Source organism: Periplaneta americana, chromosome 12 (genome assembly GCF_040183065.1).
Source record: "Periplaneta americana isolate PAMFEO1 chromosome 12, P.americana_PAMFEO1_priV1, whole genome shotgun sequence".
NCBI classification, from domain to species: domain Eukaryota; kingdom Metazoa; phylum Arthropoda; class Insecta; order Blattodea; family Blattidae; genus Periplaneta; species Periplaneta americana.
In genome coordinates, this window is record NC_091128.1 from 66695382 (window position 1) to 67159289 (window position 463908).

Here is a 463908-nt window from a genome sequence, read left to right on the forward strand (position 1 = left end):
TAGCCAAGCGCGGAGCATTATTTGTCATAAAGTTTTGTGATGAAGAAATGACAACTGGTTTATTCCTACCTCTATCGAAGACAACAGAGCGTGCTGCAGCTAATGTGAAGATAAATAAGGAAACAATAATTAGTAGGATTAGAATGGAAGTTAAAGAATGTGAGGACAAGGGTTTAGAAATATCGACACCAAGCAAAGTTAGACGACCTCCTGCAAATAGGTTGAATTAGACGACACGGACAAATGTATCATAAGATTTTTTAGTTGGTTATTTAACGACTCTGTATAAACTACGAGGTTATTTAGCGTCGATGAGATTGGTGATGGCGAAATGGCGAAATGAGGCCGAGGATTCACCATAGATTACCTGGCATTCACCTTACAGTTGGGGAAAACCTCGGAAAAAACCAACTAGGTAATCAGCCCTAGCGTATATCATAAGAGAAGTTCATAAATATTATAGTCTCTACAAAGAGCTTCCAACATTAGGATAAAGTTGCATAAATTTTGTAAGAGAGGGGTAGGTTTTAAAGGATGCAAGGAAACTTTACAAAAACTCATACTATCCATGAGGTTTGCATTCAAAAAATGTAAAGATAAAAGAAAATATCTAATACAACGCTCTGATATAGTAGCCCGTTATACGAACTTATAACATATAAATCGTGTTAATAATAATGAAGCAAGAGCGCAGTTCGGCATGTGCTTCATATTGCATCCGATGCGGACTTTACAGCACGGCCTGTGTTATGAAGCGAATCGCAGCGCCACCAAACAAAACGGTTCCCGCCTTGGTCGCGTAGTAGAAGGGGTGGGAGTGAAGTACATTAAAAAACTCAGGTACAATAAAAATTGAAGTAAAAATAAAATGATGCCCCTGTATATAATATAGTGGGCAAGTTATTTGGCTATACTAGCGTTGAGGTAGTTTCCTTCGTACTCCGCTTATACACCTTGCATATACGAATCTGTGACAGATAAGGTTTGGTTAGTTTAAGTTTTTACAATATTATGCCTAGACATATACGATCAACGGCTAAACTAGCGTGGAAGTAGTTTTCCCTTCGTACTCCGCGTACACCTTGCATCTCCACAAAAAAATTCCTTATAAATACAACGATTTTCACTTCCGAAATCGCCGAAACTACTTGAGCACTAGTTTCACCGTCTTATTATAAATTATGTAGTGATTAAACGATTTAAATAATAACACCATTGGTTACCAGTACTTATCTTGTGTATCCTGTTTTGTTTTGTAATTATTTTCCAATGTTCTCACGAATACTTATGTTTCATTAATTTTTATTCTATGACTCAATATTATAATGTTAATGCATGATTTCACATAATTTATCCGCTATATTATATACAATAAAAATGATCAATTTTTAAAACGATGAAGATAATCACATAACCTCAATTTCTCTATGCCCAACTAATTTTTAAAATTATCAACTGATTCAATGCCTACAATATAACCTCTTGGTGCATGAGGTTAACTTTTGACACGTTACTGTTCAGTTGGTAAGTATTTATTTGTTAATGGTACGTGTACATAATTTATTTGTTGGATTTTTCTATATAAATTACTGATGTGTGGCATGTATAGAGAAGTCGTATTCACATTTCACTGCTCTTTAATATTTCCTGTTAATTTTTATCGGTGTGTATCGGTGTAATTTTTATCTGTGTATTTCATGCATATTTTGCTTATCCATATTATAAAAATATCAGTGTGACAAAATCACCGATATTTAATTAATTGTCACAGTCACAGTTGTCACAGATGCCGGATAATATCGTTTAAGCTCATCTCTATTAGAGATTCCTCTTGGCGCCGCATAACATCCACTTTTCTTGTTTATAAGTTGGCATGAATGGTAGGTAAGAGAATATGTTCAATCTGGAAACAAAATGAGATGATTAATATGTAAGGAATCTAACAAACAATTAGTTCTATACAATTTGAACGCTTATGTAGACAAGCAGAGTTGTGGAGTCAGAATGGCAGAGATGATCCAGTGTCGCCATATATCCATTATTACTCTAACAATAGTACCACGAACATCACGTATTTATTTAGATATATTTGCCCTCCCTCTGACCATGCAACCATACTGATTACGCCAGGAACAGGTGTTAGAGCCACTATGTAGCTCGATTACTCAGTTGGGTTTTCTCCAACGGTAAGGCAAATGTCAGGTAATCTATGTCAAATCCCGGTCTCATCTCGCAAAATACCATCTCGTCTCTCCAATGTCATTTACGCTAAATAACCTAAAAATTGATTTATTATAAATAAGCACTTGTACTAAAAATTATATAACCAGGAACATTAAGAGCAAGGCATGATAGGTTCATGAAATAATGCTCCCTCTAATGTGAATGAAACAATTAAAATTCTTTAAAGAGAACAACATCACAGAACTTAAAAATTATCCCACAACACAGTAGCCTACCTGTACCACAACATGATAAAGAACACAATAAACAAAAACAAACACATAATAGGCCACCTAACAGCAAAAAACAACTAAAACAAATCAGCCTGAAGTACCCAAATTAAACGCATTACCCAAAATACACAGAAATACATTCCAATCAGACCACTAGATCACATCACCATAACGCACCAACACACAAATTAGCTACACACATGGGCAACATCATAAGAGACAACATACAGTTAAAAAACAAACATCAATAAAAACAACATGCAGTGATGCAGCTGAAATCTGCCATGTGCGTGATGCTCTGACAAGTTGGTATACTTTCTCACAAACCACTCATCCTCCTGCCCATCCTGAATTTCAAAAACAGTGGGACGTTATCTTTTCCCAAAAAAAAAATTAGATACACTCCTTTCTTCTTTCACATCCGAACAAGACATTGCACGTCTCCTAGCTCTTCAAGAGAGTGAGTCTGGAGCTTGGTTACATGCATTACCTTCTCCTCACATCGGCACCCTAATAGATAGTACATCCTTTAAAATCGCAATAGCTTTACGCCTTGGTTGTAAACTCTGCCAGCCACACCAATGTATTTGCGGGGGAATTGCTGATATTTAAGGTTATCATGCACTCAGCTGTGCGAGGAGCAAGGGTCGCATTCCCAGACATACATCACTCAATGATATCATTAAAAGATCTCTGACTTCTTGTGGCATCCCGTCTCTTTTGGAACCACCAGGTATTAGTCGCGCAGATGGTAAACGACCCGATGGTCTGACCTTAATTCCATGGTCTAGAGGAAAATCTTTAATTTGGGTCTCCACTTGCGTTGACACTCTAGCTCCATCTCACTTACGGAATACCTCCAGACGCGCAGCATCTGCTGCTGAATTAGCTGTGAAGAAGAAAGTCAATAAATATGCTCCTCTTTTAGACAATTATATCTTTGTCCCATTTGCTGTGGAGACCTTCGGTCCTTGGAGTCATGACGCTAAAGTTTTGGTATCTCAAATCGGCCAAATTTTGATCTCCATTACTGGTGATCGCCGTTGCACTACTTATTTGCGTCAACGCTTAAGTATTGCTATTCAACGCGGAAATGCAATGAGCGTTTTGGGTACTCTTCCAGAGTCCAGCCCTTTGGACGAACTTTTTCTCCTGTAAAATTTTTTATCTCTATATAAATGTTTATATTTAGTTTTTATATATGTGTAATTGTAACGGTGAAAATATTGTTAATGAAATAATTTGTTATTTTTTATTTTTTTTTTTTCATAAGTGAATATTATTTTTGGGAGTGTTTTTTGTAAGCAATTTTATGAGGTTGTTATTGATATGCTGATAAATTATTTGCACGAGTAATAAAGAAATCTAACTTATAAAAACAACATTGACCTAATCAATAAAATAAAGGACAACTATATTCCACACAATGCAACACTATCATCATTTTACATAACTAACCTACAGCCTACACTAAAATACAAATAAGGACGTGCTACAGATACTAGAACAGATACCCGACAGTAACATCTCACCACAAGAACACATCAAAGAGATCATCCACATTACAGGCACCATCACAAAACAAAACTGCTTCACATACAACAACAAATAGGCCTACTATATCCAATCCGAAGGCTCACCCATTTCCAGCATATTAACAGAAATATTCATACGTAACATAGAGCAGACACACATCCTAAATAAAGACAACAATAAATACACTGACAACATCATATATTGACACAGATACGTAGACGACATACTAATACCACAGTCTAGTATATACAGTCACGAAGCTCCATACGTACGGAATATGCACCCATAGACAGTTGCTAACCACTAGGATCACTACTATCACCTCATTACAGACAATGAGAAATAGTATAGGCACAGTCTATTGTTCCTAGCACCCTCAACAACTCAAGCTTCGTGACTGTACACTACTACACTGTGATAGTAGCGGCACAGTCTTTTGTTCCTAGTGCTCTCATCACTTCTAGCTTCATGACTGTATATACTAGACTGTGCTAACACTATACAAAGGAAACAAAAGGAAGATTAAAAACTTCACCAACACATGAACAAAATACACCCAAAGCTACACTACATATTAGAAACTGAGAACAACAAAACCACAAACTTCATAGACATCACAATAACAAAAGTAGATAACAAACATGCTTTCAGAATTTACAGAAAACCCACAACAGTCACACACATACACAACACATCCAATCACCCAACATAATATAAACATGCGGCATTTGGACTCATTGTACGTAGACTAATCAACATACCAATGAACCAGCAAGATTACAATGAAGAATTCACAGCATTAAATACATAGCACAAGAAAATGTTTACAACACTAACATAATAGACAACATCATAAAAGGCAAAACATAATTACAAGAAACAAATAAATACAACACAAATATAAGAACACAAAATATTCATCACACTAACATACGAAAAGAAAAACAAATAAGACTGCATTCTCATTTCAGGAAATTAAATTACATCGTTGCATATAGAACACAATACACACTACAAAAACATCTCAACACACAAACAAGACAGACAAACAAATATAGCCTGACGGGAGTTTACAAATTAATATGCAACAGATGTTACAATTTCTGCATCGGACAACCTGAGAGATAATTTCAAACATGATACACAGAACACATCACAGCCAAATCCAAATCACACAACCTCCACATACCCTGAGCACATTACAAACACCAACCACAACTATAGCAACATAGAAAAAGACATGAAAATCCTACTACATATTCAACCGAAAACCCAGAAATTAAATACACTACAGTACGAAATAGAGAGACATACAGAAACACACCCACAACCAAATTTCAGAGCACACGCCCTTTTTGACTCCACACTACTAAAGGCAAACGCACTCCTCAGCAAAACAACTGAAGAAACCGGATAAAGCAAGGACCTCACTAGTTCTGAAATTGATTGACATGAAGTCGAAACTAGCCAACTAAGGTACGGTAATTGACCATTTAGTTTTTATTTTAACACTAAAAAGTTATTATTATAATTAAATTCTTAAGCGATAAAAATAGAAGTACAAATATAGGTAACAAACTTGCCTTCTAATTACCGACATTCCAATAGGATAATCGTACGTATCAGATGCATCACCATTTTCTTTGTTGGGTTCCAGTTTCATTTGATCCTGCCAAGCAATCAGACCACGTTCTTCTGGAGTTCCTATGTAAACACATTGTTTTTTATTGATACCTATGTTTTCGATATAGTTAAGTAAAATTACTCCATTAGCTGTTTGTAAACTTCCTTACTAAAATGAGCATATGAGGACTAACAGGGAAAGGTGGGGACTCAATTGGAGACTTTTTTTTTAGTAGAGCATCTTATAGATTTAGAACAAAATATCTGTGAGCGTGTTATTCATGAAAATTTGAGATTCTTGTTGCAGGACAGTTGTAATATTTTAAAAGTACAAACATTAAGAATAACTTTTCTTTTATTTGCCAACAATGATGATAATAATGGAAGCTTCACTGTAATGTTTCAAGAAAGATTTTAATTTTCAGTCAGATGTTCGCATAGAAATGTCTTAAACTCTTTTCACTTTCTTATTTATACGGGGTATAAATATACATTATTGTATTGTTGCATAAATTATTTATCAGAAATGTTTGCAGAAATACATGTTTCCAGCGTCTGCATTACGAAAAAAGGCATGAGAAAATGAGTATTATGTTATCAGGAAACAGATAATGTTGTGGCAAATTAAAAATCCGAAATGTAGGTCAAATTCTAGTTCTTATTTCGACACTAGAGCAGCAACTGTGAAGCCAAACAAAATGAAAAGTACAGTAGGCTGAGTTTGAGAGACGCTGCCTTAGGCTAGGTACACGTGGGAGCAACGATAAACGATAAAAAAAAGCGACCTAGCGACGCTTTGGTATTATCAAAGAATCAAGTGTTCATATCGGAGCGACGAGGACGCGGAAAGCGAACATTTTGATTTATCAGTAGAAGATATTCTATACATCCACTTAATGAAAGAAGATATATAGGAAATATCAGCTGCTAGGTTCAAGGTTAATATAACTTAAATACGTACAAAATTAAACCCGTTTCTCATCCCAGAGGTAGTATAAATTCGTTGTGCTGTGATTGGTTCTTGTGATCACATAATGTATCACGAATAAATACACAACTGATCAATTTGCTAATATCTACAACAATTCATTTAATATGCCAAATTAATAATAAATCTATTAATATTCGGATATATTGATAACCACCGGTCATTATACAGATCAATATTATCTTAATCAGAGATTATATGAACGACAAGAGCGAAGAAAATGGAACTTATCTTTTTCGTCGCTTTTATCGTGTATCTTCGCTTTTATCGTTACTCCAATATGCACACCTCAATGACAATGCATGCTTCAATTCTCTCTGATATAGCATTGCTGCTTCTTTTATCGTTTATCGTCGCTCCAACTTGTACGTACCCTTAGAGAGTATAATATTACAATTTTTAATTATTGGTTTACCTGGAATGATATTGTCACAAAGACAGCCAGTTATTCCTCCGATGAGAATGCTTGTGCTCAACAATACTGTAATGATGCTGTCGACCACTTCACTACCAGTTTGAATTGCATGTGGATTTGCTTCCATCCACTTCGAAAGTACCTAAAAGGCAGTAAGAAATGTATTTCCTTAATTAATTGCCACTCTTCGATTACAAATCCATTGTACGAATGTTGTACTGATTTTGGAGACAATTATTACAAGTATGCTGGGTGAACCACCTGCACCTTCTTTATGTGAAGTTGTGCAATCCAGCACATCCATAGTCTTTATCATAAACATAAAACTCATAATCAGTCCGAAATACAAAAGGCAATAATGTGCCTGATACACTAGAACATCTGATTAAGTGTGCAGCCAGTGATGATAAGCTTGCAGGTTCGAATCTCATACTATGCATGTTGTTTTGATGTGAGAACTGCAGAATGATCTATAAACTTATTCATCATTGACTAATGCTGCGCATGATTAGGTTGTTCTCTTTCAATCGGAGACCTCCGCATTACCTCCGATTGATGCCGCACAGGTTTTGTGTGTGTGTGTGTGTGTGTGTGTGTGTGTGTGTGTGTGTGTGTGTGTGCTGTGGCGCAGACATACACTTTCCGCTAAGCATTCCTTTATTCGGATCATGTAGTGGTTCGAATCCTAGTATTTTTTAATAATGTGTAATTTTTTGTTTACTCTCATGTTTTTACTCTTTTTCTCCGTTTTTTTTTTTTTGTTTGAAGTACTACTTTGGCCGATAGATTTGTTTCTACATTTGAAATTCATAGCATTTATGGAAGAGCTTGTTAATTCTATGTTATTGTTCAAATTAATGTAATTAAATTCAATTATTGCGAAATCGACAGCAAAAGTAAAGTCTTCATTATACATCTTCATTACACAACTTTTAACACTATATCACTTCGGAATATGTATTATATATCTTTCTCGTGTTAAATTTTACCGTACCTGGTTAACAAGTTTTCGACCTGCTATTGGCCTTCTTCAGAACTGGTTGTTGCTGCTCTTGGCGCCTTTTGTTTTGTTTCTTGTGGTGGCGTGTTTGTGGTGTGTAATGTGGAATCAAAGAGTGTGTGTGTGTGTGTCTGTAGCAGGCCGAAACATGTTAACCAGGTGCGGTGAAATTTAACACGAGAAAGACATTACATATTCCGAAAAGTAAAGTTTCTAGTAGCTAATGTAAACAATTATAGTTCTCCTAGAAACGATCATTTATTCACAATTAGTCTAATCGATTGTGTTTAACGTAAAACATAAACTGAATTTGAGAATAGAATCGAAAAAATGTGTAGTATGAATGTGTTAATGTTCGCTGTTTAAAAATAATGCAGGCTCTTCGTTACCTTTAACTCTGGAAAACACTTTTATTTAATATTCATGGATATGTTCTATTAGAACATAGTATTATATTAATAAATGTATCGCAACATAATAATAATAATAATAATAATAATAATAATAATAATAATAATAATAATAATAATAATAGTATCTTTCGAAGAATATCACTTTTGTTGACGTCGTACAAAATTTTGTCCAATATTCTTTTGAGAAGATTAACTCCAGATATGGATGAAATTATTAGGGATCATCAATGTGGTTTTAGGCGTAATAAATTGCCTATTTATAAGACTTTTTGTGTTCCACAGATATTGGAGAAAAATGGGAGTACAAGGACACAGTACATCAGTTATTCATAGATTTAAAAAAGGCATATGACTCAGTTAAGAGAGAAGTTTTGTATAATATTCTTATTGAATTTGGTATTCCCAAGGAACTAGTTCGATTAATTAAAATGTGTTTCAGTGAAACTTACAGCAGAGTCCGTATAGGCCAGTTTCTGTCTGATGCTTTTCCAATTCACTGTGGGCTAAACAAGGAGATGAATTATCACATTTACTTTCTAACTTTGCTCTACAATATGGCATTAGGAAAGTCCAGAATAACAGAGAGGGTTTGGAATTGAACGGGTCAGCTGCTTGTTTATGCGAATCACGTGAATATGTTAGGAGAAAATCCACAAACGATTAGGGTAAACACGGGAATTTTACTTGAAGCAAATAAAGGGAAAAATTTGGAAGTAAATCCCGAAAAGACTAAATATATGATTATGTCTCGTGATCAGAATATAATACGAAATGGAAAGATAAAAATTGGAAATATATAATTTGAGAAGGTGGAAAAATGCAGATGTCTTGAGCAACAATAACAAATATAGACCTAGATGGTACTCGGGAGAAAATTAAACGCAAAATAAATATGGGAAATGCGTGTTATTATTCGGTTGAGAAGCTATTGTCATCCAGCCTGCTATCAAAAAAAGTCCAAGTTAGAATTTATAAAACAGTTATATTACCGGTTGTTCTGTATAGCTGTGAAAATTGTACATTCACTTTGAGAGAGGAACAGAGATTAATGGTGTTTGAGAATAAGGTACATAGAAAAATAATTGGGGCTAAGAGGGATGAAGTTACAGGAGAATGGAGAAAATTACACAATTCAGAACTGCACGCATTATATCCTTCCCCTGACATAATTAGGAACATTAAATTCAGACGTTTTAGCTGGGCAGGGCATGTAGCCTACCACTTATGGGCGAATCCAGAAAATACATTAGAGTGTTAGTTTGGGAGATCGGAGGGAAAAAGACCTTTGGGAAGACCGAGATGATAATATTAAAATGGATTTCAGGGATGTGGGATATGATGGTAGAGACTGGATTAATTTTGCTCAGAGTAGGGACCGATGACGGGCTTCTGTGAGGGCGGCAGTGAACCTCTGGGTTCTCAAAAAGCCACTTGTAAGTAAATAATAATAACAGTAATAATAATAATAATAATAATAATAATAATAATAATGACAGTAGTAATAATAATAATAATAATAATAATGACAGTAGTAATAATAATAATAATAATAATAATAATAATAATACACAAAATTTAAAATACTCTTAATGTAAATTGTAAACAATTTTAATAATAACTCTCTTGACAAAATTCTGCTAATTTAAACTGAATGAAAGAATTTCCATGTGTTGAATACCAGCTTCAGTGTCATTTTATCCCACTGATAACTACCGAGTATCATCGCTCAGTCGGCCTGCCGGTCGTCTTTGAGAATTCCGTCTTCCGATTGTCGCTTGCCTCCGGAGTTCCGCATCCCTCCGTATACTCTCTCTACCACCATCGGTAGTAACGGATATTACCGGAGGAGAGCTTTATTTGTAATATTCGATTCCTCCGTCAGTAGCATTCGTCCGCTGAGCAGCATTATCATTGATTATATGCCAGAGTTTTTCAACCTTATTAATGATGAGCCCCCTCCCCCCCCTATTTTTCTGAGATTACTTTAGTACGGCCCCCTGTTTTAAGGTGTAGAGTAGAATTAAAACACCAATAATATGACATTTTTTCGTGAGTTTAAAAAGAAATTAATTTAATTATGTTTTCATTTCATGCAAAATAGACGAATGTTAAAATTTTTATAGAATATGTTGTAAAACTGTTATTATTATTATTATTATTATTATTATTATTATTATTATTATTTTGTTTGCGGTCCCTCATTTACTGCTTTGCGGAGCCTTAGGGGTTCCAATAAAGTACAGTTGCCTATTTCAAATAAGGAAGGTACAGATGACTCAACCTGAGGTGTGTATAAAAGTTTCCACACCTTGCTTTGAAATCTCTCACAAGCAGTACCGGTACCGTAAATTCGGAAACATGCTATTAAAATACAGAGTTGCATAAAATTGAAAATGAAGGGATAAGTGAATCATTCTTATACAAAAAATATCATACGTAATAATGTTTGTGTGTCAGTTAAACTATGGCGAATCCTGGGCCTCATCTCGCCAAATATCTCACTATCATCAATCTCATCGACGCTAAATAACCTCTTAGTTGATACAGCGTCGTTAAATAACAAAAAAAATGTTTGTCCACTTGCCTAGTTGAATGAAATATTAATTCTCCTCTCTGTTTACGTTTTTGACGAAATTTTTGTAAAAACAGTTTTAAAAAGTACCGTATATAAATAAAACCTGAGTGTACCTGTCTTGGAATTAACTGGGAAGCCAGGAAGATGTTTTTTTTTTATAAAATAGTTTCTTAATGTTTGTTCACTTGTTGGTTTCTTTGTGGGTTAATGACTCTATAGTCAATTTACCAGCCATTCGATTAATATTATTATTAATAATAATAATAATAATAATAATAATAATATTAATAATAATAATAATAATAATAATAATACAATATTACAATATTAATTAAACTCACTAAATGACATGGAAATTATGAGAGGAAATTCCATACATATTATGTACCCATTCACTGCGAATTTCGTTTCCCTTTCGCCAGTGGCGAAGCTAAAGTAGAAATACTGAGTAGGCTGACAAAATCTGCTTACTTTGTATCTTTTTATAGAGCAGATGTTTATAGGCTTTTCTATCAACATAATTTTGTGACACAGACTCCACAAAAAGATGATGGTCACTCATTTTCACCCCCAAACAAAAGACAGGTAAAACAATATAACTTATTTGCCTCAGAGCACCCTATTAGCCAAGAATATTTCTTATACCATGAAAACTGAAACTTTCTATTTTGTCTTCCTTCACCCGCTATTTTAACCCTTTGAAGTGCTGTGGTTACAGTACGTAACCACCTTCTTAATTTGAGTTTCCCGCCTACTTACTTGGTGGTTTCATTTCAAAACTACTTTACTGCGTTCACTGATCCCTAGTAACTGTAGAAGAATTTTATTTTCCCTATATTTGCGTTGCCCATTCTGTTCACTAAGATGGCCGATGTTATGTATAGTTGGCATGTGGAAGACTCGCTGCTACGTATTTTTATTTCAGTTATATGTTAAAATATCACAATTAGGTAAGTTTCTATGTAGTATTATTTGTTTTTAGGACTTTTAGAACATACTTCAGTAAGAAGATTGTAATTTCTTCGACATATGTGGCGTCAATATAGAAATAATGTGGTGGTTTCAAAACTTAACCACCATGCAAACAGGGCAGTTATGCTTACCATATCCAAGAAAATGTTCCAGTTTTGTTTCAGCTTATTCTTCATGGCTACAAGGAAGAGACAGTTGGTGACAATCACAAAGTGTTTTTTGACAACTTCTTCACAAGTTTGAATCTGATGATCTCTCTAAGGCAGCAAAATATGTATGCATGTGGTACAGTTAGACATGGGGATATTGGTTTACCGCACTACGAAAGAAGAGACTGCGACCTGAAACTTGGTGAGAATGATATCCGTACGTCATATGCTGGAGTGTCCTGGCTCAAATGGAAGGATAGAAGGTCCATTCTTTTCCTTTCTAATTACCACGATCCATCTATTGTCGCCACTGTTTCAAGGAAAGAGAAAAATGAAACAACCACTGAAATTGCTTGCCCACAACTCGTGAAGGACTACAACAAACATATATTGACACAGCTGATATGTTGAAGTTCTTCTACGAGATTGATATAAAATGCAGAAAATGGTGGCACCGCATTTTTTGGTATTTTCTTGATGTCACTGTGACTAATGCCTTCTTGGTATAATCGTTGAGAGGTGAAAGTGGAGAACTGACCCTGAAGAATTTCAGATTGGCTATTGTTGATAGTTTGGTCGCAGCTAATATTCCAAAACCTAGAGGGAGAAAAACAGTGCTAAAACCTGTGCACCACTTCAAGCCAACAACGATCTCATATGAGAAAGATTCGACTAGGTGGCACATATGCCTGTGCGTGGATCTTCATGACTTGTGCTTATTGTAGCACTAAAGTTCAGCAACAAAGGAGTAAATGGGCCTGCAACACATGTAAAGTGACACTTTGACTTAAAAGACCAGAAACTATTTCCTTTTGTATCACTCACAATAAGTCTGAAGTCATTGTGCTGTGCAGCATTGCACAGTGGTTATACCATGAAACTACCCATTTTCTGTGTCAAAAATGGAAGTCTTTCAAATTTTTAAAATTTGAGCCACTTCTCCTAGACAAATAAAAGTTTAACTTCATTGCAAACAGAATTTTTTACTTTCCTCCCAAATGCGTGCATCAAAGGGTTAATATGCAAATGTGGCGTCGATCTCCAATCTATGTACTGTAAGCACATTTTGTTTCATATGTCCAGTTTGAAAACAGTTTCTCTTTTAATTATACAAATAATGACTTCAATGTTCTCTCAGTAATATGTAACACACACACGCACGCACTTTGATTAAACTAAATTTAACAATGCAGCGTTTTCAGAGAACACCAATATAGCGCGACGTAATGTTGCGACGGAAGGCTAGCCTTATCCCTTACGAAGATGTAGCGAATCGATACCACCTCCCTGGTCCTCCTGAAGCTTGCGAGTCAAGGTCGTAGCCATACCTTTACAGGCTTTCTGCCATAAGCCTCGCGGCTCGCACAGATCTCTCCATACTAGAATGACTGCTAACAGTGAACTTAATATATGAAAGGATCGGAGAGCAACCAAGTGTTACGATATATCATTATTACACACTTTTAGGCCTACTGTTACTAGGAATAATAACTCAAAATTTTTGGGTTCGCCACTGCTTTTACAATGTATTAGATCGATGAATAAGTAGCCTATAAGGAGATATAGGTCTAACTTACTATGCATAAGTTCGTAGCATTTTAGTTCGTCATCACAACACTGCATTGTTAGGAGATTGTTTATCGTTAGTCATTTGTTGTGTGAAGTGTTTTGCTTGTAAATACACCCAGAACTTTGCGGATTTGAAGAAATTTTGTGCTATTTGTATACTAAAGAAGACGGAGTGTCAAGTGGAAAAAACGAACACTTTCGACATATTCTTGTGTTTGAGTTTAATAGAGGAGCAAAGGCAGCTCGAAACATTTGTTCCGTGTAGGGAAAGAATGCCACCAGAGGAAGAACTGCAAGAAAATTGTTCTGTCATTTCAACACAGAACACCTCGTTCAAAAGTTAGTGTACATTCCCAGAAGATGTTATAAATCTGGTGGGATAAAGAAGGTGTCGTGTACTACAAAATGCTTCCGGGGAATGTAACCATAACTGCTGACATTTGTTGCCAACAACTCAAACGCCTTACAGTCGCAGTTGAAGAAAAACGACCATAAGACTACATCAAGTGCTGCTGCAACACTATAATGCACGCCTGCACTCCGCTAACATGACAATAGGATCTATCCAGGAGCTTGGTTGGGAGATGATTTCTCATCCCCCATATTCTTCCGATCTTGCGCCCTCACATTTCCACATTTTCTGACCTCTGTCCAACAGTTTTCAAGGAAATTTCTTTGATAACGAAGATGCTTTACAATCTTGGCTTGATGAATTTTTTAGGTGCAAAACAGCAGATTACTTCAGACGCGGAATCGAAAAACTACCCTAGCGTTGGCGGAGAGTCATAGATAATGTAGGGGAATATATTACTGATTATTTTTGTCTTGCTACTAACTTTTGCATCAACCCAATATTAGTATTACGTAGTACAGATAAATTCACAAATAAGACGGCTGAGTTAACATCGTCGGAAAATGCTTTGCTAAGAGAAGTTATTATGTGATGAATAACTTGTAGTTTTCATTGATAATTTCTTTGAAGTGCCAAAATCTCGTGCGCTGATCAGTTATGGGTAGCAAACAAACGAAAAGTAGTTTGTTTTTAGATGATTATTGTTCAATTGTAAATGTTTGTTACTCTGGATAAATCACTGAAGCAAGATATTGTAAGTTTAAAGTGAAATAATGAATTTCTTGAGAGCCTCATAATAAACGACTGATTTCATATTACTATAAATTTTAAGTATTTTCGCAAACAGCAAGGTAACATTAGAAGCTATTATAATGTACAGCTTGTGCAACATTTATTATATGTATTTGAAATATAAAATTCATAATTGAAGTCTTATGTTTTAGCTTTTTGGAATTAAAAAAATCTTTTGCGTGCAATGCAGACGCATGGTCATAATTTATTATTCTCATTGGGATGCACATAGGCCTATATGTTTTTAATTTCTCCAAATTTTGTAGATGACAGTTCAAGAAAATGAACTACAAGTAGCAATTTCATTGGCAACATGCTGCATAAATTGTATAGTATATGTACTGAAAAATACAAGACTAATCTTCATGACACGAATTATTTAAGAAAATTGTATATTTTATTTTGTAAGTTTTATTCAAATTTCAAATTCAAATTTATATCATCATTTGACAATAACATTGTAATTGGTTGATCCAGACTATAACAATAATGTTATTTCAATAAAACTTTAAGTAAGGAACCAAAACGATTTGAATCAGAACTTTATAATTTTTTGGCCGATCGTGTTTTTAACAACCTTACCGATGTTGTTGGTAGGCTTGTAAGTTAAACTTACAACCAGTGAGCTCTATATGTACACGAGTGGCGCTCAGAGCAACAACCGGAAGTCGCCAGACATGGTTTTCACGCTTACGTCTTATTTGCATTAATTCCTGTTTACTTACAAATCTCCACTCCAATAAATTAATTTAGAAAGAGTACAGGTATAATAAGATATTTAGTTATTTTCTCATAGCACATAGTGATGCGCGACACTGATAGTTCGTTACTTTTAAGTAAATAAATAAAAGCTGATTTATTTACTTACTGCACGTGTTGTAAGTAAATAAATCAAATTAGCTTTTATTTATCTATTTAAAAGTAACGAACTGTCAGTGTCGCGCATCACTATGTACTATGAGGAAATAACTAAATGTCTTATTATACCTGTCCTCTTTCTAAATTAATTTATTGGAGTAGAGATTTGTAAGAGAACAGGAATTAATATAGATAAGACGTAAGCGTGAACCAAGGCTTCTATACTCTCAATAGGTTATCTCGTTTTTCAATAGCCAATCACATAGTTAGTTGGCTGATGACGGGTGAAGAATCCATGCTGATTGGTCCTTTATTTTCAATGATAAGCGTGCATTATAAAAATAATCGCCTCAAATAAAAACATTACAAGGAATATAAACCAAGTGTGTACATATCATGGAATAAAATAAATACGTTGAAAATGTTTATACCTTGTATATAATAGCTGTACTTGTCACTGCATTATTTTTCTGTATTTCTTAACAATTCGTCTGCTCTCAGTGTCTGACGTCCGTTTTCGTCTGCTAGTTTCCAGTCTTGTGCTCACATACTAGAGTCGTATAAAGAACCTAGTTTTGACCGTACAATCAACAATAAAATTTCACGTGGAACGTTATGTACGAACATTGCCACATATTCTTTGGTTCTTTTTATAATATTCCGCCCCTTTTTAATCTTGTTCTTGCATGAAACTCATTGCAGAATTTTTCAGTATTATTGAAAGTACTTAGCCATGCTGGTGATGGTATGGTTAAACCTTCAAGAGATAGAATAATGTACTAAAATTTAAAGAGGGCCAAGATGGTGGTGTTTTTGTTTTAAATGGATGTTTATAAAAATCTAACATTGATTGATTTTAATATCTCATTCTAAAGTTTGGAAAAAGGGGCATGTACCGGTAATGAAATGTCAACAACACGTTCATTTACAATAATCATTATAACTCAACAATGAATTGTCACTGGAGGCTATTATGATTAACCCACTGATTATGCCATAATGACAAAATGTCATAAATCTTTAATATAAAATCAATATAATGAGAATTATAGTGAAAAAACATCACTGGTATCAGTTGTTAACTCTCCACCCCTTTGGTATGCAACTGTTAGTATTAGTAGTAGTATTAGTAGTTAGTATTTTTTATATGGGCTAAGTAGCATGATTACAAAAGAAAGAAAATAATTTGTAGGTTACCATAGATGAACCTAATCTAATTATATAAAGCTGGTATTAACATAGGCTACTTATATAGACCTACGTGATTTATTTAAACTTACCTATAGGCTTTAACATTGTCGGTCGTTTCGGCTTTATTTTCATTAAAGCTGCTCGAAAGTCAGGAACAAAATCGTCATCTTTAAAATGATCAGAGCATAATCTGCTTGCATCAGGATTGAATTTATCCTGTCTTTTGCACGCAATTACCCACTTTTTTTCTAATTTCTAAATCTTTAGAATTGTTGCATACCGCAACAGCACACCTTTGACCTGGCATAATGCATTCAAAACAACGTAAACAAGAAAAAACACGAGATACTGCTTTGAAGCATTTGAGCTTTGGCGCGCTTAGCTATCTTGTGACGTCAGAAGCGCTCTCCTTTCCCCGTTGATCCCTCGCCGTCAAGCTCAATAATAATGCAACCTATGAGAAGTTTAGAAGCCTTGAGCGTGAACACCATTTCAGACGACTTGGGTTGCAGAGTCCGTGGATATCCAGAGTACCGCAATCGTTTGAGTCGGCAAATGCCGACAAATCCGCCATTCTTAGTCCAGCGCGCTATGCAGTGTACAGTTGTATAGGGAAAAAATTACATTCTTTCAAAGAATGTAATTTAAATGCGAAAAAACGCAGTGCTGCTGTGTTCAGAACTGTTCACAGAGAACTAAAAAAAACACACTATTGTTTTTTCTGTGACAAGGTGAAAGAAATAAGGAAAAAGGAAAGTAGTGACTATAAATATAAAAAGGAACGATCCGCTTACTAAGAGAGCATACATTGTGAGATTAATGACTGACTGTATTTTAATATTTATTTTTTTCAAAATTTGGGCCCCAAAATATTTTTATAAAACTAATCTAGGATTTAAGTTGTTCAGCAATTATATTTCTACATAAAATAAATGAAAATCACGTACCAATTAGGATCAGTGTCAAATTTTTACCATCTTCTCCCATTCAAATCAAGCATTTCTGAATTTAATCCTATTTGCTATTTGCAAGAATGACATAATATATTTGTTAAGTTCTGAATTCATTCTTGAGACAAGATTGTATTGTTTGGCTCGATTGGAAAATACAAAGACCGTAGAAACTAGAAACCGTATTAAGGTTAGACTGGTGTGAATTTTCAATTTTCTAAACTATTCTAGGTAGATTTATGAAATTTTGTACTTTTAATTTGTAATTTTAAATTGTGTAAATTTAGGTTTTCAGAAATTGCTACTATTTTGGCCAGAAGTTTTGTCTACATACTTGTTAGACCTTCAGAAACGAAACTTACTATACAATTTTCCTCTTTATTTTACTAAAAAAACAATCAATTAAAAATATTTAATGCACTGAAAGTGTAAAAACAGAAAAAATTCAACTCGAGCGTAATAAAATTAATATTAAAAAATACCTCTTCTGGCTGATATGCATATATAATCAGGTAGTACATCTCACTTGACGATATATGTCAGAGAAAGGACAATTGTTTGTAAGCATCTGAAGTCTGATTAGTGGAATATGTAGCTAATCGGCGAAGTATGCATTGGAGGGGGAAAGAAACTTGCCACCCTACCCCATTATCTCCTGGCCTAGTTGTCTCATGAGTGATGCCTTATTGGTGGTACTTATGAAGTTCAAACCTTCTTCGGACAGTTGACTAAACAACAACAAAAAATGAGTGTTAGGTATAATAATGATAGTAAGTTTTGTTAAGAACATATTCAAAAACCTCTACAAAAATCGTGCATGTAGTACAGAATTTGTAGAAAGAGTAGCATTTTTAGCAATGCAAAATTTATAGAAAATTAAAGTGGAGAAAATTGTCTTCAATGTTTGGGATAATAATAATGAACCAGGTCTCTGTCTTTTTTTATTTTCTAGGCATTTTGAAACATATAGAACTAGCATATTATATACAGAATTTATGCTTATATACACTACCACGCTGTGCACACCTAAGCTACACTAGTGAATAAAGATGACTAAAAAATTATGTAATCTTATGAAAACACTATAATAGATAAATATTATTTACAAATCGCTATGGACTGTAGACACTATTATAACACTAACAATAAAACTGTTAGAAACTTGCAAATGCATGCATGGAAAACACGTTGTTATGGCTACTAGCAACAAGTTGAATTTTCCTTTAGATAAGAGTTGTGTTCTCCTTTGTAACTGAATATCTTTTAAAGGAAAGCAACCTTTGAAGTAGGTCTAACACCTGTTGGATTCTATGAAGAAATATTTCGAGAAGTCGAGAAGCTACACTGGCTCAATCGGAAATCTAATATAATAAATAATGTATGAAATATAGCGTAATTTCCAAAATGGTCGCATAATTCAGAGTGGAGGTCGTGGACGGAGAATTTAAATTAACAGTCAGAGTCCGCAGCCTTTTAAAAATGTGACCCTAAACAGCTGATAGACCGGTCGTATGGTCATGAAAATTGGCAGAGGGCATCTTTAGATCATAAATGAATTTTTAACGATAAAAACAAAGAAACGATTTGTTTTACCAAAAATGACAAAATCTCACATCAGTGTATCCTTGGGGACATTATACTGAAATTACTAACTTCCATATTTTTAAAGTTAAACTCACAAAATGTTTATTACTAGTATATCTGGTTGATAATAACGCATGTACACAATTTCGTCTCTCTCTATGATAAGCGGTTTGCATTTCATTAATAACTTAATAAATTAATATTGTATTGCTTACGGCCTCGAGGTTCACTCAGCCTAAATATGCATTAAATCTAAAATCATCAAAATATACAATATGCATGAATTTACTCCCAAAAAAGGCACAAACATACAAGGAAAAGTACGGTTACATGGAATCGATAAGTCACAAAACGAATATTTGCAAAGTTTGAGAAGTGTAACAAGCTTATATAAAAACATACATTTGCAACGAAATCCGGGCTCTATTCATAAGTATTAAGAAGAGAATTTTTGGAGAGACGATGTTTCAGCTTTTAATAATAATAAAAAAGAGTTCTAGTTAGCTTTTACATAATTGCATAGTTTTATACCACCTCATGCCAGTACCAAAGTCATGAAAGCATGACACACTATCTCCATGCCCCTCATACACCTTCACGACATCTAAAGTGAATACTTTTACCTTTTTATTTTTTGATCTGCGACGTGGCAGCTCATGAAGGGTCAAGGCCGACCAGTACATCGTCTCGAAATACTCATTCTGCCCTGCCACAGTGCAGGAAACGATTTCTAGAGTTATTGCAGTAGCCGTGATGTTTCCAAGTGTTTTATAGACACATAACGATTTCCTCTAAAATGGTGAATGTTAGAAAAAATTGATTTATGTTTTTCAAATCTCTATCTATTTTATCAGTTTCATTTTGGAACAGAGGTTATCATTCACATTGAACAAATTTTTCATTAATGAAAAGAAACGAAACTCGACAAAGAATGCTGGCCTCATATCCACATGCCTCAGCAAGGGTGAACGATCATTCAAGCAGATTGGGGGTGACGTGTGGTCAGAACGATGATCCCCCAGCCGTTATAACTGGTTTTCAAAAGCGGATTTCGCTACCTAGCATAGCGTCCCAAATTCATCATCTGCTGGGTGGGCCATACACTGACCGAAATTTCGCGAGAATATTTCTTTCCCATGAGGACTCATTCTGCAACGCGAGTCCAGGCATGATGCCTTAGACCAGTGGTCGTCAGCATTCTCTGAAATGGGTAAAGGGTAACGAGTGTATCGTAATATGCTCCGTCGTGCAGAAAGGAAAGACAGAAAGCATACCTGCCAGCACTCACGGTTGCATGCTAGTGTAATGTCTTATCCGCGGGTAAGAGACGCTATCCCGAGGGTACACTGTGCTAATGACTGCTGCCTTAGACCACGACGCTATTAATGTCTTCTAATGACCAAGTCCTATGGCGACAACAGTATATTATGTGATATGTATTACCTCTCTTTTTAAAATGCATAATAACTCAATAAAATTATGTAACCGACAACAATGAAAGGAGTGACGTATAAAAGAAGAATAACATTTTAAATTGAAGTAGTCCTACAACAAAGAGCTAAAAATCCTCTTGCTCCTTGATAAAAACATTTTACGTAAGAAATTAATGGGGTTGATGATAGCCCTAATAACTCAATTGAGTCACTACAGATTTCCCCTTAACTCCCGCTCCACCTTCCCCGGCTGAGAAGTACACAGGAAGGTAAGCATTGCTCAGTGACGGATTGTATAAAGCCTTTATGAACTTTCGACTCCCGCTGGTCGCCTGAAATCCATCACCGATGTACAGTGCTTACTGTGCATTCGTTTATATATCAGTGTAAGCGAAACTAATATGGGCAGGGGTTTCTGAATTCCGTTTCACTTCCCCGTTGTGCCCAGGGCTGTGTAGTCCCTTACATTCGTAGGTATCTTTTGTAGCTATGGAAATAACAAAAAGTACTTACCAGTGAGAAGAAAATGGAAAATCCAACAATGTAGAGATTCCTTGACGAGTTTAAGTCTACGTATTGTAAAGCAGAGAGTCCTGAAACAATTAAATTATGAAATTAATTCACTGAGGAACAAAAAGTATATTTCTTTTTGTCTCAGAAAGAAAAATATGTGATTCTGATAGTATTTTTTCTCCTGAATTCAAATATGATATCAGTTTTTCCCCATCACGTAAGGTTTCCGAGAGACAAGCATTTATAATTTGAAACACTTTAATATTTTCTACATTCTTAACTACACAATATTCAAAGATTCTGACTCACCTAGAAAGTAAGAAATGACGATTTTCTGCTATATTTCGCATGTGGAGCGTCCCTCTTGATGGTCCAACAATAACACTGAACAACAAGAATTTTACTCCGACTTGAAACAATATGTCCCGTATGGTTTGATGTGCGCTGAATCCGAAAATGCATCTCTTTTCTTCGTATCACCAATGTTGCCAAATCAGCGGTTTTGTAGCTAAATCTAGTGTTTTCAGGACTATGGTCAGCTACGGAATTTTACCTTCAGCGGCTAGCTATTTATTTAGCGTTTTTTGATGATTCCGGCAGAGGGAAATGATATTTTTTTTTTCTGTAAAGATGTTATAATTGTTTTTATATGTACTTGCGGACAACAATGTTAGTTATCATAAAGCAGGATTTAGTATGGTATTATCACACTTTTCATTGTGCGAGTATAAAATGTCAACGTATTATGTTAACTCGATTTTGTGCAACCACGTCCATTTCCTCCCTTATCCATTGTTGTTGTATACAAATAAGGTATTCAGCATTCGTTAAACTCTTATCTAATGTATGCATTGTTTCTGTAAATGAATTGATGTATTTAATCATAAAGAATAGTTAATGAACAAATTATTATTTTTATTTATTTATTTGTTTATTTATTTATTTAACCTGGAAGAGATAAGACCATCAGGCCTTCTCTTCTACTCTACCAGGGGATTACACCTACAATATTAAGAATACAATTACAATATTTATGATAGCCTATATGATATATTAATTAATGTATCATTCCCCATTAGAGTTCATGTAACATATACTTAAAACTTAAAAACCAGACTCATTGTTGACAGGACGTCTCCTGCTCAGTGTGAAATCAGATTTCGAACCGACTGGTGTGATTGTGAATGTGATTATTTCCAAAGTTCCAATATAATAATATTCTTGATCTACTTCATTCAGTTTTGAAGAAATATGCCCCTTAAAACTCTGTACGAATATGAAGATGATTTGCATAGAACATAGAGCCTACACAAGTGACACATACTTTCTATAATTGAATCTATATTTATATAAAATTTTTCAGTTCCTAAAACTTCATAGTTTGTATTTCAAATTTGGAAGTGATGTGTTAAAATCTGGAGTTTTTTAACTACAGTTTAGCGGGTTTTTTTAAGCTTGTGCAGCGGTAAATGGAATTCCGAGTTGGCAACACTGCATATCACGTAAGGTTTTAAAATATACTATGATTTTACTTTTCGATAAGCGCTCCCCCAGGAAATATCTGGCGCAGGTTGGGGGTATAAACCGAAACAAAAGCTAATGCATTTTACGAGTTTATGACTTATTTCCGGTTTCTTATGGTTGTTGGCATCTTATTTTGTATTTCTAATAAATAAACAGAAATTGGTCCCTTCATCCATTTAGCCGGGAAGCAAGCATTTCAGACTGTGTTTTGGATAACTTTAAATATCGTATGAGATCGTTAAGATCTTCTTGACTCAGTAAATGAGGCTCAGATGAACAGCTTTGTTCAAAAGTTGTATCACCAAACTCTGTTTCTTTTTCTTCCTTACTTCCATCAGAATCTGAGCTCTCTTCATCTAATGCCACATGTTCTGGAGGCTTTGGTATGGGCAATTCTTCGCAGTGTGGAACTGGTCTCATTGCAGATTGCAAGTTAGAGTGCACCACTGTATGTTTTGATTTTGACGTAATCCCTTTTATGTCTGTTAAGCAGAAATAACAGTCAGAGGAGTGGTCTTTGGGTTCCCTCCATATCATAGGGATAGTAAATGGCATGCGACGTGTGCCATTCTTCCATGCAGAGAGAAGCCTATAACACGATAAACAACAGATATGTGGGGCCCAGGCCCTTGTTTGGTTCCCCACTTTACACCCAAAATAAAGTTCATAACACTTTTTCATTAATGGAGCAAGGTTTCGCCTTTGGGACTTGAGCGTCACTTCACCACATATATAGCGAAAGTTGTTAGGATGATTTTAACAAACTGTGGGCATATTGTAACTAACGACTAATTAAAAGAACTAAATTCGTAAATATGTAATACACAATAATTCATACACACAAAGCACTCACAATGATGTGTTTATTGGTTCACTGCTATCTCACAACTGGCATCGTTCTGATGAATGCTGCTACACTAGTTTACGTTTGTGCATGTCTGTACATTTCTGTGGATGCGTATTCATCAGGCGGTGGTATTTACATGTCTCTAGATGTCTGAACCTGTACAACAGTAGCAACGGTACCATTGGTTCCATCATATATGATCTAGGAGCTTTTATTTGACAATAGACAAATTGACGAAAGAACTTTTATTTTACAAAATTGAAGTTGAAATAAAAAAACTGTGTGTGATGGAGAAATTCCAAATACATATTTGAAAACACGATAAAAACTGCATCAAGTACAACTATTGGTACTCGTGAGACAAAAATCATGTTGACCAGTGAATTAGCCTATTCTTTTGCTCTTTACTGTGCACGATTCTGCTTCACGTGACGTTTAGAAGTTATCGGGAATGTACAAATCATACTTTGTAGGGTAGTATCTTGCAACTTGTTAATGTAGTGTCTAGTTCACATGATGCAATGGGATTATAGTGAGTTCTGTGTGGGTGTTGTACTGCCGAAATTTAATAGAAGTCATTTAAAGTGCGCTTTAAGATTGTATATACACCTTTCGCTAGTATCAATTTAGTGAAATTCAAAATTTAATTTCTACATATCCTGAATTAATTTCGCGCTCGAATTAGGTATAATGTTCAAACAATTCTTCTTAATTAATAAACAATATTTAGAATTAAAATAATTCTTATTGTTAAGGGTAACTATATTTTTAATTGGAGTGCAATAATTCGTGCAGGGGAAATTAATTTCGCTGATACCTTGTACAATCTTGAATATTTTTAAACGCTTACTTCTCTATTTTATTCATAATGTTTATGTCAATAAATTCTGCTATTATCAGTTGAATATATATATAAACAAGAAATATATTTTGCATGAATTTAGTTATTTTTACATAAAACATTATTGTTGAAAGAACTTGAAATGATAAAACAGTGCTAATGTACTCGTAAATGCAGGATTTCTTCCCCAATATGAAATACACTTGCATGCAAAATTTCATGAATTTATCTAAGTAAAATATGGAAATGATGAGGAAAACGGATTTTGAAAACGTAAATTACGTGATGTGAGCGACAAACTTACCGAAGGTGGGAAGTTTTGTCCATATTTAGATGGGCAAGCTAATTGACACAGTCTCAATTTTTAGATCAGGGTTGGGCACAGGGAGCGATTTCAAACTCAAACGGGGACGCTTAATATTCATCCGTCACGACATCAACCCAGCACGGTGTTCGGCGGGAAGGAAAGGAGTTGAAGAGAAGTCATATGGCTGCCCGTGAGAGTAGAATTTGGTCTTGGTGTCTAGCCTTCTTTTAGATCATAACTCGAACAGCATTAGAGATAGTGGAAGTTGGTTTTTTATTGCTACTGATGAAAGTACATTCAAGAAAAAAAAAAAACATTTTTTGTCTTCCGAGAAGTATATGCTTTCATAAGGCAGTGAATCACGGATGTGGTCCGTTGGATTACAATACAGACGACAGAGTTATTGTTTGTCAAGTGTCCAATAAAAAATCTTTTTCCACCTACAAAATCGTATTAACCGATAAACGCCATAAATTAACTCTTGAACATTTGAAGAAACTCGTCATTGTCTATAGAAAAATTAGAAATAGTTCAGATGTCGATGCTATTCAAACGGACTTTAATAAAATTTATAACTGGGTCTTAATCACAGGATGAAGGTAAATGGTTCGAAAAGTAAATCTATAAGATTTTGTAGTCCCGCGCCGTGGCGTAGTGGTCTAAGGCATCTTGCATAGGACTCGCGTTATGGAATGCGCGCTAGTTCCAGTTTTCATGGGGGAAGAAATTTTCTCATGAAATTTTCGGCCAGTGTATGGGATCGGTGTTCACCCAGCATCCTGATGCACTTGGAAAGCTACGATAAGTAGCGAAATTCGGTTAGAAACGATCATGATTTTAAAATCAAATGTAGAAAACAGAGAATGGATATAAGTAAATTCTCATTTTTAAATCGAAATGATATGAATGATCTACCTGTGGCGGTTTTGAGGGCTGTCCTTCCTAAGGAGATTAAAAAAGAACTTGAAAAGTTGTGCATAAAGTTTAAATATTACAAAAGATACGTTATTTAAGGTGACATGTATTTACTTAACCTGACGAGTTATTCCTTTGGTTCGAATTGTAAATTAGTCTTAGACTAGCAATTTTTAGGAAGTTAATATAGTTTATAAGTATGATTCTACGGAACATTAAGGGTGTAATTGTTTGTCTTATTTGAAGTGTTGTGTCAGTAACAGAGTGCTGCATTGGAGTTAAATCGCTCGCTTGAACTCGGTCGAATGTCGCACCCCCCTCGAGCGAGAAAAGATCGGTCGTGACACGCTCGTAATAAGTAGAAGCACAGTATAAGGTCATCTCACCGACATGTCTTATCTTGTATGGAAGGCGACAGATAAGATACACATATCTTTTGCCCACACGGTAAAAATAAGGCTTTATTTTCTGCGTTTATGACAAACGTTAATGGAACAGTCTAATGGAACGTACCAAAACAGTAACATGAAGTTATAAATAAAATCGTATGAAAAACTTCGATATACAGTTATTATTGCTAATTAATAATTATTCAATATTTGATTTACCACATATATAATATGATAGGTCCATACATAGTGTTCCGCCTATATACTGCGACAATGTAGAAACGTTTTACAAAATATTATTGATATAGCAGTAGATTAATAACAATATTAGTACAGAGATAACGTCACAGAAAATATAATAAAACGAATAATCATACTGCACAACTGTTACAGACGCACAGATTGATACACTAATTATAGAGATTATTATTATTACTAGAAAACTTGATACGGTTCTTGCAATATCGTGATTGTGTTCTCCGTACATTTACATCCAGTAACATCTATCAGATGTGGCAAAAACAAAATCACTTCTGTGTGGGGGGGGGGGGGAGAAATTACCTACAACATTTATATTACATTTTAAAGCAAGTTTTGTAGTTGTACTATGGAGAGGTTAGTTAAATACTGCAAAATTTTGAAATGATAAACATCTATGATCTTACTACACAGTTCATCACTGTAACAAGAACGAATGCCTAACGCTCGGCTTATACCGTTCGAGGATTTATCGCTCGCGACAATTTTACCCATCATCCATGTGCGCTTCCTATCGGATTATGCTATGAACTACTAGGCGCTCGAGCGAAAACGTCTGATGCAGACCTCTGGTCAGTGAAGTTATGGTTTACAAAGTGCAAGTAGTGAAAGAGTATCAGTACCAATGTGAAAATTACGTAGAGCGTAGAGCCTGTATATATATATATATATATATATATATATATATATATATATATATATATATATATAAGAAGGTTGTATATCATATGCTTTTTCATATGATATGCAACCTTCTTTGAGGGAAGTCTTATATATATATATATATACACTGTATGTTGTAATGGAAAATAGGTTCACTTATTAATTAGGTTATTTGAACTATTATTATTAATTGTAATTATTGTGTGTAAGTGACAACTGCCACTGGGTGTTTGCCCACTTGCAGTTACAGCTTCCAGAGAGATATATGAGAAATAACATTCAATGTGAGTAGATAAAGAAATAATATTTATTTAGTGCATATTGGCATATTTTAGCTTTTTTTAAATAATTTTCGTGCATATTAAAAATATTTTTCCAGCATGCGAGTAGATGCATGCATAATTTGACCATTTTAGCACATAGGGGAAAGTAGCCATCAATGGACCACCTAACGATTTCTTATTTCATCTAACAAAAGTAATGCATTAAAATGCCGTTCATAGGGTTGAACAATTATATTACTAATAGGGAATGATAACTGAAGTTTCAGGGCTACATCCTATTTATACCTTTTTAAAGATTAGCTCGTTTAAAATTCGGCTATTGGTTGAATGAAGGCGACAGGGTTCTATGAATGGACCACCATGTTCCCATGAGTGGACGAAAATAAACAATTAAAAATATCTCAAAATAATGTCTACAAATGACAAATCATAACAATGAAAAAACATAGATTCGATTAATGGATGTTGAACTTATTTTTAATCCAATTCTAAACGTATTTTGAAACTGAAAATCATGAAAAACTCAGTCCTTGTCATTTCAATACTTTAAAGTTTTAGGCTATTTCAAATTAGCTCTTCTTCTCAAGACAACTCACATGCCACACAAACTATTTCTTTTGACTCCGCCTAATATTTTCACAAGCTTCTTATACCCATTTCCTGCAAGGCATACACTGAATCATATGTTTGTCGATGGTTTCTACACACATGAAACAAAACCAGAAGTTTTGATTTTGATTGCTACCTGAAGATTTCTTCATTGTCTTCTTTTTCGGCTAGCTTCTTTAATTTTCTTCTCCAGTGGAAGAAAACGACATAGAGAGGCTGAGATGTAATGAAATTGTCAAGTTCGTTTCGATTGGAATTGGTTTCCATAAAGGATCCATTTTAAAGTACAGTCCATTCATGGCAACTCTAGGTGGTCCATATGTAGCAACTTCGACATTTTCTAATCACACTTCAAGAGCGCTGAAGAGGTATAATATAACATTTATGAACATACAACTAAAAAGGAAGCAGACAACACTGCTTCCAGCTTTAGATGCCTGTTCATAACTTAATATCATTAAGCCAATATACTCTGTACTTAAAGTTATTTTAAAATTACAGTGAAAATAACAAAAACGTATCGGAGCATCCTGTTCAGCTCACGTGTTTTCTGCCGCCACCAAAGGCAACTCAGGAGTGACATACACAAGGAGGTAAACTTGAGGTGACGTTTCACCCATACGCAGTCAATATGATCAAGAATATGGCAATGGTCCATTGAAAGCAACGATTTATCGATGTCTACATTCTCCTATAAGTCCTAAGTCCTCCCAATTAAAAAAATATAGTTACCCTTAACAGTAAGAGTTATTTGAGTTCTAAAAATTGTTTATAAATCTAGAATAATACCCTAATCACTATACCAAATTCCAGCGCAAAATTAACTTAGAATATGTAACATTAGAATTTTTATGCACCACGCATTCCTCTCCAGTCAACAAGTCCTGATTGCCATACTGATGGTGATGGTCTACCGTATTCATACATTTACCTGAGTCGTCATCTCCCCATCAGGGGCAAGTTCCTGGAAGGCTTCGGATTTGCACATCTATAAGTCGTCTGGAACCAAGCTGGAACTCACCACCACTGCCATCTGTCTATGCACAAACCTTGAGAAATACCCACGATGGCGGACGGCCGATTCGGCATCGCGCAAACACAAATGGTGTCCTCTTTTTCGAAATGAATGAATAGGCGAATATTTGAGAAACCAGAAAGAACTCTTTCTTATTAGTTTCTTAATATTGAAAAGAGCTTTGCTAGTCCGTTTGCAATATTAGACACTAAATGAGTTCCACTTTACAAAATTACTTTGTTTACAAATCTCTATAACAACGAAAACATATAACACTAGAAACAACTTACCAAAGGCAGTGATCATGCCAAACATTATGCAGAACATGCCGCCTACAACTGGCTGTGGGATGATGATGAAAGCTGCTCCGAATTTGCTGATGAGTCCTTGTATTATCATGAGGACTGCAGCATACTGAATCACTCGTCGACTGCCAATCTGCCAAACATTTCACATTTTTTGTATTAATACAATGCGTCCCAGTGTTTCTGTCGGCCCAACAGCGACAGGTGGCCCCTCTACCACCGTTGCTTGCACCCGTGAACTGGATTAAAACTTATGGCATATCAATAAAATTTGGTACCCAACCTCGATACAGTAGCTGCTGGAAGTGTTGCCCATCTTGTGTGATACTTAATTCACATCATATCATTGGGTTATTTTACGACGCTGTATCAACAACATCTGAGGTTATTTAGCGTCTGAATGAAATGAAGGTGATAATGCCGGTGAAATGAGTCCGGGATCCAGCACCGAAAGTTACCCAGCATTTGCTCTTATTGGGTTGAGGGAAAACCCCGGAAAAAACCTCAACCAGGTAACTTGCCCGGACCGGGATTCGAACCCGGGGCACCTGGTTTCCCGGCCAGACGCGCTGACCGTTATCCCACAGGTGTGGACCATCACATCATTCACAGAATCTATTTCCTTAAACCTATTCACTAAATTTGTTATTGTTTTCTACACGGAACTGCGCAGCCAGGAAATTTACTTCTAGAACTCTCCCTTGTTCTGCCACACGGTTCCTTTTTTCGTACGTAAATTTTCCAAATGTGTACACGTTCACGCGCTGAATATGTAAAAATTGCAAAACAGAACACAACGGAATAAACTGCACTTATTTGTAGCTGACTCGACCGAGCGAGGTGGCTCATGCATTAAGCACGGGACTTGCATTCCGGAGGTCCGCGGTTCAAATCCCCGGAAAGAAATGGTCTTAGGACCGATTTCACCAACATGTCACCGTAAGTGTTTTTATTGCCATGATTACGAGACCTATTTGACCGGGGAGAGCGCATGATCCTTACGTGAATTTATTTTCGCGTGTACATCCCTTATAAAATCAAGCAGTTCCCTTAGTGCTCTGGTTACATAATATTATCTTGCATATACGAAAATGAGGTTTGGTAGTTTAGGTTTTTATTAACCAAGTTCGCGCAAGATCCTGTCGTGAGCCGCACGTGTATAAATCTACGTTTGACGATGTCACATTAATTGGATATTCGATTGTTTTCATTTTGTCTCTGTCACTTTGAAATTAGTTTTGGTAATGGAAGGAGCGTGTAGTTCTATGTCTCGTGATGGAGATTGTATTTACGGATGTCGGATATTTAGCAGAGTTGATGTTAAAGAGGGCAAATCGAGAGAGATCAATGTGAAGGATGCATTATTTTTTAATGAAAGTGGGAGAAATGTATCCACGTCTTCATTAATGTGATGTAAGTGATAATAATAATAATAATAATAATAATAATAATAATAATTATTATTATTATTATTATTATTATTATTATTATTATTATTATTATTATTATTATTTATTTAATCTGGCAGAGCTAAGGCTAGTAGGCCTTCTCTTCCGCCCAGCCAGACTCTAATTCTAATTAAATACATTTGCTTACATAGTTATTACATTAATATCTAGATCATAAAACAACATGAAAGTAAATAATGAAAATTGGATAACTAATGTTAGTGTGACAATAATAAACATTGGTAAGAAATAGTTATAATAATAATAGTAATAATAATAGTAATAGTAATAATAATAATAATAATAATAATAATAATAATAATAATAATAATAATGAGATAATTTAGATATTTATCTGTGATATATATAGCCATTAAACATTGAGAAACCTGAAACAGCTATTATTGTTAACAAGAATTGTTAGAAAAATACCTCGTTAGCCTAGTCTTAAATTGGTTTGGTGTCTGAGAGTCCCTGACATTACTCGGTAGGGAATTCCAAAGTCGAGGAACAGCCACAGTGAAAGAAGATGAATATGTGGATGTTCGGTGGGAGGGAATGGATAATATTGAGGAGTGTTGTGATCGTGTGTCTAGGTTATGATGGGTGGATAAATTTTGAAAACGAGACGCAAGATAGACAGGAGTGGAGAAATGCAATATGTGAAAGAGAAGGGAAAGACAGTGGATTTTCCTACGATCTTCTAGACGGAGCCAGTGATCGTACTTTCATTGACATAGGTAGGTTAGGTTAGAGTAGACTATGTATATTAGCTTAGGAATGTTAAATTGATCGTTATTATAAATTGAAATGTAACTTTGAACTTGTCTATATTTAAAGTATTATGGTGTATTGAAGTACAGTCAGTAGTTTAAAAAAAAAAAAAACGGACTGACACTTGTAGCTGATTTCAGAGTCACAGATTCAAATTTTGCTAATCACAAAACACATCCATCTTGTATAATTAATTGTATCAATGAAATTTATTGTATTTGTTCGATTCTTACCGTCTTTTGTTTCCTTCAGTGCCTCAAACTTACAGACGAAAAAACTTTGAGAGTTTTATTTTCATCTGGGATCAATATTACATTTCTACCTCTATTCGGCAAAGATAACTGCGTATTTTTACATTAAATAGCAGTACATACCTCTAGCTTCACTATCCACATTGAAATTACGACAGTTTGACACAACACACAGCACAGGATTCTTTTGTATCAGCTACAAGGGTCGGTCCGGTTTCTTTTTGCCACTACTGTACATATGAAGTTTCCGTGCAGGAATTCTGGGTTACCATGAAGTGAAGAATGAATAGAACGGAGAAAAATTCTCTCCGGCACCAGGATTCGAACCCGGGTTTTCAGCTCTACGTGCTGACGCTTTATTCACTAAGCCACAACGGATTCAAGTTCCGATGCCGGATTGAATCCCTCTCTGATTAAGTTCTATCTCCCTGTTCTCCATTGCTGGCTTATCGTCATGTACTGTGCCACTCGTAATGAGCGCACCTCTGTACATAGTGTTGGACATTGTACCACTGTCAAACATACTGTGCTTGTCTACTCGTATTGGTCCGATACATAATTGTCTCTGTCGGGGAATGTGAAGTGGGGAGTTAAGGGATAGTTTGCAATACCTAAATTGAGGTATGAACTCCCAGGCCTTTTGCAGTAGCCTATTTCGAGTATATTTGAGTGTTGAATTTATGGTGGAATTTTTATTTGGCGCAAATGACCCGAATATAATTATAATTAATCGTTAATTTTATTATTAAAGAGAAGCCATATTTATGTTGTTTTTAGTTAATATTATTACATAAATAGTTTCGATAGAGGATGCTTGATCAATAAGACTTAAATGGTGTAGTTTTTTGTCTTTGGATACAATCTTAGTTGAGGCTATGGTATGAAGTTCTTAGGATGTTTTTGGAACTTGCAGTGAATGTTCAAAGTTATTCATAAAATTAGCTAGATTGTGCGGCGACGTGTTAAAAACATATTTAATTTGTGTTTTGATTATGTCGTCATTCGCCTAGATAATTGATTATTTAACATTTTATATTGAAACATTGATATCCTGACCGTTAGGTATCAGTAACAATTTAAGTTTGGTTCGTTTAGGCTTTCGGTATGCTTTGCAATTACACTCTTCCACAGAAAGCGAATTTTCATAAGGTTTGAGATCAGTAACAGATCAGTTCGGTTTGTTCAAGCTTTTTGCCTTTCCTTGCTTTACGTTTCTTCGACTTCTAGGCTAAGTTAGGTTATGTTAGGTTAGTGCAGTGTGGTATAGAGTGGATTAATTTAGTACGAAATGTGTTATATGCACGCTACATGTTTAAAATGTGTGTGTTTCGAACTTTATTTTTACGATTTTTATAAGTTTTTTTTAATTGGGTTATTTTACGACGCTGTATCAACATCTCAGGTTATTTAGCGTCTGAATGAAATGAAGGTGATAATGCCGGTGAAATGAATCCGGGGTCCAGCACCGAAAATTACCCAGCATTTGCTCGTATTGGGTTGAGGGAAAACCCCGGAAAAAACCTCAACCAGGTAACTTGCCCCGACCGGGAATCGAACCCGGGCCACCTGGTTTCGCAGCCAGACGCGCTGACCGTTACTCCACAGGTGTGGACTGATTTTTATAAGTGTGGTGAGAGCAAGAGTGGGATTTGTGATAATTTTTCTACAGCCATTTGTGCCAAAATAAATGTTTCATCGTTTTTATTTAACAGATAGAAATACGTCGGAATTGACGAGTTTCAGAAGAATACTAAAGAATAGATGTTTTTCCAGAATATTTACCTTTAAAACTCAATTCGTAAATTACTATACCAGTCGTAACTATAGAACTCCCTGCCATTCATATAGTACATACATTTCATCTTTCTACGCTCGCGGATATAGATCGGACGCGGCAGTGCACAGCGTAGCTGCACACATGAGAGCGAAGAAAGATGAAGTGTATGCACTGTATATTCTTACCTTTGTTACTCCAATTGCTCCCACATTCTCTCCAAAGGTATTGGTGCCATTCCCACTGCCCCACAGCCCGGCTAGAATGGTGCCTATACCCTCAATAGCTATGCCTCGGTTGATGGCATGCACAGGTGGTGGTGGTGCACCTGCAGCATTTTGAAGCATAACATTAAATGATTTCTCAGTCTTAAGCAATTTAATTACAGTGGGCATTATTGATTTGTCTTAATAGAAGATCAATCTTTTTAGTAGCGACCGGCACTTGAAATCCATAATTTTCGTGCTTTAACGTTGAACGTTTAAGTGGGCGCCATTGAAAAATTCTATTACCATTTCTACAATAGTCTACACGCATCTTGCTTCTTAGCGAAAGCGCCCGATGCAACAAGCAACTATTATTGCCTCTTAGCGGGAATAGAGCGATACAACCTGCTACATATTATTAATAAAATAAATTACATTTTAATATCATCGTAGACTATGTGCATTACGTTGTAGTGTTTCAGCAACCATGTTTCACGCGATCATAGCGATTCTACGTGTCCCCTGCCAACTGTAAAGCGACTGAAATCCTTCGTATTGCGCTTTGGGGGTATTTTATTATTATTTTTTTTTTTGCACAATGTCCGCCCGTATACTGCGCAGCATACTGTGTCCGAAATGTTAAATGATAAACGGGCCAGATGATCGAGAATGGTGCACACGGCCAGTGTAATCAGTCTGTGTGGGTTTGGAAATGCGCCTAGCTTGAGGGGTAGCGCAATAGATCGTAATAGGTTGCAGTGCCCACTCTCGTATATTCCATTCCATTCCATTACTGTGTGAATAACTCTCGTATTATGACTTACCGCACATCCTCGCTGTAGTGGGATAGTAACTGATTGATTCCACTGTACAAGCCAATACACCAGCCAGCATTCCCAACACGCCTGCTGCAGTTACGGTGGGCACGCCCCATTGTCCTGTAAAAATCATGAAAGTGGTTTAATTAATATCATTGTCTCCATTGTCATCACACCATCATAACCGCCATCATCACCAACTTTACAATTTTCACTACCATCACAATCACCATGATGATGATGATTCTAATGATCATTATCATCACCAGACAATGTAACCTATTTAATTGTAAAAAGTATAGAATATGTAAATGTATAATTATGTAATTATTTTTATCCGAATATGTAATTAAATATGAAAATTTTCATTTAATTGGAATTCATTAATCATTATTTTATTAAAAATTTCAAATACCACACAATATTTTATTCCATGCTACCACAACAGTGGATTACTGAAGTACCTAAATATTCATACATATTTAGTTAATTTTATGTCATTATCTAATACTTAAGCCACCGGCGTGGATCAGTCTGTTAAGGCGCTTGCCTGCCGATCTGAAGTTGAGCTCGGGCGCGAGTTAGATCCGCTTGGACTGATTACCTGGTTGGGTTTTTTCCGAGGTTTTCCCCAACCTTAAAGTGAATGCCAGGTAATCTATGGCGAATTCTCGGCCTCATCTCGGCAAATACCATTTCGCTATCACCAATCTCATCGACGCTAAAAAAAACAGTAATTGATACAGCGTCGTTAAATAACCAACTAAAAGAACTCTAATCTTAAAAATTACCAAAATGCCAATTTCCATGTAATTAAGTAGGTTTGGTTCTTTTACTACGCTTTTTCAACTGTTAAGGTTATCTACGAGTATTATCTGTATAAACGTACAACAGAACAAAGCACAAACCACCCACGAGTCACTGAACTGAGAACTGTGAACTGAAGCACTCGTAATCCCGGCTGTCACGGCTAACTCTATTTGATTCCATAATTGCAAAGAGGGCCATAAATATTTTGCTGCCGTTTTCAACGTCATATTTGTGTGAATCAGCATTTTCTACCATGAAAATAGTGAAATCTAAACAAAGGAACACAGTGCTGCATCTTGAAGACGATTTACGTGTTGGCTTGTCAACCGTAAGGCCAAGTATAGAGAAACTCTGTGCAAACCACCGAATGCAGATTTCACATTAATTTAAATAGGCGAATTAAAAAAAATAATAATAAATATTTTTTATCGGACATCCAGCATAGATAGGTTGGGATTAATCTCAAACGTCTTGATTTAATAGTGTAACTTCGTCCCTCTTAGCTCCAAATATTTTTCTAAGTACCTTATTCTCGAACACCCTTAACCTCTGTTCCTCTCTCAAAGTGAGAATCTAAGTTTCGCAACCATACACAACAACCGGTAATATAACTGGTTCAAAAATTCTAACTTTCAGATTTTTCGAGAGCGGACTGGATGATAAAAACTTCTCAAGCTAATGATAATAATAATAATAATAATAATAATAATAATGATAATAATAATAATATAATAATAATAGGAATTTCCCATATTTATTCTGGGTTTAATTTCCTCCCGAGTGTCATTTACAGTTTACTTCTTACTGTTACTGCAATTGAATTTTTCCACATTTTCAAAGGATAAATTTCCAATTTTTATATCCCCATTTCATAGTACAGAATTCTCATATTTATTTAAATTGATTACAGTTACCTGGATAGGGAAACCGGAACCATGGTGAATCCTCGATGATCCGCAGTTTGACATCTGTTCTGGCCGGGTGCCCTACTGGAAGATTTCCAGACAAGGTCAGTAATGCACAGACGCCCCACATTATTATAATAGTAAGCAGGACCTGCAAATACAGAGTGCTTTAGTTCCATATGTAGAAGTAAGAAGCAGCATAATATAGAGGTTTAGAATAATTTATTTTTACAAACACTGGACACAGGCACAGTATTTATCTGTTCTTACAGCTATTGCAGTGAGTAGGTGAATTGTATTCCTTACACCACTTTTCTTTCTTTCAAGATTGTACTAAATTTCGTTTTAATAGATTCTAGGATACTTAACTATGTTTTTTTTTAGGAGTACTTTATATGAAAACAAATGTGACGTTATAGCGCAACATCTCTTCATTCTGTGCAGGCAGTCAAAGTCATCTCCGTTGGCTTTTGTTTATATTGTGTTCGGTTCTTGATTGTGCTGTTAGCTGCATAGCGATTGTTCAATTTTCTTTTATTGGACTCTAAATCCATTATTATTGAGGGATTCAGAAACGGACAATCTGATAATCTGTCGCATATAAACTTATAGCCTACAAGGTAACTAGTTCAAACTAGAGAATAATTATTCATACTCGCCAAAATTCGAGGTGCCAAGGCCACAGGGTAAGCAACACTGGTATGGGCTCTTCTTGAACTATTAATTTTGATTATTGAAATGCCGTAAGATTGATTTATATCTAAAGCAAACTGTGTTAAAGAGAAAATAATGCAGATAATGCTGTTGCATAGGCCAACGTCCAAGTCAAGCGCGGTATATAATATTGACTATTGCACATTATCACAATACATCGCATGTAAGATATCTCCGTGTGTATCTTTTCGGCAAGAATAGACAACGCATGGAGAACAAAGAGTTGATATGAATGGAAAAACTAAGTGTAGAAATTAGTGATTTTATCGCCTGCAATTCGAAAATATTTTTAGGCTATATTTCTTCATGTTAGCACACTAATGACATGGCGTTTTCTAGTCATGTGACATTTGAAATGTTTGTACCTTTTTCTTTTAAAAACGATGGAGTTCGTTATGTTTGTTAATAGATGTACCGTTATAATTATGAGTTTACATTATATTCCCACTGAAAGAGCCATATGGATTATTAATTTATGATAATTCCAAATATTCCACAAACAAAATATAGCCTAGACTAATAATAATAATAATAATAATAATAATAATAATAATAATAATAATAATAATAATAATAATCCGAGGTGGGGGCTGACCAGCAGACTGCCAACCTTGCGTCCACATGCCTCACCAAAGGTGAACTACCATCCAACTAGAACGGAGGTATCGTATAATTAGCACGATGATCCCCCCAGCTGTTATAGCTGACTTTCGTAACCGGACTTCGCTACCTATCGTAGTTCATGATCTTGAGTGGGCACCGGTCCCACACACTGGCAGAAATTTCATGAAAAAATTCCTTCCCCATGAGAACTCGAGCTAGCGCGAACTCTGTAACGCGAGTCCTTGGTAGGATACCTTAGACCACTACGCTACGGCGCGGATCCTACAAAATCTAGAAAAATTAAATATAAATTAAAAACTCTAGAAAGATTAAAAGACATAAAGTTATTAATATGACAGCATTCTCTTCACTTTTTTTTTTTGCTTATATTATTATTTTTTTATAAATTCTCAGATCGTGTTGAAGTGAAGCAGTTAAAGCAATGACAGTTTTGTATGCAGTCCGAAATTGGTTGTAGGTTGAGTTACTTGTCTATTTAAGGAGTTGTTTCTTTTGTTAAGTTTTATTTCAGGGTATGTAAATTCCAATCAGGCATTTGCCTTTGTGACTGAGGGAAACCATGAAAAACCCCAGTCAGATTGATTGGCTATGTAGTTTGAATCCGGGAACTCCCGAATTCAAGTCTCAAACGCTACCGTCTGAGCCAACTAGCTCGATATTAAGAAGATGTTATGAGTTAAACTGCTAAGCAGGCCTGCAGAACCCATGAGTAGGGGAAATATGACGTCAGCCTCACTCCACTTCTATTGGGGATGATCGATTTCCGCGTAGTTATTTACATTGTTTTCCCGTGCAAGGTCCATCAGTGGCAGCACTGTAATTTTCAAAAAGGATTGTAATAAATTCATTGTATTTATAGCCTAATGCGTTATCTCGTTCAAAGTTTACAATTATGTTAGATTTCCTGTCGGTAGTTTCTTTGAGATTTCTTTGCACCTAACCTGCTTTAGATTTTCGAAAACTTTCCTCCTATCATCACCTACGAAAACATAAATTTATAGCATTTAAGTAATGAACCTTGAAAGTCACTATTAATTTCAATTCAAAATGGACACGAGTGACGTCCTTAATTTAACAGTATATAAATAAATAATCAATATACAGTTCGTAATAATGAACTTACCCGAAAGTTTGTGCATTCCATAATTCTTAATATGGGCTTTGTTGAAATGTGGTTTAATATTGAAATGACGAGTAGAAATAAATTGGATGGGACACAGTAAACAAGCAATTCTTTCGTCTTCAACAACAAAATAATCATATTGCAATTTTCTTTGGAAGTGTAATATTTCTTCACGGGTTTAGATTTTGCCATGTTCCTGTTACCTTTAAACTGCAGTACTCGTATTGTGTATTTATTTGTTTTTTTTTTATTTATTTATATATTCATTTATTTGGTAGGAGTGCGTTACAATGGTGAATGATAGCATTGACATCCGGTCATCAGCTATCACTCACTTATAAACGTACAATTTATTTATCGTCCTATTACTAGTAAAACTAGTTAAGACCAGTAATACAAGTTTTATAAAAATAGGAAAATTAAAACTTTGTTAATGCACGAAAAATCATAATAAATTCTTCAAATAAAGTAATTGGTTTGTTGCCTGCATGCAAAATTTCGGACTTATTGCATTTTAGGAGAATACAGAGCAAGGAAAGACAAGTCGGGGACTGTACTTAACTTATTTTACACAAAAAGTGGACTGAATCGGCTTTACTAGTAATGGGACAATATATACATAAGTAGAGCTTCGTACATTATATGTACACATACATTTTAAAATTTATTTTACATGTCTTTTAACTTATTCATTTTCCTCCTTCATTTTTCTCTTACTTTCTAAAGGTATGTTCCTAAGGATTTTATTATCTATTCATTTGTAATTCTCGATAGCGTATTGTATACCTGCTGCCTCGAGAATGAATATTGATGCAGCCGAGCGTAACTGGAACGCTATGACCGGACTGGTAGAAAAGGTGGGTGGGGTAGAAGGAAAGGTAAAGCAGTCGCTCTGAGGAGTTACAGTTCTGTAGGTCTGCTCTAGAATATGTTACTGGCTAAGCAAGAATGTGACATTACATTTACGAGGGCTTCAATATCGTGGTAAGCTATAACTCTTATCGTGGTTCTTGTTTTTCTCATGGTTCTTGTGTTTATGTGCTTGTCGTAATCCTTATCGTGATCCTTGTTGTGCTTGTGGTGATCCTTATCATGGTCCTTGTGTTTGCCCTTGTTGTGGTCCATACCATGGCCCTTGCTACCTTTGTCACGGTCTTCATCACGATTCTTGTTCTGTTTCTCATATTCCTTATCGTGGTCGTGGTCGTGATCCTTATTCTGGTTACTGTATTTTAGGTTTATAATATTTTGAATAATATTATACCGGTATATTACATGTAAATAAGAATTAAGATTTCGACTAGACAGGTAGCTTACTGGAAAAAGTTTGAAGAGTTGAAACCAGACGATAGAGAAACCCACGTCACGTTTGTAGGCCAACAGTGGTACGTGAACCTCTCTTAGAAGTTGTGAAAACGCAGTCAACATCAGGATTGTCCTACAGAAAAAAAAAAGAAAGTTCTTAGAAACAACTGAGGAACTGTGAGTTATTTTTTCAACTTCCTATCTACTTGCGAAATAAGAATTTAAATTACTGAAACAGCTGTAACACTGTTAACGAGCAGTGACGTGTATTATGCAAATCAAGCTTTCATACATGTCACTGTTTGCAGAAAACCACAATTTAAGTCACACAGAGTTAGTGTGTACTCAATGTTGGTTGCTTGACGGTTGTCAGCACACTTTGAAGTCTGTGGATATAGAGGGAAAAATTGGATCGGTGTCTGGTAGAGTTCCCGGGTAGCTCAGTTGGTAGAGCGTTGGTACGTTTAACCAAAGGTCCTGGATTCGATGCCCGTCCCCGGAACAATTTTTCCCTCAAAATTATTCAAATCAACTTTACAGGGAGTTATACTTGAAAGCTTGATCTGCCAAATGTTATTATTCATCACAACTTTAACTTCTTGAAATTTAATTTATTACCTCAGAGAATCAGCAGCTTTTATAAAATGTAGATTGAACAACGTGCCTTACTAAAACACTTTTGTAGATATCCGCTTGTAATAGTACGAACCAATAGACAGATCTAGAGACCTGCGCGCCACAAGGAACTACGTACAGCGTGTCGTCACGTTTCTGAAAATATTATTTTGTCCGATTTAAGTTGTTTTAGCAAAAACGTCGAGACAGTTGCCCTTAAATATTTTATGCAGTACCATATTACTTCCAGCCCCCCCCCCCCAAAGTTTCCAAGGTTCTGGATTAAATGGAATGTCACTTTGGTAAAAGAAAAAAAAATAGTGCGGACTCCCTCTTCTACATATAACATTTAATCTGAAACTGTTTCACTTTGACCCAAATGAAAGAAAGTAGAATTAGAATGAACCGAACAAGATACTATTAATGCTAATAATTAAAAAAAATTCGGGAGAACGACGATTATGGAAAAGAAACCAGTACACATATTATTTTGCTTTCGATGTATTTTACCTAAAAAAATCCAATAAACTTTGTGATAGCGAAATAACATCTTATTGTTAGATAAATTGGTACTTTATGTAACTTACAGTTTGCAGATATAAAATGAACCGGAAGAAATGGATGTACATTTAAGAATGTATTAATCTTTTTCAATCAGTGTCAATATCGTAAAAATATACTAGAAAGAAAATTAGTTAATATTAGGCTACAGACTATGAAGTGTTGCATATTGATTAAAATAACTTAAACAATTTAATTTAGGTATATTTATTTATAATTATGTTTTCAGTGAATCATCCTCATGACCTCATTTTTTAGAGTTCATATTTATTTCATTGCTTGATACAAAATTTCCTAATAACCATGTGTTGTAATCTTTAAATCATTAAAATCTCGAATGCAGTAACTCTCTGTATGACATAATCTACTGTAAATATAGTTTCACTCCATATATGTTAAGATTCAGGATGTCTTGTACTCACCCTGCAGCGATTCCCCAATGTTGTGAGGCTGAGTCAGCTGCATTTTCAAACAGAGAGAGCCCAACCAAGGAGACTGTAGGTACAATTGTGAGAGGGGTCACATATCTCAGTATTACACCGACGATACCTAACAAAATGGCAAAGAACAAATTTGATTAGAATCTACTTAACGCAGGGATGAGACAATATTAGCTCCCAATCATGGTAGAAGAGCTCGACCTTGATCACGAGCGCATAGCGCATTCACTGTAGCGTAGACAACAGGGATGTACATGCACATGCAGCGAATAAAGGCAGCAATTATTACAATAACTTGCGTTACTAAATTTCTGGTTATGTAATAGGGCTAATTACTCAGTTATTTAATATACATGTACAATGTACATATATAAACAAATCGCAAAGGGAAGGGTTTTTAGGAACAAAAAGAGAAATAGGAAAAGTTAATTTTATGTAAACCATTTTATTGTTAAAAGCAATTATTTATTATGTAAATACTTCACTTCATTGGTTAGGAGAAACTAATAGGGTCGACCTGCTCGACGTGTGTGATCTCTAAATACTTTTGAGTATTTGTTGAAAAAATAATAATGGCAATATTGATTGAAATAGAGTATATTGATTGTGTAATTGTGAAAATGTAGTCCTTATTCTCCAGTCGTGATTATGTAATGAGTTTTCTTAGAGTGATTTGTGAGATGCACATAACACGAAAAAACAAATTGATTAAATTAAGATATTGAGAGCCATCGTAATTTTTGGGGTCAATCATTTAAGGGGATATGTATGACTTTCAAAACTTCCACAATTTCGGCCAAAATTTGTGAAATTTAAACTATATAAACAGATCTATAATAATATCATCTGTACAAAATTTTGTACAATTAGGTCTAATAGATTTGAAATTATATTATTAAGTATGTTTTATATAATTAAAAAAGCTCCTTGCATCAAAGTTTTCAATATGTTTAGTTCATATTTGCTAAAAATCCTGAAAATAGTTATTGGAATAAAAGTGAATTAGCGTTTTGAGTTTAGTAATAGTTTAAGTTAAAGTACAATCATAGATAAAATATTATTCCTAAATTGAAGAAACACGTAGTCTAATAAAAGTAATTATCCAGAAACAAGCAATAAATAAAACATCAACAATACATTTAAAATAAAGAAATAAAAGGAATCTAGATACTATCTGCTGATCCAAATGTAAATTAATTTACCTTCGATGTCAATTCCGAAATGAATTTATTTCTCTCTTCTCCTGAATAATGCCTATTTTTTTTTCATGTTGCGTCTCATAATGCCGTTTTATGTTGCTTTTTTGCAAATGATATTTTTTTTACACAACAAACACTGGACTTCATCACCATGTTCGAAGCATAAATATTGTATCTTCCACTCTACCGTGAAAGCTTTAAGCGCTTCCGTTCCGTCATGATGTGCTGTGTTCTAAGATCTGTACATCCTTTAGCAATGTTTACAGGTAAAAGAGCTCCGCGCTCGCGCAGCGGGCATAAAATCGCTCTCGCCCGCAAATATTAGTCACCATCGCAAGACTGACCTAACGTATAAAATTACATCAAGAGTAACCTGCAACACTTTACTAGATAAGTCTCAGTGGAAAGCCAATGTTTTTAATTGGTTTTTTTACGACGCTTTATCAACTCCTGTGCTTATCTAGCGTCTGAATGAGATGAAGGTGATGATTCCAGCAAAATGTGTCCGGGGTCCAGCACCGAAAGTTACCCAGCAATTGCTCTTAACGGAAGGGAAAACTTCGGAGATACCTCAACCAAGTAACTTGTCCCAACCAGGATTTGAACCCTGGCCGGCTCGTTTCATGATCAGGCCGGCTAACCATTACTCCACAGTGGTGAACGAAACCCAATTGTACAGATATCTTTAAAGCTCTGAATCTTTATGTAATGGAGTTTTTTATTGTAGACACAGTTATTTAATAATTAATTCTTGTGACAGAAACGTTTTTGGTGACATTCTGTTTACATTACTTTAATTTATCACACACTCTTGTCTTACAAACAAAACCATAGAAAATTCGCTGTAACAGATTTTGAGTATTTCTTGTCATTATTGTGATGTAAAAAACTCTATTTCGAGATTTTAGGATAAATTCGGTTTTCAGCATCATTGATAATTAAATTGTATAGTTTACAATTCAAGTTAGAAGATTTCATTTTGTTATTACAGAGAATGCCTTTTCAATAACTTGCACAAAACGTAAGTCTATCTTGCTATATTACCGCGTATTAACAGATTTTGACTGTTTTTTATCATTATTGTGATGTAAAAAACTCGATTTCAAGGTTTTAGGATAAATTAGGTTTTCAGCATCATTGTTACTTAAAATGTATAGTAAGCTACATGCCGGACCGAGTTTCCCCTTCTCCCTTCCTCACTCATTCCCTACGTGGTAAAATGAAGAATGTTATTATATGTATGGATTTAAATATTGATATTAGATTTGAGTCAACTATCACTAACCAGCTAAGGAATATGTTACAATCTTTTGGTTTGCAGTGTACTAATTCTTTACCTACAAGAGGGCTGGCTTGTTTTGATAACTGTATAAAAGAAACTCTGTAATTTTTGTACCACGTGCAAGTAATTTCTATTGTTGCACCTAGAACCTAGAAGTTCAGATTCTTCTTTCGACAAATTTTAGTCAAGTGTCTAATCACTCAAGTCTACTTACTCCACAAAATGTATTTCACTTTAAAATTATCTGGTTGAAAGTCAGGATCTTTTGAAGTAGAAGTCTCTGGCTTCGGGGACAACTGAGACCAGGGATCACTATTTTCTTCATCATTACTGTCACTACTCCACGTCTTAGAGGGTATAGGTATAGGCAATTCCTCGCTATGTGGAACAGGTCGCACGGCACAAGGTATATCTGGATACTGAATAACGTATTTACTTTTCCTAGGCATGCCAAATATATTTGTCGTGCAGAAGTAACAATCATTAATATGATTTGTTGGTTCTTGCCACACCGTAAGTACAGCAAATGGTAACGCTTTGAGTTTGCCATGTAACTCCAATCTGATTTGCCGTACAAGTGGTACAACATTGATGACGTGATCATTGTTTTTCCTGGTCACCAATTTGACACTTTGACACCCGAAGTATAAAGAATATGCATGATTAGTAATGTTATAAATTTTTTCCTCTCATTTTTTGGGAGTAAACCGTCCACAAGCGTAACACAAATTATCCGGATTATTTCTGCACTTCCGATGTGAACTAGCCCTTTGCATTGCACTACTAAAACACTCCAATATTTCTGAAAAATTACACTAAGTGAAAACTTGTGAAAAAATTACACTAAGTGAAAAAGAAACTTCACAATATAGTACACTGCTGTCAACACATCCACAATGAGACTGACAGTTTAGCAGGTGGAGTGCGCGTATTTTAAATTGGTAGGCGACATCACCACCCAGGTAGTATACAGTATATTCAACCTCCGGCTAACATAATGCACTATCCTGAAAGGAATAAGACAAACTATTTCTTCAAATATTTTTGTTTACCGACAAATTTCCAGTTCTGTTTTTAGCCAGCAGAAATGTGAATAACATAAGTTACATCACGTTTTGTGCAGGAAATAATATTACTTTACAACGCCATTAGAAGTGCGAGACCGGTCTATATCTGGGTTTAACTCTTTACGGTGTTTACTTCTACAGGGACATCATTTTATTTTTACTTCAATTTTTATTGTACCTGAGTTTTTGAATGTACTTCATTCCCACCCCCTCTACTAATGAAGTTCAACCGTCCTCCACACAGAACCAAGACCGCATATACAGTCATAGTAGCCTTACGGCCATAGTAAACAGTACATTCCAAAAATATGTTCGCGTTTTCCAGTGACAAAAGAGCTTTCAATATTGAATGATTTTCGCACATTTGCCTACGTCGTATCCCGTTTCCCCCACCAGCTTTTATTCGTCAGTTAGTAGCTGAGCTGTCTTAGCTCTTTTCTCAGAACATTAATTTCTGCTAGGAATTGGACGTCTACGTAATATTATACGACTGTTTAAATAACTTAAGTAAAAGGCCCTCGTTAAGTAACTGTCACGTGATTTCCTCCCTTTCTACGACCCTACGACATAACCACTTGGACGAACAGTAGATAATAGTTATGTCTGAGTAATTATATCTTTTCGGATCGGCAAGAAGTGAAGATTGAATTTACAGTACGTAAGGTACTCTTTTATAGAGTAGGTACAGAATTATTTCAAGATGAGTTACTAGTACGAAGGACGAAACTGGTAATTGGGATTAGGTATAATAGTCTATAATGCGATAATATGCACATTAGAACTGAAGCCTGTATCGAAATGAACGGCCAACATTTTCAAAAATGTGTTTAAATATCCATATTATGATTATTTTTCAATTTAACTTCATTCTCTATATTGTACGCTAATGTGCTGTAGACAGTATAATATACACTGCATAATGAATAGCCTATGTCCGCATGGACAGCTAAGTTCGTGAGTAAAAATACTCATTGTTAATACTGTACTGTATTTTGATTAAACAAAAACCTAATGAAAATGATAAAACTCAAAAGCGCGATATTTCCTAGTTTACGTAAATGGATGAACTACTTTTCTTCCCTCCTATACCTAGTAAAGTGATTTGTTTGTATATTACGCCAGTATCATCGAACTCCAGTCGTGGAAGTGGGTAGCAAACGGCGTTGATCCAGAGGTATAGCCAGGTTAATATTAAAAATGTTAGTAAAATAAAATGATGTCCCTGTATATCCTGATAACCTGGCAGAGGGGTTTTAGTAAGTATACCATCAAGATAGGAACGCATGGAATCACGGTGGCGAGGGAAGGTGGACCCGCTGTGAACTTGAAGTGTTTTCTGTAAACAAATATCTATGATATGATGCACAGTTGAAGGCAGTATACCCTGCTTCGAAATCAGGTAAACCAGGATTAAGGTTTATTAGAAGACAGAAACAATGAGGAAAGTGGACCTTGAACCTCCCCAGCCCCAAACTATAGGTCAGAATTTTTCGAGGATCTGTGTCATACGCTAATAAGAGCGGATATCCTCCCCCCCCCAAAAAAAAAAGGTACAGCACCCTTGTTTCGTAGCATTCATAAACAAATATACTAACAGAAAAATGTCTTCGGAAACATAATTACACAAAAAACATACTTACCAACAATCTATGACAAATGCCTAAATAATATAAGAGATGCAGTAGTAGATAAAAAGACTTTCCTCTCTATAGACGAAACTAAAGACACCGCTCTTAGATCAGTCACTCATGTTGTAGAAACCCTGAGTCTGATGCTCCAGGTAAAACATTCCTCTTAGCCTCCGAAGAGATGGAGGAGGTTAATCATTCTATAATTATTCGCTTGTTTCGTTATTCCTTGGTCGCAACGAAACCGGCTGTTGTGGAGGGAAGTGTCCGTCACAGTACCTGACGTCACCTATATTCCGTGCTGTAATACGATTGCTCTGCCTCTGTCTGTTGATAACTGACAAAGGCTTGTTGATTAGATGGTATAACAAATAACACATTTTCATCTTTACATTTTGTATGTGTGTAAGTAATCGTGTATGATAGGGGTAACCAAAATACGACACGCGTGTTACCAGGTGACTCATGAACTCGTTTTGGATGTAGGATATCTAAAATATCTAAAATGTGGCGTGGTGTGATATTTTAAGCATTGTTTTCAGAATGTACTTGTGAAAATGGACTGAAACATGTATTATCTTCACAGAGGTAAATTTCATATTTGGTATTATTATTATTATTATTATTATTATTATTATTATTATTATTATTATTATTATTATTATTATTATTATTATTATTATTAGAGTCGAGAGCGATATCTTGCCTTTTTCGTATAGACTATACTGCAATGTTATAATTCTTACTGTTGTATTTTGTTTTGGAATGTCTTTAAGGATGTTCAGTATCTAATGACGTCTTTTTAATTATCTTCTGATTGGTTAATAGTTAACTGTAAATTATTGTTCATTGATGTCTATTGACAATAACCTCTCATTTTGTTTTCCTGACGAATTTGCCGACTTTGAACCTTGTTTTTTCACAAAATAAAAAAAACTGATTAAATTCCTTTAGATTAAATTCAGTTCAAAATGAGCGGTTATTTACAATTAAACTTCCATCCCTAATAGGGAACGTATACTAAGTCAAAAAAACTTACCAAATAAGCCAATTACAGCCTGAAGGACAGCAGAGACGGCTATGGCTCCTGATAACTCCCTCATTCGAGTCTGCCACAATTCCGTTCTATTGTCAGATGTCATTGCATCCAGAACAGCAGGCTCGGGACATCGCCATTGTGGCAAGTTGAGAATAGCCAAAGTTGGCACCAAGAATGAGATGGTTCCACCTTGCACTATAGGTAACCTGTTGATAGATAAGATCAGATCACTATGACAGTTGATTAATAGGAAGATTGAAAAATTCCGTTAGGTCAGAATAAAGGAATTGAAATTATTTCACATTTTGTTTGGGGATGTACGTACACGTTCCATTATAAAATGAAAATTCAGGCAGAATAAATATTTCAAATATAACATTTGGAAATTCCTTTATAGGATAGACAAGTCATGTCAAACTCAATGCCACCATAAACCTACACAGAGCAAGGTACCAGACTCGGGGCAGATGACGTAAAGCAGACGACAATTCAAACGTACCTGGAAGGCGGCGTCATTCAGTATTGTTACCGATCACATTGTCATGTGCGAATGTAAGACCAGGGAAATTTCTTGTGCATCATTAGCTACAGTATTTAGCGACAAGCTTATGGTCTCAAACTTCGAAGATTCACTGGGACATACATTCTTTGCTGCTGTTAAAATGCGGTCCTTAATAAATTGACCGTCTGAATAAGTTCCAAATTGTGTCTTATGCCCCGGAAAATAAGGTACATAGTGGGGAATGTATAATAAACATTAATAGAATATATAAGTAATTATAATAAAAAATGTGTACCTTACGGAATAATTTTATTAATGTTTATTTATATGACTATTTTTTTAATTTGTGATAATTTCCTTCAAACTTCAGTACAAATGTAATGATCAGTTTTATATTTCCTTGAGTCATAGAAATGCAGGTCCCGCTAATTTATATTACTTATATTACTGTTACGATTTTTTTAACAATGACTATGAAACAGATTTTTAGTTTCATCTTAGAATTGCACAACAGTAAATAGGCCAACATGTACTATCAGAAACTTCTACGAGCTTTAAAACTGTAAAATTACACTAAATAACATTTAATTTGTAAGACAAATAATAATATTTCACAGCGTGAGTGAACTATTTACATCACATTTATCTACTTTTAGACATTTTACTAGAACAACTCGTTTTTCTCTATAAATTCCTTCATAGTCCGGTTGATTTTTTTATATTAGTAGGTTATTTTACGACGCTTTATCAACATCTTAGGTTATTTAGCGTCTGAATGAGATGAATGTGATAATGCCCGGTGAAATGAGTCCGGGGTCCAGCACCGAAAATTATCCAGCATTTGCTCATATTGGGTTGAGGAAAAACCCTGGAAAAAACCTCAACCAGGTTAACTTGCCCCGACCGGGCATTGAACCCGGGCCACCTGGTTTCGCGGCCAGACGCGCTAACCGTTTCTCCACAGGTGTGGACAGTCCGGTCGATGTTTCAACTCGTAATGTTGTTTTATTTTGTACTTTATTATAAAGAAGTACTGTTTGCATACTAAGCATTGTATATGATTTGCTACAATCCTACATAAGAACAGATTCTCCCATTCTACGTACCGTTTTGTATATTAAAAATTCTACGCAAAGTAGGCGATTCAGCGCGGATCATGTCTATAGATTTAGACGCAGCATTGTCTTGGACTTCAAGTTCTTACGTCTCCGCCTGCCAAAGCACTGTGCTAGCAGCTCGGGGCACGAGAGGCCCTGGGTCCGAGCTCGTGGCAAACCTGTGGCAGCTGCCACCAGTGGCCGAGCTTGATATCACTGGGATAAACGACACTTCATGAAATGTACCAGATGAACCTCTTGAGCGCCTCTGAGTACAAACACCTCTAAAAAGAAACAGGAAAATGCGAGGGAATTTGTCATCTTTATTAGGATGAGCAACTCAGACAATTAACAAATAAAGAAAACAATCAGAAGTAGATCTCTACATGAGCCCCTTCGCTAGCACGAACATTATCCAAACGGTTGTCTGTAGTATTATCTGGTGTGATAGATGCTACAGCTTCCACAACGCGATCACGTGAATTGTTGAGGTCAGTCACTTTGGTGGAATACACACTTGACATAGCCCCTAAAAATATCTAATGGAGATTGAATATGTCGTGAAATTGTACGTATATGTCCAGTCTAACAGTCCAGAAAAGTATTGTCCGGTGATGTAGGCACAATAATGTTCCAGCAAGGCGGTGGTCATCTGTTGCAAGATTATATTGGAATGTTTGCATGTCTGCAATCTGTGGAAGCATGTATTCTTCTAGCATGCCTATATTGCGTTCCATAATGTCTAACAGGCGACATAAACATTGTCGACAGAGGAAGACGGAAGAATAATTGCTATTCAATCAATGCACAGTGGTCCAAATCACGAATCTAGTGAGACAAAAATAATGTTGGTCATTTTTGAAAATGCAAGTCAAATGATTCGGTATTACTCGAAACATATCACCCATCATGATTTAATCTTTAAACAAAAGTAATCTCTTCGTTAATGCACTATAATACCTGAAATGCAAATTCTTGTCGCTGACATTTGTCAGTTGGCTTTATTTCTTCAACAATTTGTATCTTATAGAGGTATCGGTAATTCCTATATTTCGTATTTTCCGCATCAGTAGACAGCAACTAGTACTAGCCACATCGATGATGAAAACATTTGAGTTGAATTTAAAAATGAAATCAATAAAAATTTCCTCCTCCTTTGATCTTTCTTCAATAAACAGTCAAATTCTGGGAAATACTAGAGGTCCATTCTGTATGGGCCTACATTGATACGATTTTAATTACGTTTGGTTTGTCAAAAGATCGTTAAATTTGTAAACCTGATAGGTTAATAATAAAAAATTACCTAAAAAGTCAATGATAGGATTTTTAAAAGAACTCAACCCATCGAAATGAAGCTATTAGTTCATTGTTAGTTAAGTAAAGTAGGCTACTTGTACCGAATAAGTTTTTTATTGAAAAAAAATGAGAACTGACGTTTGGTGAGAGAAATATAGATAGATCTGTAATTTCTTATAACTAAAATGAAAGTGTTCACACATTACCTGCAACCAAATGTAGCTTGCACCCAAGTCACAATGCCCGTAACAAAGATCATGGTGCAGATGATATGGCTCCGGGCTGGATCGTCATCTTTCATACAGATGGCTGGCGTCAAAATGAAGGGAATTGACACAATAGCACCAATCATTGTGAGGTAGTGCTGAAAATATCATATTAATGTGGAGTTTGTTTTAGGCTACATCACTTTTAGTTAGGCCTACTTTTTTTTAACAATGTGTTAAAAGTTGAAATTTACGTTTCACTTCAAGGTAGGATTACCAGGTTTCCAAACTGAAAATAAGGAAGATTTTTAAATTTATTGTCAGTACTGTAAGATTGTCAGGATTTCAAACAAAAATAAGAAAGGTTTTGGAAATTATTGCCTATACCCCCTCAATACGACATTACCAATAATTATACAGTACAGAGAGTAATGCTATTTTAAGTACATTTACAGAGCCTTCATTCAAATAGACGTTCATCCGTGAGTGTGCTGCCGTGTGTGGCGGCTGGAAGCACGCTATTTGCTAGCAGAGTCGGATATTTATAACCCCTTAAGTCAAGCACATAGATTGCTCATACAAATTACAATTACAGTTACCACCTGTGAAGGAAGAATAATGCTGAAACTGATCACGAAGAGAAAAAGAAATTAGCTGCGCCACTGGTTAAGAAGAAACTGTCTTCTAAAGGATGCAACGAAAGAAAAGTTCGAGTCAGAAGAAGATAACAGATAGTACATAATATTAAGATGGCCTACATGGATCGTAAGTGGAGGCTAAGAAGAAGACGGAAAATAGGGAAGATTGAAGAATGCTGGGTTTGCAGTGAAAGGCCGGCTCTTTGACAGAACACTGTGAATGAATGAATGAATGAGTTCTTCTTCTGAAATTGTTGGAATTCCCTTCTTATATTGTCTTTCAGTTCTTTCAACGTATGTGGCTTATTCTGATACATTTTATACACTTTTTTATTTTATCGCATGCTGTGTTACAAGAATATCAACTGTAAGATCTTGAAATTAATGTGTCTAATAAAAATAGCCATGTACTGCTTTATTTGTCCAGGAATTGCAGTCACATGATAATGTGAGCAGAGTAAATTTTTACAATTGGATGTTGGATAATGTTAATAATGGCTATGTTTATCCACATTTAATTTTTTCACGGATGAAGCATGGTTTTATTTACATTACCATGTAGCGACAAAGCAAAACAGATAGTGGAGTGCAGAAAAACCCATCTTGTACACGAAATGCCATTGCATGACCAAAAAATTTATGTAGGGTAAAGGTTGGTGATACGAGTAATTGAGTGATACTATGTTTGAGAACTTATCACGGTTTTACTGAGTGAGAGAAAGATCGGCTTTGTGTAGGAACTTGTCCATGAACATTCCCTTAATACATTGGCGCAAAAAACCAGTTTTCCTCTCGCTCAGTAAAATTGTAATAAATTGTCAAAAAAAAAATATCATAATACTACTCAATCACGATAATAGCTAGTCGGCCTGGTTGGCGCAGTTGGTACAGCGCTGGCCTTCTATGCCTGAGGTTGCGAGTTCGATCCCGGGCCAGGTCGATTTCATTTAAGTGTGCTTAAATGCGGCAGGCTCATGTCAGTAGATTTACTGACAAAATTCCGGCACACCGGCGACTCTAATGTAACCTCGACAGTTGCGAGCGTCGTTAAATAAAACATAACATTAATATGATAATACCAACCTTTACCCTATGATGCGCAGTGAATGCTTACAGAATTATAGGGCCTATATTTCCTTGAAAATACTGTAAATGCGCAGAAGTACAGGGATAATATATCAGACCATTCCTAGATGAATTATTTGACTTTGAATGTACACTGCCATTTTTCAACAGTAGTCTTCGCTATAGTGCATACAACCGATCTCTTGTTAGCATCAATTGCGGAAATTTTTTAAGATAAGATCATCAGTAAGGGAATATTATGACCAATGCAATCTTTAGATCTTATCGTATGCGATTTCTATTTGGGGAAATTAAAAAAATAAAGGTTATCAGAATAACCAACATAGGTTGGAATAACTGAAGGGAAATTTCAGCAATTTCAGAAGAGTAACTAATGCGTGCTAATGCAAATTTTCTTAAAAGGTGTGAGAGATGTGTGGCGCCGCAAGGACATCATTTTCAACATCTCCTATGACAAAGGTAGGTTTCTATTGAAATTTTAATTTACATGAGCAGTCTATGCGCTTGACTTAAGGGGCTATGAATATTCGGCTCTGCCGACAAACAGCGTGCTTTCAGCCACCACGTGCGGCTGCACACTCACGAATAAACGTCTATTTGAAGACTCTGTAGGCCTACATATAACTGCACTCAACGTTTTATTTAGAGTACAATTCAATGGAATATGTTATATTTACAACTTGATTTGCATTCATTCTGTAATCTATCATCACCTTTCACATATCTGAAACAATCTTTACAAGAAAGGTTGAAATTCTTAATGATTTCAGCAAAATTTTTTTCTATATCCGTCCAATTTATTATCCATAATGAAAACGCTTTCCCAGTGAGAGCATTGGCACCAGGACTACTCGTCACTTGCACTACTCATGCTGGAATAACACCTGCCTATAACCTGCCTATGTAACACCTGCAACAACTTCTACATAGGACAGACAGGCAGATCATTTCGAACACGTTACAAAGAACAAATCACAGCCATAACAAAATTACAAAACACCTCCACATATGCAGAACACATCACACATGCCAACCACACCTACAGAGACATCAACACAGACATGGAAATACTGCACATCCAACCAAAAAGCCAGAAACTCAACACACTAGAACAATATGAGATATACAGACACACGAAAACACAACCCAACGATATTCTCAACACACAACTCAATTTCAAAACACATACACTCTTTGACTCTACACTACGAACGCACCCACACAAGAAACAAGAAGCGCCAAGACCAACAACGACCAGTTCCGAAGATGACCGAAAATAGGTCGAAACATGATAACAAGGTACGTTAATAATATTTAACACAAGAAAGTTCTTATCATACATATTCCGAACTGGAATAATAAATGAACATTAAAAGTATAATAAACGCTGACATGGAAATGACAACGCGCAAGACAAAAGGAAGGCAAGAATTGCAGCTGTGGAAACTTGTTTTTAAAGACAGAACTTGTTACAGAAGTTTACCAACGTAGAGAGACAATAATAAACCGGAAATGTTGAAAATGAACGATTGACGATGATGTCAATCCTCTGTACGCTATCTTGATCAGCCAAACAATGAACTTCTTCACCTTTGTTTCGGAGAGCAGCAGCAAGAAGGGAACGAATGATGTTAGGTAGTTTTTTTTTTCTTAAGATTTCTCCCTGAGGACACCTCCCAAGTACATGAGGTAGGGATTCAAACTCACTACACTACATCTTCTAATAATGTAATAGAATACCGAGAATATGGGGACAAAAGTCTGCTTACTATTTTTACGGTTTTCTTTTACCCGTGTTTAGTTTGAATGAGAAATTCCGATACTTGTTTTGAATATTATAGGAATAAGGCCATCATCACGGAACGAGTTTGATCCTTAGGGCATAGATAACCATGTAGGCCATTTCTGTTGTTGACATTGGGTACTCTTTTGTTTCGTCAACAAATGAATGCAGTTGTATTAAAAACAAGAAATGAAATAATGTCATCCGTGTTAGATATTATTACAACAAACATCATTTAATTTTTAAAGATATTTCTTAAGAGTAAAATGAATGTTATAACCAGGCTTCGAGACTTTGGACCCGATACAATAACGGTCTTACTAATAAAAACTCTATATACAGACGTTTAACTATCTTATACTTATACAATGAGTAGCTCGTTTATAAGTCGTGTGTAAATTCCTTACTGATAATCACTACATACATCGTGTATAACAGTATAACTGTTACACAGCTACGTCATAGTTTCGTCATTACTTCGTTACGAAAGGTAATAGAATATCTGAGATTCTCTACTGGATCCGGTAGAGCGCTCTAGTGTGGCGTGTTAAATATCGATAGTACAACTGGCTCTAATCGATTACCACACTACATTTTGGTCAAGGATTACAAGCTATAGCAATATGATTCTAATAATTCTATGATCTTTGGTTTGTTCTTCTGTGGTTACAAGGTAAACATCATAAAACGACAGTCGATACGAACAGCTGTTAAAGGAGCGGCCATTTTTTAGCTATATACAACGCTTAAACAAGGGGTTTCGTGTATATAACTACTGCAAAGCAATTCCCATTGTATAGTTACAGCCTGTTTATACGTCCATAGCTTATTCACGGTTTATTAGTAACGTTTTCTGTCTCAACTCTGCATAAGTCTCGTATAAAAACTATACACGGTTTATTAGTAAGACTGAAAGTTTACTGTGCTTGTACTATAGGTTGTTGACTCGCTGCAGGTAGTGAAAGGTAGAGATGTGTTCAGGTAACAACGTTGCTATTTAGAATAGAGTACGGTAGTATGGGGAAGCAGATACATATTTACATTCTGAAAGTAAATATACATTACACAATAACAATGTCAAAAGAATGTGAAAAGCATTTATTCTCCTGTCTTTTATAAGCATTTGTGTTTAATTATACACAGAGTTAATGGTGGAAATAAACATGTAGCAATTTTAATTTCTTCAATTATCCTATTGGTCGTCTTTAGGAAGTGCAGTTACAGTACCGAATTGCAGTGTACTACAAGATACATTCTCAGTGTCTCAAACGTTAATCTTTTTTCAGTTGTCTACCAAACACAGTTTGTACTGTGAAAAGCTGCGCTCTACATCGCATGACTTTATAGGAGCAAAACGAAAAAACCTAACATCATTGCAGTCTCTAAGAGACAGTCCTTCATTCTCGGGTGACTCCAAGTCCACTAATTTGCTGTTTATATTACACAATGTTCCATATCCGTTATTTTTACATAAAATTGATTTCCACTTCTGTTTTACACGTTCAGTAACCGGTGTACTTGATGTCTCATTAATTCTCTGTGTCATTTCCTCAACTAATTTGAGGGCTTTCGGCATCTCTTGCTCTGACTTTTCTAACCGTGTAATAGTTTCAGACACAGTTTGAAAATAGATTTGTATGAAAACGAAGTTATTCGTCAGAACCTTCAAACCCAGAGCGTTTTCCTTTGTTTATTTGTTGTCATTGATTCTACAGTACCCCCACCACTGTACGCTTTACCACTATACTCAGTACGCCGTTATGCAGATTTCCCACTGAACTGCTCTATCGGGTCCAAAGTCTCGAAGCTTGGTTATAATAGAGCATTACAAATTTATTCTTGAAACTCACTTCCGCACAGGAGTTTTAGTTGGAAAGCAGTACCGTTATGATGATCATTGCGTGAATACATTTTTGGCTAATTGGCCACAATTCCAGAATTTCAGCAATTTCCTCGACGAAACCTTCTCAGAATTGTTAACATGAAATGTTTTCTTGTTCACTTGACAAAAATAATAATACATGTTTTCAAAAACGTACATAACATATTTAAAAAAATAAAATAAAATACAAAGTACAAAACTCAGACATTTGAAAGTGCTGTATCACAAATTAGGCCGGGTGCACACAGAATCAGACGCGGCGCGACGGTCGCGGGCAGACGCGAGGAGACACGGAGAGACAACATCAAATGACTGCTTGAAGTTCGTCGCGAGGAGACTGGCTGATAGCTGCAGTGTACTGCGCATGCTTTAGTAGTGATTATGATTGTACTCTTTCACTATCTACAAATACTATATTGTTGTGTAGTGCAAATTATTCATAATCGAGCTCGATGCGGAGGAATTAGTTGTTTTAGTACAGGAAATATACGTTCTGTAAAATCTTTGAAACAATATCACAATAATGTGGTTTCTAAAAATATGTGAGAAATTGCAAATGAGATGAAAGCACCACATGAATAATAATATTGATGATAATAATAATAATAATAATAATAATAATAATAATAATAATAATAATAATAATAACTTGTAGTAAGCCTAATTCTCTGCTCTCTAGCTACTATCACTCATTATTGTGATTTAATATATTATTTTTCTTTATTGTGAGTCGTGAAGCAGTCATAAACATACAAAATGACGTTTGTGCAGTACATTAGTAGTATTTAATTTTAAGATTCTTTCAATCCTATAGATTTTAGGCATATTAGGCATCCTTAACAAATAATAACCGAACACAATAGAATTTCTCATATTAACGCCAATTTCTAGCCTAGGCCAGTTTTCGAAACCCACACAGCCAGTAAAGCAGTAGTCGCGAGCAGACCGTGTTAAGATGTCGCGAGGCGATGTAAAGCAAAACTTCGCGTCTCACCTCACCTCACCGCGTTGCGTCGCGTCGCGTCTGATTCTGTATGAGCTATTCCATCTCAAATCGACCGAAATATAGAGAAAATTGACCTTACAATTTCTAAATACAATGAAACTTTTTTTGTACGTAGAGAACTGTGATACAATGCTTTGCGCAAAGTTTGAGCCATCAGAACTTCATAGTGTTTAAATTAAAAATATTTACATTTATCATATTTTCATAAAAATAGCAACTTTAAACTGTTGTAGATCCGAAACCCTTTCAACCAATGATCAAAATCATGGTTTATTTTGATGCTGAGAAATTAAAGTTTATATTGACATATAAACAGATTTTCTTACTTTTTATGGAAATGGAGAAATTTAGATTTTTCCTCATTAAGACGGCTTTGCCACCGAAAAAATATTTTAAAAATATGTAGTTAGATTCCGCATTGAAAGAACAAATAAACACATATTTTTTACTGTTGGTATGTTGATAAGAAAGAATTGAAAATATCAAATAACGAAAATAAATAGTACACGCGTGAACTAACCAGCTGACTGTGAGACGGGAGCTAGCCGAGACAAGCAAGGCCAGGAGACAAACATGTGATGTTTCGTCTAGTAGCGCATAGCTGGGCTAGCTTTATCACAAGTTTTCGTAAACACAGTAGTAAAATGACGCCCAACGCTCGCTTATCTTCAACTCTCGGCAAGTGCGTGCGGTACTGCGCCGTTCAAGTCCAGGCGTGTGGAAATAATCTATTTAATACCCTCGAAATTTATTGCCATACCACTAAGCAAACAATGCCGAATCCCTGTTAATAATGCAAGGTTTTTTCTCAATATTTTTTTTACATTTTTACAAATTGGCAAAAAGCCTACAAGTAAGTAAAATCAGATTATCTGTCTCTCTGTGTACAATAAAAATAAGGATTACTTCTTAACAGAACCTACCAAATGCCAGCTTCAAAATGAGCTCTCGTTCAATGTTCTGCAGTAAATGGTTCCAGAGTTCTGAGCGCTGAAAGAGGCTTGTTTTTATAAAATTCGCTAAATTTGTCGCTCAACAATACGAAAACCGTTTGACTTTCGATAGTATATTTTTGAAAATGCACTGTCCTCAACACCTTGTATTAGTAGGGAAAAAATTAGAGTATAAAAAATGCGAGGTTTTTTACTGATCGATATGCATCCGGCTTTTTAAGTGACTATTATGAATTATGATGGATTCTAGATGACCCAGAGATCTGCATGAGATACCGGAGATTCTCATGTGCGTGTTTGCCTTAGAGAACATAACTCCTGTAGATCTGTGATGTACAGGAGATCACCACAATAAACATGATATAAGGATTTGATAGCTAGAGAGGAATGCGTGGTGTGTCGGATGCTGGAGCAGTCTTAGCCGGGCAGTACGATCGGCATGGGTGTGGAAAAAGCCTATTGGAGCTGAAGTGCTTAGGGATGCTCCATACCCCGCCCAGTGTGCATATTTTATAATCTTAATTCTGACAAAAAATGTTATCAGCAAGATTATTCGACAGTCACAGTTTTTCAACGATAGAAATAAATCTGGACAAACATTACATCCATTCTTACCTGAAGTGCCATGAACACGCAAAGGTACCATGGCGGGTTGTCATCAATACCGTATGTGATGTCTGTATCTTGTCTCTTCTTCGCGTCTTCCGCCTCCATCTTAGTGACGATGTTCAGTCCAATTTCCAAATTATCATCTTGCATTCTAAGTTCCTGTGCAACCAGATGAAGGACATTTTTTAGAATTCGTGTTACATGAAAATACGTAGTACAATAAATCTGACTGAGCCGTTATGTTGGTCTAGTGGCTAGAGCGCTGGACTTATAATCATGTGGACCTAGGTTCCATCCCCGGCGTACTTCCGATGTATAACTTGTATTGGGCAAGCCCGTGGTCCAGGTAAGTCAGGGGTTTTCCCCGGGAGCTCCGGTTCCCATGCGGCGTCCCAACATGTCATCATCATCATCATCATCATCATCATCATCATCATCATCATCATCATCATCTCATTGCGGGTGTAGCGTAGACCAGCCTCCAATGATGCACCCTGTCGATAATTTGGTTTACAGAACTGGCTTTATATGGGTAAATGACGAAAAGTCAAGTTCCCGCCATTAATAACTTACTTACAAATGGCTTTTAAGGAAGCCGCAGGTTCATTGTCGCTCTCACATAAGCCAGCCATCGGTCCCTATTCTGTGCAAGATTAATCCAGTCTCTATCATCATAGCCCACCTCCCTCAAATCCATTTTAATATTATTCTCCCATATACGTCTCGGCCTCTCCAAAGGACTTTTTCCCTCCGGTCTCCCAACTAACACTCTATATGCATTTCTGGATTCGCTCCCGCCATTAGTAAAAATAAATAAATGAATAGGTAAATAAATAAGTAAATAACTAAGTAATTAAGTATGTAACTAAGTAAGTAAGGAACTAAGCAACTAAGTAAATAAGTAAGTAACTGAGTGAGTCGGTAAATAAATAAATCAAATGATGTCGGGCATATGACCTCCTCTACTGCGCTGGTATGCAAGAACTCTGTCCGTGAAATTCGCTATGACTGCCTGACAAATTTCCACTTGGATTTCGCCGACAACTCTTCTCATTTCCTCTTTTAACTCGCGTATGTTTCGGGGTTTGTTGACATAAAACAATGATTTAAGACTACTCCATAGAAAAAAATCACATTGCGTTAAATCACATGACGTTGGTGGCCATCGGTGGTCACCATTACGCGAGATGAAACTATCCGGGAACCGCTCATGGAGCAACTCATTGTTTCGCGAGCAGAGTGACTGGTGGCACAATGGTGGTAATGGAGATCATGTCGGAGAATTCGCCGTACTGAAGAGCATTTCGTTACGTTTTTAAAAGTTAGAAATATTAGATTGCACCCAAATGTCCTGCGCCGTAACCTCTGGGTGTACCTAAGCGTTATGCTTTACGTAGATTAGCGGTACGGAATGAGCACTGGTTCGACATTTTCTCAGGAAATTTCGGTCAGTGTGCGGAACCACCAAATATCGTGATGCGTTTGAGGAGCTACAGTCAGTAGCGAAATCCGGTTTTGAAAGCCAGCAGGAGGGATCATGCTAATCACACGTTACTCTCCTATGGTAAGACATGTGGGGTTGATGCAGTCTTCTTGTCGGCCTTGCCCCTCTTATGGGATGTCCTGTCACAGATTTATTTATTAGTATGTAATATTTTGTATTACTAGGCCTGCTATTAGTAGTAGTAACAGTAGCGGTAGCATCAGCAGCAGTAGCAGCATTGGTGTTAGTGGTAAAGTCTAACGTAATATCTAGTAATAAAAATAGGAGAAGATTTTTATGACTGGAAACCGATAAATTGTGAAGTGCGAAGGACTGCCATTTATCACCACTCTTGCTTAAGATTTATATTAACGCCATCATTAGACACTGGAGGTTAACAGTTCATGAAAACGTTCATCTCCATAGTAACAATACCGTAGATTCTCTCCTGCACGTAGATGACCAAGTTCTTCTCGCTTACACAGAAGACGAATTATGGTACTCGATTCATCAACTTAGTATTACTGCACAAGATTTTAACATGAAAATCTCAAAAATAAAAACAGAAGTTATGATCTTTCTAGGAAAACTACTCATTCGATCCGAAGCAAAATTTGTATTAACAATTCAAGATTGGAACAAGTAAACTCGTTTAAATACTGTAGTTAGATTATACAAGGTGAGCCAATGAAATGGGCGATTTTCAGATTCGTGTCTTTTCGGCTATTGTCAGGTATTTTAATTGAGGCGCACAGTGTGCAATAACGCAAAACTATCTGGAAAAAATTAGTAACTTATCTGCATTCCAACGGATTTTTATGAAACTTTGTATAGGCCTTATAAATAGCACATTTTTTGTGACAAACTTTGACTACGTTTGTGTACGAGGAACTACCTCTTTATAGGGGTGGTTTTAGACTAAAATAATAACTTCTCTTCTATGTAACAGATTTTTATGAAACACTGTACGGAATTACAGGTAGGATATATTTTTTGTGTACATACTATATTTACGATTCCATAAGAGGAAGTACCCCTTTACAGAGGGCGCATTTACGCAAAATTAACTTCTCTCCTACATAACAGATTTTTATGAAACTTTGTATAAGAGTTACAGGTAGCACATATTTTTGTATAAAAATTGTGAATACGTCTGTATGCTACCTGTAGGCCTAGATGTTGTACAAAGTTTCATAAAAATATATTACATAGGAGAGAAGTTATTAATTTTGTCTAAATGCACCACTATAAAGGGGCACTTCCTCTTATAAAACATAATCAGACTTTGTAGACAAGAAATATATTCCACCTGTAACTTCTGTATAAAGTTTCATAAAAATCTGTTAGATAGGAGAGAAGTTATTAATTTTGATTAAATGTACGCGCTATAAAGGGGTAGTTTTTCTTATGCAAACGTAATCAGAGTTTGTATACAAAACATATGTGCCACCTGTATGGCAAGTAGGCCTACAAAGTTTCATAACAATTCGTTAGAATGCAGAGAAGTTGTTAATTTTGTCCAGCTAGTCATTTGCGTTCTGATTCACTGCGCGTTTGTTAAGATGAGATAAAAATGTGTCCAATGTATTTTTAACATGATGTTCGATGTCATGTGAATAATTTGCAGGCCTAAAACACTTGCAAGTGATTAAAAACTTCCTTAATCCACGATTCGTTTCTGCTGTTAAGCCAAACATGGAATAGTTACTGTATGCACCACATCTGAAAATAATTAATTACCGTACTGATAAATGCGCAAGAACGCACAAACTTTAAAACAGGGATTCAACACTCTAAATGAAACTGTATTAAATGGAAGAAGAATTGTTGTAACCGGACGTGACCGCTATATTAAAACTCATATTTTATTTGGAGGACTTTAAAATAATATTTTTTTCAATTGTAATGTTTAAACCCTTCTGTAAGAAGAGAAATACTTTACAAATTTGTAATTGAAGTTATGTACATTAGTAAGAACGTATCTATCTGAAGAGATTCCATGTCTCACAACATAATAAATCACTAACTTGTCTCTTTTTCACCCACATGGTAAGCCTCTCTGTTTACAGAAGAATAGGAGCGAGAAGTGTTAGGAAGAACTCATCGTTCATGCCCTTTAAATATAGCTTGCCGCTGATAAAACAGTAAAAGCTATTTCTCACAACATTCTTCAAATATTAAAGAAAATGAATTCATATTTATCTATGCCTAACTAAAGAAGTCAGAATTGGATTTTTGTCCACCTAGATTGGGAAAATTGCATATTGTGAGGCGGTTAGAAGCAAGAGAATGTAAGTGACATTTCTAAAAAAAATATTTAAGTGCATCCAAGGTACAGGAAGAATTTAAAATTTCAGTGGTAAAGGGATCTATTTTAACTACATCGAACATTAACATTTAAAATTAAAACTTCACGGAATTTACACATACTTAGTAAGTTTTAATAATATTTTTTTGGAAAATAACGTAAGTACACATACAGAACACCCCTTTGCTTCTGACCGCCTCAATTGTTACAGGCAACAACCTGTTCTTCGTTCGATAGCATTTGTTTATAATGGATCGTTGGACGGGTGAACAACGTGCTTTTGCTATTAAGGCATAGGCCCCTAGTACAAAAATAATGATAGTTTAATTGCTGAACAACGGCTATTTCGACGTCATTACAATATCCATCGCAATGATCCGATGCCATCAGCCCATTAAATAAAAATCTGGATTCAGAACTTTGAAGTAACTGGTTCTGCGTTAAAGAAGAAGTCTCCAGGTAAGCAAAGATCTGTACGTACCCCGGAAAACATCAAGAGTTGCTATGATCCGTAGTCATAAACGTTCTGCCCGTCGTCATGCAATTTCACTTGGCTTGTCAAACACCAGTATGCGAGGAATTCTTCATAAGGACTTACACATGCATCCATACAAAATTCAAGTAGTGCAGACATTAAAAGATGCTGATAAAGTAAACCGCATGATTTTTTGCCAACAATTCTTGGCTCTAAATATTAACGGAGACATTGTCCACAATATGCTGATGAGTGCTGAAGCTCATTTTAATCTCTCTGGATACGTCAATAAACGAAACTTTCGATACTGGTCCCCAACTAACCCTTATATACATGAGGAACCATTACACAGTGTCAAAGTCACAGTTTGGTGTGCAATAGCGTCATTTGGAATCATCGGTCCTTATTTCTTTGAGAACGATAATGGGACATCTGTTACTGTAACATCAAGGCGATATGTCCGAATGATTCAAGAATTTTTGTCTCCACAAATTGCCAATAATCCTCTCATCAATAGATACAAGCTTTCAACAGGTGGTGCGACTTAAAGAATGTGTGCAACAAAATGAGTTCCACCTGCGGGGTGTAGTGTTCAGAAAATAAGAATTTCATGAGGTAAAAAAAAGATAAATGGTATTATGTATACTTTAAATGTAAAGTAAAAGTTTCGTTTCAAAGTAATCGGTGCAATAATTATTAAAGTTTTAAAATCTCCCATTTCATTGACTCACCCTGTACCTTAACATATCTGAAATAATGCGATTTAATACTGAAAATTCAGGCTTATAACAGATCCCTCAGAATTAAGAACCAGGTTTTTAAAACAACGAAGATCAAATAAAAACACACAAGATTGAAGGCTTATACAATGTTGACAAGACCCACTCTCTGTTACGGTTAAGAAACGTGGACCATACGCATAGAAGATAAAGAAGCATAATATCTGTTGAAATAAGATTTTTGAGAAGTAATGCTGGATAGAGCCTTTTAGATAAAAAAGAAAGGAAGGAATAGTTAATGAATACAGAATAACCCATATAGCCGAATATCTTCGTGACTATAGACAAAATTTGTTACACCTGTGAACAGAATGCAATTTTCAGATACCAAAACAGATGCTATGGTACATCCCTAGAGGAAGAAGATCTATGCGTTGACGATTCCAAAGTTGGCAGGAGACCATAACAGGCCATTAAGCCTATTACTTTATTGATGATGATGATGATGATGATGATGATGATGGTGGTGGTGGTGATTGTGGTGGTGGTGGCAGTGGTTTAGTTAATGACGCTTTCAGCGTGGTGAAACAAGATTCTTTTACGCTCCGTAAACCCTTAGCAGGAACTCAGCTTTACCGTCTTTACCTCCGTTTCGGAGGAAACAATGCTCAGGATTTCATCTTCCTTTAAATTCCACGACCCTCGGATGAGTTTGAACCCGCCTTGCATAGTATCCATTAAACTACCAATTGATGACTATTTTAGCGATGGAAGATGAAGAAATATTCCTCCCTCTCTAAGCAAACAAATAAATTAGTGGATCATAATTAGACTGTCAAATTGACTGTCTTATGTCTGAAATCCCTTCTTCTTTACGTTGGAGATTGTAATAATATTATTTTTATGTAAATTCTTTCCAAATATCCACTATGTACAATTGCCCTTTCACTATTTTTGCACTTTCATTTTGTAGATCAGTTCGTATAGAATTGTTTGAGTGGTCAAACATCCGACTAGCATGACCTAGATATTGATACAGCGTCGTAAAATAATCCAATAAAGTAAAAAAAATAAACATCCGACTAGCTCCTTCGTTTGCTAAGTTAAGACTGCCGGAATGGCGCAAAACGTGTTAATTTTTACCTCATGTTTGGACGTAATCCTTTCTTCTCACATGGGTGACCCTGGTAAGTCTTAAATCATAGCACGTATACATCCTCGCCCTACAGCGTCATACCACTGTCTTCATTCCCGATAACGCCAAGCTACATACGTTTCAAGTAGGCCTAGACTATCACCCTTTTCGTCACACCCGATTTGGTGCCCCATAGGCCCACTAGATACGGACAAAGACGTAGCCTATGTCAATAATAATAATAATAATAATAATAATAATAATAATAATAATAATAAGTAATTGTAATAATAATAATAATAATAATAATAATAATAATAAAAGTTTTTTTTTACAAAAATATAAACATACGACTAGTACACACTTCACACACAATGAATAATCAATTCTATTATTATTATTATTATTATTATTATTATTATTATTATTATTATTATCATTATTATTACTATTACAATTACTTATTATTATTATTATTATTATTATTATTATTATTATTATTATTATTATTCATTTGTTGATTTGTTTTGTTTCTTGTGCTAAACAGTAATTGGCCTTGTGCTGTTGTTTTGCACGTTAATATCCTAAATAAATAAATAAATAAATAAATAAATAAATAAATAAATAAATAAATAAATAAATAAATAAATTATTGACATAGGCTACGTCTTTGTCCGTATCTAGTGGGCCTATTAATTTGAGTTTGATTCGAACTTACAACCTAATCTACATCCGTACTAAGTGCACAGCGACTTTCCGAATGCATTGTATTAAATAAAAACATAGACGTAATCAGAGTCCGAATTAACGAGGGGATGGGAGGGATTCCCCCGCCCCTGTTGGAAAGTTATCCACCTCTCATAAATGCATATTAACATCCATGCCAGGGATAACTTCTATCCTCCCTCACAAAATAAAATTTTATTATTTTAATATGAATATACTTTATAAAGTATAAAGTAAGCAAAGAAAATAATATTGATGTATTATCATCACCGGCAAGCTGACAACAATCAATAACTTAGGAATTACACATCTTATCTTAAGCCTGCTCATGGATATAATTATTATTATGATCAAGATGCGAGACAAGCAACTCAGTGAATCCAAGCGTTGAGCCGTATCGAATGAGGATAATAATAATAATTTTATGTATGGTATTTTCTCTCTAGGACTCTATCCCCCCCCCCCATCAGAAATCTTGATTCGCATCCTGGGCGCAATTAAATTGTTTATCTTTAAATTGATACCAAAATTCAAATTACACCTACTATGTTCTACATTTATAAAGGTACCTGGAGAATAAGAACTAATTCGGAAATATACGATCTATATAAATATAATGATATGGTTATAGATATGAAAGCTAGACTGTTGAATGATTGGACCATGTATGCAGAATGAACGATACGCGTTTGCCCAAAATTATATTAAATGTTAAACTAGATGGCAAGAGGAAAGTCGGTAGACCTAGTTTACGATAGCTGGATGATGTGCAGATTTACGAAAGATAGGTGCAGTATAAGGAATTGGAAAGCAAGGGCCATAAACCGAAGTGAATGGATGGCTGTTGAAAAGGAGGCTAAGGTCAAAGTAAAAGGACAGTCACGCCAGTGATGATGATGATGATGATGATGATGATGATGATGATGATGATGATGATGATGATGATCTACATTTGAAGCGTTGGGCCGAATAACGGTCTATGTTACAATTTTTCAAAATCGAATTTTTAATGTAATTATGCTCTGTATAGTCTTATACAGCTCTAACAAAAATTGTTTTTCAATATGTCTATGTCATCAGTCATTTCTAACATATCCAGTTGTTTACATCGTATCGGGAGTTATTGCGCGGGAGTTTGTTCTCTTTACGAATACTGGGTACTTGAATTCTGTGTATCAAGTTTCGATTGATCTATTACGTAAAATGGACGACTGCAAGACATTGACGATTTCTGCGCCAGATATTGACCGGCTAAATAAATCTAAAATAAAAAAGGATACAGACAAATTAATATTAATAAGGGGAAAGAAGCGTCACGAAAGTCGCTGAGGGATAATGGTATTGAGTATACAACAAGGAAGACGATGTCGCGAGTTTGTGCGAAAGATCCTCCAAATAATGTAAGTTTCTGTCCGGTATTTCTGCAGTATTTTATTAGTTGTATTTTAATTTACATTTTACTTAGTGTTAGTAGGTCTATATTGTGTTTTGCCATTATAGTTTATCTTAGAATTTTTATCAAGGTATTACGTTTCAGGAACAGATTTGTGAAAATAATTGCTATACAGAGATGTGCTGACATCTTGTTCTTGATGTCAGAAAGGAGCTGTTTAAAATATATTACTCTCTTACAGTCAATATTTAAAACCTGTGATTGTTATTGTCTTCATTATTAATAAAATTTATACCTAACAGATAAGCCATCTGTTGAGATGGATACTGAATATTCGGGACAGGGGTTCAAATTCCATCCCCCAACAATTTCTCATCTGTAATATTTCTTTTTTTTTCTTTATTCAGTTGTTATTGTTAAACTTTAATTAATCTAATGGTGTCCCTACATCTCGATACTGCAGCTATTTTCTAATAATAGTGTTATTATTTGATCAATATTGTATGTTTATTCATAATATTATATTGAGTGCAATTTTAATAAATTACATGGTTAATTCATATTAATATATAGCATTTAAAATAATTGTCATAATCATTTTGTTCATAATTTAACCTTTTTATTAATTTTGTATATTTTCATAATAGCCTATTCTGATTGTATATCTAATTGTATAAAACTATTTAAAATTGTGTGTATTCTCCAGTAGTATTTCTCTGGAGTTAAAAGTATTACAAACTTCTATGACTATCAATAACATACAATCGTATATTTCGCTTAGTTTACAAAAAATATTGATGGAATAAGGTCATATTGCCTGTCCGATGGTAGCCTAAATTTATGAGCGGGATTACGATGTAACATTTTTGTTTCTTCTGCACAATTAGCAGATTGTAACATAGACCGTTATTCAGTCCAACGTTTCATTTACTATACACCTTAGGCCTGGGGGCAGCAGTAAGCTAGTGTGAGGAAAAAGGGGGCCTTCACAGTAAAATATGTTGAGAAACACTGACCTAGATGTTAAAGCGTGTCTAAGTAAACTTAACAAAAAATAATATTTCACTGAAATTGTATTGTTGAGTTTGTGGTTACAATAGATATCACTTTTTACGTAAATCTAAGTTCTAGTGTCCACTACAATAATTTATTATCTTATACATGTACCGAGAGGATGAGATTATTGCTGCTGGCTGTGACGGCGGGCTCCATTGCGCTGTTGGTTGCGATGTTTGAAGCTGCGAGGTCTGAAAATGTAAATGATATTTTCAAGCCCGCTGTATGGTTTAATTTGAGTAATTATCGAGGCGCTCTAATTGTGACTTCACGTTTGGAGTTCAGTGAACGTGTCAATGAGAAAAGTCAATATCGAGAGACTTTAGTCTTGTTAATGAGGGAGGATTCATTCCTTAGATACTCAGAGTCGACGTAACACTATTTGTTCAATATATTTAACATAGTGATGATCGTTAAAGTCCATTTCTTCCACACTATCCCATTTATGTTCTTCTCATGACATTTGTGTGGGGATTGCATACAATTAAATTGTGTGTTCAATACTATTCGTGAAATTTATATTAAATGAAAGAAAATTTACGGGTTTATTTTCTGTTTAACAGCTCTAATCTTCCAAACTCAATCGAGTTCAATAGCTTTGACGCTCCAGCAAACGATACTCCTTACGCAACGAGATCTTCTTTCCTAACGTATTGCTAACAATTATAACTCTATAACGCTTCAGAGTCTGGTTCTCTTAGGGGAAGATGGTGTAGAACTTACACGAACACTTACATACCGTATACAATAGGGTGGAGTGAATTTTTTTTAACTCTATCAAAAAGCTTGGGCGTGCAAAAGTTGATGCATTATAGGAGTATTTACCTGCTAAATTTATTTCTTAATGGAATCATATCTTCAGGTGCCACAAGAGCCTCATAGATTATTTCTTCCATTATTAATATTTTAAATTTTTACATTCATTATCATTTCAAATTTCATATAACTTGGGTTTTAATAATGTTAGTGGAAGTTTAAACAGTAAGAAAAAAATATCTTCTCTGAAACTCAACTTCCAAGTACTAGAACACTGAAAATCTGGATTTTTTATAGAAATGTTAAAAAATCACAAATATGGGTACAAATTTTTATTGGTTATAGTTGAAACAATATGAACTCGGTTTTGAAAAAAAAAAAAAGCTATTTATTTGAATTAAAACTAATTTATGAACATGGAAATCAAGTATGCTCACATCATAATTCAGGTAAATTAATTTTCTTAAATGTAGTTTGTGAGCGTAAGTGAATACCAAATAAAGTGTAAAGTGTATTGATATTCAGTTTTTTTGTTGAAATGAGGCATGACAGTTCTAGATTTCAGTCTGGCCCTGATGTATCCGTCTCTTTGTGGTTCACAAACTGCTGAAGCAGCCCCAATCACTAAACGAACACACCGTTCTACTGCTTGTCTATAACATAAGAACTTTGGAAATGTCAGTGGCTCATTATCATTGATATGGCTGTCGATATCTTCTCGACAGATCGACTGAGTTAAGGGTGGTTCATTACCGATGTAGCTTCACAGTAGCCCGAAGCATTAAGTACAGCTTGGGTACCATACATTTTCTTACGTTCTTGCTGGGTTGTTCGTCTCTGGTCCTATATATACGAGAAAAAGCTAGTTTCCTGATTGCTTACTTTGTATCAGTTAGCATAGCTAACATTTTTTTTCGGGGTGTGCGAAATATGAATTTCTTTCGATCACAGCATCAACAACGATCTTAAGATTTTCCATTAGGTATCTGCTGAACAGAATAATTTTCCAGAGTTGCCGTAGTCCATTTCAACCCACACTGGTGCATGTACTTTCATTACATAGGTGGCCAACGCGACCAGATTTTCCGATGGGTCATTGGTACTAACATAGTAACATATAAAAGAAGTATCCTACGAGCAGTTGTCAACCACCTTGAATGTGACATTCGACCTGGTTGAAGATCAGCGAAGTCTTCAGTACATTTGCCGGATGTAACAGTTTTGACAGTACTGTAAAGATATTTGTGATCATTACTTAGTTCCTTTAAATTAATGTTTGGCAATGGATTTCCTTCAGTTGCTTTGTAATTGACAACAGGCAGAAGGAAATCATTCAAACCTTTACCAATGGACCATAGAAAGAATTTGGTCCATGTGTTACACCATCTAAATGGATTAGCAGATATCTTAAAGGAAGCTCATTCATTTGAAGGAGACACACAGACCAATGGAGAGGCTTCTTGTAGTGAAGTTCTAGTTTCGTATAATGTAATTATCACAACCAGTATTAACATTTCTTCCATCGCATCCTACTGAAACTAACTTTTCTATTCTGTAACCTTTTCCAGACAAGTAGTTAATGATAGTTTTAAAAATGTGAAGGAAATTTCCTGATTCATGAATTACACATAACCTAGATAGCTCGAGTTAGGTTCGTGAAACAAAATGATATGTTCTTTTATTGTAGTTACTTGATGTCTTACGCCGTAACTAATTTCATGGAAAATAATGAAAACTCTATGGTCATGTAGCACCTCAAACTATTCAATTTGAGTTGTAATTTTTTTAGGGAACGACAGTATCATTATAAACAACTTAAATTCCCAAGTTTATTAAAATCAGGAAAATAAAAAAATGAAAAATAATTAAGGAAGGCAATTTTTTGTAATATTTTTTAATTTTACGGCCATTGTAGCACCTCAAGATAGCATACGATTTTCATAACATTTTCAGGGTGTTACTTATAAAATGCAACAAATTTTCCACACCCAAGCGTTTCAAATTTTTAAATAAAGTGAAAAATGATACATTTTCACTACACCCTAATATACAATCATCCTAGTACACGACATAACTCTTCACAGATACACACCATGCTTAGCGTGGCCCGCCGAAGTGGTATGCAACTTGAAAATGGGTTACAGTCCTGCCAGCTGTCCGCAATATCGGAACCCGAACCACGCAAGTGAAGTGGGTTGGCATTAGAAACACACACACACACATTATTGGCTTTTTAGCGACGTCTGACAATCAGTTTAGAAGCACAAATTACATAATATTTTAGCATTAAAAACAAAAAAGAGTACTAACACACTTTCGCATCTTATATTCAGAGCTAGTTTTTTTATGAACATTTTTTAAAATCTTATAGAAAAATAAATAATCATATTTATGGTTAAAATTGTGACATTAATTTTATGAAAATTTCGTAATATTAATAATAATAGAAGGAATATCGCACAATGTGCATGTTTCTTTCGTTCAGTTTTTGCAGAAGTTTGTTAGTGAGCTGTTTCTTTTTTTGCACCAAAATAGATGATATCGGTCATAGTTCAATTCACATAGTTTGCACTTGCACCAATCTTCCGGCTCGTGGTACTTCTCTGTCTGGCATATCCGATGGTGGAAACCATGCACCGCGAATCTAGTTACTGCGTGTCGTAAGTCGTATCTGGCTTGTGTCCAATCCCTGTAGATCATCGCGTCTGTGGAGAAGAAGTCCGGCCATATCGCTTGTTTCTTCTTGTTTAGTTCTTGTAGTAGTTCTCTGTAGCCTTCGGTAGACGGCAGCAGAAGATCATCGCGTAGTTCTTCTATGAATATATTTTGTTCCTTTGCTAATGCATATGTGAGGCGCGATGATGTATACTTTGACAGGCTTAGGGCTCGTTTGAGAAAACTGGCTTTCACTTTTTCTATGTCTTCCAAGTTCTTCTTCAGGCTTTCCCAGATAATCTCTAGTCCGTAGGTTATGGTTGGTGCCACTTCTAGGCGAAACAGGGCGATGGCTGTATTCAGTGAAAGCTTACTTAGGTTCTTTATGCTGTTTGTTATCTTTGCTGCTGCAATTCGCTCTTTGATGTGTAGATCATATACGTCTCCTCGTGTTTGTAGTGTAATACCTAGATACTTAAAATGCTGGACGTTTTGCAGTGGTTTGTTCTTATACAGCAGATGGTCCTTTGCTGAGAGTCTGCCTCCTCTTCTAAAGATCATTTTTACGGTTTTGTCCTCGTTCAGTGTTAGATCGTTTTTTTTGTGGCCCAGGTGGCGAGTTTGTCGAAGGCTGTTTGGGCGTTTTCTAGGTTCTGGGAGACGATGACCATATCGTCTGCATATGCGTGTATTTTTACGTATTCTGTGGCTATTTCTCTGGGTACTTCTGCGGTGGCTATTATGAATAGCCTGGTCACCCTGGAGTATTCCGTTTGTTTGTTTTACCGGATCAGATGTTGACACTCGGTTGTCTATTTCTATTTGGTTTTTTTACAGGATGCTTTGTATGAGTCTAGATTCTTGGTTCCTTCCGGTAATTTTTTCTATTTTTCCTATTATTAGCTGTCTGTTTAATAGCTCGAACACCTTTGTGTAATCTATGAAAACTGCGTGCAGCTTCCCTCTTGGGCGTTCTAGCGCCTTCGCGATATCTTCCTGTATACATTTTACTGCGTGGATTGTGGACTTCCCTTTAGTGAAAGCGAACTGTTGTTCTGGAATTACGTGGGCTGTCATTTTGATGGTAGTTTCTCTTGCTCGAACCGCTGAAATGTTTGCATCGTTATTTCTTAAACGAATATCCCGTTCTTACTCACTCTTATTAAGTCTCCGAATTTTGTTTTACCTTCAGACGGAAGTGTTTCGGAATAATTGACATTTCTGTTTTGGTATTTTCAAATATAGACAGACCTAACTGCCTAATATCACAGTCTAGTATATACAATCACGAAGCTTGAGTTGTGAGGGTACTAGAAACAATAGACTGTGCCGGTACTATTTCACATTGTCTGTAATGAGACGATAGTAGCAATCCTAGTGGTTAGCAACTATCTATGGATGCATATTTACTACGTATTGAGCTTCGTGACTGTGTATACTAGACTGTGCTAATATTAACGTATGAATCTTTGTTCACAGAACACTATCCGAAATTATTAATTCCAAACTTCTACTTATCCATTAAATTAACGAAACACAAATTTAATTCAAAGCACCACATACACTACCACTCCTCTAGCAGAAAGCAAAGCCTATATGCTGTCTGCCATAATTAGCGGTAGAACAAGGCACAATCGAGCGGTGCCTTTACAGAGCGTTCGCTTACATTATGTAGATCGACTGGAACGAAGGCCTAGCAACACGCAGCAAACCATCTCCCGCACACTTGGCAGCCATATCAGTATCTCTGTACGAGTGGTTGTGTTGACTTTAGATTGCATGTTATTTTTCTGATTATGTTAGTGAAGTAAACACAAGTAGGACTGGTTATGTTGACGTTAGTTTGCTTTTTATGCTTCCTGATTGTGTTGGTGAAGTTTTTAGATTTAGGAATGGTTGTGTCGCGTTAGATTGCGTGCTATTCTTTTGGTTGTGTTAGTGAAGTGTTCAGATTAGCTTGCTCAGTTGGTACCACAGAAATTTACATTAGAGCAAAGTATTTTCATGGTAGAGACTTATCTGAAAAAGAGTGATTGCGGAAAGGTAAAAAGAGGATTTACAAGATTATTTCTATGTTAGCGTTCCATATATCAACACCATACCATGAAGTGTACTTTCTGAGGAAAAACTGGATGAAACAGGAGAAATATTGAAACACACCTCATAGAAATATCTCCGTCGTCTTGCGCAAGAAACTGGCGTCTCTAAAACCACAGCATATGAAGCCACTAAAATTCTTAAATCCATAAGAGATGTGTTGCAGCAGAAGGGCATAATTGTCAACTCCTTTTACAATCAAGATAAGTTCACTAATAATAGAACTGCCGAACGTGCTGGAGACGGTTGGCCGCATAGCCTTCTTACCAGTCGCGCGTCGCCCGGTCGATTACATTATGTAAGCACACGCTCTGTTATATAGAACCTACAACATGGGACACGTTGTTTATTAATGCCCAACCTATGTTATAAAATAAGGTGGAACTTCGATATCCAACCATACCACACCCGGGAGGAAAAACCTACTTAAATTAATGAAAATAACCCTAGAATAAAATAATAACATACCACTCTAGAGACACAATATGATCATTGAGAAGGTAGTATACTTAATAGGTAACACTTCTGTGTAGTGCCCCATACTCCATATTCAATAATTAGCAAAGCAATATCTTTAGCATGACTAGTGACGTACCCCGAACTCCACCTCTCTGATCGCGAGACCTTATATTTTCGGTCTGTTATGGCTTAATGTTAGAAATAAAAACAATTAAGGATATGTATCTCAGTTATAAGGTCATACAATACCAGATGAAACTATGAAGTAATTATATAATTAAAATAGAACACTCTGGTCCAGACAGCATCCGTTTTTGGTGCAAGAATAGTCCGTTTAACATGTTTATAAATTAGTCTTGAATACATTCCTAAACAAAGCACTCCAAACCAATATGAATATAGCGTGAATTGTGCACGAATATAATTTTCTGTGTTGGCTCCATTGTGCATCTTTGTTTACGTAAATGAAAACATATTAAAGTTAACATGGTACATAAATATTATTTTAAGAACCATAAGAAACAAATGTGGGTTGAATGAAGAGCGCAAGAACGCCATTTTTAATGGCAGTTTGTAAAATGAGTCGAATAATCTAGAAAACGAACATCTCGAGTGAGCTCCAAGGTAAAATGCTAATTTTTTTTCAATTTGTATTTTATTTTTGGTCCAGGGGAAATACTCGTGTTTTACGACAACATTCGTAAAAATACGATTACGTTCCATGGACAAAGAATAAGACGTAGTAAACATTATTACTTTATGTGGACAAAATAAAGTATAAGTATACATTACCGTAGTTCATTCAAATATGTAAGAAGCAATAAAAAATATGTACCGGTATATCTTACTGAATAATTAATAGTTAGTATGTGCCGTGTGTATATTTTTGTAAAATTATCCCATCTCATAAATAAACTCAACACAAATCAAATATCAAATTTTATTACCGTCTAATAGCATTAAATTTAACACCATAAAATCGCTCATTAATCTTTAGTTTCGACAGAATACCAAGTTTTCTATGCGTAAGAATCTGTTTCAGTCCTACTTTATGATGCTCAGGTCTCGATTCACTTAGGAGCTTCTGTAATGCCCATCTAAAGCAAGCCTGCAGAACCGGTAAGTAGGGGAAATATGACGTCAGCCTCATTCCACTTCTATTGGGGATGATCGACTTCCGCGTAGAGTTGTTTACATTCTCTGCCCGTGGCGGCATGTAATTTTCAAAAAGGATTGTAATAGATTCATTGTATTTATAATGCGTTATCTCGTTTCAAGGTTTACAATTATGTTAGATTTCCTGTCGGTAGTTTCTTTGAGATTTCTTTGCATCTAACCTGCTTTAGATTTTCGAAAACTTTCCTCCTATCATCACCTACGGAAACATAAATTTATAGTATTTAAGTAATGAACTTTGAAAGTCATTATTAATTTCAATTCAAAATGAACACAACGAGTGACGTCTATATAAATAAATAATCAATATACAGTTCGTAATAATGAAGTTTGTGCATTCCATAATTCTTAATATGGACTTTGTTGAAATGTGGTTTAATATTGAAACGACGAGTAGAAATAAATTGGATGGGACACAGTAAACAAGCAATTCTTTCGTCTTCAACAACAAAATAATCATATTCCCATTGGAAGTAGTATTTCTTAACGGGTTTAGATTTTGCCATGTTCCAGTTCTCTTTTAACTGCAGTATGCGTATTATATATATATATATATATATATTTATTTATTTATGTATTTATTTATTTGGCTGGAGTGCGTTACAGTGTTGAATGACAGCATTGACATCCGGTCATATAGCTATCACTCACTTATCAACGTACAATTTATTTATCGTCCTATTAATAGTAAAACCAATTAAGACCAGTAATGCTAGTTTTGTAAAAACATGAATTAAAACTTTATTAATGGATGAAAAATCATAATAAATTCTTCAAATAAAGTAATTGGTTTGTTGCCTGCATGCAAAATTTCGGACTTATTTCATTTTAGTAGAATACAGAGCACGGAAAGACAAGTCGGGGACTGTACTTAACTTATTTTTCACAAAAAATGGACTTAATCGGCTTTACTAGTAATAGGACGATATATACATAGGTAGACCTTCTTACATTATATGCATACACACATTTTAAAATTTATTTTACATGTCTTTTAACTTATTTATTTCCCTCATTCATTTTTCTGTTACTTTCTAAATGTATGTTCCTAAGAATTTTATTATCTGTCCATTTGTAATTCTTGATAGCTTATTGCCGCCGCTAGAATGAATTTTGATGCAGCCGAGCGTAACTAGAACGTCATGACCGCACTGTTAGAAAAGGCGGGTGAGCTAAGAAAGGGGAGGAAAACAGTAGCTCTGAGGAGCTACAGTTCTGCAGGTCTGATCTAAAGAAACTATACTTTCCAATGATGAAAGAACTATCCAGATCGGTTAAATAGTTTCTGAGATTGCCCTACACACACACACACACACACACACACACACACACACATTCTCTCTCTCTCACACTCACTCTCACACACACACTCTCTCTCTCTCTCTCTCTCTCGATCTCTCTCACTCTCGCTCTCTCTCGCACTCTCGTCCTCGCTCTCTCTCTCGCTCACACATTCTCTCGCTCGTACTCTCTTACTCGCTCGTTCTCTCTCACTCTCTCTCGCTCTCTCTCAATCTCTCGCTCTTTTTTATATTATTCAGTATACGAGTAGATAAACATATAATATGGATATCATCTTGTGAAAAGAGTTGTTAAATTAATATTTTTAGATTGTTGTGCAAGGCCGCCTTACAGTAAATAAATGCAGAGTCATTTGTTTTATCTTCATTACTCATATCTATGTTAGTAAATAAAAACACAGTGTTATTTTAAAACTCATATATCTCGTTAAATATCAGTCCTACAAAAATTTAGCATAGAACAAAACGTATCGAAAATATTTTGTAAAGCAATTTTTGTTATTTAATATTCTACTAAAAACCAATAATAAGCGAGATATTCTGATTCATTTACTTCAGGCCCCCTTATAATCCCCCTTTTAAAAAAAGTATTTTAAATGCCATATAGTCTAAAATCTAAGTAGGAACTAACTTATCGTAAGTACCAATTTTCATAGAAATCGGTTCAACCATTTTCGAGTGAAAAGGTAACAAACATACAGACAGAGAGACAGTCACAGAAAAAAAAAATGCGATTTTCGGTCTCAGGTTATCTAATTATACATGTTTACATAATTTATTTTTGCAAAAGGGAAAATTACCAAAAAGAATTTTGGTTACAGTTCTATTATTAGTATAGATTAATCAGAATTATTACTCTGTGGCTGCTGATACAAAAATTTTATTTTTATATTTAAATTAATGGATTTACCAATGAATTTACAATTAACACAGCTTTTATAATTGGCATTGCAATACATAATAGGTTTTTTCTCTCAATTTTCTTTTGTGGAACTTGCCTTTTCTAAGACAGAACCATTTTATAATCGGAAAAAATAATTGGTGTATATTTAAATCTAGCAACATTTGTCATGCTGATTTCTTTAGGGAGAAGTATATCCTCTCCATTCATCACATTCCTACTGCCTGCTCAAATCCTCAATAAAACCAGACACCTTCCAGGAATTTCTTAATTCCTGTAATCAAAGTCTTATCAAATCCACCTCATGATATTCAAAACTCTCTCTTTCATTGCTACACGAAAAATTAAAGACACACATTAAAAATAGAAATAGGTATCTTTTTAAACGTTAAAATATCACAGTGTGCAAAATGTACATTTTAGACATCACAAAACCCCTTCGAAAGGTTCTTATTTTAAGTAAACGTTAAGACATGTCACTAGTCATATTTATTATTTGTTTGTTTGCTTATTTATTTAATTGTTTATTATTAATTAATTATTTATTTACTTAGTTACTTGTTTGTTTGCTCATTATATTTGTTTGTTTCTTTGTTCATTTATTTATTTATATATTTTCTCATTTATTTGTTTATTTATTTACTTATATAGTTAATTATTTAATTATTTAGTTATAAACTAATCTAGGCCAACTTATTTACCTATCTCTATCTGTCTGTCTGTCTGTCTATCAATCTATTTACAGGTATACTGGCGGATTTAAGGCCATAGAGCTTTCTTTTACACTCCACCAGGTCACAAAATACACAAACAATCTCAGTTTATTACTATATAAAATTAATAAGCATTTAGCCTAAATCAGAGGTATATATTATTATAACACACACATACTTACGTCTAGCAATAGAACGTTTTATAATTTAATTCTCTGTTTAGTTTGTAGTTCACATAAAGTCTTGAATTTTCAGAAGCCACAACAGCAGATGCAACTCTCTACAAACACAGACTAGATGTATTTACACGCATGGCGAGCGTTAATTGAGCATCATTGTCATAATAGAGAAGGTTCAAGATTCGACCTGCTGCAGATTGATAGGCTGTTTGACATACAAATTGGTTCCAAGACCGCCTCACATTCTGTGATGGTCTTTACTCTGAAGCAGAGATAGCGAACTAAAAGACCATAGCCTGCCAGTTAATTTCGGAGATCAAGTTGATGTTGATAAGAGTTGAAAATAATTAAAATTGAATAGAAATGAATGACAAATTTTTAATTGCTCCAGCAACAGTTCTGGATAAACTTTCGAGTTCGCCAGACTCATATTCATGGTACGTATGTCGTAAGCGTACGTCTGACCATTTACCAACGTCCCGAAAAACGCATTTTTAACAGAAAATAGTATAGTTCTGTAAACATGGCAAGAATGCCCTTTATCACCTAACCTGTTCAACATATACTTGGAGGATATAGTGAAGATTATGTTTTCAGAATATGGGAGTAATTATTGTAGGAGAAAGAAGAATGAAGTGCGTAAGATTTGCTGATATGACAATCTTAGCAAAAGAGGAGATGATATTAAGGGATATGCTAATGGAGCTAAATGACAGCTGTGAGCAGTATGGGATGAAGAAAAATGCACACAAGACGAAGACCATGGTTATCGGAAGAAAACTAAAGGAGGTAAACTTGAGAAATCATAATGATACAGTGGAACAAGTGGGCAGCTTCAAATGCCAGGGGTGTACTATAAGCAGTAACATGAGTTGCTGCCACGAAGTCGAAGAAGGATAGCAATGGCCAAGGAAGCTTTCAATTTGAAAAAGGAACATCTTCTGTGACTTCTGGAATAAAACTAACTAAGGAAGAAACTAGTGAAGTGCTTTTTATCAAGTGTGGTATTATATGGGACAGAAACATGGACATTATGACGAAGTGAAAACGACTGGAAGCTTTTAAAATGTAGATATGGAGAAGAGAACAATGCACCATGTGAAATGGACAGGCAGAATAAGAAATGAAAGAGTGGGTGAAGAAAGAATAATGCTGAAATGATCAGGAAGAAAAAAATCAATTGATTCGGTAATTGGATAAGAAGAAACAGCCTGCTGAAGAATGCATTGGAAGGAATGGTGAACGGGAGAAAAGTTAGAAACAAAAGATTATATCAAGTGACAAACAACATGCTACAGGCGTAACTCAGTCGGCTAAGGCGCTTGCCTGCCGATCCAGAGTTGCGCTTGGGCACGGGTTCGATTCCCGCTTGGGCTAATTACCTGGTTGTGTTTTTCCGAGGTTTTCCCCAACCGTAAGGAGAATGTCAGGTAATGTATGACGAATCCTCGGCTTCTTCTCGCTATCACCAATTCAATCGATGTTAAATAACCTAGTAGCTGATACAGCATCGTTAAATAACCAACTTAAAAAGTGACAGACAACATTAAGGTATATAGAATATGTGCGGAGACTAAAAAGAAGACTGAAAATAAGAATTGGAGGATGCTGGGTTTGCAGTGAAAGACCTGTCATTGGGAAGAAAACTATGAATCAATGAAATGACGCACCATTTAAATTTGCTACATAGGTGACGGACATCGTGTAATGTAACAGTCACCATGATTACGTGGGCCTATATCGTATGTGACTATTCGTAATAATTATGTGATGTGATCACCTCAGACTCCAGAATTGTAACTGTTGCTCCATAGTGTGTCATCAACAGGGAAGCATAACAAAGTTTCAAGTGCCATTGCGTGGACATTTTAATGTAGTGAATTGTCAAGCTAGTTTCGAAGAATGAGTAACGTGATTCAATTATTTTTTTTAATCCTATGACGAGTGCTTGACTTTGTGTCATTCATCCGAATGTCCCCATGTATGAGAAGTCGGCCTGGGTAGCGTAGTCGGTATAGCACTGGCCTTGTGTGCTTGAGGTTGCGGGTTCGATCCCAGCCCAGGTCGATGACATTTAAGTTTACTTAAATGCGACAGGCTCATGACAGTAGATTTACTGGCATGTAAAAGAAATCTTGCGGGACAAAATTCCGCCACACCGGCGACGCTATATAACCTCAGCAGTTGCGAGCGTCGTTAAATAAACCATAATTTAATTTTCTATGAGAAACGTGCCGAAGCTGTAGTTTTTTTTTTTTTTTGCTGCCATAAACGTTGCCCCCGGTGCACCATGAGAGGCGAAGTACATAGCACCGCATGGCAGTGATGATTAATGGATGCATGGTGGAATGCCGGCAGGGTAAACGAGAATATTTGATAGAAATTGAATCTGGCTTACCAGTGTGACGCTGTAGCCGTTTGGTCCGCGCTGAGCTTCCCGACACAACGATCTGAATTTCGATTCCCAGTGTGAGTAATGAAAGAAATTTACCTTGCGTCCATAGGACTGAGTGTTCGTCCATTGTCTTGTAATGTCTCAGCGGTGGCCCTGCGTCATGTCGGTCCCATGACCAGGGAGGTCCGCAGGTGTGTGCGATCAGATGAATCTCACTCCCATATCCACAGTGGTGTGCAAGTCGGTTAAAAGGGGATTATAAGCAGAGTAACAAAGAAAGAAAGAAAGAAATGTAATTACATTTTGCCCATGACAGTAATTTTATTAGGCCTATAGCAGTCATCTGATTTTTCAAAGATGGGCCAAAATGTTGCTTTGTTCTGTTTAACCATTCTGAGAACACAGTGGGCTATTCCTGTCCAGTAGTAAGTTCCTGCACTGAGAATTGTATAGCTAGCCTTTAATTTCTTTCCTCTCATTTATTTATGTCCTTTTTATACTTTATTCTCTCCACCTGAGGCTTCTAATGTGATGCAGAATGTAGTTTGAATCAGAAAATGTATAAATATGATATATTTTTAATTTAATAATAGCGTCTTCATGTAGAAGCAGTAGTAATAGTTATAATATTGTTATACAAAAATGTACAAGAATAGTTACATAATAGGCTTAATAATCAATTATAATAGTAAAACTAAATTTTTCATCAGCACCAGAGCAAATGCATTGTTAATCTATGTGTACAGATAAATATAAGACAGCTTATATTTTGTGGAGGAATATAACAGGTGCAGTATTCTTGTAAATCGGTTTCAGTCCATGGACCTCGAATGCTCTGAAACAGCAATAGTCCATAACTTGGCTGGCAGGAGGCCAACCCGAAGCACTGCATAATCTTCTAACGACAGGAATTCATTCTTGTTCTACTCCTTTTTGCAGCCACACATTTGCCATTTTCTTGGTTTGTACGTAGGCATGAAAGGAAGATAGGAGAAGAACTTGCATCTGAAACATAATTAGAAATTACAAACTAGCCATACCCGTGCGCTTCGTTGCACGTGTCATAAATAAATTGACTTAAATCTGTTATATTTCCAAATACAGCTTTGTTATTATTAATGAATAGACCTAATTAGTTTATTATAAGTTATAAGTCGTTTGCACCTGAATTATTTTCAAAATTGTGTTTAGAAGTTTGAATGTAACTGTTATTACCATGCAATACAGTCTGGAGTTGTTCAATTAATTCTACTTTTAAGTTTGGTATTACGTTAGACCTAACAGCGTCTGAAACAGAATAAATTTGTAAGAAATGAGGATTTGTCTCTCAGTTGGAAGAAGACTTTGTCGTCAAACGGCACCACTTGGAATAAGGTGTTGCACTGTCTTATATTATTTAATAGGTACATTGCAATTCGGTACTGTAAATGCACTTCCTAAAGACGACCAATAGGATAAAATTAATGAAGAAATTAAAATTGCTACATGCTTATTTCCACCATTAACACTGTGTATAATTAAACATAAATGCTTATAAAAGTCAGGAGAATAAATGCTTTTCACATTCTTTTGACATTATCATTGTGTAATGTATATTTACTTTCAGAATGTACATATGTGTGTTTCCCCATACTACCGTACTCTACTCTAAATAGCAACGTTGTAACCTCAACACATCTCTATCTACCTGCAGCGAGTCAACAACCTATAGTGCATGCACAGTAAACTTATTGTATCGGGTCCAAAGTCTCGAAGCCTGCGTATAACGCATTTGTGTCCAGTCCTCAATTCACTTTGGGGCTTCTGTAGTAACATAAAGCCTATGTCCTTCTGAAGGAACTACACTTTCCAATTATGACATAACTATCCAAATCGATTAAATAGTTCCCTAAGATTGCCTCATACAAACACACAAACACTCTCTTTTTATTAATATTTAGTATGTTATGAACTCACATGAATATCTTCCGCATAAAAATGGTTGTTGTGATAATACATACTTGACGTTGGTGGTTATAGCTGGGAGAAGTTGGTTTTGATTCAGTTAATGGTTATGGTTGGAGTGATAGTGGTCATGGTTGGAGTGATGGTGGTTGTCGTTAGGGTGGTGGTGATTATGGTTGGGGTGATGAAGATCGGGAATGGATATTATTGTTGTGATGATACATAGTTGACGTTGGTGATTACGGTTGGGAGGAGTCGGTTATGATTCAATTAATGGTTATGGTTAATGATGGTGGTTATGATCGAGGTGTTGGTGATTGTGGTTGAGGCGATGAAGTTCGGAAATGGATATGATTGTTGTGATAATATATGCTTGGCGTTGATGGTTATGGTTGGGAGATGTCGGTTATGATTCAATTAATGGTTATAGTGATTGTGAATATTGTGGCAACCGTGCTGGAAGATTCTCCTTGCCTCGGGAGTCTACGCGCGCGTCCGGTGGAGTGGGAGGCGCGGGACGCTGGGGCTCGGGCTTCGGCGGAAGTTGAAGCGCGGCGCGGCAAGGGGGAGAGAGCTGCGTGGCCGGCGCGGAGTGAAGGGGACGGACGTAAGGAAAACGTCTGGAGTTCGAGTGTTGTGGAGGCCCAGAAAGTTCGCGACACAGAACGATCAACAACGTGTGATTTGATAAATAAAAGCGCGAGCAGCCTTCAGTGAATTAGTCAGTCACTTGAATCAGTAGCGAGAGAGCGAGCCAGCCTTGGGCAGCGAGCGAGATGGACGTGAGTTCGAGTAAGTGAGTTAGTTAGTTTTGTCATCTGTGAGAGAGCTAGCTAGTCTTCAAGCGGGGTGAACCAGAGTTCGATGTACAGTGAACTTGAGTAGGTCTGCAACTGTGGCAGAGTCCAAGCTAGTGCGGCGTATCCGGAAGTCTTGGGTTCGAAGTGTAGTGAACTGTATCTGAAAGTCTTCGGTTCGAAGTGCAGTAAACTTTACCTGGAAGGCTTGGGGTTCGATGTACCGTGAACGTGAGTGAGTGAGCTAGAAGAACTAGCCAAGGCGAACGAACTGTGAACTGAGAACTGACAGTTTTGTTTTGTACATAGTGCTTTGTGAACATTAGTTGAAATTAGGAGTACATTGTTGTTCTTCTCAATAATACATGTGAATTGTCATTGTCGTTCGGTGGAGTGCAATAACGACTACTGTGTTGCTGTGTTGAGTGGAATACCCATTGTTGACGGGTGTGAGATTCAAGTTAGAAATAAAAGTCACACATTATTGTTGTTGAATAAAAGTTACAATATGGTTGGAGTGATTGTTAAGTTCGAGAATGGATATGATTTTGTGACGATATAGGAAGTCGGACAATAAAGTAATGAGACTGATTTTTTTTCCCCACCTGATGAGGCAACCCGACAGCATCCTGTGTTTGAGTTCGGTCCTTCCTCCACCCGAATTCCAACTGCCACCACTGTGAAAGTCGTCAATGTGGGGTAGCTGCTTGACTAGTGGAGTTGTGTGTTTGATCCTCGTCAATAAAATGAAATCGCATAATATCGCGCAACGGTATGACATTTTGTTTTGTGAGACACTCGGTGAAAATGCCACGAGAACAAACTTTTCGATGACATAAAATGTTTCTGAGGATGGAAACAAAGTTTGAGATGAACACTGAGTGGGTTGCCAACAACTGCAGGGACAGGTGACAACATTGTCAAGGTACTTGAAGTTTTACGAACTGACAGGTCATTAACAGCCAAAATGATAGCAGAGAATTGAACACGAATCGGGAAACTGTTCGCCTCATTCTCACTGAAGACCTGGGCATGAGAAAAATTTGTGCAAAGGTTCCAAAAATCTCACCGGGCAACAGCGAGATGAACGGAGAAAAATGTGGCTGCTGATTTGATTCAATACTGCCGCAGCATTCACATTCTCCCAACCTTGCTCCATGCGACTTCTTCTTATTCTTAAAAGTGAAATCAGTTGTGAAAGACGCCATTTTCGAATAACAGAAGACGTTCACATGGCTGTAACCCAGGCATTAAAAAGTGTACCGAAAAATGAGTTTCACAGTTGCTGCCAGCAGTGACAGAAACTTTGAGCTAAGTGTGTGCAGTCTCAAGGGAATACTTTGAAGATGATTCAAATTCCGAAATAAACAACTGCGGTGTAGATATTGGTGGCGAAATTTGTCTCATGGTGCACCTCCTCTCTGACTGAACGGGATCACACTGAATTCATCGACATACAGACATACGCAACAACGTGCACTCCTACATAACACAAGTCAGAAATCATAGAGGTCTTCTAACCTGCTTGGGGCTTTGACTGACATTATTAATGTACCAGGAGAAACTACTCCATCCAGTATAACTCTTGTGACAAACTTTCGAAGCCTGGTGATCACATTGTAGTTAGTTGAAGATGTACAGTAAGTGAAAGTGTTTTTTAAACCAGTCTTATTACTTTATTGTCCGATCTCGTATGTTTGAAGTTGGTGGTTATGGTTGGGAGATGTTGGTCATGATTCTATTAATGGTTGTGGTTGTAGTTGAGAGATGTTCGTGAGTCAATGGTTATGGCTGGAGTGATAGTATTACGGTTGGGCGATCGCTCAGTTCGGGATTGAGTATTATTGTTTTGATGGTATATTATGTTTTACGTTGGTTGTTACAGATGGAAATGTCGATTATGGTTCAGTTAATGGTTATGGTTGCAGTAATGGAGTTGTGGTCAGATGATATTAAATTATAATTTGAATTATTGTAATTGCGGTTTGGGTGATGGTTATTATTGTCGAAGTGGTAATGGTTGAATTTATGGTTATGGTTAGATTGATGTTGGTATTGGTTGAATTTTTGGTTATAGTTGGAGTGGTGCTGGTTATGCGAAATAACAAAATACAGTTTTATTGAATTTGTCTTGAAAAGTAAAAATAAACACGTCCGATCGGCGAAGGCACATATGCGTACAAGAACTAAAGAAATCACTGAGTGAATTGGAGATGCAGTGCCATTCACTAGCTGTTGTTCAGTGGGCTCGACTAGACCTGAATTCTCTCGCCCGTCACTCTTGACTCTTACCTCTTGACAATTCCCATTCCTACGGGAAAGTCGTAAGTGTTGGGCGTGTCATCCTCCTTATCTGGTACCAGTTTCATTTGTTCTTGCCAGGCAATTAAACCTCTCTCCTCTGGTGTACCTAGCCACACAAAAACAATAAATATTTATAAGTTACAATTCATTTCAAGCATTTAGTATATTAAAACACCTCAAAGTTACTTAAAATTATTTTTACGAATTCTCTTATTCGACATCGATTACGGAATGACAGCCTACGACAGGCTGTTGTCATGCCAACGGGCTATGAGATAACTATACAGGCTACCGCACACATACAGTAAGATAGTCAGACGATTATATAGTCGTTCGCACAAGATCCTTTAGAACAGCGATCGTCAAGAGAGTGTACGCTCGTGCTAGCGTCTCTTACCCTCGAGCCCTCTAGTGCATTTATGGGAGCGGACGGGTAAGCAATATTTCAGTGGCGGCTTTTCGTTCGTACCATAAATTACGTAACTCACTGGAATTCAATAATACTAATAGTGTAATGAAGCACCCAATGTTCACATGTGTATTTAAGTAAGCATGTTTTACATAGTTAATAAATAGTCAGGATTTCCGTTTTTCATGCCAAATTACTTAAAAAAAAAAGTCACCTCTGAAATTGTGTAGTCCAGTCAAAGGAGGAGACAAGCCACAAATCCTTGTATTTCACTGGAATGTGAGGAAATAATTTCTCTGGACTAAATTCTATGACATATTACTCTAATGGTAGGTTATATTTAAAATGTGTAAAATTTGGAATTTATGAGCACACACGGCAGAATATTAAAATTTATGTAAATATTTTAATTGTGGTTTATTCTCTTATATGACTGGGCCCCTCAGTTTTGAAAAAAAAATATCATTAGGAGAAACCTAATATATAAAGTACAGAAAGAAATTTTGAAAGAAATTTATGTAGACTACTTATAAAACCAAGTACATACGTTTTTGGGCTTGGAAGATGAATCGAACAAATTTCAGTTTATTTGATCTTCTTTTTTTAAAAGCATAAAATAATCTATCATTATTACGATTTTATTGTCGGTTGCTATCAGGTCGCATTTGAGAATAGCAATGTATGGAAAACAAACTACGTACGTCGCGTCGTGGCGAACTGTTCGAGACTGTCGACAGTTCTAGAAAGACCGAAACAGTCTTGTTCAGTATCAGACGGTCGGAGACGAAACTTGTCTCGTCCAAGACACGATGTCCGATGCAGTATTTTGCGGGCCTAGAGAAACGTTCTCTGATAACTGCACATCAGTATCGGAACTAATAATAATAATAATAATAATAATAATAATAATAATAATAATAATAATAATAATAGATCTTAATAATAATAATAATAATAATAATAATAATAATAATAGATCTTAATAATAATAATAATAATAATAGATCCTAATAATAATAATAATAATAATAATAATAATAATAATAATAATAATAATAATAATAATAATAATAATAATAATAATAATAATACGTCTTATATTGGTGTATTTTAACTGCTCCACCATTTCGATTCTTTCGTTGTCTTTTAATTTGTCGTATTCATTAGCATGACAGTTGTCATAGTGACGCTGCAGATTGTATTTTCTTATCACATTGAGTACCTTACTGCAAATTAAACATCTTGCTGCATTTTCAAACTCTGTAAAAAAAAATTGCCTCCTCCCATGAAGGGTTAAACAACGTAGGGGTGGAAGACGTACGTAAATCACTATTTGAACTTTCTGCCATCGTGTACGTACAAAAACCAGTCACAAGTGTATAGTATTTACTAGGGCAAGGCATTTAATGACCTATAAATTGGTAAAAAATGCAAAATAAAAAATGCATTTATGACCTAAAAATACAAAAAAATGACCTAAAAAAACAAAAAAATTACCAATAAAAAGTAAAGCATTGCCAATGAAAATACTTTTAATTACGTTAAGTACTCACTTGATTATTGAACTACATAAAATTAAAAAAAATACATGTTACAGTACCTTGTATTGCAGAAAATTCATTTCAAGTGCACTTTTACAACAATTTTGAATTGCAGTTAACAATCAAAACTTGGCGGAGATTTTCAAACAAAAATGATTGTCTATTGTCTGCTAGTACCGACTTATAAATGGAAAAGCTTCTCTCTACTTCAACGGAAACAATTGGAGCAAACTGAAAGCAAGCAATATCTCCTGGATTTAACTCACAGTCAGGAAAAGAAAAATTTTCACCAGACAAAGCTCTGCCAATTGAACACAATGTTGTGTACCCCTGTTCTTGCTTAGACAGTTTTTCATTTTCATTGACACTGCATCACCCACTTTACCACATGCACGGCTCAAATCATTCACCACTTTATCCACTATTTGTAGCTGTTCCACTAATGTCACTTGGGATTTTTCCAGTGCAGTTATGACATCAGGAAGGAATCCAAAATTAGTATTTATGTAAGAAAGTTTACCAGCAATTTCTTTATCAGCTAACAGTTCTTGCGCCTTTTTTTATTGACACTGACTCACCATTATCAAAAGAATCAACCACTTTCTTCACAACATCGAAATTCTTGCAATAATAACTGCAAGCTTGGAGCCATGTTCCCCATCTAGTCAAAACAGGTGAAAATGGCAATTGGATTTCTGGAGCTTCTGTTTTGAATGCTGAAATTCGAGAGGGGGCTTTCAAGAATACTTTCTTCACGCATCCAATTAATTTATCCACTTCAGGAAAATTTGCACGTACTTCTTCTGCGACCCGGTGTAATGCATGTGCTAAACACGTCACATGTACCATTTTTGGGTACAGTGCACTTAAAGAAGCAGCTGCTTTCATCATGTAGGGTGCTGCATCTAATATAAAAAGCAAGACACTGGAATTTCGAATCCCATCAGGCCAAAGTATTCTCAATGCATGGTCAAATACTAAGCTGATCGTTGAGTAGTTGACTTTGTCTAGCTGCTCACAATGTAGTAGAAATTGTTCTCCAGGGCTGTGTGCTTCTAAAACTCCAACAATAACATTAGCTACATAACGGCCCATAGAGTCTATTGTCTCGTCAATGGATACGAATACATTTCTTTCTCCAATCATTTCTCTTATTTTTTTCAAAGTTTTATCATAGCACCGAGCTATGTATGTTCTTCTCAATGTTCTGGGATCTGGAATTAATTTTCCGGTCTCCTCTTCTAAGAAAGTTCGCAGCTTAGGATGATTCAGTTTGTGAAGTGGAATATCAGCCGATAGAAAAGCTTCACATAGTTTCTCACAAAATGGCGAAAACGTTGAACACGTATCCCCCAGAAGCATTTGCTGTAAGATTACACTGGATTTATTTCCAAGTCTCTGCAGGCCACGTTTATGTTTCTCCCGTGACATGTGTTGTTCTATCGTAAACTTTTTTTCAGCAGCTACTCTTACATTGCAGATCTTGCAGAATAAAATACGACCGTCCGTTGAAAAAATATTTTCTCCATATTTTGAAACAAATGCCTTTAATTTAACACTAGCAGTTTCCTTTACTTTAGGCATTTTGCTCTTGACTTGTTCACACAGACGACTAGAAACAACTGACCACCTCAATTAACAGCATAACAATGCCAGTTTACCTGGAGAAAGGAATCTCTGTGGGAGTGTGGGTAAATTCCTAGAAGTGGGCAAGTTCATTATGCCTTGAAAAATAGGGGTACAAGCTAGCATACGCTCTAAGAATTTGAATAAAATTCCTAGAAGTGGGCAAGTTCATTATGCACATACCTTGAAAAATAGGGGTAGAAGCTAGCAAACATCTACTTAATTCCAAGAAATTGTACTGACAAGGAAAATACTGAATTATAATAAAAATCTCAAATCAAATACAAATAATGTCACAGACTTCCTGAAAAGTGTAAAAAATGCTCAAAATGACCTAAAAATTGCTAAAAAATGACATATCCGTAAAAAACTTAAGAAAATGCAAAAAAATGCCCTAACGAATTGCTTTTATTTAACCCAGTTTTTAATGTCATACATTTCCATATATGCTAGCAATATTTAAACCTTCATAAGAAAAAGATGCAAAATCATTAATTGCCTTGCCCTAGTATTTACTATTCTATTCTCCACTGATCGTCCGCATCAGCTAAGGCCAGATTCCTCCCCCTCCCTCCCGCGAAACATGCACAGACGTGCAGGCTTCCCTGCTCTCTATACCCAATACCCATTTCAGAGAGTGCTGACGACCATTGCTTTAGAAGATAATAGAGATGCACACACAGTTATGACTAGGCTTCGTGACTTCGGATCCGGCACAATAAGTTTACTGTGCATGTACTATAGGTTGTTGACTCGCTGCAGGTAGTGAAAGATAGAGATGTGTTGAGGTAACAACGTTGCTATTTAGAGTAGAGTACGGTAGTATGGGGAAACACACACATATGTACATTCTGAAAGCAAATATACATTACACAATGACAATGTCAAAAGAATGTAAAAAAACATTTATTCTCCTGTCTTTTATAAGCATTTGTGTTTAATTATACACAGTATTAATGGTGGAAATAAACATGTAGCAATTTTAATTTCTTCATTTACCCTGTTGGTCGTCTTTAGGAAGTGCAGTTACAGTACCGAATTGCAATGTACTATAAGATACATTTTCAGTGTCTCAAACGTAAATCTTTTTCGGTTATCTGCCAAACACAGTTTGTACTGTGAAAAGCTGCGCTCTATGTCGCATGGCGTGATAGGAGCAAAACGAAAAAACCTAACATCATTGCGGTCTCTAAGAGACAGTCCTTTATTCTCGGGTAAGTCTTTGTCCACTAATTTGCTGTTTATATTACACAATGTTCCATATCCGTTATTTTTACATAAAATTGATTTCCACTTCTGTTTTGCACGATCGGTAACCGGTGTACTTGGTGTTTCATTAATTCTCTATGTCATTTCCTATTAATTTGAGGGCTTCCGGCATCTCTTGCTGTGACTTTTCTAACCGTGTAATAGTTTCAGACACAGTTTGAAAATAGGTTTGTATGAAAACCAAATTATTCGTCAGAACCTTCAAATCCAGAACGTTTTCCTTTGCGTATTTGTTGGCATCCATTCTATAGTAAGTACCCCCACTCACTGTACGCTTTACCACTATACTCAGTACGCCGTTACGCGGATTTCCCACTGAACTCCTCTATTGGATCCGAAGTCTCGAAGCCTAGTTATGACACGACAACGACACAACTGGTAGTCGGTTATCTCTGCAAACAATCCCGGATTTTTTTGTCGGACAAAATAAATGTCGTTGGCCCTTCGAAATATATGAAAGAGTGTACACGAACGCCCTTTCAATCGTTCTAGCTTTCATTTCGTGAGAGCATTCGCAGAGAGTAGAGAATTGTCAAGCATGGATTTTGTGGAAATTGTTACATATGTGCATTTGTGATTTGCCTCAGGAAAAGAGGGAAAAGGAATTGTTGGGTGAATCCGTTGTATATTGAGACTGTTGAAAAGAAGATTCCATAATATGTATGAAACATAATGGAATTACCCTCCAAAATTCTTTTTTATGTTTATGAATGAGTACACAATATTTTGATGAATTTTTATTACCCATTGTTGAGATCGAGCTAGACTGCGACTGCATAATTAAAGCATGTTGTGTACTTCATAATTTTCTTCGCTTTAAGGATAGCGTACGTTTCATTGAGGGTCTTGAAACTATTGCTGAAAATAGCGTACTTAATTGTGGAAATAGATGTTAGGAGTTTGCTGAAGTTTTTATTTCACCTCAAGGATCAACACCAAATAACTACGAAAAAATGTAATATACAAACCATGTGAAAACAAGAAGGATTTCATCAAGAATGGCAGATTTGATGTGTTATAATAAGATGAAACAGCATTTAATTTGGTATACAATAATAATTCAACCATTATTTTATTTATTTATTTATTTATTTATTTATTTATTTATTTATTTATTTATTTATTTATTTATTTATTTATTTATTTATTTACTCATTCACTCAGTCATTCACTCACTGACTCACTCACTTATTTATATGTTTAATTTAATTTTTTATTTATTTACTTATTTATTTATTGATTTAACTTATTTATTTATTTATTTATTTATTTATTTATTTATTTATTTATTTATTTATTTATTTATTCTGGTAGAGTTAAGGCCATAGAGCCATGAAATTGTTATCAAGTAAATAGGCCTAAACTGTATGTTTAAGCTTAAATTGTTAAAAATTAATTGCTGAAATAAAATAAAAGACAAACTGTCCGTTCGAGCGGTTTTGTCGCAACGTCGTCGAAACGGGAGCAATCATGTGACAGTTACTTAACGGGGCTCTTTTCTTTAAGTTATTTTAAACAGTTGTATAATATTATATATAAATTTCAATTCCTAAGAGCAAATGTTTTCAGAAATTAGCTAAGACAGTCCAGCCACAAGCCTTAAACATATTATTTATTTAATGTACCGAGGTACATATGATGTTTCCATGCAGATATTCTGCGTCATCGTAAGATGAAAGAGTAGTGGAACGGAGAAAAATTCTCTCCGGCACCGGGATTTGAACCCGGGTTTTCAGCTCTACGTGCTGATGCTTTATCCACTAAATAATATATAATATGATATGCGTAAATCACTTGTGATTTAGACGGCGCGTTGTACCGTCGGATCCCGCCAACCAGTCACTCAATCGAGAGCACCTCCGCATATATGTGGACATTAGTCCTGCGTTCATAGACATCTATGACGTAGTGCAGAGGGCGGCCAACAGAGGGAACCCAAGAGGTGGAACTTAAACTGAGAGGATTCCATCCGACACCGGGATGGGAATCCGGTGTGGTTTAGTGGATAAAGCATCAGCACGTAGAGCTGAAAACCTGGGTTCAAATCCCGGTGCCGGAAGGAATTTTTCTCCGTTTCACTACTCTTTCATCTTACGATGACGTAGAATATTTGCATGGAAACATCATATGTACCTCAGTACATTAAATAATATATTTGCTGTAGGAAGCCAATAGCATAGATCGAAATCTCTTAACTTATCAGGAATCTCTTGAACCTCCGAGATTATATGAATTTAATTTTTCACACCATAATCTTCATATAGGCTTAGTATGATTAATAGGATACGTACCTGGTATGAGGTTATCACAGAGACAGCCAAGCACACCACCCACAAGAATGCTGGTGCTGAGGAGCACGGTTATGATACTATCGGCTATGTCACTTCCTGTGTGAATCACGTGCGGATTTTGTATCATCCACTTAGGCAACACCTGTAGGAAATAACATGTTTAATCAAATTTAACGTTTTGAGTAAGTCGCCATTGTGTTATTGAAGTGAAATTTCTTTAAGCAGAGTACCAGCCGAGATCTGTAAAACAAAATTCTGAGACGGATGTTTCTAGAGGGTTTTGTGTGTTGTTGCTACGAAATTCTGTACGTTGCAATGTTATCGCGTAAATAAAGTTGATGATGTTCGCGGTTTACCAGCGGTTTATACAGATTATTATTGACGTATTAATTGATGGGAGTGGGGCTGTTGCCGGATACTGCGTCTTCTGTGTAGTGTTATGACGTTATACAGTCGAAACCAGTTAGTGAAATTATATTGTTGCCAAGGTTTTGTAAACAAATATGCCGAAATCAGACGCTAAAAGCAGAATAGCTTGAAAGAAAGAGTGGAAACGATCCGCTGAAAATTGAGCCAAAAATGAAAAATATTTATTGTTAACAGTGCGCGATTGAAGGGCAAGGAAAATTATATTTTCTAAAATTCCTTCTGCAGTTACGTCACAAAGTGTCCTATTTCTTGAATGTTTCTACATCGCCAACAAAATACAGTCCCCGAGTTCAATGCTTGATCCAACTGTTGTCAGTGATTTCGAATTAAATCGTACTTCACCATATAAAGACTTCATATAAAAATGCTCATCAAGTATTTGAAAAGCAATCTATAAGTAATCATTTTGGTTTTGTGTGCTTTATTTTTTCATATGTCATTTTAAATATCATAAACCAGTGTGTTAGATTTAGCCCTAATTTATCGTCTCTCATTGCAGAAATATTTGAAAAGATTACCTACTACACATTGCAGGTTAAGAAGTTTCACTTTTGCTGCGCGTAAAGGCTACACACCGTTCCTGAGTTCCCAGCCTTCCGCAATATATCTTCCAGGATTCATTCCTTAAGAGCACTTCTAAAGGCTATTCGACACCTTGGAAGGGCCGTTGGAATAGATCCTGTGCTTCTTGATCACTTTGATATTATGAACTTAGAGTGGGGAAGGGCAGGAGTCCCCCATTGGGTGAACGGGTGAGGGGGTCGCATGCGGCCGGTGGGCTGGTACACCTCATCCTCATTCATCCCATAACATTTGGGTTGCACAATAGGCCTCAGTATGGGGGACGTGCAAAGGGTCATCCTAACCCGCCTGTAGCCACCGTGACATAACCTAACCTAACGAAAGGAAGAATCGGATATCAAACCTCTCAGGCAGTCGAAACATTCATACAAACATATCACTCTAGCTACGAGCCATGAACCGTCCTCCAGAGATCCGTGTATTAGAAATGTTTGCTTCTTTACACAGACGCATCGTATAAATTAATGTATCAATTATTCCACCGAACCTTTGTCTATTTATTATTTTAGCTGTTCTCAATAGTTACTTCAACTAAAATACAAGCGCTACGAGTTAGAGAACTTCAACGACGAAAAGTATTGTGTCCATCTCTAATCTCTTTGTGCGTGATGTCTAAAACAATTTAAGAACGGTAAGTCAGACACCCTGTAAAGGCCTATACCTGTGTTTTTCTGGGTGTACGGATTTATTTATTTATTCAGTTATTTATTTACTCACTCACCCACTCACTGATTGATTGATTTATTGATTGATTGATCGATCGATTGTTTGATTCATTCATTATTTGATGCATTTATTCATTTAATCTGGTGAAGTTACCACACCTTCTCTACCAAACCACCAGAATACAATAATTACCTATACAAAAACAAAATATGTAAAGAGAAGAAGTAATATTTAACATGTAAGATTGCCATAAGAAATCTATCAATAAAAAACAATGATAAAATAACTTAATTGGCATTGTTTAGAAATTACCAGGCTTTCACGATTTGTAAAACAAGAGAAAACCAAGCTTTGACTTACGTTATCTTGTTTTAAAATGGTCAGAGCCTACTAATTGTTAAACATGACCCACTGGTAAGTTATTAATATTCTTCTTTGTTCTATACGTAGGGCCTTATGGCAGTGTTAAATCTGTATGTCCTGCATCCAGAAAAATTCAAGGTATGTTGCAATTTATCCGGATTTAACATATGAAAATAAAGATAAATATTTTTTGTTAAGTTTATTTATAAATTCTTTAACATCTGTGATCATATCGCGTGTGTGGGATCGTGAATATATCAGTAGATCGTTTTTACCTTGTTTGTTCCTTTTTCTATTGTCGTGTGTTGTCGGCTTATGATCATGTAACTGATTTCATATTTTCATTAATGTTTCTGATATTGGTGATTGAGGCGATGATGAATCATAATATGTAAATTTCCAATCCGGCATTTGCCTTTGTGACTGAGAGAAACCATGAAAAATCAGTCAGATTGGTCGGTCATGGGGTTTGAACCCGGGAACTTCCGAATGCGAGTCTGAAACGTTCCCGTCCAAACCAACTCGCTCGGTAAAGAGAGACATTGAAAGGTATTATCCCTGACCACATAATATAACAGATTGATCAGCCTAATACACTTTCAAGACAACTTTGATCAATTTCACTATGCTGCATCTAGCGACTGGAAAAAGAAGTCACGTTATAACCCCGATGGAATATCATAAAGTAATAGCTTGCAGCGATCGTTAACAAAAAAAAAATCAATTTTTGATAGTGGAGATCATAGCTGTTGTTCTTTTGTACAGTGTGTTAATTAAGTATGGAATATTGCTAATAATTCTTTGTATATTAATTTTATGAAAAAAATCCAGAAACAAAAGTTGTTGGAGATATCTAACTAAAACTTATTGCTGTGGTCTCCAAAAGTATTGATTCATGTAAAGGGTGTGGCAAAAATAACACTTTTTTAATGACACTCTATATTGAATTTTACATATTTGAAATCTCCATTCAATTTTACATATGACTAAGCATAAATGTTGAATACTCTCTAGTAAATATTAAGGTTCTTTCAAACGCTTTGATAATGTAACACGAAATAAATGTGTGTATTCATATGGAGAAGGCCATGAAACAAACAAAACAATAACATAACTGTTTCAGAGAATGTTTAAAATTATAACAAATGTTCAAAATGAGAACCATTCACGGCAAAAAAATGTCCCAGTCTATCACGAAATCAGTCCATTGACTTTCTCACAATTTCAGTAGTGATCAGTTCCATCTCATTACTAATTCTTACTTTCAGGTCTTCAATACTGTTGGGTTTATCACGATACAACCTGGACTTTAAATAACCACACAGGAAGAAATCCAATGGGTTGAGGTCGGTGAGGTCTAGTTGGCCATTCAATGTGTCCTCTTCTTCCAATCCATCTACCAGGCAACATTTGGTTGAGGAAATCCATTACTCTTCTACTACAATGTAGAGGTGCACCATCTTGTTGAAACCAGATGTTCCCTTGACACACACCAGGAAGCAACTGTCTGAAAGCTGGGATAACATCATCGTGCAGAAGCTGTTGATACTTATCAGAGTTCAAATTTCCGTCTATGAAAAATGACACAGATTTACTGCTTCTCAGTAAACCTGCCCAGACATTGACTTTTTGTGGATACTGTGTATGTGCTTCTGCCATCCAATGGAGGTTGTGAGGAGACCAATACCGACAGTTATAGTGATTAACGGTGCCATGTGGAGAGAAAGTTACTTCTTCTGAAAATATGATACACTTCTCAAAATGTGGATTCTGATCTATCATCCCAATCATTGTTTCAGAGAATTCATTCCTTCTATCAAAATCATCCTCATTTAACTCTTGCACAAGATGAATTTTATATGGATGCCATTTCTGTGATTTCAACAATTTCCATACTGATACATGACTGACATATTCAAGTGCCACCTGTCTAGTTGATTTATGAGGATCTTCTTCAATATATAACATCATATCAAGGGCATTTTCATCACTTGTAATTTTATTGTTTTTGGTCTTCCAGCTTTTGGTTTATTCTTGAAACTTCCTGTTTCATTAAATGTTTTTACTATTTTTGAAACTATTGACTGTGTTATGTTCTTATTTGGGTATACCTCATTAAATAAATTATTACATATCTCTTGTTGATTTCTCTTTCTGTCACATAACCAACCATCATTAGGATTTCTATCCTTTCTCTTTCGGAAAGCATTGCCACGATGAACAGTTTTAAACTCAGGAATGAAAGGCGTCATTGTTGATTTATGTTATTGTTTTGTTGTTTCATGGCCTACTCCATGTGGATATACACATTTATTTTGTGTTACATATCAAAGAATTTGAAAGAACCACAATTTTAAACATTCTCTGAAACAGTTATGTTATTGTTTTGTTTGTTTCATGGCCTACTCTATTATGAATGCACACATTTATTTTACATTACATTATCAAAGCATTTGAAAGAACCATAACATTTATAAGGGAACAATCATCATTTATGTTGATTCTAACTTCTATTTGTATGTAAAATTGAATGGAGATTTCAAATACGTAACAATCAATATAGGGTGCCATTTAAAAAAGTTTTATTTTTTTGCCACACTCTGAACATGAATCAATACTTTTGTGAGACCACAGCCATAAGTTTTAGTTAGATATCTCCAAAAACTTTTGTTTTTGGTATTTTTAAATAAAATGAATATATAAGGAATTATTAGCAATATTCCATACTTAATTAAACACACTGTATATTGCCATTTTATAACATGGGAATGGAAAATCTGATATATATGTGATCAGGGGTATTAGGTAAAATTCATAACGCTTACCAATGAAAAGAAAATGGAGAAGCCAATAATGTAGAGGTTGCGAGCAGAATTCAAATCTACATACTGCAATGCCGATAAACCTGCAAATTGAACAAAAACAATACATGTTATATTAAATAAACTCACAAAACACAATTTTCGAATAATAGTAAATGAATTCTAGGATCTATATGGTCATGTTAAATATATTTTTATCTAGTGGTGGGCATTTGACGTCAGTAATTTCACCTAAACGTCCCCGTCTGATGGCAATGTGGCGAAGCTGTAGTTCGTTTAGTCGCCATAAGGCGTTGCCCTTGGTGCACCATGGGAGGCAAAGTACATAGCACTGCATGATGATGAAGATTAATGGAGCAATGGTGGATTGTCAGTAGAAGAAACGAGAGTGCCCCGCAAGAACCTACCACCAAGTTCCATGTTTGTCCACCACACATATTCTAGTTGGACCAGCAGTGTTTCGAACTCTGATTACAAGCGTGGAAAGCCGAAATTATAGCAGTTCGGCTGGCGCGCCTTGTATTAAATGTATTAAATGTAATAAAAATAATAAAAATAATAATAATAATAATAATAATAATAGTAATAATAATAATAATAATAATAATAATAATAATAGCGACAGAGACAGGAATAGCAATATCAATAGCAATAATTTTTGCGTCATGTTCTGATAAAACGTACATTTCTGAAGAGCGTAACAAAAAACAAATTTTGTAATTCTACATTCCAATATTAGTGTAAGGCTTAAAAGATGGATACTGAAAAACGACAGAACAGACTGGAAAAAGTGGAAGTGAAATTATTGAGGAATTGGCAGGCAATAGTTTAAAAGATCATAAAAGGTAATATCCAGACATCCCCCTTGAAGTTGCAAATGCAGAATATATTCCAAATATCGGTCACCAATAACATGCATAACATGTATAGTGAATGGAACCAGACATACAATAGTTACAGATATATTGCTAAAAGAAAATTGGACTGACTCAGAAAACATTGGAAAGACCAGATAAACCTGTAGACAGAACAGTTCAGATGACTTAATCCAGGGATTATTATTACTATTATTATTATTATTATTATTATTATTATTATTATTATTATTATTATTATCATGATGATGATCATAGTCACGATCTTTGAATTATTAAGTCAAGTTTCTACAGCCTATTAGATAATTGCGCTTTTCTTTTGTGTCGATGTCTTTTTGGAGTTGTATTTCACTTTTTTCACTTTTTTACTGTGTGGTAACGTCAGTATGCCACTGTAACATGATGTCGATAATATCCGTTGGAGATTAGGGTGTCCTCCGCAATGCTGATATTGGTTTTACTCGAAGGTCAGTAGTTATACGATTGACTAAGATGTTACTGTACGAGTAGAATCGCATTTCATCTGTTTTAATGTTTCTTAATTTCTCTTATTCGCCTTGCACCGTAGCATCGTGGTCTAAAGGCCCGTTCCCATTGAGCGGAATCGAACTGAATCGAATCGTCTGCTGCCGCTCATGTCTAGTGGAATCGAATCGAACCGATGAGAATCGAATTAAGCTTTAACACAATTATTACGTGATGAAGAAGAAAGGGAAGAAATACATAGGGCTATCCAAAAGTAGAAAGGGAAATACTGGATTAATTGTATTTTAACTAGGGATATAGCCTACATGGAGAATTTTCCACTTCATTTCACTACATTCTGAGAGACGGAACAAAATTTCGTTCAATAGCGATTCGTTGGATTTTAATTTTTACTTATTTTACCTTTAATTAATTTATTTCGCTCCGAGAATTTTTAAGGGAATAATTATTATAGTAGCAATTTTATGTTTTGTCATACAATAGCGGATAATTATTCTGAACAAAATGTATGAGTTTTTCTTAGTTCATATTATTAAATAGTAATTTTCTGTGTAGCCTACGTACTATTTCTGCAATAAATTTCAATAAAAATATCTTATTATTCTACCAAAAATGAATATGGCTCATTTGTTTTTTCATGAAGGCTTCGCAGAGAACACACAATCATACCCGAAACAAAGTAGCGAAAACCGATTTCGAAAATCAGCTATATTGCCCATAAGTTACCTCATCGAAAACCCTCCTTATATCGGTCTAAGACTCACTCACAGACAGTGTGGAATGTGGCACAATCTTGTTGAAAATGCATATTATATTATCTCTCGTTATCTGTTAACAACTAAAAAGATGGTGCGAGTATTTCTGCGCGGTAAAAAAAATCCATTTGACCATTTGCTGTATTTTCATAAAATATGGGCCCTATTATTCGTGTTGCAGTTACAGTACACCACACACCAATTCTTTCATCCTGAAGAGAAACTTCTTAAATGAGTCAGCGATTTTCTGTGTTCCAGTGTCTATAGTTTTGTGAACAAAGAGAATCTTGTAAAATTGAATTAAGTCCAAGCTGAGAAAACTATTAAATGCGGATCAACAAGACAATCAGCATATTATGCAAAAGCCAATTACAGAAAGTCATACAACTGACGTTGTCATGCGGTTTTAATTCGTGGACTACAGCCACTCTGTAAGGTTTCAATTTTAGCAATTCAGTAGTTCTATGCGCTAAATTTTATGAAACTCCTGTGAAACATGACGTTGTGTTCTCTTTGGAGAACGCCCTAATTGTCGAATTTCATTAAGTTTTCATCTATTAGAACACCCTATTCCCACCTAGAGATTCTATCGTTTACCAATCCTGTTTCCCTGAATCTAAGAACAAGTTTTCGCGCAATCTATGTGGAACAGAATGCCAGGGAATTGCTCTACAAATTGCCTACATACTTTCTACAAGACTCTGTTTGCACGTAAGTGCCGTACGCAAAAATTCTGTGTTATATACCCCATTTCAGTTTGGTTGACAGGCCTTTCCCCTCTACTCAAACTCTCTGCCATTAGTAAAGGAGAAGGTGCTACTGTCCATCTCACAAACGTTCGACACCAAAAAACTTTATTATTGAAAATGTGTACCAGTAATTTATATTTCGAAGGTATATACTAAGCGTTTGTATTTCACTTTTATTGTTGTTTAACTACATTAATTGCCACATTAAAAAGCTACTGAGCGCAGAAGATACATGTTTTCTTCGCCGTTAGTTGCTACACTAGAACATATACAAAGAGACAATTTGCACTGTGTCGCTCCCTTGACTTCTTAATACAAACTAAGAGAAAATTTCAGTATACGGATTCCTCACTGACAGTTAAATCTTAAAATACTAAAAAGAACAGATTTGTCTGCGTTTGTCGAATGCGCATCATCGTGCTTACGAAAAGGCACTTTTCAGTGCCAGTAATTTATTTTGTGTGCACAAGATAGGAATTTTGAAGTAAGAGGGAAAGGAAGGAATCCGTGTTCTTAAATTTATCCCAAACCAATATTCCTTATTTAATTAGTCATTAATTGAAAATATTGTAATAACGGCACTAAAATAGCCTATACTGAATCTTGCCAGACATCTGTGTGGCTGTATTTTATATTCCGTTATGTCCTTCATTTAATATTTCATTTTCTTGTGTGTACTGCTTGGGGAGGGGGTGCAGGTATAAGAGGTAACAGCTACCGCTTGGTCGCTGACGGACTGAGTGTAAGGAGGAGGTGGGAAAAATGCCTTCGCATCCTCTCAACTTGTGTGATATGTCGTTTAGTGTTAACTTGTGGTGTGCAATAAACTAAATTACATTCAAACACAGTAATATTAAAGACACGTGTTGGCTAGCTGGCTTTACGAGGACTGGGTCCAGGACGGGTCTGTATACGTTTGGCCCATTATGCGTCTTATATTATATGCGATGATTGACGAAGTGGCAGGTGGCCTGGATGGCATTCGTGAACCCGACACTGACAGGTGAGCTATCCTGCCTCACCCCCTGATAGATACAGATTCTGTTTCATGGATGAGTAGCCTGATAAGCCCCAGGGGTCCGGAGTCCCAAACCCATCCTGATATCCGATGCTGATAGGTGGGCCATTATTCCTCAGTGCCTGATTGAGCCAGGGCCCGTCCGTATACGAGTATCCTAATAAATCCTAGGGCCGGAACCCCATCAGCATCGGAAACCCGTTCATACCCTAAGATTTCACCCCAGCCTATTTTTACTATTGCAGATGATAGATAAAATGAGGGGGGGTGGTGAGTGTTGTTGGAATGATAGAGGAAAACGGGAGTACCCTGACAAAAACTCTCTGTGACGTTGTTTTCCACCACAAATTTCACACGAACTGCCGGGATCGAATCCGGGCCGCCTGGAAGACCAGCGCGTTACCTCTCGAGCCACGTCTGCACGTGAAGAGCTGTTAACGCAACGCACACTGCCGACTTCGCGCATGATATGGCTTTGAGTGGGGAGGTAACGAACAGAGAATGCCGGTTGGTCGGTCAGCAGTTGCCGCTTGCGTGCGTGGGGCCGGCCAATACCTGGCTGTTCTATGGACTCGTATTTTGACCTGCTCGTTTGCAAATGTAATATAAAATTTACAATCCTGGATATTTTATTATGCTTTGACCTTCTTCTCCTTCATACTTTAACTTCAGACTTAGATCTTCACGGATTTAGAGCTTAACTCTGTGCCCACACAAATAAATTTTGTCTTGCCGTAAGGTTACGGAGCGCCCAACGTTTCTATTTTCTTTCGGTTCATAGTTTAATAAAAAAGATGATATTGTATCGGGGTCCATTCTTTGAATATGTTAATGATAGTTATCTTATAGCTGACGTATTTTTTCAGTAACATTAAAATTAAATACCTTCAGATTTTTTCTGATATCTTCATCCATTTTTGTGTCTTAACCAGTCACTTCTCTCAGTGGACATAAGAACTTCACCTCCGCGTTTTCACTTTTCCTTCATCGGATCGACAAGTGTGCAATCCTCTCTTGCACATGTTATCACCGGCATGGCCATGATATTATAATATTTAAGTTAGTTTTAAAATTGTTATTTTTTAATGTCCTGTATATTGTTCCACACATTCTGTATTATTTGATATGTATTTATATAAATTAAGTACAAAAAATTATAAAACATACAAAATCAAGACCACCGGTACGAGCAAGGCTCGTGTTTGGGTGGGTGTAGTTCCATCTAATACAAGCAATATAAAAATAATACATAAATATATTATATAAAAACAAAAGATAAAAATGAGAACATAAAAAAGCTTTATACACAGACTCAACTTAAGTATCATATTATTGTATAAGCAGAGGTGTATTTTTTTTTTATTGAACTTAATAACAGAAAATATTGAAAATTCAGGACGCATTTTCGTTATGGAGTTACATAGGCCTAATCTTGGTCCTAGACTAATATTAAGTTTTAAACCTGCCACTGTAAAAAAAATGCCCTCTTAACGTTAAATTAACGTTTCGTCTAGTATTTTAAACTTAAGGAAATGGTATATAATCTTTATGATTTTTATGATAGTACTTCAATAATGTGTATATAGGCTATATAGACCTACTGTCACTGTAAAAACAATGTCCTCTTAATGGTAAATTAATGTTTAGTCTAGTATTTTAAACATAAGAAAATTGTATAATTATAATCTTTACGATTTTTGTGATAATACTTCAGTAATGTTTATATTAACGGGTTACATCAGCTGCTTGTCTATACGGATGACGTGAATATGTTAGGAGAAATCCTCAAACGATTAGGGAAAACACGGGAATTTTACTTGAAGCAAGTAAAGAGTTAGGTTTGGAAGTAAATCCCGAAAAGACAAAGTATATGATTATGTCTCGTGACGAGAATATTGTACGAAATGGAAATATAAAAATTGGAGATTTATCCTTTGAAGAGGTGGAAAAATTCAAATACCTGGGAGCAACAGTAACAAATATAAATGATACTTGGGACGAAATTAAACACAGAATAAATATGGGAAATGCCAGTTATTATTCGGTTGAGAAACTTTTATCATCCAGTCTGCTGTCAAAAAATCTGAAAGTTAGAATTTATAAAACAGTCATACGTATTACCGGTTGTTCTTTATGGTTGTGAAACTTGGACTCTCACTTTGAGAGAGGAACATAGGGTAAGGGTGTTAGAGAATAAGTTTCTTAGGAAAATATTTGGGGTTTAGAGGGATGAAGCTACAGAAGAATGGAGAAAGTTACACAACACAGAACTGCACGCATTGTATTCTTCACCTGACATAATTAGGAACATTACAGTAAATCCAAACGTTTGAGATGGGCAGGGCAAGTAGCACGTATGGGCGAATCCAGAAATGTATATAGAGTTGGGAGGCCATAGGGAAGAAGACCTTTGGAGAGGCCAAGACGTAGATGGGAAGATAATAGGCCTATTAAAATGGATTTGAGGGAGGTGAGATATGATGATAGAGACTAGATTAATCTTGCTTAGGATAGGGAACAATGGTGGGGTTATGTGAGGGCGGCAATGAATCTCCGGGTTCCTTAAAAGCCAGTAAGTATGTAAGTAAGTAATGAATGTATAATATTATATCCTGCCACTATAAAAATTGTTCTCTTAATGGTAAATTAACGTTTCGTCTAATATTTTAAATTTAAGAAAATGGGTAAATCATTTTATGATTTTTGTGATAATATTTCAGTAATGTTACATATAATTATTTTTCAATCTTATAGATTTTTAATTTAGAGAAGATGAGTTTAGAAGGACAATGAATAAGTTTTCTTAAACAAATTTTAACTTCCACTCCACGTAATAATGCCATATTTTATGATGGACTGAAAAGAGCTAAATAAACTGTACGACTGATTGGTAAAATATGACTAAGAATTACCAAATTTATAAATTGCTTTACGTAATTTGCTGCATAGGTAATAAATAAGAGACTACAATTTCAGATACTAAGGGAATACAATTTCAGATACTAATCAATAATGATGCCTATATATTTCACATACAATTAAACAGAAGAACTACAATATAATATTTCAGTTACTAAACTTGAGTACCTACAATGATTCAAAGACTGTTGACCAATAGATGTTAAAGAAAAAGGAATTAATGTTATTTTTTATATTTTACGAAAGAAAATTAAAATGAAGCCAATCTTTGACTACATTTGTACCTATGTTAGTATTTTTATGGACTTCATCCCAGGAATAACCACTAAATATGGCCATTGTATCATCTGCATACGAATGTATGGAGCCATGACTATTTTTCTTATCTAGATATTTTAATAAATCCAAATATTCCAAATGAAATAGGTTCTAAAATCGCCCCTTATGAAAACCCAATACACATATAATTTAGTTTTATATTCACGTTTAGGCAACATCTCATGAAATTTATTATTATTATTGTTATTGTTATTATTATTGTTATTATTATTATTATTATTATTATTATTATTATTATTATTATTATTATTATTGTCAGTTGTATGTCAGTGTTGTAATAGATTATGAGATCAATATACAGTGCATCGTCGTAATCAGAGCCCGGATCTTGATTATGTCATCTTCTTGTTAGCACATGAGAAAAATATTCTTGGGTTCATACGCTTTGTTCATGTTTCCATAGTTGTATAAATATATATATATATGTATATATATATATGTATATATATATATATATATTTTTTTTTTTTCTTTTAGCCATTTGTTGTGATTGGAATTTTTAGACTATTTCTTCTACTCGTGCCATTATTTACTAATTTATTTCCAAATATTTGCTTGTTTTAGGTTGTTTTTCATGTCTTACGTCTTTATTCGTTTGGTAATTTCCAAGCATTTGTGTACATATAATATTATCAATATTTAGTAGAAGCGCGAATACTCAAACATAGAAGTTTCGTCACACAGTTTGGAATGAGAAAAATAATGTGGGCTTAAGCAAATTCTATACCTTCTTTACGTGAATGGTTATAAAATATAATGCTACTACTAATTATTATAGCGCCGTTCATTGGCACACAGAGCCAGATTTAAGGACCTCCGTCTGTCTCGGTTACCCACCATAGTTTTCACTTTTCCTCCATGTGAGCGTTTGATAGACTTTTGCTATTTCTTCTCTCAAGCTTCTTCGCCATGTATTTCTCATGGCCATCTTGTTGCCTGAGCTCCTCGTGGTTTCCATTCAGGGGGCTACTTCTTCATATTTCTTCATCATAATGCAATGTATGACCCAGCCATCTCCATTTCCTCTCTTGAGTTTCCAGTTCTACTGGTCGTTGGTGCACCTCTGATAGAGTTGCATATTAGATATTCAGTTATTTGGCCATCATATATACAGTAGGCTTATATTCCTCAAGCATCGTTTGACAAAATTCTAGATTTCCTTCTTTATGTCCGTTGATGCCAGCTATGTTTCACACCCGTAAAGCAAAATTAACATGATGTGAGAATCACCAAAGACGAGTAGTTTGGTCTTCAATCTCAAATGATTTGAGCGCCATATTGAACGATGACATGCAAAACTTCTCTTCCCTGCTCTGGCTTCATGTTCAGTTGTAATCTTACTGCCAAGTTAGATAAAGACATCCACTTCTTCAAGGTATTGTCTTCCTATATTAAAATCTGTTGGACGCGTTGCCAAAAGTTTCGTTTGGCTTATTTTCTTATTTATGGTTTTCGTAAAAAAGCATTTTTTATGGAAAGGAGTTGTTAGCCCTCCGTTCATTTCCAAACCTTACTGTAAAACTGAAATAATTATTGTACAAGGTAGCATAATGACGTGTTCCTTCCAAGATGTCCATAATCCTAGTGACCTTTTTCATTTGTACTGTTAGGTTGGCAGTACATATTCCCCTTTTGTATATCTAGAATTTTCCTTATCAGTTTTCTTGAATTAGTTTCTGCGGAACACGTAAAATGAATACAGTAGATGAACTGAAGTATGTCATGGTACGGTAAACAACAATGCTAGAGTTAGTTTGTGTTTTGTTTCGTTTATTGTTTGAAGTTATTGAGTTCAGGAAGAGTTGAAGAAGATAGCATTCATATTTATTGTTTTCAATTGTGATATTAATATTAATTGAAAGTTGAAGAGATCATATTGACTCCTTAACAGCGAATGGAACTAGTACTGCTCTGTGGGGACAATCACAGGACAAGAGAAGCAGCAGATGAGTTTTATCGTAGTCATCCTGACATTCCAAAACCATCCTACCAAAATGTGACCAAATTATTGCATAAATTTAAAACAACGTTCAGTGTACTCGACAAGAAACGAATATGTCGTCCCAAATCTGCTACTGACGGACAGCATTTAATAGACGTGATTGCGAAGATGACGGCCAGCCCAGTGCGCTATGTGGCTTGAGAAAGTGGTATAATTGGAGACTCTGTTCGTAGAATATTGAAATCTGAACGTTTTCACCTCTAAAAATTACAGCATTTACACGCAATGCAAGAAGAGGATCCACTCAAAAGGCGAACAAACTGTGATTGGTTCACACAGCGTTTGCGTACTGATTAATCCTTCCTGCAGCAAGTTCTGTTTAGTGACGAATGCTTATTCTTTCAGGATGGACATGCTCATACACAAAATTCACGATACTGGTCCAAAGAAACCCAAGATGGATGCGCGAAGCTAACAAACCCTGGTGTTTCAAAAGTGTGGAACACTAGGTGATATAGTTAGGGGGCCATATTTTTTCGCTGGAAATGTAAATCAACACACATATGGGAAAATGCTGGACAGCACTATAACGGAGTTCCTGTATGATGTCCCACTGAACAAACGGATAAGAATGTGGTTTCAACAAGATGGTGCCATGGCACACTATGTTTTAATAGTTCACCAGAAACTAAATGAGATGTTCGGTGTGCACTGGATTGGACGAGGTGGAGCTCAGTCATGGCCTCCACAGTCACCAGACCTCACATCCCTTGATTTATTTCTATGGAGATTTGTGAAACAGCACATTTTTCAGGTGGTGCTTACATCTATAGATGACTTGAAACAAAGGATCATCCATGTTATCCAACACAGTTCATCTGCAACACTTTTAAGCGTGACAGAGGAATGTCAGAATCGAGCAGACACTGTCTTCAAGTAAATGGAGCACATTTTGAACATTTGCGGTAGTAAACATATTGTATACAATAATTGTATTTTCAATTAGAGTAATGTTTCCCATTTGTCAACTGACTTCTGTGTTACACGGTACAAAGTGTAAGAAAAACTGTTGTGATTCCACAAAATGTCGATTTGGTTTTTTTGCAGATGTATACCCACGTTTCCAGTATCACAGATATCGTAAATGTGATTTCGAGCATGCCTGCCGTTTGTCTGTCTGTCTCTCTCTGTATTTATTAGACTAGTAGTAGTAGGTTTATTTTGCCTGGCAGAGTTAAGGCCATGAGGCCTTCTCTTCCACTCAACCAGGTTACAATAATATACATGAAATACAATTACAAAACAACACAAAAGAAAATACCTTAGAAATTACATAAAATATAGTAGAAAATTACAATAGACAAGATCAGTTACATAATATAAAATTACAAATAGTCAAGATCGGTTACATAATATATAAAATAAAGTAGAAAATTACACATAATCAAAATCAGTTACATAACATGAGGGGACTAGTGGTCTCTTAAACTATTGGATGAATTTTTATACATACTTGCTATCTCTGAATCAATTCATCCGGGAATTATGCACATTAAATATAATATTTTTTGTTGTAAAAGGTTAGTAGGTATTTATTTTAAACAAAAGCACATAATGGCCATGAACTCAAAATCTATCTAAATTATTTTTCTTTAAGTTTTGTTCTTGCATAAAATAAAGAGATAAATGGAATGGACATCTTTGCATTTTTGCTGTTGTTCACACCATAATAATTGATTGGACAATTTTGTGAACATTTTTAGATTCGAAATATATTCTGTGATTTACTGACTAATGCATACATGCAACTTATTATTGTTTTATAGTGCGTTTCAGAATAACAATTTCTCATTTTAGTGTGTAATATGGAGCACGTAATGAAATATTTTTGTAATTAAGTTGAATCATGAATTTCTGTATCTTCCAGGACGCAAAAAATACGACGGAATCGTTAATAAACAGTCGCAGAAACCGGCAATTACCATATTTGTAGTCTTGTAACAATTAAAATCATATATTATAATAAATATAAAATGGAATGAAATAACGAAGAACTAGTGCTTCAAGAAGAATCACCAATAGCGGTATGTACAGTAAATATACTGCAAGTAAGGTATACGGTCCAGATAATGAACTGATACCTTAACTTCGGACAAACTGGAGGTTAGGCTACTCACCGAAGGCAGCAATCATGCCAAACATAACACAGAACATGCCTCCTACAACGGGTTGCGGGATAATAATGAAGACTGCCCCGAATTTGCTGATGAGGCCCTGGATCAGCATGAGGGCTGCCGCGTACTGGATCACTCTCCGACTGCCAATCTGCACACAGCAAAGAATAATGAAACCGTAAATCAGCAAAAATACTCTTCCTTTTTCGAAAACACTCACACCTCCTATTAACGCCGTATTGCCCATATTTTTGGTCTAGATCAGGGCTGAGCACCAAAAGCGAATTCTACTCTCTCACGAGGAGCCATACGACTTCTCTTCAACCCCTTTCTTCCCCGCCGAACACCGCGCAGCGTTGATGTTGTAACGGATGAATATTAATAGTCCCCGTTTAGAGTTTGGATTCGCTCCCGGTGCCCAGCCCTGATCTAGATGAACTGTAATATCACAGTCCAATATATATAGTCACGAAGCTCAATACGTAGTAAATATGCATTCATAGATAGTTGCTACCCACTGAGATCGCTAACATCGCCTCATTACAGACAATGCGAAATAGTACTGGCACAGTCTATTGTTTCTAGCACTCTAACAACTCAAGCTCCGTGACTGTATATACTAGACTGTGATAATATGGCGTCGCTAAGAAATTGCGGTGATGTGATGTGCTGTGCTGTGCTGTGCTGTGCTGTGCTGTGCTGTGCTGTGATGTGATGTGATGTGATGAACGTTTAGAGTTGTCAACCTTCCCATATTTTTCGGGATTTCCCGTATATTTGCCCCTAATTTTTAACATTCTCCCAGCTCCCGTATTATTCTTTTCTTCGAGCATTTTTCTCCCTCATTTTTGCATAATGTAAACATTTTTATTCTAAACATTTGATTTTGCCGTGAATGATGATTGATTATATGGTGATTTTTGTTGTTCAAGAGTTGCATTAAGATGTACAGTGCAGTCTTTGTAGCAGGAAGCTAATGCTTGCCAGAAATGGGTTTTAGTGCTCACCTGTCTAAAATGTAACCAAATTGGGGGGGGGGGGAACTCACCAGTTTTGTTCTAAACATAGCAAGTAGTAGTGTTCATACAAAGACAGTGTTTTATCTCATGAACAGTAATGGGACATGTTCGAAACAAGAGGACGACACATTTAATCAAATCAGGGCTGTGAACTGCAGTCGGCTTCAACTATTACGTGAGAAAAAATGTGTAGGCTAATAGTTGTATCATACATAATAATTGCATATTTTTTAATAAATATATTAACCGATTTCTATTAGAAGGTCAAATAATTGAATTAGCATGGACAATTGCTCCTGCAGTAATTCTAGTTTTTATTGCAGTGCCAATAGCTCCTATTAATGGTCATGGGAATGGGTGGGCAACTCGTACTCACGAGGCGCTAAAAGCCTTGGCACTGAAAAAGTACACATTGAGGCAGCCGCTGCAGTTACTAGCCGTGTGTAGTTTCGTTACAGAAACAGTTTACTGCCATCGTGCACTGTGGCGGCTCATGCAGGTGGTCGTGATATCTAGGCCTACTCCATGATTTGTATTTCAAAATGGCGCATGGTACAATAATTACAGTAGTTTTCGACAGGCCGTAACTAAATAATCAAAGCTAAATAGGCCTACTTCATGATTTGTATTTCAAAATTATGCATGGCACAACGCAAAATTAAAATTCCATTATTGTTAAGCTTTGTAAATTATAATACTTTATTATTTAGTGCTGAAAACATAAATTAAACATAAACTTTTCAAGATACAACAAATATAATTGCAGCAATTATTATACTGTTTATTGATATTAGTTATTATTTGTCTTCATTGAAACATAGAACGTAATCAGAGTTTAAAATTATTGTTTACAGATTAAAGAGATTTCAAAAAGGTATTATATTACTAAACAATTACAAAATCAAGGAAGCAATTTTAAATATATAACAGAAAATGAAATAAACTTACTCCTGAACTCCTTCTGTACGTTTAGACGTTTGTCATCTTTTTCTTGCTGTCGGAGCATTAAAATCTGGCTCAAGATTGAAAACACATAAGCGTAAAACAACCACTAAATTGTCGTCTGTGACCCTGGATCGCCAAAGATTTTTGCTGTTGGTCATCGTAGTGAAAAATTGCTCGCACACACAGCCTATGTGGAACCGAATATTGCTGCTAGGTGGGAGGCAAACAAGCGTAGATTGGAAAATTCTGACTCAGGCAGCATTGCGAACAATTCGATTTCTGATTTCACCGAAACTCTGAGTGGCGTGCTGTTCTGCAGATTTATCAATTTAAGCTGCAAATTTTCAGAAGCTTCTATCGGTTGAAACGCAAAGGATTGCAGAATAATCTCCATTCCTTGCCCATTGTCGCTATCTCTCCAAATCTACCAGTGAGTTCTGATGTGAAGTCTTGAAGAAGGGATTTATATTTGATGTGCTGACTTTCTTCATAGCTCTTGAAAACAATTTCTAGTGAAGGAAAGTGGTGAATGTTGTTTATTTTCTATTTCATACAGCCACATTTTTAATTTATCTACAAATGTTCTCAGATGGTCGATCATATTTATGATCAAGTTGTCTTTTCCTTGTAAATGCACGTTCAGATCATTAAGGTGTGTACAAATGTCCGTTAAAAAAGCAAGATCAGAAATCCATGCTGAGTGTACAGTATTTATTGCTGAATTTCTATACCTTAGCTTTTCGTAAAAATATCTATTTCTTTCTTGAGCATGAAAAACCGGTGTAACATGGCACCCCTGCTAAGCCATCTTACTTTAGTGTAATGAATGAGATCATGATAATCACTATCAATATACTTAAGAAATTTGTGACGCGTAAGAAAGTGTAGAACATATAAAACACACAGTTTTACTTTCCTTCTTAACAAAAAAGTACTTGTTTTCCCATTCGTCACTAAAGGGAAAATATATGAACTGATTATACCGTGATTCACTCATGACGAGCCGCCACTGTGGACGCGAGCGAAATATATCAAAACACAACTACTCGTCTTGCAAGGTCCACGTACACTACCAGCTAGCGCAGAGTTCGTTCTACCTGACTGAGTTTGTTCACAGTTTGAGAGCACGAGTTGCCCACCCATGATCATGGGCTTTGATCAACTAAATGAAATGGATGATTTGCGTGTCTTGTCATTAGTTTACTTCTCTACAATATAATGTTCTTAATATTGCAAATATATGTGATTGAATAATAGCCATTCATTCTAGAATTATTAGTGCAATACTTACTTACTGGCTTTTAAGGAACCCGGAGGTTCATTGCCGCCCTCACATAAGCCCGCCATCTGTCCCTATCCTGAGCAACATTAATCCAGTCTCTACCATCATATCCCACCTCCCTCAAATCCATTTTAATATTATCTTCACATCTACGTCTCGGCATCCCCAAAGGTCTTTTTCCCGCCGGCCTCCCAACTAACACTCTATATGCATTTCTGGATTCGCCCATACGTGCTACATGCCCTGCCCATCTCAAACGTCTGGATTTAATGTTCCTAATTATGTCAGGTGAAGAATACAATGCGTGCATCTCTGCGTTGTGTAACTTTCTCCATTCTCCTGTAACTTCATCCCTCTTCGCCCCAAATATTTTCCTAAGAACCTTATTCTCAAACACCCTTAATCTCTGTTCCTCTCTCAAAGTGAGAGTCCAAGTTTCACAACCATACAGAACAACCGGTAATATAACTGTTTTATAAATTCTAACTTTCAGATTTTTTGACAGCAGACTAGATGACAAAAGCTTCTCAACCGAATAATAACAGGCATTTCCCATATTTATTCTGCATTTAATTTCCTCCCGAGTGTCATTTATATTTGTTACTGTTGCTCCAAGATATTTGAATTTTTCCACCTCTTCGAAGGATAAATCTCCAATTTTTATAGTTCCATTTCGTACAATATTCTGGTCACGAGACAATCATATACTTAGTCTTTTCGGGATTTACTTCCAACCCTATCGCTTTACTTGCTTGCAATTTGGGTTATAATTCTGCAATTCTTGGGAAAAGTGGCATAAGTCAGTTTTCACAAACATTTTTTTATTAATTGATTGATAATTTACGGAACATCTGCTCTCTTGGAAAAAGAGACATAAGTATTTCTCCCATTACAACAATTCATACAGAAGAAAATCAAATCGACAAAAACCAGTGTGAAGACAGTTTTTTTCCTTCTCCTGTAAAATTAAAATTGTTGACTTGTGCCACTTTTCCCGAGCACTACAGAATTAATAGTCTTTAGTTTAAGCCTAGCTGCCGAAGTGCAGAATATAGTTGTTTTTCAGTAACTGAACCGAACAACTTCTCTATTTTATGTATGAAATTTTTGTCGATTCCTTAGTCTTCCGTATTTTTTTTTTTTTCAAAAAAAGTTGGTAATCCTATCAAAATTTAATATAAGTTTATAAATCGAAAAAAAAAGTGTTAAATATGATTTGAGTTTTGAAAAATGTTTTTACAAAGAAACAAGAACTAGAAGAGAGCAAAACTTTAAAAGTTCCTTAGCATTTTTTAAAACTTAAGTTTGCTTAACTTTTAACAGTATTTGCATTCCTAAAGCAATGATAGAGTATACCCGTTGTTTATGTTTTCGTTTTTCGTTACCATGGCGATAAGTGTGTTGATAAACATCCAAATATTAAGCTATATTCACAGCGCAAACTTAAACATAAGCCTGAGGTAAACAGTGATATAGCTCTAAGCAATAACATTTGAACATTCAGAGTGAGGTACGTTGAAGTAAGGAATAATGAATCCTATTGGCTCTCGAAATCATTGCTGATAGATGAAATCGATTGTAGCAAAGGGTCCATTCTATGTAGTAATTAGTGATGGTGGTGGGGGTGGTGATAGTAGTAATAATAGTGGTAGTAACAGTAGCAGAAACAAATCCAAGCATCGTTAAATAAGTTACTACTACTGGTAATACGTGCCTCTGATTGATAAACGTAACAAGAGGTACATAACTTTCACTTGACGGGACCAACATACTAGCTTACACCCTTGGCTGCTATTGAACACAAAAAGAGTGATCTGAGGGTATAAAAAACAGATTTCTCTGCCTACTGCATTCCTTAAAGGACATTCACCCTTACTTGTAGCCTCGCTGTGGGGTGAAAACAATACTCTAGCTGTCTCATTGGTATGCATTGAAAGCCCTTCGAAATATAGGCCTAAGACGCAGTCATATTTTAGACAGTATTCTTTAATAAAACAGTTGGTGTCATGGTCCAAAAAATACGTTATGTATATATACTCGACCGTTTCAGTTAAGCAGGGTTTTACTATACTCCACAAATTCGGAAAAAATCTGTCTTAAATATCCGACTCCACATTTAATAGCTTCAGCTGCGTTAAATTCCTTAGGAATATCGTCTCTGTTTGTCTAACGGTTACAATAGTGGCCTTTAGTTTCAAAATTTGTAGTTTCATACCTGGTCAAAAGTGGAGGATTTTTCTGGATTGGGGGGACAACTTTCTAAGTTTAAGAAATGCAAAAGAACCCTATCCCAAAATACGGCACCAGGTAAAATTTACCTCTCATTTCTCGTCCACGTCAAAATTTTGAAGCGGTCCTTACGAGTGGCTGAAGTGAACCTGAAATATATTTTGTAAGCTTCGGAAATATGTTAATGAAACTCGGCTTCCGTATCAGTTCCTGAAAGAGCCACTGGTAGATCTCACACCTGTCCTTCACGGCTAGATTCAGTGGCAATTTATAAATGAGTATTTCAGGGTCCCATTCGCTGATACAAGGGGTGGCGACTCCGATGCTCGAGCTTTCCAGTGTCCAGATCACCCTGTCCCAGGGATCATAAATATAGGACCAGGTCTGAGATTCTGGCTGATATGTACAGTACATCTATTATCAGGCAGTAAATCTTACTTGACGATATGTGTCAGAGGAAGAACAAAATTATTGTTAGTATAGCCTATATCTTAAGTGTGATTAGTATAGGCCTATATGTAGCTAATCGGCGATGTATGCAATGGAGGGGGAAAGGAACTGGCCACCTACCCCATTATCTCCTGGCCTAGTTGCCGTATAAGTGGTGCCATGTTCGTATCATATGAGGTTCAGACCTGTCTTCAAACAGTTGACTAACAACAACTACTACTAATGCTGTTACTACTAATACCACTGCTAATATTAACAGTACGACCGAGTACTACCAATACTAATAGTATAATACTACTACAGATTACTACTAATAGGTATATTAATATTGATACTACTGCTGCTGCTACTACTACTACTACTACTACTACTACTACTACTACTACTACTACTACTACTACTACTAATGTGACTACTAATACTAATATTTATGCTGGCAGCACTTGGGAAACGTTAAATTGGTGTCTATCCATGTCTCGTTCAGGCACGAAATCTATTTACCTCTTCCCTAAGCTTTCTTATTTTCTGTAGCTCTCTTCACTTTAAATTTACCATGTTTTCTTTTCCATTAAAATTTTTCTTATCTATGCACACTTATTCCACCTGTTACCTATTTCCTTCATTATTCGTCATTGTCGCCTTCCATTTGAAATCAATTTATTCTATCTTGTAGCATAGACAAAAGTTTCTTTGTAGCTTGTTTCTTTTCGTTCAAACAAAAATTCTCAGTTGTATCCTTATCACTCTTCTGGTAAAAGTCATCTACATTTGTTTTTCGGTAGTCCGGACGTTTCCTTTTTATTCTTATTTATTTTTTTACGAAGTGTCGACAACACACTTTCTTCTGTGCAGTCTTTATTTAATTCCTTGTGCGCTGTATCTTTCTTCTGGATACATTACAGTACTTTTTGTCCTTGCTGTAGGGTTCGTGAGAGGAATGGTAAGGCACTGTTATTCTTTTTCTTCATCACAACATTTTATTACATTTGCAATAATATTTCTTTCTTCGCTATGGATTGACAATCCTTGTTCATCTTTATCGGCAATTTCCAATAAATAAACAAAAGACTGCTAGTTATGTAAGCCTGAACTAACAGGATTCAATAACATAAAGTCCGCTAATTGTATTATTAACTAAAATATAACGATAACTAAAGCGTTATTACAATATTACAAAGACTTGCGGTATATTCATACTATTCGGCGTGTTGAAACTAATAAAACAGAACAATCAAAACGCCACTATTATTTCACAAATCCTCACACTCTCAAAGACATGTGTAGTAGATGTTTGTGAAACAGGAATATTGCCGTGAACAACGCAATGCGCATGCGGAACTGTTTCCCCTATACTGTTTTCGCTGTAAGAAAAATCCTAATGTAGATATAAGCACGTTGCTGTTATACCCGTGATTGGCTCTCAGTCGAAACACTCACATGACGCAGGAAAATATAGTTCGTATTTGGAAACCACAATCTTGTATTATTTGAAAATAAAAAATTGAATTCTAGTTGCTAAATACGATGAAACATGTAAGTTCACTCATGTGTAAAACGCTGTGTAAAAGAAAAACTACTTAGCGCCGTCTTGAATCACAAAGTGATTACTTACACGTATCATATTATTATGATGTACCACATATGGTATTTCCGTGCAGGAATTCTGTGTAACCATATGATGAAGAACGGGTAGAACAAAGAAAAATTCTCACCGGCACCGGGACTCGAACCCGGGTTTTCAGCTCTACGTGTTAATACTTTACCCACTAAGCCACAGCGGATTCCAGTTCTATGCTGGATTGAATCTTTCTCATAATATCATGATACGCGTAAATAATCACTTTGTGATTCAAGACGGCGCTCATTCCGTCGGATCCTGGCAACTTAGTCACTCGTAATGAGTGCACCTCAGTAAATAGTGTGTTGGACATTGTGCCACGGTCACATATTCTGACAGAGTACATGAGGGTAGGCCACAAAAGGGAAACTGAGAGGTAGACCTTAAACCAACCATGGGGAAAAATGGCTCCGAAGGGCCACTGCACTCAAAGCCTCCTTGCCTCACTCCACCGATCATCCCCTCTACCGACCATCTCCTCCGCCTGGTGCTTCGTAAAGACACGCTTCATTCAGTGGCGGGTATGGCTTCGATCTCGGGACGTCAGTTTCAGTAAGAGTGGCAGATATAATTTTTTGCTACTTACAAAAAGAAAAAAGTCTGCTGCTTAATATGCGGGTTTAAAATTGCGCATATAAAACGCTTCAATATTAAACGCTACTTTGATCGGAAGCATAAAGCGGACTTCGATGATCGTACAAGTATTTATTTACAATTTTAAAAGCTATTTTCGTAATATTTGTGAAAAGATACAAAACAAGATATGTTTATGGTATTTTCGGGGTTTAGTTACTTATTATTTTATTAAATATCTGGAACTTAACTTGCTTATTTATAACTCTGAGTGCATATTAGGCCTACTTGATGCGTCCTCTTTCAAAGAAAGATTTTCAGAAGTAACTGTAATGGACAAGGGGATGTGTCTCTTCAATAATCCATTTGTATTTGATGTTACCCAAGCAGCAGAGCCACTATAGAGATGCAAAGAGCACGCCAGTAAAGTGTTTAGGAAAAAATGGATTAGATCTTTTTAAATACCTACCAGAGGAGCAATTCCCTAATCTGCGCACATTTGCAAAGCGTATGGTATCTATGTTTGGCTCAACTTACTGTTGTGAGCAGTTTTTTTTTTTTTTCCAAAATGAATATGACAAAAAATATCTCCAGATCTAGGATGACAGACATGCATTTTAGTTTCAGTATTACTGTTGAGTTCTTCTACTTCATATCTTGAGTTCTACTTTAGAGCCAAATATATCCGTTTTAGTTAATAACAAAAATCTCCAAGAGCCACAAAAAATGAAAATTAGCAATATAGGGCTACAGTAGTATTTCGTTTCATTCATATCTCTTATATTTTGTTTAATATGTTTTAAAATTAAATGACAATGGAGTTCAGTTACTTTTAGTGTTTTTACAAAGAAACAATTGATTATGTTGATCATTATATTGTGTTTAATATGTTTTCAAGTTAAATGACAATGGAGGTTAGTTACTTTTTTATTGGTTAAAAAAAACAATGTAGCCTATTATATTGATCATTATATTTTTTAATATATTGTACAGTTAAATGACAATGGAGCTTTGTTTTTTCTGTATTGTTTTTAAAAAGAAACAATTTATTATGTCGATCACAAGGCAGTTCAAGAATTTTTCGTGCACATGTAAAGGAATGGTTATACAATTGAAGAATATATAATTTGCCTAATGACAGTAGGTGGTTGTAATAATTATTGTATGACACATGTACTTCATATAAACAAGAGACTATAATTATTTTGAAACAAGAAATAACAGCGGAGAAATTACTGACGCGCAAGGTGTGTCGAACCCACCACTGCACTTCACTTAGCAAAACAGCTACGTTCCCCTCGCCTGCCAATCAAACGGATGTGGGGTGAGTAGGAAACGTTCCCTCCAGTGGCGTAGCGTCAATGTAAGCTGAAAAGCTTAGCTTCCCCAGTTAATAATAATTTCATAATAAACCTGCACTTTATGGACAAAATTAATTGTTAAATTTAATAGAATTTATATTTACGCGTTAAATATTGTGATGCGGCAGCTCAGATGATTTGTGATGCAGCAGTAAACAAGAAGCCTGCACACATCAGCTTCCCAAGCAGACTGGTTTCTTCTGTGTAACCCACCCCGCAGATTTTCCATCCCTTTCTAACTAAACTACCCTAGTCGCAAGGCTCGCAAGAAGCTAGCTTTAACTTTTAAAATAAGCAGTTTCCGAGTTATCCCTTTTCGTCGGTTGTGTTCAGTTGAAGTGTTAGTGTGCATTGTGGCTGATATAATAATAATAATGAGCGAAATAACAGCTCCTGACACTAATTTACTTGAATTTTTTAGGACAATTGTAGTATCAAGACTGACTGACGAACAAAAGTGTGATTTAAAAAACAAATGACCCACTCCCTTGCTGTCAATGAAGGACACAACCAAAAGACAGACGCATACTTGTGTAATGATATTAATACTGTATCTATTGACCGTTAATATTGTGATTTCTCTAAGTATGACAGGGAGTGAGCTAATGTTATACGTATACGTTTCTATTTGTTAGAGATACTGTAGGTGTAAACAGTGAAATTATGTTTTACTACGTATCATTTGAGGTCATGCCTTATTGGTGTTACTTACGAGGTTCCAACCAATCTTCGACTGCTGACTTGACATTGACTACTATTTATTTTAAGACTATATTTTTGTAATACGTTGTCTCATATTGCATGAAAGACAACTTGAATTGGCTTCCCCTGCTTAAAATTTCATGCTACGCCACTGGTTTCCTCCCTACTTTGCTTATAGTCCCCATAGCTGCCTTAAACTGACAAGGATTCAATCCGGAACTGGAATCCGGTTTGTCTTAGTGAATAAAGCGTGAGCATGTAGAGCTGAAAAACCGGGCTCGAGTCCCGGTTCCGGAGAGAATTTTTCTCTGTTCTACCCATCCTTCATCATATGGTAACGCAGAATTCCTGCACATAAATATCATATGTACTTCGGTACATCATAATATTCAGAATACTAGCCAATCTACTACTTCTGAATAGTTCATTCTCTATTTGTAATATTCTTTTCCCCTTAAAGCTAAAGAAAAAAAGCTATTTTTATTAACAATTTCAAATTAGTGTAGTTCTGAAAATATTCAGAATAGGACACATATTTATATGACAGTTTTTCTCAGAATGTCTCCAGAAATAAGCTCCGTAATTGGCGGAAACTGCTCGTGAATCATCCTGTATATTGACATTTTTTTTTTATAAATCAACTGTCATCACAAAAGGAACGCACTCATTTGAGTGACTTGGTGGCCGAGACTCCACGGTAAACTTATATGCACTGTTGGGCCAATAAATCAATCTTTACGTGGTATTATTAGGATGCATTCTGTTTAAATTTTCTTAGATAAACTCTTCAAAATGTCCACCTCCTGCCTAAATACAGGCCGCAGCTCGGCATCCGAACATGTTCACATATGCCTGACATAGTTTTTATTCTATGACAGTCTTGCAGAATCCTCTGATTGAGAGTTCCTTTATTATCCAAAGTAGTCGTGTACACCAACGACTTTAAGTACCGCCATAGAAAGAAGTGCAATGGGTTGACGTCTGGTAAGCTTAGAGGTCAAGCATGTTCGGATCTCTGTGAGAAGACGAGCTGCGGCCTGTGTTCAGGTGGGAGGTGGACATTTTCAGCAATTCATGTAAGTAAATGTAAACAGAATGCATCATAATAATTCCTGCAAACAAACGTACTGGACTGCACTATGATCATATTTGGAAGCCCTATTCAGAAACCAAACATTTTCGGATCAATGTCGATATAATTATTTTTTCTTCTCTTACAGATGAGAAATCCAACTTGAGGTTTTGCCAACTTGTTTCGTTGCACCTTGTATATTTCATTTTGATGTTTACCTTCGTTACTCCAATTGCTCCCACATTCTCTCCAAACGTATTGGTGCCATTCCCGCTTCCCCACAGGCCTGCTAAAATAGTTCCTAAGCCTTCTGTGGCAATGCCTCTGTTTATGGCATGTACAGGAGGTGGAGGAGCTCCTGCAAATTAGAAAACAAATCGAATTAGGACTGACTGGTATATTTCAAGGTATTAGTGAAATGTATTTAATTAGGGATAATTACAAGGACTAGTTAGTAGTGGCGTGTGGACAGAGATGACAGGTGAACACAAAACGAAACGTTTGGCCGCAGCATTGACATTCCTCCAGCGATACTCAGAGAAAGGTGACGAGTTTCGAGACAATGTTGTCACTGGGAATGAAACATGGGTATCGCTTGCTACACCAGAAACAAAACAATAGTCCATGCATTGGCGGCATAGTGGTTCACCTGTGTGGACCAAATTAAAGCAGAAAATCTCTGTCAAAAAATCATGTGCACTGTCTTCTGGGATCGACGTGGTGTCCTCAAGTGCGAGTTTCTACCGCGAGAGGAGACCGTTAATGCTGAGCGGTATTGTCAGATATTGCGAAATCTGAGGAGGGCGATCCAGAACAAGAGACGTAGAATGCTGACAAAAGGACATTACGCTTTTGCACGACAATGCACGACCCTATACAGCTAACGTCACACGGAATTTGTTGCTTCAGTTTGGATGGGAGATCTTCGACCATCTACCCTACAGCCCCGACCTCGCACCAAGTGACTTTCATCTCTCCCGTCTCATGAAGCTCTTTCTGGCAGGAAAACTTTTCCATAACGTCTGTACCTCAGACGGCAGTGACTTCACGGCTCCAGACGTTGGCGGCAGACTCTTATGACACGGACATACAAACGTTAGTGCACCGGTACGATAAATGCCTCAATAACGGTGGTGACTATGTTGAGAAGTAGCCAGTGAATCTCTGTAAATAGTGCAATAAATATTTCTTATTTATTGATGTTTTTGTTTCGTTTATCGGCCATTGGAACTTATTTCCTGGATGAACCTCGTACCATGTAGGCTATTACGTAACGTTCGCCTTATACTGACAAAAACCATGGGAAGAACGAAACCATGTAATCAGCCCAAGCGGGAACTGAACCCACGCCCGAACCCATCCCCGAGATACAAATAAGCCTCGCTTATCCGTTAGGTACGCCGAAGATTCAATATTTTTTTGTAGATCTAATTTTCCTCGGAACTATCGATTTTACGAAATTTGTGAAAAATGTAATGTTATAATAATATATTATTATAATCTCGCAATTCCTTTCTCTTAATATCCCTATTGTTTTAAATGCTTATTTTCATAAATGATACTACGAGTAGGCTACACGCCAAGCAGAAGTAAGTCTCAGCGGTCTGAAAAACACGCGGGCCGAACCGCATCATATCTGAAATAATATAAACAATTCCACCCATTTATTTACATTTACTTGCTCAATAAGATATACATAACTTCGACCTGTGGACGCATGTTTCCGAACTGGCATTATTCTCCTGTTCCTATTTTATCTCTAGTAGATTTCGTAATGAAAGAGAGATTACTTGAAGGAAAAACTGAATGAGGTAGAAACAAATAGTAAAAATAAAAACATTCGAGATTTATATAAGGGTATAAAGGAATTTAAGAACGGATATCAGCCAAGGGTAAATGTGGTCAAGGATGAGAATGGTGACTTGGCTTGCAGACTCTCCATCAATCCTAAACAGTTGGAAAAACTATTTTGCGCAACTATTACATGTACATAGGCCAAATAGAAGTCGAAATTGCGATAGAAAATCTGAAAAAGTACAAGTCTCCAGGTATCGATCAAATTCCAGCAGAATTAATACAAGAGGTTGGAAGTGCATTATATAGCGAAATTTATCAACTTGTACTTGCTATTTGGGAAAAGGAAATTGTACCAGAACAATGGAAGGAGTCCATAATCATACCTATTTTTAAGAAGGGGGACAAAACCAACTGTGGTAACTTTCGAGGAATATCACTTTTGTTGACGTCGTACAAAATTTTGTCCAATATTCTTTTGAGAAGATTAACTCCGTACGTAGATGAAATTATTGGGGATCATCAGTGTGGTTTTAGGCGTAATAGATCGACTATTGATCAGATTTTTTGTATTCGACATATAATGGAGAAAAAATGGGAGTATAAGGGTACAGTACATCAGTTATTCATAGATTTCAAAAAGGCATATGACTCGGTTAAGAGGGACGTATTATATGATATTCTTATTGAATTTGGTATTCCCAAGAAACTAGTTCGATTAATTAAAATGTGTCTCAGTGAAACATACAGCAGAGTCCGTGAGTTTCAACTTCCAAAACGCTAGGCACGATTTTAAAATTTATAAACAATTTTCATGTTCATGCAGTGTTGTGTCATCATTTTTTGGCAATATTATACGTTCTATTAGAATACCCCCCACACTCCCAGAAAACTGAATGAGTGCGAAATACTAAGACAAAAAGTCCGTTCCTTTTAGAAAGGAGACAGTTACTTGCGTTGACTGCTGTTTTGAAATAGTCTACAGAAAAATCCGTTAATTAAAAAAAATACGCCATGGTCGATCAAATGACATAAGACAGGAAAATTAATTCGTAACGTAAAATTTGTCACTTATTATGTCCTCATTTCATAGCTTACAAAAATTCACCATTATCCACTCACAAACCTTGTATAATGGATGTAATTTAACACAGAAAGAAAAGACGGGAGATATACACGAACCAGATGATTGCACGAATATGTCTTTGATTTATTTTATTTTTTTATGTTACACGCTTTAACATCTAGGTCATATCGCGTGTGTTGAATATTTGGGTATAATCAGTAGGCCGTGAACTACTGTTATGATTCTGTTCTTTTTGCCAGTTATACTATTATATGACTTGTATTCATTTAACTGATTTCAAATTTTATTTTTATTTAATGATTATGATATTGGCGTTAAGATGATAATGAGTCATGGTATGTAAATTTTCAGTCCGGAATTTGTCTTTGTGTCTAAGGGAAACCATGGAAAAACCTCAGTCAGATTGGCCACCACAGGGTTTGAACACGGAATCTCTCAAATGCGAGTCTAGTGTGTTACCACTGAGCCATCTTGCTCAGTTTTTTTACTTATTGCTTTGTATTTTATTTGAAGTATTACTGGTTGAATTCTCACTGCTTTTTTTATTTATTTTTTTTCTGTTTGCGATTCAGACGAATGTACTCTGCTTTTGCATGTCTTGTGTCAATTACAGAACAATATTAACAATTAAATTAGTCTGATATATTTTCAGTCTATCCCCTTGCACATAAATAATAAACTTTTCCATTTACAGTTGAGTCCTCTCTATTAGGCTACATGAACTCGTCCAGTGACGTCGTAACTACCTTGATAGTGTCTGGTTATATGAGGATAACGCTAGTTGCTTAATAGATAACGATCATCATGTTTCACTGTTTCACTTGCAAGTAGATTACAGAACACACGATAGATTGCAGCACCCGTACGCTTCTACGGGTGACATCTTGAACTTCGTATTACACTAAAAATGTTAGATTTTTTCATCAATAATTGTACGAGTGTCTCGAACAAATACGTATTCACATCAAAAAGTAAATAACATTACTAAAGTGCAAGATATATGTTTCCTTTGCACACAGAGGGTTGTTAAAAGTACGCATGGAATTTCCATTCATCACCACGATCAATGTTGACATTCAAGGAGGCAATACTCAATATTTCCTACATTGTTGCGGCCTGGATATTGAAAATAATTTTCAAACGTTAGAAGTAAAATAAATAATTCATTAGCTTTTAGGCCGGTGTTAAACTAAAAGTTCTTCCAATAAGAGTATGTCATACTTTTGAAATGGAACAAAATGTATAAATGGAAGAGATTTAATATTATTATTATTATTATTATTATTATTATTATTATTATTATTATTATTTTGAAGCACACTTAATGTCATTAGTTACGTATGGAAGAGAACGTCAGTTAAATGGCCGCCGTGGATTCGTTGGGTTGCGCATATACAGGTCTTCGAATTTTCAATGACAAACATACTGTAAACCAGACTCATTTTCACGAATAACACCCGTGATATTGTTCCTTAGGTCATTAACTGTCTTGGCTTGTTGGCATAAACCTGTGATTTAACATAACCCCGTAAGAAGTAATCTAGCGGCGTTAAATCACATGATCTCGGGGGCCAGTTAACATCACCACCACGCGAAATGATGAAGCCTCTGAACTTTTCTCTCAAAAGGTCGACTGTTTCGTGAGAAGTATGACACGTGGCGCCATTTTCCTGAAACCAGACGTTTCTGAGATCCACACCTTTCAATTGAAGGCCAAAAATAATATCTTATCATAGTCCGATATCTTTCTCCATTGGCAGACAGAGCCTCTCCTCGCTCATCTTGGAAAAAATATGGACCAATGATTTCGCCGTACCAAAATACACACCAGACGGTAACTTTTTGGCGATGAAGTGGTCGTTCTTCAATCTCCAATGGATTCTCATTGCTCCAAAAGCAGCAATTTGTTTGTTAACGAAACCATTGATCCAAAAATGGGCCTCGTCATTAAAGATGACTTTTCGGCTAAACGCAGAGTCAATTTCCAATTGCTCCATGACCCAGTCAGAGAATACACAGCGCAATCTATGGTCACTTGACTTCAGTTCTTGATATATATTGTTCTTGAGTTAAAACAATTTTGTAGGACGTAACTTCAAGTTCAGATTTAAAATCCGCCAAAATGGTCAATCAAAAACTCAATTCTTGTGCACGCTGAAAAAAGTGCTTTCCGTGGATTCTCTCGTACACTCTCACGAACGGCGACTGTGTTTTCATTGGAGCGTTTGCGTCGTTCACGTAAGGCGTTATTTGATTTTCGACAGAACCAGTTGCCTCAGATTTTTCGATCAAACGTCGTACTCGTATTATTGTTCTCTCGCAGGGACGATTACATACACCGTACACTTCACGTAAGTCGTAATGCTTGGAGAACGGATGACCCATTTTGATAATAAATTTTAACGATTTCTATGCATTGTGGAATGGTGTAACGTTTCATGATTATTTTTGTTAACAGCAATTGTAACCTTGGAAAAAATATAACTGCTATAGCTTCATAAACACGGCACTGTTATAATTATGTTTAAAGTAGGACATTCTTGTTGGAAGAATCGTTATAAAATCACTGGAATTGAGAAGACTTTTCTTTTATTTCTATAATAAGTAAATTAATAAGTAATTAAGTAACTAATAAATAAGAAAATAAGCAAGTAATAAATAAGTAAGTAAATGTATGAATGAATGAATTGTGAATTCCTTCTATACAGTACATAAAGTAGGTAGGCCCTGTCTTTTCTCTAGAATAAGAAATGCCACGTGTATTTTAAATGATCCTCTGGGTACTCATTACAATGACCTTACGGCAGGGATCGGCAGAAATGCCATCGTGATAGTGACGTAGCAGAGGCAGCACAGTAAACTGTCTTCCCTTCACCCTCTCCCTTCCGCCCAACACCCCTACAACTCTAGTACACAGGCATCTATCAGTGGCGGGTTATCTGATTACATTTAGATAGCTTCTTTCCCAAAACCTTCAACGTTTGCCCAGAAACGTGTGTTTAAGGATGAATGGGATGGACAGTATTTGTTGTGCACATGGTGACAATGTAGACGCATCTTGTGTTCTAAAATTTTAATAGTCGTTTATAAATCAAACATCTAACGACATTACTGTACGACACGTTATAAGATTATCACAAAATCATAGCTAAGCATGAACATATCCAATGTAATTGTAAACGAAAAAGTATGCAGTATAAAATAAGTATAAACATAATTTTCTTTTCGTATGGCTGGGCGGGGCGAAGCAATTAAAAATAGATTCAAATAACAGCTCCGGTACTAAAATATGATGAAACAAGCTATGAGTCAAAGGGAACTCCATGCAAGTTACGTTATTGCTTTGGAAATTGCAAAATCATTGAAGTGCTATAATGAAGGACAGTTCATTAAAATTTTCCCGAATAATCTAACGTGTTCAACAGAACGAAATTATCCACACGAACAATACAAAGGAGGATAAGGGATATTGAAACACTAGCTGAACGAGAAATAAAATCAAAGATGCATAAACAGTGGTCTAATCTCTCGTTTTAGGTGGAAACACAGATATTGATACAGTAGAATTGATAATGTTCACTCGCGGAGTTACGAATGGTCTCTCTGTATAAGAATATTTGCTCGATGACATTGCACTTAAAGGAAATACAACAGGGAAGGAGTTATTCTAAGCATGAAGAAAATATATAGAAGTAACGCATCTGAACATAAAGCCCTGTATCTGTAATAACATACTTTAAACAAGTCTACTAGCTGGAGTTACGTGTTATTAAGAGAGCTGGAAATAAGTGAGGACATAAAACGTTGTCATTTTATAGCACACCAGACTGAGTTAGATTTATTTAAAATGCTCTCCATAGAAAATATGTGTAGTCCTATTATAGGTCGCCTGCCGCTACCCTACATAGCTGCTATGTTTGGCTCTATATTCAATATATTTCGAAACACTTCTTTTCTGAACGAAAACTTGTAATATCTAAACAAAGATCGTGATTACCAGACGAAAATTTACGAGTTGCATTAAGAGTGGCAATTTGTGACGTACTGTATTTTCCTAGGTTGTTGTAGAACACTAAAAATAAAGGTGAAATAAAATACAATCCGTCCATCTGTAAATCGATATTGTGTAGTCTACGTCAGATGGTTATGTTGAGAGTCCGCCACTATGAACCGAACGGAGTGCTCTGTATTCCTAGATTGATATTACATCTTAGGTATTGCGTTCAGTAATTTCATCGTGATAACAAATTTGCCGACGGCTACCTTATGGAGATACTATAAAAACCACACGTGCATATCGGCTAACCTTGTACTTTGTGTGCAGTAAACAAAACGAAAACTTATCTTCTGATTTGGGTCACGGTAATAAATTCATAATATGTATCTTTTGAATTACATTCCAAGAAAATAAAGTATGAATGGGAATGTCATTAGGATCATTATAAATAATTAAATTCTTGCGAAAGTCGCAAAATAACATGCCATGTTCGTAACACCGATTTTAAATGTATGCAATAATTATCCTTCATAAAAATTCGTCCAGTAGTTCAGAAGAAGGATCCGTTCCAGGACAGAGGTAGACGTCATACTGCACATGCATGGAGATTTCACACTTCATTTTTATGCATCACAGTTATTTCTCAGCATAATGTGAAAGCACAATTTGTATGTCACGAAGGTGAAACGTACTTTTTTATTATACGTTTTATACGATTCACAATAATTCATTTCCTTCGTCATGTTGTGTGTGATATCCTCATTGATATTAGTTTATTTTCTTCAACTGTTATTCATTTAATTAACAGCTGAGTCTAACAGAGGGTAGATGGAAATCTGATCTGTATTTTACATTAAAATTATTAATGTTTTGGTTAGTATTAAATAGGCCTATATCTTGATTTTTAACTTAAAACATCCTCAGAGAAAGAATGTACTTATAAGGAATGGTCAAGATTTCTAAATTTGGGAAAATCCGTTTACACTATATGATGTCCTTTCATGTACCGTAAACCGGGGTTAGATTGGCCTAGCGCGTGTTACTTTGGCCCACACACAATAAGAAGTTAACAAAAATTTTCTCACTGCAAGTTTCATCCACATCCTCCAATTTCTACGCACCATAAGACAGATATTTTAAGAATAACTCCTGCTATGAGGATTGTCTATAACGGTCTTTGTTGGATATCTGTGCTGTTCATGACGTTTGTGGTTGGAGAAGTAGTAAATTAATATTGTGTAAACTTCCTCCTTCCCAGCTGATACTGGCGATTGAAAAAATCAAGTCGATATATTTTTTATGAGCTGATAGTATTGGCATACAAAATATGTAAACAATATGTAATTATTGTAAAACCCCTTGACAGTAATTTCTATCTAAAATAAATAGCATCTATTCACGTGGATAGGGGTTACATTGGCTCAGGTTAAAGTAAAATTTGTTTCGTTGTAACTGTTTGCAGGCCATGTCCAATCATTGGCAGTTGAAAACTTCGTGTAACTTGGAAAACCCAGTTATATCCAGCTGTTTTCACTAAAATTGAGGAAAATGGAATTTATGCTGACTATATGCATGCAAGTCCTTCTAGTCGGTATTGGATATGGTCCCAACAGAAGGATATTTTACTTTAACAGTGAAAAAGAAAATACCCCCACAGAAAAAAAAAACAATTTTAGTGGGTTTTCTCATTGTTCAAGGAGTCAACTGAATATAAAATATAGGCCTAGTTTTCTTCTGTTTATTTTGTTTTGCAGCCTTATCAATATAATTTATCTCTGTGTACCTTGTGCCATATCATTTTAGACATTGTATTGTAAACATTACTTATAAACTTGTAGCATAAAACATTGGAAAGGTTTAAATATTTGTCTCAAAATAAATATCTCTCATGTTTCAGACAGACTTATTTTTAAGAATATTGTTGCCAGTTTCTGGTTTAATTTCCCATGTGCTATATTACATTGGCCCAGTTTAATTTTACTGTGGTTATATATGAGAAAACACAGGTGGTCAAATTAACCCCATATATATATATATATATATATATATATATATATATACTGTATATACAAAAAACACTGTTCTATAATCAACGGACTGACTAATCATCTTAAATCTCCTTAAACCCTGTGTGTAGGTTTCTGTTAATCCTTAGTCAAAAGATTCATTATGATTCCTAACTCTATTTATTTATAAAATAGTACATTTACAGAACCTATATGTTAGCCTGTATATCTGAAGTATATCTAAGTGTAATGAAACCATTCATGCCTAGAAAAACATGAAGCATTGCTGACTTTACTCATATTTAAGAGATGATTTGGCGGTCTGAAGTAATACATTATTTTTATTGTCCAGGATAAATTTTCTGCATGGCTGATTGAAATAGGAAAATACTTGTAATTCAAATTTTATTAAGTCCCCAGAAAACTTATTTCTTGCATGTGATCACAAACTTCGTAGGATTATAAAAAAAAATACATCTCTACAATATACAGTATAGATATAGCAGACTCAATGTTGAAAATAATTATATTGCGAGAAAACAGTGTAATCTCTAAAATTACGCAATACACAATTAAAAGTAAAAAAGTAAGAATATGAGGAAAACGTACAATCTGGCTACCCTAGATGAGATCCCCATTTTCCTCACATTATTCTAGCGTGGGCGTCTGTCCTTAGGTGCAGAGCAAAATGTAGAATATAGCAATGAGAAACTTTGAAAGACAGCAATTTAATAATGTACTTATTACAATCAAAATATTCGAATGTTTAAATTTTCATACAATTTTTTTAAAATTATTATTATTATTATTATTATTATTATTATTATTATTATTATTATTATTATTATTATTATTATTATTCTCAGGCGTCCATTAATTGTTCTCCGGGGCTCTAAGGGGGCTGGACTGTTTTAACTAAAACCGGTATGTTCTTCTGTCCTCTCTGCACTCGGCCAATTTTCTGATCACCCTGTCAATATTTTTTATATCTTCAATCCCTTCTCCTCAAGTTCTACAGAAAGTAAGAAATAATGCCGAAATCTGATTGGTTGTTGAAGTACGACATATTTAGTATGACAATATGGTAGTCACAGTGAGGACAATAGAATGTCCGGTTGTAATATTTTATTATTTTTGCGGAATCGGTTAATGTTTCGCGATTGATGACAATCTAATTCGTTTCTGTATTTCTAACAAACGTGTATATGTATAGTTGTGTAATTCCTTATACAGTATATCAGATTTAAATCTTGTTTTAAAAACGTTTCAATGTGAATGAATACAAAGATAGTGGTCATCCTCTGCCATGAAGATGTATAGACGAGAAAGGACAACTCTCAGGTATATTAATGTTTATATTACTTTAAAATAATGTATATTACTGGGTTAATCATAGCAAAATATTTATCTTACATAATTATGTTGGTAGTTGTTTGTTTTATTTGTGCTCTATGCGGCTATTTGCATAGTAGAGTTGGGTTTGTATTTCGTGTGGGCCGTATTCAGGAATGTCACTTCAACTTCTTTCATTTACTTCCGACTTCAGTAGGCAGAATTTGCATTCGGAATCACAACTTACGACACTTTAGTCGTAATTTACGGTGCATAGTGAGATACGCGAAGACGAACTTTGTAGCTACCTCAATTAGTGTTATAATTTGCCTAGGAACTAATGAGACATTTGTTTACTAGGATAAAGATAAGTTTGAGGGCTGAAATGGGTTTAGGAGATGAATATTTTCAAGAATTCAATGAATTATGCTTTCTACGTCATATTATTCGCCTCTTTATTCTCAAGTTATGTCTATGCAATCGAAACCTCACTCTCATTTCCTGCGTTACTAGTTTATCCTGAAGTTATGTAGCTGTAAAGTATGTTTTAAATTTCTCACTACTGTTCAAAATTATTATTATTATTATTATTATTATTATTATTATTATTATCATTATTATTATTATTATTATCATCATTATATAATACTTTGAAAACCATTATGCTATCTACAATTAACTATGACTTTTTATCTTGGAGATAAGACTCAGTTTTGCGAAATACGAACATTAAGCAAGAAAATGGAAGGTAATAATGATTAAAATATATTGGTTTATTTTTTGAACCAGCATACATTCAGCCCTTAAATTTAAAACAAAAGCTCCTTTATAAAATTGAGTTAGACTATTCACCTCATCTCTTAGAATTGTTTCTAAAATGTGTAAGGAATTAAAAAAAAAATCAACTTCAAGTACTACATTCAAATAACTTTTGAGGATTTCTTTATCCCCCAAAGGAGCAGTGAGAAGAGAGAAAGGAGTTGACGGTTAAAAGAATTCACTCAAGTATTTTCAACTAGCCGACGTAGAGACGTAACATTTAAAATGAAGGTTACTCTCTACAATCTTAATTAAATATTTTCCGATTTTTTAAATACCATCTAAACAAAAGGCATAAAATAATAACTGACATAAAACTCAAAAAGTATATACTACGCATTAAATAGGTCTAAAGCCATGCAAATTAGCATTTTTATACATGCAGACCGGAGAGAGAGATTTAGAATTTCTGTAATAAAAAAAAATTATGAAATCTTAAACTCTTAGCTGGAATACGAAGACTGATATTGCTTAGAAAAGATTCACAATCAATATAACCTTTAATGACTTTACAAAAAAATAAATAATTAAGATCTTGACGTCTGGTAAATAAGCTACAGCAATTAAAATGATAATAGTAGTAGTAGTAGTAGTAGTAGTAGTAGTAGTAGTAGTAGTAGCAGTAGTAATAATTTGCATATTTTCGAAATTTCTCGCTTACTCCCAAATTTTAAGCTTTGTCTGATTTTTTTACAATATCTTTGCTATGTTCTCACATTTTTAGTTTTACCTTGTTAAAGTAGGAGAAAAAAATAAAGCTATTGATATTCAAATTTATATAATTTACATAATACAAACAGACAATTTATTTTTATTCAAAAATTATTTTCTTTTTTGAAAGAGTGTGAACATAACTTTGTTAAGTATATTTTAAAGAACATGCAGTAAAAATGTCAGCATCCTAGCGTAAAAATTTCGAAATTCTTAGCAACAAGAATGCAGAGAAGTAGGGGGAAAAAGTAGGGGAAAATAGTTTAAAAGTTTGCATGTATTTTAAACTTCATGGTCGCTGTCTTTTAAGATAGTATAATAACACTAGTGTGCGCTGAAATTCCTGCCTCCAAAGTTTTAATGTTTTTGGGGTATTTTTAGCTTGCTGAAATCAAATTCATAGCCAAAAAGTTCCTATCACTTACCATTTTTTTTGTCCTTTAATTTTCTTATAATATATTACGACAATTTATAGCGTAATTATTTAAACTGTAATACTTTAACATATTTGGTTTAGTATGTAAGGATATGAAAACCAAATGTATTCAACATATTTTTAAGGTGTTTATATTGAAAGCCAAGGACACCGGATGTTTCTTAGCAGATAGGGGGTGCAAACACATAAGGAAGTTAGGGCGAAATAACGTGCAGCCTTGTCATTATTTTTATTTGTGAAAGATGGAAATGTCGGCCACTCCTTGGTGAGAGACTGAACTCAACTCGTTTAGTTTCTCTCACATTTCATTAGTCTGCGTTTCATCTGGAAACGAAACGAAATCAGTTTGAAGCTTTATTGTGGAGTAGAATGTTGAAAGTTTTTAGTTCAGTAAGAAAGTATTTACCATGTTGCATCAAGGATGTCTAAATAATCCAGACCACTTTTGTTATATAACTTATGTAGGATATACACATTGCCTAAGCAGAGGTGTAATATTACAGATTTTGTGAAAAAGTCATACCATGCCTATTTTGGAATCAAACTTGGAGACCAAAGTAAAGCTTGGGCACCACACAAAGTATGTAGAGTATGCACTGAAGAACTTCGTCATTTGATCAATTGGAGAAGACCGTCGCTATCTTTTGGAGTACCTATGGTTTGCAGAGAGCAGTCGAACCATAGTAATGACTGCTACTTCTGTTCGTGTGATGTGAAGGGGTACGATTCTAAACATAAAAATCAAATCGTGTATTCAGTTGTTCGGTCAGCCATTTTACCTGTGCCTAATGTACCAATCCGTGTGAGACCAGAAAATCTTAAACATCATTCTATTGGTACTGACAACGTGAAATAGGTTTTAAATACGTTTTCTCCGAAGATGATAAACTTGTATATTGCAGTAATGTGAAAGAATTTATGTTAAAACTTGGACTTCCAAACTATGACCTAAGTGAATGGAGACTGTTCATTGATGCTTCCAAGCGACGTTTAAAGGATTTCCTCCTTCATAACGGAAACATTTTTGGTTCATTGCCCGTTCAGTGATCCTCAAAAAAATCATACACAAATTTGCAACTGCTGTTATTGCGACTAGACTATAGGAACACAACTGGCAAGTTTGTGATGATTTCAAATTTCTTAGTATGTTGCTGGGTCAACAATCTTGTTTTACCAAATTTCCATGCATTCTTTGCCTGTGGGATAGTAGGGCACGAGTTGATCACTGGACTATAATATACTGGCCACGTCGACAAAATTTGGAAGTCGATTGTAAGAATGTTGTGCGCCAAAGCCTTGTGAGTTCTTCTAAAGTTGTGCTGCCATCTCTCCACATCAAGCTTGGCTGAATGAAACACCCTGTAAAAGCTTTAAATAAGGAAGAAGGCTGTTTTAAGTACATATGTGAGAAATTTCCACTACTATCTGAAGCAAATTGAAAGAAGATATATATTTAATGGTCCTGGCGTAAGAAAACATGTCTGGTGTAGCATTTAAAAACAGTATGGATGAAAAGGAGAAATCAGCATGGAAGTTGTTTTAAAATTTCTTGGCAATAAGGATCCTAATTACCGAAACATTATGGTTAACATGCTTGAAGCATGCAAGGAATTTGGTTGTAACATGAGTATCAAAATTTTCTGTTTTCTCAGCTAGATTATTTCGCCAAAATCTAGGATTTTTCAGCTAAGAGTAAGATGAACGATTTCACAAGGATCTGCAGGAGTTCGAAGAAGGTACCAGGGACGCGGGAGCATCAGTATGCTTGGTGATTATTGTTGGATGTTAAAGCATGATATACCTGCAGAGAAACATAAAAGAAAGAGGAACAGGAGGACTTTGTCAACTAAGAAGCAAGAGGTGTAATTTTTTGTGTGATACATTGTGCTAATTTATACATCCAATAGTGAAGTAAACAAGACAAAACAAAGCAAAAACACTCTAGTGACATGTATGAACAACCATACACATAATTTCAGCAAGTTGTGTCTTTTAAATATTGTTTTTGAATTTGAAATAAAAAAGTGAAATGAAAAAGTTTGTGATGAAATTCACGTAATTATAAAATACATTTAAAGTGATTTTGCAAACAAACCTGACGTGATAGAAGCAAATGGACTGAAAATTCGGATTCAGCACATCGACATTATATAAAATCACTTTACTTAGTTTAGGCAACAAACACAAAGTTGAAATTCGCAGGCTAGTGTAATTAATGACACAACCGCCGTAGGATTCTAAACCTTCGTCAGAGTGCAAGGTCTAAGTAGTCAGCATAGATTCATTTCCTTAAAAAAAATTCCCCCAAAAATTACCAAATTTTCATCCATCCCTTTCCTTATGGTGCTGAAGTCTATTAGTCAAAAAACGAAAAGGATAATTTAAATCCTGGCCATTCTTTTCAAAAGACCGCCACAAAGAAAAAGGACTCTGTATCTTATTGGAGAAGAAGCGAAATTGCTGACACATATTATGAAGATAGTGAAAAAATTAAACATTTTTTGCGTTACGTAATTGATAATGGGAACGTCTTAATAAATAAATAAATATTTAAATCGGTTAACGGCGAGATGCGACAGGTATACGAATTATTACGGTATAAAAAATTCATCAATCAAGCTCGACAACTTACCAAGCTCAGACTAAAAAACACAAACGAATCGACGGCTTTTCTTGTGATCTATTATCATTCCTTGTAAACACGTGCTACGCGTGATTTAAATCATTAAATTAAACTCTCATATTCATCTGCTTCCATTAAGACTTTTGGAACATGAGATTTCTTGCTTGGTTTATCGAATTACCACAGGTTATTAATTGAGAAAATTCGCTCCGGGGGCCGAGTATCGAACTCGTGACTCCCAGCTTAATTGCATCTCTGAAAGGCTGCAAAATACCAATAAAACCAACCTTATTAGGACCTTTACGAATATGAATATATCCAAGAACTAGATTGTAAATCTATTAAGGAGAATTGCTTCTCTTCTACTATCAAGAATGAATCCCACTAGGATCTGTAACCACTGAGCTACGCCGAGACTCAATCCACAGTATCGGATCGAATCTCGTAGATTATTGAATTACGTATTTTCTTATTTCAGCATACCTATTCTTTCGGTTATTTATCCAACGTGTCGATTCCTGTCGCTTCCGCAACTCATTCTCGTACTTCATGAAAGTTTGTTATTAATGAAGACAATTCGGCACAACTCATATCTATTTTTCGCCTGTCGCTTCATGAAGTAATGAACAGTTGCAATAATTTCTTGGCTCTGGTTATGCAATGCTTTCTTCCCCTTAATTTAGAAAATGCAGGAGGCGAATGAAAGTCATTTACGGCACTCCCATGAATCGGACTGTACTGTGGTGTGTTTATTAATTAATAATGACGATACGAGAGGCGAGTGTGAATAAATAAACGGCAAACAGCCTTATCGCAATTCATTCTTGCAGTTCTCACAAAACATTGGCTCGCCTACTGGAAATGTCATTGCGGTCATCTGCCAAGATCGCTGCCTCCGACTATAACTCTGTGAACTTAAATTGTGGTTTTCTATTAACGAACAGTGACGTGTTATGCAAATCAATCTTTCAGGTATAATTCCCTGTAAAGTTGATGTGAATAATTTTGAGGTAAAATTGTTCCGGGGCCGGGTATCGAACCCGGGACCTTTGGTTAAACGTACTAACGCTCTACCAACTGAGCTACCCGGGAACTCTACCGACACCGACCCAACTTTTCCCTCTATATCCACAGACCTCAAAGTGGGCTGACAACCGTCAAGCAACCAACATTGAGTGCACACTAACTCTGTGTGACTTAAATTGTGGTTTTCTATTAACGAACAGTGACGTGTATTATGCAAATCAATCTTTCAGGTATAACTCCCTGTAAAGTTGATTTGAATAATTTTGAGGTAAAAATTTTTCCGGGGCCGGGTATCGAACCCGGGCCCTTTAGTTAAACGTACCAACGCTCTACCAACTGAGCTACCCGGGAACTCTACCCGACACCGATCCAACTTTTCCCTCTATATCCACAGACCCGTACCAAATAACCAAATGAACTTTTTTTACTACACAAAAATCACTATTAACGTTATGTAAAAAGTAATATATTAGACGTCTTTTATAATTTATAGGTACGCTTTAAATAGATGCCTACAATTACTTTAGCAGAAATTAAAATAAAACGGATGTATATATATTTTAATAATTATTGATATTTTCAAGAAGGATATTCTGTAAGTTACAAGTACGTACATTTTTTAATGAGACATCTGAATTTTTCACCGCTAGATGGCAGTATTATCGACGTGCACACAAGCGAAAGAAGTAATAGTTGCAAGATGGCGGTGGGTGTCAGAGTTCTATTAACAGAAAACAACAAATTTGTTAATTGGACATGCAAAGAATTGATCGAACTGCACTCGAGGAAACCAAACGAAGAATACTTTATTGGAATATATCGTGCAGTTTAGAAATTATAGGCGCGACAAAACTCGCTTGAAAATGTGTCCGGAAGGCATCCTGCTACTGGACCGAAGTTACAAACGTATTCACGACTGACTGACTGAATGATTCGCCTGTGTATTTTGCAGCATCGCAATAATTTTTCTTTGTACTTGATATAGCAAGGAAAATAGTATTTTCCATTTTTAAGTCTACCTAGTACCTACCCAGACTTTCTCAAGTCATAACAATATTATTTTTTTTTTATTTGGTTATTTAACGACGCTGTATCAACTACTATGTTATTTAGCGTCGATGAGATTGGTGATAGCGAGATGATATTTGGCGAGATGAGACCGAGGATTCGCCATAGATTACCTTGCATTCACATTACGGTTGGGGAAAACCTCGGAAAAAACCCAACCAGGTAATCAGCCCAAGCAGGGATCGAACCCGCGCCCGAACGCAACTTCAGACCGGCAGGCAAGCGCCTTAACCGACTGAGCCACGCCGGTAGTGAAACTGCTTCTATTTCTGCTATGTTTTCGTATTAGAAAACACATAACGCTACATATGAACAGAGCTCTGCATATGAAAAGGTTAATATGTGATGGGAGAGAAGCTGTAACTTACCGCACATCCTCGCTGTAGTGGGATAGTAGCTGATTGATTCCACTGTACAAGCCAATACACCAGCCAGCATTCCCAACACGCCTGCTGCAGTTACGGTGGGCACGCCCCATTGTCCTGTTTCATAAATAATTAGTTCTATGTTCATTGAGGTAAAGTACAAGTTGATGCAAACGATGTGAAGACTGACATCCTCTCAAAGATGCTGACATGATATGTTGGCAATGAAGGAGAAATAATGATATGATAACAACAGAGAAATCAAAAATACTCAAGGAATATGCTCACAGATGCTTTATATGATGTAATAAATATCACACTATCTGCTTGAAATTTGACTGAAAGCGAGTTTATCGTGTTGATTATCCAGAATATAAAAATGGGATATTTCTTATTTCTAGTACGATGCTAATCTATTTTTATTAATATTATTAATAATAATAATAATAATAATAATAATAATAATAATATAATAATTAAAAGAATTATTACACAAAATCTTCATTAGAATATTAATAATTACGAGTAATTAAAAAAATTACCATTTTACAACATTTATAGACCTAACACATGTGAGCATTGTCCATATAAACGATTCCTTAATATATTTACAGAAAATTTAACAATGGTTATTCCTATATTGATTATATTTGAATTACACAAGTTTCCAGTAAGTAGAGATCACCTGAAATATGTGGTTTAAAAAATAACTTCAATTATGTACATAAACAAAATCCAAAAGTATAAACACTACAAGACAAAGGGACTAGCCGAGTCAGAAGCAGGTCTCTATTGTAGGTGTGTTTTCTTTAGTTTGTGGTTGTATCTGGTTAAATTACACATCTACTGACTTTCAGGAATAATGTGCGAGTCGCCCATAATTATCTCACGACTTCCATTCTCCCGCATCTCGGTGATTTATAGGGATCGCATAGCTTTCGTGCTTGATGTCATGTTTTCATCCCATTATTATAATTGTAATTATTATTATTATTACTATTTACTATTATTATTATTATTATTATTATTATTATTATTATTATTATTATTATTATTATTATTATTATTATAAAGGATACCTCCTACTAAATTCCTGTCTCCCGCATTTCATCTCGCGTAGATTGGCAGGTTTGATGTTACATGCCCTCTGTGGTTGTCAGAAATGACATACAGTATTTCGCCGATATGGCTGAACGCCGGTCGTATTTTAAATCCTTTACAACGCTTAAATACATAGTTGACTCACTACATAAAGTTTTATCACTCGTCAGAAATAATTCTCTGAAAATATATCACGTTGTACATCTGTTTATGTTCAGACACTTGTAGGCTATAGTCTACAGTCTACAATATGCATAGGCCTATGTCGCAGGCGAATTGATGATTATTTGCACTTCTGTTCATTATCGGAGATTGCAGTGGCTACACCTCGGATGCAGACTCTGGTAGGTATCCCAGAAAGATAGTCTCCTGGATGAGGAGTACCTTCCCTCTAACTATAGTGACAATAAGGATGATTATGAAGTGACGAAAATTGGTGAGATGACGATAGACGAACGGAAGTATTACGAGAGAATCTGTCCAAATACCGCATTTGTTCACTGAAATTTCCGGTTTGACTTATCGGTATTTCAACGTTAACCTACTATTTGGAAACCCGAAGGAAAAGCGAGTTTAACGGAATGAGTTATCTCTTTTTATTATCTTCTTTGTAAATTTCTGTGTTCAACCATTTAGTTACCTGGGTAAGGAAACCGGAACCATGGAGAATCCTCGATGATCCGTATTTTGACATCTGTCCTGGCCGGGTGCCCCACTGGAAGATTTCCGGACAATGTTAATAGTCCACACACGCCCCACATCAACATGATAGTAAGCAGGACCTGCAGAATTAATGTTATTGACAGGTAACTAAATAGTACATTTATATCCTACAAAGAGTAATTTTAGCATTTTAGGAAAGATTTGTTTATCTAGGCCGCGGTACAGACAATAAATTAGCAAAATTTCAACAGCTCCTGGGAACTATAAAAAATATTGATTAAAAAAGTGAAATCTGAAAAAGTTCTAAATTTATTTTACAAAACCCTGGCAATTATTTCCTTGTTGTACGGATCCCAAGCAAGGACTTTCACAGCAAACCAAATCAGAAGTATGGAAGCTGCTGTGATGAGACTATTAAGACCCCTTGCAGATTTACATTACCGGCATGTGAACGCAAATGAAATGACATCAGATAACAGCTACATAGGCTATCACAAATAATACGAGTATAATACACTATGAAGACATACCCTGCATAATCACCACCTGTCTTAATTGGCCACATTTTTATGGAACCTACAAATTTCAATTCGTTTATAATATAGAATTTACTTTGCAAGTTGATCGCCTGTCTGACTTGAATCTTGACCACAGTTGGACAATATCTTATGCACTTCTGAACTTTATAACTTGGCCACTGTAACCGTAGTTGTTGAAAATTTTGTATAGACCTATATAGAAATTACTCAAAAAATACCAAGGTACCTTCCAAGCATCTTTAGAACTCTCACAAACACTGTTCTGCTTAGAAATGGCAATAGTTACTACCTGGAAGCTATTGTAAGTGGGCATCCATCCCTTCATTTTGTAAAAGAAAATGAAAGCTAATAATTGTGAGGGTCTTTGGACGAAGAACTTATAGGTCATGAAGGAGTGCTGAAATCCCTGCAGCAGCAGAAGAAACAGAGGACCCAGTTCCAAGGATATACATAATTTCGCGTGAAGAGATTAAGAAGTAATCAATTGCGCGCGAACCCCTGTGATGCAAACACATAAATTGCGCGCGGACCTTCTCTTTATAAATACACCAGTTGCGCGCGTGTAACAGTGAAATTTGTAAATGGCTGCATTTGATGCATATTTGGTTTAACCTTTCTACCACCGAAGATGTAGAATATGCTTTTGTTGAAGATATGTTTAGTATCCAACTAGTAAATGAAAGTGTGACACACTTTGCTGATTATTTAATAAATAACTTCATATCTCCTGATTTGATTGATTAATTCCTTCCGAGATTTGCACTTTAGATACTATTACGCCTAACACCCTAAGGCATTTTATAAAGCTTTTCGCTTCATTTTAATTGTGTACATCCTCATATTTATAACTTTGGTGACATTCAGACACATACAAGCTACATTAACATAAATTAGAAATAATGTTCCTAGAATGAATCCCAAATATGAAAAACGTAAGTAGTATACTGAAGAGCTTATTAATAAATAGACCTATAACAAAGAGAAAATTAGTAGAATCGCTTTTCTAAAGAGTGTTTGTTATTTATAAAAAAAATGACTATGAAGTTATTGGTATGATCATTTTCAATTCCTTGACAAGTACTAAATTAATGTACGATTGACATAATTTTTAATATCATTCCCGCTACGCAGAGAGTCCTAAGTCTCTATAAATTGGGAAAGGGTAGTGGTGCGAAAAGATAATAGTGTGCAAATAACGTGGGCCTACTCCCTATACTGATCGTCGAGCGTAGTTGATACACTCAAATCACGTAGAAATATTTCTTGCGCGCAACTGATAATTCCCCGATTCCAACACATAGTGTAGCCCTAAAATGTGTTAACCGACGAATCTAATATTGCAATGCCAATAATTAAAATGTTGTGAAAGAATTGTTTTACTTAGAGCGTATAGTATAGGGTAAACCCTAAGTAATGTTATTAATTTCAGGGGGTTATTTTTTTTTAGATATCAAACAAAAAACTTTAATACAATTTTGCTCGTTTTTGCTTCCTTTTCGAGATAGAAATTGTATTGTAAGAACTATTTCAAAGCGTGTTTTGGGAAAGCCATTGATTTAATTCCCAACATGTTCAATCAGTTTAAGAGAGCAGAGTATTACGATAATAAAGTATTGAAAGAATTTTAGTTCTGTTCATTTAATGTGCAGAAATTTGATTCGAACAAATGTAACGTTGTAAAATTCCTTTGCAGAACCAAATTTAGCATTTATTCGGATCAAATTTCTGCACATTTAAAGGACAAAACAAAATTCTTTCAATCATTTATGATCATAATACGATATGCTTTCTTAAATTGAATGAATATATTGGAAATTAAATCAACGTCTTTCCCAAAACACGTTATGAAATTTTTTTATATAAAACAATTTTTATCTCCAAAAGGAAGCAAAAACGAGCAAAATTGTATTAAACTTGTTTCTTTGAAATATTTCTAAGAATAACTTCTTAAATTAACTATATTACTAAAGGTTCAACCTTTATACAGGCATTGAAATGAGGATGCTTGAATCTAAGATGACCATGAAACAAACACAGTCATTTTAAAGACGTTTGGAGGATTAAAGGCTGTTGTTTTTACTTTGTTATTTAATGACGCTACATCAACTACTGGGTTATATAGCGCCGATGGAATTGGTGATAGTGAGATGGTATTTGGCGAGAGGAGGTCGAGAATTCACCATAGATTATCTGACATTCGCCTTACTGTTAGAGGAAACTTCGGAAAAACCCAACCAGGTAATCAGCCCAAGAGGGAATTGAACCCCGACCTAGCGCAACTCCGGATCAGCAGGCAAGTACGCTACCGCCAGAGCTACGCCGGTGGCTTTGAAGAGTCTTAAAGGTACCAAAGGAAAATACTTAATGACGAGAATGCTATCTAAAAGGAGTGGGGGTGTGGTTTTTTATGTTCATAAACAATAGCGACTAACAATATTAACTTTTAGTTTATATAAATCCGGGCTATACTCGTTACCATGGTGTTATTTTGAATAATTCCTCTAATTTCTGACATCGGAAAGCATAGATTAGATAATTATGAGTTAGAATATTATGTGAATTTTATGAATAAAAAATAGTCTGTTGTGTAAAGTTATACAGCTTCACCACCAACTATTGTAAATGTAAATGTGGGAGTAACATCTCTTCTGGATAATTCATAAATGTTTATAATATCTATTACTTAGAACAAAATTAACCCTACCATACCTCTGCGGTGGCTGAGTGGTCAGACATCCAGCCTGTCACGCAGGCTGCCTGGGATCGAGTCCCGGTCAGATCTGACACTTACGGCGAACAAGGTCGCAGTGGGGGGTTTTTCCCAGGGTTCTCCCGTTTTTCCTCATGTTACGCATCTACATCATTCCGTCACCATTTATCCATTTCGTCATCATTCCATAGCATTTCCCGATCGCCGCCGGGGGCTGGTCTAGGGACGAGTGGTGTGGTTTGCTCGAAACTTGGTACGCTGCAAAACTTAGTGTAGTCTGCCCGTGTTGGTTCGGGAATACGTCTAGCTTGAAGATTAGCGCAATAGATCGTAACAGATCGCAGTGCTGAGTCATAGTGCCCCCCCTCCCATAAATTCCGTTCCATTCCATAACCCCAGCCGTGGCAGTCCAGGTTCGAGTCCCGATCAGGCCTGGAATTTTTGATTGAAAAGACAAGGTCGCAGTTGGGGTTTCTTCTCGGGGTTCTCCCGTTTCCACATATTAGGCTGGCGATGCAGGTATGGTGCTGACCTAGGAACGAGTGGAGTTGTCTACTCGAAACCTGGGTACGCAGTGAACCTTAATGTAATCGGCTGGTGTGGGTTGCAAATGCGCCTAGTTTGAGAACGCAGTAGATCTATTAAGGACGCAGTGCCCTCATGCATTTTAATTCGATATAAAAAAGCTAAATAATGTTAAATTTATGTATAGTTTTAAACTTTTGGTCGACATACTGTTATGTTACCTAGCAAAAGATCAGACAATACTATTTTTTTCTCTTTTCACGGAGGACGGACCCGAAGGCTTATATTGCAGCCTGATGTTTATTTTGTTTACCATTCCTATTCTGTGAATGATATTGCAGCCTAACGGTCGCGCTTTTGTACAAGTACAGCACGTTGCACTGCGAACTTAATCCGGGATATGGTATGCATGATGATGATGATGATGATGATGATGTATGTATTTATTTATACTGCAAGTGGGCAAGCACCCGGTGGCAGTGGTATACACAATATAAACAATACACAATAAAATTACAATACATAATACAATTATACAATAAACAATACAATTATATACACAATACAATAAAAATACACAATACAATTTAACATAATAATTACAATTAATAATAAAACATAAAATAACCCAATTTTACAATACAACCTACATATTTATAGGCCCTACATAAGTTTCAATAGTCTTTCACTTTACTCTCATTTCACTCACTGTAGTGGCACTATGACGCATTTCACTGACACTTTAGGACACATTTCACTGACGCTATAGAACACATTTCATTGACGCTATAAATTATCACTGATCGGAACTATTCACTGCACTGTAAAACCATAACTTCATTGACTCACCTCGCTTCACTGATACAACAGTTCAAAGAAGACAAATAATTACACCCTTATGTATACTTATAAACAGAACTACATTTAAGCTAAACATTTCTAGTCTAAGATCCTCTTGCACGTTATTTTTAAATAATTTACAATTCAAACCAAGGGAGTAACTCGTCAGGCTTAATAAATACATGTCACCTTAAAAAATTAAATGTTAAATGTCACCTTAATTTTATTTTGCACTTCATACATGATGATGATGATGATGATGATGATGATGATGATGATGATGATGATGATGATGATGATGTTGATGATGATGATGTTATACAGGGTGATTGACGAGGATTTACTTCGGAGTTTATTTTCGAAGACATTCTGAGCAAAAAATGGCATGTAAACTTGTGTCCTAATCTCAGTATTTTCAGAGTTACACTCATTTGAAGTTTAAGTAAGTTTTTCCTTTAGTTTTAAGGGTAAAAGAATGTTATAGAGAATGAACTATTCAGAAGTATCATTTCTTTAATTGGCTAGTGTTCTGAAGCTAAAAATATGTTGTTACTTGCTTTATACAGATTTCATTTTTCAATTTTTAACTAAAAATTACATCATTCTTACGCACTTATCAAAAAATTTTTTACAAATTATACGACTTTAGGAACTTTATTCTTTACAGTTTAATTATGCATCATTATGTACAGTCTCAAAGAATTTACAAGAGTGGCGTGATTTGTAACAATTGTTGTGATAAATGCGTAGGAAAAATGTAATTTTTAGTCCAAAATCGATAAAAGAAATTCTGTACGAAGCAATTATGGAATTCACAACACAATTTAGCTTCAGAATACTATCCAATTAAATAAATAATGATACTCCTGAATAGTTCATTCTTTATCTGTAATATTCTTTTACCCTTAAAACTAAATAATAATGGTATTTTACAAACAACTTCAAATTAATGTAACTCTGAAAATATTGAGATTAGAACAAATGTTTATATGTCATTTTTTTGCTAAAAATGTCTTCGGAAATAAGGCCCGTGAATGGCTATAAATTCTCGTGAATCATCCTGTACCTGAATTCATGGTGGCCAAATGAATTCGAGATCCAGCGTCGAAGGTTACCCAGCAATTCTGGTTCAATTGGTTGCGGAAAAAACTCGGAAAACATCCCTACCAGGTAATTTGTCCCAACCAAGATTTGAACCCGGGTACACTCGTTTCACGGTCAGACGTGTTAATCGTTACTCTACAGCGGTGGACTAGACCATACTATAATCATGACTATACAGATCATACAGTGACTGGGTATTATTTCCTTGTCTCTAGTTTGCATTCAGTTCTCATGAAATATGTAATAATACCTTAATAATCCAAGATATTACAGGCGCATTCAAATCTTCTCATGAATATTTTATAACGTGCATTAGGCTCAATTGCGTGTCCTCAATTTTCTGAACATCAATGTTTAGTCTCTCTAATGTGACTCAAGGTTACTGTCATGATTGATGCGTTCTCCTTACTGCAGACATTTCTTCAGAATTTTATTATTTATTGATGTCGTCAAGGTTCGGTACCGTAGGTATATTAAATCCATATACTGTAGGCCCATACTTTGTGAGCTTATTCTGAAACTTACACTCATATTCACTGGCAATATTGAATATATGAGCTCGAAATCTGAGGAATCATGGTACTATTATGCTAAAATTCTTGTAATATTAAAAGGCTGGAATGAGTATAAAAGAAACTACATAAATATAAAGCTTATAAAATATCAATCAACATTTATTATTAATTACTGATATCTTTGGGGACCTAAAAATAAATTCTTAGCAAATAAATAATATATCCAGCAAGGAATCCGATTGTTGCGAGTAAGTCAGTCTGTGACATTTACTGTGTGTTACTATTTGCTTTATCTTGCTAACGACTGGCTGAACACTTATGTATCGTAGGGCTGGGGACGGAGCGGTTCGGTATGGAGCAGGCACTGTGACATCATTACTCGGTTGCTCCGAGTACAAATTTCTGACGGCAGATATAAAATTTGGATAGATTAAGTCGATTTTAGAACGTACTTTGAAAGTGAAATCAAGCGTGTTTTAAAAGCGTTGTAGTAAAGAGCTTTCGCTTTGCCAATTGACGACAAAAAAGTGCTTCTCTTCATTGTAAAATGGCGGTTGCAAATTTTATTTGCGTGATTACAGCTATTTGGGGAGTTTTTTTTTTATATTAAAGGCCTATTTAACCTTCAGTGTTGTTATATATGACAGATGAAATAAAATTGATAAAATAATTTATAATACTAACGGCTAATAAATTAACTTGTGATGTAAACGTTAAACGCTGCAGCTAAAAAAAAGAAGATAGAAAGAAACGGGCTCCACGAAGCACTGCCTAAAGCCCTTAAAAATAACGCACAGAATTATTTACTATTACGGAAAGTGAATAAAATAATCAATAAAACGTGGAACCTTGAACTGAAGAACATAATGTTTATTTATTTTATAACATGATTAGTCTTCCATACAACCATGTTCTCTTTGGTGAAGAGTAATATTATTGATAAATTAAATAATAGAAATAAATACAAATAAAATGATGGCTGACGAGGTGACAAATCCAAAAAAACACAAATAGAAAATATAATGCACTCCCTTTTTTTTTAACATATTTCAATATTAATCAAACACTCTAATAAAATAATAATAATAATAATAATAATAATAATAATAATAATAGTAGTAGTAGTAGTAGTAGTAGTAGTAGTTTTTAAGGAATCCGGAGGTTCATTGCCGCCCTCACATAAGCTCATCATCGGTCCTATCCTGAGCAAGATTAATCCAGTCTATACAATCATATTTCACGTCCCTCAAATCTATTTTAATATTATCCTCCCAAATACGTCTCGGCCTCCCCAAACGTCTTATTCCCTCCGGCTTCCCAACTTACACTCTATATGCATTTCTGGATTCGTCTATACGTGCTACATGCCCTGTCCATCTCAAACGTCTGGATTTAATGTTCCTAATTACGTCAGATGAAGAATAAAATGCATGCAGTTCTGCGTTATGTAATTTTCTCCATTCTCTTGTAACTTCCTCTCTCTTAGCCCCAATTATTTTCCTAAACATCTTATTCTCAAACACCCTTAACCTCTGTTCCTCTCTCAAAGTGAGAGTCCAAGTTTCACAAGCATGCAACAGAACCGGTAATATAATTGTTTTATAAATTCTAACATTAGTTTGTTTGAGAGCAGATTGAATGATAAAAGTTTCTCAACCGAATAACAACACGCATTTCCCATATTTATTCTGCGTTTAATTTCCTCCCAAGTGTCATATATATTTGCTACTCTTGCTCCAAGACATTTGAATTTTTCCACCTCTTCAAAGGATAAATTTCCAATTTTTATATTTCCATTTCGTACAATATTCTGGTCACGAGACATAATCATAAGGGAATTGGGGGAATATGGGCAATATTACGTTTTCATGTCGAAACTCTTGCAACGAATTATGTTTCTTCGCTAATAACCAAAGCTCGGAACTTGGGGACTTGTGTCGTGTGCATGAGTAAGGTTACAGGTACAACATACACAAAGCTCACGCTGCAAGTGCTCAGGGACAGTCGTGTGTACTAAGAAAGTGGCCACAACTAATGACAGGAAGACGGACGAAGAAACTGTTATGTCGAAGCCAATGACATTGAGAATTAAAGGTAAACGGTCTGTTTGAGGAAATAGAAAATACGTGTTATTTCGAATGGGTATTATAGAAGTTCGAAAATACATTTTGTTTTAAATTTAAGATACAGAATTTCATGGAGAATTCGGAGGAGATACATTATTTTTTTTCGAATGGAGAGTTTATATTTTGTAAGTTGTGACACACACAAACTAGAGGCTGGAAACGAAATTCATTGAAAGGAATTGTAGTCCCTCAAATTGTAGAAAAATCTGTGCATAGCCATGGATCGAAACGCAGAGGGGCTTGCCCTAGTAGTGACACACTAATTGAAAACTATTTTCGAAACAATTTAGGATATACTTATCTTTCTCAGATACGAGATCAGCTAGCAACTGCTGAAAATCGAACAAAACAGTAACAGTGAAAACATTCAGTATTTTAAGTCTGCTACCGAAAAATCTTCGAATGTAGGTAGTCATACACTGTAATAAAATGTACACAGCAGAACAGGAAATTTGATATATTCCTCATGTTTATTTTTATTATATATATATATATATATATATATATATATATGCTATGAAATTACGTATTTCAACGTACCATAATATTATCAATATGTTGTCGCAGCCAGAAACCACTTTTGTAGCAGACCTGACAGTACCTCCGTGCTGGAAGCGGGAGTATGTTGACATTGAAGTCCGGTCGCTTAGTCACGTGCAAAGACACAAGTCCCCAATTTCCGAGCTTTGCTAATAACAGTTACAGAGGTGTGAAAATTATTAGAATAATCTTAATTTTAAAGGTTTTTTTAATAGTTCCTTCACAAATATTCATTCAATTGATGAATATTGTTATATAATATTACTATACTGATGTAGGATATATTTACTACTAACAATGCTGGAAAGCATTGTTGTACATTGGTATTTTTCTTATTTTACAATTGTTATGGGAATTCAGAAATTATTAGGCCTATATTATGTTGGCGGAATTGGAAACATAAAAAATTAGTTAAGAAATGCTTTAAACAAATTGTTCTTTGCGTTTACATTGTTGGGAAGGTTCAAATGAACGTTAAAAAAATGTTATGTTTTATTTAACGACGCTCGCAACTGCAGAGGTTATATTAGCGTCGCCGGATGTGCCGGAATTTTGTCCCGCAGGAGTTCTTTTACATGCCAGTAAATCTACTGACATGAGCCTGTCGCATTTAAGCACACTTAAATGCCATCGACCTGGCCCGGGATCGAACCCGCAACTTTGGGCATAGAAGGCCAGCGCTATACCAACTTGCCAACCAGGTCGACTCAAATGAACGTATACATCTGTTTTGTGCATATAATTTTTTATGTTTCCAATTCCGTCAACATAATATAATAATTTCTGAATTCCCATAACAATAATTGTAAAATAAGAAAAATACCAATGTACAACAATGCTTTCCGGCATTGTTAGTAGTAAATATATCCTACATCAGTATAGTAATATATACCAATATTCATCAATTCAATTAATATTTGTGAAGGAACTATTAAAGAACCTTTAAAATTAAGATTATTCTAATAATTTTTACACCTCTGTAGTATAAAGTGAGAGTATCGTAATGGTTGCTGTGGGAACCGCGCTGTGCAGTATTGTCTCGTATTGTTGTTAAAACAGCCATCTAAAACGTGAGTATTGACATCAAAGTATACTAAAATTTCACAATGCTTATTTTATGTATGTTATATTATGCAATAGATTACACATGAACTTTAGAAAATAGTTTAAATCTAATAGTATACATACAGAATACACATCTTGAACTGCCGTTCTATTGCGTCAGACGTTCTTTTGTGAATAGTTTACAGTAATGCCAACTGTTGAAAGTAAACCATACATGTCAGGATAATATGGGCGCTAATGTTCGGCGGAATATGGGCAAGCAATACATTTCATAAAAATGACTCTTCAATCTTGATGAAAATGGCCTACAAATGATTACAAGAGCGAAATACGTCATAGCACTCAAAGAACGCAAAGTGGTGCATTGCATTTACCCTAAAGAAAAGGGAGAAACCATTATCCTTGTGGCCTGCTTCAATTCGACAGGGAACTACTTTCCTCCAAGCAGTCCTGCTCCAAGTATCATTATAAAAGGAGTGAGGACAATAATGACTGAAAGAATAACTGCCTGCTGTCAGTAAGGCGTACTTCAACAAGCAGTCTGCCTACATTAACGGGGATACGAGGTATGATCATTAAATTCCGAGACCTGTCCCATAAGTGGAAATAAAACTACCTCATTTAAATTTGGCTGCCATCCCCTTCAAGGTAGTCCACTTGGGCAGCTATACACTGATCCCAACGTGTCTGCCATTTTTGGAATGCCTCCTGGAAGTCGCGTTCTTGAAGCCTGTCAAGCACCTTTTGCGATTCACGTTGGATCTCCTCCACAGTGCCAAAACGGTGACCCTTTAGATTGAATTTCATTTTCGGAAACAAAAACAAAAAAGACGCAGGTGGCCAAATCTGGTGAATACGGGGGTGAGGAACGCCGACCATCTTATTACGGGTGCAAAACTGGAATATTGCGAGAGCTTTGTGAGCTGGCGCAGTGTCGTCATGGAGCATCCATTTGTTCTTTGTCCAGAGTTGTGGTCGTTCATATTGAAAATGTATGTGAGGATCATTATGCACAATTTGTCGAATTTTTTCAACATTTTCGGCGGTGTTGCACTTGTGTGGTCGACCTGGCCTCTTGTCGTCCTTCAGCGATGTTCTGCCATTTCTGAAACGCGAATGCCACTCAAAACACCTCGCCTGACTCACTGCTTCATTGCCATAGGCTTGCTTCAACATTCCATGGGTTACGGTTGCCGATTTTCCAAAGAATTGACGTTGGTTCTCTGCTCCAGTTTCCAGTCCATCGTGATTTCGCAAATGCGCGGATGCACGTGCTAACAAAACCTTGTGTAACACAGGTCTCAATGAAGATAGCGCGTCGAAACTTTGTGTCGCGTCTCTTCACGGTCGTCTAGTGTCACTGCTGCGCACGCGTGTCGTGATCCCTTCGCCCATAGCAGACACAATCCCGGAATTTAATGATCACACCTGGTATATTATTCTCAATAATCAAGAACTTCGTTGTTTATTTCTACATCAATAAGCATGCATCTGCAATTTTGATAGTAGATGGACGTAATTCACATAGTTGTAACCCTGACACTCTTAACTTTGCAGTAGAAAACGGATTATGCATGTTTTGTCTTCCTCCACACACCACAGCCTGCCTTCAATCAGCAGATAAGGGTCCGTTTGGTCCTCTGAAGAAAGCTTTCAACAGTGGTGCTTCTTGAGGCAACATAGACCTTTTACGAAGGTCGAATTTGCTTCCATTGTCGAAGAAGCATGGAACAGATGTGTCAATATATGTCTGGCTGTAAATGCCTTCCGAGCTTCAGGCCCTTTTCCACTGCACATGAGTGTCATTCCTGATTATGCTCATATTGACAATGCAGCATCAGGTGAAAACCCTACAATTGATACATTTCCTTCCACTGATTCAAATGTCTTAGAATCTCCAAACGTCATTCATCGCCAAAGAGTCGCATCATCAACCAAAGGCGTTACGCAATAACCATCACAAATTGCATATATAATATATAATATAGTTAATACAGTTATATTTTCAAATATTTTAAGTGTTTTTTTTTCATTTGTTTCAGTTGACTGTGATACACATCATTAATGTCCATTTTACCCCCACACTCGGGGGAATATGGGCAAAACACATTAACTTGCATTTTCCAGTTTTACTTGCATACGTTTAGGAGTAAGCAGTCAGGATTCTCATATAATGTAGCTAAATTGTTAAAAAACACATCCCAGCTGTAAAATTAATTATTAGAAATATCCGAGAGATATTGCACCCGAAATAGTACTAAGGTGCCCATATTCCCCCGACTTCCCTTATACTTTGTCTTTTCGGCATTTACTTCCAACCTTATCTCTTTACTTGTTTCAAGTAAAATTCCCGTATTTTCCCTAATAGTTTATGAATTTTTCTTCTAACATAGTCTCGTCATCCGCATAAACAAGGAGCTGATGTGACTCTTCTCTGTTATCCTGCACTTTAATAATAATAATAATAATAATAATAATAATAATAATGTTTAATAATAATAAACATGTTTTAATGAACTTTCCTTAGCTATAGCACTTTAATGATTTTGCGATTTCCAAAGCAATAACATAACTTGCATGAAGTTCCCTTTGACTCATAGCTTGTTTCATCATATTTTAGTACCGGAACTGTTATTTGAATTTAGTTTTCTTTAAATATTTTAATTGTTTCGCCCCGTCCAGCCATACGAAAAGAAAATTATGTTTATTCTTATTTTCTACTGTATACTTTTTCGTTTATTACATTGGATATGTTCATGGTTACCTATGATTTCGTGATAATCTTATGACGTGGCGTTATGTCATTAGATGTTTGATTTATGAGTGCCTATTAGAATGTTAGAACACAAGAGGCGTCTACATTGTCACCATGTGCATAACAAATACTGTTTCTCCCATTCTTCCTTAAACACACGTTTCCGAAAAGACGTCACAAATTTCAATCTAAATCTTATCAGGTAACCCGCAACTGACAGATACCTACGTACTGGAGTTGTAGAGGAGTTTACGGAAAGGAGGGAGTGAAGCAAAGACAGTTTACTTCGCTGCCCCTGCGATGTCACTATTGCTGGTGACCATGATGACATTTTTGCCGATTCCTGCTGAGTGCAGGTTGCCCTTTAGCACGATTAAGGTGGAGTACCATTTGGATGTCTGCAAGATAACTCGAGGAAACATATCGAGTTGCATTGACCATTCTCCGAAACTCGGAGAGTTTTTATATCAAATTATGTTAAGTTAAGTATCACTTATTTCTCGACCCTTTTAAGCGGAACACGGTATATATTGCAGTCTTTCCTAATATTATTTTTCTATTGTAGAAAAGTCGGTACTTAAAATGCAAAAGAATATTAGTAATTTAATACAAGACCCTTACAGAAACCACGCTTTTCATCCTAAACTTTTAAGACGTTAGTTTAATGGTCCAACAAAAGTTTTCGTAACCGAGCGGGAATTATTCTTAACGATGCAGTCCCCTGGTCTTCCACATTGTCACAGCGTTCAATTAATACCCAGCCGGTGTCAAAGAAGACACTTTTTTGAAGAGATAAGATAAGAGTTTGTTTATTGATTAACCAGGTCTTCTCAGATGCCGCTCCAATCACAAGTAGCGGTAACATATGTCTACCAATGATGTGTTAGCATTTTAATTGACGCGCCGATATCAACTCTACGTGGAGTATATACAGTGCTGCCAACTTATATGGTCCACAAGGCCCGAGTTCACCCAATAATTTGTCGTATTGTTATTATTATTATTATTATTATTATTATTATTATTATTATTATTATTATTATTATTATTATTATTATTATTATTATTATCTGTAATGATACTCGGTGGAGTGCATATTGAAATAAGTAAATAAGAGATTTTTTAAAATACGTAATGACGCACTTTATTTTTAGTTGATTATTTTACGATACTTTATCAACATCTTAGGTTATTTAGCGTCTGAATGAGGTGAAGGTGATAATGCCGGTGAAATGAGACCGGGGTCCAGCACCGATAGTTACCCAGCATTTGCTCATATTGGGTTGAGGGAAAGCCCCGGAAAAAAACCTCAACTAGGTTGCACTTTATTCATCTCTTTTATCGTTAATCAGGTATCGCATAAAGATAGTGCTGAAAAGTTGGATTTAGCAGATGTTTGTGACCAATTTGTAGGGAGAATTGCAGTTAGGAGAAACTTATTTGCAACACGTCGTACTACATAATGGTGAATCCACGTGATATCCGTAACATTTTTATTTAAGAAAGCAGACAAGTCCCCAAGTTGAAAATGTTTACATAGCCTAGGTAATCATAACATTCTATTTAATTACTAAAATTGGGCAATTACGCAGGACAGCTGTGCACAAGATAATGCGGAGATTCTTTTATATCTAGTTAAGCTTACTAGTATGGGAAAGGAGTTTTTAATTTGTGATCGAAATTGGTATTTAAAATATATGAAAGAATGTCACCTACATGTAAACGGAACATAGCCCACCTTATACTCAGCAGATACATTTCAGAATCATTCCTGTATCTCCATTTTGTTATTTTTAGAATTATATATTATATAACTAGCCATGCCCGTGCACTTCGCTGCACTACTTAGAATTAAATATTGACAAATCTAAATACGGTTTTGTAATTATTTAGTGAATAATAGCTTTTTGTATGTTGTAAGTCGTTTGCTCCTGAATCATTTTGAAACTTGTATTTACAACTATGACTTTAACTATACAAATCTGGCTTTCAGGTAGTAGCTCCTGTAAAGCAGGTTTGAATAATTTCAAGGAAAAATTGTTCCGGGGCCGGGTAACGATCCCGGGACCCTTCGTTTAGCGCGCGAACGCTCTATCGACTGAGCTACCCCAGGAACTATACACGACATCGTCACAATTTTTCCTTTTAATATCCACACAACTCACATGAGCTTTATATATATATATATATATATATATATATATATATATATATATATAAAGCTCATGGATATTAAAAGGAAAAATTGTGACGGTGTCGTGTATAGTTCCTGGGGTAGCTCAGTCGGTAGAGCGTTCGCGCGACGGTGTCGTGTTTAAAAAGAGTGTTGATAACGGATGTACTCCGATAAGTAAGTTTTTAATTTGTTGTGGGGGGCTCTTGAATCTCAGGAGGAACAACTTTTACAACAGCGCAACATAATCTGCTTGGCTAACTACCCATATTTTTTTACATTGCATTTATTGCATAGTTTATTCATTTTATCTATTTTAACACGATTCAATTGAGCATAGTTAAAATTTGGATTATAAAATAATGGAATGCTAAGCTAACATACGAGTACTATTACAGCACAGTAAATCAATACACTTTCGTTGTTCGTTAATTCTCTGAGATGAAAATGAATGTGATACATAAACATTTTTTAAGAAATGTAGGAAACGAATATACAGAATAGCCTATCAAGTTTTCTGTCCATAAGAAGCTATATTAATCTTACCTGTCCTCGACTCACTCAGAAGTTGCTGTAATAACATTATAGTATTATGTCCATCTAGAGAAACGACACTTTCCAATGGTGAAATAATAATTATACAAATCGGTTAATTAGCTTCTAAGATTATTTCATACAAACATACAAACATGTTAAATGAATAGCTTCCGTTTGTTGTTTTCCAAGGCCCCTCATAAACGAAGTCATTTGTTTTCTTTTCATTACAGCCCATTAAGTGCCGATAATAAAACGCATTGTTATTTTAAAACTCATTTATCTCTTTAAATATCAGTACTATCAAAATTTTGCATAGAATAAAACTTATCGGAAATAAGTTTTAAAGAAACTTTTGTTATGTAACATTTTTCATGAGAATCAATAATAAGGGAGGTATTTCAATTTATTTAAGTCAGGTCCCCTTATAATCCTCCTTTTAAATAGCGTATTTTAACCCTTAAATTGACAAAGTACCCTATAAGACAACAGGTTAATAGGCTATATGCTATAATTTTAATAGAACAATAGAAAAAAATTGGAGGAAAATTAAAATTTTGCAATACTATAATATTGTACAACATATAAAATATGGACATCGCGATAGTTGTTTTCTTTATGGTCCGACAAGGTGAGAAATGAAGCTTTGCCAATTTAAGGGTTAAATGCCATATAGCCTAAAATCTCAGAACTAAATTTTGTATTCCAATTTTCATATAAAACGATTCAGTCATTATCGCGTGAAAAGGTAACAAACATCCAGACAGACATACAAACAAAAATTTCAAAAAAGCATTTTTTGGTTCCAGGATGATTAATTATGCATGTTGAAACCAATTATGCTTGGAAAAGCGAAAATTACCAAAAAAATTTCGGTTACAGATTAGTATAGATTATAGTAACAGTAGTTAGGCCTACATCAATAGGCTATTATGAAAATTAGTTTCATGATACATGGAAGAAAGGATTTATGATTTTTTGTGAACTTATAACTAAAGTATTTGAGCCCACCCAATGTTTTTCAAAAATTGTCGTATCGTGTGTTGATTAGTGACGACAAAAAATGTTAGTTATTTTAATTTCAGTTTTAATTGAAGGTCATCTTACAGCTTAAAATTTATTCACTGTGAATGGTGGTGGTAGAAATCAATGTACTGATGTCGGTATAAAAAATAATTGTAACTAGGATAATCTTTACATCGAAAATGTGACAACACCGCTTGATATTACAAGTATTGATGCATGAAAAAAATATATATCCAAGATAAAGTCTGCCGCCAGGATAATTTATTGAACGATTTTTACTTACTCACCGCTGAATTTTAAAATAATTCGCAATGAAAAGTATAAATAACTGCATATATGTGTTTTTATTTAACTTCTTCGAGATAAAGGAATCTGAGTTAGTAATTTCATTTACCTCTTCGTCTTACGCAATGAACAAAACTTCGAACGAGTCGCTATGCTAGATTTCGAGTTATTTTTCCATTTTGTATTTCTGATGTATTAATATTGCGCTAAAATTATTACATTATCGCGTTTAGTGTATCTCATTTCCTGATATATTTATTCATAGGAGCTGAATCTGAAGAAAATCCATCTAATCGCAGTAGACAGACAGACAGATAGACAGACGTCATGTCCAGAATTACTTTCCCGATGTCAGGGATACTGAAGATGTACATTTCCACGGAAATATCGGAAAAAATTTCTATAAGATCCAACGCTTTCTCTATCCAGAAAATAAATATGAGTACATACTGAATTTAACACTCAACGTGCGATTGAGATTAAATGTTCCATAGTTACTGAATTTAGAATAATCGGTTCAATAGACGTAGCCTATTTTAGACAGCATGACAATATCTTATGTATATCCTTACAAAGCAAGGACAGTATCGTATACAGATTAATGTAACTGCATGCTAATTCTTCGCTCATGCATAGAACACGCAGAATGAGCACGTGTTCAATGTATTCGAGCCATCCAAGGCCACATTATTTTTCACTGACTTTTCACTAATTTTCTACGACTTTGTCCTCTCGTGTTTATGTTTTCTTCCTCAACCACTCTTGCGTAATATTTGAAGAAGTATATCAATATTTCTAGAACGGTATTCCCTCAATTTTTCGCCTGTCATGATAGGAAGTGTAAAGTACTCCTTTTAGGACATAAATTCTGAAGGTCTTCTTCGAATCAACGAGACGATGTCTATTGCACAACAAATGGTAAGCTAAGTTTTACTTGGAATTTATAAGGTGTGCCGGTTTGACTGGTAAATTACGTTTATGATGCATTTGAGGTAAGCGTTAGATGGTATTCTGGCATGATTGATAATGCACATTTATACCTAATTTATGGTGATTTTTAGATTCTGTTTTGGTTTAATTAGCTGTTTATATTTATATCACATTTGGGCTGAGAAGTAAGGCTCTATACAGGCTGATAACTAGGGACCGTATTGTCTCAGAGAGTACGGATATAGCTTAGTCGTTCATAGACTATATTGGCGTGACGTCATATTTGGCGTGTGTCACAGATACTATCAGGGAACACTTGCATCTTGTGTGTACTGCAGCTTACGTTCTATTCATGATTCGACTTAGAAGACTGTTGAAAATGCACTTTAATAATAAAGAATGATACTACGATGACCTTTCCTATAACTTAAATTATTTGTTCATTTATTAATTTGATTTATTTTTAGTGGTACTTGCAGAGTTAAGGCCATAATGCCCTCTCTTCCACTCTAGCAGTATAAAAATAAGTAGCAAATATAAATAACATAAGTACAGAAAACACTGGAATAATAATAATAATAATACTTACTTACAAATGGCTTTTAAGGAACCCGAAGGTTCATTGCCGCCCTCACATAAGCCCGCCAGCGGTCCCTATCCTGAGCAAGATTAATCCAGTCTCTATCATCATACCCCACCTCCCTCAAATCCATTTTAATATTATCCTCCCATCTACGTCTCGGCCTCCCTAAAGGTCTTTTTCCCTCCGGTCTCCCAACTAACACTCTATATGCATTTCTGGATTCGCCCATACGTGCTACATGCCCTGCCCATCTCAAACGTCTGGATTTAATGTTCCTAATTATGTCAGGTGAAGAATACAATGCGTGCAGTTCTGTGTTGTGTAACTTTCTCCATTCTCCTGTAACTTCATCCCGCTTAGCCCCAAATATTTTCCTAAGCACCTTATTCTCAAACACCCTGAACCTATGTTCCTCTCTCAGAGTGAGAGTCCAAGTTTCACAACCATACAGAAGAACCGATAATATAACTGTTTTATAAATTCTAACTTTCAGATTTTTGGACAGCAGACTGGATGATAAGAGCTTCTCAACCGAATAATAACACGCATTTCCCATATTTATTCTGCGTTTAATTTCCTCCCGAGTGTCATTTATATTTGTTACTGTTGCTCCAAGATATTTGAATTTTTCCACCTCTTCGAAGGATAAATCTCCAATTTTTATATTTCCATTTCGTACAATATTCTGGTTACGAGACATAATCATATACTTTGTCTTTTCGGGATTTACTTCCAAACCGATCGCTCTACTTGCTTCAAATAAAATTTCCGTGTTTTCCCTAATCGTTTGTGTATTTTCTCCTAATATATTCACGTCATCCGCATAGACAAGAAGCTGATGTAACCCGTTCAATTCCAAACCCTGCCTGTTATCCTGAACTTTCCTAATGGCATATTCTAGCGCGAAGTTAAAAAGTAAAGGTGATAGTGCATCTCCCTGCTTTAGCCCGCAGTGAATTGGAAAAGCATCAGATAGAAACTGACCTATACGGACTCTGCTGTATGTTTCACTGAGACACATTTTAATTAATCGAACTAGTTTCTTGGGAATACCAAATTCAATAAGAATATCATATAATACTTCCCTCTTAACCGAGTCATATGCCTTTTTGAAATCTATGAATAACTGCTGTACTGTACCCTTATACTCCCATTTGTTCTCCATTATCTGTCGAATACAAAAAATCTGATCAATAGTCGATCTATTACGCCGAAAACCGCACTGATGATCCTCAATAATTTCATCTACGTACGGAGTTAATCTTCTCATAAGAATATTGGACAAAATTTTGTACGACGTCAACAAAAGTGATATTCCTCGAAAGTTACCACAGTTGGTTTTGTCCCCCTTTTTAAAAATAGGTACAATTATGGACTCCTTCCATTGTTCTGGTAGAATTTCCTTTTCCCAAATAGCAAGTACAAGTTTATAAATTTCGCTATATAATGCGCTTCCGCCCTCTTGTATTAATTCTGCTGGAATTTGATCGATACCTGGAGACTTGTACTTTTTCAGATTTTCTATCGCAATTTCGACTACTGAAAGCGTGGGTTCGGGTATAAATGGCTCAGCAGTTTGTATTTCAATTTCGTCCCGATCATTTCTATTTGGCCTATGTACATTTAGTAGTTGCGCAAAATAGTTTTTCCATCTGTTTAGGATTGATGGAGAGTCTGCAAGCAAGTCACCATTCTCATCCTTGATCACGTTTACCCTTGGCTGATATCCGTTCTTAAATTCCTTTATACCCTTATATAAATCTCGAATGTTTTTATTCTTACTATTTGTTTCTACCTCATTCAGTTTTTCCTTCAAGTAACCTCTCTTTTTATTCCTAAGTATACGACTTGCTTCCCGTCCTTCATTGAAATAATTATCTCTCTTCTCCTCGACTGGATCCTGTAAGAATTTCAATTTTGCCTGTTTCCTTCTTTCTACTACCATGCAACAATCTTCATCAAACCACGGTTTCTTTTTCTTAGTTTCATAATAACCTATGCTCTGCTCAGCTGCAATTTTGATACTATCTCTGATATTTTCCCACACGCTATTAACATCTAATTCTTTCTCAACTTCGTCGGAACTTTCTAAAGTGGCAAACCTATTCGAAATTTCGACCTGATAATTTTGCTTAGCTTCCTCGTCCTTTAATTTCAAAATATTGAATTTAGTAATATTAACTTGTTGCTCTACTCGCTTGGCTACTGATAATCTTTCTCTTAATTCTCCAATCACCAAATAATGGTCAGAATTACAGTCTGCACCCCTGAAAGTTCGAATATCTACTATACTAGTATGTCTCCGTTTATCTATCAAGATGTGATCTATTTGGTTGTGTGTCAATCCATCTGGAGAAGTCCAAGTATATTTATGTATATCCTTATGGGGGAATGTTGTACTTTTGACAATTAAATTTTTCGATGTGGCAAAGTTGACTAATCTAACTCCATTGTCACTACTAATTGCGTGTAGGCTCTCTTTTCCAATAGTTGGTCTAAAAATATCCTCCCGTCCTACTTTAGCATTGAAATCCCCCAATAAAATTTTCATGTGATATCTAGGGAAATGATCAAAAGTATGTTCCAATTCCTCATAGAAGCTATCCTTTATGTGGTCGTCTTTCTCTTCTGTAGGGGCGTGAGCATTTATAACTATGATGTCGCACCATCTACCCTTAAGTACTAAATATGATAACCTGTCACTGATAAATTCGACCTTTTTTACTGCTGATTTTATTCTTTTATGAACAAAGAATCCTGTTCCTAATTGGTGATTATTGTTTCCTTCCCCATAATACAACAAGTAATCTCCTATTTGTGATATGCCATTCCCATCTAACCTAACCTCTTGTACTCCCACGAAGTCTATTCTATATCTAGCTAGTTCTTTAGCTACTAATGTTATCCCTCCTGTTCTATAAAGACTAGTTACGTTCCAAGTGCCAAATCTCAAAACCTTATTCCTTTGCTGTGGTCGTGCCAGAGAATCAGTCCTATTCCGAGGCTTATTATAGGGATGCGTAACAAGCTGTTTTTTACGGTGATGGGTTGTTAGCCCTTCGCCCAACCCCCAAGCTGGAGGACCACCCCTTATCGGCTGTCCACGACTGCTTATTCAATATATTCGCAGCTACCCTCCATATCTGGAGGCCGTCTCCTCTATCCGCAACCTGAGGACGCGCCATGCCGTGGTGATAGGGACCCACAATACATGGAATAATAATAATAATAATAATAATAATAATAATAATAGTAATAATAATACTAGTAAGAGCAAAATGTAGATGTGTTTAGTTAACCTACATGTAATTCTAAAAGTTAAACAATTACAACTTAATGTTAAATAAGACAATTTCGATCGAAAGAATGAATAACATAATGAAGAAAAATCGATACATAAAAATAAATGTTCTACAAAAGTAATATTTGAAAAACGATTATATTCTAGAGATGAAAAGCAGTCTTTCTGACAGTCGGCTTTTGAAAGTAGTCAATGTCTGACAGCCCTTTAAACTATGTCCGCTAAAATACGCTATTTTTCACTATTACACTATCATAAAGAATGAAGGCTTACATTGAACAAACATTATTTACATTATTGTACACAATTTACCCTAATAAGTACGCCATAGTGTTCTGAAACAAAATATCTTGCAGTACAATACGCAACACTGTGCATAAGCTTAGTGTTGTAAATGAGCCGTTCAGAGCAGAAGTGGTGTAAGTGGCTAATGAGGGTTAAAGTAAACATTCTGTAAAATACAGCGCAAAGTAGCAATTAATATTCAATTTATTTAAACTATGAGTAGTCAGTGGACAGCAAGAAGGGCGTAATAATTGTTACTTTGCGCTGTATTTTACTGAATTTTTACTTCAAACCTCATTACCCAATTTTGACTTACTCCACTTTTGCTCTGAACGGCTCAAATAATCTTTGATCAATGTATTTTATTTTATTGGGTTATTTTTTGACGCTGTATCAACATCTCAGGTTATTTAGCGTCTGAATGAAATGAAGGTGATAATGCCGGTGAAATGAGTCCGGGGTCCAGCACCGAAAGTTACCCAGCATTTGCTCGTATTGGGTTGAGGGAAAACCCCGGAAAAAACATCAACCAGGTAACTTGCCCCGACCGGGATTCGAACCCGGGACACCTGGTTTCGCAGCCAGACGCGCTGACCGTTACTCCACAGGTGTGGACGTTGATCAATGTAGGCCTACATTCTTTATTACAGTGTAAATTGTAAAAATAGTGTGTTCTAGTGTATATAGTGTAAATAATTTAAATTGTAAATATTAGTATAATTGTTAAAGTGGTCCATGTTTGTTCTACCTCACTTGACGAAACAAGAGTCGCGTGAGCAATCAGTCAAGTACTTCGCTTCCTAGAGCACGTGCGTCGTCTACTTAAAAACTTCAGTAATACTTAATTTTGTAGCCTTCTGGGATAACTACATAATAAATGGTCCTTAATATACTGTATATGGCTGCCGAAGCACGGGATGGGGATTCCGGACGACAAGTCGAGCATCAGCCGGTAAAATGCTGCTACAAAGGCGAAAGCAGAAATGGATTATGAGACTTACAGTAGATGTTGAAAGTGTCGTCTTCAGCTCGTATACAAGCTAGATATCGCGAGAATATGTTGTCACTTACTCGTCTAATTGAAATTCTTTTTATTTCATGCTCAATATTATACTTTAGTTTCTCTAATGTGTGTGGAATCATGCGAAACATTTTGCCTTTTCTCCGTTAAAATTGTTCGTGATTTTCTTTGCAAAAGTTACTTTAATGAGATTTCTACTCGTTCTGCTCCAAGAGAGTTTATATGAACTTATCGCAATGCACTGTCCTCTTCAGGAACTGCTATACATAGCCTAGTGATGAAATTTCAATCCGCAGATTCAGAACACGAGCACTGTACAACATACCGATCAGTGCTTAAGTGCATGGATGTGTTGTTGTATTACAGACCTTTCTTCTGTCACTGAATTGTCTGACTCATTTTCTGTTAATCTCGTCAATTATCACAGTTAGTAAATTCACTAAATTGGCAATGAATTTCACACGGACAAACTTTGCTCGTCTTCAAAAACTTCATCGCCGACCTTGCTTTATCACTGGTGGTCCGATAAACTATTTTTGACATGACTAACGTGGACGTAATTCACTTCAAACTAAACGTCAATTCACAAAATGACAACTTTTTTTCTCTTGAATATCATCACGTACTCAGCGGATATTCAAATATAGTTTCAAGCAACTTTGTGAAAATATAATACCTGCTGTAAGGCAGATAGTCTTTGTAATAACCTATTCAAAAAGATTTTCTCAGATACATGAATTTCGCTCTTTAAACTATCTTTAATTCCTTTGTAACCTAAGTATTTCGTTTTTAACTATACATTTTAATAACGTTAATCAACTAGGTAATTACTTCATTGAGGAAATTTTGAGGAAAAAAAGAAATCTATCGGAACCATTTATTCAAAAGTTATCACTCTGGATCTGCGTTGGATAATCTTGTAATCGCCCAATTAGATTACAGGAACATAATCGAAATAAAAATGGGAAGTTTTTCTTATAGGCCTATTGTACTACGAAACACGTCAAGAAAGTAAGTTTTCCTAGGGCCGTTTAGAGAAATAAAACGCAATTTCATGGAAGGATGTATTAGAACAGACACAGCCATTGTTGAGCTATTTTTCAATATATTCCCCATCGGAATTGTGACATTTGTCATATCGTGGGATCAACTTTTGTACCCCTGTGTCGTAGATCGAAACCAATGTGTGACAGTCGTCTGCACCTCTCTGCCAACGTGAAAATGCTGACAGGACAGGAATTTCTTGAGGTGTAAGAAACGATGATAATCGTTCGGCCACATACGGCTCGGCGAACAACAGATCTTCTCCAAGAATTTCCGCCGGGAGGTATTTCAACATCCACCCTACATGCCGAATCTCGCTTCCAGTGATTACACCTCAGGTGCAGACGGCTGTCACGCATTGGTTCTACGAAACAGGGATACAAAAGTTTATCCTACTGTATGACAAATGTCTCAATTCCGGCGGGGATTAATTTGAAATATATCCCGACAATTCCTTTATCATCCATTCATAGCTTTCTGCTTTATCGTTCCAATAAATATTTTCATGAAATTGTTTTCTTTTTCCTTTCTCTAAATCAAGCCTGGGCACTATTCTCAATCGAGTCACTACAGACCTCCCTTAAACTTTCCACTCTGTCTTCCTCGGCTCAGACAGTAAAGTTTTAGCCCGATACGAGTAGACAGAAAGATAAGCATTGCTCAGTGACGGATTGTATAAGGCAGGCACCATAGCTTTTGCGCACTTTCGACTCTCGCTGGTAGCCAGAAATGCACCACTGATGCACAGTACCTTATGCATTTGTTTATAAGGCGATGCAAGCAAAAAGGACATGTGTGGGGATTTCTGCGTTACCTTTCCCTTCCCCGTTGTGCCCAGGGTTACTCTAAACGGCTCCAGGGACACTTACTTACTGGACGCGCCTTGTGTATTGAGGAAATTGTTATGATCTACAGTACATTCAATTGAAAGACATAGAGATTTACTCACGGGAAACAGCTTAAAAAGATGAAACCAGGCTATGAAGCAACCCTTATTACGATTATATGCAGGAACTGGAACTTTCACCTCGCTCAGACACTGCGAGAATACAGTCAGCATGAGGATAGTCCTGGAAGCAATATAAGAATATTCACAAGATATTAATATAGCTGACATGTCATGAAAGCTTAATTTTCTTATGAATATTACATGGTGCATTTTATATTTTCACTGTTTTAATGATATTAACATTAGGTCTAAGGCTTCTGCTCTTAGAATGTCTATGAATCTATTGCTTGTGACATGATTTAACATTAATGACCTAACAAGCTTTTAGTATTACATTCATATAGACAGATCAGTGGCAAAAGGGGAGTGGAACTCCAATGATGGGATAGACTGCAGAGTTTTTCAACCATTCTCAACATGTGGTACACTAAAAGTGTAATTTTGCCGGGTCAACCAACCTGACTGTGATTTTTCCGTGGTTTTCCATAGTTACGTAGGCAAATGCCGAGCTGGAATTTTCATTGCCACGCCCCATTTTCCCTTCCTCTCCCGTGTAGAAAAATAATTTAGATTTCATATCATTCATCTTCCTCATCTCATTCAATAGACTACTCAGGTCAAGACGCATGTGTTCATCCGCTTCCAGGAGTGCGCGTTCTCTCCGCAACCGTTCCTGGGTTCCCAGCCTTCCGCAATATCTCTGCCAGGATTAATTCCTTAAGAGTACACTGATGTGAAATTTCAAATTTTTAAACTATTCTATGTAGATCTCTGAAATTTTGTACAGTTGTCGTACTGTATATAAATAGTCTCTGTACAAAGTTTCGTCCCATTTGATACAGAAATGTATGAATCATTAAAAATGTTGTAATTTTAAATTTTGTAAATTTAGCTTTTCAAAAATTGCTACTCCTTCCACAAATTCAAATATTTTGGCCTGAAATTTTGTCTACATAGGCCCTACATGTCAGACCCTCGGAAATAAAACTTACTAAACAATTTTTCCTTTTATTTTACTAAAAATAAAATAAATATTTTATGCACTAAAGTGTAAAAACAGAACAAAAAATCAACTCGAGCATAAAGAAAAATTAATATTAAAAAAAATATGAATGCTAGGTATAATCCTGACAGTAAGTTTTGTTAAGAACACATTCAAAAATCTGTACAAAAAATCATACATGTAGTACAAAATTTGTAGGAATTTTTTAGCAATGCAAAATTTACAAAAAATGTAAGTGGAGAAAATTGACTTCAAAGACTGGGATGATAATAATGGAAAAAGAACGCTATCTTTTTTATTTTCTAGGCATTTTGAAACATATAGACCTTGCTTGTTATATGCAGAATTTGCCCTTATGTACACTATCATCCAGTGCACACCTAACCTACACCAGTAAATAAAGATGACGACTGAATAAAAAACATGTAAACTTATGAAAACAAATCACTATAGACTATAGACACTAGGCCTATTATAACACTAACAATAAAGCTGTTAGAAACTTGCAAATATTTCTTATATAACAAAACAAAGACCAAGCATGGAAAACACGTTGTTATGGCTGCTAGCAACAAATGGAATTTTCCTTTAGACAAGAGTTGTAGTCTCCTTGGTAACTGAATATGTTTCAAAGGAAAGCAGCCTTTGAAGTGACATGTGTTGTATCCTATGAAGAAATATTTCGAGAAGTCGAGAAGCTACACTGGCTGGAACGGAAATCTAATGTACACTGATGTTTGTGGAAAATGCAACACCAAGAGGGATACATGTGACTGATATGAAATTGATACCTCAGATTAGGTACATAATAATATATAAATTATTAGAATTACAGAACTGTACCTGATCTGTGACCATGAGATTTCAGTATGGTGTGAAGCCTCCTTGCGCTGCAACAGAGCTTCTAAGCGTCGTGGTATGGAATCAAAGAGGGACTGGATATGTTCCTGGGGAATCTCCCTTCACGCAGTTTGTATGCGAATCCACAAAGAGTCAAGAGTCGGTGCCGGAGGACCAAGACGAACAAGTTGCCGACCAACCATTTCCCAGACATGTTCGATGAGCGACATGTCTGGCGAACGTGCAGGCCAGGGAAGAGGATACCCGTCATTCTTCAAAGAAGGCTTGCACAATCCTCGCCACATGTGGCCGGGCATTGTCCTGCTGAAATATGGCATGTGGAGTTGCCTAAAAGAGGAGCAGTACTTAGGGCTCTAAAACCTCCCTAATTTGGCGATTGCTGTTCAGATTGCCCTGAATACGTAGAAGGCGAGATCGCATATTTTATCCAAATGGCGCCCCAAACTATCACAGTAGCTTTTCTCCATTATGCTGCTCAACAATGCAGGCTCTCAGATTGCGTTCACCACGGTAGGGTCTAACACGTATGCAGCCATCATTGTAGGAGAAGTAGGACCAGCAAGACTTGTCCGAAAACACTACATTTTGCCACTCAGTACGCCAGTGACGCTGTTCACGTGTCCATTGCAGTCTGAGACTGGCGGTTTCTGGACAATGGAAGCCGACGCAACGGCATGCAAGCCACTAGTCCATCCTTCAAAAGACCGTTGACGCAGATAGATCAACATCCGATGCAGTACTCCAACGTCGACTCAACATTGTGGATGAAGCTGTACGGTCCGTCACGGCCAAGCGGAAAAGATGGCGGTCATCCCGTGCTGTGGTCACATTACGTGGACCAGTATCCGCTCGTCTCTGTGTACTACCTATTCTATCCACTGGTTCCACACACGCATCACTGTTGTAGCAGTATGCCCTATACGAGCTGAAATATGTCAAGGTATGACAAACCTGCTTACCGGAGACCAATCATTCTCCCCGAACTCACTCACGTGCTGATATTGTTGCGCCTTTCCTCGTCGACGAGGCATACCTAAACTACCTTTCACGGTTCCACTTCGTTTGGAAGCTCTGCACTGACTGAGCAAGGCATAATACTGACCTTGCTGGTGAAACAAGAGACGTCACTTTTGGGTCTATGTGTACGCCATCTCTCTGAAAACGTAATCAATTATTGATGGTACACTGCTCTATACATCTCCCGAGTTTGGAGTCGTTCGGGCCATTCTTTCTGCGTGTTGTCATTTCACAAATAGTAGTGTAATAAATAATATATGAAATACAGCGTAATTTCCACAATAGTCGCAGAATTCAGAGTTGATGGCGTGGACGAGGGATTTAAATTACCAGTCAGAGCGCGCAAATTTTATAAATGTGGCCCTAAACAGCTGATAGACCGATCGTATGGCCATGAAAACTGGCAGAGGACATCTCTAACCCATAAACAATTTTTTAAAGATAAAAACAAAAAATTATTTTTTTTACCAAAAATGACCAAATTTCACATCAGTGTATCCTTACGATCACTTCCAAGGGTGCTTCGACACCTTGGAAGGGCCGTTGGAATGCATCCTGGAGGTATGAACTTAGAGCGGGGGAGGGTAGGAGTCCCCCATTAAGTGAGCTAATACACCCTTATCCTCATACATCCCATACAATTCGGGGTGCACAATAGGCCTCAGTATGGCCGACGTGTAAAGGGTTGTCCTAACCTGCCATAGCCACATTGACCTAACCTAACCTAACCTAACCTAAATGTGTAATTTAAAATCCCGCGGCACACCCATATAATCTAAACCTGTGGTTCCCAACCAGGGAAGAATTTTGAGTGTCGCTGAATGTTGACTCTTGTGCACTCAATTTTTTACTACTATTTTAACTTTTATTTTTTTCCAATTTACTACGACAACCTTTACTATTTTCATTTTCTCGTGGCATGCTGGTTAAAAATGGCTGGAATGTTGTGATTCAGGATGTTAATACTTGACGAGAAGAAATGAAGAAGTGTGGCTGTATTTAATAAAATAGTAATGTTCTTGAAGCTCATACAGAGGTGTCGAGTCGGTGGTGATGGAGGGTGATTTAACACTACAAAAGTGTGGAAGAGAGTGGGCCTAGTGCAAGATTATGTTGGTGATGATAATGAACAATTAAGCCTAGGTGACAAAAATATGTATAAGACTGCATGTATGAGATCTTCAGGTATGTATGAACAAAACTCATCGTCGAATAGTAAAGGATCTTCTTGTAATTGACTACACTGGATATACGCAATAGCCTGGAATGAAATATGCCAGTAGGGTCAAGGCCATTCACCGGACTGTTGCCCTCACGTCCAAATGCCTCCGCAGAGATACGGAGAAGAGGACCAAAGGCTACCACCGCAGCTCAAAACTTATTGTGACTTACACTATATACCAGATGTCTTTGGAGCAGACCATAACAAGGGTCTCGATGCATCTCATGTTATCGCTGCGCTTCCATTGGTTGGCGAGTCATTACTTAGCTGAGAGTGTTGTAGACACTAGCGCGTGCATATCGTGGTTACGAGACGGTATTCACTACAATTCTATTCCGTCTAGAATCTGTGCCGTGTATGAGCAGGATATGTGTGATTTGATTTTTTTTTCCTCGCTGTTATTTATACTCGCTTTAACATCTTTGGTCATATCGCGAGTTAATCTTTGGTTGAAATCCGAAGGCCTGTGTACTATTGTTGAGATTGGTTCTATTGTTGTGAACTAGATGGCGACTGTATATGTATGACTGATTTGTTATGAATATGATTTCGGTGATGAATGAGGCCGGTGATATTCAAGGATGTTGTGGCCCGAATTTCCTGGCATTTGCCTTACGGTTGAGGAAAAACTCTGAAAAACCTCAACCAGGAAATTCAACCCGACCAGAAATCGAACCCGGGCCCTCTGCGTAAGAGACCAGCATGCTGACCCCTACACCACAGAGGTGGTCGATTTGATTGTTGTTTGTTTTGATTGTGTGAGTTCTTAATGTCTTAGCCGTATCTTTCTATTACAGGGGCGAAACGTCAGGGGAGACAGGGTAGACAGCGTGTACCGTAACATTTTGTGAACGAAAAATTTTATAGTTAATTCAATTATTATTCTTTTAGAATATTAATTATTTCGAAATATATGACATTATTGTATTCCCCGCTTTACCTATTTTCGATTCACTTCGGCAATGCTTGCGTTCACATGTTACACTAAGCACGTTGCCATAGTAGAGGAAAGTAGACGCCGACCAGTCTGTGTATTTTCCCTTTGAATTTCAAAGTTTTCGGATACAGCAACATTAACGCTATCTGTAAGTGCTGGCTGTGAAAATATGACTTTTCTTTAGCGAGATTTCCCCGCCCAGTAGACAGTCGCTCCAGCGTTTCTTCTTGCTCTCATTGGCTAGTATTGAATCTCAGTAATAAATGTGCTCTTATTGGCTACTATCTCAGGCATGCTTTTAATGTAATTAATTTGAATTTATTTTATTATAAGACACGTCTAAAATAAAATAATGATGTAATAATATAGAAATACTAAGTATAGCAAACTTACTAATAAATAAATGATAGCATCAAACCGTTCAAGTACATGCCTTTTCTTGCCCGCCAATATTAGTTACGGTATTATAACGGAAACGAACAGTTTCTTATTTAGAGAGTTTCAAAGTTACGAGTGTGGTGCAAGACGTGAGAGCAAGTGGATAATAAGACTGATGCAAGAACGTATGTTCAAAGACATTATTTAATTTTCATTTTTCGTTATATGAACGTAGTCGGTCACTTATTTCATACACAGACATTTAGTACATTGTGAACCGCGCACTCTTGCATTTCGTTCCGTTTATATGTGCTCCAAAGACATCTGGTATAGAGTGTAGAGATGTCACCATGTAATTTGTCCGCGACGCCGAAACCAATTTCTGGTCAGTCACGCCTACCTTCAGATCACGTGACGGGAATCTTCCCCTTTCCACACTTCTCCTTTCCACACTTCTCTCCACGATACTGCTCCCAGCCGCTCAGACACGCTCAGCTCATATGCGGCTGGGGCAGTCTGCTGAGTTGTATCGGCACGATGGCCACCTCGTCCCGATCCCGTTCTTTCCTTCGTGAGTGCATGAAAATAAATGAGAGGCGCTGTATTCTCGCAAACTGATCAGGCTGTAAGTTCCACTCTCCCGTCTGCCCGTTTTCCCGCCACCATTTGCGCACCTCACGGACAAATGACATGACTATATCTCTACCACTCGTTAATGTGAAAATGATTTTTAGTCCGAACGGCCGCTTTATTGTAGACATCACTCAGCTATGGCATCTGTCGATTCAGCCATGTAGGCTCAACATTAAACATCCTATGAAGTCCCGAGTTTCTGTGACTATTAATAATAATAATAATAATAATAATAATAATAATAATAATAATAATAATAGCCTAAAAAGAATCATTATAATAATGTTTGCTTTCTTTTTGGATTCTTAAAAACATTTCACGGAACAAATGGCAGAGTTTAGTCGCCTTAGTAGTTAAGTTGGTAGTACGCTGCCTTACGACGATCGCGGGCCCCAGTTCAAATCTCGGCGATAGCATAGCTATATTTGTAGTGGAGAAAGCCGTGATTGTGGGAATTTCCTTAGGATCCTCCCGTTTTTCCCCATCATCATTCTACTAACACCGTCTACAATTCTCCTTCCATTATTAAAGACCGTTTTCTTAGTTCCACAACATGGGAATGTGTATAAATGTGCACAGAGTATACATTACGTGTTCTGCTCACAAACTCAAGTAACGTTGACTACAGAGTCACTCTACAATAGATTCCTTACTCCTAAACAAGTACAGTATACTTCACTTTAGCAATGTTAATGAAGCTAAATTTTACAGGTTCTTGTAACATATGTTTAAACATTTCATTCAGGGTAGTGCCTGTGTTACAGTTGTATCGGTGTTTTAAGTTAAAATTTTACAACAAAGATTATCGTAATACACGTATAGGCTTAAACAATGCATTAAGAGCGGACCTATGAATCAGTAACATTTTAAGTTAAAATTTTACATCAAAGATTGTTGTAATATAGGCTTAAACATTTCATTAAGAGTAGTGCATGTGAAACTAACATTTTAAGGCTATGTTTATTCTTTTGTGATACACAACACGGCCCCGTTCTTTTTGCGGGAGTAGTTTGCTTTCATCGCACAGTAACGCACGCCACTACTCTTCGCCAAGTCATTTGAGTCATTGCACAAAGTCCGTACTCACTTAACTTCAAAGAGTAGTGGCTAAGATCCCGGTCTCTATTCATTATCAATTCCGATTCGAAAAACAGCACAACTACTTGGGTTTGTTCGGCGTCGTATCAGTCCTGCACTTTAACAAGCATTTCTCGAGGTTTGTTCAGGACGGTTAGTCTAGAGATCTTCAGAGGGGAAAAAAACTCTTAATGTGTAGGGCGGGGAACGAGATTCATGTGAATCATTTGAAGTATGGCAGAGTATCACTACTACCTACATGTATTGAAAGAATGTTTTTGAAATGTATTAAACTTTGAGGAACTGGCGGGGGGGGGTAATGTACTGATAAATCGTTGAAATAAACGGTATTCGAATTTGTTGGTTGACAAAAATAACATGATACTGTGGATGGTGAACCTGCTTTGTCGGCAGCATACTCGACACCCTCAACTCATTTCTTGACGGGTGCACAGAGAGCCTATTTGAACTGTAGTGCATAAGTATGCCCCCGTCCCGTTCGATATCACCAATACTAGTAGCCTATCATACTGCATAACAACGTTTATAAATAAATTATTTTAAGTGGAATGCAGTTCTTTACTTACCCCACAGCGATACCCCAGTGTTGTGAGGCTGCTTCCGCTGCATTTTCGAATAAAGAGAGCCCTACTAAAGAGACTGTAGGCACGATGGTGAGGGGCGTCACATACCTCAACAGCACTCCGACGATACCTACGTCAAGAATCCAACATCAATGACAAAATCAATATAACGCTGCTGTAACATTCTGGTATTCATATCCTAAAGTTATTGGTATTTATCTAACATAGGAACTATTTTGGTTAGGAAAATTAAATATTTGAGTTACATAATAATAATAATAATAATAATAATAATAATAATAATAATAATAATAATTTATTTTAGCTGGCAGAGTTAAGGCCGTAAGGCCTTCTCTTCCACTCAACCAGCAAAAAGAGTGTATATATATATGCACGAACTTACAAAGAATTCAACAATTTGATTTAGATGAGAGTTACATGTATACAAGAGTTATTTACGAATTAAACAACAAAATACTATGAACTATTAATTAAACACTGAAATAAACTGTGTAGCAGAATTAAGCTAAAATATATAGAATGTTAATATATTTCAAATAATATTAGATAATAGAAACAGATTATTATGAGACAATTTTGAAAATACAGCACAATCAGGATGATGTTTAAAAGAAAGAAGTAACAATGTAGTCAGTGATAGTTTAAATCAGTATGATTGGAGTGAAATGCTAATAAGGTTATCTTTCAAGCTGTTCTTAAAGGTGTTTATTGTCTTGCAGCCCCTAATACTTTGTGACAAGGAATTCCATTGACGCGAGGTGGATACTGTAAAAGATGATGAATAACAAGATGTTCTATGAAGAGGTATACTTAGCGTGCCACAGATAAGTGATCTGGTATTTACGTCGTGGTTAGAGTATAGATAAGAGAAACGAGACGAAAGGTAATTTGGTGTTAAGGTGTGCAGAATTCGAAAGAGTAAAGACAAAGAGTGTAAAGTTCTGCGTTCCTTAAGTCGGAGCCACGAAAGACTTGCGAAGGACGGTGATATGTGGTCATATCGTCGGATGTTGCACACGTATCTGACGCACATATTCTGAGCTCGCTGTAACTTGACTGACAGTTCAGAACTTAGATCACTTAACAAAACGTCACAATAATCGAAGTGCGGCATTACTAGGGTTTGTACTAGGGTACGTTTTAGTTGCTGGGGCAAGAAGTTTCTCAAGCGACTCAAACAGTGAATGGAGGAACAGATTTTTTTTTATCGTTTCTTTACTTGAAAATTCCAACTTAGATTATTATCAAGAAAGAAGCCAAGATTTTTTTACGACAGATGAATAAGGGATTAGCGTGTTGTTAAGGGTAACAACTGAAAGATTGCTGTTATTAAGGGAGTTAACTAAACGCTTATGTCCAATAATTATAGCTTGAGTCTTACTTGGATTAAGTGAGAGTCCGAAATTGGCCGCCCAAGTGGAGACAGTGGCTAGGTCACAATTTAACTTGTCAATCGATTCATTGATCGTATTGGGTCTGGAATGTATGTAAAGTTGTAGGTCGTCGGCATAGAGGAGATATCGGCAATACTGTAAGTTCTTTGATACGTCATTAATGTAGATAGAGAAAAGTAGTGGTCCTAATACGGAGCCCTGCGGCACTCCCGCCTTTGTACATCGCCATTGAGAGAATTGATTATCAAGAGAAACACACTGTTGGCGGTCCCGTAGGTAGGAGTCCATCCAGCTCAAGGTATTGTCTGACAGGTGCAAAGTCTTCATCTTTGCAAGAAGCAAGTCGATATCAACAGAACCAAAGGCATTGCTGAAATCGAGAAGAGTTAGTGCCGTTACTTCACCCCTATCCATAGCTTCACGGATGTCCTCAGTCACTTTAAGTTGGGCTGTAGTAGTGCTGTGTCCATGCCGAAAACCCGATTGATAGTCATCGAGGAGTTTGTGTTCGTCGAGATAGTTCGTAAGTTGTCCGTGTGCAATATGTTCTAATGCTTTTGAAAGAGTGGGAAGAATTGATATCGGTCTGTATTGGTTTACTGTAGAAGGTGTGTTAGATTTAGATAAAGGTTTCACTAATGCCATTTTCCAGAGTGAGGGGTAGGACCCAGTCCATAATAGATGCATTGAATATATGGGTGACGGTCGGCAGGATCACATCTATTATTTTATACAGGAGAGTGATATTTATATTGTCTATACTTTGGGCTTTAGATTTCATACGTCGCAGCGTCTTCATTACGTCAGTCGGGTTAATGTATTTAAAGAAGAATTTATCCCACACAGGTTGGGGGTAAGATCTGAGAAATTCAAGAGTCTCTTGTTTATGTAATGGTTCAGGTGGAGCAGTGACGAAATGTTCATTTAGACTATTGAGTGACAAGTTGATGTTATCTAACCGAGCCTTTGCTTTTGTTAGACCCAGGTTATTAAGGATACGCCACAATTCTTTCGCACTGACCGAAGGTAGAATAAGGGAATGTGCATGGCGTAATTTAGCATTTCTTACTGCTTGATTACATTTATTTCTTAAAACTTTGTAAGTATTAAAATCTAATTCGTTATGGAGGAAGTGGAAAATTATACCGAAGACAAATGTGTAACATGTCTGCATTCGACAAAAATAAAGCCTATATTGGCTAAGAGAGTTAAATTACAATTAAGCAGATTAAGCCTAAATTAGGTATAGCTAGAAATCGGTTCAATAATTATAAATGTAGTACACTGCTCCGCCGAATTAGTAGAATACGTTTGAGTCTAAAGAAAGTAGCAAAACAGTACAACGTGGTCTGCTGTTGTGACGAGAATCCAAGCCCACGCATACCAGTAAGGCATCATGTCACAAACATGTTCAGGTCTCATATTTTCCCACAAAGTAAATATTACTCAACGCCTTGAAAACGGCGCATATGTTAAGAATATTGCTGGAGAGTTTAAAGCAATCTTTCCTTTTTTCTTTCTTGCTTTATTTATTTATTTATTCATTTATTTATTTATTATTGCATTTTATATACAGTTATATTCTAGGAAATAATATTAATTTGTATTAACGCTGTATCAGATTCACCTTTTTTTTTTAATTAACAACTCTTAAATACCTATTCTCGTATGATCAATTTTTTTACTGTCCATAATATTCCTGGATTTTCATGCTGTACCTAACCATAATGCTTGCCGATTGCAGGAGACTTACTCCACATGTTATATCTAAATAGGTAGACATTGGCTTTCTCTTATATCGACGCAGCAGTGTATGTAAATTTAAGAAGGAGAGGAATAATGAGAGCGAGGTAAGGATTGTTCAATAATTTAAACAGATTGCCCTCATTAAGTGATTACAGAACTGAAAATCTTATGAATGTACTTACTTACTTATGGCTTTTAAAGAACCCGGAGGTTCATTACCGCCCTCACATAAGCCCGCCATTGGTCCCTATCCTGAGCAAGATTAATCCAGTCCCTACCATTATATCCCACCTCCCTCAAATCCATTTTAATATTATCCTCCCATCTACGTCTTAGCCTTCCCAAAGGTCTTATTCCCTCCGACCTCCCAACTAACACTCTATATGCATTTCTGGATTCGCCCATACGTGCTACATGCCATGCCCATCTCAAACGTCTGGATTTAATGTTCCTAATAATGTTAGGTGACATGCGTGCAGTTCTGCATTGTGTAGCTTTCTCCATTCTCCTGTAACTTCATCTCTCTTAGCCCCAAAAATTTTTCTGAAAACCTTATTCTCAAACACCCTTAAACTCTATTCCTCCCTCAATGTGAGAGTCCAAGTTTCACATCCACACAGAACAACCGATAATATAACTGTTTTATAAATTCTAACTTTCAGATTTTTGATAGCAGACTAGATGGCAAAGCTTCTCAACCGAATAATAACAGGCGTTTCCCATATTTATTCTGCGTTTTATTTTCTCCTCCCGAGTGGAATTTATATTTGTTACTGTTGCTCCAAGATATTTGAAATTTTCCACCTCTTCGAAGGATAAATCTCCAATTTTTATAGTTCCATTTCGTACAATATTCTGGTCACGAGACATAATCATATACTTAGTCTTTTCGGAAAATACTTCCAAACCTATCGCTTTACTTGCTTCAAGTAGAATTTCAGTGTTTTTCCTAATCGTTTGTGGATTTTCTCGTAACATATTCACGTCATCCGCATAGACAACAAGCTGATGTAACCCGTTCAAATCCAAACCCTCTGTGTTGTCCTGAACTTTCCTAATGGCATATTCTAGAGCTAATGGCATAGTCTAGAGCAAAGTTAAAAAGTAAATGTGATAGTGCATCTCCTTGCTTTAGCCCGCAGTGAATTGGAAAAGATCAGATAGAAACTGACATAGACGGAGTCTCCTCTAAGTTTCAGTAAGACACATTTTAATTAATCGAACTAGTTTCTTGGGAATACCAAATACAACAAGAATATTATATAAAACTTCTCTCTTAATCGAGTCATATGTCTTTTTGAAATCTTTGAATAACTCGTGTACTGTACCCTTATATTCCCATTTTTTCTGCAATATCTGTCGAATACAAAAAATATGATCAGTAGTCGATCTGTTATGCCTAAAAGCACACTAATGATCCCCAATAATTTCATCTACATATGGAGTTAATCTTCTCAAAAGGATATTCGACAAAATTTTGTAGGACGTCAACAAAAGTGATATTCCTCGAAGTTAGTCTTGTCTTATGAATGTAGGATGAATATATAAGAGTTAACTCCAGGGAGGAACGGATTGGGTTAACTTGATGGCGATTAAGAATTTAGAGATTAAGGAACAGGAGGGGATAGCATAGTATGTTCGTTTTGCAGACAAAAAGAGGACGCTATGTATACACTATTATCTTGTTTTAAAAATTATAGAATAATAGAAATTATTTATTGAAGAGTCAGTTCTAAAATTAAATTTGAGAGTAGCAAGGAAATTATGTAGATCATTAAAAGAAAGACACTTGAGAAATTAAGAGAATTTTATATGCCGGGTGAGGTAATTCAGCAGACCACCTGAATAGACGTGACCATGTTCAGTGATAGAAAATTCTTCAGATAAAAGTTGCTTTCCTTGAAGGGGAACATAATGTGATAGGGCCTATTAATGTAGAGATATAGAAGATTTATGAAAGGCAACTTAGTTATTTTAAATGGATTGATATGTTTTACTATTTACCTTTTAATAATGCATTTGTAGACGCATACGTCTGTGTTTTGAGGGTCATTCAAGACAGTTTGAAGGTCGGTGACTGAGATACTTGTAGTTTACTTCAAGGGTCCAGGACATTAAATAGCGATAATTATTTACAGCTCCTAACAGAAGTGCTGCAATAATAGTTATTAGAAGACATTACACTGAATTTATTACGGCAATCCTTGTGGCGTCAACAAGGCGGATGTCCTGCCCATTCTGCACGAAGAATTACAGCTGTTCTTAATAGAACATAATTTCAAGATCGTTGGATTAGTTGGTCCGGTCACATCAAATAGCTTGTACGTTCACCAGGCTTAACACCAATGTGGCGAAAATTAAAAAGAAAGTGTACCAAGAAGTACCGACAAGCCCCGAAAGCATGAAATACCGTATAACACGACCTTGCTCTATGATAAGTAAAGCTGTGACTTGTAGGCGCCAAACAACTTAAAACTGGACAGGCAAAAAGACAGTGAAAATGCTTGAAATAGGTATTTATATAGGCACTAAAAATACAAAATACGCTGTTAATAGGCATTTATTACAATTTAATTATTACTGACACTGGCCTTCTAAATATTTTAGATTTATCAAACGTAGTAACATTTTTCGATCTTAAATACATTATCATGGTTAGGGTGACCACACATTCTGATTTCGACGGACATGTCCTGCTTTTTTAGTATTTTGTGTGTGTGTGGTCCACACCTGTGGAGTAACGGTTAGAGCGTCTAGCCGCGAAACCAGGTGGCCTGAGTTCGATTCCCGGTCGAGGCAAGTTACCTGGTTGAGGTTTTTTCCGGGGTTTTCCCTCAACCCAATATGAGCAAATGCTGGGTAAATTTCGGTGTTGGACCCCGGACCCATTTCACTGGCATTATCACCTTCATCTCATTCAGACGCTAAATAACCTAAGCTGTTGATAAAGCGTCGTAAAATAACCTTTTAAAATAAAAAAAATAGTATTTTGTGGTCGTCCGGCCGGCGTTTTACGATAAAGCCAAAATGCCTTTCATCAACGTAATGTACCAAATATTGAAACACTGTAGGGCCTATATAAGATAAAATCACATCAGATTTTATCTTATATAGGCCCTAGTGTGTTTCAATATTTGGTACATTATGTTGATGAAAAGCATTTTGGCCTATGTGTTTCTGTCGTTACATGAAAAATATGCATTTTATGAATTCCGTGCTTTAAAAGAATTTGTTTTGAAGCAAGATGAAGCATTTTTCTTGGACACAATAAGTTTTCAGTGGAGTACATTTTTGAACAGATTGTGAATGTTAAGTGTTTCCAAATTTTGCTGTATATGCGAGTATGTCAATTCCTTTTTACAATAATTGCACATAATGCCAATGTTGAAAGGGTATTTTCACTGATTAATACCCAATGGTCAGATGAAAGGAACAGACTATCAGTAGAAACAGTAAAGTGTTTGTAAAAGTACAATATTTGAAGCATTTTACATGTGAAGAATTTTATACCTATTCATTGAAATCCCCAAAGCTACTGAAGGACATTTCCTCTTCACAGAAGTATGAACAATGAAACTGTAAGATTAATAACAATGGATAGCTTTGGTACTGTGTTTGCCTATTGTTTTATTGTTGTCAGTGAATGGAAGGGAATTTAATGTGCTGTCAGGCTTTTTCCAAATGTCCTGCTTTTTTCCTTCAAATGTCCTGCTTTTGAACATTTTGATCTGGTCACACTAATAATGGTATTGTGATCAGGTGACAATGGATCGCCCACTTCTATAATCATTGTTATTAAAATTTGTGATAATATTATCAAGAGAAGCTAAATATCTTGTAGGTTTATCATTAACATGTGACTCCAATCCTTCCATTTCCTGATTCATTTCCACGTAATACAGCAGCTATTTTCATTACTGTACCCCATTCAGGATTCTGTCTTAATATTATCTTTATTATCTTTAGTGACTTTATATTAAGGCCTACTTAGTGTGGACTGGACAGGGTATTTCATTTTTTCAGCATTGGCCGTTGACAATCTTGCTGTTTGTTGTAAAATTAGGATCATTTCCATCGTATGATAACCATTTTTTAATAATACACTTTTAGATGATGCTTGCTTTGGCATTGTTTCGGTTTAAAACTGTTCTCGTTGTATGATTTAATGTAGAATCCGTACCAAGTTCACTTCTTTCGTTCAAACTGCACAACACTCGCAATAACAATAGAAAATATGAAATGAAACAGAACTGCAGGGTGGGTACAAAGTTCCGTTGCCTCCCATAAATACCTAAAATATACACATTATTTATGTAATTCCGGTCATAATGCAGATATTCATTCACTTTGAACTAACTGTGTGTCCTAAGCGTTGCTTACGAGATTATACAAGCTGGCGCATAGCGCTTGAAATACGGGTCTGAAGTGGTTCCCTCGTAATGCCAATTCCGCCGCTCGGAGCGCTGTTCCATCCTAAATATTCATAGCAGAAGACTTAAATGACATTGCCATTTGGGACATTTAAAGGACTCACCATTGCTTATTAAATGCTTCGTACAATATTTTATGGATAATAGACGTAATTTCCAAACTTCTACGTCTCAATCATATTACAATAAAAGGCTGTCATTCTTGATATTAAAATATATTACATATGTATTATAAACTAAGGTAGTACCTTTCTGTTGTTCAATTAATTTAATACACCGTACCTTTTCGGAAATAATGAAAGAAACTTAATATATTTTACATGAACACTGTAGTCTACCCTTTTCACGTATTCATTTATTATTATTATTATTATTATTATTATTATTATTATTATTATTATTATTCCAATGAATTAAGGTACTGTATTATCTTCCATTGCCCTGACTTCATAATTTAATCATTTGTAAGTGGGCCTAACTTATCCCTTTCTTTTTTAAAATATAATTGACGTTGAAGTGTTATGATTTTTACTAAAGCAAACAGCAGTCACAATACATGACTAGTACAAATGTGCGATTTTTCTTGCACACCTTGCAGTGGTGAAATAAATATCTAATAGGCCTGCTGATTAACCTGTTACTTACAAATGGCTTTTAAGGAACCCGCAGGTTCATTGCCGCCCTCACATAAGCCCGCCATCGGTCCCTATCCTGTGCAAGATTAATCCAGTAGTGGGTAGTAATAGCAAATGCTATGATATTTTAGTGTGTGTAAACAGTTTTTAAATTAGGAGTTAGAATTAAATTAATTAGGAAGTTAGACTGCAATATAGGCCTATGTGATTAGAAATGGTTTTCGAATTTGACCATTTCCCAAAACATAAACAAATATCTCAGGAATCTCAGGGACAATGCTCTTGATAAAACGCCAATGATGATGTGTAGCGTGTATATGTTTTGTTGACAATAAATCTGTCTCTGTGCCTACTAACATTGATCTTATTTATCTTACATTCATGTGAAGTTAATATAATATAATAATAATAATAATAATAATAATAATAATAATAATATATTTATCGTGACATGACATAATTTTCTCCAACCATAAAGACACGACAGTGTAAAAGGAAAGTATAGACATAGATACGTCAATAAGGGAAAATTCGAGTGAAATTTAATTTTGGATTGAGACTAAAGATGCGTCTGTCGGAGAACGTGTTCTGAAGTCGCAGATGCATCTGAAGGATAAAGAAGGAAACAATAATTAAAATTGAACGCAATAAGTTTCCTGTACAATTCAAAAGATCGCCAGCAATACTAAAATATTAATTTGATTCTGCAACCTAAATGTTCCATTTTAATTTGTAAATACTGATAGTAAAAAAATGAACTTAAATGGTGTCATAGACAGAGTGATAGAATTTTATTTTAATACAAGAGTCTGGGTTGGAGTTCAGGGTTAGATTGGAATTTGAATATAATATAGGTTCGCATTTAGAGAGTTAAGTTTGGATGTTGATTTAGATTAACATTTGGATAGATTATTTTTTGGGTAGCTCAACATAGTGGAAGGCCCTGGGTTCAAAGTCAGGTGGTGGTGAGATTTTCTCATTGCCAAAACTTCCAGAACAGACCCGGAATTCACTCAGTTTATTTTCAAATTGAATATCATGTCTTTCCCTGGGGTAAAAGGCAGTCGGAACATGGTGCCGACCACACCACCTCATTGTAGTGCCGAGGTTAAGAATTAGGACCTCTACCTCCATGTATCTTATAACACTCCATGGGATGCAAGGGAATACCTTTACCTTCAGATTATTTCGGCATTGGATTCGAGTAGATATGTTTGGATTTTAGTTTGAATTGTTTTTTTTTTTTTTAGTATTAGTATGTTAGGTTAGGATCTAGATCCATAGGCTTGGATTTAGAATTGGATTTGAAAAATTTAGATTTAGATGGCATTATACAAAGGAGTAACCTATATTATCTGAAACACATCTCACCGAAGTAACCGATTGCTGCCTGGAATATGGCAGAAACTGCAATGGCGCCAGACAACTCCCTCATTCGAACTTGCCACAGTTCGGTTCTGTTCACGTGATCCATAGCGTCCAGCACTTCCGGATCTGGGCAGCGCCATTGTGGAAGATTAAGAATGGCCAGAGTAGGAACTAAAAATGAAATAGTGCCTCCTTGTACGATAGGTAGCCTGAAACAGAAAATAACATTTTGTCGTGTTTCTGCAAAATAACTATTTACTATATAAGTGTTAAAAATGACTTTTATTTTGTGAGTGTGGATGTATGTGAAATGAGACCGCAGGCTGAATGGAGCAAAACTCCATGAGAAAATAAAAAATCACTTTCAGCATATTATGTATCGTACGCTATTTTTTTTATAGAGTCTTTCTCTGTTTATGGTATGAAGACAATTTCACTGAATTCTCCATTAGCTTATTCCTCTCATTCTACAAGTAGACTAATAGCGATATAAATTAATTTATTATACCTACATAGAGAGGTGTACACAAGGGGGTTACCAGGTTTTAACTCTCCCTTGAAATAAAAAAAAATGACATATTTAGACTTGAGTATCTTTTTATTTATAATCGTTTTCCCGTCTCTAATTTTTCACTGTCAGAGTAACAAAATCTGCATCGACATATGACATAGTCCTTATATCTCTTCTTCAATACAATCCCTGTGCTTGGTGCTGCGGCACGTTCGAATAATAACAATGCTATCTTTATTATAGAGAGACTTAACGCTTAGTACCGAACTTATAATAAAATGAAGCCAACACAATGTGAAATTTAACTTGTTTGTTGAAAATTGAATGGCTATGAAATAATAATAATAATAATAATAATAATAATAATACGGTCGTCAGCGAGTATTGGCCGAGGGTAGACGTATGCTGACCAAGCGAGAACCGAACAGGGTAGAGAGGCATAGACCTATGAGCTAGCGATAAAGCAGAAGTTACAATATAAAATGGATAAAGTGCTACAGCGAGGTGGAGTGATAAAGAAGGGGAGAAGTGAAGTTAGGAGTGGAGGATTACTAACGCAGAATAGCACAGGAAACTCGAAAAAACAAGTGCATACAACATCAGAAAGCTGGAAGTGTAAAATGAAAGGCATCGGTGCAAAGATTCAATATCTGATATGGGATAATGATCAAATGAATGAAAAAAAAAAATAAATATTTTGAAGATAAGTAAAGAAAGAAGAATTTAATGTTTTTCGGGGTGGATGAAGAGGGTCATGAATACGAAATGGATACATATGAGACTGTATGTAAAGTGTGCGATAAGATTTATGGTATCGATGTGAGAGTATACCATATTGAACAGACTTACGGAATTGCTAAAGGAAAATTCAGACCTATTTTAATAACATTCGTAAGCATGATAACAAGAGAAATAATCTTAAGGAATTTTAGAAAATTAAGGAAAACGAAAATAAGGGTTGAAAAAGTCGTGAACTATGAAACAAGAAGCAGACGCAAATCAATGGTACCGTTCATGAAAGCAGCTAGAAATAAGGGACATTTTGTTAAGATCTATGAAGACAAATTGTAAGTCAACGGGAAGTAAGTACTATTACCTGAAGTTTTGTGAGGAGAACATAAATCACCCGGAATTTGGATTAAATAACGTGTCAGAGAACCATCAGAGGCAGATTGACAAACACGCGCAGCGGGAATCGAAAGGAAAAGAGGAGAATGAAATCAAGCGAACAGAAGATCTGACTTCAAAACACAACATTGAAGTTAATGTAGAATATGTAGTGGACCAGTGGATGTGCAAGGTACAAACTGAAGAGAATAAAAAATTCATAAAACACAATAAGGAAAGTCAAGAAATGTTTGAACAGCAATGGGTTGGTTTAATGTCTAGTAACAGCTGTTATAATCCAAACGTGACAGGAAGCATGGAACGAAAATGGTTAATCTAGATTCTAGAGTCAGAGCAAGACATCGAACCAGGAAAATTTTACTGAGCTAAAGACAAAGAGAACACACTTCAAAGAAGAGTGGTATAAAGGATACAGCTGCAAATAAGTATGCGAATGATAGGAAAAAGAAATGTTTAATCTGTGTAATGATAAATGAGTCTAGTGAAGAAGGGGAGCTACTGATGAATATGAATCAAGTGAGAGGATGATAGAGGGAAGAAGGGAAGAGAGGGACAGGAATCCACAGTTGTGAATAATAAGAGAATCATCTAAGGTGAATATGGAGAGTATAATGAAAGGAATATTGACGAGTGTAAGTTACGAAAGGGAGTGCAACGACGAGAAGAAAGAAGTCGAGAATATAACACAGAAGGAGAGCGGAGATGATCCAAATCCAGCGACCGTGGGAGATATTGATAGGGTATTAAAGATATGCGAAAAACTAGAGGAAACTTGCAATAAAGTTCAGCGAGATATAAGATAGTTAAAGAAACAAGGAAGTGCAAAGAAGACGTGATGTATAATAAGTGAACTAGAGAAGAAATCTGATCTAATCGGAGGTGTTAGATGCGATCAAAAAAGTCAGGATTAGATCAATTAGTGTAACTGAGAATAAGATAGGGGCATAAGTAGTGAAGTGTTAAGGGGAAGATGAATAAAATAAAACAATGGGAAGAAAAGTAATAAAGGTAGTGAGGCTAATATATTAAGTAGAAATAGTAAGTAAATAATGTAATTTGGAGAGGAGGATATGGGAAGTAGAGGAGGTAGATAGTGAGTGCACTGTGAACCGTAAAAGTTATCTAATAAAGTGAAAAATTGATAAATGAATTGAATAACAAGGAAGTATTACAAACATTAGAACTATGGAAGAATAAATGAGACAAATAATATAAGACGGTAATGTAAATGAGAAAGTAGAAAAATTAGTGAATATTAGTCAGAGAAAAAAGGGTTTAAGATAAACAGAAAATTAGGGATAATAGTAATGAAAGATGACAGTTACAGTAGAAATGGATGAGTAGATTTTTGCAGCTAATATTTGAAAACAAGAGTAATGTAGACAGTATTGCATAGTAATCGGGAATGGAAATGAGGGAAGATAAAGAAGGCGAAGAGTTGAAAATACTGTAGCTATATCAGAAAGGATGGAGGAAGAAAATAGACTGAAATAGGTAGGATTTAACTTTATGTCATTTGAAGATATGGGATAGAAGATAGGAAAAATATTGTAGGATATATGATTGAATGTAATCAAATGCATTGGTTGACCGTATACGGAAATGTGAGGGATCTGAAAGCCGTATGATGATAATATGAATATGAATATATTCTCCATATTCTTCTTTTATTCCTCTCGTTCTCCTTGTATTCTCCTTGTCATTCTTCTGTTCTCTTTGTATTATCTTTGTTCTTGACTTTTCCCTATTCTCGGGTCACATACAGTTGATGTATAGGCCCATCTTGATTGGTTGAACCTCAACACGTGACCGTCCCATGTCCACTTCAGTTGTGGTGCTTGGACCGCTATATCCTTAATGCTTGTCCGGGTCATCACTTCTTGGTTGATGATGCCATCCCTCCAGGTGACGTGCAGTATTTTAGAGTGAAATGAAAATAGTATAAATTTGCAGTGCTGCGTGGGTCGGCAGCAAACGAACTGAAGCCATCCGTTTCGAATTCAATGCATGATCTGCTAGGACGCGATTACAAGTCCATTTCGAATGAAAAATGATGCTAACGTATTCCAGGCCAAAGAATTTAACAACGGGCGGAATATACCAATTAGACCACAGGAAAAGTCAGGATATTTTGGAAGAATTTGGTACTAAATCAACATGTTGCAGGTTACTGGAGGATTCATGTTGATAGTATGTCTAATACACGATATGCAAAGGTAGTCTTAAAATATCAAAAAGTCCATCGGCTGCATCCCCAAAAAGTGGATAAAATACTCAATATCGTAATACAGTAGACCTTATAGCTTAGTGGTTGATGATGATGGTATGTTGCAGGTACCTGCAGCCGAAGGTGCACTGAATCCAGGTGACGAGTCCCGTGACGAAGATCATGGTGCAGATGATGTGGCTGCGGGCCGGGTCGTCGTCCTTCATGCAGAGCGCCGGCGTGAGGATGAAGGGGATGGACACTATCGCACCGATCATTGTCAGGTAGTGCTGCAACCACAACATTACAGTGAGACAAATCATTGGCTTTAGTATTTAATTATCAACTTTATGTTACTCCAATAGAAATACAATTAAACATAACCTGTAATTGTAAGCAACATATATTTCAGAAGAAAAACTTGAGGTTTTGACGTAGAACTACATCTTTCTCCTTCACTAGGTATGGAGGGGGGAGCCGAAGGGGCAGTATGTGTTCTCGGTAGTGTGTACCTTGCTGGTCGGCACACACTAATAAAACCCGAGAAATGTCATTTATTTCTGCCCAGCCCAATGCACCACGTCCTCGTCGTGGCTGCTGGTTAATACTAAGCAGTGCAGGGGCGGAAAATCGAGTTCCTGACGCTTTCAAATTGGGACATAAGAGCTAAGGGAGACAACCCCAACAGAAAGACATCGACCCCTCAGGATCGCTGGAGGTTGGCCGTAGGGCTGACATCCATACCCCGTAAAACAAATACGTTCAGAAACCCAAGGGAGGTCAAAGTTCGAACTTGAGCCAATTAGCTATTGGATGGATGGAGGTATAGAGGGGGTAACTTGGGGAATTCTTCGTCACATAAGAATGCAACACCTTTTGTTCCTTTATTAGTCTTGTTTTCCTTGTAGCCTATTCCCATGGTTCTCGTATTCCACTTGTTTTCCGTGTCTTCCCCTTGTTCTCTTTGTTTTATACTTGTATTGCTTGTATTTCCCTTGTTTTATTTGTCTTACCCTTGTACTTCTTGTATACTGCGTGTTCTTCATGCACTACTCGAATTTTTATTTTATTCTCCTTGTTCTCTGCTTGTCATCCCTTGTTCTCTGCCTGTCTTTCCTTGTTCTCCTTGTCTTCTTCATATTATCCTTGCATCTCCTTGTTTTCCTTGTATCCCCTTGTTCTCCTTGCATTACCCATGAACTCCTTGTATTTTGCTGTTCTCCTTGTATTTATTTGGTTTTCCTGTATTGTCCGTGTTCTTACGTTACTCGAATTCTTCTTTTATCACCCTTGTTCTCTTTGTCTTTACTTGTTCTCCTTGTCGTTTCTTGTTCTCCAGTTCGTCCCTTGTCCTCCTTGTTTTCCTTCGTTCTACGTGTCTTCCCCTTGTTTTCTTTGTATTCTCCGTGTTCTTGTATTACAAGTATTCTCCTTGAATTCCGCTTATTTTCCGTGTCTTCCTCTCGTTCTACTTATATTTTTCGCGGCCATCTTGTATTAATGGAATTCTCCTTTTATCCCTCTTGTTCGCCTTGTCGTATCTTGTTCTCCTTGTATTCCCCCTGTACTCCTTCTATTTTCTTCTTACTCTAGTATTCTCCTTGCTTTCCGTGTCTTCACTTTGTTTCCTTATATTCTTTGTCTTATTCCTTTATGCCCTTGTTCGCCTTGTATTCCCCTGACATTGAAAGTACAAGGACCAGTGAAAGTTAAGATGGTATGGAAGGACAAATGCAAAACAAGTTCAAGATTTTAATTGCCTCTATTTTTATTGAAGTTTTACTGAAAGTCACAGTTGACCTATAGATTAAAAGTTTACAGCTGATTTTGTGACACAATAGAACAAACATAACAAAGAAAAGAATATAAAGAGATAAGACAAGATTAGAAGCAGCTGAAATGCAATTTCATGGTTAATTAAGAGTATACAAAGAGTCGACAAAGTACGAAATCTTCTTATAAGATATCATTACAGTTATCACACAATCTGGCAAAAATAACGTAGTACCTATATCAATGGAAAAACATATCAGTCACCGACATAGCTCAGTCGGCTAAAGCGCCTGCCTGTAGAACCGGAGTTGCGCTCGGGCGCGGGTTCTATCCCCGCTTGGACTGATTACCTAGTTGGGTTTTTTCCGAGGTTTTCTCGAACCGTAAGGCGAACATGAGATAATGTATGGCGAATCCTAGGCCTTATCGTGCCAAATACCATCTCGCTATCAACAATTCCATCGATGCTAAATAACCCAGTAGTTGATACAGCGTCGTTAACTAACCAAGTAAAAGAAAATTACAGTATATCGTTGGAATGAACAACAAGAGGATATCTTAAAAAAAAAACACAGAATATTCTCTGTATATTAATATTGATAAACGTCAAGGCCGCCTTAAATAGACGGAGTCATTTGTTTTGATTTAATTGTAGCCATCGTCGTCGTTCCTGCAATAACGCCTATGTCACATATCGATTTTCAGATTTTTGCTCTATTAAATAACTTAAATAGTGATGCAGCAAATAATACAATCTACTATATGTAGCTTAATTATATTTCTTTCTTTCGAAAATGTAAGAATTCACTATCTCCTATGCACTACTGCCATAGAATGAATAAATTTGTTTTTCTTTCTACTAAAAAATTTAATATTTTGCACGTAGAAGTTACGGAACAACGACACTATAATCTGAGGTGGCGCGGCGGTGGAAATGTATTGTATTGTTATTTTAAAACTCTTGTGTATCCTTAAATATCAGTCCTATCAAAATTTTGCCTGGAATAAAATTTATCGGAAATCATTTTTAAAGAAACTTTTATGTAACATTTTTCACAAACATCAATAATAAGCGAGATATTTCGGTTTATTTAATTCAGGTCCCCTTATAACCCCCCTTTTAAATAAAGTATTTTGAATGCTATATAGCCTAAAATCTAAGTTACAACGAACTTAATTTACATTCCAATTTTAATCGAAATCCGTTCAGCCATTATCGCGTGAAAAGGTAACAAACATCCAGACAGACAGACAGACATACAAACAAAAAGTTCAAAAAAGCTATTTTCGGTTTCAGGATGATTAATTATACATGTTAACACCAATTATTTTTGGAAAAGCGAAAATTACCAGAAAAATTTCGCTTACAGATTTATTATTAGTATAGATTGTTAGTAAAGTGAGTCATTGTTTCATATATTTAAATTTTATACACATTACATTACAATTAATTATAAAATTGCAAATAAACAAGAAATGTTGCTTTAAAATGAAATAAAAATACATATTTTATTTTTGAATTAGTAAGAAACACCTTAAAAAAGGCAAAATAAAAATTCGTCCTATCACTTTGATTTACTCCAAATCATCTATGAAAACAATTATTTACTTCCACCCAGTAAAAAAGTCATTTTGCCAAACATGGGTTCTACCCATAACAATGTGTGTAATCACCGTAATATCGGACAGTCCGAGACAAAACCGTCCTGTACGAGACAAAATGCAATATGCTGCAACTTCATAACAGTGCTTATAATCACCGTAATATCGGACGGTCTGAGACAAAACCGTCCTGTCCGAGACAAAATGTCCGATGCAGTATGCTGCCAGCCTAAGTTATCTGACAAAAATGTTTGTTTCAGGCTGTTTTACAATCTATTAAATTTAATGCATATGCTTCTAGGAAACCATGTATATAGCCGTGTGATTATAATGTGACTATAAAACTATATCAGGGGATCAGAAACAAAAGGGTATAAGTGCAGTTTAGTTACTTTTGAGGAAATGTGATCGAAAATGGTTAAGTTTCCGTAAATTTCATGAAGTTTTGATTTTAAATTTTAATGAGTGATATCTTTAAAATATATATCCCTTTGTCACTAAAATTGTTTATGATTTAGATTACCCTGGATGCACTTAGGCCTAAATAGTTTTTTTTAGATATCTCACTAGTACCCCTTTGCTTCTGTTCCCCTCATATGTGACTGACGACGAACTTCACAAAGCATGTCGACGTATTGAAAATATAGGACTATGTGTTAGTTTCAAAATGTCCGCTCACCTGAAGAGCCATGAATATGCAAAGGTACCACGGAGGGATGTCATCAATTCCATATGTGATGTCTACATCTCTCTTCTTCTCCTCCAGCTCGACCCTGGTTGGACTGGATACTCCATTTCTCAATGCGATATCTTCGGTTCCGATCACCTATAATGTTGAGTACGCAATTAACACTAGTCCTAAATGTCTGATGTATTTTAGAGCAATAATTATAAAAATACTGAGGTTTTCCTTTGTATTTGAAACCAAAGTAATGTCTTTCTATGTATTTGAAATCGTTGTTTCATGCGCGTGCTAAAGAATATTACTCATCCTTAGAGATTTTATGTATTTTAAAACAATGAACGCAAGTCTCCAGTGATTTGTGTACACTCATAAATTCACGCAAGCCCTTATTGTTTTTATGTCTTTATAAACACTTGATACAAATGGTTAGTGCTTTTATTTATTTGTATAACAATATTAGTCTACGAATAATAGGGCCTACATGGTCGTAGTGTTTTATGTATCACTTAAGGAATTTGCAAAAGTCCTTACTGTTTGATGTTTTAGAACTATCAACACAAGTTCTTAGTATTTTTATATATTTTAAGGCAGTGTAATGATTAGACTGCGGAACTTCATGCAATTACTTGTTTTTATTGATCTGGTATATTGAAAGAGTGAAAGTGGATCTTTGCCGATCATGGTTTTTACGTTCGAATGATCCACACCTATGGAGTAACGGTCAGCGCGTCTGGCCGCGAAACCAGGTGGCCCGGGTTCGAATCCCGGTCGGGGCAAGTTACCTGGTTGAGGTTTTTTCCGGGGTTTTCCCTCAACCCAATACGAGCAAATGCCGGGTAACTTTCGGTGCTGGACCCCGGACTCATTTCACCGGCATTATCAACTTCATTTCATTCAGACGCTAAATAACGTAGATGTTGATACAGCGTCGTAAAATAACCCAATAAAAAAAATAAAACGTTCGAATGAAGCCAACTTTATTTTGCATAAATACATATTTGAGGGTCTTCCCCTTGAAATGCAGCACAAATATATATTTGAGAGTCTTCTCCTTGATATATATATTGCACATTTAAATGTATATTGATATCTTTATGCTCGACCATGCCGAAATGTAGTAATTATACACCTGCTAGCAGTCCTTTAATGTATGTCATTAAAGTACATCTACTCATTAAAGTTCAGGTGTTCAGCCAATGACAAGTCAGCTTTTTACCGTTATATCGATTATCTCGGATATGCAATCGAAAGACAATTAGCGAAAAGTCACGGAGGCTGGAAATCCAATACTGTCGCAGAAGGTTATGTTCTGTTACTATAATAATTAGCGTTAATTGTAAATAATATTCAAATAAATTCAATTTGTCATCTCGTTTTTCAATTCTAAATCAATTTCCAGGTTATATCAGAGTAATCTTCTTCTTATTCTCTGCCAAGGTCAATGACATTCGGCTTCGGAAAAAAATCAATACTTTCGCGTCTGCGCACATCTCACAATTCAGGTCAGTTCGCACATAACCATAAGAAGACCTAATTTTAAATAATTTCAAGTTAGAAATATGGTCGAGCATAAAAAGTCGTATGAAACTTGCCTATAATGGTAATTAAGACGCTCGTATGAAAATTATGAAACTCGCTTGCGCTCGTTTCATAAACAATCATACTTGCGTCTTAATTACTACCATTATAGGCTCGTTGCATAATGTACTATTCCTTGTTTTGCCAATTTATTATTATCTCATTTTAAAATTTCTCTCTGTTAAAAATAAAATTCCAAGAAATATAAAAATTATGCGAGAAATAAAACCAGTACTTAGTTAATTACTGTTGAGGACATGAAATTGCTGAGAATACAATGAATACCTCTCCCTAGTCCTATTGTAGGCCTTAAGTTGTTGGGTCTTCCACTTTAACGTAAGCTCTGTGTACATACTAGCCATTTAAGTGTAATGTTTCAGGAACCGGGGCGAAAATACGCGTTACCTAGATCTCAATCAGGTTTGTACCAAATAAGCCTACTCTCTAATAATAATATTGGAAAGTTCACGATAAAAGTGGTGAATGACTCACCAGTAGTGTTGTCAGGTGAAAAAGTTCTTTTTCACCAACTTTTTTGTTCAAAAGTTTTCAGATTTCACCAACGTCTCTGATTTTTAACCAGTTTATCAAGTTTATTTCATTTGCACATCTTCTGTATGTGTCTAACAAGAAATAAATGAAGAAATAGATCCTAACATACTGACAAACATTTTTGTTAATTAATTGTATTAATTTATACATTGTAAACATTACTGTACTCATGTTAAGTGACCTTACATACAGTGTTAATTAAACATATAGTAATATTTACTATCTTTTATTTACGCATATATATGCTGTTTCTCTGGGTTTTAAGTAGGGTGACTGAGAAGAAATTGTAAAATTACAACAAAAGTTCTGATCTTCATTAACAAGTCTTTTTGTGTGGTGGACACCTCAAAATGGTTCAGTGTTGTGCTTGAAAATATAGCTTAAGAACTTCATATTGTCCTAGGATCCTTTTCTTTACTGTTAGCAAAGACAACCAACTTGTCTATGCTGGTTGAAGAAGCTTGTAATGTTTTATTCCTAAGAAAACTTAAACTCTGTAAATTCGGTTTGTCTTTTTAAACTGTGCTGCATGTACAGTTCCCCTTAAAAAGAATGAGACGTGAGACGACTCTTGGTCGTCGAAAGTTAAAGTTCTACAGCGCGGTTCACTCGATATCGACGTAGCCAGGAAGACATCTGGTCGTGCATGCGTAGGTCTATTTTCATCCTACTCCAAAGTACACACCAGTGCAAAATGTTATCAGTTGTCTATGTATTTCTGGTGTAGGTCTCTTTTTACGTCCTTGATTGTTTACCTTTAATGAAAGATTGAAATATACCATGTAACACGAAAGTCATTCGCCAAAGTGCAAAAAATATTAATTTTGAAATGACAAATGTAGACATATAGCAAAGAAGTTAGGAACATTGTAAGGACCACGACAAGGACAAAAATAACGACCATGGTTACATACAGTACAAGAAACACAATAAACACCACGATAAGGATTATGTCACGACATTGACCACCATAATGATCAAAGGACCAGGACCATGAAAAGGACTATTAGAAAGACAACAAGGACCGCGATAAGGATAAAAATCAGGACCATGATAATATACTACGACAAGAAACACTACAAACACTACGACAAGGATTACGATAAATACTACGACATGGCCCACGATAAGGACTTAGAAATTTACCAAGGTAAGGACTATGAAAAAGACAACAAATACTTATTAACAACCATGACAAAAGCAGCAAGGAGGACGATAATAACTATTACAATGCCAACAATGACCACAATAAAGACAACGTAGATCACGATAAGGGGCATGTCAAAGACAGCAAGGATCACGACAAAATAGTAAGGATCACGATAAGGATCATGACAAGGAAAACAAGAACCAATATAAGAAACGCGATATGGATAAAGACAAGAGCCACGATAATAATTATAAATTAGACCACGATAAGGACAAGGTTCATGAAAAGAGTCACGACTTGAACCACGATAAGGACCAAGACCATGATAACGATCATAACAAAGACAACAAATACCACGATAAGGACCATGATAAGGACCACAACAAAGACAAGGATTACGATAAGAAACATGACAAATACTATAGTGACCACGATAAGGAGCGTGGCAAAGACAACAAGGATCATTACAAGATCTACGGCAACGATCACGATAATGTCCATGACATGGACCACGGAACAATCAACAAAAGGACTTAGTCAAAGACAAGGACGATGTTAAGACCCATGACAAAAACAAAAAAAAAAAAAGACAAGGACCACGATAAGAATGATATGGGTCACGACAAACACTATGACAAATATCACGATAAAGACCATGACTAACACAACGATAAGGTTCATAAAGACCAAGACAGCGAAGGACTATGCGAAGGAGAATACGGACCACTATAAGAATCACGATAAGTGTAAGGACGAGGACTAAGATAAGGATCACGACATGGTCCACAACACGCACCACAAGGTTCAGGATGATAAGAACCATGACATGAACCACTTTAAGGACCGCGACACTGACTACGATAAGAATCACGAACAGGACTACGATAAGGACCAAGACCATGACAAAGACAAGGAGTAAGATAAGTGCTATTACAACGACAACAAAGATCACGGCATAGGCAAAAATGATGACGATAAAAAAACATGACAAAAATAATGAGGATCACGATAAGGACTATGCCAGACACAACAAGGACATGTGAGAAGTGTCACATTGACGAAGACAAGAACCACGATAATAATCGCGACATGGACCACGATAAGTACAGTGACAAAAACAGAAAGAACGATAAGGGCCATTACAATGAGAACTAGGACCACGACAAATACAACAATGTTCACGATAAAAAAATATGACAAAGGCAACAATTATCACGGTAAGGACAATGCTAGAGACAAGTAGGATCAATATAAGAACGCGAAATTAACAAAGACAGAGAAAACTATGAGAATCACGTCATAGATCACGATAAGGATCAAGGCCGCGATAGGGACCATGACAAAAACAAGATCGAAAAACGCCATTGCAATGGAAACAAGCACTGTGATAAGAACCCCGACAAAGCAGAGAATAATCACAACAGAGAAAACAATGACCACGATAAAGACCATGGCAAAGACATCAAGGGCCACTATAAGAACCTCGATAGAGACAAGGACCACGATAAATATCATGAAATGGACCATGACATGCACCACGACAATGATCGCAATAAGACACCATGGCTTGGACAACAATAATAACCACAAGTAGTACGACAAAGAAACAACGACCATTATAGGACCACGAAACGGACGAACACAAAGACAAGAATAACAACTACCGCAGTAAGGATCAGGACATGCATCGCGATACGGATAACAATCAGGACTACGACATGGACACAACAAGGACCATGACTAGCATTACGACAAGCACCAAGGCCATGATTAGAACCATAACAAAGACAACAAGGACCATGATTATGACTACAACAAAAGCAACAAGATAATGATGAGAATCACAAGAAAAACGACAAGGGCTACGCTAATGAAGACGACCATGGACAACGGAAAGCAACACGACAAGGATTACAATAACGACTACGATATGGTTCACGACCAGGAATACGAAAGAACCACGATAAGGACCAAAACCACGATAAGTACCATGACAAATACAACAAGAATTGTTACAAGGACCACAACAAGGACAAGGACCAGAAGAAGGATCACTAAGAAGACAGCCACTTAAGGCCACGGTTTCACAACATAGCTCGGGTTCAAAATACCATTGCTTCTCTGTGCTGAATGGAAAATGCCTGCTGTGGGATCTAAATTCTGGACTGCTGCTAATATCACTGACTTGTCTCGGTAGCTCATACGAGTACAGTAGCGTGTCGGTTTCACTGTATAACCGAAACGTCTCTTGATTTTTAACGCCTTATAGTATATAGTACATAAATATTATTGACAACTTAAACATTCAAGGTTTTACAAAAGATACTGCAATTTGTTATTTAACAGATGCATTTAATAATTAGTATTAATATAATTAATTAGTCTATAACTGCAACAGTGCTTTTTCATTCAATCATAACATGAATAAAATTGAATGCACATTAAATTAAACAAAATTTCAAACACATAGATAAAATAGTTAAAATCAACTGAAGGGGTGAGAATGAAATAGTCCAAAGCCACACTTTTAACAAAAATTGTTTTGTGCAAGTGCATTTCTTACACATATGGGAAAGCTATTAATACATTATTGTAATAATTACTCAACAAATGACATAGGCCTAAGGACTCTAAACCATTGGACAAGTTTGTCTGTGTGGCTTAGAAATATATTTTTTTTAATTTCATTATAATTGTTAGTTATTTTTGTAAATGAATTCATTAGATTAATGTTTATAATATTATAATTTGTAATTTTGTATTGTTTGCGATTATTAATTAACACTTAAACTCAGGACTTTGTTATTAAAGCTATTTCAACGTTATTTAGACAAAAAAAAGTCTTTGCGTAGACTAAGAATCGAACTCCCACTCTTCTACACAACACGCGGAAGTGTTAGCGTCCGAGCTACTGAAACGACACGAAAGCTTTTTTTCCTGTGCGGAGTGTCGATCTAGTCATGAAGATCCAATGTCGATTTAACTACACGATTTATGTATATATTTATCTATTATTTACGTTATATTACCATATTCTTTGCAGTTTTTGAAGTGAATTTCGGGACGATGCTAGTAACAAACCAAATAGCCTGAATTTAAGTAACTCAATATTCGTTATCTTGTGTATCAGTGCTCTGGTCTCCGATCTTGCGCAGTGTCTTACATCTGAGACTTAGGAATGTTCAATCGTCTCATTCGTTTCTAGGGAAACTGTGCATCAGGCATGTAAAATATATGGTTCTTTTAGTGATAACATTGTTAATAATATAATTAGGATTATGAATCCTATAACATCTTTGATTGTATGTCAATTTCTTTCAATTTTCGTGATTTATCGGATGATAGTGTTGATGATCCAAGTTATGTTGCGACAGACACAAGTGATAGTTATGGTAATGTTGTTCAGGAATCTCTCGTAAAGTCCAAGAAGCGATCTAAAACTGTGAAAAATTGAAACTGAAAAGAAAACGTAACATCAATAGTGGACAAGCATGCATGTCCAACAGTGGAATATTAGTTCCAAAACGTAACTCTGATGACTGCAAATGCAAGATGCAATGTACACAGACGTTTCCTGTAGGTGTAAAGAAGAGTATTCTTGACAGTTTTAATGACTTAAAAGACAAACATTTACAAGATACATACTTGTTAGGTATGATTTCAATGCTATCTAATGCAAGGTATGATATAATGTTATATAGTTCAACTATTTGAGTCGGCCTGGTGGCGCAGTCGGTAGAGTGCTGACCTGTGCCCGAGGTTGCTGGTTCGACCCCGGCCCAGATTTATGGCATTTAAGTCTGGTTAAATGCGACAGGCTCATGTCAGTAGATTTACTGGCATATAAAAGACCTCCTGCGGGACAAAATTCCAGCACATCGGCGATACTGATATAAACTCGGCATTTACGAACGTATTTAAATGAAATATAATTTACAATTTCTTCCACTATTTGAGTTGTAGAATATGTAAAATGTTTGTATATTTAGGTGAAAATATTGCAGTGTCTGAGACACAACATGCCCGTACCCGATACTTCTGTTGCTATGAAGAAATGAGTGTATGTGGATGAAATTAATTTGGATTTAGCTGGAAATCTGTACGAATCGTCATTACCAAGAAATCATAAAAAAATTGCGTGATATTTTGAAGCTTGAGAAGTTCATTCCTCCAGTGCATAAACTGTGGTATAATCATATTCATGGATAAGTGTGAATATTAATAAAAGGACATGGAAATGGACTCAGAGTCAAATACTGGTATATAAATATGATATGTTTCCTATTCTTTTAACTGCAGACATTATTATTTTGGCGAATAGTATTTACATTTACATACACATTTTGTGTTGAAATAATTTGAATTCTTTCTTTGTGTGTGAGAACTGGATACGTTTATTCTTATACTGGCTGTTCATTTCAAAGTGTCATGACGTCACTGTTGATGAGTCAGGGATTTGAAGCGAGTTTCAGCTTTTGTGTCAGAGAAGTTGCCTATTAATCAAGGCGTTCAATCTGAACTTGAGAACGTGTACGGTATAACTTGAACGTCGTAGCAACAGATGGCGGTCTGTGCGGTCTGTACGGTCTGTGTGCTACCATAACCTCTTTCGAACTGTGTATTGTGCGGCCAAGTCGTACGCAGGGTATTTGTTATCATCGGTTGCGTACGGAAACATTCCCCAACACAAATCAAATGCTCCGTGTCCATGTTGACCGTCGAAATTAATGTCAACAAATACGTAAGTAATCGTCTTAACCCTCTCCACATATCCCGAGAGTAAGACAAAAACTCACCTCAGTACATGTTTCGAAACAGTTCACATTCCTACCACTACCGGCGTTACCGTACGTATCGGTAAGTACTCTTCTGAATGAACGCCGTACTTGCTAGGCAACTTCTCTGGCACATAAGTAATACACCTCTGCGGAAGTGTAGGAAGATTGAATTCTCTAGGCTCATCGACTTGCCACATGACGGCATACAGCGAGCCATGACACACTTTGAACTGAACACCCAGTATTTGTTGAAAATAATATAAAGAAAATTATTTAATTTTTACTATAATGGCATAAAATGATTATTTTACTAATATTAAAACATATTTTACGTAAAGTTATTCATATAGCTAGTGTTTAAGTTCGCATTTTTGTCATTTTTCATTGATTGAGAGTGAGAACTGGATAACTCTATCGTCATTTTTATTCATTGTTCATTGGAGATTCAGTTAATATTTACTTTAATGATATAAAATGTTAAAAGCTGTCCGAAACTTTTCAATGACTGTAAAAGTATTTATTGAATGTCGAAAAAAATGATAATAATTTTTCTCGATTATCTCAAAACTACTGTCTTGGTCTTTATCCACTTATCATTCTCAGGTCTTCATTTGCTTTTACTCTGATTTCGTCCAACCAAAAATGAATATAATTAGATACTTGCAACAATAAAGTCACATACTGTTGATGTCATGAAGATACTGTGAAAGGTAAAAGACTCATTGGAAGCAGTTCCGGAATCACAAAGTTTAAGCGTGTGTTAGAGAATAATATTGGCTATAAAGAAATGATCCAAACTTCTGACATTCTCAGTGGAAAATGTGAAAAAACACTAAAATTCGGAACATTTCTGCTTACACAATATGTGCCAGTCACATCATCTGATGTCGAGAGATCGTTCTCGGCATTTACACTAATTCCGACATACAAGAGGAGAAGTTTCACAGTAGAGAACATGGAAAAATCATTGGTCGTTTACTTCTATGATTATTACTCGTGTATTACGTGAAAATCAACGAAAGTTAAAAAAAAAGTTAGAAAGTTACAGATCAATTCAAATATGTTTGTGAAATGAGTAATTAATTAATACAGTTATAGAAAAAATAGATTTAATGAAAATGTTACTGGCTAGATGACAATTATTACTTTAAATTATTTTCATTTATATAATATTATTAAACCAGATAAACTTCTAAAGTGAATTTTTACTGCATATAAGTATTTCAATTTTTAGGGCATATTTCAACAGTTTTTACTGCATAGTTGCATGCATATTTTCAGGATTTTTAGTTCATAAAGTTCCGTGGTCTAGTGATGATTTTTGTATATTTGGAAATTTTTAATACAGATCCTTAGTGTATTGTGTTTATGCTAAAGAAAGTCACTCATTCTTAAAGATAGATTTGATGTATAGAGTTTTTAAAAATAAGAGATAATTTAAAATGCTCAGATTTTCATTTCATTTCATTTTCCACATAATCTTAAAAAATTCTGTACTGGCATCTTACACAAGAAATGGGACATTTTGCATCACCATCCATTGCCAAAACTTCATCGTAAATTGTTGTATCTGTGTACCATTTTATTCTTATACAAGTTACAGCTTCTCTTCAATGCTGTATACAACAGATCTGAGTTCGTGTTCTCAATATCTGCTACAGTGTGTGCGATAGATTCCTTCAACTTATCAATTTGGTAGATTTGCTCAAAAACACTCTTTTCTTCAGATTTTCCCACAACCAATACTGTGCTGGATTAATATCTTGGCTACGTTGCAGGCCAAGTTAAATGTAAGTGTCTACTGATAATATGGCCACCAAATAAATCAGAAATAGACAAACAAACAAACAAATAAACAAACTTGTTTTCAAGGCAATGCAAGAAATCCCATTTCTTCCAGAATGTTTTAGATTGTTTACAAAATGAAGAAAACATAGTATAATCAAGTAAAGTTACCTCTGACAGTAGTTTTGAAAATTTCTATATTGTAAAATAATTGACACAAGCTTAGAGATTTACATAAGATTTATATACAGTTCAAAAATTTTACTTAAGTACTTAGTCTATTTACGTCTTTATGAATACGTCATACACGCCATTAAAATTTTTAATTATTTTAAAGAAATTATGAGTAATATAAACCAAGTGTTTTACGTAAGCCTTTGATCAATTTACAAGCGTTGAATGCTTTGAGAATTTAGAATAATTGACACAAGTCCTGAATATCTTCATTTCTTAAAGCGATTTAATATTTATTTATATATTTAAAACGTTCAGCGTGTTCATATTGTTCTTACGACTTTATAAACAAGTTGCACAGATTATTACTGATATACGCATTTTAAAGCAATTACATCAAACCCTTAGTGACTGACAGATCTAAGCAACTTATTTAACTTCTTAGTCTGTCTACATATTTCGAATAACAATTAATGTAAGTTATAAGTATTTTGCATATTTTTGGAACAGTTCAAGAAATTCTTTATTAGTTCATATATAATTTTGAACTAATTTAGTGTATTTAATGTTGTTTATTTACTATTTTTAATCCACAAAAAGTGTTTAGTGTTTTAATATAAACTATTTTAAAATAAATCAGTTCAGTCCTCAAAGTTTTGTTTGTATTTTGAACAAATTAACGTAAGTCCTTAGAATTTATATGCATATTAAGGGGAGATGTCAATGAAAGTAGTAAAAAATTACGTGTTTTTTATTTTAATATTTATTTTATTTACAATTATTCGCTGTCATGGTGTCACGCTACTCTGCTTTTATAATTCCGAATTTGACGGTTTATTTTCCGAAAATGGTTCGATTCCCGCTTGGACTGATTACCTAGTTCGGTTTTTTCTGAGGTTTTCCCCAACCGTAAGGCAAATGTCAGGTAATCTATGGCGAATTTTCGGCAAAATCTCGTCAAAATATCATATCGCTATCACCAATTCCATCGACGCTGAATAACCTCGTAGTTGATACAGCGTCATTAAGTAATCAAGTAAAAAAAAGTCTGAATATTAGTTTGTCAAATTTTATTTTGAAATTCCACCAGGAAGTGCCCCAAAATAATTATTAAATGCCAAGTGCTACGCCACTGTTCTTTATATCCTAAACTTTATGCTTCACTTTCCGAAAGTTACATTTTTCTAGGACGTACCCATAGCCCAGAAACTAACTGATGGATTTTGTTGAAGTTTTGCAGATTTATTTCAATGTCAGGTAATATTGATAGCTGGTATATCTTTTCATTTAGCACAAAATTTATTGTAGAAGGGAAAAACAAATTTTGGAAAACTGTTAAAAATCATATAAGCTAATCCAACTGTTATAAAAAAATCCTAATAAAAAATTACTTGACTATATATGAAGTAAGAGTGTATAAAATTTAATTCAGTTATTTTCATCGGTTTTTGTAAAAATGATACAGAAGTAAAACGAAAATTACTAAAATCATTTACTTTACTCTTGCCCAAAATATTTGTTGAATTATCGTTATAATTGTCATACATTTTTCGAATGTTGTTATATGCAATCATATCTAAATTTCATAACACTATGTAACAAACTAAGGGAGTTACGAAATTTCTAGCAATGCATTGCACTTTTATTGACATCTTCCACTAACAATTTCACACAACTTCTTGTTGTGTTGTGTGTTTTTGAGGTAATTCAGACATATTTATTATTTTTAAATATTTCTATGGAATTCATGAAAAATATTTATAGTTTAATATCATAGAAGTTTTATGTTTAAAGCATTTCAGTTAAGTCCTTAGAATCTTGTTTTAATTTACAATAAATAAAAGCATAGTTGTTATTATATTTTAAAGTAATTAACACCAGTTCTTAATATTTATAATTACTTTAAAATAATCCACATAATTTTTTAATGTTTATACGCCATTAAAGCAATTCACGAAAGATATTCCCAGTCTCTTTATATCTTACATGAAGACAAAGAAAAGTACATATATATTGTATATACCGAAAGCACGAGGTGATTGGTGCTGGCCGTCACTCCCGGATCCATGGCTTCCTTGGATATTACTCTGTGAACTGCAACGCTAAAGCTAACTGGTCTGTCGCCACATTTTTAATGAATCCCCACCTCCAATTCACAATATCGCTCTTCAGCTGAGGTGGTTGAGTAGCGTACATCGTGATGTAATCGCGGTCATGTGTTTGCATATTTTACCGTCCTCCCTATCTTAACTGTGGCATTTTTTATGTTATCGTGTTTTGTAAAACTCTAGCACACAACTTGGATAGTAAACTATTGACAGTAAACATAACATAACACAGCAATTTTACGGACAAGACTTCATGCAACAATTTAAGGCCAAAGTAGATCAACTCAACTTGACAACTTCAAAAAGTGTAACGAGATTTAACTTAAATTCAATAAGAAAATCAGTATAATTAATGCGGCATATTCAGAGAGAAAATAAATACTACCTAACGCAACAAACTTAGGGGAACAAAATAGTAAAAGTTGACTAAACAAATCTAGGAAACAAAGCGAAAGGAATTAACTCGAAAAATTCAGTACGGGAATTATCATGATTTCATAACTTCGAGAAGGAAGGAAGCACGACTTGACACAATCCAGGAAAAAAAAACAGCAGGATTTTAACTCGAAAAATTCAGGAAGGGAATTAGCACGACTTCACGTCAATAAATTCAGGAAGCACGACTTGACATAATGAATTCAGAGAAATCAACAACAGGACTTAAGTTGAAAAAATAGAAGGGGAGTTAGGACGTTTCCATAACAAATTCAGAAAGGAAAGAAGTACGAATTGAGACAAAAATTCTTATGCTTAATTCCCTGAATTCATTACTCGAAAAATTTAGGAAAGAAATTAGTACGATTTTCAAATTCAGGAAGGAAGGGAAAACGACTTAAGAAATAAACTCATGTAATTAAACAGAGGAATTTGGCTAGAAAAATTGAGAAATGGGATTAGCACCATTCCACGCAACAAATTCAGGAAGGAAGGAGGGAATCACGACTTGGCACAATAAATTCACAAAAGTAAGCAGCAGTATTTAACTTGAAAAATTCAAGAAGGGAATTAGCAAGATTTTATATAACATATTCAGGCAGGAAGTAGGACTTGTCACAATAAATTCTAGGAACAGGATTTTACTCGAAAAATTCAGGAAGGAACTTAGCACGATTTTCAAATTCAGGAAAGAAGAAAGAAAGACTTAAGAAATAAAGTCAGCTAGCTAAACAGCACAATTTGGCTAGAAAATTGAGAAATGAAATTAGCACGATTCCACGCAATAAATTCAGGAAGAAAGGAAGGAAGGAATAACGACTTGACACAATAAATTCAGGAAGTAAGCAGCAGGATTTAACTCGAAAAATTCAAGAAGGGAATTACCACGATTTCACACAACAAATTCAGGAAAGAAGAAAACATGACTTGACACAATAAATTCAGGCAAGTAGACAGCAGAATTTTACTCCAAAAATTCAGGAAGGGAATTAGCACCATTTCATATAAGATTTCAGGAAGGAAGGAAGTACGACTTGACACAATATATTGTGGAAAGTAAGCAGCAGAATTTTACTTAAAATTTCAGGAAGGAAGGAAGGAAGTACGACTTGACATGATAAATTCTGGGAAGTAAACATCAGAATTTCACTTAAAAAATTCAAAAAGGGAGTTAAAATGATTTCACATAACAAATTCAGGAAGGAAAGAAGTACGATTTGACACAATAAATTCTGGGAAGTAAAAATCAGGATTTTACTTTAAAAATTCAAGAAGATATTTAGAACGTTTTCACATAACAAATTCAGGAAGGAAGGAAGTACGACTTGACACAGTAAATTCTGGGAAGTAAACATCAGGATTTTATTGAAAAACTCAGGAAGGATTGAAGGAGTCTTAGATTGATTTCATATAACAAATCAGGAAGGAAGGAAGTACGACTTGACGCAATAAATTCTGGGAAGTAAACATTAGGATTTTACTTAAACAATTCAGGAAGGAAGTTAGAACGATTTCATATAATAAATTCAGGAAGGAAGGAAATACGACTTGACACAATAAATTCAGGGAAGTAAACATCAGAATTATACTTAAAAATTCAGGAAGGAAGGAAGTACGACTTGACACAATAAATTCTGGGAAATAAACATCAGGATTTTACTTTAAAAAATCAAGAAGGGAGTTAGAACGATTTCACATAACAAATTCAGGTAGGAAGGAAGTATGACTTGACAGAATACACAAAATATTTAAAATACCCCAAAAAATTCCAGAGAATTGAAATCGGAAGACTTGGAAGTCCATGGTGTTAGTAAGTTACAGTCGTTACACCTGTTATGAAATCTTGTTTGTAAGAAGTCTCGAACGTTCAAATGAAAGTGGGCCGGTGCTTCATCATGCATTTAACCCAGCAGATGCTTTTCCCAAAGAGGCAAATCATCAAAAAGGTCAAGTAACTCATGATGCAAAAAATGGAAGTACGCAGAACCATTAAGTCTGCTAGGTAAGAAATGAGGTTGCAAATGGTCGAGATATATTCATTTGTTAACCACAATAAGTAGCATCATATCTCGAAAACGGTTGTTTTCCTAAGCTATGTTTATTAGAAGTTTTGCCTTCTTTCATTGTCCTCTAGTCACTCCTGCGGTTTGTACCTACAGTTGTGTGTGAAACAATGTGTATATAAACGTAAATAAATACAGTATACACGTACATGAGTATATAATATGTGTATGAGAGAGAGGAGAGAGAGAGAGAGAATGAGATAGGATCGTTCTGTGACTTTGTTACACATTTCTAAGGATCACAGAGGAGACAATAAAATTATCAACAACTTTCATATAGGAACCGGAGAAGTTTCGTTTTGGTAATTACAGAAGGTGACGGGTGTGCTAACCGATGTAACACTTCGGAATAATAACCCAAAGTGTTTGTTATTCGATTATAAACTTTCAATTAGTGTACACCGTACATACAGTATTCACTTGAATGATATAGCAATTACAGAAGTTGTTCAAACTACTTTCCACCAGGCTCAATATAGTCATTACATCGTCATGCCATCGACTATCAAACCCATTCGCAATGTATGCTGTAAACACGGATCTGAATTCACATAAACTTTCTACTATTTCCAAACATCACCATAGCAACATCAAGACAAGACAGTGGTTCACCCTGAACACTTCCCCAAAAAATCTATATCACACACGCACGCACGCACGCACGCACGCGCGCGCGCACACACACACACACACACACACACAGAGTCTTGTTCGTGACGTGCGACATTGCGTCGTTTGGTCGTCTTTATCAGTACAGTGTCCACATCCTGCTGATATTAACGGGGATTTACAGCAAGACCGTTTGCAATATTAATCGTATATCAGACCTGATGTTGGTAGCAACAATGCTTGAAGTGTGACACATGTAGGCTAATGCAAGCAAGACGAGCAAGGCAAACGTCCAATTTGTTAAAAGAGATCATTTGGAGGCTGTAAATAAAACAATTATTCTATATGGGGACATGTACAGACACGAATACAGCTATATAATTGGGAACACCGATAACATGGTACACTAGCGTTAAAATATATGTTATCCCTATTAATCGATAGTTCGTGTAAGTGTGGCTTCTTTAGTTATTATTAATTCCATGAGTAAGTGGCGAAGATCACAGTCAGTGTCGCCAATGGTAGAAATAAACTCGCATTATAGAATTCAAAATTTCATCCCTTTCTAATGATTGTAAAAAGGACTAGGTTTAGGTTTTCTGCGTCAGTAGAAAATGCATCTGAAGGTCAAATTCAATGCCTTGCCCCTCCGCACCGCGAACCTTAAAATTTCTCGTTATGTTGCGAGTGAATGTGTTACCTCTACCCCAGCCCACACATGTCTTGAATCAGCATAGGTCACGCAGTGTCAAATAGTGGTGCTATATGCATATGAGGAACATCAGTCTTTACCGATAGCAAAATTAAAAGCAGCGTGTTAATTGTGCAGTGTCATTGCTCTTTAAATTCCTGTATATTGCATTGTTTTATTATTTTTCATTTTTATTTTGCTAATGTCGTTTATTGCTCGTTTTGGCATTATGGAGGGTAAGGCTGGATCATCTGCTACCTACAGTATACCAGTTAAAAACGCAAATGAATGGGACAATCTGATTTGCGAAGTCACAGCAAAAAGACCGTTTATAATCTGTGTAACTTTCTTAAAGCTCTAGCGAAACATCCCAAAAAAATTGCCACAATCGAATTTAGAAAATCTCAAGATCTGACTGCAAATATGTGTGGAATTTCCAAACGTAATGTAAACAAGGTTTCGTGAAATCATCTAAAAACATCTTGTGAAATGTTCTTCTGCTAGGAAAGCAATCAAACGACATCGTCATGTGACAGATCTCAATGACTTCGATAAGAACATGTTGCGACGTTGTATTGCACTAGGAATGAATAATTATATTTCGTGCAGGCATATTATAATGAATATATTTTAACTTTCCACGCTCGCATGTGGAGAACTGTGTTGTACTCTGCCGTTTCCGCTTTACGTCCGCGAACGTGGAAAGATAACATTTATGCACTATATATTTAACATGTATGGGCTAATGTTTTCTTAATGGGTATATTTCTCATTTATTCAAAGAACGACTATATTTTATTGAGATTATCTATTTTGCGGAGTCATATTATATGAGTATTTAACATAGCCTATTATATGGACGAATATCTCGAAAACATATATTTCTGATTTTTAAAGATTGACTGTATTGTACTGGGGATTAATCTATTTTGTGGAAGAGTATATTAAACATGTACCGTAAGAGCCAACGTTTGCATAATGTGCATATTTCTCATATTTTAAAGAATGGTTGTATTAAACTATTTTATGCAGATATATTATACAGGGTCAGAGGGATCAGTGTTTTCATAACGGGTACATTTCTTCAAGGACGGTTGTATTGTACTGGAGATTAATCTGTTTTATGCAGGTGTCACTTTATAGGAAAAAAATAATATATGTTAATGTTTGCATTCAGGGGATAGCACGCTATGCACGAAGTTCGCTGGAAATTCTCTTTCCGTAAACATATTGTGACTGAACCGAAGCGGCAACTATGCATTGACCTTGAAGTGCATATTCAATTGATGCAGATTATAGGTCTACTGTCAATTATGAGAATACAGTAACTTATAGCCTTCTTAATCAACATCTTCATTTCTCTCAACACTTTTTACCGTTCCAATGAGATTGACGCCTATTGAGAACTAGCGGGATTATTTCAAAGTTCGTCAATTTGTTATATCTTTGGATTTGTGAAAGTTCCAGTGGTTAGAAAGTTAGCTTACACGATCAGAAAATTGTAGATCAGATATCATTGAACGCAAATGTACAGTTGTAAGAAAGCGGATATCGAACTCGCAACTTCTACATCATGTTTAAGTGCTGTGTAATTTTACTCTACTACGGTTATTTAATTTGAAATGGATAGTGTATTGCAATTGCCGTAGCGTCGTGGTCCAAGGCATCATATCTAGGCTCAAGTTACGAAGAAGGTCTGATTCCAGTCGTCATAGAGAAGGAATTTTCTAATGAAATTTCGCCCAGTGTACGAGACCGGTGTTCACCCAGCATCGTGATGAATTTGGGGAACTGCGATAGGGTCTACCGCTGTGGAGTAACTGTTAGCACGTCTGACCTTGTAACTAGCAGATCCGAGTTTAAATCCCGGTTGGGACAAGTTGTGTGGTTGAGATTTTTCCGAGATTTTTCCTCAACCCATTAAAAGAAAATGCTGGGTAACTTTCGGCGCTGGACCTTGGATTCATCTCGCTAGCATTATCATCTTCATCTTACTCAGAAGCTAGATAACCATATCAGTTGATAAAGCGTCGTAAAATAACCATCTACGAAAAGTAAGGAAATCAGGTTTCGAAAACCAGCTACAACGGCTGGGGGATCATCGTGCTGACCACATGTTACCTCGATACTACTTGTATGATCTCTAATTGGAATAATAAATTATTATGTAAAATAAGACCTAAATATTACAACTAGATTTTTGAAAAGGAGCAAATAATTAAGGTTTAAAGTCTTAAGGGTTATCACGATTGGTTTAAACATGCACTAAAACAAGACGTAAGTGCAAGTTTGAACCAATAAATTATTGAGATGTGCGATAGATTAATTAGTTTAGGAAATTGTATATTTATTATGTTTTCTGCTGACATGAAAATATTGTAAGAAAGAAAGATTAACCTACATATGGAATGTACCGATTCAGCTATTTCAGGTTCATGACTTACAGTATGTCGACATCTGATCATCTACTTGGAATAATAAATTATTATGTAAAATAAGACCTAAATATTACAATTAGATTTTTGAAAAGGAGCAAATAATTAAGGTTTAAAGTCTTAAGGATTATCACGATTGGTTTAAACATGCACTAAAACAAGACGTAAGTGCAAGTTTGAACCAATAAATTATTGAGATTTGCGATAGATTAATTAGTTTAGGAAATTGTATATTTATTATGTACAACTACATTTGTATTTAGATCTTTTGTTAAATTATTAAGTTTTGTACTTTTGTGAACAATATCAATAAAGCTATCTATCTATCTATCTATCTATCTATCTATCTATCTATCTATCTATCTATCTATCTATCTATCTATCTATCTATCTATCTATCTATCTATCTATCTATCTATCTATCTATCTATCTATCTATCTATCTATCTATCTATCTATCTATCTATCTATCTATCTATCTATCTATCTATCTATCTATCTATCTATCTATCTATCTATCTATCTATCTATCTATCTATCTATCTATCTATCTATCTATCTATCTATCTATCTATCTATCTATCTATCTATCTATCTATCTATCTATCTATCTATCTATCTATCTATCTATCTATCTATCTATCTATCTATCTATCTATCTATCTATCTATCTATCTATCTATCTATCTATCTATCTATCTATCTATCTATCTATCTATCTATCTATCTATCTATCTATCTATCTATCTATCTATCTATCTATCTATCTATCTATCTATCTATCTATCTATCTATCTATCTATCTATCTATCTATCTATCTATCTATCTATCTATCTATCTATCTATCTATCTATCTATCTATCTATCTATCTATCTATCTATCTATCTATCTATCTATCTATCTATCTATCTATCTATCTATCTATCTATCTATCTATCTATATTTATTATGTAGAACTACATTTGTATATAGATCTTTTGTTAAATTATTAAGTTTTGTACTTTTGTGAACAATATCAATAAAGCAATAAAGCTACTTGTATGATCGTCCACTTCTGCATAAGGCAAGTGGACGTGAGGTCAACAATCAGCTAGTCAGTCTTTACCCGTCATGGGTTGTCACGCCACAAACAAACGGAATATGTTGTAATCTAAATTGTGAAGTTTTTACAGATAGCGATTGCACGACCCTCGTATGAAGCATGTTGTGTATTATGCGGAGAAGTTGAATTAATTTTGAACAATTTTAGTCCTACGTCAAGTCTACATGGTCTAGATAGTCTTGGCTTTAGAATGGCTGCCACAGTCATTAAGGAACAACTTTTTTCGTAAGCCGGCCTCTAAGTGTCATGTTCACGGCATCGGCTGCAATGAATTAAAAAGTATCGTGTTTTTCCGCGACATAGTGCTTGTCAGATTTTGACAATTAAGACTCGGACGTTGTCAAAATGTCATTCAAAGACAGCTCTATGACGTAATTCTTTTAACTTTCGCGTTCTTTTTCAGTTCTGCGTACAGTAGGCCTATTCTAGTTATCGCATTTCTCTGCATGCATAATTGAGACCACATGCAGTGTCCTTAACTACAAACGGTGTTAAAATTAAGCACAAGTATCAAATAAAACATCGCGATATTCTTAACCGGAAGCGTTTTGTGAGGAGATTTTAAATCGCATGGATGAAGATTGATTTTAATGCAGGCCTGGGCGTTATTAACTTGATTGAGTCACTGCAGACAACTTAACTCCCCACTCCACCTTCCCCGGCTGGGACAGTAATGTTTTGGTGCGGTACGAGCAGACAAGAAGGTCAATGACAGATTGTATCAGGTGAGCATTATAGCTTTTACGAACTTTCGGCTCGCGTTGGTCGCCTAAAATACACCACTAGTGCACAGAGCCTCGGGTACTGCGCGTTTGTTTATAAGGCGGTGTAAGCAAAAAGGATATGGACGGAGGTCCCTCTCACTTCCCCTCTTATGCCCGGGGCTGCTTTGTGGATGTCTGACGAAGCACATTTCCATCTCAGTGGTGGTCATTAATTTTCAAAAAAATAAATGGCAGACCATGTATTTCATGATCTCACATACTTACTCGCTTACTTTTGGCTTTTAAGGAACCCGCAGGTTCATTGCTGCCCTCACATAAGCCCGTTATCGGTCCCTATGCTGTGCAAGATTAATCCAGACTCGACCATCATATCCCACCTCCCTCCACGTAACTTATGTAATTTGGAAAAATAAATTCTTGAGTCAATATCCAACTACTTTATAATCGCCCGTTCCTCTATGACTCTGTATATTCAATTACTGAAGTTGTTCTCAGTGGTATCGGTGTCACCATTCTAACCGTCATACATACATACATACATACGTTACGTACGTTTTTTATGTTAGTTGGTTATTTAACGACGCTATATCAACTATGAGGCTGGGTAACTTTCGGTGCTGGACTCCGGACTCATTTCACCGGCATTATCACCTTCATCACATTCAGACTCTAAATAACCTAGATGTTGATACAGCGTCGTAAAATAACCCAATAAAATAAAAATAAATAATCAATTATGAGATTATTTAGCGTCGATGAGATTGGTGATAACGAGATGGTATTTGGCGAGATGAAACCGAGGATTCGCCATAGATTACCTGGCATTCATCTTACGGTGGAGAAAACCTCGGAAAATACCCAACCAGGTAATCAGCCTAAGCGAGGATCGAACCCGCGCCCGAGCGCAACTTCAGACCGGCAGGCAAGCGCCTTAACCGACTGAGTCACGCCGGTGGCTCGTACATACATACATACATACATACATACATACATGCATACATGCATACATGCATACATACATACATACATACATACATACATACATACATACATACATACATACATACATACATACATACATACATACATACATACATACATAGCTACAGGTAACGAAACAAGTTAAATATAATCTTAGAGAAATAGATTGATTGTAGTAGACATGTAGGTAATCCGATGGAAGGATTGATGAATGGATACATACAGACTGACATGATAGGCACAGAGACAGATAGACAGACAGGCACAGAAACAGACAGACAGGTGGATGGTTGGATGAGTGGCCTTATTTATTTCTTATGTTAGTTTTCTCACATTTATTTATGTATGTATTTATTTATTTAGGCCCTACTAATATATTTATTCGCTGAAGATAAAACCTCTTGACTGCATCAATCAAGTAATGCACTATCTTCAGCATTGATGTTTTCTCCTAATAATGTGTAGGAATATTTCATTGCGTGACGAAAAGTGAGAAGCAATTGGTTTGAATGATGCACTTCTTTAATAAGAAATCTTTCAATGACATCCGAGAAGAAGAGTACGCTCGGATTGATACTGTACCTCAAGCAGAACTTTCAACAGCCAGCAGCTGCATTTCCGGCTTCCTTCAGGAGATAATAATTGGAGAAATGAGATCAAAGTTTAGCCATGAAATTACCTGATATTCGGCTTAAGACGGGGAAAATTTAGAAAAACCCCACCTATACAATCAACCAAAGCGGAAATGAATCCACTCGGAATGAACAGGAAAACGCGCCTACCACCTGAGTTACACCGGGGTTTCGGTGTTACGGGCAACACATATGATTTTATTTTCTTATATCTCTGCTATAAGACGATTACGTGAGGTATATTCAGTATGATAACACCGACAGCATACTGACTACTGTATGTGTAGTGTACACAAAACATTCACGCGTAAGGTGGAATTCGAAACTCGCGACCGGAGCTTGCATGATTGTTCTTATTTATGTTTTAGTTAGTGTTCCACATGCATTTCAGTTATTCGTGGGAGTTGCGTTTTATTTAACGGCTCTTTCTACTGCAGAAATAATTCAAAATCGAAATTCAACGTGAGCGAAAAATGGCCGATAAATTTTGCATTTTTCTCTATCAAGGACCACGGGGTCTTTGACATAACGCAAATCTACGGTATGGGGTCCACAGTTTTATTCCCCCCCCCCCCGGAGGAAGCCATGCTGAAGATTTTATCGCCGCTTTAAATTCATCAACCTTACCCGGATTTGAACCCGCGGACATCGGATGCAACAACAGAATGATGACCGATGTACCAGTAAGAACTAAACAATGAAGCTATCAAATTCCTACATTATAAAGGTCTCAGTCTCGTTCATACGTATTATTATTATTATTATTATTATTATTATTATTATTATTATTATTATTATTATTATTATTATTATTATTATTGGTACTGCTACTAGCACAGTTCTTCCAAGTGTTTGTATATCCTTCATGCCAAATATATGTATTCTATTGAACCATGAAAATATGAAAAAGTGTTCAGTCTATTGTTAAAATTGTATTTTCTAATCGCAACATACGCAGATCAGAGTTTCCATTAGCTGGAAAATTTCGCAATATTTACTACTTTTGTAATGGCTCAACCCTAGCAGATCCCACTACACGAGATGGCACACTTCACATCACTGGACGCCACACAACCACCACAGTCGATGGAAACTTAAAAGCATTGCTCGAGTGAACTTCAATGTGAGATCGCGTCTCAACCAGCAATCAGCGGGCAACCTACCCGTCGCCCTTCACGAAACAACGCCTTTCACCACCGCGATGAAACTGAGGCAAGGAGTCGCTTGCAATTCCCATCGGAATGTGTGAGCTTAGCATTGACGCAGTAACTTACACAACCCACCAATAGCACTGAAACGCTTCTCTCCCTCCCTTTAAAAAAAAAAAAAAAAAAAAAAACTAACTAACTTTATAGAAACGTCACACATCTTGACTTCAACTTTTATCGTTGCTGGAATTAATTAAACATTGTCTATCATTAGATTTAATATGTACTTTAAAATGAAGGAAATTATGATGTATATATGAAGGAAATTAAAATTAATGACTTCATAAAAATGACAACTATTTTGAGTTAGTAGGTAGTGAAATTTGACATTGTTTTCCTAAGTGACACAAAGTTTTAATTTTTTGTATGTAGAAATATCATCGCTATAACAAGTGAAGTTGGAGATTAGTTTCTGAAAAAGAATTTGGGATTCAGATTTTGAAATAAAAAAATAGAAAATAATAATTCACTAAATGGGTATATTTCAGCCATTTTAAAGGTGAATTCAAAATTTCTATGACATTTGACCCCTAAACTTACGTCCCTTGAATAGTCTTGAGCACAATTTTGATATTGGTTTTCAGAATTGGAAGATACGGTAAACAATTACATCTTTTAGAGTTGCGTTTATACAGAGTGACACGCGGGAACGAGAGATTTTGAATCAATTAGCGCAAAATCAAAGTCTTACGCCAGTGATGTCAAAGCAAGCGCATTTTTCTGGCCTTGACGTCGTCCGTGGGCATTAATTGCTAGGTATGGAAGGAGAAAGGATTATGTATATAAATAAGCAGCCTGTTAGATTATGAAAATATTGGTGTACAAACTTTAAGCGGAACGTGAAATTTTATGTCGTTATTTTCATATGACTTCCTTATGTTTGATATGTTCTATATTGTTTGCAAAACAAAAGCACTAACACCAATTTCTTAATATTGCAGTTGTGTTTTAAACGTTAATAACATAATAAAGAGTAAAGAAGGAATATTAATATAAATTCCATAGTACCTACAACTATAGGCCTATTGTATTAAGTGAATGAAACACATCCATCATCCATAAAGAAAGTGATATCCCAAAAAAAGAGATTGAATATGACATGTTAAGTTGGAATTGATATTGATGGTATCTTTAGCCTTATAAAAGTAATCAGTAAACTAATGAAACCAATATTATAGTACAAAGCAAAGTTACCTAGATATATGTTTTAACTGTTACTAATATTACATATCAAAACTCTTATCGCATTATGCTTTAAGGGGATAGGCTGGTCAGTTTTGTAATTTCCACATTTTTACATTTAGAATTGTGAAACTTTCACAGCATGTACTTCATATTCACACAATGCCCACAATATACTAATAAATTGTTATTAACATTTAATAATTGTTGCAAACAAAAAAAATTTACTTTATGAGGATATATTATTTTTTTAATAACTCTGGAAGTATTGGAGATAAATTCATGAATCTTTTTTTAAAGTGAAGCTGGTATCATAATCTACATTTGTGGATATTTCTATTTTCCTAGGACGCATTTTACTACTTCAAAATGCTGTCTAAATGAATTCTAACAAAAAAATGTTGCACAATTATAAACAAATAATTGATTATCATACTGATATTCAGATCACATTCATCATCCCCCAAATGCAGATAATGTAATGATGAACATATGCTAAAAATTTCAGCTCTTTATCTCTAATAGTTTCAGAGTTATTCAATAGTGAAGTTCATAAATACAGAAAAATATGATTATTGAGAAAACTGAAGTCAAAGTTGCAAGTGCTTTTTATACAGTAACTGATACTTTTTTAAACTTACCGATCTTCTGTTGGCCTATGGTCTTCTAAAATCCTCCAGCACTGTATGTGGTACCTTCCTTTTCTATTTTCTTTTGTTCAACCCTCAGTTTAGCTGATCTGACAATCTGTCTATACTTCTTATATTTTTCAGTGGTGCGAGTCATGTACAGGTTAGTTCTTCTTTCATCTCTTCTCCTAGCTATATCTATGGTGTTTCTACCTGGTGACAGACCACTTTCTTTCTGTAGTCGTACAACAGTACAGTATAATCCAGAATTATATTCTGCCACTGCCTTTCGAACAGCTAATTCAATTCGATGTCTATGAACAAATGTAGTCTTAGGACACTTTGACCAAATTATGTTGTGTATCGACTCGTTTGAATTTTGAGTTTTTCCTTCCACACATCTTTCAAGATGAGATTCATGTGCTAGTCTACTATAGAGAGGAATAACTGCTTTAAGTATATTTTCATTGATTGGTGTATGTATACGGTCACCATGTTTTCCAGGGTTCTCACCCTTTGCAATCGTCCTATTGTAAAAACACCAACTTTCTTCACCTGTTGGACACTTTATATGCCGGGGTTCATCATCTGTAGAGGAGCAGTGGTATAATGTAGCATATATATTAGACCTCATAGCCTGCACATTGCCTAGATTTTGGACTATACTATTTCTATAGTAACGCTGTAAGGTTTCTATAATTTTGGCTTTCAGACTACCTTTGGCACCCCACCAAGTATTATACCCATCTTACTACTTTCTCCGACTAATTTCTTCAATCCAGTACCTATTATTTTGGCAACATGGTTCACAGTGCAGACATTTATATAGCAGCTGATTTGACGGGTAAAAAGTCATTGCACACAATTGAGTGTTACATCAAAATTTACAGAAAGAATTAGGGTATCCAGATAAAATATAAAAAAATAATTGTATTTTTCATGAAAATTCATCACAAATTGACCAGCCTATCCCCTTTAAGGTGATATTGGTACTCACAAGGGTTCGTGGTAACGAAAGACCAGATGAAGCTGCCAAAAAAGGAACCGAGATTCCATTCATAGAACCTGAGCATGTGCTGGGACTATCTCTAAGACCATTAAAGCAGGTTATCAGGGACTGGGCTCTCAAAAAACACAAAAACTCTTGGAACTCAAGTGAGGGGTGTAGATACTCAAAGGTCTTTATGAGAGATTTTCATAAAAAAAAGTCAGGTGATCAGTTAAAATTGAGCAAAAAACAGCTCCGCTGGGCAGTAGGATTCCTTACAGGACACTGTTCGCACAAGAAGAACCTGTACAGGGTGGGACATAATATTAACCCAAATTATACTCGTTGTTCTCAGAGAGAAGAGTCTTTAGCTCATCTATTTTGCGACTGCATTGCACTCTCTCATCAAAGAGCTCTCATCTTTGGAAAACATTTCCCAAAGCTTGATGAGCTATCAACTGTCCCAGTCCGTAGTTTGATCCAGTTCATTAAGAACATCAAACTATTAGACTGATCGGATACTGTGACGGGGATTCGCATTAGATCTTTTAGGTCGCGGTGCTTGGGTTGTTATGGCCTTCCCTCTCTTAAATTGAATTGAATTCAATTCAATTCAGTTCAAATAACAAATTCATATTCTAGAGAAAAGTTTTCTAATAGCCTATAGAATTTGTATACCAAATATCATGCACGTAGCGTTAATAACTCCGAAGATATTTAACTTTTTGTATAGATAAAGTAAACTTAGTTACGGGAAATTGCAATCAAAGAGTAGAGTCATTTAAAAACCTTGTGCACGACAATTTTGAAAATGGTGCCACAGCAGCTGACTGTGCCATAAATGTGTATTAAATTTTATGTAATGTAGTTTTCATATATGAAACAAATGGTACTGAAAATTCCAATCAAAGTAGTGTCATTTAAAAATCCTGTGCACCAGAGCGTTGAAAATGTTGTCACAGCAGTTCACAAGGCCATAAATCCATGTTAAAATTTATATAATGTGTTCTTCATATTTAAAAGAGTACTTAAAGGAAAAACAAAATGTACTGGTTTTTTCACCATACTTGACCATACTCTTCCCTTAAAGATGTTGTATGAATTGCAGGTCATCTGTCGTCGGTAAAATTTGTAATAGCAAAGTGATACTTGGCGAGCTGAGATAAAGGAGTCGCTATAGATTACCTTGCACTTGCCTTACGATTGAAGAAAACCTCAGAGAAAAACAGCAGTGGCTATATAGTGGAGAGGGTGTTAAGTTTGCGATGACAGAAATAATTTTGTCAGCGAGAGCCGTTCTGGGCGAAATTGGTTAAAGAAATATTTTGAATTCGTTTAGTTTATTGAATGTATGGTTTATAGAGTACAGAATATGCTTATATGTATGTATGGTTTATATAACTACATTTCTAAAGATACGACATTCCCATCTGAACTCCGGGCTGCTCCGCCGGCCGAAAATCCAAGGACAAGTAATGGTCCTGTGCCTTTTTTTATAGCCGATTATAATAAACACTTTTATCGTCCGCACCCATACATTCACGTTGTAATCCGAACACTAATGGAATTCCAAACAGAGAGCCATATAAAAATTGATTCAATTAACAAGAATGTAGCTAGGAGACTGGTAAAATATACTATAAAACGAATTAAGTTTACATAAGAAACATTTCAGGAAGTCGCTTGGATTACATTCAGCGCTTGGGTTATAGATACCAAAACAAGTAATTACATTATTTATTAAAAGTTATTAATTTTTGAACTGTATGTCACTCTTGTTTAGTAAAGGTCTGTATTTTTAAATATGTGTTAACTTTTTAATACTAAATGTAAGTTATAGGTTGTTATTCTTCAATATTTATGGCTGATTCCTTGCCACACTCGCCCGAATGATACATTTGCTTTTGAAATTCTCGCCCAAATGATGGATAAATTTCACCCCGAATGACACGACGCGTCGCGACGTTAGGGGATAGCGCGCCCAAATGAAAGCCCTCGCGTTTCTTATATGGACTGTCACGCCATGTTTTTTTTTTTTTAATTTAACATGTACTCCAAAAGTAATGCACATTTTCTTTTTAATTTATTTTTTATTTTACACCTTTGCAATTTATAGTGGTCATAGATACATCCTTCCCGCTTGTATTCAAATTTAATTTAAGTCTTTTCCCATGAGTGGCGCCATGATAGCACTCCTTCAAGATGGCTGCTGTACTTGACATTCGTCAGAAGCAAAATGCTTTTATCGAGTTCCTGTGCTGTGAGAACGAGACAGTGGGAAACATTCACAAGAGGTTGAAAAAGGTGTATGGAGATGCAGCTGTCGATCGCATTACGGTTAGTCGGAGGGCAAGCAGATTATCTGGTGAAAGAGGGCACGTCAATATTTGGGATACTCCTCTCAGCGGCAGATTGTGCACTGCACGAAGTCCTGACAATGTGCAGCGCGTTAACAATATGATTGTGACTGACAAACGCGTAACAGTGAAAGAATTGAAATAGGAGAAGCAAGTGTGTGCAGAATATTGAAACAGTTGGGGTTAAGAAATGTTTGTGCCAGGTGGGCTCCTGGGATATTGACAGAAGTCCACAAAGAAACCCGAAAAATAGTGTGCAGCGAATTTTTGGACCAGTATGAGAATGGTGGATGACTTTCTTACAAGAATTGCGACAGGAGATAAAACATGGCTCCATTACTTTGAACCAGAGAACTCTTAAGAAACTTCAAGGCGACGGAGTCATGTTCGACATTATTGGCAGAAGCAGGATTTTCTGCTATTGAACGATAACGCACGGCTACATGTCAGTCACACACACACCAGAACAGAAAATTTGGATGGACAACACTTACAGTCCTGATCTGGTCGCATGCGATTACCATCTCTTTGGTAAACTGAAGGAATCCCTTCGCGGAATGAGATTTGAAGATGACGACACCCTCGTGCACGCTGCTAAAGAATGGCTCAGACGTGTTGATCCAGACTTTCACCGTACAGGTATACAGGCTCTCCTTCCAAGGTGGCGTAAGGCAGTTGAAAGGGACGGGGATTATATGGAAAAGTGACATTTTGTTCCTAAAGAATGTATCTACATTGTATGAAAACAGCAAAACTGTAGGATAAATATGTAATTTTTAAATAAATGTTGTCCATTACTTTTGGAGTGACTCTCGTGTGTGTGCCTATATATATATCTCCCGTTTTCATTTCAAAACTTTCGAAGTTGAATAATTTAGATATGCAGAGGACACGATTTTGAGTAAAAACGCGTATAATTGGTTTTTGAGGTGGAAGTTCAAAACCACTGGTCATTGAATCTTCTGTTACAACCCTTTACTCTACCACCACATTTGAATTTAAAATTGCACGCCCTGTCATCATTTTAAAGGGAACGATAAAACGTATTCTTCTACAATAATAATAATAATAATAATAATAATAATAATAATAATAATAATAATAATAATAATAATAATTCGGCCCATTCGTTTCTGAGATAGGGCCAGAAACGTAACATTTTACGAATTAAAGTAGAGGCCTAGTAGTTGATTTATTTATTAGGTTATCTTACGACATTTTATTATCATCTAAGGTTATTTACCGTCTAAATGAGATGAAGGTGGTAATGCCGGTGAAATGAGTCCGGGGTGCAACACCGAAAGTTACCCAGCATTTGCTCATATTGGGTTGAGGGAAAACCCAGGAAAAACCTCAACCAGGTAACTTGTCCCGACCGGAAATCGAAGCCTAGTTTCGCGGCCAGACGCGCTAACAGTTATTCCACAGGTGTGGACTCCTAGTAGTTCATATTAGACTTTATCATAAAAATTCTGCGCTACTTTCGTATATACTGAAAAAAACATATGAGTATCTTTGTTTGCCCGGTATGACTGAAGTTCCTGTTGTCCAGAAATTGTCCGACTTTTTTTTAGGTTTATTTATACAAGTCCTGATCATCAGCCTAATGCACTTTCAGGACAACAATTTTTATCAGTTTTACTATGCTGCCATCTAACGACTGCAAAAGAAGTCACGTTATAACCCTGATGAAATTTTATCGAGTAATAGCTTGCAACCGTTATTCCATCTAGCGGTCGTTACCAAAAAATTTATTTTCTATAGTGGAGATCCTACTGTTGTTCTCTTTCATATCTTATTTCATAACCTGAGGATAGCCACCACCGTAGCTCAGACGGCTGAGGCGTATGCCTCCCGATCAGGAATTGCGCTCGGGCGTGGGTTCGATTCCCGCTTGAGTTAATTACCTGGTTGGGTTTTTTTTAGGTTTCCCCAACCGTAAGGCGAATGTCAGGTAATCTATGGCGAATCCTCGACTCATGTCGCCAAATACCATGTTACTATCACCAAATCCATCGACGCTAAATAACCTAGTACAGTAGTTGATACAGCATCGTTAAATAACCAATTAAAAACATGGGAACGGCCAATATGACATATATGTGATCAGGGATACAGGCTTTAACATGTTACGTCTTACCGCATGTGTAGGATCTTTGGATATTTACAGAGCCACCTACAGTTACAAGCCGAAGTATTCCTACGTTTGGCTACGCTGAGCAGAGGCTAAGGCCCTAGCAAAATAGATAACTGTTTGAAAACGGATTTGACAATTTGACAAAATAGTGCTTTGGTTGTGTTATCACATGTACATTTTCGATATTAAATTATAAAAAGGTATTTGGATATGATCAAGTTTCAGAGTATTGATGTAATTTATTACGGAATCCGAAATAGTGTTTTGAGTTTCAGAATATTGCATAAGTACTTTTATACAAAGACTGTACCATTGAAAATAAATTAATTAAAAGCATTTATGTTTTTATTGATGATGTAAGGTTAAATAAATAAATAAATAAATAAAAATAAAAAGAAAGAAAGAAAGAAACGAACAACGAACAAACGAATAAATAAATAGATAAATAAAATGTTCCTTGTATGAAAAATAAGTGGCCTACATCAGTAAAGCAAAAATGACGTACTTTCTCGGTAGCGTATTCTGAAGTCGACCAAATTTGTAGCTAGCAAATTGACGATGTTTTGTCGCTTTTATGGTGTTTCACCTGTAAAGCGAAAATTCTAGGTTATCATATTCATTTTAATAACTCATGCGATTATCTGTCGTGTTTTCCTATAAATATTTAAGATGTCGAGGAAGCCAGTTTTGGTTCAGCCTGGCCAATCACCATAATAATTCTGTTCTCCTTAATTATTTTAAAATGAAATTTTAAATAAATATAACTACATAAAATAAGTAAATTAAGAATGTATACTATGCAATAAAGTAAACATATAAACACACAGATCAAAGTATTAAAATGTAAATCCGTAAATACAGTTAAGCCAAGAGTGAAAAAACATACCTACTTCTGGTGAGGTCACAAAATAAGTGTTTACAAAGAGCCATCACCTTGAAAATCAGCTGATTAACTTTATTTATACATATACTGTATCAGGCGAGATTCTACAACTTGACTCGAACAATATTTGTGCTCGACCACAAACCACAAGCAAGGCTATGGAAATGTAATTTATAAAATATTAATGTCTAAAAGAATTATCAGTCACTTTGTCGTCATTAAGCTTAAAAATTTCCAGAGATTACAGATACTTTATTTGCATGTATTGTCTTATTTTTATCGCCATTACGCACTTAGCTTATAATACATAAACAATGAACATTTACTACGACCGCGAGCATAATGTCATCAACGCACACTTGTATGAAATTAATTTACCTTGAAAATCGACATTAACACAGACACATGGATTTGGATCGTAGGCCTCTGTTCGACAGTTCTTTGCAGTGTTGACCTAAGGCTCCGAGTTTCTATGTCGGTGGCTCTGGTATTTGTCAATAAGTTGTGAACTAGTGTTGTGATTCTGATACGTTTTAATGAACAACAATATTACGATTACAGGGTTTAAAATTAATACAAGCCATTTATAACAAAAGCAATAGAAATAGAATCATAATAATAGTTCCCGCTCTACTGGTAAATGCCCAAAGATCCTACACACGCATTATGACCTAAGATGTTAAAGCGTGCAACGAGCCTATAGTGACAGTAATTAAGAAGCGAGTATGGATGTTTATGAAACGAGCGCAAGCGAATTTCATAATTTTCATACGAGCTTCTTAATTACCATTATAGGCGAGTTTCATACGACTTTTTATGCTCGACCATATTTCTAACTTGAAATTATTCAGATGTATACATTTTATTTGTATCTGACAAGATCAGAAGTAACCTTGTTCTAGGTCGTGAATTGTGAGATGTGCGCAGACGCGAAAGTATTGATTTTTTCCGAGGAACAATAATGTCATTGACCTTGATGTAATCCCGTTAAACTTGATATAACCTTGATTATTGAATTTGACATTGAAAAACGAGATGACAAATTGAATTTATTTGAATATTATTTACAATTAACGCTAATTATTATAGTAACAGAACATAACCTTCTGCGACAGTATTGCATTTCCAGCCTCCGTGGCTTTTCGCTAATTCTCTTTCGATTGCATATCCGAGAATAATCGATACTTGCGGTTTTATAACGGTACAAAGCTGACTTGTCATTGGCTGAACACCTGTAAGCTGAGTTGTCATTGGCTGAACATCTGTACTTTAATGAGTAGGTGTACTTTAATGACTTGCATTAAAGGACTGCTACCAGGTGTGTAATTACTACATTTCGGCATGGTCGAGCATAAATTAACTTAAAAAACCGACGGACAATTCCACTGTAACAGTAACTACAGTCACATTAGGCAAACAACAAATCTGTTTTCTAATACACATAATAGTAGCACAGTACCTTCATAAAACGGTCTAATACAGTGATGTCAAACCAAGCGCACTTTTCTGACCTTGACGTCGTGCGCTGGCATCAAGCGCTAGGTATGGAAGGAGCAAGGATTATGTATATGAATAAGGAGCCTGTTGGATTAAGAAAACAGTGGTGTACAAACTTCAAACAACGTGAAATTTTGTGTCGTTATTTTATATAGCTATTTGCTTGTTGGTATTATCTATATTGTCTGTAAAACAAAGTATTAACACCAGTTTCTTAATATTGCAGTTAATAACATAATAAAGAGTTAAAAAGGAATATTCACATAAATTTCATAGTAGTAAAACTATACTATAATAAGTGAATGAAACATCATTCATGAAGAAAGTGATATCCCAAAGAAAGAGATTAAGTATGACATGGTAAGTTGAAATTGATCTTGATGGTATCTTTAGCCTTATAAAAGTAATCAATAAACTAATCAAAACAATATTACAGTACAAAGCAAAGTTACCTAGGTATATGTTTCAACTGTAACTAATATTACATAACAAAACCCTTATCACATTATGCTTTTAAGGTGACATTGGTGTGCAACTTCCTATCATCAGAATATTAAATTATTTTCTCGAAATCTGCTGAAGCTATAGAGCTAACGTTTTTACAACACATGTGCTATCTTTGTTTATGATGTAACAGTAGTTCCTTTGTTAATTCATTTTCTTACAAACGTTCTCCATGCGAATATTTTCAAAATTTTCAATACGTATCTTCAGTAATACATATTTACGATATATTAGATTTACGAAAACATTGTTTCAGTACCTGTAAGGCTACTAAATAAGCATTTCTGAAAATTTCACCTTTCTGTAAAAAGTTGAGAAAATACTGCTTTTGAATAAAAAAGAAACCCGTGAAAAATGAGCATTAAAATTGAAACTTAAATTCTTATAATCCACTTATACTTCTCAGACAAATCTAAAAATTAACATGAATGTAGTTTTAATAAGTTCTCTTCCCTTTATCCTTGAATCAGTGCTGGCCATCCTGTATATAGCTCAGGCTCTCCTGAGCTCTAAAGCGCGCGCTTGCCCATATGGGCATCAGTTGACATGACTGGTCTAATATCAACTAAATCTTAATTCATTAATTAATGGTACGTTTCAGGCTCATGGACGGAATAATTTTTTTTATAGACGGATAGGGTTTATCATCCCCTTTAAAATGATGCATTTGAAGACAGGGAGTGCAATTTGAAATTCAAAAGTGGGGTTGGGGTGAATCGTATGTACGTATGTATGTATGTATGTAGATAATGTAAGTATGTAATGTATGTATGTAACGTATGTAATGTAATTATGTTTTATTTAACGACGCTCGCAACTGTCGAGATTATATCAGCGTCGTCGTTGTGCCGAAATTTTATCCCGCAGGAGTTCTTTTACATGGCAGTGCATCTACTGACGCATCTACTGACATGATCCTGTTACATTTAAGCACACTTAAATGCCATCGACCTGGGCTAGGATTGAACCCTCAACCTCGGGCACAGAAGGCCACCATTATACCGACTGCGTCACCCAGGCCGACTAAGGATGTATGTATGTATGTATGTATGTATGTATGTATGTATGTATGTGTGTATGTATGTATGTGTGTGCTTTTTTTTTTTTAGTCAGCGGTCCTTAGTCTGGTTGGAATCTCATAAGTAACACTAATAAGGAATGAGGAATTAAGCCAGGAAATAATGGAGTAGGACGGTCAGTTCCTTTCATTGCATAATAACCCATTCCACCAATGGGACTTAAGATGTACTCGTAGTGTGTAACTTTTTACTATTTTCCTCTGACACATATCGTCAGATGAGATGCACTGCATGATAACAGATGTATCAGCCAGAACCTCAATCAGAAGTAGATGAAGGGGTGGAACAGAAAATTCAATCAGCAGTGGTTTTGAACTTCCCCCTCGAAAACTAAATTAACTTGTTTCTCCTCAAAATCGTGTCCCTTGCACATCTAAAATTTTTATTTTGGGGGGGGGGGAGTTTTGACATGAGCATACGGTATTTGTTGTGAGCTAAATTACAAATTTATATTCTAATTAATTTCCAGAGTTATTTATTTGAGCCGTATGTATTGTCAACATTGTTGTTCTATTTGCATAACAAATTTCTTTCTTCCTGACGCTACTAGTTGATAACCAAAGCAGTATGTCACCTAGTCTGTCGGAATTGTTGCGAATTTAATGGCTCTGTTTTTCTACATATATCAAGACTTGGAAAAAATGTAAACATTATGTATGTCGCTTATCCGTCTTTATCAGTAATTTTAATTCTCTAGGAAGTCAAAGTTCTTAAACAGAATTACCTTGGTCGCAATTCTTTGCAGCACTAAAGGCAACTTTGTAATTATTGTAAATAACATTGTCTCACGAGGCACGTACTTTCTCGTTCTGTATAGCATATTTTAAGAATAATTTATGAAACAAAGTACCCAGTTCGTGATATAAATTATCAGACTGACAAGAATATATGTTTTTTGTACTTTGTCATATCTTCACTACAGTGTTACAGCTGTAAATCTGCTTTATGAAAAATATTGTAACAGGTACTTTTGGTTGTTCATAATGTATATCTACTATGATAAAATTAAATAAATAGGTCATTGCACTCATAAAATTATATGCAGGTAATGGTTCCAGCTATTTGTTCTCAAGGGACATCTGACTGATGACCAAAGTAATACCGTCATTTCCCAAAGCTATGGTCCTGGAACACAACTATGGTCTATTCAAATTTTGTACTCAATAACGCAGTACCTCGTTTATCTATATTTTTGCTGTACTGTAGTTTGAAGTCAAATCACTGCAGCTATTTACGAACGGTCTATGTTACTTCTACCATGTTCTTATAATAGTTGTATCGTGGACCATAGTTGTGTTCCAGCACCATAGTTATGGGAAATGACGGTACCTAGTTTCAGCCATGTTGTCTATCTGTCTGTTAGTCTATCTGCTTATGCACAGCAATTTTTACTAATATTGTGTGATATTATGCCTCTGATATGTTCCTTGTATTGTGTTTAAAAAGATCTTCCTGTTTTTCCAATGTAGAAGTCGTTACAATTATTGCATGTTTGTTTGTGTGTCTTGGTTGTACGTTGAGAGTTTTTGTCATGTTCACTAGAATTCAGAAGGTGATGCAAACCATATCGAAACTAGTCAATTGAGGAAAAAATACATAGTTTATGGGAAGTGACGGGTGAAATTTTGGTAATTTTCAGTAAAAAATCGCATTTTCGTTTTCTTGTAAAAAAAATGAATCGGCATTCTCTTATTTATATGCTGAGCAAGTTTCAATGTTCTGCGGCGCTCAAAAGCATAAAAATTACGCAATATATCAATGACTGCACTTCTGAACTTCAGTTCCATTAAATTTTACAAGCTCACACTTATTTTCTCAGCACATTTTGTCAGGTTCGAAGTGTAAATAATCTTACAATTTTTATGCTAGGAACATAAATTATTACTGCATATTCTACATACACGGTGGTGGTGTTTTATGATTAAATGAATACTTTTTAAAATAAAAAATGAAATATTTATAGTGGCGATGGAAAATTTCTATTTTAGGTAGGCCTATGCAGTGGATATAAACATTTGTTCCCTCTTTTGTAGTAAATATATAGGAAAACTAATGCGTGATGTTTTTCTTAATATGCCACTGGTCTTGCAAAAAAAAAATGCAAACAATTTTACTAAAAAAATTGAGCGACACATTTCATTTTGAAATATGCAAATTTTTCAGAATATTTTTGTTAATAACTCAGAAACTGATTTACGAAAATGAACCTTCACCACATCATCATCTATCACACATTGATTATGTGTACAAACAATCAAGGCCGTAGCTTGAAAAATGTAGAAAGTAGAAATTTCACTCATTACCCCCCTTAATATTAGTACAGTGAAGTAATTGTTTATGTAAACAACTTAACATTTCTTCGGTAATAATATTATATTAAGGGATATACGTGACCTCTAGCAATTTTTACTGATGTAAGAATGCATGGAAGCAAATTGTAAGAATGTTAATATTGAAAATAAACAGAAAATTGTTAATCTTACTATACTGGGAACTAACATGTGATGCAACATAACGATTAGAGCAAGACAAACAAATGCAATAAGCGAAAACTTCAAACACTTATTGATTATTATTGAAACGTTAAGAACACAAACAGCCAACCTTGACATTATTATGTAAGTAAGAACGTATACCGCTGTTACTTAGATCTGTTAATTTGAAGGTATGCTTGCCTATATATCTGAGTATAAATTAATTTTCATTATAAATTATTGGAAGAAAAACTATACTTACTAGTGCATGCTTAATAAGTACTTTATTATGGATGCCTATTAGTTGCATATCTGCGTTTTGTATTTATGCATTATGTATTTATAAGGACACTATTTCATTGTTCCTTTATTATTTTTATTCTTAATGTTTCTCTGTTTGAAACGCTCACAGAAAATTTCCTCTAGTTTGTAGACTTATTTCTACTAAGAAAATGTATTTATACAGAGTGGAAGTGAAATAACCTTGCAGATTGAAATGGACAGTAGGGTACATGTAAATGAATAGAAAACCTATGTTACGTTTTGTGATTAAAGGCATAGTTCATTAGAAAATTAAGTTTGAAGTTTCAGCAGTCTGGCAACATCGTCACTAATACACTCTACTCGTGATACAGATGTAAGAGGTCAACGAAATCCGTGAGTCTCCGCACGTAAGCTGCTATCTGCCAAGACGTTGCAACTCCTACGCTTCGTGCAATAATGGCTTGAATTTAGGGGTATTTAAAATTAAATTTACACGAAAACCGTCCACGCTATTGAAATACACCAGAGGGATAAATTATTCTTTATTAGATCTCCTATCTATATGGACAAAAATCGCGATCATATTCTCAATAGTTACCGAATAATATATTGTTAAACATTTGAGAATAAACCTTTTTTTTCTGAAAAAAAAAAACTATGAACTTTCTACCAATATAATATTATAGTTTTTGTTACGTACAACATGAATTCGCTCTGGAAATCTGCAAGGCTATTTCACTTCCACTCTGTATAAGGATACTATTTCATTGTTCCTCTATAATTTTTATTCTTCATGCTTCTCTGTTTGAAACACTCACAGAAAATTTCCTCTAGTTTGTAGGCTTATTCCTATAAAGAAAATTTATTTTACACAATAGGCTATTTTGATAAAAGCAAACTAAACGAACTGTGTAAAAAAGATTTATTTACTATTTCAGTGTTGAAGTAATGGAATTGATATTAATGTCTAATCGATAAGATGAAAAATGCTGTATGTTTACTGACAAGCCTTCATGTTTGATGGAAATTAACATAGATTATACATGATGTCACATTTTGATGCACTGGCATTGTTTTATGGCTTTTTGAAGTTCATCATCCTCGGTTGCATTTTGAACCCGCGATCCTCGGACCGTACAATCAACATTGTAACAGCAACACCGCCAAGGACGACCTTTTAAAGCCGATAAAAGAATTTCAACAGCAGAACCTGCCAACAAATAAGAAAGCGCGTTGTAAATCAACTGGCACTGTAAATGCTGACAATAAGAGTGCTACTTTGTGTGTATATATTATAGATAAGACTACTTTGTATGAAAGTTGTTTCTAGTTTACAATGTCTTGCACAAGGAGGTGATTATGGAAAACTTGCTCGAAAGTATTTTGCATCTTTAGGTTTATCTTTCTGAACAGTGGCGTACACAGAATTTTGTCAAAGGAGAGTCATTATTAAATTTTTTTACAGTTTACATTACCGGCATTTTAAATTTTCTGCATTATTATAATAATAATAATAATAATTATTATTATTATTATTATTATTATTAGTATTAGTATTATTATTATTACATACAGCAGAGTCCGTATAGGTCAGTTTCTATCTGATGCTTTTCCAATTCACTGCGGGCTAAAGCAGGGAGATGCACTATCACCTTTACTTTTTAACTTCGCGCTTGAATATGCCATTAGGAAAGTTCAGGATAACAGGCAGGGTTTGGAATTGAACGGGTTACATCAGCTTCTTGTCTATGCGGATGACGTGAATATGTTAGGAGAAAATACACAAACGATTAGGGAAAACACGGAAATTTTACTTGAAGCAAGTAGAGCGATCGGTTTGGAAGTAAATCCCGAAAAGACAAAGAATATGATTATGTCTCGTGACCAGAATATTGTACGAAATGGAAATATAAAAATTGGAGATTTATCCTTCGAAGAGGTGGAAAAATTCAAATATCTTGGAGCAACAGTAACAAATATAAATGACACTCGGGAGGAAATTAAACGCAGAATAAATATGGGAAATGCGTGTTATTATTCGGTTGAGAAGCTCTTATCATCCAGTCTGCTGTCCAAAAATCTGAAAGTTAGAATTTATAAAACAGTTATATTACCGGTTCTTCTGTATGGTTGTGAAACTTGGACTCTCACTCTGAGAGAGGAACGTAGGTTCAGGGTGTTTGAGAATAAGGTGCTTAGGAAAATATTTGGGGCTAAGCGGGATGAAGTTACAGGAGAATGGAGAAAGTTACACAACACAGAACTGCACGCATTGTATTCTTCACCTGACATAATTAGAAACATTAAATCCAGACGTTTGAGATGGGCAGGGCATGTAGCACGTATGGGCGAATCCAGAAATGCATATAGAGTGTTAGTTGGGAGACCGGAGGGAAAAAGACCTTTAGGGAGGCCGAGACGTAGATGGGAGGATAATATTAAAATGGATTTGAGGGAGGTGGGGTATGATGATAGAGACTGGATTAATCTTGCACAGGATAGGGACCGCTGGCGGGCTTATGTGAGGGCGGCAATGAACCTTCGGGTTCCTTAAAAGACATTTGTAAGTAAGTATTATTATTATTATTAGTTACCGGCGTGACTCAGTTGGTTAACGCGCTTGCCTGCCGGTCTGAAGTTGCGCTCGGGCTTGGGTTCGATTCCCACTTGGGCTGATTACCTGGTTGGGTTTTTTCCGAGGTTTTCCCAAACCGTAAGAGTAAATGCCATGTAATATACATGGCGAATCCTCGGCCTCATCTCGCCAAATACCATCTCGCTATCACCAATCTCATTGACGCTAAATTACCTAGTAGTTGATAAAGCGTCGTTAAATAACAAACTAAAATAAATTATTATTAATTATTATTATTATTATTATTATTATTATTATTATTATTATTATTATGTTTCGGTTTTTTATTAATATTATACCATGTTCTAATAGAACACAGTCATGAATATCCTTATAAAATTTTGATAGGTGGGGGGGACCTACAAAGGAGGACTTATTTTGGGTACAAAGCACGTACTGTCAGAAGATCCGTGCATTCGATTTCAGGGAAAATTATGATAATACAAAATCTGTATGTATAATATTACTCAATAAATCCAATAAAATTTTGGAACGTAATTTTTTCACAGCCATCCAAATTTTAACAAAGTTTAACGTGTGTTTAATTTTGTATAATAAAGATTGGTTGTGTCATTATTACACTTACACAATAATCATATATAGTCAATAGTTATTTGTATATGATAGGTAAGACACTTTACTTTACATAACAGGAAAATCCATGGAACAATCAAATATATTGAAGTATATACAGTATATTTTTTAAGTTCAAGGGGGGGGGGGTTAAACCTGGTAACCCCTCCATTAAAACTGAACTTCTTCAATTTTGATCCCTTTCAGTTGTAAGACCTTATCTTTGCCACAGCTTTTATAAATAATACATATTTTCCACCATCACTATAATTCCTTGATGATCAATTTATCATCATAGCTTTTTCTGTTGTGTTTTTATTATTTTATTACATACTTTTTTGTAGTTTTCATTATGTCTTCCCTCTTAACTATTTGTAATTATTTACATACTTACGTTGTATTCCAGTCTATAGACCTGTATTTTACTTTCTTCCTTTGTGGTATTATTTTCATTTTGTATTATCTCAATAAATTTGTTTTATTATTTCGTCATATGTTAGTATTTTTGTTCTTTTAACTTGTAGTTTAATTTCACTGCTGGTAGAGGGTAAGAGAAGACCGTATGGCCTTAACTACTAATTAATTAATTAGCCAATTAATAAATGGTGATTTCTTACAAGACGCCGGTTTTTCTCATATGCCATTTTTGTAGTCACCTTCAGTTTCGTCGATTCCCATGTCATATAGATGAGCTGAACTTCGTCCTTGCAGTATATGTTTTCGGTTTTAATCCAGTTTTTCTATGTCAGTGATAGTAAAACTCGCTTGCTTTTCACATATGCCACTTTTGAAATAATGATGTATCGTAGACATTAGTTAACACTGATATGTATCTACTCGTACGTTTGTTATGTATTATGTCGGTTTTTGACAGCTTAGGCATAATATAGAAGCGAAAGTACAATGGGAGTTACGGGGGGAAAGTCCTCCATAGTATCTTATATGAAATGGATATCGTCTTTATGATATGATATGATATGATATGATATACTTTATATTTGATGTCAACATTTACATCCATAATGTGGACCTCACAATTTTGTATCCGCTGCCACAATTACATTCATTACAGATATACCCTTTGTAGACGTTTTTCTAATTTAGATTCATACCTCTTGCTTACATTCCCTAATTACTGTAACTTCCTCTTTCTCTTACATTCATTCATTCATTATTTACTATAACCTCTTACTTTTGTCCCCATCTAACTTGATCTGTATTCCCACCTTTAAAACCTAACTACTTAATTTAGATCATTAAAAATTGACACTTTTATAACGCCTTTCTTGATTTCCAGTTCACTTATATCGAACACATTCTGTTTCTAATAATACTTGTTGCTAATCCTTACTACGTCACTATCCAATCGTATCGTTATTATGTCTATTTCTCAAGTGTTTTACATTTTCTATCTCACTTATTTCCTACATGCTATACTTCACTATCCTGGCTAGCCTCCTTCACCATCCTCCTCATCTATTTTCATTACCTCTATCTTCTCACTTATCTTTCTACTAAGCTTCTCAAATGTATTATTTAATCTACTTAATATATCCTCAATCATCACTGGACCAGACACATTCACTTCACCAGTGGCGGCTCGTGAACTTGTGGATTGGGAGGGCTGCAGTAGATTTCGGTACATACAAATTTCACTTCTTGATACCATTACTAATAAGTATAGGACAAAAATAAATGCACTACATATCGAAAAACCAAAACTTCCTGGCTTAGTTGGGAGATGTCTGTGGGACCATTTGCTAATCCCTAAGAAAAACTAATACCATCGATTTCAGTCTGAATTTAAGATCGATAGACACTCAACTTACAATCTACCAGTTCATTCTGAATTACCGGTATCTTAGAATAACCTTAAACAGTGGCATGTTCCAAATGATTTTTGAGAGGCTCGTTTAGATTACTCACGGACTGTAGCAACCCACGAAACACATCAGGGTTCTTCGAATCGTTTTTTCATCATGTCCCCTAAGGGCAAGTTCATATTGGCCACAAAATTTGATACAAATCAATATTTTTTTTAATAATTTCACGATTTTTTCTCACTTCTTGATTATGTTTGAGAATGTTTGTTCTGTTCGTTTCACTTAATTGCACAGCAGTATGAGTTGCGTAACATAGCCAATGAAACAACATTTTTCAGGTGAGACTAAGAAGATTCGTGCATTTTGCTTTTTAGGTGTAAATGTCCTAAATGTGTCACACAACTCCTAGTCCATGCAGCATCACCACGGAAGAGGAGGCAAGAAAAATAAAATACAGATTTTTTTGTTCACATCCACGTAACCACAAATGCTTAGCGTAAATTTCATTGTTATACTTTCTTACATATATGCACTATTTCGGCTGGATGAAGCTTAAGTAAGATTTAAGTCGGGTAACGGACGACCCTTTAATTTCACTTCATTACATCAATATTCTCCGCAAGGGAAAGTTGAGAGAAATAAAATTAATATTCTGTAATTCACACACACTCATGCTTGCAAATTTGCGCTGATTAAGTTACGGTATTAAGACGTCACACCAAAGCAACACTCAGATATACTGATGGTCAACAATTTTCTACAACTGGAAAAGAAGTCTCTTTTGTATTTTACGTGCTATATCAAAAGGATTCTACTCGTGCAATCATTTTGAGTTAAGGCAAATATTAGGTTCTGCTGGAGGCTGGATATACACGTAATAATTAGGCAAAAGAGAATATTAATTTCGTTATATTAACTCGATAAGATTCTACAACAATAAGTATGTGAAAAGAAAATAAAAATTGTGTCATTAAGTTTCAAGGAAATAGAGAATCCATTTGACGCAGCATTACAATAGGGGTGTGGGAGGAGAGGAAAGATCCCTTGTGGCCTGGCTCTGCAAGCCACTGCAGCGAGATATGGGTTTTAAACAGCGGCAGTTTCCCTCTGCTTCCCTTCACCTCTCCACCCCCTGACCATGCAAGACACGCTCTATATGAGCTGACCACCCTGCAGATCCCAGGACGACTTTGAATGCAGTGTCAATTCCAATACGGTCATCGCGCAAAAAGATTATGCATAAGATAATAGTACATATTCCCGGTCAGATTAAATATAAAGCAATTCACCAATAAAAGCTGTAACAATTCTGCTACAAATTAAAATAGATATTATTTTTATTTTCCTGTCAAAGCAGGGAGTGCTTCAGCTCCGCAGCTCTTATGGACGAGCCGCCCCTGCACTTCACCCAGTTCTGTCATAAACCCGTCTTCTTTTTTCTTCTCTTCACTCCTCCCTATTTCAGCCCTCGTACTCACAAAATCACTTTCACTTCCCCTCTAGGCACTGACCTTCCTTCCCACTAAGCTAATTAATTCAATTCCCGAATCACTTGAATCTTTACTTATGTCACTAAACTTCATTGCACTTGTGGTATTTAAGCTGCTCTTATCTGATTTCTTCACATACGTTTTTTTCTTGTGTATTCTCGATCTCAGCATTTCCTGGTTCTGTCTCGCTTCCTCTGGCACGAAGTGCTTATTTTGAAATTCAGCAAATTCTCCGTCGTCTATACGTATCTGGTCAACGATTTTATTACGATAATTACTTTCCACCACAACTGCTGATTGAACAGATTGTCCATCAACTGTCACGCATTCTGTTTAGTGGGACTGGTCGGTATTAATCCATCCCAATGATTTTCTTCATTTTCTATACTTTTCAGTTTCCTGCGATATCTGCTGCTGCTTCAGTTTATTTCCCTGTTGACCATTCTTCTTCCTCACGATTGTAATTTCATCAGTTTGTCCAGTAGTACTTTGCGGCCTTGTATCCATTTCTTCAGATCTTCTCTGCTCTTTTTCATATTGATGTTCTCGCTTCTTCGTATTTAATCCAAATATTCCGTGATCTTCAATTGCCTTACAGAATTCAACGTCATAGAATTTCTCATTGATTTTTAATTTATCTTCATATAACTTTGCGAAATATCCATTCGCTCTTGCCGTGTTCATGAAAGGGAGTAGTAGCTTCCTTTTATATCTGATCTTGTAGCTCAGGTCCTTTTCCACTCTCATTCCCGTTCCTCGCACTCTGTGTAAGTTCGTTAATATTTTTTCTCTGGTTATTATGTTTGAGAATCTTATCACAATAGCCCTGTTACATCCTAATCCGATTCTATAAGTCTCTTCGATGTCTTCTGCTCTTATCTCTAGTTTGAAGATCTCGTAGCATACTTTGTATACTGCCTATCCGGTTTCTATTGCGAATTCACGTCCCTTTTCCTTTTCTCCGAAGAATAATAATGTTCTTTTTCTTTGACTTATTTCGTACTGCTTAATTTTTATCTTCATTTGTTCTATTTCTTGTCTCAACAATTCCATCTTCTCATTGTGTCCCTCTATATTTATCTTAACTCCTTCAATATCCTGTTTGTTGTCATTTGATTCATTATTATTTGTTCTTTCTTCATTATTTAGATCTCCTATATTCCGATCTACTAATTCTTTCGCCCCTGCTAATATTTTCTGTTGTACACACCTATACATTTTCACTTTCTTGGATTGAATCTCCTTCCGATACATTTCCTGACGGCAATTCCTCTCTACTTGCAACGTCAGAGCCACGCTCAACTCAGGCCCGTTCACTACCAAAGCTTATTGACAACTGATATCGTCTTTATAAGTACAGCAAGTATTAATACACAAAGTACAGGAGCATTATTTTATTTTTACTTCAATTTTTATTGTACTTGAATTTTTTTAATGTGCTTCACTCCCAACCCCTCTACTAGTAAACGTCCTACCGTTCTCCACACAGAACCAAGCGTATACAGTCAAAGTCGCCTTATGGCCATAGTAAACACAAACAGTACTGAATTAGTGAGTATAGTACGTTCCAGAAATATTTTCGTTTTCAATATTGAATCATATCTTCACACAGGTACTGACGTCCGTTTGCCTATGTCGCATCCCGGTTCCCTCACTCGCTTCTGCTCGTCCCTCTATAAAGGCTAGTGGCTGGACTGTCTTAGCTCTTTTCTGAAAACATTAATTTCTGTTAGGAATTGGACGTCTACGTAATATTATACAACTGTTTAAAATAACTTAAATAAAAGGGCCTCGTTAAGTAATTAACTGTCACGTCATTTCCCCCTTTCTACGATCCCGTGACAAAACCACTTGGACGGACAGTAGATAGCATCTCTGAGTAATTTTATCTTTTCGGATCGGGCAGAAGTGAAGATTGAATTTACAGTACGTAAGGTACTCTTTTATAGAGTAGGTGCAGAATTATTTCAACATGAGTTACTAATACGAAGGACGAAACTGGTAATTGGAATTAGGTACAATAGTCTATAGTGCGATAATATGCAAAAACGAACTGAAGCCTGTATCGAAATGAACGGCCACCATTTTCAAAATAGTGTTTAAATATCCATATTATTATTATTATTATTATTATTATTATTATTATTATTATTATTATTATTATTATTATTATTATTATTACTATTATTATTTTTCAATTTAACTTCATTCTCTATATTGTACGTTAATGTCCTGTAGACAGTATAATATATACTGCATAATGAATACCGATACGTCCGAATGAACAGCTCAGTTCGTGAGTAAAAATACTCATTGTTAATACAGCACTGTATTTTGATTAAAGAAAAACCTAATAAAAATTATCAAAATCAAAATCGCGATAGCCTATTTCCTACTTTACGTAAATGGATGAACTACTTTTCTACCGTCCTATACCTAGTAAAGTGATTTGTTTGTATTTTACGCTGGTATCATCGAACTCCAGTCGTGAAAAGGGGGTAGCAAACTGTGTTTCCGGTTCTCAACCGTTAATCCAAAAGTATAGTCATGTTAATATTAGAAATGTTAGTAAAAATTATATGATGTCCCGGTATAATGGGACGTTACGCAGGCTTAAGTAATGCACTTTACACTGTTTTTGGTCCTTTATTATTTGTTTTTGGTCCTTTGTTATTTAAACAAAAATGTAGGCCTCTGATGATAAGTACTGACACGAACTTTCTAAGTTCATTACACATACTCTCGCGGCTAACATTCTAGGTTAGGCAGTTTCAGGCAATGCGTGATAACTAAGGAGCGGATTTCTATGTAATTAAATATTATTTTTGCGTGTGATAAAACACAATTAACAAAGTTAAAAATTCCGAACATGAAGTTTCAAATTTAAAACTCGAATTTTATTTCACATAAAAACACATATTTTCAAAAAAAAAAAAATTATGTAAATACATATTTTCAGGAAATCTATTATAAATACATAAATCTTGGAGTTTTTACTTAATTTTTTACAAGAACTTTTAAACATTTTAATACTAAATCATTTAGGTCACTCAGAATACGTTAGCCTATCTTTTTAAGAATTCTTGGTTGCTTCGTGTTTCTAAGCGCTGTGTGGTGTATCCGTGATCCATTTTTGTAATAGTATCGCCACAAGTTCTGAGAACTGCTAGGCAGCATATCAATGTTACTATTAGAGAATAAATTAACATGTACAAGAAGGAGAGATCTTTCAACACATAATTAGGAATGTTTATTGTTGCTAAAGATGATTTCATTCCACGCTTTGTTTGTGAAACACAACAGATAAGAGCTCGGGTATGAACATTATTTAATTTAAACAAATCTCTCGCCTCTCGCTCATGTCCATCAAGTAAGGCAATACGTATTTTTGTGATTCCCTGTTATCGGGCTTCGTCAATCGACATCCTTCAAGATATACAGAAAGATGGTTATTTAAAAAACGATTTGCCTTTCCTATTAGCAAATCTAAGCTTTTTGTGTGGCACCATAAAAAAACTCGAAACATCCAAAAACCTGTTGTCTGAAACAGGGAGGTGCGTGCCGTGGAAATTAAACTAGCCTCGCTACCAGGTTCAGAAGTATAATTTATTACAAAGGGACAAATTCCAGAATGTGTTTGGGAAAAACAGTGGATATAAAAAAATGTGTAAAGTTGCTCAAGTATCGGAGGGTGTGGCTGTAGGTGAAACTGTCGGTGTTTGTGTTTGTGACATTCCTCTCTTTAAACATGCACGTCTGACGTCCAGTGATGTGGAAAGATCGTTTTCACAGTATAAGTCGTTGTTCAGAGATAATCGGCATGCATTTGTGATGGAGAATTTGGAAATGACCTTTGTTGTTCACTGCAGTTCTCGACCAACTACTAGCACTCAAGTGTGGTTGGTGAGCACATAGTAACATTTTTTTTTCCAAGCTAAGTAAAGTATTTTTGTCATATTTAAAAAAATATATATATTTTTTTTATTTTTAGCAAATGTTTTTGTACTTTTTAGCACATAAAAATAAATATACTTAAATTTTTTAGCACATAAAAATCCGCTCCCTAGTGATAACCGTAGGAATGATTCCCAGAGAAACACTACTTACGTGAAACTGTTTTCATCTAGTTGACTTCAGTACGAATATTTGAAAAACGATACTACAACTACTACGTAAGTTTGAATTTTATATGGGTCTTCAGTAACTTTTGTTGTAGGTCAGTGAGATAATGCTTATGTGTGAAATGAAAAGTAGTATGTTCGATTCCACCTCACGTAAGTTATATCTTAATGAAAATATAAAATCGTAAAATAAATTAATATAACTTGTAATAGTTGTTTGTTGTTTAGTCAACTGACTGAAGACAGATCTGAACCTCACAAGTGATATCAACAAGGTACCACTCATGAGGTAACTAAGCCAGGAGACAATGAGGTAGGGTGGCCAGTTCCTTTTCTCCTCCATTGCACACAACACCGACTAACTACATGTTACACTAGTTACATTTCAGATGTATACAAACAATTTTCTTGTTCTTCTTCTGACTCATACCATCAAGTGAAGTGTACTGCCTGATAATAGATGTACATATCAGCCTGAACCTCAATCAAAGGATCTTGTGATAGTAGTAGACTAGTAATAATATAAGGTTACTTAAATGTGGGCTATAGATAATGAAGAAAAAGAAAATACTGATTGAAATATACGAGATAAAAGATAGACAACAAGAAAGGGAGAAGAAGATAGTAGACGAACATAGTATTCTATGACAAGAAGAAGAAAGTGAATATGAAATTGTCGTAAGTTGAACACCGGCGGATTCTTGGATATTATCGAACAAATAAATAAGTAAATAAATATATTGGTAGGTGGACGGATGAACGGATGGACGCATGGACGGATGGACGGATAGATGGATGGATGGATGGATGGATGGATGGATGGATGGATGGATGGATGGATGGATAGACAGACAGATAGACAGATAGACAGATAGATAGATAGATAGATAGATAGATAGATAGATAGATAGATAGATAGATAGATAGATAGATAGATAGATAGATAGATAGATAGATAGATAGATAGATAGATAGACAGACAGACAGACAGACAGACAGACAGACAGACAGACAGACAGACAGACAGACAGACAGACAGACAGACAGACAGACAGACAGACAGACAGACAGACAGACAGACAGACAGACAGACAGACAGACAGACAGACAGACAGACAGACAGACAGACAGACAGATAGATAGATTTTTATCCTTAGAATACTTTTCGCTTTATTATGTTTTCGTGCTAATAGAAACTTTTGACGTTAGATGGAAGTAACACTAAAGATGACAATTAGGGGCTTTCATATTAAAATGCTGTATTAATTAATTCATTAATCCCTGCTGCTTCGCACTCTATTGTCTAAGTAATATTCAGTAAATATGTTGACGGTTAAATAATTGGCAATAATGAATTTGCAAGTTGTGCTACAGGGAATATGATTATCAGGGAAAGGATTTATATGTAAATACATAATTACTTATAAAGCTAATATAATTTATATTTTGCATTATCTTTATGTTTCACAATGTGTAGGGTTGAAAAATCCTACTTTTATTTTCCATATTTTTCCATATTTTAGAGTTCAGTACATATTTTCGTTAATTTCCATATATTTTCCATATTTCATATAAAACAGTCCATATTATATTAGGTTTAACAATAAAACAAAACAAAATTCCATTAACTTTTAAAAATACATTTCAACAATAGAGATTTAAACACATGTTCAGTAATCCCTTTAACATCAGAGTTATTTGAAAATTAGCAGTCCTATCAACAATGGGAAAGTAAGTTACAAAACTGTATTAATTTAATTTAAAATTTTTAACAGACTTCAGTTGTGCAGCTCAACAGTTAAATGCCAGTCAGAGTACACATAGGTTCAGTTTTGTAAATCATACTATAAAGACGGTAAATATGCCAAAAGTACGTCATTCAGTCAATTTAAAATCAAAACTAACAAGTTACATTTCAGAATTTAAAGAAGATGGTTTATCAACTGACAATAAAATATTATTTTGTAATTTGTGTCAGTGTGCAGTATCATCTACACAAAAGTTCCTGGTGCAACAACACATTACAACTAGTAAACATCAGGCCAACAAACAACTAAATTCCAAGCAGAGACAATTGTTTTTAACACAACCAACAACATCGAATGTAAGATCTGAGTTTAACATCGACCTGTGCCGTTCTCTCATCTCTGCTGATATTCCTCTCTACAAACTAAAGAATAAGGTCTTCAGGGAATTCCTTGAAAAATATACTCAACATACAATCCCGGATGAGTCAACACTTAGGAAGACGTATGCTCCATCCATCTACGATGAGACAATACAGAAGATAAGAGATGAAATTAAAGATAGTTCAATTTGGGTTTCCATTGATGAGACTCCCGAGAAAGAAGGTAGACTTGTTGGTAATGTAGTTATCGGTTTGTTAAGTGAACAATATTCTGAACGAATTCTTTTACATTGTGATGTTCTAGAAAAGTGCAATAACAAAACTATAGTTAAACTGTTCAACGAAGCTATGGGTATCCTGTGGCCAAAGGGTATTATGTACGATAATGTGTTATTCTTTATTAGCGATGCTGCCCCTTATATGGTCAAAGCTGGACAAGCATTATCTGTTGTATATCCTAAATTGACTCATTTTACTTGTGTGGCGCATGCATTTCATCGTGTGGCAGAAGTGGTCAGAGACAATTTCCCTAAAGTAGATTTGTTGATTTCATCAGTGAAAAAAGTATTTCTCAAAGCTCCCAGTAGAGTTAACGTGTTGAAAGAAATGTACCCTGAAATTCCATTGCCACCAAAGCCAATTTTAACTAGATGGGGTACATGGCTAGAAGCAGTTGAATATTATGCCGAACATATAGACTCTATTAACAATGTTCTCCTTGCATTGGACTCTGAAGATGCAGTCTCAATTGATACTGCGAAAACAGTTACCTGTGACATAAGTGTGAAGAATGACTTAGCTCACATTCAGCATACATTTTCATGCATCATAAAAACGCTCAAAAGTCTCCAAAATAGGCACCTTTCACTATCTGAAAGTTTTGAAATTATAAATAGTACTGTGGAACAACTGAATCGTGGTAGAGGTAAAGTTGCAGATGCAGTAAGAGCTAAGGTGGACACTGTACTTTCAAAAAACCCTGGATATGAAGAACTACAAAAGGTTGTTGCTGTGATGAGTGGTGAATCAACAGTGAAGATTAACTTGGACTTATCCCCAGCAGACATTGTGAAATTGAATTATGTACCAGTTACTTCTTGTGACGTCGAACGCTCTTTTAGTCAGTATAAATCTATCCTCAGAGACAATAGAAGAAGATTCACTTTTCAGCACTTGAAAGAAATGTTTGTAACCTATTGTTATGGTAACAGACAATAAAAATTGTGTTTTGTTGAAACTACATTGGAAGATAAGGTACGTCCATTATATTTTTTGTTTAGTTTGATTAAAATGTACCAATATTTAACGTACATAGTCATTTTTTTATAATTTTAAGTCCATATTTAATTCCATATTTTGGTAAAAATAACTACATATATATTTACATATTTCATATATTTTTAGTCCATATAAATCCGTTCCCTGATGATTATTATACTACTGTAATATAAATCCGTGATCATCAGGGCCTAAACGTAATTGTAAACAAGAAGAAAAACCATAATTCTGATGACAAAATATATTCTGATTTCCTGGAATTATAACCACTAATTTTCACCAATTTTGTAATTATCTGTAAGTAACGTGAATTAATATAAGCAAAATTATTTGATTATATTACACTAAAAGGAGTTGTAAAAAATAAATGGAAGACAAGACAAAAAATCCACTACGAAGATTCGAACTCGAATTGTCTACATAGAAGTTAAGTAGCTTAACCACTGCTCCACGCCAAGCATGCTGTGGAGGTATTAAAATACTCTGTTAATAAAATTATTTCATTAATCCCTGCTGCTTTACACTCTATTGCCTAAGGAACATTCAGTAAATAATATCTTGACGGTTAAATAATTGACAATAATAAAATTAGTTTGAAAGTTGTGCTACAGGGAATATGATTATTATACTAATCTAAATCCGTGATCATCAGGGCCTAAACGTAGTAATTATAAACAAGAATAAAAACCATAATTCTGATGACAAAATATATCCTGATTTCCTGGAATTATAACCACAAGTTTGCACGAAGTTTGTAATTATCTGTAAGTAACATGAATTAATATAAGCAGAATTATTTGTTTATATTACACTAAAAGGAGTTGTAAAAAATAAAAGAAAGGACAAAACAAAAAATTCACTACGGAGATTCGAAGCATGCTATGGAGGTAGCCCAGATCAGCGCCTTGTACAGGGACATCATTTTATTTTTACTTCAATTTTTATTGCACCTGAGTTTTTAAATGTACTTCACTCCCACCCCTTCTACTAATGAAGTTCAACCGTCCTCCACACAGAACCAAGGCCGCATATATAGTCATAGTAACCTTACGGTTATAGTGAACAGTACGTTCCAAAAATATGTTCGCGTTTTCCAGTAACGAAAGAGCGTTCAATATTGAATCATTTTCGCATAGGTACTGTCGTCCGTTTGCCTACGTCGCATCCCGGTTTCCCCCACCGGCTTTTATTCGCCAGCTAGTGGCTGGGCTGTCTTAGCTCTTTTCTGAGAACATTAATTTCTGTTAGGTATTGGACGTCTACGTAATATTATACAACTACTTAAAATAATTTAAATGAAAGGGCCTCGTTATGTAATTAACTGTCACGTGATTTCCCACCTCCCCTTTCTACGAGCCTGCGACAAAACCACTTGAACGGACAGTAGATAGTATGTCTGAGTAATTTGATCTTTTCGGATCGGGCAGAAGTGAAGATTGAATTTACAGTACCCTACTCTTTTACAGAGCAGGATAGAATTATTTCAACATGAGTTACTAGTACGAAGAACGAAACTGGTAATTGGGATTAGGTGCAATAGTCTATAGTGCGATAATATTCACATTAGAACTGAAGCCTGTATCGAAATAAACGTTCACTATTTTAAAAAAATGTGTTTGAAAATCCATATTATGACTATTTTTAAATTTAACTTCATTCTCTATATTGCACGCTAATGTGCTGTAGACAGTATAATATATGTACACTGCATAATGACTACGTCCACATGGACAGCTCAGTTCGTGAGTAAAAACACTCATTGTTAATACAGTACAGTATTTTGATTAAACAAAAACCTAATGAAAATGATCAAACTCAAAAGCGCAATATTTCCTAGTTTACGTAAATGGATTAACTACTTTTCTTCCCTCCTACACCTAGTAAAGTGATTTGTTTGTATATTACGCCAGTATCATCGAACTCCAGTCGTGGAACGGCGTTGATCCAGAGGTATAGGCAAGTTAATATTAAAAATGTTAGTAAAAATAAAATGATGTCCCTGTATTATGGAGTTAACTAAAGCGGCGCACATAGGTTTACGGTAGTGAACTGCACGTTCACCCGAAGAGACTTAGAAAATTGTCGCTGTTCAAGAGACCGGCCACTTTCAATTTGACCTAGTGTACATAGTTGGGAGAGTCAAAATTGAAATATTCTTAAACTATTATCTACGTAATGCAGTAGGTACAGACGATGTATAATTCTGATTTTCTTCTTTTGCAATATGAATACAGTACATTCTTTCTCTACAACAAAATTCTGTGACTTAAGGAACTATGGATTTATTTTTATTTTTTATTTTAGTAGGTTATTTTACGACGCTTTATCAATAGCTTAGGTTATTTAGCGTCTGAATGAGATGAAGGTGATAATGCCGGTGAAATGAGTCCGGGATCCAACACCGAAAGTTACCCAGCATTTGCTCATATTGGGTTGAGGGAAAACCCCGGAAAAAACCTCAACCAGGTAACTTTCCCCGACCGGGAATCGAACCCGGGCCACATGGTTTCGCGGCTAGACGCGCTAACCGTTACTCCACAGGTGTGGACGGAACTATGGAAGATGCCATTGTAAGCACTGATTAAAGTATTTAAACTAACACAATTTTTAGCCTCTTTAAAAGGATTACTAATCTAGATCATTTCACTCTGTATATTATGAGAATATATCGCATTTTACATTAAAAAATGCCCACTTTCGACGTCTATAAATATTCCCCAATGGTATTGTGGGAGACAAGAGTGTATAAAGGCTGGTCCATAGTAAACCGGGAACGATAACCAGAACGAGAATGGGAAGCAAAGAACGTGAACATGAAGGTTTTTTTATTCAAAATATACCGACAACGGAAGTGAATGCATATCGATATATATATGTTAATAACGACATGTGAAGTCGAGATTACGCGTTCTGAAGTTATTTGTGTATAATTGACCAATTGCATTCCCTCAAGAGTACAAGTCAGCCAACATGAACACATGTTAACTAACTTCAAAATTACGGCAGAGGTATTTAAGTATTCATTTCAGGTGGTAGTCTGGTCACGTATACACGTAACATATATTGTGAGAAATTCTACTGAATTTACAGGCAGTGGATGAAGAAGAAATTATGTCACGACCTCCTTGCTACAAAATACACGACGACCACATAGTTTTTTGAGGGCAACAGAATGAATCTAGTAGGCTGCAATAGGAAATGAGAACGGCAAAGTTAAAATAAGGACAACCCGTTTCCGAGTTTCGGCAAGCTTCTCGTTAATTGTGAATGTTCACATTTAAATACTTATTGTAAAAATATTTCCGTTTTCGTTCTTGTTGTCGTTTCCGTTCCCGGTTTATTGTTGACCAGCCTTAACACGTTACAAGAAATCCGGAAAAACTTCTTTATGGATGTAATAACTTACTCATATTTCGTTTTATATTTTTGGACAGGAATATTGAGGAGGGACGAGCGAGAACTTCTGCTATTACTCATTATCATGACCTTGATATGTTGTATGAAGCTCAAACACGTGAGAGGTAGGTAGAACAAAATAACGCGATAGGCCTTAAGTAATCAGACGGTAATTAATTATTATGTCCAGTATAACATAACCTTCAGGTATCTCAGTGAAAGTCATCAATCCGGTGAATATTTATACAAGGTTGCGATAATGTCACGTACAGTTATCCAAATAAAGATTGGGACTTTTGAATAGTCAGTCCCAGGTACAAGACAATGCACAAGATCGGAGATCCAAAGCATACAGCAGATACATAAGCTAACATGTAAATTGAGTTATTTAATCTCAACCTATTTGGTTTGTTATTGGAACTCGTTCCGAAACTCATTTGAAAAAAACTGCAATAAAAATGTTAATGTGTTGTAAATAAATAATAGATACAGAGTATAGAAATATATTCTTATTAAATCTGAGTTGAAATTTCTCTTATGATTTTCTAAACGATACAGGTGGCAAAGGGATACACAGTGGCTAAATGAGAGAAACTCCTTAATTTTTATTTTGTTTATAACGAAGAAAATGAACTAACCAAACATGAATATTTTACTTTTATTCCCTTCCTAACCGCAAATGAAATGTAGAAAATTTTCAATGTATAGCTTTAATTTAACAATATGTTTTAACAAATGATTATAATTTAGATCTTACATGAGTTGGTTTTTTGTTTTAACAATAACGAAAATTAAAAATGTATGTAACAACAAGCATTGAGGAATGTTGATTTCATATAACAATAACAACTACATATAAACAATACTGATCGTATGAACTACCGAGACGAGATGGAGCATTTCACCCAGCGTTTTGGTCTCGCTGCAGACAGGTGTCGTTCCAAAATACTGACAAAGAATGTTATCGTGTGAATCGCGCGATAAAACATAGTTTCCATCACCAAGGGCAAGAGTACTGCATTACACTAGAACAAAACACCAAATAAAGAATGTATTTACTTTACCTTTACTTAGAGATCAACTGAAATTAGGTGCTAGATTTCTGGGGCGCATATACAGTTTCATAGATGTTGAGACATCCGCCGTTTGACTCCATCGTCAGTAGAGGATCCACTGTTGGCAGAACGCTAGTGTACAAATATCGCGGATCGTAGTCCAAGTCTCGAGTTGTATTTGAGTTGGACAAAGCAAAATTTTTTGTTGTTCTCGGGATTCTCTGTTTTCCCTTTGTTATTTCGCCAATAGTCTTTACAATACACCCTTCATTATCATTTCTGTTTCGAAAAGTAGGACACCACTTGTGTTTGCATAGCGTCGAACTAATCGTCCGCCGTGTTTCTCGTATTAAGTCCAGAAATTGATAGATGGTATTGCTGGTGGGTTCTAGAAGAAGACTCTTGGATCTGCAGTAAAAGGACAGGATCCTCCAGGATTTCGCTTTCCTTCCTGAAGGAAGTATGATTTTTTTTTAATTATAAATGCCAGATCTCCCCTGAACCCTTGCGTGGAAAATTACGAGTCATAGTTGATGTGCTTCCGTTGTATCTTCATGGGAGCAAAGATAAGCGAGTTGACCGTGAGTGATGGAAGTCGTTCCTGAATAAATTTCTTTCATAAGATGGTTGACCTGTGGTCGATGTTTCACTAACCACCTATTCTTCTTATTTGTAGGATATATTCGTTTAGTAATTGATTTGCAGGTCTTCATGTAATTGAGCATTGCGAGTGTAATAGTCCGTTCCTATGATCGTTTATACCGAGTGTTTAAATAATAGTATGACATTTTCACAGCAGGTAGTATTGGCCAAGAGAAGGCATAAATTCCTCTCAACCTATATCCGGAAACAAATATCTGTTGCGATATGGGTCGTTCTTTATTGTGATCTATAGTAAGACACAGATAATAGAGGATCTGTTTAGAAAAAGTACCTAGACTGTGAAAAGAAGACAACAAATTGAAACGCACTGAGACATAATTGGGAGAAGTGTTCAGTATGCGCAGGGAATATTGAGTGCATCTATCTTTGGTTCTGTAATCTTACCCACTAGAGACATTCAAGAAAATGTATAATGTAATCATTTGAATTAGGGAAGAAATAATATTGCTTAAAGTTAGTTTTGCGATGTCCTATAGCTAGGCCTAATGTTTACAAGCAGGGTACCTGTGCACCACGCGTCAGCAGGACACAGTAATGCCAGAGCACAGTGAAAAGCAATACAACAGACTAACGACCTAGATGTACTGTTCCAAGACGTTTCGTCCACAACACAATGTCCAGTTGCATTTATGTCTACACATTCCTTTGGCCATTGTATTTAATGTCCACTTTTTTAAAATTCATTAGCTTCAAGTCCATTTCTGGTTTGGTCCATAATGTTCATGAATTTAATGTCCAAATTCTGCAATGTTCATTGTTCCCAAACGTAATCGTTGTAATGTGATGTAACAATCCATGAAATTCTTGTTGGAACATCGCAAAAACTATAAGTTAATAGGCCTAAATTAAACTGCTCATATATGTTTTTATGATTAGATCACTATGGGTACATACATTCACGATAGATGAACATTTTAATTTTTTTTAAGTCTGTTATGGGTTTTCTTTTTTTTTTTGCGATTTCCCAACACTTTGTCATTTTGGACATGTCCCCATTTGCAAATCGACGACAGAATTATTGTATTATCAACATTTTTGTTATCAACATTCCTGTAATACGTTTTGACAGGCCAACAACGCACTACAAATGGCGCTGAAAATTGGCATTGGATTTCAGCGTTACATTGTCACCCACCTCGCGTCAATTTGGAAATTGTGTAGTTCATTAGGAAAGACCAAAAGAATAAAGAAATTACCATTATGTAGATGCTTAGTGGGCACCAAAATGCTAGACATTTCTTTGAAATGTCAGATGTCCTGATTTAGCGATGAGTAGTGTAGATAGTTCAGAATTATTTTGTATACAAAAATGAAGATAACAGCAAATGATCTGAAGGGAATTAGCTATCATCTCAAGATTTGTGAAGATGCGGAGAGCTGCAAAGAAATTAGTAAAATTATACTATATTCTTAGAGATTTTTTTTTTCTTTTTGCTTTATCCTGAAGTGTTTTATATGGAGTGTGGTATTATATGGGGCAGAAATATGGACTTTACGACGAAGTGAAGAGAAGCGAATAAAAGCATTTGAAATGTGGATATGGAGAAGAATAGAACGTGTGAAGTGGACAGAGAAAGAAATGAAGCTGTTTTGGAAAGAGTGGGTGATGAAAGAATGATACTGAAACTGATCAAGAAGAGGAAAAGGAATTGGTTGGGTCACTTGCTGAGAAGAAACTGCCTACTGAAGGATGCACTGGAAGGAATGGTGAACGGGAGAAGAGTTCAGGATAGAAGAAGATATCAGATCATAGACGACATTAAGATATATGGATCATATGAGGAAACGAAAAGGAAGACAGAAAATAGGAAATATTGGAGAAAGCTAAGTTTGCAGTGAAAGGCCTGTCTTTGGGCAGAACATTAAATGAATGAATGAAATAATGTAACTTACTTTTATATATAGGTCTACATTAATATCATAATACTTTTTTAACAGTAATCTTACTAAAAAATGTACATTATACCTATTGAACAATCTAGAATTTCCAGGTCATTTTGTGGACTTAATTCAGGAATTATGGGCGCTCTATTATTTGAACTTCTTCGTTATGAATCTTATTTCGTGGACACTTAAGTAGTGGACATATAATTTAAGGACATTACCGAGTGGACAAAGTGTCTGTGTTTCAGATGTACTACTGCGACCAAAATTAAATAAGATAGAGGCTCAAAGAAAATGTTGGCCAATATGCAGAAAATGTGTTTTTCATTCATGACAATGAATACTTTTGTAAGTTGTGTGCAGTGAAAATGGCAGGATATATGTAACATTAAGAAACATAACAATAGTATTAAACATATACGTGCTTGCGAGAAAACATCAAATTAACTAGGCACAACAATTAAGTGTGAGAATATTTTCGGAATAATTGTGTGAAGAATCATTGCAGCGAATATCCCGCTAAACAAATTAAAGAAATAGAGACTGCGTGGCATTTTGGGAAAGTACACACGGAAGATAATTTCTATGGAATAAAGACTGCGTAATAATTATGTACAAAATTTCGAGGACAAATATGTAAGTGAAGTTAAAAAATTAATTAAGAGGTAAGAAAATTTGGATGTCAATTGATGGCACGAACACAGTCAACATTACATTGCTAATGTACGAGTTATAAATACCACACAAGGAGGCGATAGATTCCACTTTCTGTCCACTGAAGTACTAGAAAAGGTTAATTTTTCTACCATACGTTAATTTTTTTAATAGTACTATGAGTTTACTTTGGCCATCATGTGTACTGTATGTAAATGTCTTGCTACTTGTAACAGATGCTGACATACACGAATAGATCAGCAAAGTTCCTTCAGCAGCATTATCGAATATAATACAAATGATACGTTTTGCACATGCTTGTCAAAGACTTGAAAAAGTGGTGAGAGCGCAATTTCTTGACGTTGATAGACTAATGGCTAATGTTACAAAAGGTGTTTGTTAAGGCATCGTATCGTGTTTATGATTTCAAAAATAGTGTCTCGAAGTACCTTTTCCTTTATCTCCAACCATATGAGGACCGTGGTTGAACGCATGCAATAATATTATTGTGACAATTTCCAGTCAGCAAAGAAACTGATTCAATCATTTGACTCAAGTGATGCAGTGACAATCAAAATATCGCAAGAAATATTTAATGATGTAGCCATTGACTATAGTCTAATATAAATTATATTTGTCAAATTTTGAGTTTTTGTCAGCTGCTATTGACGCTTTAGAACTATTTGATGGAAAACTCTCTACTCAAACAACTACATTGATTAGAAATGTTGTTCATAATTTGAATCGTGCTGAAGGTGAAATTGAGAAATGCATATTTAGAACGAAAAATCTTGTCATTGCCTAAATAAATAATAGGTAAAGTGACAATGATAATTAATTCATCATTAGTTTAGAGTGATAACTTCAATTTGTATAGCTAATCGACACAAAATAAAAAAATTCTTAATAATCTGAGTTAATTATCTTGAACCAAATGTACTGCTGCCAGCATCAGACTGTCTATCGTTGTTCAACCCCATCCCCAGCCACGCAACTGTATTGTGTTGCATAGTGAGCGGATAGTGACTTTTCTTAACTCTAGTCATCATATTTACGGATGTTTCATATGAAACGAATGGATGCACCTTTGGGTTAGATCAGGATTTATGTCAGTTAGTCTAGCGCCAAAAATAATCTAGCAGTTCTGCATTAATTGGTTGAGGGAAACCCTCGGAAAAGAACCAAACCACATAACTTGTCTCAACCAGGGTTTGAACTCGGTCCCGCTCGTTTTGCAGTCAGATGTGCTAACCGTTACTCCACAGCGGTGGACGGGAAAGGACATGGTACAATTTCTAAAATTCCAAAATATACTATGGCTGGGCCACTTGAAGAGGAAAAATTATAACTTCATTTCCAGGCAGATTATGAAACCCAAAATATATTCAGTCAGGAAGAAGAGAAGGGCAAGATTATGATGGATGATCTGTGCATTAGAGGATTTGGAAATAATGAAGGTGAAAGGATGGGAGAGAAGATTAAGGATAGGAAAGTATGGAGGAAGATTGTAAAGGGAGCCGTGGCTGACTAAGGACCGTAGAGTCGAGTGGAATTATAATAGTGGTAAAAATCAGATTTTACTGCGCTTAGGAGACCATAGTAATATGTATCTGAAAATTACAATAGCCTACCCAAGAAACGGGAAATAAATACGCAAACAAATAAACAAACAGCGACAAAACAAAACAATAATTAATGCATAAAATGAACAAGTAAACAAGTAAGTAGATAATAAAGGTAGTAATCTATGAAAATAAGTAATATCTGTATTATCCGACCATTCTGTTTGTAGAACGACAGTCGCTGTTACGTCACCTGTGCAGTACTGTTGTCTCTCATTCTAGTTACAGACTAGTCTTTCTTTCTCTCTTGCACAGAGTAACAACATAAGACCGCAGCGCCGCTGTTTATGTTCCATACACAAAATGGCCACCTAGTAAACTAATAACTAATAAGTTAGTAAATTATTGTGTAGCGTTTGTGATTCACAGCTGTGGTCTTCCATTGACACGGCCCGGCTCGATTCCTGACTGTGTCGTCATGGAATTCGTGGTGGAGTGAAAGACCTGCCCTTGGGCAGAAAACTTTGAATGAATGAAAGCAGACGTTGCGAAGGGCGTTGCTTTTGGTACTCCTGGTTCCTTCTTTCATTCCAATAATATACTCTACCCAGTGGCGGCTCGTGGGCATTGAATTCAGGGGGGGCTGCATAAAAAAATAAATCATGCAACGTACCTTATTTAAAGATTAGTTCAATGCGCCTTGTCTTGTAGGTTGCAAACTTTTGAACCATCTTCTTATTAAAATCCTATATGTCGTTTAACATAGTCTTTACAATGGAAAACATACATAATGCGGTCAGTCTCTCTTCTCTCCTCGTATTTCTGACATAGGATTTTACTTTCTTCAAACACGAAAAGCAACGTTCTGGTTCGGAAGTTGTCATTGGTATGGTGATAGCTATGCGTAGTAGTTCCACAACTTCTGAAAATGAGGCCTGCAAGTTCTCAGATAGAAGAAACTGCAAGAGCTTGACTGTGTCACTGATATTTCTGAAGTCTTGTCTCTGATACAACACAGTGAGTTCCGTTTTTAGTTTGTCTTTATCGAACATTGAAAAAAGCTTCATACATACATTAAGTCATTTTCAGGAAATTAGCTTTTGTAGCATTCAAATTTTTCTTGACACAGGAGAGAAGATAATATCAGATAATCTATGAACTGTAATAGGGTGTTAGCTTGTGTGATAATGAGGTCACACACTTCCTTGGCTGCCACAACCCTTGTCTGAATCCCTTCGACCTTACGACGCTTTTTAGGGTTTTCATTTTCACAGATCTCACTACTCAACTGTGCACTGTTTCGTATTGTCTGTATGGCATTAACAAAGCTTGATATGCAGAGTCGGCCTCGGTAGCATAGTCGGTTGCGGGTTCAATCACGGCCCAGGTCGATGGCATGTAAGTGTGTTTAAATGAGACAGGCTGATGTCAGTAGATTTATTGGCATTTAAAAGAATCCTGCGGAACAAAATTCCGGCACATCGGCGACGCTGATATAACCACTGCAGTTGGGAGTGTCGTGAAATAAACCATAATTTAATTTTTTATATGCAGATTTGAACCTAACTGGCGATGTTGTAGTTGGTTGTATAATATATCTACATGATACATCAATAAATAAAAAAACTGAGCCAGAAATTGAATTCAGGACCATCAAGAGTACGCACCAGGGCGCTTGCCTCATGTATTGTGATGTTGTTAGATGTTTCAGATTCCATTATGGTTTGAAAACATTCTAGCAATGGCTCCTTCTCATGAACAACATTTACTGTTCTTATTTTAAATCTCCATATTGTTGCCCCAGTTGATGGAATTGTCTTTGAAACACATTAATCAGTAGCGGACGGTGGGTTTGAAAGTTGAGGAGGCCAAGACATGAATGATCAGAATATAAAAATATAAGGCCTGTGACGTACCTCATTACCAAGCGCAGAATTTACAGATTTTAAGAAATTAAAATTAGGTTTTCCAATTTATGTTTTAGGATTTTAAATCTTATGTTTAGGAATTTACATGATTTTAGGGGAAAAAATAAATATAAACAACATACTGTTAATATATTACAACGGCTTGGTAAAGATTGCCACTCTTTGGGACACTTTAAGTCCTAACCTACGAATTAGGTCTTTTTAGGTCATATTACATTTAAGAATGTTACTCTTTGCTACATAAAACGAAAAAGAAAAACAATATTTCCAGAGTAACGAGAAGCAACAAAATTGATTCGAACCTAAGAATCCGGGGCTTGCTCATTACTATTACATAGCCTAATTTTACAGCAAATTAACTGGACGTTCCTCTTTCTTCGCAAACCGATCAAATAGACCACAACATACTGAATAACTGCTACTAGAAGAAGCTAGAGACAAATCTGTATTTGTTTCTAAACTCTCGATATATTTAAAATACTGTATAAGTAAATACATCTCGTAACACAAAAGAATAAAATAACAAGAACACCCGCAAACAAGAGAAAATCTAACAACATAAATGAAAACTTTTACGCAGGGAGAGAAAACTAACAACGCGTGACTCAATTTTCTAAAACCAAGAAGAGAGAAAGAGAGAGCGCTTCCCAATACAGCCGAAACCGACCGTGACTATAAGCAGTATAGTTGTCAGCGGTGGGTAGGACGTCTCCAAATCGGCTCCCTTCGCGCGTTTTAGTCAAGTTTAAACACTCTTCTAACCAGCTATCTTATTGGTTGAACTGCTGTTGTAATGGTTACCGGGGAGTAGCGTCATGTAGCCGACTCCTCTCTCCCGCTCCCACATAGACACTGAAGGCTGCTAGATGTCTACTATACAGGTTACAGCGCTGTCTGTTATTTTTCAGTACGAATTATTTGTACTATTTACAGTATAGCGAGCGGGCATCACCAACAGAATATGGTCGACTTTACGTAACTTACATCTTAGTCGTAGTGAATAGTAAAATTAATATAAAAGGAAAAATGTTCGTAATTTGCTATAACTTGTCTGTGATCTTAATTCAACTGAAATTATTACCGCCATATTGTGTTCTGGTAAAATATTAGGGGAGGCTCGGCCTCCCTTGCCTCCCCTGAAAATCCGCCGCTGACATTAATCTAATACAGACTGTGTGGAGATCGAGAGAAGAAAGCAGGGATACTGGATAAATTACCAAAAAAATATGCGAGCTTTGTAAGCTATTTTGTTTAGCGGCTCTTTCCATTATCAGATTCAACTGATGGGCACTTAATTTCACATTTCTCCTGAATTGTTAAGGTTCTGAACTGAATAGACTGTAAATACTGTACAGAATTAAACACTGTTGCACTTGTTATACTCACAACATTAAAGAGAATGTATTTAAAACTGCGCGCTACTGACAAACTGCTGCAACTTTTGCAGCGCCTGGAAACTCTGGATTCATGGTGAGGGGCAGCAGGGGGAGGGGTAAAACTAACGCTCAAAGCATCTGAGACGAGACTGGCAGCTCCAGGGGAGGAAGTGGCTTCATCAATACGTCCTTGTCTCTCGTTTCGCTCTGGCAGCACCAGGAGAGGAAGTGACTTCACTAACGATTGCGTGCATGGCAATGAGAGCGAAATTAAAAAAAAAAAAAAAAATCGAGACAACAAGAGCCACAAATGTCTGGGGGTGCTGCAGCTCCGCAGCCCCCCTTCGAAAGCCGCCCCTGACTCTACCCTCCTCCTAATTTCACCTATGCACCTACAATGGTTAAGAAATAGTCTTGGGTGAAGTGTTGGGAATAGTATGGGTTCCCGATCTTGATATAGAAAGGACCTGGGGATCTGGGCCATTGGGTTCATCAGCTACTCTTTTGGAGATGGCTTCTGGTTGTCATGACTGGAGCAGGATGGACCACCTTGTCAGCATCGGATTCAAGAGAGCCACCGATTTCCGATAAGTTTTATTCTATGCAAAATTTTGATAGGACTGATAATTTAACGAGATATATCTTATTACGAGTACTATAATGTACTGAAGTACATAACATTTCCGTGCAGGAATTTTGCATTACCATATGGCGAGCTATATCTGTTTTAAAATAACAATGATTTTTTATGTCATTGGCGCCTCAGATTATTATACGAGTAATAAGGATAAAACAAATTAGTCTGCATTTATTTAAGGCGGCCTTGGACAACAATCGGATTCATATTTAACAACCCTTTTTAGACGAATGATATTTTGTGCGAGATCGTGCGTATTTGCTTGTTTTCCGCACAGAACCAATACGCGGTAAGTGTGAAATACCACATTCAGTATTCCCAACGTAACACACATAACAATTTCCCTCTTCTTACCGCTTAAGCGCGACATTCATTTTACTGCTTTAGGCTTTAACATATTATTTTTAGAGACGTTTAACATAGTAATAATTATAAGTTGGAAACTTACCACTGCAATTTCACCTAAATTGCAATGTTCATTATTGTTTTTAAATATTTGCAAAAATTAAGTAAAGTCTACTACTCCACGAAACTTATTGCATTCCTGATACAAGTAACATTAAGGAAGCCGTGAAAAAATCAACAAGATTCCAGATGCAGATGTTATTACTGCAATATGTTATATAAATAATATTGTTAAAATATTAAAATGAAAAATAAATCATTACATAACCTTACCGTTTGTTTTAAGTTCGCATTTATAGACTGGGGGAGTATAGTAAACACATAAAACATTTTATAGCAACAATGTTGAAGAAAGATATTTTGGTTCTCCGAAGTTGCCGTCATTAAACAGAAACCAACATGGCGATTTCATTGCAACTAATTAGAAATTCGTCTTTCAGGTATGTAATAAACGATCTTCGCACAAAATAATGTACAATACACGAGCGGTATGTTTGTTTTCATGTTCTCGGAAATTAAAAAAGCTCAACTACGTTTCGCTTTTTCAATCTTTTCCTCGACCATGAAAACGTCAACATACCGCTCTTGTAACGTATATTACTATTTATGTGTTTATAATATCTATACTAATAATAAATCTGTAGCCGAAATTTTTCTGGTAATTTTCGATTTTCCAAAAATAATTGGTCCTAACATATATAATTAACCACCCTGAAACCGAAAATAGCTTTTTTGAAATTTTTGTTTGTATGTCTGTCTGTCTGTCTGTCTGTCTGTCTGTCTGTCTGTTACCTTTTCACGCGATAATGGCTGAACGGATTTCGATGAAAATTGGAATATAAATTAAGTTCGTTGTAACTTAGATTTTAGGCTGTATGGCATTCAAAATACATTATTTAAAAGGGGGGTTATAAGGGGACCTGAATTAAATAAATCGAAATATCTCTCGTATTATTGATTTTTGTGAAAAATGTTACGTAACAAAAGTTTCTTTACAAAAACATTTGCGATAAGTTTTATTCTTTGAAAAATTTTGATAGGACTGATATTTAATGAGATAAATGAGTTTTAAAATTAAAATAACTACCATCTAAGGCCGTGTAAAGAAATAAAAAACAAATGACTTCGTCTATAAGGAGCCTTGGACAACAACAATCGAAAGCTATGAAAGATAGCCTACAGAGAATGTTTCTGTGTTTGTAAGAAGTAATATCGGAAGCTAAATTAACCGATTTGTATAATTAATTATTATTTCACCATTGGAAAGTGTAGTTTCTCTAGATGGACATAATACTATAATGTTATTACATAACTTCTGATATAATAATGTAATGTAATATAATATAATATAATATAATATAATATAATACTACATAATATAATATAATATAATTTAAGTTATTTGAAGGGTTCAGAACCATAGTGGGCCAAGCGCCATTTACTGAATACGTAGAAAACATCAAGGGTTAAAATTAAGTTATTACCATAATTCAATGGAAACATATAGCAAGTAAAATAAAGTATACACATTAAATCTAAATGATGTCAATGTTCATGAAACTATGGTTGCATGTAATAACAATTAAGAAACATGTTAAAGGAATTGTCATTGCACCAAATGAGAATGTGCTTTCTGATTTGGAAAATTCTTTCATCATTGGAAAGTTTAATTCCTTTAGATGGATATTGGCTTTATGTCATTACAAAAGCTCATGAGTGAATCGAGTATTGGGCACAATTGCATTTGAGGTAGGACTAAACAGAACCTTACGCATAGAAAAACTTTATGTACTGTCGAAACTAATAATTAGCAATATGTAGTTAAATTTAATGCTATTTGAAGGTACCGTACTGAAATTTGATGTCTGATTTGCATTGCGTTTTTTATGAACGAATGAAAGTAAAAGATGAAATAATTTTGCAAATATACACGCTGCACATATTAAGTACTAATTATTCAGTAAGATAACTATACATATTTTATTGCTTAATTACGTATTTGGGTGAGCTACAGTAAAGTATACTTAATAGCTAACAGTTCAGTGTAGTCCACAGTACTCCGTATTGGATAATTAAGAAACCAACATCTTTAGCACGACTTGTGGCTTGTAGGTCATCCCAAACCCCGAACTCCACCCCTCTGAGCGCGAGATCTTTACTCGTATAATACTCGGTCAGTCATGGCCGAATGTTACAAATAAAAACAATTAATAATATATATCTCAGTCATAACGTCATACAATACGAGATGAAACATGAAGTAATTACATAATTAAAATACGACTATTTGGTGTAGAGACCATCCGTTTTTGACGCAAGAATAATTCGTTTAACATGTTTTTAAATTAGTCTTGAATACGTTGCGCTGCTAGAAAAGTTTTTCTTCCTGAGATTCAATAGCCCTCATAACCAACTAAAAACTTAGGTAGACGCTTATAATAGTACATCCGTTATCAACACAGTATAGGGCAGTACAACACCTTATTTGAAATGGTATCGTTTGGTGACAATGCCTTCTTCCAGCTGAGAGTAACAACCTTCAGTTCTTACCAATATATTCTATTTCAGACGCTGTTAGGTCTAACAAGCTTAAAAGTAGACTTAATTGAACAACTCCAGAATCTATTGCATGGTAATAACAGTTGCATTCATAGTTCTAAATACAACTTCGAAAGTAATTCAGGAGCAAACGATTTATAATTGATAATAAATTAATTATTCACTAACAATAACAAAGCTGTATTCGGAAATATAATAGATTTAAGTCAATGATATTTATTTAGGCTATAACAAGTGCAGCGAAGCGCGCGGGTATGGCTAGTTCTTATATTACACGTATATAGCGAAAAACGTCGCTCCACAGCGGTTGAGGTGAGAGGAGTGAAACGGAAATAAGAATAATTAATATGTGAGTAAGATACGACAATAGCGATTTCGGTTCTCAAACCTAGTAGCAAATCCCTCATTTCACATATTACTGTATACCCGCAATTTTCGTCAAGAACTTCGTTTAATTTCTGTTTCACACGTTCTGTAACGGGTATAGCTGGTGTCTCTTTAATCGCTTCCTGTATTTCATCGACTACGTTTAGGGATTCATACATCTCAAAATTTGACATTCCTGGATATTGTTTTAGAGAAACCAGCAAAATTCTTGTGTATGAACTGTAAATAATCAAACAACATTTTCGAAACTATAGATTTTACACTTTCGTCGAATGTATTCATTAGGCCTATCTCTATATTGTATTGTAAATGTAATGTACCGCATAATATACTGCCACGTCTAATGAAGTTCCCCCCGAATTACTACCGGCTGAGGCGGAAGCGGAACTCCGGGCGCCATTGCTGTGAATGTCAAATTTCTTTATGGAGCCTTCAAAAAATCTTTTTGCAGTTTGATATAAATGTGTACGTATTATCAAATGAAGCTCGTACCATCTCAGCTAGCCTGTGAAATGCATGCGCGAGGCATGTTAAGTGTATCATACGCGAATTGGAGTTTTTAAGTATATTTGCGGCTTTTACCATATAGGGAGTTGCATCTGTCACTAATAGAAGCACGAATTTCCTTTTTGATTCCGGTTGGCCAAATAATTAACATGACCTTATCAAATAGTTCCAAGATTGTAGAATGGTTGACTTATTCCAATTCCGCCTGAACTATGAGGTGACAATTCCTACTATGACATTTGGCACAAATCTACCTGCATCATCCGGAGATTCATCAATGGACACCCAGATTTTGTTGTCTGCAACAGTCTGTCTTATTTCATTTAATGTACTATTGTAACAAGTTTTTAAATAATTTTGCCTTAATGTTACATCGTTTGGTAACTTTTTATTTGTGTGTTTTTCAATAAAGGTTTTAAAGTGGGGATTTTGTAGCTTAAAGAACAGAATCTTAGCCTTTATCATCATCTCACAGAAATCCAGGTAAAATTGTGATTATTTATTCGAAATGGAATTACCTGTTGGCAGATCTTCACTTTCGTTCTTCGATGCAAATTTACTATTTTCTATGTGTTTTCTAGTGTTACAATGCCTCTCTATATATATTGACCTTTGTCACCCTGCATGTTTACACTACACAGTTTGCAAGTAATATATTCCCCATTCACTTCAAAAGACTCGACTCAAAATTCTGTCATAAATTGACGCTTCTTAGATCCCTTTACCTTCGGCATGATGTAATATAGATCCAGATAAGTAGAGTACTGACGGATAGTTACAAACTATATGTGTGTGTCGTGGTGAACAAACAGTTGTTTGTCTATTTCATAGTGTTCCTCCCTACACAGTCTGTTCTGTACATGCCTCTCATGCAGCTATACTGTGCATATTGCTGTAATGTACTTACGAAAGTCATCCATCCACACTTGCGGATATACTTGTGACTTGTTTATGTGAACAGAGCATAGTATACTCATAAGACAACTAGTGCAATACAGTCGGCGTGATCTATATGCGTGGCTGCACTCAACATGAGAACTATGTTTTGATACGGACTTCCTAGCCCTCAGATAACTTCTAGATCTGTACTAGTTCCAGAAACATCGTATTCCAGAAAAATATATTTCTAATTATTGTTCATAGCAAAATGTCAGTGATTTTTTTAAGAGAAATAACAAAAATTCTAGCTAAATACCTGTTTGGTATCTTACACATATGCCCAAATTACCATTCACGCCAATTATAACATTCCTAACCAGCTTACAGCTCTATCCATACAATACTTTAAAATAGATCAAAGTAATTTTAATTTATAATCAAGGCGAGTTTAAAAATCACACTTTCTTCTGTAGCTTAGAAATAACATTAGTTTGAAGTTCTTCTAACTTCTCTGTTCTGTGATGGTTGCCCTGATCTCTTTATATAGGTGCGGCCCGTATTGCATTTATTTTAAATAAATGTCTGAATACCAAGCAATGTGATGTGGTCCACGGACTGCAGAACATTCTGTCCACAATGCTGATGGAAATTGCGCTTCTTCAGAAATTTAATTACACTACCGGTCAAAAGTTTTCGATCAGCTATGAAAACAACTATATACTTTATTTCAATGTACAAACACATCGGAAAAACTAAATAACCAACAAAATAAATATTTTCTCTCTCTAGCATTATGATATGATAGAATATTCAAAATGAAATCCTTGTTTTCACCACAAATCCATAGTTGCGATAGGTGATCGAAAACTTTTGACCGGTAGTGTATCTGTTAAATAATCACAGAAATCAGTGACTCGTGGGTAAGTTTATCGGTATTCAGCCATGTCAATAGCAAATACTTCCGCTACATCATCATATCGTCCTATGTAAGATAATCCTTATACATGTGTAAGCCGCATACTTGTTTCATATCCCTTATTCTTGTAAACGGTTGCGAGACTCAAACTCTGCGGTTTCTGCCATCAAGCCTGGCACAAATGGGATTGACAACTCTTTTCTGTGCGTCTACGACAAAAAGTGATATGTCAATTTTGGGCGAAAATGAGATTTTGCGATATCTTGTGCATCCTGATGATATCTTTATTGCGGCAAAAGATGACATGCATATCTCTATTACTTTTCTCTCTCATCCATTGTTATGAAACATGATTCCTATGATTTTATACGATCATTAAAACTTTAAATGCTCGCTTTTGAAAAACTGTAAGATATCTGTAAACAGTAAAATCGCACCTACCCAAAAAATATGCGTTTCTAGGTCTATATTTATATAAAATTGTTTAATGTTTAGTTGTTAGGATACACCCTTACAATATTTTACATTTACACCAATTTAAATGCAACTTATATATCCGAAAATAATAGGCCTACGTACAGAGTACACGGCCTTCATTATTACTTTACAGCAAGTGCTTTATGTGATGTCCAGTACACGTTCTTCAGACCTTCGTCGTTGAGACTGCCTGGTTGCTCATAAATCTGCTGACAAATATTCAAAATCCGTTCATATATTATAGGTATACAGAGTAATTCAGGAGAAATAGTTAATGTTTTAAGGCAGTGTTTCTCAAACTTTTTTGAAGTGGAGATCACTTCTTTAAGTCAGAAGAGTTCCGCGGACCACCTTACTCTTGTTCCCTTCGAAAGCAAATTTATTATTTTTGTAGCATATTTTAATACGAAATACAAAAAGCCTGAAATCCCATAAGTACAACGGCCTTCTACAGGAGTGTAGGGTGAGCTGAAGGTCTACTACACTTGGGGTGCCAATCCAAGAGAGCTTATACTATACACTTACAAACTAAACACATAAACAAATTATACTAACTAAAAACGAAAAAAAATATACAGACTAAACACATAAATTATGCAAACTAAACATCCACAAAAAAAACTATGCAAAGTAAACACATAAATTTTATTCTGAACACACAACTATCCACACTAAACACACGATAAAAAAGAAAAAAAGAAAGAAAAAAAATTACACACACTGAACACATACATAGTCTTAATTCACACATAAACTAAATACACAAAAACCTATACAAATTGGACACATAAATTGTACAGTCTAAACACACAAACTATCTAAACTACTAAACGCATAAAAACGATACAATTGAAGACAAAAATTATACTAACTAAATACTTGAACTATACCAACTATACACGGAATAAAACTATCCAATCTAAATCACACAAAACCATACAATTGAACACAAAAATTATACTAACTAAATACATGAACTATACCAACTATACACGGAATATATATTTTAATATCAGTATACTTATATTTTAAAATAGAATTAATTAATTAATTAATTATAATACTTTTCTAATTATATTTTTTGTAGCCAACCACAAGTAACTTATAACAATTCTGTGCATTGTTGATTCATCGCTTGCTTGTTAGCAGTTAGTTGTTTGAAATCCTCCGTATGTGGTACACGCTAGTAGCTGTCCATGTCTCTGTTAAATTGTGTCCATTATAAATAATGGAAAACTGGCTTCGATACGGATCTTTGAAAAGAAAGGAACATGATGATACGCTTCATTTAGGTAGTGCTAATATTTCAGAACCTGTGTGTGAAGAAATATATTAATATCAGAGATTATAGTGCCATTAAAAATATCTAGTCCTAGTGGTAGCTATTCAAAGAAAAAATACTTCCGTGAATATGACAAGAGTTATTTAGAACTTGGATTTACTTGGTGTGGCAATGAGAGTGAACCAAAACCTCGGTGCGTTGTTTGTTACGAAGTGCTGTCAAACGAATGTATGAAACCCGCGAAATTGAAGCGGCACGTGAGACGAAACACGCAAGTTTAAAAAGTAAACCTGTCGGATTTTATAATAATCGGAGTCTAAAATTTCTCGTATCTTCAACTGGAAAAATAAATTTAAAAAATTAATGCTGAAACATGCCCGATTTTCAACAAGTAAATATGCAATTTGACACGTTCTATTATATTGGTGTACGACGTACTGTACGTGCCCATTTCAATGTGCAGACTGGGTGTCGGTAATACTATTAAGAAAGCCAACAATACATGAAAAGGTTCGGTACTTCAGTCCCCTGTTATGAATTCGGGTGGTCCCTGGCTAGGTTACAGGTTCGGTGCGAGATATGCAGGGAAACGCAACGTTCATAGTGCTTTAAATCCCTCTATTGTTGCTGAGAATAGAGTGGAAAGTGAGTAGACGGGTAGGGTAAGAAATTAATTCATAAAATCTTAGTACTGGGAGAAAAAGTGAAAGGCGATTGCTATATTGTGTCATTTCCAAACTCTGATATTTTCGGCTATAGTGTGATACGCAATTCGTTTGAATTTTATTTTTCTTCTGTCTTTTTCGAAGGACCAGAAGGGCAGAACTCGAGGACCATAGGTGGTCCGCGAACCATAGTTTGAGAAACGCTACTTTAGGGAATGATAGTTTGGGCTATTCTGAGTAAAAAATTTGAACTGAAAAGTCGTTTGAAAATCCTAGGGTATTGATCTCGAAACTATAGTACTATAGTTTGTCGAAATATTTTTATGTGTACTCCTTCCCAGTCATTTTTCTTAAAGTATTGTTCATATTAATTAAAATCCCACTTCTAACACCACTTGTAACTTTTATTACAAATCAATAATGTAATTTTATTGTTTCAACAATAGTCACTTTCTATAATTGAATGTAAACACTCCCGTCAACAATGGGATTTGCACTCCACACAGTAACACAGATTCGTTATTGCACTACACAGAAGACAATGACAATTTACTTGGATTATTGAAAACAATAATGTACTGCTAATCTTAACTAATGTTCACAAAGCACTATTCACAAATCAGAACTGTCAGTTCTCAGTTCACAGTTAGTTTGCCTTGGCTAGTTCTTCTAGCTCAGTCACTCGAGTCCACAGTATCTCGAACCCCAGACCTTCAGAGACAGTCCACTGAACTTCGAACTCAAGTCCCCCAACTGCGGTCCACTGCACTCAAACTCAGGACTTCCGGCTCCCACAGTTACGGACACAACTCAAGTCGAACCCGGTCTCGAAGCTGGCTTCACTGCTACACAAGACTGCCTTGCTGTCCAAAACTAGCAACGACTGCAACAACTAACTAAAGTTCACTCGCGTGTCGTATTTATAACTAAACCATAGTTTCGGGTAAGTACGATGCTGGAAATTTCTACAGATGTCCAGAAGATGGCACCTCTCGAATTCTATGGATTTCTTCCCTCAGTCGCAGGCGCATTACTCCCCCCTCTCTGCCGCGGAACAGCGTGTCGCCTCCTCGCGCCCCCTTACGTCTGTCCCCTCCAGACCCGAGCGGCCGCAACCTTCTTCGCTGCGTCGCTCGTTTTCTCGTGCGTCCCCGACCTCTGTGGGACGCGATCGACTCCCGACTGTCACACTATAATATGCACAGAGAATTGACCACACGGAGCACATTCATGAATTAACGCACCTTTTTAGTTTCATAATTATTATTTGTATCCTACTTTAATATTTACTAAATAAACAAAATTTCAAAAGAATATAAATAAGTACGGTACCGGTATTTAGAAGCGTAGTATATGAAGCATAATTATAAAATATTGTCATTTATAACATCTGTAGTTACCTCAGCAATAAACACAACAAAGTTAATAAAAACAATTATTTGGCAATATTTTCCTTAAATAAATGCCTTACCTTAAAATGAAGTCAGGCACCAGCTGGGTCAATAGAAGACAAATGAAGTATATTATACCTAGTATTCCCAATCACTCGGTATACAATACTATCTCACTTGCTAAACTTGTAGTCTGTTAAGTCTTTAATTCAGTACATCAGCACAAACAGCACTTCAGATAAAGTTTCAATCCATAGACACAACGCAATAAATATTTAAAATCCAACAAAAATAACTGAAATGCAAAGTTTAAATGTCCACTTCATGTAACCATTTTTAACATTTTTTTTTAGTCGTCTTTCATGGTCGCCGTCTGTTTTTCTTTTCCGTGATAGAACATTTTCTTTTTGTACTTTATTAAGGTATTTTAGTCTTATGAATAACCTTTTCCGGCAGAACCTTGCAACTAATACCCTGAAATATCTGGTAACTCTCTGCAAGTAATTTCATTTATAGTTTTTAAAATACCTTTCCCTAATTTAAAACTGTCCCCATGAATTTTCTGAAAGTTTTCTTCCATTGCATTAACATTCTTCATGCAGGATGCAGACGGTTCAATTAGGCCACCGAAAGATAAACTTATAATCCACAATGGTATACTATAAGATTTTTTTTAAGTGTGGGTGCCTAGTTGCGACCGTTTCCCTCTGATATTTGTTTAAATTGTTGCCTCATCTTGTATGTGTTCTTCTTTATCGTATTTGAAGGAAGCAGTCGAATTACTAAGCTGTTCTGCACATTCATTGTTTTCAGTTGAGGGGTTTTCGTAAGTATAAGTTCCTTTATTCTCGCCTGTTTCATAACACTTCACATATACTCACTTTCATCTTCCACACAATTGCTCAAAGTATTTTTATTGCTTTGAACAATCCCAGGATTTCTTTCCTGCAATATTATTCTAAACCTATGAAAACCATTTAAGGGCAAAGGGTGATCATGGAGTCCTCCCCTTGTTTTTATTTGGGAGAAAAGATTTTCTAAGCAGTCTTGGTTAAATCTGTGTGTAAGGATGTAAGATATGTCACATTTAGATGTCATAGCCTACTAGTGTACAGGCTGCGATAATTTTATAATTCATTCATTTAGTGTTCTGCCCAAGGCCAGGTCTTTCAATGCAAACCCAGCTTTCTCCAATCTTTTCTATTGTCTACCTTCTTCTTTGTTTCTTTATATGATCCATATATCTTAATGTCGTCTATCATCTGATTGATATTATAAAACCTTTCTGAAATAACTGTATACATTTTTAGACATACACTTCATTCGAGAGACGACTTTAATCACTTCATCTAGAATTTCATTTTGAGACTCTAGACTTTTCCCGAAAGGCTTGGCTGTTTGTAAAAGGGTGTCTGGATTATACGAATTCTTAAATAAAACCAACAGCTGATTAACCGAATAAAGTTAGCGACATTTATTGCTAACTCTGGGTTATCTTCTGGTAAATATCGACTGAGAGTTGTTGCTACTGTATTGGAAAAAAAATGAGTGGCTAATGAAACATTTTGCGTTTATTGTGATCAACGTCCCATCTTCAAGACAAAAGCCGTATCAATAAACCAGTTTCTCATTAATTTAATTAAATGAGGAGCATCGGCAAAAAAGTATATGTGTTCTTTTGAAATCGGATGCAAATAAAGTATTGTCAGAGGTTATATCAAGGTCCTGCCACAGTTCCATATTTAACTCCCCCGCTGTACGACATACATGCTAATTACATCGTACTGGATGTCATGCAGCGTAATAATAATCTCAACAAGTGTTGTTCTAGTTCATTTTTCATCAAATCCAATATATACTGGCTGCTTCCAGTTGCCTAAAAGCCCTCTCGCCATTACTACTTGCTTATACTTGTGCGGACCTAATATCTCGTCCTCTTTAGGGTCGTATTCATGTCGAAACTTTCATTTCGTCAAAAGAGAGGATGGTGGTCTTTCTCTGTTGTTCTTATTCTGTCCACTAACGCCCATGAAATAGATAACATTCTTGAGTAATCCATTTGGGTGAGGTCATTTCGGCTCCTAATAACCTGTTTTGACTTTTGGCTGTTGATTGGGTCTGGTCGTTTTATCTCCCGCAAATAACATGATGGTCGGTCATTTCGATTCCCGCTCCAACACTGAGGATGGGTCGTATCGGCTCCTGCTTCGCATTTAACAGGCTTAGGACTAAAATATTGGCATGGTTAAAAATTGTGTTAACGTAAGAACATTTCGTCTAACAATGGTCATCAACTCAGGTGCTCTTTCGAGGTAGTAAGAGCGCCCACGAGCAAACACAAGCGAGCCGTGTGCACGATTCCAAAGATATTGGAGGGATAGAAGGCGCCACTTGTCATGCGATAACTTGAAGCCGGTTTGAAGGAGGGATATATTATAGATTTATAGTCCACATATTGCAGAGCATGCTGCAGAAATTGGCATACTTGAGAGTCTGAATGACCATTCGTTTGATTTTAATCCTTTTATAATTGACTTTAAAAGCCTTGTATTTGTAGTAGCTTTCGTGTACCATACAATCAGTGTAACGCACGAAGTGAGTGAATGTAATCTCTATGAATATTACTGTAATAAACTGAGCATTATAAAATAATATTTATTTATTTTGCCAAACAAAAGGAATAAATTCCACTATTGTACTGAATGATGCAAAACAAAATACATAAACTCATTAAGTCTGAGAATAAATAAAAATATTATAGCTATGTAAAATCTCAAATTTTAATACAAATTTTAAGAAAACGGCGTGCACAAAAGTTCATAAAGCGATTTTGTACAGAGTAGGCTATGTTATAATGATATGCCAAAATCCGGAAGGTTATTTTTAAGAGATAGGGAATTAAAAATAAGTTAAACATTTTAATGAAAAGTGAGCATTTTAGTATCTACCGATATTTTTTATTTAAAATGGGAGTGTGCAGTAATGGTATATTATTTCTTCAATTTCTTTTCACTGCAGGGATGAAGTTACACAATGCAGAATGCACGCATTGTATTCTTCATTTGACGTAATTAGGGACATTAAATCCAGACGTTTGAGATGGGAGGGGCATGTAGCATGTATCGAATCCAGAAATGCATATAGAGTGTTAGTTGGGAGACCGGAGGGAAAAAGATCTTTGGGGAGGCCGAGACGTAGATGGGAGGATAATATTAAAATGGATTACAGGGAGGTGGGATATGATGGTAGGGAATGGATTAATCTTGCACAGGATAGGGACCGATAGCGGACTTATGTGAGGGCGGCAATGAACTTTCGGGTTCCTTAAAAGCCATTTGTAAGTAAGTAAAAGATGTAATCATTCTTTACTCATAATAATTACGCTATTAACAATTTTATATAAGAATAATTGTTGCGCCAACAATATTCTACCAATAGGTTATTGAAGTTAGGCCTACATAATGAAATTCCTCTCATAATGCATTATATGAGTAAGAATTTTTATTCATTACTACCAAATTTATTTTCATAAAGTATATACACTGCCGGTCAAAAGTTTTCGATCCGCTATGAAAACAACTATACACTTTATTTCAATGTACAAACATATCGGAAAAACTAAATAGACCAACAAAATAAATATTTTCTCTCTCTAGGATTATGATATGATAGAATATTCAAAACGAAGTCCCTGTTTTAACCACAAATCCATAGTTGTGATAGATGATCGAAAACTTTTGATCGGTAGTGTATATCGAAGGAAACGATTCTGAATTTGTTTCTACATACGGTAATTAACAATTATTTTTACATAAAGGTGACAACATAGTTCAAATTTTCTATGTATTAAACTATTATAATTTAATTTTAAAACACTTTCATCCTTTAAATATTTCTTGAATTGCGGAAAATAAACCCTGGTTGTCCATATACTTCATCTATGATCTCATAATTTGGTTTTCAGAATTTAAATTATGTTTAAAGATTAAACCTAGATCTTTAATAGAAAAAGCACATGCGTAATTTCCATAATTCATACTGTATTGAACATTTGGTTGCAGAGAAACTCTATGAAAACTTATGAACAGCATTTTTAACATTCAATGAAAAATTATTTAGTACGAGTATACTCCAGGTAATAGAAGTGTGTATATTATGTGAAACACTTAAAATTATGCCATAGGCCCATAGAATATACATTAATATCTGTAATAAAGATTAGTAATTACATGCCTTAACTGTTCCTCAATTCATTAAAACACATCTCGTATATATTATCTAATCTAACTTAGATTCCATGCTATTGCCTTATTTCTACAACCAAGAAAGATTAGCTTAAATATAAAACGTAAATAGTATTTTCACTCGGTACAGAACAGAGCAAGGAAGTGAATGGAAGTACGGTAAATTCCAAAAGGAACTACCGGTATGATTCAACTGTTGGACGTATTCTTTTCAGACAATATAAAACATATTGGACGACTATATCGGATTATGCAATCAAGGACGACCATTTACAATCAAAACTTCATGAGAGAGATACCGTTGTCACTCTGCATTCATTTCTCTACAATTAATTACAGTCACCGTGATTCAAAGACATGATACGATATGCATATTAATGATCCCATTGAATGGTTTGAAGTGCCGAAGCAGTACGCTATTCACATATAAGGAGTTAACTTTTGCGACATTTGTGTAGGTTCTTTCTAAGTGTGTTTCCGAGGTTGTGTTACAAACTTTCAGGGCTGATGGGGAAGGGCACATGTATCAATTTGAGATAAGGCACTATGGTCCTGAAATGACTGAGTCGAAAGTTATAAGCAAAAATAGTTGTGTGGAAATGGAATTGTAATTTGGCACCACGTGCCCTCCTTCCCTTAACTTTTGGAACAGTCGTGGAAAAATGGTATGGCCCAGATGTCTCCTACGTGGGTACTAGGCCCGATACAATCCGTGAGCTTGTCTACTGTTCCCATTGGCTCATCCGTATTCGAAAATCAGGTCTGCTTATTCCGCTCTCGTGTACTCCTCCATTTCACTAAGACTGATCGACTGGACACTGCAACTTGTACACATACACTGCTGTCTACAGACGTGCATATTAGGACCGACCATGTCCGTTACACATTACGCTATCTACATTGCTTTTGTGTAGTTACCTGTCCCCATCTCTCAGACAGCGCTCTGAAAGGAATACTGTAAGTAGACAACGTAAACAACGCCAGATGAATGCAGTATGTGTAAGATGTACAAATAAATACACATAAATAAGATGTACAGAAGAATAAAATTATTTCATTTCCACAGAACTATTTTTGCTTGTAACTTTCGACTCGGTCATTTCCTTCCCAGGGTTCCTTATCTCAAATTGATACATGTGCCCTTCGCCATCATTCCTGAAAGTTTGTAACACCACCTCGGAAACATCCTGTATATCAGGTGTTCATGATACACTGCAAAGTTCTATTTTGGTCCCTTTATGAATGCTGGTGGCTTGCACTTTGCCCACTGCCCCATTTTTGTCCATTAAGACTGATAAATCAGCAAATACGTTCATATAATCATATTGATGTCTTTGAAGTCCACACTTAGAATTTGTACCTCCATTTTCCATAACCATTATCAGCTAAAAGGTACATCAATAAACTCTAGCAATGCATACCATGTGTCAGTATATGTTTCATTCTGAAAAAGGACAGGCAGTCTAGTGATCTTCTTTTGTTGGAAGTAATTTATGGCTGTCTCAATAATAATTGTATCAACTGTGTTTCGTTTCTTTGATTTGCATCTGCCGTTATTGCTTCGTAGCTTTATGTCTGTATCTTCTTGAATTTCCTTCATTACTTCCATGAGATATTAGGCTATATTAGGATGGGCAGCATTAATACCTGGTTGAATTTCGTGTAAAACGATTCGCAGCAGTTTGTATGTAGTCCGGTCTCCTGTATTAACAAAGTCAGTTTCACAACACACAACAAGAACCGTTCAGGGAAGAATGCCTCTCCACACCCGGGAGCCGATACGACCGTTAAGGTAAGAACAACGTTTTCAGAACAGGGAGCCAATACGACCATGAAGTGTAATCACGGGTGCCGATACGACTAGTCGATCTATTTCTTAGATATATATTAGCTGCCCATCAGAGACCGGCAAAACCTCTTTCAGGCCTGCCCATAACCGTTTAACTTCGTGAGTGGGCTAACGCACGGTATCGCTAGCCAGCCTTCAACCTTCCCTAACAAGCAGACAGGCAGTGTGGTTGCTGAAGTTAAATAGCAAATCAATATTCTGAAGAACGAAAAACTTTTTTACATTTTACAGATCTTCATGAGGCTTTTAATTCTTGATAAGGAAACAGTTAAAATGTATTATTTTCCTGCAATAGTTGTTGATATTCATAATAATTGTTATCAATATCTCTTCTCTTCTCTTCTCTTCTCTTCTCTTCTCTTCTCTTCTCTTCTCTTCTCTTCTCTTCTCTTCTCTTCTCTTCTCTTCTCTTCTCTTCTCTTCTCTCCTCTCTCCCCTCCCCTCCCCTCCCCTCCCCTCCCCCTCTCCACTCCTCTCCTCTCCTCTCCTCTCCTCTCCTCTCCTCTCCTCTCCTCTCCTCTCCTCTCCTCTCCTCTCCTCTCCTCTCCTCTCCTCTCCTCTCCACTGCAGGAATATGAAGTGTATAATATTGTCTTACTATTTTATGAAGTTCTGTAGCGCAATAAAAAGTAAAACTGTGTTTCTTTAATCAAGAAAACTGACATTAGAAGAGCCCAGAGGGAAACTATATGTGGTTTTTGTAGATTATTCAAAAGCCTTCGACTTGGTCAACCGGAAGCTACTCATGGACAAGCTAGAAGAGCTAATTGGCAGAACAAGCACGACCATACTTATATCAAACATCCTGGCAGAGAACTACCTCCAGATAGACGACGGAGTAGGAAGATCGGACTGGCTATCCCAAACGAACGGCGTACTTCAAGGCGACCCACTAAGTCCCATCCTGTTCAATATCTTTACATATGATGTCGCGAAAGAGATAACAGCAGTGGCGTAGCATGAAATTTTGAGCAGGGGAAGCTAACTCAAGTTGTCTTTCATGTACATATGAGAAAACGTATTACAAAAATATAGTCTTAAAATAAATAGTAGTAAATGTCAAGTCAGCAGTCCGAAGACTGGTTGGAACCTCGTAACACCAACAAGGCATGACCTCAAATGGTACGAAGTAAAATATGATTTCATGGTTTACACATATCTCTAACAAATAGACACGGTCATTTGTCTTTTAAATCGCACTTTTGTTCGTAAGTCAGTCTTGATAATAGAATTGTCCTAAAAATTCAAGTAAATTGGTGTCAGGAACTGTTATTTCACTCATTATTTATTATATCAGCCGCAATGCACACTAACACTTCAACCGAACAAACCCTCACGAAAGAGATAACTCGGAAACTTTCAATGTAAAAGCTAGCTTCTTCCGTGCCTTGCAACAAGGGTAGTTTAGTTAGAAAGGGATGGAGAATCTGCGGGATGGGTTACACAGAAGAATGAGTGAAAGAAACCAGTCTGCTTGAAAGCTGGTGTGTGCAGGCTTCTTGTTTACTGCTGCATCACAAATCATCCTGAGCTGCCGCATCACAATATTTAACGCATAAATATAAACTCTATTAAAATTAATAAATAATTTTGTTCATAAACTGCAGGTTTATTATGAAATTATTATTATTAACTGGGGAAGCTGAGCTTTTTAGCTTACATTGACGCTACGCCACTGGATAACAGGAGCCAACATGTATATCTATGCCGACGATATGGCTATTGCAACGACAGATATAGGCTCACTACAGGCAGCGATAGACACACTATGCGACTGGGCAGAGAAAAACGACATAAAGATAAACGAAGAGACAGAAATGGTAGTATTTAGGAAAGGAGGCAGGCTCACCGAAGGAGAACAAGTAAAATGCAACGATAAATTCCTAAGGAGAGTAAACAACTTCAAATACTTGGGTCTTCAATACAGACAACAGGGAAGAGTTTCAGAATCCACATTAGAACAAGAACGGTGGCTGCAATCAGGGCCATGAATGAGATCAGGAACATCAGGCTGCTATCAATGGACACGGCTATGGACCTATTCAGGCTGAAGATAGTACCTGTTCTTACGTACAGAATCGATCTGGTATGGGAACATCTCACATATAAGCAGCTGGAAGAGATAGAAAGAGTAAAAGCCAGATACCTCAAGAGGGCGGTAGGAGTATCGCAAAGTACAAGATCGAGGCTGGTGTACGAGCTCACCAGGGAGACCTTCCTCATAGAAGATCTGCGGACTATACTACTGCTGCCATCTAGTGAAGCTTACAGTGGAATTCTTCAGAACCTACGTGAGAAGAAAAGGGACATACCACCGGAATTCTATGCAACCTGTGCGATGCACGACAGAATCTGGACTCAGACGAACTACGAAATGCGACATGTGACTACAAGACTGGCAAACCATGGCTTCCACCACAAGCTGTGCTCCAATAAGACATTCCACGATCCGGACGATACGTGCATGTGTGTTTTGTGCTCAGAAAAATTCCACGATCCGGACGATACGTGCATGTGTGTTTTGTGCTCAGAAAAATGTGAAAAGTACCATATATTAAAGTGCAAAAAACGCTGCAGCTCTATCGCTGCTTATAGCAAGGACAACTAAGATTATATTTACATCTACTCTTTGCACAGTTTGTGCGCAGTTCTCGTTTATTATTTAATGAAGAATTATCTGCCATTATTTCTTGAGTCAGATACTGTACACTTTGCAGAAAAATGAAATGTATAATAATTAGCCTATCTTATTATTTTATGAAATTCTGTAGTGCAGTAAATTGTAAAACTGTTTATTTAATCAAGAATTTTCTGCCGTATTGGACTAGAGAATAAAGATTTTTTGAAGTGGCTAAATAGCCAACGAACTTAGATTTCAAATTAGTACTGTTTCATCTTAACCACCACAGACTGGCTTCCGTGAATGCAAGTCACTCTATAATACGAGCACACAGGCAGACTTTCTCGGGTTCCGCCTGGATTGGAGTTATAAAACCCGGGCTGAATGGGCCAGTCTTAACTTTTAACTTGCTTTGTAGCTTCACTGGAACCCAAGCCTGACGGCAGGCAGTTACCGGGCGTGAGTCTTGTCTGATTTGCCGGTGTCTACTGCCCTCGCTTAAGTGTTAATATGCCTGGCAAAGTATATTTCAGTATATTCTCTCTCATATATTTATATCCCGAATACTGAAATAACTTAAGGTAAATGCCCTAGTTTTTTCATCATCTGTCCATCTTGTCTTACTTTCTTCTTTCTAAATATATCTAATTGATTTTTTGTTAAAAAGCCCTCCAATGTCTCCTGAAATTTACCATCGAAATCCGATTTATATCGATCGATTAAGGCATTTAATTCAGAATTGTTACGTTCAAGATAATTTACTCGTCTTTCCAAATCTGTTATGGTCTCTTTCAACGCCTTATTTTCCTCATGCAATTTATTGTATTTCACAAGAAGACTATTATATTTGTTAGAATTTTGGCCATCGTTGTTTAATTGACCATGATCAAGATCATCATTACAATGACTCGATAGTGAAATCTCCTCTACGATTTCTTTATTTTGTTTTCTTTTTAATCTTTCAGCCCGAGGAGTATTTTCAAGAATCGTCGTTTGTGGTAGTAAATTTCTGGAAGGGATAGAGCTTTTCTTTAATTTTTTGGCAGGGAATTTGTCAATTTCGTGCCAAAAATCATCATTAGTAAAATGTTTACTGCAAACCCTTTTATTTGCAGGATTGAATATATCTTTGCCATGACATTTTTGCACTCATACCTACTTTCCCTATTTCGTTTCCTCTAGGTAAAGTAAAGAAAGATATTTTTTCGTCTTGCTTTTTTGCCCATTCTGAATTGCTCGTGCAAACTATAACACTACAAATTGTCCCAGTCATTGCAAAAAAACTGAAATAAGAATAAAGGGAGAAAGGGTGTAAGATACTGAGAATAACTTAATATCACCTGAACCTCAGGTTATAAATTTATATCACTCACCTATGTCACAATATTGCACATCACTTTCTCTATTCAGTAAATAAACTTCGCACTGTAAAATATTACACTCACACTATAGCTACTGTATCACGACATTGGCTCTTGCATCACTTCACCACGTGGAAAGGCTGCTGGGAATACGCGGCATACTGATGACGTTTTACATGGTGCTGCCATCTAAAGAAAAAAAAGTTACTAGCTAACCTGTCTATGTGCCGATCTTAAGCATGTACAGTGGCAGGGGCTACGTCATGCTGGAAGAACATGCCCATTCTTATATCCAAGGGAACTACAAACAGCTATTTCTCTAAACCCATTATAAACAATGCCGACCTCAGACGATCTCAGAAGAGCTACACGTACTATTCCTTTGTACGCGTCATCTGTCATTCCTTCGTACCAATTTGTAAGACTTGATATGCGTAACATTCAAATAGCTGAATCCCCACAGCCATTGGAAATTGAACATACGTTTAAAGCAAGATTTTTATTCAGAATAGTCCGTACTACCAACAATTAAAATATTTACTATTCCTCTTGAATCACTCTGTATGTAAATACGCACACAATATCTGTTCCTGCAGAAAAATATGAAACTGTTTACAAAGGAAAGACTTCGCTGATGTCTGATTCATTACAAAAGAAATATATTCAAAATTCTTCTTTGTTATTATGATGATGATGATGATTATTATTATTATTATTATTATTATTATTAACAATCATCATTACACGTATTAGATCTTGTTGCCAGTGAGGGCAGTGATGTCAAAGCAAGCGCATTTTTCTGACCTTGACGTCGTGCGCGGGCATCAAGCGCTAAGTATGGAAAGAGGAAGGGTTGTGTATATGAATATGCAGCCTGTTGGATTAAGAAAACAGTGGTGCACAAACTTCAAACGGAACGTGAAATTTTATGTAGTATTTTTATATGGCTTCTTTCTGTTTGATATTATCTATATTGTATGTAAAACAAGAGTACTAATACCAATTTCTTAATATTGCAGTGCGTTTTAAATGTTAATAACATAATAAAAAGTTAAGAAGGAATATTCACATAAATTTCATAGTAGTACAACTATACTGTACTAAATGGATGAAACACATCATTCATAAAGAAAGTGATATCCCAAAAAAAGAAATTGAGTATGACAGGATAAGTTGGAATTGATATTGATGGTACTTTTAGCCTTATAAAAGTAATCAATAAAATAATCAAAACAATATTACAGTACAAAGCAAAGTTACCTAGGTGCTGTATATGTTTTAAGTGTAACTAATATTCCATAACAAAACTCTTATCGTATTATGCTTTTAAGGTGATATTGGTGCTCAACTTCCTATCATCAGAATATTAAATTATTTTCTCGAAATATGCTGAAGCTATACAGCTGACATTTTTACAACACATGGGCACATATCTTTTGCTTATGATGTAACAGTAGTTGCTTTGTTAATTCATTTCCTTACAAACAATTTCCATACGAATATTTTCAAAATTTTCAATACACTATCTTCAGTAATACTATATACGGTATATTAGATTTACGAAAACATTCTGTAAGGCTACTAAATAAATAGGCCTATATCTGAAAATTTCACTTTCCTGTAAAGGAAAGTTGAGAAAATATTTCTTTTCAATAAAAAAATCTAACTTGTGAAAAATTAGCATTAAAATTAAAACTTAAATTCTTATAATGCACTTATACTTCTCAGACAAGTATAAAAATTAACATGGATACAGTTTTAATAAGTTCTCTTCCCTTTATCTATTGAATCAGTGCTGGCCATCTCTGCATATAGCTCGACCAAGCGGCATATAGTACCTCTTTTGTCTGTCTCTTTCCTTTCCGCTGTAAAGCGCTCAGGCTCTCCTGAGCTCTAAAGCGCGCGCTTGCTCCTATGGGCATAAATTGACATGACTGGTCTAAGGGTTTCCACCACCGGAAATTTCGTCACAGGTATAGATAGACACATTGTTTTAGTCGTAGTATGTATGGTCACACTGTGTGTTTTGGTCACGTTGGGCAAGTAGTCACATTGTAAAATAGTCACAATGTTGTTTTCCGTCACGGGAAAATTCAACACAGGCATAGATGGTCACAGATAAATATTTATGTTGTTTATATTTCTATTGTGTCCAATCGCTTGCAGATAACCGAGAATCTCGTCACTATTCTCATAATTCTCATAGCTTTCCACAATCCTAGAAATCCTGGCATTTATGTTAAGATACTTTCTCTTCTTGGTGGGTGACAAGCCGGACTGCAATCTTTCGATGTCCCGATCAATTACCTCTGTCTCGTCCTGTAGCTGTTGAACATGAAAAAATGAAGGATGTGGTTTACACATCAAGATATTAATTCTCCTATGCCATGCTTTGCAAGTATTAGTAAAGTTGTTCTCGGTAAATTGTGAAGAGTACGTTGATAACAGTTCCAGATATTTGGAGGGAAAACTGATTGTTGGTGTCCTCTACCCCGTCTATGTCCTCTGATATAGTTATCTTCAACACAGTTAAGGATTACAGACAAAAAACCATTGCCATATTTATCACATTCAGTAGAACTTTCACAGGCGGGCTTATTGTAAAATTTATATTTTTCTGAGGTCTGCCCTATTGTCACATTATTCATAAAGTGGGTAGCGTTTACCCTCTATTAGAAACGTTTAATTTGTAGTAAATATTAACAATGAAGTACTAAGTGTCGAAAATGTAATGAGTGACGAAAATTCCGCATGTAGAAAAATTTATGACGAAAACGCCGGATCCCGTTGCCAATCTACCACTTGGTGATTTAGACGCAATTGATATGAATCTTCTTTGTGCATACGGAAGATGTATTTCCAATTGATCACATTGTTTCACAAGGATGAAATTACCGGACATGAACTCATTGTTAAAAGTAAATGCTCATGATTTCGGTTTATACCTCACGACGTTTTGCGGTCTAATTCATTCGTTATAATTATGTATATATATTTTTTTATTTAGTAGGTTATTTTACGACGCTTTATCTACAGCTTAGGTTATTTAGCGTCTGAATGAGATGAATGTGATAATCCCGGTGAAAAAAGTCCAGGGTCGAGCACCGAAAGTTACCCAGCATTTGCTCATATTGGGTTGAGGGAAATCCCGGAAAAAACCTCAACCAGGTAACTTGCCCCGACCGGGAATCGAACATGGGCCACCTGGTTTCGCGGCCAGACGCGCTAACCGTTACTCCACAGGTGTGGACTAATTATGTATAGGCCTTTAGCATTTCCTCTATGTGCTTTCCATTTGGGATAAAGTTTGTGCAAGTTCATGCCTCTTCATTCAGAAAGCCACACAACACGATGCCAGTTTCACTATTTTATCTTATCTTACTAACCTCAAGAAACTTATCCATGCACTTGCCTTTATCTAATACTGCAACTGAAAGATTATAATTTAAATTACTTAATGCACAATATCCACCCAAAGTCACGTCATGGCTTTATCTCACTGCATTGAAGGACGAATGTAAAAATCCAGTTTTTTGTAACGTCCAATTGTCATTGTGATATTTTTACTGGCTTATTTTACGATGCTGTATCAACATTTCAGGTTATTTAGCATCTGAATGAAAAGAAGGTAATAATGCTAGTGAAAGGAGCCCGGCGTCTAGCAACGATAGTTACCTCGGATTTGCTCATATTGAGTTGAGGGAAAACCCCGGAAAAAACATCAACCAGGTAACTTGCACCGACCGGGATTCGAACCCGGGCCACCTGGTTCGAAGGTCAGACGCTCTAACAGTTAAGTCTTAGTTTTTCTGAATCAACGCATGCGAGGTGCGAGGTCCATCTCGCATAAATCCGGACTACACGAGAGATAGCGAGTGGTTTCTATAGCTGGTAGGTGCGCAGTCTGCGCAGTTTCGCAGAGAGACCTCGTTGCGTCGCCTCGGACAGATTCGTTCCACTACATTTCTGCGAGGCTTCAGCAAATAGCTTTGGATCTAGAGGCGTGTAAAGAGATGTAGATTGGATTTTGTTTTTTTGTATTACTTAATTTTAAATGAATTCAAAACGTTTTGCTTCTATCTTCCTCTTCAAGTGAGAAAAATAGTAGATGAGAAAAGCAGCCTACTCGTTGGGGTCATTACAAAGAGCTATTACATTTGACTGATCAACGATAGATTATATAGAGCGAAAGGATTGAAGAGGAATATGAGGATTTACAAAATCGGATATACGAGTATGACGAAAAGAATAAAATAACTTATCTAGGAAAATAAAACAATTACAATTTAGATAAGTGGAGTAGGGAAGGACGGTCTACTGGACGCAAATAACCGTGTATCTAGCAATATAATAGTACAGGGAAGGGTAAATCTGCATACATAGATCCTACTGTAAAAGAAACAGGCACTCGTACCTAGTTTCCTTCTTAGGCTGTCATCTAGCAGTTCATCAATGAACTTATGTGGGAGATATTTCTAGTATTTTATAACGATAAATTATCTCAGTTCATATACGGGTTCCAAGAACGAATGTATGATACAAATTAATAATATATAACAAAAAAATAAAACAATTAGATGCATGGAGTGTTAATAGTTTAATGAAGATATCAGTCGTCTAAAAAACAGGATAATGGCATATTCTTCATTAGCTCTTATCTATGATCGAAGTTCTGACTGATATATGTAGTATATTATTATCAGGCAGTACAACTCACTTAATGAAAATTGTCAGAGGAAGAACAATAAAATTGCATGCATCTCAAGTCTGATCAGTTTACTTGAAACTTGTATGTGATGTGTGCAATGGACGGGGAATGGAGCTGGCCACCCTACCAAATTATTTCCTAGCTTAATTGCCTCATGAATGATGCCTTATTGGTACCACTTATGAGGTTCCAACCAGTCTTCACATTGTTGACTAGATATACGTACATACATTAGCTTCCTCTTTCAAATAAGCAAACAGCCGGCGAGATCCATTGTCAATGTCAGTGAGGAAATGGATGAAGAAACAATTAAAATTCACGCGAAAACGTGTCCTTGTAAGAGTATTTGGGGCAGATTCGATTCGATTCGGGATTTGAACCGTCTACCGTACTCTAAACACAAACACTGGACCACTTCGCTTGGCTTCAAGTATTAGTGATTTCATAATATTGAAAATATAGTAATATAAGCAGTCGGAGCATAGGAGAAATAGTAGACTACTGTTTCTGGGTTAAACTAAGTGATCAATTTGTTGCAGGGGAATGACACGGTAGACTTTGATAAACGAAGTCCTTTCTGAAATTTTCTGTCAATTACTTATAAGAATTCTCTTTCGACTAATGAAAATTCACGGTCACCATCATCCCTATCCAAGGAATCCATGTACAATAATAATGTATTCGAAATAATCAACTGTGGATCTGGCCGTCATTTTGTTTTGCTAGGCCTATTAGTCATTGGTTATATCCTTTAATTGCTCGAATATGGCTTATTATAGTTAACCTTCTGTTTAAGTCATATATATAAATGCCGAAATTTATAAATATAAACGCATTAGAATTCATTAAAATATCATGCAAGATAGAAGGTCTATACGGAGATATAGCTGCTGTAGTAACTGGTGCACCGATGGCGGAAGTACGTCAACGCCGGTGGGGATTATGTAGAAAAATGATGTACTCCTCGGAAAGAGGACATTTCAAACTTTCTTTTGAGTGTAACATCTTTCACTTTCGTGAATTAATAAAACAAGTTACAGCCCAGGAGTCAAAACTTATTGAATAACCCTTCTATAGTTCTCTATGATCTGTCCAAAACTACTTCCGACCTGACAAATAGCGCCTTTAGCATGTTACCATGGCAACCATTCAAATCAACCAATCACGAGAGACGCGTAACCATGGTAACGGGACGATGTTGCTGTGTTTATGTTTACAAGTTGCACGTGAATATCACGGCCTAGTGGTGAATACAGTGCACGGAATGATTTTGAGTTGGCTGATTAGCGCGTGCTTTGTGTTAATTAAAAATATTATTTAGTTGTATTATTGTTTTAGTGTATCGATAATTATTATGTTGAAATTATATTACACGTATTACCTTCGTTGTCATTGGTGGAGTGTGTGACTAGTGTGCGTTTTATAGTTTCTGCGAGAGTTTGTAAACAGGTGACTTGTGCAATGTCGGAAGGAAGGAAAGAAAAACGGGTGAAGAACAAAGAATATTGGACAAGGTGTCCCGTTAAAGAGTCAAGCGCGAGAGATGGTGTGTTATGTAAGAGAGTATTTTGAGAGGGCAAAAAGATAACGGCGGGCCTCTTTTACCTTTAGCGAAAGTCGTAATGAGAACTGCTGCTTGTATTAAACTTAATAAGAGCACTGTTATCGATATTTGAAAAGAAAAAGGCCGTGTAGATTTTTAATCATAAATGTTTTTACAGTTTATAGTTTTTCAACGCCTTTCTAACAATATTACATTGAAGAATACCGGCACTCATGAAAATAAAGGCTTCGTATTACATTTAAACCTGTTTTTACAGTCCTTTCGACGCTTTTCTAACGGTATTACATTGAAGACTACTACTACTACTACTACTACTACTACTACTACTGCTGCTACTGCTGCTGCTGCTGCTGCTGCTACTACTACTACTACTACTACTACTACTACTACTACTACTAATTATAACAATAGACTAATAAAAATAATAATGTACACAAATTTTAATGCCTAGTGTTCATCAAATTGGTTATAAATGTATGTGTTCATGTCAGCCGTTCATTACTGCACTTTATCGGCAGTGCGCTCGCTTACAGTACACGAAAGATGGGCAACATGACAACACTGCACCCCCTTCTCTGTAAACTGTCAAGTCGGAAGTAGTTTTGGTCAAGATATAGAAACTGCCGGAATGCTGAACTGCTGACTTTTCAGAGAGGTATATTCAGGGCCGTAACCAATAGACAACACTACGGGTTGCTCTGCTCTCCATAGGGATTGCAACTGAACTGGATCGTGAGCTGATTTTTTTTTTTTTTGCATTGGACACAATTCAATGAACACCAGCTGGTATAAAATTATTATTTTAATAGTTATTTACTAATCATCATTAGTACAATAATAATGAAACCTGGAATACTAAAATATTTTAAACGTCACCTGAAAGGACAGAATTGATACTTTAGAAACTTAAAATAGCTGCAGTTTTGTTTTAGACTCACTGTACTTGCAGCACGATTTTTTAATTACTGTAATCAACAATCATCCAGTAAGATGCGGTGTTTTGCGCATTAAGTTACACATATACGAGGTTAGGAACAATTTTAGGGATTGCTCTCAGCATAGCTAGAGGTTCCTTAGGCCGGTATTACACTACCAAAGTTCTTTGTTTAAATGTCTTTGTTAAAATTAATTTGAGGGCCTCTGATATAAGAACTTGGACGAAAACCATCTTGGACCACATTGTTACATTTGATCAAAATTACCATGGCTACGACTTGAAAATGGCGGATGAACATCAGCTGTCACGGTGCAAATTTATGACATATCAACAATTTCTAGGTAGATTAGTGAAATCATACCTACCAGTGCGACGGCATATGTTTTCTTTCGAAGACAGCAACAACAACAACAACAACAATAATAATAATAATAATAATAATAATAATAATAATAATAATAATAATTCATTGCAATCATAAAAACGCAATGTCAAGTTTGTATATACAAAAGTATAGGTCATATAACCTATATGATCAATTAAATAAAAGGACAATCCGTATATTCAGATAGGTTGTAAAATAGGTTTTTACATAACCATGACCTAACCTCCAATTTAAAACTACTTTCATTTAGTTCCTTAATTTGAGTGGGCAATTTGTTGAAAAGTCTAATACTAATAATTATATGAATGCATCTAATGTTCTCACTAAATACTGGAATGTGTGAAAGTCCATTCAGATACCTACTCAATTGTTGCATAATTAGCCTACTTACTTACTTACAAATGACTTTTAAGGAACCCGAAGGTTCATTGCCGTCCTCACATAAGCCCAACATCGGTCCCTATTCTGTGCAACATTAATCCACTTTCTATCATCATATCCCACCTCTCTCAAATCCATTTTAGTATTATCCTCCCATCTACGTCTCGGCCTCCCCAAAGGTCTATTTTCCTCCGGTCTCCCAACTAACACTCTAGATGCATTTCTGGATTCGCCCATACGTGCTACATGCCCCGCCCATCTCAATCGTCTCGATTTAATGTTCCTAATTATGTCAGGTGAAGAATACAATGCGCGCAGTTCTGCGTTGTGTAATTTTCTCCATTCTCCTGTAACTTCATCCCTTTTGGCCCCAAATATTTTCCTAAGAACCTTATTCTTAAACACCCTTAATCTCTCAAAATGAGAGTCCAAGTTTCACAACATAATTAAAAGGTGTAAACAACAGACAAAGCAAGAGAAAATTTTTTTTAGGAGCCACACTTTTCTCTATCCAAATCATATAGGCCTACTTGCACTTCGAATTTCAACATATACGACATTTATAGGTTATCGGGCTTCACACACACACAGCCTGTTTTGACTGCCTAAAAATGACAAAAATTGTTCTTACAACATTTGTGGTTTACATTCTTCAATTGTATTCACAGTTACCACAGATCTAACTCTGCCTCGCAACCCGTGGCCTAACCCAACATTCATAATTTTTTTCTTTTGTGTTGTAGTTTTTATTAATAAAATCAATTTTAATACCGCACTCGCAATCATGGCGACAGTTAGCTCAGAATCCATATTTGTTTCCGCAGCATTCTAGTATACGCAAAACTGGATTTGGTCAAAGATCTTTGATGTAATGTAATATTGTATCTATGATTCCAACATCGCGTCAAGTCTGGTTCAGTTTCTATAGCCAAAATTTGATCAAAGAACTTTGATTAGTGTAATACCGGCCCAGCAACTCCTGGAATCCCCCTGGTTACGGCCTTGGATATTTCCGATCCGATGAGAGCACAGCAAAGTTCAGTGTCGAATTCAACGCGTTTACTGGTGTTGGTCAGTTGCGACAAAAAAATTTTATACAAACCGGTATTTCTTTTCTTGCCAGCGTGGTACTTAGCTGTAGAGATGTGCTGATTAATTTCAAATCTCTGACTTGCGTTTACATTGCATTGGCATATAACTTAATGCAGAATAATACATAGACTTTCCCATGTGTTGCAAAACCTCCATCTTTAAACTCACTAAACGTAGTTCTTTTGGTCCACACTTATGGAGTAGGCTAACGGTCAGCGCGTCTGGCCGCGAAACCAGGTAGCCCGGGTTCGAATCCCGGTCGGGGCAAGTTACCTGGTTGAGGTTTTTTCAGGGGTTTTCCCTCAACCCAATACGAGCAAGTGCTGGGTAACTTTCGGTGCTGGACCCCGGACTCATTTCACCGGCATTATCACCTTCATTTCATTCAGACGCTAAATAACCTGAGATATTGATACAGCGTCGTAAAATAAAAATAAAATAATTCTTTTGGCATTTTGAAGGTATCAAGCTCATGAGACAAGAACAGAATACTGACTGATCGGGCTGGAATTGAATTGAATTGAACTGAAAGAAAAGAAATGGGAGGAGAAATTTAAAAGGTACGCGGAAACACGTTCTTGCAAAGGATTCGGAACTGAAAGAAACTGAACCGGGCTGGTTGATGCTTTGCAGTTATGCAGAGTGTTTCCGGGCTGGTGTTACAAACTTTCAGGAATGATGGGGAAAGGTACATGTATCAATTTGAGATAAGGAACCCTGGTCCGGAAATGACTGAGTCGAAAGTTATAAGCAAAAATAGTTGTGTGCAAATAGAATTGCAATTTCGCAACACGTGTCCTTTTTCCCTTAAACTTTGGCACAGTCTTGGAAAGATGGTATAGGCCGGATGTCTCCTACGTGGATACTAGGCCCGATACAATCTGTGAGCTTGTCTACTGTTCATATTGGCTCATCCATATTCGAAAATCAGGTCTGCATATTCCGCTCTCGTGTACTCCTCCGTTTCACTAGGACTGATCGACTGGACACTGCAACTTGTACACATACACTGCTTCTACAGACGTGCATATCAGGACCGACCATGTCCGTTACACATTACGCTATCTGCATTGCTTTAGTGTAGTTTCCTGTCCCCACCCCTCAGACAGCGCACTGAACGGAATACTGTAGGTAGACAACGTAAACAACGTCAGATGAATAGAGTATGTGTACGATGTACAGATAAATACACATAAATAAGGTGTACAGAGGAATAAAATTATTCCATTTACACACAACTATTTTTGCTTGTAACTTTCGACTCGGTCATTTCCTTCCCAGGGTTCCTTATCTCAAATTGATACATGTGCCCTTCCCCATAGGCCCTAATCCCTGAGGGTGCTAGACATTTCGCAGCACGCGCTACGAGCGTACTAAGCTAGCCTCGGCTATCCACTGGTTACTAGTACAGAATTCAAATCATATCCTATCACTAACACTGGTTTATGAATACGAAAAACGCTGATAATCCACCGAAAGCCCGCGCTAAAAATGTCTATGAATACGGCCCTGAATGTTTGTAACACTGACCCGGAAACATTCTGTATAAGTGAGGGACTATCATGACAATGCTAGAATGAGACGTAAAAGAAATGAGCCCCTGACCTCCTCCTCCTCCCTTCTCTCTACTATTCCCACTTGCTTGCTTTCTTCTCTTCATTAAGTGACTACTGTCAATATTTTAATAAAACCTAAAACTTTTAAATATAGGGGAAATAAATATACTGTAAATTGACAGGGCTAGCGGCTTCAAAGCTGGATACCTGGTTTAAATGAAGTGCACTGGTACAATAATTAACATGGAGGCATGAGATAATTACTCTGCTTGCCATTAAAATTTCACTTTGATTCAGATGTCCCCGTTAGAAAAAAAATAGCAATGACAGTGACCTTCTCTGCCTGACTCAAAGGAAGGTTCGCTATTGTTCAAGTTACAGCCACATTTACATTTACTTTTATATCTCTCTTTGTCTTCTCAAAAACTTCACGTTCAGAAACTATTTTTGTAAACTTCATCTGCATTATCATACTTCCTGTCACTGAAAAGAGAAGAGTTCTGATTATCTTTACTGCAGAAGAAAAATATTGTATCTAAGGGCGGCCGCATCTGAGCATGCTACAAGTGCAGTATAATTCTAGTGAGACATTGTTGTCTTGAGTTCGAGCACCGATAAAGTACGAAAAGTGGGACAAATGAGCATCGTAGTTTCTACGATGGAACCATCACACCAAAAATAAATCAACTAAACAACTGCAGTTAGTTGTAATGTATATGAATATTTCATTGAAACTGCTAAGTGTGGAATAATATTATTTTCCATATTAGTATGTGCTAACCCCAGAAATATGGAAAAATAGGCTATGTAAAATACATTTCTATTATTTGTATACAAATAACGTAATTGATAATGATAAGTTAAAAAATATGATAGATTTTTAACAAAGACATTTGTGTTTACATATAAATTCTAGCCCCAATTATTACGAAACGCACAGAAGAGGAAGAAAATCTGGCCATCATCCTGAAAGTGAAGAACTACTTCTTTGCTCCAATGACCATAGATAGGATTCTTATCCTGGTGAAAAATAAACTTGAGATATCCTTTCAGATTTTATAAATCACGAAATTTAGTCAATTACATATTAATTTTGCTGTCTCCAAATCACTTTCGACTTAATTTATCGTGTATAGTAGTTATTGTAAGCTGTGAGAGTAAATTCAAGAGGAATTGTTTGATCGAGGTTTAACGGTTATGGCATCTACTACAGCAGACACGCCCTGTTTTGATTCACACGATCTGAGAAGTATTCGTTAGTTTCAAGGTCATGTGGTAATGTTATGTAAAGAGCAACTTGAGGTTTGAATAATGACTATGATTATCACGTAATACATCAGACCACAAGGATCAGGTTACAATTTACGTTGTTTGTTTGTTATAACAAGATGATTTTTTTTAATTAAAGTGTGAAATCGTTCACATATAATTACAGGTATGAAGAATAATTTATGACAGTCTTTCACGAAGTCATAAAAGTATAGGACCGATGATATTTCACACGTGTTATGCAAAATATCGACGTAGTTCAGGCGGCAATGCGTTTGCCTGTTGACCCGGACCTGAGGTCAGGCGTGGGTTTGATTCCCGTTTGAACTGGTTACCTGGTTGGGTTTGACGTAGAACTATGTCTTTGCATTCGGTCCTGTAGATCGCCAACCTCTCGGTAAGAATGTCCAAAAAAGTGTTACATTAGAATTGCTTGCAACTTTTGAACAATATAATGCTAAATCACATTACATTCACATTATTCCAATTAAATTAATATTAGATGTTTATATTCTGATCCAGTAGCATACTTTCAGTAAGCTGCAAATAAAATTAATTTACATCATTTAACTAACTAGCTAACTCGACTTAATTATTAGAGCTGTTGATTTAATAGATTAATGGAAACGATTAATTTTAAAATCCGATTAACCGAACAAATGTGTTTTAATCGATTGATAGAACCGATTATAAATTGTCATGTGGTAAAAGAAAGATAATTGCTTTGTGAAGTCAATGTAGCACAAAACCTATACCTATTATAATTTCGTGTGATAGACTCTTACGCTATGAGCGACAGGTCATTAATGTAAACTGATGTTCTTGGATTCTTGTTTTAGAAAGGTAAAAGTAACTACGCACAATTCTCTCCTTAAAAGTCTCCTTTGAAAACGCGGCTTAGACGACCATTTACTTTCACAAATTATTGAAAGAATTTAAGGCTGGTTCACAATAAACCGGGAACAGAAAAGAGAACTAGGACTTGTGAATGCTCACATAAATACATTTATTTTAACAATATTTCCGTCCACGCCTGTAGAGTAACGGTTAGCGCGTCTGCACGCGAAACCAGGTGGCCCGGGCTCGAATCCCGGTCGGGGCAAGTTACCTGGTTTTCCGGGGTTTTCCCTCAACCCAATATGAGCAAATGCTGGGTAACTTTCTGTGCTGGACCCCGGACTCATTTCATCGGCATTATCACCTTCATCTCATTCAGACACTAAATAACCTGAGATGTTGATAAAGCGTCGTAAAATAACCCACTAAAATAAAAAAATATATATTTCTGTTCTCGTTCTTGTCGTTTCCGTTCCCGGTTTATTGTGAATCAGCCTATATGAGACGCTCAGCGCATAAATGACCCAACGCACAAAATTTGCATATTGAATTTATTGCTTCAAAGAGTTCCTCATACTGTTCTCTTCCAAGTGTAAAGGCTGGTTCTTAATAAACCGGAAACGAGAACCAGGACGAGAACGAGAACGGAAAAATTGTTAACATGTATACTTTTAAATATGAGCACTCACAACTAACGAGAAGCTTGTCGGAGCCTGGGAACGGGAACATGAGGTTGCCCAAGTTTCAACTTTGCTGTTCTCGTTTCCTGTCACAGCCTAGTAGATTTATTCTGTTGCCATGATAAAACTATTTTATCTATATTTCGTAGCAAGGAGGCCGTAACATAATTTCTTCTTCATGCGTCGTTTCTAACTCGCTAGGAAATTCGAAGGGTAGCGTTGCAAGTCATTGTTCCTCATACGACTGTCTGGAGACTGTTGAAAGAGTATCAATTGTATCCTTATCATTTGCAACGTGTACAGGCCCTGTCAGCAGCAGATTACCCTGCACGAGTTAGGTTCTGTCATTGGTTCTTGCAGCAGTTTGGTGTAAATCCGAACTTTCCTGCCTTAGTATTATTTACAGATGAAGCACAGTTCACACGAGATGGCGTAACAAATTTCCACAATCAGCATGTATGGGCGTATGAAAACCCACGTACAACTGTTCCATCTCATCACCAGGTGTGATTCTCCCTCACCATGTGGGCCGGTATCATTGGTGATCGATTAGTTGGACCCCATGTACTTGTAAGCAGACTTACGGGGCAGGCGTAAACAAACTTCCTGGAAAACACCATACCTCATGTTTTAGAAGACACTCCACTGATCAATCGTCAACACATTCACTTCTTGCATGATGGCGCTCCTGCACACTTCAGTCGTACGGCTAGCCGGTACTTGGATCGAAGGTTTCCTGATCGATGGATAGGTAGAGGTGGCCCAATTGCATGGCCTCCACGCTCACCTGATCTGAACCCTCTCGATTTCTACTTGTGGGGCCATTTAAAATCATTGGTTTATTCGTCTCCGGTGCCTGATTTGGAATCCCTTCGGAATCGAATTGTGGCATGTTCTGAGGACATAGGCCTACGCAATACTCCTGGAGTTTGGAATCGTGTTCGCAGGTCAATGAGACATCGATGTGAGGTATGTATTGAAGCAGGAGGTGGACATTTTGAACATCTTCTTTAATGACAACGACCTGCGGAAAGAAAAACGTTCCGGTGAATTTCAATGTTGTGAAGGTCATAACTCGGAAATGAAGCATTTCCGGACACATGTTGTAATGAACTATTTTGATTGTCTACATGTGGTAAATACATACCTGAAATTATGCCCCGTATTTTTTAAACATTCTGTATAACATCAGAATGCGTAATATGAACTTCACATATCGTTATTGACATACATATCGATATGCATAGCCGTTTCCGTTCTCGGTTTATTGTGAATAAAAATCTTCACTTTCACGTTCTCCGTTTCCAATTCTCGTCCTGGTTCCCGTTTCCAGTTTATTGTGGACCAGCCTTAAATCAGCCTACTCAATATTCCCAGTTTTTCCATGAGATTTCTGCACAATTTTTGTTTATGTCTCGCATTTCACGCACTGGTACAAAGAGGTAAAGGAAAAGGATTCCTATAGACATATTTTATTACAGTGTGTCGAACTGGAACATGTACGGAGAAAATATTTACCACCCTCGATGCTAAGTCAGAAGAGGACTTAGCTTGCATGTCTTAACCTCATGGGGAATAGAGACTAGGCTACGATCAAAAGACTGGATTGTTCCTCATGAAGGCGAGACAGATTAGAACTTAAGCTGTTAAAGTTTGTGATACGAACTGACGAATGGATAGGCCTAATGGTATCTATCCAATTATACACTTTTATGTATGTTTTAGGTTAGGATATATTATATGTGTTTTGTTGTGTCATTTTCATTTTAATGTGTGTGTTCTTTTAGAGAGTGGTTGGATATAATCATAGGTGAGGGAAGTGAAACCTACAAAGTAGGACTTGTTTTAGGTACAAAGCACGTACGGTCAGAAGAACTGTGCATTGGATTTTAGAGAAAATTATGATAACATAACATCTGTATGTATAATATTACTCAATAAATCTATCTATCTATCTATCTATCTATCTATCTATCTATCTATCTATCTATCTATCTATCTATCTATCTATCTATCTATCTATCTATCTATCTATCTATCTATCTATCTATCTATCTATCTATCTATCTATCTATCTATCTGTCTGTCTGTCTGTCTGTCTGTCTGTCTGTCTGTCTGTCTGTCTGTCTGTCTGTCTGTCTGTCTGTCTGTCTGTCTGTCTGTCTGTCTGTCTGTCTGTCTGCCTGCCTGCCTGCCTGCCTGTCTAACCTATCCTATCTATCTGTCTGTCTGTCTGTCTGCCTGCCTGCCTGCCTGCCTGCCTATCTATCTATCTATCTATCTATCTATCTATCTATCTATCTATCTATCTATCTATCTATCTATCTATCTATCTATCTATCTATCTATCTATCTATCTATCTATCTATCTATCTATCTATCTATCTATCTGTCTAGTAGAATACATTAAAACAAATAAGAAACCTATTATGCGTTTCGTAATTAATTGCGTGGTTAAATAGAGTATTAGGCTGACTATTTCGCATACATGACGTCATTCCATTTTCGGCGAATGAAATGTAATGAAATTTTGAATTCCAACCAATCACAGTCATATATCGCGATAACTTCTGCAGCTCGATTTATCACCACCAAATTATCACATGGTCGTTCTTTTGTGTAGTCAGTGTCGCCAATTGTTTCCACGTGAATCGATGAGCATGAATCCATTGTACTATATAAAGTGTGAAATCCTACATATCTCATAACGTCGAAAGATACTACATATATTATTAATATTGTAAGCCTAATTAGATCCAAGATTCAGATTTCATTTCATAAGCTATTTTTAGTTTCCATATATTTTACTTTCAACAAATCGTCTTTATATGATTTGTATTTTTTTCTCATAAATACAAGGATGACTTTGAAATAAAATGATCAATGTCTCATTAGCGCCTTCTCCTTTTGTTGCTGTGCAATGCAATATATATATTTTTTCTGGAATCACGTTCACGCGAACATGAAAGCTTGGAGTTTGCGAACTCTCGCGTTAGCGCCTGTCTAACGTTTTTGTTAACGTTTATGTTTATGTAAGTTAAGATATATGAATGGATCCATTAAAAAACATTACCGTAAGTTTTTGTGTTCCCGTTGCGTTTGGCTTTACTTTTTATTGTGAATGGGCCATGAGAAAAGAAGGGGAGATGGAGGCAGGTTGGCTACAGAGGCACGTTGGCACACAAATTTTATTTCGGTGTTTATGCGATGGATTGTAGCACCACGCGGACAATATGATCCCTGCTTTATAAAGCATGCTTCACGGAAATGTCAGACTTTTGTGGCAAGCGGAAGAAGAAGGAAGCTATAAAGTTGTTTTTGCAGCATGATAAGTAAATTTTCATCATCTCGTGATTATTTTTTTACAAGTTACATATGTAATATTAGGTAAACTTCAAATACATCGTTGGAAAGTGCAATCAATTGGCTCTGTTTCGTGTTAATTTCATTTCGATCATGCATTACTCTAATTCGTAATTTTGACACAAATCAAATATCTACACCAGAGGCAAGTTGGCACAGTTGTTAGGGGGCAGATTGGTACGGTGTTTAACTTACCCCGCTGTGTTACTTTAAATGATTATATAAATTATACAATACGTAATTTACTTATTCATACAATTTGTTATTATATGAGGTCAATTTAATTGATTGTAAATATAAAACATATATGTTCATTGGAGTGAATTAGAAAATGAGGATCTTAAAAAACTGATCGAGCAACTACTTCTACTGATAATATGATGTTACGATCTGTCAGTGCTATAAAGTTAGAAATCAAAAATGTGGCCAAGGGGCCAAGGATTTTAATATCCAATTCCAGACTCCCACTCGGTATTGCAGGTAATCTACGGATGAGGACATAAGGGGAAAATTTTCTACTGCGATATTTACTGACTCTCCAGTTAAGAAAGCACTAGAGGAGAAGATATCGAAAAAGGATAATGAATTTGTTCAACAAAAATACAAGAAGAGACTTTAGTAGTGAGAAAAGGAACCTTAAGACAAGTCGAAAGACAAAGAATAATTCAAGAAGGGAAAGTAACGAACTAGACAGAGAGACATTTGACTGTATTGTGTTAAATTTATTCAGAATGTGCACCAGGTGACAGTGCCTGGAGTGTAAGTTATGGTACATAAAAATTTTACAGATGGAAATAAACTTTGTATGCATAAACTCCTTCTCAGATATTTTTAATAACACAATATGATATGTAGTCATTTACAAGTTCAAAATTAATTTTTCTACCTTGCTTTTCAAGGATTCAGTTCTTCTTTTATCATTTTGAATCATTTGCCTGTGTAAAGAAATAAATTTTAAATTAAAAAAATTTTAGTCTTATATGCAGTTTGCCTTTATTTAACATGTAGCCAATTTTCCCCATACCATGTTTCAATCGGATAAGTTGACTAAATCTGCAAGTTTCAAAATAATACAAAATTTCACATTTAAATCGTGGTGAAATCTAAATTAAAATCTCCCCATATAGCCAAAGAACCACGTAGAGGATTTCTAAAATCCTATACAAATTACGGCAAAAAAAAAATGAAACGTAAAATTTGAGTCAACCTACCTCCCTCTCCGCTATTCATTTAGGATTAATATGATATTAGAACTCTTTGTTGTGCTCTATGCAAGGAATAAGCTGTTAAAATCTGTATAGTTATACCCTGTATAATTAAACAGTACATTTAGAAGCTTAATTTTGAAATTACATAGAACTGATTTTGCGTAAGCTTATAACCACAATAACGAAAATTTCTCTTTTTATCTTTTTATTAGATGTATATTAAAAGTCTTCATTTATGTACAAGTTCGAGTAAGTAGTCAGCCTTATAAACTTGGTAAAGTACCTTAATTGTTGTAAAACTCGTAAACCGTATAATGAGAAAGTCCGTATAACTTATGTGACAGTAATATAAATTTAATAGATCCTCTCTGAAAGACCGAAGTGCAGCTGATAATCAGAGTTACGTCATAAAAGTGTCCAGACAAAGTAGTTCTCAGTACAATGTTGCGTAAATTACGACATGCAAAAGGACACAGTTGTTACGAAATTTCTTTTTCTTACAAACCAGATACGTTCCACACCAGTACACGGCCTTCACAAGCCAGTACGTTTTATGCATTTATTGTGCTTTAACTGATATCCCTTGTCATGGACAAAATACTCGTGCACCTTGAAAGATGACAAGGTGACTTTACTGGCACGTGTAAATGAGATACTATGATCTGGCTGGATAGATTTATAGGTATAATTTTTTGGTCACTCGGTGAAATCATTAATTTTTTTTTTCTAATGGATTTTGGAGCGCGTGGTAGCGTCGCGGTTAATGCGTAACCGCTGCAAAGTCAGAAGATCATAGGTTGGATTCCCGATGGGGTAATGAATTCTGTCCATTGATATAGGCTTGATCCTTCCGGCCGCACTATGCACCTGGAGTATAAGTTACTCAGCTCCTAACAGAAATGAGTGCCTGGGGCATTTTCTTGAGAATAAAAGCGACGAGCACGTAGGACTAATATCCTTACTGTCATAATTAGACAAGGTGTTTCAAAACTAATGCATAATTGCTATTAAAATTTAGTGAGGGAATTAATTCTAGTAGAAAGAACTCACACATCATACCTTGTATTTATAAAGGAGTGGTTTAATGGAAACAATTTTTTGTGACTATTGTTGTCGAGTTATGACGGCATCGGAAATATTTTAAAATGGCATCCTATAGATTTTAACATCATCTGAAAGAGCATAATTTTATGTAGTATTTAATTTGTTTTGTATAGTTAGGCCTACTTTGGTAAGAATTTTAATAATAATAATAATAATAATAATAATAATAATAATAATAATAATAATAATAATAATAATAATAATAATAATAATACATTTTGAATCTTGCGTACACCACTTTTAACACTTGAATATAATTAATTGATGAACTAGTGAACTTACTCGTGTTAAATATGTAATATTTGTCCGGCTTACAGCTGTTTCAGTGCTTCACGCACCATCATCAGAGCCTACTAGATCGCGGCGTCATCTCGAACTTCTCTGCCTGTTAGGAGGGCGTACATACACAACACATCTAACCACCACATACAACACAAACATGCTGCATTCAGGACAATGGTACACAGATTACTCAACATACCCATGAACCAACAACACTACAATGAAGAAGTGAACACAATAAAATACATAGCACAAGAAAACGGATACAATCCAAACATAATAGACAACATCATAAGGAAGACAAAACAAAAACTTAACAAACACAAAAATACACAAAACACAACACAAACACAAGAACACAAGAAATACATCACACTAACATATGAAAACAAAAGCACACATAAGATCGCATCTTCATTCAGAAAACAGAAATACAACACAACATACAGAACAGAAAACACACTACAAAGACATCTCAACACACAAAAAACACAAACAAATAAATACGACCACACAGGTGTATACAAACTCAAATGTAATAGTTGCGACAAGTTCTACATAGGACAGACAGGCAGATCATTCCAAACACGCTACAAAGAACATATTAAAGCTATAACCAGAGGACACAATACATCTACGTACGCCGATCACATAACCAATACTAACCATACATACAATAACATAAATACGGACATGGAAATCCTACACACACAACCCAAGAACCAAAAACTCAACACACTAGAACAATACGAAATATACAAACACACTAAAACACACCCCGATCAAATCCTCAACACACAGATCAATTTCAGTACACACTTCAACACCTTCCAACAATAAAACACGCCCTCCTAACAGGCAGAGAAGTTCGAGATGACGCCGCGATCTAGTAGGCTCTGATGATGGTGCGTGAAGCACTGAAACAACTGTAAGCCGGACAAATATTACATATTTAACACGAGTAAGTCCACTAGTTCATCAATTAATAATAATAATAATAATAATAATAATAATAACAATAACAATAATAATATGTATGTCTGTATGTATGTATGTATATATGTATGTACAGAATGTCCCAAATCGATGTATACACTCTTTGAAACAGTATTTCTCAGCAAAGAAATGAGATAGAAATACGATTTTTGCGGTTTATGATTCAAGAGTCAGTGGAAACATGGAAACATGTTCATCTCTTTATAAACAAACATGGGGGTTCAATTATCGTTCGATGAATGTAAGTGGATACTGAAATGTTATTGGAAAATGGAGAATATTGAGGTTCAATGACGTTGGAGGGTTGAATCTGGAACACAACCACCAACGAGGTTAACTATCACAAAAATCCGAGACAAGTTTGAAGTAGACGGAACGGTGCAAGATGTGTTAAAAGGGCGGTGCGGAAGAAAGAGAAGTTCCACCGATAACGAGAGTGTTGATGCAGTCATGCAAGCTTTTGCACAATCCTCAAAGAAGTCAATGTGACAATGTCCTCGTGGGATTACTGTCAGCAAATAGTGTTCATCGAATTTTGAGAGCTCAAAAATGGAAGACTTGTTCACGCACTAAATAAGGACGACCCAGAGATGGATAGGACGAAAAGGAAATGCTGCAGAGTTCCCGCCTCGATCTCCGGATTTAACCCCTCCAGACTTCTACCTATGGGGAGCTCTAAAGGACACAGGTACGCCACAAAATCACAAACACCGGAGGAACTGAGAGTTCAGATTGAACATGCCTGTAATGATATTCCATTAGCAACAATCCAGTTGGTATATCGCTCTGTTGTAGGCTACGTCGTTGTTGGGACTTTACTGTGGCGGAAGGGGGCCATTTTGAACATGTACGGCCTTAAAGAATACAAAACCGCAAAAAATCGTATTTCTGTCTCATCTCGTTGCTGATAAATAATGTTTCAAAGAGTGTATTATGTATGTATGTATGTATGTATGTATTTTTACAACATGCTCCATTACAGAGTAATACTACATGTTTTTAGGATTTTCCCTTTCCTACGATAAATATACATTTAGAAATTGTATTGGTGAATACGCCCAATTTAGTCTACTTCGCCTAATGTATGTATGTATGTATGTATGTATGTATGTATATATGTATGTATGTATGTATGTATGTATTTCTATGTGTTAACTAATGTATTACATGTGTGTAGATGGAACATGAACTTTCCTCATAAGGATGTTCCTGATTCTTTATCTCTCTGGGCCGATTTGGCCGCTGATGGGTTTGACTTTACTTTCACGTAATGTGATTTTACAAATGAGTTAAAATTTAATATATTAACCGCCATAGTGACGTCAAGGGTAGATAAATATCATTCCAAGGAAAAGTCACAAGTTTTATTCGTAATGTAACTGGAAAACTTTAAATCAGCGGTATCACCCGCGGGTGAATTTCAGCTTAAACCGTAGTTTCACCGTACTGGCCAGGTTACTGGTTCTTATCTTCCGATCCATTGTAAAAGTAAAATCGAGGTTGTTCTTTAGGCTGCTATTACACTGTCAAAGTTCTTTGACAAAGAACTGCAAACTCCAAACCCAGCTTTCTCCAGTCTTTCCTATTTTATGCCTTCCTCTTTCTCTCCTAATATGAACCATATATCTTAATGTCGTCTATCATCTGGTATCTTCTTCTGCTCCGAACTCTTCTCCCGTTCACCATTCCTTCCATTGCATCCTTCAGTAAGCAGTTTCTTCTCAAACAGTGACCCAGCCAATTCCTTTCCCTCTTTCTGACCAGTTTCAGCATCATTCTTTCTTCATCCACTCTTTCCAACATATCTTCGTTTCTTATTCTGTCTGTCTAATTCACACTCTACATCCTTCTCCATATCCACATTTCAAATGCTTCTATATGCTTCTCTTCACTTCGTCGTAATGTCTATGCTTCTGCCGCATACAATGCTACACTCCACACAAAGCAATTCACTAGTATATTTCTTACGATTAGTGTATGATAACATATTTTATCAAGATCTTTGATAAAAGATAGGATTTGAGGTATATTACACTTCATAAAATCTGTTATAAAAGATTTTTATCAAAGATAATCTAAAATTAAGAACAAAAGCTCTCGTAACGCTTGTTCCACAACAGTGAACACGTGTTCCGATCTTGATACTAATATTTACGCGTTAAGTTTGTGATTTGTTGGTACTAATATTTACGCGTAAAGTTTATAACACCATGAATGAAGAACAGTATTATGTTTGTTTAGCTACGATAGTTCAATTATTACAATATGCATGTTACTGAAAAAAAAACGGAAAAAGAATCGCCTGTGGGTTAAACCATGGATTGCAAAACGTGATAAGATAGGTATGTCAGAACTTATTGAAAGAGCTACAATGCGAGACTTGAAAAGTTATAAAAATTATTATAAAATATTATTATTATTATTATTATTATTATTATTATTATTATTATTATTATTATTATTATTATTGTGGGTCCCTATCACGTGCGTCCTCAGGTTGCGGATAGAGGACACGGCCTCCAGATATGGAGGGTAGCTGCAAATATATTGAATAAGCAGTCGTGGACAGCTGATAAAGGGTGGTCCTCCAAGTTGGGGGTTGGGCGAAGGGCTAACAACCCATCAACGTAAAAAAAAACAGCTTATTACGAAGCCAAACAATAAGCCTCGGAATGGGACTGATTCTCCGGCACGACCACAGCAAAGGAATAAGGTTATGAGATTTGGTACATGGAACGTAACTAGTCTTTATAGAACAGGAGGGGTAACATTAGTAGCAAAAGAACTAGCTAGGTATAGAATAGTACTGCGCTCATGAAAGAACGATAAGATCAATCACTGTTGTCAACAGAGTTGAAAAATGCATTGAACACTGTTGAAATGTATTGATAACCACGCATGCAAGCAATAATTAATGTAATCATGAAGTCATTTCTCTTTTCTTCTTATCTCTTGTAAGGCTTGTTATGCATAACATTCAAACAGCTGTATCCGCATACCCATTGAAAATTGAGGACATGTTTATATTCGTAATGTAATGTAAATTTGTCATTAAGCAAAATTCTTTCGGCGAGATGATCCTTCACAATATTTTGTATACAGTACCATCCCACCTAATTACATAGGAATTTATGCAAGCCAGCTCATTACTTAATTTACTCTTCCACTCATGTTCCTTTTAATTGTATCTTCGTCAGCTCTTACTCCCCCCACTGCCCATCTATTACTCTCCCACTTCTCATACAAATATTAACTATTCCTCCTGAATCACCGTGTGGCTTATTTACTGCGAATGCCACTGGGTCAGATTAAAATGTCAGTGAATTAGATTAAGTAACGTAATTGTAGTGTAGACTACAACAAAAACAGTGAAGTGAATTTTCGCCCCAGTTAATTGCTTAGACTAGTTGTTGCCCTTCGACAGTAGCTTATGCAGTATTATCTTTTTGTACAGATAACTACGTAATTTGCACAGGGCTGTATCTGGTTGTTATGCTAAACATGCTTCTTCTTCTTGTCCAGATCGCTATGGACAGTTGACAGTTTTAATGATGATTCTAAGTTTCTTATCGGACATCCGGTTTTACAAACTTGTGTAACTTATCGCTGTGCAAAGAAATTTTGCAATGTCATATTTGTTCGGATCAAATTTCTGCACATTCAAAGGACAAAACTGAAATTATTTCGTTTATATGACGTCATTCCATTTTCGACCAATGAAGTGTAATGAAATTTTGAATTCCAACCAATCATAGTGACACTTTGCGATAATTTTTGCAGCTAGACTTATCGCTATCAATTTATCGCATGGTCGTTCTTTTGTTTAGTTGGTGTCGCCAAATGTTTCCCCTTAAATCGATGAGCATGATTCCATTAAGATGCATCTACACGGTTAAACTTTTCTCTCAACTTTTCGCATTCAAGCAATGAATGCAAGATTGATATTTAATATTAATATATTTACGCAATGAAGACGACGTTTAAAACGGCGCATCATGTAGACACAAATCTTCATGCATCTTAGTTGAACCCTAGATCATATATGAAGGGTCCAGGGGAAGAACATGCTAAGTCACATTTTACTGTTTTTACAGGAGAGCAAGTTTAAAGTTTCAAGGTCCATTACATTCTATTGTCTCTGAGTTATCATTTTTCAAATATTTCTGTCTTAATCAAGTTTTTACTCTGTACAATTAAACCACTGAAATCTCTATTGCCTGAGGTATTACATGGCATCCAAAACAAAAAATTGATAAAATTGGACTTAGCACGTTTTTCCCCTGGACCCTTCATATGTAAATATGATCTAGGATTGAACGTACGTTTTAAACTTGATTATTTTGATATTCTTCCCAGATTGCATGTATACGCGCATGGAAAATTGAACTGTGTAGATGCAGCTTTAGTCCTGTTACACACTACAGTGATATACAGCTGTCTCCATACATATTACATAGTTCTTAGTTCTCGGTGTAGTGTACAATGTAACGATGAAGTACTAAATAAAGTACGAAATTCTACTTGCACATCTACATCTTCATGTTCTAATTCCATGTCCATTGAGGCTATATGAAGAAAATTACATTCCTTCATTCAGATTTGATAACTGCATTTTCAACAATTCTTCATTTAATTAGTGTATTAAATCAGGTTACTGTAATTATATTATAAAATTTTGAATGAAATTATGATTTCAACATATAATGAAAATGTATTTATGTTATAATAATAAGAGAAAAGTGCAGTACATCTAATTAACATTGTTAAACCTTTATTTCGCTTTTCGCAATTGGCATTACTGAATAATAACATCCAATTTCTTTATTACAGTAATCGATATTCATCTATTTCAACTTCACAATGTCTGAATAGGTTAAGTATTCGTAAATATACAATTATTAACATTTTGTAATCGAATTTTAGAGATATATTATTTGCATTTTTATTTTATTCACGAAATAGTCCTAATAAATGTCACTCGAGGTCTGAGATTTCCCAGATAAATCGGCAAATCTCAGACCTCTCGTGACATTACTACAGATAATTTATTATCGTTAGACGACGGAACTTCGTGCAATTATTGCATGCTTTTATTGATTTGGCATATTGAAAAAGTAAAAGTGTACAGTATGTTTGCCGATCATAGTTTTTACGTTCGAATGAAGCCAACTTTATTTTGTGTAAATGCATATTTCGAGAGTGTTCCCTTTTAATTGTATATATATATATATATATATATATCTATTTTGTATATTTATATGCATATATTAACATCTTCCGTTATGTGAGAAATAAAACCAATAATTACTGTTGAGGATAACATGAAATTGCTGCGACGACAATGGACACTTATCCCTAGTGCATAAGTTGGGTCGTTTTCCACTTTCCCATGAAGCTAACTGGTGCTCTGTGTGCATATTAGCCTTGTTATGTGTGATTTTTGAGGAGCCAGGGCAAAAATACGCTTTGCCTAGATGCCATTCAGACTTTCATCACTTTTACCCTAATCTCGTAGAACAAAAAATGAACGTATTTAGACACCTGCGACAATAAAGTCACATATTGTTGAGGTCATGGAACTACTGCGAATATTGTTATAACGTTGCGCTCTGATTTCATAGAAACAAAACTGAACGTATTTGAACATTCTGCGACAATGAAGCCTCGTGGAGTGTAAATGTTCATTTCAACAAGTTTTATTGCACAATCAACGAACCAGTGCATGATAGATCTGCTTAAAGTTTAACCGCCGACATGCTGAAAGAAAAAGGTAGCAGACAAAATTAATTTAAAAATGGGTTTCTTAAGAGAAATATTTTTCTGCTGATGGGAAAATCGACTTCTGTACAATATGGCTTCTTAACACTTATTACTTTAAATTATTTTCATGTATATCGTATTATTCAGCCTCTAAAATGTATTTTTATTGCATATATTTAAATTTTTAGTGCACAATTGCATGCATATTGTCAGGAGTTTAGTGCATACAGTTCCGTGGTCTAATTATGATAATAGACTGTTCTCTTAAACTGACTGAGCATATTGGGAATTAAATCAATGGTTTTCTCAAAGCACGCTATGAAATGTTTCATATAAAACAATTTTCATCTCGAAAATGAAGCAAAAAACGAACAAAGTTGTATTCAACTTTTTTGTTTGAAATATCTCAAAGAACAACTCTCTGAAATTAATAACATAACTTACGGTTCACCCTGTAAGCCTATAGTCATATCATGACATACGTGATTATGTCATAGTAAAGGGTTACACAATTATGCAAATATCAATTTCTGGAAATTGATCTTAGCGATAGATTGGGTATAAAAACAGTAACATTAATTAAAATTAGCTTTGTTGTAATATATGCATTTTTAATTGCTATCTTTTAACTACTAAGGCTAATATAAGATGATGAAGTAAGTTGAACTTCACATGAAACTACCGTATTTATTTTCCAGTGTCGCATCTCGTAAGGTCAGCGTGATACCAGAATTAATCAAGGCAGCACGATTAATAACAAAGCTTATAACGCTTACAAAGTAATGAGACTGTCTTGTGTTGCAACATAATCGTGAAAATATAAAGAAAGCCAAACCCATTCAGCATTCAGGTTTCCTTTTAAGCTTCGCGAATAAAAACCTGTTTTATTTTATTATACTATATTTTATTTTGTTTTATTGTACTAATACTACATAGTATATTAGTTGCCAAGCTTAGAAGCAAATATTTCACACCAATCCTCCTTCAGCTTGCATTTTTAACACATATTTTTTATCTGTATTCTACACTAACTCTATACTAAACCCGAAGCCAATTACCCGAATTATCTTTTCCCGAAACTTTTTTTAACAAAAACTATTCTGTATTAAGACTTTTATTACGAAAAAAAAAAAAGAACGCGCAATGGGACTAGGTAAACAAAAACAACAGAATGGGACTATTAGTATTTCATTCGAAGAACTAAAAGACCATTATACTTCATTACCACCCATTTGTCCTGACAGTGTCACAAAACAAGTTATGTTATAGATGAACTCACCTCCCGATCCCCGCTTATATGTGAGAAATTTGTTTCTCTAATGTATCTCCTACAGAAGTAATTAAGAACACATATCAATGTGTTGTACAGTTTTATCAAATAACCAGATTTAAATCAGATGGTGGTAATAATATGTCGTTGAAGATGGCAACTTCCGAGTTGACAAAATTCTTTTCAAATAAGAGTGGAAAGTTGTAGCGTATACGGTGAATGAAGTCCAGTTTACTGTCTCTTTCATTGTAGTAGTGATATTCCAAAGTGAGTTGTCTTATCCTTTGTTGCGGTGGCAACCATTTTTTTTTCTTTTGGGGTGACGCACGTACTCTCTTTCCTAACAGCGACATAAAACCGATAATAACTGGCAGCATTACAAAAACCTGAGAAACAGAACGACGCAAATAATAAGTAATGCCAAAATCCAGCACAGCCATAGACTTATCGAACCTGACACCACAGCATATACGTAACTTACGGAAAACCTACGGACAATGGGACAGGTAAACAAAATCAACAGACCGAGACTATCAGCATTTCACTCGACGAACTGAAAGACCATTATACCACCCATTTGTCCTGACAGTGTGACAAAACAAGTTATGTTATAAATTTGTTTATTTTGGGTACTTGGTTATTTAACGACGCTGTATCAACTACGAGGTTATTTAGCGTCGATGGGATTGGTGATAGCGAGATGATATTTGGCGAGATGAGGTCGAGGATTCGCCATAGATTATCTGACATTTGCCTTATGGTTGGGGAAAACCTCGGAAAAACCCAACCAGGTAATCAGCCCAAGCGGGAATCGAACCCGCGTCCGAACGCAACTTCGGATCGGCAGGCAAGCGCCTTAGCGGACCGAGCTACGCCGGTGGTTATGTTATAAATGAACTCACCTCCCGACCCCGCTTATACGTGAGAAATTTATTGTGTTTGATGTATCTCCTACAGACATAATTAAATATTTAAAACGTATCAAAACAAAAGAACAAGGCACTGACGGTATTGCCATTATAATGCTTAATAAAATAATTGACATTATTCTTCCGAGTCTTACACATACCTTCAACGCGTCTCTTATCACATCCTCCTACCCTGTACAATGCAAAATATGCTCTTGTTCAACCCCTCCCTAAAGTCACCCAGCCTACCACCTCTACCGATTACAGAACAATAAGTATTTTTTCCGACATTATCTAAAGTGCTAGAACGTATAGTCACAAACAGCTCTCCGACTACTTGGACTCGTATAATCTCCTTCACCCACTCCAGACTGGTTTCAGAGACCAAATCATAGGACAGTAGAGGTGCCGAAGATGCTCGTGAAGCTATTGACAGACACGAAGTAACCTTGCTATCACTACTGGACTTCTCTCGAGCATTTGGGACTGTCGACATTGATATTCTCATTGAAAAGCTGAAAATGTTGTATTTGTCAGACACGACAATCATGTGGATGGAGTGTTACCTTCGCGATCGTCATCAATGCGTGTCACACAATAATCGGTTTTTGTTTATGGCGAGATGTGAAGTCAGGAATCCCTCAAGAATCTGTACTAAGGCCTCTACTTTTCGCTATTTACATTAACAACGTTTTCATTGCCCTTAAAAATTGTCAGCACCATCTCTATACAGCTGATTTTCAGATATATATACAGAGGGTGCCGAAAAAATATATAAACACTTTGACAGGAGATATCTATTTAATATATTCAAAGTTGGACCGAAAAACAACAGTAATGTGTAGTATGATGTCCTGTAAACAGCTGAGACTCACATACGTCATGCTAGCGTTGCTGCGCGACAGATCAATCAACAACAACAACCAACAAAATGGAGCCAAGATTATCGTTTGAACAGCAGAAAGCAATTTTGAAATGGTATTGAAGAACCGAGATTGTTGTTGAAGTTCAACGACAATGGAAACATGAGTACAGAATAGAATCACCAACGCGATTAACAATTGCACGCATCCGTGACAAATTTGAGACTCATGGTACCTACATGGGCGGATCTGGGAGACCTCGCACATCAATAAGCCCCGCGTCCTCGGCTATGGTTTTGGAACGTTTTAAGCACTCACCGCAGAAATCTACAAAGCAATGTGCACGTGAGACTGGGATTAGCAGAACCAGCGTACGTCGTATTATTAAAACAGCAATGTTGAACATTTTCATCCCAAGACTTTTGCATGCATTAAATGAAGATGACCCTGATCGGAGAATGCAGTACTGTGAGTGGTTTCAGAACATGGTGCAAGAGGATGAGGCCTTCGTAGGGAAGGTTGTTTGGTCCGATGAGGCACAATTTAAGTTGAACGGAACTGTTAACCGTCATAACTATGACTGCTGGTGTGCAAAAAATCCACATTTTTTTGTGGAAAAGGCTGTTAATTTACCTGGAATTAATGTTTGGTGTGGGTTGTCATCTAAGACCATTATTTTTTTTATGAAACAGTAACTGGCCAAGTGTACCTGAACATGTTACGCACATCCATCTTATCCGCCATTCGTACACTCTATGGATATGAGGAATTTTACTTCCAACAGGATCGTGCACTACTACATTATCACCGAGATGTACGTACGTATCTTGATGACACTCTTTCAGGGCACTGGATAGGACGAAGAGGTCCGATTGAGTTTCCACCGCGTTCTCCGGATCTAACTCTGTTGGACTCTTACCTATGGGGAACTCTTAAGAATGTTGTATACCATAGAAAATCAGCTACACTGGCAGCACTTCGGGAAGAAATTGAAACGGCATGTGCTGCAATCGCTGAGGACACTTTCGTAAACGTTGCTCGAACAGTAGTTCAACGTACTCAGAAGTGTGTCGACGCCCATGGTGGGCATTTTGAGAAACTTTTGTAACTGTAACAGTCTAAGATGATTAGTGCTCATCATTTTCTATTTGTATGAATTCAGCTTTGTTATGTTAACATAGTTTTTTCTTTGCTTGAAATGTGCATACTTTTTGGCACCCTCTATATTCACGACCAAACTCACTATCAAAATTAAATCATTATCTCATGTCAGTCAGCAGTTGGACTATAAAATGCGGGCTAAACCTTAATCTGGGTAAAACGCAAGTAATTCTATTAGGACATTAAAGATTACTGTCCTCCATCAGCATTAATACAATTTTGCCAGTGATTTTAAACAATACTATAATACCATTCAGTTTTGGGGTACCGTTAAAAACTTGGGTTTCAAATTCGACTCGAATCTCAGCTGGAATGCACAGGTAAAATATGTCTGTAAGAAAACTTTCGCAATCTTGCATTCACTAAAATGACTGAATTTCCTCATAAACTGAAACAGATCTTGCTACAGATTCTGGTGATGCCTTACTTTGACTATTGCGATGTTTTGTATAGTCACCTTAGTGTTGAATTGTCATTGAAACTTCAGCGTGTTAATAATGCTTATGTCCGTTTCATTTTCGACAGCCATCGTTATGATCATGTATGATCATGATCCGAGTATTTCTTACAATTATCTTGGCTTCATTTACGAGAAATACGTTCAATCCATTCATTCTGTTTGCTGTATCAGATTCTAAATAGTTCCTCGCTTCACACTTTTAGCATCCCACCACAACCGTGATGCAGGTTCACAGCCTTGTTCTATCAATACTATATCATCAAACTCTCTCTACTCTGCTTCCTAAACATACGCTACCTATTGCACAAAGTTTCATAAAAATCTGTTGTATACGAGAGAAGTTATTAATTTTTGTATAAATATACCCCCTGTAAAGGGGTAGTTCCTCTTGTACAAGCGAAATCAGAGGCTGTACACAAAAAACATAGGTACGCTATCTGTATAAAGTTTCATAAAAATTTGTTGTATACGAAAGGAGTTATTAATTTGTCCATCTAGATTTGCGTTCTCGCCCACTGTGCACCGGTCTAATTACTATTCTATAAATTTTCTTTTTCCCATTCTTGGAGAGATACGAGATACTTAGATTTCATTAGAGTTTGTAATGATCAATAGCATTTATTTCCTTCTTGTAATCTTTCATTTATTTGTCGACCTGGTTGGCAAGTTGGTATAACGCTGGCCTTCTATGCCCAAGGTTGCGGGTTCGATCCCGGGCCAGGTCGATGGCATTTAAGTGTGCTTAAATGTGACAGGCTCATGTCAGTAGATTTACTGGCATGTAAAAGAACTCCTGCGGGACAAAATTCCTGCACATCCGGCGACGCTGATATAACCACTGCAGTTGCGAGCGTCGTTAAATAAAACATAACTTTTAACTTCATTTATTTCTTCTGCTATTATAATGTTTATGTAATTAGTGACTCTAAATATTTAAAATTTGAATTCTTATATAAAGTATTTTAAAACCATATTACTTTTCTATTCACAATGTCTACAGGAAATGTAATTCTTATAAGCAATACAATCAGCGTATATTTTCTGTATACAGTTTCTAGTTACATTTGTGCAAGAGGAACTATCCCTTTGCAAGTGGTGCATTTATACAAAAAATAATTTATCTCGTATCCAATAGATATCTATGAAAATCTGAATAGAATTTACTAAATATTAACACTACCTTCATGAAAAGATTTGCGCGGTCTTCCGTAGCATAAAGTGCTTTCTATAATTATGTGATACTAGTAGGAAATTGTACTTCACAGTACTTCACAGTAAAGTGGTTTGTATAATTATGTGATACTAGTAGGAAATTGTACTTCACAGTACTTCACAGTAAAGTGGTTTGTATAATTATGTGATACTAGTAGGAAATTGTACTTCACAGTAAAGTGGTTTCTATAATTATGTGATACTAGTAGAAAATTGTACTTCACAGTACTTCACAATTTAGCCAAACCTTGTGTTTAAGTAAAAACGTATGTTAGTTCCTAATCAACTGTCTTCAGAGTTTCCGAAAAACAGATTTAGATTTTTTAACTAACAACACTGCAGTCCTGTGATCTTTTTTTTTCTCTGTACATAATTACATAATTCATTTAAAATGTCACGTTTTGTTCCGCAGTACTTCAAGTAATTCCATACGGGTTGTAACAGGTAAATCACTTTTCTCTATGCGCGACATAATCTCGCCTGAAAGAAATTAATATTTCGATATTAGGCCTATATGAATAAATTACATTCACGAATGATTAAATAGTGAGAAATAACTTACAATGTCATTAGATCTATGGCATTTAGTACAATTATTATTATAATAGTACATTTACTTCCATTACACATCAGTAGCAAAGCCTGAAACTGTTGACAGTCTTGTAATGAATGGCAAATATCTTACAAACCGCAGTTACATCACCTAGAACCCAAAGAGTTTCGAAGTAACAGGTTGTTATGCGCGTAAGTTATAAAAAAAGGTTTCGTCGATCCGTTCCGTCTATATCAATATTCATAATAAACACAACATTATTTGTTCTTCAATGATTGTCAGTCATCATCAAGCAGAGACGAGTTTCTGTTTTCCATCCGATATTATGTTAAAACATGCTACATAACTTAAGCTAAAACTGGCAATAGAAATTTAACATTTATTCACATTGTCGAACACACTCCCTTCTTTCTTTCACACTTAATAACTGTCTCGCACTACAGTACATGCAAGGTCAACTGCTTGTAGGTCCAACTTCACGATAATATGTTGCTGACATACCGCTGTTTATTGCAGTTTAGATTACGAATTTTGAAGGTTTATTATGTTTGCAACACTATGTCTTCAACAAAATTCACTTTCACAAAGGTGACCAAAGTTAATTTTGTCGCGCTAGATTTTCGTTTCGCACCACTGCAATGTGCGGTGGTAACATACGCATCTGAAACATGGAGTCTATTAAAGATGGACGAAAGAAAAATTGCAGCATTATTGGAAAGGAAAATCCTGCGAAGGATATATAAATATGGTTGAAAAATGGAGAATGGACAGCTCGCAATAACAAGGAACTATAAGAATTAAACGAAAACCCGCAGATTATTGGAAAAATAAGAAAGCTCAAGGTTTAGATGGGATGAGCACATTGAAAGAATAAATTAATGAGAGATCCCTAATCAAAAAGATATTCATTGATCGCAAAAGATGTATCGGCAGACTTAGGAAGAGATGGTTGGTAGATGTGGAGAACGATATTAAAGACTTTGGAATAAGGTGTTGGAGAGGATGAATTCAGGACAGAAAAGACTGTTCTGCAGTAGTTAGGCAGTCACTGGCTCTAGAGTCTAGAGCAATGGTCGTCAGCACTCGCTGAAATGTGCAATGGGTACGCGGTGCCGTCCCGGGTGCACCGTCGTGCAACAGGGAGAGATAGAGAGCATATCCACTAGCAGCTACGAGAGCACTATAGTGCACTGCGTTTTCCGCGGGTAAGAGAGGCTAGCCCCAGCGTGCTCTGTGCTGACGACCAGTCTAGAGGGTCCGTAAAGCCAAAGGTAGAGAGAGAGAGAGAGAGAGAGAGAGAGAGAGAGAGAGAGAGAGAGAGAAAATCCTATTATTCCACGGAATAAAAGCATTTTTCAACTAAAATATTTTACTGAAGGACTATTAAATTATTTAAAATAAATAATCAATACTTCATTGTGCGAAATGAAGTACTTACTTATGAAGAACAGCCGGCTATACAAGACTGGACCAAAAGAAAAGTGCAGAAATTCTTCAAGAACTCAAAATCTCTTCAATATATTCTACCTACATACAGGACTAATTGCAGCAACATCTTCAACGCATGGCTTAAGCCTGCGTCCCTCGTTATATTCTTAATTACCACCTCAGAGGAAAGAGATCTTCCAAGTCACACAGAGATTGTGTGCACTCGTTGTGGGTCTCTGGCGTTTCGTCAGCCCACGCGAGTTGTGTGGATATAAAGGGAAAAGTTGAGACGGTGTCGGGTGGAGTTCCCGGGTAGCTCAGTGGTAGAGCGCTGGTACGTTCAACCAGAGGTCCCGGGATCGATACCCGGCCCCGGAACAATTTTTCCCTTGAAATTATTCGAATCTGCTTTACAGGGAGCTTCACCTGAAAGACTAGATTTGCATAATCTATACGTTACTGTGTTCGTTAACAGAAAACTACAATTCCAAGTCATACAGAGATTGTGTGCACTCGTTGTGGGTCTCTGGCGTTTCGTCAGCCCACGCTAGTTGTGTGGATATAAAGGGAAAAGTTGAGACGGTGTCGGGTGGAGTTCCCGGGTAGCTCAGTGGTACTTGAGGCACTCGATTTGAAATAGTTTGTTTACTAGGAGAGGAGACTGCAGAGTAGGATGGGAAATATAAACTGCTGTGACCTGTGTCACCTTATCGTAATCGCTAAGGCGGTCAGTGGCGAATTATTAGGAAAGCGCTCGGTTAACGTGAGACTCTCGAAAACTTTTATTCAATTTGACAAATTAATTCGGCAGCTTTAATCATAAACCTCTTTACTGTTTCTACGTCGCTGAATTGATTTAAATCACAGGAGAGAAATTGCGTAACTAGCCAATAATATACCATCACGTTGTCTACGTTTATTTTCTTGAATATTTTGGCGTTTATCAAGATTACTTAATAGATTTGCACGTTCTCGACCTAAAATAACTTCAGAAAATCATATTTCGTTTTCTACGCACATTTGAATTTTTTTTTATAAATTTATTTTGGAAATAATATGTACAAATAACATTTAATTCAGCGTGTTTAAGGTATAATGTCGTATTTAGTATACTATGCAAATGTTAAAATCATAAATTTTCTTCGGACTAGTACGAAAAAATAGCATTTAATTTGTCTTACCTTCTAATTCAGCATGTTCTTTATGACATAAGGAGTAATGTCGTTGTTTATTAAATTTATTAATGTCTAATAGCATTTTCGAGCATAATATACATAGTATGTTCTCCCCTTCTAAACAGCAAAAAAAAAAAAAAACTCTTCCTCCCATTTCTCGTGAAATAATCGTTTTCTAACGCGTACACTGCTTTGATAATGCCATTATGCCACCACTGATATTGCTTATGAAACTGATATAGAACCTGTCCTCGCCTAGGAGCTACGTGAGGGAGAAACTGGGACTGTAAAGATGATGTCACTCAGAGCGATAAGCTCTGTGAAGGTCAGTGAGGCACAAATCTTCAAGTGAGGCACGATGCCCAAGTATGCCTTACAGTGATAGAGTAAAAAAATCTGGGAATTTATATGGACAAAAACTTAAGTTGGAATACTAAAATCACACATACATGTAAAATAATTTTTATGAAAATTCACACAATAAAAAGAATCCGAAATTTCCTTCTGTTGATTCTCAAGAATAATTTAGTACAGTCGCTCTTGATGTCTCATTTTGGTTATTGTGACACTCTCTACACTGATATTAACATGAGACTGACAGACAGACAGACTACAGCGTGTTCATAATGCATGTGTTCGATTTATTTACAACTTCCGTAGATCTGACCGTATCTCACCTTCACTCAATATGCTGTCGTGGGTCCGTCTCAAATAGCGAAGAACTAGTCACTCTCTCATCTCTTCAATATTCTTCAGAACGCCAACTTTAGCTATTTAGCTTCTCGTTTTCAACATTTTTCCTTATATCACAAAATAGATACTCGCTCACAACACCATATCATAATCTCCATTCCTAAACACAGAACATCCTTCTACTCTTCATCTTCCACCGTCTCTGCAGCTCATCTCTGGAACTGTCTACTACCATATGTCAGAGACTGTCAGACATTATCTAGTTTCAGAAATAAACTAAAATTGCTCTTTTTAAATTCAGATTCTTTTCAATTATAAGCCCTTTTCTCTGCGATAATTTTGTCAAAAACGTATATATTTCTATTTCTTACTTTTCCTTTTTTTGTTCTCTTGATCACCAGATTAATTTATTATCATACCCTTTTTAATGTGGATTTTATTTAAATTTCGTATTTTTTTATTATTCCATTATATTCGATTTGTTGTACTGTTCCTTACGTTTTCTCTATTAACTATTTGTACTAAGTTACTTTTATAAAATTCAAAAAAAAAAATTTCTATTATGGTATTATTTTCCTATTGTTTAGTGTCGATTTTGTTATGCTATTATTTTTTGTAATATGTTAGTATTCTGTTCTTTAACTTCTTGTTAAATTTCACTGCTTGTATACTTTGTGACCTGGTAGAGTGTAAGAGAAGGCCTTATGATCTTAACTCTGCCAGAATAAATAAATAAATAAATTATTATTATTATTATTATTATTATTATTATTATTATTATTATTATTATTATTATTATTATTATGTTATAGTGTTTGACATTCAAGAACTTCAATTTTTTTTTCTTTAGTATTATCTGGAAAATCTGAATTGTCTGGACATGTGGAGTTTCTGAAATTCACGACTAGTATAACAGTCATTTTATTTATCTAAAACAACTTTTAAGTGAAGAAGACGAAGAAAGACAATTTTCTTTATGTATAGTGAAGCCAAGGAATTGAAAAGGTATACAACACACAGATATCTAAAATTAGGCCTATGTCAATAGCATAATATTATTTAATTCTTCAAATTCCTTTAATCCTGTAAAAAAACAAAGAAAGGCAAATTCAGTTCTTTTTTAGTTTCTAAAAAATTCCACATGTTCTGGATTTGTGGTCTTCCTGCAATTTCCTGCAATTCACTGTAACTTATTGCCGCTGTGAAATGTATACTGTACACTGAGCATTGGACGTGTGGGATTTCTGCACCACTTCAAAGACCTATCTGTGAATATTACAGCCATATGAAAAACTGAATTTGAGAAAAAAAAAGTATGACTTGGGTTTCTGCAATTCACGATTCAAATATTTTACATTTGAATTAAATACAGCTGAACGCTATTAGACAAGCGCCATTAACGCTATACTGTGCAGATAAAAATTATGTAAAATTAGATGTAATAATTGCTTGTAAGAAAGTAACTTTTTCGATAAATTTCATTGTGATTCTAAAATCGCTCTGTGAAACACAGTAATGCGAACAAAGCAAAATCTTTAAAAAACGAACTTAGAAGTGTGTAATTTAATTATATTTTCAATTTTTTTAATAAATTTGGTTAAATATTTCCCATTAAAATTGGAACACTTGCATAATCTTCCACTTAAGTTATGAATTACGTTCTGCAATATTTCATAATCAATATTTCTTATTTCTTCTCGTAAGCGTTCTTTAAACTCCTTTGTAGTACGCGGACTATTTTTGAAGACTATTTTGGACTTTAAATAGCCCCATGCATTCAGATCTGGAGATCTTGCTGGTCAAATAATGTCCCCAAATCTTAAAATCGGTTGACTAGGAAACATGGTACTGAGGGTAGCCAAGCTTTCTGTTGCGGTATGTGCCGTTGCACTATCTTGTTGAAAGAGAGGATTATTATCACAAGTCTGCGCATTTTTATGAGTCGCTCTCAAAACATTCAACGCTAGAGACTGTCTCACTGCCAAGACTTCTTGCCACAGCAGTTCGCACTCGTTTAGTGTCCTCGGACTTACGAGCGGAACGTGTAATACTGCCACGAAATGACAAATAATTGACACTGCTATGAACACAAAAATTGCTAACTCACTTTAAAATAGTATTCCATATAGTATTCCATTGCATTGTGTCTGCAAAATGCTCCCTGCTTAAAAAAAAAAAAAATCTTCTCCACAGAAAATGTCCGTTGATTTACTGAAAAATATGTCATGGTTCATCAAATTACATAACACAGAAAATCAATTCGTAACAATTATGATATTCGTAAATTGTTGCATTTGCATTCCACAAAGTAATAAAATCCACTCGTAGTCTACCACTGGCTAACCCTTTATTTCAAGTTCAGTATATCCAGTTGATAACAATGAGGATATTGTAACGCATCTTATGTATATTGTATCCATTAATGCTGTGTCGTTTCTCAGTCTTACTGACAACAATAATTACGAATTCTACATCCACACCTACTATGCACGTGCGAGTTGACTCGTCTGTATTTTGTATTCCGGTTCTTAGTAGTGTTCATGCTAGAGTAGTAGCTACACAATTAGAAGTGATTTCAGAAGTATAGCGGCACGCCATTGCTCGTAGGAATGTCTTTCTTTGTGTCTGTTACATACAACTTACTAGCATAACAGTGGGAGGGGGATGAAATACTGGCTGTAAACAAACTTCAAAACGTGACGGAATTATATTGTACAGGGACATCATTTTATTTTTACTAACATTTTTAATATTAACTTGCCTATACCTCTGGATCAAATCGTTCCACGACTGGAGTTCGATGATACTGGCGTAATATACAAACAAATCACTTTACTAGGTATAGGAGGTATGAAAAGTAGTTCATCCATTTACGTAAAGTGGAAAATATCGGGATTCTCAGTTTGATAATTTTTATTAGGTTTTCGTTTAATCAAAATGCAGTACTGTATTAACAAAAGTGATTTTATTCACGAACTGAACTATCCATTCGGACGTATTGATTATGCAGTATATATTATACTGTTTACAGCACATTAGCGTACAATATAGAGAATGAAGTTAAATTGAAAAATAATCATAATATGGATATTTAAACACATTTTTTTTAGTGGTGGCCGTTCATTTCGATACAGGCTTCAGTTCTAATGTGCATATTATCGCACTATAGACTATTGCACTTAATTCCAATTACCAGTTTCGTTCTTCGTACTAGTAACTCATGTTGAAATAATTCTGTAGCTACTCTATAAAAGAGTACCTTACGTACTGTAAATTCAATCTTCACTTCTGCCCGATCCGAAAAGATAAAATTACTCAGACATACTATCTACTGTCCGTCCAAGTGGTTATGTCGTAGGGTCGTAGAAAGGAGGGAAATCACGTGACAGTTAATTCCTTAACGAAGCCCTTTTATTTAAGTTATGTTAAACAGTTGTATAATATTACGTAGACGTCCAATTCCTAACAGAAATTAATGTTCTCAGAAAAGAGCTAAGACAGCCCAGCCACTAGCTGGCGAATAAAAGCTGGTGGGGGAAACCGGGATACGACGTAGGCAAATGTGCGAAAATGATTCAATATTGAAAGCTCTTTCGTCACTGGAAAACGCGAACATATTTTTGGAACGTACTGTTTACTATGACCGTAAGGCTACTATGACTGTATATGTGGAGCTGAATCTGTGTGGAGGACGATTGAACTTCGTTAGTAGAAGGGGTGGGAGTGAAGTACATTCTAAAACTCAGGTACAATAAAAATTGAAGTAAAAATAAAATGATGTCCCTGTATATGTATACGTACTGCGCTCTGCGATAACTCAGTACTCAAGCACGAACGGATTCGATACCTGGCGACGACTTAGGTATAGTGTACAAGATCAGAGGACGAGGATTTTTTGTAGGCGCAGCCGTTCCCCTGAACATAAGGCCTACAATCCTTTTCAGTCTATTCTTCATTTCATATTAACTGTCATGAAAACATGATTTCACCGTCGCACAGTGGGTCAAATCACGAATCTCTTCGGACAAAATTATTTTCCTTCATAAAAAAAATTATGATTTATTCCGTGTATATTATTCACAAGTAACTGTTTCTAAATTCCCTGCACTAAAAACCATCTCAGTGCAATATCGTCAACACAGCACAGTACCCAATCTGAGATATCTTCGCACACGTTGTTTACACCATCTCGCAAAGTCGTTTAGCAGGCGGATGCCTGTAGTTGTATTTACATTGTCTCAGTGTTTATTGTGGTCTTTTGCTGTAAAGCATGTAGGTGAAAGTTTGAAAATTTATATTTAAAGCATTTTCAGTAATAATTTACAGTACAATAATTACTACATAATTTTAATAGTATTGCTTCTATACAAAAACTTAACAATTATTTCACATTTAATGTTTTCGATTAGACTCTTAATTAGTGCTGCTTATGATTAGGTTTTTCTCCGGAGCGGTTGTTTGTGCGCTTTCAGTCGGAGACCTCCGGTTACCTCCGATTGATGCCGCGCGGGTTGCATATGTGCTGCGGCGCAAACATACATTTTCCGCTGAGCATTCCTTTAATCGGATCAGGTAGTGATTCGAGTCCGCTGACGTCCGCGTATCTTTTATATAATTTGTAATTTCTCGTTGTTTTTCTTTTTTTATTTACCTCTCTCTCTCTCTCTCTCTCTCTCTCTCTCTCTTTTGCTCTCTTTGGCTCTTCTTTTTTTTCTTCTTTTGCTTGAAGTACTAAGCTAGCTGACAGATTTTCTTTCTAGTTTTGAAATTCATAGTATACATATGTGGAAAAGCGTATTAGTTTAAGTCAATGATCAAATTTATAAACTTTAAAATTAACTGAAAACTAACGCAGAAGTAAAGCTTTTCAGTAGCTAATGTAAACATTTATAATTTTCCTGGAAAGAATTTGTATACTCACAAACAGTTTTTGTCAATTATTAATTTAATCGGTTTAGCTTAACATAAAATATACTAAGGGAGTTTCAGAATGGAACAAAAGAAACGTGTGGTGTCAATGGATTAAAGTTTACTGTCCAAAATAATTTATTCAGATTCTTCACCGGACAGGATTGTGATCATTGTGTTAAAGGGGCCAGTATTTGAACTATCTCTTTTAAAACGCGTCACTCTTTTCTCCGTAACAAAAAAATATAACCTGATATCAACTTAAGGATAATCGTAATTATATTATTACCACACGTTTCTTTAGTTTCAGAATGAAATTCAATATTTTAATCTAGACATTAAAATATAATTCAAGTTGCCTTTTAAATATTCCATGTAAGTTATGTATGTTTTTATAGCCTCGAAAGTTACGTTTTATAGAAATTTCAAGACTTTTTTTCTAGACTGTGGACCTTTGGAACAATAGCACAATATGCTGGATCACTCTTAGAGGGTTCTTTTGTGCTGTAATTCTTCTGTTTTTTCAGTTTTTCATTCGCAATATTACTCTGTCTACACACCAAATTACGAAATTATTTATTAGAACTTTTATATATAAATCAAAGTAAACATGATTTTCAAAAGAGTTCAAAAGTGTTTTGAACGGTTAAATTTACTTATTTGAAAAAAGTGACGATTGCCCAAAAATGAGAGAAATACACCCACAGTAACACTACTACTATTACTACTACTACTACTACTACTACTACTACTACTACTACTACTACGTGTAATATTACTACTACTAGTACTACTGCTACTACGAGTAATACTACTACTACTGCTACTACGAGCAATAATACTACTACTGCTACTACGAGCAATAATACTACTACTGCTACTACGAGCAATACTACTACTACTACTGCTACTACGAGCAATACTACTACTACTGCTACTACGAGTAATATTACTACTGTTACTACGAGCAATACTACTAATACTACTGCTACTACGAGCAATACTACTACTACTACTGCTACTACGAGCAATACTACTACTACTGTTACTACGAGCAATAGTACTACTACTGCTACTACGAGCAATACTACTACTACTGCTACTACGAGTAATATTACTACTGTTACTACGAGCAATACTACTAATACTACTGCTACTACGAGCAATACTACTGCTACTACGAGCAATACTACTACTACTACTACTGCTACTACGAGCAATACTACTACTACTACTACTGCTACTACGAGCAATACTACTACTACTACTGCTACTACGAGCAATACTACTACTACTACTGCTACTACGAGCAATACTACTACTACTACTGCTACTACGAGTAATACTACTACTACTGCTACTACGAGTAATACTACGACTACTGCTACTACGAGTAATACTACTACTACTGCTACTACGAGTAATACTACTACTACTGCTACTACGAGTAATACTACTACTGCTACTACGAGTAATACTACTACTACTACTGCTACTACGAGTAATACTACTACTGCTACTACGAGTAATACTACTACTACTACTGCTACTACGAGTAATACTACTACTACTACTGCTACTACGAGTAATACTACTACTACTGCTACTACGAGCAACACTACTACTACTGCTACTACGAGCAACACTACTACTACTGCTACTACGAGCAATACTACTACTACTGCTACTACGAGCAATACTACTACTACTGCTACTACGAGCAATACTACTACTACTGCTACTACGAGTAATACTACTACTGCTACTACGAGCAATACTACTACTACTGCTACTACGAGTAATACTACTACTGCTACTACGAGCAATACTACTACTACTACTACTACTACTACGAGCAATACTACTACTACTACTGCTACTACGAGCAATACTACTACTACTGCTACTACGAGTAATACTACTACTACTGCTACTACGAGTAATACTACTACTACTGCTACTACGAGCAATACTACTACTACTGCTACTACGAGCAATACTACTACTACTGCTACTACGAGCAATACTACTACTACTGCTACTACGAGTAATACTACTACTGCTACTACGAGCAATACTACTACTACTGCTACTACGAGTAATACTACGACTACTGCTACTACGAATGATAGTACTATTACCACTCATCTGATCTTTTGTGTACTGTTTTTAATGTTTTGAAAATTAAACAGATTGATTATATTTCATTACTAGGTAAAAGCACCCAGCGTTCACGGGTTTTCCTTTCTCCTTCTGTTTTTAATTAAACTGCTTATTACATTTTCGGAAATCTCGGAAACCTAACTATAGACATTGAAAACGAATTGCCTCTACTAATCTAAGATTAATCTTTACTTAACGTCATTTACATGAATTGATGAACCCCTTAGCGAAATGCCTGCCAGAGTTAACTCAATTAAAACAGTTGTAAATAAGGCACAGAAAAGAAAACATGTCATCATGTGCCTTACGTTCAAGGTTTTTTTTATTTATATATATATATATTTTTTATTTATTGATTCTGGGTAGTTAAGGCCATTAGGCCTTCTCTTCCACACCGCCAGAAATACAAATAAAATAATAGAAAAATCAAATTATGAACAAAGTAAAACCCAACGAAAATATGATTCCTTTTCCTCTTTCTGATGAGTTTCAGCATCGAATATATAATTTAATTTATATTGGAAGATTTTTTATCCCTTGACCACCGAACACCCACTTATATCATACGCAGTTTTTTTTAATATGACTTGGAAAACTATATCTCACAAATTCGGAACATATTATATTAATTCTTATTTTATACACAGAATACAGATACAATATAAACTTGCAAAAAGTCATTTTTTTGACATAGAGACTAATATTCTGAGAGACGTATAGGCTTAACGGTATTTTAGAAATTAGGAGATTGTTATTTCTTCAACGCATAATATACTACATTTGCAACGTGATTATAAAGATAGACTTTCGCAGCAACATATTTTCGGACGTGAACAACAATATTTTGAGAGACGTATATTTTAGAATTATTACAATGTTATTTTCAGTCGGCTTACGTACATTCACGTACTACATTAGCAACATGACAGTAGTATCATTGAATTGCTTTTTGATACGTGTAAAATCTTTTTTTTTTCCACTCCTTTGTATAAAATATAGTCGAGAATGTGAAAAATACGCAGTTTTTAAGTCAATGTCTGCAACTTTGAGTTACTGTCCTTGAGCTTCATTTTACTATGGTCATTACAAATGCTAGTCGCACTGAAATTGCAATTGCATTAAATAGAATGGGTATCATAGCAATACGTGAGATAAAAACATCTTCTCCATTCGTTTTCCCAGTTAATATTGCGACTTCTATTACGTTTCGCATGTGTTCTTCACACCAATTCATGTTGGTGCATAATTTTGGTGGGTTAATATTTCGTAATAGTACTTCTGGTTATTCAATATTAAGTAAATTATGTGGTAGCAATCCTTGTAGTTTGAAAGAATTCTAGAATTCAGTTGATAAAAAACAGCCTGCTCACTATATACAACTGCATCGAGAAATTCATAACACGGTCCTGGACTGCGTAAAGATATTTATTGTACGAATTATCTAGTTTTAGCCTTCATGATGTGTACCAACAATGTTATAATTTCCATGGCCTCGTGAAAGTCGAAGTTGAATACAAATGACAATGATAAAGAACAATTGACTATAGAAGACAGCATTTTAATATTACACATGGATGTTTGATCGTATTTATTTCTATTCTTTAATTAATTTAACGTCCATTTGTACAATTTTAATACAGCCTATGTTTTTCTCCTGGTTATGAAGGTTAAATGTGCAAACTTTGGCACATATCGGTCAAAGCGTGTATTAGATTTGTATAGAGAAAATACAGTACATACCCACATTCACTTTTATATATAAAGATTTCAGTATAATAATGTATGGTAACTTTGTTTGAGACATCATAAATAAAATACTACGGATGTAGTAAAACTCCCTTTATGGCGGGTTAAAATAAAATAACGTATCTAAAATAATGTAAATAAATTATGATAATAATAAAAAAGAGAACTTGAACTCAGGTTCGAACTTGGGTACCCATATATCACAGTCCGTTATCTTACCACAACGCTACAGAGAGCTACTTATGTAAGTGCTTGAATTTAAGTATTATGAATGTTTCACATTTGCTGTCTATTATGTTTGATTCTGAATTTAAAAAAGAACTAAACAAATATGTGTTTTATGTCAGTTTATATTGTATATTATTGCCCATGACACATTCAATCAAGAAATTGTCTTTCATTTACGTAGTATTAATTTAATGTTATTTTATTTCATATTTCAATAACAATATCGCCGCTTTTACAACGGAAGAAGACATGATTGGATGACGTCAATAAAAGACAGTTGACTGTAGAATAGGAGGCCAATTTAATATCATACAATATGCCTTATTTTAGAGCTGCTTAGGATTAGGTTTGTCTCCAGAGCGGTTGTTTGTGTTCTTTCAAACGGAGACCTCCGGTTACCTCCGATTGATGCCGCGCGGGTTGCATATGTGCTGCGGCGCAGACATACATTTTCCGCTGAGCATTCCTTTAATCGGATCAGGTAGTGATTCGAGTCCGCTGACGTCCGCGTATCTTTTATATTATTTGTAATTTTTCGTTGTTTATTTTCTCTTTTTTATTTACCTCTCTCTCTCTCTCTCTCTCTTTCGCTCTCTTTGGCTCTTCTTTTTTTCTTGTTTTTGCTTGAAGTACTAAGCTAGCTGACAGATTTTTTTTCTAGTTTTGAAATTCATAGTATACATATGTGGAAAAGCGTATTAGTTTAAGTCGATGATCAAATTAATAGCATTAAATTTAACTGAAAACTAGCGCAGATTTAAAGCTTTTCAGTAGCTAATGTAAACATTTATAATTTTCCTGGAAAAAAATTTGTATATTCACAAACAGTTTTTGTCAATTATTATTTTAATCGGTTTAGCTTAACATAAAATATACTAAGGGAGTTTCAGAATGGAACAAAAGAAACGTGTGGTGTCAATGGATTAAAGTTTACTGTCCAAAATAATTTATTCAGATTCTTCACCGGACAGGATTGTGATCATTGTGTTAAAGGGTGCCAGTATTTGAACTGTCTCTTTTAAAACGCGTCACTCTTCCTCCGTAACAAAAAATATAACCTGATATCAACTTAAGGATAATCGTAATTATATTATTACCACACGTTTCTTTAGTTTCAGAATGAAATTCAATATTTTAATCTAGACATTAAAATATAATTCAAGTTGCCTTTTAAATATTCCATGTAAGTTATGTATGTTTTATAGCCTCGAAAGTTACGTTTTATAGAAATTTCAAGACTTTTTTTCTAGACTGTGGACCTTTGGAACAATAGCACAATATGCTGGATCACTCTTAGAGGATTCTTTTTTGCTGTAATTCTTCTGTTTTTTCAGTTTTTCATTCGCAATATTACTCTATCTACACACCAAACTACGAAATTATTTATTAGAACTTTTATATATAAATGAAAGTAAACATGATTTTCAAAAGAGTTCAAAAGTGTTTTGAACTGTTAAATTTACTTATTTGAAAAAAGTGACGATTGCCGAAAAGTGAGAGAGAAATTCACCCACATCTGGGGTCTTATAAATTCCTACTTTCACGGTAAGGTTCAAGATGTGCGTACCACAGCCTACATGGCAAAAATTTAAAATTTTTAACGGCAGCAACCATATTTGGGGCATTGTCTGTAACAGTGGCAGAAACTCTGTTGTTTAGTCCCCATGAATTAATGACTTGAATTCAACCAGCAATTTTGTCGGCTGTATGACTTCCCTTGATAATAGAACAGAAGTTAATTGGTAACCTGTCACGTAGAGGGCTTTTACTGTTACGTACCCATCTTAACTGTTGGAGGACCAACAGTTTTTAAGTCATTTAATTCCGTTCGCAGTTTATTCTGAACGCTGTCGTATAAGTCGCCTAAAATAACTTGCAATATTCACGTAAAAGGAGATACCAATTGAAAAAGGCAACTAAGAACCCCGGTTAGTTAAATTATAATGAATAGTTTTTTATGTTTTCTGCACACTATCACAATGTTTTTATCACGTAAACCACGTGCTCTATTTACTTACATGAGAAAAAATGTTACGACACTGCAGTGAATATATTGCGTTTAAACCCTTGACGAGATATTTAAATCCGGCATCTTCGACGTCGCTGAGTGGTTGCATATCATTGGACATAAACTGAATTAAAAGTTTATCCAATTTAACTTTTTCAGCACTGTTCGATAGTTGTGCTCAGTGTTCGAGCTGCTGTTCAACATAATTGTCGGCGCTTTCTTCAAGTTCGCGATTGTGCGATCGCTTCAAATGGTCTAACAAATTCGAAGTGCCACTACCCTTAGAGTAAATTCGCCCACAAAGTTCACAGCTTGCGACTTTATTATTATCTTCAACTAAATTAAAGAATTTCCATGCGACGGATATCCGATTTGGTGCCATTTTATTCCACTCACAATTACCGTCAGTCCGTACGCGCCGGTCGTCCTTGAGCTCTACGTCCTCTAACTTCGCTTCACTCCGAACCACTGCATCCCTCCGTATGTCCCCTGTTCCAGTTACGATAGTACCGGATATCACCGGTGGAGAACTTTATTCGTAATCTCCGATTCTCCGCGGTAGTAGTCACTCCGATGAGCAGCACTACTCATAACACACTATTGCGTCACATCGCGTCATGATCTAAATTGTGCTAAAATGCAGTGCAAGATTTCTAGTTTACAGTAACTCTATCAAATTATTTGTACATTCTTGCAAATTATTTATTTATTTATTTACTTACTTATTGATTTATTTGTTTATTTGTATATTTGTTTGTTTGTTCGTTCGTTGATTTATTTATCTCTCTATCTATCTATCTATCTATCTATCTATCTATCTATCTATCTATCTATCTATCTATCTATCTATCTATCTATCTATCTATCTATCTGTCTGTCTGTCTGTCTGTCTGTCTGTCTGTCTGTCTGTCTGTCTGTCTGTCTGTCTATGTGTTTGTTTGTTTTGTTTGTTTATTTATTTATTTGGTCGGTGAAAATGGTTATCACTGTTACAGCTATTAAAGTAACTGGACTCGAAGATTCTGGAAAAAGAAACGCTTACTAACTACACGAAGAAAAAAATAGGAATACAGGAATGTTCTGAAGCTGTAGAAAACTGCTTAGAAAGGAATGTAAGGATTCTGTAGTTAATTTTAGCCGTGAGTAGAGTAGATTCATAGAAGTAAATAATATTTCCTATTAAGTATTCTGATTTCTTTAAAAAAAAAAAGATGAATAATATTTTCTAAATCGGTATAAGATGGAATTCTCGTTAGAAAAACGTTAGAAATACCCAGGAAACTATTCCGTAAAAGTAGTAGTAGGCTAGACTTAAAAAGGCAAATTCAACCTCTTGTCTCTGCTTACTCGCAACAAGATCTAAGTCAGTTAAAAGTGTTTGAAAAGGAAACTACCGAATTAACGAGAAGAAAAATTAATAGGGTAAAGGTTGGCAATAGCTACTGTGATACGAGTAATATTGTGATAGGCCTAGTTATTTTGAGAATTTATTACAATTTTACTGAGCGAGAGAAGTACTGGTTTTGTGCAACAACTTGTCCGCGAACATTCCCTTAATACGTTGACGCAAAAAACCGATCTTCTTCTCGCTCAGTAAAATTTTAATAAATGTTCAAAAAGAACTATGACAATATTACTCATATCATGATATTACCAACCTTTACACTATATATCACGAATATATGTGCTACTTATAACTTTTGTACAGTGTTAAAGAAAATCTGTTATACAGGGAAGTTATCAATGTTGTCATAAACCACACTGTATAAAGCGATAATTCCTCCCATACATACGTAATGATAACTTGTACACAAAAAAATTTATACTACCTGTAACTCTTGTACAAAGTTTCGTGAAAATCTGTTACTTAGGAGGAAAGTTATTAATTTTCTCTAAGACCATACCCCCTAAAGGGGTAATTCCTCTAATACAAAAGTAATGAGAGTTTGTACACAAGCAATGTAGGCCCTATGCTCCCTGTAACTTCTGCATAAATTTTAATTAAAATCTGATAGATAAGAGAAAAGAAATTAATTTTTTCTAAAACCATCTCTATAAAAGAGTAGTTGCTCTTATACAAACATACCTGTAACTCCAGAACGGGGTTTCATGAAAATCTGTTTGGTAGGAGAAAATCTATTAATTTTGGAAGGAACTGGATAATACGCATGGTAGACCAACGTCGGTAGACGACGTTGCTCGCTCGTTGGTCACTAGTCACCGAGCCGTGTCAAACAAAAAAGAATCGAAATGGTGGTAGTAAAATTCGCGAGTATATTCTTAAATAATTCACTCCATTAGTCAAGTGCAAGGTTTATGCATTGCAACGACAGTGTTTCGAATGCACCAAAAGAAAATGCATACGTAGTAAGATCTTAAAGTAGGTTATCACAACGAAATAAGGGGAGCAAAATGTGTGTTTCAGGGAATTCATTCAAATGAAGGAAAGCAAATCTCCGGTTATTGTTCATCAAAGCGTTAAGTGCGTAATTATGACCGCGTTGCCGTTTTATTTGTAGTCTAGCTAGAGAAAATACCTCGTCTTTTACGAAGATAACTTTTAGCGGTTATGAAATTATTCATCGCTTTCATCATATTATTATTTATCAATATTACGAAACAAAAACTATAAGGGCCATGACCGACAGCATCATCTTGGCTGTGGTTAATAAAAACCTAAACTAACCGAACCTAACCTTCATATAATATGCAAGATGTGTAACCGGAGCACGAAGGGATCTTCTTGATTTTATTTGGAATGTACACACGAAAATGAATTCAAGTAAGGATCACGCTGTCACTGCACGAGAGGTCCGCGCATGCGCCACAGCAAAACCTCCGAGCCCTTCATCTAAGCCACGTAATCTACTCGCAATATTTACGCAAATGCATATTTTCGCTAACAGTGGTGCTATCTCTCAGTAATGTTCAGAACGGACGTAGAGAAAAAAAAATTCGCCTAACGACGCAACAGACCAACGTCATGGCCTTATGTTGGCGGCATTGTGTATTTAGTTCAATTTGGTTGTAACTGTAACGTCACGGTTCAAAGCTACCGTAGCAAATTCCCCAGTTTAGCGTAGTTTTGTCTAAAACCATCCCCCTATAAAGTGGTAATTCCTCTTACACGAACGTAATGAAGGTTCGTACACAAAAAATATATGCTACCTGTAACTCCTGTGTAAAATTTCATGAAAACCTGGTTGGGTAGAATAGAAGTTATTAATATTGTCTAGCTAGATTTGTGTTTTGACCCACTGTGCATCGGCAGAGTTCAGGAGTAACGAACTAGACTCTTGATTCGAGGCTTCACTTCGATAAGAGTTCGAATTCCGACTGGACTAATTAGTAGACTGAGTTTTTTCGACGTACAGCCGAAAAAAGCAAATGTCGGATAATCTCATAGAGAATCCTCGATCTCATCCGCCCAAAATATCATCTCATTTTCACCAATTACACGGACGCTAGAATATAACCTCGCAGTTGAACAACCAACCAATAAAAATGTGGTGTCAGGCTAAGGTGCACGTGCTTCGGCAATGTCAATTGCAACCGAAGAGCCAGTTACTGTTTCTCTGTGAAGAGTTCACGAGAAAGGCAAATGCCATTTTGGAAATTATATTTTAAAAAAAAATACAATCTATAAGAAGCTCATTCATTCCAAATAAAATAATAATCTTCTATGACTTATAAACTTCAAACTAGTTGTCTTTAAGTAATTTCTGATCTTCATAATTTACTTAGCCTATAGATATTCGAAAGATAAAATAATATTGAAATTATTTACAGCTACGCATTGTACAAGAAGATCGGGAAATTCCATGTAGGAACAACATTGCAAGATAGGGTATATAATGCCAATTAATTTAATACAGGAACCAGCACTCCATGACCACTCTAACCTTGGCCTGGTTTTTCAGGACTTAATTCGGTGCGGATCTTTGCACTTGGGCTTGCGCTGGCCTATTATGCGCCCTATCCGATGATTGTCCACGTCTGACAGGTGGCCTGGGTGGAATTCGTGAATCCGGTGCTAATAGTTGAACCATCCTGTCTCACTCAGTCCTGACAGAGCTGGTATTCGTAGTCGACACTTTATATCACCACTTTGCAAAGTGACACTTTTGATGAAAGTGGCTCTTTCATATTAGTGGTATTCATAGACGATTGAAGAAGTGCACTTTACAAAGTGTTTACTTTACGCCAGCAAAGTGTAGAGTTACAATTTGGTTGGTAACAGAAGTCCCACAATGTCTTTCAAAACAAGTGAACAAACAATAACAAATTAATGTGTAACTCACAGAATATTATAACGCTTGTGATAGAGCCAATTGGCTAGTATACATCCATCGATTCATAGAGTCATTCAACCTAAGAGCCAACTGGCTAGTCTCTGATATTGAGACAACTCATCCTGCCTAAGGTATTCCGTGGTTTTCCTAAGGCGTAAGACAAATGTCGGGATGAGCCCTATAAGAAATGGGCCACGGACCTATATGCCCTTCCCCATATATATTCCCCTTTAATATAAACGACGTATGCCCTAGTTCAGAACCTATAAATTGTCTTTTAAATATACGTGGTCACTCAATTAGTCGCAATTTGAAAGGACAGGGACCTCTCAAATTGCAGATTTAGATTTCACGGCGCTTCTTACGACGGCCTTCACATGCTTTGTCATCGAACAACAGATGACAGCGTCTCGCCATCCTAACGGCAAACACCAGCCATCTCCTCCTCGCCCCGTTGCGTGATCGCTTGATCAAATCTCAGTCCCCCTCGCGTATGTGGTACCTAAGAGGTTACGTCCAATTTCGGCTTCCCCTTCAAAATTTTCTAGAGCTCCTTCAGTGGAGCAGCGTAACCCGGAGTGAGACTAGTGGCCAACAGGCTTGGAGCTTACATACGTAGTTTTGTTCAGCCCCCAACCCCTTGCAAGGACGCGTTTTGCGTACCTTTTAAATTTGTCCTCCCAATTCTCTTTCGATTTTTCGATTTTTCGATTTCGCTTGTGATCTGAGTTGTGAGCCTAATTGATCGCGCGAGAAATAAAATATATATTTAAAGTTGTTTTATTTCAGTTTTTCGTTTTTGTTGTTGATAGTTTAAATTATTTCAGTCAGTTCAGATATATAATATTTTATTAAATAAGTAATGATACTGCCAGTGAAATTTTTGTAGTTATTTACTAAAGTTAGGTTAGTTTTTGTACAGTACATAGCTGATCCATTGATTTATACAGTTAGATTAGGTTTTGTACATATCTTTTTCATTGATTTATATCGTTTTGTATGTATCCGTTCCACTGATTTATATAGTTAGAATGAGCGAATGCTGGGTAACTTTCGGTGTTGGACCCCGGACTCATTTCACCGGCATTGTCACCATCATTTCATTCAGACGCTAAATAACCTAGATGTTGATACAGCGTCGTAAAATAACCCAATAAAATGAAAAAATATATAGGGTAATTCCGGGTTAGATGGCCATGGTTTTTTAAATCACTTAGAACAGGGTAACCGGTTGGTAAAGAAATACGAAACAAATCAAATACGTTCCTTCTAGGTTATATTTCTCCACTACAGTGCCTCAGGGCGCATAGAATTCACTGATGTAATAAAAAAATACGTTTGAAATATAATAGGCCACTGGCCATCTCACCCAACATATGTGAGTGAGATGGCCATAGGATATAGGGATAGATGGCCATCATAATTTTTAAGTAAATTCATAACAATTTTTTGTAAAAGAATGAGGTTTTATGCACTGGACACATAAATATAGTGTCTAAGTGCATAATTATGATTGTTTGAAACTTTTCAACAACTTTATTTTTTGTTTTTTCCTCTTTTAGTGAATTTTCCTTAAAACAACACAGAAATAAATTGAAACGCTTATGAACACATTATAATAATAATCCGAGGCACGACAGCCCATGAAGGACCATGATCGACCATCCGGCTGATGGCCTCACGTCCACATGTCGAAGCAGAGGTGGACGATCATCCAACCAAATGGCGGTATCGTGTGATTAGCCCGATGATCCCCCCAGCCGTTACAGCAGGCTTTCTTAACCGGATTTCGCTACCTATCATAGTTACCCAAGTGCATCACAATGCTGGGTGGGCACCGGTCCCATACACTGGCTCAAATTTCATGAGATAATTTCTTCCCCCATGAGGACTCGAACCAGCGCGAATCCGTAACGCGAGTCCTAGGCTGGATGCCTTAGGCCACGACCCGGGACCTTATGAACATGTTAATGAAACAAAATCCTGAAAGGTCAAAGTAACAGTATCTTTTCCAGTTGGTTTCCGGGATAGGAAGCGTTGTCTCACAAGCAAACATTCTGATAGGAGCAAATAAAAAAGTTTTTTTTTTCTTCCGCCATATTAATAATGTCAAAAGAAGAGCTTATACAAATTTTGGCCACTCGACCGTAATTACGAGTCCATCCAGAAAGTGATTTTACCTGGGGCCGTTTACAGAAAAAACACAATTACATGGAAAGATTTATTGAAACAGATACAGCAATTGTTGCGCTAATTGTCAACGTATCTCCCACTGGAATTAAGACATTTGTCATACCATGGGATCAATTTTTGTACCATTGTGTCGTAGAAGTCAGCTTCCTGGGATCGAAACCAGCGTTGGACAGCCGCCTGCACCTCTCTACCGATCCCATGATATGACAAATGTCTCATTCCGGTGTGGAATGTGTTGAAAAAATTGCTCAACAATTGCTGTGTCTGTTCAATAATTTTTTTAAATTAAATTCTGTTTTCTTTCTGTTAACGACCCCTGGCGAACTTTTTTTTACGGCCCTCGTAATTGCGGTCAAGTGGCCAAAATTTTTATAAGCACTTCTTTTGACGTTATTAACATGGTGGAAAAAAAATAACTTTTTATCTGCTCCCATCAGAATGCTTGCTTGTCAGCCAGTCAGAGGATATTGACAAGTTCTTCAGCAAAAATGTAAGCGAGACTATAGACATCGGTCCCTGTAAGGGAAAATCCATGTTCCTGCATATTTAATATGGCGAACAAACCTACATCCATTGTCATTGCCTATGTGTCACTTGGTCCCATTGTACCCTTTGTAGAATTGTCTGTTTTAACTCTACTTTCCAGGAGTTTTCTTGGAATATGAAATGTAATGAAGGCTTGACGTACAGAAGTGCCATATTTAATGGCTTCAAAAGCACGGTATAAGTCATCTTCATTCCAAAGACACGTTTGCTGCCGGGCTTTGCTTTATATTTTATCGGAATCTAGAAATAACGATACTTTTAACATAATAATATTCCTCAATTGTAGGCCATCTATCCCGGAAAAATGCTGGCCATCTCTCCTTTTTTTACGGGAGAGATGGCCATACCGCGTAATAAAAACTGGCAGCAGTGAAGAGAACAAATACAGTTAAGATAGAATGTTTAAAGATGCCTTACCTCTTTAACTATGTTTCCAGCAAATTTCCTCACAAAATGCAGTATTTCTCTATTGTTATTTCAGAAGGTGAAAAATTATTGCTTGCTCACAGACTCACGAACGGCTACAAAACGCGGAAATAATAACCTTCCGTTTTCGCAGGTGCAACAATCACTTCGTTTAATTAACATCTGGCTGCAAACCGATTTTCATTCGAAACAGATGATTAGAATAAAAATAAGAGCGGTTGGTCATCTCACCCGCATGGCTATCTCCCCCGGAATTACCCTAGTTAGGTTAGATTTTGTACATATCTTCTCTTGGTTTAAATAGTTAGATTAGGTTTTGTACATACCGTAAGGTTAAGTTTATATATATATATATATATATATATATATATATATATATATATATATATATATACACCGTGTTCCGCTTATAAGTATAACAAAAGAAATAGCTATAACTTCTGAATTAATACAAGTATATAGTTGAAACCAACTGCTACAAAGAATGAAAACTGGGAATTTTTGTTACCTTATGTTCCATAAACCTCAACATGGCTTCCATTGGTGGCACGGGAAATATCCAACCGGTATTCAACCTCGACCCAAGTGTTATGAAGCATCTGTGGTGTAACATTGTTGACAGCAGCATAAATTCTTTCTTGTAAGTCTGCCAAATCACGTACTGGCGTCCTGTAGACCTGGTCCTTAACAAACCCCCACAGGAAAAAATCAGGTGGTGTTAGATCTGGTGATCTGGCAGGCCATGTGATGTACGGTGATCCTCTTCCGATCCATCTTGCAGGGAATTGTTCGTCTAAGAATGTGCGAACCATGTTGGCAAAGTGTGGTGGAGCCCCATCTTGCTGGAAATTTGCTCCATCTGGGAGTTGTGGCACAGCATACAGTTGCAACATATCCAGGTACGTGTTTGCAGTGACTGTCTTTTCAGCAAAGAAATAGGGACCAATGATTCTGTCACGCATGATCCCACACCAAACATTCCATTTAGGGGAATCCCGTTGGTGTTCAATTACGAACAGCTTGTACGCTCGCAAACGCAATCTTTTATGGAGCACTGTATGCACTGTTGTTGGTGGGATGTTCAACTGCACACTAGCCTGTCGAATGGATTTCCGCGGGCTTCTCTGAAATGCCTCGCGAATGCGTTCGACATTTTCGTCAGACACTTTACGCTTGGAATGTTTACCTGCATTAGACAACAAACTTCCTGTTTCTCTGAGCTGCCTATCCCATTTCATTATTGAGACGTACGTCGGTACAGCTTTTTTCCTGTGGGGGTTTGTTAAGGACCAGGTCTACAGGACGCCAGTACGTGATTTGGCAGACTTACAAGAAAGAATTTATGCTGCTGTCAACAATGTTACACCACAGATGCTTCATAACACTTGGGTCGAGGTTGAATACCGGTTGGATATTTCCCGTGCCACCAATGGAAGCCATGTTGAGGTTTATGGAACATAAGGTAACAAAAATTCCCAGTTTTCATTCTTTGTAGCAGTTGGTTTCAACTATATACTTGTATTAATTCAGAAGTTATAGCTATTTCTTTTGTTATACTTATAAGCGGAACACGGTGTATATATATATATATATATATATATACACATACATACATATTTTTTTCATTTATATCGTTCGGTTAGGTTTTATACGTATCTGCTTCATTTTTATATCGTTTTATTCCCTATAATTTCATTTTTGTCTTTTGTGAATAGTGAATAAAAGTAAAAAAAATGAAATAAACACATTACTACTGCTATTATTATTATTATTATTATTATTATTATTATTATTATTATTATTATTATTATTCTCTCTCTCTCTTATTTCCATTACTGCCTGCTCTTCAGGAATATTTTGAATGCCAATTTTTTTTACAATGCAAAACAAAATAGGCCTAATGGTATGAGATCTCTTTTCATGGTGAGGTTATGACTGCACATGAACTCGAGACAATATCTCAGCAAAAGCAGCCATATCAGATGTATTGCTTACCGGCATGAAAATATAGGCCCTATATTATGAAAATAGAAATGATTATAGGAACATCAAGATAAATCTTATCTCAAAATACAGGTAGTCAACGAAACTCAAAATCATTTTAAACCCAATATAATTATGGAATTTGCTTAGAAAGCAGGCACGTGAGGTCTCTCAATGCTAATTTAAGATAGTTATGTCTACTTTAGATTGAAGTTAGTTTAATATTATTTAAGTTAAAATATTAGTTTCGGTAATAAAAAATAGGTTATATAGGCATATCTACCTACATATCACGTCATCGAATTGAGGTTATAAATATACGAATGTTACTACAGAAATGCCTGAACTGTAATATTATAGACATTAATGTATGGTACATATCTGTAGCACAGAATTTTAATGCAGTCAATAACTATATTATTGGAGGCACTGGCAAACCTCTGTTATTCGTTTTTGTTAACCGCTCATCGAAAAGATGAGCAATCTCAATAACAGTTTTTTTTATCAAATCGGAACCGTTTTTTTTTAATTCTATATCATTATAAAATTCCACGGGATTGTTTAAGGCCTATCCCTAATGTAGCGCTTTCGTACATTGTCCACTAATTGTGCCACTTCTTCTGCACGTTCTAGTAAATAATTCGACAATCTCCAAGACGTTCGCCATTTTTCTACACAAGTGACACTTTCGGCTCAAAGTGTAGTCGGATGTACATTTTCATCCAAAGTGTTCCTTTGCACCAAAGTGTCGACTGTGCAACGAAAAAGTGATACTTTGCGTCTTCCAAAGGACAGGTTAATCGCAAGTGTCGACTATGAATACCATCCTTAGACGAGTACCTAAGAAGCCACAAAGCCCGTAGCCCCAATCCCTTGCTATATCGGCACCAGAAACCCGTATTTTACTCAAAACTTCACTTCAGTCTAGTTTTAAGTATTAGCCTACAGATGATAGATGAAATGAGAGGGAGGTCGAGAGAGAGAGAGAGAGAGAGAGAGAGAGAGAGAGAGAGAAAAATTACATCATCTTTGTCCATCACAGATACCATCACGATCAGGCCGGGATCGAACGCGGACATCCTGAATCGAAGATCAATACGCTATTCGCTGTGTCGCAGATGCAGCGTCTTAGGGTATAAAGTAGTGTCAGAGTTGTAAGTTCCAAAACCGGTTGTGGAGCAAGAGTCGGAGCGTGAACTTGCTTATGTCTGTGGAAACACCGGAGCACGCAACAGTGGAGCGCTCCGCAGTGTTGCCAACTGGACGGAAATTTCGTCAAAACTGACGTAATTTCAACGTAGCGGACGGGAAAAGAATGGCTTTGACGGGTGACGGATTTTCTGACGGAAAATTACGATTTAAATCACTTTTGACTTTTCTACCGGCTGTCATTTGTAACTGTCTAATGTTTTGGGGAATTTACTTTTTCTTTGAGAAGTCCTGCCCGTGCCGTACCATGTTAAGGAATAATCTGTTTCAGATTTCCTCGTAGTCAAGTCAGAAGTTGACGAATTATTATTTTAATCAAGGTGTGTTAAAATTTGCTTTTTATTTGTATATAGATATGAGATATTATTATTATTATTATTATTATTATTATTATTATTATTATTATTATTATTATTATGACGGATTCTGACAGATTTTCTGATGTTAAACTGACGGGGATAAAATTTGTGTTGGCAACACTAGCGCTCCGCTCCGTTTAGTCTCTGTCTGACAACGCTGATATACAAGGTAGCATGTATACGTTAAAGCCCGAAATCTGTCAAAACCAGACACAGCTAATAGGAATAATAATAAGAATAAGCCTAATATTTAAAATAATATCATTTTAAAATAATATAAATTTACTGCTGTACGAGCATTAATATCTTCGTCTCTACTCTGCTTTACCTCCTCTTTTATCCCATTGCGGGTATGGGAGGGAATTGGATCGCACACCAGACATTTCACAAGTACGAGCCTCACTGGTCATGGGATCGGCATAACGCAGGGCCTCCGCAGTGATATGAGACTGCAGACGAAGACTCGGTCCCGTGGATGGAAGATGAAATTCTTCCTTTGGTCACGCTGTGAATTGAACATGGGAAAACGCACATTCTGTCTACATAGCCACAACGGCGGACAACACTGCTCGCAAGCAGGGAATACCAACTGCAGGAATGCGAACGAAACAATCAGTGTTGCCAACAGTTGTTCGTATAATCCTACTAGATGGCTTTCGAAAACCCGCGATTTTCTAACAAATATCTCTATATTTTAATGTATACTTATTATTCAATAATAATAATAATAATAATAATAATAATAATAATAATAATAATAACGGTCAAGATACAGTATTCACCCGCCAATGTAACGAATACTGCACACTATTATCATTGCCAATGTGACGCTATAAAGCAATTTTGAACACTTTTATCACAGACACAATATATTTAAATTCTTATTGCACGATATATGTTACCGTTAAAACCCAAAATTCGACAAAACCAGTTTCAACTAGTAAAATCTAGTTTTAAAATATAGATAGATAGAAAGTGAGTTTTCTTAAGATCTAGAATCAATGACAGGTCAGGTTTGGTTTGTTTAGGTTCTTTTAGGCTTTTACCAAACAAAAACTTAAACAAACCAACCTAACATGACACTGGTTGTAGATCATACGAAAACTAACTTTCTATCTATCTTTGTTTGCTTAAACTAGTTTTTACTAGTTGAAACTGGTTTTTACGGATTTCGGGTTTTAACGGTAACATATATAATATGGAATTATCACTACATTATTTCACAAAACACACACTGAACGAATTAAATGTAATATTATGTAAGCCGCTTATAATGCTAATATGAATTTCATTTCAGAAACTTTAAAGCGGGATAATATAATTTTACCCGCGAGACGGTTATCCAAAAAAAAGCTAGATTTAGCGGGAAACCCGCTGAATTGGCAACACTGGAAACAATGAATGATATTCAAGAGTACAGTCGGAAGAGAAACGACATCGATAGAATCATTCTTGCGTTGTGATAGTTACATTACGGTTTTAGTTTCAATTCCACTGCATGTGAATACGTGGCTTGCTCCAAGTGCGTTTATTTTATTATGTAGTGATGGAGCGTTACCCTCGCAGAGTATTATTATTTCATTCGTAAACATAGTGTTGCGCGTTTAATTCGCTTCGAATATTTCCCTTGCTACGCTTTTCATTTCCACAGGCGATGTCCCCATCTGTTCATATTCTTGGAAGAGGCAGTGCCTCCATCGGCCCGTACCTCTCGCTCCCTCGGCGTGCCTACATACACACGTCAAAACAAACAATAACGCCACCACTCCTTTCTATAACACTACTCAACAAATTTGAACTTTTTTTTCATAACATTAATAAAATAGGCTGATCTTAACTAATTTGCACGCGCTGAACACGAAAATTACAATGAAAAGTTCGTAACATAACACGTTTTTGTGTTATATATACTTTCTTGATACATTGAAAAAATCAGGATTTTTGACCTATTAAAAATGACTTGGTTCTCATTTTTTGTACGAAAATTTCCAAGGACAGGTTAGATGTGATAAAAGTGATACATTAATAACTGACCAGCTATTAGGGCTTATAAAAACCACTCTTCGTGCAATAAAATAGAGAAAGATAAAAAATATCTTCATTTTCTTCTTTTATGAGAGCTGGAATTTTCCCTTTTTAAAAACTAGCAATAATCGCCCATCGTCGCTGAATCCCATCTTCCTTGATACCGTTGCTCAATTGTAGCAATGTCTTGGTGAAATCGCTCTCCCTGCTCATCTCTTAGAGTCCCCAAGTTCTCAGGGAAGAAGTCCAAATGTGAATGTAAGAAGTGGATCTTCAGGGACATACTGCAGGCCATTTCTTTTTTGTAGTTTCTTAGTAACGTCTCTATTAATTGGCGATAATTTTCTGCTTTGTGATTTCCTAAACACCCTTAGACGACAGATGCAAAAGATTTCCATGCTGGTAATTCCTTGGGGTTAAGTCTTTTCTCAAAAATGCTGTCCTTCAAAAGTTTTCTAATTTGTGGGCCAACAAATATGCCTTCTTTTAATTTAGCATTACTGATTTTAGGGAACAGAGTCTTTAAGTATTGAAAGGTTTCTCCACACTTACCTAGAGCTTTCATAAAATTTTTCATTAGCCCTAGTTTTATATGTAGTGGAGGAAGAAGTACTTTTTCACGTTGCACTAGCGGAGGATATTTAATATTATGCTCACCAGGAATATAACCTTGTCTGATAGGCCAGTTCCTCACCACATAATGTTATGCTGTTGCTCGATGTCCCACAAACATAAAAAAAACAACATAACTTAGCAAGCCCTCCTTGTAATCCAAGCAACAAAGCTATTACTTTCAAATCTCCACAAATTGCCCAGCGATGTTCATTAGAATTTATTGCATTCAATATTAGTGACAGGTTTTCATAAGTTTTTTTCATTTTGTCTGAATGAGCCACTGCTGGAAGGTTTTGTATTACCATTGTGCAATAAAACTGCTTTTAAGCTTAGTTCTGATGAATCGATGAACAATCTCCATTCATCTGGATTATAGTCAATATCTAATTCATCCATAAGCCCGATCACAAACGGAATTTTCCATTACAAAATAACAAGTCAGCTTACAGTTTCGTTTTCTGACCACGGAAATCTTGGTATCTTTTGCTAATGAGTCCCATTCTTGTAATCTAGAATCTAATAGTTCAGCGTGTTGTTTGGAAAGACCTAAATCCCTAACTAGGTCATTAAGTTCTGCCTACCGTGTCAGATGTGGTGTTCTATGATGTTCTCGAATGTGGGTAGGCTCAGCGTAAGTTGAAGGGTAGTCTGAGGATTCTGATAATTAGTGTTCCTCTGGAATTACATAATCTTACCCACTGGGTGGAGCGATAGGGTCAGGAAATTCAGGAGAATGAGGCTGATGGGAGATTAGGATACATAATTTTATCTTTAGTTTTCCTTGAAAATCCCTGTGGTTTGGTAATGCAGGAGTAACAATCTTCCAGATGATTGGTAGGCTATCGCCAAATCATTGGAACAGCAAAAGACATGTTATTTTTCCCCCGCAACCACCGGCGTGGCTCAGTCGGTTAAGGCGCATGCCTGCCGGTCTGAAGTTGCCTTCGGGCGCGGGTTCGATCCCCGCTTGGGCTGATTACCAGGTTGGGTTTTTCCGAGGTTTTCCATAACCGTAATGTGAATACAAGGTAATGTGTGGCGAATGCTCGGCCTCATCTCGCCAAATATCATTTCGCTATCACCAATCTCATTGACGCTAAATAACCTAGTAGTTGACACAGCGTCGTTAAATAACCAATTAAAATAAAAAAAACACTCTGTTAACTTCACGTAACATCAGTGGTCGTCAGCACTCGCTGAAATGGATTACAGGTAAGCAGTGCATGGCGATATGCTCCCTCGTGCAGGAGGAAGCATACCCGCCAGCAGCCACGATTGCACGCTGGTGCTGTAAGAGACCTGCGGGTAAGAAAAGCTAGCCCGAGAGTGCAGTGTTCTGATGACCGTTGCGTAGCATGTTACACAACACAAGTGTGGTGCCCAATTTTTGTCTTGTTCACCCACTTTACAGCGAAAATACAAGTAATATGTTTTTTTTTACATTGTAAATTGATCGACGTTGTGATTTCAAAGTTAATTCCCCACAAACATAGCAGAAACTATTTCGAAAAATTTTACATGAACGATGATTGCGATCCATTTAACAGTCTTACAGAATAATTAGTACCGTTCATAACACTTCCACAATCAGAACTAATCGCTAAATTGTTCATTTCTTGTCTAATGATACAACAGCGATCGTATTTTCTCGTTTCTCTTAGTTATAGCCAGATGTGATCTACTCTCCGTGCAGCTGCATAATAAGGGTAATAAAATAATAAACCATCGCTAAAGGTAACACTCATTTAATTCATAAAAGTGAAAGTATGTTTCAAATGATACCTTAAAAGAACGGAAATGAATATAATTGTGTAAAAGATCTACGTTAAAGAAAAGAACATCTTTCAAAGTGGCTAGGTTTTAACACATTTTTATACGATTCACTAACTAAAAAATACAGGTTTCTAAAAAATGTGACGTGTAGGCACTTTTTCAGTGCCATGTTTGTAATCAGCACATACAAATTACATAAAAAAACAGTTATTATCAATATTATGAAAACCTTGTTGAGTAGCGTAATCGTTCCTTGCGCGACCTATATCTAGATCATAAATGTGGAACGCAACAGCACAATAGAAAAAAAATAGAGTAGAGCAGTCATCGGCAGATTTTGACTCACGATGACATCACTGGACGCAAGCCGCAAAATCATAAGATGTAATATCAATCGAGGAGTATAGAGCACTCTGTTCGGATCCCAATGGCGGACTCTTAATCCAATCACCTGACGTAGACTACACAATATTGATTTATAGATGGACAGATTATATTTTAGTCATCTTTATTTTTACTGTGCTACAACCGTTGCTTACGGCTACAACAACCTAATACAACTCATAATTTTTGTCTGCTAGTCACGATCTTTGTTTAGATTTTACAAGTTTTCATTCAGAAAACAATTGTTTCAAAGTAAGCTTATGTTGAATATAGAGCCAAACATAGCAGCTATGTAGGGTAGCGGGAGGCGACCTATGATAAGACTACACATATCTTTGTGCGAGATCGTGCGTATTTGCTTGGTTTCCGCACAAAACCAATCCGCGGTAAGTCTAAAATTCCACATTCAGTATTCCCAACCTAACACACATAACAATTTCCCTCTTCTTACCGCTTAAGTGACGTATTGATTTTACTGCTTTAGGCTTTTAACATATTATTTTTAGAGACGTTCAATATAGTAATAATTAGACTTCGTGGAATTGCCACGAGAATCGTAAAGTTTACTACGTACGCATTATAGACTGTATGAGACAGGGACGTGCAACGGATGGAGTATGCCTCTAATGTAAACACTGAGCAGTATACTGTGGTTACAATAAAACCTGTATCCTGCATTCAAGAAATATAATGAATGACCATTGAAGTAGGAAATGTCTAAACGTGTAAATACACAATTATTTTGTAGTGAGATATATTAACTCTTAAAATTTAATGTAATATACTCACATCATCCTTGAATATGTGCATTGCAGTGAAGAGTTACGTACATTTTGAGCGACTGCAAAGTGAACCTCCTCCGATGGTCACTCAAACAGTATTTAATTTCGGAAAATGTACGTTCAACATCAAACGATATAATAGGTGCATATTTGAAGAACGGAAAGTCACTACTTTTTAGTACACCAACTTCAGACATCTTGTCGTGACCTGATAGTACATCATTTATAATACGAAGTTGTGAATAGGCAGAATTTTTAGCAATAATGTTTCTCAACTTACATTCACTTTTTCTGAAATTAGTGAATTGTTATTTTGGATAACGGTTTGTGATACTTTATACATTATATTAAGGGCTTCTGAGAGTTGTAGTTTAGACGATTCTAACAGGGTGATGCTTTTGTACACGATTTTAAAATTAGAATCAATCAACAGAATATCTTCCAATAGCTGTTCAGAAGGCAATGATTTTACAGCTGCAACAGCGGAACTGTCTGTGCTATCCAATGCATCAATTACCTCCATTATTTGCCGTAATGTTCTGCATAATAATTAACAGCATCCAACCACGTTCCCCAACGGGTCAAGACTGGCTGCGGGGGTAAGGGTATTCCAGGGGCAATTGTTTGGAACAGCAACACTCTCATTGTAGTATGTTTGATTGAATTCTTGTCTGCACTAAAAATGTTAAGCTTTGACTATTCCAACCACAGTAATGCAAAAACAAGTGCTTACATAGGTATACATTAGCTGTAGCTGCTCTATCTATTTGGACCGGTCACAACTCTTAACATGAACTGCTTATACGAGACCGGGCGGCCGCTCACCTCCTCTATACTACCGTACATCGGCAACCTGATAGCATGCTGCGTGTAGCAATTCAACGAAGTCTAGTAATAATTATAAATTGGAAACTTACCACTGCAATTTCACCTAAATTGCACTGTTAATTATTATTTTTAAATATTTGCAAAAATTAAGTAAACTCTACAACTCCACTAAAGTTACTGCATTCGTGATGCATGTAACATTAAGGAAGCCGTTTGTTTTAAGTTCGCAGTTATAGACTGGGGGAAAAAAGACAGACGTATATCACGGCCTGCTGGAGTATAGTAAACACAGAAAACATTTTAAAGCAACAATGTTGAAGATAGATATTTTTGTTTTGCAAATTTGCCGTCATTGAACAGAAACCAAGATGGAGATTTCATTGCAACTAATTAGAAATTCCTCTTTCAGGTCTTATGTAATAAACGATCTTCGCACAAAATAATGTACGATACACGAGCGGTATGTTTTCTTTCAATTCTCGGAACTTCAAATACCGCTCTTGTAACGCATATTACTATTCTATGGAGAGCATTTTAAATAAATCTAGGCCAGTCTGGTGTGATATACAATGGAAACATTTTATCCCCTCACTTATTTCCAGCTCTTTTAATAACACGTTAGTACACCTAGTAGACTTTTTTAAAGTCATATTTCGAGTCCCGCCTATTACTACAGATACAAGTTGCTTTTTGTTCAGATTCATTTCTTCTATATATTTTCTTCATGCCTGGAATAACTCTTCTCCTGTTCTATTTCCTTTAACTTCAATGGCGTCGGCCTCGGTAGCGTAGTTGTATAGCGCTGGCCTTCTATGATGGAGGTTGCGGGTTCGATCGCGGCCCAGGTCATTGCATTTAAGTGTGTTTAAATTCTCAGACTTATGTCAGTAGATTTACTGGCATGTAAAAGAACTCCTGTGAGACAAAATTCCGGCACACTGGCGACGTTGATACAACCTCGGCAGTTGCGAGCGTCGTTAAATTAACCATAATTTAATTTAACAGCAATGGCATCGAGCAAATATACTTCGTAACTTCGCGAGTGAGCATTATCGGTTCTACTTTATCAATATCTGCGTTTCCACCTGAAGCGAGAGAATAGACCACAGACTGATGCATCTTTTATTTTATTTGTCGTTTAGCTAGTGTTTCAATATCCTTTGTATTGTCCGAGTGGATAATTTGATACTGTTAAAATAATTTTAGCAACTTTATTCAGACATGTTTTAATGAACTGTCTTTCATTATAGAACTTCAATGATTTTACGATTTCCAAAGCAATAATATAACTTGCATGGAGTTCCCTTTGACTCATATCTTGTTTCATCATATTTTAGTACCGGATCTATTATTTTAATTTGTTTTTTTTTTTCATGTTTTAATTGCTTCGCTCTGTCAAGAAAATTATTTTTATCTTTGTCTTTATCTTTATACATTTCCGTTTAATTACAGTGGATATGTTCATGCTTACCTATAATTTCGTGATAATCCTATGATGTGTCATGTTTGATTTGTGTATATAACACAAGAGTTATGAACAGAAGAGGCGTCTACATTGTCATATGTACAACGAATACTGTTCCTCCCGTTCTTCCCTAAACACACGTTTCCGAACAAATATTGAAGGTTTATCTCCAAAGCCAGCAGATAGTCTTTTCGACATTTCTGGTCTTCTCTGCTCGCAGTGGCTTATGTTTCTGAGGTGGGGGCGCCTGGAAGGCGGAGTTACAGTACCTCGATGATATGATAGGATGATCATGATTATGTGGCGCCAGGAAAAATCTTAAATCCAAACTTAACCTATGTTCCAGATCATAGACGAACACAGAAATAATCATAGGAGCAGTTAAAATTCCTACATCTTAACTGGGAATCGAACCGGGACCTCATGAACTGTAAGCAGACGCTCTGATCACTAGACCATGAGGCTGGTCTACAAGAAGCAATCTAAATTTAAGCAGTTAACCCTTCATTGATAGATTCTTGTGTACTGGAGTTGTCAGGGAGTTTGATGAAAGGAAGTGGGTGAAGCAAAGACAGTTTACTGCGCTGAACCTGCGGCATCACTATTGCTAGTGATTACAAAATTACATTTTTGCCGATTCCTGGAGTAGACGCTTCAGCTACATAAATAAGGTATGTTCATAGCACGGATTCGACTCGTTTACCATAAAAATCTGCGAGAAGATATAATGAACGGTGTAGGGAAGAAGCAGAGATAAGTTTTAAGCTTATTAATATAAGTAGAGTTTCCGTTTGGTTACCAAAAGCCCATAAGGAAACTGCAACAGCGTAGGTATGCATGGAGTATAGCTTGACGACATTAAACGTTGTTCAGTAAACACACGAAAATAAAACAAAGCTAGGCTGTTGGAAATGAGTCCTTCAGTAAAGGAATTTGGTAGGGAGCACTTAATTAGAAAAGAAGGAAATTATTTTATCAGAAAGAAGAATTTTTTTTTTTCATTTAAGATACTTAAAATGTTTAATATTGATTGTAATGCGTAGAGACTCGTAAAGCAAGCACGCATAATATTTGAGGCTATAAGATGCAAAACTCGTCTTATCCAAAATTAAAAAAAAATAAATAAATAAATAAAAGTTAGACATGGTATCGCATAGGCCTGCTTGATGTTGTTCACTACCACATGGAATTTGTTTCTACATTAAAACTTGCCTATTACAGTTTCATGAAGTCTCGAAAATCGTTATTAAATGCATAACTCGCCTAATCCATTACAACTTTGATGCAAAACTTGCATGAACCTTCTATAAAGTTCTAAAAATTTGTCTTGTACTGAATTGAAAGAATTTTTTTTTTTCAGATTTTTTATTATTTTGTCTGTTTTACTCCAATAAATATTTATAATGTTCTATGTAATGAATTTGTAGGACACTGTTTCATTCTGTAGATTCAATTATTGTCAAATAATAACAATAATTAGGGTAAACATTGGTAATTTCGTGATAATTTCATGAAAATTAACTTAAAATGCAAATGTGTAAATATATCCTTATTCCGATTTTTTCATCTAAAAGACGATAATTTGCTGTACAAATCTGGAGACATAAAAGATTGGACACGTTCTTAAACAAGTACCAAAAACCACTTTTATAACTTAAGCTAAAAGGTTGGTTATTTCGTGATCATCATCATCATCATCATCATCATCATCATCATCATCATCAATAACTTCAAGGTTTATGCCGATGGCCTGTTCCGCCTCCAAAATTGTATCCGTCAAACTGGTCTCTCCAACGTCTCTTTGATCTTTCCACTCGTCTTCTTCGTGTAGGTCTATAACACCATGTTCTAAAAGGTATCCTGTCGTTGGGCATTCTTGTTATATGGTCGTACCAATTATTTCTATATTTTTCAATTATAGTTATTATACTCTCGATATTCAGTTCTTGACGTATATCTTCATTTCTCTTATGGTCCTGTAGTCTAAATCCTGCTAGTGGCCTTAAGAGTCTCATCTCAGCGGCCTCAATTCTTCTCTGTTGGGCTCTAGTCAGAATCCACGTTTCTGAACCATATAACAATGTTGGAATTGCCAGTGTCTTGTAAAATTTGAGCACAGTTTGTCTGTCGACTTTATTTATGAGTGTACGTTTAATTGCACCAATAAGTCTTAAAAATTTATTTAGCTTGTTTTCTACGTCTGTGGAGGATATGTAATAGAGATCGCATCCAAGGTAAGTAAAAGAATTCACTTGTTCAATCATGTTATCCTCTATTACAATTTAGTTCTTATTGTATTATTTCCGCAGAAACCAAATACTTTAGTTTTCCTTTGTGATATTTTTAGATTGTAGTTATTAGCAACAATTCTCAACAAATGGACTGCTCTCTGTAGGTTGTCTTCAGAATCAGCCAACACCAACTGGTCGTCTGCGAAAAGTAAGTAATCTAAAATGGTATTATCTATAAAATAATATGTTTTAAAATTGTTTTGCCATTCTCTTACGGTTTCGTCTAGGTACAAATTGAAAAGAGTAGGTGATAAGGGACACCCTTGTCTGACCCCTTAGTTAACTTTTCGCAAGTTGGTGGTAATCTTGTTGATATTCATTTTGATTTTTGTATTTTTGTACATACTTTGTATCACCCTTATTAGATGCTCAGGAATTCCTTTATTTTTTAATATCATCCACAATTTTGTTCTGCTAATCATATTAAATGCTTTCTCAAAGTCTATGAAAGCCATATATGTGGGAATATTAAATTCGACATGTTTTTCTATCATCTGCGTTATGGCGAAGATATTATCAATACATGATCTGTTTTTCCGGAACCCACTCTGTTCTTCTGCTAATAGCACTTCTGCAATTTTGTTTAGTCTTTGAGAGATAATCTTGGCATATATTTTATAGCCTGAGTTAAGAAGGCTAATCCCTCTGTAATTTTCACAATTCTTTCTGTTCCCTTTTTTAAAAATGGGAGTAATTAAGGCTATATTCCATTCTTCTGGTATATGACCAAACTTCCAACATATATTTAAAAAACTTAAAAATCTTTGTAAAAAGGATTGTGGCGCATATTTAAACAATTCCCGATTTAAACCATCTGATCCCGGTGTTTTCATATTTCAGGATGTTTGGAGAGCATAATTCAATTCATCTATTGAGATTGGGTCAACATATTCATTGTATGTAGCCGTTTGTATGTGTTCATGTTTTCTTCATCATCCTTACTAGTCCATAAATATTGATAAAAATCTAGCCATTCTACCTCAGAAATGGGGTTCCAGTTTATAGTATCTTTCTCTTCTTTATTTAATTCTTGCATAATCTTGTATGCTTTAGCTTGTCTGCCATTAATATCATACTCAATGTTTTTATTATTTACAAATTTATCCCAGCTTTCTCTTTGAATTTTCCTTATTTCTCTCTTTGCAATTGCAGACAGTCTGTTAAATTTAATGCGATTATCATCCGTGATAACCTTGGTAATTTCGTGATATTACATTGATAATTTCGCGAGAGGTAGAAGAATTGTGAAACAATTCGTTAAAGTCAAATGAAATTCTTATTTATTGTTACAAGACTTCAAACATAGTAATTCCGTCTAATATTCATAGCAAGAAGACATAGAAATACATATCAACACATAATAAGAATGAAAAAGTAAAAATTGAAATTGAAAAAGGATCTTCTTTGCCCTGAAAGGATGAAGACTTTTATTACGGACTTTATTATAGCCTATATTATTAGGGTAACTCCAAAAGTAATGCATAACATTTGTTTAAAAATTAAATTTTTATCCTACAGCTTTGCTATTTTCACAGAATTTAGATATATCCTTTAGGAGCAAAATGTCACTTTTCCACATAATCCCCGTCCCTTTTACTGCCTTACGTAACTTAGGAACGAGGGCCTGTAGACCAGCACGGTAAAAATCTGGACCAACACGTCTGAGCCACTCTTCAGTATCGTGCACAAGTGAGTCATCTTCTAACCTCGTTCCGCGAAGGGATCCTTCAGTTTACCAAAGAGATGGTAATCGCACGGTGCCAGTTCAGGACTGTAATGCGGATGTTTCAGTGTTGTCTATCCGAATTTTCTGATCTGGTCTGTGGTCTTGTGACTGACATGTGGCTGTGCGTTGTCGTGCAATAGCAGAACATCCTGCTTCTCCCGATGTCGTCGAACACAACTCAGTCGAGCTTGAAGTTTCTTGAGAGTTGCCACATACGGGTCAGAATTAATGGTGGTTCCGTGTGGCATGATGTCCACAAGCAAGAGTCCTTCCAAATCGAAAAACACAGTAGCCATAACTTTTCCTGCCGAAGGTGTATTTTTTTATTTCTTTGGTGAATTTGTATGATGCCACTCCATTGTCTGCCTCCGTCTCCGGTTCAAAATGGTGGAGCCATGTTTCATCTTCTGTCACAATTCTTGCAAGTAAGTCATCTGGCACTTATCATTGGCACTTACCATGATAACAAATCAAACAGAAGCTACACTGAACCCATTGCGTCTCCCTTTTCTTTTTTGTTATCACATCTTATCTTCAGATTTCTAAAATTCATATTGTAATACAATTTTTAAAATAGTATAAAATGTAACGCTTAATGTTCAACAGAATTTCGCCTCAAACAGCTAAGATTTCTATCAGTCAAGCTAAGCCTATATGGCGACTACATCTATATCTAAAATTCCAAAAACATTTCCTAAAATTTCATGAAGATACAATACATCTTTGTACCAAATATAATATGCTTACCTTTAGTAATAAGCCTGTAATTTAATTACAAACATCCACAAAATTTGTGCGCCTGAGAAGTCGACGCTAACTTGCTCCCTCCAAACATATAAGCTCCCTGAAGCAGCTACAATATTCACACAAAGCGTAGCTGTATGTTTATGGAAACTGGACAACATATGCAATCCCTTGGCGGAAATTTGAATCTCGTAACACCATTGGTTAGTTCACTAAAGAGCAAAGAAAAAGTATCACGAAATAACCACTGCTACGAAATTACCAATGTTTACCCTATATTCAGATGTAATACCATACAATTGTTTAATTTTATCTTTGTGCTTATATTTGTATTTTTCAATAATTTTTTAATTCCAAACTTTGTACAGATTAGAACTGAAGTATATAGATTCCCTTTACTTATTGTAAAAACCAGGAGTAGACAAATTCCGAGCGCCAGGTAGCCATTACGACTAAAAAATTTTCATTCATTCATTTAGTGTTCTGCCCAAGGGCAGGTCTTTCACTGCATTCCAGTTTTTCCTATTTTCTGCCTTCCTCTTTGTTTCCTCATATGATCCATATATCTTAATGTCGTCTATCATCTGATATCTACCCCGAACTCTTCCCTCGTTCACCATTCCTTCCAGTTCACCCTTCAGTAGAGAGTTTCTTCTCAGCCAGTGACTTAACCAATTCCTTTTTCTCTTCCTGATCAGTTTCAGCATTATTCTTCCTTCACTCACTCTTCCCAACACAGCTTCGTTTCTTATTCTGTCTGTCCACTTCACACGTTCCATTCTTATCCATATCCACATTTCAAATGCTTCTATTCGCTTCTCTTCACTTCGTCGTAATGTTCATGTTTCTACCTTTAACAATGCCACACTCCGTACAAAACACTTCACTAGTCTCTTCCTTAGTTATTTTTCCAGAGTTCCGCACAAGATGTAAAGAAAAAAAGAGAAAAGAAAATTTATGTGTATTTATTGAGTTCAAATTTGTTTAAAACTTTCATTTCTTCTATTTACCACGACTGCTAATGTTAAAACAAAAGCGGTTATAGAAATAAATACGAGTGTGCTTTTTAAATTAATATCGTTACATTTTGTTGCTCATCTCAAGATATTGTCACTATATACAGTGTCTATCATCCTTATTCGTACATATCTAATTTAAACTAATAAGACAACATTATGTACAAAATAATTATACTCATATACTAATAGTAGTGTACCATGCTTTAAAACCATTTCTTAGAACGTGAAGTTACAACCAGTTTTTATTTTAAGCTCTAATTAACAAAAATATTAATAAATGTATTACTTTGAAAGTAAAACTGTATGTCATTTATATTCGTACACTTGAGTAATTTTGATTTCTTCGGGGGTGCCGTGCCTTAATGGTAACAGCGAGTGTGCATTACCGCGTGCTCTAGGGTTTGTTTTGCTTCAGCAGTCAGTTCTGTTCAAAATGGGCAAGTCGAAGGAACTCAGTGCCGAGCTAAAGAAGACGATAGTAAGACTGGCTCTTAAAGATTATTCTTTACGGAAAATAGGCAATATAGTAAACAAAAGTCATTCCACGATACAATACGTGGTTAATAAATTCAAATACCGTGGATTTACTGCAAATCAGAAGAGAAAACCAAAAGAAAAAATACTAAATGAGAGGGGAAAAAGGTTTAAAATAAGAAAGATAAAATCAAATCCACGGTTGTGTGCCGAAACCACGTTCTCTCATGACAAAAACCACAAGGAAGACTGTTAGTGTAACAACGGTGCAACGTGTCCTATATACATATGGATTTCATGGTAGAAGGATAAGAAAAAACCCCTTTGTAAGTAGAAAAAAATCGAGCTTTAAGAATCAAATTTCCTAAAGTTCATGTAAATTAGGAGCAAGAACTTTGGGACAGTGATGAGACCAGGATTAATCTTTTCGGATCCGATGGTGCCCATAGAGTGTGGAAAAAGAAGAATGAGGCCGATAAAGTGGATAACAATCTTCCCACTGTGAAACATGGAGGTGGCGTCATAATGATTTGGGGCTATAAGTCTTCGAAAGGCGTGAGTAACATCGACTTAATTGGTACAATTATGGACAATGTAGTCTATAACAACATCTTGAAAAATAATATCAAGGAAAGTGCAATGAAATGGGTTTGCCGCCTGTCGACATTTTCCAACAAGACAACGACAGCAAACATACGGCCGAAATGAACAAACACTGGTTGATATGGAACGTCCCGAAACAACTCCATACTCCTCCTCAATCACCCGATCTGAATCCCATCAAGCTTTTGTGGTCCAAACTTAAGGGAAATATACATAAAAATACAATTTCGTCCAAAGAACACCTCAAAACTGTTGTGCTGGAAGAATGGCGAAATTTCACTCCGCAGCAATGTAAAACGTTGGTAAATTCCATGCAGAGAAGGTGTCAGGCAGTGATCAAAGCCAGAGGATATGCAACTAGGTATTAGAACGTAATTGTTTATGTTATTTATGTATAGTCATTTAATTTTGTTACTAACTGTACGAATACAAATGACAGGTAGAGAAATTATATATTTTGTTAAATTTCGTTTATTTACGTGTTTATGGTATATATGGAATTTACTTTTTGTTTTATTTGTATTCATAATGCTACTGAACAGAATTTTAAAAGAGAAATGTAATACTTTCATTTCATGTGTCTTTTATCACCAAAGTTGTTACATATTTTCACCTGTACGAATAAGACTAATAGACACTGTAGCTTCAGTGAAGACACACAGAGCGTGTGTTTACATTGCATAGTATCGTTTAATATAATATTTCAGTAAATGTATCTTTATCCTTGGTCGAATGGTTTTCTCATTGCATATGTGGACAAAATGTGGTGGTGGCTCCTGAATTTTGTTTTAGTTTTATCTATCCCTAGTAAAATTTATATTTTATTGCATATAAGCTGCCTTTATTAAATCCAATGGTATTTTGTAAACGATTACTATTCCTGTTGTTCACTGACTTACACATACAGGTACACGAATAAACAGATGTAAACACACACTACCGGAGCGTGCGGGGAGACTGCTGAACTACAGTTGACTGTTGTCTCGCAACTTGCTCTCCGTACCAAGCGAAGTTAGCATGATCGACGTAAATCTAATTTGTATTCAATGTGACCAAGCGCAAAGTTCTAATTATAAGACAGCCAGGGTTTGAGGCCCAATTCGTTATTTTTGATAACGATTATCCACCGTAAAATTATTTATTTATTTATTTATTTATTCATTCATCCATTCATTTATTTATTTATTTATTTATTTATTTATTTATTTATTTATTTATTTATTTATTTATTCTGTTGTAGTTAAAACCATAAGGTCTTTCCTTCTTCACCAACAGAAATACATAGGCCTATGAAATAAAATAATATAAAATGAAAATATAAAACTATAGACATTATAAAAATACTGCATATACAGGCAATAGTCACACGAAGTTCAAATTAGTGATCGTTTTTGATGATACCCTATATTAAATTACAATCTGTGACGCCAGAGTCCATGAATGGCCAAGACTGACTAGTCGACTGTCGGTCTCACGTGCATATGCCTAAGCAGAGGTGAACGATCATCCAGCCAGAACGGAAGTATTGTGTGGTTAGCACAATATTATCCCCACAGCTATTATTGTTGGTTTTCTTAACTGGATTCCGCTATACAGAATCGCCAAAAAATGTATACATTCTTTTTCAGACTGTATCGGGATATTGAATTGAATTACGAGTATGTTGTAGTATGATCTTTCACTCAACAGATGTCGATATTTTCATCACGATAATGAGAAAACAAAATGACTGGAACACGCTTGACGTTCGAGCAGTGAAAATGCATTCTGAAGTGGTTTATGAGGTTTGATAATACCGTTGAAGTGCAGCGTCAGTGGAGGCGGGAGTACGAAACAGAACCCCGAACCCGCCTAACAATTAAACGCATTATTGACAAGTTTGAGGCGCATGGAACGATTTGTGATATTCACAAAGTAAGATCGGGAAGACCGCGTACAGCTACAAGTCCTGCTTCGTCGGCTCTCGTGTTGGAATCGTTTGTTACTTCTCCACAGAAGTCTGCTGCACGTGAAGTGGGGATTGGTAGTACAAGTGTGCGACGAATTCTGAAAGCTGCTATGTAAGTGGAAATTTTACATTCCACGATTACTGCACGCGATTAATGATGACGATCCTGATTGTCGAATGCAATTTTGCGAATGGTATCAGCGAATGGTAACCGAAGACTAACAATTTGTGACGAAAGTAGTGTGGTCTGATGAGGCCCAGTTTGAACTTAATGGAACAGTGAATCGATATAACTGCACCGGAAAATCCAAATGTTCATGTGGATAAGGCGGTCAATCTACCAGGGGTTCATGTGTAGTGTGGACTATCACCTAGGGGCTTGGTAAGACCCGTCTTCCTTTTATGCTACTGTCACTGGAGAAGAGTACCTCGAAATGTTACGTACATAAATTTTACCAGGTGTACGTGCGTTTTATGGAGCTGATGATGAGGTCTTCTACCAACAGGACAGGGCGCCACCACACTACTACCTAGTTGTACGAGCTTTTCTGGATGACAATCTGCAGGGACACTGGATTGGACAAAGAGGGCCCATTGAGTTCGCCCCATGGTCGCCAGATCTAAGTCCTATGAATTTTCACTTGTGAGGAACTGTGAAAGATCAAGTCTGTCGACGTAAGCCACGCAGGATCTTCGCCAGGAGATTAAAGCGACATGTGCAGCGATTGAGAAAATTGTTTGAGTGGGCTGAAAAGAATATTAGTGGAATTTATTTTCTATTTTTCACCAATGATGAACATAAAAATGAATATAACTTACTGAAGTCTCTATATGAGAGGGCAAAAACATAAGTGGAACGAGAATATTACATGCTTTCATACCGGTCTCAAAATCTGAAGCAATAGTTAAAGATTATTCTTTATCCCACGAAAATAAACGTGTATTTATCTGAGTTGCTTAAAAGTACGTTTCAGTTATCCAATCGCTTAACTTGTTTTTGTGTGTTTTAAGTTATTTCTGTGGAATTTTATGTTAATAATTGTGTTTCAAAAGTGTTTACATATTTCGTAAGTTGACTTTATGGTGTATAACAGCTATGGGGACTATCAGCAAAGTAGGGAGGGAACGTTTCCTACTCACCCCACATTTCTTTGATTGGCAGGCGAGGGGTAACGCAGTTGTTTTGTTAAGTCAAGTGCAGTGGGGATTCGACACACCTTGCGCATTAGTAATTTCTCCGCTGTTATTTCTTGTTTCAAAATCTGTACAGTATTTTGTTTATATGAAGTACTTGTGTCATACAATAATTATTACAGCCACCTACTGTCATTAGGCAAATTATATATTCTTCAATTGTATAACCATTCCTTTATCATGTGCACGAAATATTCTTGAACTGCCTTGTGATCGACATAATAAATTGTTTCTTTTTAAAAACAAAATGAAAAAATCAAAGCTCCATTATCATTTAACTGTACAATATATTAAAAAATATAATGATTAATGTAATAGATTGTTTTTTTAACCAATAAAGAAACTAACTAAGCTCCATTGTCATTTAACTTGAAAACATATTAAACACAATATAATGATCAACATAATCAATTCCTTCTTTGTAAAAACACTAAAGAAGGTAACTAGTCTCCATTGTTATTTACCTTTGAAACATATTAAACCAAATATATTAAATATGAATGAAACGAAATACTTCTGTAGGCCTATACTGCTAGTCTTCATTTTTTTTTATAACCCTCGGAGTTTCTTGTTATTAACTAAAAAGGATATATTTGACTCTAAAGTAGAACAACTCAAACGTAATACTAAAACTAAATGCATGTCTGTGATCCTAGACCTGGAGATACTTTTGGTCATATTCATTTTGGAAAAAGACTGCTCACAACAGTAAGTTCAGCCAAACATAGATACAATAAGCATTGCAAATGTGCGCAGATTAGGGAATTGCTCCTCTGGTATGTATTTAAAGAGATCTAATCCATTCTTTCTTAAACGCTTTACTGACGTGCTCGTTTGCATCTCTATAACGGCTCTGCTGCTTGGTGACATCAAATATAAATGTATTATTGAACAGGCACATCTCCTTGACCATTGCAGTTACTTCTGAAAATCTTTCTTGGAAAAAGAACGCATCTACTAGGCTAATATCCACTAAAATTGTTATATAAGTTGAGTTCCAGATACTTAATAAAATAATAAGTAACTAGACCCCGAAAATACCATAAACTTATCTTGTTTTGTATCTTTTCACAAATATTACGAAAATAACTTTTAAAATTGTAAATAAATATCTGTAAGATCACCAAACTCCGCTTTATGCTTCCGATCAAAGTGGTGTTTAATATTGAAGCGTTTTATATGCGCAATTTTAAACCCGCCTATTAAGCAGCAGACTTTCTTCTTTTTGTAAATAACAAAAAATTCTATCTGCCACTCTTCCTGAAGCAGACGTAAAGAGATCGAAGTCATACTCGCCACTGAATGAAGCGTGTGTTTACGAAGCACCAGGCGGAGGAGATGGTCGGTGTAGGGGGTGGTCAGTGGAGTAAGGTAAGGAGGCTTTGAGTGCAGTGGCCCTTAGGAGCCATTTTTCCCCATGGTTGTACAGTGTATAACATACTGAAACTGTGTGTACACATGTATACATACATAACGACGAGGTCTTGCAGTGATGCTCCTACTCAACAGCGTGTGCCCGGCTGGATAAGTTACTTTATTGCAAATTCATTTATGTATATCTCATTCTGAAATTTTGTACGCATATAGTTGAGAAACTAAGGAATGTAATGATATTTTATATATTTCGAAAAGAGTTTCCGAACTTAAAAAAGACATTTTAAAAATATATATTCGAGAAAAAAATAAAACAAAAATTTTTATGTAATCGAAGGTCAGATATGCTAAAAGTATATCTTATGAGCTTTAATATGAGCCGAATTTGAATAAATTGCATTAAGTAGTAAAGGAGATATTACCGTTTATATATATAACAGTCCGCGCGCTATTACGTAAGTTTTGAATTTAAATACTCGTACTTTTCACAAGAATCAAGTTTTATGAAAATAAAAATATAGCCTACGTTTATTTTATTTTTGTTCTTTCAATCGAATAAAAAAGTCTGACAGAAATAAAAAATATCAAGGTTAAATTTCGTTTAAATTTGTCCGGTTTGACGTGGAATGACTCATTACTTTGTTTCTCACTATTTCTTGATGAAAAAAGCACAGACATGTCTGACACCTCGCAGTTTGTAGCTTTCGTTCGTGGTATAAATTACAACCTCAGGCTTACGGAAGAACTATTACTGTATTTTAAAATCGGTGGAAAACATAATTTAAACTAGCCTGTAGGTAGTACAAATATATAACCGGATGTTGAACATTTGTGTCATGCTCAACTATTACTCATATTTTCACACAAGCAATGTAGAAAAGAATCATAGACATCTACATATTTAGAAATGCTGTTGTTCATATCACATGTCGTCTACACGCATTATGCCCGCCTACTGTTTGTACAACACTGATTTCCTATCCCTCTGCAATCAGCCGGTTCCTACACGATTCACCTTGTCAATCTCCTGGCCGTGTCCTAGAGCCTAGCGCCCACGAGTGATTTGAAGGTCATAAATTGCGCTTTCTTTTGACATCACTGATTTAAAGTAACCATGTGCTCAACTGAAGACGGTACTACATGTGTGATCAGTATTAAAAAAACATAATAAATAGTTTTCGTTTCTTAAAGAGCGGATACATTTTTTGACGAACTCTGTATATCGTAGCTCCCCAAATTCATCACGATGCTGGGTAGACACCGGTCACATCTTGAGAACTCGAGTCAGCGTGTATTCTGTAACGCGAGCCCCAGGCATGATGTCTTGGACCAGTGGTTATTATTATTATTATTATTATTATTATTATTATTATTATTATTATTATTATTATTACTACTACTACTACTACTACTACTACTACTACTACTACTACTACTACCACTTTCAAATAGCTTTTAAAGAACCCGCAGATTCATTGCCGCCCTTACATAAGCCCGCCATCGGTCCCTATCCTGTGCAAGATATCTTATTATTATTATTATTATTATTATTATTATTATTATTATTATTATTATTATTATTTTTATTATTATTATTACTTACTGGCTTTTAAGGAACCCGAAGGTTCATTGCCGCACTTACATAAGCCCGCCATCGGTCCCTATCCTGTGCAAGATTTATTATTATTATTATTATTATTATTATTATTATTATTATTATTATTATTATTATTATTATTTTTATTATTATTATTAATTACTTATTGGCTTTTAAGAAACCTGAAGGTTCATTGCCGCCATCACATAAGCTCGCCATTGGTCCCCATCCTGAGCAAGATTAATTCAGTCTCTATCATCATATCCCACCTCCCTCAAATCCATTTTAATATTATCTTTCCATCTACGTCTCGGCCTCCCCAAAGATCTTTTTCCCTCCGGTATCCCAACTAACACTATATATGCATTTCTGGATTCACCCAGACGTGCTACATGCCCTGCCCATCTCAAACGTCTGGATTTAGTGTTAATAATTATGTCAGGTGAAGAATACAATGCGTGCAGTTCTGTGTTGTGTAACTTTGTCCATTCTCCTGTAATTTCATCCCTCTTAGCCCCAAATATTTTCTAAGTACCTTATTCTCAAACACCCTTAATCTATGTTCCTCTCTCAAAGTGAGAGTCCAAGTTTCACAACCATACAGAACAACCGGTAATAAAACTGTTTTATAAATTCTAACTTTCAGATTTTTTGACAGCAGACTGGATATTAAAAGCTTCTCAACCGAATAATAACAGGCATTTCCCATTTTTATTCTGTGTTTAATTTCCTCCTGAGTATAATTTATATTTGATACTGTTGCTCCCAAGTATTTGAATTTTTCCACCTCTTCAAAGGATAAATTTCCAATTTTTATATTTCCATTTCGCATAATATTCTCGTCACGAGACATAATCATATACTTTGTCTTTTCGGGATTTACTTCCAAACCTATTTCTTTACATGCTTCAAGTAAAATTCCCGTATTTTCCCTAATCGTTTGTGGATTTTCTCCTAACATTTTCACGTCATCCGCATAGACAAGCAGCTGATGTAACGCGTTCAATTCCAAATCCTCTCTGTTATCCTGGACTTTCCTAATGGCATACTCATTATTATTATTATTATTATTATTATTATTCTTATTATTATTATGATTATTGTTATTATTATTATTGTTGTTATTATTATTATTATTATTATTATTATTATTATTATTAGGCCTATTATAACTTACACTAGTTATTGATGCTATAGTAATAATTAGTAATTATGTAAAACGTTACTGAAGCACGGAAAAACAAGAGTTTTGTATTGTAAACGAAAATATGTAAACTGCAATAATTTTATTATCAACAAGTATAATAAAACGAATGTGTCGGCATTTTTACATACCTAATCAGTGGGATGCGTACCCCTTAGACATCCTCGAGTACTACGGGTGTACGCGTAACACAGATTGAACACCACTGGTTTAAATAAATTGTACATATAAATTGTAAATATTAATGTAATTGTCAAAGTGATATATGTTTCGTTGTACTCAACTTGAAGAAACAGAATTCGCGTGAGCAGATAGAAGTAGGCTACTTCGCATGCTACATGCACGCACTCATCCATTACAGTAAAAACTCCAGTAATACTTAACCTTGTAGCCTCCTCGGACAAAGTACGGTCCCTAGTAATAACACAAGGAGACTGTCGACAACAAACGAATTTAACGGTGTAAATTGTAAATATTAGTGTAATTATTGTTAAAGTGATGTATGCTTTGTTGTGCCCAACTTCAAAAAAGAAATAAAATTCGCGTGAGCAGATACAAGTAGGCTACTTCGCATGCTACATACACGCACCTATCTGTTACAATAAAAACTCCGGTAATACTTAACCTTGTAGCCTCTTGGGACAAAGTAGCCTACTGTCCCTAGTAATAACTAGGGCTGAAAAAAAGTATCGGTTATAGGCTAGATTGCATGAGCCCTGTGTTTACGAAACGCTTGTGTGCATGCGCCACTATAGAGGATTTCACTTTAAGAAAATAGCATTGAACATCCATATGTTCAATGCTATTTTCTATTCCATCAACTATTTATAAGCATTTTTCTTGAGAACTGGGAATTAATTAGTTTCATTCAATTCATAGAACTTAATTTCATTGAGAACTAGATCGATTTCGTGTGCTGAAATTGTATTACATCTCTAAAATGACCATATATTTAATTTACGAATAACAGGGTAACAGCTAAATTGATGGAATAGTCTTCCGCTCTTTTGCCGAAGGTCGCCGCTGGAAAACTTAACAGACATGTAGGGATGGTACAGTTAAGGCTAAGATTTCATACTGTTAAAACACGCTTATTTGAAGAAGTATACAAAATTTAACTGTCAGCAAAACAACAAAGGCATTAAGTATGTATCTTACGTTTTTTTGTTGATTATAGTGTGAAGTTAATAACGGAAAAAGTGTGCTGTACATAAACCTAAATTTCCATTATAAATACTTCTTAACATTTTTAATAACGGAAAACGTGTGCTGCACATAATCTTAATTTTGTATTATAAGAGCTCCGTAACATTTAATAACGGAAAACGTGTGCTGCAAATAATCTTAAATTTATATTATAAGCGCTTCTGAACATTTAAATAACGGTAAACGTGTGCCGCACATAATGTTAAGTCTATATTACAAGCATTTCTGAACCCAATAAAATAACAGTTTTATTATTATTATTATTATTATTATTATTATTATTATTATTATTATTATTATTATTCAATTAGTTGGGGTGTACTATAAGCAGTAACATGTGGGGGGGGGGCGGCGGTACGATCATCCACTCCTCTTTATCTTCCTTATATTGGCTGCTTTCGCCAGGTCGACGGCACATTGGAAGGATTGGATGTGCGCAGTGGAAGACTTTTAGAAATGAGTAGTGTGAATTTGTAAAACAAATATAATTAACAATAATAAGTAACAATGTACATAAACGGAAAATGAAATAACAATAAATATGAAATAGATGAGTGAAAATAGGACAAACTAATCTGAAATGATATCCCCAGGATATGTAAATCATGTAAGTATCACAAGGCTCAGGCCAACACACTTATAAGCAGGGAAAGGATTTATATGTAAATACATATTTACTTATAAAGCTAATATAATTTATATTTTGCATTATCTTTATGTTTCACAATGTGTAGGGTTGAAAAATCCTACTTTTATTTTCCATATTTTTCCATATTTTAGAGTTTAGTACATATTTTCGTTAATTTCCATATATTTTCCATATTTCATATAAAACAGTCCATATTATATTAGGTTTAACAATAAAACAAAACAAAATTCCATTAACTTTTAAAAATACATTTCAACAATAGAGATTTAAACACATGTTCAGCAATCCCTTTAACATCAGAGTTATTTGAAAATTAGCAGTCCTATCAACAATGGGAAAGTAAGTTACAAAACTGTATTAATTTAATTTAAAATTTTTAACAGACTTCAGTTGTGCAGCTCAACAGTTAAATGCCAGTCAGAGTACACATAGGTTCAGTTTTGTAAATCATACTATAAAGACGGTACATATGCCAAAAGTACGTCATTCAGTCAATTTAAAATCAAAACTAACAAGTTACATTTCAGAATTTAAAGAAGATGGTTTATCAACTGACAATAAAATATTATTTTGTAATTTGTGTCAGTGTGCAGTATCATCTACACAAAAGTTCCTGGTGCAACAACACATTACAACTAGTAAACATCAGGCCAACAAACAACTAAATTCCAAGCAGAGACAATTGTTTTTAACACAACCAACAACATCGAATGTAAGATCTGAGTTTAACATCGACCTGTGCCGTTCTCTCATCTCTGCTGATATTCCTCTCTACAAACTAAAGAATAAGGTCTTCAGGGAATTCCTTGAAAAATATACTCAACATACAATCCCGGATGAGTCAACACTTAGGAAGACGTATGCTCCATCCATCTACGATGAGACAATACAGAAGATAAGAGATGAAATTAAAGATAGTTCAATTTGGGTTTCCATTGATGAGACTCCCGACAAAGAAGGTAGACTTGTTGGTAATGTAGTTATCGGTTTGTTAAGTGAACAATATTCTGAACGAATTCTTTTACATTGTGATGTTCTAGAAAAGTGCAATAACAAAACTATAGTTAAACTGTTCAACGAAGCTATGGGTATCCTGTGGCCAAAGGGTATTATGTACGATAATGTGTTATTCTTTATTAGCGATGCTGCCCCTTATATGGTCAAAGCTGGACAAGCATTATCTGTTGTATATCCTAAATTGACTCATTTTACTTGTGTGGCGCATGCATTTCATCGTGTGGCAGAAGTGGTCAGAGACAATTTCCCTAAAGTAGATTTGTTGATTTCATCAGTGAAAAAAGTATTTCTCAAAGCTCCCAGTAGAGTTAACGTGTTGAAAGAAATGTACCCTGAAATTCCATTGCCACCAAAGCCAATTTTAACTAGATGGGGTACATGGCTAGAAGCAGTTGAATATTATGCCGAACATATAGACTCTATTAACAATGTTCTCCTTGCATTGGACTCTGAAGATGCAGTCTCAATTGATACTGCGAAAACAGTTACCTGTGACATAAGTGTGAAGAATGACTTAGCTCACATTCAGCATACATTTTCATGCATCATAAAACGCTCAAAAGTCTCCAAAATAGGCACCTTTCACTATCTGAAAGTTTTGAAATTATAAATAGTACTGTGGAACAACTGAATCGTGGTAGAGGTAAAGTTGCAGATGCAGTAAGAGCTAAGGTGGACACTGTACTTTCAAAAAACCCTGGATATGAAGAACTACAAAAGGTTGTTGCTGTGATGAGTGGTGAATCAACAGTGAAGATTAACTTGGACTTATCCCCAGCAGACATTGTGAAATTGAATTATGTACCAGTTACTTCTTGTGACGTCGAACGCTCTTTTAGTCAGTATAAATCTATCCTCAGAGACAATAGAAGAAGATTCACTTTTCAGCACTTGAAAGAAATGTTTGTAACCTATTGTTATGGTAACAGACAATAAAAATTGTGTTCTGTTGAAACTACATTGGAAGATAAGGTACGTCCATTATATTTTTTGTTTAGTTTGATTAAAATGTACCAATATTTAACGTACATAGTCATTTTTTTATAATTTTAAGTCCATATTTAATTCCATATTTTGGTAAAAATCCATATTTAATTCCATATTTTGGTAAAAATAACTACATATATATTTACATATTTCATATATTTTTAGTCCATATAAATCCGTTCCCTGCTTATAAGTGATTAAACAATCTAATATGGCCGTCTCTCGACAATCAGTGACTAACCTATTAGCCATATGTTCATGAACCACTCTTTAAATATATATATATATATATATATATATATATATATATATATATATTAACTATCTGAGTATAAATCTGAACACAACACCCAGCCGGCACATTAACTTAATACATGATCCATTCGAGCATAGATACCACTCAATTTGAGTAATCAAACTATAAATACATATACACTCAATAAGAGAGAAACTCTACCCAGCATAAGACATTACATGACTGATCACTATACATTACCCATTGCACATATTGCTCACATAAACTGTGCAAATTGCACTAACACAAATCTCTGCACTTTACAAAATGAACACCCAACGGAGAGAGAGAGGGATGGAGACAGATACACGTAATAAGTAACGGACGATAATTCCAATCTCAAGGATGGTTTAAATAGCAACAAAACTCGACGCATATGATAACCAAATAGCGGCGAAGGAAACCAATAATTAAATGGAGCAGGGAATACACTAAAACAAAATGTGAGACCGTAACCGCTGCTCTATCACTCTAACCGTCTCGGAACATGAACTCACGTTTCAAATCAAATCTCATTACATAATTCCCAAATACAATTTACCTCAAACACATATATCTCACAAATATGCTACTCGATGCAAATACTAAAACTTGCCCCCAAGACGTATCACTAGCAAGCGATGTATCAAACTACGATCCACTAAAATCCCAAACACACACGACGCAATACAACTACTCTACTGATCTATCTCCAACACGTACAAAGCCCGAGTCAAGTTGTCTATATCTCCCGCGTACCAAAATCCTAAGTCTTGTTAAATGTTTCTGCCGCGTACGAGAGCTTGAATCTAAGCGAACTGTTTCCGTGTATCTCCCGCGTACGAGAGCCTAAGTCTTGTTAAGTGTATCTGCCGCGTACCGGAACCCGAGTGTGACGCTCCGTGTATCTCCATTAAAACAGGTAAACTCTCTCCCCCTCTATCCTCGTGAGACGTAATGAACCGGCCAATAGGGTTATTCGGAAAACCAAATGAAGGGATTGATAGCGCTATCTATACTGCGACGTCTGAGAGCGCTCTGACGGATGAAGTGACGTACTAGATGAACGGCCGTGGTCGTGGGCACGGCTCACACATGAGCTGCTGTCAAGAAGTCAAAAGGAGAATAGCAATGGCAAAGGAAACTTTTAATAGAAAAAGGACTTCTGAAATCAGAACTAAGGAAGAGACTAGTGAAATGCTTTGTTTGGAGTGTAGCATTGTATGGGGCAGAAACATGGACATTATGTTTAAGTGAAGAGAAGCGAATATGAACATTTGAAATGTGGATATGGAGAAGGATGAAGCGTGTGAAATGGACAGAGTAAGTAACGAAGCTTTGTTTTAAAAAGTGAATGTAGAAAGAATGAGTTCGTGGCAGAAGAAGATATCAGATTATAGACGACATTAAGATATATGGATCATATGAGGAGACAAAGAGGAAGGCAGAAAATAGGAAAGACTGGAGAAAGCTGAGTTTGCAGTGAAATACTTGTCCTTGGGCAGAACACTATGAGTGAATTATTATTATTATTATTATTATTATTATTATTATTACTATTATTATTATTATTATTTGTAATTGTAGTAATGTTTTAAGTCCCTAACACTGTATTTTAATACCTACTTTCGATCATTATGGAGCCTAGTTGAGGTGTCTAAAAGTTGGTTAATGCCCTAAATATCCGAAGTCTAGTTATAATGTGTGTGTGTGTGCGTGCGTGCGTGCGTGTGTGTGTTTTTTTTTTTTGCAGGCATCATTATGGCATTAATAGGTGTTTTTATCATTTCAACGGACTCAACGTACCTATCTTGTGCGAAAAACTTGCTAGAACGCTGTACATATTAGGAAGAGAGTGAGATAGAGGTTCTATACCTCACTCGTTCTGCTATCAGAGGCATCATGCTGCAACAGTGTACTAGCCAAGACCTGTAAGACCAATGCTTTTTTCTTAATGTGGAATACTCTATAGATAGAGTAGCGACTGCTAGCACAGTCCGCTCCGTATGAATTAACTCATACAGGATTACTTACGTTGCAATTAATTAACTCGGAACAAATATTACATTCACAAAAAATATCATTATCAATTAATGTTAACACAATTTCCCCATGTTCTGAATTCAGTCCTCTTTATTATCTGTTCTCTGTTGGATTCTTGTTTCGGCATTCTAATACAATCTCCACGTCACTCAAGCAGGTCTATTATTGAGGAGTAGGGATGGACAAAAAAAGGTTATTTTGATAACCGGTTATTTTCATACGGTTAACCAGTTAATTGCCGGTTTAACTTGATAACCGTTTATTTTCTTCAATAACCGAATTGCCTCTTATGAATCAAATGTATTTTAAGTTTATCTCAGATTTAATGTCAGTTGAACATCTTTTCTATTTATTATTTTATACTCCATGTAATCAACCTCGTATACAAATTGTCTCGTAGGTAATTCCTAGATTTGGTATGAGTTACTGCTTTGCTTACTTCATCTGTCCATAGAAGGCAAAATGAAATTCGACTTCGAATCGGTGTCAATAACACAGAATGTGGCTATATTAATCACATACTCTGGTTGGCATATCATAATATATATCTGCGGGTATTTTAGCATCTTAAACGGCGAAAAACTTTATTTCTTCTAATGGCATAGCTTATTGATATTTTTATATCATTATCCCATTAGGTCTCTAGCTTCTCAAAAGCGATCATTTTCACAGATGGACTTCAGGGATGGACATTGTCGTAGATAGTCTCTGTCCTTGAGGCGAGAAACTTCGAATTCAGTATTTATTGGTTCTAGGGCAGGGATCGGCAAAAATGTCATCGTGATCACTAGCAATAGTGACGTCACAGGGCAGTGCAGTAAACTGTTTTTGCTTCATCCCCTCCCTTCCATTCAACTCTCCTACAACTCCAGTTCACAGCCATCTATCAATGGCGGGTTACCTGATTGCATTTAGATTGCTTCTTTCTCAAAACCTTCAACAAGCAAAATATTAAAAGTGAGTTCACATATTATAGCTGGGCCATTAAGCTATTTATGTAACTATTCAATGTACAATGGTATATTTCCCGAGAGATTAAAATATTCAGTGGTTATTCCTATCTTCGAAAAGGGAGAAACAACGTCTCCAGAAAATTACAGACCCATATCACTTCTACCAGTCTTCTCCAAAATCTTTGAAAATGTAATGTATAAAAGATTATATCATCTTCTAGAAAGATACAACATTTTAGTCCCAGAGCAATTTGGATTTAGGAAAAATAAAGGCACAGAAAATGCAACATTTAGTTTAACTGACAAAATTCTGGAGGCAGTTAATAAAAAATTAGAAGTTGGAGGAATTTTCTGTGATTTATCCAAAGCATTTGACTGTATAAATCATAAAATGCTGCTAGATAAGTTAGATTATTATGGAATTAAAGGTGTTGCATACCAATGGTTTCACTCATATCTCATAGATAGGAAACAGAAAGTTGAAATCAATACAACTATTAAATCTGCATCGACATGGGGAACTATTAATAATGGAATTCCTCAAGGATCAATATTAGGTCCCCTACTTTTTCTAGTGTTTATAAATGATCTTGCACCCCTAACAAAAGATCTCATTTGCAGATGACACAAGTATAGTAATTACCGTCAATAACTCCAACACATTCCAATCTTCAAAGTATGTGACTGGTTCTCAGTCAATAAATTAGTATTAAATTGTAACAAAACTACCATAATTCAATTTAAATCCTATCGCAAATTTCTAGCGCAATAATTAACAATAGATCCCTATTAGAAACAACAACCAAATTTCTTGGCTTAAAAATCGATGTGGTAAATTGGAAAAATCATATTAAAGAAATTACCCCCAAACTAAATTCAGCTTGTTTTGCTATTATATCTATGCAAAAGATAGTAAATATCAATGACTTAAAAACAATATACTTTGCATACTTCCACTCGGTAATGAGTTTGGCAAATATTCTGGGGAAATTCCACAGATAGTACAGTATATTTCTATTACAAAAAAGAGTAATTAGAATAATAGTAGGTGCCAAATCTAGGGAATCGTGTAGGACTATTTTCAAAAACTACAAATAATGCCCATGGCTTGTCAGTATATCTTTTCATTAATAATCTTCCTCGTGTGTAATCGTGAAAACTTTGTAACTAATTCAACAGTTCATAGCATAAATACAATAAAAAAATGACTTTCATACTCCATCGGCAAGTCTATCATACTATCAAAAAGGAGGGCGTTATATGGCAGTAAAAATCTTTAATAGCCTCCCTATCGATATAAAAAATGAAACTCAAAACATAAAATTAAAGAAGTACCTAATTTCTCACGCCTTCTATTCTGTAGGTGAATTCATGACATTCAATAACACTTCATGAAATTATTGATACTAATACTATGTGTTGTACTAGTAGACTATATTGTAAATCTCGTCTGTATATATTTCATCTAGACTGTGACTATAAATTAAGACTTTGTAATAGTATTTAGTTTTTTGACTTGTTCCATATTCTAGCTGTAAGCAATGTATGAATACCATGGAATGTTAATAAATACAATACAATACAACGTCTGTTCCGAAATATGTGTTTAAAAAAGACTGGGAGGAACAGTATTTCTTGTGCACAAGGTGAAAATGTAGACGCCTCTTGTGTTCTAAAATTCTAATAGGCACTTATAAATCAAACATATAGCGACATTACGACACGTCATAAGATTATTACGAAATTATAGGTAAGCAAGTACAGACTCAATGTAATTAAAAAAATTGTAAACGGAAATGGGTTAAGCGAGCGTTGAGCGACTTCCGCCGATTTTGGAATAGACACCGACGCACTTAGGTTAAGTTAGGTTAGTTTAGGCTTTTATTATCCCGTCAAGATGAAGGTGAAAGCGATTGAGTGTGATTTCTTGTTTTCTATGTTGGCAGTTCAAGTACGTCGGTGTCTATTCCAAAATCGGTGGAAGTCGCTCATGTCGGAAATGTATCTTACAGCAGAAAATAAGAATGAAAATATGGTGTGTGGATAAGCTTCAGGGCTTCTACCGCTTCGTCTTGGTGTTAGTGGCTGACGTTTCGACCGCTGTGTTGTGGTCATCTTGAGAGCAGTTGTTGGATAATAAGAATAAAAATAATTTTCCTTTCGTATGGCTGGACGGGGTGAAACAAAGTGTTCGCCATTTACCATTTATTTATTTAGCTAGGAAGCAAAATGAGTGCAAATTAAGAATGTACAACAAAAAATTTTCTAGCCACTACCGTAAGAGCCAAGCTCGTGTACGGTGTGGTCTTAACCAATAATACAACATAGAATTTGCAAAGAGAGTTTACTAAATACACCAATTCTGTGTTGTTTGGGTAGAGGGAGATAAGTCATAAAAATGAGTTTGAAGATAAATGGAAATTAAATTTGGAACCCCTATTGCTAATAATTTTCTACACAAATAAAACACATCAATTGCTAGTATTATTTTGACTTTTGCACACTCACTTGTACAATTTAACTTGTGTGTTCATCTGGGGAACAAAATTCCATCTACACAAAAAAATGATATCCCCCTTTACCCAAACACCGCAGAATTAACTTAATACAGATCGACAACTAACAATTAAAACAAAAAAACCTAATTCAAATAATAGTTCCTGTACTAAAATATCATTAAACAAGCTTTGAGTCATAGTAACTTCATGCAAGTTATGTTATTGTTTTGGAAATCGCAAACCCATTGAAGTGCTATGATGAAGGACAGTTCATTAAAACATATCTGAATAAAGTTGCTGACATTATTTGTTCCGAATAATCTGAAGTTTTTAACAGTATGAATTTATCCACAAGGACAATATAAAAGAGGGATAAGGGATATTGAAACACTAGCTGAACGAGAAATAAAATCAAAGTTGCATAAACAGTGGTCTAATCTTTCGTTTTAGATGGAAACACAGATATTGATAGAGCAAAATTTGTAATGTTCAACCGTTGAGTTACGAAAGGTCTCTCTGTATAAGGATATTTGCTCGAGATCATTGCACTCGAAAGAAATGCTATAGGAGAGGAGTTATTCCAAGCATGAAAAAATATATAGAAGAAATGAATCAAAACATTAAGCTACTTCTATCTGTAGGAACATACGGGACTCGAAATGCGACTTTAAAAAAGTCTACTAGGTGAACTAACATGTTATTTAAAGAATTGGAAATAAGTGAGGACATAAAACGTTAACATTATATAACACAAGAGATTGGCTTAGATCTATTTAAAATGCTCTCATAGAAAAATATGTATAGTCCTATCATAGATCGCCCGCCACTACTCTACATAGCTGATAGGCTATGTTTCTTTCAGTATATTTCCGAACAATTGTTTTCTGAATAAAAACTTGTAAAATTTAAACAAAGATCGTGACTAGCAGACGAAAATTTATGACTTGTTTTAAGAATGGCAATTTGTGACGTATTTTCCTAGATTGTTGTAGCAGAGTAAAATAAAGGTGACATAAAATACAGTGTTACTATAAATCATCTTTCCGATTACAAACTTGAATAACTATCGTTGGGATACACTTAGAAACATGATATTGTTATCAATGGAAAGAGAAACTCAAATATATTTTGTTATGTTGGTGAACTGTCGCATATTTATTAATTTCGTTGCTAGTAGACGATATAACATAAAAATTGCTGCAAACGAAGACAGGAGGGCATTTTGTGTGCTAGATTTTCACATATCCCAGTCTGTTGTCACTGTACAACGCAATTTTAGCAGAAAAATTGGTGTTGATCGACCCAGCGTATCCGTAAGTGGTACGCTGACTTCAAAACGAGGGGGTGGCTTCTTCCACAACTTTCCAGCACATCGAAGGTCTCATTTTTCAGCAGGATGGAGCACCACCCCATTACCACTTAGATGCCAGATATGAACTGAATACACGACTTAAAAGGAGATGGATTGGACGTGCTGGCCGTGAAGATTTAGAATGTTTGCGTTGGCCTCCACGTTTCCCCGACATCACTTCTTGTGATTTTTTTCTGTGGGGTTTTATAAAACAACAAGTGTATCAGCCACCATTGCCACCTACCATTGAGGATCTTCGTGTCCGCATCACAGAGGTCATTGCACTGGTGGATGGTCCAATGCTACAACGTGTATGGCAGGATATTGACTACAGACTTGATGTGTGTCGTGTGACACAAGTAGCTCATATTGAGCATATGTGATTTACTTACGGTTGTGAACCAAATGTTTATCTTTCTGTTTCATGTTTCATGTTTTCCAGTGAAAATTTAAAAAAAACTGTTGGAGTTTCTGTTTCTGTTTATACCAATTTCATGTTTTCTAATTTTTGCTGATTTAAGAGTAGCACATGTGATTTAACCGAATGGATAACAAAAAATATTTGAGTTTCTCTTTCCATTGATACCATTATCATGTTTCTAAGTGTCTCTTAACGATAGTTAGTCAAGTTTATAATCGGAAAGATCATTTATAGTAACACTGTATAATCTGTCCATCTATAAATCAATATTGTGTAGTCTACGTCAGACGATTGGGTTGAGAGTCCGCCATTGGGATCCGAACGGAGTGCTCTATACTTCTCGATTGATATATATTGCGGCTTGCGTTCAGTGATGTTATCGTGAGTATAAATTTGCCGACTGCAGTTCTAAGGGAATAGATTGCTCGTCGAAATATATCATAATCAAGATTATTATTGTAAAAATTATGCAGTTTCTGTTATTTTTAATTTATCTCACTTATAATCCCAAATTTGAGTGAAGTAATTAACTAAATGCAATGTATATTTTGTATATTTTGTTTACGGATGTCATTGATGATCTTCAGCATCTAATAATAATAATAATAATAATAATAATAATAATAATAATAATAATAATAATAATAATAATAATAATAATAATAATAATAATTTATTTATTTATTTAATCTGGCAGAGCTAAGGCCCCCGTCTAGGACTCGCGTTACGAAATGCTCGCTGGTTCGATTCCTCTTGGGGGAAAAATTTTTTTCTCATGAAATTTCGGCCAGTGTATGGGACCGGTGCCCACCCAGCATCGTGATGCACTTGGGGAGCTACGATAGGTAGCGAAATCCGGTTGCGAATACCAACTATAACGGCTGGGGGGATCATCGTGCTAACCACACGATACCTCCATTCTGATTGGATGATCGTCCACCTCTGCTTCGGCATGTGGGCGTGAGGCCAGCAGCCGGCTGGTCGGTCTAGGCCCTTCACGGGCTGTAGCGCCACGGATTATTATTATTATTATTATTATTATTATTATTATTATTATTATTATTATTATTATTATTATTATTATTATTAGAGCTAAGGCCAGTAGGTCTTCTCTTCCGCCCAGCCTGACTCTAATTCTAATTGAATACAATTGGTTACATATAATGACGTTCTTTTAATTATCATCCGGTTGATTTACAGTTGATTGCAAATTGTTCTTCAATTCCTATTGCAAGTAACCTCTCATTTTGTTTTCCTAACTAATTTGCTGACTTTAAAATGTTAAAAAAAAAATTATAATAACCGGAAAATAACCGGTTATTTTTGATCGGTTAACTTCCGTCACGTTAAATTTATTTTAAAATAACAGGTTATTTTCGAATAACATCCATCCTACTGAAGAGAGTCGGATGTTCACTCTCTCTGCTCCTACAGATAGTAGAGACACCGGGCAACGCGACGCATTTTGTAGACAATACATAGAAATTATTTACTACCCTGATATCAGTACTTTTCTTCAGCCCTAGTAATAACACAATAAGGCTGTCGACAACAATTAAACGAATTTAAGTTATACCAACAACAGTCAATGTCTTTCTCCCGAAGGAAGAAAAAGATTTCCCTAACCAGAATATTCTCAGACTCCCAGAAAGAGTTTCGGGGACCCCACTTTGAGACCAGGAAATTACGGCGCGGGACTGGATAATCTGAATACGACTACATAGGTTCACTATGTCAGCTGCAGCACGTTGTGATTCGCTAACTCCGCTGTACAAGAGAAGGTGTATAATTATTTTAGCTTTGTTGTTACTTTCAGTTTCTGATATAATAGCTGTATCAATGTCTGCTATTTTCAGACTTCCCTTTAGTTCTTTTTCGTTTTCTTGCAGACCTCTCACTTTCCAAACTGCAGTTTCTATTGTTCGTTGTTTGGTCAAAACTCGTGATGTCCTTGTGGCTGCTTGGACCTTGAAAACGTTCAGTATTTGAAGTTTACGCAAGTAAAATCACCGATCTTAGATTTTATTGTACCTCTAGCTCCTTTTTCATATCATTGTTTCTTGGAACTGCCACACATTTCTTGTTCTTTTACTTATTCTGTGCTCAGTCGTAAATCAGTCACGTGTATTTAGCCATTCTCAAGGAATGCGACAAGGTAGGATACCCGCATCATCTTCCAATATTGCTTTATTAATTGCGTGATGAGTTACATAATGAAAATTCTCAGGGTTACCTACGCGTGGATAATGCAGGAACCATACATGTGTCCGGAGTTCGGAGTAATGCAACCCCAGGCGCCTAAATGTCTGGAATATGGGAGTACATATTTACGTATTACGATCAATTATGCTACTGCTACTACTACTACTACTACTACTACTACTACTACTACTACTACTACTACTGAGAGGTATTATTCAGAATCCGATTCTGTGATTAATATTATATTATTATTATTATTATTATTATTATTATTATTATTATTATTATTATTATTATTACCGTATGAAATATCTAACACAAAAAATTTTTATCATATAATGAGATTGGTTCTCGAAACGGTTTAATCTTAAATGATTATATATATATATATATATATATATATATCTTGATTACACAACTTTTAACACTGTATCACTTCGGAATATTTATTATAAGACTTTCCTGTGTTATTGCTACAGAATTTAATTCCTATTTTACAAACCTTCGTTTGGATATTGTATCGTCTATAAAAAATAACAATATTCTCAGCAATGTAATTTCAGTAAATTTTTGTATGTATCTTTACCCTGTAACAGAAGACGAAATAAACATAGCCAAAACTTACAAAAATAATGTATCACCTGATCCTGTTAAAATAAGTGCTAAAATACATAAGATGGTTATAAATTATATTGCCAAACCTGTAACTCAAATTTTTATTTATGTTTTCTAAATGGCAAATTCCCAAATAAATTTTAAAATGCAATTGTGAAACCTATTTTTAAAACAGGAGACAAAAAGAATATGAACAATCATAGACCAATACCATTACTTTCATGCATTTCAAAATTATTGGAAAAAGGATTGGTTTTCGAAAAAATTTCAGTACAGGTAATGCAATATATCAAGTTTCTAAAAAATTGTTAGTGAATTTTATCAAGGTAACAAATATATTGGTATTTTCCTAGATATAAGAAAAGCATTTGTTACAGTGAAACATGATATCTTAATTGAGAAATTAGACTTACTAGGGATCAAAAACAATGCTTTAAAGTTAATAAAATGGTATCTCAACGACAGAATTCAAATAACAAAAACTGACAATTGTTCAAGTCAAGCTTCAGTTATTAATATAGGTTTCCCCAAGGCACAGTTCTTGGCCCTATTTTATTTTTAATATATATTAATGACTTATTGAGAATCGATTTACAACAATACAGTGGTGTTCGTTATTCTCATTCAGATGACACAGTATTACTTTTTGGTGGAAAAACATGGTATGATACATATAATAATTCAAATAATGGACTTAAATTAATAAAAAAAATAGTTTGACATGAATTATCTTTCTATCAACGAAAATAAAACCATAATTATTCCATTCTCATTATCTGAAAAAATATAAGAAACGTCCTACATCTTACATTAAGTATTAAATTACATAAATCTGATTGTTGCCTTATACACTGTAAATGTCCGATTATTAAGGTGTCCTCTGAAGTTAAATATTTAGGCATAATTTTCGACAATCATTTAAATTGGAACCAACACATTAATTACCTTTGTAATGAATTACGTAAAATATATTATTTTGTTTTATTGAGGAATTAATCTATACTAATAATGAATCTGTAACCAAAATTTTCTGATAATTTTCGCTTTTCCAAAAATAATTGATATTAACATGTATAATTAACCATTCTGAAACCGAAAATCGCTTTTTTGACATTTTTGTATGTCTGTCTGGATGTTTGTTAACCTTCAACGCGATAATGGCTGAACCGATTTATATGAAAATTGGAATATAAATTAAGTTCATTGTAACTTACATTTTAGGCTATATGGCATTCAAAATACTTTATTTAAAGGGGGGTTATGAGGGGGCTTGAATTAAATAAATCGAAATATCTCCCTTATTATTGATTTTCATGAAAAATGTTACATAACAAACGTTTCTTTAAAATGATTTTCGATAAGTTTTACTCTATGCAAAATTTTAATAGGACTGATATTTAATGAGACAAATGAGTTTTAAAATTAAAATAACGATGCCACCTCATGGGATGCAATGAAATAAAAACAAATGACTTCGTCTGTAAGGGGCCTTGGACAACAACAAACGAAAGCTATTAAACATAGCCTACAGAGAATGTTTCTGTGTTTGTATGAAGTAATCTTGGAAGTCAATTACCGATTTGCATAATTATTATTTCACCATTGGAAAGTGTAGTTTCTCTAGATGGACATAATGCTATAATGTTATTACAGTAATGTCGTCTGAGTGAATCAAGGACAAGTAAGATTAAAATAGCTTCTTATGTACAGAAAACTTGATAGGCTATTCTGTATATTCGTTTCCTGTATTTTTAAAATAATGTTTATGTACACATTTATTTTCATCTCAGAGAAAAAACTAACAACGAGAGTGTATTGATTTAGTATGCAGTAATAGTACGTCAGCTTAGCATTCCATTATTTTATAATCCAAATTACTCAATTGAATCGTGTTAAAATGGATAAAATGAATAAACTATGCAATGAATGCAATGCAAAAAAATTGGGTAATGAGCCAAGCAGATATGTTACGCTGTTGTCAAAGTTGTTCCTCCTGAGATTCAAGAGCCCCCACTACAAATAAAAAACTTACTTATCGGAGTACATCCGTTATCAACACACTTTTTATGTAATACAATATAATATAATATAATATATAATATAATATAATAATTTCTTACTCATTCCACACCCTATATTCACTTTTGTTTTTCAGTGATTTATTAAAGAACATACCTTACTTACTTACTTACTTACTTACTTACTTACTTACTTACTTACTTACTTACTTACTTACTTACTTACTTACTTACTTACTTACTTACTGGCTTTTAAGGAACCCGGAGGTTCATTGCCGCCCTCACATAAGCCCGCCATTGGTCCCTATCCTGAGCAAGACCAATCAAGTCTCTATCATCATATCCCACCTCTCTCAAATCCATTTTAATATTATTTAAAGAATGCACCGGTATAATATAATATAATATAATATAATATAATATAATATAATATAATATAATATAATATAATATAATATAGACGTTTGAGATGGGCAGGGCATGTAGCACGTATGGGCGAATCCAGAAATGCATAAAGAGTGTTAGTTGGGAGGGCAGAGGGGAAAAGACCTTTGGGGAGGCCGAGAAGTAGATGGGAAGATAATATTAAAATGGATTTGAGGGAGGTGGGATATGATGATATAGAGATTGGATTAATCTTGCTCAGGTAGGGACCAATGGCGGGCTTATGTGAGTGCGGCAATGAACCTCCGGGTTCCTTAAAATCCAGTAAGTAAGTATAATATAATATAATATAATATAATATAATATAATATAATATAATATAATATAGAAAGTTCACAAGAACAAAACTTCCACGAAAAAGGAGAGAGGATGACCGAACTTTAATGAAGCCATGGTCGAGAATATCCACAAGGCGAGGTGCTCCCCATCGGCAACATGAAGATTAACTCTATGTCTGAGTTACGACGGCTGGCCGGCGTCAAGAGCATGGGCGATGCGGAATGCCCCACGCTGCTGGACATCGAGATCTGCAGCGAGCAGGACGACCCCATCTTCGGCGTCAAGTGCAAGATCTTCGAACTGGACGCTTGCCAAGGCATCGGAAAGGTGTGTCTGGTGTCTGGAGCGAGTGCGAATCCGATCTTTAGAAGTTGACCAAATTCTACTCCAAATTGTAAAGGGCTTGCATATAATATAATATAATATAATATAATATAATCTATCTATACTAATAATAAATCTGTAACCGAAATGTTTCTGATAATTTTCGATTCTCCAAAAATAATTGGTGTTAACATGTATAATTATTATTCATTCTGAAACCAAAAATCGCTTTTTTTAATTTATGTTTGTATATATGTATGTCTGTCTGTCTGGATGTTTGTTACCTTTTCACGCGATAATGACTGAACGGATTTTAATGAAAATTGAAATATGAATTAAGTTCGTTGTAACGTAGATTTTAGGCTATATTGCATTCATTTACTGAAGATGTAGAAAACAAGGGTTAAAATTAAGTTATAATTCAATGGAAACATATAGCAAGTACTATAAAGTATACACATTAAAACTAAATGATATGTCAATCTTCATTAAATTATGGTTGCATATAATAATAATTAAGAAACATGTTAAAGGAATTATCATTGCACCAAATGAGTGGTCTCTGGACGAAAATGGTCGCATTTTAAATATTTAAATACAATTTAAATTAAGTAACATATTAAACTATTTATCCTTCTATGAAACACGAATGTTCCCTGGACCAACTGTCCTATTTTAATAAAGCAATTACTTTATATTTATTTCTAACAAGTGCAGCGGAGCGCACGGATACGGCTAGTTGTCAATATGTTTATTACGCACAATATACTTAACTTTTATTTCAATCGGTAATTATGTAGGAAATTATAGGATGGAATAGCTTATTTAAAACCAATTTTAATCCACTTTATTTATTACAGAAGAAAATAATTAAAATATATCTTCATAAACCTACTGATTTTCCATCTCAGATATTGCTTTAGACTTCAATTTTCTTAAAATAAAACACATTTATTACATTGTATTAATAAAATTCATACATAAAAATCGAAATAATTTTTAATTGTATTCTCATAGTTATAGCCTTTAAGATTATCTGAACCAAAATGCAACACTGCTACAATATTTGATCATAGTAGTAATTTATGCCCAAGAATATATAAAAATTTATATTTAAATATCCTAATATTGTCAATTCTAATAGTTGTAGTATTAAATTTAAAAGTTGTGTATGGATTTTATAAATAATGAAAAATTGTAAATTTAAATTTATATATTCTTATTGTGTAGTAGACATAAGCCCCATTAAGATCATCATCATCCTATAATTCTACGGCCCTTTGAGTTTAGCCTCTGCTTCCTTTGTGATAGATGCCCATATGTCTCGATCCAAAGCCTTGTTTCTCCACCTTCCTATCCCAGCTGTCTCAAATCATTTTCTACAATCTACATCATCACTCCATCTAAGCTTGGGTCTTCCTCTCTTTCTCATTCTGCTGCCTCCCATCTTTCCTTCTAGAATCTTCTTCACCAGTCTATCCTGGCTCATTTTTTTGTACACGTCCCATCCATCTAAATCTTCTTGATCTTATTGTTGCCACAATGCCTGGTGTATTATATTGGTTCATAATTTTCAGAGTTTGTGCGAATTCCCGATATGCCATTTTCCTATATTGGACCGTAAATTCTTCGAAGTATTTTCCTTTCGCAAGTATTAGTTGCTTTTTTGACTTGTAAGTCCATGACTCTGATCCATATGTTACAATAGGTTTTGTAATTGTTTTATATTATAATCTTTCTTTTAACATCTGTGACAAATATCTTTCCTAAAGAGATGTGCCAGTGCTTTATAGCACTTATTTCCTTGATTAATTCTTGCTTTAATCTCTATCTCGATCTCTTTTGTTCTGTTATTAGAGTGCCCAGATATTTATAACTCTCAACCCTTTCATATGTTTGACCTTCTAGCTCTACTTCTTTCACTTGTGGACTACCTTTCCTATTAACCATATATTTTGTTTTGTTGAGATTTACATTGAGACCGATTTTTGACGCAGCAGTTGTCATATCTCTTACAATCTCTGTTAGATGTTTGGATGTTCTGCCTAATACCACAATATCATCTGCAAAAGCTAAACATTGACTTAATCTATTACATATTGTTCCGCCTGGATTTCTCTTTACATTTCTTATTATTTTCTCCATAGCTATGTTAAATAGAAGTGTGGATAATGTATCTCCTTGTCTTAGTCCAACTGCTGTTTGAAAATTTGGGGATAATTTTCCTTGAACTTTAACTGTATTATTTGTATTATTTAGAATAATTTTGACTAGGTTTAACAATTTATTTGGTATTCTAAACTCTTTCATTATTTCAAAAAGTTGTTTCTTGTTTATGCTGTCATAAGCTTGTTTGTAATCAATGTATAATAGGTGAATATCTACATTGTATTCATAAGCTTTTTCCAATATAATTCTTAAGCTGAAAATTTGATTGTTTACTGACCTTCCTTTCCGAAAGCCGCTCTGATAATCTCCGAGTATTTCCTCAACATATGGTTCCAAATAACTTGCTAAAATATTGGTGAATATTTTATAGATTATGTATAGACTTCGTGGAATTGCCACGAGAATCGCAAGGTTTACTGTGCACGCGGTATAACTGTATGAGAAGGGGGCGTGAAACGGATGAAGTATGCCTCTAATGTAAACACTGAGCAGTATACTGTGGTTACAATAAAACCTGTATCCTGCATTCAAGAAATGTAATGAATGATCATTGAAGTAGGAAATGTCTAAACATGTAAATACACAATTATTTTATAGTGAGATATATTAACTCTTAAAATTTAATGTAAGATACTCACATCATCCTTGAATATGTGCATTGCAGTGAAGAGTTACGTACATTTTCAGCGACTGCAAAGTAACCTCCTCCGATGGTCACTTAAACAGTTTTTATTTTGGGAAAATGTACGTTCAACATCACATGATGTAATACGTACATATTTGAAGAACGGAAAGTCACTACAGATGTCTTGTCGTGACCCGATAGTACATCATTTATAATACGAAGTTGTGAATAGGCACAATTTTTAGCAATAATGTTTCTCAACTTACATTTCATTTTTTCTGAAATTAGCGAATTGTTATTTTGGATAACGGTTTGTGATACTTTATCCACTATATTAAGGGCTTCTGAGAGTTGTAGCTTAGACGATTCTAAGAGGATAATGCTTTTGGGCACGATTTTAAAATTAGAATCAATGAACAGAATATCTTCCAATAGCTGTTCAGAAGCCAATGATTTTACAGCTGCAACAGCGGAACTGTCTGTGGTATCCAATTACCTCCATTATTTTGCCGTAACGCTCTGCATAATAATTAACAGCATCCAACCACGTTCCCCAACGGGTCAAGACTGGCTGCGGGGGTAAGGGTATTCCAGGAGCAATTATTTGGAACAGCAACACACTCATTGGAGTATGTTTGATTGAATTCTTGTCTGCACTGAACAAAAGTTAAGCTTTGACTATTCCAACCACAGTAATGCAAAAACAAGTGCTTACATAGGTATATATTAGCTGTAGCTCCTCTATCTATTTGGACCGGTCACAACTCTTAACATGAACTGCTTATACTACGGGACCGGGCGGTCGCTCACCTCCTCTATACTACCGTACATCGGCAACCTGATTGCATGCTGCGTGTGGCAATTCAACGAAGTCTAGTTATGTATAACAATGATATGCATCTGTATTTGCTGCATTTTCACTTGTCATTCTTCTTTTATATAGGGCAGATAATAGCTGTGTTCCAATCCTGTGGCATTTGTTCAGAGTTCCATATTTTTTTATATTAGTTGATGTTTAATCCACAATGCTCTTCCTCCATTTTTTTATCAATTCTAATGTAATCTGGTCCTCTCCTGGAGCTCTATTATTTTGCATTCCTCTTATTACTGCATTTACCATTTGTATGGTTGGTGGCTTAATTTTACATTCAAGTCCATAGTATATTTTTTCTTCTAATGGTTCTACATTGCTTGTCGGATTTAGTAAATCCTTAAAGTATTCTGTCCAACACATCAGCACTTGCTTTTCTTCAGCTATAATCTCTCCATTTTTTTCCTACATATTGTAGTTCTTGGTTGAAATCCTTTTCTTATTGGTTTTATCGCTTCATAGAATTTTCTCGATTAATTTTTCCCAAATTTATATTGTAAATCTTCTATTATTTGTTATTCATAATTTCTTTTTGGCTTTTTATACAAATTCTTTGCTACTCTTCTTTTTTCTTTGAACATTTCTTCATTTGCCTGGGTATTGCGTTGTAGCAATATATATTATATACTTCTTATTTTAAATTCAGGAGTCTGCCCCTGAGCACAAGTTCTACTCTTTCAGGGGTTACAATTATTAGCAAACTAAATACGTAAATAAATAAAATAAAAATAGATATAAAAATGTATTACCTTTATGATTGGATACATAATGTGTTCACCGAAGCAAAATACCGAAACAAACTAAATGCAGAAGTAGAAATGAGACTACCGTACAACTTTGCTCCATAAAACCATATACAGATTGTTTTTGTTTTTGTTTTTTTTTTTTGTTTTTTTTTAACTTTTCAACCGCTTTTATAAAATATAGCATTGTTGCGAGAATACAATTTTGAAAAACAATTGCATTAGTCACTTTGGATTTAATGTAGGTTATCAATGTCATTTTCAAGGTAAACTTGGTTTTTATTAAGTGGGAACTCAAACTTTTTCATCAGATTCTGATTTTACTCACAAAATAAACATATTTTGTCGGAAGTATTATTTTATTAAACCCTTAGTTTTATAAATTACAGAGTGGCACAAAAATCAGTTACCCCTTACGCAGTAATTGATGAGACAAGACATGCTTACAAGCAAACATTCTGATGGGGGCAGATAAAAAGTTAATTTTTTTCACCATGTTAAATAATGTTAACGGAAGTACTTATACAAATTTTGGACACTCGAACGCAATTACGAGGGCCGTAAAAAATAAGTTCGCCAGGGGCCGTTTAACAGAAAGAAAACAAAATTTCATTGGAAAAATTATTGGAACAGACACAGCAATTTTTTAGCTATTTTTCAACATATTCCCCACCGGAATTGAGATATTTGTCATATCATGAAAACGAAAGAGAGGTTCAGACGGCTGTCAAACGCTGGTTCCGATCCCAGGCGGCTGACTTCTACGACACAAGTGTATGAAAATTGATCCCATGAAATTACAAAAAAAATGTCTCAGTTTCAATGGGGGTTGTGTTGACAAATAGCGTAACAATTGCTGTATCCATTTCAATAAATCTTTCCATGTAAAGATAAGCGTTCCCTACATCGTATCGCACTTATCGGACGAAGCGCACGGATAGGAAAAAGACAATCTTTACTATAATTGTTATGTAACTGCGTTCACTACATCGTTAAAAAATTATGGTTTATTTAACGACTCTCGCAACTGCGGAGGTGATATCAGCGTCGCAGGTGTGCCGGAATGTTGTCCCGCAGGAGTTCTTTTACATGCCAGTAAATCTACCGACATGAGCCTGTCGCTTTTAAACACACTTAAATGCCATCGACATCGGCCGGGATCGAACCCGTAACCTCGAGCAGAGAAGGCCAGCACTATATTAACTATGCTACCGAGGTCGACCCGCTACATCGTATCGCACGCACGGTAAATCCGTCCACGTTTCTCGGATGAGCAACTTTTCCGATGCGTGCGATCATGGCCTTCTTTAATAAATCAATTTTAACTGCTCAACTATTATTATTATTATTATTATTATTATTATTATTATTATGTTGTGCCATGTTCAATGCCGCACCAAAATGGCAGACGGAAAACTTATTTCGCTTGTAGAAAATTGCGAAGAATAATAGATTTTGAGACATTCCCGTTACAGTAATTAAGTCGTTTCTTACATATATATTATGTAACCAATATCTCTTTTGTTTCTTCCTCTTCAATTAAGACGCATGAAACAATTACAAATTTTTATTCGCAAACACTCATGATTAATAAACCTAACTTCATACTCGTCTCTTTTCAGCAATGTCAATATCGTACGACATAATATGTTTTAAACAACTGATAGGGAATCCGATTAGGCGATGAGGTAGAGCCGTTAGAGTGAACGCACTCCACTTAATATATCCGTTGCGTGCGATTTTCCGAGGAGTGCGATTCGATGTAGTGAACGCTTACCTTAATTGTGCTATTTTTCTGTAAACGGCCGCAGGGAAAATCACTTTCTGGACGGCCTTGTAATTGCTGCCAAAATTTGTATAAGCACTTCTTTTGACATTATTAACATAGTGGAAGAAAAAGATTTAACTTTTTCATCTGTCTCCATCAGAATGTTTGTTTGTTAGATTTTTTAGTAGGTTATTTTACGACGCTGTACCAACATCTCAGGTTATTTAGCGTCTGAATGAGCTGAAGGCGATAATGTCGGTGAAATGAGTCCGGGGTCCAGCACCGACAGTTACCCAGCATTTGCTCAAATTGGGTTGAGGGAAAACCCCGGAAAAAAACCTCAACCAGGTAACGTTCCCCGACCGGGAATCGAACCCGATCCACCTGGTTTCGAGTCCAGACGCGCTAGCCGTTACCCCACAGGTGTGGCCTGCTTGTTAGATTTAGGTTTAATTCGGTATAATATGTTTGAATTTCACATTAACCACCGGCAAGCCATTGATTTAGCGACAATGGAAATTTAGTCCGGCGGCTTTGTATTCTGAGTCAGCTATCGTGGTGGGACTAAGACATAGATATAGTTGTCACGTCTATCCTCTTGTCATCGCATTCTTACAATTAGATATTAAATACATATTACTCGATTCATCTACAATAATTGCCGATGAGTGGGGGATGCTTGTGTATGTTTATATGTGCTCCAATTTTCCGGTCAGAGATGCGGGACAAGAATTGTTGTATGCTACAGTTCTATAATAAATGAAACACTGCACTGAATTAACTCCGCTCTTGACGGGGAATAAAATCATTCATTCACATTTTTACTCTATAGTAATCCTATCGAATGGCGACATAACCAGTGACAATAACTAGATTAAAAATGTATTATTATTATTATTATTATTATTATTATTATTATTATTATTATTTTTATTATTATTATTATTATAGCATCCAACACACTGGGTGGAAAGCCCACTAAGGAAAGAACGGGCGACGATCGTAGATCAAAACGGCCTCAAAAAGAGACGATGTGTTATTAAATTTATATCAAACTTGAAAGCATGCGAAAGCCACTACTCTCGCGGAAAAAGTAGGAGATTGTACCTTCTTTCAAATCTCAGCATAAGCTAACTACACAAAATTTATAATTCCAGTGTGTCAGACTCTTTCAAAGTAAAATGGTGGTTCTTTTACAACATATTTTCCACTGAATAGAACTTGGAGTTTGGTACACCTGCTACCGACACAGGTAGATATTGTGCAAGAATGAGTCATGAAGTGCAGTCATCCGTCAGCGGTAAGAAAAAGGAAGAAACTCGTGCTACACTCATCGCCCACAAAATCAGAGCAAAGAAATTCTACAAAATGTTGAAAGAAACTCCACAAAATTCTTTTGTTTCAATTTACAACAGGTTCAGTCGTGGCCGAAACTACCAATAAGTATGTTACACAGATTAGTTTCTGCGCAATCTGTATTACAGATGTTGGGAACAAATCCCCTAACTTTTACTGCTGAACTAAAAATCAGGGAAGCCGAGAAGCAAAAGAAGTAGTTTCAGCTCTTAGAAATTTTCTTAGCAAACAGAATTTTGATGAAGCTGTCTCCACTAAAAGGCTAGTTCCAGACGGGTGTGGAGGCCAAAATCGAAATCCCATCCTTGTACATGCTCTATAGTGGTGGCTTCTGCAAAAATCACCACAATCTGTGAAAGACATATGTATGACTTTTCCTGGTCGAGGCCATTCATATCCTCCCAACAGATAGGGCGTTTGGCGTAATAGAAAAAGCATTGCGAAGGCACTCTGAAATATTTATGTCTAAAGACTACCACAATTTCTGTCGTAATGTCGACAAAGTTTCCGTACTGGGGATAGAGTAGAAAGTTCAAGACTTCAAGGCACTTATCTCCAAAGTTCATAAGCTGGAAGGGATCAGCACTATGAAAACGATACGTCTGATGAAGAAAATAAGGCAGGTAAAACGAATGTAAATGTAGCAATGAATGTGTCATATCGACATGATCATTCTAGACGTTCGAAATCATTGTTAAAGAGAGGTTGTCATGTGAAAGATGTAACTCAGCCCTTGAAAATACCATTTTGCCCAGGTAATGTAAAAACTGCAAAGAAGGCTGTTATGGACTGTTTGTTGAAACAAAGATTTGGAGATGAGTGGAGGAACTTGCCAAAACTACAGTTTTACGCATACATTGTTGATTATCAGAAGAATGACACAGAATGAAGAGGAAAATGAAAGATGTGATTGTCTTGATAAGGAAGAAGGTTTTGGAATAATATAGCGATTTATTTTGTGTTTTGATTTGCTTGTGAAGATGAATAAAACATAATAGTCATAAATCTTGGACCATTAATTCATTAACAATCACTGTTACGTGTACTGCTAAGAGTTAATAAGTAAACTTGATTTCTTAAAGTCCATACTTGTATTTCGTTAGCTTCCGATTCAGAAACCGTTTTCTCCACCCGTATGGAACAAAACAAGTTAAGTCCATCCGATAATTTTTTTTAAGTTGCGATTATTCCTAATTTAGATGCAACCGATTTTCAGCGCTAGTCATTTTGTTATCAAGAAAGAGTCCTTTTTACAACAGTGATTTCTTTTAATTTTTTATGCACAAGTTTAAGCGGTAGAAGTTTTTCGTCTTTTCTAAAAATGTATGATTTGTGGACTTAACGGGTTTTGTTTCGGAGTTCCTCAATTTGTCTCACCAGCTGCGAATGTAAGGTTATGGAAAAAGTGATAAGTAAACGCCTGATGTGGGTACTCGAATCGGAAAACCGATTATCTAATATCCAATGTGGTTTCGTGAGCACAGATCCGCCGCAGACCATCTTGTTCGGTTGGAGACAGTCATTAGAGATGCTTTCCTCAAGAAGGAACATCTAGTGGCAGTCTTCTTTGATCTAGAAAAGGCTTACGATACCACATGGCGTTATGGAATTCTGCAAACTTTGCATGATTGGTGACTTCGTGGTAGTCTACCAACGTTTATTGCGAAGTTCATGGCAGAGCGGTATTTCCGAGTTTGAGTAGGCACCACACTTTCTAACGAACATCTCCAAGGAAAGGGCGTTCCGCAAGGATCTGTATTAAGCATTCTTCTTTTCTGCATTGCTATCAATGGAATTGCCCACGGTGTGGGTGACCGAGTATCTTCTCTGTTGTACGTTGATGGCTTCAGTTTGTATTACAGTTCCCGATATATTCCATCCATCTGTCGACAGCTGCAACTGGTCATCAACGTGCTATCAGAATGGGCTGTTCGCAATGGCTTTAAATTCTCCACTCCAGTGCCTGCTCGTGGATATGGAATTCAGGGGGGCTGCATACAAAAACAAACCAAGCAACTTACCTTATTTAAAGATTAGTTCCATGCGCCTTGTCTTGTAGGTTGCAAACTATTGAATCATCTTCTTATTAAAATCCGATATGTCGTTTAACATAATCTTTACAATGAAAAACATAGCTAATTCCTAGTTAGTTAGTTAGTTAGTTAGTTAGTTAGCTAGTTAGTTAGTTAGTTAGTTAGTTAGTTAGTTAGTTAGTTAGTTAGTTAGTTAGTTAGTTAGTTAGTTAGTTAGTTAGTGGGGTTTAAAAAGGGCTAGTCATCTACTATGGCTACTTGCACCCTTACCTAAAATCCTCCACAAAACAAAGCTACTTCGCGTGTTCTGTTAGAATAGCTAAAGCAATACGCGCTCCCATTGTTGAGTTCAATGAAATTGGTGCTGTCCTTTCCATCTTACCTCCTTTAATTAACATTTGGCTTCAAGGCGTTCTTGCCTTTGATTTTAGATGTTAATGTGGACTTCGAACAAACTTGACAGTTCTACCCATTCATTTGTCCGTCGTCAGTCGTGAGTCAGCTATTGTTGTTATTATTGAGTGTAATCTGTGTTCTGTTGTGTTATGCAACATTCTTTGCAATGACACATAAGTTTACTAATGAATAATGAATTTACTTGTCCAACCTTCTAGAAACGTTTGAGATCTACAGAGTGTCCAAAATGTTTATCTTGATTACAGATAGATATAATTTCTTTATTTTTGTATGTCTGTGTGGTTACCTGCTGTTAAGAAGTTAACTGACCCTGAAATTTCCTATTTGAATCATTTCAGGTCTGAATCCACCACTAAGAGCGCGACAACAACAATGTCAATGCTAATGTGTACCTTGATTATGCTCATAAATTATGCTGTACCCCAATTGCAGGAAATGCAGTCAATAATTTTTCAACAGGACGGAGCACTATCACATTGGACATTAGACATGCGAGAGCAACCGGATCAAGATTTTCCGAACCGATGGATTTGGAGGGATGGTCCTATCAAATGGCTTCCGAGATCACCAGACATAACCTCATTAAATTTCTTCTTGTGGGTATAATATGTAATAAAGAACTTGGTATATAACAAGGTCTGTTGATAAGTCAGGTCTTCGCACGCCGCCATATTTGCGCCATCTGTTCGGTTTATTTATATTGCGCTATGGTTGGGTTATGGAAGGAATTTGTATTTAGGCTAAATTTATATATTTGGTATGATAAGTTTCCAAAATGCCTGAATGTGACGACCCACATGGAGTTTGGATTACGTTGCCTATACTTTCGACATAGTATATATAAAAATAGGAATAAAGGAGGCCAAAAGGGCGAAGTCAAATATATAGTGATTAACTTCAGTAATTAATTGAGTTGTTCTAAGGCTGATATTAATAGCATTGGTTAGCAATATTGTTAAGCAATATAAAGTAAATTAAATTATTTAAAGTAACAGACCTCATTTAATCCAAAGAATGCGCTACCTGCTCAATTATTAGGTTTTCAGGAAACTTATGAAAAATAACTTCAAAACACAGTAATGCAAACGATACCCTTTCTTAAAGATATACGCCTATTCACATATAAAGTAACCATACAAGCAGGAAAGTATATTTTAAAACGAATATTTGAAATACAACAAAAAATGTTTCGTGCCTTTTGCTCTTAAGGTACCTAATGTACGCTTTTTGGCAGATTAAGTACAGAAATAGATTTACCCTGGACCGAAGAAAGGAGTGCTTTCCCGTGTAGTACAATACAGTGGTGGGACCATTGGGTTGCGTGATGATTTCGTGTGAAAATGACAGATAAAATCATTAGTTGGGTAGGTATATAAGAAACGAAGATATTTGGGTGGGTTTATGTATGTATGTATTTATTTACACTGCAAGTGGGCAAGCACCCGGTGGCAGTGGTATATACAATATTAACAATACACAGTTAAAATGATAAGCTATACACAATAAAATTTACAATACATAATACAATTTACATCACATATACAATTTTATACACAATACAATAAGAATACACAATACAATTTAACACAATAATAATAAAACATAAAATAAAACACCTAATTTTACAACACAACCTACATAATTATGTATAGGTCCTACATAAGTTTCAATAGTCTTTCACTTTACTCTCATCTCATTCCCTGTAGTGGCACTATGACGCATTTCACTGACACTTTAGCACACATTTCACTGACACTCTGTAACAGGCACTCACACTATAGAACACATTTCATTGACGCTATAAATTATCACTGATCGGAACTGTTCACTGCACTGTAAAACCATAACTTCACTGACTCACCTCGCTTCACTGATACAACAGTTCAAATAAGTCAAATAATTGCATTCTTATGCATACTTATAAACAGAACTACATTTAAACTAAACATTTCTAGTCTAAGGCCCTCTTACTCGCTATTTTTAAATAATTTACAATTCAAACCAAGGAAGTAAACTCGTCAGGCTAGATAAATACATGTCACCTTAAAAAATTAAATGTTGAATGTCACCTTAATTTTAATTTTCACTTTATACACAACTCTTTAAATTATTCTTGAATCTCCTTAAGGAAGGACAGCCCTCAAAGACCGCTGCAGGTAGGTCATTCCAATCATTTATAGTTCTATTTAAAAATGAGAATTTACCTACATCCGTTTTCTGTTTCCTACATTTGATTTTAAAATCATGATCGTTCCTACCATAGTACGTTGGCTTTTCTAACCGAGCCGTTATGTCTACCCATGCTTTATGACCTAGATGTGCTCTATACAATGATGCTATTCTAGTTTTCCTACGTCTGTTTTCCAAAGTTTCCCATTTAAGTTCTTTTATCGTATCGTTCCCATCTTCTCTTTTACCTTTAACAAATTTAGCTGCCCTATACTGGATTCTTTCTAAGGAATTTATCTGATATATTCTATAGGGATCCCAACACGTAGTTCCGTATTCCATTAACGGTCGCACTAATGTTAGATATGCTATTTCCCTCGATTTGGGGCTAGCCTTTCTCAAGATTCTCATAATAAAGTGAAGTGCCCTCCATGCTTTGCCTGTAACATTATCAACATGCTCTCCCCAAGAAAGTTTGGAGTTTAAATACACTCCTAGGTATTTACAACATTGTTCTTGCGGAATTACAACACCACTGAATTCGTAATTAAGACTAGTTTCCTCTCGGGTTTTACAAAATGTTATAGATTTACTTTTAGAACCATTTATTTTCATCCTATGCTTTAACGCCCAGTTGTAAATGTTATTCAAGTCTGTTTGAATAGACTCTACATCTGAATTATTTCTAATCTTTCTATAGATAATGCAGTCGTCTGCAAATAGCCTCACATTTGATGTAATATTCTGGCATAGGTCATTTACGTATATTATAAAGAGTAATGGACCCAGAACGCTGCCCTGTGGCACCCCTGAACTTATATTTCCAATTTCCGATATTTCATGACCTACTCTAACCCTCTGGGTTCTACCTTTTAAGAATTCTTGGATCCATAGCACCACTCTTTTATCTATTCCTAGCCTACTTAACTTATCTATTAATATGTCATGTGGTGTGCTACAATTTTGAGTTATTTTTAATGACTTAAATTGTTTGTTTCTCCCGTTGTGCGTGGCGGGATCGAAGATTGATCATATTTTCAATTACAATGTATTAATATTTTTCTGGATATATTTGAAATATTTATTGAATATCCTGTTCATTTTAAGTGGTGTATTTTTTAAAATAGAAGAGAATCGTATATTGAGGCAGCTGCCTATTTCTGTACTTATGTAACTGAGGAAAACACGTGGTAAACCCAGGCAGGTTGGCCGGCCTGGAATTTAAACACGGGACCTTTCGAATAAGAGGCTCAAGGTGCAATGGAGACTAAGTTACCCCAGTGGGTCACAGATTTTATAAGGCCAACCTATTTTTTCTTTCATATTATTCGTATGTGAACTTTAGCTACTCTGTAAAACAAGTAGGCCTAGGCCTATATGCTGTTAGCTTCTCCGAGTTTGGATATTAAAACGATCCTTTTATTAGTTTCTTGTTTAAATGCCCATGTACATTTTTGTGTGGTTTTTATCTATTTTAACTTGAAAGTGCCTACATATTTGAGTTGTAGTAGTAACATTATAGGAGACGTAACATTTGAAATACGCCAAAGTTAGATAGCTTACATATCACTTATAGGGACATCATTTTATTTTTACTAACATTTCTAATATTAACCTGGCTATACCTTTGGCTTAAAGGTTGTGAACCGGAAACACCGTTTGATACCCCCTTCCACTGGAGTTCGATGATACTGGCGTAAGATACAAATAAATCACTTTACTAGGTATAGGAGGGATGAAAAGTAGTTTATCCATTTACGTAAAGTAGGAAATATCGCAATTTTGAGTTTGATAATTTTCATTAGGGTTTTCTTTAATCAAAATACAGTACTGTATTAACAAAAAGTGTTTTTACTCACGAACTGAGCTGTCCGTTCGGACGTATTCATTATGCAGCGCATATTATACTGTCTATAGCACATTAGCGTACAATATAGAGAATGACGTTAAATTGAAAAATAATCATAATATGGATATTTAAACACATATTTGAAAATGATGGCCGTTCATTTCTATACAGGTTTCAGTTCTTTTTTGCATATTATCCCACTATATACTATTGTATCTAATTCCAATTACCAGTTTCGTCTTTCGTACTACTAACTCATGTTGAAATAATTCTGTACCTACTCTATAAAAGAGTACCTTACATACTGTATATTCAATCTTCACTTCTGTTCGATCCTAAAAGATAAAATTATTCAGACATGCTATTTATTATCCGTTCAAGTGGTTTTGTCGAGGGTCGTAGAAAGGAGGGAAATCACGTGACAGTTAATTACTTAACGAGGCCTTTTTATTTAAGTTATTTTAAACAGTTATATAATATTACGTAGACGTCCAATTCCTAACAGAAATTAATGTTTTCAGAAAAGAACTAAGACAGCCCAGCCACAAAGGAACGGGCAGAAGTGGGTGGGGGAAACCGGGATGCGACATAGGCAAACGGACGACAGTACCTGTGCGAGAATATGATTCAATATTGAAAGCGAACATATTTCTGGAACATACTATACTCACTAACTCAGTACTGATTGTGTTTACTAAGACCGTAAGGCGACTTTGACTGTATACGCTTGGTTCTGTGTGGAGAACGGTTGCAAATTCACTAGTAGAGGGGGTGGGAGTGAAGTACATTCAAAAACTCAAGTACAATAAAAATTGAAGTAAAAATAAAATGATGTCCCTGTATATCATGTATGACATTCAGAGAACGTTCTGCTTGACAACAGCAACCGATGGCGCAAAGATGGAGGATAAATGCTTATACATTGGTGGAATGGGATGAGAGGACCTGACTAACAGCTGTTCGACAGCGACATCTAGAGACCTTGGTATATACTCGTACTACCCCTGTACCGGATTTCCAGACATAGCTTCAACGTATCATTCAAGCAATTGAACGAGTAACACGTGAAAAATACTGTGACAAATGTATCGAATGAGTTAGAATACCGTCTGGACATTTTGCGTGTGACTGCCTGTGCCCACATTGAGTGCTTGAAATGAAATGACAGATAATGACTGAAAACTTTATGAGTTAATGTATCTTTGTATCAAATATTGTCTCCATACCTATTTCCATTAGAAATTATAAACATTTATAATCATGGTAAACATTCTGTGACTCTCTGTATTATTTGTAAAGGAATTGTTATTAATATGAATATTTAACAGTCGTTAGGAATAGATTCATTTTTTTTACACTTCTCTTCCTAAGAGGTTAATAAAATAATGTTATACGAGTTTTTATTTCCATGTCAATGCTTTTTTCTGTCATGATAATAGAGTATGTTTGTGTTGTTATAACAAAAATAGGTAATAGTGTTTTTAATTTCATAATTAACGACGAAAAATGAATTATTAGCTTGTCAATAAATTCATGGTAATAAGTATTCTGATTGAGGTTCTGGCTGATATGTACATCTATTAGGCCTAACAGGCAGTAGGCCTACATCTCACTCGACGATATGTGTCAGAGGAAGAACAATAATTGTTTATATGCATCTGAAGTCTGACTAGTGTAATATGTAGCTAGTCGGCGATGTAGGCAATGGAACTGGCCACCCTACCCCATTATCTCCTGGCCTAGTTGCCTCATAAGTGGTATCTTGTTGGTGTCACTTGTGAGGTCCAGACTATCTTCGGACAGTTGACTAAACAACAAAGCAATAAAGCAAGAACGATAGATAGTGCTTTTATTATTATTATTATTATTATTATTATTATTATTATTATTATTATCTAGTTTACTATGATGTACGGAGATTTCGTCCTTGCGACAGGAGGAATTTCGTCGAACTTAAAAATAGTCCAGTTGTTTTTCTGGTCAATGAACTTCATTTAAAACAATAACGATCTGTAAAATCGTTGTACAATTTTATTTTTACCATGAAGGTATTCGTGCAAAGGATTTTATTCATTTCATTCATTTTATTCATTTGGAATAAAACGACATGGTCATGGTTGAGTTTTGTAGTTGGTGTTACTTCATTAATTTTTATATTCTCAGAGGTATTCGTTATGCACCTTGACCGCATACTTTCCTATTTTCACACCTCCAATACTTTCGAATATTTTTCAATATTCATTATTTTCTTAAAATAGAATGATGTTCTTTCGTAGTTTGTATTAGTCGTGGTATTTTTACTGCAAATTTATATAAAAAATATATTCTTTGTTATGCGGCTTTCAAGGATTTTCACAGATTTGTGGTTATCAAATAATAGACAACAATGAACTCTATGGAAACGCTATTATAGCAACATTTCAAAATATAACTAAGAAAAGTAATGCTAAAGAATGTTTAAGTAATTTTTTGCACAATCGTGTTTCTTGTTATATTTACAGCTATTGGTGTTAGGCCTTGTAAGTTAGAATTCCCACACAGAAACTTGTTGCTAGGGAAACCATTCTTCATAACATAAAACTATAGTGAAATATACCCATTTCAGTGCACTTATTGTTACTTAGTTACCATTACAGTATCGTTTTGCGAAGGCTTTGAAATAATAAATAATAATAATACTTATGGCTTTTAAGGAACCCGGAGATTCATTGTCGCCCTCACATAAGCCTGCCATCGGTCCCTATCTTGTGCAAGAAAAATCCAGTGTCTATCATCATATCCCACCTCCCTCAAATCCATTTTAATACTCTCCTCCCATTTAGGCTTACTTCTCGGCCTCCGCAAAGGTCTTTTTCCCTCCGACCTCCCAACTAACACTCTATATGCATTTCTGGATTCGCCCATATGTGTTACATGCCCTGCCCATCCCAAACGTCTGGAGTTAATGTTCCTAATTATATCAAGTGAAGAATGTAATGCCTGCAGTTCTGCGTTGTGTAACGTTTTTCATTCTCCTGTAACTTCATCCCCCTTACCCTCAAATATTTTCCTAAGCACCTTATTCTCAAACACCCTTAATCTCTGTTCCTCTCTCAAAGTAAGACTCCAAGTTTCACAACCAAACAGAACAACCGGTAATATAACTATTTTATAAATTCTTCATATTTTTTGAGAGCAGATTAGATCACAAAACTCAACTGAATAACAACAGGCATTTTCCATATTTATTCTGCGTTTAATTTCCTCCCGAGTGCCATTTATATTTGTTACTGTTGCGCCAAGATATTTGAATTTTTTCACCTTTTCGAAAGATAAATTTCAAATTTTTATATTTCCATTTCGTACGACATTCTAGTCACGAGACATAATCATATGCTTTGTCTTTTCGGGATTTACTTCGAAACCTATCTCTTTACTTGCCTTAAGTATAATTTCAGTATTTTCCCTAATCGTTTGTGGATTTTCTCCTAACACGTCGTCCGCATAGCCAAGAATCTGATGTAACCCGTTCAATTCCAAACCCTCTCTGTTATCCTGAACTGTCCTAATGGCATATTCTAGAGCGAAGTTAAAAATTAAAGGTCGCAGTGCATCTTCTTGTTTTAGCCCATGTATTGTGGGTCCCTATCGCCACGGCATGGTGCGTCCTCATGTTGCAGACAGAAGAGACGGCCTCCAGATATGGAGGGTAACTGAGAATATATTGAATCAACAGTCGTGAATAGCCGATAAGGGGTGGTTCTACAGCTTGGGAGTTGGGCGAAGGGCTAACAATCCATCACCGTAAAAAGCAGCTTGTTACGAAGCCACACAATAAACCTCGGAATAATAAATATTGCTCTAAATTTTCAATGCAAAATATATTGTATTTGAAATTTAAAAAATACGATCCTGCAAAACATGTTGTACCAAACACGTTTGTGAAGTGCATTACAAAATCTCCTCAATTTTGTAAAAGCATTTCCCGACCTTGTATCTTAATATACTATTGTAACTGATTATTCGTAATTAAATGTTTAATTTATTTTATTATCACTACATTTAATTTAGAAACAACCTGCATCACAAATAAATCGCATAATCGTAATATGGTAGGGAATAAAAATCTTGCTTACATGTCATTAAAGTTAGCGTGCGAATTGGCGGGGGAAATGTTAGAGATCATCCACCCTTGAGAATTTGTTATCCGCTGCTGAAATTGTATTAATTTCTCCCTGACAGTGATTAAGCTCAATAAGCCTCAAGTTGCAGTGTAAGCCTTCGTGTACCTCCTCCGTACAAGAGAAAAAAAATCCCTTCTAAGAACGTAATTTATAGCGTACGTACATGCTTTATAAAATTATGTTACTGATGCTACGCGTAACGATTTTGGGAATCTTTTATGGGTTGACCTCGACAACAATACGAGTCGGTCAACAATGCTAATTGTTATGAACAATATTTTTTATCGACAATGGTTGTAAGTAACATAGCCATAATTTTAACTTTAAAAGCGACCACAGACTTCGTTCTTTTTGCACAGTTTTACCGGACGGGAAAACTGCATGGATAAAAACAAGAATGAATAATGAATACCGGAATTTTTTAATTTAATGCTTCCCTCTCTCTAGATAAAACATTTAATTTGCGCCTTGATTAAGAGTAATTAATTCTTTAAAATAGACAAAGTAAATTTTAGTCGAAAATGTCTTCTTCTTTTGGACCCCCGAACACGAGTGTTGCTCACACGGGGGTAAATTCATTTAACTTTTTATTCTTTAATATTTAACGTATCCTTTATTTTTAAATCTATTTAATAGTTTTCGCATTCTGTTATTGATTCAATATAATTTTAATATTTACTTGTCAAATACTGTGGAAATAAAATAAAATAAAATAAAATCACAATTAAAGAATAAAGATCCATGGACTACAATTATTGTGGCCCTTTTGCCACTTCCCCAAATTGTCTTAGAACGAAAATAATGGGACGAAATGTCTTTGGACTAAATGTTCCTTAACTGGAAGAACATTTTTTTGCAAAATGTCCTAGAAGTTTAATATTCAGCAATTAAACCATCTATTCGAGTTATGGAAACAAACTCTTGCTATTGGTTTTAGCCCACTCAATTCGTCTTTGGGGAACAATACAACGAATAGACAGACACTATTTAATTTCTATTTTATATTACAGTGGAAACAAAATATACATGCTTACCAGTATTCCACAACCGTCCATAAAGCTTCCATTTCCACAGTTTGATTCTGAATTATGTCTGTGCAAGCTTTAAAACAGTATCTTAAGACCTTACGCCTTTGATATCTATGTCTTGCAGTACTCATATTGAATGCAGGTTTGACCAATAATAATAAAAATAAATTTTTTTACATACGCCTTTCAAGGTTTTTAATCATAAAATGTCATCAAGAGACAAATACTTAGGTTGAATTGTAATGAAAACTCAGGGACGATGTGACATTTATGGACTACGTGTATAAGACCTTCATGCACGTAAGGTTGAACACCCATTGCTTGACATGTGCAGAATTTCTCGGTAACAAATTATCCAATATTGTAATGAAACTCTCAAAAGGAAACGTGCGGCACTTAAAATAGGTCACCTGAATAACACGGCCAATTACTTATTTATTTCTTTATTTCATTATACTCGTATATTTACTTATTTATGTATTTACTTACCTATTAATTAACTTACTTATTGACTTGTTTATTTATTCGCTTTTGTTACGTAATGTCAAAGTTTATGACATTCATAAAAATGTCGTAATAATCAAATACCACACCAGTGCGATAAAATGAAACACACTTTGAAATACATTAAAAGTAATAATTTCCTTATTGTACATATTAATAATCGATATCGAAGGCAACACTTTCTTCATCTATACCACTCCTTTTTAAAAGGATGGAAAAACAGTGATAAAAAATGAAAAGTATTCTTTGTATATAGTGACTTATAATAGTTACTTATAAGTAATGTAAATTCATTTCTAGGGCATCTTGCCAGAAGGGCGTATCAACAAAACTGCAACTTTACATTAGAGCCATTTAAAAATAGAGAATAATTTTCTCTATCCTTGTCTACATAACTAGGTACGAGTACTTTCTTTGATTCTTTCTCATGCCCATTGTAATTTTCAAGCGTTTCTTTTCAAACATAAATAAATTCCATTAAAATATTTCGATAACGCTGCATTTGTTGATGTGATCTTCTGATATGACGCCTTCTATTTGTTTCAATAATCGCTTTAGGTGATAGGTTTGGAAGTAAACCCCGAAAAGACTAAGTATATGGATATGTCTCGTGACCAGAACATAGTATGAAATGGAAATACGAACATTGTAAATTTATCTTCTAAAAGGGCGAAAAAATGCAAGTACGAGGATCACTCCGAAAGTAATGCACAACATTTATTTAAAAACTAGCCGTACCCGTGCGCTCAGCTGCACTTGTTAGAAATAAATATAAAGTAATTACATAATTAAAATAGGACATTTGATCCACAGAACATTCGTGTTTGATAGAGGGATAAATCGTTTAATATGTTACTTAATTTAAATTGTATTTAAAAAATTAAAATGCGATAATTTTTATCCAGAGACCACTCATTTGGTGCAATGACAATTCCTTTAACTTGTTTCTTAATTGTTATTACATGCAACCATAATTTAATGAAGATTGACATATAATTTAGTTTTAATGTGTATACTGTACTTTACATTACTTGCTGTATGTTTCCATTGAATTATGGTAATAACTTAATTTTAACCCTTGTTTTCTACGTCTTCAGTAAATGGCGCTTGGCCCACTATGGTTCTAAATCCTTCAAATAACTTAAATAGTGATACAGAATATACAGTGATATGTAATTATAGTTCTTTCTTTCGAAAATATAAGAATTCACGATCTCCTATGTACCATTGCCATGGAATGAATAAATGTGTTTTTTCTTCCTACTCAAAAATTTTATATTTTGCACATAGGAGTTACTGCAGGAACAACAACACTATGATCTGAGGCGGCGGTTAAAATGTATTGTATTGTTATTTAAAAAAGTCTCGTATATCCTTAAATACCAGTCCTATAAAAATTTTGCATAGAATAAAACGTATCGGAAATCATTTTAAAGAAACATTTGTTAGGTAACATTTTTCACAAAAGCAGTAATAAGCGAGGTATTTCGATTTATTTAATTCATGCCCCTTTAAATAAAGTATTTTGAATTCCATGTAGCCTAAAATCTAAGTTACAACGAACTTAATTTATATTCCAATTTTCATCGAAATCCGTTCAGTAATTATCGCGTGAAAAGGTAACAAACATCCAGACAGACAGACAGACAGACATACAAAAAAAATGTTTAAAAAGTGTTAGCACCAGTTAAAACCAATTATTTTTGGAAAACCGAAAATTACCAGAATAATTTTGGCTACAGATTTATTATTATATTATATTATATTATATTATATTATATTATATTATATTATATTATATTATATTATATTATATTATATTATATTATATTATATTATATTATACTCCAATAAGTAATTTTTTAATTTGTTGTAAGGGCTCTTGAATCTCAGAAGGAACAACTTTTACAACAGCGCAACATAATTTGCTTGGCTCATTACCAATTTTTTTGCATTGCATTTATTGCATACATATTTTATGTATTTTAACACGATTCAATTCAGCATTATTAAAATTTGAATTATAAAATAATGGATTGCTAAGCTAAGGTACTATTACTGCATACTAAATCAATACACTCTCGTTGTTCGTTAATTCTCAGAGATGAAAATGAATGTGTAAATAAAAATTATTTTAGGAAATACAGGAAACAAAAGTACAGAATAGTTTATCAAGTTTTCTGTGCAGAAGAAGCTATTTTAATCTTACCTTTCCTCGATTCACTCAGAAGTTACTGTAATAACATTATAGCATTATGTCCATCTAGAGAATCTACACTTTCTAATGGTGAAATAATATAATTAATTATACAAATCGGTTAATTTAGCTTCCGATATTACTTCATACAAAAACAGAAACATTCTCTGTAGGCTATGTTTAATATCTTTTGATTGTTGTTGTCCAAGGCCCCTTATATACGAAGTCATTTGTTTTTTATTTCATTACACCGCGTTAAATGGCAGTTATTTTAATTTTAAAACTCATTTATATCATTAAAATATCAGTCATTTCAAAATTTTTCAAAGAGTGAAACTTATCAGAAAACATTTTTAAAGAAACGTTTGTTATGGAACATTTTTCACAAAAATTAATAATAAGCTAGATATTTCGATTTATTTAATTCAGGCCCCCTTATAACTCCTCTTTTAAATAACGTATTTTGAATGCCATATACCCTAAAATCTAAGTTACGACAAACTTAATTCATATTCCAATTTTCATCTAAATCCGTTCAGCTATTATCGCGTGAAAAGTCAACAAACATCCAGACAGATTTTCGTTTTCAGGTTGGTTAATTATACATGTTAACACCAATTAGTTTTGGAAAATCGAAAATTACCAGAAACATTTTGGCTACAGATTTATTATTAGTATGGATTACATTTTTATCCTACAGCTTTCCTATTTTCACAGAATGTAGATATATCCTTTAGGAACAAAATGTCACTTTTCCACATACTACCCATCCCTTTCAACCGCCTTACGGCACCTTGGAAGGAGGGCCTGTGAAAGTCTAGACCAACACACCTGACCCACTCTTTAGTAGCGTGCACGAGGAAGTCATCATCTCCAAACCTCGTTCCGCGAAGGGATCCTTCAGTTTATCAAAAAATGGTAATCGCATGGTTCCAGATCAGGACTGTAAAGCGTAATTTTCAGTCTTGTTCATCCAAGTTTTCTGATCTGGTCTGTGGTCTTGTGACTGACATGTGGCCGTGCGTTGACGTGCAGTAGCAGAATATCCTGCTTCTTCCGATGTGGTCGAACACGACAAACAAGAGTCCTTCTGAATCGAAAAACACAGTAACCGTAACATTTCCTGCCGAAGACGCAGTTTTGAATTTCATTTCCTTTGGTGAATTTGCATCATGCCACTCCATTGTCTGTCTCTTTGTCTCCGGTTCAAAATGGTGGAGCCATGTTTCATCTACGATCAAAAATCTTAAAGAAAGTAATCTCTACCATTCTCATTCTAGTCCAAAAATTCGCCGCACACTGTTTTTCGGGTGTGGGCTTCTGTCAGCATCCTTGGAACCCACCTGGCACAAACGTTTTTTAACTCCAATTGTTTCAATATTCTGCACACACTTGCTTCTCCTATTCCAACTTCCAGTGACAATTCTTTCACTGTTACGAGTTTGTCAGCCACAACAATGTTGTTAACGCGCTGCACATTGTCAGGACTTCGTGCAGTGCAGGGTCTGCTGCTGCAAAAAGTATTCCTAATATTGACGTGCCTTCTTTCACCAAATAATCTGCTTGCCCACCGACTAACCGCACTGCGATCGACAGCTGCATCCCCATACACCTTTTTCAACCTCTTGTGAATGTTTCCCACTGTCTCGTTCTCACAGCACAGGAACTGGATAACAGCACTTTGCTTCTGACGAATGTCAAGTACAGCAGCCATCGTGAAGGAGTGCTATCATGGCGCCACTCACGGGAACGACTTAAATTAAATTTTAATAAAAGCGGGAAGAATGCACATATGACCTCCATAAATTGCAAAGGTGTAGAATAAAAAATAAATTTAAAATAATGTTGTGCATTACTTTTGGAGTGACGCTTGTACCTTGGAGCAACAGTAACAAATTTTAATTTAAATAACACTCTAGTAGAAATATGGGAAATGTCTGTTATTATTCGGTTGAGAAACTTTTATCATCCAGTCTGCTCTCGAAAAAGCTGAAAGTTAGAATTTATAAAACAGTTATATTACCGGTTGTTCTGTATGGTTGTGAAACTTGGACTCTTACTTTGAGAAAGGAACAGAGGTTAAGGATGTTCAATAATACGGTACTTTGGAAAGTATTTGGGGCAAAGAAGGATGAAGTTACAGGAGAATGAAGAAAGTTACACAACGCAGAGCTGCACGCACTGTATTCTTCACCTAACATAATGAGGAACATTAAATCCAGACGTTTGAGATGGGCAGAGCATGTAGCACGTATGGGTGAATCTAGAAATGTATATAGAGTGTTAGTTGGAAGATCTGAGGGGAAAAGACCTATGGGAAGGCCGAGCCATAGATGGGAGGATAATATTAAAATAGATTTGAGGGAGGTGGGATATGATGCTAGAAACTGGATTAATCTTGCTAAGAATATGAGCCAATGGCGGGCTTAAATGAGGGCGGCAATGAACCTCCAGGTTCCCTAAAAGCCATTTGTAAGTAAGTAGTCTCTTTATAAACAAATTCCAGTCGCCTCACATCCCAGATTGGTAAACTTAATAAAACGTCAAAATTAGATTAAATAGTGGAAAGTAAAAAATAATAGTGAAATAGCGAAATTTCATTAACACTGAAATTTAAAAGTGGGTGAAACGTCGTACAATATGAGTACCGTTATAACCCTCAGTCAGTTTGTTTGGCGCGGGGTTTGAACTCGGGACTTCCTGAATGCGAGTCTCAAACTGTAGCGTCTGAGCCAACTCACTCGGTTGTGTGTTTATTTTGTTATTATTTACTTATTTACTTATTTGTTTTTTTTTTTTTGCTTCTTCCTTCTTTGTTTCTTTGATTCATTACTTTGTTTTGTTTCCTTGTTTTGTGTGTTTATTTATTTATTATTCTTTATTTTCATTTATCTTATCAGTCATTTATTCTTTCATTCCTTCAGTCATTCTCTCGTTTATTCATTCATTTCTTAATTCATTCATTCATTCATTCATTTATCCATTCATTCGTTCACTCATTCTTTCATTTATTCATTCATTCCTTTAGTCACTCATTCAGTTAGTCACTTATTTATTTATTTAGTCATTCATTGTTTGTTTATTTATTTATTTAATCATCAATTCTTCAATTTATTGATGCATTAATTTATTCATTCACCTATTCATTCGTTCGTTCGTTCATTCATTCACTCATTTTCTTCATTCTTATCCCGGATGTTCGAGCCGTAGATGTCGAATTGTATTGCATAATGTCAACTGGCCTTGGTCAACAGAGTTCATTACCAGCACGGCAACGCTCCAGCCAAAGACATGATTTAACAAATCATAGACATTGAAGTTTTTATATGTCCAGGTTGTAAACCAGATATTGAACCGACTGAACAGGTTTTTCTTTTTTTCGGGAGGTTGCCAATTTTTACGTGAACGAAACTTCTCTTATTCTTACGAGATTTCTACGGCATCACAGGAGATTTTGTCTCAAGTCCAAGTAATATTAACTCCACAAAATTGCGCTACTGGCAGAAATATGGCAGCAATCGAAAGCAATATGCATTATTTCAGGTATGCTCAAAATTGTAAAAGCCCCGATTACACGGATGATGCTGCACTGCATAACACACACAGTGTACGGACTGGGCTCCGCAACTACATTGCAGCACCGCCCGTAGCATAGTTCTTACACTCTTACAAATACGGATAATAAACTGAATTTGAAAAAAGAAAGAGTATACATTGCAATATTCAGTTATTACATTATTTATTATATTTAATATAGTTATGATATAATAATATAATAGATAATATCATTTTCATATTCCACCATATAGTCCACTTTGCGGTCTATTCAACATCTGCATTCTTTTCTGCAAGTAATCGGGAATCTATTTCCAACGAATTTACTGCAATGCGCTAAAGATGCTCATCTGTTAATCGGGACCTACTGTATGTTTGGATTTAGTAACCTTCATTCTCGAAAATAATTGTTCGCACACATCTGTCGAGGCGATGGTAGCTAAGATAGTGACAACGAATAAGCTCATCTTGTAATATTTAGTTTTGTTCATTTTTTGAATAATTATATGCTTGTCAAGTCATATTTTCTGCATTTAGTTCTGAATTCTACGTTACTTAGTAAATCAATTAACTCGTCCTGGAACTGCACTCTCACGGATTGCACTAAATTTATGAAAAGATTAACAAAAATACTAATATCACTCTCCATACGTCTAAAATCACTAAATCTATGTTCTGTGAATTCACATTTAAACTGTTGCAGTACAGAGACATAATTAACTATATTTTGTTCAGGCACCATACATATCTTTACAACTTCACCATCCGTGAAGAGTTTTAGTGCCTTAGCTAATTCCCAACATACTACATAGGCTAACTTGCTCCAAAACATAGAGCCTGAATTGTTCGACTCTCTTCAATGTTTGGCCTTTCATGAAGTGCTTTCAATTCTTGAAGCTGTATTGCACGTTGCATCCTTGAAAAAATATTTTATCAAAATATCTATTTCTGCTGGAATAAAATCACCACAATAACAATAATAATAGTAATAATAATAGGTCTAATAATAATAATAATAATAATAATAATGTTGGTATTTGAAAATAGGCTATATTACAGAAAACAGCTTCTCTGTCGCTTCGGCATGTTCTGGGTAGCAGAGCCTATAATGTAGTTTTATGTTGCTCAGTAGTATTCCTGACAGTACCTTACAATATAGTAATCACTTTCCGTTTTCACCGAACGTGCAACAAAAATAGGCTTCCTCCCACACTGTACGGAATGATCGTTTGCTTGCAGAAAGTTTTGATTGTGTCATTGTCCCTCACTGTTCGTGCGTTTACTAAGTACTTGAACTGCCTTCCGCAGTCATCCGTCGAGCTTCGAACGGGGAACAGCACGCTCTACATTCGAAGGTTGTGATCATAGAACGTAATCGGGAGTCAGAGAATGAGCATACGTGCTTTATTTCATAGAGTAATATTAAATTATAAATATCTGCGCGTAGCTACGAGGTCTAAATCGTCATGTGTTGCACTAGTGATACGGAAGAGCACTGATTCGGGTCCTCATGAGGGAAGAAATTTTCTCATTAAATTTCTGCCAGTGTATGGGACCGTTGATCGTTCGGCATCTCGATGAGTTTGGGGAGCTATATTGAGCAGCGAAATCTTATTTCGTAAGTCAGCTGTAACAGCTGGGGGAATCCTCGTGGTAGATAGATGTTAGCCCTGTATTGGTTGATGATCGTTCACCTTTGCTGATGCATGTGGATATGAGATCTACAGTATGTCCCTTGTATTGTGCTGTCTTTTGATGTATCATTGATTGCTCTGTTCACTGCTGATCACAAGTTGGGCAAGGCCTGCAATATGTGTCTGTCTAATTTGTGGTTCAAAGGACAACCTCGACACCGAAAAGTGTAGGAGGTGACGACGAAGAGAGATAGAAAGAAAGTCTAAGAAGTCTAAGTCTATTCTTTTCTCGAGACAGATTATTATTATTATTATTATTATTATTATTATTATTATTATTATTATTATTATTATTATTATTACTATCCATACCTGTGCGTTTTGCTACACTTCTTAGAAATAAATATTATTGGTTTAAATCTAAATACAGTTTTGTAATTAATTAGTGAATAATAGCTTTTTATAAATGTTGTAAGTCGTTTGCTCTTGAATCATCTTCGACGTTGTATTTAAAACTATGAATGTAACGGTTATTAGCATGCAATACTTTCTCGAGTTGTTCAGTCAATTCTGCTTTTAAGATTGATCCTATATTATATTATTATACCTGATAGACAGTTGCTCTGTCTGAAATAAAATGTACTTGTAAGAACTGAGGGCTCTTAAGGCTGGTTCACGGGAAACGGAAACGACAACGAGAACGGAAATAATGTTAAAATAAATGTAGGCCCTATTTAAATGGCAGCATTCACAATTAACTATTGTGAATGCTCATATTCAAAAACATATATTTTAAAATTATTTCCGTTCTCGTTTTCGTTCTTGTTTCTGTTTCCGGTTTATTGTGAACCAGCCTTTACTCTCAGCTGAAAGAAGACTTCCAATTAAACGATAAGTCTATGCTTGAACTTTAAATGCTGGCATAGAATTGACTTTATGTATTATTTTGCACCAAACGATGCCACTTGAACTTAGATGTTGTACTGTCTTATATTATTTAAAATGTGTGTTGATAACGGATGTACTCCGATAAATAAGTTTTTAACAACTTTTACAACAGCGCAACATATTCCATTTGGCTCATTACTCCAATTTTTGCATTGCATTTATTGTAAGTTTATTCAAATTATCTATTTTAACACAATTCAAACGAGCATAGTCAATGTTTGGATCATAATGGAATGATAAGCTAACGTATTATTACTAAATACTAAATCAATACACTCTCGTTGTTTGTGAATTCTCTGAGAACATCTAAGGTAGGTGTCCCTGATATGGCCATGCTAAGGTTTGAGAATTTTTCTAGCCGCCATTTTGAAAAAAAAATGTAAACCACTTTTTTCTTACTCGTTCTCAGTCTAATGGACTTTCTTCAAACAATTTCCTTTCCCCATAAAATAGCTTTAATTGTCCAAAAAGTCCCAAATTTTAAAAGTCTACCTAGTGGCCATATCAGGAACATATGCACATGATATGGCCACCCTTGTTCCATGTTCTGCAAATCGTGATTGTTTTCAGTTTGATAGCGTAATTGTGTTAAAATCAAATAATTTTGGTGTAAAATGAATAGAAATGACACTTAATAATCTTTTTTATAATTCAAAAGTGTAGTCAAAACAGGTTTTTCCATAAAAAATTAAGTTGTTTTTCTTAAAATACAAAATTTTTCCGTAATCCCAGCTTTAAGGCATGTAAATTTGTCAGGTGAAAAAATAAAAGTAAAATGATCTTGATATGGCCATGGTACATTTGAAATGGCCATGGTGCATTTGATATGGCCATATCAGGAGCAGGTAAGCTTTCACGAAAATCGTTTGATTATGAACAACTCGTAAAAGATACGCCATCAACTACAACACTAATCAACAGAACATTAAAAACTGAATGGAGTACAATGGTTTTCATGAAACAAGTCTTTGAAAAACATGCATAAAACAAAGGAGACTTACCAGAGAAAAATAAGAAGAGGTCACATGAAAACCGCAAAACAGGCAACTGACGCCATATTGCTCAACCCGACTGGATAGTAAACGATCAAGTGACATATCAGGATGCCCTTTCACTGGATGCTGCTGCAATTTAGCGGATTTTTTGGTTAACTAACTCACAATAGGGGGGTGGCCATATCAGGAACATGGCCATAACAGGAGCACCCACCTTACACTGTTTCCTCTTTTTCGAGCCTGGTAAATACGAGCTCTGTTATCGGCAAGTCGATCAAAATGTTCGATGCTAGTTTCTCTTGATGGAGCTGCTGAAATGATTGGGTTGTTAGTTCGTAAACAAATCTCCCATTCTTCCTCACTCTTATTAAATCTCCGAATTTTGTTTTGTCTTCAGGGAGAAGTGTTTCGGTATAACTGAGCCTTTTGTTGTGACAAAAGTATAGCACAGGCCTAACGTTAATGTATAACATCTTTTCTCATAGAACACTACCCGAAATTATTAATGTCTAACTTATACTTATCCATTAAATGAACGAAACACAAATCGAATTCAAAACATCACATACACTACAGCTCCTATATCAGGCAGCGGGGCCTGAGTGCTGTCTGTAAGGCACAATCGCTTGATATCTTCTACAGAGCCTTCGTTTACATAATATAGGTCGACCGGCACGAAGACCTAGCAACCCGCGACAAACCATCTCCCGGACGCTCGACAGACTCTTTTAGAGTGGCTGTGTTGACATTAGATTGCGTGTTATTTTCTGATTGTGTTAGTGAAATGTTTAAATTTGGGAGTGGTTATGTTTACGTTAGATTGCGTGTTATTCTTCTGATTGTGTAAATGAAGCGTTTAGATTGAGGAGTGGTTGTGGTGACGTTAGGTTGCGTGTTATTCTTCTGATTGTGTTAATAATAACAATAGTAATAATAATAATAATAATAATAATAATAATAATAATAATGATAATAATAATAATAATCATAATCATCATCATAATAATAAAAATATTTATTTATTATTTATTTATTTATTTATTTATTTATTTATTTATTTATTTATTTATTTATTTATTTATTCTGGAGAAGTGAAGTTAAGTGTTTAGATTTAGAAGTGAATGAATGAACGAATGAATGAATGAATGAATGAAGTGCATTTATTGATACACAAGTATACAAACTAATGTACACAAGATCTTTTACACGAGCCCGTACGGCTATTCGTGCTGTAACTATGCACAGTTTGAATCTTCAAAGAAGACAAAAATAATATTACTACTAATAAAATAGTAAAACAACAATAATTGTTATTATTACTACCGTTATCATTAATTATCACAATTAGAACTAATCTAACTTCATACCAAATTTCACAAAAATAATAAAAATAAAATAAGTGTAAGATATGAAAGAAGAAAAAAAACACAGTGAAACATAAATATAAATAATTCAATTCAATTCCTTATTGAAACTGCAATAAATAATCGAAATAATCAATATAGAGGTAAGACATAAAAACATATATACACACGCAATAAAAACAAATAGAAAAAACACAATAAATATAAAAAGAACATTATCCCCTCAGTTTTAATACTACTCATTACAACACTAATAAATAACTATTCCCCTTATTTCCTCGGCCACCTCCCCCTCGGCCAGTTCCACCCTCAGCTGTCGAACTTTTGCCATGAATGTTCTCACACTCTCACAGAATTTAGCGTTTTTTCATATATCTATATGCCAAGTGCCCCCTGCTAGATGTAATGAAGGACTCTGGCAGGAATCGTTTCCTCAGAGCTTCTGTGGCTTCACACTCCGATAAAATATGGTATGATGTTTCGCCTCTACCGCAAAGGGGACATATTCTCGCCCCCTCTTCGTTGTAGATTTTAAGTGCCCTCCAATCTCCTACACGAAACCAGGTTAAGCCCAGTCTGCTTTCTCTGATTCCTCCATAGAGGTATGACTCTGTTCCCCAGTTCGTTTTGATCATCGAATGGATCTCCAGAGCAACCTTATCTCTATGTTCTCCTTCTGTTATGTGTCTGTTTATATCCTTCAGGCGTTTCTTGACTTTCCGCCAGACGTTTCGCTTGTTCCTGCAATCTTCCCCGATTATAAATTCCATGCCTATTTCCTCCCACCCTCTGTGTAATCTACCTGCTCACATTAGAGTAAAGGATTTCCATGGTAGAGACTTATCGGAAAAGAGTGATTGTTGAAAGGTAAAAAGATTATTTCAAGAAGATTTACTAATGTTACCGTTCCACATGTCAAACAAAAATTTCAAAAAATGCGATTTTTGGTCTCAGGATAGTTAATTATACCTACATGTTAACACCAATTTTTTTAGAACAGTGAAAGTTGCCAGAAAAATTTCGGTTACAGATTTATTATTAGTATACATTATTATGATGATGTTGATTATTATTATTATTATTATTATTATTATTATTATTATTATTATTATTGTTATTAGCCACCGGCGTAGTTCTGATGGTAGCGCGTTTACTGCTGATGTGGAGTTGCGCTCGGGCATGGGTTGGGTTCCTGCTTGAGCTGATTACCTGGTTGAGATTTTTCCGCGATCTTCCATAACCGCAAGGCGAATGTCAAGTAATTTACGACGAATTCTCAGCCTGATCTCACCAACAAATAGAATTTTGCTATCACGAATTTCATCGAAGCTAAATGACCCAGTAGTTGATACAGTTACTATTATTATTATTATTATTATTATTATTATTATTATTATTATTATTATTAGGATAGCATTATTATTATTTATTATTATTACTGCAGTTAATATTCGATCAAAATTAAATAACAAACAATAAAGTGCCGTCGCAGATTTGATTATATTATAGCGGAAGTGTTACAAATATAGAATATCATTTTGTTTTTTGGTTTCGGAACCTACATGTTTTAAATACTGAACGTGAGGTATCGTCCTGTTTATTGCTGAATGTCCCTGTGAATTGTACACCGGACTTAGAAGTTCGTAAGATGTCAGAACATGGTTGCAGAACTGGGGAAAAGAGAGTGGATGCTGGGGAAAGAGTTCGTTCCCTCATTCACAAGGCCGGAACCTTCAATGACGTTTCTGTGACATTTGGCAAGCACTCTGTTCTTTCTTCTCTTCTCCCCCTATCGCTTCTCCCCCTATCGTACAATGACGCGAGGACTGAAGGGAAGGGATGAGTTACGTGTTTTGGCTTGTGACGTGTGTTTCAATTGTAGCACAGTTTTGAACCCATGTGTTATAAAATGTTTGAAAAAATAATTTCCTCAAATCTGACATATTTCCTTCATAAAAATGGAGGTACAAATATAGAATACTATTAAAAAATTACAAGATTAACAAAACTGCAAAGTCAAAATGGCCTCTACTAAGAAAAACATAGAACAAGCATTCAGCATCTTCATTAGAAGGTATTTTCCCAACCGTAATACTGAATCCTGATGAACCGTCTCTCACGTCTTTTCTCGAACTTGTTTTATGGCTCCTTGCATTGCCTTTTCATTGCACTGTTTTCTAAGTTTATGGGAAGGTGAGGTTTTCCCTCCTACAGGTGCCAACGCTAGTAATGAAACACAAAACCAGGATTTGAAGATGGAATACTAATAATCAGGGAAAGGGTTTATATGTAAATACATATTTACTTATAAAGCTAATATAATTTATATTTTGCATTATCTTTATGTTTCACAATGTGTAGGGTTGAAAAATCCTACTTTTATTTTCCATATTTTTCCATATTTTAGAGTTTAGTACATATTTTCGTTAATTTCCATATATTTTCCATATTTCATATAAAACAGTCCATATTATATTAGGTTTAACAATAAAACAAAACAAAATTCCATTAACTTTTAAAAATACATTTCAACAATAGAGATTTAAACACATGTTCAGTAATCCCTTTAACATCAGAGTTATTTGAAAATTAGCAGTCCTATCAACAATGGGAAAGTAAGTTACAAAACTGTATTAATTTAATTTAAAATTTTTAACAGACTTCAGTTGTGCAGCTCAACAGTTAAATGCCAGTCAGAGTACACATAGGTTCAGTTTTGTAAATCATACTATAAAGACGGTAAATATGCCAAAAGTACATCATTCAGTCAATTTAAAATCAAAACTAACAAGTTACATTTCAGAATTTAAAGAAGATGGTTTATCAACTGACAATAAAATATTATTTTGTAATTTGTGTCAGTGTGCAGTATCATCTACACAAAAGTTCCTGGTGCAACAACACATTACAACTAGTAAACATCAGGCCAACAAACAACTAAATTCCAAGCAGAGACAATTGTTTTTAACACAACCAACAACATCGAATGTAAGATCTGAGTTTAACATCGACCTGTGCCGTTCTCTCATCTCTGCTGATATTCCTCTCTACAAACTAAAGAATAAGGTCTTCAGGGAATTCCTTGAAAAATATACTCAACATACAATCCCGGATGAGTCAACACTTAGGAAGACGTATGCTCCATCCATCTACGATGAGACAATACAGAAGATAAGAGATGAAATTAAAGATAGTTCAATTTGGGTTTCCATTGATGAGACTCCCGACAAAGAAGGTAGACTTGTTGGTAATGTAGTTATCGGTTTGTTAAGTGAACAATATTCTGAACGAATTCTTTTACATTGTGATGTTCTAGAAAAGTGCAATAACAAAACTATAGTTAAACTGTTCAACGAAGCTATGGGTATCCTGTGGCCAAAGGGTATTATGTACGATAATGTGTTATTCTTTATTAGCGATGCTGCCCCTTATATGGTCAAAGCTGGACAAGCATTATCTGTTGTATATCCTAAATTGACTCATTTTACTTGTGTGGCGCATGCATTTCATCGTGTGGCAGAAGTGGTCAGAGACAATTTCCCTAAAGTAGATTTGTTGATTTCATCAGTGAAAAAAGTATTTCTCAAAGCTCCCAGTAGAGTTAACGTGTTGAAAGAAATGTACCCTGAAATTCCATTGCCACCAAAGCCAATTTTAACTAGATGGGGTACATGGCTAGAAGCAGTTGAATATTATGCCGAACATATAGACTCTATTAACAATGTTCTCCTTGCATTGGACTCTGAAGATGCAGTCTCAATTGATACTGCGAAAACAGTTACCTGTGACATAAGTGTGAAGAATGACTTAGCTCACATTCAGCATACATTTTCATGCATCATAAAAACGCTCAAAAGTCTCCAAAATAGGCACCTTTCACTATCTGAAAGTTTTGAAATTATAAATAGTACTGTGGAACAACTGAATCGTGGTAGAGGTAAAGTTGCAGATGCAGTAAGAGCTAAGGTGGACACTGTACTTTCAAAAAACCCTGGATATGAAGAACTACAAAAGGTTGTTGCTGTGATGAGTGGTGAATCAACAGTGAAGATTAACTTGGACTTATCCCCAGCAGACATTGTGAAATTGAATTATGTACCAGTTACTTCTTGTGACGTCGAACGCTCTTTTAGTCAGTATAAATCTATCCTCAGAGACAATAGAAGAAGATTCACTTTTCAGCACTTGAAAGAAATGTTTGTAACCTATTGTTATGGTAACAGACAATAAAAATTGTGTTTTGTTGAAACTACATTGGAAGATAAGGTACGTCCATTATATTTTTTGTTTAGTTTGATTAAAATGTACCAATATTTAACGTACATAGTCATTTTTTTATAATTTTAAGTCCATATTTAATTCCATATTTTGGTAAAAATCCATATTTAATTCCATATTTTGGTAAAAATAACTACATATATATTTACATATTTCATATATTTTTAGTCCATATAAATCCGTTCCCTGCTAATAATACTAGTATTTCATATTTGTGACACATGATGTTGTATGTCATAACCTCAAAACATATAATTTATAAACGAAATCAGTTAAACATACATTGCTAGAAACGTAGTCTTTAAGAACTAGTCTTTAAGAATATATCATTAATATTTCTAACATTGAGGTATAACTAGGGTGCGAATTAATATTTCTCATGAGGGGGGGATAGAGAATACCATACATAAAATTATTATTATCCCCATTAAATACGTCTCAAGACTTGGTCGCACTGAGTTCCTTGTCTTGCATCTTGATCATAATAATAATAATAATAATTATATCCAGAGAAGGCTTAAGATAAGATGTGTAGGTTAATTCCTACGTTACTGATTGTTGTCAGCTTGCCAGTGATAAGTAGCTATACTCGTATCAAAACAATCATATTTTGTGAGGGGGATAGAAGTTATCCCTGGCAGGGATGTTAATATGAATTTATTAGAGGGGCGATAACTTTCCAACAGGAGGGGAAATTCTCCCATCCCCCCGTTAATTCGCACCCTGGGTATAACAATGTATATTCAAGAAAAGAACTTACCTCCAAAATTTTCACTTTCCTTTTCAACAGTTCAGCTTCTAACTGCAAACTAATGGCTGGTTCACAATAAACCGGGAACGGAAACGGCAACGAGAACGAGAACGGAAATATTGTTAAAATAAATATATTTAAATGTGAGGATTCACAATTAACTATTGTGAACGTTCACATTTAAATACATTTATTTTAACATTTCCGTTCTCGTTCTCGTTGCCGTTTCCGTTCCCGGTTTATTGTGAACCAGCCTTAACACATTCCCGCGAAAGAAAGTATCAGTGCGTAGTAATTTGGAAGGCTTCCGCTAGAATACAACACATCTCAGGTCGTATAGGGCCTATCACATTATTTCATATTCGTATCTCTATTTCATATTTGTAACACTTCCTCTACGTATAAACATCTAATACAATTCTGAGTAAAAACACCGTTATATATAGCAGTAGTAGTGATGGTAGTAGCAGCAAGGACTGTATTACATTTAACAAAGTTCTCAAGTACAGAATTTATTCAGCGTTATTATTGAACGTGGACAGAAATTCCAACATATTTTGCCTGGAGCCCTCTATCAGGGACAGAGTTCTTTTACTAGTCATAAATCTACGACATGGGATACGTAGCTTTACTTCCCTTCCAAAGAAAGCTATGTTGAGGATTTTATCACCCATTAATATTCATCGCCTCCGGTCAGGCTTGAACTAGCGGTCCTTGGAACCTTGGGTCCTAAGGCCAGCGTAGTAAATACTGTACTTCCGGGGACAACACATCACGCGACGTGCACTCAGTGGAGGATGTTGAACTTCATACACAGCACACTATACTTCGCTCGATTCTGGAACAATGCGAACCTGGGGTGTTGAACTTCTGTGGTACAACTGGCGGTTTCGTTTTGCTCTTTTATTTGCCCTTTATTTTTTTCTAGAATCCTGTTTTTCGCCTACGTATCTCGCACCGTTTGTCTCATTTCGTCACCAACTGTCAATGCAACGTTGTTATAGCGATAAAACGTTGCGAAATATGGACGCAGCACACATGTATTTGCCATTCAGAGTTGCAGTGCTTGTTCTGTCATCTTATTAGCCAGAACCTGAATGCTGTGTCCCTCAATTTTAATCAATAATGTGTACTTCTTTATGAATTTGTGCAAAGCATTCAAGCCTTAACTTCTTGGGATTGGAACTTCATGAACGAATCTTGGGGGGGGGGGGGAGACATTGAATGTTTTTATTTGATCTATAGAGAGACAGATTTCTGCATGTTTTTACTACAAAATTGAATTGAGCTTGACTTAAATTTTGGATTAAAGTTAGATGTACTGAATGAAAATAATAATAATAATAATAATAATAATAATAATAATAATAATAATAATAATAATAATAATAATAATGTCATTTGTTGTACTCCAGCATTATAAACAGTCTCTAACGTTAGTGAAAATCGTGCATAATGTATTACATTACCTTACTTGCTTACAAATGGCTTTTAAGAAACCCGGGGGTTCATTGCCGCCCTCACATAAGCCCGACATCGGTCCCTATCCTGAGCAAGATTAATCCAGTCTCTAGCATCATATTATCCCACCTCCCTCAAATCCATTTTAATATTATCCTCCTATCTATGTAATAATAATAATAATAATAATAATCACGGCCGACTTGATGCTCCCTTCGCTTCTTTGTATACGGCCTTGACAATAGTAATCTTATTCTGAAATTGGTTTATTTCTCACTTCCAACACGAGGCGCTGTCTGCCAAGGTTTGGTGTCCACAGAAGAAATACTCAATATGAATTAAAATAAATGATTAAAGAGTAATAATAACAATAATATTATTATGTTAATTCTGTTAATTATGGTAAAACCGTGAGTTTAAAAGCGGGGAAGATAACACATAGTAACCTGTTCAGTTTAAGTAGCATGATAATAGAGACGTAATGTTGTAGTTCATTCGCTGAGTAGCTAGGCTAAACTGCGATGTTTCAAAGTAATCACTTGGGTAATTATTTACCATAACTTGTACTAAGTTGTATAATTTCACTCACTGCACTGATACATTTCACTTGATATTGCAGATTCAAGAATCATAGTTTCAAGATTTTGCGACTCAGTGGACTATAAGCCGCATTCTTTGAAGGAACAAGCTTTTCAGTTAAAGCTGCTGCAATGTTATCTAGAAGTGGCCTAACAAATTTCACAGTAATGATATTAGCAAGTCGTTTTTGGTCGTCTTCATCACAAATTGGCATCGCAATAGAGGGCATCTACACAGTAACAGCTCAATTTCTGAACACAAATTTTCTAATATATTCTTTTTTGGTATTCTCTTTCGATGATTAAGCAACTGATCTAGAATTAATTTTGCATGAATACTGTCTTCATCGGTCTCTTTCTTTACATTATCCATTTCTTTATGTAACGGATCTCTTTCAGTTAGATGGAGTTTTTCGGTTGTTCTTGTTAACTCATCTTGCTTCTCTTGTAACACCTGATTAAGTCGTGTAATTTTCACATGCAATCTGTTAATATTTCTTTTTAGCTCGTCAATGTTGACAGCGTCTGTTTGCGTCGCTTTGTGGTCATTTTCAACTGGCAAGATGGGAATGTCATTAACTGATGCTAAGCCACTCGGAACATCTTGTTCAAATAGTGAAAAATAAATATTACTAAAATATTTGTGTTTCTTGGGTGGAGGAACTGTTCGTCATGGTCTTTTGATATCTGACACTTTATACCTAGGATAATGAGGGAATATTGTTGGCACAGCATTTGGTTTCAATCGTCTAAACTTCCCATTATTAGAATAATCTTCTTCCCTGAAATGTACTACAAACGACTGAAGATGGGGAGTTGATTTTGGAACAAAGCCTTGGCGTGAAATCACTTTAAGCCATTTTCGCATCTTTCCCATACTCACTCACTCACTCACTCACTCACTCACTCACTCACTCACTTACCTACTTAGTTACTTACTTACTTACTTACTTACTTACTTACTTATGGCTTTTAAGAAACCCGGAGGTTCATTGCTGCCCTCACAGAAGCCTGCCATCGGTACCTATCCTGAGCAAGATTAATCCAGTCTCTATCATCATATCTACCTCCCTCAAATTCATTTTAATATTATCCCCCATCTACGTCTCGGCCTCCCCAGAGGTCTTTTTCCCTCTGATCTCCCAACTAATACTCTATATGCATTTATGAATTCGTCCATACCTGCTACATGCCCTGCCCATCTCAAACGTCTGGATTTAATGTTCCTAATTATGTCAGGTGAAGAAAACAATGCGTGCAGCTCTGCGTTGTGTAACTTTCTCCATTCTCCTGTAACTTCATCCCTCTTAGCACCAAATATTTCCCTAAGAACCTTATTCTCAAACATCCTTAATCTCTGTTCCACTCTTAATGTGAGAGTCCAAGTTTCACAACCATACAGAACAACCAGTAATATAACTCTTTTATAAATTCTAACTTTCAGATTTTTTGACACCAGACTAGATGATAAAAGCTTCTCAACCGAATAATAAGAGTAATTTCCCATACTTATTCTGCATTTAATTTCTTCCCGAGTGACATTTATATTTATTACTGTTGCTCCAAGAAATTTGAATTTTTCCACCTCTTCTAAAAATAAATCTCCAATATTTATATTTCCATTTCGTACAATATTCTGGTCACGAGACATAATCATCTTTCCCTGTCACTCGGAAATTCCTGGAATGATATTGTTCCGCCACTCTTCTTTCTATTCGAAGTACACAATGCTACACAACAATACGTCATTTTGAATCACATCATAATAAACTCACATACCAGTAGAAAGAAGCACAATATTACTAAGTATAATCGTACAAGAAACCATACATACATTCCTCAGTGAACCTTGGCAGTCAATGCCATCTGGCGGGAATTTCATATATTCTCATTACAACTTTAACACGGGGATCAAAATGAATTGTCAAGGCCGGTAAAGGACAATCGAAGAGAGCATCAAGTCGGCCGTGTAATAATAATAATAATAATAATAATAATAATAATAATAATAATAATAATAATAATAAGCAGAAGAATTAGACCGAAGTTCTCTTCTTGCGTCATATAATCCAAACTCCTTAGGATAACTAATATCTCTCCTACCATTGAATATACTTTCATATTAGCCAGAGATAATCTGTATTCATTCTTTTCTGCAACCCATGTAGAAGTATAGAGTTATGGAGCTGCTCATTGGGCGGGACATGGAGCATCTCTAAGCATTTCACCTAAAGAAGCTTTCTGTGCACCAGTGATGGAATGAGTAGCTTGCTCATATTCATTAATTTTTCTGGAGAATGGACGTCATTTATAGCTTCTGTGGAACTTCGTAAATTAATATGGATATGATTTTTGTATTATCATACGATAAATCATTTAAAGAGGAAATATTAAAAAAAAATGTAAAAGTAAAAAATTCATAATTTCTGGCTAAAATCCGCAAATTTTTGGAAAATGAGCGTCAGAATTAAAACTTGTAGCTATACATCTTCTCACAAAATCGAAAAATTAAAAGTTTAGTATGATTATACGTGATATACCATTTTAAAGAAAGAAGTGCAAATAATGAATTGGAAAACTAAAAAAAAATCGCTGATCAACATGATTATTGTCCCACGAGTACCAATAGTTCTACTTAATGCAGTTGTTATCGTGTTTTCAAATATGTATTCGGAATTTCTCCATCACCCACAGGTTTTTTTTATTTCAACTTCAATTTTGTAAAATAAATGTTTCTTCGTCAATTTGTCCATTGTCAAATAAAAGCTCCTAGAGCATTATAAATATGATGGAACCAATGGCACCGTTGCTACTGTTGTACAGATTCAGACATCTAGAGACATGTAAAGACCACCGCCTGATGAATACGCATCCACAGACATGTACAGACATGCACAAACGTGAACTAGTGTAGCACGCATTCATCAGAACGATGCCAGTTGTGAGACAGCAGTGAACCAGTAAACACATAATTTTGAGTGCTTTGTGTGTCTGAATTATTGTGTATTACATATTTACAAATTTAGTTCTTTTAATTAGTCGTTAGTTACAAAATGCCTAGAGTTTCTTTAAATCATCCTAACAACTTTCGCTATATATGTGGTGAAGTGACGCTCAAGTATCAAAGGTGAAAACCTTGCTCCATTAATGAAAAAGTGTTATGAACTTTATTTTGGGTGTAAAGTGGGGGACCAAACAAGGGCCTGGGCCCCACATATCTGTTGTTTATCGTGTTATAGGCTTCTCACTGCATGGAAGAATGGCACACGTCACATGCCATTTACTATCCCTGTGATATCGAGGGAACCCAAAGATCACCCCTCTGACTGTTATTTCTGCTTAACAAACATTAAAAGGATTATACCGAAATCAAAACATACAGTGGTGTACCCTAATTTGCAATCTGCAATGAGACCAGTTCCACACTGCGAAGAATTGCTCATACCAAAGCCTCCAAACATGTGACATTAGATGAAGAGAGCTCAGATTCTGATGGAAGTAAGGAAGAAAAAGAAACAGAGTTTGGTGATATACATGTTTTGAACAAAGGTGTTCATCTGAGCCTCATTTATTGACTGAAGATGATCTTAACGATCTCATACGAGATTTAAAGTTATCCAAAACGAAATCTGAAATGTTTGCTTCCCGGCTAAAAGGATGGAATCTTCTTCAAAAGAATACAAAGCTATGTATGTCTCATAATCGTCATTCTCAATTAAAAGACTATTTTCCTAAAGAAAATGACTTAGTGTTTTGTAATGACATTTCTTCTCTTATGGAGACATTTGGTATTGAACATACCCCAACACAATAGCGCTTGTTCATTGATTCCTCTAAAGTTAGTTTAAAAGCTGTGCTTCTGCATAATGGTAATAAATTCCCATCAGTACCTGTGGCTCACTCTGCTAGTACCGTATCAAAGAAACATATGAAAACTTTAAATTTATATTGGAAAAGCTTCAATATGCAGTGCATGAATGGAATATTTGTGATGATTTGAAGGTAATTGCACTTATTATTGGTCTGCAGCTTGGTTACACAAAGAATTGCTGTTTTTTGTGTCACTGGGATAGTAGGGACAGAAAAAGTATTACATTAGAAAATAATGGTCTAAACGCGAATCACTCATTCCTGGACAGAAAAATGTGAAACATGTTGTATTGTGTAATCCTAAAAATGTGTATCTACCTCCGATACATATGAAACTAGGATTAATGAAGAATTTCGTCAAAGCTATGGACAATACTCCTGGTTTCATGTAGGCCTACTTAAAACAGAAGTTTCCTAAAATTAGTGAAACAAAAATTAACCCTTCAGAGGTCCGGTGTCAAAATACGAGGGTGGATCAAATTTAAACCGGAATTTGTATCTGGAGGCTCGGTAGCGAACTGCAAAGGTTGCGGTTTGGAGGGGAAGTTGGTGGGGGTGTGTGGAGTGGGGATCTTGATGTGTCGCACTCCGCAGAGCGGTCGCTTGCTTCAGAACGCCATGAGCGAGCAAGAGGTACACCCGTCTGTTGCGCAACGCATTATTATTAAGTTTTTTGGCGAAAGCAGGCACTAAACCTTCTGAAATTGTGAGAAGGCTCCATGCGCAGTTCGGGGAAGCAACCCTTTTGAAGACGCAGGTGTATGATTGGCACAAAAAAATTTTTAGCGGGCCGGGATTCAGTGGAAAATGAGCCCCACCAAAGACGGCAACGAACGTGGAACAAGCATCACTGCAGACAACATTCGTGCTGTACGGGACCTTTTTGAGGAGGATCGGCGCGTAACAATTTTTGACATTGCTTCACACGTTGGAATAAGCTTCGGAAGTGTTCAAGCCATCATCAGTGATGAACTCAAATTCCGAAAATTGTCTGCCAGGTGGGTTCCTCGGCTCCTCAGCCAGGAACAAACAAATTTGCGCCAGGAAGTGTCGCAGAGGCATCTGAGTCGCTACGAGGAGGAAGGAGATGATTTTCTGAATCGCATTGTGACCTCTGATGAAACTTGGGTTCATCATTACACCCCAGAGTCGAAACGTTCCAGCATGGAGTGGCGAAAGCGAGGTGCGGCTGGACCAGTTAAGACCAAAACACGCCTTTCTGCTGGAAAGATCCTTGCGACTGTTTTTGGGACTCTGAAGGAGTTTTGCTAGTGGATTTCCGCCGGAAACCGATCCGAAATGTGATTGTGCTGCATGACAATGCAAGGCCACACACTGCTCGGTTGACACAAGAAAAACTGACGCAAATGCATTGGACACCTCTGGAACATCCTCCTTACAGTCCAGATTTGTCACCCTGTGACTACCATTTGTTTGGACACCTGAAAGAAGACCTGGGAGGAAGGCGGTTTGGTGACAATGCAGCGGTAGAGGAGTTCGTGCGCAACTGGCTGACTACACGTCATCCCTCATTCTTCAAGGACGGCATCAAAATATTGCCTGCATTTCCAACACACTTTTGCCATCGAGTTTTTTTACAACCCCAATTTTTCTCTTGCTCTTTTAATAAAAAATATTTAACATACTTTTACCAAACATGGGAATTACAATAGTAATGAATCATAAACTTGATTACATTGTGAATTCTTTTCACAATTTTAAATATTATATATTGTTGAATAGTTTTTCAATAAATAGCGGAAAATATGGCCTTCTAGTTACAAACAAAAATTTGGAAACTATTATACATTCTTATGATTTCAATTTATTTTCTAACTAACAAATTAAGTATTTCGCACACTTCACTGAAGTCACAGCTTCTTGAAAGTAATACATACATAAGAACAATAATTCGTAACACAAATTCAATTCACACAGTATCAATTCTTGTTTTGTTTTCAGTCGTCAATATATTTGCAATATTCAGTCTTACATACCAAAGAAATTCACGTTTCTTTTTTCAAAATTAACTTAAGTTAATAAACGTTCTACTATTTTGCTTCAGTCTTCTTCTTCTTTACGTGCTTTGTTTTCTTCTGTAGATACAGTTTTTATATTAGGGAACCATATGTTCGGTAAAGATTTGGACATGACAATTTTGACATCTCACTTTTGTTTTACGGTCTTTACTTCTGGGGCGTCTACACCCGTGGAGTAGCGGTTAGCGCGTCTGGCTGCAAAACCAGATGGACCAGGTTCGATTCCTGGTCGAGGCAAGTTACCTGGTTGAGATTTTTTCCGGGGTTTTTCGTCAACCCAATATGAACAAATGCTGGGTAACTTTCAGTGCTGGACCCCGACTCATTTCAGCGGCATTATCACCTTCATCTCATTCAGACGCTAAATAACCTAAGGTGTTGATAAAACGTCGTAAAATAACCTAATAACAAAACACTTTTGGGACAGTGAGAACAACGAACTGGTATAGTGGCGGTTTGTTTAGCGGGAGAAGTTTCAACTTCTTAACCTGCTGCTCTTTTTACTTTTGTTTGTAATTCTCTGGATAAAGAGGAGCAGGTACCTCGTTCCTGAAGTTGACCATTTATTATCCAGAGAGAAATTTACTTCAGAAATGATCTACGCATGATGCTATTTCTTGAATTTTCTTGATACAGTGTCCATGAGTTTATAACTGCTAAATTAATGAGATCAAAAACACTTTCATGTTCCATCTTCTGCTATTTCTGGTGAAATTGTAGCAAGAACACATTCCATCTATTTCTATGTATCTATTTCACCGTTCGTATGATTGTACATGATTATGATTTCCAGTTTTTTCTTGTCGCAAGTATCAGCGTCGACAGCAAATCATGACGTATTCAAGATAACTAAAGTACCACCTTTCCTTCTTAGGTGTATCTGTTACCAGTGTCATATCTTGTTAGAAGCCAAACTTGCTGAATAGAACGACGTTAGACTGACGAAATTCAGAAGGGTTTTATTTCTTATTCTCTCTTACTGTCCCAACAACTGTAAGTTTGTGGCCTTCAATAATTTCGAAGCTAATGGATAACTGGTAAACCACCTGCGTATACTGAGATCTTCAAAACAAATAAGTACAAAGACTTTGATGCCATACTTGGTTGGTTTGCTTGGAATAGATAATCGAAAAGAGTATCTTCCTGGTACTTTCTCGTCTATGGGAACATATGCCCCTGGAGAGTAATGTGATAATAAATTCTCATTAAAAATTTCAAACATTCCTCGTACTGGCGCTAATTTGTCCTGAGCTTTGCGTTCTTGTCTGGTACCAGCATCATCAAACCGCAAACACAGCAGGAAGCGGAATCGGAATCGAGGCATGGGGATTCGAAATATTTCAACGCCTGTACCGTCAGTGGTCCAGAGATCTTCTAGATTTTGATGGCTTGATTTACAGACTCCTGCAAAGTATAACAGACCTAATAATGCCAATATTTCATTTTTGTCTCTCTTTTTTACTTTGTGTTTACATGATTTCCCATAATTTTTCATCTCGTGCAATATGAGAATTGGTGTAACTTACTATTTGTTCTACGATATTTGGGATAAGAAAGGGCTGCAAGCACTCAAAAGGAGTAAAACAGTTTCTTGCATTTACCTTCACCCCAGGAAGACGAGTGACAATATTATAGCCTCGAGTGCAAACATTCAGGGGAGAACATTGTTTTCGCCATTTCGTAGCTTGATCTCGACCCATATAAAATGAATTAGAATTATCTTCCTAGTTCACATCCATCTTATCGCCTGTTTCCGTATCACTGATGTGCTGACTGTAACTAACATGAGCATTTTCATCTTCAATTTCTGATCCAGAAACATTTAGATCAGGTTCGTTTAGAAACCCATCGAGAAGATTAGTACTTCTCCCAATATACTCTTCATAAGGCATCTATAGACAATTATGTAAACGAAAACATTATAAGAAGTCATACAACTGAAGTTCATCATTCTTCTAAGAACTAAACAATATTAAAATCTTACCTTCAAAAAATCAAGTTGTTACACCAGTGGTCCTGTGGGGTTTCAGACACCCCAACTGAGTTTAAATGTGCACTACTAACAAGCCTCCAAAACAAACTGAATCAGGACACAACAATCGAAAGTAGACGCTTAACTTGAAAGGTATACTGAACGCCAAGTTTGTAACTTGTGTCATCTCTTAGAAAATAGTGAAAATATTATCTACGGGGTATGAAAAACCCCACCGGACCACTGATGGGTAGAAGAAATATTTGTGGGCCCATAAATACGATCACTAATGCATGATGAAAAGTTTGAGGAACTATTGAATCTACTGGAGAAAGCAGCTTGGCAAGTATTCAAAAAAGTTACTCACAGTTTTTTGGAAAATCGAAAGACGGAAAATTACCGTGATATTCGTCAACGATCTTATAACATCTTATAAACATTTGGGTTGTAATATGTCCTTAAAAGTGCATTTCTTGCACTCGCACCTACAATTTCTTCCCGGAAAATCTTGGCGCAGTGAGCGATGAGCACGGGGAACACTTACATCAGGAGATTTCAGCTGTGGAAAAGAGGTATCAAGGCAAGTGGAATCCTAATATGCTGGCCGATTATTGTTGGACCATCAAGAGGGATGCTCCACAGGCGAAATATAGGCTAGCAGAAAATCGTCATTTCTTACTTCGTAGGTGAGTCAGAATCTTTGAATATTGTGTAGTTAAGAATGTAGAAATATTAAAGTGTTTGAAATTATAAACGCCTGTCTCTCGAAACGTTGGGTAATGGGGAAAAACCGATATCATATTTGAATTCAGAGGAAAAAGCACTATCAGAATCACACATTTTTCTTTGAGACAAAAAAAAATCTTTTTTGTTCCTCAGTGAAATAGATAATAATTTTCCCACAAAATCCAATTCAATTTACACTTAACCTTTTCTGATCTGAATGTATTGGTGCACAAGGTCATAGAGACATCATGAAGAAAAAAAAAAAAAGAAGGAAAAAAAAAAAAAAGAAAACAATCCTCCTCCTAATAACTGTCCAAGGAACTGGCGGGTGCTGCACTCTATCCGTAAAGAGCGAAATTACTTCTGAGGATACCAAATGAAATCATCAGGCAAATCATATGAGTCAGATATTACAGAAATATTAGTGATTACCAGGGAAAGGATTTATATGTAAATACATATTTACTTATAAAGCTAATATAATTTATATTTTGCATTATCTTTATGTTTCACAATGTGTAGGGTTGAAAAATCCTACTTTTATTTTCCATATTTTTCCATATTTTAGAGTTTAGTACATATTTTCGTTAATTTCCATATATTTTCCATATTTCATATAAAACAGTCCATATTATATTAGGTTTAACAATAAAACAAAACAAAATTCCATTAACTTTTAAAAATACATTTCAACAATAGAGATTTAAACACATGTTCAGTAATCCCTTTAACATCAGAGTTATTTGAAAATTAGCAGTCCTATCAACAATGGGAAAGTAAGTTACAAAACTGTATTAATTTAATTTAAAATTTTTAACAGACTTCAGTTGTGCAGCTCAACAGTTAAATGCCAGTCAGAGTACACATAGGTTCAGTTTTGTAAATCATACTATAAAGACGGTAAATATGCCAAAAGTACGTCATTCAGTCAATTTAAAATCAAAACTAACAAGTTACATTTCAGAATTTAAAGAAGATGGTTTATCAACTGACAATAAAATATTATTTTGTAATTTGTGTCAGTGTGCAGTATCATCTACACAAAAGTTCCTGGTGCAACAACACATTACAACTAGTAAACATCAGGCCAACAAACAACTAAATTCCAAGCAGAGACAATTGTTTTTAACACAACCAACAACATCGAATGTAAGATCTGAGTTTAACATCGACCTGTGCCGTTCTCTCATCTCTGCTGATATTCCTCTCTACAAACTAAAGAATAAGGTCTTCAGGGAATTCCTTGAAAAATATACTCAACATACAATCCCGGATGAGTCAACACTTAGGAAGACGTATGCTCCATCCATCTACGATGAGACAATACAGAAGATAAGAGATGAAATTAAAGATAGTTCAATTTGGGTTTCCATTGATGAGACTCCCGACAAAGAAGGTAGACTTGTTGGTAATGTAGTTATCGGTTTGTTAAGTGAACAATATTCTGAACGAATTCTTTTACATTGTGATGTTCTAGAAAAGTGCAATAACAAAACTATAGTTAAACTGTTCAACGAAGCTATGGGTATCCTGTGGCCAAAGGGTATTATGTACGATAATGTGTTATTCTTTATTAGCGATGCTGCCCCTTATATGGTCAAAGCTGGACAAGCATTATCTGTTGTATATCCTAAATTGACTCATTTTACTTGTGTGGCGCATGCATTTCATCGTGTGGCAGAAGTGGTCAGAGACAATTTCCCTAAAGTAGATTTGTTGATTTCATCAGTGAAAAAAGTATTTCTCAAAGCTCCCAGTAGAGTTAACGTGTTGAAAGAAATGTACCCTGAAATTCCATTGCCACCAAAGCCAATTTTAACTAGATGGGGTACATGGCTAGAAGCAGTTGAATATTATGCCGAACATATAGACTCTATTAACAATGTTCTCCTTGCATTGGACTCTGAAGATGCAGTCTCAATTGATACTGCGAAAACAGTTACCTGTGACATAAGTGTGAAGAATGACTTAGCTCACATTCAGCATACATTTTCATGCATCATAAAAACGCTCAAAAGTCTCCAAAATAGGCACCTTTCACTATCTGAAAGTTTTGAAATTATAAATAGTACTGTGGAACAACTGAATCGTGGTAGAGGTAAAGTTGCAGATGCAGTAAGAGCTAAGGTGGACACTGTACTTTCAAAAAACCCTGGATATGAAGAACTACAAAAGGTTGTTGCTGTGATGAGTGGTGAATCAACAGTGAAGATTAACTTGGACTTATCCCCAGCAGACATTGTGAAATTGAATTATGTACCAGTTACTTCTTGTGACGTCGAACGCTCTTTTAGTCAGTATAAATCTATCCTCAGAGACAATAGAAGAAGATTCACTTTTCAGCACTTGAAAGAAATGTTTGTAACCTATTGTTATGGTAACAGACAATAAAAATTGTGTTTTGTTGAAACTACATTGGAAGATAAGGTACGTCCATTATATTTTTTGTTTAGTTTGATTAAAATGTACCAATATTTAACGTACATAGTCATTTTTTTATAATTTTAAGTCCATATTTAATTCCATATTTTGGTAAAAATCCATATTTAATTCCATATTTTGGTAAAAATAACTACATATATATTTACATATTTCATATATTTTTAGTCCATATAAATCCGTTCCCTGGTGATTACAAATGAGCTCATTCGAGCGGAAAGGGTTAAACTCCAAGGGAGAGATTTCCTCATATCTTCCGGGACATTCCCTACATTTAACTCGCGTGCACTCAGTGAATTCTGTATTCCTTTGTCAAGTCATTCTCTATGGTCATGGGCATCAGTTTTTACCTATAAATCATGATCTAGAAATGGGTCGTCGAATGCTTTTCGAAAAAAAAAGAAAAGAAAAAAAAAAGAATTAAAAATGTTAACTGAAGTATTTAAATCATAATTTAAAATTATGAACCTTTTTACATACCTTTTTACGAACGCTAGGCCTACTAAAACAAATTTAGTGTCTGCAAATTGAAAAATATTGTTAGTAATAATGTTAACGGCTTTTTTTATAGAAGATTTTAATTTTAAATTATTATTACATATTATTTGACCTACAATATATTGTTTTATTACCCATGTCCTTATTGGAATTACGATTATATTTTATAATTCCTTATTAGAAAATGCAGTACTAGAACTTTTTATAATAGAGAATTTTTGCTCAGTTTGCTAGCGTTACTGTAAAGCGCTGTCAGCTGACTGATGTTCTAGACATGGCGTATCAATATCCCGTAGTGATAAACTAACAAGGGACACACTGATCCGATTTATTTAAGGTGAAGCTTCACGGTAGACGAAATGACACAGGAAAGACTATTTCAACATAAAGGACGACCTTATTTTAATGTGTGAGTTAATTTGCACAAATCCATATGAAGAAGTTCATAAAATATTGGCCACAACCGGAAAAAAATTTTCTTTCACGCCATAATGGATTCACAAGGATCACCTTCAGAAGCTTTGAGAGGAAGCTGATACCGCGTATTTACGGAAATAAGTACAAATTTAAAATAGATTTAAATCATAAATGGCAAATTAAGTCATACATTTAATGTATACGCAAAAGCAAAATAACTCAACAAAGGCTTGGTTATGTCTGGATACATCATAGGATATCAATCATGTTTGTGATTTATTTAACAATTTTAATAATAATTAAATACAAATAATTTATACGCGTATTTATAGGTGTATGAAAACGTTATTGTCATCCTTAATGTCAGAAACATTTATTTCCACACCAGGGTGTGGAGAGCACTAAGATGGGGAAAAAACAATTTCCGCAATCTATAACTGATCCATTTTGAAAGCGGAAATAGTGTCAACATTCTTCTCTGCTTAATTTGTTTTCAATCAAATCTAGACTTCGCAAAGCCTCGTTCCTTCTTATGTTTCTTCGTCTGTTAACATTATGTAACATATTCTCCAGTAAATCATTGTCAATGCCTCCAAATACGGCGATCTGAAGTAACTCTTTCAGTTCATTCTATTTTTATCTATTAAAGCACACGTAAATAGGCAAAATCTCTTTCGTGCTAAAGACTATGATTAAACTAGTTCTCGTATTCTGTCACATGACATTAGAGTTTATCGTATCAAGAAACACGTTATTGCAAAGACTCTAGTAATATAATTAATTTGCACACTTATTTATGCGGATTGTTACATTAGCAATGCTTAATTTCAAAATAGATCAATGGGTCGCTCAAGTGATTGCTGCCTTGACTTTGAGTCTTTGCCGAAAAAAAGTTAAGAATCCCTGATTTAGAGGTTTCCATGTTGACTGTTGACTCCAGGGTTCATAGGTTAAAATCTGGCAGAGGGTGATCCATTTTACAATAAAATTATTAGCAAGACTTCATCCGGGAAGACAAAAAATTTCATAGAATTAAGGTATATGAAAATCAAGTCCCTGGTAGAGAGCTTCAAGTAAAATTCGTCGGCCAATTCTACTTCACGTTGAATATTCAATAACTTCTACACTTGAAAACATACTTAAATAAAATACAACTATAACTTTCCCTGTATCGCAGTAGTGCATGTCGCACTCCCAGTAAAATAGTGTCGTAACTCGAAAATTATGGTGTGTAAAGATATACTATTTCCTATTGCAATAATAATTTACGAAAGTAATAAGTGACTTTCGACATACGGCAGTATTTTACTGGGTTTGCGATGGATCTTCCTCTCTTTAATCGTACCAATATGTCGACCATTCCTAAAGGCTTGCAGAAAATCTGCTAGGTTTCAAATATTTTTGTAGATTGTTTAGTTAGAGCCAATATAGACTTCTCTACTTCTGTTTCACCTTTAGCACGGATTTTACTAATAAATAAAACTTAATGTAATGCTGTTACTTACAAGCAGTGGGAAATCTGCTCCAGGTTGATTCCCTTCGTCCATGACAGCTGAACAGCACTGACTGATGTAACGTGTATGTTGTTAGGTCGTTATTCATTCAAATTGGAAAATGGGATAAAAAATGAAGCAGTTGTCATTAGACGCACGCAAACATTCTGTGAGGATGTACAAACAAATGATTGTCGATATGGATATTTCATGTTATTCTCAGGGAATGCCGACAGTGTAAGTTTAGCCGCACGAGAACTCCGATGTAGACTGTTAAGAGTAAAGATTTAATACAACCGAACTTTATGGTACATGAAGAGAAATAAAGCGCACGTAGATTAGATTAGATTAGATTAGATTAAGAATATGGATTAGTAGGAGGATTTATATATTCTTGACACTTCAGGCTTAGGGCTTATTCTATTCTCTTTATCCTTTCTATTTATACAAATATTTTGGTTCTTGAACCAGGTTTTGCAGCTTTTTTTTCTTTTCCAGGGAATACTCCCACAACTTGTGTCATCTCTGTTATAAGAGAGGTTTTTTCTTCTTATTCATTGCATGCATATTAGGTTTCCCTTCAAAATGTCAATTCGATGCAGATGTTTTTTCATTGTGTAGAATATTCTGTCATTTGTGGACATGATAAAGAGTTTTTGACAAAGTGGAGTACAAAAAATTTATTTGGATCCTGAAGAAAATTGGTGTATATTGGAAAGTGTTGAGGCTATTAAATAATCTTCATATAAACCAATGAGTCTGTGTACAGATAGGAGAAAAAAAAATCAAAGGGAACTGGAACAGGGAGAGGAGTACGACATGGATGCCCTTTATAACTTACTAGTGATGGAGTGTGATTTGCACACCTGTGATTTTGTCGCTGTAATAGGTTTGTCACCGGTTTCGACTGTGACTATAATTCCAAAATCACAGCTCCGAGAAATCGTCATCTCAGAACGATACGTGATTCACAGGATGGTGACTGATGTACGTAACAGGTCCAGAGACCCGACAACTACAAGTCAGAAGATTAAATTAAATTAAAGGGACAACATATCTGGGATCTATAGTCTACATCAACTGAATATTCACTTCAAGGTTAGCGCATAGTTGCCGCTTTGATTCAGTCATAAGATGTTTACGGGAAGAGAAATTCTTGCGAACTTCATGCGCTGTGTGTTACACCCATGAATGAAAACATTCACCTATATATTATTTACTGCATAAGTTATGCCTGCATGAAATAGATTAATCTCCATTACAATATAACCGTTCTTGAAGAAATATACCCATTATGACTCCTAATATTTAATATAATATACCTGCACAAAATAGTTTAGCCCTCTGTATAGGGCTGGGGACGGAGCGGTTCGGTTCGGAGCAAATACTGTGACGTCATTAGTTTTAAAATAGACTATTGTGATCCTTGGAACCAATTTTTTTTCTGCCATGGCTTTCCTTAATTTAGATAAAGTCGAATATTCACCCTTGTCATAAAATTCAAGTACTGTACGGTGTAACACAACTTTATGGAAGTCATTGAAATCTGTCACATGACGTCATTTGATTGTTTTCATAGAAGAAAATTTCAGAAGAGGTTCTATAGATTTTAGCGCTTCCCCCTATTTACAGTTCGTTTAGGAATGCCACACATTTTTGCAGTCAGATCTTAAGATTTTCTAAAATAAGTGGTAGTAATTTCCGCAAGATCTTTAAGAAATACATACATTGTAAACGGTATTGTTGCTGTGACTTAGCAAATCAGATTATCCTATTCGTGGTGTCCCGTATATAACAGATGATAACAGATGACTCCATACCACCACTAACATCATTGTATTTTTTACACTTACCCCTTTCTTCAAGCACTTTCAGTTTCTCACAGTTATTCTTTAATTTTTCACATCCATTGCAATATTTTGTCATTGTGTGAACATCAATGACCTTCCCTGTAACAACACCATTAGCTGACACAACACCAGAGACCTGTACAACGGCCCAGCCCATGGACTACTTCCGCACTGCACCGCACTGGGCTTCACACAGGGTTGCCAGATAAATGAAACGCAATCGTCGTACCATCTTATGAAAAATGTCGTACTTTAGCATAAAATTGTCGTACATTCATCATTTTACTATTTTATTGATAGAGCGCACAAATATATTTCACATAACACCCAAAAAAAAGTGGTTAATAGGCTTAGAAATTTATATTCATTCATACTGTTCTGTCCAAAGGCAGATCTTTCATTGCAAACCCAGCATTCTCCAGTCTTTCTTATTCCAGCATCCATTTCTTCAGCCAATCAAGAATTTTAGTACTTACAGTTGATATCCACAATGACATTTAGCATTCAAATTACCATTTCTTCATCAACACTGTTATTTTTGGTAAAGCATGCATGATGACGCTTGGTCGGAAATATTATTATTACATTGAAAGCCAGCAGAAACTTTATCTTTGGCTGGAGCAACGGCAGATATTTAATATCAATCAGTGCGGCAGCTGATGATTACATCAAATTAATCCACCTGCAATCGACTCAAATCCGACACCGCTAAAATGTCAGCGCGTCTAGATTTCTTGATCCTAGCGCAGTACTATTTCATTCATAAAAAATACTTCCATTGCTGAACATACAATGAAGTTAGCAGATCTCTGAACTCGTGTTACTTTGATATAACCGCAACGTACATGAAACCTGGAGCTCAGGATGACGAATTTATGATTTGCATGGGAAGTGTAGTCACCATATTGATTTCCAAAGCATCTTATATCCTTTTAAAGCATATATATGTGTGATCAGGGATATTAGTCAATGACATACTGAATGAAGAAAAGTTGTCTAGAAAAGGGGCAAATTAACTTTTTTTTTATTATAGTCCGACATTGTCAGTTCCAAAATAATTTTGTCCCTTCAGTAAAATAGTCGTACAAAATTGCGTACGACTTAGAGTTCAGTCGTATCTCGTACAATTAGTCAAAATAGTCGTAAGCGTACGACTATAGTCGTACGTATGGCAACCCTGGCTTCACAGTCTCGCACGGAACGAGCCCATGACGTCACCGCACTGGCCGATCCGGGCTGCTTACGGAGTGGTTTTGTGCGATGGACTGGTATCAAGGCATCGAGTCCAAGTCTCCTCTTCTATAAGTTACTTATTAATTGACTTTGCGAGGGTTTGTGCTTGCGTGTGCGGTTCGATCAACGATCAGCTACTGTTTCAAATGCTTTTGTTTTAGTTCTTCATTTCTGTTTTTCAAGATGAGTACAGATAATTGTGCATCGCAAAGAAAGTACAGTCTCTGTGATGAATGTTTTCCGGGCTGAGATGCCATGGTCTACTGGTAGAATGGTATATCACGGCATCTGAGCCCGGAAAATCTTCATCACAGACATCGGCCGTGGAGGAACACAGTCTAAAGTACAGTCTCTCCCTAGAGAAAAAGTAGTGAAGGATAAAATCGGTGCTAGAGAGTTTAAATAACAGAGTTGGATGAAAAGTGCACTTTGATAACGTACTGTATACCTGCCGCCGCGAGAATAAATGTTGATGCAGCCGAGCGTAACTAGAACAATATGACCATACTGGTGGAAAAGGTGGGTGGGGTAGTAAGGCAGTCGCTCTGAGGAGCTACAGTACTGCAGGTCTGATATACACACACATTTCAAAAACTTCCCAGACTAAATAACTATATAATTTAAATAGGATTTAATTAAACAAAAACCATGTAAATTTAGATATTGAGGGGGGAGTTTAAAACCAGTCTTAATAGCATATTAGTTTTCATCTCCTTACCCCCAGTCACCCCACTTTTTAAATTTCAATTGCACCTCTATCTTGTGATTGTTATTGTTGATTAGAGCTAAAGAGAATAAAGCTACAAAGACTTCTTAATCATTTCATGTAATAGTTGTGTTTGTATATTAAATTATTTTAAAATGATGTATACCCTTCACGAGAGAACAGAAATCATCCTTATTTATTAAATTTATGAAATTACACAAAATAAACTTTTTTCATCCTACAATCAACTGACAATTACAACAATACAGGTTGCCAGGCGACGATAAAAAACAAAAGATGCGAAATGAAATCAATGATATGTGTAAGCAAATTGAATATTCTTTTAAATTTAAGTATCACAAGATAGGAGTGCCATTTTAAATTTTAAGTGGTGGTGGCTGGAAGTGAGGGGGTGAAATCTAATATGCAATTAAGACTGGTTTTAAACTTCCCCCTCAATATCTAAATTGATGTGATTTTTGTTTAATTAAATCCTATTTAAATTATATAGGCATAGTTATTTAGACTGGGAAGTTTTGAAATGAACGCTATGTATAACAATTCTCTACGATAAATATCGGAGATATGCTTAGTTATACCTATAAAGATGTTCGCGCGAAATTTGGGAACTTGGATAATCAATTAATAGGAAAATATATTTTTCTCTGTCAAAACTATACATGCATTATATTTTATTCGTTAGAATACACTGATCATCATCATCATCATCATCATCATCATCATTGGCACTACAGCCCGTTATGAGCCCTGGCCTCCCTCAGTAGGCGTTGCCATCTGTCTCTGTCCTGTGCAACAGTCCTCCAATTCCTGTATCCCATTCTTACAAGATCCTCAATCCATCGCAGATGTGGTGTCCTCGTCACCTTTGACCTCCGGGGTTTGTGAGAATAATTATTTTACAAGGTTCTGATGCATCCATTCTCATGTCCCACCCACCTCAATCTATTGGTTTTGATTATATTTATTATATTGGTCTATTTAAACATGCTATGTAATTCCCCATTATATCTTTTTTTCCATAATCCATTTTCAAAAACTGGACCGTATATTCTTCGAAGAATCTTTCTTTCAAAAACTTCAAGTCTTCTCTCGTCATTTTTAGAAATTGTCCATATTTCAGAGGCATATATCAGGGTTGATCTCACAAGTGATTTGTATAAGGTGGTTTTTTTTTTCTGTGTAAGGGCATGTGATTTGAAATATTTCTTTAGTCCGAAATGAGCTTTATTCCCACATAACAACATGTTCGAGATTTCCTTAGATATGTTATTGTCATGTGAAACCAAGAATCTGAGGTATTTAAATTTGCCGACCCTTTCAAATTTATAATTCTCCATCTGTATACTGTCTGCTTTACCACCTGAATTTCCACCAGTTGCCACCATGTACTTGGTCTTTCCCTCGTTGATAAACATTCCCATTTCTTTACAAGATTTTTCAAGAGCAAGAAATGCTCCTTCACATATTTTAAGGATCTGCCGATGATGACTTTGTCGTCCGCAAATGCCATTACCTGGGTTGATTTATAAAAAGGTATTACTTCTGACTTGTACTCCAGACTTCCGAATAACAATAAACAACATTAAAAGAAGGCATGCCAGTGCATCCCCTTGACGAACTCCATTATATGTTAAAAATGCTCTTGACAGATGTGACTGTATTTTAACCTTATTCTCTGTATTTTCCATCATTAGCTTCACCATCTTGATCAGTTTTGATGGAATGTTTAGTTCTTCCATTGAACAATATTATTTATTTCTATTGATACTGTCGTATGTACAGTTTCCCTGGAAAATAATGAGACGATTGAATATTCCTAAGTCTCAGATATAAAACACTGCGCATGATCGGACATCAGAGCACTGATACACAAGATAACGAATATTGAGTTACTTAAATTCAGGCTATTTGATTTGTTACTAGCATCGTTCCAAAATTCACTTCAAAAACTGCAAAAAATATGATAATATTACGTAAATAAAAGATAAATATATACATAAATCGTGTAGTTAAATCGACAATGGACCTTCATGACTAGATCGACACTCCGCACAGAAAGTAAATCTTTCGTGTCGTTTCAATAGCTCAGACGGTAAGACTTCTGCATGTTGTGTGAAAGAGAACGAGTTCGATTCTTAGTCTACATCAACGATTTTTTTTCTAAATAACATTGAAATAGCTAAGTAACGTTGAAATAGAGTTTTACAAAGTCCTCAGATTAAGTGTTAATGATCACAGACAATACAAAATTGCAAATTATAACATTATAAACGTTAATCTAATTAATGAATTTATATACACACATATACAATGTAAATGCATATATATTAAAAACTAACAATTAAAATGAAATTAAAAAATATTCCTAAGCCACACAGACAAACTTTTACAAAGTTTTAGAGTCCTTAGGTTATGTCATTTGCTGAGTAATTATTACAATATTTTATTAGTAGCTTTCCCATTTGTGTAACAAATGCACTCGCACAAAACAATTTTTGTTAAAAGTGTGGCTTTGGATTATTTCATTCTCAGCCCTTCAGTTGATTTTAACTATTTTATCTACGTGTTTGCAATAGTGTTTAATTTAATGTGCATTCAATTTTATTCATGTTATGATTGAATGAAAAAGCACTGTTGCAGTTATTGACTAATTACATATATTAATACTAATTATTAAATGCATCTTTTAAGTAACCAATTGCAGTAGCTTTTGCAAAATCTTGAATCTTTAAGTTGTCAATAATATTTCTGTACTATATACTATAAGACGTTAAAAGAATTTGCAATAGATTTGGGATCCTCTACTTTATAATCACTGGTTTCAATGAAAAAATATTTTCTTTCTTAGGATATCTACAAGTTGAAGTTTAATAATATTCCGAATAGCTTTAATTGCATTATCTGAATTCTGAACTTTTCTACTCAAATGTATTCCATTTCCCTCTTTCATAATTTTTTATAAATTACAGTGTACTTCTTGTAGTATTTAAGAACGTGAGGATCATTACATTGCAACTCATTACATATAGGTTCTTCTTTTTAATACATGAGATTTTTAAGTCCATGCGTTATCTACATTTTTTTTTTTTTTTTTTACTTTTGAATTTTTTCACAACATTGAGTGGAGAACATCCACTGAAATGATTCTGAAATTAAGTGAAAAATACAATACATTTACTCTTACTATCAGTAGTATCAGTATTATATACGTTTTTCCAAGATTCATTTTGTAGGCATAAAATATGTAAATAATCATTAGATACACATTACGACTTTATTTTAGTTTTTAAATTATTATTTTGAAATTGTTCATTGCCATTGGAAACACTTAGGATTTGTTTATCATGTTCAGACAAGCTGTTGATTATAGGTTCTGTCGAATAGAAATTCAGTCTAATTCTGTGTACAAAACTTTTATCAATGGCTGTGCTACTTCAGCTTGTATGCTGGTGGGAAAATTACTCTACGACTAAGGATTTCAGTTTCAAGAAGTGAATTTAATTTACTTTTACATAAAAGTTCCGAGAGATAATCTATGTTTATGTCACTACAGATCACAAATTCCATATGGGATTTCTAAAGTCTTTTCTTTACAAATTCAATGTTGGCTATAAATATTAATAAACAATGTAAGAAATATGAATGATTGTAGTTATAAGTTTGATTTACATTATAAAAAGCAAGAAGTTACATTCCTCGGCAAGATTCGAACTTTCGATGTTTGGTTTTGTCGTCCAACGGTACGGACCTATTCAATGCTTATGTTAATAACCTACAATTCAGCTGTAGCAATGTGGTGTCAAAACTTGCGATTTGTTTACTTAATGTAATTAGATTTAATTTGATTAGGTCCACACCTGTGGAGTAACGGTCAGCGCGTCTGGCTGCGAAACCAGGTGGCCCGGGTTCGAATCCCGGTCAGGGCAAGTTACCTGGTTGAGGTTTTTTCCGGGGTTTTCCCTCAACCCAATGCGAGCAAATGCTGGGTAACTTTCGGTGCTGGACCCCGGACTCATTTCACCGGCATTATCACCTTCATTTCATTCAGACGCTAAATAACCAAGATGTTGATACAGCGTCGTAAAATAACCCAATAAAAAAATTGATTAGTTTCGAAACAATTGGACTTCCTGTTATATCCCGTTATTTAAATATTTAAGTTAGAGTTGATTTATTAACTTTTACATATAATTTTGACCTACACCATTTTTGCTCCGAACGACTCAAATAAATAATATACAAAATACAATTCCTACTTTCTCTTTGTTTTCTCTCTCTCTCTCTCTCTCAATCTCTCTGTGCTTCGTATATACATTTACAGGCAAAATATGTATTCATGTCATTTAAATTTATATAATAACTACCGAATCATTAGCCTAGGTTATATGAGCCGTTCAGAGCAAAAGTGGTGCAAGTCAAAATTGACTTACACCACTTCTGCTCTGAACGGCTCAATCCTATATCACGTTAAATAGTCACTAAAGTATTATCGTCATCCCTCATTTCTCATCGTAATGGCGAACCGACGTGACATGAGACAGCGAGTTATAGCTCTAGTTGATGTTGGATATGGGGCAGATCTGCTGGCCGTTTGGTCAGTGTTCCTGGAAGTAAGTCGCGAGGTGGGTTCATCGTTACCAAAATTCAGGGGAGGTCGAAAATCGCCCTATTCCTGGGCGTTTGCGGACTTCTTCATTGGAAGAGGATGCTCTCTTATTCGAGACAGTTCGACAGGACCCCTTTCGGACTGCTAAAGAAATAAGAGCAGCATCTAACTTTCCCGGTTCTTCACCGACTGTGATCAGCAGATTGAGGAATCGCGGTATTGGGAGCCGGAAGGCTGCGCAAATGGAAATATTGGGGGAAGCACAAGCTGTCTACCGTCTTACCTTCGCTACCAATCGAGTGGATTTCGATTAGAGAAATGTAATTTTCTCCGACGAAACAACCATCTCCGTGTCTATCGTGAGAATGGTCTCTGATATGATCAGCGCTATGTGCACCGACGTGAAAGCATATCGTGTTGGAGGTGGATGTCTTACGATGGACCTGGCGTTATAGAACGCATCGATGGCCTGTTTAATCCGGGAACTTGCGAGCACATTCTGGATAATATATTCCTACCTTCCGCCCGAGAACGTTTTCCCGAAGGAACATTGCTGTTCCAGCAGGATAACCATCCCGTGCACTATGCCGCATGCATTCAAAGATGGTTTCAAATGAGACCCGAGATCGAAATCATTAATTTCCCTCCGAAGTAATCTGATTTGAATGTCATCGAAAATTGATGGGCGGAATTGAAAAAGAGAAGAATAGCCACCTATGCCCACCGACGCCCTCGAAATCGAGACGAATTGTGGAATCAAGTTGTTGACACCTGGGAAGATCTTGCCGGGGATCAGAACTTATTCCACAATCTCGTAACTTCCATGCCGGATTGACTTAGAGCTGTAATAGAAGCTGATGGCATGTGGACAAGAATTTAAGTTAACAGGTATCTTTTTGTTTCTTATGATTTTTTTTTTGAGGGAGAATACTTTTAACTTCCAAGTAAGATTTATTTTTTTACGAGTTTCAGCCCACTTGTAAGACCCAGAAATTGGGCATAAATTGTTCCATATTTTTTTTTAAATTAGACAGTCGAGGAACTCTGAACAAATTAATTACACCTCAATAAAAAAGTTTTACCTTGGATCGAACACGAGACGCTTCGGTTAAGCAGTGGAACCGACACGCTACTATATGAGCTACCGAGACAAGACAGTGACAGTAGCAGTCCGCAATGTAGATCCCATAGCAGGCATTTGCCATTCGGTACAGAGAAGCAATGACATTTTGTGACTCGAGCTATGTTGTGAAATCGTGGCCTTAAATGGCTGTCTTCTTCGTGATTCTTATTTTGGTCCTTGTCCATGTTGTGGTCCCTGTAACGATTCTTGTTGTATTCGTCATGGTACTTATTGTTACGTCGATATCAAGTGAACCGCGCTGTAGAACTTTAACTTCCGACAACCAAGAGTAGTTTCATTCCTTTGAAGGGTAACTGTACATAATCAGCCAGAACCTCACTCAGAGATAAATCGACAGCATACAATTTGAATGGAAAAAATTTTGGAGTGAATTTTGAGTGAAGCAAGAAAATTCATAATGTCGGGGCTATGTGCAGTGCAAATGGTAACGGGCACATAAGCAACGGATAGAAAACGATAGGGCACGATTGTTACTATAGCAACCGACATGTTTACTCTCAGTGAATACAAGATGGCTACTCCCAGAAGTCCCAGCACAGCGAAGATGTACTGGGTTTTCAGGGTATCTGGAAAGAAGAGATGTTGATTGTCACTGCTGACGTTTACCTTAGCAATTCTATCAGTGCTGTGTTAACGCATAAAACTTACTGCTGCATCTCCTATACATCCTATCTCGGTTCTTTTAATGTTTTATTTTACTACAAAAATCCCCAGTCTTCTGTTTTTGATTCCCCTTGTACTCATGCAGCCATGTTCTTTGAGGAGATGATTTGCGACATCGCTATTACCACTCTCGCTTTACTCAGCTCTGGACACGATTCTTAAACCTTGGGTTACGGGGACCTTTACCTCAGTAAGTGGGGGACTATATTACTGGGCTTACCTGAAGATGTTTTACGAACTGGATGGCATTCAGAGGCTGGATTTCGGATGGTAGGTCGATTCTTCATCGCTTAATGACTTTATGAGTTTGCGTAGAAGATCCTCTTATAGTAGCCATTATCACAACCAGCATAGCTCATTATGATCATTCTTGTACGCAAATTCTCCCACCTCTTCAAGGTCTTGCGGCTTCCTGGGAAGCAAATGCACGTACATAAAGATCCCTATATTGATGTCAGGAATGTGAAAATTATTTTCAGCATTGTAATACTTTATCGTCCTGCCTCATACCGTGTGTTCATTTCACAACTTCCCACCTTGAATAATTTAAGGTCTACAGGAGAGATGATTTAATTTTCGAGGGGTAAGTTCAAAACCACTATCGTACTGACTGAATTTTCTGTTCCACCTCTTTCTCCACTGACTCTCGCTTTTAAATTTCAAATTGTACCCTCTGTTTTAATTGATTTATTTTAATTGATTTTATCAACTTCGATGGTTATCTAAGTATTCTCACTAGTATGGACAAGATTCAATTATTTGTGGATGCAGATTATTGAAAATAGGTCGTTTGAGATATTCCCAACTGTGTGGTCCCTTGGTGACGGTAATAAAGTGTTGATGGACTTAATTAAAGAACATTTAGTAATGTTGCAGCAGAAGTTCAAGAATTATTTTGAAGAGAGTGCTCGAGATTTCGTCTAGGTTCGTGATCCATTCATTATAGATTCGAAACATCTTCCGAATATTGTACTCAAACAAGTAGAACTGACAGATTTTAAAAGCAAACAGAACATTGAAATTAAAACTTCTCTAAGTGCCTTCGGAAATATTTTGGTTGTCAGTAAGGAGTGAATACCCGGCTATCTCCGAGATGGCAATTAACATGTTATTGCCATTTTCAACTACATATTTGTGTGAATTGGGCTTCTCGACGTTAACTGAAATTAAAACATCAAAGAGGCAGAGACTCAGATCCACCGATAAAAAAATAAAGCTTGTACTGTCAACGATTCCGCCACGGATCAGCCACCTGTGTGCAGATAAGCAGGCCCAAGTATCACATTGAAGATATGAATAGAGTTATTTGCTTTGTTACTTTAATATTAGTAATAGAAATGTGTATTTTCTAGAGTAAATTAAACTTCATAAATCGTTAATAAATCCAAGAATCGATTTTTGTTTTATAATAGTGATGACAACAACAACAATAATAATAATAATAATAATAATAATAATAATAATAATAAAACATTTTATTACAAATTCTTAGGGACTCTTTACATATAATTCAATGTCATCTATGTTTTCAAGAAAGATAATTTTGTCAATATGACATTTTAGCATCAAGCGAATCCCAAATCCAAAATTTAGTATTTTTTAATAATCGACTTAAAAAACATAACTGTTCTGTATTCCTGATCCTTGTGGCTACCCTCACTGGAGGACTGATGATTTAATCAAATCCTTCTCTCTAATAATAATAAATTTGATTACATTACGTAATTATACTGAGAGTCACATCAAATGATTTTGAGGAGATTAACATTTTGGTGTGCTGTGTTAAATCTAGGCCTGTCTAGGCAGGGCCTGATTTACAGTTTCAGAGGCCCAGAGCATAATTTTCTTCATGAGGCCCCTTCTTTTGACATATGACAACTAGATCTATCTTAAAGATAACTAATGAGTTGACTGAACGAAGCCACACGAATACTAATACTACAGCTACTGCTAATTGCTACAAACAACAATAATGGTAACAAGAACTTACCTAAAATATTTTTTCCTTGATATATTTATTTTTTTACAAATTCGTCACTTACAGATACATCTTCGAAGTCCAGTGCTCTTGTTAAATCATTGTCAAAACACGGAAGACTAAGAGAGTCCAGTTTCTCCCGTGAGACGCTACTTCGAAGTCAATTGTTTCATCCTTTTACGACTGAAAATGACCTTCCACTTGAACAGTTGGTGCACAGTATAGTTATATACAATATTAGCAACACTGTACCAACGTTTACATATATCTCAGGCCTGTTTTTTCTCAAATACTATAATTGAAAGTTGAAATGATAGATCCTCTGACAGTTCTGAACAAGTTAATCCCCAAAATTGTCTTTTGGTTCTCTGTTGTTACTAGCAAATAACAGCTCTGCATTTTGATACAGTGCTTCTGTTGCAACATCTTTCTTGTAATATTTCCTAACTCAGTTGGAAGAGAGTCTCATATACCACTGTGAAAATAGACAATAAAAGAGTGTCTTGGAGTTTAACTATTGTAAGTAGCATCATCTGAATCCACCTCATCCAGACAACAACTTTCAGGCAGCGTTTTCTTCATTGGCCCCTTATACTCACTGATGAGGAAGCTTTTCTCCCATTATATATATATATATATATATATATATATATACACATTTTCTTTTGAAGACTGATTAAATCAGAGAGGCTATCCACTTATGACACAGTATTACATATGATTTCTTGAACATTGCCTGTAATGTACGTAGAGATTAATTTTTTGGTCCTGCAGAATATATCTGTTATGACCTACAATTGATATTAGAGGAGAAAAATTTGCTCCGGCGCCGGGGATCGAACCCGGGTCCTAGTACCATACGCTCTAACCATTGAGCTACGCCGAAGTTCAATCCAGAGCACCGAATCGAATCCCTCTCCTCCAGTGTTTTTCCCTTTTTGGCCTGAGTCGACCTGGTTGGCGAGTTGGTATAGCGTTGCCCTTCTATGCGCAAGGATGCGGGTTCGATCCCGGGCCAGGTCGATGGCATTTAAGTGTGCTTAAATGCGACAGGCTCATGTCAGTAGATTTGCTGGCATGTAAAACAACTCTTGCGGGACAAAATTCCGGCACATCCGGCCACGCTGATATAACCTCTGCAGTTGCGAGCGTCGTTAAATAAAACAACATTTTTTTTTTTGGCCTGACTTCAAGTTCGACATATGTTGACATTTTTATATTAAGTCAACTGCCATTATACAAGGAGCGTACTCAATTGAGTGACTTGGTGATCGAGATTCCACAGTATCAATTGTTACAATAACAGATATATTCTGTAGGACCAAAAAATTAATCTTTACGTAGATTCTTCGCACAAAAGTACATATTACTATGGAATCCCGGCCAAAAGTCACTCAATTGAGTGCGCTCCTCGTATAATGGCAGTTGACTTAATATAAAAATGTCAACACACATGTCGAACTTGGAGTCAGGCCAAAAAGAGAAAAACACTGAAGGAGAGGGATTCGATCCGTTGCTGTAATTGAACTTCGGCGTAGCTCAATGGTTAGAGCGCAAGGTACATACATCCAAGGACCCGGGTTCGATTCCCGGCGCCGGAGCGAATTTTTCTCCCCTAATATCAATTGTTGCCTGTAATGGCTGCTAACCTTGTGAATTCATTGAAGTTTACAATCCTCCATAATTGTTATGACAGCTGCTTCCTTTCTTCCCCAAAGCTTTGTAAGAAGTGAATTTGCTTCCCCCTTGTTTTTTCATAAGAATCTTCAAAATACTGCGAAGAACATTACAAATTTCCCCATTTCCTCTTCGTGATTTTGTTGCTTTACTTTATGCAACTGTCTTGTTGTGATAAAGATTTTGAAGTAATCTTTATATTCTTTGATTCTACTTCATTTGTTACCAGTTCGCATCTATGGGTTGAGATGAAAGAAGTTGATAAAGACTGTGATCTATTCGTAAATAGTTAATAGCATATAAATTATTTTCTACTATATTCACTCCCACAAAGTGAAAAATATGGGCAGAACAAAGTACCAAACTCTGCTGTAGGACTTGTAAATAGTTATCTTAATCCATCACAAAATATTTCAATATCCGGTAATTTCATCACTATAGATTTTTGTTATTGTAGGTTTAATTTGTAATTCAGCAAATACAAAAATATTCTTTGTTCTTAACTTCTATGATAAAATGTCTAGCTTTCATTAATCAGGTAATCTTGTCGTACTTTAATTTTTATTGTAATTGTAATTGTAAATTTAATGTTAACTGTAATTTTATTGTTCATATTATAGTCGTAATCCCCTGGTAGAGGGGCAGAGAAGGCCTGACGGCCTTGTCTCTACCAGGTTAAATAAATAAATACTACTAATACTACTACTAGTTCTTTTATTCTGGTTTATTGTTCAGTGTATTTCCCAGTCATGTTGTTGGCATCAGTTTCTTTGTAACCAAAAATCCATCAAGATATTTAATCACTGCCTCTCAAATGTTCAGAAGGATGGCCATGAATTGGTACAAAATCAGCGAATCGTTCTTCACCTACATTCATTCATGTATAGAATTACTAGTAACAGTTGATCAATATGGAATGTGTCTGGTATGGAATTGACTACAATGCTCAAATATTTTGACCTTTTGACTTCCCCAGTTATAAGCTGCAAGACTTTCTTCCCCATGAGATCAATTAATTCACGGGCACTGAAGAAAGACAAATAACTAGTGTGACCAATATCTAGATTGGCATATTTTCTATAAATATGTTCGGCTAAGTATCTGCCACATGAACTGATGATTTCGGTAATATCCAAAAACTTGCCATTGTGACTGATACTTAAATTCATCTTATCGAAAAGTAATAAAAATAAAGAATAATTCTCGTCCTGAAATAAACTTAGTCACAGTCACAATACTTTTTAAAACATCTCTTCAATATTTACATTCTTTATCACATTCTGCAACCACAGTATTATCGCCGCGGCCTCATACTTAACATGTCTGCATCATACAATTACGTGCGGTGTACTTTTAAAACGTAATTTTGCCGACCGATTGTTGCTCTGTAGGTTTCACTCTAAGCGTCACGTTGTCATGTCTACTTCCTCGACAAGATTAAGCACTAGTTTGTTATATTGTTAAATGGCTATTATTATTATTATTATTATTATTATTATTATTATTATTATTATTATTATTATTATTTCATATACAAGTACGTTGACATTCTTAACTCTTAATAATGAATATTTAATAATAATTTTAATCACATACCTTAATGTTCTTAACTCTTAATAATAAATATTTCATAATAATTTTTAATCACATACTGTACCTTAATGTTCGTTCTCAGCACAAGACATTGCAACCTCGGTTTTAGTCCACGTGGATTAGACAAGTAGGTGTCATTTTATCATGGAAACAGCTTATTGGTTGCAACATTGAAATTGAGGCGAGTGATTGGAGCGGCGACACAAGAAATAGAAAACAATAATACAATAAAATTAAATTTCAAAGATCTGCCGAATGTTACGCACGACGTTGCTCAAAGACCTGCCGAATGTTAAGCATGAGACCACAGTCAATACATTTTTTTTTTTCCTGATCTAGCCACAGTAGAAAAAACAGCTTGTGTATGAGAAAAAGAAACTTCATGCTCTTTTAATCTCATAGCAGCATGATTGACCACCTCTGTGGTATAGGGATCATCATGCTGGTCTCTTACGCAGAGAGCCCGGGTTCGACTCCCGGTAGGGTTGAATTTCCTGGTTGAGGTATTTCAGGGTTTTCCCTCAACTGTAAGGCAAATGTCAGGAAATTCGGGCCATAACATCCCTGAATATCACCGGCTTCATTCATCACCAAAATCATAGTCAAAACAAATCAGTAAACATCTACAGACGCCATCTAGTTCATAACAATATAACCAGTATTCAACAATAGTACAGGGGCCTTAGGATCTCACCTAAAATATTAACTCACGATATAACCAGAGATGTTAAAGCGAGTAAAAATAACAGAAAAAAAGCATGATTCCAATATCAAAAGTCAGTTTTATCTTAAGGCTACACCATTATTAATTAAGAGTTTGCAATTGTAAATGTAGGCCTATATCAGCCGTCGGCAAATTTGTACCCACGATGACATCTCTAGACGCAAGCCGCAATACATAAGATGTAATATCAATCGAGGAGTAAAGAGCACTCCATTCGGATCCTAGTGGCGGACCTTAACTCAATCATCTGACATAGACTAAAGAATATTGATTTGTAGATGGACAGATTACATTTTATTTCACCTTTATTTCTACCGTGCAACAACAACCCAGGAAAATACGTCAAAAATTGCCACTCTTAATACAACTCGTAAAATTTTCTCTGCTAGTCACGACCTTTGTTTAGATATCACAAGTTTTCGTTCAGAAAACAAGTGTCCCGAAATATATTGAGCAAAACATAGCTATGTAGGGTAGCGACAGGCGACCTACGGAGAGCATTTTAAATGAATCTAAGCCAATCTAGTGTGTCATACAATGACAACGTTTTATGTCCTCACTATTTCCAGCTCTCTTAATAACACGTTAGTCCACCTAGTAGACTTTTTTAAAGTCGCATTTCGAGTCTCGTATGTTACTACAGATACAAATGTTCAAATTCATTTCTTCTATATATTCTCTTCATGCTTGGAATAACTCCCCTCCTGTTGTATTTTCTTTAACTGCAATGACATCGAGCAAATATTCTTCTACAGGGAGATCCTTTGTAACGCCGCGGGTGAACATTACCAATTCTACTCTATCAAGAAGCCTATCTGTGTTTTCACCTAAAACGAGAGAATCTTTGATTTATATATTTTTCGTTCAGCTAGCATTTCAATATCCCTTATCCTCCTTTGTATTGTCCGTGTGGATAATTTTATACTGTTAAAAACGTCAGATTGTTCGGGACAAATAATGTTAGCAACTTTATTCAGACATGTTTTAATAAACTGTTCTTCATTATAAGACCTCAATGATTTTGAGATTTCCAAAGCAATAACATAACTTGCATGGAGTTCCCTTTGACTCATAGCTTGCTTCATCATATTTTGGTACCGGAACTGTTATTTCAATTCAGTTTTTTTTTATGTTTTAATGCTTCGTTCACTCCAGCCCTACGAAAAGAAGATTATGTTTATACTTGTTTTCTGCTGTATGCATTTCCGTTTAAAATGACATTGGATGTGTTCATGCGTACCTATGATTTCATGATAATCTTATGACGTGCCGTAATATCCCTAGATGTTTGATTTATAAGTGCCTATTAGAATTTTAGAACTCAAGAGAAGTCTGCATTGTCACCATATGTACAACAAATAGGCTAGTGTTCCTCCCATTCTTCCTTAAACACACGTTTCCAAACAGACGTTGAAAGTTTTGAGAAAGAAGCAATCTACATCTAATCAGGTAATCAGCCATACTGATAGATGCCTATGAACTGGAGTTGTAGGGGAGTTGGACGGAAGGGAGAGGGTGAAGCAAAGACATTTTACTACGCTGCCCCTGCAACGTTACTATTGCTAGTGATCACGATGACATTTTCGCCGATCCCTGGCCTACATGCTAGTCAACTGTTAAATTCTGCAATCAATTCATCACTCTAAACTTAAAACAGTAAAACGATTTTTGACGCTGTTTCTAATATAGTAATTAATTATGCAATTACCTTACTTACTTATTTACTTACTTACTTAACTTACTTCCTCAATTATCATTTTCAGTTGGCAAAGTTATTACCTATTCCAATTATCATAAATCGTTAAAAAAAACTTGTTCCTGAATTTTGAGGCCCCCAGGCTCTTGTGGCCCTGAGCAGAGGCGCCGTAGGCTCCTGCCTATCAGATCCTGCGCCTAAGGTGTCCCGTGATTAGAAAAAGGTAGCGGAGCACTTTCTAGCGTCTGAGTGAAACGAAGGTGACAATGATAGCGAAACGAGTCCAAGGTCAAGCGCCAAAACTTACACAGCATTTGCTCTTAATGGACTGAGAAAAATAGAAAACGGAAAAACCTGAACCAAGTATCTTGCCCTAACCAGGATTTGAACCTGGGCCCGCTAGTTCTCGGTCAGGCATGCTAACCGTTACTCCATAGCTGTGAACGCCTCCATGTTCTGACAAATTATTTTAAATGGGATGACAGGCCCTACCCGCCTACCATTATTATTATTATTATTATTATTATTATTATTATTATTATTATTATTATTATTATTATTATTATTATTATTATTATTTCCATCAGTTTCTGAGATGGAGCCAGAAACGTATCATTTAATGAATAACAATAATACAGTTACAGGGATTAAAAATGAATAGGACTACAAGCAGAGCCGTCTTCATTCATAAGCCGGAGCTTTCGTATGTTTGACAACGCTCAGCGGAGGTGGAGGCGAAATAGAGCACGGTGATGGAAATCGGTACTGGCAGTTTGACAAAAGAAATAGTGCTTTGGTTTTATTGTCGCTGTACATTTTTTATTAATTTACACAAAGGTAAGTAGATATGATCAAGATTCAGAGCAGTGATGTATGTAATTTATTACTTATTGTTTTGAGTTTCGGAATATTGCGTAAGTACTTTTGGTCTAAGGCATCCTCTCTAGGACTCGCGTTATGGATTGCGCGCTGGTTCGAGTTCTCGTGGGGAAAGTAATTTTCTCATGAAATTTCGACCAGTGCATGGGACCGGTGTCCACTCGGTATCGCGAGTTAAAATAGTTACAATAGGTTACGAAAGCCAGTTACAAAGGCTGGGAGGTCATCGTGGTAACCACACAAAACCTCCATTATGGTTGGATGTTCGTCCACCTCTGCTTCGGCATGCGGACATGAGGCCAGCAGCCGGCTTGTCAGTCATAGTCCTTCATGGGCTGTCGTGTCTCGATTATTATTATTATTATTATTATTATTATTATTATTATTATTATTATTATTATTATTATTATTATTATTACGTAAATACTTTTATACAAAGACTATGTCACATAAATTAATTAAAAGCATAGGGCCTACGTGTTCTTTTATTGATGGTACAAAGGTAAATAAATACATACATACTGTAATAGATATTCCGTGCACAAAAAATAATTAATTCAGTAACGCAATAACGACAAACTTTCTTGGTATTCTGAAGTCGTTCCAATCAAGTAACCAATTTGTATCTAGCAAATTGGCAATGTTTTGCCGTTTTATGGTGTTTCACCTGTAACGGGAAAGATCTAAGATGTCATATACATTTTAATAACTCATGCGATTATCTGTCGCGCTTTTTCATAAATATTTCAAATGCCTAGGAAGTCAGTTTTGGTTTGAGCATGGCCAATCACCATAACAATACTGTTCTTCTGAATTATTTGTTGCCAAATTTTTAAAATGAAATTTTAAATAAATATAACTACAGAAAACAAGTTAAGAATATAAACTAGGCAAAAAATATATGAAATATAAACAAAGAATCTATTGACATATAACAAAGTATCGGTATGAGGGTGTAAATCTGTAAGTAAAGTTAGCCCACGTATAAAGGTCTACGAGAAAAATGCAGAAACATAGTATGTAACAAAACACACCATTACCTATTAAGTATTGCCAATTATTTCAATGATACGCCATATGTGCCAATTAGTCTAAACTCATTGAACTTTAAATCCTGTAGGTCTAAATAAAAAGTGAAACGAAATATTTTTAATTAATAATTACAAAACATAAACAAATGTTGGAAATTAACAGAGTGAGTGTCTAAGTCTACAAACTATAGATGGTTCTGACATATATTAGACATTCCCAGTCTTCAATAGAACTGCAAGACTTCTGGTGAGATCACAAAATAGGCGTTTATAGTCCATTCACTGCCTTTTCAGCTGGTTAAGACAGAAGGGAGGGAGTATGCACCTCTCCTTCCTCCTATTTCGTATACTCCAGGAGGCGCATGGCAAGTGTCAGCCTGTAACAAAGAGAGTTTGCAGCGTTGCCAGATCTCGTGTAGTCTGTTCCCGAAATGGATTGTTTTATATCCATAGATTGTTACCAACAATTCAACACAATAACAAACAGATACAGGAATATCTTTGCAATAATGCACATAATTCAAAGAAATTCATATTAATGCTACGTATATTTAACAAGAATATTATGTTTAAATTGCATAGTACATTATTGTTGGTGTACTTATCACAAGAATCAATATTGTTAAATACTAGTGTAGGATTATTGTTGTAAAATGTATGAAGTTAATTTAAATAATTATTGTGAGCGTCCTTCATCATTAGATATTAACAGATATATATATGACACTTAATTCAAACATGTTTATGGCAGTAATGTTACAATTTATGTTTGTATGGGTACTGATATGCCTACAGGACATTGAATTACCAATTCCATTACAAATAAAACATTCGAATCCTTTCCTTCCTCCAATGTGCAAAAGTCTTTCCCCTTACCCGGGAGAAAATATTGCGTCACACAAATTGGTACCATCAGTCCATCGACGAAATATATCAGTATGCGTATCGTATGATATCTCATCTAAGTAAGATCTTGATACCCTTTCTGTCCATAATACTCAATTTTAGTTAGGTACTCGGAACGCCATATTTGTATTTTCATTGCAGGTATTCGTCTGTTCTATGCCCATAGATCGTAGAATTTTATATAGCGTTGTCCTGTCATACGGAAATTCATATCCCGTGTCGTTTGTTTTCGTTCTCACCGCAGAAAGAATGTTATCAATGGTAGGAACTGTCTGTTGTTCATAAAGTTGGTACACGGTTGAACGAATCAAATCACGATCGAAATCTTTTATTTTGGACAGTTTTTTACACACTCGGTATTTCTTTGTCTGAGTTTCGAAGCTTGACATGTTTAGTGAAATTATTCTTTTCACTGTCGATAATGGTACTCCTGTCCCATTAACTGTCTCTGTTAGTGGTGATTGGTTTCCAGCATTTTTAAAATATATGAAAACATTTTGAATAATATGCGCAGCTTGTTTCTGAACAGGCTTCCTCCTAGCTATGGGGGATGCATTTAATTGGCACTAATATTTACTATTATTTACAACTATTTCACTTAACGGTTCTTCCCACGGACGCCACATGTTGCACCCACTTCGACTGTGCACACTGAGTATCACCACAAGACTGCACGTCGCAACGCCGCACAGTGGTTCCAAATACAAATCTAGCAGGACAAAATTAATAACTCTCCTCGTTTCTAACAAATTTTCATAAAATTTTGTATACAGATTACAAATGGCATTTTTCATTTGCGTGTAAACTCTGATTACGATTGGATAAAATAAACCACCCTTTCACAGGGGTTGAATTTTAAAGAATTATAATAATTTTACAAAACTGATTTTCGCAGGGATTGGAAGGAAATCACAAATGCATTATATACTTCTATTTAATATTAATGTGTGTAAGATGCTAAAAATACACATCAGTCGTACATATTGAGTCAAATATCTTTTTTTAAATACAATAGACTATATATTAATACAATTTTAACAAAACCGCTAACTCTGGTTAAATAAACCTACATTTGAAATATTTACAGATATTTTAGAGAGTTGTAACTCTATTAATTTTCAAACATCATCATCATCATCATCATCATCATCACCATCATCACCATCATCACCATCGTGATCCTGGAGCAGTCTCAGTAGGTTTACAACAGAAGGTACACTTTTTCTACTCTTTTGGCGTTAGATACGAAAACTGCTTACCATCGGGCCAGAGGAAATTCAATCAAATCCATCGTCGTATCGGCTCTACAAAATTTGCGCGCGTGATAAGCTTATTCCCTGAAATTCTTGTAATTTTTATTTCGGACTTCTTGGGGTTCCTCGGACATCATCCCAACAGAAGTACGGCTTCCTTCATCAACTGCGCACCATGGATAAGTATTTTATGCACACTTTGCGGCATGTAATACCACTTATATTTCTGGATGTATAATTCTATAGTGGTCAAACAGTATTTTTTCAAACTCTCCAATATTAATGCTGTACCCACTGGCGATTGTTTTAAGCAGTGCTCGGCAAAGATTACGTCATATAAAATGCAGTCCCCAATACACAGCGAAGGGGAATGTAGGAGAGAAGGATATCCAGATTGCTTAACGTTGAATGAACAAGTGTTGGCTAAGGGAAGGGAAATCATGCCTTACCCCTTCGCCCTGCTTGTATATTAAGGGGTCGATTCGCGAGTTATGAAATGACGACCACTGGTTTTAAAGATGGTGCCAAATCACCGAATCAAGCCTTCATCTACGCCAGTAGTTTCTGAAGCCAAACCTGGATCTTCAAAGAACCTCCGCGCGCTAATCCCGTGATTAGTCGTACCAAATTCTGGTTTGGGAATGTCGACAAGAAGTCCCATATCTTTACGTAAGCGATCTTGTTTTCTTTTCTTTCATTCATTTTCGTGGCCCTTTCTGAGTAAAAACTTAATACTTGCTTTACCATTTTTGCTGTATCAGGCCTCTATGTTGATCTCAAATCCATTTCTGCGACGAGCAATCTCATCAACCAAGTGTGTTTCCAGCAAAGGCTTCAGCTTCTGACTTTTCTCAGTACATTCATGAAACGGCTTTTGTGGACGATCTTTGTTTTTTTTTTCGTTGCTAGACACAGTCTACTTTTTTTAAATGTCATTTTAACACTTAACCAATCCTTGTATTTCCTTAAGACAATTTTTTAATACATAGAGGCAATTAGTCCATTGCTCTTTAAGTTTCATTCAGAATTCAGCACTTTTTTCTGCACTAATTTACGATCATGTCCCTCAGAATCTCCTAAACCATTTTAATTAATACATACTCAAACACACGGGCTAATCTTCTTAAAATATTATTTTCTTTTCACGAAATGTTAACTATTCCTCTTCTTAGAATTCCGTCCACCATCACTAAAATATAAATAAAAGGAGAAGGTGGTTTAAGTTGGTTATAAAACCTTTGTAATTACCAGGGAACGGATTTATATGGACTAAAAATATATGAAATATGTAAATATATATGTAGTTATTTTTACCAAAATATGGAATTAAATATGGATTTTTACCAAAATATGGAATTAAATATGGACTTAAAATTATAAAAAAAATGACTATGTACGTTAAATATTGGTACATTTTAATCAAACTAAACAAAAAATATAATGGACGTACCTTATCTTCCAATGTAGTTTCAACAAAACACAATTTTTATTGTCTGTTACCATAACAATAGGTTACAAACATTTCTTTCAAGTGCTGAAAAGTGAATCTTCTTCTATTGTCTCTGAGGATAGATTTATACTGACTAAAAGAGCGTTCGACGTCACAAGAAGTAACTGGTACATAATTCAATTTCACAATGTCTGCTGGGGATAAGTCCAAGTTAATCTTCACTGTTGATTCACCACTCATCACAGCAACAACCTTTTGTAGTTCTTCATATCCAGGGTTTTTTGAAAGTACAGTGTCCACCTTAGCTCTTACTGCATCTGCAACTTTACCTCTACCACGATTCAGTTGTTCCACAGTACTATTTATAATTTCAAAACTTTCAGATAGTGAAAGGTGCCTATTTTGGAGACTTTTGAGCGTTTTTATGATGCATGAAAATGTATGCTGAATGTGAGCTAAGTCATTCTTCACACTTATGTCACAGGTAACTGTTTTCGCAGTATCAATTGAGACTGCATCTTCAGAGTCCAATGCAAGGAGAACATTGTTAATAGAGTCTATATGTTCGGCATAATATTCAACTGCTTCTAGCCATGTACCCCATCTAGTTAAAATTGGCTTTGGTGGCAATGGAATTTCAGGGTACATTTCTTTCAACACGTTAACTCTACTGGGAGCTTTGAGAAATACTTTTTTCACTGATGAAATCAACAAATCTACTTTAGGGAAATTGTCTCTGACCACTTCTGCCACACGATGAAATGCATGCGCCACACAAGTAAAATGAGTCAATTTAGGATATACAACAGATAATGCTTGTCCAGCTTTGACCATATAAGGGGCAGCATCGCTAATAAAGAATAACACATTATCGTACATAATACCCTTTGGCCACAGGATACCCATAGCTTCGTTGAACAGTTTAACTATAGTTTTGTTATTGCACTTTTCTAGAACATCACAATGTAAAAGAATTCGTTCAGAATATTGTTCACTTAACAAACCGATAACTACATTACCAACAAGTCTACCTTCTTTGTCGGGAGTCTCATCAATGGAAACCCAAATTGAACTATCTTTAATTTCATCTCTTATCTTCTGTATTGTCTCATCGTAGATGGATGGAGCATACGTCTTCCTAAGTGTTGACTCATCCGGGATTGTATGTTGAGTATATTTTTCAAGGAATTCCCTGAAGACCTTATTCTTTAGTTTGTAGAGAGGAATATCAGCAGAGATGAGAGAACGGCACAGGTCGATGTTAAACTCAGATCTTACATTCGATGTTGTTGGTTGTGTTAAAAACAATTGTCTCTGCTTGGAATTTAGTTGTTTGTTGGCCTGATGTTTACTAGTTGTAATGTGTTGTTGCACCAGGAACTTTTGTGTAGATGATACTGCACACTGACACAAATTACAAAATAATATTTTATTGTCAGTTGATAAACAATCTTCTTTAAATTCTGAAATGTAACTTGTTAGTTTTGATTTTAAATTGACTGAATGACGTACTTTTGGCATATTTACCGTCTTTATAGTATGATTTACAAAACTGAACCTATGTGTACTCTGACTGGCATTTAACTGTTGAGCTGCACAACTGAAGTCTGTTAAAAATTTTAAATTAAATTAATACAGTTTTGTAACTTACTTTCCCATTGTTGATAGGACTGCTAATTTTCAAATAACTCTGATGTTAAAGGGATTACTGAACATGTGTTTAAATCTCTATTGTTGAAATGTATTTTTAAAAGTCAATGGAATTTTGTTTTGTTTTATTGTTAAACCTAATATAATATGGACTGTTTTATATGAAATATGGAAAATATATGGAAATTAACGAAAATATGTACTAAACTCTAAAATATGGAAAAATATGGAAAATAAAAGTAGGATTTTTCAACCCTACACATTGTGAAACATAAAGATAATGCAAAATATAAATTATATTAGCTTTATAAGTAAATATGTATTTACATATAAATCCTTTCCCTGGTAATTACATACCTAAATGACTAATGTAAATGCTGAACCTGCTTTGACAATGGCCTTTTGTGGCCTTTGCTTTTGCGGGCCTGCTACAGCAAATAAAATTGCAAAAATTTTCATGGAACACTTCTCTGTGTATTAATGAGTATTATAACTAAATAGCACAATGTTAAAGTTCGAAAATGCTCTAAAAATGTAGAGAAATGCCTGTAGTTTTATTCATCGAAACTCGAAGGGGATTGGCATTATATTACATCTTCAGACATCGATGTTCCGAAGGTAACTTGCCGGGCGATGCTAACAAGAAGAGAATGTCTGTGCTGAACACTTGACTTCTACCTGCTCCTGCGCAGACCACAATAATTTTTATGGAAAACTGAATACGAATCGTAGATACACGACTATTTAGGATTATAGGACTGCAGTATTTATATTGTTTTGAAGCTCAAACATTTATACCTTTTGTCCAGTCAGATTTGAGTCTGGAACCACTGTGCGCCGCCTGCTCTGTTTACTACTGTGCTCTTGTTGTGGAATGAACCTCCTAGTACAGAACCCCTTCCATGTCTTACGGACCTTGTTCGTACCCTTGAAGCTGAAAAGGCAGTGAATGGACTGTAATATTAGTAGATTCAATATTTCGAAATTAAAGGAAGAGGAACTAAGCAACATTATCAGGTCGAAATTTCAAATAGGTTTGCTCCTTTAGCAACTTCCGACGAAGTTGAGAAAGAGTTAGGTGTTAATAGCGTGTGAGAAAATATCAGAGATAGTATCAAAATTGCAGCTGAGTAGAGTATATGTTATTATGAAATTAGGAAAAAGAATCCGTGGTTTGATGAAGATTGTTGCATGGTAGTAGAAAGAAGGAAACAGGCAAAATTGAAATTCTTACAGGATCCAATTTAGGCCAAGAAAGAAATATTTCAATAGAATACGGGAAACAAGTCGTACACTTAGGAATAAAAAGAGAGATTACTTGAAGGAAAAACTCAATCAGTAGAAACAAATAGTAAGAAAAAAAAACATTAGAGTTTTATATTAGGGTATAAAGGAATTTAAGAATGGGCATAGGAAAAGGTAACCGTGATCGAGGATGAGAATGGTGACTTGCTTGCAGACTCTCATTCAATCCTGAACAGATGGAAAAACTATTCCGGGCAACTACTAAATGTACACTTAGCGGCAAAAAGAATGAGCCGCTGACAATTTCTAAGTTCCAGAGACATAACATTGCGCATGCTCGTCTCGTCAAAGCCGTAGTTCACTAGGTAACACATAATTAAACCATTTAAATTTGCTGTATTTTGTTTAAGAGTCTAAAATATGTGATAAAAATCGAATGGCGTGTTGATTCTATATACATCAGGGCCCTTGAAGAGTGAAATAATAATAAAATTGATAAAAACAAACTCAACCGGAGCGAATATGGAAAGGAAAACCACGTATTATGCCAAAACGATATAAACAGTAACTGTAGCGTAAGTCGTTATGGCATTGGTCTATTGAACAACTTGATAGTAGTAGCTCAAGGTTTGAATCTCCCCCAATCTTCTTTTTTTAATTACAAATTTACCATCATATGTGTCTCGCAAAGCTATAATTATGTGGCGATATCTCTTAGAATATGCCCAAACTCTAATAAATAATAAACCTCCCTCTCTCTTTCAAGCAATACTGCTATCTGTTAATACAACGTTCTGTCTCGTCATTACGCTTGAAGATGGCACAGAAACAATAACTCATTGCCCTGGTTCGCATAGGTTATTCTGCGTATGCTACTCTCCGACAGGACTTCGATTGGAGAAATGTCATTTTCTCCGACGAGGTAATTGTCTCCAATAGCAACGATAGTACAGCTCTAGTTTATTGTATGAATGGCCACCGATACGATGAACGCTTCGTGAGACGAATTATTAACAAGTCGGGTCGCGTATTGGGGGTGGATGTCATACGATGGGGCAGGACTTCTGGAACGCATCCACGGGCGGTTTACGGCATAATTAGGAACATTAAATCCAAACGTTTGAGATGAGTAGGGCATGTTGCACGTATGATCGAATTCAGAAATGCATATAGAGTGTTAGTTGGGAGGCCGGAGGGAAAAAGACCTTTGGGGATGTCGAGACGTAGATGGGAGGATAATATTAAAATGGAAAGGAAGAAAGAAAAATTATGGTTTATTTAATGACACTCGCAACTGCAGAGCTTATATCAGCGTCGCCGGTGTGCCGGAATTTTGTCCTGCAGGAATTCTTTTACCTGCCAGTAATCTATTGACATGAGCCTGTCGCATTTAAACACACTTAAATGCCATCGACCTAGGCCGGGATCGAACCCGCAACCTCGAGCATAGAAGGCCTGTTAAAATGGATTCGAGAAAGGTGGGATATGATGTAGAGACTGGATTAATCTTGCACAGGATAGGGACGGATGGCGGGCTTATGTGGGGGCGGCAATGAACCTCCGGGTTCCTTAAAAGTCATTTGTAAGTGAGTAAGTAAGTTATGAGGCTTTTTTAGGGAGTGAGTTGCATGTCGATTGTGCTGCGTGGCTATGCAACACCTCGCTTCCTCTGCAGGCAACAAGTCCGAAAACCATACCTCTATACAGTATATTATTTATTTTAATAACAAATAAGTAAATGCGATATACATGGTGAGTCAGGAAGAAAGGTACATAGTTTGAGAGGTGATAAATGGGTGATTCTGAACAAAAAAGTTAATATGAACATATGTCGAATTCTTAACGGTTTCGGAGAAAATTAATCGAAACAGTGAGGAATGGTAAAAGTGCAGGCGATAGTAATTTAAAACATTGTTACCTTATGTTGTGTTATTTGTGTACTTTTTTTTTACTCAGAACATGTTCAAAAAGCCCACCGTCAACTTCAGTGCACTTTGAAGCTCTTGTTGACAGCTGCTGTGTTGCTCATCTGAGCTGATTCGGACATTTCTTTACTAGAGCAAAAGCATGTAAAATGCGAGCGAGAAGTTCCTCCCTTATTTCCACTTTGCGCTAGTAGACTTTTCTCCTAAGCCAACCCCACGCACAGTAATACAATGGAGTAAGGTCGGGTGACCTCGGTGGCCAAGAAATGACTCCACCGCGACCGATCCAACGCCTATTGCGTATTGAAATGACCAATAATGATATTACTATAACTTAATGTTTTGGTTGCGTCGACATGTGAATTCTAATCAAGGACATGAGATTGACACCCGTGATTTTCAAACAGCTGTATGTCATATACTATTAAGAACAGGGCATATGTTCATATAAACTTTTTTGTTCAGAATCACTAATATTATCACTCCTCACACCACGTACATTTCATCCTGACTCACCCTGTATAATGAAACAAAATATTATACATAACAACTGCGAAACTGTTTTTACGTACTTGTTTCAAAATTGCGAGCCAGTAGAGCAGTAACATGTCTCTTTCTGCAGTATTACGTAAAAAACTAGTATTGAAACATTCAATAGGCGTTGACAAGGTACTGTAGTTAGGCATACAGAGATCCGATGCAAGTTTCGAGTTGATTCGCTGTCATTAGCATACATATCTGTATGCAAATGTTAATCTCACATTTCAAGTTGTTAGTATGTGACATTTCTATGACAGTTTAATGGTTTGCAATATTTTTTTCACAGCTAGTAATATTTTAATATTTAAATTTTTAATTTGTACGACTTTTAAGCCTTTTTTTTATTTTTATCGGTCGTGTAAAACCCAGAGGACAAAAAGAGAGAGAGGGAGATGCTATTGTGACAAACATTTAACTCGAAATTGCAATTCGGAAAAATATACCTGAAAATAATTTCCACAGCATGTAAATCCACTTTTAGACGTGAATAGTTAACAAATTTGTCTTGTTTTCAGGCAGTTGATTTATCCTATCAGATAAAATCCGGAGTAGGATTCAGACACAGTTTCTGGGCACGAATAGTTCATCAGTGATTAAATGTTAGAAGAGTGTAAACAAGAATGTTGAATTATTTCTTTGGTTTTATAAACAGGGATTTCCAAACTTTTTACCATAGCCCTCACTTCTGAGACTTGAATAATGGCTATCCTCCTTAAGTTAGGCCACATATAATGACGGTAAAATCAGCAATAATCTTAAATTCATCTTGCATTGCACAGTAATTTCATGGTTAATTGTTTCAAACTAAATATACATATAATAACAATAATTAAAAATCAATTCATTCAGATTTATTACCAAACGAAATAGGCCTACATGAACAAATATAATTTTATCTCCAGTTAAAAGTCCCAAATTCGTCCACATTTCTGAGCAATATCTTCCGTCTCACACACTCTCGCGCAAAGACGCAAATGTTATATTTCCAAATGGACAAAGTATATCTTTTTTGATAAAATAACATCATACGAATATACATTTTTTTTTCATGGTCCAGCTTATAATTCTCATGAATCAAACACACATAAAACATATTATATGTAGAATGTTTGTGTGCATAAATATTAAACGTAACTCTCAGTATTACGGGCATATAGGTATTTTAAAATAAATAAAGGAATATTTTGTTAAAGTTTTTTTGTTCCCTATTATTATTATTATTATTATTATTATTATTATTATTATTAACAACACAAAATTATTTCCATAATACCCATAAGACCTAAACACACACTACGATCCCTTAGAATAATTTAAAGCCTCTCTCCCCCCCCCCAGAAAACTAAAACAGTCTCCTTGTAGGCGATACTTTAGGAAACACTATTATAGGCTCTGATTTTCTGCTGGGTATTCATTTTTCAATAGACTTTATTTCAAAAGATGTAGGTAGACTCAATCTTGACAGAACTTAGGAGATACAGCCGTTCTCTGGATTTATTTTATACTGCAGTAAAGGGACGAGACGTATCGGAAGCAGGTCGCTGCTGTAGGATTATTGTCGGCAATTTGTGGTTAAATTACAGGCTTGCCAACTTTAAAGTGTACGTACACATACATACATAAGTGTTCTCCCCATAGGCAAGTCGTTCACTGCAAACCCAGCTTTCTCCAATCTTTCCTATTTTCTGCCTTCCTCTTAGTCTCCGCATATGATCCACATATCTTAATGTCGTCTGTCATCTGATTTCTTCTTCTGCCCCGAACATGCTTCATTCTTCTCCATATCCACATTTCAAATGCTTTTATTCCCTTCTCTTCACTTCGTCGAAATGTCTATGTTTCTGCCCCCATACAATGCCACACTCCACACAAAACACTTCACTAGTCTCTTCTTTAATTCTTTTTCCAGAGGTCCGCAGAAGATGCTTCATTTTCTATTAAAAGCTACCTTTGCCATTGTTATCGTCCTTTTGACTTCCTGGCAGGAGCTCATGTTACTGCTTATAGTACATTCCGAAGTATTTTAAGATATCCATTAGCTCTATTGCCTCATTTGGAACTTTCAAGTTTACCTTCATTATGTTTCTTGCGACAACCATGATCTTCGTTTTGTTTGCATTTATCTTTATCCTATACTGCTCACAGTTGTCATTTAACTCCAATAGCATATCCCTTAGTATCGTCTGCTCTTCTTCTAACAACACCATATCATTAGCAAATCTTATGCGTTTTATTCTTCTTCCTCCTAGTTTTACTCTTCTCATGTTCTGAAAACAGTTCTTCATCAAATCCTCCAAGTAGATGTTGAACAAGAAAGATGATAAAGGGCATTCTTGTCGTACTCTATTTCACTTCCTTCAAACATTTCTTCTCCCATCCTGACTTTGATCCGTTGTTTCATATAGGGGAATTCGGGGGAATATGGGCACGTGGGGAATATGGGCAATATTACGTTTTCATGTCGAAACTCTTGCAACGAATTATGTTTCTTCGCTAATAAAGGTTAGTATAAAGTGAGAGTATCGTAATGGTTGCTGTGGGAACCGCGCTGTGCAGTATTGTCTCGTATTGTTGTTAAAGCAGCTATCTAAAACGCGAATATTGACTTCCAAGTATACTAACATTTCACAGTACTTATTTTAGATATGTTATGTGCAATAGATTACACATGAACTTTAGAAAATAATTTAAATCTAATAGTATAGATGCAGAATAGACATCTTGAACTGCCGTACTATTGCGTCAGACGTTGTTTTGTTAGTAGTTTACGGCAGTGCCAACTGTTAAAAGTAAACCCTAAATGTCGGGGTAATATGGGCGCTAATGTTCGGGAGAATATGGGCAAGCTTTACACTTCATAAAAATGACTCTTTAATCTTGATAAAAATCGCCTACAAATGATTACAAGAGCGAAAGATGTTATTGCAGCCAAAGAACATAAAGTGGTGCATTGCATTTACTCTAAAGAAAAGGGAGAAACCATTACCCTTGTGGCCTTCTTCATTGCAGCAAGGAACTACTTTCCTCCAAGTATCATTATAAAAGGAGTGAGGACAATAATTACTGAAAGAACAGTTGCCTGCCGTCAGTAAATTATACTTTCACAAGCAGTCTCCCTACATTAACGGGGATACGAGGTGTGATCATTAAATTCCGAGACCTGTTCCATTAGTGGAAATGAAATTACCTCATTTAAATTTGACTGCCATCCCCTTCAAGGAAGTCCACTTGGGCAGCTATAAACTGATCCCAACGTGTCTGCCATTTTTTGAATGCCTCCTGGAAGTCGCGTTCTTGAAATCTGTCAAGCACCTTCTGCGATTCGCGTTGTATCTCCTCCACAGTGACCCTAAAGCTTGAATTTCATCTTCGGAAACAAAAAAAAAGTCGAAGGTGGCCAATTTTGGTGAATACGGGGGTGAGGAATGATGACCATCTTGTTACGGGTGCAAAACTGGAGTGTTAACGGGAGCTCTGTGAGCTGGCCCGTGTCGTCATGGAGCATCTATTTGTTCTTTGTCCAGAGTTGTGGTCGGTCATATTCAAAATGGACGTAAGGATCATTATGCACAATTTACCGAATTTTTTTCGACATTTTCGGCAGTGTTGTACGTGTGTGGTCGACCTGGCCTCTCGTCGTTCTTCAGCGATGTTCTGCCATTTCTGAAACACAAATGCCACTCTAAACACACCTCGCCTGACTCACTGCTTCATTCCCGTAGGCTTGCTTCAATATTCCGTGGGTTACGGTTACCCATTTCCCAAAGAATTTGACGTTGGATCTCTGCTCCAGTTTCGAGTCCATCGTGATTTCGCAAATGCGCGGATGCACGTGCTAACAAAAGCTTGTGTAACACTGGTCTCAAAGAAGATAGCGCTTCGAAACTTTGTGTCGCGTCTCTTCAAGGTCATCTAGTGTCACTGCTGCGCATGCGTGTCAATCACGTGATCCTTTCGCCCACAGCAGACACAATCTCGGAATTTAATGATCACATCTCGTATATTTTTCTCAATAATCAAGAACTCCGTTGTTTATTTCAACATCAGTAAGCATGACCTGCAATTTTGATAGTAGATGGACGTGATTCACATGGTTGTAATCCTGACACTCTTAACTTTGCAGTAGAAAACGGATTATGCATGTTTTGTCTTCCTCCACATACAACAGCCTAGCTTCAATCAGCAGATAAGGGTCTGTTTGGTCCTCTGAAGAAAGCTTACAACAGTGGTGCTACAGCTTTCTTCAGGCGACATAGACCTTTTACGAAGGTCGAGTTTGCTTCCATTGTCAAAGAAGCATGAAGCACATGTGTCAGTGTATGTCTGGCTGTAAATGCCTTCCGAGCTTCAGGCCCTTTTCCACTGCACATGAGTGTCATTCCTGATTATGCTTATATTGGCACTGCAGCATCAGGTGACAAACCTACAATTCATACAATTTCTTCCACTGATTCAAATGTCTTAGAATCTCCAAACGTCATTCATCGTCAAAGAGTCACATCATCTGCCAAAGGCGTTACGCAATAACCATCACAAATTGCATGCACAATATGTAATACAGTTAATACAGTTATATTTTCAAGTATTTTAAGTGTTTTCTCACTTCTTTCAGTTGACTGTGATTCACATCATTAATGCCCATTTTACCCCCATACTCGGGGGAATATGGGCAAAACACATTAACTTGTATATTCCAGTTTTACTTGCATACGTTTAGGAGTAAGCAGTCGATTCTTATATAATATAGCTCAATTGTTAAGAAACATATCCCAGCTATAAAATTATTAGAAAAAACCGAGAGATATTGGACCCGAAATAGTACTAAGGTGCCCATATTCCCCCGATTTCTCTTATAGGTTACTGAACAGCCTCCTGTCTTTCCAATCTACACTTATTTTCTTTAGAAGGATAAAAAAGTGTATGTAGTATAAGGGACATAGAAAAAACTTTTGACAGAGTGGATTGGAATAGATTGATGGGGATCCTAAAGAAAATAGATGTGGATTGGAAGAGAGAAGGCTATTCAGTAATCTTTATATGAAACAACGAGTCAAAGTCAGGATAGGAGAAAAAAATGTCTGAAGGAAGTGAAATAGAGAGAGGAGTACGACAAGAATGTCTATCACCTATCCTGTTCAACATCTACTTGGAGGATTTGGTGAAGAACTGTTTTCAGAACATGAGAAGAGTAAAACTAGGAGGAAGAAGAATAAATTGCATAAGATTTGCTGATGATATGGCGTTGTTAGCAGAAGAGGATATGATACTAAGATCCACATCTGTGGAGTAACGGTTAGCGCGTCTGGCCGCGAAACCAGGTGGCCCGGGTTCGAATACCGGTTGGGACAAGTTACCTGTTTGAGATTTTTCCGGGATTTTCCTTCAACCTTACTTACTTACAAATGGCTTTTAAGGAACCCGAAGGTTCATTGCCGCCCTCACATAAGCCCGCCAGCGGTCCCTATCCTGTGCAAGATTAATCCAGTCTCTATCATCATACCCCACCTCCCTCAAATCCATTTTAATATTATCCTCCCATCTACGTCTCGGCCTCCCTGAAGGTATTTTTCCCTCCGGTCTCCCAACTAACACTCTATATGCATTTCTGGATTCGCCCATACGTGCTACATGCCCTGCCCATCTCAAACGTCTGGATTTAATGTTCCTAATTATGTCAGGTGAAGAATACAATGCGTGCAGTTCTGTGTTGTGTAACTTTCTCCATTCTCCTGTAACTTCATCCCGCTTAGCCCCAAATATTTTCCTAAGCACCTTATTCTCAAACACCCTGAACCTATGTTCCTCTCTCAGAGTGAGAGTCCAAGTTTCACAACCATACAGAAGAACCGGTAATATAACTGTTTTATAAATTCTAACTTTCAGATTTTTGGACAGCAGACTGGATGATAAGAGCTTCTCAACCGAATAATAACACGCATTTCCCATATTTATTCTGCGTTTAATTTCCTCCCGAGTATCATTTATATTTGTTACTGTTGCTCCAAGATATTTGAATTTTTCCACCTCTTCGAAGGATAAATCTCCAATTTTTATATTTCCATTTCGTACAATATTCTGGACACGAGACATAATCATATACTTTGTCTTTTCGGGATTTACTTCCAAACCGATCGCTCTACTTGCTTCAAGTAAAATTTCCGTGTTTTCCCTAATCGTTTGTGTATTTTCTCCTAACATATTCACGTCATCCGCATAGACAAGAAGCTGATGTAACCCGTTCAATTCCAAACCCTGCCTGTTATCCTGAACTTTCCTAATGGCATATTCTAGACCAATATGAGCAAATACTGGGTAACTATCGCTGCGGGACCCCGGACTCATTTCACTAACATTATCACCTTCATCTCATTCAGACGCTAAATAACCTGAGATGTTGATACAGCGTCGTAAAATAATGTAGTTAAAAAAAATTATACTAAGGGATATGCTACTGGAGCTAAATGACAACAGTGAACAGTATGGAATGAAGATGAATGGAGACAAGACGAAGACTATGGCTGTCGCAAGAAAAATAAAGAAAGTAAACTTGAAAATTCTAAATGAGGCAATAGAGCTAGTGGACAGCTTCAAATACTTAGGAATGTACTATAAGCAGTAACATGAGCTCCTGCCAGGAAGTCAAAAGGACGATAACAATGGCAAAGGAAGCTTTTAACAGAAAAAGATGCATCTTCTGGAGACCTCTGGAAAAAGAATTAAAGAAGAGATTAGCGAAGTGCTTTTTGTGGAGTGTGGCATTGTGTGGAGTAGAAACATAGACATTACGACGAAGTGAAGAGAAGCATATTGAAGCATTTGAAATGTGGATATGGTGAAGAATGAAGCATGTGAAGTGGACGGACAGAATAAGAAATGAAATTGTATTATAAAGAGTGGCTGAAGAAAGAATGATGCTGAAACTGATCAGGAAGAGCAAAAGGAATTTGAGTCACTGGCTTAGAAGAAACTGCCTACTGAAGGATGCACTGGACGGAATGGTGAACGGGAGAAGAGTTCAGGTGAGAAGAAGATATCAGATGATAGACGACATTAAGATATATATATAGATCATATGAGGAGACAAAGAGGAAGGCAGAAAATAGGAAAGATTGGAGAAAGCTGGCTTTGCAGTGAAAGACCTGCCGTTGGGCATACTGTTCACTGGATGACGATGATGATGATGATGATGATTATTATTATTATTATTTATTATTATTATTATTATTATTATTATTATTATTATTATTATTATTATTATTATTATTTCGTCCACACCTGTGGAGTAACGGCTAGAGCGTCTGGCTGCGAAACCAGGTGGCCCGGGTTCGATTCCCGGTGCGGACAAGTTACCTGGTTGAGGTTTTTTCTGGGGTTTTCCCTCAACCCAATATGAGCAAATGCTAGGTAACTTTCGGTGTTGGACCCCGGACTCATTTCACCGGCATTATCACCTTCATCCCATTCAGACGCTAAATAACCAAATATGTTGATAAAGCGTCATAAAAATAACCTACTAGCCTACTACTACTACTTATTATTATTATTATTATTATTGTTATTATTATTATTACTATTATTACTTGCAAATGGGTTTTAGAGAACCCGGAGGTTTATTGCCGCCCTCACATAAGCCCGCCATCGGTTCCTATCCTGAGCAAGATTAATCCAGTCCGTACCATCGTATCCCATCTCCCTGAAATCCATTTTAATATTATCTTCCCATCTACGTCCCGTCCTCCCTAAAGGTCTTTTTACCTCAGACTTTCCAACCAACACTCTATATGCATTTCTGGATTCACCTATACGTGCTACATAGCCTGCCCCTCTTATACGTCTGGATTGAATGTTACTAATTATTTTAGATAAAGAATACAATGCGTGCAGTTCTGCGGTATAGCTTTAGTTTCCTACTCTGATTTTTCGTTTTTGATGTTATTACTTTATGTTCATTTGCTTAATTCCAAGATTAATTCAATTTGACGTGACTGAATTGAACAATTGAGGAATTACTGAGGTCTTACAATTAGATGAAAACTGAATCATTATGATAATTTGAGTGGTTTATAATCGATTGATTGAAACATTGCTGTTGTTTAATAGTATAGTTTTCAATAGATTCCAAGCTTAAAATTTGATGAAGGAATATAGCTATTTGTGTTGTATAATCTGTTCCTGTGATTGTACGAAGAACAGCTTTTTGAATGCCTCGTAGTTTGCCCATTAAATTTTTTTTTTGTAGTTTATACACAGAGGTCAAATCACAGTTTAGTATATACAGTTACGAAGCTCGGGATGATTTTTTGCGATAGTTGCTAGCCGCTTGGAGCGCTGTGAGTACTAGGAACAATAGACTATGATCGTGGTCTAATATAGGCCGTAAGGCAGACCATTTGACTCGTTTAACCCGATAGCGAAGGGCGGCGTTTGAACCAATAAATTACATAAAGAGTAATTTCTCTAAAATGTAGTGTAATTGCATTAATAAAATTTAAAACAATGATTATGAGACACTTCAGACATAATTCACTTGCGAGTTAAGGTGTAATATTATTTTTGGTGTGAAAATTACGTTGTTCGTATGTGTAATAGGCGTACCTGCCTTTATTTCGATTAAATATTGCGAAATTATTGTACATTAATTTATTCACGATTCAATAATTTTCAGTTGTACAGCACGGATAATTAGATATACTTACTTACTTACTTACTTACTTACAAATGGCTTTTAAGGAACCCGAAGGTTCATTGCCGCCCTCACATAAGCCCGCCATCGGTCCCTATCCTGTGCAAGATTAAGCCAGTCTCTATCATCATACCCCACCTCCCTCAAATCCATTTTAATATTATCCTCCCATCTACGTCTCGGCCTCCCTACAGGTCTTTTTCCCTCCGGTCTCCCAACTAACACTCTATATGCATTTCTGGATTCGCCCATACGTGCTACATGCCCTGCCCATCTCAAACGTCTGGATTTCAAGTTCCTAATTATGTCAGGTGAAGAATACAATGCGTGCAGTTCTGTGTTGTGTAACTTTCTCCATTCTCCTGTAACTTCATCCCGCTTAGCCACAAATATTTTCCTAAGCACCTTATTCTCAAACACCCTTAACCTATGTTCCTCTCTCAGAGTGAGAGTCCAAGTTTCACAGCCATATAGAAGAACCGGTAATATAACTGTTTTATAAATTCTAACTTTCAGATTTTTGGACAGCAGACTGGATGATAAGAGCTTCTCAACCGAATAATAACACGCATTTCCCATATTTATTCTGCGTTTAATTTCCTCCCGAGTGTCATTTATATTTGTTACTGTTGCTCCAAGATATTTGAATTTTTCCACCTCTTCGAAGGATAAATCTCCAATATTTACATTTCCATTTCGTACAATATTCCCGTCACGAGACATAATCATATACTTTGTCTTTTCGGGATTTACTTCCAAACCGATCGCTTTACTTGCTTCAAGTAAAATTTCCGTGTTTTCCCTAACCGTTTGTGTATTTTCTCCTAACATATTCACGTCATCTGCATAGACAAGAAGCTGATGTAGCCCGTTCAATTCCAAACCCTGCCTGTTATCCTGAACTTTCCTAATGGCATATTCTAAAGTGAAGTTAAAAAGTAAAGGTGATAGTGCATCTCCCTGCTTTAGCCCGCAGTGAATTGGAAAAGCATCAGATAGAAACTGACCTATATGGACTCTGCTGTATGTTTCACTGAGACACATTTTAATTAATCGAACTAGTTTCTTGGGAATACCAAATTCAATAAGAATATCATATAATACTTCCCTCTTAACCGAGTCATAAGCCTTTTTGAAATCTATGAATAACTGTTGTACTGTACCCTTATACTCCCATTTTTTCTCCATTATCTGCCGAATACAAAAAATCTGATCAATAGTCGATCTATTACGCCGAAAACCGCACTGATGATCCCCAATAATTTCATCTACGTACGGAGTTAATCTCCTCAAAAGAATATTGGACAAAATTTTGTACGACGTCAACAAAAGTGATATTCCTCGAAAGTTACCACAGTTGGTTTTGTCCCCCTTTTTAAAAATAGGTACAATTATGGACTCCTTCCATTGTTCTGGTACAATTTCCTTTTCCCAAATAGCAAGTACAAGTTTATAAATTTCGCTATATAATGCACTTCCACCCTCTTGTATTAATTCTGCTGGAATTTGATCGATACCTGGAGACTTGTACTTTTTCAGATTTTCTATCGCAATTTCGACTTCTGAAAGCGTGGGTTTGGGTATAAATGGCTCAGCAGTTTGTATTTCAATTTCGTCCCGATCATTTCTATTTGGCCTATGTACATTTAGTAGTTGCGCAAAATAGTTTTTCCATCTGTTTAGGATTGATGGAGAGTCTGCAAGCAAGTCACCATTCTCATCCTTGATCACGTTTACCCTTGGCTGATATCCGTTCTTAAATTCCTTTATACCCTTATATAAATCTCGAATGTTTTTATTTTTACTATTTGTTTCTACCTCATTCAATTTTTCCTTCAAGTAACCTCTCTTTTTATTCCTAAGTGTACGACTTGCTTCCCGTCTTTCATTGAAATAATTATCTCTCTTCTCCTCACCTGGATCCTGTAAGAATTTCAATTTTGCCTGTTTCCTTCTTTCTACTACCATGCAACAATCTTCATCAAACCACGGTTTCTTTTTCTTAGTTTCATAATAACCTATGCTCTGCTCAGCTGCAATTTTGATACTATCTCTGATATTTTCCCACACGCTATTAACATCTAATTCTTTCTCAACTTCGTCGGAACTTTCTAAAGTGGCAAACCTATTCGAAATTTCGACCTGATAATTTTGCTTAGCTTCCTCGTCCTTTAATTTCAAAATATTGAATTTAGTAATATTAACTTGTTGCTCTACTCGCTTGGCTACTGATAATCTTTCTCTTAATTCTCCAATCACCAAATAATGGTCAGAATTACAGTCTGCACCCCTGAAAGTTCGAATATCTACTATACTAGTATGTCTCCGTTTATCTATCAAGATGTGATCTATTTGGTTGTGTGTCAATCCATCTGGAGAAGTCCAAGTATATTTATGTATATCCTTATGGGGGAATGTTGTACTTTTGACAATTAAATTTTTCGATGTGGCAAAGTTGACTAATCTAACTCCATTGTCACTACTAATTGCGTGTAGGCTCTCTTTTCCAATAGTTGGTCTAAAAATATCCTCCCGTCCTACTTTAGCGTTGAAATCCCCCAATAAAATTTTCATATGATATCTAGGGAACTGATCAAAAGTATGTTCCAATTCCTCATAGAAGCTATCCTTTATATAGTCGTCTTTCTCTTCTGTAGGGGCGTGAGCATTTATAACTATGATGTCGCACCATCTACCCTTAAGTACTAAATATGATAACCTGTCACTGATAAATTCGACCTTTTTTACTGCTGATTTTATTCTTTTATGTACAAAGAATCCTGTTCCTAATTGGTGATTATTGTTTCCTTCCCCATAATACAACAAGTAATCTCCTATTTGTGATATGCCATTCCCATCTAACCTAACCTCTTGTACTCCCACGAAGTCTATTCTATATCTAGCTAGTTCCTTAGCTACTAATGTTACCCCTCCTGTTCTATAAAGACTAGTTACGTTCCAAGTGCCAAATCTCAAAACCTTATTCCTTTGCTGTGGTCGTGCCAGAGAATCAGTCCTATTCCGAGGCTTACTGTAGGAATTCGTAACAAGCTGTTTTTTACGGTGATGGGTTGTTAGCCCTTCGCCCAACCCCCAAGCTGGAGGACCACCCCTTATCGGCTGTCCACGACTGCTTATTCAATAGATAATTAGATATATCTTGAAATTATAGGTTATAATATATTTCTGTACCAGTACTTTAATATTCGCATTTAAGCATCATAATTAAGCATAAACTTACATATGATAACTTGTAAATGTAATTTGTCTATATTTCAGTTGTCTTTATTAGCTTCTTACGGTACTCCAATCTGAAGTCCGATTAATAGGTCCGATCTGTAACAGGTTAGGTTTGGTTAGTTTAGGCTTTAATTATGTCTTGCTTATACGATCAACTGGACCTCCACAAAAAATCTCTTGTAAATTCAACGACTTACACTTCCGAAATCACAGGAACTACCTCAGCGCTAGTTCCACCGCTTTACGAGTGCTGCCTTATTGGCCTTCGGACACTTGACTTGCAGCTGTACTGCACAGCGTTATTACTAGAGCAACTAGATTTACAAAGTTTTTTTTTTCTTCTAAGAAGTTAGCAAGTTCTTTATGATAGTAGAAGAGAAAGAGTGGGGAAGGGAAGTGGTCCGTGGCCCATTTCTTTTAGGGCTCATCTCGACATTTGTCGAGAAACCACGGGAAAACCTTGAGCAGGATGAGGTGTCGTGCTGACGACAAGCCAATTGGCTACAAAGGGGTCTGAATATGTTGAGATGGGATGTGGTCTTTTAATCATTATTCAAAGTACATATACCGGTACATTAAAAATACATAAAAATTGTTTACAAGAAAATACAATGCATCTATACAGCCTATAACGTGATGACCCTGAAACAGAGAACTAACATTATTAGTGCATTGTCTGTAGAGTCTGTAGAGTCAAGTGGTTATTTAGTGTTCAAGTTGGTATTCGTCTTGTACGTTGTCGTTCCACGCTAGAGGGTGGAGTACGCTCTTAGGTCTTTTATGTTTATCTAAAGCAGGGTTGTAGTTACCCAGGGAAGAAATTAGTGGGTTTTTGCTGCTGTACGACTTGGTGTACGTGCAGAAGGCTTGATTTGAGATATATTCTTGAATTGTCCAAATTTCTAGATCTTTTTTAATTAATCTAACAGGTGTTACTCTAGGCAGTCCTGTAATGAACCTTAAAAGTTTGTTTGGAAAACCTGTAATTTTTTAAGAACTGTAATAGGCGCATGGCCCCAAGCAGGACAAGCATATACATAATATTACCGACCTAATTAATGTTTTATACAAAATCAATGCTCTATGTATGTTTAAATGTCTGCTTGGGTAGAGCTCCACCATTCTAGAGTTGGCAAGTCTGAGCTTTTGTAGTATATGTTCAGAAAAAGTGAGCCGTCTGTCTAGTGTTACTCCGAGATATTTAACTGAAGTTTTCCACTCGATTTGTGATCCATTTATAGCTAATTTTGTGTGATTTATGTCCAGTCTATTGAATTTATTTCTCCTGCTAAATAAGATGGCTTGTGTTTTAGAAATATTTAATTTAATTCTCCATCTGAGGAGCCATGGTTCAATGTCACGTAGGTGACCTTGTAGCCTGTTAATGGCAACAGTTGGTTTCCACGATGCCGTGAGAAATGCCGAATCGTCAGCGTATAGCGCTAAAATACTATTGTTGAAATTTTGATTAAAAGGTAGGTCATTAATATAGATTTGGAAAAGTATCGGTGCCAGAATGCTACCCTGAGGCACTCCAGCGTTAATACCTCGCGACGTGGAGTGCACGGTCGTTCAGTTTAACCTGGAACGTTCTGCCCCGAATATAATTGTCCAACAGCTTCACTAGGCGGCAATTTAAATTATTGTTGTCTCCAATGCCGAGCCTTATATATGTATGTTATGTCATATGCAAATTATAGGTTATGGTTATTATATTTAACTTATATTCCTATATCCGCAGTTATACATTATAATTAAGCATAATGTCATGTATGATACCCCGCACATTCA

At 35.7% G+C, this 463908-nt stretch overlaps 2 protein-coding genes across 7 annotated transcripts; both read right to left on the minus strand.

Moving 5' to 3' along the window:
- Positions 1 to 1689: 1689 nt before the first annotated feature.
- LOC138710509 (solute carrier family 23 member 2-like) lies at positions 1690 to 80192 on the minus strand. 3 transcript variants are annotated; one of them, XM_069841453.1, is made up of 14 exons: positions 78503 to 80192; positions 58974 to 59126; positions 51011 to 51168; positions 47910 to 48115; positions 41677 to 41803; positions 40091 to 40211; positions 36322 to 36463; positions 34604 to 34717; positions 33762 to 33901; positions 29312 to 29459; positions 21370 to 21449; positions 7019 to 7160; positions 5576 to 5696; positions 1690 to 1903 (listed from the first exon to the last, which is right to left on the minus strand). In XM_069841453.1, exons 2-14 carry the CDS (start codon positions 59115 to 59117, stop codon positions 1819 to 1821), a joined length of 1728 nt encoding a protein of 575 aa, XP_069697554.1. In that variant the 5' UTR covers positions 59118 to 59126; positions 78503 to 80192; the 3' UTR covers positions 1690 to 1818. The 3 variants fall into 3 exon arrangements, with proteins under 3 accessions (XP_069697554.1, XP_069697553.1, XP_069697555.1); XM_069841452.1 differs by lacking the exon at positions 78503 to 80192 and adding an exon at positions 68374 to 68478; XM_069841454.1 differs by lacking the exons at positions 58974 to 59126; positions 78503 to 80192 and adding an exon at positions 68374 to 68448.
- A 1303-nt stretch (positions 80193 to 81495) lies between these two features.
- Positions 81496 to 421612, minus strand: LOC138710511 (solute carrier family 23 member 1-like). 4 transcript variants are annotated; one of them, XM_069841456.1, is made up of 15 exons: positions 212498 to 212560; positions 201575 to 201645; positions 189529 to 189675; positions 185607 to 185764; positions 181633 to 181838; positions 172039 to 172165; positions 164324 to 164444; positions 139451 to 139592; positions 137713 to 137826; positions 120664 to 120803; positions 109198 to 109345; positions 97941 to 98020; positions 93076 to 93217; positions 85928 to 86045; positions 81496 to 81899 (listed from the first exon to the last, which is right to left on the minus strand). In XM_069841456.1, the coding sequence occupies exons 2-15, from the start codon at positions 201617 to 201619 to the stop codon at positions 81818 to 81820; spliced, it is 1770 nt and encodes a 589-aa protein (XP_069697557.1). In that variant the 5' UTR covers positions 201620 to 201645; positions 212498 to 212560; the 3' UTR covers positions 81496 to 81817. The 4 variants fall into 4 exon arrangements, with proteins under 4 accessions (XP_069697557.1, XP_069697558.1, XP_069697559.1 ...); XM_069841457.1 differs by lacking the exons at positions 201575 to 201645; positions 212498 to 212560 and adding an exon at positions 421437 to 421612; XM_069841458.1 differs by lacking the exon at positions 201575 to 201645 and having other exon boundaries at positions 212498 to 212565.
- Between the last annotated feature and the right edge of the window lie 42296 nt (positions 421613 to 463908).

Excerpts from the sequence above, each read along its gene's own strand:
- LOC138710509 (XM_069841452.1), bottom strand. The coding sequence starts at position 68,418 with ATGGAGCCCGCCGTCACAGCCAGCAGCAATAATCTCATCCTCTCG. Across the intron at positions 48,116-51,010 it reads CAAGCTACATTTGGTTGCAG|GTTACCTATAGTGCAAGGTG; the intron begins GTAATGTGTGAA and ends ATCTATCAACAG. Across the intron at positions 5,697-7,018 it reads TTGTGACAATATCATTCCAG|GAACTCCAGAAGAACGTGGT; the intron begins GTAAACCAATAA and ends GTGTTTACATAG.
- LOC138710511 (XM_069841456.1), bottom strand. The coding sequence starts at position 201,619 with ATGGATCCGGGAGTGACGGCCAGCACCAATCACCTCGTGCTTTCG. Across the intron at positions 109,346-120,663 it reads GAGCAATTGGAGTAACGAAG|ATTGGCAGTCGGAGAGTGAT; the intron begins GTAAACATCAAA and ends TGCTGTGTGCAG. Across the intron at positions 81,900-85,927 it reads GGAATGGGAATTGTCAAGAG|ATGCAAGTTCTTCTCCTATC; the intron begins GTAAGAGTCAAG and ends ATTATGTTTCAG.